This window comes from Eschrichtius robustus, chromosome 10 (genome assembly GCF_028021215.1).
Source record: "Eschrichtius robustus isolate mEscRob2 chromosome 10, mEscRob2.pri, whole genome shotgun sequence".
NCBI lineage: Eukaryota > Metazoa > Chordata > Mammalia > Artiodactyla > Eschrichtiidae > Eschrichtius > Eschrichtius robustus.
Window position 1 is genome coordinate 34,733,214 of NC_090833.1, and position 447,622 is coordinate 35,180,835.

At 47.2% G+C, this 447,622-nt stretch overlaps 3 protein-coding genes and 2 long non-coding RNA genes across 8 annotated transcripts; 2 read left to right on the forward strand and 3 right to left on the reverse strand.

Annotated features, from left to right (window-relative positions):
* Positions 1-8,621: 8,621 nt before the first annotated feature.
* On the reverse strand, positions 8,622-13,285 carry ALDH1B1 (aldehyde dehydrogenase 1 family member B1). The gene is made up of 2 exons (XM_068552156.1): positions 13,220-13,285; positions 8,622-11,168 (listed from the first exon to the last, which is right to left on the reverse strand). The coding sequence occupies exon 2, from the start codon at positions 11,156-11,158 to the stop codon at positions 10,088-10,090; it is 1,071 nt and encodes a 356-aa protein (XP_068408257.1). The 5' UTR covers positions 11,159-11,168; positions 13,220-13,285; the 3' UTR covers positions 8,622-10,087.
* A 152,950-nt stretch (positions 13,286-166,235) lies between these two features.
* On the reverse strand, positions 166,236-271,060 carry LOC137770209 (uncharacterized). The gene is made up of 5 exons (XR_011075137.1): positions 270,414-271,060; positions 269,752-269,854; positions 268,316-268,420; positions 211,291-211,418; positions 166,236-166,477 (listed from the first exon to the last, which is right to left on the reverse strand). It is a non-coding gene; the product is annotated as an uncharacterized lncRNA (long non-coding RNA).
* Positions 271,061-272,602: 1,542 nt separating this feature from the next.
* LOC137770240 (uncharacterized) lies at positions 272,603-279,164 on the reverse strand. Of its 2 annotated transcripts, none has more exons than XR_011075156.1 (3): positions 278,302-279,164; positions 275,111-275,272; positions 272,603-272,817 (listed from the first exon to the last, which is right to left on the reverse strand). It is a non-coding gene; the product is annotated as an uncharacterized lncRNA (long non-coding RNA). The 2 variants fall into 2 exon arrangements; XR_011075157.1 differs by having other exon boundaries at positions 278,232-279,164.
* Positions 279,165-279,450: 286 nt separating this feature from the next.
* Positions 279,451-413,131, forward strand: SHB (SH2 domain containing adaptor protein B). Of its 2 annotated transcripts, none has more exons than XM_068553721.1 (6): positions 279,451-280,661; positions 327,616-327,736; positions 365,485-365,700; positions 383,166-383,337; positions 389,433-389,552; positions 412,279-413,131. In XM_068553721.1, the coding sequence occupies exons 1-6, from the start codon at positions 279,951-279,953 to the stop codon at positions 412,460-412,462; spliced, it is 1,524 nt and encodes a 507-aa protein (XP_068409822.1). In that variant the 5' UTR covers positions 279,451-279,950; the 3' UTR covers positions 412,463-413,131. The 2 variants fall into 2 exon arrangements, with proteins under 2 accessions (XP_068409822.1, XP_068409823.1); XM_068553722.1 differs by lacking the exon at positions 412,279-413,131 and adding an exon at positions 391,207-395,978 and having other exon boundaries at positions 279,860-280,661.
* A 14,228-nt stretch (positions 413,132-427,359) lies between these two features.
* On the forward strand, positions 427,360-441,327 carry SLC25A51 (solute carrier family 25 member 51). Of its 2 annotated transcripts, none has more exons than XM_068554047.1 (2): positions 427,360-427,482; positions 436,914-441,327. In XM_068554047.1, the coding sequence occupies exon 2, from the start codon at positions 436,954-436,956 to the stop codon at positions 437,842-437,844; it is 891 nt and encodes a 296-aa protein (XP_068410148.1). In that variant the 5' UTR covers positions 427,360-427,482; positions 436,914-436,953; the 3' UTR covers positions 437,845-441,327. The 2 variants fall into 2 exon arrangements, with proteins under 2 accessions (XP_068410148.1, XP_068410147.1); XM_068554046.1 differs by lacking the exon at positions 427,360-427,482 and adding an exon at positions 427,523-427,634.
* The last annotated feature ends 6,295 nt before the right edge of the window (positions 441,328-447,622 follow it).

The window sequence follows — 447,622 nt, forward strand, 5'->3', positions numbered from 1 at the left end:
AAAAGAATATTTAATATCTAGCCTAAAAAAATAGACCCCCTAGGTGACTAAAATTTTTTAAAATCAGAATTGGGATCTCACATGTGGATAGTTGTCAAATTTCAAGAAACACTGTTCTGTCTGTGGTCACTTCCCATCTCTGGGACGGCAGGCAGGATGAGCATTAATGTCCCTCCCCCTTTACAGATGAAGAAAACCAGGCTCCGAGAGTAAAGCGCATGCCTGAGGCCTGAAAGCCTCTGAGAAGGACTGGAGCTGAGGGCGCCCGGTCCTCTTTGGCACCCTTTCCACTCCATGGTGCTGCTTCTCAGAACAATCTCGTAACTATAGAAAGGAAGATGCTGCCAGTTCCACAGGTTTCAGGGATTCTCCTTAAGGTCCATCTCAACTTTTAAAGCAACATTCTCAAGCCACTCACACTGGGCATTGCATTTTGGAGTCCTTTCTGGAATTGCATTTTCTGCATTTAAGCCTGGCTGTTCCACATCTGAAATGCTGAGGTGGCATCACCCTGACGAACATAGCAGGAGGGTGGCCCAGGAATCCAGAAACATGAGGTCCATTTGGGAATTCACCCCTATCTTTCTGGGTGACCCTGAGCAAGTCCCCTTCACTTTCTGGACCTCGATTCCTCATTTGAATAAGAAGGGAATGAAACTAGATGGGTGGTTTTCAAACTTTAAAACATTGGAACCCCTTCTTCGAATAAAGTCAAAATTGAAGTTGATCAAAAGAGAAGCTGTCCTTGTCTGTTGGAGGTTGGGCCTTCCAGGGGATCTGCTCACGTCCCCTCCCTCCCTACTCGGCTCCCTCAAACCCCACAGCAGCGATTTCCGTATCTAAGTCTGCAGTTAATTCCTCTGTGATTTGAGTGGTTGGGAGATGGCTTGGGAAGAGACTTAGTGAAACCGTGTCAGAGGAATAGGGAACTGTAGAGAAGGTAGTAGAACAACATCATGCATCTGCTAATAAGCACATTCAGCAAAATCAGTTGAATCACCTCAAATTTGCCCAGTCAAAATTGGAGAGCTGGATGTGGACCCAAAGAGCAGGGTAGATGGAGCCCCGGGGTGACAGGGCTGAGCATCAAGGCTGCAGGAGGCTGGGTGTAGCATCATAATGATGTACAAAAAATAATAATAATGTTACGCCGTCTGAAGTTTTCACCAAAACCAAAAAGGTAGGTTAGCATGATTGTTCCAACCTAATGACTTTTCAACTGTGAGAGCCCCAAGACCTCTCAGAGGCTAAGCGAATGTATGCTGTGGCTTTTATCATTTGGAAACATGATGCCCTCAGAGCCTGTGTTTTCTACCCTATTTTCATAGATGTGATGATGTCACAGGACCCCTGCACTCTGAAAATAAATGTTTTTAGGGACAGTCTTTGTGGTCTCTGTCCTTGGAACGCTGCTGTAGGTGGGTCCAGGTCCCACTGATACTTCTCTGTCATCCCTTATGCATCTTGCCCTTTTTCTGCTTGCCCACATCAGCTACTGTCATCCGAATCGTCCTTACCTCTCACACCTGAGCTGTGGTTACAGTCGTACCTGGTCACCTTGCTTGCAATTTTTAACCAGCCCTAACTAATCATCTACTGCCATCCTGATCCTTCTAACTCCCTCTGAACTGGTGTCTCCCACTGTATAAGCATTCTACTATTTAATTCATTCACTTAGATCTGCCCTCTGTTACCCCACATGCACACGGAACAGCATTCTCCAGAGGCGAGAGGGTGCAGACACTGGCAATATGAAGGTGTGTGGGACCTGGGCCCTGCACTCAGGTGAGACTTGAGTGGGGATGAGTGGGACAAGGTTGCCATCCTGCCACACACCACAAGGTGTCTGCTTTGTGATCAGAGTAGGGGGAGATCAAGGAAGACTTCCTGGAAGAGGAGAGCCATCTGAGCTGGGGATTGAAGTGATGTGGGAGATTCCAGGCTAGGGAAGTAGCATGTAAAAGGAGCAGGGGTGGAGAAGTGCAGTGTAGTTTGTGCATGGGGAGTAGTGACCAGTTGTGGTTGAGAGCTCTAGTGGCAGGTAGCAGGGTAGTTTTTGGCCACACCCCTAACTGCCATCAGAAGAGGTTGGACTTGATGCTATAAGAGGTGGGCCTGAATCTCAGTCTTCTGTTGTCAACTAGGTTATAACTAGGCTTGAGGAAGATAATCCAAAAGCTAGTGTTCAATCCTAAAGGTATCCACTTTCCACCTTAAACAAGAAAGGGTAGTTTTTAGTCAAAATGGATTTTTTCTTCAAGTTTTAGGGTGAAATTAAGCCCATATCTTTAAAAAACATTGCCCTCCCCTCTCCCCCAGAGATGGATGATGCAGGAAAAATTAATAAGAGCGAGCAAACCAGTTGACAATGAACAGTCTCCTATAATAAATTTCCTCATCCCCAGCCTTCGCAAGAGCCTCTTGAACATTAAATCACAGAATGATTATTATGTGATATTTTAATTAATTAAGGGAAACTAAAGTGCCCTGGTGTCTGCAGCTGAATAATGAATTCAGAGCGTGGGGAGCCCATCATCCAGGGCAGAAGTGGATACACTTGCCCACGCTCAGCTCAAGCCGACACCTCTCTCCTGGAGCGTGAACTTTTTCACAGTCATGACTGCCTCTGAGTTCAGCATTAACTGCACCTGTGTCTCCTTTCACTATGGCTGTCTCTTTGTTATCCTAAATCTCCCCCATGATATTAGGGAGTGGTTGGATGTCAGGGGAAGAGTAAAAATCATTAATGCTAGGGGATGGGGGGCAGGGAGCAGAAGCTTTTCTCATCTTCATTGGTAAATCCACCCACCACACACATCTACAGAGCACCTACTGGGCGCCAGGCACTGCTCGGTGCTGAGGGATCTACTGTTGCTCACAGCCCCCACAGTAGCAGCCCTGGTGCAGAGAGCTGGACCTGTCTCTGCTACTGAAGGTGCTGCAGTCATCCCTGGGGTAGAGTGGGCATTAGATTTGGAGTTGAAAGACCCGGAACCAAGGTCAAACCCTGCCATGGTCTGTGGGTCTGGGGCACTTGCCTCTACTCTGGGAGCCTTCATTTCCTCATCAGTCCAGGGAGGTCAGCATCACTGCCCTGTCCTGCTGCCCTGAGGATCCCATGCATGAATGGACATGCACCGTCCACTCTCTAGGGGATACTGAGGGCTGTGAGCTGAGTGGCAAGGACACAGGAAGTCAGATCAGACATGCTGGGGGTCTGCGGGAAACACAGCCTAGTGGGACAGAAAATCGGACCCGAGAGCTGCCACAAGGCAAGACTAAAGGAAGGGTGGGTGCTATGAGCTCAAAGGGGCCAGAGATGACTTGATTGAGATGGTCAGAGAAAGCATCCTGGAGGAGGCAGTTCCCCAACAAGGCTCCAAGACAATGGGCTGAATTTGGACAGGAAAGAAGGAAGGAGAAAGAAACAGCATGCGTAAGGCTGGAAGGTAGGAGTGAACAGCCCACAAGAGGATTAAGCTTTAAAAGCATCTTTGTAAGACACACTCTAACCATTGTGCACAACTGCAAAGAGGTGCTTGTGTGTGACAGAGCGAGCTGTCCTCCGAAACTTTAGGACAACATGGAAGTGTCCCCATAACTATGTTTCCCACTTCCCTCTGCACCTCAGTTGGGTCAGATGGTTTTTGCCAACGGCTGGGCATGGAAGCAGTGCATTCCACGCCAATGCCAGGGCCTTAAGAAGTAGCTGTGCCTTTTCTGTACTTTCTTCCCCATCTAACATGGGACATGAGGTCTCTAAGGCCCCATGCAGCAGGTTTTCACCTGGGCCTGTGGACTCATAGGAATTCTATAGATGGCTTCATGGGGTCTATGAGCCCCTTGAAAGTGTGCCATATTTTGTGTGGATGTGCATGTGTGTATTTATTTCTGGTGAAAAAAATTAGCTTTCACTAGCGTCTCAAAGGAATATATAACATAAAAATGGTCAAGAAGTACTGTAGACAGTAGAGCCACAAGATGGAAGGAACCTGTGTTTCTGAATCTCCACATGGAGGACAAGTGCTGATTAACCACACCTGCATTAGATTATTATCTAATAAGCAAGAAATAAAGCACTGTTGTGTTGAACCCTGAAAACTTGGGGGTTTATTTGTTGTGGCAGCTAATGTTACCCTGATACATGTGGGAAGAGCATTTGGTTGGGAGCAAGAGACCTGTAATCCAGGCCACGCTCTGACCCCACTGAGTTCCTTGGCCTTGGACGGTCACTCGGTCCACTCTAGTTAAGTGAATGGGGAGGCTAGGGGCTCTCAAAGGCCCTCACAGTGTGCCTTCCTGCTTTCCTTCCAAGGTCTTCCAATTCTAGGATTAATGTACAGATCACTGGGGCTTGGGGGGATTAAGTGGTGCTCTCAACACACAGCAGTCTGGCTTCTGCCCCCACCCATTCACACAACCTGCCCTTACCAAGGTCTCCAGGGACCCCCATGGCTTCAGCCTCCTCTTACTTGATCTCTTGGAAACACTTGATTCCACCCATGGCTCCCTCCCGTTCCCGCCTTCCTTGGCTTCTTGACTCCCTTCTCCCAGGTCTTCCTCCTGCTCCTCCTGCTTTTCCTTAGTGCCTTTCACAGAATTCTCATCCTCCACCCACCCCTTGATGTCAGCATCATCAAGATCAAGCTATCCTCGCCCTCCCTGCAATCTGTTGTCAATACAGCAGACCCAGTGATCCTTTTAAAACATGTCAGATCACATTACAGCTCTGTTCCCCTTCTGGTTCCTTCATCGTTCAGAGTAAAGGCCCCAGTCGGCACAGTGACCTTCAAAGCTCTCACCATCTGCCCCTCCCCCAGCCCTGCCTTTTCTCTGTCCTTGTCTCTCCCCACTGCTTGCTCCATCCAGCTCTCTGGCCTCCTTGTGCTCCCTGGACACCTCAGGTGTGCTTCAGCCTCCAGACCTTTGCACCTGCCATTTCCACACCTCTTTCAGTCCTTTGTCATCTCTTCAGTGAGACCTTTGTTAAGTGATGGACCTCTTCAGATGGTCTATCACTTATTGAAGATAACAATTCCTACCCCACCCCACCCATACTCCCTATTCCCCTTCCCAGCAGGACCTTTCTCCCTAATAACCTTAACCATCTGGCAGACTAAATATTTCATTTATTTTGCTTACAGTCAGCCTCCCCCTGATGGGGAGGATGTGCAGGACTTTAGTTCCCTGCTGTATCGTCAGCACCAACAATACTTCCCAGCACATAGCCAGCACTCAATAAAGTGTGCTGAATAAACAAACAAATAAATAAATAAACTCACTACCTTGTCCCCAAACCTGCTCCTCCAGCTAGGCTCCCTTTCCCAGTGGGGGCACCACCACCCACTTTGTTATCCCAGCAAGGAATTCAGGGTCACCCTAACTTTCACTCTCCTCTTGCAAGCAGTCTGGGACCACACCCCAAAGCCCATCTCTTGGCTCCCAGGATCTCCCACCCATCCTCACACCTGGTTCAGGTCAGCATCCCTGGCATAGGTAGCAGTGTCCCGAGTGGGCTCCCACTCCAAGCTGACCCCTCAACCTATCCTGCACATTGAAGCAGAGCCAGCTTTAGGAACCAAAATATGACCCCATCACTTTCCTTTGAAACCCTCGTGGTTGGACAACATGCGGCCTTCCTCACAGGGGTAAAGGCCCTTCCCCATCCAGTCCCTGCCTCCTCCCAGGTCTCTCCCTTCCTCACACCATTCCTTGCACCCTCTGTGCTTTCTCACAGACTCCATGCCCTTTCCTCTCCCAGGAATACCCTTCCTGCATCCCTGTGCCAGATTACCTCCTTTTCATGTTGCAGAATCCCATGCTCCTGCCATTGGGCCTTTCCCTTGGGCTGAGCTGGGTGCAGAAGACAGAGTCAGAACACCTGAATTTGAGTCCTGGCTCCACTTACTAGCTGAACATGGCTGGGCTTCCATGTTTATTTATCAAGCATGAAAATAATAAGTGCCTTGAGGGTAATCAGAAGCATTAAATGATATAACAAACATTATTGTAGGTGCCTTACAAACATTGTGGGTGCTTAACACTATTTCTTTCTGTGAGCTTACAGTCTCTGTACTTCTACTTATCACAGCACTTTTCACCTTGGTCTGTAATTATCCCCCTGCCAGACCATGAGCCCCTGCAGGACAGGGACGGCCTCATTCAATTCTGTTTCCCTACAACTTGCCTAGAGCCAGTACCTTAGCCTTCAAATTAATTAACAAAGTGGCCACCAGAGGCCAGCCTCACACCCAGAATACAGCCAACCCAAACAAGTTCTTAAGTGGCCTGGCATCTGGGTGATCGAGCAGCAGCCTGATGGCTCCAGCAAAGAGGTTGGGTGTTTGGGATTCTTTGGCATTGCTGTGGGCTCTCCAGGCTTTGGGGTTTGATTATATGTGCTCTTAGTTTGCCTCCCCTGTCTCCTGGACCCAATTCCAAAGTGTGTGTTGCTCAGAAGGGGGGTCCCCCATACCAATAAGCAATTCTCAGATTCAAGCAGGTAGTAGAATTCAACTCAATTCTGACACTATCTACCCAGAGATAGTGTCAAATCCCATTTAGGAGTCAGTCCTACTAGACTGTCTCCCCCCGCACCCCCAGGTTGTTACCTGTGCTTCTGACTGACAAGGCCCAAAAGTCACTTCATTAACATAAAAAACACCTTTATCACTCTCATCACTTCGGAAATTCCAAGGGTTTTAGGAGCTGTGCCAGAAATGCACGAAGACCGAATATATATACGTCTCATTATAAATCACAGTATCACACCTTCCTCCTGGCCCATAGTGTAGGCACATGGGAAAATTACTCCAAATGAGCTGCATACAAAACCTCTCAGCTTCTCTTTCCTCCTCTGAAAAAAAGGGTAACCCCACTGCCTACTTCATAGGATTATTGTGAGACTTCAAAGGCATGTAAGGCATAGAGACTGACAAACTAAGTGCTTGGTGTAAGTTTGTCGAATGGGTGGATGCCCCGGAATTGCAACATCTAGGACCAAGTGAAGTCATGCAGGCAGTGTCCACACTCAGTAATGATGCCCGGGTTCAGCCTCCCTGCTCACACTTCCCCGCATTCAGAGCAATGGTGATAAGAACAGAGGGATTTTGGGGGCTGAGCTGATTGGGAATCTGACCCATTTGACTCCTCAGTCTCAGAATTTTAGGGACTGAAATGAGGGACTTAGAAGATTATCCTTTTCCAGTCCCACCCCATACTGGGACACCCTCTACAAAACTCCTCTTTGGTTTAGAAAAAAATTTTTTTAATTTACTTATTTTTTACTTATTTACTTTTGGCTGCGTTGGGTCTTGGTTGCTGTGCGCGGGCTTTCTCTAGTTGTGGCGAGCGGGGGCTACTCTTCGTTGCGGTGCACAGGCTTCTCGTTGCGGTGCGCATGCTTCTCATTGCGGTGGCTTCTCTTGTTGCAGAGCGTGGGCTCTAGGCACACGGGCTTCAGTAGTTGTGGCATGCAGGCTCAGTAGTTGCGGCTCATGGGCTCTAGAGCGCAGGCTCAGTAGTTGTGGCACACGGGCTTTGTTGCTCCGCGGCATGTGGGATCTTCCCGGACCAGGGCTTGAACCCGTGTCCCCTGCATTGGCAGGCGGATTCTTAACCACTGCGCCACCAGGGAAGTCCAGTTTAGAAGTATTGAGAAGCAAATGAGGAATGAATTTGTCAAAATATTGAGATGTTGCATGTTAATCATTAGAGGCCCCACTGACCCATCGACCCACTCACTCATTTCCCTCCTTCACGAGAAACTTTCACCATGGTGGGAAGTGCCAATAGCCTCCAAGAAAAATAGGTAAAATATGCACTTTGGGGGGCAGTCAGGGTCATCCCAGCCTTAGACAAACGGTGTAGAAAGGAGATCCTAGGAAGGAGAGATGAAGGGACCAAACAGACCCTGAATCCTCAGGAAGCAGTTTCAGGCCAACTCCAAGGTAAGATACTGAACAAAATCGTTTCAATGCCTAGGTGAGATAATGGGGTGTTAAAGAGATGACGGGGTGGGGGGGTGCATTCACAAGGCTGAGTGGACCTAAAAGTATGGTGAGTCATGAGCAGCATGGTCTACAAAGATGGAAGACAAGGAGAGAGAGGATCAGCATTCTGTTTCTGAATCGTGCTCTGGCTGACTTGGTTTCACTCCCATCAGCTGGGGAATGGAGCTGTGAGACTAACAACAAACAAACTGAACACTCAGGTTTGAAATTCCCCAAACCCTAGCATGTCAGGATGGCCCTGATGCTGAGCTTGGCTTGAGGGCTGGTGTGTATCGGTGAGGGCTGGTGTGTATCGGTGAGGGCTGGAGGGACAATACCAGCGGAAGCCTTGAAATGAGAGCTGAAATAAACTGGCTCTAGGCAGGACCCAGCCCTTTTCTCTGTGGGTCTTAAAGTTGCACTTTGTCACTCAGGTGAGAGAAAACAAAATCAAAACTAGAAATATTATGGAGGAGACTTTTGACTATCGGGGTCCCTTCCATCCCCAAGACTTTGTAAAATGTTCAGCAGCAAAAGAATATTGATACAAAATTGATTTGCAAACAGAATATGTGAGTTTATTTTAATTTTTAACTGAAATTAATTCACATATCATAAAATTCACCCTTTTAAAGTATGTAATTCAGTGCGTTTTGGTATATTCACAAAGTTGTGCAACCATCAACACTAATTCCAGAACATTTCAAAACCTCCCCAAAAGAAATCCTATAGCCATTAGCAGCTATTCCCCATTCCCTCCTCCCCCAGCCCCTGGCAACCACTAATATACTTTCTGTCTCTATGGACTTGCTTACTCTGGATATTTCATATAAATGGAATCATACAATATGTGGCCTTGTACGTCTGGTTTCTTTCACTTAGCATAATGGTTTCAAGGTTCACCTACATTGTAGCATGTGTCAGTACTTCTTTCCTTTTTAAGGCTGAACATTATAAGAAATATTCTATAGAAACATTTTGTTTATCCACTCATTAGTTGATGGACATTAGGGCTGTTTGAGCTTATTTTAAGTGAATGGTTATATAAATGCATTTTCTGTCTACCTCTTCCCTCAAATTAAGGACAATCAGTAGCAAAATGAAGCAATGCAAGCAAGCAAACCAGCCAGCAACTGGTACTTAGAAAAAGAAAAGCAGCCTTGATTTTTAGGGTACGTCACTGAAGAATGGGGCCAAGATTATGGGGTCTAGCTTAAAACTCCTAATGCCTTCCAATCCCATGTCTGAGATGAGTCTACCCACTAAGACGTCAGTTAATCCACCGGGAAGTCCTTGGATCAGTAAGAAGAACTGAGAGCCATGGTCTGGATCAGTGTTTCTTAATCTGTCGTTCAGAGACTCCTAAGGTTTCATGGAAGTAACACAGGGCCACCAAGGGGGCTGGAGTGCAGGTGGACAGGGCTCTGAGCCCGGCCCCCATCCCTGCTTTAACTAAGGCAGCTCTCATTTTAATTGCTTTATTTGTTGAGGTTCCCTCTAAGTGTTCATCTGGAACAAATAAAGGGGATCCATGGCTAAAAACCTGTTTGGCAACCACTGGCAGGTGGTGGTGGCATCCTTGGACTAGAGTTGGTGCTCCCTGGCAGCTGTTCTTACGAGTTCTTCTGAGGAACCTTGATGGTGACTGTCTTCACCTCTGTGTAGGCGTTAAGCCCATCCTCCCCGAGCTCCCTCCCATTGCCAGATTCCTTAAAGCCTCCGAATGGCGTGTGGCAGGTGACAATGTTGTAGGTGTTCACCCACACCGTCCCAGCTTGGAGTGCCTGTGTGAAGTACATGGCTTTGTCCAGGTCCTGGGTGAACACAGCAGCAGCCAAGCCATATCTGGTGTTGTTGGCCCTCTCCATCACCTCCTCCGTCTTCCTGAACTTGAACAGAGGCTGCACAGGCCCGAAGATCTCCTCCTTGGCAATCCTCATGTCATCCTGCACACCACCAAAGACCGTGGGCTTGATGAAGAAGCCTCGCTCTCCAAAACGCTCCCCACCGCAGAGAAGTTTTGCCCCCTCCTTCTGGCCAAGCTGGATGTAGCCCAGGATTCGTTCAAACTGTTCCTTGTCCACCTGGGGCCCCTGCTAGGTGTCCAGCTCAAAGGGGTTCCCAACTTTCCTCTGCTTAGCTTTTTCCACAGTTCTCTCGAGAAACTCATCATAGATGGATTCTTCAACGAAGGTCCGGGAACCGGCACAGCAGCACTGACCCATGTTGAAGAACAGGGCTTCATGGCACTGCTCCACGGCGTGGTCCAAGTCGGCATCGGCCAACACAATGCTCGGGCTCTTCCCACCCAGCTCCAGGGTGACTCTCTTGAGGTTGGAATCACCGGCCGCCTTCTGGATCAGGTGGCCCACCTCGGTGGAGCCAGTGAAGGCAACTTTGTCAATATCCATGTGATGGGCAATGGCCGCTCCTGCTGTTGGGCCATAGCCTGTGATGATGTTTACCACCCCAGGGGGAAATCCCGCCTCTTTGACGAGGGAGGCCAAGTACAGGGCAGAAAGGGGGGTCTGCTCTGCCACCTTCATGACCACAGTGTTGCCCGTGGCAAGTGCCGGGGCCAGCTTCCAGCCCTGCATGACCAAGGGGAAGTTCCACGGGATTATCTGGCCACAGACGCCAACAGGCTCATGCCGGGTGAAGCAGAAATGCTCGCCATCCATGGGGATGGTCTTGCCATGCCACTTGTCAGCCCAGCCAGCAAAGTACCGGTATACCTTGATGACCTCATCCAGGTCCAAGACATAAGACTCCTGGAAAGGCTTCCCATTGTCCAGGGTCTCCAGTGAGGCCAAGTAGACACGATCCCGCTCCACTAGGTCAGCCAGGCGGTTCAGCAGCCGGCCCCGCCCTGAGGCATCCATCCGGCGCCATGGAGACCCCAGGTGGAAGGCCTCCCGGGCTGCTTTCACCGCCCGATCCACGTCAGCCCGGTCCCCTTCAGCCACGTGGCCGATGACCTCCCCCGTGGCAGGGTTGACTGTCGGGAAGGTCTTCTTGCTGACCGCGTCTTGCCACTCATTGTTGATGAACAGCTGGTTGTAGCGGATGTCTGGGTTCAGGATGGGGCTGGGGAGGGCTGCTGCTGAGGAGTACGGGGCGGCCAGACGGTGCAGGCAAAAGAGCCGGGGCACCAGGAAGCGCAGCATGCTGAGTACTCTGGAGAGGGACAGGAGCCAGGGTGAACACGGAGAGGGAAGCAGCGGTCCCCCAAAGGCCCATCAGCTCAGACGTTCCAAGATTCTAGCACAAAGGGGTGTCACCTCTGAAAACATGGATCATAAGGGCTACAGAAGCCCTGAAGAACTCTCTGGTTCAATTCGTCATGTCCGATCTAGCCTCTTGCTTACTCCTTCACCTCTTCTGGGTCTTCGCTCAAATGTCACCTTCTTAGTAAGGCCTTCCCTGACCACCCTTTATAAAACTGCAACTTTCCTCAGCCCCAGGGCTCTCTCTCCCCCATACTGTGCTCTATTTTCCCCCATCTGACATACCAAATAGTATATGTACATGCTTATATGTTTATTGTCTGCCTCTCCCCAACAAAATGGGCTCCATGAAAGCAGGGACTTTTTTTCCTGTTTCATTCATTGCTATGTGCCTGATACCTAGAATTACGCTGCCTACAGAGTAGCTGCTCAGTGGGTAGTTATTAAATGACAGACAGAGGAAACATCAAAATATCCACAAAGGCTGTTTACTAAGGCTGTTTAACGGATCTACGGGTAGAGTAAAAACCCAAGGGACTCAGAACCAGAGTTGTTGAATGCTGAATGGGGTCGTGCGTATGAAAAGCCTGGCACACCCACCCGGGTCATCGGAGCTGGTGGCACCCTCAGAAACCAGCCCAGCCCAGCCCAGTCCCCCGGGGACCGGCTTCAGCTTTCCCAGGAGTGCAGTGAGTCCAGCAGCTGGAAAGAAGGCTCTGTTTACTCTTGCCTACAACTCTGAAAACAGTGTAGACTTTATTAAAAAAAACTATAACATTTAAACAGTCTATAAAATTTGTTCAGTGAAATTTAAATGGTATATAAATTTCCTAGATTCATTAAAGCAGTTACTCTCCAGCTAGGACATCAATCCCTCCACCTCTGCTGTCTCTCTTGAGCCTTACCCCACCAGCCCCCAAGAGGAATTGCACCTGCCCTACCCCCAGCACACACACCCTCTGACACTGGGGAGGGAGAGGAGCAGAGAACTCATCCAGGAAGACAAGACCCCAGCCAGGTCGCTGGCCCCACGCAAATCAGTGCTGCCCAGGAAGCCATCCCTTGGAAGAAGCTGAGCCAGCAGAACTGTCAGGGGTGCACACAGGTCCACTCTGCTCAGGACCCTGCCCCATGCTGGGACAGAAGCAGCCTTGGGTCCAACAGGCCTGGGTCTGACGAAGGAGGAGTCCCAAGGGAGGTCAGGATAAGGGGGATGGGGGGTCACTAATCCATGGGGTGGTGGTGCAAGGGCTCTACAGGCAGGAGGGGTGGTCACAGACCAAGGCTGGCAAGCCTGCTTTCATGCCCAGCCAAGGCTGTTTCTACTCTAGGGGCCTACGTGGGGTGTGCACTGGGCCTCCACCTGCATATGGGAAGAGGACTGCTCAAAGCACACCATGCTTTGCAGTTTGCAGGCCACCTTCTCAGTAGTTAACTGACCGAGGCTTCCAGCAGCCCTGATGACCCTCATTGTGGAAGAAAGCTGGGGATCAGAGAGGTTCTGGGACTCATTGAGGACACACAGCAATTAAGAATAGGAGCCTCAGGCTGGATTCCCACAGCCCTAGGTTTGTGTTTCTTCCGTACTACGGACAATTTCTTACAGTTCCCACTATTAGCGCCCAATGTGCCAAGGACCGGACCTTCTGGGTCATCGAGGACAGGGTGGCTCCCACCTCATCCTTTCTGCGGGGAGGCAGTGCGTGTCCTGGCCTCTCGGCTACAGTCAGGGGCCCAGTAGGCCCTCTGGGCGGGAGCGATGAGGCCGAGCTAACCGGGAAGGTTTCGAGGGTGTGAGTCCACGGGGCGATAAGGCGCCACCCCGGGACCCGGGTGCTGGAAGGAGGGGTGGGAAGCGTGAAGAGGTTCCTACAGTGCACGCCACCGGGGCAGAAAGGCCGGTCCCCACGTGGGGAAGCCGAGACCCAGAGAGGAAGCCTCCACTGCAGGGAGGGGAGCTGCGGCCTGCCCGGGGGGCCGAGGGGGAAGGGCGCCAGTTACCTGCAGCAGGCTGGCGCTCGCGCTCCGGTGCAGGTTCGGATTCTCGCAGGTCTAGCCTGACCTCTGGCTGGGTGCTCGCCGCAGGCCCCGCCTCCGCGCAGTGGCGGGGCTCAGCCACCAATGAGGCTCCGCCTGCGCCTGGGGCGCCGCTGACCTCCCGCCCCGCTGCTAAGGCAGCTCCTCCCTCCGGGCGCAGGCGTGTTGGGGCTGCTGGGACTGGGGTGATGGGACTGGGGACTGGGGACTGGGGACGGGGGGCGGGGGGCGGGGAACGCCACACCTTTCCCACGTCCCAGCGCCCCCTACCCCGGGGGGTATCCCGCAACACGCCAGCGCTCTCCTCTTGCATCGCCGCTCGGAGCTGGAGTCCTAAGGCCCTCGTTGGGAGCAGAAACAAAGACGACGAATGGGCAGGAGTTCTCAGGTCACACAGCAATCGGAGACTGGACCCCAATTGTATTTTTCCTTTCTCTCTCGCACACGATGCGCCTTGTTAGGTTACCATCCTTTGAACCTCTCCTTAACCCCTTCTGGGTCTCCCCTCTCTCTCAGTTTTTTCCTTGTTTCACTAATTTGACTGTCTTCCACTCTCTCTGCTCTTTTTCCCAGTTGATTTTATATTTGTGTTTTTAAAAGCTGCATTTTTTTAAAAAGGACATAAAGAGTATATGTGCAATGTAGAAAGCTTGGAAAACACAGAAAAGGATACAAGAAGAAAATATATTACTTTCAATCCTTTCACCCCAAAGTTGCCATTCATCTTGCTGGTATTTTTTCCTCTGCATTTTTCAAAAATTCTTTTAATAAAAATGAAATCATATGGTGACCTCTATTTTGCTACCTTTTTTTTTTTTAGACAGCAATTTATTATGAACCTTTTCTCATGTCACTAATTAATTAAAAGACAACATCATCCTCTCCGGGGTGGTGTAGAATTCCATGGTAGGGTGGATTGTTGATGGACATTTAGATTGTCTCCATCTTGTTGCTGCCATAAAGGAAGCTAAATCCAGAACCTGCATCTCTCAGTCACTTCACTTACACTGCACCCTCCTTCTGGTTGGAGACATTGGGAAGCTACAAGCTGTTTCCCAGCCTTGTTTGCAGCTAGAGTTCCGGATGTGAACTCAGTGGTGCCGATTAGCAGTACCCCTGTCACATGTGGAAGGTGGAGGGTATTGTCCTGCCCCCTTGGGTCATCACTAGCATGATGGCAGAAACATGAGGATTTTCTGCATCCTTCTCCAGCTTCCTGGGTGTGGGGTGGCCACTGCGACTGCAGCTCCTTGACTCCAGCTACCTGTTCCCTTGCTCTTTGAATCATGGCTGCAGGGGTGTGTCTTGAGCTAAATAGCTCCAGAGGTGGCCCCAGATAGTAACAGCACTGGTGGGCCACATCCATCTCATTCTGGGCATCAGTCCTGAAGGTCGAGTCCTCCCTGATTCTCCCTCCCTCTGGCCCTTCCAGCAATTCTGTCGGCACCCAATGTCTGTATTAACTCTCTACCTCTCCACATATTTAGAGTACTCACATTTTCCTGTTTGAACCTGACTAATTCACATGATTCTTTCCTTAAGCTACATCTCTATGCAAGCTTTTGTTACCATGTCATCCTTAGGATGTTCACAGTCCTTGAGGCAAAATTTAGTTCTTCACTAAAAGCACTACATCTTGTGTCTTGCCACATCTATGTTCATGTTTTCCCAGCAACCATGTGGCCCCTTGCAAAACCCCTTCTGCCTCCCACACAGCACATGGCCAGCCTAGCACCCCTTGGGCACTTGGCATGGCACTCCTTGGTAGATTAACTTAAGGCTTATTTGGTCAACTATTAACAGGCCTCATCGATAGAGGCAGTAAGTCTATGACAAAGCAAGTATCAGTCAGTCTTCATATGGTCAGACCACTTGGAAAGCTGTGGCAGGTGTGAGAGGCCAGCAGCAAACAAGAAGTGACCCCTTGGGAGAGGCTGTGTCCTGTGAGGAGCAGCTGAAGGAACTGGGAGTATCCACCCCTCAGAGCTCAAGGGACAGGATTTCACCCTCCAAATCTCCAAAGGGCAAAAACAGACGTAGTCTGTGGGGTCCTAGAAGACAGAGCCAGACCCATGAGGGGAAGTTAACAGGGTCAGAGGAAGAACTTCATGACAAAGCAGAGCTGGCTAAGGATGGGTGGGAGGGGCTGCCTTGAAAGGCAGTGAGCCCCCCATCACTGGAGGAGTACAAGAAAGGATATAAAACCACTTGGCAAAATCCTATAGAGGAGAATACCAGATAAGGACTGAACTAGACCAGTGGTTCCCAAATGTAGCTGTGCATCAGAATTGCCTGGGGAGCATTAAAAAAACAACAACAACAACAACAAACTTTATAATCTCCCTGGGCTTACCTTCAGAGATTCTAAATTATTAGATGTTGGTGTGATCCAAGAATTTTTTAAGTTCCCCATACGCTTCTGATGCACGACTATATTTGGGAAGCAGCAGCCTAAGTGGTCTTTGGGATTCTATGACTCCATCATGGGTGGTTTTCAGAAAGGGACTTATCAAGTGAATGCTTTGTCTGTATCTAGAGTCCATCCAGAAGGCCCACCCTTGACACTTCATAAGCTGTGGCTGGCACCAGAAAGTAGTCCTGTTGCAAGGCATTTGTAAAAGCATCCAAAAATTTAAAAAATTAAAACCTTCCACAGTGCTTGACATTTATGGTTTAGAGAGACGGATGAATGTGCAATGGCTCAGGGTAAAATGCACAGATTATTTCTGCAGGAGGAATGTTTTAGATTCAGCTTTTTAATTGGCAAAAAAACGATCCAGGCCTCTAGAATGCAAGTTGGGCCTGGAGCCACTGTGAGTGTTTGGACTGAAAGGACTGAAGGGGAATGGTGAGATAACACAAGCCATAGTCAGGTCATTGTCAGCAAAGAATGTCACCCAGGGATGTGTTTACACTGGCCTGGTGGGGGAAGAGAAGCTATATCTATCTTTCAGGGTTTTGAAGCCTTGGATGTCTAGGAAGCTGCTGGAGAAGACTCCAGGCTCTGAGATAATGAATGGATCAGACAGATTCCAAACAAAAAGACACGCCAGCTGCCCTGGGCATTGATTCTACAATGAACATAGCAGGTGCCTCCATTCTCTGCATTTGAACAGAAGATGGAAGACGGGGTCAAGACACCAAGGGAGGTGCAGGAAATGGAAGTTTAAAAATAAAGATGCATGCAAAAGCAAACCAAAATATACCTCCCCCCCTCTTTTTCTCCTACGTGGACCTCTACACTCTGCTAAATTTACAGTCTGTGAACATGAACTAAGTCTGAATGTTGTCAAACCAAAGCAGCCCTGAGTCTTTACCACAAACTGTTTCCCTCCCACCTGCCTGGCTTCCTTGTTCGTTCCCTCCCTCTGCACCTCAGTTCATGGTTGAGAAAACTGAAATCCAGAAAGGGAGAGGGATTTGCCCAATGTCACAAAGGAGAATGAGTGTCTGAGTTCTGACTAGAATCGAGACTCTCACGCAAACACACAAATAACACTGGGATGGAAGCAGACGTTGTGGCAGCACATGGGCATCTGCAGTTAAGGATCCTGAAGTAGGGAGATGATCCTGGATTATATGGGTGGGTCCAATGTAATCACAAGGGTCCTCATCAAAGGGAGACGGGAAGGTCAACATCAGAGAAGATATGATGATGGAAGCAGAGGTTGGAGTGATGCAGCCACAAGCCAAAGAATGCAAGTGGCTGGGAAAGGCAAGGGAACAATTCTCCCCTAGTGTCTCCAGAAGGAACATGGGTCTGCCAACACCTTAATTTTGCCCAGTGACACTCATTTCAGACTTCCGAGCCCCCAGAACTGCAAGATAAAGTTTGTGTTGTTTTAAGCCACTAAATTTGTGATAATTTGTTACAGCTAACAAATGGAAACTAATACATTGATTCACTCAATCTATAGGCCTTACAGGCATTTGGGATTATGGCCTCTGGCCTAGCTGGAGCAGGCCAGGTGGTCGACAGTATTCTGTTGTGTAGACACTCCATAATTACGGTGGACATCATTTCTTTTGTCTGCCCAACATTCCTTTCTTCTAAAAACAGCACCCCCTTCTCCTGCCTTCACCCCAATCATATTTTTGAGTCAGAACTACCCATCATAGCATTCTACATATTTGGGAGACCTTGTTAAACCTTGTTAACTATAAATGCCTTCTGTTCTGCGTGTCTAAGTTGCCCAGTGATGCCAATGCTGCTAGTGCCAAGCCCACGCTCTGAGTAGCAAGGGTAGAGGATGAGATCTGAAAGACAAGTAGGGCCCAACTGAATGAAGAGGCAGGTTAAATTGCAGGTAATAGGGACAGGCGTGTGCCCAGGCCTGGAGGTGGGAGGGGTCAAGATGCATTCAAAGAACTGGGAAAAGACAAGTGGGCAGAAGTGGGAAGCGCAAAGGGGTGAATGGTTCTGGAAGAGGCTGGAGGCGTGGGCCATGCAGAATTTTGGAGGCCCAGTTAAGAACTCTGACCCCTGGCCCAGGCACACATGGTCCCACCTGGAGGCAGCAGAGAGACTGACCCAAACAAAATGAATGCACTAAACTGCCATATAGGGCTTCCCTGGTGGTGCAGTGGTTAAGAATCTGCCTGCAAGTGCAGGGGACACGGGTTCAAGCCCTGGTCTGGGAAGATCCCACATGCTGCGGAGCAACTTAGCCCATGCCCCACAACTACTGAGCCTGCGCTCTAGAGCCCGTGCTCTGCAACAAGAGAAGCCACCGCAATGAGAAGCCCACGCACCACAACGAAGAGTAGCCCCTGCACACCGCAACTAAAGAAAGCCTGTGTGCAGCAACGAAGACCCAACGCAGCCAAAAAATAAATAAATAAAATAAACAAATTTATAAAAATAAAATAAAAATAAACTGCCATATACCTCTAATAGAGATTAGCACCCAGCTCTGTGGAAGCACAAAGAGAGAGTCCAGGTTTCCTCCTCCTGGGACTTCTTGGGAGAAGATGACCTTTCAGCTGAGCCACGTATCAGAATCAGTTCAGACACATATGATTAAACAGAGGTTCTCAGATTTCAAAGCCGTGTGTTAGCATCACCTGGAAAGCTTTTTAAAACACTGATGCCTGAGAAACACTCCAGACCAACTGAATTGGAATCCCCTCAGTGTTGTACTGCGTTGTCTGGTTTTTATTGTTGTTTCATTTTGTTTTGTTTTGAAGTTCCTCTGTTGATTCTAATATGTAGCTACACTTGTGAACTACTGACATAAGAGGAAACCCAAAATAAAGTGGCTTAAAGAAAAGGGAAGTGTATCTTTCCCTCACTTGAAAGAAGTCCAGAGATAGACTGTCTAGGGCAGGGTGGGAGCCCTGCTGTCTTCTTTCCACAGCAGAGGATCCTATTAGACTTTTGAGGAAGAAGGAGGTCAGTTAACACGATCCCGATCCCGTTTGCAATTTGAAAAGATCATACTGGTTGGAGCACGTATTTCCTCTAGTTTCCTGGGGAAAAGTTATGTTACCAAGTTATATGACCAAGAACAGCAGGCGTTGATAATTATTAAGCTGGCTACTGATGGGCACAGAGGATTCATTATACTCTCTCTTTCTCTCTCTCTATTTTTGTGTATATTTAAACTTGTTCATAATAAAAGTTTTAAAAAAATAAGAAAAAATTATGTTACCACATCAATAGGATGTATCTTCCTGGTTCAAAGACTCTGTATAATGGATCTGTCCCTTCATGACCCTCATGAATGGTCCCAAGGAGTCCATGTCTTTCTAAATCCACAGTTAATTATTGGACAGCAATCACAGAATGGGCAAGGGTTGTGCAAAGGGCATGAGGGTTGGAGTGAGAGCCTGGCTCCTGGTCCCTTCACCAGCCTCTCCCTGTGACCTTGGGCAACTTCCTCTCTCTTGGCCTTGGTCTTCTCCACTATAAAAGGAGGGGATATGAGATGAACAAAAGGGCCATTAGGTGATCAGGGCCCCCGAAAGTTCTAGTAAAGCTGCTAAATAATGTTCATTGTTAGCAGAGTCCTTGGACCACAAACTTGGGACTCCAAATGCATGTTCCTTATGAAACCCATTCAACTGACTTTCCCTTCCTGTTATCTTTGCTGGTTCTGGGCCATAATGAGGCAACGGTTGAAGTGCAAAGAGTTGGCAGGGGCCAAGTGTATCTTCACACACTTGCTGATTGAGTGATCCTGAAATGCTGCCCCACCATTAATGACACATAGTGCAGATCTGCCAACGAATGCACCAGGGTGTCTTGGATCCAGCAGTACCCAGCTCCTAGGTGACCAGAGTAGGGCAGCAGGGATGAGCAGCTGCTCATGATGCCCTTGACTTTCACCTCTGTCTCGAGTCAGTTCTCTCGGCTTCAAAGACTATTTCCTTAGCACAGCCCTCACGAGGCCCAGCAGTTTCCACATTGGCAAGCATCTGCCACCCGTTATCCCTCCCTCACTCAGCTCCTGTTACTGACAACCCTGTCACCGAGGCCCTGGCAGTGCAGAGATGAACCAGACACCATCCCCATCCTCAGGCCACTCATAGACTGGGGAGGCAGACAGACACAGAAACTGGTGTGCGTCTCTCACGTGGTGGAGCAAAGAGAAACAAGAAACGGAGCAAAACAAAGCCTGGGAAGGTCTAGGGAGGATTCCTGGAGGAGGTGATACTTGGGCTGAATCTTGAAATCTGAAAAGGGCCAGGGGAGAGATGGCATTTCTGGAAGACAGAGTTGCATGTGCTAAAGGCCAGAGGTGAGTGGTGGCTTGGTGTCGGGGAGCTGTGAATAGCTCCTGCTGGCTGGTGCCTGTGGTATGATGTGCAGGGTGGGGAGCAGTGAGAGAGCCAAGGCTGGAGGGGTTAGAGGGGACAAATCACGAAGGGCCTTAAATGTCATGCTAAGGAGTTTCAATGTTATCCTGAGGAGGCACAGAAGGACTTTAAGGCAGGAGGGTGCCTTGGTTAGAGAGAACCTTCTAATTTCATCAGATCCCATGGCAGTGAGTGAGGATTAGGTTTAGCTCTGAGTGACAGAAACTCTAATAACAGTGGCAAAATGGGAGTTGACTTCTCTAAATAAGTAAAATAAGCCCAGAGGTAAGTAGTCTAGGAAGGTGATAAATGATCCTCAAGGATATTTGCCCCTTCCAATTCATCATTTGGTCAATCTTAGCAGTAAGCATTGTCTTCATCATTCAAAATGGCAGCTATCACATCCAGATTTCAGGCAGCAGGATGGAGGGAGGGACGAAGACAAAAAGGCAAAGAATGCACGCCAGCTGCTTAAAGGAAGGGCCCCCAAAGCTGCCCCCAAACACTTATACTTTCATCCCACTGGCGAGAACTTAGTCACATGGTACAACTAGCTGCAAAGGAGGCTGGGAAAGTAGTTTTTATTTTGGGTGGTCATTTTGAGGGCTTCCATTTCTGTGACTGTGGAAAGACAAGACATGGGATAACTAGGAGTCTACAGACCCTTCTGCTGTGAAGACAAGTGTTATCAATTTCATTGACAGCTAAGGACACTGAGGCTGAGAGGAGAAAATGATTCACTAGTAAGTAGTACATCTGGAATTGCAAAGTTTGACTTTGAATGCCACTCTCTTAAGCACCCCGCAAGCTACTGGAGGTGACTGACCCAGGTTGAGTCTCTCCTCTCCAAATCTGATTCTAAATATCCTGCCATGTATCTGCCTCAGTGTGTCATCCAGGAGGAGCAGCCCCTACCAGAGAGGATTCCCATGACAGCTAATCCTGCCCCTGGCCTTATAGAATCAGGGACAGATCAGGGAACAAGGGGGCTGTTAGAGCTTCAACCTCACCACTGTACAGATGGGGAGACTGAGGCCCAGAGAGGCAAAAGGGCTTCTCCAGGTCCTTCAGGGAATCCATGGGGAGGAGGGGGTTGGACTAGCAACCGTAATAAGAACCCACAGGTGCCACAGTCTTATTTATTGTTCACCTGGTGTCAGGTGTGGTATTTAAACAACCTTTTCAGACAGGCTGATTAAGGCATTAGTTGCAGGTTGGTGAAACTGCCTCAGGGTTGGAATAAGGAAGGTGTTTCCCATTGTACATCTGTTCATATGGATTATGTATGGATCATGGAATATTCCTTCCCCAGAACAGAGTGATGTGTCTGCACAATGAGGACAATGGAACCACAGAGGAGAGAGGACATGAGATGGAGTGGGCAGAGCCCCAGGCTGAGGGGGGGCAGAGGCCTGCCTCACTATGTGCCCTCTGGGCCTAACTGTCCACACAGTGAGGGGAAATTTTATACAAAAGGCCAATGTCAAGCCAGGTAAAGAGGAGTAGCTTGCTAGACCCCCCACCCCCTGGTGACCCTTGAGGCAGCTCCAGGGGTCTCTGTAGCTCCGTGGTCCTTCGCAGCTGTGCCCCTGGGTGGAGGGGTCTGGGAATATTCATGAGGAAGGGGCAGTGTAAAGTGACTCAGGGGCAGGAACCAGGGAGTGTGGCCTCTACCTGGTCTGGTGAGAGTCCTCCATGGGGTTGGAGGACAGCTGGCCTGCTCTGTCCTCTCAAGGCCAACTTTTTGGACCAGATGACCTGCCAGAAAGGAGGGTTGGTGGACAGATCAGGGGTCCCTGGCTGGGAGGTGGCTTCATTCCCAGCTGCACTCAGGTTCTTCCACAAGCTGGGCCCCACTCTGGGATGTAAAGAGTGGGAGAGGCTCCTCGGAGAGACAATATCAAGACTGGGAAGTGCTTGAGTCCGTGGAGGGGCCCAGGCATGCTATTCAAAACATTAACTAACAGAACGTCCAGCACTGACAATGTACGTGAGCCTGGCTGTAATTCTTCTATGGCCAGTCCTTGGGTCCCCCTCACTCGGCCAGGCATTATTCCTCTAGATACTGAATTATGGGGAAGTTTGGGGGAGGCGGGGTCCCAGGGCAGGGGCTGGGAGGTCAGAGTGGAGGTGGGCTCTTGGGGGCTTAGACATCGGCTGCTTACAAACTAGTAGGTGATCATTTTATATTAAAGTACCCATACGGCAGTACTAGTGCTTTTCAGCTGAAAATGAGTCCTGGCTTGTCATTTAGGACTTGAGCCAAAGGGGTTCATCACTGTGATAGGATGACTGTGAATTCATAGTATGGTCACCCTGATTATATGGGACAGGAGACTGGATCCCAGGGAGGGACAGGGACTTACCCCGAGCCAGGCAAGGAGACCCCAGCAGGCCAGGGCGGGGTAGAGTAGCACCAAGAGGCAGCCTCCATATCCGGAAGCCACTACATCTGTGGCCTTGGAGCTGCAATTAACTGCATGCTGGGGACAGATCAGTGCCTTTAATAGGCATGTTTATTTAACAGGCTTCCTGACTTGTAACACCCAGAGGGGAAAAAAGGATAATTCAATCTTGTTTTCAAGCAAAAACAAAACAAAGAGGAGGGGTAACTAGGGGGCAGAACAATCTTCCAGCTGGAATCTCAGGTTGCCTTCCACCTCAGCCCATCTCAGACCTCAAGCGGGGACAAAGGAACGGCTATACTGGGGCAGGTGGTTCATTCACCAAGCAACGTTTGCAAACCTGTTTAATCATTATCTCTTTATAATCACCATCATCGGTTCTCTGCTTCCCAGAGCCTCGGGTGTGGCAGAGAGTGCCTCACCCCACCCCTAACGTATAGGCTTCAGGCCCCACAAAACCTGGGTCTGCCCTTGCTTGTTCCCTGATTCCTGCTCCCAGAGCTTGCAGCCCCTGGGTTCCATTCCCAAAGCTCTCTCCAGTTAGGAAACTGTTTCTCCCTCTGCCTGAAGAGCTCTGAGGAGCACAGAAGAGGAAAAGCAATTATTTTTGAAAACTCGAAGCCACCCCTTCGAGGCAACCCTTGAGTCCATTGTAAATCAAGCTCTTGGTCTTAAAACCTGAAGGATTTTTAAAAAATTCTGGTCTGCTTGCCAGACAGGTCCTTTCCGTCCAGAATATTTATAAATGGGTCATTTCTTGCAACCTTAAGGCAATGCCGGGAGCGAGACACTCACCTAGGTGACACTGCCCTGTGCTTTGAGTGTGGCACTGGATTCCCACAAAGCCAGAGAGACCTCTGATTAGACCGTGTCTGTGTCTCCCTGGAGTTTGAAATGCCTGGTTTAAGTGTACCTGAAAATGTCACCATGTTAGTGATCTACTGAGCCTTTCTATTTATCCTGAAAATTTTGAAAAGGGATAGAGTAGGGGACACTGAAAGATGATGATGATGAAAGATGATGATGATGAAAGATGATCCACCTGTCTAGATTGAAGTATAATAATAATTAATATATACTGAGGGCTTACTATGTGCTGAACACTTAACATGGATTACCTCATTTCGGGCTCCTCACACCCATGTGATATGTACCTAACTATGATTTCTATCTTGGAGGAGGAACAGATTTAGAGAGGAGTTGCTCAGTCTGGCTGCATGTTATAATCACCAGGGGGCTTATAGAAACACTGATGCCGGGACTTCCCTGGTGGTCCAGTGGTTAGGATTCTGTGCTTTCACTGCCGAGGGCATGGGTTCAATCTTTGGTCGGGGAACTAAGATCTCACAAGCTGTGTGGCACGGCCAAAAACAATCCATTAAAAGCAAAACAAAACACTGATGCCCAAGCCTCACCCCAGACTACCTAATCAGAGTCTCTAAGGATAGGGACTGGCCACGGGTATGGTTTGAAATGCTCAGGTGATTCTAATGTGTAGTCAGAGTCAGAAGAAAAGATCGGGTTGCATAATTTGCTCAAGGTCACCCAGCTAATGAGTGGTGGATTCTAACCCAGGATGTCCAACTCACCCAACCTCACTTGAACATTCCGGAAATCAGTGTCAGTCATTGCTCTCTCAGAGGAAGTTCCTTCTCCCCTTAACAACAAAGGCATATGTGAGCCTGAAACCTCCAGCACTTACAGCTCTGGAACCAGAGGTGATATTTATTTCCTCCTCTAAACATTCCTGGTTGTACCAAATGGATATGACACTGTGTATTGGTTTGCTATTGCTGCTGTAACAAATTACCACAAATTTGTGGTTTGAAACAATGCACATTTACTCTCTTATGATTCTGGAAGTCAGAAGTCTGAAATCAGTTTCATTGACGAAAATCAAGGTGTCAAAAAAAAAAGAAAAAGAAAATCAAGGTGTCATGGCCGTACTCCTTCCTGAGCACAGGGGAGGCTCTAAGAGAGAATCCATTTCCTTGCCTTTTTCAGTTTCTAGAATGACTTTTCTTGCATTCCTTGGCTCATGGCCCCTTCCTCCATCTTCAAAGTCAGCAGCATATTATCTGCTTCTCTTTTGTAAGGATACTTGTGATTGATTGCATTTAGGGCCTACCTGGATAATGCAAGATAATCTCCTTATTTTAAGATCTTTAACTTAATCACATCTACAAAGTCCCTTTTCCCATCTAAAATAATACAGATTCCAGGGATTAGGACCTGAATCTGTTTGGGCTCATCCTCTGACACGCCCACTTGAAATCCTGGGGGTGGGGGCTGATCTGGTAGTCTGTGTCTTCCACAAACACCCAAGCACCCCCGGGGAGTCTCGTGAGTACCCTAACCCCTGCTCCAGGCCCACTCTCCTCTGCTGTTGAAGGGGTGTCTCACTCTGCTCGGGCTGCCATAACAAAATACCACAAACTGAATGGCTAAATTAACAGAAATTTATTTTCTCACGTTTCTGGGGGCTAGAGGCCAAGAGTTAGTTTCTGGTGAGAACACTCTTCCTGGCTTCTAGACAGCCACTTCCTGGCTGTGTCTCACATGGCGGGCAGAGAAAGAAAGCTCTCTTCTTATAAGTATACTAATCCTATTGGATCAGGGTCCCACCCATATGATCTTATTTAACCTTAATTACCTCCTTATAGGCCCTATCTCCAAATACAGTCTTACTGGGAGTTAGGGCTTCAATATATGCATTTTAGGTGGACACAATTCAGTCCATAGCAAGGACTGCAGGACACAACTACTAAGGTTTAGAGGACCGAGCTGCTAATCTCCAGGGAGCTCTCCTTCTAAACCGAGCTGGGCTTTGGGGAGATGAGAATGATTTAACTTCTAATGTGTTTTTTTTTTTTCTGATTATAGAAACAATTCATGTTCATTGTAAAAAAAAATGGATTGAACTGAAAATATTGGAGTGAAAAGGATAAAAATCATCCAGTGATTAACCACTATTCCCATTTTTGGATGTTTCTATCCAGTTTTGTTTTCTATGAATATATATGAGATCCCATGGTTTGGAATATTTTTCACATGAAAGGCACGGTGGTGAAGTGTATTCGAAAGAACATTGACCTTGAAGCCTGAAGACCTGGGGTCCCAGTCTCATTTCCCCACTTCATTTTTTTGTGTCCCTAAAATTTTAAAATGTACTTTTTCTGAGCCTCAGTTTTCTTGTCTGTAAGTTAGAAATAACTATACTCATTCTGCAGGGCCATTGTAAGGACTAAGAGAACCACGACTGTGGAGTGTGACCAGCACACCAGAGGGCACAACCCAGTCCAGCATTCTGTTGGTCAGTGATCCATTTGAGCAGCAGAGGAGAGAGGAGGGAACAGCCCAAGGACCAGTGGGACCAAAGGCCTGGAGGTGGGAAGAGCATGGAGGGGAGGGAGGGTTTGGGAACAGGTGGCTCAGAGTGAGTGAGGGAGCATGAAGCCTGGGTAAGTAAGCTTGCGATGGAATCTGCCCTCTATTCCTATGCCCGCTCATCTCCCATCCAACCTGTGCCCCCAGATCCACTGCCCCTTGCCCAGTGCACTTGGCCTCCCTCCTGGCACTCTCTGCCTTGGAGAGAGGCACAAACTGCCCTGGATTCACCTTTGTGTCATTCCTCTTCTCTTCACCAAAGTTTACCTCTCCTTTGTCCCTTTCCCATTTCCCTCTGCTCTCTGCCTGGGTCAGGCTGGATGAAAACAACCCCAGTGACCAGTTAGGGTTTGGAGTGGTCAGAGAGCTGTATCTGCTAAGGCGTTCTCACCATGTGTCCTTGGACTTTTCTTCTCCTCTCTGGGCATCTGCTGTTCACCTGCAAAGCCCGGGGGCTAGACTAGACCAGCGGTTCCCAGTTAAAGGCTTTTCAGGGTTAAAAAATTCCAGAGGACAGTATTGCTTGGAAATACGTCCTCTCAGGTGAGTACTTAATAAACTCCGCTTGAGAGGTAGACACAATAGATCCCAGCAAAGAGCCCAAGGGAATGTGTAATGACAGGGGCCTCTGGGGACAAAAAGGCTGAGGACTTCTGGCTGGGAAATCTCCCAAGTCTCATCCAGGTGTCACAGTCTGAGACTCTCAGATTTCAGGTCAGCTTGAGAAAGAACTTTCCAACCAGAACTGCCCCATAATGAAAAGCACTGCCTTGATAGGGAACGAGTTCCCTGTCATCAGGGTGTGCAAACAGAGGCCAGACATTGGCAGGGGTATTGCAGAGCAAGGGCTGCAAACTGAAATGCATCCAGGGGCCAGGCAAATGACCTGCCAAGAGTGAAGTAGGTTTGTATATTAAACATGTAGAGGGCCAAACAAGAATCATCTCTCCCACTTTTTTTCTGAGATCATGTGGCCCTCTTAGCCTGCTGGCATGCTTGCTTTCCTTCCTTCTCTCTTTCTTTCTTTCCATCTTTCCTTCTGTCTTTCTTTCTGTTCTATTTTTGGTAGATGCAAATACTTCTCTAAGAAAAATAATGCTGCAACTGGGTTGATATACAGTAACTAGTCCTGTGTCTCAGGACAGGGAACAAAGCGGTGAGGACTGTGGTCAGCAGACGTCCCACACACTCTCACTGGGACAGCCAGGCTGGGTCACAAGCCAGAGTGGTCAGAGTTTCCTACTTTCCAAAGAAGCAGAAAACTTGGGTAGTTATAAACAACCTCCCTCCCTTTTTTTTTTTTTTTTTTTAAGCTGTACTGCTTTAAAAAAAAAAAAAAACAACCCAACTTTTTATTGACAGATAATGCACAAACAGAAAAGTGGATACATACATCACAAGTGTACAGCTTGAGGAATTTTCACAAAATGAATGTACCTGTGAGAGCAGCATCAACATCAAGAAACAAAATATTATGAATGCCCAGAAACCCTCACCCCAGCCAGTGCCCCTTTCAGCGACCCTCCCTAAAGGTAACCACTGTCCTGACTTCGGACACCATAAACGAGTTTATCCTGTTTTTAAACTTTACAAAAATGGAACTCTATTAATGGGAATCATAGGACATTGCATCTAGGGTTTGTCCCTCAGCATCATGAGAGATTCAGTCATGTAGCTGTTATTTCATCCTCACTGCTGTATAGTATTCCTTTGTGTGAATATACCACAATTTATTCATTCACTCTACTCTTGATGGGCTTTTGGGTTGTTTCCAATTTGGGTCAATTACATATTGTGCTACTTTGAACAGCGTGTGTCTTTTGGTGCCCAGATGCAACTGGAAGAGGGACTGCTGGGCCTCTGGACATGCATGCATGCGGGTACTCAGCTTTTAGCAGATAAATGTCAAACAGCTTTCCAAAGAGGTTGTTCTCATTTACACCCCAGTAGCTGTGGATGAGAGTTCCAGTTGCCCCACATCTCCCTGTTTTAAAATATTAACTACAGGGGCTTCCCTGGTAGCGCAGTGGTTAAGAATCCGCCTGCCAATGCAGGGCACACAGGTTCGAGCCCTGGTCTGGGAAGATCCCACATGCCACGGAGCAACTAAGTCCGTGTGCCACAACTACTGAGCTCACGCTTTAGAGCTGGCGAGCCACAGCTACTGAGCCCACGTGCCACAACTACTGAAGCCTGCACGCCTAGAGCCCGTGCTCTACAACAAGAGAAGCCACCACGATGAGAAGCCTGCACACCTCAACCAAGAGTAGCCCCCGCTCACCACAACTAGAGAAAGCCTGCGTGCAGCAACGAAGACCCAACACAGCCAAAATAAATTAATAAAATAAAATAAATAAATTTTAAAAATAATAATAATAAAATAAAATAAAATTTTAACTACAAATTTTTAACATCCTTTGCAAGCCAAACAAAATACGGATTTGACTGGTGACCACCTGTTTTTAACCTCTCTGGTGGAGAGAATTCAAGTGACAGAGCAGCTGAGGGTTAGACTGGAGGATTTCCTACATCTCTTTTGCTGGGGAGCCCAGGACTGGCTCCAACAAAATGGCTCAAATCTCTCTAAATTCTCTGCTCCCACTCAATACCCACCCTCTAAAGTTTGTGAAACAGGCCTCACCTCCCATTTCCCTCCCCAGATCACCATGAGGACATACTGATAACCACCTGCAGATCACACAGTGACGAGACAGAGGGCTGTAAATATACAATAATCATGGGATAGATCAGCATTACACCCAAGGCCATGACTCCTTACATCAGCCTTTGCCCTAACACAAATCCTCTGCCATCCAAGAGTTCAGTCCAGGGCTCCTTTCTGTGCCCATGAGGCCCCTCAGACTCTCCAAGGAGCGCCCTCTGCCCATGGCCACAGACTTGGCTCTGGCCCGATTCCCCCACTGCCTTCAGTCTTCACCGGCTCCTCTCCTTGCAGCTGCCTTGATGAGTCAGACATTCCCCCACCTCCTCCCAGCTTCCTGGTCCTTTGCTTTCTCCTCAAATCTGTCACAGACTTGCAAGCCTGTCTGGAGCCCACCATGCTCACCATCTGCCTCACCACTCCTGCTGCTCTAAGGTTCTCCAGGATGACTGAAATTAGAGAGACCTGACTGACTGAATCCTGACCCTGCTTCTCACTAGATGAATAACCTTAGGCACGTCACTTTACCTCTCTGTGCCCCGATTTCCGCATCTGTGCAAAGGGAATATCAATAATACTTATCACCTAAGATAGGCATAAAGAATAAATGAAATAAAGCACTTGGAGACTGTTAACCTCAATGCCAGATGGGAGATTTAAGGCCCAGAGAGGTGAAGGCACGACTCTATGGTCACACAGCATGTCTGTGGAAGAGGTGGGAACTGAATCTAGGTTTCCTGGGTTCCAGACCTGGCCTCCGTGCACTGCCTGGGAGGGGTTTCTGCTGGGTTGTGCAGACCAGTGAGAGATTTCAAGTCAGGCGCTAGGAGGAACCAGAGTGAGGAGCAAGTAAGAGGTCCATTTCTAGTCCTAACAAAAGGTAGTTGTTCTCTTTTTAATGAAAGCCAATCATATACTAGGTGTACTACATGCTTTATAGTCATGAACTCTTCCCTCAAAAGGAAGCAATCATTTTACAGAAGAGGACACTGAGGCTCAGAGACATCCACAAGCCTTGTTCAGTGGTGGAGCAGGAGCTGGAACCCAGGTAGAGAATACAGACTTTCTAAGATACTAGCCTGTTGCCAGCTATGGGGTTAGATTGCTTGCATCTTTTTTTTTTTTAAGTAATTAATTAATTTTATCTTTGGCTGCATTGGGTCTTCGATGCTGCGCGGGGGCTTTCTCTAGTTGTGGCGAGCGGGGGCTACTCTTCATTGCGGTGCGCAGGCTTCTCATTGCGGTGGCTTCTCTTGTTGCAGAACACGGTCTCTAGGTGCGCGGGCTTCAGTAGTTGTGGCACGCGGGCTCTGTAGTTGTGGCTCACGAGCTCTACAGCGCAGGTTCAGTAGTTGTGGCGCACGGGCTTAGGTGCTCCATGGCATGTGGGATCTTCCCAGACCAGGGCTCGAACCCATGTCCCCTGCATTGGCAGGAGGATTCTTAACCACTGTGCCACCAGGGAAGTTCCTGCTTGCATCTTTTTAAACTAGGGTCTTCAGATAAGTGTGCAGGGGGCAGGGGGGCTGGGCCTCCTTTACTGGGACAGGCAATTGTATCCCAGGAGATATGACCCATTTCAGGAAGACCCTTTCTCTGAAAATCTCTGTCTTTCCTTCCACACCTCTACCCCACCACCTTCACCTTTGCTTTTCCTTCACCTTCACCAGGGGACTTTGGTGGGAAGAGCTCACTCTGGTGTTGGGAATCTCCTTTTCTATTCCTGAACTGGGGCCTCGTTCTGCCTGCTTTCCTAACCCAGCTTCTGGGCATTTCTCTTCTTTGCCCTTGACCTCAGTTTCCCAATTTGCCCACTGACTACAGTGAAGGCTGTTAAAGTGACCCTGACTCTCTTTTCTTAACAACATTTCCACCTGCTCCATGCAAGGGAGACTCAGCTGGGGGTCAGGGTCAAAAGGAAAGCAAATGAACACAACATTGTAAATCAACTATACTTCAATAAAATAAATTTAAAAAAAAAAGGAAAGCAAATGGATTGCAGTAATTCACACCAGGGAGTGAATGGCTGGTAGCTCCATAACTACACCCCTGTTCCCCATTACTTATATTAGCCTTAAGAGCAAAAACAAAATAAATAAACAAAGGAGTGAATCATTCTGGTGGCGGTTCATGTGGACTGAAGAGAAAAGGGAAATACTCTGGCAATGAGGAAGACATGAGAGTTTGGGACCAGAAACCTCTTCTCCACAGCCTGGGGCAAGACTTCAGTTTCTGGGATCAGACAGAGCTGAGGTCCAATCAGCCCTGCCACCAATGGGGCTGTGTGGCCTTGGCAAGTTAGTAACCTCTCTGAGCCTCCTTTTCCACATCTGTAAAAGGTGGTCACAGCCCCTGCCTCTGACTTGTAATGAGCTGTGAGCAACCAGTCCAGGTGGCGCACCCAGCTCCTAGCAGAGCTCCCAGCGGGTGCCCAGGTGTGAGGTCTCCTTCCTTCTTTCCTTCTTTCCACTGCTGAATGTAGACCTCCTCCCCCCTCTACCCCCAGGATCTGGGTGTGTTGGCTGGGAGGGGGGTGGACGAGGAAAGGAAAACCAGGTCTGCCCTGGCCGTCCAGGATGGGAAGATGGTGGGGGACCTCCCTCGAAGAAGCCCCTAGCCCTACATTTCCTGACTGGGTGCAGATTTTGGAAGCTGAGGGTTGGCTGTGGGACAGGCCTGGCTGCGGGCTCTGAGGTGCCAGGCAGGGTGGAGGGGGAAGCAGCTTGCCTCCAGGAAAGTTGGCTCAGCCCACTGCTTTGTTTAGCTTCAAACATTCAACTTCTTGCTTTTATTTGAAAACCTGCATCGGATGTGATGGCCTGGCAGCTGGTGAGAAATGGAAGCTGCATCTGGGCCACTAGAAGACTTGGCTGCTGTGTGTGTGTGACAGCCCAGTCCTCTCTGTGCCTGGGACCTCATTCATTCATTCATTCATCCACTCACTCATTCATTCACCCATCAAACATCTACTAGGTGCTTACTCTCTGTGCTAAATGCTGACATCCAGCTGGTGAGAAAGACCAACATGGCCCCTGCCCTCAGAGTATAGGTTTTTATAGGGGAAGGTCCCTTAGTAGGTCTTTAGTCAAACCACTGGTGTAAAGGTTGAGGTTGCTAAGTGTTCTCAAGAGCTGGAATATGCTACCATCAAAGTGGGTGATGGGCCTTAACCAGGTGGAAGGGGCTGGTGAATTTAAATGTTTCTGCTAATCCACTCATCCAACAATTATTTACATCTACTCTGTGCCCAGCATGTACTAAGCCCTCAGTGGAACTGTCACCCTGCCTGCCAGGGGGTCCTTGAGGGCTGTGTGGAAGTATGATTATTTTTCTCTGGACCTTCCATGCTAGACCCAGGCTTGATTGTACAATAGGGACACAGATACTGAGACTGGAATGGGAAGCCATGCAGAAAAGCAGAGAACCCTTCCTGTCTGAATAGGAATTTGGGGAAGGAGGGTCCCAGATTATGGCTAGCATTACTGTAAACACTGGGCAAGTGAGAGACTCAAGTTCCAGTGCTGGTTCTGCTACTCAAGGGTTGTGTGACTTCAGGCAAGCCCTCTCCCTCTCTGGTCTTCAGTTTCCCCTACTGTATACGAGAGGGGTTGAAGCAGCTCAACTCTATGGTCCAAGCCACAGAGCCCAAGACAACATCTAGGACAGAGCAGGGGGGCCTGGGAACAACTATGTCGTTTGTCCTAGGGGGCCAGGTGCAGCCAGCATTGGAAATATGAACAGGGCTTATGACAAACAACACTAATTAGTGCCACTAACACTCTCATCTTACCTCTTCATAATCAGGGTTATTTTGTAATTTGAGTAACACAGCATCACATGTTTATAGTAATTCTCAGATCGTTGGGTCTCCACTTAATTATAATATGGTGATAGGTTCTGGGACACATGAGATAGAATTCTAGATCCTATCTTTGCTTCCAAAGAATAAAGCATGGAAAGGAAAAAAATAGTAACTTTCCAGAAGAGACACCTAGCAAACACTACCTCAACCAAGTAACAAGGAGAACCTCACCAGTGTTGTCGAGTGTCACCTGGAATGATGTGATGAGAAAGGCACTTCACATCTGTGCTGTTCTTTCCATAAACCTACAATCCCAGTCTAAGCATGAGAAAAACATGAGATAAGCCAGACTGGGGGACATTCCAAAGGATACCCAGCCAGGACTCTTGAGATTTTCAGGATCATGAAAAACAAGGAAAGACTGAGAAACTGTCATAGACCAGAGGAGACCATGAGGAGACACAATAACTCACTGCAACATGGTGTCTGGCATTCGATCATGGAGCAGAAAGAGGACATTAATGGAAAACTGATGAAATCCAAATAAAGTCTGGCATTTACTTAATAGTCATGTACCAATGTCAAATTTCTTTGTTTTGACACATGTACCATGATAATGTAAGGCGCTAACTACAGGGAGAACTCTCTCCTATCTACACAACTTTGAATCTAAGTTTATTCCAAAATAAAAAGTTTATTTTAAAAAAGTAAACAGAAACATTTTAGGACTAAAATAAAAGCATTTGGCAAAAAAGGAGGGAAGGATCACTAATAGATAAGGAAGGATACCTTCCTTCTTAGAAAATGCCATAGAATAATTTGCTTTATCCTAGTTGATGGGGTTAAGAATTTTGATAGTTACAAAATTCTTAAGGAAAAATTTTGAAACTAAACCAAGCTACGAGGATTTATATAATGTGCTGCTATATAATCTCATGCTTTGGCTCTGTGCTAATATAGAGGGCTGCACAAGGTGTAGTAAAAGCACAAGAAGAACCATTAACTGTGGAAGGGTTGCAGAAGGCTTCCTAGAGTAAGGGGCATTTTCAATAGGATCTTGAAGGATGTATAGGAGTTATCAAGCTCATGAGAAAGATTAAGGCTAGGAATCTCTAGAATTATATTTAATAAATATTCATTACCCACTAAGTGCTAGGCTCTGAGGATATAGCTGTAAATAAAACCAATAAACGTTCTCTGTCCTCATGACGTTTGGTTTCCTGTTACTTTCCACAATATATATAATTACACAGTTGTAGTTATGGAGTGTATGTGTATTCCACAAATAGCAACTACTGGGCCTGCCCTGGCACCCACTCTGACTTCTAAGGAATATCATTCCACATTAAGCCTGTTGCCCAAGCCACCACGCTTTTACCAGGCTGGTTTTCTGGAAAAGCAACCTGTGCAGTTGCACAGGGCATTTGTTTTATGTTCTGCTGCCATTGTCTTGAAATGCTTAATACATTTACCTTTGAACTTGTGTTTTGTAAATGAAGTCTAATGAGACAATGGAGCATGCATGTGAGAGGGGAGACATGCCTGGTGGCAGGGCATGTGTGCGTGGGCTCAGCCCCATGGGGAGAGGGCAGTGTGCAGACCAAGCAGCTGGCCTGGCCACTTGGTGTGCACACACACTATACCTGGGGCAGTGTGGAGTAATGTAGGACCCAAGGAGGCAGGCAGGGCTGGACCTAAGCCCAGATTGGTGGCCGTGATGGTGACAGCAGCAACAGAAGTAGCAGCCCTGGCGGCAGCCAAGGCCCCAGGAGAGAGGGGCCTTCACATCTCAGGTGCTGGTCCTTTACTCCATTTATTGAGGGGCTACTATGTGTCAGGTCCTGTGTTTGATAGGAACTCTAGTTATGCCCCACTAGAGGTGGGAGGAAATGTGATTTTTTATCCCATTAAAAAATGTTATATAGCAAATTTGGAGGAAATAGAAAAGAAGAAGAAAAGGACCCCATAGACTCAAAACCTTAACAAATAATTATTAACATTTTGGTGTTTTTCTTTCTAGACTTTGCTATGCATATTTTTACATGGTTTAAATGACATATATTCTATCAAGTGAATATACTCTATTAACTTTGACATTTATGTGGTTTCCAATTTTTTGATAAGACTTTGCTCTACATCTTTGTGCATAATTGTACTTTTTAATACACTGACTCGTTTCAAAAAAGCATGAAGTTTTTCATGAATTTCCGATTATTTCCTAACCCAGAATTTCTGTTCTTTGTTTGCTATGGTCTCCTTAAGTAACTCATTCACTCCTATGTTTGGTTATTTCAATACTTTCTCCTCAGCTTTACAATAATAAATTTAATAACTCAGATGAAATGGACAAATTCCTTGGAAGACACAAACTACCAAAGCTTCACTCAGGAAGAGACAGATAACAGGAACAGCCCTGTTTCATAATTGAAAACCTTCCAACAAAGGAAACTCCAGACTCAGATGGCTTCACTGGTGAATTCTAATACCAAGTTATTTAAGGAACAAATAATACCAATTCTACACAAACTCTTACAGAAAGTAGAAGAGGAGGAAACACTTCCCAATCATTTTATAAGGCCAGCACTTCCCCGATACCAAAAGCAAAGACATTCTGAAAAAAGAGAAACCTATAGTCCAATATTCTTCATGAATATAAATACAAACAGCTTCAGTAAAATATTATCAAAGCAAATCCAGCAGAACCTACAAAGGATAATTCATAATCGCCACATTGGGAAATAACCTAAATGTCTTTCAACTGGTCAAAGGATAAACAAACTGGTTCATTCTTACAATAGAATACTGCTCAGTAATTAAAAGGAATAAACTACTGATACATATAATGTGGATAAATCTCAGATGCACTATGGCTAGTGAAAGAAGAAATACTCAAAGGCTACATACTGTATGATTCTATTTATATGATATTCTGGAAAAGACAAACTTATGGGAACGGAAAACAGATCACTGACTGTCAGGGTGGGGAGGAAAGATGACTACAGAAGCACAGCACAGGGGAATTTTGGGGGGTGATAGAATAGTTCTGTGTCTTGACTGTGGCATTGGTTACATGACTGTGGGCATTTTTGTTGAAACAAGCATACATTTTACAACATGTGAATAAGACCCCAATAAAAAACAGAATTAAAAGGTCATCTATGTTTCCACTTATGACATTCTGGAAAGGGCAAAAACTGAAGGGACATAAAAATAGGTCAGTGGTTGGAAGGGCTGGGATGGAATGAGGGGTTTGACTATAACGAGGCATGAGGTAAATTTTGGGCAGGTCACAGAAATATGCTATTTCTGGATTGTGGTGGTGGTTATAAAACGCTATATGTTTGTCAAAATTCATAGAACTGTACACCAAAAACAGGTAAATTTTACTGTATGTAAATTATACCTTAATACACCTGTCTTTTTAAAAGTTTTTTAAAAATCTTATTTATTTTATTATTTATTTGGTTGTACCAGTTCTTAGTTGTGGCTTGCAGATTCCTTAGTTGCAGCTCACTGGTTCCTTAGTTGCAGCCAGCAAGCTCCTTAGTTGCGGCTCGTGTGTTCCTTAGTTGTGGCATGCAAACTCTTAGTTGCGGCATGCTTGTGGGATCTAGTTCCCTGACCAGGGATCGAACCCGGGCTCCCTGCACTGGGAGCTTGGAGCCAACCACTGAGCCACCAGGGAAGTCCCTACACCTGTCTTTTAAACAATCTTTATGCCCTGGATCACCCATGACTGCTTGGTACCGTAGTCCCTAAAAGGACAGATCTTTACATTTCTCTTAAGGCATTGATTGATGTCAAATGCTCTGCCTCTGGGTTTCAGTTTTCTCTTCTATAAAATGGAAGTTTGACCCTTGTGATGTCTTTTAATGGTGAGGAACATGGTTTTGAAGCTGAAAAATTCTGTTTTCAAAATCTGTCCCCATGCCTTCCAGCTGTGTGACTTTGGGCCAATTATTTAGCCTTGCTAGGTCTCAGTTATACTATAACAACAGTGTTTACCTCATAGACATGTTGAAAGGATCCAGTGAGATGGTCCATAAAGAGTTCAGTGCAATGTCAGACACAGGGTGAACATTCCACAAATGAACCTAGGTGCTCAAGTCTGTCTGTCCTGACCTACACAGAACTGTATGGGGGGATGAGGGACTCTGGAATGGGTATCTGCAGTAGGCTGAGCAATAGGTCCTCCAAAGATGTCCACATCCTGATATCCAGAACCTGATAATGTTATCCCATGTAGTAAGAGACTTTGGAGATGTGATTAAGGATCTCGAGATGGGAAGTCTCCTGGATTATCCAGGTGGGCCCAATGTAATCACAAGGGTCAAGGAAAGAGGGAGGCAGGAGAGTCAGAGTAAGAGACAGAGATGTGACAACAGAAGCAGATGTCAGAATGATGCAGGGCCATGAGCCAAGGATTGCAGGCAGCCTCCAGAAGCTGAAAAAGGAAAGGAAACAGATTCTCCCCTAGAGCCCCCAGAAGGAACGTAGTCCTGCCCATCTGTTTTAGTCTTCTGACCTCCAGAACTCTAAAATAATACATTTGGGTTGTTTTAAGCCACTAAGTTTGTAGTAATTTGTTAACAGCAGCAAGAGGAAACTCATACAACATCTCAGGTGAAGGGATCCTATTTCCTGGGACATGGAACCTGGTACATTGGTACATGAAGGGCGTGGAGCTGAACGTGTTCTTATAATTGGGCCTGGCTGGGACAATGGAGAAGGCAGGGCCCCAGCTAGTGTGGAAGCTCTGAGTAAGGCTCCTCTGCACCCTGATCTGATGGCATGCAGGTTCCCTTCCTCCTGGCCCACTGACCCACTAAGTGGAAGCTCAGTGATCTAGCCTCCATACCTGAGGATGAGTCCTTTCATCACACACTACGAAGCAGCTGCCAGTGGGCTGGACCTGCAGGGAGTTCCCTGTTAAGTGGAAGCCTTACCCTCCCCTGCCTCTCAAGGACCATCCTGGAAACTTTGCCCTGTATGTAGCCATGGACTAGTGTAGAACGAGAGGTGATTCAGATCCTTCTTTTTTGTGGTGGTTTGGGGGGATGCTTTCTTTTGATGTCCACTAGAGGGTACTGTGTGCATGTATACAGGAGGCTCTGAACACTAATCTGGGCATCCCCTCCTGCAAACACTCGAGTAGTGAAACATGGACAAAGACATCCCCACACAAGTGCCTACAATCAGACACATGGGCACACAAACCCACAAATCATCACACACACAACACCCACTCACACACCTGGATAGATGTGTATATACATACAAAGCAGCACATGTACATGAAAACATCTACTCATGAATATAGTCACATGGCCGTAAGACACACAGAGACACACAATGCACATATTCACATACATTCAGATCCACACAGATTCATCTATACAGACAGACACACACACACACACACCACCACCAGCAACAACAAAAACCTAGACATACACATGGCTAATTACACATTGGCAGACAAATACAGTCATGTGTATAGTGTCATAAATACACATTCAGACACACAGACATAAGCATGGAAAAACAGACATGCATACATGTCTAAATACCAACAAGTGTGCACATACATGCACACCTACCCTGGGCCTTTGTTATCTTACTTTTGTGGAAAACGAAGTCCCTTGAGGGATGATGATTAACACTGTGGTGTTTTCTAAGGAAAACAATGAAAATGTCAACTTTGTACTCCCGCTGGACCTGTTTTATTCGTTAAATGTTAATGAAAGGCAGTTCACTGAGTTTTTAAAGACAGAAATAGCCACCCTGCTCTGACAAAGCAGAAAACCCAAGTCACAATTTTGCAAACAATTTATTAACATATGGAGTTCTCTCAGACACCCTAACACAGAAACTGGTTTTTAAAAATACTGAAGAAACTTCAATAGAAAAATCAATATAAGCCATAATATTGTGTAAAGATAAACAATAAGTCCAAACAAGTCCTTTCATCTCAGAAAGGATGATAAAGAAGCATGGAGCCTTTGCAAATGATTATCAGATGGCCAGGCCTGGAAATTTGCCTTCCATGAGACAAAGGCATTAAAATAAAGGAAAAGATAAAAGATGGAGAAAGGGAAAAGGGCCTGTGAAAATAGCTGATTCGATAACAGCATTGTATAGCCGAGAAGAGGTAGCTGTCAGAAATGCACTGCGCTCTGCCAGCCAAGCCCTGGCATGAAACAGGTGAGTGTTCCCCGGGCAACAGGCAGAGGATCAAGTGGGGGTGTGAGTGGCACGGACACACACTGTCCATTGCTGTGTTTTCTCCATAGGAGTCCTGTAGGCAGGAAGGCGAGGCTTGGCTTCTGGGTCAGAACATCCAGGTCTAAGTCCCACCTCTGCCATCTTCCTGGCGTGTAGTACTGGCAGGTCCTTGTCTTTCCCTGGGCCTTGGTCTCCCCAGGTGAACAATGAGGAAGTTGCCTTTTCTGATCTCTAAAGTTCCTTCTTTCTCTGATACCTTATCATTACAAACACCCGACAGCATCTTTCTGAGACCCCCTTGCATCTCATGGCCAGATATCATTGAAAGTAGCTCTATTTGTGCACTTAACAAAGTGCCCGTTCCAGCCCATCAGCTCGATCCCAGGGAACAATAGCTCAGGAATAGATAAAAGGCATTCATCAGGCAGCCAGGCTCAATTATCATGTCACACTGAATGAATGTATTTTAAAATCTTTTCTGACAAGAAAATGTTCCAAGTAGGTACCTTCAAATTAGCTGGAAAATCCAGAGAATTCGTTATTAGGCTTTCTTTGAAGAATCTTTATTCCCCCCTACTGTTCCAGAGGAATTCCTTGGATATTATTAATTCCTTCTAAGAGTCTGATCTTGTGCCCCCCGCTGGGACGGAAACACTTTATCTGTCTGCCTGACTCCTGGGAGCCACTGCAGAGATGATACACACCACGGCCCTGACAGGGGATCACCTGTCCATTAATTTCCAATGTCAGGTGGGCTCCCGTGGAAATTCAGTTCAATTAAATTCAATTCTGCCCACATTTACTGAGCATCTTTTCTGTGTCTGAGAGCCCTGGGATAAGAGCTGAGTCTACCCAGCACTTACTGTTGGAGGGACACTCCGCTAATGGGGACATGCTTATAACAGATCAGTGTCAGCAGCAGGGAGGTCATGTAGCCCAGTGAGACTACCTTTTGAAGCTTGATTTGGCCACTGGCTGTGTGACCTTAGGCAGGTGACTTCCCCTCTCTGAGCCTTGTTTTCCTTACCTCTAAAATGGGGGAAATGACATCTAACTCCTGAGGCTGTGGTTAGGAGGGTCAGTTTCATGGGACACAGACTGTCCCTCCGTCTGACCCACCTGTGGTCAAGGCCTGGCATTCCAACGTTACCTCTGCCTCCCGAGGCTGAAGGGTCATTTTTGACCTCTTCTCCACTCACAACAACAGTCCTTCTGCTGCTTTATTCTCAGCTCCATGTTGCAGATGGCTCCACCTGGCTATGGTCTGGAAGGAGAGATTTCTCTAGCCTGATTGCATCAAATGCACAGATACCTGGAACTTGTGGCTCTGATGCCGAGATTTGGAAAAGCAACAGCAAGCATTTGGGGGAGAGGAGACTGATTCAGGGAGTTAGTTTCCAAATGAATATAGAACAATCTGCTTCGGCTTCTTCATATTGTGTGCTTGTGCAGGAGCAGATTGCTCACTGGGGGAGAGCTCTCATTGACCCACAGAATTTCAGGGCTAAAGGGGGACTTGGAGGGCACCTTGTTCTTATTTTACAAGTAAGGAAACTGAGAGGAAGAGACTTGTCCCTGGCCTCTGTCCCTCCTTGTATCTCACTCGGTCACAGATCACCACGCAGAGGACTGGGAATGGGTCCCTCTGTCCAGCTTCTCTTCCCTGATACTACAGCCCTGGCCCTGGACCCACCGACTCTGCCCCGCCGGGAGCCTGCAGACCCTCCCTGTTCTTCGTCATGGGGCGTCCAAGGCTCCTGTGTGCAGTCAGTCCTGGCTCCACCAGCCCTCTGCACCTCCAGGTCTCGGGAAGAGTTCAGCTGGCATCTCTTCAGTGGGATTACTCCTGGCTACTCTGAGTGAGACTTTGTGTGATGAGACCTCTCGTTGCTTGAAGGCTGTTTAGGTGGTATCTTTGGTCCCGGGGATAGAACTCAGATGCCACTGGGTGCCTGGGATCTTCTGCTGGGTTTACTTCACTTCACAGTCTACAAAGCACTTCCACCTCCACACATGGGTGGGTTCATCCATCCCATTTTATATATAGGGAAACTAAGGCTCTGAGAGTACAAGTATCATGACCTAGTGACTGAACCAGAGACTTACAATTTGAGTCAAAGTAAGCCTTCCATGGGACGAAGGAGCGTTGTGTCAACAATAGAGAGTTTGTTTGTACTTACTTTTGCAGTCACCCTCGTCATGGGGTTGATTCAGCTGTTGTTCCCTGGGAAAAGCAAAGCACCTACCCGCATTCTCACTAGTCCCTTAACTGATAGTGTGTTGCCTGATACTGTTCTCAAATAGCTCCTTGTGCATTTTACTCTGACCAGGGGAGTGTGCAGAGGAAGAATTCAGAACATTCTGCCTCTGGGGCTGCCTCAACACCCAGGGAAGTGGAGCATGCTCAAAGAGGAGGCCAGTCTTCCAGGCCAGGAGGAGGAGGGGTCTTAATGGACAGGAGCAAAGGCCTGGGGAAGGGGTGTGCCCGCCAGACGGGACAGACAGCAAGGGTACAGGCCCGCAGGAAAGAAGGCACATGTTTGGGAATAAGAACTTTGATCCGGGTTCAGCATGGGATACGGGCGTGTTTGAGGAGGAGAGAAGAGCTGTAGTAAAGGCCTTGACTATGAAGATAAGGAGCTCTGTACGACCTAGGAGATGGGAAACAGCAGGATGAAGAAATGTTCTGAGCGCTATGTGAGCTGAGTGTTGGATGGAAAAGGGTAGAGATGAGATGAAGTCCATCAATCAAACAACCGCTCAGTGGGAAGCAAGTCTAGACCTGGTCCCGGGCCAGGGTCTGCCAGCTCCCACCAAGACCGGAGACCAGAAGGAAGAAACCGGCACCCGCGGCTCTAAGCCAGGCTCTGGCTGCTGCCTCTGGATGCCTCCACCTCAGACTGTGTCTTTTGAGGCAACACCTTCATGAGGCAGCCTCAGAGGCCCTTAGCTGCCTCTCTTGTAAACACAGATGTTTTACTCTCTTGTCAAAGGAACTCTCCTACAGGTTGCCTTGGGGAAAACAGAAATTTCAACCCCTTCAGCCTCCTGAAAAAATGCCACTTTGAGGTCTCTGGCTCGAATGCACATTTGTGCAAATCTGTCCTCTGAAAGCAGAGAAGAGCCTCCACCTGCTCTAGGCCTCCGCTCCTTCCTGTGGTAAAGGCAGGAGCTGGCTAAGAAAGCCTCCTACTTATATGTTTACCTGTCTAGCTCCCCACTAGACTGAAGCCACATCTCACAGATGTGGGAATGCCTGGTTTCTGCCACAGCATAGGTCTCAAGAAATGTTTGTGGAATGAATGAACGAATGAGCAGATAACTAGGATTTCAAAGCAATCTGTGAAACACAACTTGAAGGTGTGCAGCACCCCTTGCACCAGACCAGGGTTTAAGGCTCTTCTCTTTGCCACCGGATTCAGGGTCAGACATAGATTTCCCATTAGTCACCTCAGACCAGGGGACAGAAAGGGCTGGGAGTCATTCCCAGAAGACACACATTTCTCAAGGACAATTGGGTCACTCAATTCACATGACAGCTGTTGTCTGGTTAAATGCCCACTTCCCATCACATTCTAAATAATGATCTAGAAGATCCTGTCCCTGGAACCCAACGATGAATGACTGCCAAGGTCAAAGGGTAACTTCAACTTGGCCTCTTTATGGCTGCCTCGGAAAGGCAGCTGGGATGTGGGCATTGAGCTGGATGGACTGGGGTCTCTCTAGCCCTGCTACTCAGTAGCTCTGTGATACCAGAATGTTCCTTGGCCCCTCCAGCTTCCTCTTTGGTAAGACAGGAGAAATAATACCTGGGATCTTGGAAACAAACTGTTGGGCCAGACTGCACGATGTGCTCAGGGGAGTTGGTTCCTACCCTTGGGTTCCAGTTCTGCCTCCAGGCTCTGAGCCATCTCTCTCAGCCTCTGCTCCTCACCTGTACAACAGGCATAATAATAGCCACTCATGGAGTTGGCTGGGGTCAGGGTTAAACGAGATAATTTACATGACAAGGCTGGTAAACTGAGAAGTGTTGTGGGAAGCTAGGATTCTATTTTTAAGAACTCTTCAAACTAGACGACTACATATTCTGTGAAATGTGAAGTGTGCTGGCCTAGATATTGTGGTTTGAGCCCAGCCCTGTGAGTGAGGTAGCTTTCTCCTAGCAGGTCAATGGCTGGGGTGCAGTAGGACGTGTGATTGTAGTGGGAGTTGGGGTGGTGATGATTAGGGGTGTGGTGAGAGGAGCTAATGCTAGAACAATAATGAAAGGAGATGAATGATTTTAGGCTTTATCCAGTAGGCAATATGGAGCGTGGAAGGTCTTAAAGCAGAATCAGAATGGTAAATTAGAAAGAACATTCTGGTAGCCTGTGTGGAGGACGGCCTGGGGAGGGTGAGGTTGGAGCAGGGAACTGATGCACAGTTGTCCTGAGACCCATGTGAGGGATGGCAAGGCTGGAACAAGGTTGGTGCGACTCCAAGGTCTAGGTCCATGGCCACAGCACTTTGGTGCCTCACTTAATTAATTGAAAATATGACGAGAGACCTTTTGCTAAGAGCGAGGCTGAAGATAACAGCATTAACCTTTTGTAGGAGGGGTTAAATGTCACAAGCAGGAGGGGAGAATTGGTTGAACATATAGCCTCAACCACAGCCTCCCAAATGGCCCATTTTAGCTTGGTAACGATTTCTTTGAAGTCATTAAACAGGCAAAAAAAAAAAAAAAAAAGGTCCTATGAACAGATTTGTACTTTGCTATACTTGTTTGAGCAGATGTTTCTATCTAGGCCTTTAGAGGCCACTACTTTCCATTTCAGAGGGACAACAATCTAGGTAGTGGGAGTGGTACTTTCCCCCATGAAAATCCTGCAGACCCTTTGCATCTGACAGAGTCTCTCCGCAGGGTGGTTCGAGTGAGGGAACAACACGATGATGCCCATAAAGGCCAAGACTGACCCAGCCTCGCTTCTGTCAGTGTATTCACTCTGGTGACCTCAGCCCTGGTGCTGTGATGACTGCAGTCACAATATCTGCTGTAATGTGTTTTGGTCTCATTAACACGGACTGGATTAAGCAGCCGCATGGGCTTTTCAATTAGGAGGAGAAGTTTCTGACAGTGTTTACAAAGGGATTAGATCCCTGCTTAGCACGTGATGGGCCTCACCTCTCCTCCCTTCCTTCCTTCTCCTTTCCCCCTTTCCCCTTCCTCCCTCCCTCCCTCACTTCTTCCCTCCTTTTCTCCCTTGCTCTCTCCCTCATTCCTTCCCTCCCTCCTCCTCCTACTTTCTCTCCCTCTTTCCTTCCCTGTGTTCCGTGAACAAATGAGTTTACCCTGCTTCCGTCTGGGGGATATCTGGCCAGATGTGCTGTTATGAGTAGGCAGGAGATTAGCATCATTTAACCATCTAAATGGGTGACGTCTCATCCAGCTGCCTACCTGCACTTGACTCTGCCCCAGCTTTTGCTTGCGTACCTCCAGCCCCTGGGAGCTCACTACCTCAGGACCCAGCCCACATCACCATGAGAAGGCTCTGACTACAAGAAGATTCTTCCTGGAGCTGAGCTGCCAGCAGCCCCCAGAAGGAGTTTCCCCTCACACCCCAGGTTAGCTTTTCAGGGCTGTCAAAGCCCGTCTACTGCTGCTGCAGCTACTCTGAGACGACCTTTTGTGGCCTAGAGACAGAACTCTCACGCTGAAGGTAGTCTCCCTTTGTGCCGTCTCCCCACTTCTCTCAAGGGGGCTTCTCCTTTCCGTAACAGCCGTCCTCCCCTCACATGGGCACATGTGCTTATAGTTTCAATCATGCTGCTAATAGCCTTTGTTCTCTGTTTTTAAATTTAAAATATACCATAAACATGATTCCGCATTGTATGCCCACTCTTCAAAACATTCCCCTTTTAAGCATGTCAGAGTATTTCATGTGGAAGCATCGTGGCTCGATTCACCATCTACCATGAATGCATGCACACCCTGCTTTTCCACATTTTTCCACAGCATCTTTGTTTACTCAGCTTTTTACTTCTGTTGGATTATTTCCTCGGGAGAAACATACATTAGCGAGGCCCCCGGATCATTCGTCCTGTTGTGACTTTTGGTACACACAGTTAGGTCACCTAGTAAAGCATCCATGCCCGTGGAGATTGCCACCCCAAGAGCTGGGTGTTCCACCCTCACTAGCAACTTCACCTGGATCAGGTTCCTCTTTTGAATAATTTTCCTGTTTTATGGGAATAAAGCCATCTTGAGGCTGTTTCAACTTGATGTCTTTCACTATCTTTTAAAGAAGAAAAGAAAAAGAAGGAGTCTACATTGTTCCTTGGGTTGGATTGCTATTTGCCTTTCTCTGGTGGGAACAGTCTATCTGTACCCTCTGCTCATTTACATCATTGGGGTATTGATGTTTTCCCTACAAATTCCAATGAGCTCTTACGTTGTACAGATATTGAACCCTCAGTCTGTCCTCAGTCAGACCTTTTCCCACAGCACTTTTCATGTTTATTTTAATCATCTTGTTCTTGTTGTTTTCTGCCTGGGGGAACTCACTACTGGGGACCAGGGGACAGACATCCCTGGGCACTGACTGCTCAACCCACCCCCCCCACAACTGGCAACTTTGAGAACCGAAACAATGATATTAATAAAAGCGCTGTACTAGGTGCTCTGACTATATCTTTGCTCCTGAAAGCAGCCTGGGCAGACATCGTGCCTATTTTACAGATGAGGAAACTGAGGCTCGGAGAGGTAAAGTGGCTCATTCCAGTCCACACAACATGCATGCTGGAGGTAGCAAAGGTAAACATTGTCTCCAGATCTGCTTGACCTTTTGCACAATACCAGCAGCCTGCAGAGAAGTAAGAAAACATCTGCTGCCAACATCTCCAGGTTTGCGACTTCAAACTCCCCTGGTAGGAGAGAAAATTACCATATTTGGGGGCAATTTACATCAAATTACCATGCACCAGCCAACAGCTGCCGCCTGGAGCGGGAGGCTGGCTGCACGGAGATGATCACATTTGTACACACGATAATGAAAACCCACGCTCAGGCCTCCACATTCTCCCATAAATATGGTCATTATGATCTTGTTGGCATTGCTTGTTGAATTCCATCTTGCAAATTGTTTCCTGGTTGCCTGGGGGAGCTGACTTGGACTCTTCTCATTCTCCTTTTCTCTAAGATGTGACAGTGCTTCGGCTCGCCCACTCCTCAGACTGTCCTCTGCCTCGAGACTAAGGATTCTCAGGATGGTTTCTCCTCAATCTTACGCACATTTGTCAAGTGCCTGCGGTGTGATGGTGTGGGGAGCTGACAGGGCTCCTGGGCGAGGCCCTCTCCTTCACTGTGCAGACAGACAAATTCTGCCCAGAGGGTAAGAAACAGGAATTAAAGCCCAAGATACAAAAAGGACCAAGGAGGGGTGACACATGCACCTCTCCACGGCACCTGGGTGGGGACAAGCAGGCTGTGGGGCTCAGAGTCCTGACACACTCCATTTTTAGTAGTTAGGGCTTCCTGATTGTAAATAAGAGAAATCCTCTTCGGCTAGCTGGAGGTTAGGGGATGGGGAGGGAGGGGATTTTGTACCAAGACAGAAGGAATATTATGAAATCCAAGGGCTAGGTCAGGCCACACCCCAGAGGGATTAGAAACAGGAGGTAGAAAGCTAAGCAGAACCCAGGGTGCCCTCTCCTCCAGCTCTGGTCTGCTTCTCTCTGCAGAGGCTCTGATCATCTCTGCCTGCGAATGTGCATCCCCTGCTCCTCCCTCTGTGTGGTGGAACACGACACCCAAAGCACATGTTTATGCGTTATTAGTCCAGCCTTCCAAAGGGTAACTCTCTGGTGTCCCAATTCTAAATTGTCCCAAAGAACTGAGAAGTGGCTCTAATTGGGTCAAGTGCCCACTCCTGGCCCAATCACCTGTAGCCTAGAGGGAAAGCTCACCTCACAACACATGGCTGCTAAGAGCCCACCCTGTGGGTGGGACTGACGTTTCCAGGGAAGAGGCACTCGGAAGATAACCAAATTGGGTTCTGCCAAACTTCTGTCTAGCACTTTTTTATTAATTGAAATTTTTATTGAAATAATTGTAGATTCACATGCAATTGTGAAAAATAATGCAGAGAGAGCTCTTGTGCACTTTGCCCAGTATGCCAAACTACAGTATATTATCACGTCCAGGATACTGGCATTGGTACAACCTACCGATCTTATTCAGACTTCACTAGTTTTTACTTGTACTCAGTGGTGTTTCCTTGAGTGTCAAGTTCTATACAATTTTGTCCCCTGTGTACGTCTGTGTATCCAACACCACAGGATCCCTGGGTTGCCCTTTGTGGTAGGCTAAAGAATGCCACCACCCCTCTCCCTGAAGGTAGCCACAGTCTAATCCCTGGAACCTGTGAATGTTATCTTATATGGTAAAAGGGACTTTGCAGATATGATTAAGGATTTTGAGATGGGGGAGATTATCCTGGATTATCCAGGTGGGCCCTTAATGTGATCACAAGAGTTCTTGTAAGGGAGAGGCAAGAAGGTCAACGTAAGAAGAAGAAAATGATGGATATGAGAGGTTGATGTGATGCAAGGAAGGGGTCATGCATCAAAGCATTGCAGCAAAGCCTCCTGAAGCTTTAAAAAAGGCAAGGAAACGGATTGTCCCATAGAGACTCCAGTAGGAATACAGCCCTGTCAACATCTTGACTTTAGCCTAGTGACGCTGATTTTGGACTTCTGGTTTCCAGAACTGTGAGTGAATAAATTTGTGTTGTTTGAAGCCACTAAATTAGGTAATTTATTACAGCAGTCATAGGAAATGAATACACGCGTTTATAACTACACCCACCTCTGTTCCAGCATCTACCCCCCCTCCTCCAGCAGTAACCAAAAATGTGTCCTCCATTTCTAAAATTTTGTCATTTCAAAAATGTCACATAAATGGAATCATACAGTATGCAACCTTTTGGAATTGGTTCCCCCACCATCACTCTTCCACTCAGCATAATTCCTTGGAGATGCATCCAAGTTGTTGCATATATCGATAAAAAAAAGTCCATTCCCTTTTATTACTGAGTAGTATTCCATGGTATGGATTTAAGTGTAGCACTTTTTAGTGCCTGTATATTTTATCTTTTTTTTTTTTTTTGGCAGTTGATCTTTTATTCCAAATCAGTTCACCTTCATTAAGAGCTTACAAAGGGTCAGATATATGCATTATCTCATTTAATCTCCATTCTACAAGGAGGTAACTGTACGTGCAATTTTAATGTCTGTTCCATAAATTAACACTTGCACATTAATAATTGAACTGTTAAAAGATTACTTTATGTGCTCCTAGAAACCATTCTCCTATAGAATAGTAACAGTATAGAGGTTGGTTGATACAGAAGAATCACTCTACATAATACATGAAGGGCAGATGGACAATCTCTTATCTTTTATCTTTATTATAAGGTTTAATTAGGAATATTTTGACAATAGTCTCTTGGGGCAGGATGCAGGAAGGAAACGTAAAGATCATTTCATTCTCCCTATCATTTCATTCTGGTGTTATCAGACACCAGAGTCCCCTCTGGAGCCTGCCTGCCAAGTGCCCACCAGCCTCCACTTGCATACCTTCTTTGACCAGCTGCTTGCTACCTCCTGAGGTAGCCTATTGAATAGTGGTACAGCTCTACTGGAAGTTCTGGTCTTGAGCTCAGTGAGATGCCTCTCTGGCTTTAATGTTCTAGGAAGGGGATGGTGTCAGACGCAGAGAACTCCCCAGAATGGGAGCATGTACAGCTGGAAAGGACCTGAGAGGGAGTCATCTGGGCACTAACCTGGGCCCCATTAGCATGTCCTGGACATCTCCCTGTCCCATGCCAGCTCTTCTTCCCCAGGAGCCTTATCCCTCGTGGCCCACAGACAGTCCTCTACTGGGAATCCCCTGCTCCATGAACCCCTCCTCCTCCTCATCTGGCTCCATCCTCCCCTGTCTTCTTCCATGGCTCCATGGCATCATCCTGCCTTCCTCCCAAGCCAATCCAGAGGGACAGTGGCTGTTAGGTTAAGAGGAGGGCCCCTCTAGTAGGCATAATAATAACAATAGCTTACAATAGATTTTAGGTCATACCATGTTCTGTGCTGCCACCCTGAGTGAATGATGCCATTTAATCATCTCACAACCTCTGTGCTATTATCCCATTTCATAGATGAGGAAACTGAGGTCCCAGGTCACACAGCTTGAAAGTGACAGAGCTGTCACTGAACTCCGGTTGTCTGGAGGGAAGGATCACTTCAGAATTTGTGGACTGAGTAGATGGTGGGACCACTCCCTGAGATGGGGAACTCAGGAGGAAGAGCAGGTGTGATGGGGAAGACATGTTGTTTGGGACTGTTGAGTTTGAGGTGCCTGAGGGAGGGCCAAGAAGGGCCTCCGGAGCTCGGGAGAGAGGATTAGGTTGGAGATGCAGGCTTGGGAGCTGGTGGTGTCCTCACGGCTGTGGAAGCCGAGGGGTGGCTGGGCTTGCCCAGGAAGAGCAGGAGGAGGGCAGAAGAGAGGGGTGGATAGAGAAGGAAGGATTGCTTGGAAAGGTGGGTTTCACAAGGAAAGACCTGTGGAGTGGACACCACGGGGCTGTGACACTGAGTAAGGACAGGGCACTCCTGATGATATGTGGCAGTCCTGTGTGCCTGGTCAGCACCGCGGCACCTGTGAGGCAGGTACTGTTCCCTCCATTTTAGGTGAGGACTCTGAGGCTCCGAGTGGTGCAGGGATCGGCCCAGGGCACCTGGGGATAAGGGGCGGAGATGAGATGGAAACCTGGGCTGTCCCTCCGGCTGTGTGGATTGTGTGATAAACTTTACTTCAGAGTCAGGGCGGATGAGTATGAAACAAAATGGATTGGCTGGATTGGCTCAGACAAGCGGGTGGGCTGCGGTGCCCAGGAAGAGGAGGGTGTGGGCTTTGAACCCTGACCCACAGCATCCTTGGTGAGGACACCCCTAGGAAAGGGGGGGCGGGCAGGGTGAGGGGAGGAGGGGAGCCTGATGTGGGGTGGGCGTGGGCTGTTTGAAGAGAAGGAGCCAGCCCAGAGGGAGAGGCTGGAGACTCAGGGCAGACAGACAGAATAGCTTGAAGGAGAAGGAATCAGACCCTAAGCAACGGAAGGGACCCATGCCCAGCTATGCCCTTTCACAAAAAGGCTCCTTCCAGACTCTTCCCCTTTCTCAGTTCTCCCCTTGAAGGAGGGGGGCTGGCCCCGCCCCCTCTCTGAGCCATGCCTTACCCCTACCGCCTAGCCCAGTGAGGAGCACAGTGGGGATTCTGAACAAAGACATCAGGGAACTAGAACAAGAGCGGATCACAACCAGCCCCTGTGGCTGCCAAGCCCCCCTCCCCCATCCGCACACCCCTGCGCTCCCGCAAACACTCCTTGGCTCAGGCCCAGCACTGGGCCTTCTGGTGAGAACCCCTCCCGTGGAGCGCAGCCTTCTGGGCCACTTTCTTCTCCCGGACTGAGCTATCAGGAGCCTCCAAGAGATTTCAAGGCAGCTCCCCTCCCCCAAGGGAAGTCTTTGTCTTTGTCTCCACGCAGGAGGCAGCAGCAGGGGGCGGGGTTTGGAAGAGAGGGAGCTGAGGTTAGTCTTTGCCCCCTGGGAGCTCGCAATTGGGGGTGAAAGATGGCAAGAAAAGAATGCCTTTTACACCCTTAATGCGAAACCTTTGGGACCTCATGGGGCTGAGAGTTCACTGCCTTCTGGAAGGTAGTCACAGAAGGCTTCAAGGAGGAGGCAGCCTTTGTGCTGTCCTGGAAGGATGGTAGGGCTACCCTGGGCAGAGATGAGGAGGAAGTAGAGATGGGAAGCACCAGGAGCACTGGGCAACGGGGAGTGGTCCAGTCTGCGGGGCCTTGGAGAGTGTGGGTAGAGATGATGGGGAGATGGGAGATGAGGCCAGAGAAGCCCCAGGGCAGCCAGACTGCGGAGCGCTTGATTGCTGGCAGCGTGAGTGCTGTTCCCAGGCAGTGGGGAGCCATGGAGTTTTTGAGCAAGTGAGGGACTTGATACAAATGTTGGCTCTGGCCACTTGAGTGGAGGATAAATGCGTAGGGTGAGGTGGAGGCAGGGAGAGCAATGGGGGGGTGGTGGGGAGGGGATCCTTGGTGGCCTGGACGGGGCAGTGGCAGTTGGGGTGGAGAAAAGGGTGCACACGGGAAGAGCGCTTTCAATAGAAGGTAGAACTTATGGAACACGGGACTGATTGGAGAATGGAGAAAAGTCAAGGAAGAAGCAGCAGTCAGGGGTGACTCCTGGGCGACCCAAGCGGCCCTTGGCCGGGCAACCAAGTCAGAGAGAAAGCAGGAGAGGGTTGGGTGGCATCTTCTGAGCACAACTGTCTATGTCCCTCTGGATATCTGTGACCCCACATGTGCCTGGGAAGGTGGTTTTGCTCTGGGCAAAGAAGATTTTGCCGTCAGCTGTTCCCACCCATAGTCTCCCAAACGTGTGTGGGAGGCAGAGAATAGGTGCTTGGAGCATGTGGTATGTGGCAGGGTCGGGGTGCTGCAACCAGCAGGCCTGACACAGGAGAGTACCCCAGGGAAGAGAGAAGGAGCAGGGTGGGCAGTCACTGACCACACATGGAATGGGTAAAGGGAGAGCACTATTTGCTCAAAGATAATTTCTTTTTTTTAACCTGAAGTGTAGTTGACTTACAATATTATATTAGTTTCAGGTGTACAACATAGTGACTCTTTTTAGAGATTACACAGCATACAACATTATTATAAAATACTGACTATATTCCCTGTGCTGTACATTACATCTCTGTGACCTGTTTATTTTATAACTGATAGTTTGTACTTCTTAATCCCCTTCACCTATCTTGCCCTTCCCCCTGCTCCCTCCGGTAACCACTAGTTTTTTCTCTGTAGCTGTGAGTCTGTTTCTCTTTTGTTATATTTGTTTGTTTGTTTTGTTTTTTGGATTCCACATATAACTGAAAACATACAGTATTTGTCTTTCTCTGTCTGACTTATTTCACTTAGCATAATACCCTCCAGGTCTATCCATGTTGTTGCAAATGGCAAGATTTCATTCTTTTTTATGACTGAGTAATATTCCATTGTGTATATATACCACATCATCTTTACCCTTTCCTCTGTCAATGGGCACCTACCTATGTTGCTTCCATATCTTGGCAATTGTAAATAATGCTGCAGTGAACATTGGGGTACATGTATCTTTTTGAATTAGTGTTTTCTGACCTTGACTTTTCCCATTATTCCAACATTGACCGATCACCTCCCGTGAGCCAGGTAGTGGTAGAACCATGGCGGGTTCCGACCCAGCCCCTACCCTTAAGGAAGTCTCAGTCTAATGTGGGGAGGGTGGCATGGACATAACAGACTCCAATATTAAGGCTCACAGTGCTCAGTGCCTTGAGACAGGGACAGGTCAGGGAAGGAGTCTTAAAGGAGGTTTCACCTCCAGGACTTGGAGATAAGGATAATCGCAGGAGAGGAAACAGCCTGAGCAAAGGCATGGAGACAGGAGCCTGGAGCCTATTCACGTAGACTGGAGCCCAGAAGGATTTGAGAAGGGAGACAGGACAGGGGAGGACAGCAGAAGCGGTTCTGGAAAGGCAGGCTGAGGCAGATGCAGGTGACCTGGGTTCTGGCTGTGGGTGGGAGGCTGCAGCACGGGCAGTAAGAAGGGACAGTGGGGGTAGGCAGAAGGGAAGGATGGATGATGGAAGAGTTTCATAAAGGGGGAGGCTGTGATGGTTGCTGAGCCTGAAAGGTCACTGGGCCCTGGCCACCCGCCTCTCCAGGACCTCTCAGTTTACATTATTGTCTGGGTCCTGACTCCTTTATATTACATTTCTGGATCACCCACTCATAAATCCTCATCCTGCCCGGGGCCAGGAGCCCTTGAACAGAGAGCGGCTTTGATTTAAAGACAGGAATGGCAGTAAAGGGGGAGCAAAACTATCTGGAGAAGAGCACAGGCTTCCCTGGGGGCGACAATGTAATTAAAATGGGGCCGGCTCTCTTCCTGGGATGGAGACGTCTGGCCCAGGCTCTGCATGGCCCTAAGAGCCTCCCAAGAGCACTGACGAAGGAAGATTGCCACCTGCCACCGTGCCAGCACATCTCCATGTCCAGGAAGAAGGGCCAGACCCAGAGCTGCACACCCCGGGCTCCAGCCCAGCCCCCTGCTGGGATAAGCAGACTTCTAAGACAGCCTCCAATAATCCCACCTGCTAATAATCATGCCCTTGTGTAATTCCCTCCCCTGGGGTAGGAGTCTGGAGTGGAAGTTGTGACTTGTTTCTGATGGATAGAATGCAGCAAACGTGTGGGATGTCACTTCCATGATTAGGTTACAAGATCATGACCTCCTTGCTTGCAGACTCTATCACCTTCTTGGCTTGTACACTTTGATAAAATGAGCTACCATACTGGAAAGGCCCCCCCAACAAGGAACTGAGGGTGGTATTTGGTCCACAGCCAGCAAGGAAGTTAGACCCTCAGTCCAACAACACACAAAGAATTAAATCCTGCCAACAATCACGTGAATGAGATTGGAAGCAGATTCTTGTCAAGTTGAGCCTTCAGATGAGACCACAGACCCTGGGCTGATGCTTTGATTACAGCCTCATGGGACACCATGAAGCAGAAGATTTAGCTAAGTCATGCCTGGATCCCTGACCACACAAACTGTGAGATAATAAATGGGTACTGTTTTAAGCTGCCAAGTTTGGGGGTTACTTGTTACACACCTGGCAATAGATAAATCATACACCCTCTGATTTAAGCCAGTTGATTCCTTACTCTAAGTCTCAGTGTCCCCATCTGAATAAATGGGCTGATGATACACAGCCCAAGGGGTTACTGCAAAGATCAGAGACAGTGCCAGATGCGAAAGAGCTCCATAGACTATAAAATGCTATATACATGGACTGCATTTTTGTGAATATGGCTACCTCAGTGAGAAGTTAGGCAGAACTTGGTTCTCATTTTAGCTTCTTAAGTCAAAGGCCAGGTGACCTTGTATAAATCAGTTAAGCTCTCTGTCCTTAGTTTCCTCATCTGTAAATGTGCTTGTTGGGAGGAATAGAGGAAAATTCAGATAAAGCACCCAGCCTGTGCCTAGCATGTAGTAGGCACTCAAAAAAAAAAAAAAAATGTGACCTTCTGATTCATGTTATTATTATCATCATCGTGACTCTGAATGAGATGACTAGGATGGGCACTGTGAACCCTGGCTCAGCCATCTTCAGAGAGGCCAGCACCTGTCATCCCCAAGAGCTCTGGACAACCAGCCTGATCTCATCTGTAGGCCAAATGGGTCTCTCTGGGGGAACCAAGGGTAGAGGGCAGAGTGATCTTGCCCTGAGATTCACCCTCAGCAAGGGCTTATTAAAGCTGCATTATTAAGGATACAGTTGGCAGAGAAGTATCTGAGATGCAGGATGCAGAAGTGGACCCTGGGCCCATGGCCCACTCTGCAGTGGACTGGCCCCTGTTTAGCCTGGGTGTCTGAAGCCAATCCCAGAGTAACCTGAGGAAACCCTTGAAGTCCTTGATGGGAAAGTCAGGCCTTCCTAGCAGGGATCATGAAGGTGCAGAACAGATTCTGGCAGCATGTATCCTGTCCAGAGGATGCAGAGTGCTAATGGCAGATAAAGGAGACGAGAGAGTCAGAAAGGGCATCCTGGGGACAATGTGCAACTTGGTTAGCCATCACCTTTTCTCATCTCTATTGGGTGTTAGATTCTGACTGGGTGGCCTCTGGCCTTCTCATGGCTTGCAGGTGAGGGGCATTCTACACCCTCCTGGGCCAGAGTCAGCTGGGTGGAGCAGAGTCATTGGCCCAGAGAGAAACAGTGACTTATTTGCTCAGCTGGTGGAGGAGTAGGGAGCAGGAAGGGGTCAGCCTGACCTCAAAGACCATGAAAAAAAATCAGTCTGTAGAAGCTGAGATTCTAAGGCTGGACTCATTCCTTTTCCTTGAAAAGAGAGGATAAAATTGAAAAGTTTAGCACATTTTAATCCTAAAGATTTTGGTCCAAAGAATGACCTTCTTGCAGTGACAGAGCCTGAGTGTACTCTGTCCTGCACATGGCAGAGATAATGACATAGATGCTATGAAGTAAAAGAGTTAGGTTCTGGGAGAGAGAGACAAGGATGTGGGAGACCTAATTGGGAGAGGCGAGAGGTATCAGAGAAGGCTTCTCTGAAAAGGGCTGAGATCTAAAGGATGAGTAGGAATCAGCCAGGGGAAAGGTAGAAAAAGAGAGTCACAGGAAGAGGGAATAGCTTGTGCAAAGGCCCTGGGATAGGAAGGCACATGGTGTATTCAGGTGATGGAAAGGAGGCGAGTCTTCTTGGAGTTCAGTGAACATGGGGATAGTATATTGAGGCCAGAGTGTGCAGGACTCTTGGAAGCCTTGATAAGAAGTTTGGATTTTATTCTAAGTGACCCAATTCTCATTATAAACAGGCCAGGCCTCTGGGTGTGTGGGAGGTAGGGAGTGGTAGTAGGGGTTTGGTTGGAGATGGTGCCACGTCCTGAGATTAGACAAGCAGTGGGTATGGGTGGTGGATGAGAGATTAATAAGATGTGGGAAATTCTGGGCAAGTTTAAATGCCTATGACCAGGGCAGCCTCAGTTTCCCTGGGCACCTTGGTGCTAGGGAGCTTGCTCCAGGTTTTAAAGGACTAGACTGTAAGAAAAGACATGGGCACAAATAAAGATAACAAAATCGAAGTGGTTCAGCCGTCCATGAACTTTCCAAGGTCCTACAGAACTGTATCCCTGGACAGGGTGCTGAAGCTCTGGCACATCTGGTCCAAGTCTGAGTCACCTACTCTGCCAAGTAACCCATTGATGGGTTCTGTGGGCAGGGATCTTCTCTTTGTCCCTGCAATAGGCAAAATAATGCCCCCAAAGATGTCTATGCCCTAATCTCTGGAGCCTGTGACTATGTTATATTACATGACAAAGGGGAATGAAGGTTGCAGATGGAATTAAGGTTGAAAATCAGCTGACCTTAAAAGAGGGAGGGACAGTATCCTGGATTCTGGGTGGGTCCAATGTAATCACAAGGGTCCTTAAGAGTGGAAGGGGGAGACAGAAGAGGACGTCAGAGAGATGCAACCTGAGAAGGACTTGACCAGCCTTCTTTGCTGGTGCTGAAGATGGAGGAAGGGGCCACAAGCCAAGGAATACAAGTGGCCTCTAGAAGGTAGAAAAAAGCAAGAAACAGATTCTCCCCTAGAGCCTCCAAAAAGGAGCACAGCGCTGCCAACACCCGGACTTTAGCCCAGGGAGACTTGAGTTAGACTTCCATCCTAAAGAACTGTAAGATAATCATACATTTGTATTATCTGAGCCACTAAGTGTGTGGTAATTTGTTATAGCAGCAACAAGAAACTAATACAGCCCTTTTTCTCCCCAAAGGCAACCCTGAGGCATGTGGGCACCACCTCTGTGTGGATGGGCAGCTTGTCCTCAAGTAAATAAAGTCACCTTCCATAAACTGGAGTATAGCCGAAAGAGCACTGGACCTGGACTCTGGGAACCTGGGCTCAGTCACTGTGGCTTTGCCAACTAGGCATCCCTTCCCTTCTCCGGCCTCAGTCTGGAATGGGGCTGATACCCACCCCCTTTTGTCACCTTGCAGAGGGACAGCACTCTGCGAACTGTAAGGTGGGACACATATGTGAAGGATGTTCATTATGGTGCAGGGATGAGTGGCAAGGAGAGGGAGGTCATAGTCCTAGAAGACCAGACATTTAAATGAGGAGAGAAAAGACACAGGCACAAGCAAAGATAACAAAGTAGAAATGCCACAGGGACATGTGACTGGAAGGCACCAAAGCCAAGACTGGAGGCCAGACAGCCCTGAGTGTGTTCAGGGAACTGCAAGTTAACTGGCTGGGCCCAAGCTTGGAGCCTCACAGTGGAGGGATGGACACGAAGCTGGGGATGCAGGCTGGAGCCTGGCCTTGCAGGGCCTGGAATGCATGCCAGGCAGAGCAGCCCAGACTTTATTCTGAAGACAGACCCTGGGGAGCCCTGCTGGGGACTGAGTAACTTGGAAGGCCACAGAGGGGCTGGGGCACAGGATCACCTAGGAGACTGATACAAGGATCTCAGCGTTGGACACAGGGGGTGGAGGGGACCCTCAGATGTGTGTGGATGCCCCATTTGCTCTTCCTCACTCACAACTCTGCCTTCATCAGCTGGGAGACCTTGACAAATCACCCTCTAAAATCTCAGTCTTCCCTCCTATAAAATGGGGCTGATAATGCTAACCCTCTTACAGTGTTGTGAGGCTCACAGAAGAAAACACACGTAAAAAACTTGATATGGACTCTAAACGCTACCCATCTGCCAGGCTCCCTTCTCACCATCCAGTGACGTCCACCCCACTCAAGGGGACATTCTGCAGCCCTTCTCCCCCGCCGCTCCCCAGCCCCACCTCCACCACCACCGGCAAAAGCAGCTTTTCTTTTCTGTTGTCTGCTTATCTGTGCAGAGCATCCCCACCTTCTTCAAAAGACGTGTTTGGAAACAAGAAATTGCTAGAGAGATGATTCAGTCTTTGGCCTCAGATTGCGTCTGGACATAAGCAGGCCCATCTGCAGAGACTGCACTGCCAAATTCTGTCACTCTTGCTCCATATGGTCTGTGCTCCCCCCGTCTTCCCTCCTAGAAGCTGCAGTCTGTGCCCGTCTCTCACTCCACTTTGGTTGCTACATAGAAAATTCAGTGAGGGGTATCTTGCTTCCAGTGGGTGGGGCATCTCTGCTCCTCTCCTGCCTTGGCTGGGACTGCTACCGGGCCAGAAACCCAGGGTGGAGTGGGTGGTGGGCTGCTTTGGGCCCTCTCACTTCTTGTCCACGTAGAGCCACAGTGTGGAGTCCTGTTGTTGAGAGGGCTGGAGAGTCTGTCAGCTCCCACTTTGGCGGCAGAGATCTCTCCTGCAGGAAAGTAACTTCCTGAAATGCTAGCTCAGTTGTTCACCAATCCAATCCCTTTGTCCTAAAGCAGAATGATGTTGGATGGTCTCTTTTGACCACATCCTTGTCCACAGGCTGATTGACCTGCCATTGGAAGACCCTAATTCACATCAAGCTGTGTGACCTTAGGTCATCGATTAACCTCTCTGAGTCCCCCCCTTTCCTCATTTGTGGCCTGTGAGTAGCGATTCCTTCCCTGGTCACACCATAGGTTGGATGTCGGGGTCTAATAAGATAATGATTGTGGGGCTTCCCTGGTGGTGCAGTGGTTGAGAATCTGCCTGCCAATGCAGGGGACACGGGTTCGAGCCCTGGTCTGGGAAGATCTCACATGCCGCGGAGCAACTAGGCCCGTGAGCCACAATTACTGAGCCTGCGCATCTGGAGCCTGTGCTCCACAACAAGAGAGGCCGCGACAGTGAGAGGCGTGCGCACCGCGATGAAGAGTGGCCCCCACTTGCCGCAACTAGAGAAAGCCCTCGCACAGAAACGAAGACCCAACACAGCCATAAATAAATAAATAAATTTATAAAAAAAAAAGGTAATGATTGTGAGAGCTTTGTAAACAGTGGAGTAGCAGATCTCAAAGTGTGGTCCCTGGGCCATCAGCCACAGCATCACCTGGGAACTTGTTAGGAATGCAAATTCTCTGCCCTGTGGACGACCCACTAACCCAGAAGCAAAGTGGGCCTTCATAAGCTCTCCCAGTGACAAGCTTGAGGATCACCACTGTGGGAAGACAAGCACATGGACAAGGCTGTCCCCACCACATCATCAGTTTGGCTCAGGGAGTTGCCTTAAGTGTATGAGGGCCTGTGCCGCGTAGAGCTCTATAGCTATTTCATTGTAAAGGTCTAAAGTTAAAGATCTGCATGATTTCTCACCCAGGAAAATCCATTTCAAAATAAATTCATGATGTCCATGGTCAGATTGAAAAAGCAACTTCCCAGGGAGATTTAAGCCGAGATGGCAAACTCAAAGCTTTCAGGAGCTAAGAAGGTGATGAGAATGTGGGAAGAGGCCAGGGTGAGATAGGAAGAGGTAGAACCTGGCTGTGCTGCAGGGTTCAGACCTTACCTAAAGGCATTAAAAAAAAAATAAGCCCCTGTGCTGGCCAAACAAAACACATATATTAGACAGATCTGGTTCAAGGCCTGCCAGTTTGTAATTGGTATAAATGTTGAGGAAAATAAAAGATTTGGTCTTAACCAAGCTATGCATTGGTCATAGCATTAATTGCCCTGGAGAAGAGTTTGGCACACAGTTATAATTCCCAGATTCACCTGGTTTCATTAATTCACTCATTTATTCATTCTGCAAACACTCTTTTCTAGGTCATGTGCTAGATTTTGTGGACCCAAAACTGGATCAGAGATTATCTCTATTCTTCAGGGGGCTGGACACGTCTGTGTCCAGGGTTGTGAATGGCTGCATGGCATCATCTTCCAACATTCCACGGAGTGCTTCTCAATGAGATAACCAGCCTTCCGTGAGAAAGGTGGTCCAAGGTTAGTTAAGCAAGGAATGCACCTACTTAAAGTTAAATGTATTACTTCACTGCAGGACCTCTCAAAGCCTTTACTATGCAAATGTGCATTGCACATTAAATGACTTTCAAATGCCTGGGCCTGTCTGGGGTTCCTGAGGGTCTGGATGTCCTACCCTGTATTAGGGGCTGATGAGTGAGCAGATGTGGGACTTCCCCCGGAGGTGTGCCTGGGTTAGGGCCCCTCCTGCACTTAGGCCTCATGGCGGCCTCCTGATGAGGGGTGGGCTGAGGAGATACCCACTCCTCTTAGGGTTCTGCAGTGGAGTGCTGAGGGGACAGTACTCCAGGAGTAGACTTCAATTTCTGTGGCAGCAGGAGAGCCTTGAAGACTGGGGGTCCAGGTCCCATTTGAATTTGAGGAATATGACTCTGCTATGCTGGAGAGGAGAGACTCACACCAGAGAACTCAGTGTCCTTGCACCTAGAATGCTGAAACCTACTCCCATGTGGTTTTGCTTTTTATGACCAAGAAAAGGGGAGAAAGCAATTCCATATATACAAACAGGGCTTGATCTCCCTCTTACAGCATAAGCGGCTGCCCTGCTGACGATTATGAGGAAGCTTCTGACAGAACCTACAGTTACATTAACTGCTGCTTTCCAACCAAGGCTGGCTGTGACTTCTATGAATAAAATTGAGAGGTTCAGAACAGATCTGAAAACCAATCTCCCCCTCTCTCTTCTCAACCCTCCCCACTCATTGTCTGTGGCATTCTCTCTCTCTCTCTCTCCCCCTCTCCCTCCCTCCCTCCTTCTACAATATATGAAGTCACTCCAGTTTGGGACTGGATATCTCTTTGTTCTGGAAATCCCAACAACAAAGGGAGAATGAATTGCACCTGGTCCAGGATAATCTTTCACAGATTTAGGCTGGAAGCACATTCATGGAAAAACATAAAAGAAAACAAAATAAAACCAAGCTCCCCTGAAAACATATTTCATGGAGATAATCTCCAAGAATCAACTTCTCAAACCAATCAAAATTTATTCTAAAATTGACTTCAAAGTGTCCACTGTGACTCCCTTCACATTCAGTTTCAGGTATAGAAGTCTTGTTCCCAAAGTGGAAAAGGTTTGAAAATCCTACTTTAAGTCAGGTCCTATTTAAGAAAGACTTGGGAGTAGGAAAGCTCACTTTGGAAGAATAAGAAAAAGCTGGAAGCAAGGAAGGGGGGAGATATTTATTTTTATTTTATTTTTGGCTGCGTTGAGTCTTTGTTGCTGCACATGGGCTTTCTCTAGTTGTGGGGAGCAGGCGTTACTCTTTGTTGCGGTGCACGGGCTTCTCATTGCTGTGGCTCCTCTTGTTGCAGAGCACGGGCTCTAGGCGGGCTTCAGTAGTTGTGGTGCATGGGCTCAGTAGTTGTGGCTCGTGGGCTCTAGAGCGCAGGCTCAGTAGTTGTGGCGCGCGGGCTTAGTTGCTCCACGGCATGTGGGAACTTCTCAGACCATGGATCGAGCCCATGTCCCCCGTATCGGCAGGCGGATTCTTAACCACTGTTCCACCAGGGAAGTCCCAGGGGGGAGATATTTAAATACATAAATAAATATATACTTTGTGTGTGTGTGTGTGTGTGTGTGTGTGTGTATACATATATATATCACCTAGAGTGTGCTCAGTACTCCGCTGGGCATTTCCAGGTGGTTCTCTCACTCATTGTATCTTCCCAGTGACCCACGTTCTCTGTGCTCCAGGGAGTCTAAGGGACGTTCCCAAGGCCACATGGGCAATAAAGGGCAGCTCATGGAGTTCAAATCTGTTAATTTAAAGGTCATTCTATTCTGTGTCTGGGATGGACCTCAAAAGAACTGGATATTTGGTGGGGGTGGCAGGAGAGAGAGGTTTCAATTTGAAGGAACAGCAGGAGGTGCCTGCTGCTGCCTGTCTTTGTGACAGAAGGGAGGGGGATTCTCCCCACAGATTGGTCTGGGGATTTCTTTCCCTCACTTTGTCCTCAGTCCCTCTCCTTGGCAGCCTCTGGTCTGTCAGTTTGTAGGGGATATGTCAGCCAGCAATCCAGAGTTGTGCTCCCAGACCAGGGAAAACAGAACTGGAAACTTCCTCCCAAACAGTCTGCAGGACAGGTAGCCCAGCCTTCAGCAAACCCGTGGGGATCTGCTTGTGCAGATCTCTCATAAGCTTGCTTGGTCGCATGATTCAAGAGCAGGGCTCACATTTCTCAGACAGTTGGAGGAGGTTATACTCCACAGGAGGCTCTGGCTTCAACCTGGCGAAGACTACAGAGGGCTTCCCTTCCCAGCTTACGGGGGGACATCTCTTGCTTTAATTCTCATCCTGTCTCTGGTCTGTGTGTTGAAGGCAGGTTTGCACCTGCAGAGACTCCAACAAACAGCCTTTCTCTTCTCTGGAGTTTAAATGATTGCTGATCTCACCAAAACCAGACTCAGAGCTGTCTGCAAACTTCGCATGAAAGAGACAGAGGAAAATGGACATTGGAACATTGGGTCTAGAACAATAGAAGTCACAGTCCCACTATGGCCACAGCTATGACATCATGATCCAGGTACAACCAGCACAGGTCCTCATGGCTGGTGGGTGACTATATGTATAAACCCAAGTGATGCTGCTAAAACACCTGTTCACCCAAGCAGTTTCCAAGGTCACGGCCACTACTTTTGCTATTACTTATCTAATCAAACATTTCTCAAAGCTTCTTTCCCCATGGGGTATTAGTAGGTGTTATGTGGGGGAAAAGGAGGTTTCTGTGATAAAATAAGGTTGGGGAAGAGCTGAATTAAAGAAAATTAATGGGGTTTCTTTAACTGAAGAACTTTTCAGAGCCTTTACCATGCTAATATGCTTTGTGAATCTCTGAGAAGGAGTAGTTGGTAGCATTCCCCAGACTTAATGACCATGGATCCACTTTCCTCCAAGCACCTCAGGGGATGAGTGTTTCATGGAGCACACTGTTGGAAAGGTGGTTTTCATGGCACACTCTGCTTACTTTTGTAAACGTTGGCATTAACCAAAGCATGCAAAAGGAGGACATCACAGACTGAGACTAAAGGGAGCATGAAGGGTGGAGAACCCCAGGCTGCTGAAAGGTTCCTAAAGTCCAAGGCAGGAAGGGAGATACTGGGCTACTCTGACAGCTATTGTTTTGTTTCCTGGGATGTTTTTTCCCCAGCCCCTTCTTCTGTCAATTGATGTTCTCCCCTCAACCTGAGTTGCATTTAGGATTAGATTTAGCTGAAATAACCAAGACTCCACAATAGTAGCTTAAACAAGATAGAAGTATATTTTTTTCTCACACATAAAAATGAAAAGAGGAGGCAGTTCAAAGCTGGCAGGACAGAGACATGGTATCAGGGACCCAGGCTCTTTCTATCTTGTTCCTCTGCCATACGTAGCTTCCATGCCCAAAGCCACTTCACAGTGTAAGATGGCTGCTGGAGCTCTAGCCATTGCATCCACATTCCAAACTACAGAAAGGAGAAAAGAGCAGCCTCTTCCTTTTAAGTTTTCCAGAAATACCTCAGAATACTTCTGCTTACCTCTCATTGATCAGAACTTGGACACATGGCCATGCCTAATTTCAAGGGAGGCTGGGGAATGTATTAACTGATGAGAAATATGCCCAGCTCAAAAATGGAAGTTCCAGCAAGAAGAGGAGAATGGATATTAGGAGAATGTGCTCTGTTGCACATTAAGTATTACTTCCATGGCTAAGAAATCTGGTAAATCTGAGTTTAGCCCTCTTAATTTGAAGCTAGAGGGGAAGATTTTTTCCTATGGTTACTGAGCTGATGGGAATCTGAAGGTTTGAAGACCTGGTCCCCAGTACATGGAGAAAGCATGTGCAGACAGAGAGGACAAAGCCAATAAGCAGAGGATCACGAAGGTGAGACAGTGGAGAGAAGACTGAAAGAGGTGTCAATTGATGGGTGGATCCCCGTTTCCAGCCATCCCTACAGCCAGCCTCACCCCTGCCTCTCCTAGTAACATGATCCAATAAACCCCCCTTTTGACTTAAAGTATTTCAACTTGGGTATCCATCACTTGCCGCAAAAGAGTGCTGGCTACTAAAGTTATCATCTCCCATTTCAGAGAGCAGGGACCATGCGCATCACTCTTTAGGCAAAGGTAGTTATTTTCCGGGAACTAAATCACAGGACTTTATTACTTGATTTCCTATTGAAAGACATCAAGTAACATAATTAAACTCTTGCATGTCTGTGCAGCTCTTTACAGTTTACAAAATTCTTTTAAATCCATTAGATCATCTGAGTCTCACAGGTTCTCAGAGATGTCAGTTTTATTATCTCCATTCTAAAGATGAGGACACTGAGACTGCATGAGATTATCTGGTTCATTTACACGATTGGTCAACAGTGGTACCACTAGCTATTCAAGCAGCACTCATGTGTAAGCTCTGTAAAGATGGAGACAGCATAACTCTGCCATAGCTTGGAGGGGAACACATTTTGTAGGGTGGATGAGCTAAGAAAACCTGGCCCACATACTTAATACAGGGGCAGACCTCAGAGTGGAGGACTAGAGCATGGGCCTGACCATTGGACTGTCTCAGATACCCGTGGCCTGCATCAAGTCTCAGGCAGGTACAGTTTTGCAATTGATTCATGACTCATGCCTGGAAGTCTTTGCAACAAGGTTCTCTGACAAGGGCTTGTAGTCCAGGCCTTCCATGCAGTTGGTTAAAGGGACAGCTCTTGTTGCCAGCACTGGTCTGAGAATTATGTCTCTGGATTTATGAGAATTTCAGAGGTCAGTTTACATTCTCATCCAGAGAGAAGGCAAATTGCCTTCAGTGGGGGTGCCTGTGTCCTTCACAAAAACATTTAGATCATTGAGGAACTTGCGGTTCTGCCTCATGTAGCATGAAAGAGACACCTTGGGTTGAGCAAAGGCGTAAAGCAAGAGTTACTAACTTGATCAGGGTTACCAGTTGCAAGCAAAATAAACTGAGTCTTTAGCAAACATTTTAAAAAAGAATCTATTGGAAGGATATTGGAAGGTTTATAAAATCAATGGGAAGCTGGAGGATCAGGCTTGGAAAATGGGCAGGAATCATATTTCAGTCTAGTCAGGAATGACTGTCCCACCAATGGACACTGCTTCCACAAACCAGTTCTAAATTGCTTCATTTTTACATCGCCCACTTTTACAAATCAGATCCCCAGGTGGGGTCCTTACTTAGCCAAGTGCCCTGCGGGCAGGAAGCCAGGGAGCTCCGTTCCCTTCACCTCTGCAGAGGAGGGGCATACTGGGCACCTCCCCAAACAGTGGTCTACTCTGCCTACTGATTGCTGCTTCCTTAATTAAAAAAGCCATCCAGGTGGCTCCTGTGGGATACTGCTTTTAAGATCTGAAGAGAGAAAATAAAGGGACAGAAACTGACATGTTTCCAGTTTTGCCCTAGCCTCCCAGCTCTTCAGAGCCAAACTCAGTGGGTTTACCAGCGTCACAAGGCCACTGTGGCTATCCTCCTGCCTGCCCTGCTGTCATACTGAGTTCTAAGGCATATGGATGTCTCTGTCCTGCTCATGGCCTTCACATGGAGAACAAACACCTCATCATGGTACTCAAGACCTTTGTGACTCGACTACAGACCATCTTTCCCCATCATCCCCCACCTCCACTTCCATGATCTGCTCTCCCACCACTGAATTGTTTACAATCTTCAAACACACTCTCTCAAACATTGGTTCTAGTCTCCCCTCTTCCTCTTGCATCTGGGGAACCCCTGTACTATCCCCTCCACGAGTCTTATGGTCTTTGATTCACTTCTTCGTGGGCTGGAATACTTACTGAGGTCAGCAGGATAATCCCCCTACCTCCCAAAAGATGTCCACATTCTAATCCCCAGAATTTGGAAATATGTTACCTTATTTGGCAAAAAGGACTTTGCAGAGGTGATTAACGTCAGGTCATTAACATAGGAAGTATATCCTGGATAATCCAGGTTCAATGTAAGCACAGAAATCTTTAGAAGCAGAGAACCTACTGGCTGTGATCAGAGACAGACGTAACTACAGAAGCAGGTCAGAGAGAGGGCAGCATGAGAAGGACCTGACCCACTGCTTTTGGCTTTGAATATGGAAGAAACCATGAGCCAAGAAATCCAGGTGGCCACTAGAAGCTGGAAAAGGCAAGGAAAAGGATTCTCCCCTAGAGCCTCCAGATGGAACCTAGTGCTGCTGACACCTTAATTTTTGCCAGTGAGACCCATGTAGGAGTTCTGACATCTATAGCTGTAAGATAATACATTTCTGTTGTCTTAAACTATGCAATTTGTGGTGATTTGTTACAGCTGTAATAGAAAACTAATACTCTTACTCAAGTAATTTTTTTAGGAAGGGTATGAAGTGTTACTTTGCATATCTGAGAATGTCTGTCTATTGCCATGGCTCATAAACAACAATTCAGCTGAGTTTAAAACTATTGGGTCATACACAAAGCAATCTACAGATTTAATGTAATCACTATTAAAATGCCATGACATTTTTTTCTCAGAACTAGAACAAATAATCCTAAAATTTATATGAAACTACAAAAGACCCCAAATTGCCAAAGCAATCTTGAGAAAAAATGAACAAAGCTGGAGGTATAACCCTCCCAGATTTCAGACTATACTACAAAGCTACAGTAATCTCAACAGTATGGTACTGGCACAAAAACAGACACATAGATCAATGGAACAGAATAGAGAGCCCAAAAATAAACTCACACACCTATGGTCAATTAATCTATGACAATAGAGGCAAAAATATACAATGGAGAAAAGACAGTCTTTTCAATAAGTGGTGCTGGGAAAACTGGACAGCTACATGTAAAAAAACAATGAGCTAGAACATTCCCTCACACCATATACAAAAAAAAACCCTCAAAAATGGTTTAAAGACCTAAATGTAAGACCTGAAACCATAAAACTCCTAGAAAAGAACATAGGCAGAACACTCTTTGACATAAATTGTAGCAATATTTTTTTGGACCTGTCTCCTAAGACAAAAGAAATAAAAGCAAAAATAAGCAAATGATGACTAATTAAACTTAAAAGCTTTTGCATAGAAAAGGAAACCATCAACAAAATGAAAAGACAACCTATGGAATGGGAGAAAATATTTGCAAATAATGTGATCGACAAGGGGTTAATATCCAAGATATGTAAACAGCTCATACAACTCAACATCAAAAAAACAATGTGATTAAAAAGAAAAATGGTCAGAAGACCTGAATAGACATTTTTCCAAAGATGACATACAGATGGCTAACAGGCGCATGAAAAGATGCTCAACATCACTAATTATTAGAGAAATGCAAATTGAAACAATAATGAGATATTACCTCATACCTGTCAGAATGGCTATCATCAAAAAGTCTACAAATAATAAATGTTGGCGAGGATGTGGAGAAAAGGGAACCATAGTATACTGTTGGTGGGAATGTAAGTTGGTGCAGCCACTATGGAAAACATTATGGAAGTTCCTCAAAAAACTAAAAACAGAACTACCATATGACCCAGAAATTCCACTCCTGGGTATATATCTAGAAAAAATGAAGACACTAATTCAAAAATATACCTGCATCCCAATGTTCATAGCAGCACTATTTACAATAGCCAAGACATGAAAGCAACCCAAGCACCCATCAACTGATGAATGGATAAAGAAAATGTGGTATATATAATGGAATATCACTCAGCCACAAAAAGAATGAAATTCTGCTTTGCAGCAATGTGGATGGACCTAGAGAATATTAAGCTTAGTGAAATAAATCAGACAGAGAAAGACAAATATTGTATGATATTACTTATATATGGACTCTAAAAAATAATACAAATGAATGTATATGCAAAACAGAAATAGTCTCACAGATATAGAAAACAAACTTGTGGTTTTCAAAGGGGAGATGGAAGGTGGGAGGGACAAATTAGGGGTATGGGATTAACAGGTACAAACTACTATGTATAAAATAGATAAGCAACAAGAATATATATTGTATAGTCGAGGGAATTATAGCCATTTTCTTGCAATAACTTATAATGGAGTATAATCTGCAAAAATACTGACATTATGCTGTACACTTAAAACTAATATAATACTGTAAATCAACTATACTTCAATTAAAAACAACTATTGGGCCATATTTTAAACTAAAAATATGCATGTGCTATCTCATTGTTGTGCAGAAAAGAGTTAATGGAGCAGACCTGAGACTGTTATCCTTTGAAGGTCCTGCTGGCAAGGTTGACCCTTGGCTGGTGTCTGGGAACTTGGATTTGGGAAGGGTTCCCATAGTTTCCAGAACTCATAAGGGTGAATCATCGTGTCTAAATTGTACAGACAACGTGGTTTATGCTGCATAACTGCTTTCCTTCTAGGAGTCTGGAATCTTGGTACGTAGTAGGCAGAGGGTGCCTAGGGGACCAGCCCCCGATAAAACTATCAGGCACTGAGTGTCTAGTGAGCTTCCATGGTAGATGGCATGTCACACGTGTTGTCAGAATTCATTGCTGGGGAAGAAATGTGTCCTGTGTGACTCCACTGGGAGAGGATCCTGAAAGTGTGCTCCTGGTTTCCCTGGTCTTCATTCCATGCATTTTTTTTCCCTTTGTTGATTTGCTTTGTCTCTTTTCTCTGTAATGAATCACAGCCATGACTATAACTAAATGCTGAGTCCTGTGGTCCTCCTAGTGCATCAAACCCAGCAGAGTGTTGGGATTCCCAGCACAATTGCCTAGTAGCATTTAGTGTTTCAGAGGAGAAATTTGATGCCTATAACTCCATCTGCCACCTTATAGATATCCTTTTTTTATTTTTCTGTTTGGATATTTATAAAATTTTTTCCTTATTTAAAAAAAAACACCAAAGTAGGTCTAGGTGTGCATCTCCTTTCATTGCTTTTCTCTGATGGCCAATGAACCTTTTTATCAAAAGATGCAATTCTTTAGCTCAGGGAGGTTTTCATCTAGTGCAGTAGGTATCGCTGTCAAAATTAAACTACTTTTTTCTCTCTAATCTAAGAGAGAAATGCCATGAAGTCACCTTTGTCACCCTCAGAAAGTTGACTTCTCTCTAAGGCAGGGAATTCCTTTGTGCAAAAGTCCCCCTCCTACCACCACTGAGACCATTATATGTATCACACAGGTGGATGGGCACCAGGCCTTTGTGTCTGAAGGCAGGAAGGTCATCAGGATTTGAGCCCCTCCTGATCTGGGTCGCAGCCCCCCGTTGTTGGTGCAAATGAACGTGGAAAGTGGAGAGGCATGCATGGCCTGCGTCGTGCAGTAGCCAGAACGGAGGACTCAGCCCATTCACATCTCAGGGTACTCACCAAGGCAGCTGATTCCCATTTATCATAGGTCAACCCACTGCCCTCAGTGCTGTGTAGTCACTGTATGGGTTAGAGACAGGACCGGTTTTATACTCCAAAGATGATGCTTGATAATACCCTCTGGCTACTGTATGAATCACAGGTGAGTCAGGTGTCCCCTGTGTTTCTGAGATGACCCACTAAAGCCAAGCCACCAAGTCAGTGCTACCCTCACCCCACTGGCCACAGCCAGGGATGCCTCATAATAACATCTCTGGGCATTATGTGAATTAGGGACCAGAAGTGAGCTCTTCATTCTGGTGATGCACTGGTGAATGCTAGAGAAGCTTCAGTTGGGGGAAAAGAGGACTCTGGACACTCTTATGATTCTTTCTTTTTATTTTTTTAAATTTGAAGTATAGTTGATGTATATTATATTAGTTTCAGGCATACAACATAGTGATTCAATATTTTTATAGATTGTACGCCATTTAAAGTTATCATGATAATTTTCTTAATTCTTCTTCTTCTGTTTCCATTGCATCACAGACCACCCCCAAGACTCAGTGGCTTAAAGCACTCATGATTTATTATTGCTTACAATTCTGTGGATTAGCAATCCGAAGGATTCTTCTGCTGCTCTTTTCATCTCTAAACCTATGTATCTCTTCAAAAATGTTTTTAATCACTTGTTTGTGTGGCTGTAATCATCTGACAGCTCAGGTGAGGCTGGAGGGTCCAAGATGAACTCACTCACGTGCTTGGCAGTTGGTGCTGGTTGTCTTCCACGTGGTCTCTCATCCTTCCATAGGCTTCAGTGGACTGAGTTTCTTTACTACATGATGGTCTTGGGAGTTAAAGTGGAAGCTACAAGGCTTGGGCTCAGAAGTCACAGAATGCACTTCTGCTGCATTCACTTGGCCAAAGCAAATCGCAAGGCCAGCCTGGATTCAACGGGTGGGGAAATAGACTCCATCTTTTGATAGGAGGAATGTCAAGGTCGCATTGCAGAGGGGTATGGACACAGGGAGGCAAAACTCATTGGGGACCATTTTTAATAATCTATCATGCTCTCCTTTGAGAATTTCTATGATCTATAGAAGTACAATAGACCCTAGGTCTTTCTTCCACAATTCTCATCTTTTTACTATGCTTTACTCTGTCTTTATTTGCTTTCTCTGGGTTCTCGGAGAATGTACCAAGCACATATTATTTTTATATATATATATTGCTCATTTGATTTTCTACAGTGTCCAATCTGACTTTCATGGAATCTGTAACATTTTAATTTAGCAATTATGCTTTCCATTTGAAAACAAGTTTGTATTATTTCAGACCAATCCTTTTCATAAGTGCAATGTCTTCCTGAATGGAACTGAAAATGCAAATTAGATTTTTATCTAAGTTTCCTTCTATTTCTTGCAGTAAGTCTAATCTGAGGGAGCTATTTTCTCTTAATTCGTCAGATATAGTCTCTTTCTTTTGAACTATTGAACCTCTTTTTATATCTGATGAGTTTTCTCTATTTGCTCATCCTAACAGATGGGGAAGCTAAGTTTTGTTCAGAATCGGGAGCTGAGTTGAGTTTGATCAGAGATTGTGTGAATATTTGGTTAAATCTTTCAGTTCCAGATGAATTAGAAAGGAAAAAGATTAGATTTGCTGTGTTTTTACCTTTCCAGGATATAATTTCCATGGGATTTGAGAGAAACAGTCAAAAGGAGCCCCATGGCAACACATTTTTTCTGATTTGCTGTGGCAGCCTGAAGCAAATACACAACAATTTGCACAACAGCCCTCATGAGAGGCTATTTACCAGGGTGCACCCACCTTGCTTGTTGGGCCAGCTGTAGGCTGAGAGCATGCCATGGACCACGATCCAAAGTCCTGGCCCCTCCAGAAGTACTAGTGGGACTGAGATATCAACTCCTCTCCTTCCCTTTTCTCTTCTTGGGAAGTTATCACACTAACTTTGAGGGGGCCAGTGAAACACTCACAGGGCCCTTACTCCTCAGATGCGATTTGGGGTTTCACACATGATTTCCACTCCAGTTAGCCTTGCCTTGCTGTACTTTATTTCACGTAAATGTCTCAAATGTCTGGCAAGTGCCAGCCTTTGTTGGTATTCATCCCTCATACAGGTTGTTCTCTATTTTGTATTCCTTTGGTCAATTTAATGGGAATTTGGAGGATGGGGATGGGGAGGTTCAACCATGGGCTCAGGTTGAACTCTATTGTTCCACTAGGAGACAGGAAATAACAGTTTGATCCCAGATGTGGTAGAAAGTTAGAGCTATATCTTCCCACTTCCCACCCAGTAGGCTTAGGACACAGAGGGTCAAACCCTTGATGAAAAGTGGACATGAAGGGACTTCCTTGGTAGTCCAGTGGTTAAGAGTCCGCCTTCCAATGCAGGGGACACGGGTTCGATCCCTGGTCGGGGAACTAAGATCCCACATGCCACCGGGCAACTAAGCCTGCATGCCACAACTAGAGAGCCCGTGTGCCACAGCTACAGAGCCCACGCGTTCTGTAGCCCACGTGCCACAACTACTAAGCCCGCATGCTCTGGAGCCCGCGCACCAAAACTAGAGAGAAGCCCGTGCACCACAACGAAAGATCCTGAGTGCCACAACCAAGACCCGATGCAGCAAAATAATTAATTAATTAACTAATTAATTAATTTTTAAAAAGTGGACAAGAAAAAATTCACTCACTCTTTGTCTTGGTCTGTGTCTTTAATTCCCACAGACGAGGCCTGCAGATGAGCTTATAGTGCAAATTACCAAAAAAAAAAAAAAAAAAAGATTAAAAATCCTCAGTAAGTGAGAGTCAGGCAAGACAACAAAAAGTAAGAAGTAGATCAGCAAGTACTTAAGACAGTTGAAAATCTGACAGCTAATATAAAATAATATTTTATAATAATAAAAAAACATTTTTAATGGATACTGAAGACAAGGAAAACAAGGCAATATTGTCAAGGCATATTTTTAAAAGAATCAAATGGAACTTTTAGACATGAAAATATAATTGTTGAAAATAAAAACTCAGTGAATGGACTATTAGACACAACTGAAGAGAACTTGTGAAATGGAAGGTAAGTTTGAGGCACAGAATGCAATACTGTGCATTAAAGAGACTGAAAATGTGAAATAGAAATTGAGAAGATAGAATGAGTAGTTCATTCTATGAAGGATAGAATGAGCAGCTCCAACATACATTTATAGGTACTTCATGAGGTTAGAAATGAGAGGAAGTGGAGAGGCTCTATTAGGATGGCTGAGAATATTTGATGAAATCTCAAAATAATCGCTGAGAATATTCCAGAATTGATGAAAACAAGAATTTTCAGATTCAATAAGTGCCACAAGTATCAAACAAGATTTTTTTAAAATCCTAAATATATCAGAGTGAAACTACAGAAGACCAAAGACAAAGAGAAGATCTTTATAGCAAACAGATAGACTGATTAGAAATGACAGAGGACAACAGACTTCTCAACAGTAATAACAAAATCCATAAGACAGTGGAAAATAACTATCACCCTAGAATTCTATAACTCACTCCTCCACTCAAAAGAAAGTTAAACTACAATTATTAAGCTTTAAGAAAGGTTAAAATAAATAATGATTTTTAGATAAATACTGAGACAGTTTACCACCAATAGATCCTTTCTGAAAGAATTATGCAAGGATATACTTTAGGAAAAAGAAATTCAGATTCAGAAAGGAGGAATAGAATGTAAGAATCTATGTGGAAGAAAGAGATAGTGAACATTTGGTTAAATCTAAATAATTAACAGTATTTTAATGTATAAAATACTAATAATAATCTGGAAAATACAAAAATAAGGTGTGACTAAAATACTGAACAATAATAAGACAGGAGGGGTATGATGAAATCCAAGTTATGCTAAGGGCCTCATATTGTCTGGGAAGAAGGAATAGGTAGTGATTAACTTGATACTATCCAATATGCATATTAAAAAATCAAGGGTAGCCAATAAAAGTAGAAACAGTATGTATCATTTCTTAATGAGTGGAAGGGAAATCATGTAATAAAAGATGATTCAATCACACTGATAGAAGGCAAAAAAAAAAAAAAGCATGGTAAATATAAAGCTTTAAATAAGATGGTAGAAATAAATCTAGGGACTTCCCTGGTGGCACAGTGGTTAAGAATCCGCCTGCCAATGCAGGAGACACCGGTTCGATCCCTGGTCCAGGAAGATCCCACCTGCCGTGGAGCAACTAAGCCTGTGCGCCACAACTACTGAGCCTGCGCTCCAGAGCCCGCGAGCCACAACTACTGAGTCCATGCGCAGCAACTACTGAAGCCCACGTGCCTACAGCCCATGCTCCTCAACAAGAGAAGCCATCGCAGTGAGAAGCCCGCGCACCGCAACGAAGAGTAGCCCCCACTCTCCGTAACTAGAGAAAAGCCTGCTCACAGCAACGAAGACCCAACACAGCCAATAATAAATTTTAAAAATTAAAATAAAGAAATAAACCTAAGAAAATTGATAGTAACAACATATATAAGTGGACTAAAGTCTTTGATGAAAGAATAGAAATTCTCAGATTGAAACTCTTGTAAAAAGCCCTAGGCATGAAACTAACACAACATTATAAATCAACTATCCTTCAATTTAAAAAAAGCCCTGTGCATATTCTAGGTTGACCAAGAGAAAGGTGATATAGATATTTGGACAAAATAGACAGTGCCAAAAGTACTATTAGGGATAAAGATGGTCATTACATAATGATAAAAGGAACAATTGATAAGAAATATATAAAGTCTCAAATTATATAAAAACCCTAAGGCAGGGACAAGTTTGGTGAGTTGAAGGGACAGAAAGATAGCCAGTGTGGCTCTACCCTGCCCCATCCAGAGGCATCTCCCCCTCTCACTCTATAACCTCTGTCAATGTCATCTATCCACTGTCTTGACCTCTGTAATCACCTACAAGCAAGGACTTCCAAGAGCTCTTCCCCAGACTCCAGACTGTCTGCTGACCATTTCCATCAGGGTCCCAGGAACCTCCCACCCCACATGCCCAAAGCCATACTCCTCATCCACTCCTTTTCCACAAATATTCTCTTCTTGTGTCCCCATCCCTGTGAGCCTGTCATAATCAACCCATCACCCAAGCTAGAAAACCATGAGTCTTCAAGTGGACCATAGTCCAATGTCCACAGGTCCTAATGTTGTTTGGGAAGAAGCTTGGAGGACAAGAATAATCAAGAGGAGTTAGAACATATTCTTTTACATTTTTGTTATTTTTCTAATTATAAGTAATCCAAACAAAAAGAAGTACATACATTAAATCTTAAAAGGCATTCAAGGGGCTTCCCTGGTGGTGCAGTGGTTGAGAATCTGCCTGCCAATGCAGGGGACAAGGGTTCAAGCCCTGGTTTGGGAAGATCCCACATGCCGCGGAGCAACTAGGCCCGTGAGCCACAATTACTGAGCCTGCGCGTCTGGAGCCTGTGCTCTGCAACAGGAGAGGCCGCGATAGTGAGAAGCCCACGCACCGCGATAAAGAGTGGTCCCCGCTTGCCGCAACTAGAGAAAGCCCTCGCACAGAAACAAAGACCCAACACAACCAAAAATAAATAAATAAATAAAATTAAATATTCACCTACAATTAAAAAAAAAAAAAAAAAAGGCATTCAAGATCCCAGTTCCTCAAGATAATTACTATAATAGTATACGTCCTTTCAGACCTTTTAAATGTATGTAATATGTAGGTATATATATATATTTATGTTTTAGATTTTTATACAATTGTGAATATATTATATATGCTGTCCAGTTTCTTGCTTTCTTCACTCAATTTATATTGTGTCTTTTCCTATGAATTCTTTTTTTAACATGTGCATAGTATTACATTTTATGACTATACCTTAATTCATTTAACAAGTCTCCGGATGGACATATAAGATGTTTGAAATTTCACAGTTGTACAAGCAGCTGCAGTGAACAACTTTGGATGTGTATCTCTGTGCATTTGAGTGAGGAAATCTGCAGAATAAATTTTTAGAAGTGGAATGTCTGGGTCAATAGATATTCACATTTTAATCTTTGATGGATTCTGCCAAATTGATTTTAAAATACTCTCTCAATTTACCCCCTTCCCAAATGGGTATGTCTTTTTCTACCACTTTGCTAGCACTAAGCATGATCAATTTTTTTTAAGTGTTTTGTCAACCTGATAGGTAAGAAAATATTTTTGTTGTTTTAATCTGTATTTCTTTGTTTGTATATCTTTGAGCACTGTGTTACTCTATTTCTCTTTAAGTGAATTTCTAGTCCAAGTCTTCCTTCACATTTACTATTGGGTTGTTTTTCTTTTTTTATCGGGTTGTGAAAAGTTCTTTATACATTAACACTATTAACCTTTAGTATATAATAAGTGTTGAAGATGTTTTTACTTGATTTGTCATTTGTACTTTAGTTTTATTTACGATGTCATTTGCCTTACAGAAATTTAAAATATTTATGTAGTTATGTCATTTGCCTTACAGAGTTAACTGTCATGATTTCTGGCCTTATTTTCATTTTACTACCTTGTTTTTAATGATCTGTTAATGATTTTACTCTCTAGTTAATCATAAGCTCCTTGAGGGCAGTGGCTACCTCTTATTCATATCTGTAGATCCCTCCTCCAGAAATCACTCACCCCCAGCCTTTACTGTGATGAGTACTCAGTAAATAAACACATTTGTAAATGTTATTGAATTGACAGAGTTCAGTGTGCTATAAAATAAGCAAGCATAGAAAATTTAATTCTAAGACTGAGGTTGAGGGAAAAACTCCAAGGCAAGCTAGCCTCCAAACCAAAATACATGGTGAGTTAGAAAGTGTATTTCAATCAATATGTGGAATAAGATCAGGGTTAAATTAAGCTGGTAATAGAAAATTATTAAAAGGATCACAATAAATATGTTCTGTATTTGTTTCATTTTAAAAGCTGGTTTTGTCACTGAGTTATCTGCTCTCAGAATCAGAGTTTAATATGAAAGAGTCATAATTTAATATAAAAATAGTCAGTTTAATATAAAACGTCAGAATTTAATATAAAAATTTAAAAATGGGGAGTTCAGATGATAATCTGGACCCTGTGTAAACCACGTGCCTGATGAACCACTTTACCCGTGTTAACTACCTGGTGTACAGTAACCTCAGGACGCATGGGGAAGAGAGCAAAAGGCAGAATCTTAAGTACAGGAACCACGCACCTGAAGCTGTAAGATGCTATAGTTGTTTACATTCTTAATGCTGTTTCATCAAAACTTGGGAAAGCCGTGTGACTTTGGGGAAATCCCTTGCCCTTGGTTTGGCTATTTTAAAAATAAAGGAGTCACTGGGTGTTCTTGGCAGCTCCTTCCGAAACGGAGGTCCTGGGAGTCAATCAGTGTCTTTCTAGAAAATGGTTTCCAGGGCCCTGCCTCCCTGGGATTCCCTTGCGATTCAATGATTCAATTGGAGGTGTGAAGGCAAACCCATCACAGCTGTTACCAGCTGTTCTGTGCGGCTTCTCTGGGAGCCCCCAAGAGTGTCAACACTGATGTCTGTATGAGTTAAATTAAATTCCAGGGGCTGGTGTGAAGCTGGAACGGGCCTTGATGTTTTTATCTGTCTGCTGCTGTGTTCCTTCGGGGCCTATGGCTTCAACTGAGAAAACCTGAGGGAAGGGAATGGAGTGGAAGGGGCAGTCTTCTCTCTGTAATTTACTTATGGTTCATAATCATTTTATTATATAAATGATACCCTGGTCACTTCCTAAAAAGACTCAAGATGATTCATGAATTCACTGGAATAATAGGTAGAGTCTGTGCGGGTTCTGTGCCAGACCCAACACTGGGGGCTGGAGGAGATGGAAACAGATGAAAAAAACTAATACTGTCTCTTCCACAGCATCATAGAGGCACTGGATGTATAAGGGCTATGAGGACACAGAGGAAGAGTAAGCAATTTTGATAGTCCAGAGGTGAGCATGGGGGAAGGAGAGAGAAGAAAGGGAAACAATTTCCTGAGGACCTTCTAGGAGGCACTATGTCATAATGATTAAGAGCCTGTGCTTTTGAGACAGATAAGACTGGGTTCAACCTCTCTAAACCTCAGTTTCCTTATCTGGAAAATGGAATAATAGAACTTCCTTTATTGGGTTGTTCCGGAGAATAAATGAAAAATGCATTTAAAGCAACTGGCATAATGTCCAGCACACAGCAAGCATGGAATACATGGTCACTGTTCTTATTATTCTGTGATCAGTCACTAAGATGGGCTTTATCATCAAAGATTACACTGTGCTCATTTTACAGATAAAGCAAAAGCTCAGAGAGCTATATAGTTTTACCAAGGCCACATAGCTTGGAAGGGACAGAAGCAAAATTCTAACTAAATTCAAAGCCCATTTTCTTTCCACTGCTGCGATGCCTCTGAAGGAAGTTTTCCCAGAAGAACTGATGTTTGAGTTGAGTGTTAAAAATTGAAAGGAAGTTCCTTTGCGGAGTTTAGGGAGAAGGAGGAAATGCCAGGCAAAGGGAACAGCATATGCTAAAGCACAGAGGCAACGATGGAATGAGCTGTCAGGAGTTGGCACCGGGGGAGAAGCTTGTGATGCTCTGGGTTTCTGAAGTTTCCTCCAGTAGAGGAGGATGTGGTGAAGGCCCTGAAGGTACCAGATGGAACTCTCAGTGATTCTGTCTTGTTCTCTGTCTTCTCTGAAGTTGAAACCTCACAGCAAATAGGAATCAGAACCACCCCTGTTCCATCTTCTAGGGACATGGTCTGATGGCCCTTGTGAGTCCCTTGTTCCCGTTTGACAATACTATGGTTAATGCTGGAGCCTCTCTACATCCTTTCTCCACTGTACCCTACTCCCAGACCCAAGAGATATTTGTGTGTTAGAGGGTATTTGATTTTTAAATCAACAAAAGGGAGAATCAAGATAGGGAAGAAAATCTCTCACACCCTGATCCCAAACCACTCACCAGGACTTGCTTTATGAGCTTCAGATTAGGTAAGATCTGGGTAGGACTAGATTCTAGTTTGGGAGGAGTTCCCTGTCTGGTCAGGGAGACAGACAGTCAAACTCAACATCACTGACAAGCTGACCATAAAGTGGGTCAGGGTTTGGGTCCGTGGTAATCCCAAGGGATGGCCTAGAGAGAAGTGCTTTAGCCCCCTCATAATCTCTACTAGCCCCTTCCCATTCTTTAATGGACTTTCAGTTTTTGTAAATTGTGTTCAAGTATTTTTTGTTAGGTAAAATCATCTGTGATGGCCAGAATTCTAAAACGACCCTCAATGATCCTCAGCCTTGTATAATCCCCTCCTCTTTGAGTGTGAGTGGAATCTGTAAATAAGATATCACCCTTGCAACTATGTTTTGTTATATGGCAAAAGAGAGATTATTCTGGGTGGTCTTGCCTTCATCAGGAGACCCCTTTAAAAGCAGAGCATTTTTTTTCCGGGTGGTCACAGAGGAAAAAAACAATGAGACATGCTACTGCTGGCCTGGAAGAAGGCAAACTGCTATGCTGTGATCTCCCAATGGAGAGAAGTGATCTCCAGCTGCTGACAGCGGCCCCCAGATGACAGCCAGAGAGAAACAGGAGTCTCAGTCTTACAACCTCAGAGAGTCGAATTTGGCCAAAAACCTGAATGTGCTCAGAAGTGGATTCTTCCCCCAGAGGCTCCAGAAAGGAACGCAGCCTGGCTGACACTTGGATTCCAGCAGACCCTGAGCAGAGAATCCAGCCACGCTGTGCTGGTACCTCTGACCTACAGAACTGTGAGCCCATAAATGTGTGCTACATTAAGCTGATAAATTTGTGGCGATTTGTTATGCAGCAATAGAAAACCAATACAATGATTCTCATACAGATATAAAAACAACATGAGTCAAATACTTTAACTCATAATTAATGAGGGACTCCATAAGATGTTACAGCATATTCAAAGGAGGATTCACAGAACTGTGCATGTAGGCAATCAGGAATGCTGAAATAGATACAAAAGTAGTCATTACCCATAGAGCAATCATCACTGCAATGCCAGTGGACAAAATTCACTTGCATCTCTATGGATGGGAATCATGTGTTACTATCAGTTTTCTATAGTTTATAAAGTTGTAAGATAGCTCAAAAACAATGAAAGAGCAGACAGCCTGAAAGAAAGAGTATCTAGAAGTTACTAGAAGGACATCCAGTCTTTACTGCCCAGTTTAAAACACTTTCCCAGTTTTTCCTTGTAAGTGGTATGGAAATGCAGCTTCAAAATAGGTCACCACTGCCACACCCTTCCCTCCCCACCACTAAATCCTGTCACAGAGATGGCAGAGTGGTCACTAGCTAGGATTCAGTGAGGCCAAGGGTGGAGGGGCTCAGCCCAGCCTTGACTGTTTATAAGTCCTTTCATGTCTGTTACCTGGCTTGTGATTCTATCTTCTCACAAGACTCCTATGGGTAAGGTGGAACAGGTAACAGTTACCCCATCATGTTGCTAAGGAAACTGAGGCCCAGAGAGGATGGGGAACATGCCCAGGGTCACTCAGGGAGCCAGTGACAGGTGTGAGGTTGGATCCCTCCCTTATTCTGGGCTTGTCTCCTCCACCCCCACCCCCTTATCCTCAGGTGGGTGAACTTTCTGTCTCTCGTCCCCTGCCCTCGTTTGTGTTGGGCCAGCCTCCCCTCCACACTGCAGGGCCTGCACTTGACCTGGAGGTTGGCTATGGCCCCAGAGGCCCCATGTCCAGTCTGCAGAGGCAGTCCCAGGCCTCTGTGGAGACTGCCTGACCCAGCACCGCACTCCCAAGCGCACTCCTGCCTAGGTTCCCTGATTTAGCTCCAGCAGCCTGACAGCCCCCAGAACAGCGCCAGCCCTGCTGTGCCACGGCCCCCCTGCTCTGCTCCCAGGCTGCCCACCCCGGTTACCGCCTCTGTTGGTTTCTCATTGGCACGTGTGGGAGGCCAGGCACACCAGTCTGCCAGAACCTCTTCCCAAACCCTCCTCCTAACCGGTGCCAGGCGCCCGTGTGGGTCAAACCACTGATGCCAGGTCGGGCAGCTGGCTGGCAAACTGGCCACCTGCTCGGCCTACAGAGCGTAAAGTTTTTGTTTTGCTTTGCCTTTTTTTTAATATAAATTGGATTTTTCTTTCTTTTTTTCTTTTTTCTGGTGATACTACTCTAATTTCTCTTTTTGATCTTCAGCTTTGTATTTTTTTTTTTAACATCCTTATTGGAGTATAATTGCTTTACAATGCTGTGTCAGTTTCTGCATCATAACAATTGCTTTGCCTTTTGAATCCCGTTGCTGAGAAATTCTGGAGAGAGGCTAGCCCAGCCTGCGCTGTTAGACGCAGTCACTGAAGCCCAGAGAGGAGTCAGGCTCTGTGAGGGCTGTGCTCATTGGCTGGGAGCATGGGGGTTGGCACTGGATCTGCCAGGTCCGGTGAGGGTTTAGTACTGACTCGCCCTAACGGTCTGCTCTTTGGGGGCCCCTGTGGGTGCGGATCACAGGGGAGTGAGGTGCAGGTTGATCAGTACTTTGGGATTTGCTAAAGAGGCAGAACGGCTGGTGAGTCCAAGTTCTGGAACTGACTATCAGCTCAGCTGTGTGACATCAGTGTCTCGGTACCCTCATCCCCTTCCCTGTCCCCGCGCCTCATGCTCCAGTCCCGGGAAGGAGCCACATGCCAGACATACGACGATGTTCTTCAACAACACTGAGTCTTCCCTTGTGTTCCTGCTGCCTGAGCTACCCTTTCCGACTCCTGCTTGTTTCAAGATTCAGGCCAAGCTCCATGTGGCTCTTGGTGCCCTTCTTCCCTGCTTCACTCCTGCTCCTTGACAGTGGAATTCACCTGCCTGTGCACTCCCTCACCCTCACCCTCACCCTCTTTACAGCACCTGGGATACCTGCTGCCTCCCATTATTCACCTGTCCATGTACCCTTTAAGCTTGTGAGCCTCCCAGAGGTGGTGGCTGAACCTTATTCACCTCCACACCTGCACACCTGTACAAGGTCGGGCGCAGTCAGTGTTCGTGAAATGTTTGCTGAATATGGGCTATGCTCAGAAAACAAAAAGGGACAAATATTTTCAGTGATATCTATTATACTAAGGTACTTAGTATACTAAGTATACTAAGTAATACTATACTATACTGATATCTATTATACTAAGGTACTTAGTATACTAAGTATACTAAGTAATACTATACTTATTTATTTATTTATTTATTTTTGTCTGCTCCACACGGCATGCAGGATCTTCTTCGACCAGGGATTGACCCTGTGCCCCCTGCAGAGGAAGCGTGGAGTCCTAACCACTGGACCGCCAGGGAATTCCTCTCCTAAGGCTTTAGAAAGCATCAAATGTATGTAATTATGGAGAACCATGTGGAAATAATACTATTAAACTTAGAAATTAAACTTGGTTAAAAATATCACAATATAGAAATGATCTGAAAAGCTATTAATGAGTTACTGATCTTAACAAAATGAAACCTCATTTTAAATATTTTAAAATACATTCTACTTATTGAAATTGTAATAACTTCTTTAAAGGTCCAGATGTCTTGGGCAATTCTTGAGCATGAATATTCTTGAAATGTGTTAAACAATTTTTTTCTCAGAGAGAAAGAAAGAAAGAAGGAAAGAGAAAAAAGGAAGGATGGAAGGAGGGGAGGAAGGAAGGAAGAGAAGAAGGGGAAGGGAAGGAAGGAACAGGTTGTCAGAAACAGCCCTTCAATGGGTCATCATACTCAGTATACCATTAGGGCAAACGATATCATCTCTCTGGGTCTTAGCTCCTCCATCAAAAGCTAGAACTGGGCTTCCCTGGTGGCGCAGTGGTTGAGAATCCGCCTGCCAATGCAGGGGACACGGGTTCGAGCCCAGGTCTGAGAAGATCCCACATGCCGCAGAGCAGCTAGGCCCATGAGCCACGACTACTGAGCCTGCGCGTCTGGAGCCTGTGCTCCGCGACAACAGCGGCCGCGACAGTGAGAGGCCCGCGCACCGCGATGAAGAGTGGCCCCCACTCGCCGCAACTGGAGAAAGCCCTCGCACAGAAACGAAGACCCAACACAGCCAAAAATAAATGAATAAATTAATTAATTTTAAAAAATGCTAGAACTAGTTGTTATAGAGAGAGAAGTGCTGGGTGTTGGCAGAGGGTCATTGTATTATTTTTCAATTTCCCTGGGCCCAGCAATGGAGAGAAGCTTTCTCTTTTAAGGAGGACCACAAATTTATTAGCAATGAGAGAAATCTAGGACAAGGAGCATGTCCTAGGGGGCTTTTGATACGAGGTTGGTCTAAAGTCAGGAAGCCTTTGGGTCCTGACATTTAAAACCAAGGCTCTTCCTTCCCTGAGCTTCAGTTTCCAAAATGAAGGAATTGGACCCATGAGTCTAAACTCACTTCCCACTTCCACAATCTGTGGACCCACCTCTGGCACGCTGATGGTGAAAAAACAAAAGATCATGTCAGGGCCAGAGAAAGTTTCAGGGCCCAGGCTTTACAGGACACATATCCCCATTTCTCACAGCTCCCCTAAAGCTGCAGAGCCAGATAGTTCAGCCAGCTGCTGGGACCTCTGATTATCCTCTCCACATTTTGGATCCTTTTTGTTCTTTTGTGCCTGGAAATCATTCAGCTCATCTTTGACCTCTTGGCATTTCCTCATATGTCAAAACAGCTGTTGGAAAGTGAAGTGGTTGGATCTAAGCAGCTGGGGAAGAGTTGTTTGTTTTAATGCTGGAGACTCAAGAAATGCACATGCTCCTTTTGTGGGTTATATTAAAGCATATCTGCAGGTCTTTTTTATCATTCTAATTACAAAATAGCTTAGCAGTGTCTCTGAAGCAAAGGATGGGAATGATAGCCAGAAGTCCTGAATTCATGCTGTAGCACAGCTGGAAAAGGACAGGATGCTTCTGCATGAGCACGTGAATGTTCACATTGATGGCTGAGGAGCCAGGATTTATGGACCAGAGCCTTGGGAATGGTAGTGGGTGCCACCCCCTCTCACTGCATCGACAACCCCAGGCTAGGTCACATCCCTCAGGCTTTTCACATGGGCTTCTGCTCAACTACACTTGCCCTGTCCTGTGGGTTAGGTTTTTGTGAGATGGTTTAGACCAAGCATGTTAAGTGGGACCATGACAAATGGAGGGACAGTGAAGTGCAGGCCACACTAAGAGGAGCTCTCACAAGACTAGCATTTCGGTCAGCTTGGTAGGTAAGTATAAGCAGGACTCCTGAGGACTCTGGTGGGTTTTCTCTTTATTAGTGCCCAGGAGGCGAGGGGACCAGATACCTCAGAGTCTGGTGTTTGAGATCTGAAACCTCTCGGGTGGCAGAGGGGAAACTGAGGCACGAGCAGCTACTTGCCTCCGGTCCCACAGCAAGTGGGAGGGAAGGCGAGGGTGGCAGCCTGGGGTCTGGCCTGGCCTGCTCCTCTCCCTGTCCCACCGTGCAGCCTCCTGGGGCTCCCTCTTCAAGCCTCCAGCAGACCAGGGCTGGCAGGAGCGCAGAGCTCATGAAGCAGGGGGAGTGTGCTGTTATCCACAGAGGCCTAGAATTGTGGCCCTTCAGGAGGAGCTAAATGACATGGAAATTCCTTGGGCCAAGAAACAGACCAAGCAGACACTTCTCTGTGGGTGGGTGGGGATGTCACATGTCTTGGATCAAAGGCACATCTCATGTGATCTCTGTAGGCCACTGTTTGGCAAACCGTGCAGGGCCAGGCAGAGGAGCGAGCTCTGGCCTGGGAGGTGGGGGACCTGGCTGCCTGGTGTGGGTCTCTCTCTGCCTCAGCCTCTGCCCATTCAATATGACTACTTACTCTATGCCGAGGGCTTTCACACATTTTGTCTCATTATATCCCAGTGTCGTGTGCTCCAGGCTCCATCGCCAGCCCTCCTGTGGGCCCAGGGTGTGGACACGCACAATGGAATGCTCCTTAAAGGCCCTCTCATCATAGTCACAAGCCGCCCTGCCAGCGAGGAGCTGGCTACCTACTTTGAGATCAGGCAACTGAGGCCCAGAGAGCGTAACCACACGTATTCCAAGTGTAGCCAGAATCTGAACCCAGGTCTGTCTGACTCTTGATGTGTGCCCTTTAACCCCAGCACTCTGCCTCTCAAGGAGAAAGCACCAGAAGGCCAGACCTCTTCTTACTGTCCACTCTGTCTCTGAGAGTACTCAACAACATCTGTGGCTCTTATGATCAGAGGCTGAGAGGGTCAGACACCAGATCGGAGCTGTCCCTGAGGAGCCCAAGACTGGTGGGGCATGGGCAGTAGGGAGAGGATGCCCAGAGAAACCCCTCAGGGTGCCAGGGGCAGAAGCAGGGCTCTTCTTCCTCTCAGGCTGCCCGTATTGAGGGTGTTGAGTAAGGTACAGCAGGAGTGGGTGAGGTGAGATTGCCCTGCGCATATCCACCAACAGTGTTAGTGAGTCAACCCAATTGTAAGTCAATGTGCTGCCATGGTAGCTGCTAAGACTAGAATGCCAAGCTGCAAGAAGGAATAGAGTGAGCGCAAGACTCTGGGCATCCAGAGAAGTGGACAGAGGATCCCTCGGCCCAGCTCCCCCCAGGGCTCCACCCTCTGATGGAACTCATCCTCAGCCCCATGTGGGACCTCTCCTGGAGCCATATCCCACAGACAACATGGCTGCTCCCTCACTCCCACCAGAGGTGGCCAGCTGCCCAGATCCCAGCCCAGCACCACAAAGGAGGAAGAAACTTCGGCAAACAGGAACTAGAGGGGAGCTGCCAGGGGGCAGTCCTGAGGGGGGTTGAGCAGAGGCTCCTGGCCGGGCTGCCCAGAATGGGGGCTGCTGTATCCCCCAGAAAGGCTCAGCCCGCTCATAGGAGCTGGGGACTCTCACACAATGTTGATGGGAAGAGGAAGACAGGGGGGTGTTAGAACCAGAACCAGCCGTGGGAACCCAGGTGGCCACGTGGAGGGGGCTTCAGGTGGGTATGATTCCTCATCTTGAAGTTGATCTCTGACATCCAAGGTTCTGGAGCCTGGAGATCAACAAGGTCCCAGGTAAGGTTCTTCTGAAAAGCCCCAGGGTCCTGGTGGGTGCCTGACCACACTGTCTATTCTGTGGCAGGAGTTGGGGTGGTGGCGGCACAAAGGAGAGGTGTGACTCATCAGGAACCCACAGGTTGGTGCAGCAGATCATAGAAACCCCACATGACCAGGACTTGTGCCTCTGGACATGGTGAGACATGGTGGGGATGCTTTCAGCCAAGGAAGGGCCGTGCCCAAGCTGCGTGAGAGTGTTACTAAGTGTCTTCCTAAGTAGCTTCTGCTTGTTCAGGGGACTTGTTACTAAGCTTTCCACTTGTGACAGGTAAAGCCAAGGGCATAATTTGGAATGAAAAATTTGAGACTAAGGGAAAAAATTTCTCCACATAAGAAAGCAGTGGGAATTTCCAATGTACTGAGAGTGTGGAGAGGAGGGAAGGACTCAGGATGGAGATGTGCATCTCATCGACAAGGCAATGGATAGATGCAAAGGAGAGAGATGGCTGGAAAGGGCCTCCCTGTGGCAGGAATGATCAATGAACTTGAGCACCAGTAACGTCTGGCAGGCAATTTTAAGTTGTTTCTTGTTCTATGATGTCTCCTCAGCTTTTGTGCTAGTGGTGCTTTGGGGAATGAGCAAGATGGGGTACTGGGGACTGGAGTTGTCCAAAGAGTGAGATGGAGACATGGTGTGATGGTTAACTTTATGTCAACTTGGGTGAGCCACAGTAATTAGATCAAACACGTTGCTGTGTAGGTACTATTTAGAGGAGGTTAACATTTAAATCAATAGACTTTGATTGAAGGAGATTATCCTCCATGGTATGGGTGGGCCTCATCTAATCAGCTGAAGACTTTAAGAAAAAGATGCACCTCCCCCGAGAGGAGAGGGGATTCTGCCAGCAGACCACCTCCTGATTTAAACTAGAATTCATCTCTGGATCTTCAGCCTGCCGGCCTACCTTTGCAGATTGTGGACTTGCTAGCACGCACAATTGTGTGAGCCAATTCCTTAAGATAAACCTCTCTCTCTCTACAAGCCCCCTACCCCCTGGCCATCACCACGCGTATATGTACACATCCTACTGGTTCTGTTTCTCCAGAGAACCCTAACTAATATATATAGTTAAGAGATAACCAGAGGGGGCCAAGTGGAAGGTATTATGGAAGTTTGAAACCAGAGGTGGCAGGCAAAGGCAAGGATATGTAAATCCCCCACCCCACATACAAAAATCTTGAGAAATATTCGGCAGGAGACCGAATTTCTTATCAAAGGCAGGCTAGAGGTGCGTGAAGCACATTCAGCAAGGGGAACACAAACCACTCTAGGCACCCTAGGCGGGAAGGGATTGGATCAGAGCAGGGAGACCTTACGCAGTCACTGGGAGGGTTATAGTAGTGGGCTCCAGGCCGGCCTCCAGGAAGAATCGTCAGGATGACACAGACCTGATCCCCGGGGTTACTACAGCCTCGGAGACACCACCTGGCTCTGCTTAAATAGAAAAGTCAAGGTGCCACTGCTGCCACCACCGCCGTGGAAGGCCCTGTGTACCAAAGAACTGGAGAACAGACAGGGTGCGCAGCTGCAGGGAGACCGTGGGTTTCCCTGACCTCACTGCCACTGGCCGGAGGAGCAGCAAGCAGGGGCAGGGAAATGGGCTTCCTCGCTCTGACTTCCAAAACTCACACCGGTGCACCTAATGGATGGCACCTACTTCACATCCACAACTCTCACCACAAGAGGGTCTGGGGGAATGTGGTCTTAAGGTGTCCAGACCCTCCAACCAGAAGGACTGGGTGGAAGTTGAGCGAGCCACCCGGTGGGACTCTCCAGGGCACTGTTCTGGGGATGTGGAGGCTCTGGGAGTGCACACACAGGGAAGTGAGGCCCACACAGACAGTGCTATCCAAGAGCACGTGGAAATTCAAGACAGGGTGAATAAGCCGGGACCCAGCCACGCCTGCCTTCCTAGGTGCAGGGCACGACGGAGCACAACTGCTTGGAGCGAGAAAACATGTGGAAGACGGAGAGCCATAGAGGGAGACGGGGAGTTTCACTCGAAATGCAGTTGAGATCATATCTTGGCTTTGTTCCCCACGAATGCACAGTTATTTGTATTTCAGCATAACATACTAGCTCCCAGGACCTGGTTAACAAAGGCAGCGAGATGCATTTCCCCCAGAGGCCAGCCAGATGGAAAGCCCAACGGAATCTCACTTTGGAGTGTTCTGTGTTATCTGACTCATTTGCAAAAGAAATGAGCTTTATGGGATGTTCAAATGTTCCCAGAAAAACCAGTTGCCCCCAAGTGAGAATAAAGTTATAATCTCTCCTTCACCTTGTGTGCTGATGTACACAGGCTGTTAGAATCAAAATATGTCTCCTCCTCGGGCTCTGTAGGGTCTGGGTGGGAGGCGGAATCAAAATAAAAACACCTCGGATCAAGAAATGATGGACTTGTTTCTCCCCCACTTTGACAGTGGAATCAGAACGGCTGTATGGCTGGTCCAATGAATTACACCCTCATTTGTCATTAGGATAATGCAAAAGAGTTGACTAGATATGCTGGGTCATACAGCCTCTAAAGCTCTGTGGTGTCTGGGGATGAGCTCAGATAGATTTGGAATCAAATCTCAGCCTTGCTAATTTCCAGGTGTCTGACCCTAGAGAAGTAGCTACTGCCCTCTGAACCTCAGTTTCCTTTCCTGTAAAATAAGCATTGAAATGTTGATGTCACAGTGTGGTTCTGAGGGTGTTAAGGGGATTCAGAAACCACAAAGGGCTGCACATGCGTTAAGATCCCTCCCTCTACACACCTAGTGAACCTATCGCCCAACCCACCTTGCCTTCCCTGAATACAAGGAGTAACGTCCCTCTTCGTGCTTTTGCTTGTGCTGTGCCCTCTGCTCAGAATGCCTTCTCCTGCCTATCCTTGCCAACATCCACTCTTACCCTTTTTTGGAGGTGGAAACAGAGTAGACATTGCCCATTACTGATTAGGGAGGTGGAAAATGGTGTGGAGGCTTGGTTCTGTTCACTTCTCAGTAGCCCAGTATCTCAGGGCACCCGGAAGATTAGAGCTGAAAAAGCCTCAAGGATCATCCAGTCCAACTTCTCACAGATGACACAGCAAGATGGAGGCCCTGAGAGGCCAAGGTATATACCCCACCTGTGCAGGGTGGGTAAAGGAGGCCTGTGGTACCCAGGCCACTTGGCAGTGCCTGCATTGGCAAAGTTCCTGGGCCTCTTCTGTTTCCTCATCATATTAGTCAGGGTTCTCCAAGAAGCAGAACCAATAGGATGGATATTACGGAGACTAGACAAGCCCCAGATCTGCAGAGCCGATGTCCCAGTTTGAATCCCAAGGCCAGCACACTGCTATAGAGCCAGTTCGAAGGCCCTCTGGCACAAGTCTCTCTTACTCAGGGGAGGGTCAGCCTTTTTATCATTCAGGCCTTCAACTGAATGGATGAGGTCCACCATGTTAGAAAGGGCAACTTGCTTGATTCAGTCTAGTGATTCATATGTTAACCTCATCGAAACACACCCTCTCAGAAACACCCAGAATAATGTTTGACCAAATGTCTGGTCACTCCATGGCCCAGTCAAGTTGACGTACAAAATTAACCATCATACTCAGGAAAGTTGAAAATCTTCCACGAGTTAAGCCAGCAGGGTGTGTCTATGAGATGGGATATTTAAAACACTAAGTAATTTGGAAAGGGGTGGTTTGGACTTCTTAAAAATTTAAATATTTCTATGTAAGAATTCTGGTTAAAAATGGCACTTGGGTGGTACTCCCCCTCCCTACCCCACCCCTATATTGTCACTAATACAATGATGAAAACAGAGCATTCCTCACAATACCAGGTATGACGAAGGTGCACAGAAAACTTACTTCCCAAATCTGAGAGAACACTCAACTAATGATAAGACATGTAAAGCAGATGGAGAAAACCTTCTCAGGCTCATCTCAGGAAATGCAGAATTGCTTAAAATAGACAGGAAGCCCCTTCAAACCTCCTCTACCATCTAACCCTTGAAAAACCTACAGTCACACAAGTACAGTGAGGGCTGCTTTTTGGGGTGGCCACAACTTCAGTGCCCACCCAACAAACACCATCTTCCTGCTTAATTTGTGCCCAGAATCTCAAAGAAAACAGCCTTGTAAATCTCAGGGGAGATTAAAGCAACAATGAGATACCATTCACACTCACCAGATTAGGGGGAAAAACCTGACAATATCAAGTATTGGGAGGGTATGACCTCATCAATAACCTTCACACCTCAAATGCTAGTGGTATATTCTCTGTCATCTTCCACGACTTATCAAAAGTACTTGACACGAGGGGAGGGATAGATTAGGAGTTTGGGAGTGACATGTACACAGTGCTATATTTAAAATAGATAACCAAAAAGGACCTACTGTATAGCACAGGGAACTCTGTCAATATTCTGTAATAACCTAAATAGGAAAAGAATTTTAAAAAGAATAGATAATGTGTACATGTGCAACTGAATCACTTTGCTGTACACCTAAAACTAACACAACATTGTAAATCAACTATACTCCAATATAAAGTAAAAATTGAAAAAAAAAAAGAAAAAAACAAAGACTACAAGGGTCAGGGCAAAAGAACTCAGGAAGCCAACTTGAAGAGGCTTCTACTAGCCAAAGATGGGACAACTTGAATATCAAAAAAATGACCATCACGGATTGGTAAACTTATTGGCAAACTTATGGTTACCAAAGCGGAAGGTGGAGGGGAGGGGTAAATTAGGAGTTTGGGATTGACATATACACACTCCTATATATAAAACAGATAACCAACAAGGACCTACTGCATAGCACAGGGAACTCTACTCAATATTCTATAATAACCTACATGGGAAAAGAATCTGAAAAAGAATGGTTATATGTATATGTATACGTGAATCACTTTGCTGTACACCTGAATCTAACACAACATTGTAAATCAACTATACTCCAATTTAAAAAAAACAAAAACAAAACCAAAAAACTTGACACAGTTGACTGGTCCCTTTTCTTGGAAAGACTCTTCATCTGGCTTCCTGGAAACCACACTCTCCAGGTGTCCCCCTGCTGGATACTGCCTCTTAGTCTTCTTTTCTGGTTCCTCTTCTTCCCCCATTTGTTACCACTGATGTGCCCCAGGGCCCGGTCCTTGGACATTTTCTCTTCACTATCCACACTGAGATGATCTTCCCGGTCTCACAGATTCAATAGCATCTAGTTGCTAACAATTCCCAAATTTAAATCCACACCCAAAGTTTCTCCCAAACCCCAGGCTTGGATTTCCAACAGCCAACTCAACATCTCCACTTGGATATCTAAGAGTTGTCTCAAATGTCTAATGTCCAATACTGATGTCCCAGTCATCCCCCAAAGTGTGCTACACACAGCCCTCCCTCTCTCAGTAAATGGCAACTCTATCTTCCAGTGACTCAGGCCAGAGACCTTGGACTCAACCCGGACTCCTCATAGCAAATCCTGTTGGCTCTCCTTTCCACATGGATCCCAGATCTAATTTCTTCTCATCACCTTCATTACTACCACCCTAGTCCAAGCTACCATCTTTTCTTGCTTAGAACATCGCCACAGCCTATGATCTAGTCTCCCTCCTTCTACCCTAGTCTTCCTACAGCCTGTTATCCACAGACACCCAATGATCCTCTTAAAGCATAAATCAGATCATGGTACTTTTTTGCTCAAAACCATCCATGCTTGTCATTTCACTCAAAGTAAAAGTCAAGGTCTTTATAATCACTTTTGAGGTCACTGCAACTGGCTCTGTTACCTCTTTAATTATACCTCTACTTCGCCCCCTCACTCCACTCCAACACAGATGTTACTGCTCTACTGTGAACCCTCCAGGCACTCTCATCTCAGGACCTTTACCCCTGCAGGGCCCCAGATCTCCACATGGCACACTCCCTCACTTCCTTCAAGTCTTTGCTCAACATCCCCATCTCAGTGGGGCCCTGACCACCGGACCTCAGCTCCCCACTTTCCTTACTCTGCCTTATTTCTCTTTACAGCATTTCTCACTTTCAACTGTACCATGTAATTTATTTATTTATCAGGTTTATTGTCTGTCTCCCCCCACTGACATTGTCAGGAAGGATTGCAATCATCATTCGAAAGCTGACAAGGAAAAGCAAGACCAAGCAGCAGCCAGGAATTCAGCCACATACCAGCCTGGGTGAGGCCCCATGGTCACCACGATTGAACCCCAGATGTGCTATTTGTGCCGTTGGCTGCTGCTGCTGGCCCCGCTGGCCCTGAAAACTCAGTGTTGCCTCCATTCATGTCCCGAAGTGGACTTTCAAGGCTCCTACTTCTTTACCACAACAGACCCTGTCCAACGCAGCTAAACAACTTGGCTGAACAGAGCGAGGCCGGGAAAGCAGATGTTAGGCACACTCAATGCCAAACATAGAAAGGGGATTCAGACACTGAGCAACCAAAGAAAAATGTCTACCACACTGGGGTATATTAGGCCATGAAGAAAGCCTCCAAATTTCTGGAAAGTTGGAATTGTACGGGCTGTCTTCTCTTATCATAATCTAATAAACCATAGCTGTTTGGTTGAACAGGCCAAATTCAATAATATACAAGTAGAAAAGAAGTTTATTTTTTCTCCCTGCTGTCTTTTCAGATTGGTTCTATGTTGATTACTTCTTCTCCAAACCTTGGATGAAATCTCAGGACGTGTGTCCCACATTTCCAGTCAACCTTGGATAAAACAAACAAACCAAAAAACCTCCATCTTTAGTCACAAAAATTGCCCTTTTTCAGTAATTAAAATGTGCCCCTTTTTTTCAGTTAAAGCTTCTCCCCTCCCTTGCTCAGTCGGAGCTGGGAAGCCTGTAGGGGTGGCATGGGTGCCTCTGTCACACTTCCCCTCCTTACTCTGCTCCCCCCAGCTTCCTGGCCTGCGGCTCCTGACCCCGCAGGTGAGGCCCAGAGGCAGCAGGTGTCAGGGGAGATGGCACAGCCTGATGTGGCTGCTGTTGTGTGGGTCAGTGTTGGTGTTCTCTGGGCCTGGTGGCACTTGTTGGGTTTCACAGAGATCTCCCCAGCTGGGACCCTGCCATTACAATCTCCAGGACAGGATAAAGCCTGTCTCTGGCTGGTAGCTTACATCTCCAACTGACTTCAACCCTGAGCCCTGGGCTATCCAGTGGTCCATTTCCCCCACGTTATCTTTGTTGGGTCTGTCGACCCTCCAAGGGGACTTCTGGGGCAAAGTCCCTATTAAGATGGCCCCAGGTCAAGTCTCCCCCTTGTAACCCACAGCAGGTCCATGAGAAAACATGTGCATCTTTGCCCCTTTCTGTTGGCAGAAATGAACTCGTTCTCTGTGCAGTCCTTTTTCTTTCGGCTCCTTCAGGTGGGCAGCCTCCGTCTCAGGGCTTTGCATCTTCCAGGAGTCAGTCATTCCCAGTCCACTGCCCCAGGCTCTAGGGGACATATATGGAGATGATGGGAACTATTCCTAGGCTCCCCCAGGGGAGGATAGGGTAAATACTTCCAAGAACTTTCTCAGAGAAATGTCACACTCAACCCTTTTATATAGTTGAGGTGGATGTTGGGCTAAGGTGGCCAAACTTGGTTTCCAGATGCTTCCTGTGCAAGAGCTGTAGAGACGGTCCGGCTTCTCACTTCAGCATGTGGGGCTTTTATTCCCAGGCTTTTAGGCTTCAGCCAAACTGAGAGGGAGCCCCTATTACAAAGGATTTATTTTAGCAATAAATAGGAAATAATATGGAAATGAAAACATATTCCATACAAGGAAATAAGAAAAATGAAAATATTACCTATTAAAGCTTAGAGTCGATGTTGTCCTCAGAGAAAATTTCAGAGTACATTTTTTAAAGAAACAATAAAAATTAGTCACCTAAGTATTTAACTCAAGAAGTTAGAAAAAACAACAACAACAAAATAAAAAGAAAAACCTAATAGACTGATTAATAAAACCAAGAATAGTTTCTTCAAAAAGTCCAATAAATTATACATACTGCAGGAAAAAGTAATAAAGATAAAAAGGGGGAAACAGAAAATACAGCATCACAACATGAGAGGGGTGACAAAACTAAAGATACTGGTGAGATTTTATAGTTAGAAGAGGATGCTATGTATTCAATATATCTCTATGCTAGATGTCTCTAAAACTTGGGGAAATTGATAATCTTGTGAGAAAATATAAACTGGCAAAATTAACTAAAGAAAGAAAATGAGGAACTATGGGAGAAGACAACACAATTATTGAAGAACCATTACCAAATAAGGCCAAGAGCTCACACTGTTTTATGAGCAAATTTCTCTAAACCTTCAAGAAACAAATAATTCCCATGCTATTTAAACAGTTCCAGACCAAAGAAAAATATGGAAATCTTCCCAGCTCCTTCTATAAACCCAGCATATCACTGATTCCCAGCTCAACAGAAATGTCACAACAGAGCATGCTTGCCTATAGATTTTTTTAAATCCTAAATAAAGCAATAGCAAATAAAACATAGAAGTATATTAAAATGATAATACGCCAAGCTGAAGAAGGTTTATTTCAAAAAGGCAAGAATGGTTTGATATAAATCTGTTGATATAATCCATTACATTAATAGGTCAAATGAGAAATACAACATGATTATCTTGAAAATGCAACAAAACAACATAATTCAAACTCTATTCCAAATTTTAAATACTCGTAGTAAATTTGTAATAGAAAGATATTTCCTTAACTGAAATGAATATCTATCTCCCACCTAGAGCCAACATCACACCCGAAGTGAAATGCCCCATTGTGGGCAAGAACAAGACGTGAATGCCTGCGATTACCACCCTCATTTAACAGAGGACAGCTGATTGATTCTTAAACAAAGAGTATGAATAGCACAAAGAAGGAATCAAAGATGTTATTTGCAGATGATATAATTTTCTAGCTTGAAAATCCAAAGGCATCAACTAAAAACCTATGCTAGAATGAATGAGAGTATTCAGGAAAGTGGTCAGTCACCCCCCGCAAAAAAAAAAAAAAAAGTCATTCTCAATACACTAGCAATAAACAAGGGAGAAAATCCAAAGGATAAAAAGAGCCCATTCACAATAGTAGCAAAAATATGAATGACCCAGAAATTATTATAACAAGAAATGTACAGGATTTATATAACAAAAGACGTAATGCTTTACTGAGAGATATAAAGACAACCTGAATAAATGAAAAGATATATCTTCAGCCCTTGTCTATTGCCACACAGGCTGAACACTTCATGACTCTAATGTAATGGAGCCCCCTGGAATTGTGCAATGTGATGGTCTTGGACATATCGTATTCCTGGGTAGAAAGATTTAGTAATATGAAGGTACCCATTTTCCCCAAATTTGTAAATTTAATAAAATACCAGTTGAAATCTAGCAGAATATTTGAGAACTTGGCAAAATGATTTTGAAGTTCACAAATGTGCAAGGATAGCCAAGAGCATTTTGAAAATAAATAGTAAATGAGGAGACTAATATTACCAGGTATGAAAACTTATTATAAAGTTTCAATAAAGAAAACATGAAGATACTTGTAAAAAAAAATTTGGTACATACAGCTCAATGGAACAGAGTAGAGTCCATATATAGATACAAATTTATATGCAAACTTAGTATATGATAAAGGTAACTTTTTAAACATGTATGTTGGGACTTGGGGGAAATGGATTACATTATAAGTGGTGTCAGGACTATTAGCTAACCATTTCGGAAAAAAAACACCTTTTTTTTTAATAGCATAGACCAAAAAAAATTCATTTGTAGACAAGGTCTAAATGGAAAACATGAAGCGACAAGAAAATATGGGTGGATATTTGTATTTTCCTGGGGTAGTTTAGGACTTTCATTTAAGACAATATCTTTATTATTTTAGGGATGAACAAACCATCATTCTTGCTGCATGTTAAGAAAAAACATACAAAACTCCTAAATATTCCTAATTTATAATTATTCATACAAGTGGAGCAAAAGTCCCATTGAAGCTCTCAAGAGCAGGTTATAAACAGAAATATAGCTTTGTTTTAGAGGGTCATATAGAACTTTTAAAAAATTTGCTTCATTGAAGAATAATTTGCATATAATAAAATTTAGCAATTTTACTTGTACAATGAGTTTTTTTAACTTTAAAAAATTTATACAATTTTTAAAGGTTACTTTCCATTTACACTTATTAGCAAATATTAGCTATATTCCCTGTGTTGTACAATATATGCTTGAGCCTAGTACCTCCCACTTTCCCACCTCTATACTGCCCCTCCCCCTCTCCACTGATAATCACGAGTTTGTTCTCTATATCTGTGTGTCTGCTTCTTTTTTTGTTATACTCACTAGTTTGTTGTATTTCTTAGATTCCACGTATAAGTGATATCATACAGTATTTGTCTTTCTCTGACTTATTTCACTTAGCATAATTCCCTCCAGGTCCATCCATGTACAATGAGTTTTTAATTGAAATTTTATTGACATAATTATAGATTCATGTGTAATTGTAAGAAATACTACAGCAAGATCCCATGTAGCCTCTCCCCAGTTTCCTCCAATGGTAACATTTTGTAGTACTACAGTTAATATCATAAGTCATATTGACAATGGTAACATCCATGGTTCTTATACAGATTTCCCCCATTTTACTTGTACTCATTTGTATATGTGTTCTTAGTTCTATACAATATTATCCCACGTGTAGATTGGTGTATCCACCACCACAGTCAAGACACTGAGCAGTTCCATCACCACAAAGATCCTTCAAGTTGCCTTTTTATAACTATACCTATCTTCCCCCACCCCACGCACACACAATATAATAAGTTTTGGCAAACATATTCAGTCATGTAATCATCTCCACAATCATCTCCACAATTATGATAGAAAACATTTCCATCATCCCCAAAAGTTCTCTCATGTCTCTTTGCAGTCAGTTCCCTCCCCTCATTCCTCACCCTAGGCAACCACTGATCTGCTTTCTATTACCGTAGTTTTACCTTTTCTAGAATATCATATAAATGTAATCAGCATCATGTTTTTGAAATTTATCCGTGTTATTGCAGGTAACAGTAGTTAATTCCTTTTATTGCCGAGTATTATATTCCATTCCAATGAATAGATATATCACATTATGCTTATCACTTCATCAGTCTACAGACAATTGGGTTGTTTCCAGTTCTTTATTATGAACAAAACTATGAATATTCAAGTCTTCATGTGAGTATGTTTTCATTTCTCTTGGGTAGATGCTTAAGAGTGTGACTGCTGGATCATATGGTAAGCATATGTTTCATTTTGGATAGTTTCTAAACCTATAGCTTCAAATTCACTGATTCACTGACTTCTTCAAAGTCTAACCTGGTATTAATGACATCCTGTGTATTTTCATTTTAGATATTATATTTCTCATTTCTAGAACTTCTATTTGGATCTAAAACTTTAAAAACTTCCATTTCTCTCCTCATCTTGGTCACTTTTCCCCTTTCTCAAAAATATGGATCATAATAGCTATCTTAATGTTCTTTGCTAAATCCACCATCTCTATTATTTCTTGGTTTGTTTATAATGATTAGTGTTCTATCTGATTATAGACCATATTTTCCTGCTTCTTGCCTGCCTGGAAATTTTTTATTGGATGCTGGACGTTGTCAATTTTACACTGTTGATTGCTGGCTTTTGTTGTATTCCTTTAAACACCACTGGATTTTGCTCTGGAGCCCAAATCAGTTGGATCTTTTCAAGGCTTCCAGCACAGCCTTTAGTCTAGGGTTAATTTGGCCTCACTATTAAGGTAATACCCTTCTGAGGACCCTACTTAATGCCTTGTGTATAAGAAGGTCTTTCCACTCTGGTTGGCGGGAACATAAAGAATTCCTAGCCCCGCATGAGCTCCAGGAACTATTCTGCCTACTCCTTGTCTGGAAACAGACATCTTTGCTTAGGACTTTAAAGCATAACATTAAAAGCAGAAATTGTAAAGGAAAAGAGTGATAGATTTGACAACAGAAAAATTTAAAGCCTCTCTCTTTGTTTTTCTCTTAAATTCACTTCAATTCAGCTGCTGTTTCTCATTGATTTGCATGCCATTTGGTAGAGGGTGAACATCAGCGGGCCCTGGGTCTGGAGCCAGCTCTGCCTATCACTGTGCAACCAGAGGGGAAATTCTCCTCTCTGGGCCTCGGTCTTCTGATCTGGAATAGAGGGGGCTCGATAAAGTGTTCCCTGAGGCACTTTCAGCCCTAACACCCTACGCCCTGGCCCGGTAGTACCAGTTTCTTGGTCATCTCTTTGCCACTGTGATAACGGATTCTCGGGATCCCACATCCACCTCAAAGCAGCTTTCTTATTCCTATTTCCCTTTTTAAATATAATTTAGTTTTTATTTGATTTATGGACTCAGTCCCAGTCACTGAACTTCATTTGGCTTGGACGGCTTATTGATTTTCAATAACAGTGGAGCAGAAAAATAAAGAGATGACAGCAGCACTTGGCTGCAGACCCAGGGTCTGCTGAGAGAGGCAGGAATTAATCATCTCTGGTGTGATCACTCAGGCTGTCCCTGGCAGGACAGTGACCCAGGGAGCTCGGCCAGCCTGGGACAGCCCAACAAACCACAAAAGGATTGTCTGCCTCTGATAACATGAGCTCACCAGACTGCCCTGCCTGGGTTCTCATTCCAGAATCACCTGATGTAAGTCAGTTACCCATCCAGCTTCCTCACCTGTAAAGAGGGGGCTTTGACAGAGTTCCCAAGGCTAGCTAGAGGGAGACTGCACAATTTGGATCAACAGGGAGGATGTGATCATGTATAAAGGTGCCAACATTAAGTAAGTGAATGCAAAGATAGATGATAAAAGGTGAAGAGGATGCAGATGTGCTGACTACGCAGGTTGATTTCAGTGTGGCTTCTCTTGGCTGCCTGCAGCAGCCAAAAACAGCAAGGCTGATCTATTTTTACTTCCCTGAAGAAATGCATCAAGCTTTCTTTTGCCTCTGGACATTTGCATATGCTGTTCTCTGCACAATGTTCCAGCTTTCTCTTTGCCTGGCCAATTCCTGCTTCTCCTTCAGGGCTCAGCTTAGTTGCTGCCTTCTCTGGGAAGCCTTTCTTGATTCCCCCCACCCCACCCTTGGTTAGATGCCTCCACCCCATGCTCCCCCAGATTTCTGTGCTAACCCTGGAAGGATATTCATCACACTGTATTATGAAAATTACATCAAGAATGTAATAGTTCTTCGTTACAGCAATAACTGTGGTCTATTTTCTTAACTGTATCTCCTACTTAACTCCCAGCTCTGAGGGCAGGGACTGTGCCTGCTTTGTTCATCCAGCATCCTGGTATATAAGAGATAATAAATATTTGCTGAATGAATGAAAGATAGCTGAAAAGAATGATTTTCAAAGTTACTCAGTGATGCAAAGAATATTTATTGACAATCAATTACATACTAACTTTGTGGGTAGGTGGTGAAGTCCATTAATCGCTTTATTTAATCCTCTCTACACCCTTTAATTGCATGTGTAGAAAAACACTCAGAGAGGTGAGGCGACTAGCCCAAGGTCACACAGCCAGGATCTGACCAGGAATCTGGGTCTCCTAATTCCTAACTCCAGTTCTGCCCCTTTCTCACTAGGGGAACTCAACTGGTCCCTTCTCCTCCAAGGACTCCATAGTTTTCTCCTCTGTATGCTGAGTGGGTTGAACCAGACCAGTGGTTCTTAATCTTTGAGAATTGATGAAAGCTATGAACTGTAACCCCGGGGAAATGCACATATGCACTGAAAAATTACACACAATTTCATGGGTTCATAGACCCCCATAAAACCTAGCCACAGCCCAGAGCTCACCAATCATGGAGGCCTTGCCAGCTCTCATAGTCCCTGCACGATCTATGATTCACCCACTGACATCGGTTTTAGGAAGTGGCAAAATTTTTCCATTCATTTTTCAATGTCTCAACATTACCTCTCTTCCCCAGCCTGGCTGTCAGTAGTTCCTCCCTGCCGTGAGACCCCATTAGCCCCCAAACCCCAGGGCCTGCCAGACTGCGGCTGTCACACTGAGTCCTGCTCCTGATTTATTCTCCATGGTGTCTCTCTGGATGAGAAGTTGTGCATAACAGCAGGACTCAGCCCCTGGTAGAAGAAATGGCCAAGTTCAATCATTAACAAATAAAACCACTACCGTTTAGTAATTCCCATGGTTCATGAAAAATGTGATTTCCTTGCTGCATCAAATGTGGAGGGCAGGAGATGTAAAGACAGTCCCACTTTGGTCTATGGAAGAAACCGTAACAATATAAATCAGCGAGATAGATAACCTTCTCCTCTATTCATTATCTGGGCAGGCCACAGCTAATGTGTTTGTTTTTTTAAATCCTCTGTTATCAGCCACTTTCCCCCTCAAGGATGGCTGCACTTGTCTGAAATCCACCAGGAACATTGCAGCAAAGAAATAAAACTTTCAGTTTTTGAAGATAACACAATTCTCTAGGATCTTAAATGCCAGGCCAAGAATTTTACATTACAGGCCAGTGAGTCTTACCTAGGGGCATCCAGAATGGGGCAGACCCCTGGTGAAGGTGCTGGTGAAGGTAATTTGACCAGAGGATCATGTTAGAAAGATCATTCTGACTGTGGATGAGGATCCATCAGAAGGACAGAGAGAAATGAGGGTGCAGGTTAGGGGTTGTGGGGAGAAGCCTGATTAAGTCAGGGGAGAGGTCTGGGGAGAGGTCTCCTCTTGTTCCTTATTGTTCCCACAATGGGAATGGCAGCATGCCAACTAAAACTATACACAGATAGGACACTCTGCCACCTTACATACCCTGGAGCATTCAAGGAGATGTAAGGGGAAGCTGCTGGTGGACTTTCTTGGAAGCCCCTTTGCCATTCTCCATGTCTTCTTTCTTCCTGTGTAGAATGCACTTGGGATGGCTGGCGCTATAGCTGTCTTCATGCAACCATAAGGAAAAGGTCAAGAGAACCACAAAAACCTCAATTCTGAAATGCTTGAATTGCTGAGTCAATGCCAAACACTGCCTGTTTCTGGACTCATTTTTTGAGAAAAATCCCTGTGGGGCATCAAATGGAGAAGTTACGTAGACAGGCGGATGGATAAGTCTGGAGCTCTGGAGATTCATGGGCACATACGTGGGGGTGATGGAAGCTGTGGGGTTGGGTGCGATGACTCAGGGTGTAGACAGATGATAGATAGAGAGTTAGATAAATAGATAGATAGATAGGCAGACAAGAAGATGGTCCTGGAGAACACCAACCTTCAAGGAACAGGCTGGGAGATAGGTAACTGCAGATGCAGAGAGGGAACTGCCAGAGAGGGGACACCTGGAAATTGTGGGATTCTGGGGACCAAGGGAGGACAGGGACTCAGGAAGTGGTCAATAGTACACATGACAGAGGGCCAGAGGCCAACACCAGAGAAGAAGACTTGGTGGTGATCCTGATGAGAGCTGAAGAGACAGCACTGATGAACCCCTCCTGAAACATCAATGTCAGTCTGCCAGAGGACTCCACTGTGCCCCCAGAACCCCCCTGTAGGACTGTGGCCATCTCATAGCCTTGTAGCTCCTAGGAATCTACATAGAGAAGAAGACAATGGAAAGCGAACACTTCCTTACCTGACACCTTGACCAGGAGCTATTTTGGACATGACTACTGCACACATGCTTTCTCCCTGTTCCCAGCCTATATTCAGATGTGCATGTTGATCTTGTTGGATTTGATTCTTTGCTCAAAGGGAACACGGCTGGGTGTTCAACAGTCGCTCTGCCTCATGCTCTGTGGGCCTCAGGCAACTCTCTTGACAAGCTGAAGGTAAAGCAGAGGCTAGAGCCCAGGCCTCCTGATTCCAAATCCATGAGGCCTCAAAACCCATGCATGAAACCTTTCCTAGGTCTGGCTTTTAACAAACGTGTTGGAGGTTGGCATACTGCCGATGTTCTGTTGGCTCGGGCTGGGTACCAGGTTATTTTTTGCAAATTGGGTACTCTATCATGTAGAAAAACACTCTTTTTAGGGAGTAAAACATCTGGAGTTACACAGCATGAAAAAAGACTAAAGGTTACACACTCAACACACAGCTCTCAGGTTTTAATGATGCTCAAAGACTCAGAATGTTCAGCAAATCTGTTTCTTGTTGCTCTTTCAATGTTTCCCCTGGGGAGCCACCACTTATTTTTTTCTGTCTTGTTTAACCCAGTAGGATTCCTAGGGAAGGATGTATCTCCAAGAGCTTGAACAAACTCCCCAGGAAAGCCCCCAGATCTCACAGATTCTAAGTCACAAAAATATACTTCTAAAAATAGAGTTTGCCTGGCAAGAACACAGGTCTTGGCCCACTCAACCCAGCCCCACAGTCAGCCTTTGTCTTGATATCAGGCCTGAAGATCACTGGAAAGAGCAGCCCATATTGAAGAGTGTTTGGGGACTTCTGCTTAAGGGCATAACAGCAGTCAGGAAGTCCAGCGATGAGTAGAAGGCTGGACACAGAACAGGGACCTGATAAAGGGGGAGCTTTACAAGGCTCTGAAAGCTTGGGCAGAGTTTGCCCAGAGATTTACAAAGTGCCAGTCTTGGAGTCAGAAACCCAAACTCCAGTTCCAATTCACTACTGATTGTCTGGATGCCCTTAGCGAGCCTCTTTCCCTCTTTGGGATTCAGTTTTCACATCTACAGAATAAGAATGGTAAATTCCAAAGCCCTACGTGCTTCCAGAGATGCTGTTGAAAGCTGTATAGATAAGAGAAAGAACCGATCCTCTGGTGAGGGGACTCTGGCTAAACACGTCCAGACAGCCTGAGGGGCTCTGTGGGCAGCTACAGAAGGCTCTTCTGAGCAGAAGCACGTGATTTCCTCTGGAAAGGACTCTTTTTATTGAGGCCGCTCCATTTAAACGCGTGCTCATGAAGACTGTGGTGGGTTACTTCTCAGCGCCTGGGGGTAAACTGGGAACCAGCCGTCCCTCATCTCATCACCACAGGACTGAGCCTCAAAAACCCAAGTGTGGAAGAGAGATACCTGACTTTCTTTGGCTGCAGGGACTACAATTGATGGCCTGTGTTTGATGTGATTAAATATGGCAAAAAGAGAAAAGAGATGTGGTGGGGGGTTTGTGTCCAGAATTACAGAAATTGGCCTCATCTTCAGTCATCCAGTCAAGTCATCTCTCGTGCTTCTACGTGCAAGGGACAAACAAGTCTGCAAGGGACAAACAAGTCTTTTGTGTTAAGAAAACAGCTTGTCTCTTGAGAACTTCTGAACCTTGTGAGTGTGTGTACCTGTGTGTGTGCATGAGTATGCATCTCTGGGGTGTGCATTACAGGTATATGTGTATGCTATATGGGTGTGTATGTGTATGCATGTGCATTTATGTGTATGTGTATTTGTGTGTCCATGCATGTGTGTGCACTTGCATGTTTGTGTGTGTGCATGCATGTGTGTGTATATGTGTATATATATTCACCCTGTCTCACGAGGAAGGAGGTTTACTCAATTGCATCAGGGCCAGGGGATGATTTAATAAGCCCTGGATCTTCTTGTCCTATGTACATGGAAATGGCAAAGCCTTACCAAACCCGAAAGACTGATTAGTTCATTTTCAGGTTTTGCCGTGAATTGGTAGTTCCTGGAATGGCTAATGGCTCAGAGAGGCAGCATTTGCATCCAGCAATGTCAGAGTGGCTTTGGGAGTAGTGGCTAGGGGGTGATTTAGGATAGCTATTTGGAAACATCTACCATTTTCCAATAATGCTTGAGAAATTGCCTTTCCTGAGAAATTTCAGGAGGGCCCTGGAACAGTGATGGAGGAGGCCGGGGAAAATGCAGATTCCTCCTGTCTGAGCAGCATGGCTGCTGGCATCCAGAAAACCCAGTATTCCAAATACCTTCAGGCAGGTCAGCTGCATCGATTGTGCTGTTGCCCACCCCGATCTGTGCACGTGCTCATCTCCCTGCACCTCCCCCAGGTCACCCCCCTACATCTATCTGATGAAATTAGTACTTGAAATACAATAAAGTGATTAGTTCACTTGACTGTGACAAACATATTTAATCTTGACCAATCGATAGTGTCAGAAAACCAGCACCATTAGTTAAATTATCCCCTGGACTCAGAGAAGCAAACAGCCTAATTGAAGAAGGCAAACTCCCAAGGCCTCCTCTCAGCCCAGGCACTTCCCACCTTGTGGGTTTGGAGGGCTCTGATTTGAACGTAAGCCGTAACCTGCTTTCTCTCCAGCCACCACTGCCTGCGTGTCAGTTTCCCCATCCATCAGTATACTGCAGAGAAGAAGAGGGGAGACTCTGGAACTAGACTCAGTTTAAATCAGCACCACCAACCAGTTGATCATGGGCGAGTAAACTAACTTCTCTGTGCCTCCATTTCTTCATCTGTAAAATGGGGGTATCAGTACTAGTATCTGGGTCCTCAGGAGGGGTGGGTGAAAGAGGCATGGGCTGGATTCTCCTCCTGGCCCTATAGGACCACAATTTGACCGCTTCAGCTCCTTCCCTCTCTGAGCCTCAGTCACCCCATCTATAAATGAGGAGGTGAGATGAGTCGATTGTAGAGGCTCCTATAGCCCTGATGTTCCATGAGCCTCAGAGCCTAACAACCTTGTTGATGTACATGAGAGTTACTAGAAGTGAGCCCAGGCCAGGAAGGCTAAGTGATCTCATAGCCCAGGGGAGGATGTCTTTGAGGCAACGTAACTAATCTTCGTGGACATGGCAGGGTGGGGAATAGGGAACCATGCTTTCTGGGTATGAAAGGAAATCAATTCCATTTCATTTCAGCCCAAGTACTCTCAAACACCTGATAACCACAGTGGGTCTGCTGGTACCAGGGGAAGGAAGTGTCTCACTCACTCACTCACTCATTCATTCATCCCATGTTTGCTAAGCATCATCGCTGTGGCAGACCTTGTACTGGGAGTTAGAGACACAGGGAAGGACCAGCCTCATCCTTTGTCCTTTGTCCTTTGTATCCAGGGACTCACAGACACATGAACAATCACCTCTAGTACAATGCTGTATTAGTTTCCAATGGCTGCTGTCACAAATCACTACAAACTTAGTGACTGAAAGCAATACGAATACATTATCTTATAGTTCTAGAGGTCAGAAACCCAATATGGGTCTCAATGGACTAAAATCAAAATATTAGGGGGACTGTGGTCCTTTCTGAAGGCTGTAGGGGAGAATTCAATTATTTGCCTTTCCTAGCTTCTAGAGGCTGTCTGCATTCCTTGGCCATGGCCCCACATCACTTGACCTCTGCATCCATTGTCACATTCCTTTTCTGTCTTTCACACTTCTGCCTCCTTCTTAAAAAAACTATGAGCAGGGCTTCCCTGGTGGCGCAGTGGTTAAGAATCCACCTGCCAATGCAGGGGACACAGGTTCGAGCCCTGGTCCAGGAAGATCCCACATGCCGCGGAGCAAGTAAGCCCATGCTCCACAACTACTCAGCCTCTGCTCTAGAGCCCGCGAGTCACAACTACGGAAGCCCACACACCTAGAGCCCATGCTCCACAACAAGAGAAGCCACTGCAGTGAGAAGCCTGCACACTGCAACAAAGAGTAGCCCCCGCTCGCCGCAACTAGAGAAAGCCTGCGTGCAGCAACAAAGACCCAATGCAGCCAAAAATAAAATAAATAATTTTTTTTTAAAAAGCCCTTAAAATAATAAAAAAAAAACTATGAGTAATTGGACCCAGCTGGATAATCCAGGATATTCCTCCCACCTCAATAGCCTTAACTAAATCACATCTGCAAAGTCCCTTTTGCCATGTAAGGTAATATATGCACAAATTTCAGGGCTTGGGACCTGGACATCTTGTGGCAAGCACGGATGGGGGGGGTCATTATTCTACCCAATACAGACCTAAAAGTGTCAAGGCTGGAATAAAAAGAAGACTAGGAGTCACAGCCAAGACTAAGTTTTCCCAGGAAGACTTAAGGGTTCCATTAGAAGCGGTTCTTCGGAACACTCGTACACTGTTGGTGGGAATACAAATTAGTGCAGCCACTATGAAAAACAGTATGAAATTTCCTTTAAAGACTAAAAATAGAACTACCATATAATCCAGCAATTCCACTCCTGGGTATATATCCAGAAAAAAAAGAAAACTCTAATTTGAAAAGATACATGCACCCCAATGTTCATAGCAGCACTATTTACAGTAGCTAAGAAAGACATGGAAACAACCCAAGTACCCATCAACAGACGATTGGCTAAAAAAGATGTGGTATCAAAAATCAACTCAGGGACTTCCATGGTGGCGCAGTGGTTGAGAATCTACCTGCCAATACAGGGAACACAGGTTCGAGCCCTGGTCTGGGAAGATCCCACATGCTGCGGAGCAACTGGGCCCGTGAGCCACAATTACTGAGCCTGCACATCTGGAGCCTGTGCTCTGCAACAAGAGGCCGCGATAGTGAGAGGCCCGCGCACCGCGATGAAGAGTGGCCCTCGCTTGCCGCAACTGGAGAAAGCCCTCGCACAGAAACGAAGACCCAACACAGCCATAAATAAATAAATAAATAAATAAAAACTAAACCAAAAAAAAACTTAACTAGCAACTTTCACGTTGTGCATTTAAAAAAAAAAAAATCAACTCAAAATTGATTAAAGACCTAAATGTAAGGGCAGAAACTATAAAACTCTTAGAGGAAAACATAGGCAGAACACTCTATGACATAAATCACAGCAAGATCCTATTTGACCCACCTCCTAGAGAAATGGAAATAAAAACAAAAATAAACAAATGGGACCTAATGAAACTTAAAAGCTTTTGCACAGCAAAGGAAACCATAAACAAGACGAAAAGACAGCCCTCAGAATGGGAGAAAATATTTGCAAATGAAGCAGCTGACAAAGGATTAATCTCCAAAATTTACAAGCAGCTCATGCAGCTCAATATCAAAAAACAAACAACCCAATCCAAAAATGGGCAGAAGACATAAATAGACATTTCTCCAAAGAAGATATACAGATTGCCAACAAACACATGAAAGGATGCTCAACATCACTAATCATTAGAGAAATGTAAATCAAAACTACAATGAGGTGTCACCTCATACCGGTCAGAATGGCCATCATCAAAAAATCTACAAACAGTAAATGCTGGAGAGGGTGTGGAGAAAAGGGAACCCTCTGGCACTGTTGGTGAGAATGTAAATTGATACAGCCACTATGGAGAACAGTATGGAGGTTCCTTAAAAAACTAAAAATAGAACTACCATACGACCCAGCAATCCCACTTCTGGGCACATACCCTGAGAAAACCATAATTCAAAAAGAGTCATGTACCACAATGTTCATTGCAGCTCTATTTACAATAGCCAGGACATGGAAGCAACGTAAGTGTCTGTCGACAGATGAATGGATAAAGAAAATGTGGCACATATATACAATGGAATATTACTCAGCCATAAAAAGAAACGAAATTGAGTTATCTGTAGTGAGGTGGATGGACCTAGAGTCTGTCATGCAGAATGAAGTAAGTCAGAAAGAGAAAAACAAATACCGTATGCTAACACATATATATGGAATCTAAAAAAAAAAAAAAAATTGGTTCCGAAGAACCTAGAGGCAGGACAGGAATAAAGACGCAGACGCAGAGAATGAACTTGAGGACACGGGGAGGGGGAGGGGGAAGGTTAAGCTGAGACGAAGTGAGAGAGTGGCATGGACATATATACACTACCAAATGTAAAATAGATAGCTAGTGGGAAGCAGCCGCAGAGCACAGAGAGATCAGCTCGGTGCTCTGTGACCACCTAGAGGTGTGGGATAGGGAGGGTGGGAGGGAGATGCAAGAGGGAGGAGATATGGGGATATATGTATATGTATAGCTGATTCACTTCGTTATACAGCAGAAACTAACACACCACTGTAAAGCAATTATACTCCAATAAAGATGTTAATAAATAAATAAATAAATAAACAAACCAAAAAAAACCATAATATTAAAAATGATGGAAAAAAAAAGATGTGGTATATCTACAACGGACTATTACTCAGCCATAAAAAAGAATGAATATGTATACAATGGATAACTAATAAGAACCTGCTGTATAAAAAAATAAATAAAATAAAATTCTAAAATTCAAAAAAAAAAAAAAAGAATGAAATATTGTCATTTGTAGCAACATGGATGGACCTAGAGAATATTATGCTTAGTGAAATAAGTGAAACAGAGAAAGACAAATACTGTATGATATCACTTATACATGGAATTTAAAGAATAATACAAATAGGGCTTCCCTGGTGGCGCAGTGGTTGAGAATCTGCCTGTTAATGCAGGGGACACGGGTTCGAGCCCTGGTCTGGGAAGATCCCACATGCCGCGGAGCAACTAGGCCCGTGAGCCACAACTACTGAGCCTGTGCATCTGGAGCCTGTGCTCCGCAACAAGAGAGGCCGTGATAGTGAGAGGCCCACGCACCGCGATGAAGAGTGGCCCCCGCTTGCCGCAACTAGAGAAAGCCCTCGCACAGAAATGAAGACCCAACACAGCCAAAAATTAATTAATTAATTAATTAATTTAAAAAAAAAGAATAATACAAATAAATGTATATACAAAACAGAAACAGACTCAACATACATAGAAAACAAACTTATGGGGAGAGAGAGGAGAGGAGGGACAAATCAGGAGCATGGGATTAAAAGATACAAACTACCGTACAAAAAACAGATAAGTAACAAGGATTTACTGTATAGCATTGGGAATTACACACAATACCTTGTGTATAAGAATAACGTGTAATAACCTATAATGGATTATAATCCGCAAAAAAAAAAACAAACCCAAACTGAATCACTATGCTGTACACCTGAAACTTACACAATGTTGTAAATCAACTATACTTCAATTTAAAAAAAAAAGAAGAAGAAGAAGGCGTGGCCCTCGAAGCATGAGTAGGATTTGGACTTCTGGAGCAAGGCGAAGAATATTCCAGGTAATAAGAACAATAGCAGCAAAGGCCTGGAGGTGGGAGATGGTGTAGTGTGTCTGGAGAACACTGTGTTTGGAAATAATTGGCTGAGACAGGAGAGAGCCAGAGGCTGGAATAAGAAAGGCCTCATATGCCATGCTTCGGTGACACAAAACCACAGAAGGTTTTAGACCCGGGAGCAGACAGATCAGACTTGAAGTTCATAAAGATTATTCTGGCTACAAGGTAGGTGACCAAGAGGAGGGGGTAAACCGAGGTCAGAGACATGAGCAAGAAAGCTGCTATGGAGATCCTGATGAGATGAGCAGGCCTGAATACAGTATTGGCAGGGACAGGGCTGATTGGGTAGAGGACGTGAAGGAGAGGAGAAGTTTTAGACGACTCCTAGGACTCCGGCTTGGGTGACTGGGTGGAGGGCAGAGCCGGTGCCCCTAACTAAGAGAGGTGTCTTATCTCTAAGTCCTTTCTTCAGGGTGGCCACGGTCTGGGTCTGAGAGTCACCTGAGCTAGATCCCTCCCTCCAAATGGTTCCATTCAACAAGAAACAGGACACCAGAGTGCTTGAGCCACAAGCTTTGGGCTCTGGCAGCTCTGGTTTCTAAATCCCTGCTCTGCTCTCACAGCCCTGGTCTCTAAGTCCCAGCTCTGCCTCTCACCAGCTAGCGAGCTCAGCAGGTTCTTAGGACTGGCCATGAACCTAAACTAACCCTCTTTGCAGTAACATAAGGAAGTGCTAACACTTTGCCCTTTGCATCCTCCAGGCCTCTCCTGGACATCCCATAGCTCTAAAACTCCCTTCTTAATAGGGACCTACCTAGGGGAGGGGAAAGAGCAATTAACACCTTTCTATTCCCTCCGGACTGACCCTGTCCCCTGCCAACTACTGCATCAGGACCCACCTGCTCTTGAAGGGGGTGACCAATTATCAGGAATAAGTGTGAAATCGAGTCTGCTGCCCGGATACTCATTACCTGCCTCTTCATCAGCCTGCAGGGGAGGGGGGCCCAGTCTCTGCTTCCGCCCAGCGGGGGAGGATCAAAAAAAGATGATGGATTTTCTGAGTGTTCACCCAGCCTTGGGAAGGAAAGGGGCTCCCTCTGCATTGTCACTGGAATTAGGCAGAGGCTTGTGATTTTATTTTTTTTAATTATATATGCATGTTTCTGGCAGATAATACATTTAGATATTTGTATATCTGTATTTCCTCTAACTGTATTTTCCCTCCCGGTTCCAAAAAGGAACTAGCCTTTGCTCTTCCTTGACTCTGGAGGAGCTGCTGGCAGGCATCAGTTCTTTCTTGGCCTTTGCTTTCCAAAAACCTGAGCTGCTTGAGGGGTTCCTGAAAGGGAAGAAAGGAGAGAGGAGCTGGCCTTTGAGAAGGAAGATTCCCCAGAAGGCCAGTGAGAAGCCAGGGTCAGACCCAGTTCCCTGCAGTGCCAGGGGAGCTGACAGGCTTCGGAGAGGAATGGCTGAGTACCACCAAAAAGGCTGGAACTGTGCCTCATCAGCGTCCAGGCTCAGTGGCCACAGGCATCTGGCAGTGAACATAAGTGGGCCAGGAGGCTCACAGACTGGGCTAAGAGCTGTTCTCTCCTTCTTGAAGACATAGCTGTGCCAGACAGTGTTCTAGATACTAGGCACAGAGCAGTGAAGAGGATAGAAACATTCTCTGCTCTTACAGTGTTTCATTTTTCAAAGATAAATATATAATTTAGTAAGAGCTAGTAATAAGTGCTACCAGCAATAACAAAACAAAAACCACAAAACCAAACAGGGTGAGGGCACAGACAGTGATGGTGGATGTCAAGATAGGTTTCTCAGAAGAGAGCAGGTTTGTGCTGACATCTAATGGAAAGAGGAAGTGAATCAGTTAAATTGTAGGGGAGAAAGCATTCCAGAAAGAGGGGACAGTAAGTGCAAAGGCCCTGGGGTAGGAGTGCTAGCATGTTCTAGGAACATTGAGATGGTTAGGTGGCTAAGGAGGAGTGACAAGGGTGAGTTTGGTAGGAGATGAGGTTGGACTGGGGGAGATAGAAGTGTCCTCCCTTCCAGGCCAGACAAATCTGCATTTATAACCCAAGGCCTGTCACTTTCCATTTATAAGCTTGAATTTCCTCACCCTCAGCATGAGGCCAGTGACACCTTCCCTGGTGTGGATGATGTCCTGCACTTGACGGTGGCTACTGTAATTACCATGTGGTTATTATTGTTTAATCTAGGTGCTTCTCCTCACCATGCTCCCATTGCTACACCACGAGAATTGGATGCTGTTGCTGCAGCGACTTTGGGCCTGTGAGCAGGGCACCAGTGGGGTGGAGGGTTGAGGCTCTTTACCGGTAATTACTGCTCCCGGGAAGCCCTCTTGGCTCTGCTCCACACCCAGCATGGCGAGGACGACAGCCACTTGTCAGAAGCCTCCCAGAGAGACCACCTGGAAATGAGAGCAGCCCTGACGGGGAGCTGTGCTGAAGGGGGAAGGGCACGTGGGCCCCTTTGTCATTAGGCAGCCAGAGCTGGAGGGATCGCTGTGGTTTAAATTAAGGATTTAATGAGATGAGGCCAAATTAGATGCAATTAAAAAGACACTTTAGAGCTGGCAGACGACCAAGAGAGGCAGTAATGACTTTCCTAGAAGGGAATCCCACAGGCTGGGGGTTGGGGGAGACCAAGAGGGCTTGGTTTTCTACTCCTGGAAACATCTGGGGTCGGGTGATGGGAGGATAAAATAGAATCAATCATTGGTAATGCCGGTGCCCAGCAAGGGCTGGATGACCCTCAGATGTCCACCCACGGGATCCCTGAGACACTGCCTAGACTTACAGTTTCCAAACTGGAATTCTGGGAGCCCAGTAGGATCCCAAGAAGACCGATAGTAACTTCCCCAAGCATTGTCTAAATATATATTTTTAATTATTTTAAATCTTGAAGCAAAAATGCTGTGTAGGCATCCAAAGTTTAGCCCACAAAGGCTGCCAACATGCTGCACAGTGCGATTCCCTGTGGACCTCGGGATAAAGATTCTGCAGCCTGGGCCTCCCTGTGGATTCTGAGGATAAGCTCCATTGCTTGGAAAGGCTGCTCGCCTGCCTCACCTGCACTGCCCCCCCACCCCCCCCGACCCCCGGTAATTCGGGCCTGGATATGAGCTCTCAACTCCTGTGAGCCCACTCCTAGGTGACTCAGGTGAAGCACTCAATTAAATACCAGCTCAGTTAGTGGCCTACACCTGACACCACAGAAGGGTTTGGTGCTAACTGGGGAATGGGTAAAAGTGCCAGAAGTCTTGATACTATCGTATGGGGAAAACACTTTTAGTGCTCAGAGTAAGTTTGGGCACTTCTTGTCTGACTTCCATTAACTCCAGTGGGCTCAGTTTGGCAATGTAGGGTCCCACGGTTACTCTGATTACAATTCTAGATAACGTGTTTAGCATAAAGTTGCATCCTGAAGTTTGGACTTCACATGCAAAACAAAGTAAATATGACTGTTCAGAAAGTTTGAGTGAAGAGCTGTCAGAGACGGGCACTGAGGCATGAGATTTTCTTAAATGACAACATTGAACATCCTTCAAGCTACATTTGAAAAGTATTTTTCTGCCAAACAATGAATATTTAAACTAAGAAACCTACTCATCATCTCCCTCCAAATGTAATACAGCTTAAGGAATGAGAGTTGTGCTTAGGTATTATTAATAATTCAATCCTGAAACAAAATAATTGCCTATTAATCCTCTTGAAGTTCCTGGACCAGTTTAATTGCAGAATGTTTTGAGAATGGAAAGTAAAGTATTTTGAAAATCTGTTAGCATTTGCAACTGTTTTTCCGGCTGGATCAGGATTTTAATAATACAATGAAACCAAATCTAAATACTGAAATAAATTGGCTATTGATGCTGATACCAAGTTGCAACTATTATTTATAATGCCCAACTTCAAATTGTTTAAGTTACTGAAATAGCTTCATTATTCTCATTGGTTGATTTTATAATAAGTAGTGCTTGTACATTTGAACTTAAACATACATTTATAATAGTCACTCCTGTCAGCTTTATGTAATGGACTTCCACCGACAAATGTGTTTGAATATTAGTGCTGCAACGGTAGGAAACCACTGACCTAGTCCAAGCCCGCCATGATACAATTGGGAAACACAATCCAGAGAGGTTCAGAGGCTTGTTCATTCAGGACCAGAGTCAGCAGTGGCTGGCTTAGAAGCAGGATCCCCTGACCTCCAGCTGTAAAGAGGCCATTAGGACTCTGCCCCAGCTCTGTCTCTTGCCTCCGCCTGGTCCAGACCTCCTCCCTCTCCCATCCTTCCCTCTCCACGCAATGCTAAGCTGTGATTAAGTCCCTCCTTCCAAACCCCGGGGGGTAGATCAGAACAGTGGGTTCAACCTCTTCTCCCTGGAGCCACTGTGTCATGTGGGGGAACCTGGTGGCCCACTGTGGGGATAAGGGGAGACTGAGCAAGCAGAGCACCAGCACCCAGCCCCACCTCAAACAAAGATGGTGAGTACAGAGCACAGAGGGCTCTGGGTTCAAAGCCTACCTACCCCCTCTTACCAGACCAAAACTAGGTATGGCAAATACTGCCTGCCAAGGAGGGATGCTGTGAGAATTTAGGGAATCAATCTATGTAAGGCACATAGAAAGTAGTAGATAAATCTTAGCCTTTATTATTCATTTTATAAGGAGAGATTGATGTAAGATGTCCTTTTTTCAGAAGGATTTGGCTGCTAAGGAATGCAGGGCAAAAAACTGGCTTAGAACATATAAATTTAAAAGGTCTGACCCTGGCATTTGAGGTCTTCAGCCTTTTCCACCCCTCTTCATATGGCCCACGTGCCAGCCACAGTGGTCTTCTCACTGCCCCCAAAGTGCCCTACCTGCTCTGGCCTCCATGCATTTGTGCATGCCGTTCCCTATATCTGAAGACTCCTACTCACCTCTCATGGCCTACTCCTTATGTCACCTCTTCCCAGTGTCCATCCATTATCCCTCATAGCAGAGCCTCCAGAATTTCTATAGGAGAGTTCCAGGGCAGCACTGTATTTGGTGGGTGGGGTGGAGGGGGGACTAGGAGATTTGTCTAAAAGCTCTGCACAACTTTTTCACTGTCTATACTTAGATTGTGTGTTTATTTGGGTTGGCTTTGTGGGGCTGATGGAGATCATGGGGAGCTGAAGCATCTCCTCACCCCGTTAGAATGAAGTTCTGCTTCTCCTGGGTGCTCTCAGCACAGGGCTTGTCCTCATCTTGTGATGGAGCTGGCATTTGGGCTCCACATGTTCCTATTTGTGTTCCTTCCCTGCCCTCTGCCCTCTACTTCGGGCTCTGCTCCTGCCAGCCACAAGGCATGACTAGCTCATAAGTCCCCTGAGAACATCCACCAGCACCCAGAACACTGGAGCTCATGCACTCCAACTCCCCTGGCTCATTTCACAGGTGAAATAACTGAGGCCAATAAAGGATAAGGGCTTTGCCTGGACCATATATTAGGTGCTCAAAAACACCTTACATTTGGAGCAAGGCAGAGGCGTGTGCTGTGGGACCAGAAGTCAATAACAGTTGGACCAATAAATCAAGCAGTAGATGGTGAAATAAAACAAACTCCAGAATTCACTGAACTAATCAATAACACCCGATTGCCTGTTACAACCTGCAAATACCAAATACTGATTGCCAAACCCTCAAGCCAATAGACAATTCTCACCTCATGCAGTGGTTTTCAAACTCTACCAAGCATCAGAATCACCTGGAGGGCTTGTGTAAACTCAGATATCTGGGCTCCACTCCAGAATATCTGATCCAGTAGGTCTGAGGAGGGGCCTGAGAATTTTCATTTATAATAAGTCCCAGGTGATGATGATACTGCTGGACTGGGGGGTCACCCTCTGAGAACCACTGATCTAATGTTTTATCTCCGCCACCCTAAAGCCTACTGGGTGGCCCAGGTGGACCTCAGGATGTCATTTGGAAACCAGAGTGTGATGGTCCCCTCAACCTCACATTGCCATCACCGATAGTCCCCACTTAAAACAGGTCAGGCCAGCCCTCCTTTCACCCCAGATCCCAGCCCTGACTGCATTATATTGAAATGGACCACTTACGGTCTGTCTCCCTCTTGGTCAAGGAGTCCCTCCCAGGTAGGGATCCTGCCTTGTTCCTCTTGGGATTCCCAGGGCCTGAGACCCAGGACTCATTGAGCATTTGTTGACTGAGATTTGAGGCTCGTTGAGGAGCAGGAATGTGCCCAAGCTCACACAGGTGAGAACACCTGACCCCGCCTCTGAGTCCAAGCTCCAGGTGCCCCCAGGTCTGGTCCACTCTGTTATTTCTTCCTTTTTAGAAACACTGAGAAGAGGCTTCTTAGCCAAGCAGCTTCTATCTAGGCCTCTTCCAGATGCCTGTCTGCCTCTGCCTTTCACTGTTCTCAGTTAGAATGGTCAAAGTTCTCTCTTAAGGGTGACCACCCAGCCTCCCTATAGCCTCTGCTCTTCAGGGAGCACAGCCAAATTTCCCTCTGCAAACTTATCCTTCCCTCCTGGGTTCTCTCTCTCCACCATTCTGGACCAAAGTTCTCTTCCATTTTACAGCCTGGACCGAATGTCATCTCCCCCTCCCCCAGGCCATCTGAAGCAGAACCAGTCCCTCCCTTTTCTGGGCACTTTCAGCCCTTTGCCCATAATGTTCTGTTTCTGGGTCTTTCTCCCCAAGGTACTCGGTGCAGCCAAGAACGTGTTCTGATTCATACCCTTCCCCAGCCCCCTCCACGAAGCCTAATGTGAGTGAATGCTGTTGCATCGATGATCCTCATCCTAAGGATGAGGGTTGCTATGGAGCTACCCTTCAGCCTCCTAACCTGCCCTTTGCCACCATTCATCAGCTTGTCCTATCCTCTTAGCCACTGGCTCCAAAGTCAGATTCACACCCCGCAGTAATCACCACGCCGCCCCCGCCAGGGGAGAGTTGGGAGGCAGTGAAGTTGTGGAAGCAGCACCTTCCTGGTCTGAAACAGGGCAGGCAGGGCCAGGGAAAAGGGCACAAACCCGGCAGGTCCCTCCATGCTGGGCTCCACTGTTGTCCCTACCACCTATGACACTAAGCCACTAAAAACTCTGGGTCAGAAAAAATTTTTAAGTGAAGTATTTTGGTTATCTATTGTAAAATAACCCAAAATGTATTAGCATAAAAAACATTTCTCATGACTCTGTGGTTTGGCTGAGCCCAGCTGGGTAGTTCTTCTACCACCCATAGCATCAGCTGAGGTCACCCACTGGGCTGCGCTCATCTGATGGCTAGGTGGAGCTGCAAATTCCAGGAAGACTCACTCAGGTGTCTGGTACTTTGGTGGTCCTCTGGGTGATCTCTCTAAGGTGTAGCTTGGGCTTCCTCACTGCATGGTGGTATCAAGGTAACTGGACTTCTTACGTGGCAACTGCATTCCAAGAGGGAGAGAGTGGAAGCTTCTGGTCCTCTTAAGGCCTGGGTTCAGAAGTCTCAACACATCACTTTTACCATATTCATTTTGTGAAAGTAAATCACAAGGACCTGTCCAGAATCAAGGGGAAGGGAAACAGGCTACTTCCCAGTGGTTGGAGTGGCATACACATACAGGGAGGGAAGAGATCGATGACAGCCTTCTTTGGAGACAATCAGCTTCACTAGGGAAACTGTTAGAGGTCTTCTTTCAGTCCAGAAAGTCCCCAGGAATATGTGTGCACATTCAGCTATGGAAACTTCCAAACTATATAACCCTATAGGTCTGGGTGGTCCATTCCTTGAGAGGCGTTGAAGGCCAGCTACAACAACAATTTGAGTGCAGAATGAAACAGCCCTAGCCTGGGAGGTAGGCAGTCTGGGTCCTTCCGCAGCCTTGCCCCCCATTTGATGTGAGAAACTGAGCAAGACCCTGTCCCACTCTGAGCCACCCAAATCAGATCCACCTCTGCCCATGGGTCATTTATCTATAACCGTCCATCAGAGCTGAGGTCCTTTTGTCTTTTGCTATTTTCTAGGCTCCTTAAGAAGGACAAGGGCCTCTCCTCTTCTCTAGTTTTAACAACTTGATAACAGCCCCTTGCCCCCGTATTTATAACCAGAAACCCTGGTATTGATGAATTTAGCTCAGTGCTGGACTGTTTCAAAAAGGAGGCTCTTCAGCATCACAGCTCAAATACAGAACAGAGCACTGGAACTGAATGCCAGAGGTGTCCCCAAAGTGTTCTTGGTTCAAGCCCCAGTTATACGGATTGGTATACTGAGGCAGCCTGGTGTAATGTGAGAAGGGCAGGGATATAAAGAATTAATTTAGGGACTTCCCTGGTGGTGCAGTGGTTAAGAATCCGCCTGCCAATGCAGCGTACACGGGTTCGATTCCTGGTCCAGAAAGATCCCACATGCCGCGGAGCAACTAAGCCCGTGCGCCACAACTACTAAGCCTGAGCCCTAGAGCCCGCGAGCCACAACCACTGAAGCCCACGTGCCTAGAGCCCGTGCTCCGCAACAAGAGAAGCCACCACAATGAGAAGCCCACACACCACAACGAAGAGTAGCCCCCGCTCACCGCAACTAGAGAAAGCCCGTGCGCAGCAACAAAGACCCAATGCGGCCATAAATAAATAAATAATAAAGAATTTATTTAGCCAAACTGCCTTTCTCTGTTGGGAGCCCCCGCCAGTCTTCCCCCAAGTCCCACTTGCTAGACTCAGGACTAGTTGAGAGGTCTCTAGGTGCTCAGGAATTCCAACCCCCTGTGAGTGCCCAGAGCCTTCTCATTCAGCAGCAGGGACAAACCTGGGGAGAAACTTGGAAGCAGGAAGCCTCCAAGAGTGGAGGCTATAGGACCTAGCACTTGTCTGTGGGGACACTGGACAGGCAGGAGGAGGCCCCGCACCTGCATATGCCACCCTTCCCAGTCTCTGGTCCCCATCATCACTGTTTAGCTACTATGATAACAGATATTTGGAATGTCCCATCAGACTTCAGTTAATAAGAGTCTCTGATCAATTCACTCTTCTCTGCTGCTCAAACATAATCTATACTCTCCAGCTTCTTGGCCTTGACTCATGCAGTTCCCTCTGCCAGGAATGCCATCATCCCATCTGACCACCCCTTATTGTTCATCCTACCAGTCCCAGCTCAAGTGCTCCCTCCTCCAGGAAGCCCTATACCCTCCTCTGCACGTTGGCAGAGACTTCTCCTTTCTTTAAGCCTTCACTGCCCTTGGCCTTCACCTCCCAAGGCTCTGGACACTTTCTGTCTTAGTTCTAACCGGATTGCTGTAGAGAAGCCACTCAGCAGTGGGGACACCCCCTGACCTGGGGGTCAGTGAACTGGATTCTAACTCAGGCTCAGCCTCTGCCTCCCTTGAGACCTTGGCAAAGTGCCTTCACTCTGGCCTCAGTCTCTTCATCTCCACGATGAGGAGTTGGGCTTTGTCTCTAAGGTAATTTCCATAGCTTCCTTTGTTTGCTACACCCCACAGTAACTGAATCCCTTCCCCACAGCAGGCCCTGTCCTGGGTATTGGGGATGTAGAAGGAGTCCCTGAGACAAGGATTCATGTACAAGTGATTTATTAAGAAGGTGCTCTAAGGAAAACCAGTAAGGAAGTGGGAAGCAGGAGAAGGAAGGAAGGAAACTGGGAAGGGAGTGATTTCTAGCCAAGTCTCACAGAGGGTAGCTTCGGCCTGATTCCCCAGGGTGCTCTGGAGTATAAGCCACGTCTCAGGGTTGTCCTGTCCCGAGACCAGGGAGCTCGGCTCCACACTCCCACCCCTGCAAGTCATTAGCTAAGGAGAAGCTTAATTCCCAGGCACTTCAATCTGTCTGCCATTGTTGGAAGTTTCCAGTAGCCTGGGGCAGGCTGCTGAAGGCGTGTCAGTCACAGGTGTGGGCCACTGAAAGCAGAACACAGGAGGCAGGGGAGGAGAGGAGCACAGAACCGGCAAAAAGCCTCTGGGGAGCATTGGGTGGAGCCCCTCCACCATCCACCTCACTGTTAGCACCATCCCTATATTCAAGGAGCTCACGGAGGCGGGGTGGGGGAGGAGGGAATGTATTTGCCAAAAGGGAAACTCATATTCACAGGTGATCTGGGGTAATTAATTGTCTCCACTTTTCTGAAGATCACCTGCAAAATGAGGAGTTATAAACTAGGAACTGAAGCACGCACAGGAGGGAGGCATGGAGCTTGCATTATCAAGCCTGATTTGCATCTCCCACTCCCCACCCCCAAATCGGGCTGCTGTCTGCCTTTTGCCAGCAGGATGGTTAAGACAACTCAGGAATCACAGGGCACTGGCTCCCCACAGACTAATTGCAAGCCCAGGATATCAAAAGGACTGATTTCCCTAGGGACACAGACATGTTTTCATAATTCTGACAGTCTCCTTTCATCCTACGTCTCTAACAGAGCCGGGACATTAATCAAGTCTTTTCCTCTGCAAACCCACGTTCCCACCTTTGGTTTGGGGGCAGAGGGGCTGGGGGTGGGGGAAGAACAGGGGCTATGGTCCTGAGAGGTCTATCTCTAGGTGACATAATTGCGAATCTGTGAACAGGGACTCTGTATTCCCAGAGGATCTGGGCACCCAATCCTAATACTTGTGAAAAGCTTGAAGACTATCAGAGCTGAGGGGCCTTTAGTCCCCAAGTCATAGCTTCCAAACTGTGCTCCTCCAAGCCCAACTTTTCAAGAAGGGACCACCAAGGTCCTCAGGGGAGAAGGGGTAAGCAACTCTGTCCAGTGTCCAGAGCATGGCCTTCCACATAGAGGCCACCTGAAGAGGCTTCTGCAACTGAAAAAGAGTCCCAGACGCACTGACCTGGTGAAGCCATTCCTGTTAGGCTGCAGAGCCAGGTGGGACATGGAGACTGGAGGGCAGAGGAGGGCCCAGCAAATTGATGTGTAGCCTGGCCTAGACCAGAGCTCCTGGCTCCTGATTTAACTTCCTCTCCTTTACTATCCTCCCCCTCTGCCCTCCTCCCCCAAATCTGAAATTCAAAGCATTAGGCCTGAAAGGGACCTAGAGGTGATGCAGTGCAAACCTCCTCCTGCCATCACATGCCTGGGCGCACTCGGTCCCCCTGCTTTACCTTGGACCCACCCAGCCGTGGCCAGCTCATGGCCTCTCCTCTCGCCGAAGTCCCTCCAGACTTTGTACAACTCTCTTACAAAAGTCTTCCTCCTATTGTTCCCCAAACTGTCTGCCACTAAACTTTCTCACTCTGCCTCTGGGGACTCACAGAGCACAGCTATTCCAGAGCCCCTCTTCTGGAACAGAGCCCTTTAGACGGCAGCAATAGTAATGACAACCATCATAGCACCTTACTCCTGAGAAAAGATTTCTGTTAGTCCTTCCCATTCAACTGCCACCTTATGGACCCTTACTAACAGCCCAAATTCTTCACTGCAGCACTATTCACATAGTATTTGTACCTTCCTTTTGCCTCTTGTTCCTCATGAGAACACTGTCCAATATGCACAGTAAGGATCCTATCAGTCCATTTAACAGCAGCGGCCAACAGAAGGGCTGGGATTTCCTTAAGATCCCATAGCGCAGCTGGACCCCAGAGTTTTCCATTTTCCTTAGAAGAACACTTGGGTCCTGGGTCTCTGAGGCTGTGGGACCCTCATTTTCTCATTTAGCAGGCATCCCTGTTGCTTCCCTCAGGTCCCATCCAACCCTGCAGGCACCCTAATTGGGGTGACATTGAAATGTGTGTCTGACTCCTGTGGCTGTGATATTTAAATCGTCTGAGCCCCACACGGGAGGGTGGGGAGGTGGCTGCACAGCTCTGGGTACTTGGAATCCCGAGTCTGTGAATATCTATTCGCCCCCTCCTTAGTCTGGCTGCCTACAGTCATGTGGGCCCCAGTGGTTAAATTCCACGTGCAGAGCTGGGGCTCTGATGTCTGACCTTCAAAGATAGGGCAGCTCTGGCCGGCGGGAGGCAGCTGGGAGCCACTTACTCATAATACCAGCTGACTCATCTTTTCATCCTCTCAGCCAACTGGTGGGTGAATTAATTAAGTGATGCAGCCAGAATAAGCAGCTATAGGCTTCACTCTGCCGGCCTTAGCATCCTCCTGTTTTGAACTCCTATAGATGGATGAAGAGGGTGAGGAGCACTGGTTTGGAACTCAGGTGAACTGGGTTTGACTCCCGGTTTAGCTACAGCAGCTTGATTGTGTTGCTTTGGACAAGTCCCTTCTCTGACCCAGACCTCAGTTTGCTGGTCTTTACAATGAAGGGATTGGACGCAAGGAGTGTAAGGAGGCACTTTTCAGGATGTTACTCTTTATAGCCTCATGCATGAATGAGCTGGACAAATGGAAAGGACAGACACAGAGATTATAAGCTGATGGCCTGAGAGTTGCATCTGTTTCATGAATGTGTTTTATTTAACAAATATACTGCTGTATGGGGATATATTTTTATTTTGAATGTATTTCAATGGGAAGTACATGTTTCTGTTTGGCCCAGTCCCTATCACTCCCTGTTTTCCTACACCTGGTCCTTTTGGGGATCAGTCTGGCCTCTGCAGACATTTGAGTTTGCGACCCCTGTGCCAGTCGAATCATTTTCTGTGGACAAGATAATAAGAGTGAAGACAATAACAGCCACATTTGTTTTATGCTTCTAGTTTAACCAAACCATTTTCCATCCATTGAAGTGTTTGGCTTGGTGCTAGAGTCTCTACGCAATTTCACAAAGTCTAAATTTCCTTATTTTTCCATCCACAGAAAATTGTGGTGAGGATCGGCTTGGTCATGTACAGTAGAGATTAAATTTATTATTCTAAAATCTGCTTGCCAGAATCATTGCATTTCAGAGATGAAAGCTAAATTCACCTTAGTGGATGATTGCTTTGTCTGGGAAAACACGTTATTGGACCTTTGTTATCTAAAGACAAGGCCCAGGACTTGGTTTTGGAAAGTGGGGGATGGTGGTGGAGGTTGTGACGGATGAATGGAAACAAAACCCTAATACATAATACACATAATACAGTAAAATTAGGTCATACTTGGGTAGAGAGTTTATGAAGTTAACTGATTCCAAATTTTTTAAGATCTCAAAAGATTTGGGGGGACCTTAAGACATGGGAAAGAAGACACAAGAAAAGGCTTTTGTCCCCAAGCAGGGTAAACCTGAGACACAATAAGTTAGTGACTCTCCAAAAAGTTACAGCTTCTTTGATGGTAATACTAATTTCTAAAAATTAACAATGTGAAATTGACAAATGTTAACACACTAGAAACAAGAGTCACCAAATTACAGCCCCAGGGTCAAATCCAGCCCACTGCTTATTTCTGTTCTGCCTGCGAGCCAAATATGGTTTTTATATTTTTAAATAGTTGGAAAAATCAAGAGTATTTTATGACATGTGAAAATGATATAAAATTCAAATTTCAGTGTCTGTAAATAAGGTTTGTTGGTTTGTTGGCCACTCATTTGTTTATGTATTGCCTGCATCTGCTGTGCAATACAGTGACAGAGATGCGTACTTGCCACAGGCTATGTGTGGTGCTCCCCAATTTACAGTCACCTGAGTAAATGGGCATAGAGCCCTTGAAGGAGGAGTCATCACTGTGTAAACTCACTGTGGTGTTTGGGGATCATTCCTCCTAAGGGCTAGCCTCCCTGTCAGAAAGGAAAAATAGGAAAAGGATAGGGAATTCAATTAGTATTGAACAAAGTGATTCACTGGATGAAATTAGATGCAACATGGTTGGCAGGGTGGGGTGGGGTGATGGTCACAGACTCAAATCAGATAAATAATTTAGGTAATGGTGTAACTTGCACCTAGGGGGCCTGGGTTATGAATCCAGCTCCATTTGAACAATACAGACTCGGAATCCCCTGATGTCACATGAAAAAGTACCTGAGAGGTATCACCCAGGATGATTATGGTTCTAAGTCTCCTGTGCCAGCCACACCTCTGAGCAACCAGCAGAGATTGTCCTCTGAGATTATAACTAGAGCATGGCTATGAATGAATGACCAGGAACCTCAGCTCACTTGAAATGAGAGTGGTATTCCTGGAGTGGTGACCTCAATTCTCTTGAGATGAGAAAGCTGTTCCCCTAGTGAAAAGGGGTCTTAAAAAAAAAAAAAAAAAAAAAGTAAAGGGGTCTTTTTTTAACCCCTGGAAGGTATAAATTGAATACAAAAATAACAAAGTCAACAAAACCCATAATATTAATACATTTGTGTTAAGTTTAGGAATGGCCTGTACATACTTGGTATTTGCAGGGTTTGTGATAAGAGAATTTGGCATATCTGAGATTTCATTGTAAATATGTAATTGAGCAATTGATTTTAGACATGATTTTAAATTAAAGGTTGTAAGAGAATTTGATTAGTTTTGTAAACAGTACTGGGATGTTTATGAGACCTTAAGAATCACCATATTTAGGACTTTGATCTATTAAATTTACAAGAGTAGTTTAAGTGCTTGGAAAGGTTTTCTTGTTAGGTCAGGCATGAGAAGCTCTCCGGATGAAAACAGGATGCATCAAATTTATAAATGCACTTCAAAATGCTTATAGTAACCTAATGAAATAAATTGTAAATGAGACCTTTTAAGGGAATTTGGATTTACGATTAGGATAGTAAAATTTGAATTTAAACTTAAAGACTCAGCGAAAAATGGTTTTTTTAATTTGTTACTTTTTTCTGCATCCAAAAAAAATTATCCTCAGTCGTGAAGAACTCCCTCTGACACTCATTAAGTCTAAAAAGGAATCATAATTGTTCTCCAATCCAAACATTGGTTCTGGAAGCTGAACAGCAATACCATGCACCCAGGTCAGGTGTCCAGGTGAGGGTCCTGGGGGCACGTTGCCCACCACTTTTCACCTCTCTACATCTAAACAGCTCCCTGTTACTTACGCCTCCTTCACGTCATGAGACCTGCCCTCCTGCCTCCCCCTGCCCCTCGGGCTAGGCCCCCTCTCACCCAGGTTACTCATCCATCTCATGGGGGTCTCCCTGCCTCTGGTCTTCTCTCCTCTCCTCTTTCTTTTCTTCCTTCATGACAATCGCAAAGACACTAAGAGGAGAGAGAAGCCCTTGCCTGCCTGGCTCTGGCTGCCTTTGTACATCTGCTGCTCCCCTAGTAGCCCCAGAAGTCTGTGGAGAGGCAGTCTCTGAGTGCCTTACCCCTGGGTAGCAGATGGTCCTTCCAGATCAGAGTTGCAGCTTCCTGCCTAGAACAGCAGTATCATCTCCACGAGCCCAGTTATGGAGACTTACTGTTGGTGGTCACTGGCCAGGGCGTGCGTACAGCCTCCTCTCTCTGCCCATCTGTTTCTCCTGCTGCACCTCTGATTTGGTTTGGAGGCCCTGCCGAGGTTGAGGGTGACAGCAGCCACCTTCTCCCAACCTTCCCCCTGTTGATCACTTTCCTCCAAGGATCCTGTCACCCAACCTAACTCTGAACTGTTAGATGGCAGAACCCTATCTCTGCCATTTCTGTCACCTTCAAGGCCAAGAAAGCAAGGAAAGGACTCTACCTTTTGTAGTAAAAGCATGGGAGCAAGAGCCCAGGTTCAGCTCCACTATGGGCTTCCTGTGTGAGCTGGAGTAAATTATCACCCTCTCTGGGCCTGGTTTCCCCTCGCCCCTTATAAAGTGTTGGAGATCCTTTCACCCAGCAAAGCTACTTCTAGGTAGCTTTGTGCACAGAGACACAATTAAGGATGGCAGTCTTGCTAGCAACAGTGAACAATGTCAGTCTAAGTATCAACGAACAGAAGAATCTGTGAATAAATTACTGTACATATATAGATCGTGTCAGTCAGGGTCCAGTCAAGAAATAAAATTTGCACCAGTTATTTTCCCCTATGACATTCTGTTATGAAAAATTTCAAATACACAGGAAAATTGAAAAAACTGTAAAGTGAATACCCATTTACCCACACTTGGCCTTACTTGCTTTATCATATATCTATCCATCTTATTTTTTGGATGCATTTCAAAATAAGGTGCAGACAGCATTATGCTTTACCCAGAAACACTTCAACATGTATATCATTAACTAGAGTTCCATATTTGTTTACAGTTCTTTTTTTTAGGTAAATTTTCATATAATCAAACATAAATTTTAAGTCTACTATTTAATGGGCTTTGTCAAATTCATCCACCTGTATAATCTAAAAACCACCATCAAAATATAGAACATTCCTTTCATACCAGTAACTTCCCTCATTACCTTTCCCTGCCTCTACTTCCACCTGCTAACACTGTTCTGAATTTTTCCCACCAGAACTTAGTTTAGTCTGTTCTAGAACATCATCTAAATTGAATCATACTGTGGAAGGCCTCTTTCAGTCAGTCCAGTGTTTTTAAGATCTACCCAAGTTATCACATATATCAGTAGTTTGTTTCTTCTTTTTGCTGAGTCATATTCTTTTATATGGATATACCACCATTTGCTTGTCCATCCTCCTGTTGATGGACATTTGGGATGTTTCCAGTTTTTATCCATTTGTGAATAAAGCTGCTATGAATTATTTTTAAACAATTCTTTTTGAGATCTTATGTTTTTGTTTGTCTTAGGTAAATCCCTAAGACTGGATTTGCTGGTCCATAGAGTAGGTAATTGTTTAGATTTCTAAGAAAGACCCAGTGCTGCCCACACCCAGACCCTACCAGGACCTGGTCCATGTCCCCTCCCATCCTCTGCCCCAGTGAGATGCCAGCCTGCAAGTGCCATCACTCTCCCTTCAGGATGAATTCTCTCTCAGGGCCCTCCTCCCCATTCAGTCTTGTCGTCTGGCCTTGGTCAGGGCCTCTCCAGGCCACCAGGCATGCTTTGGTAACTGCAACAGTCATGGGGAAGGGCTGGGAGTCTCCATTGCTTTCGTTCTAGGAGGCCCTGCTTCCTTGTAAATGGTCCTCTCTCTCCCCCAGGAACCTCCAGGCTCCCCACACCAATTGATGGGATAGAAACCAGGCAATAACACTAGCTTCTAAGCCGATTCCAGACCCTGAGTGAGTCTAAATGTTCCATGAGTAGATCTGACTGCCCATGGCCCCCAGTCTGCGTTCTTCTCTTGCCCATTCAGAGTGGCTGGGGCAGGAGTTTTGAGGCAGGGGCAGAGAGCTGGACTCTTTGGGGCCTGGTCCAAGGCTGCAGGCCCAGATCCAAGCCCCTGGCCTGTCCAGGCTTAACACCTCCCATCCCCCCATGATGTTTGCAAGGGGCCACCAAGGGGTCACCAGTGCTCTCAGCCTTCTTATAGCACAGAGGTTAAGAGTGCAGACACTGAACACAGATGCCTGGGTTCCAGCCCTGACTCTGTCCTTCTCTAGGCATTTCTTATTGCTTCTATGATGAGGAAATTTCAAATATATTGTAAAATAGAGAAGAGCCTCTGCTGGCTCTGGCCACTTCCATGCATCTGCTGGACTCCTTCTCCCCTAGATAACCTGAGCTTCATGCCCCAGGTGAGATACTTACCTCTGAGCCTCAGGTCCCTCGTCTGTAAAGAGTCACACAAATGGCAGGTGGTGGTGCTGTTCCTGCTGACCAATGAGCTTGGGCAAGCCAGGTGAGCCCAGGTAAATGGAAACCCCTCCCACTACCTAGCACAGCCCCCTCAACCTTGAATTCACTCCCCATTCTCAGCCATCACCCACGTAATCCTCACCATGGCCTTGGGAGAGAGGATGGCTTCACAGGAATTACCAGCCCCCTTTACAGAGGTGGAAATTGAGGCCAAAAGCAGGAAATCAGCCTGTCACATCCCCAGGTGGGGAGCCTGGGTTTCTGACTTGTTCTTGTCTAGCTGTTTAACATATTAATTCATGGTGAAGTCTCACCTATGGAGCAGGAGGTGTAGAGCCCTGTGGCTAAAAGCCCAGGTTCAAGACCCAGATCGCCTAGGTTCTGATGCTGACTCTGCACCTAATAGGGCAAGATATCTAACCTCTTTGTGCCTTTGTTTCTTCATATTTAAGTGAGTATTCTGAGAGGACCTATATTGTTAATAATATGGTATTATTATTATAATGCACTGTGAGAACGAAATGTGTGAACACAGGTAAAACAAGATACCTGGAGCATAACAGATGTTCCATAAACATTAGCTATCGTGATGAGGTCTCCCTCATAGTCTAGGGGGTAGAGCCCTTGTCCCTGTGTCCAATTCCTCTCTGTAACCCCCATCTCCTGGCCCTTCACAGTGGATCCAAGGCTGCAAAGTGCTCAGGAACCTCTGCTGAATGAGTGAATGCATTTAGGTCATGGGAAGCCTTGTCTTCCATGGACACAGGACTTGAGAGAAGGTGAGTCTGTGACACACTGGAGCTACCTCTGCCTGCAGCCAAATGCATGTGCACTGCTCAAACCCCTTCCTGCTTGCCCTGACCCCTGGCAGGCTGAGATGTAGCCGGGCCTCTGTGGAGCTGAGTTTTCCCACAGCTCACGGTGCCTCTCCTTCTGCCAGCCCCGAACTCCCTCTCTTTGTTAAGACTCTGTTTCTGAAGTCAACTCTTCTCAGCCAGGACTCTCTTCAGCTAATGATGTCCATGGAGAGAGCAGAGGCTGCAATACACAGCCTTGCCCCAGGGGTCAGCCCCAGGGAGAGCAGTTTCCCAGGGGCACTGTGGCCCTGGAGTGGAGCGAAGTTGACAAGCACAACCGCAGTCCTGAGAGTCAGGGCTGGAGGAGTCTTGGCCGATGTCTCTGCCAAGCTATCTCCTCCCTGTCTGGGAGAGGGCAGAGCCAGGCCTGGAATCTAGGGCTGCTGACCACCCCATGACCACTGCCCCGCAGCCACACACTGGGTCTCACACTTGAACAGGCAACAGAATCACCTGGAAGCCTCGTTCAGTCAACTGACGGCCCCACCCGTCAGTCGGATTCAGTAGGTCTGGAGTGAGGCCTGAGAGTTTGTATTTTAACAAGTTTCCAGATGATGCTGTTGCTGCTAGTTGGGGACCACACTTTGAAACTGTTGCTTTAGGAAACTGCCTTCTGCCTAGGAATCGGGGACGAAGCCCAAGAATACGGTGCTGAAGAGGCAGGGATAACGACTGCCACCTGGAAGGAAGGAAGAAGGACCCAGCTGAAAAGACTCGAAGGTTCAACGATGTGCCGGACTCAGGAGGAAGGCAGGGGTGGGGGAGACAGTCCAGACTAGAGTGAGGCAACGTGCCTAGGCAGCGAAACTTAAGGAGACGCCCCTCTCAGGCTCTTGCAAGTGCAGGGTGGGCACCTGCAGGAACCAGAGAGGAGTGTCTCTTTAAATGTGCCCTAGGGCTTCCCTGGTGGCGCAGTGGTTGAGAATCTGCCTGCTAATGCAGGGGACACGGGTTCGAGCCCTGGTCTGGGAAGATCCCACATGCCGCGGAGCAACTAGGCCTGTGAGCCACAGCTACTGAGCCTGCGCGTCTGGAGCCTGTGCTCCGCAACAAGAGAGGCCGCGATAGTGAGAGGCCCGCACACCGCGATGAAGAGTGGCCCCCGCTTGCCGCAACTGGAGAAAACCCTCGCACAGAAACGAAGACCCAACACAGCCAACAATAAAATAATGAATAAAATAAATTAATTAAATGTGCCCTAGCGCCTGGCTTGCTTCCCCCAGTCCCCAGCTCTGCCTCTGGGGGCCTGACAATACCCACCGCACCCCAAGTCTGGTAGGTCAGCAGAGCAGCTAGTGTTTTCACAAGCAGTCACCTTCTGTGGGGCTCAGTGTCCGTGGGAAATTCCTCTTGGTTTGAAGGATGGCATTTAAAATCCTAGGCCAGGAAGGAGCGGCGTATATGCGTGAGTGTGTGTGTGTTTCTGTGTGTGTGTGTGTGTGTGTGTGCCTATGTACGTCTGAAAGAGAGACAAAACCAGGAAAGGTGTCAGACAAAGGGTTCTGCAGGGACATACAGCACTGTGTGAACTTCTTGCTAATTAAAGTGTGCCTCTGGGACCAGCAGCATCAGCATCACCTGGAGATGATGATTAAAAATTTCTGACGCCCAGGCGACTTCTCTGGTGGTGCACTGGTTAAGAATCCGCCTGCCAATGCAGGGAACACGGGTTCAAGCCCTGGTCCAGCAAGATCCCATATGCTGCGGAGCAACTAAGCCCAGGCGCCACAACTACTGAAGCCCGTGCGCCTAGAGCCCATACTCCGCAACAAGAGAAGCCACCACAATGAGAAGCCTGCGCACTGCAACGAAGAGTAGCCCCCGCTCACCACAACTAGAGAATGCCCACGCGCTGCAACAAAGGCCCAACACAGCCAAAATAAATAAATAAATTAATGAATTAATTAATTTAATTAAATATTAAAAAAAAATTCTGAAGCCCAAAGTTTCTCAACATCACTAATTATTAGAGAAATGCAAATCAAAACGTCAATGAAGTACCACCTCACCCTGGTCAGAATGGCCATCATTAAAAGTCTATAAATAACAAATGCTGGAGAGGGTGTGGAGAAAAGGGAACCCTCCTACACTGTTGGTGGGAATGTAAGTTGGCAGCCACTATGCAGAACAGTATGGAGGTTCCTCAAAAAACTAAAAATAGAGTTGCCATATGATCCAGCAATCCCACTCCTGGGCATATATCCAGACAAAACTATAATTCAAAAAGATACATGCACCCCTATGTTCATAGCAGCTCTATTCCCAATAGCCAAGACATGGAAACAACCTAAATGTCCATCGACAGATGAATGGATAAAGGAGATGTGGTACGTATACACAATAGAATACTACTCAGCCATAAAAAATGAAATAATGCCATTTGCAGCAACATGGATGGACTTAGAGATTACCATACTAAGTGAAGTAAGTCAGAAAGAGAAAGACAAATACCATATGATATCACTTATATGTGGAATGTAAAATATGACACAAATGAACCTATTTATGAAACAGAAACAGACTCACAGACATGGAGAAGAGACTTGTGGTTGCCAAGGGGGAGGGGGGGTTGGAGACGGATGGATTGGGAGTTTGGGGTTAGCAGATGCAAACTATTATATAGAGAATGGATAAACAACAAGGTCCTACTGTATAGCACAGGGAACTATATGCAATATCTTGTGATAAACCATAATGAAAAAGAACATGAAAAAAAGAATATATATATATGTATAAATGAATCACTTTGCTGTACAGCAGAAATTAACACAACATTGTAAATCAACTAAAAAAAAATTCTGAAGCCGAGGTTGTACTCTAGAGTCTGCATTTTAACAAGATCTCCAAGTGACATAGGCACAGGGACACTGCGATCACCTGGAGAGTTTTTTTGTTTTGCTTTGTTTTTAATACCGATGTCTGCATCCCACCCCCAGAGACGCTGATAGAATTCTCCTGGATTGGATACAAAATTAATGCACAGAAATCTCTTGCATTCCTATACACTAACAACAAAAGATCAGAAAGAGAAATTAAGGAAACAATCCCATTCACCATTGCAACAAAAAGAATAAAATACCTAGGAACAAACCTACCTTAGGAGGTAAAAGACCTGTACCTAGAAAACTATAAGACACTGATGAAAGAAATCAAAGATGACACAAACAGATGGAGAGATATACCATGTTCTTGGATTGGAAGAATCAATATTGTGAAAATGACTATACTACCCAAAGCAATCTACAAATTCAATGCAATCCCTATCAAACTACCAATGGCATTTTTTACAGAACTAGAACAAAAAAATCTTAAAATGTGTATGGAGACACAAAAGACCCCAAATAGCCAAAGCAATCTTGAGAGAAAAAAACGGAGGTGGAGGAATCAGACTCCCTGACTTCAGACTATACTACAAAGCTACAGTAATCAAGACAATATGGTACTGGCACAAAGACAGAAATATAGATCAATGGAACAGTAGAGAAAGCCCAGAGATAAACCCACACACCTATGGTCAACTAATCTATGACAAAGGAGGCAAGGATATACAATGGAGAAAAGACAGTCTCTTCAATAAGTGGTGCTGGGAAAACTGGATAGCTACATGCAAAAGAATAAAATTAGAACACTCCTTAACACCATATACAAAAATAAACTCAAAATGGATTAGAGACCTAAATGTAAGACTGGACACTACAAAACTCTTAGAGGAAAACATAGGAAGAACACTCTTTGACATAAATCACAGCAAGATCTTTTTTGATCCGCCTCCTAGAGTAATGGAAATAAAAACAAAAATAAATAAAAGGTACCTAATGAAACTTAAAAGCTTTTGCAAAGCAAAGGAAACTACAAACAAGATGAAAAGACAACCCTCAGAATGGGAGAAAATACTTGCAAATGACTTAACGGACAAAGGACTAATCTCCAAAATATATAAACAGCTCATGCAGCTCAATATTCAAAAAACAAACAACCCAATCCAAAAATGGGCAGAAGACCTAAATAGACATTTCTCCAAAGAAGACATACAGATGGCCAAGAAGCACATGAAAAGCTGCTCAACATCACTAATTATTAGAGAAATGCAAATCAAAACTACAATGAGGTATCACCTCACACTGGTTAGAATGGGCATCATCAGAAAATCTACAAACAACAAATGCTGGAGAGGGTGTGGAGAAAAGGGAACCCTCTTGCACTGTTGGTGGGAATGTAAATTGATACAGCTACTATGGAGAACAGTATGGAGGTTCCTTAAAAAACTGAAAATAGAATTACCATATGATCCAGCAATCCCACTACTGGGCATTTACCCAGAGAAAACCATAATTCAAAAAGACACATGCACCCCAATGTTCACTGCAGCACTATTTACAATAGCCAGGTCATGGAAGCAACCTAAATGCCCATCGACAGACAAATGGATAAAGAAGTTGTGGTACATATAAACAATGGAATATTACTCAGCCATAAAAAGAAATAAAACTGGGTCATTTGTAGAGACGTGGATGGACCTAGAGACTGTCATACAGAGTGAAGTAAGTCAGAAAGAGAAAAACAAATACCATATATTAACGTATATATGTGGAATCTAGGAAAATGGTACAGATTAACTGGTTTGCAAGGCAGAAATAGAGACACAGATGGAGAGAACCAACATATGGACACCAAGCGGGGAAAGCCGGGTTGGGAGGGCAGGTGGTGGGATGAACTGGGAGATTGGGATTGACCTATATACACTAATATATATATAAATAGATAACTAATAAGAACCTGCTGTATAAAAAAAAAAAATAGGGGCTTCCCTGGTGGAGCAGGCGTTAAGAATCTGCCTGCCAATGCAGGGTGCATGGGTTCGAGCCCTGGTCCGGGAAGATCCCACATGCTGCAGAGCAACTAAGCCGGTGCACCACAACTACTGAGCCCGTGCTCTAGAGCCCGTGAGCCACAACTACTGAGCCCGTGCACCACAACTACTGAAGCCTGTGCGCCTAGAGCCCGTGCTCTGCAACAAGAGAAGCCACCACAATGAGCAGCCTGTGCACCGCAACAAAGAGTAGCGCCCACTCGCCGCAACCAGAGAAAAGCCCACGTTCAGCAAAGAAGACCCAACACAGTCAAAAATAAAATTTAAAAATTTATTAAAAAATAAATAAAATTAAATTAAAAAAAACAAAAACAAATTATGTGACTGTAAGGAGGTTGAAAATATTGCCCTCATCCCCACATTGAGCAGTCTTTATCATGAGAAATCATCAAAGGTGGTAAAAGTAATCTTAGAAATAAAAAATAAAAAGAATCCTCCTGGATTCTGCATGGACACTGGGTTTTTAAAACCTACCTACATGGCTCTAATGGGCTGCAAATCCCAGGACCATTAGTGTAGACAGCTTCAGAGGTCTTCAGAATCAGTGTTGGAGACAACATGACACAGTAGAACTCACATGGCATTTTAGAATCTAGGCCACGATTTCTAATCCTGACTCTGCCACTAACGAGCTATGTGGCCCTGGTTCACCTTCTCTCTCAATTTCCTCAAAGTAAAATGGGAATATTAACAACTCCTCAAGACCAAAATATTTGTGATTATTAGAGTTCTAAGAGGTCTTAGTTAACATTTAGGTCACATATTCTCCATTTTACCCTTGAGAAAGCTTAAGACCTTTCTAGGCCTTGGTTTCTCCACTTATAAAATTGGAGATTGGACCACTAAGGGCCCTTCTCCAATGCGCTGCTCCTGTTCCTGCCTTGTACACTGATTCTCCGTTCAGTGCTTCCACGTCTCTACCCAGGCATGGCTCAGGGTTGTACTTCCTCTCTGCAGCCCCAACTCCCATCTCCTTTAGGTTTCAGGTCAGAGTTTACTTCCTACAAGGAGCCTTCCCTGACCACCCCCTCCCCAGCCCAGGTGAGGGGCGCTATGGTCACCTGAACTTCCCTGCCCCCTCCTGTCCTTTATCACGGGACATTATAATTGTCTAAATTCTTGTCTGATGCCCAACCATGTTGTGATAGACCTGCAGGCACTCTCCTCTCCATCTCTATCTCGGATCCCCAGTAGGTGTTCACCAAATATGTGCCTGAAAGTTGAACAAGGGACAGTGGGAGGTTGTGATCAACTGACTTCACAACTAACTCTTGCTCCAAACTTGTGGCCTTTACCAATTTGATTCAACTCAATGTCTAAAAGGTAACTGAAGCACGAGGAAGGCTTCCTGACATTAACCTCAATTATCTGTTGGAGGAACACAGTTTTCTGGATGGCTAAAGATCAACTGAGTTACAAGCCCGGCTGAATCTTGACCACAGCCTTTCACAGGCACACCACAGCTTACAAAGCACTCTTGCACCTGCTGTCTCCTCACCGGGAGGATGGCAGGGCAGGAATTATGGCCATAACACTGGAATATGAACTGCTTGAGATCAGGCATATTGTCTGTTTTGTTTACTGAGGTTTCCTCCACACATGGTAGGTGCTCAATAAATGTTTGTACAATGAAGGAATCTCTTATCTGATAAAGGAAAGGGAGACTCAGGAGGGCTGGGTGGTTCACCCAAGTTCACAAAGCTGGAGCTTCAGAACTGAGGGGTCCCGACCTCCTGCGCAAGGCCTCTTTCCACTACCCTGGGTATGCACTGCCTAACCTGGTACAGAATTTATACTCCAAAATGTGCCAACTTTGTATGCCCCTCTGCTCATACTTACCACATCTTTTCAAGGGCTTGGGTGATGGGACCTAACATCCATGTCTTGCACAAGCCTTAGGAGCATGTTTCCCACAGCCCAGCATCTTCTCTGCCATTGGCCTCTGTGGGTTGGCCAATCTACAGGCCTGACCTAGTGTGCCCAGTGACAGTTCACTTTCCTCTATCTCTAGACAGAGTCCTAACTGCCCATCCCACTGCAGGCACCAAGCAAAACGGCCTCCCTCCCCATTCCACTCCAGCCCTCACCTCAGCATCCGACAGGGATACTGAAGGCTCAAAGAGAAGAGCAAGGAGAGTCTAAACCAGGCATTTCATGTCTGCTTCTAAGTTGGGCAGGACAGATGGTGGCTGCAACATGGCAATGGCTGGAGCAGCTCAGTCAGGGTGAGAACCATGCCCCTATTATCCTCCAGCAGCAAATGAAACCACAACACCTGCACAGAGAAGACAACAACAGCTTCTGACTTCATTTTATAGTTTCTTTTAATACTTGCTGTAACAGGACAGTTAACAGCCCATAAATAGAGAAGGATTTGGATTTTAGTCTTAGCTCCACCACTGCCTTTCCATGTGACTTTGAGTAAGTCAGTCCATACCATCCAGAACATTCAGGAAGAGTTGCCTTAAAGGAATGGAAATGCACAACAGCAGTAATTTATCATTCATTAGTACTTCGTGGTTTCCGTAGCACTTTCACACACATCATTTCATTTAGTCATCAGAGCTGGTCTGTGTGCCCAATTTACAGATGAACAAGTAGACAGATGGGTTAAGGACTTGTCTTTGGTCAACCACACAGGCATTATGAGGCAGGTCAGGGATTCGAATCCATGTTTTTTAACTGAACCCCTCATTTTTCTCTCTTCATTTCCAGTCAATTGACTTCAACAAGCATTTTTCTGATCACATAGTGCACACAAGTCCCAATGAACAAGCCAACAAATGAAGACGCCATGGTCTCTGCCCTCTAGAAGCCCAGAGTCCAGTGGCAGAGTCAGACACATACTTCACAAACAACCCTATGGGGAAGAAGAGGCAGGTGGCCCTGTCAGAGCGGGATGGATAAAGGCTTCAGAAGTGGTGGCATTTAACTCACCCAGGAAGGATGAGTAGGGGCTTAGCAGGAAAGAGAGAGGGTGGAGGAGGAAGAGACATGTAACACCAAACGCCCAGACTGTGCAGAGGGTCCCAAATGTCCAGACAAAGATGCAAAGAAGACTTTCCTGAGGCTGAGTATAGAGTCCAGGTCGGCAGACTAAAGAGTTCCAGTTTTTTTCTACATGTGGCTGACGAATTTCGAAAGACTTTAAACACTGTCAACCAGCTCAGATTTACTTTAAAAACTGATTTTAAAAATCATTTTCTTACACTACCATGTGTAAAATAGATAGCTAGTAGAAACCTGCTGTGTAGCACAGGGAGCTCAGCTTGGTGCTCTGTGAAGACCTAGATGGGTGGGATGAGGGGGAGGAAGGTCCAAGAGGGAAGGGATATATGTATACACATAGCTGATTCACTTCTCTGTACAGCAGAAACTAACACAACATTGTAAAGCAATTATACTCCAATAAAAAAAATTTTTTAATCATTTTCTTGCTATAAATATTCCTTGTGAAAAATGGAGACAAGCAAAGAAAAGTCACATTTAATCACATTTCCTAGAGATAACCAATATTTCCTAAGAATATATATACATTTTTCCAAAATGTCATTGTACAGTTAATATTCCTTTTTACCTTTTTTCTGCTTATTATTTTGTGAACAGCTTCCATGTTATTCAATATTCTTCCATTCTTCTTAAACCGTGGTTCTGACTTCTGGAGGTGTCACAAACCCCCCAGAAGATCTGACGGAAGCACAGAAAACACACATTCCCCAAATACACACTAGTTGTGTCACCAGGCAAAAATGCAGGCCCAGGGTTGCCAGTTCTTTGAGTGTTTCCAAAGAGCTGGAAATCCATTTCTCATATGAAATCTTCTGGTTTTTAAAGGTTGGTCACTAACTCGAAATATTAAAAATAAAAACAAAACAAAAACACTGCGGGGGCCACACAAACTCATCAGAGGCCTCAATCTGTTCTAGGGCAGCCAGTTTATAACCTCTGGGCAAGGCCAACGTCGCAGGTGTTTAGGGCTTACGGTCAGACCGAATCACGTTTCCAACCTCGTCTCCCACAACGTGCCTTCTTACACAGCCAGACCCCATTCTTCAACTCCCACCTCCACATCTCTGCTCCTGCAGCTTCCATACCTGAAGCTGGACCAAGCCCCACCCCTGCCCCCTGCATCGTCCAAATCCCACCTGAGTCTGCAGGGTTTTACGGGTCTGTACCTTGGATACCTGCCATGCTCTCTCTGTTCCTAGCTATCTGTGGCCCATCTCCCGTCGCCTGCTGCACTGGGAACTCCTGGGGACAGCACTCTTTGATTCATTTCTGTGCCTTCCAATGCAGGGTCCCCAAAGAGCCAGTCCAGAGCTAGTGCTCAGGAAACAATAGCACGGCTGACAGACCCAGCAGCATTCACCCAATGCAAGTGAATTCCTCACTTGGAACAGAAGGATGGATAATTACAGCCTGGCTTTAGCAATCTGCTATGCATTCACCCTTCAGGGTGTGTGAATTGCTATGAAATTCTTATCAAGAGGAAAGCAGAAAGTGACTCTTAAAGGGAGAGTTAAAGGAAGGGAGAGAAAGGAAGAAAAGCCTTTGTAAGCTCTCCAGCTGTGCCTATGTTGACCTTTGAGCCACGGAGAAAAGGAGACAGAACAAGGCTGGTGCCGTCAGGAGGTGTAGGTGGGACCCCAGCCCTGCCCTGATATGACTTTGGGCAGGTGCCTTCCCCTCTCTGAACAGTAAGGGACAGAACCAGATCATCACCTAGGGTCTTTCCTTTCTAAGATAATAAGATACTGTGTGGCAGTCAAGGGGATTTACAGTGTCCCTGGCTAACATGATCTGGGGGCCACAGGGACTGATTTCTGCCAGTCTCTCTCTCTCTCTCTCTCTCTCTCTCTGGGGACTCCATCAGGGAAAGGGCAAAGCCAGGAGCTACCACCTGAAGCCCATTAGCCCACCTGCCCCTGCTTCCCCTGGAGGTGATGACTTGGTGAGGGCCTGCAGACCCCCAAATGCTTCTGGGCCAGTGGAGATCTGGCCACTGGGCAGACCCTGAGACAACTACTCCTGGGGCAGCAAAAAGCAGGGCTGAGATAGTTAGTACCTGCAGGACATTGAACAGGCCACTAAAACCCTTTGGGTCTCAGTATGTTCATCAGCAAGATGTGAATGATAAATGCAATTGGGTAGTTGAGATTATGACACTTAAAAATCCAGCACAGAGTTTGGCACATGGCAGGTGGCCAATAAATGTTAGGTTTCTGTCTAATGAGCCTCAATTTGATATGAACAGGTCAGCCTTTCAACAGAGCCCAGTCAGTTCTGAAGACTCCAGGAACCTGGTTTTATCTTCAGCAGAAGGACCCCAGCCCCACACTGATAACAGCCTCAGGGAAAATCATCTCAGCAAGACAGGTAGGTATAAGATGGTGAGTGCAGGAAGGAGAATTTAAGGAAATTTGGATCAGGTGATGGAGGGCCTGAAATCCCTCACTGAAGGCCCAAGATTTTGAGTCCCAGTGGGTTCTGGCCCAGGGGCTCTCTCAATTGTCTGGAACCACCCCTGAGAAGGCAAGACCTGGTTTCCAGGGGTCAAGGACCAGTGGATAGAGCCCCAGATTCTAAGCAGGGTCCAGCTGGCACTTCCTGATGGCAAGGACTGGTGGCCCCATGAGAAGGGGCACTGGGCAGAGTGGAGCTACAAATGGAGAAACTGCAGGCCACAGCCAGGAGGATAGCATTCAGAGGCAGGGCCAGAATCCAAGTTTCCTGAGCCCTTCTTGGGCCTCCCAGGAGAGGAAACCAGGAGGCAAGATGGGGTAACAGCTTTGGGCACATAGACCCAAGAGCTGAGAAAGAAGAAACTATCACAAACATCACCCCCACCAGGCATGCTGCTCACCTGTGCCAGGTGTTGCCCCCTCTCCAAACAAGCCCTCAGTTTAGCATCACTGGCTTCAATCTTAAAAATTAATTACTGGCTTCCCTGGTGGTGCAGTGGTTGAGAATCCGCCTGCCAATACAGGGGACACAGGTTCGAGCCCTGGTCTGGGAAGATCCCACATGCCGCGGAGCAAGTGGGCCCGTGAGCCACAACTACTGAGCCTGCGCGTCTGGAGCCTATGCTCCGCTACAAGAGAGGCCGCGATAGTGAGAGGCCCGCGCACAGCAATGAAGAGTGGCCCCCCACTTGCCGCAACTAGAGAAAGCCCTCGCACAGAAACGAAGACCCAACACAGCCAAAAATAAATAAATTAATTAATTAAAATTTTTTTTAAAAAGTTTAAAAACAAATTACTAAATTCCTGCCTACTTTTTTAAAAATCTGAGTTTATATGTTTATATGTTCAACATGCTTGCTTCCTCTCAGCCCCTTCCTTCTCATTCTCCCATTGCACTGCTTGCTCTGCAGCTGTACCCTCAGATCCTAACATAGTACCTGGGACACAGTAAAGTCTCAACACATGTTAATAGATAAACAGCTTCCTTCATTTATGAGCATGTTCCCTGGCCAGGCCCTGTGCCAGCTTCTGGGGGAGCAGAGATGCATCTGGCTGGCTCCTTTACCCTGGATCACCACCTCTATGGCCTAGCTCTCGGCCTCCATGCCTGGCTCCCTTGACTGGGGATCCTGGAGAGCAGACCGCCTACACTACTTAGCTCCACTCCCCATGGCCCAGGATCCACCTCAGAACAGGGGCTCAGAAACCATGGAATTAGGTAAGCAGAGAAGCAGATGTTTTGACTCTGATGAAAAGTCAAAAGCAGAGTGGCCAATAAGCTAGAGCTGCTACCATCTCTTGCTGTCTGTCTCCACCTCTCTGTCTCTCCCCCTCTGGATCTGTCCTCCCTTCTGGGTCCTTCCCCACTTTCCTTCCTCCTCCCTCTCCCCTAATGTCTGCCTCTGGTTCATAAACCTGCTCACATTTTTTTTCATGGGTTAGCTTAGAAATAAAGATTAGCTCTCATTTACCCAACGTACAGCCAGGATGACTGGTGGCAATAATCAGCATAAAATACAATTGACAAAGGCTAAAGCTCCACATGGTGGAAATTTCATTGACTAAAAATTGACCAAAGCACCAAATCATCTTGATGTTGATTTGCTAAATATGACCCAAGAAACTTGGGCTTGGTCAAAATAGTGGTCAAGAAAAGAAAAGCTACAGTGGCAGATGCTATCATGAGTCAATTTTAAGAAAAGAGAAAGAAAACTGATTGATAAACCAAGTCTTCATGGTGAAACAATGGCCTTGACTGAAATAATTTCAATAAGATTTGAGAAAAGATAAACTAAATTAAAGAGGAAAATGGACCAAAGAAGTCCATTAACTTTAAGGTGCTGGCTTTGAAAAATAACTTTTCCATAATATTAATTAGTGTTGATATAATTCTTATTAAAATACTAGTAACAGCACAGTCAAATGCCCAGACGGGGGGTGCAGTTAAGGGAGACATGGATGAGTGGGCTTGGTTAACCTGCGTGCTGTCTCTTACTGCTCACTCTGCATCCCCCACTGCCTGTGACGAGCTGGCCCAGTTCCTCCTGATTTGTAATCATCACTGTCTTGCCAGTGGTTTTTGTACTTCCAAAGCAGTTAAGTTTTTACACTAATCGCTGCCTCCTTAATCAATTAATGAGACTTATAAGGTCATTTATCATTGGTAATTGCAACTGGAATCACCAGAGCACTACACTGGCCCACAGATGCTAAGGAATTGCATCCTACATTGATAATTGTACCCTGGCTTTAATGAGATTCTTATTAACATATACATTATTAATTAGACCATTAATGCAGATGTCATTTTGAGTCACACCAGGATTCCCAATGGCTCACATGGTTATTAAGCCTTGCTAACTTGCACAAGGAATTAATACTATATTAAAGGTTCTCTCCACCGTGTATACTAAATTAAACGCTTACTTTTGACATCTCACCCGCCGAATCCACTCATACTTGTTAAAGAGAGGAATAAGAGGGAAGCATTTTCATGCTAAGACTTGAGAGCTTCCTATTTTGCAAGTACCTTTGGTGTCTGGAAGTAGATAGAGAAGGAAAGGCTGAGAGAGTGGGAGGGGAGAGAAATCCCCTCCCTCTCCACCCCCACTCCTTGGGAGAAACCTACTGGTATTTAATTAGCAAGGTTTCCTAAGGTGTCTAAAATAGAATGTTTAAAATTTTTTCTTATTATAAAGTATCATTTATTCATTGTAAATAATTTAGGAAATACACAGAGTAAAAAGGAGAAAATTTTCATCACCCAGTCTCTCAGCACCCGGTAATTACCACTGTGAAACATCTCATGTGCTATTTTAGCATATTTTCTTTATGCTTAAATAGACACAGTTTCACACAAATAGAATACTCTATATATTGTTTTATAACCTGCCTTTTTTAACTTAATATTTCATGAACACTTTTCTATATCATTAAATGTTCTAGAGCATCATGAATTGTCATGTTATACAATCTCCTTCATTTTGTGGGATGGTCAGCTTGATAGGTCAACTTGGTTAGGCTATGGTTCCCAGTTATTCAGTCGCACACTAATTTAGGTATTGCCATGACGGTATTTTGTAGCTGTGATTAAAGTCCCTAATTAGTTAACTGTAAGGGAGATTATCCTAGCTAATGTGGGAGGGCCTGAGTCAGCCAGCTGCAAACCTGAAGAGCACAACTGAGGCTTCACTGAGGAAGAAACTGTGCCTGTGGACTGCAGCTTCAGCTTGTGCCCTTCCTGGTGGGCTGCCCTACAGACTCACCTAACCAGAGCCCCCAGTTATGTAAGCCAACAAATCTTTGAATACATATATCTCCTACTGGCTCTGTTTCTCTGGTTGAAACCTGACCGACACAGGCTGTGTAGATTTTATTATATAACTATATTATAATTCAGTTAACCAATCCCCCATTGTTGGATATTGTGCTGGATTATCTTGCTGTCAACTTGGCACCATCACTCCTTTTACAGGCTGGAGCTTCACTTCCCAGTATGCTGTTTCCTGAATGTTCCAGGATGGAGCTTGCCAATGAGAGCAACCTGTACAAAATTTGGAAGTGAGATGCCAACAGGAAGCCGTTGTTATTGGGAAGCCATGGAAGTCAGACATGACTGCAGAGTCACCAGGCATGGCAGTTTCAACAGACACAGTGGATTTGCAGACCTCCCGGTGAGCTCTCATCCCACAGACCAACTTTGGGGGCCAGATGCATGCAGCTTCTCAGGTTTTCCCACCCGTGCTACCTGTACCACCTTTGCCACCTGTAATTCAGGTGGAAGTGGTTAGCAACTGCTTCTCAAACCCTTCAACTTTCCCCTTCTAGAACCTCACTCCGATGGTTACTCTCAGATCTGCATAAGCCCTACCTCCTATGTTAAACCCCTTATTCTTATAATACTTGTAATGGCTCTGTTTTCCTGACTGAAATCACTAGTGGTTCAAGAAACAGAGCCTTAAGGATGAGAGTGTGAAATTCTCTCACTAATATTAGAATTAACGACACCATTATTACATCATGGTAATCCACGGCATAAAGTGACAAAACTTTGCTTAAATTATTACCTATCAGAAGCCAGGTATCTGTGGAAAGAAAGTCAAGTGACCAACTAGCTCTGCAATAGAACTTTTATAGTGGAAGTAAAGATTATAAGGACTGTGGGTTTAGTTGGCTATTTCTAATTGTGCTGAAGAATTTAAAAAAGAAAGTGATGAGTTCAGGCTTTAAGTTCCCAACTCAAGGTCTGAGTAAGAAAACATAAAGCTTTGGTGACTGCTCTGAAATAATCCTTGGGTTTAAGTTCCCAGAATTTGCTGATCTGACCGTGTTTTCCATCACTCTGAAACAGCAGGTCTGATAGGCACCAGCTGGGTGACGAGATGTTGCAGTCTAGGGTAATGGGGCATGTGCTCTTACTCAGTAACCTATGTATGATACTGTGTCTCCCACAGCCAGGATTCAGAGGTCCGAGGATCAATAAGGGGAAATATAAGTGGCTCACATCACTACTACCCTTAACGATACACCAGCAACATTTTTGCTTCTATCCCCATGACTTTGGCTCTTTGGCATAGAAGTCTTGGTTCCCAGAGGAAGACTACTTCCTTCAAGGGAGGCAACAACGGTCCATTCTGTATTACTGGAATGATTAGACCTGATTACCAAGGGGAAATTAAGTTGCTACTTCACAATGGGGCCTGCTATAGATTAAATGTTTGTGTCCCCCCAAAATTCGTATGTTGAAATTCATCACCCAAAGTGCTGGTATCCGGAGGTGGGACCTTTGGAAGGTAATTAGGTCATGAGGGTGAAGCCCTCATGAATGGAATTAGTGCTCTTATAAAAGAGACCTCAAAGAGCTCCCTGGACCCTTCCACCATGTGAGGTTACAATGAAAAGACAGCCATTAATGAGGAAGCAAGTCCTTACCAGACACTGAATCTGCTGACACCATGATCTTTGACTTCCCAGCCTCCAGAACTGTGAGAAATAATGTTTTTTGCTTATATACAACAGTCTTGGTTATTTGTTATAGTAGCCCAAACAGACTAAGACAGGGATAAAGAGAAGTCTTGCTGGGACCCAGGAAATTTTCTGGATGTTTTCTAATACTCTCATGTTCTGTGGTAAAAGTGCATGGAAAACATCAGCATAGTCTAATGACATAGACTCCTCAGGAATGAAGGTTTGAGTTATTCCACCAGACAAGGAACCATAACTAGTCAAAATGCTTGCTAAGAGCAAAAAAGATTAAGGAATGGGTAGTAAAAGAAAGAAGTCAAATTCCAGCTACAACCACATGACCAGTTGCCAAAATGGGAACTACTTGCTTTCTTGTTTTCTTGCTTTGATATGGGTATATTTATATCTGTTAACCACTTCTTTTTCTGTTTTCCCCTCACCCATTCTCTTCTAGCTAATATGAAGTGCATTAATAGTGTTTAATCCCGTATCTCCATATTAAGTTACAGGGTATAAAAGGGGGGAGGATGATCCAGCTAGATGAGTAAACATCATCCAGAGATGGATAAAGTTTCCTATGAGACTTTGTGTTTCCTCTTTTGGCGGAAGGAGGGGCCAGTGAGCTTGTCTTCAGCTGTACCGAGGAGAGATGAATCGTTTCAGGTGGAGTGTGCTGTCGTTACTGTTTTTATTCAGAAGTCAGTCTTAGTGAAAGCAATGTGTGTGGATGCCAAGTTGACAGTGGGCTCTTCTGGATCTTCTAGCAACCACTGCTCCTGTTATCAGACTGGAAACTACATTTGCCAGAATCTCCTTTCCTGTAGGGTTTGTAGGATTAAAGTTTGTCAAAGAGAGGAACTCTTGGAAGGCAGAAGTGAAGCAGAAGCCATTTTTCTCAGGATATCACAGCAGCAGCCATGGTCGCAGTCAGACGTGGCAGCTTCTCGGAGGGCTCCATGAGCTCTCACGTCATGGCCCCCCCTTACGTGGACACATGCTGGGCTCCTCAGGCCTTCTCCCCATCCCCCCAACACACCTTTCCCACCCGCCTGCCATTCCTTCAGTATAAACTGGTTAGTACTAAATCTCCTGACTCCCCTTCCAGATCTTCACTGCCCAGCTCCAACATCCAGAAACTGGGCATCCTCAGACACTGGCCTGGCCACATCATCTTGCAGGCCCCTGAGTTATGATTTTCACTAAATCCTTTGACTGGGGAAATAGTATACCATCTGGTTTGTTTGTTTGTTTGTTTTTTAAAGAAAAGTGTAGAAAATGGGAGCTTATGGAAAGAAGTATTGGAGAGAAATAATTAGCTGTGCAAATGGATCCTTCACCCTCTAAAGCAGTGATTTTCAAATGGGGGCTATCTTGCCCCCCAGGGACATTTGGCAATGTCTGGAGACATTTTTGGTTGTCACACGGGGTGGAGGGGCAAGCACGTTGCTCCTGGCATCTAGTGGGTAGAGGCCAGGAATGCCACTAAACTTCCTGCAATGCACAGGACAGACCTCCCCCCGCTGCCCCAGCAAAGAATTTCTGGCCCCGAACATCAATCATCCCTCCGTTGAGAAGCCCTGCTCTGGTACATGCTTTGGTTTTAGTCTCAACCCTGCAATTCCAAGTGTTCTCTAGTAGGAACACCTTCAAGGAGGTCCAGGAGGGAGAGAAGCAATTTCAATATTCCAAAAGCTAAGCATACAGGCTCCCCTGATTTAAAGGGGTTCCCTTATTATTGTAAGGACCTTTAAAATGGCGAATTCTCCTAGTTGAAGTTTCAAAATCATTCAATTACAAAAAGTCAGTTTGGCTACAATTTTCCAAACCTCACCCACTGGTGAAGCAGTGTCCCTCCCTGCTCTGCTAGGACACACAGCACTGTTGCTCGGAGGCCTCACTGCTAGTCCACATGGCACCTTGATGCAAATCAGAACAAGCCACCCATCTTCCAAGTACAGTTTTAAATAGGTACGCTATTTACTTCTTAAAAATAATAATTATAAAAGTCATTTTTTTGTAAAATAAACAAATCAACTGCAGAATATAAAAGAATACTTGGAATTCATTGAGCTGTACACTTAAAGATTTGTGTACCATGTGTTCATTAAACCAAAATTAAATGCTCTAAGTAAAATAGAAAATTTGAGCTTTTATTCACAATAATTAGAGCTAGACTGAAATTATTTGTTCTTCAGTATTACACATTGTATCAGATACCTCTCATGCCCCACCTCACATCCTCTCAGTCACTTTTTTACTCCAGCTGTTTTTGAGGCAACCAGCTGTGTGTAAGTGTCACCTGAGAGCACGTCACCTCAGCTACCTGCCTATCTCCTGTTTTCTGCTCTGGGACTTTTCTGATGTGGTCACAGAGGACATTCTGACAAATGTGCAAACTTTGAAGTACAAGAGGGTTAACTCCTCAGAGAGCAACAACCCTTGACCAATGGGGGATGGACACCAGTAGAGAAATGCTCCCTTCTTCTGCCCAATGGGGTGCATTCCTCATGGCTCCTCAGGGTCCCAGCCAGATGGAGCCCAGGTGCTCACAGCAGATGCCAGCTACATAACAGGGAGCTTCCTTCCTGTTTCACTTTTCCCAGTTCCCTGGCGCCAGTTTCCCTAAATGAACCACCTTCACGTCTCAGTCTCTGCCTTTTAGGGGAACCTAGGCTAAGACATGCATCTCACTTTCATGGAAACAAAATGTTTATGATTATTTTAATGCTTACTTCCCCCCATATCTTGTTTTCTCTAGAAATGGTCACTAGATTTGACCCACTATAAATCCTGAGTAATTTAAAATCCATATTTATTTGACCAATTGGTTTCTATACGGTCAAACTGGGGCAAGCCCCCATCTCCCTTTTCTTTTTTTTTTTTAAAGATTTTTTTGATGTGGACCATTTTTAAAGTCTTTATTGAATTTGCTACACTATTGCTTCTGTTTTATGTCTTGGTATTTTGGCCCTGCCCTGATCCTACCTAGTGACATCCTCCCCAGTGGGGACCTCTCTTCCCCAAATCTCCAGAGCACTGTTTACAAGTCATTTGGGCCTGACTCCTGACCAGAATGTGAACTCTCCAAGACAAGGAATAGATCTGCTCCATCTTGGCTTTCTGGGAGTCAAGCCCAACCCACAGTGAGCTTGGGAAAATGGGATGAATTGTAAAAGGCCTAGGATCCAGGAAGCTCTCTGAGGACAGTGGCATTTCTTGGTAGTGGCACTGGCTGCTGTATAACTTAGTAGCGTTGGGATGATGATGGGCTGATTCTCCGAGGACTCTTCATGGGCAGAGAGGGCCCCCACCTGGGAGCAGGGAGACAGGTACTATGAGGAATAACCTTCCTGAATAAGTCTTCCCTCCAGTTGGGCTCTCCTGTGGACACTGGGGCCTTTGCTAACTGCTTCAGCAATTTAGCACTTACTGAGTACCTACTGTGTACTAGGCCCTCAGATAAACCAGACTCTGGTCCAAGGAATACACAACCTGATGAGGAAGACACTTGTGAGTCAGTGATGACAGCACAGTGTGTCTCTGTTATGTGTTTATGAGATGGAAGGGTTAGATCTGATGCAGGCACAAATCAGGCAGCACCTGGAGGAAGTGATATCGAAGCTAAAATGAAGGCTGAGGAGGAATTTCTCAGGGGAGAAAGTCTAGGGGTGGAATTCCAGCGGGGAGGGAACAGCATGTACAAAGACATAGAGGTGTGAAATGGTCTAGCCTTTCTGGGGAACAGTCTAGCCTTTCTGGGGTCATTTGGTATGACTGGGCATTCAGATCTGAGTAGAGAAATACCCCTTAGAGACTCGTACAAGCCAGATCGTGATGCCTGAGAGATTAGACTTTATCCTGAAAGCAATAGGGATCCTCTGAAAGAATGTAGGCAAGCAGAGTGACACGGCCAGGTTGGAGTTTTAGGAAGGTCATCCTGGTGTGATCCACATGCCCTGAAGGCTAAGTCAAGCAACATGACTCTGAAGGTTCATAAAATGCAAATAAAGGGCACATGGGTCACCTGGGGATCTTGTTAAAACACAGCTTCTGATTCAGTAGGTTTAGGGTGGGGCCTGCTATTCTGCATTTCCCAGAAAGCTCCCAGGTGATGCTGATACTCCTGGTCCATGGGCCACACTTTGAGTAACAAGGGAATGAAACCTATTTGCTGGCCCAGTCATTAATGAATGCTGTGAATTTATAGACCACCTTCTGTATTCTCAGGTTTTCTCTTGCACAGGGTTGAAACCACTTTCATTGGGCCCTTCCTGTCTCACCCCTCCTCCACATACACAGAGGAATCAGGAGGTGCCTATGTCCTTAAGTGGAAGCAAGGAGTCATTGGTAGATGGACACTGGGTCACAAGGTCGTTTGTCTCAGGCTAATATACAGGCAGCTCCTAGTCCTGCATTAAAGAACACATAAGCATTAAAAGAACACATTCATCACAGGATATGTCCATCCCACACTTCTGGAGTGCTGTGCTCAGCTCCGGGAGGGGGACAATGGAGAACCATAATGCATGAGGGGTGAGAGGACAGGATGGGAAGAGGACCCAGTGTTGAGGGATTTGGGACACTTAACCTGGAGAAGACAGGCTCAATGGGACATGGTCACTTCCAAGTCTCTGAGGGGCTGTCACAGAACAAAGGGAACAGACATGATCTGGGGTACTTAGGAGCTAAGCTAAGACAAATCAATGGATTTGAACCCCAGCAGGAGAGCTCTTCCTTCACTGTAGAAAAACTAATTCCAATAGTCAGAGCTACCCAAATAAGAGATGAGCTACCTTGGATAGTAGTCAGCTCCTCGTTATTGGGGATGTGCAGGACTGTTTTAAATAGTAGAAGATTGAATGGGATGATCCCTGACTCCTGAGATTCTCTCATCTGCTCATCCAGCTCAAGATACCCTATTTACTGCAGTGAGCCCCAAAACCCTGTTGCTGTCCCCAGTGGGACTCCAGAGCCAACCTAGTTATTTAATCCTTTGTGCAAATAATCAAATACTAATCATATTTTCACACTGACCATTCATATCCTACCTCCTTTTCCTGGCTGTACCATGCTTCAGAGAATTCCCCAACACTAGGCTGGAGATCAGGAACCCTGTGTTGGGCCTCTCTCACCACTTTGCTCTGTGACCCTGGGAATGCTGTCTCCTCTCTCTGGACTTCAGTCCTGACATGGTTAACTAAACATCACACCCTGACCCACTGCCAAATATGACAAGTGGAAGTCCACTCAGGATGAAGACTGTCTCAGGTTCACTGATGAGCCCCAGGACCTAAAATATAGTAGGTGTTCAATAAATAGTGGATGAACTGCATTGTGCTTAGTACAGTGACTGGGTCTGTTGAACTGAGGTGAGTTGAGTTGAACTGAATTCACAAATGTTTTTGGCCCAAAGCAGCTGAATGTTGGTGCTACATTAAATTTATAAACCATTTGGTCCCAGCCTCTCACCATTCACCCTTCCTTCCCTATGACACCCCCATCTTCTGTTGACAGACAAAGGGGCTGAGGAGGCCTGGTGTCTTTTATCACAGAAAACAATGTCTCTGAACCATCTCACCTGTGCTGAAAGTTTTAACTTTTTGCTTTCAAACCAGACCTCTCTCCTAAGCTCCAGACCTGTTTGGCCTCTGCCCACCAATATTCCTATGATGATTCCACATGCACCACAAAATCAACATGTCCTGCGTCCCCCAAATCTGTCCCTCTACTGAGTTCCCAATTCATCCCCCAGTCCCTTACTTAGGAAACCTGGGGTCATTCTGGACTTTCCTGACTTTTTCAAAAATTGGGCTGATTCCTGAGGGTGGAAAGTAAAGTAATGAATGATTCCTGAGTCTACTATTTTTACGTCAGTGATAAACTCAATTTTGCAAGCTTAGAATAATAATTTGAAAAAGACGCAGTGCAGAATTGATCTGAAAGTGTACCTTTCAGCAAAGTACACAAATATTTGCTGAAATAGCCAGATTATAAATTCCATACTCATCACAGTTTTCTTCCAGAAGCTTCATCCCCTCCCCACCAGGTTGGTCTTGCTGACAGCCAACCTGGATCATGCTTTCCTGCCTAGGAGGGGTTGGATCTACTTCAAGGGCCTCAGAGGGGCTATTGAGCACCTGATGGTCAGGAGACCTGGCTTCTTCTTTCCCCACCTGTAGTGGGGTCAGGGAGTTGGATTAGAGCATCAGAATGCAGATGTCCAGGCCTCACTGGTTCAGTAAGTTGGACACTAGAACATGTATCTTCAACAGGCTTCTCAAGTGATCCTGATACAGTTGGTTTGCCAGCACCACTTTGAAAATTACCTGACTAGAACATCTTAAGAGGTCCTCTGGGACTGATACCTATGAAGCTATGACAGATGCCCCCTTCTGTCCATGCCCAGAATGGGAGCTGGCTCTTATGTGTGACCGGAACCACTACAAACCACATTTATGTTATACCCCAACATGCCTACCACCTGAGAATGGGGCCAGCCATGCTCAGAATCAGAATAAGGAATGAATCAGCAGTCTGGATGGTAATTTATAAGGGCACTAAAATATTCCTGGAAATATAACTGCATTTATTTCCCAGAATGCTCCTTAAGATAGAACCATGCATGCCTGGAAAGTATCCCCTGACAGACAACCTGCTTGGTCTGGGATAAGATGATGACCTGCCTTCTCAGGAGAGTGATGTAAGTGTCAGGGATCCTATTAGCAAGCAAAAGAAACAGATTCTAGCTGATAATAAGCAGAAAGTAAATGTAGTGAAAGCATAATGAACAACTCACAGTGTGGTTGGGACAGATGCAGAGTCGGGATTAGAAAATGGGCAGAGGCCAGGACCACAGCCAAAATTCCACTACAGAGCCAGGATATCAAGGACACTACTACTGGCCCCAAGTCCTGCTAGCCACAGCTCACTGGGCACTGGATGTCACCACCCACCCCACTGCCGCTATGGCCCCTGGAGGCTGGGTGCTGCTGCTGCACCAGGGTAGAGCCTCCACTGTCTCTTTGTGTCACTGGAGCAGGTGGGTCTGAGTGCCCCTGGCCTACTACAAGGCAGGCCTGGGAAGTGAGCGTCCAGCTTTTCTGCTTCTATAGTGAGTCAGGCCCAAACATAGGCAGGATGTTCAGAAGCCAGGACACTTCCTAACATTTGGTGTCCACTCCAAAAAGACTTGGCTACCTGCAGGGTTCTAGTCTTACAGAATAGAAGAGTCACATTTGGGGCCAGAATTAAATATCTCAGGACAGTAGAAAGAGGATTCATGATGCCATTAACTGTCCCCTCTTTCTAAATGCCAAGGCTTTCATTCTGAAGCTGAGTTAAACTATCTGCCTGCCCAGCACACTTTCATGACTCAGAACCTGACCACTCCCCAATTATGACTTCTGTTGGGTCAGGTCAGGAAGGACTTAGACCTTGATGTGCAGGGAGGTCTAAGCTTACGTCCTTGGAATGAGCCATGGAGGCCTCTCTCTAATTGTGGGAACCTGGAGTGAGAAGAGTGTGGCCTGCATTCTGGGCTCTGGAAATTGCGGTGGTGTGCTCTGTGAGATTAGGAAAGCTATGTAGCTGAGAGCACAAGGAGGACACAATGACAAATCGCTTTTATTTTTGCCGCATATCTGCCTACACCGTGAAGGTCCTCTGGGGCTGGGATGACACAGTTGTGTGGCCCTACACCTTCCCCCTCCCTGTTGGCTCCCAATTGTCCACAACCCATCATTTCGCAGGCAAATTACTGAGACCCAGAGAGAGTGATAGATGGCACCTCATTTGGCAAAAACCAGAGATTGCAGGAACCCAGGTAGGAGCAGGCTGCATCCCTTTCCAAGATGTGGGTTGGGACCAGCTTGGATTTGAAAGGGCCAGAATCAGTCAGCTTTTGCCAACAGCCCTGAAATGTCAATAACACACAACAAACATTTATTTCTGGCTCACATCCGTATCTACTGTGGGTCAGCTCTAGCTCTTTTCCACTCCATCTTCATTTCAAGACCCAGACTAGATGAGAACAACTTATTCTGGTCCTGTGGAAGAAGGGAAAGAGCAGTAACAGAAATATCTGACAGCTCTGAAAGCTGCTACTCAGAACTAGCATATGGCACTTCCCTTTACTTTCAGTGGCCAAAGTAAGTCACGTGGCCAAATCGGATGTCAGTGAGGTGGGGCAATTATGATCTCACAAGGAGGGCAGAAAACAAGGGAAACAGTAACACAACCTGCCACAGAGCCATCCCATCAGAAGCCACAACAGTGGCACCTAAGCCAGGTCTCCTGCTCCTCTGACCTACATGTCCTCCAGGTTTGTCCCATTTCTCTTGTTTCTTCTAAATTTTCCATAGGGTTTGGTCCCACCGTCCTAGTCCCATTTTAGAGACGTGGAGACTGAGGACCACAGAGGAGCCCCGGGTCACCAACTCCTCCCTAATGCCCTTCCCTAGCCAAGGGGCTCCCCGTCTACCCCATCCTCTTCCTTGCCTACCCCGAGTCACCAGAAATACTTGCTCTCTATGGAGCACCAACACACACCTGCTATCAATCCATATGATCCTCACTTAGTCTCCCGAGCACTCTGTGAGGTCAGTCATTTATAAGGCAGAGCTGGAATGGGAGCTGCCTCTCCAAGCCCCCAGTCCTGAGCAGCAAACCAGACTGGACCCCAGTTTTGCCCAACTCTGAAGCTGGTGTCCTGCCACTGCCCTTCATGCTGGCCTCAGTACCTTCCTCCTCAGCCCCAGCCCACATTCATTGCCACCTGTGGTGTCATCCCGGGTCAGGATGTCACAGCCATGGAGCTGTTCCCTCCTCGCCAGCCGGAACTAATCTTTAATTCAGACCCACAAAGCTGGCCCTTCAGTTCCCATTGCCAGGCACAGAAATGAGGATAAATGTGGCTGTCAGCGGCTTCCTACCTCTTTGTTTTTTTTAATTTACTTAGAGTTGGGCAGCAGAGATGGCAGGAGAGGAAGCAGATGGCTCAGTGTGACAGATGGGATCCTATCCAGTGACACAAGGACAAGGTGAGAGAAAGTGTGATCAAGAGAAAACGCAGGCTCTGCGTGAGAGCGGGTGTGCACGGGCCCCTGTGCCAGGATGTCTGTGTTCCGGCCAGCTCGCCAGGCTCAGGGCACTGGGCTGGGGCTCCAGTTTGCCCAGCCCCACACCGTCACCTGACAGTGAGGAGAGTGAGGCAGACAGGGTCACCCAGTCACGCGCTCGAAGGACACCTGACTCCACGCAGTCCCAGCTACACTGTGGTATGTGTGATGGGCGATGCCTGTGGACTGGCTCCCAGGGCTGTCCCACCCTTGCCACCCCTTACCATACGTTTTTACAGAAGTCTACCTTCAGCCCTGCCTTGCCTATGCTAACGATTCTCCAGGCGGGCTTTCAGAGGAGTGTTTCATGCCTAGAACATCCCAACGTCTCCAGCGCTAGGGCTCCAATCCAGGACTGGGAGCTTGGAAAGGGCAGCTCCCCTTCCACCTCTGGAAAGACCCCCTGAGAAAGCGTGCAGGTGGAAGAAAAAGATGATAGGGGGTCTTACCGGCGGCAGAGCTTTCAGATCTCGCAGTGCCCTGCCCTGGTTATGTCATGGATGGGTAATAGTCCTGTGTACATGGGCACTGTTCAAAGGGGAGAGGAGCATAAGATGAAAGACCCTTCTGTTCTCCTGGGTACACTCAAGAGATTCGGGCAGGACAGGTGGCCTGCAGCAGAACTGGGGAGCAGGGGAACCAGATTGCAGAGCTCAGCACAACAGTGAGAATTTGGAGCTCCCAGGACAATCAGGAGGAAGGGGAAAGGAAAGGAGATGGACTGGGGAGAGGAAGGCCAGAGCCTGCATTGGCAAAGTGCAAGCTTTTTTCTCTTTTGGGGAAGTCTGGTTTTGCAAAAATTGTGGAAAGGGCTGAATATCTCATTAACAGTATAGGAAAGAAACAACATGGGAGAGATAAAAGGATGATCCAGAAATGGGACTAACTCAGAGCCAAAGGTGACCATGGGAAACGAATTCCCTTCAGAATTTAGAGAAATCTTGGGGAGCATTGGATCCTCCTCAGAACTGGGGGTTGGAGGTTTGAGTCGATATTAACGTAAAAGGCTGCGTTTGGGACAGTATTATGAAGGTCATTTTGTAGGAGAGATAGAAAGGTGGAAATGGGGAAATTGCTTTCTCCAGGAGCACTGTACTCGAGTGGGGAGGACCTGAGGATGAGCACATGTGGATCACAGGACCAGCCTATATCCCAGCCCTTCCCATCTATACCACATGCAATCCTCGCGGTCACCTTGGAGCATGGAGGCTATTATCACTCTTTTACATACGAGGAAAGGGACTCAGCAATGAAGTGATTTGCCCATGGCCACCCAGTGTGTAAGAAGAGGATCCAGGATTCAATCTCAGGTCTATCCAATCCTAAAAGTCAGCTATTTCTTCTCCTGGAAACCAGGTTCCACTTGGACATGATAAGCTTGAAGGTAGGACGAGGCCTTTCTCCTCACTGACCATGTGGTTTTCCTCACCTCCCCCACGTGAGCCACGTGATATACTTGTCATTTCTAGGGACCCCCAAGGCTGGGCCCTGGGGGGTGAAACACAGAGGCACTGCACACTTGGACCAGCAGACAAGACCTTAAGCCACCAGGCCCTAGAGGTGTGAGCATTTCCTATCCAGATGTGCCCAGCCTCCCTGTGATGAAGAAGCCCAGCAGGAGGGCCATCCTCACATGCTGAGATGAGGGAGAAGGCAGGGGACAGGGATTCTCTCAAACCATGTAGGTTCCTGGAGGATAAAGACTTCTGTATCTATTTACTGAGAATGCTAAAGCCAAGCTCTGCAATCAAACCAGAGGAGTCCAGAGGTGAACAAGGCAGGAACCCCTATCTCCAGCCTGAAATCTCCTCTCAGTCAGGATCTTGGCAAGAAATATAAATCCATTCACTGAAGAGACTTTGGCAAAGGGACCATGTGCAGGGATGTGAGCAGGATGGTGAAGCACCCAGAGACTTGTCACAAAGGGAGTCATTCCACACCGAGGCCTGGAGGGGCAGAGGGAAGAAATGGTGTTCTCAGAGTCTCATGAGAGCTGAAGCCACAGAGGAGCAGCCGCCTGCTCACGGCAGTCATGGAGGGACTCAGACCCTGCCACAGACATGATGCCAGAGCAGGACGGGAGTGGGCAAGAAATACCTGACCTCTCCTGTCTTCCACTCTCCCATTTCCTGTGCTGCCTCCCTAGACTGAACCTAACCAGATGCCTGAGGGCAAAGGAGATGGTGCATTCCGTGGGGGTCAGAGAAAGTCAGAGACTGGAATGGAAGGGAATTGCAATGGAGAAGAACCATCAGACTTCTCCCACAAACCCCTCCTGATCAGGGCTTGACAAACCCACTGTTATTTATCGGTTAGAGGTTGAAATGAGAATCCTATAGTCAGGGACAGGCAGATTTTCTTCACTGCCTCACACTTCTAGGAAGTTGTTGATTCTCATGTTGACCCGGAGCCCCTTGGGCCCTCTTGTCTCAGACAAATGTGAAGATCACGTTTCAGGTTGGAGATCACGTTCTCCATCCCCTCCAGCTCAGCGAGCTCCTCCTGGGTAGCACCAGAGAATCTGCCCTGACACTAGACACTCCCTTCATAAGTGTTCCTGAGGACTCAAAAGACAGTCAGCATAAAGAGCCGTCTTCATGGATTCTCACTGCACTGAAAATTACACAAGTCTCCAATTAAACACAGAACTTTTCCCTTCCCACTGAGTTTTCTCCTCTCCCCTTATTCCTGCTCTAATCTGGGACTGGCCACTAGAATTCAAAATCATTCCTGGTGAGAAAAACTAACTTGGAAGCTCTAAGTCACTGGAAGAGGTACAGGTGATCCTTGAAGCGATGCTCCCAATGACTTTGAGAGAAGAGGAATGCACGTGAACCAAAGACCTGTCTGTCACCCTCCATAAGATAATGCTGCAAAGATTTGTTGGATTTCAATAGGTTGGCAAAACCACATTGTTATTAGCCAGAGCCTGTCTGTACTCAGCATGGATTCAGCAAACCCAATATTACTGCAATTTTGATATCCTACGATTTACACGTTTCATTCTCCTGGTCAATAATTTCCCAACACACTTGCTCACCTCCAAATCCCCCAAATTCTTTACATCCTTCAAGGCCTGTCTCAAGAGGCATCACCATCAATCATTCATTTATTCAACAAATATTTTCGAAACCTGCTTTGTGCTGAGCACATTTATGGAGCTGCAGCAGTAATCAAGACAGACTTGACCCCCGTCCTTGAGTGTGTTTTCTTCATCATGCAGTCTCTTCCATCTTTGCTCTCTCCCTGAGCACCAGCTCTGATGATCATATCACATTTGACCTTCAACGATGATCTCCCCAGTCTTGTGTCTAGTCCTTCCCTCCAGAACAGGAGCTCCTGAAAAACTAAGACTACACCTTCCTCTGTATTAACCAGTGCAACACCAAACATACGTGAGACTGGAATCCAACCACGATCTTTCAAGCAGCTGAGGCCAATCTCTTAACCTTGGTCTCTTCATCTATATAATGGGAGACATTATCTCAGGGTTTCCTGAGTTGAATTTTCTGAGTTGATGAATGTCAAAGCACTTTGCACACTGTTAACCTCCCAGCACAGTAGCCCAACCACCCAAAACAGTTAATCTAAAAGGAATTCTGTCCGGCTCTTCCGCAGATCAGCGGTTGCAGTGTGCTCCAGGGTGAAGCTCAGCCATCAGAGAGACAAAGCAAGCACTGACGAATCTGCCACCCCACCCCCTCTCCCTGCAGTTAAAAGGCGGGTCAATTACCATCGGCTCATTTGTAATCATTACAGTTATCTAGAGTTTTCTCTGCTGATTGCTTGGGTTACGAAGCCCCTAATCAGTGGAAGGGGTGTGGGGTCTTGAGAGTGCCTTTTGTCTGCAAGCCCCATCCAGTCTTGCCTGGAAGCTGTGGGGAAAGGATGTCAGGAGTCCGTCTGTCCTTGGTATCGTATCCACAGGCTTTGTGGAGCCTCGGAGGCTTTTCCGGGCTGACCTCTGATGGAGGAGCTGGGGAGGTAATCCCATTCCGGAAAGGGATCCCTGGAAATTTTCATTACTATTAATGCATACCGTCCATATTTCACCGTCACCAAGGCAGGTTTTCTCACTCTTTTGACAGGAAAACAGACAGGTGGAGTCGTTTTGATTTGGACTGCCTAGTTTCTTCCCCAGGGAAGCTGCTTCCTCTAGCTTGCATGATAATTGAATTTCACGGATGGAATCTTCCACATACTTCTCAATTAGGCATGTGTACAGGCAGTGAGATTTTTCAGGTGTTAATCTATGATTGTCACCCCCTTTATTTTAACCTTTAAATTAATTTTCTTAATTTCTGCCAGCTCTAAATCCAGCTTTGCTAAATAGCATTATTCTGACTTAAATGGTCTAACCTGTTTGTCATAAACTGGGTAGAGCTGAAAATCATGTATGCGGCAGACTTCCTCATTAATCACAGCTGACAAGAAGTCAGAAATGAAGAAACAAAATTGTCTCTGAAGGCAAAGTGGGGAAGGATTGGGAAAAGCAGCCAACTTGGTGTGATGGCCGAGTTGGGAGGGCAGGGGAACAGTGAGTCCCAGCTCCAATTGGGTGACCTTGGTTAAGTCCTTGTCTTCTTGGGGCTTCACTTTCTACCCTGAAAAAAAATGCAGGCAGGGGTGGGGATAGGGGGTTCAGATCAGCTGAGTCCTCTGGGACCTTTTCAGCTGTAACATTCTCTGAGCCTACACATGGCTTCTCAGGGAAATGCCACCAAAGTGACATCTCAGTATTTAAGTGCACAGCTGTTGTTGAGAATACCAAGAGGACCTACATTCTCAATACTTCACCATAGCATTCTCCAAAACGAGGAAGGCAAGATGATTTTAGGTAGTAAAGGGACACAGACTTCAGTACCCTGGGAGTGCTGAGTCCCTGTGGAGTCTCCATCCCCCTGAGCAGATCTGTCTGGCACAGTGCATCGTAAATGCCTCCCTGATGCCGGTGCTCCTCCCAGGTTATCAGAGAAGGAGCATTCTCAGACTCAAATCCTTTGTCAGGCAGCAGATCCAGTTAGAATCCAACACTTGAGGACTTCCCTGGTGGTCCAGTGGTAAAGAATCTGCCTTCCAATGCAGGGGACGGGGGTTCGATCCCTGGATGGGGAACTAAGATTCCCACATGCCACGGGACAACTAAGCCCATACGCCACAGCTACTGAGCTTGCACACCTCAACTAGAGAGCCTGCGTGCCGCAAACTACTGAGCCCACGTGCCCTGGAAGCCGCATGCCACAACTAGACAGAAGCCCGAGTGCCCCAACGAAGAGCCTACGTGCTGCAACAAAAAGATCCCCCATGCCTCAATGAAGATCCCATGTGCCTGCAACTAAGACCTGACGCAACCAAAATAAATAAATATTTAGGAGAAAAAAAGAATCCAACACTTGTTTGGTGGTGGTGAGAGAGGTTCCTTTGTTTTTCTCCATGTAGGGTAGAGATTGTTTCCTTTTAAGACATATTTACTAAGGAGCTGATTTTGAAGAATATTAAGTTAATGCAGAAGCTGTGTGGCTTGGGAAAAATTAAAAGTAGCATGTGAATGTCTGCTTTTGCAGTCTCTGGAAAAGTATTTAGAGTCTCAGTAGAGAGCCAGGCACTATTCAGGCACTGGGAAGACAGGTGAGTAACACCTTTAGGTCCTTACCCTCCCTCCCAACCCCGCACTGCCATATCCTGAGTGTGCAGGCCATGCTCCCGTCCCTTGCAGAGGCCTCCATCCAGGCACTGATTCCAGAAACCAGCATCCTCATAGCCCTTGGATCCCCGTGCTGTCACCACTCTGCCCAGTTGGGTGACCAACCACCCTGAGGGAGTTTCTGGAACATGGGACTTTCAGTTTTAAAACCAGGACAGTCCCAGGCAAACAGAGACAAGCTGACCCTCTTACCAGTGATCCAGCCCAATCCTAAAGCAATGCTACCCTCCACCTTCTCCGTCCTCCGCCTTAGTGGCTGCAGCTGCAAGTGAATCAGTCTCCCTTCCCCCGCTCCCCACAGACTGGCAGCCTTCCAAATTCTGGTCTCTGCTTAGCACTGCCTGTCAGTCTTTTGTAACCCTCCCCCACACCCTCAAGAGCTATTTCACACCTCTCCAGCCCTCCCCAACACCCTCCATACACCACCCATCTGCCGCTGCACAGCTGAGTTTGCTCCACGGAGAACGGAGGAGAGGGCAGCAAGCTCTGACGACCACTTCTCACCTCCCACTGTACATGCACGCAGTACCCACCCCGCCCACTGCTCTGTCCGTCTGTCCTCCTTGCTCTCTCCTGTACCTGCAGTCACTCGCATCCTACTGGAAGCTTCTCTTCAATTTAATAACACTTGGTCTCTCAGAACCCTTTCACACCCTCCCCACTGAACCACCACTCCCTCTTCTCCTCACATTCCCATCCAAACAGCTCTAAGGAGTTGCCTCCACTTCCCTTTCTCACCCTTTCAGGTCACTCATTCCTCCGTCCCTGCACTTGGGCTTCTGCCTCCTCTAAATTAGCTCTCTCCACATCTCTGATGCCCTGCTAATTGCCAATTCCAGTGCCTTTTTTTGAGTGTTTTACAGATATCAACTCATTTGACCAAAACTATGTATGTGTTGTTAAAGTAAAATAAAATGATATGTCAACCTAGTAAGATAACTTATCTTTTACTCCCATTTTACAGCTGAAGAAACTGGAACAGAGCGGTTAAATAACTTGTCCATGGTCACACAGCTACATGTGATAGAGCAGATGGTTCAGAAGTCTGTGCCCCTCACACTCTCCTCTGGTACCTCTCCGCTGCCTTCACCTCTGCAGTCCATTCCCTTCCTCCTAATCTTTGTCCCCAGCACCTGAGATAGGGTCTGACACGAGAGGGTGCTCAAAAAATGCTTGTGGTCTGAACTAACTGAATGTCTGTGACACACTCAGGGAAGTCACCATCCAGGGGAGGAAGATCAAACAGCAGCCACCAGTGTGTTGAATGGTACACATCACATGGTCCGAGGGCTCTGACAACAGTGACAAGAAAAAACAGTAACAGCCACAATGACAGTGCCCACCATTTCTTGAATTCTAATATACACCAAGAGGTATACTAAATAGTTTTTCTGTTAGCTCATTGAGTACAAAACAATTCTCCAAGGTAAGTATTATTTTTAAGCTCATTTTACAGATTAAGAAAAGGAAGTTCAGAGAGGTCCCCAGGAAAAAAGCATATGTGAGGGAGCCTCAGACAGAGAGTGGGTGGCTAGGAAGGCTTCCCAGGGGAGGTGCCTCCTGAGTAGGGTTTTGAAGCACGAGCAGGAATTAGTCAACTGAAGAAGAGCACAAGGGTATTCCAAGTAGGGAACAGTGTCTGCAATGGCTCAAGGTCATAAGAGCATGTACCCATCAGGGAACCTCAGACAGCTGGCCTGGCTGGAGGTCAGAGAATGAGATGGGGAGTAGGAGAGGTGAGGCTTTCAAGGGAAGTAGGAAGAGGAGGAGGGGAGCCTCGCAGGCCACAGGAAGGAATTTCAACATGATGGGGCCTCAGCTCTCAAACTGGGGTATGCATCAGAATTGCAAAACTGCGACCCTAGGCCTCTTCCCCACATAATCAGTAGACCTAGGACAGGGCTCAGGAATTTTGTGTGTGTGTGTGTATCTTACTAAGGCTCAAATGTACTTAAACAGCTTTATTACATATAACTAACATACAATAAACTGGACATATTTAAAGTATAAATTTGATATAGTTTAAGATACACACACACACACGCAGCACACACAGACGTGAAACCACCACAATCAGGAGAGTGAGCATATTCATCATTCCCAAAGGTTTCCTCATAATCTTCAAAATCCCTTCCTCCCAACCCCATCCTCACTGATCTGCTATCTCTCATTATAGATTAGTTTGCATTTTCTAGAATTTTATAAATGAGATATAATATATAGACCCTTTTGTCTGGCTTCTTTCGCTCAGCATTATTATTTTAAAATTCATTTTGAGACAGGCACATGTTGTTTGTAGAAATAATTCATTCCTTTTTATTGCAGAATAGTGCTCCATTGTGTGGAGGTGCCATATTTTGTTTACCCATTTACTTGTTGATGCATAAATAATACTGCTGTGAACAGTTGTGTAGAAGTCTTTGAATGGGCATAAGCTTTCATTTGTCTTGGGTAAATACCTAGGAGAAGGATGGCTGGATCATATGGTAGCTTTTTAAGAAATGCCAAATTATTTTCCAAAATAGTAGTAACATTTTATATTCAAACCAGCGGGTATTACATTCAATACCAATGAGTGGTATCTCATTGTGGTTTTTAATTTGCATTTCCTTGATAATTACTAATGATGAGCATCTTTATGTTCTTATTTGCCATCCCTGAATCTTCTTTGATGAAGCATCTGTTCAACTCTCTTGTCCATTTTTAAACTGGATTCCTTATTTTCATATTATTGAGTTTTGAGAGTTCATTCTATATTCTGGATATAGGTCCTTTTTCAGATATATGAATTGCAAATATGTTTTTCCAGTCTGTTGCTTACATTTTAATCTCATAACAATATCTTTTGAAGAGAAGTTTTTAACTTGATCAAGTCCAGTTTATCAAATTTGCTTCTGTGGATTGTGCTTTTGGTGACATATTTAAGAAATTTTTGCCTAATCCAAGGTTATGAAGATTTTGTCTTATGCCTCCATGTAAAAAAAAGAATTACAGTTTTAGGTTTTACATTTAGGTCTATGATCCACTGAATTAATTTTTGTATATAGTATAAGATATAAATCCATATTTTTGGTTTTGGGGCCTTTTTTTTTTTAAATTTGGATATCTAGTTGTTCTAGCCTTTGCTAAAAAGTGTCCTTTTCTCCACAGCATTTCCTTTGCACCTTTGTCAAAAATCAGTTGTCACTATACTTGTGGTTATATTTCTGGTCACTTTATTCAGACTCCTTATTCTCTTTATTCTGTCTCATTTATCTATTTGCTTTTATGCCAATATCATGATTTTTATTACTATATGTTTATAAGTCTTGCATTCAGCTAGCGTGAGCCTTCCAGTTTTGTCCTTCTTTTTCAAAAAATATTTTAGCTATTATGGACTCTGTGTATGAATATTAGAATCAACATATGAATTTCTGCCAAAAAGCCCTGTTAGGAATTTGATTGACATTGTGCTGCATTTATAGATCACAATTTGGGGAGAACTGACATCTGAACAATATTGATTCTTCCAACTTCTTTTTTTTAGGTTTTCTTTAATTTCTCTCAGCAATATTTTATAGTTTCAGGGTACAGTTCTTTTATAACTTTCCTCAGATTTATCCCTAAGTATTTTATATCTTTTGATACTACTGATAAGTGGTAAGTTTTAAAATTTCTATTTCCAATTGTTTGTTGCTAGTGTGTAGAATACATTGAAATTTTGTAAATTGATCTAGTATCCTGCAGCTTTGCAAAACTTATTACTACTAGTAGCTTTTTGTAGATTCCAGTAGACTTCCTACATAGATGATTATGTTGTGTGTGAACAAAGACAGTTTTACATTACCAATCTGAATGTCTCATTTCTTTTCCTTGCCTGATTGCACTGGCTAAGACCTCCAGTACAATGTTTAATAGAAGTGGCAAGAAAGGATAGCCCTGTCTCATTCCTGATCTTAGTGGAAAGGTATTCAGTCTTTAATGATTAAGTATGATGTTAGCTATTGAGATTTTATAGATGTCCTTAATCATGGTGAGCAAGTCCTTTTCATCACTAGTTTGCTGATGGTTTTTATCAGGAATGGATGTTGGATTTTGTCAAATGCATTTTCTGTATTTATGAGATCATGATTTTTTTTTTCTTTTTTAGTCTGTTAATATCGTGAATCACATTGATTGATTTTTTAATGTTAAACCAACCTTGCATTTCTGGGGAAAACCCTGCTTGGTCCTGACACAAATATCCTTTTAGTCTATTGTTTGATTCAATTTGTGTTCGTAAGGGATTATTAGACTATAGTTCTCTTTTTTTATAATGCCCTTGTCTGCTTTTGGTATCAGGGTGAAGCTGGCCTCATAGAACGAATTGGGAAATATTTCCTCCCCCTTTCCCCCACTCCTTTAAACTTTTTGAAAGAATTTGTGTTAAATTGGTATTATGTCTTTCTTCAATGTTTTGTGGAATTTATCAGCGTGAGAAAGTTTTTATAACCTGTAAATTCAATTTCTTTTATAGATAAAGAGTTTTTTCAGGTTAACTATTTCTCCTTGAGTAAGCTTTGGTAATTTGTGTCCTACAGGGAATTTGTCCAGTTCATCTGAGTAGTCGGATGTATTGGTATAAAGTTGTTCGTAATGTTCCCTTATTATCTGGAGAATCTACAGTGATACCACTACTATTCCTGATGTTAGAAATATGTATCTTTGCTCTATTTTCCCTGGTCAGTCTAACTAGAGGTTTATCACTCTTACTGATCTTCCCAAAGAACAAGCTTTTGTTTTCATTGATTCTTTCTACTGTTTTTCTATATTGTTTCATTTATTTTCACTTTGATCTTTATTATTCCTTTCTTCAGTTGTTTTGGGTTTCATTTGCTCTCCTCTTTCTATCCTTAAGGTGGGAATCAAGGTCAATGATTTCAAACTTTTCTTTTTCTAATATAGCCATTTAGTGCTAGAAATCTCCCCATAAGTGCTGCGTTAGCAACATTCCACAAATTTTGGTATTGTATTTTTATTTCATTCTGTTCTAAATATCTTCTAATTTCAGTTTTCATTTTTTCTTTGATCCATGGGTTACTTAGGAGTTAAGTGTGTTACTTAGTTCCCAAACATTTGAGATCTTTCTGTTATTGATTTATAATTTAATTCTAGTGTGACTTGAGAAAATAATTTATATGAAGTGATTTGTTTTAAATTTGTTGAGACTTGTCCTGAATAGACTCTATCTCAGTAAATGTGCCATATGCTCTTGGTAAGAATGTAAATTTTGCTGTTGTTAGGAGTATTCACTAAATGTCATTTGGGTTAAGTTACTTAATAGTGTTGTTCAAGTTGTCTATATTCTCACTGATTTTCTGTCTACTCATTCTATCAATTTTTGGTTATTTAAATCCCCAACAACTGTTGACTTTTCTATTTCTCCTTTCAGTTGTATTAGTTTTGCTTTATGAATTTTCAAGCTTTATGATTAGGCACATAACATTTAGGATTATGTTATGTTGATCGACTCCCTCTTGTAATCATAAAATGACCTTCTCTATCTCTGGTAATATTTTTTGCTCTGAAATATACTTCGATATTAATATAGCCTCTCCAGCTTTCTTTTGACTAGTGTTAGCATAGTATTTTTCCCATCAATCCATTTTTAACCTATTTGTGTATTTATAGTTAAAATGTTTTTCTTACAGGCAACATTTGTGCTATTGTTGTTATGCATTTTACATTTACATATATTATAAATCCCACGTTACATTGCAGTTATTTTAATATTAACAGTAAAATATCATTAAGAGAATTTTAAATAATACAAATATATTGCATATACTTACCATATAGTTACCATTTTGAATGCTTTCATTACTTTCTGTGAATTCAAAATTCCATCTGGTGTCATTTTCCTTCTGTCTAATCAACTTCTTTTAGCATTTCTTTTAGTGTGGGTGAGCTAATGCCTCAGCTTTTATATGTCTGAAAAAGTCTTTATTTTGCCATTGGTTTTAAATGATATTTTTGCTGAATATAAAATTCTAGGTTGAAAGGCTCTTTTTTTAATCATACAGTATGTCAAAGGTGTTGCTTATACTGTTTCTGATAAGAAATCTCCTATAGTCCTCATCTTTTTTCCTCTGTACATGTCTTTTTTTCTCTTGTTGTTTTTTAAATTTTCTCTTTATCAATGCTTTTGAGCAATTATATCATGATATGCTTTGATATCATTTTCTTCATGTTTCTTGTTCTTGGAGCTCACTGAGCTTCTTAATCTGTACCTTTATATTCATCACTGTTTGTAGTCTGAGAACATACTCTGTAAGTCTTTGATTTTTTTAAATTTATCAATGCTTGTTTTATTTTCTGGCCCAGTATATGGTCTATCCTGATGAATGTTCCATGGGCACTTGAAAAAAATAAGTATTCTACAATTGTTGGATGTCAAAGTGCTTCGTAATGTTGTTGACATCTTTCATATCTTCACTATTGTTGTTCTAATAATTCTATCAATTACCAGGAGAGTAAAAACTATGGTTGTAGTTTTATATTTTTCGCCATCAATTTTTGCTTTGTGTATTCTGATACTCTGTTTCTGCACATATTCAAAATTATAATTGTTTTGTCTTCCTGAGGAACTGACCCACTTTTCATTATAAAGTTTACTTCTTTATCTCTGATAATACCTCTTGCCTTGATGTTTATATTATCTGAAATTAATACAGCTACTCCAGCTTTCTTATAATTAGTGCTTTTGCATAGTACATCTCTTTCCATCCTTTTACTTTCAACCTTTCTTTCACTTGTAGACAGCAGTGTCCACAGAAAGCTGACACCTGTAAACAGCAGTTAACTAGCTCTTGTTCTTTTAACCAGTCTGAAAACGTGTGCCTTTAATTGAAATATTTAGTTCTACATGTAATATTATTTTTGATATGGCTGCCTTTAGGATAGCCACTTTATTATTTGCTTTATATTTGTCCTGTTTTCTTTTTCTCTGTTTCTCCTTTTGTGTTCTTTGGAGTTAATCAAAATATTTTTAGTATTCCATTTTAATTACTCTATTGAACTTTTTTCTCTTTCCAACATCTTATTATGAAAAATGTCAAACATACCAAAAAGTTGAAAAAGTTTTTCAGTGAACACCTATGTGCCTACCATCAACAGTTTCTCTTCCTATAGAAAAGAATAGAAAAGACCTCATTTGGTCAACCCACCTTCCATATTGGATGCCTTATCTCTTGATTTAAATAGGGTAGAGGTAAACACATTGAAAGGGTTGCATTAATAGAAATGTAATTCTCAGAATTTGGGAAGTGAGGGTCCCATCTTTACATATATCAAGTCTTTACTCTGAGAGGGAGCAGGACAATCTGGACTGTGTCCAGAGTGGATAACCACGACAAGGCAGTGACTGGATGCTGGGTCATTTTGAGGAAGGAACTGGCTGTGGAAGAACAGAGGGAGTTAAGGAGAGACATTTATAGGTCATAGCCTTTCAGCCTTGGGGAGGAGGGGGAAGCTGTCTTTGGGAGAGTCCATGATTCAGGACTAGATAGATGGATGCTCCAGGAAAATAGATGTAGCTCAGTAAAAGGAACAACTAACAGGAAAAGGTGTCAAAGATGGGCAAGACTATCAAAAGATAGTGAACTCCCCGTCACTTGAGGTATGCAAGCACTCACTCATTCAACAATATTTATTGAGCCTTTATATGGCAAGCACTGGGCTATGCACTGTGGATCAAGTGATAAATAAAACAGACAGGCATCTTGTCTTCATGAGGTGGTAAATATTAAACGATCCCACAAATCTATAAGTATCAATAGTGATTCATGCAGGACATGTGCTCTGGCAAAAACTGGAGAACAGGATTAAATGTTTTCTAACTCTGAGACTAAACAGCATTTAAACAGGAAGCCCTACATAAGTGATGGCTTCTATTCTTACGTTATTATTAACATAATTATTATTGTTTGTTCTAGTGTTCATTCATTTCACATTTCCTGAGCACCCACTATGGGCTGTGCAAGGAGGCAGAGCTGCATGAGATGGGTCTTTGTCCTTCAAGTGGAAGGGTCGCTCTGTTACAGACCATCCAATACAAGGGGAAGTGCTGTGGTTAGAAACCAGGATCCCAGGGAGGCACTGGCTACCCAGGAAGCAGTTGAGTGTAAGTGGGGGGAGTCCTGGGGTGGGGGGAGTCCTGGAGTGGGGGGAGCGGGGCGGGGGGAGCTTCCTGGAGTAAGTGGGAGTGAGTTGCATCTTGAAGGACAAGGAGAAAACTGCTGTGTGTTGGTTCCCCTCATTCCCCGAGGGGTCCCCTCCTCTCTCTAACCCCCCTCCTCCTCTCCCAGCCTCATCCCCCTACCCACTTGGCAGTGGAGGGTTTCCGCTCAGCTGGGCCCCTCAGCCAATTAACACTCTTTGCCTCTGAAAAGCTCAAATCAGCTTCTCAAAGGTGTTAGAGATCAGAGCAATTAAGGTCTCTTTCTAATGCAAATCTAAACCCAAAATTGAATGTTTGTCTCCTTGGAAAATTAGGCTCCCAAGTTCTATGAGGAGATAGTGAAATTCAGCAAGGGGAGGTGTTAGCTTCAAGAACTAGAAGCCAATTTGTTGGGATGCTCTCCAGAAATATTTGATTCAATCAAATAAAAATTTACTCCACATGGCAGTGGAAGTGATTTCTTTAAACATGAATCAGATCCTCTCTCCCCTGGTCTCTGATGCACTTGCATTAACATCCAAAGCCCTCACCACAGTCTCAAGGCCCCACATAATCTGACCCTTGCCTCCCCCATAACTTCATCTCAGGCTCCTTTATAAAGTGCTTGTCACACTTAGTAATTATTTTATTTACTGGTTGGCCTCCCTCACATCATTAAGTAAATACATCCCCGTTACTGCTCACCCTGGAGCACAATATATAAAGTTATCCAAGTGAAAAACAGCACAATTGCAAATCAGAGTTTGCGATTTGGAATGTGCCCTAGAGCCATTCGGAATAGGGCTCAGATTCAAAATGACCTTGTTTTCCCCTCAACACCATCCCTGGCTGTTGTAGTAGCATCAGCCGTCGCTGACCTCTAGCTGTATCTAAGAGCTCATTTTTCTGGAGAACAACTAAATGCTCTCTCTTTGAGATGCCCCTCGGCGTCCCAAGCACTCTTCACAAATGGCTCATTTTTAAGTTGGACACTACTCACAGATAACCTCCAAATGCAAGAAAATTCCTCTCGCCATGGGAACAGACAGAAATGGCGTTTTATTTAACTAAGTTGTTTACTCTTCTTTTTCCTGTCTCCCAGTTGGAATGCATGGAGGGCGGGAACCTGTGTCTATCTTGGTCACCACCTATCAGCAGCACCCAGAACAGTGCCTGGTACTTGATGGATATTCCAGAAATATAAATATTTTGAATGGATTTTCTGAAACTTCCTGTGTATAGGCTCAGTGCCAACACAATGGGCACAGAGGTGGGCAAACCCAGATTCAGCCTTGGAGGAGCTCATAGCTCAGTGGGGGGACCCACAGGACCAAGGATTCATTTGTTCATTAAGCACTTGAGCGCCCCCTACAGGGGAGTCAGAACCTCGGTGCAAAGAGACACAACATAGGCAAATTCCAGCATGTGAGTTTGGGGGGGAAAAAGGAAGCAAGAAATAACCATCTTCCCATTGTGGGCAATTCCCCCAGCTAGGAGGGATCCTAACACCTCCTTTAGCCATCAAACAGACACTGCTTTAGGCACTGAGATACACTGATGAATTAAGGCTGCCCTCATCCTCAAGTGAATCAGTCTAATAGATGGCAATGTCACATGGTAACAATAGAAATATTTATGAGTCCAAACCTCTCGCAGAAGTGAAGGTGATTTACCACAGAGGAGAGTACAGTGAGATCTGTTAGAAAAGACAATTCCTGAGCTGGGTTTTTTCAGCTGAATAGGAGTTTTCCTGGCAGACAAAGGAGAGGAGAATGGCATTCCAGGGAGAGGGCAAACCAGGTGCAAAGGCATAGAAATGTAAACCAACATGATGAATTTGAAGAACTGCAAGCCATTTGGGGGTCATTGCTAAAGTATAAAGTAAAAAGGGAGATCTGGAGGCAGGAGAAGTAGCTGGGCCCAGATGTTGCAAGGTTTCACCTGGACTTTATGTTACAAGGGACCAGTGTTGGGGTTTAATCACAAGAATGATAAATTGGCTTTTGCCACATAATAAACCACCCCAAATCGCAGTGGCTTAAAACAACAGTGTTCATGACTTACCCATCTGGGGTCAGCTGGGGGCTGGCTGGTCCTGGCTGGGCTTTGATGAACTGGTTCGGTTCTTCATGAGTCTCTTGTCTTCCTCCTGGGGCCATCAGGCCTGCGTTGATATGTCTTTCTCATAGCAATGGCAGAGGCATAAAAGTGCAAAAGGAGACATGCAAGGCATCTTGAGGCCTGGGCTCAGCACTGGCACATTATCACTTCCACCTCATTCTGTTGACCAAAGGACACCATGTGGCCTAGTCTGGATTCAAAGGCATGCACCTGCAAAGTCATATGAGGAAGGGCATGAGCATAGGAAGCATTAAGGTATGGGGTCTGTCAATGCACTCTAGCACAAGCTATGCGATCAGATCTCTGCATTAGGTCTCATGCCCGAGATGCGGAGGGTGGATTAGAAGGGATAAGGCAGTTTCAGAGATTCAGGCCTGAGCTAAATGAATGCCCCAGGATCCCCCGATTCGCTCTTTCCTCTATTCCAGGTACGGGGATTTAGCCAGATCAGGCAAAGGGGAGGCTTATCTTTAGTCTTTTGTTTGATTCTAAGAACTCAGCCTGAGCACTTTGGTGCTTGCAGCAGTAAATAAGGAGTCTTTGAAATAAGCAGATAAAGGCTAATATTCAATAAACTAGTAAACAAGGGTTTTCTGTAACTCTCTTGGAAAAGACATCTCTGAGACAAAAACAGAGCTGAGCTGCAATATTGGATAAGGCCCACTGATCACAAGAAAACCTAACATAGGTAATTGACTATTGGCAAATGCAACAGAACCAAATAAAGCAAGTAATTAACAATTACTGTGCTTGGACGTAATGGAACTACAAATCCAGGCTGCCTATGTGTTTGTCCCAGGCATTGATAAGAACAAAGTGGGTGAGTAACCCAGGTGTGAAATTCATTTTATTAGGCTAGATCTAAAAATAGGCTTGAATCAGACAGTGGAAAAGAACAGAATTCATCACCACTTGCTCACGGGGGCACATGGGGATAAACTCAAGCTCTGGTTTTTGTTTAAAAAGAGGGAATTATGGTAGATTGTTTGCAAAAGTGACCCCCATTATTTCCCTTCCTGTATCTATGCTGCTTCGTGGATGTGACTTTGTAACTCTTCCCATCAGGACATGGAGTCTGTTTCCCCACCCCATGAGACTGTCTAGTTTTGACCAATAGACTGTGGCAGAGGTGACATTGTGCTAATTCCAAGCCTTAGCCTCAAGACACCTTGCACCCTGCCACTCGCTCTCTTGGGATTTTTGTCCCTGCCATGTGAACAAGTCCAGGAGAGGCTGCTAGAGACGAGTTAATGTCAACTCAGTTGTCCCAGCAGAGGCCCCCAACCATGTGAAGAGCTCGGCCAAAATCAGCAAAGCCAGCCACAGCTGACCACAGAAGCAGGAGGAATGCCAGCTGAGTCCAGAAAACCTGCTGGCTGAGCCCAACCTAAACGGCCAACCTACAGAATCTTGAGGTTAATAAATGGTTGTTATTTTAAGCCACTACATTTTTTTTAACATCTTTATTGGAGTGTAATTGCTTTACAATGGTGTGTTAGTTTCTGCTTTATAATAAGCCACTAAATTTTAAAGTGATTTGTTACACAGTAACAGATAACAGATACAGGAATATTCTGCATCAAAACAGCTAGAAATAAGCTGGTACTTCAGTAAAAACACGATAATCACCGCTACAAATAACTGGGCACCTATTGTCTACTGGGAACTTTGTGCATCTGAAACTTTGCTGGGTACTTTACATATTCCATGCAGGGTTACATCAACGAAACTCTGCAAGGCAGAGTTATTTTCATCATTTTGCAAGTGGGGCAGATGAGGAAACGGAGGCTGGGAAGACAGTTTATGCAACTTGCCCAAAGTCACACAGCTATTGTTTTCTCAACCTGAGGCAAGTGGGGCTTCTCAGAGGCTAAGAGAGGCCTGGGCCACTTCCAATTTTTGAGGTGCTTTGTATACTAGTAAATGAAGATATGAAGAAACAATTACACGAATGGTGACATATTTTAAATCTTTACATTTATTAAGTGATCACTTTTAATATCAAAGAAAAAAGCAATGCACTATAATTGCTAATCACAAGATAATCATGCATTTATTTTAAAAGCATATTAATTTATAGTAAACCGCAAGTGGTATGATTTGGTAATGAGACGCAAACGTTACTTTGTTGGCTGAGCATTTTCTGCTTTTATCAGGTCAGGGTACCTCTGTGATGGGACCTATAACTCATGTAACCTCCCTTGGAAATAACATCAAAAGATGAAATATGAGGCCTTTCAGTGAGGTCAAGCCCAGCCACAGGGCACACCCTGCCATCCCCCAGCCCAACCCAGCCCTCAGGAGAGGCCTGTGCATGGCCAAAGGAGTCCATTCTACACCCTCAAACAGCCCTTGGCTGAGGGATGAGCTTCCAGGGAGGGCTCGTACAGAAACTGAATTTCCTGCTCTCATCAGAGAATTAAGTCATCTTTATTTTCTATCACAAAATGACTGCATTCTAAGATGCTTCACTCCATTATGTCCAGGCTTACCCAGAACCAAGCAAAGTAGGGATTTACCAAGAAGCCAGACAACATTGCCAGTCTAAACACAGAGAAGGGAATGGGGATGCAGGACTCTACATGGTCCAGAGGGTTGAGAAGTCATCTTAGAGATAACTTTGAGGCTGGATCTTGAAGCATGAATAGGAGTCTGCTGGGTGGAGGAGAGCATGCCACGTGGCTGGAACAGTGCTGGAAAAGGTGTGGGATTAAGAAAAGACGTGTACGCGTAGGAATGGTGCAGATGCCAGCGTAACTAGAGCCCAGGGTGGGTGGGGGGAGGGTGGAGGCAGTTGAGGCCAGAGAGGATATTGGGGAAAAATAGTGGAGGGTATTTTACCCAAGAAGGCAGCCAAGTCTCAAGCCCTTGCGGGTATGGCCTCTTGCTGCCAAGGAGGAATCTCAGTCTTAGAACGCAGCTGTGCACCCAGAATAAATCCCTACAGACCTGACTCCATCTGCTCTTTGCAGTAGCCCATCCACTGTCCTCCTTCCCAAAGACTTCAACCATCCCCCCTCTGCAGGTGGCGCTCCTGCAAACTGCTGCAAGCCGAGTGTTCCCTGGAATCTAAACCCTGCATTTCTCCACTAATCTGCATAATATACAAACCAAGTCTGAGGTCTTTCACACAGACGATTCTATTTAGAACAAAAAATGTAACCAAGTTTTGAAGCAGCAGCCTCATAGTTTTTTCATAATTTTACAGACTTAAGAGTAGAGAAGGGTTAGATTTCCCTGGTGGCGCACTGGTTAAGAATCCACCTGCCAATGCAGGGGACACGGGTTCAAGCCCTGGTCCTGGAAGATCCCACATGCTGCAGAGCAACTAAGCCCGTGTGTCACAACTACTGAGCCTGCGCTCTAGAGCCCGCGAACCACAACTACTGAGCCCGCAAGCCACAACTGCTGAAGCCTGCACGCCTAGAGCCCGTACTCCGCAACAAGAGAAGCCACCACAGTGAGAAGCCCACGCACTGCAACAACGAGTAGCCCCCACTCGCCGCAACTGGAGAAAGCCCACGTGCAGCAAGGAAGACCCAACGCAGCCAAAAATAAATAAATAAATAAATTTATTAAAAAAAAAGAGTAGAGAAGGGCCAAGAAGGTTGGCTTAAAGGTAGAGGAATGACGGAAGTGACCTAGCAGCATTAAGTCTTGGCATCTGGAGCCATCAGGGCCCTCTGGGATCACCTAGTCCAGGGATGGAAAATATATGACACATGGGCCAACCTCCTGCCATCTGGTGTCCAGGGCAGACATTGCTAATCTATTACCATACACTCTTTGGCTGAGCCCAGAAACAACTGAATCCTCCTGTACACAGCACTGTGGGCAGCCTCTACCCATCAGTCAGAGTCAGCCATAAATGAAAACCAGCTGGTCATTCCTGATGGTTTCCATTACTCCCAGTTCACAGAGGAGAAAATAGAGGCACAAGGAGGGTAAGGGACTTGTCCAAGGTGGGCTTTCCTGTCCCTTCAGGCAGAGCTTTCCCCTACACCACATGGCCTCCCTATTTCCATATGGTTGTAGAGGACAAACACTTCCATGCCTCAACTGTAATTCAGGGAATGACTCTAGCACATGGGATGGAGTTTTAAAAGCAACGTCATTTTTCTTTTGCTTCCAGTTCACGTTGTTATTTGGTCATGCTTTAAAATGTAGATTTGTATTATCATAATAAAAGGACATATAAACAGTTAGTAGATTCTGCCCACACACTTAATAAAACCCTAAGGAATTCATTCATTCACCTATGGGCCAGGCAAGGTGCTGGGCATTGAGTTTATGAGAACACAAAGGACATCCCAGGTGCCCAGGGAGCTAAAATGCTCAAATCTGACATTCTGCTTAGCTTGGGGGAATGTGCTCAGTTCAACTACCCCATCCTAGCGCTGAAGGGACCCAGAGATTCCACACATGCCACCCCTCACCCTGTGCAGTCCTCCCTAGAGCCCTTTAACAGGCCCTTGTCCATACACCTCCAATGATGGGGAGACCACTACCTCCCAAGGCTGCCAATTGGACCTTCAGATGGTTCAGCCTGCTACAAATTCTTCCTTTTGCTAAAAGAAAATGAGCCTCCCCATGTCCTCCACGTATTGGTCCTGCCTTTGTCCCACGGGGCACTAACTTTCTGGGGACCTAAGAGAGAACTTTGAGGGGGAGGGTTGTCCAGTGAAATAGAGACAAGAAAAGGGGAGAGGAAAGGCATTAAAACCATCCTTTACAGTGTGGCAAGACCATTTCATATCCTTGCTCATAATTCTTACTCATATCAGTAGAATATCATCGTGCCCATTCTGCCCCAGTATATGCTGAGATCCTTATAAACCCAGCTCCTCCAGAAGGCCCAAAATGCATTTGCTATGGGATCCTGTGCAAGAGAGCTGGTTGCTATGGTAGCAATTGAATGTAAATTTCCCAGAACCCCCAAGTAAACTATTAATCAGAAAGATGAAGAAAGGGCCAAGGGGGTAAATAAGTCAGTTAAGAAATCGGCTCCTACCGGGAAGGACAGGGAGCAGGGCCACCCCAACCTGCTGAGGCAATAACTCATCCCTCCCTTTGATCCTTTAAATGCAGAAGGAGGGGCGGCTGGAGCCCAAGGGGATGCTATCTCACTCCCTTCTCCAACTGTTTTGTCTGTTATTCTTTTGGAGTCAGAGAGGCTTGATGGTGGAAGCTGTACCTGGCATCCCATCAGTGGAGAGTAAGAACAAGGCCCCCTGCTAGCAGGAATATCAAAGGTAAAGATGTTTGACCCTGAAATAAATGTTCTGGCCAGCTTGAAAGAAGCATTCTGCTGAAGTGTGGTGATGATAGTGGGATTAGGTTCAGCACTGGTGGATAATAGAAGGATTAGAGTGATGGAGCACAAATTTTATCTAGAAGTTTGTGGGATTTGTTTGTTGGTTTTTTTCCCCAGGACTTTATCTTGCTTTCTTTAATGTTTATATTTGGTTCTTAATAAGGATTATTATGGGAAGGCTTACTAAGCGTCCTTGAAGTAAAGTAGACCCACCTAGAACCTGGTGGGTCCCACCACACAGCCCCCTTGGGTGGGTGGGAGTGCTCTAATTAAAACGCTCCTGGGAGGAAAGGAACAAAGGGTACTATCCTGGTGTACACAGAAGCCTGCAAAGGGAACATCCATGTGACCAAGAAGGGATCTCAGACCTCAGGACAGGGAGAGGGACATTCAAGGTAAGCATGGTGGGCTCCACTGTGACTGTGGCCCCTGCTGACCAGACCCAGTGGTGGTCCCACCCCAGGCTTATGTAGGCAGGGCTATGGCAAGGGGGGAAGAGTGCACTGGAGAGGACCAGCCCTGGCTCCAGAGCAAACTCACCCTGGGATCTTGGGCAAAGCCTTTCCCTTGTCTGGGCCTCAGTTTCCCAAACTGTACAAGCATGGGCCTGGGGTGACTGAGGTCAAAGTCACCATGTAGCTGGCAGTAATGGGCCTTGATGCAAAGTCTAACACGGGACCCTCTCCCCCTACCTTTTGTTTCTCCTTCAAGGGGAAAAAGGGGTTTAATCAAGAGTGTCATCCTTGGGTAAGAAGTGGGGGCAAGGGAGGGGGGAATCCCACCTCAAAAGCCACCCTGGGGGAGATCTTACCAGAGACTAGAGAGGGATGCCTCCAGGACTCCAACAGAGGGGCCCTCGAAGGCTTCTTTGGTGCTCTCCGGCTCTGAAATTTAAGTCTCTTAATTGAGAAAAGAGGAAGGGGAGGTGATAGAGGACAGAAGGGGCTTTCTACCCTGTAGGCCAAGGTTGAATTAAAGTCACAAAGAGAAAATCCAAGGGCACCCTGCCTCTCTCCCCCACAAAGCAAGTCTTCACCCCAGAAAAAGCACTTGGCTATGCAAGCCACTTTGCCTGCTGCCTCCTGCAAGCCTCCTCAGAGAACTGTTTTAAGCTCATCAAAGTGAGGAGGCCTTGAAGGGAGCACTGAGGCCCAGAGAGGGGAATGATGGACCCACAGCCTCACAGTGAGGAGGTGGGAGAGGCGGGACTCGCACCCAGGTCTCCCACCCCAGACCTATGCAGTTTCCACTGCCAAATATCCTTACACTGTCCTCCCTGGGCTCTTGCTATAATTCATGTACATTGTACAGTGAAAATGGCAGGGAGAGATCTTGCCGGGATTGGTAATTTTTCACCATGGGAGGCACTGAGGCTTCCCTATTCCCTGGAGGAGGGAAATGAAGGGTTGATTAAGTACTCGAAACATCCCTGCCTGTGGACCATTTAATAAGTGCCTCGTCCATCTCTCAGGCATTAGAACAGACATTTGGTCTGCTAATCCAATTTGGCCAGCCTCTCCAAGGCTGCTATCGCTGGCTGCTGGGCGCCATTTTGTTTGACGTGTTAGGAATCAATGCAAGCTCCCTGTAATTGCTCTCACTACTGCTTGATTAATTACAAATGAGACCTCTCCCCTTGCATTAATGTTCCACTAGAGACAGAGCAACCTGCAATGGTCCAAGAAGCTTTGAGGATCTGCTGATGACCCAGCAATTCCCCTGATTCTCTCAGCATATTTCCTGGATGTGAATAAATCATCAGAAAGTAGGTGTGGGGTCTGCAAATCTTCACACCCTAAACTGTGATTTACGCTATGCTGTCCACTTGGGTAAGTGTCACCAGACTCCTCACCTACATGATTTGGTCCCAAGTCATCCTCTCCCAAACCCCTCCTCAGGAGACCACAGGTGTCCCTGTGACCAATTCAGTATCCTTTCTATGGAGGTGAGGCTAGTCATGTCACACCAGAGGCCTCTTTGGCACCCTAATACAAGGATAGTTGGGCTTTGTCGATGACCTCCCAGACACTCCTTTCCGAGCACCTCTCGCTAGCCTCCCCTTCAGTGCAGACTGAAGGACAGTCTTGTCCTCTCTCCTCTCGTGTTCTCATTCCCGCCTTTGACCATCTGTCTGCTGATGCTTCCAAGTCTCTCTCCAGCCAGGCTTCTCTGGAACTCTCCACCTGGGTGCTCCCTGCTCCAGGCATCTCAGCCTCAACATCTCCCACCTTTGTGAGAGCACCTTGGTCATGGCAGCTTAAAGACTCAGGACATGTCTTTTCTCACTCACACTCTGCCTCCATCCAACTGATCACCAAGCCCAGGCAGACATCTACCTGATATCCCCAGAGTTCACTTCTACTCCCAGTTCCCACTGTTACTGCTTCAATTCCTGTCAAAACCTGGTCTCCACACTGCTGGTATCCCCCTCTCCAACTTACTCTCCATGCTTCCATCCAAAACTCCTCCAAAAATGCTGCCTTCACCTTGTAGTTTCCCTGCTCATAATCCTCAAGGGCTCCCTGTCACCAGACTCCTCACCTACATGATTTGGTCCCACAGTAAGAATAATCCAGCATAAAGTTCATCTTGTCCTACAAACGCCTCATACTTCCCTACCTCCACATCTTTGCTTACATAGTTCTATCTTCTTCAATCTCAACCAATTGAACTCCTACTCATCTGTCAAAGCCCAGCTCCAATGCCCCTTCCTCTAAGAAACCTTTTAACTACCCCCACCTTAAGAGTCAACTTATAGACAGCCATAGACAGATATGTACCCAATCCATTGTTAGAACAATTATAAAGTCACACAGGCCCACCCTTGACGACTTAAGAACCCAGGACAAGTAAAAGAGGGAGTCTTGCAGCCCACAGCACCTGCTCCCCTCTTTCCACCCTCCTGCCTGACTTCATCCTGCGCTGTAAGGATCTTGTGCACATGTAAGGTTCTTGTTCAAGCCCTCACGCCCAAGATCCACTCCACACCCCCATAACCCCTTTCTTACTCCCACAGTCATCCTTTGACCATCCCTTGGGGCTACGGGTGCAACAGCCTTGCAGAAGAGACAAGTACAAGTCCTGGATGCAGGCTTGGTCCCTTTGGGCAGGAAATCCCAGGATGGAGAGTGCTGGAGTGAGGTCCAGAAAGGGCCTGGGCTCTGGGTGGTCCTCATTACCTGTGGGGAGGACCAAGGGAGGAGGGCAGAGCTATAGCCTCTGCAGTAGAGCTTCTCACACTTGTGTGCACATGGATCAGGAGACCCTGCATTTATAACAAACTCCCAGGGGATGCAGATGCTGCTGGCCACAGACCACACTGAGAGTAGCAAGGGACTGGAGCACCAGGCCCAGGTCCAAGGGTGGACGGATGCTAGATTAGCTGTATGCTGACTTCTTTGCCACTTGATGAGGAAAAAACACTAGAAGGTGTGGTTCTCCAGAATGAGGGAAAGAGCTCAGGAAAAATAGGTTCCCATGAGGACAACTCTTTCTCACCTCCATAGCTCCCGGGTCCTCCCTGCAGACCATGGAGACAATGACCAGGCAGGTTGGTAGATTTGGGCCTCCTGACTTTAAGTCCAGGCCCTTTGTCTACCTGGTGCTGTGAGGAGTCCACCAGACCCTGGGAGCGGTAGTAGAAGGAAATCAGGTCATTTCCTGTGTACATATGCCTGCCCATGAAAACAAACCTCACCATCAAAACTGCAGAACTAGAATGATCCCAGGTGGCATCTCGGGGACTTAAAGGTAGGGAGACACTGCGCTCCCCCCAGAGGTCTTCCCTTCCCCTGCTCTCTCTCATGCTCTAATTTCACACCCTGGCTAATTACTCCACTCTCTTCTCCCCTCAGCAATATTGCTACCACCACCATTGGGTCCCTTCCAGCTCTTTGGCCCCCAGGCAATAGGATGTGGCATGAAGGCTGGGAAGCAGAGTCAAGGAGTAGGGAAGGGCAGTACCTCTCTCCTTTTGGTTGTTTCTGGAGTCTTAATAAACCACTTGAGCATATATATATATATATATATATATATATATATAATATATTTACTCAATATATATATATTGTCTTACCTGGAGTCACTGAGCATCAGGACTGAAAGTGCTCTTGTACAATTCTCTCACTTTAAAAATGGGGAAACTGAGACCCAGAGAGGGGTGGTGACTTGCCTGAAGTCCTACAAGTTAGGATGGAGCCTTAGCTAAGACACAGGTCTCCCCACTCCCAGTGCAGCTCTGCCCACTGCCCCACACTGCCTCTTTGCTAAACCCACCCCTCATCCACATTGAGCATATAAGCGACCTCCCTCAGTTAACATCTGAATGAGTTTCAGTAAGCCATTTCACCTATCTGAGCCTCAGTTTCCTTACTGCTCAGAGGAGAGGAGCAAGTCCCACCCCGGAGTTGTGGGGAGAATTGGGGGAGCCAGCACAGGGCCTGGAAGCGTGAAGCAATACAATTAAGTAAAGAAAACAGTCCCTTTATTAGTTCCCTTTGGCTGCTGTGACAAATTACCACAAACTGAGTGGCTTAAAACAACACAAATTTCTTGCAGTTTTTGAGGTCAGAAGTCTAAAATGGGTCTCACATGACTAAAATCAAGGTGTCGGCAGGGCTGCATTCCGTTCTAGAGGCTCTAGGTGAGAATCTGTTTTCTGGCCTTTTTAGCTTCTAGAGGCCACTCACGTTCCTTGGCTCATGATCCCCTTCCTTCAAAGCCAATGATGGCTGGTTGGGTCTTTCTCATACACCATTACTCCTGCACACCTCTCCTGCTTCCCTCTTTCACTTAGAAGGACTCTTGTGATTACTCTGGGCCCACCTGGATGTCCAGGATGCTCTCTCCATCTCAAGGTCAGCAGATTAGCATCTTTAATTCCATCTGCAACCTTAATTCTCCTTTGCCATGTAATATAGCATATTCACAGGTTCTGGGATCAGGATGTGGGAGGCCATTATTCTGCCTATCACGGTCCTAAACCATCTGGGAAGTTGGAGAACCTAAGGAAAACCAGGTTTGAAGAAAAATACACATGCAAAAACATTTTGGCATGTAATCTCAGGGGGTTCACGGGCACCCAAGCATGGACTCTAGTATGAACTCTTGGACTAAAAGGATGATATGGGTCCCCCACCCTTTATGACAATTGTCATAAGTATTTTAGAGTTCACCCACATGCACATGTGCATACTCACATACTCGTGCACACACATATACTCATGCACACATGTGTGCACATGCATACATGTGCCTATACCTGCACACATGCCCTGTGTGCACACACGCATACTTATACTGATACACACACGTACATAGACATATACATACCACGCAGTTTTCCTACAGAAATTGGAAGACCTTCATTTGCTTCTCTGCATGAGATGCAGCCAGGAAGGCACAGGAAAAGTCTGCCCCTGCTTTACTTCTCCAACCAGCTCATTTCACCTCCACCCCCGCCCCTTGGGGTCTGTGGCCATTCTGTGCTTGTCACTGACGTTCATCAGTGACCCTTGGCAGGTCTCCCCTGGTGGAGAGTGCGGACCAGCTGCTGGCTGGCACAAGCCCTGTGGCTTATTCTTCTGCAGGGTGTTCAGCTTGCAAAGCTGCTTCCCTGAGGCTTCAGCTTGAGTTATTGCTCTGTACATTTATTTTTTTGAGTGGCAACACTTTAGGAGCCCCAGCTCTTACACCTGTGCATTCAGAGCCAAAGATGAAATTGATAGAGACTACTCACAAGGAAGACAAGAGGGTCTGATTGCACCCAGGCACCCATATGTCCATGTACACTCACTCTCGGACATGCCCATTAACACAGGTTTATACACACTTACACACACACACACACACACACACAAATCTATTTCTGACAGGGCTGCCTATCAAGACACCCAGGAAATCCACCCCCACCCCCCGAATACATGTACATCTCGAGGATGGCAGGTCCCCCAAAAGAGGAAGTCACAAGGGAAAGAGTGGCCTGGCCCCTTCCTCAGCAGGCAAATACACATAGCTGTCCCCAGCCAACCTCCCACACAAGCCTACTCTCTCAGCCCCACAGTTGCAGGCTCCTTTGAGCTCCACTTCTTCTGCCAGAGTTCCCACCTCATCCTAAATCCCAGCCTCCAGCTTCAGCTGTCAGTCACCATTTACTTTGCTTGAGTTCTACTGCTCGACATGGTAGCAGATGCTCCAAGTCTCAAGGGTAAAGGGGAGCAGGGTGAGATCACTGTGATCTAGCCTCAGGTGAAATATCTAAAGTTTGGCATACTTTTGAGCCCACAAAAAATGATTCTTGTTGGCATATCTCCAGTAACTAATTATGTAAAAAGATATCTCTTTCCTTCCCAGACTTGAGTCATGCTCCCAAAAATCTCGTTGTCTTTATTACATTAGCTTTGAAAGGGGCAGGGTCCCAGAGGGGAGGAGAACTAACTGAGGCCCCCAGCTGGAGCTGGATCCCTGTGGTTGGTCTGGGTGAGGCCCTCACCTTCCCAGAGAGACACAACTCGCTGATCTACAGGAATGCAGCAAACCCTTCTGGCAGCTCTTCAGAGGACAATAGTCCATAACCAGGTGGTGATAAGGTCCTTCCACACCTGGATGAAGGGGGAGCTGGGAGGCAGGTGGCACCTGGCCCCTGCACTGCTCATGCTGGTTAGCTCTGTGACAACCACTGGGTCCACAGACAATGGCATGTTCCTGGAGGCACGGCTTAGGGGGAGCACTGAGTAGCCACCTGGGGTTTCCCACTCTCAGCTTCTCTGTCCAGAGCATTTCAGCCCTGGCTGGGAGTGACATAGAGATGGAGGCTCTTGGCTCAAGGTGGAGGAACTGCAGAGAAGACCTGTATATGGGGGCAGGGAAAAGATGCTGGATTAGAAGGTCAAGGCCAGAGAGAAAGAGTGGAGAGGAGAGGGCAGTGTGGCAGAGACTGCTCATAGCCAATGTCATAGTTAATTCCCCTTCTTCCTGGTTTTCTTGTTGACAGTGTGCCGGGGCTCCACGGCAGCCATCAGTGGCCACAGCATATAGTCATGGCCAATGAGATGTAAGCAGAAGTCATTTGGGCGGGTTTCTGAGAAAGCATTTTTAGTACTCAGTCTGTCCTCAGACCCCACTCTGGGTCCCATGATTTAGTGGGCCTTGTATATCATGCGGGCACACACACACACACACACACACAAGCACACCCATTTCTTAATGAACACAAAGATGGTCTCCATCATTTGGGATCACGTGCTTAACACTGACACAAGCAATCCATGCCCTAAACATCTATTCTTATTACAAGCACCATTCAGGCCCCAGGGAAATACACTTCCACATCCCTTGCCCTGTTTCCTTGAAACAATACTGAGTCTGGAAATTCTGTGTCTGTGCCTGATGACAGTGGAGATGAATGCTGCTTCTGAAATCAGGAAGGACTGAATAGCAGAAGAGCTTAGGTAATGGGAAAAATTGTTAATTCCTTCCCAGCACATAGCATGAATGTTATGTTCTTACAGACCAAAGTATCATTTCCCTCTTGTGCCAAGCATCTATTTTCTTGCTCCTTCCCAGTTCCAATCCCCTTCTGGAGGTACTCACTATTAGCAGGGTGTTCACAGCAGTTGTACATGGCAGCTGAAGAACATGTTGCCATACTTAACAATTCATATTACTCTCAAATTTGTATACTTGTAGGTCTAGACAGAATGTACACAAAGCATGATATGAGGCATTTACCTTGGCAATCACGTGGATGTTGAATGACAGAATGCCAAGTTTTATTTCTATAGAAATGTTTACTATGATTTGTTTAACTAAATTTTAAAAATAAAATAAATTTATTTAAATATTTCAATACATGAATTATAATTTATATTTTAACTTTTAATTGTTAAATAATTATGACTTCTGTAGAAAAAATAACTTCTCTAGAATATGTATATGAAAAATGATTTTAATTCTTTGGTGTTTATGTTTACTTATTTTGTTTTGTTGTTGTTGTTGTTTTGAGCCATGCTGCACGGCTTGCAGGATCTTATTTCCCACACCAAGGAACAAACCCAGGCCCTCGGCAGTAAAAGCGCAGAGTCCTAACCATGGACTGCCAGGGAATTCCCTACATTCACTTATTTTTAACTAATGCTTTTTGATAAAAATATATTCAACTTCTGTATACTTTCATTACACTTACATTTTATGTTTTTATCCTTTAGATCAGGGGTTGGCAAACTTTTTCTTAAAGGGTCAGAAATTTCAAGCTTATTAGGCTATACAATCTCTGTCACAACTATTCACCTCTGACACTAATGTGATAACAGCCGTGGACAATATGTAAAAAAATGAGCCTGGCTAAGTGCCAGTAAAACTTTATTTACAAAAACAGGCAACAGACCAGCAGGTCATAGTTTGCCAACCTCTGCTTTAGATCATTACTGCCAACAGAATACAAATCTGTGAAAATCTTGATGATTACATAATTATTGAATTTTGCTGAGATAAAAGCAAAAATATAAAATTTATAGAATAACTATATAATAACTTATAAATTATGTATACTTTGATTTTATTATTCATTCAGACTTTGCAAGCTCATCAACAGAATACCCAGATATATTCAGTCATAATTAAATTCAATTGTCTTTGGTACTTTGTTGATCTTCAGTCATATAAAAATTATAGCCTGACATATATTCTAGATTTTGTCATTTTGAAGGTATTTTTGTCAAAGCAATAAGACAAAGATATGTTATTTAACAGTCTTCTCACTTGAATTAACAACTTTTAAATTGATAAACCTACGGTATCTGGGTCTCCCTTCACACTCTTGTCCTGGTCCCTGCAAATATCTGGAGTAGCCTAAGCCCTTTAGGAGGGGACAGGCTTGGCTGGCTTTCCCTTTCACCATTTTGACCTTCCTGCTTTCCTGGAACACAGACATGATGGTTGGAGTTTGGCTACTATATTGCCACCATGAGGAAGCAGCCAAGTGACTGGCAGAAACTTAGGCCTGACAGCACTAAACCTAATTTAGAAACCACCCACCCCCAGACCCTTACCATGTGAAGAAAATGAATCACTATGTTGTTAGGTCACTGTTACTTGGGTTTTCTGTTACAAGCAGCCAAACACAATTTCCTAGACATAAATTCCAACTGGGAGGTGGCTCTCCCTCCACAGTTCTTCTGATGCATCTATCACAGCTCCCATCACAGGCTGGTATGCATCACAGTACATTCATTCATTCATTCATTCAATAAATATTCACAAGGGCTTATTCTGTGCCATGGCCCAGAGTAGTTCTGGGGCTACCGTGAGGAACTGGACAGAAATATGGGGAGAGATCTTCGTAAGGAGCTCACAGCCTGATGATGGAGACAAGCATGGAAACAATTACAATGGATCCTTGATTTACTATGGTGTTAGTTAAGAAATAGGTAAGAAACCATAAGTCTGGGCTGGTATGGCAGCTCTGGCTGTGAAGCTGTCAGGGGCCCAGGCCTCCTCTCTCTTGTTGCTCTGTCATCCTGGGGTTTCCTCATTCACCTGGTCCAAAATGACTCACCCATGTGTCCATATTCCAGCCAGCTAGAAAGGGCAGAGGAGAACATGCCTCTTCCCTTTAAGGGCACAACCTCCAAGTTTCACACATCACTTACATCCATTGGGCAGAACTTTATTACACAGCTTTATTAACTTTATTAACTAGCTGCAGGGAAGTCTGGGAAATGTAGTCTTTTTTCTGGGCAGCCATGTGCTCAGCAAAAAACTCACCTATCTATTCTATACAAGAAAGGAAACCAGCCATTACTGCCACACTTTCCAAAACACTTCTGAACCACCAAAATAATGAACTCAGATATATAGGCTCATGATTTCTAGAATCACATTCCCACAAGACACTGGTATTTACTGTTCTCACTTGCCCCATATGACCACTACTAGTTAACTGCCTTTTGAAGATTTCATTAAAGTTTTGTTTATCTCCACTTACTACATACATGTGCACATATACCCATACAACAAACAAAAAATAAACCAAAGTTTTTATCACTTAAGTAGAGTCATGCCCTAAGTGATGAACTGAGAACACCAAAACTTCAGAGAATTGGATGCCAGGCAGTCAGCTAGGTTCACTCACTAGCTCAGTATCTTGGTTCAGCACATTGGCCTCACAACCCAGGATTCCAATCCACGGCTTTTAGGGTCTTCAGAAAAAGCCAAAACTATGTGTGTTATGTCTGTGAATCCTTTGACCTGAGGTGAGGGTTGATGGGCATATAAGTGAAGCAGTCCATTTTAATGTTGCTATTCTCATTCCAAGGGCATTTCAATGTGGTACTTTTACAAGGTCATTTTGAGCTGTATCAAAACATAAAAGCTGTTTGTTTTCTGTGTAAACCCACCTTTAATCCCACCCTATTTCTCAGCCTCAATCTACTTCTTGTTCTACTCCCTCCTCACTCATTGTCATTCAACCACAAAATTTATGACCACAGCAAATGGCCCATGATAAATGGGCCTTAGTAAAATATCTGTAAATCCACCATTCTGCTCCCATGGGAGATTTAATAAAAATGAACTCAGATAAAAATACTCATTAAAAATTGAAACAGAGACTGAGAGACAGTGCTTAATTTATAATTAATACATGAGAAAATTACAGTCTCTTTCTCAAGGGTATTTGAAAATATTTTACTGTCATAATTTTTTACCAGCATCAAAATTGTTCTATCAATTCTCCTATTTTAATAATGCCTGTTATGGGGTTTTCCTTTATACATAGAGATAGTATCCTAGGTCTTTTTTGGGTTGGTCCCAGCACTGGCAAATTTCCAGATGGCTTCGACTGGATTGACATTTTTCGTCATTACCTTTCATTTTCCTTTTATGACCTGACCTAACATTAGTAGAAATAATGAGGTTTAGTGGGGTTTATTTTTGACAACTTTGGTAGCTTTAAACAAGTGTCTTCGACCCAATTTTTAAATGGCTGCATATTTTGAGGGGTATTATCTACTAAAGCATCAGATGGAACCTCTGGGTCATTAGTTGCCAAAAACAGATTCATTTGAGATACAAAGGAAAAATTCAAACCACTTCTATTTGTTTCTTTTTTTTAATAAATTTTTTTTTTTTTTTGCTGCATTGGGTCTTTGTTGCCGCACGCAGGCTTTCTCCAGTTGCGGCAAGCAAGAGCTGCTCTTCATTGCAGTGCACGGGCTTCTCATTGCGCTGGCATCTCTTGTTGCGGAGCATGGGCTCTAGGCGCACAGGCTTCAGTAGTTGTGGCACGTGGGCTCAGTAGTTGTGGCTCCCGGGCTCTAGAGCACAGGCTCAGTAGTTGTGGCGCACAGGCTTAGTTGCTCTGCAGCATATGGGATCTTCCCGGAACAGGGCTCGAACCCATGTCTCCTGCATTGGCAGGCGGATTCTTAACCACTGCACCACCAGGTAAGTCCCGTTTGGTTCTTTTAACTCTTTCTAAGTTAATGTCTTTTACAGTTTTGGGGGGCAGTAAATGGAAAATATTTTTAGTTCTCAAGAAGAGCGAATGGGTGGCATCTAGTGTGTCCTGCTCCTAAATCATTACCACACATACTCAATTTCCTCATCTGTGAAAGGGAATAATAGTGGTACCTAATTCACAGTGTTTGAGGATTAAATTAAGATATGGAAAGTGCTTAGCATGGCGCCTGGCACATAATAAATGCTCACTGGATGATACCTATTGTTCTATTGTTATTCTATTTTCCTTTTAATTTTTGAATTTTATTTATTTTTTTATACAGCAGGTTCTTATTAGTCATCAATTTTCTACACATCAGTGTATAGATGTCAATCCCAATCGCCCAATTCATCACACCACCATCCCCACCCCCCCGCGGCATTCCCCCCTTGGTGTCCCTAAGTTTGTTCTCTACATCTGTGTCTCAACTTTTGCCTTACAAACCGGTTCATCTGTACCATTTTTCTAGGTTCCACATACATGCATTAATATACGACATTTGTTTTTCTCTTTCAGACTTACTTCACTCTGTATGACAGTCTCTAGATCCATCCACGTCTCAACAAAGGACCCAATTTCGTTCCTTTTTACGGCTGAGTAATATTCCATTGTATATATGTACCACAACTTCTTTATCCATTCGTCTGTCGATGGGCATTTAGGTTGCTTCCATGTCCTGGCTATTGTAAACAGTGCTGCAATGAACATTGGGGTGCATGTGTCTTTTTGAATTATGGTTTTCTCTGGGTATATGCCCAGTAGTGGGATTGCTGGGTCATAGGGTAATTCTATTTTTATTTTTTTAAGGAACCTCCATATTGTTCTCCATAGTGGCTGTATCAATTTACATTCCCACCAACAGTGCAAGAGGGTTCCCTTTTCTCCACACCCTCTCTAGCATTTGTTGTTTGTAGATTTTCTGATGATGCCCATTCTAACTGGTGTGAGGTGATAGCTCATTGTAGTTTTGATTTGCATTTCTCTAATAATTAGTGATGTTGAGCAGCTTTTCATGTGCTTCTTGGCCATCTGTATGTCTTCTTTGGAGAAATGTCTATTTAGGTCTTCTGCCCATTTTTGGATTGGCTTGTTTGTTTCTTTAATATTGAGCTGCATGAGCTATTTATATATTTTGGAGATTAAACCTTTGTCCGTTGATTCATTTGCAAATATATTCTCCCATTCCGAGGGTTGTCTTTTCGTCTTGTTTATGGTTTCCTTTGCTGTGCAAAAGCTTTTACGTTTCATTAAGTCCCATTTGTTTATTTTTGTTTTTATTTCCATTACTCTAGGAGGTGGATCAAAAAAGATTTTGCTGTGATTTATGTCAAACAGTGTTCTTCCTATGTTTTCCTCTAAGAGTTTTATAGTGTCTGGTCTTACCTTTAGGTCTCGAATCCATTTTGAGTTTATTTTTGTGTATGGTGTTAGGGAGTATTCTAATTTCATTCTTTTACATGTAGCTGTCCAGTTTTCCCAGCACCACTTATTGAAGAGACTGTCTTTTCTCCATTGTATATCCTTGCCTCCTTTGTCATAGATTAGTTGACCATAGGTGCGTGGGTTTATCTCTGGGCTCTGTATCTTGTTCCACTGACCGATGTTTCTGTTTTTCTGCCAGTACCATATTGTCTTGACTACCATATTGTCTTGTAGCTTTGTAGTATAGTCTGAAGTCAGGGAGTCTGATTCCTCCAGCTCCATTTTTTTCCCTCAAGACTGCTTTGGCTATTCAGGGTCTTTTGTGTCTCCATACAAATTTTAAGAGTTTTTGTTCTAGTTCTGTAAAAAATGCCATTGGTAATTTGATAGGGATTGCATTGAATCTGTAGATTGCTTTGGGTAGTATAGTCATTTTCACAATAATGATTCTTCCAATCCAAGAACATGGTATATCTCTCCATCTGTTGGTATCATCTTTAATTTCTTTCATCAGTGTCTTATAGTTTTCTGCATACAGGTCTTTTGTCTCCCTAGGTAGGTTTATTCCTAGGTATTTTATTCTTTTTATTGCAGTGGTAAATGGTAGTGTTTCCTTAATTTCTCTTTCAGATTTTTCATCATTAGTGTATAGGAATGCAAGAGATTTCTGTGCATTAATTTTGTATCCTGCAACTTTACCAAATTCATTGATTAGCTCTAGTAGTTATCTGGTGGCAGTTTTAGGATTCTCTATGTATAGTATCATGTCATCTGCAAACAGTTACAGTTTTACTTCTGCTTTTCCAATTTGTATTCCTTTTATTTCTTTTTCTTCTCTGATTGCCATGGCTAAGACTTTGAAAACTATGTTGAATAATAGTGGTGAGACTGGACAGCCTTGTCTTATTCCTGATCTTACAGGAAATGCTTTCAGTTTTTCACCATTGAGAATGATGTTTGCTGTGGGTTTGTCATATATGGCCTTTATTATGTTGAGGTAGGTTCCCTCTTGGAGAGTTTTTATCAGAAATGGGTGTTGAATTTTGTCAAAAGCTTTTTTTCTGCATCTATTGAGATGATCATATGGTTTTTCTTCTTCAATTTTTTAATATGATGTATCACAATGATTGATTTGCGTATATTGAAGAATCCTTGCATCCCTGGGATAAATCCCACTTGATCATGGTATATGATCCTTTTAATGTGTTGTTGGATTCTGTTTGCTAGTATGTTGTTGAGGATTTTTGCATCTATATTCATCAGTGATATTGGTCTGTAATTTTCTTTTTTTGTAGTATCTTTGTCTGGTTTTGGTATCAGGGTGATGGTGGCCTCATTGAATGAGTTTGGGAGTGCTCCTTCCTCTGTAATTTTTTGGAAGAGTTTGAGAAGGATGGGTGTTAGCTCTTCTCTAAATGTTTGATAGAATTCACCTGTGAAGCCATCTGGTCCTGGACTTTTCTTCGTTGGAAGATTTTTAATCACAGTTTCAATTTCATTACTTGTGATTGGTCTGTTCATATTTTCTATTTCTTCCTGGTTCAGTCTTGGAAGGTTATACCTTTCTAAGAATTTGTCCATTTCTTCCAGGTTGTCCATTTTACTGGCATAGAGTTGCTTGTAGTAGTCTCTTAGGATGCTTTGTATTTCTGCGGTGTCTTTTGTAACTTCTCCTTTTTCTTTCTAATTTTATTGATTTGAGTCCTCTCCCTCATTTTCTTGATGAGTCTGGCTAATGGTTTATCAATTTTGTTTATCTTCTCAAAGAACCAGCTTTTAGTTTTATTGATCTTTGCTTCTATTTCATTTATTTCTGCTCTGATCCTTATGATTTCTTTCCTTCTGCTAACTTTGGGTTTTGTTTGTTCTTCTTTCTCTAGCTCCTTTAGGTGTAAGGTTAGATTGTTTATTTGAGATTTTTCTTGTTTCTTGAGGTAGGCTTGCATAGCTATAAAATTCCCTCTTAGAACTGCTTTTGCTGCATCCCATAGGTTTTGGATGGTCATGTTTTCATTGTCATTTGTCTCTAGGTATTTTTTGATTTCCTCTTTGATTTCTTCAGTGATCCCTTGGTTATTTAGTAACGTATTGTTTAGCCTCCATGTGTTTATGTTTTTTACGTTTTTTCCCTGTAACTGACTTCTAATCTCATAGCGTTGTGGTCAGAAAAGATGCTTGATATGATTTCAATTTTCTTAAATTTACTGAGGCTTGATTTGTGACCCAAGATGTGATCTATCCTGGAGAGTGTTCCGTGCACACTTGAGGAGAAAGTGTAATCTGCTGTTTTTGGATGGAATGTCCTATAAATATCAATTAAATCTATCTGGTCTATTGTGTCATTTAAAGCTTCTGTTTTCTTATTTATTTTCATTTTAGATGATCCGTCCATTGGTGTAAGTGAGCTGTTAAAGTCCCCCACTATTATTGTGTTACTGTCGATTTCCTCTTTTATAGCTGTTAGCAGTTGCCTTATGTATTGAGGTGCTCCTATGTTGTGTGCATATATATTTATAATTGTTATATCTTCTTCTTGGATTGATCCCTTGATCATTATGTAGTGTCCTTCCTTGTCTCTTGTAACATTCTTTATTTTAAAGTCTATTTTATCAGATATGAGTATTGCTACTCCAGCTTTCTTTTGATTTCCATTTGCATGGAATATCTTTTTCCATCCCCTCACTTTCAGTCTGTGTGTGTCCCTAGGTCTGAAGTGGGTCTCTTGTAGACAGCATATATATGGGTCTTGTTTTTGTATCCATTCAGCAAGCCTGTGTCTTTTGGTTGGAGCATTTAATCCATTCACATTTAAGGTAATTATTGATATGTATGTTCCTATGACCATTTTCTTAATTGTTTTGGGTTTGTTTTTGTAGGTCCTTTTCTTCTCTTGTGTTTCCCACTTAGAGAAGTTCCTTTAGCATTTGTTGTAGAGCTGGTTTGGTGGTGCTGAATTCTCTTAGCTTTTGCTTGTCTGTAAAGCTTTTGATTTCTCCATCGAATATGAATGAGATCCTTTCCAGGTAGAGTAATCTTGGTTGTAGGTTCTTCCCTTTCATCACTTTAAGTATATCATTCCACTCCCTTCTGGCTTGTAGAGTTTCTGCTGAGAAATCAGCTGTTAACATTATGGGAGTTCCCTTGTATGTTATTAGTCGTTTTTCCCTTGCTGCTTTCAATAATTGTTCTTTGTCTTTAATTTTTGCCAATTTGATTACTATGTGTCTCGGCGTGTTTCTCCTTGGGTTTATCCTGTGTGGGACTCGCTGCGCTTCCTGCACTTGGGTGGCTATTTCCTTTCCCATGTTAGGGAAGTTTTCGACTATAATCTCTTCAAATATTTTCTCGGGTCCTTTCTCTCTCTCTTCTCCTTCTGGGACCCCTATAATGCGAATGTTGTTGCATTTAATGTTGTCCCAGAGGTCTCTTAGGCTGTCTTCATTTCTTTTCATTCTTTTTTCTTAATTCTGTTCCGCAGCAGTGAATTGCACCATTTTGTCTTCCAGGTCACTTATCCGTTCTTCTGCCTCAGTTATTCTGCTACTGATTCCTTCTAGTGTAGTTTTCATCTCAGTTATTGTATTGTTCATCTCTGTTTGTTTGTTCTTTAATTCTTCTAGGTCTTTGTTAAACATTTCTTGCATCTTCTCTATCTTTGCCTCCATTCTTTTCCGAGGTCCTGGATCATCTTCACTATCATTATTCTGAATTCTTTTTCTGGAAGGTTGCCTATCTCCACTTCATTTAGTTGTTTTTCTGGTGTTTTATCTTGTTCCTTCATCTGGTACATAGCCCTCTGCCTTTTCATCTTGTCTTTCTGTGAATGTGGTTTTTGTTCCACAGGCTGCAGGACTGTAGTTCTTCTTGCTTCTGCTGTCTGCCTTCTGGTGGATGAGGCTATCTAAGAGGCTTGTGTAAGTTTCCTGATAGGAGGGACTGGTGGTGGGTAGAGCTGACTGCTGCTCTGATGGGCAGAGCTCAGTAGAACTTTAATCCACTTGACTGCTGATGGGTGGGGCTGGGTTCCCTCCCTGTTGGTTGTTTGGCCTGAGGCAACCCAACACTGGAGCCTACCTTGGCTCTTTGGTGGGGCTAATGACAGACTCTGGGAGGGCTCCCCTTGGGTCACTGCTCCTTCCCCTGGGTCCCGATGCGCACACTACTTTGTGTGTGCCCTCCAGGAGTGGAGTCTCTGTTTCCCCCAGTCCTGTCAAAGTCCTGCAATCAAATGTCACTAGGCTTCAAAGTCTGATTCTCTAGGAATTCCTCCTCCTGTTGCCGGACCCCCAGGTTCGGAAGCCTGATGTGGGGCTCAGAACCTTCACTCCAGTGGGTGGACTTCTGTGGTGTAATTGTTCTCCAGTGTGTGAGTCACCCACCCAGCAGTTACGGGATTTGATTTTACTGGGATTGCGCCCCTCCTACGTCTCATTGTGGCTTCTCCTTTGTCTTTGGATGTGAGGTATCTTTTTTGGTGAGTTCCAGTGTCTTCCTGTCGATGATTGTCCAGCAGCTAGTTGTGATTCTGGTGTTCTCACAAGAGAGAGTGAGAGCACGTCCTTCTACTCCGCCATCTTGGTTCCTCCGCCTCTATTGTTATTCTTTAGGGCAAAGTTAAATCATAAATGTTTTACTCCCTCAAAAAGGCACCTGTGAATATTGGCATAGTCTCATACCATGTCCCCACCAGTTACCAAGGGGAAAATGGTGCCTTCACAATGGAGTAAGGTGGGAGACAACGATATAACCAGGTGATTAAAGTTAAATCAGCAGTGGTGCAATGACTGACATCGCATTCCCCCGACACAGTGCACTGAAAGAGACCAGTGCAGTTTTTATGTGATTCCTGCCAAGAAAGCATGGCCTGAGTCTGGACATGAGAAAACATTGGATGGACCCAGGCCGAGGAACCTGATCCAGAATGAGAGGCCTGTACCATTTAAAACCGTCAGGGTGTACATGAGTAGGAAAGACTGGGGGATGGCTCCAGATTGAAGGAGACCAAAGAGACATGATTACTAAGTGCAACATGTTAGCCTGGGTTGGTCCTGGACCAGAGAGGGAACAGAGACTCTGCGGGACAGTTGACAACGAGAGTTCTCTGTACAACTGGTTCTGCAAATTTCCACTAAATTTGAAATTATTTCAAAATGAATTATTATTATTATATATTTCTTCATGCCTTGACGAGGCAATGGGTTCCAAACTGGAAACACAATTGTTCCATTTTAGCTGAAACTATACACCTGCCGCAAGGGAGTGGTCACCAGCCTGAATGTACCTTTTGGTGACTCCAGGTAACATGAGATCATCAGGCAAATAGCAAACTATGAGTCAGAGCACTTCCACTTCTGCTCATGAAGGATTAACAGCTACAGAAATTGCCATCCTAGCCTAAACAACTGAAAACCAAACAAAATGAGTAAAATGTCTTATACACATATTGGACCCAGGATACAGGACTGAGGAAAAACCACAGGTGAGGCTCTACAGCTGTCCCAGCTGACTGCCTGGAGGGAGTTTCCAGGCCACAGCACAGGGAGGGGGACCCAAACCAAGACCAGCAAACCTGCTGAGTTGGGGAACAGATCAGAGTTCAAGGAGGCAGAGGCAGCTAGAATCGGCAGTATAGAATGCCGAAGATGGCAGAGATGCTCCGTGGGAGCTCCGGAGACCCACAGCAGACACGACTAGAAAGCAGATCAGTGGTTGCCCATGACTGAGGGTGTGCAAAGGGAACTGGCTGTAAAGAAACGCCAGGAAACTTTTCGGGGTGACAGAAATTTTTATACCTTGATTGTGGTGGTGGTGGTTACACAACTGAAAACACTTGTCAAAACCCATTGAATTGTACACTTAAAGTTGGTGATATTGTATGTAAAATATATCACAATAGAACTGTCGATAAATCAAGCAGCAAAATCACTTGTGGCCTTGAGGTGTCTAGAAGCCATGTCCGTGTTGGCCCTGATAATCTCTGGCCTCACCTTCACTGGACTACATTTTTTTGCTGTTTCAGTGTTCAGCAATTCCCCTTTCCTGATCTTGGAAGCACCTTAAAAAGCTCCATTGAGAACTATAGATGGAGCCTGAAGAGTTTCTCAAATGCAATTCTTGTCACCTTAAACTTTGGGACTCTCTTCCACATTCAAAAAATCGTCCACCCGTGGCTGAAGTTCCTCTGCTGCCATAGAATGATGCAAGGTGGCTTTTTAGTCACATGAAACACCCTGTCACCATCCCAAAATCAAATGGCTTCTTTGAGGTTAAGTCTATCAAAGCAGCAAACAGACATTACCTTTGTCCTATTGGCTTCTGTTTGGCACCGGTACAAGAGGAATAAAAATGCCTTGTGAACAGGTTCCTGAACTACTGCCAAAAGTTTTCTTTTGACCTGTTGCTGTGATAAATTGCACCAATGCACTTCCTCATCTGAGTCATCTTTACATTCTTGAAATAAAACTGACTTGACTATAAGGTATTATTCTTCTAACATATCACTGGATTGATCACTATTTCATTTGGGATTTCGGCCTCTATGTTCTTAAATGTGTAACCAGTGTATCAAACAGTTTGAAGTCAGCAGGGCATAAACATAAAATGGTTTTATTTCTTTGTCCATTCGCTTACCTTCAAACAAGTTCTGTCAAATCTCTCCTTCCTGCCCCACACTGGCATTTGAACAGATCACATGGCTTTCTGGTCACTTTTAGTTTTTAAAAAATCCAGGCCAACCTATTACAGGTTTAAAACTTCTGTTACAGTGTAGGCAGCCTCACGTCCAAGTCTAAGCCTGTCAAGAATGTTTCCTTATCTAAGGCTGCTGAGAAAAGTTCAGGGCTCAGAACCCCGCAGAAGAGCTTCAGAAGTGTGCAGGCACCTACAAATACTATTTGATCCTCTTCATCGCCAGTGTGAGTTATAAGCAGGCTGAGGACATTCGGAACACCTGGAAATAGCAGATGTCCTTTGGCAAGATCAAAGTGGTGACCACGGTGGCCTTGGGCAGAAGCCTATCTGTAAAGTACAAAGACAATCCCCACCAGGCTGGCAAGGAGTTTCTGGGAGAAGTTACGGGTCTCTGATCCACCAACCACCTAAGGAGGAAGCGAATGACATGCCCTGAAATTAGCCACGTTCACCATGAGCCTGGATGTGGGGGTCTCTGGAGATACTCCCCTACTCCATGGATCCACACTTGGCCTGCTCACTACCCTCAAGAGGAATGTGGAAGAAATGAAGTGCTGATGCAGGTTACAACATGGACAATCCTTGGAAACCTAATACTAAGTGAAAGAAACCAGTCACAAAAGACTACATACTATATGATTCCACTCATCTGAAATTCCAAACTAGGGAAATCTATAACAACAGAGTAGATTAGCGGTTTCTTAGGGTTGGGGGCTGGGGGTTGGGGAGATAGAGGGATGATAGCTGAAGGGTACAGGGTTTCTTTATTTTGAGATGATGAAAATGTTCTAATATTGACTATGGTGATGGTTACACGTATCTGTGAATTTACTAAAAACCACTGAATGATACACACTTTTAACAGGTGAATTGTATGGGAGGCGAATTATCTTTCAAAAAAGTTATTGAGAAAGAGAGAGAGAGACTCTCCCAGCTACAGCGTACAGGAAAAGCAATTTGTTAAGGCACAATAGGTCCCTGTCTATAGGTGTGAGATGTCTGAATTCATAGTGGCCATCTGATCCACGCAGCGGTGCAGCTGGGAAGGTTCGAATCAATGATGATGAGGCATGAAGCACGTCCAAGTCCTCAGAAGTATGGGAGGAAGGGGATCATGACTACTGGGGTACTCAGGCCTAAGAGCATCCCCTGCCCCCCAGGTCATGGGGCTCTTCTTCCTGCCCTCCCCTCCCTGGGAATCACTTACTCGATGCTGGTCTGGGGACAAGGAAGGGAAACAGAGAAGGACTATTTCTATGAAAAACAGTAATTTTTGTCTGCAGATAACTCCCTGTGGTAGCAAAAGGGTCATTTCTTAGAAAAGAACTCTGAAGTCATGCTTTCTTCTGGATTTCCAATATCAGAGCTTCTTCCCAGCCCTGGTTGTGCTGTAGGTGCCCGTGCACTAGCAGCTTCCCTGCACTGGGAGTGAGCAGCAGAAACTTCAGAGCTAGGATGTCTCTCCTTTCTTTGCCTCTGGTTGGAATGAAGACTTGCTGAGGGACATGAGCTCCCTGGTGATCCTAACCCTTGCCCCATTCCCCACTCCCACTGGGAAGAGGCCTGGGTCCTGCTGTGCCTTAGCCCTATGAATGTCAACTAGAAGAGAAAAGAGTTCAGCAAGGATAAGGCCCCTGATGGAGCTTAGGGGGTGTAGGATAGGTGAGTGATGTTTTCAGTAGCCAACAGTGATCTAAGAGGTTTTAGTCTTCTCCTTGGGGGTGACTCAAATGAAGGGTTTTGCCAAAATTGTTCCATTCACAGAGTAGAGAGGGGTTGAGAAAAAAGCTCCTTTGGTGCACGTCCCCCCTTTTCTATCACATTCAACAAAGGGAGAGCCATTGTGGACCCCGCTGTTGAGAGGCCAGGCTAATTCCCTAATTCCAATGAAGGAGGCTGGAAGCAGCAATACCCCAATAGCAATGAGCACACCTAGTGCCCAGATCTTGACTTCTAAATACCAGTATACACTGAAAGGAACAAGGACTCCTTGGAGAAATGGCTGACTCCAGGGTTTAGAAAGGGAAAGTACAAATGAACCTGGAACATCTTGTCTTGCTAGAAAGTAAGGAAGTACTCAAAGGACGATGGAGGCACAGGAACCAGCTTAAAGGCACTACCAAACACCAAATCTACTGGCCAACCTCTAATCTACCTTCTGTCTCTATGAATTTGCTTATTCTAGGTACCACGTGTAAATGGAATCATACAGTATTTGTTCTTCTATGTCTGGCTTCTTTCAATTAGCATAATGTATTCAAGCTTCATCCATGTTGTAGCATGTATCAGAACTTCATTCCTTTTTAGGGAGGAATAATATTCCTTTGTATCTACATGCCACGTTTTGTTTATTCATTCATCTGTTGATGGACACTTGGGTTGTTCCCACCTTTTGACTATTGTGAAAAATGCAGCTATGAACATTGGTATACCAGTATCCATTTGAGTTCATGCTTTCAACTCTTTAGGTACAAACCTAGAGTGGAATTGCTGAATCCCATTTGCTTTTTAATTCCTGCTTCACTAAGTTCCTCTTATAGATAGCATATAGTCTAAGAATTTTTGTCTTAAAGAAATGCAACCCATTTACATTAATTGTTGTAACATATATTTAGTATTATATCTATCACCTGAAGATAATTAAAAGCTTTTTTTCTGATAAGAACTTTTAAGATCTACTCTCCTTGTCAAAAGGCACAATCTTCCAGTTATAAAATAAATAAGTCATAGGATGTAATGTACAGCATGGTGACTATAGTTAATAATATTGGATTGCATGTTTGAAAGTTACTAAGAGAGTCATCTTGAAAGACCTAAAGATTATTTTAATGCTTGCTCTTTCTAGTGTTTGCTGTTTGGTGTGGGACCATGTATTCTTTGGTTTTTATCTGAGAGAGAGAGAGAGAAAGAGTATACACACATACGTATTACATTATATCTCATGTATTATACATTATAGTGTATCTTATATTGTGTATATGTATATATGAGATACATATTCTGTCTATAATTCAACAGATAGTTTTAATTTTTTTAGAAGTATTCTTTAATCCACATTTTTTTCTAAATATCAGGCAAGAGTAAATCAGTACTTCCTGAGTCCTCTTGCCTCTTTTTGAGAATATTTTTAACTTTCATTATTTTGTACCACTGTTACAACTTCTTATATTTTTCTCTGTTTAACAGGCACTTGCTCCCTGTCCTCTTGCACCAGGGCTTCCCCAATTTCAGTTCTTAAATTTGCTTCATCTCTTGACAATATTTAATGCTCTTTCAAGTTCCTTATTCGAAAGGGTACAAGGTGGTATGTCCTTTAAACTCTTGCATACTTGAGAGTATGAAAACTTTAAACTCTTGCATATTTGAGCGTATCTTTCTTGAGACTTCAAATATTAAATGTACTTGGGTGGGGCATCAAATAATTGGATTGCAATTTTTTTCTTTATTCTTCTGAAAACTGAGGGCAGCAAGAGTCTGAAGCCAGTTTGATTTCTCTTCCTTTGTAGGTTCCTCTTTATTCTGCGCATATACTCGTAGGATTTTTAAGATCCTACTACTTAAACATTTTTGTGAGGTGTCTAGATATAGTTCCATCTTCAGCGATGTTTGTGTGGCACACGTTGATCTCTTCCGAGCTGCACACTCAGGATTCGTGTGGTGTTCTCTTGTCTATTGCAGCGGTCCCCAACCTTTTTGGCACCAGGGACCGGTTTCGGGGAAAAGAAGTTTTCCATGGACGGGGGTTGGGGGGGATGGTTCAGGCTTCGTGGAAAAGAAGTTTTCCATGGACGGGGGTTGGGGGGGGATGGTTCAGGCGGTAACGCGAGCAATGGGGAGCAGGAGACAAGCTTCAATTGCTCACCTCCGCTCACCTCCTGCTGTGCGGCCAGTTCCTAACAGGTCTCAGACCGGTACTGGTCCGCGGCCCAGGGGTTGGGGAGCCCTGGTTTATTGGATGATTGCTTCTCTCCAATCTCACCCGCAGAAGCATGGAGTGTCTGCTTGGCACTGCTTTAGTCTCTGGTCTCCATACCTATCTTGCCATTTTAATTTCTTTGTCTTTTCCCCTGCATTTTTGATGAGAGTTTTCAACCTTGACCTCTACAGCACTGATTTAATATTTCACAGCACCAATTCTGTTCTTTAATCTCACCAAGGGATTAGTGGGGAGTTTTAATTCTGTGATTACATTTTTAGTTTCTATCACAGTGTTTCCTTTTCTCATTAATTCTTTTTTCATTTAACTTTTTAAAAAATCTCATTCTGTGGCTTGTCTGTCCCTCTATTCCTATGGCTTTCTGCCTTTATTTCATAGGGGCCATATCTTTTGACATATGCAACAGAATGTTGAATAGGTTTTTCCTTATTGATCCAGAGTTGTTGTTAAGACCCAAAATGAGGATAAGGAGCTGGGTGCTCAAGTTCAGGGGATGCAGCCCATGTAGACCCCATGACTTGATCCTGTGCATTCGTCTTGATGGGGGCTACAGGGCATTCATGGGGCTCCTGAACAGACAGCCAGGGCTGCATTTCTTTTTTTTTTTTTTAATAAATTTATTTATTTTTGGCTGTGTTGGGTCTTTGTTGCTGTGCGCAGGCTTTCTCTAGTTGTGGCAAGCGGGGGCTACTCTTCGTTGTGGTGCGCAGGTTTCTCATTGTCTTGGCTTCTCTTGTTGCAGAGCACGGGCTCTAGGCGCGCAGGCTTCAGTAGTTGCGGGTTCAGTAGTTGCAGCGCATGGACTCTAGGGTGTGCAGGCTCAGCAGTTGTGGCTAGCGGGCTCTAGAGCACAGGCTCAGTAGTTGTGGCGCACGGGCTTAGTTGCTCCGCGGCATGTGGGATCTTCCCCGGCCAGGGCTCGAACCCGTTTCCCCTGCATTGGCAGGCAGATTCCTAACCACTGCACCACCAGGGAAGCCCCAGGCCTGCATTTCTGAGAATGCTCCCACAGAGGGATGACAAAGACCCTCCTGCCAGCTTCCCTCCTTCCCGTGAAGCTGGCAAAGCAGACCTTCCAGAGCCCAGGAGGCTTCTTTTACAGGAAAAAGCTCTAGGGCTTCACCTAGTCAACATCAACCCTGGAGGGAAACTCAGCGGTTTCCCCAGCTTCAAACTCCTTCAGTTTTCTCCCCAGCACTTCCTCCTTGCCTCAGCCTGGGAACAAAGACATTTGAACAAATCCACAGGAGCATGCTAATTAGCAAACAACTCAGGCTCTCACTGCCCTGAGGGGGGTCATAGGCCTATTGGGCACTGCTTGGGCCCAACACCTTGGCAATAGCACCCGAGCCTATATTTTAATGTATTCAAATATGTCCCCTCAAGGAGTTTGCAGGCCCTCAGGGATACAGGGAGTCTGAGCTGAAACAATTTCTCCTAATTGCTGAAGCAGACACCCAAATAGAATTCTGTATATGAGGCTCCCATATGGAAATGGGCTCACTCTGGCTACAGGGTCGGCAAAGACCCCATGTAAATCAGGGTCTGCCAAAGTGGGTTTCTCACAGCACTATTTCCACGGAATGTCAATAGGTATTTTTGAAAATAGGGTTCCAGTGAAAATAAATTTGAGATATGCATAGTAAACAAAGGGTCAGTTTCCTTTCTGCAGGACTTCTTGGCATCTTGCATACTAATGGCCTATTACAGTATTCAGTCAGTCATTCTGCATACACTGAGTGTCTACTGTGCGCCAAGCATTATGGAAACAAACGAGATTCCACATGGTCCATGCTTGCAAGCAGCTCACAGCCGAGCATTCCAACAGCTTTAGTACTCAAATCCTGGTCTGGGCCAGTAGCAGCAACACCAACTGAAAACTTGTTAGAAATGCAGATTCTCCAGCCCCACCTCCAGACCTACTGAATCAGAATCTGCATTTTAACAAGTTCCCCAGGTGATTCATGTACATTAAAGTATGAGAAGCCTGGACTAACACATTGCTAGGGGAGAAAAATAAGGTAAGGAAAAGGGTTACTCTGGGAATCTGAAGACCTTTTGCTGTGGAGCCCAAGTAAAACAGTAAGTAGCAGAGTTGGGGAGTGACTCATTGCCTCACTCCAGCATGGACACAGAGAGGCTCTGGTCAGGAGGACTGAGAAGAACACAGTTCCATTTTGGCATCAGTATTTGTTGAGGTAAAGTTCAGCTTTGAGGAAAAGAAAAACCCTAAAAATAGCGTCTTAAACAACATAAAAGTTTATTCTTCTCTAACTTTTGAGAAGTCCAGCAATAAGAAATACTGAGCTGGTATGGCATACCACAGGATCAAGAACCCATGTTCCGGGCTTCCCTGGTGGCGCAGTGGTTAAGAATCCGCCTGTCAATGCAGGGGACACAGGTTAGAGCCCTGGTCCAGGAAGATCCCACATATCGCGGAGCAACTAAGCCCATGTGCCACAACTACTGAGCCTGTGCTCTAGAGCCCGCGAGCCACAACTACTGAGCCCACGTGCTGCAACTACTGAAGGCCGCGCACCTAGAGCCGGACTCCGCAACAAGAGAAGCCACCGCAGTGAGAAGCCTGCACACTGCAATGAAGAGTAGCCCCCACTCCCCGCAACCAGAGAAAGCCACGCACAGCAACAAAGAACCAAAGCAGCCAGAAGTGAAAGAAAGAAAGAAAGAAAAGAAAGAAAGAAAGAAGGAAGGAAGGAAGGAAGGAAGGAAGGAAGGAAGGAAGGAAGGAAGGAAGGAAAGAAAGAAAGAAAGAAAGAAAGAAAGAAAGAAAGAAAGAAAGAAAGAAAGAAAGAAAGAAAGAAAGAAAGAAAGAAAGAAAGAAAGAACCCATGTTCCTTCTATCTTGCTACTCTACCTTGCATTCCCAAAGTTGACTCATGGTTCTATGTGACTGCCGGACCTCCATCCATTACAGCTGCATTCCAGCAAGCAAGAAGTAATAAAGAAGGACATCTCTTCCTACTTTTAAAGATACTTCCTTAAGGTTTATATACCATCTCTATTTATATCCCATTGTGTGAACACATGTGGGACATGCTCAGGGAACAACCTGGAGAGAATTTAAGAGGTGGTTGAAGAACTAGCAGAATTTAAGTTATTATTGTTAATGTAACTTTCTTTGCACCCACAGTGAGTTAGGACCAGGGAATTGAGGAGACTCTGTTTCCATAGGTTCATTCTCCAGAGAGAATGAGACAGTTGGACACAGTTCTCCAACTCTGGTGCTTTGGGAGTTGAATAGGGTCATCTACTCAATGGTTTCCACATAATGATAATAACATTAAGTTCATGGGGAGAATGTGCTGAATTAAAATTTTTTATTTGATACATTTTTCTTAAAACTAGTGCTTGGAACTACTTGTCTACTTTTGAGCAAAGATTTTTTTTAACAAAAATTAGTGAACAAATGACAAATGGAGAAATGAATATTAATGGGAAACAGAATAAAACTGCAAGTTCAACAACTTTTCCATGAGCGTATGGTTTTTACTACATTTGGCACACATAGAACAGAGCCCTGTTTCCTACAGGTAAACTGTTTCTGGTTCTCTTTTGCACGATGAACTTAAATGTGTTGAGATTTCCCAGGGAACTACAAAGTGTACAGCGATGTACAGACACTCCATCCTTGAATGGAGGTGAGGTCCACTGCTCTAGGCCAAGGCCAAGGCAGGCCCTGAAACCTGAGAGGCTGAATCGAAGGACCCCACCGTCCTCTGTGGCCCAAACCAGAAACCTGGGAGCATGTCAGAGTTGCCCTCACCCTCACCCACACACCCCAGCACTCACAAGTCCTGCTCAGGCACCCCAAATTCCTCCCTCTGCTCCTCCTGCACACTGAGAGACAGGAGAGCTTACGGCAAAGGGTCTGGGCTATGGAGCTCAACTGCCTGGTGCAAATCTTGGCTTGATTTAGTAGCTCTGTGGCCAAGGGCAAGTCTCCTAACTGCTCTGGGCCTCAGTTTTCACATCAGTGAAGTGGGAATAATAATAGCACTTAGCACTGAGGGCTATGGAGGGTAAAGGAGTCCATGGACCTGAAGCAACTGAAATGATGCCTGGCTCACAGGAGCCATGTGAGCATCAGCAATTCTCACTATCACTATGGCCACTACCTTAAACGAGGCCTCACAGAGGCCAGTAACCATCTCCTCAAGGCCAAGGTCAAAACCACTAAACAGCAAGGGCCCAAAGCCCTGAACCCTTCACTAACTCATTCAGAAAACTCCAGGGGCTTCTTGTGAACCACAGAATTAAGTAGAAACTTTTAATCATCCCATTCAATGCCCTTTATGATATGGAGCTCGATAGATATCTAAGGAGGGAAGAAGAGAATAGAACAAAAAAATGCAGGAAAGGAAGAAAACGATGAACTAGAGAATTCCATCATCAGCTCTGCTTATTGGCTACTATCCTAAATAAGTAGTCAAGTTGGCAAACACATGTTGACATGTGTTTGTTCCACATCAATCGTTAGATTAAGTTGGTCATCTCAGGAGAATCTATTCCCTGTGCATTTCAAAACCTAGACTGTAAATGGGTTAATGTCAAAAGTGACTTATCACTCTGAGATAGGCAAGTCTGTACCAGCTTGAAGCTTACTCCTTGAAGCTGTGTGTGTGTGTGTGTGTGTGTGTGTGTGTGTGGTGTGTGTATATGTGCGTGCATGAAGGTATGTGAAAATAAACAAAGAAACACCAGGTCCTGGTGTGCTTGCAACAGAGTCAAGCTAAACGAAAGGCTTTGTCCTCAATACACACATACATACTCATGTTCACATTCATTCATTCATGCACACACGTTCTCACACACATGAAGTAGCCTATGTCCACACACAGGGCCAAAGTCACAGGCACAAAAGCTCACTTACCCACACATACATATGCACATGCACTCACATGCACCTCCAGGCCTGAGCAGGGGCCACCTCCTGGATCCCACATCTGTCCCCCTCTCCTGACAGTGATGGTGCCATGTCAGTAGCACTCGGAGGTCGATTTCCAGGTATAGTAGTGCCACATGTTTCTATCCTGGCCAGTATGTGGCTATCTCCAGATCTTTCCATCCAGATTCCTGGAATTATGCTGAGCCTTCCCTCCCACCTGTGGCAACCCATTCCCAGAACAGCCTCAGGACAAATGAATCACCACAGTGTTTGTCATCTTGCCACTGGGTAGCTTCCATCTCTACCTTACCTCACAGGATGTGAGTTGCAGGACCTCCTTTTTTAGTTGAAAGGTGTCTTAGAGATCATCCCTTCTGACCTCAATGTGTAGAAGGGAGACTGAGGCTCAGAAAGGGATAGGATTTGCCCAAGGTCACCCAGCAAGTCAAAGGCAGAGCTGAACTTGAACCCTAACTCTAGGGCCAGGGCTCCTTCTACCTCATGGCCCCCAAAAGAAGCCCCTCTCTTCTACTGGAGTCCTGATCCTACTAGTGGGCCTTCCTGGAAAAGTTAGGGGGGAAGAGCACAAGATAACAGCTACGAGTGGCCAAGAGTGCCCAGTGACACGCTGACCACAGTCAGGAGGGGCCAGGGGTGCTGCTGTCCAGCCTGTGAGATGCCTCCACACACTGCCCTCATTTCCCCATGCAGGCCCCTCAAATGACTTACTATTCCTAGGTCCCTGGAGCTCAGGGTGATGGAGCCAGGGGAGGCAGTGGGCAGAGAGGCAGGCAGGGAGGTGGCCAGAGCTCCAGCACCTCCTTTTTCTAGAAAATAAAATATAACTCAGTCATTCCATAAATCATCTTTTTTGCTCCCCATGCCTGCTCTGCCCCCACCAGGTCCACCCATTCTCCCTGCCTGGTGTCCAGATCCATGACAAACACAGGGGTACCAAGAGGAATCAGAGCTGGGGCTACCACCTCCCCCCAAAACCCACCACTGCAACCCAGCGTGGGAGGAGCAGAAAGAGCTCGGTGGAGGGGTGCTTTCCGGAGAAGGGGATACCCCAGCAAGGCTGGCAGGGGTTAGCCCCGTGGAGGGGTGGGGGGGAGGGGCATTCCAGGAAGAGGGCAGGCAGGTACAAAGGCCAGGAGGGGAGAGCACTCTGACGGATCATTTAGCATGAGTGGGGCAGAAATGCAAGGAGGAGAGGAGTCAGAAGAAAAACACACAGACACCATGGAGGCAGGAGGAGGGCAGTGCTGCGGGAGGGTAGCCTGGGTCCCAGGCACACTCTGGTGGTTCTCAGAGCTGAACCTGATCCGAAGTCAGCCTCATCACAAGCCTGCCAGAAACAGTGTACTAAAGAAGAACAAGGTCAGTCCTCCCCTACTACCAAAGGGGAAACTGAGGCCCAGAGAGCGGTAGACACTTGCCTGAGGTCACATTGCTGGCAGAAGCAGTGTGAACAACAGAACCTCAGCCCCTAACTAATGATCTGATTATCAGGTCAAATCATTCCTCGCTGCTTGCAAGTTCTGCCCATCCCAAGCTGGGGTATCAAGACGATCCTAGTGAGAGTGATAAGAGCACAAGGTTGTGGATGGTGGTAGCTGTTCCTTACAGGAAACAGCCCACTGAGAGCAGAGATGGGAGCCCCAGAGAGACCCGTGGCTAAGCAGGTGTTGGTTCCCATGAGGCCGGATGTTCCAGGCAGTACACAGCTTGAAAGTCCAGCTCTGAGGCTGGGTGAGGCCCTGAGCCTGCGGAAGGCTCTGGAGACAGAGGAAGCATCTTCATGTCCTGTCTGTTGCTGTGTATACTTGGTCAGGAGAGTTATCTCAGGAGAGAAGAAGCAATTATCTTTAGGATAGTCTGTCCTATACATTATTCAGTTGAAAAAAGAATGTCACCTTTGCTGTAAAAATCGATTGTAATAAGGGAAATACTTCTACACTCAACAAAATTCTCAGCCTCAGGATACACAAGCATCAATTAATAATGCCGTCATTCCATCTTTTGTCACCCCCCCCCCAACCCCAATTCAACAGGAGGACACAGGGTCAAAGAATCCCATTGTGGGAGGGACAGGAAATACCCGCTGTGCTCTGCTAACAGACCACTCCCTAACTTCCTGAGGCAGCACCGGCCGTGGCACAAAAGTAGGGAATGGAGCAGGTTATCCCAGAAGACAGGCAGAGGGGACCTGCCAAAGTCCCAGCAAAATCCCTTAGCTGTCCAGCTTAGCACAGGCAACAGCAAAGGGACCCAACACATAGCTCTGCCATCTGTAAAATAATGAGGGAGTTGGCTCTTCCAGCTATTATGTTCTGTGATTCTGGAGTCTAGACCCGGTTGGCAAACTATAGCCTGCAGACCAAATCAAGCCCATAACTGTTTCTGCATGGCCTGCGAGCTAGGAATTGTTTTTACATTTTTAAAGGGCTGTAAAAAAAAGAAAGCAAATTACAAGGAAGGCTATGTGACAGATACTGTATATGGCCTGAAAGACCTTAAATAAACTATCTAGCCCTTTACAGAAAGTTTGCTGATTTCTGCTTTAGATTATGTTGGATCTGTGCTCCTTCCCCATTAGAGTTCATAGAACTCTCTGGAACTCTGTGGGATAAGTAGGATTTCTCACAGCTGTGCAATCCATGTTTAATTCTCTCTCCTCCACTGTCCTGTGGCTCCAAGGCACTCCTAGACCCTAGCATGTAGCAGATCTTTAGTCTGAATGAATGAAGTCTATGCTTCTTGCATCCCTGTAGCCTATATGCACACTACTCAGGCTGAAAAATTACTCCTGCATAATGGAGACTGTAACCATAGGCTTATTTTATCCAATTAACCACCACTGAGGGCTTTACAAGTATTCCATGCTAGGCTGGTGCTCAGGGCTGGCTCTGTCCACCAGGAGCTCACAGTCCAATAAGAAAAATCAGACAAGTAATGATAATACAAGCTAGACCATGCAGAAAGGTAGAGAAAGTGAAACGCACACACAGAAGAAGGAAGCAATTAAATCTGAGCAGAATTAACATGCCACTAGATAAATGGGCAAAACCAGGAAAAGACAATTCGCAAAAGGGAATATACTCTAATATAACAAATATATGAGAAAATCTTCAGCCTCACCAGTAGCCAGAAAAATGCTAATAAAAATTACAGAGATATATTTTTATGATTATTAAAATAGTAAAAAAATCTATTTCAAGTCATAATGCCCAGTGTTCTCAATGGTACAATGAAAAGGCTCTCTCACACAATGGGAGTGAATTGAATAACTCTTTGAAATCAATTTGGTAATAATATCATATATAAAAATTACGAACTTTGTGATCCAGTCATCCCACATCTAAGAATTGGACAAGAAAATAATTCAAAGTAAGGAAAAGTTTATATGCTAATACATGCAATGACTACTGTAGCAGTTATTTGGAGGCAATATAAAATCTCACCATGGGATTCTCTTCCCAGGATCCCTTTTCTACACCAGCTACAGGGTTATTCAAGGATGACCCACATTAGTAGAATGTGACCCTGCCCCTAACTACACAAAAGGAGTCTGCTCCTGAGAAAGAGGGACCAGTCTCTGAGGGGTGACTGAATTATCACATGTAAAGCTTGCGCATGGTGTGTGGGTGTTCTCTGCCACGTGAACAGGAAAATCAGAGGAAGAAGATCAGGTGGGAAAGAAGGAAGGAATGAAGTTGACACAGACACAGGATAATACCTCATGGCATTTGCATCCTTGTTCTGGGGGTCCCCAAGGCCCAGCCAGAAGCCTACCCCTGGCTTCTGTGAGATGCCCCAGTATCATCTGCATAAAGATTCCCTTTCTGTTGAAGCTTATTTAGGTTGAGTTTCTGTCACTTAGAACCAAAAGATTAGTAACACACAATGGAACAATGCACAACCATTAAAAACTGTGATGAAGACTATGGAAGCAAATGGGAGAAAAGCCTTTTGACCTAATAAGGATAAAAAAGAAATCAGCTACAACATTACAAGCATGCTACACATTCAAAGCATGTGGACAGGACTTCCCTGGTGGCACAGTGGTTAAGAATCTGCCTGCCAGTGCAGGGGACAGGGGTTCGATTCCTGGTCTGGGAAGATCCCACATGCCGCGGAGCAACTGAGCCCATGCGCCACAATTACTGAGCCTGCGCTCTAGAGCCTGTGAGCCACAACTACTGAGCCCATGTGCCACAACTACTAAAGCCTGAGCACCTAGAGCCCGTGCTTCACAACAAGAGAAGCCACCACAATGAGAAGCCCATGCACCGCAACAAAGAGTAGGCCTTGCTCGCCGCAACTAGAGAAAGCCCGTGGCAGCAACGAAGACCCAACGCAGCCAAAAATGAATGAATAAATAAATAAATAAATTTATTTATTAAAAAAAAAAAACACGTGGACAGAAAAACTAGAAAGGAATACATAAAATGATAAAAGTTGTGCCAGCAGTGGGATATTAAGTGATTATTTTCTCTCTTCCCACACTGCTGCATTGCTTTCTTAAAGTTAAGAAAAAATTCTGAGGAGATGAGTCATAAACCAAAACACCTGTGATACTGAGTGAAATAATGCCTGTTGCCCAGACAGACGGCAGATACAGGGTCATGGAACCCAACGGAAGGATATTTTTATTACCTCCACTGGAAAGATCAGAGAAAAAGCCATGAAGGACACAACATTTGAAATGGGCTTTCAGCAATGAGAACAAGGAGCAAGGTATCCAGACAAAGAGGGAATTGAAATGGAGAGAAAGAGAAACAAAAGCTTGGAGGTGGAAGGGCACCATGTTTGGGGAAAGATGAGCCATTCCCTAAAAGCAGAAGGACAGAGTGAAGATCAGTAGGAAATCAGGTTACACTGCAGAGGTTTTAAAGTAGCCACCTTCGGGCCACATTGGCCTAGTTGTTTTTTATTCAGTCAACATAGTGATCACATCTTTCTAAATTAGTTGCTATGCCTTTCACCTCTAACCCTACTCCTAAATTCTGCATTGTGATGCCAGACCTGGGACTCTGTTGTTGTTGGGTTTGACCAGTTGGCGCCTTCTTAGCCTCTGCCAATAGGGGGCACTAGAGGGAGACCACAAGGTAAAGGAGAGGGGGAAACACACACTGCAGGTGGGAGCATTTGTTGATTTGGCTTTAACTTATGGGGTTGACTGTTCACATACTATATGATCCAGCAGTCCCACTCCAAGATATGTCTTTGAGAAACTCTTCCATACGCACTGGGAGACATGTCCAAGAATGGTCATGGCAGCATTATTCATCAGAGCAAAATACTAGAAGCAAACCGAATGTCCAGCAGCAAAAGAATAGATCAATAATATGTGGCATTCCACACAATGGAATATTATACAGTGGGGAAGATGAATTAACTATAGCTACATGCATCAACACAGATGGATTTTAGAAAAAAACACTGAGTTTAAAAAAGAATTCACAGAAGATAATATAGATTATAATACTACTTGAAGTTCAAATGCTGGCAAAAGTAAATAACGTATGGCTTTGGGATCTATACATGTGTGCTAGAACTATTACAAAATACGAAGGAAATGACAAACAATGAAATCTGGGTCGTGGTCACCCCTGGGGGAAGCAAGGAGATAAGATAGGGAAGATGCACCCAGACACATGCAAGAATGCCAGGAAAATTCTAGTTCCAAAGGTGGGTGGTGGGTCACAGGTGCTAATTTTACCATTATGCTTTTCCATGAGTAAATACATCACAAATATCTGTGTGTGTATAGACATATATGCATATACATACAATTACATAATAAACATCTTGAAAAATTCAATCACAAACTAGTTTGTGACCAACAAATAGTATCCATAGGTGGTCTCTGTGGGCTCTGCCCCCTGCTGAGGGCCAGGAGTGGATGGAAGATGGTGGGCTGGACCCTGGCCAGCACCACGTCCAGGCATCCCACCTGTCTGCTGCATCCACAGGCATGGCCACTCCTGAGGGGAGCAGGGAAAGCCCTGGCCTGGAAGTCTGCGCCCCTGGGTTTCCAGCTCTGCCTCTAATTACTGGGTGACTTTGGTCTGGCCCCCCCGCCCAGCCTCAGTTTCCCCATTTGTTCAATGGGTGGTCAGAGCAGGTGCTTGCTCAGAGCCTTTGTTCTTAGTGTTATTGACTGACCTGGTTCCTTTATGGCAAGATCTGCTGGGAACTTGATGGTCCTGCCATAATGACCTGGGGGACTTTGAGCAAGTTACTTGACTTCTCTCTGCTTAGTTTCCTCAAGTGTTAAATGAGGATGGAACTAGTAGTATCTGTCTCATAGGGTTTTTGTGAGGACTGAAGGAAATGAAACTTGTAAAGTATCTAGCACATAATCTAGAAAGAGGGAGTCCCTAATAGATGACAGCCATGGTGAGGAAGACCAAGCAGCCAGGTAACCACACCATGCCTTAGAGGGTGTCCTGCCACATTGCCACACTCCAGGAAGTGACACCCGGCCAGGCTATTTCCAGCTTTAGCTTTAGCCATAGCTGAAACTGATCACATCACTCTTGCCTTCTCTTTATTACCTCCTCAGCCTGGCATCCAATCCCCTCCAAAGCCAAACCCCAACCTCCTGCCCTGACTTCTCCCTCATGTCACCCTATAATGTGGCTCATTCTTTGGATGCTCCCTCTGGCTCCTGCACCACTCCCATCCCCTATCTGGGACATCATTTTCCCAACCCTGTCTCTCCTGGGCCAAAATTCTCTTCCATTGAGGTTCAGTAGGAATGGGCCCTCCTCCAGGGAGCCTTCTCTGATTTCGGCAGCTAGGGATATAACCATGCCCTTGCCCCACACCCTCGACCCCTCACACCCGCCCCAGCTTTTTGTCCCTGTCTCAGGACTACAAGCTCTGCACCCCAGCATCGCAGCTGTTTGTGTCTGCCCCAGCTGACAGAGAGGCCCTGGAGAGCATGGCTGCATCTGACAGTGTCTGATTGTAGTCTGCTACACCGGCGTGGATTATGGCTTCACTTCAAAAGGAGGGTGCTAGTCCTATTCACGTCCCTTGTGGATAAGAGGCCTGAGGTTTGCTCCATGGCTCACAGGGCACAGGGACTATTTCATGCTTTCTATAATAAAGCCCATTTGCCCACACATGTCCATGGTCGACAAGAAGTCCCTCCACCTCCCTTGGATGGTACAAGAAGCCCCCAGGTTTACACAGTCCAGGTCTTGGGGCCGCTGCTCCTCATGGTCACAGCTGCTTACGTTCTTGCTCAGACCTGTAGGGCCATCCAAAATCAGGTCACTCTGCTGGTCGTTCTACTCCCTTCTGCCCCAAGAAATGCTATCAGGGTTGGGAGACAGTCTCTGCTGAGGCTCCTGGGGTTCCTGGGCTCCCATGCAGTCACCCCCACCCCAGGCCACTCCCCCAGGAGCCACACTGTGGTGAGGTTCAGGCCTCCCCATGCACTTAGGAACCCACCACCCCCCAGGGTAGAGAATGGGGAGGGAAAACAGGTAGGCAGTGTATCCTAGGGTTGCGCACTCTTTTTTCCAACCCCCAGAGCACAAAGCCTCACACCCTCTCCCCAGACGCCCTGGGGTCACCATCCCCATTCAAGGAGAGCCTCAGTTAACCTCCACGAGGCCAATTCTCTACTCTGGCCAGAGGACACAAGAAAACCTGCTTCCCTCCCCCAATGAATGGTTAAACAAAAGGCCCAGACCTTTGGAAAAACAGACAGGTTCCTCCCTGGGTAGAGATATCAGGGCTATGGTAAAGCCTGGGGAGAAAACGCTTTTGTTCCTTCTGCAAAGCCTACAGTAGTCAACAAAACAAGACACCAATTAATTTCTCAGTAATTCTGTCTGTTGCATAGCCAGTGTTAGCCAAAATCCAATCTAGCCTACTTTGAAAGAATAATTCTAATCTGCCCCAACCCATAAAATACAAGCTAAAAGGAGAGAAAGCTGCACACAGCAGGTAAGTAGTGATCTTCAGAGTGGCAGGAAAAAGACTGTCTCCTCTGTGAGAGAGTTGCTGAAATGCATCCTGGTTCTCTCTGAGCTCTGTGGTTGGCTGAGGAATGAGCCCAGAGATAACCAAGCCCTCATCTTGGAACCTGGGAATGTCACCGGATATGGCAAAGGGGCTTCACAGATATGATTACGTTACGGGTGTTGAGTTGGGGAGATTATCCTGGATTATCTAGGTGGGCCCTAAATGTGATCACAAGGAAGCTTATGAGAGGGAAGCAGAGGGAGATTTACACAGACCAGGAAAATGCAATGTGACCTCGGAGGGAGAGTTTGGAGTGATGCAGCCACAAGCTAAGAAACGCCCACAGCCACTAGAAGCTGGAAGAGGCAAGGAAATGGAGCATCCCCTGGAGCATCCTGAGGGAATGGGAGTTAGCCTGATAAGATTCAATTTGGACTTCTGACCTCTAGAACTCTAAGAGTATAAATTTCTGTTTCTTAAGCTACTAAGTTTGAGGTAATTTGTTAGAGCAGCCACAGGAAACTAAGACAAGCCCTGACTGCCAGAAACCTGACCTCAGTGACAGCAACTTTCTTAGCCTTGGAGGCCTGGATAATTAGTTTCCCCTGACTTATCTATAGGGGATAAAGAATGTGCATCTAGGAAGAAGAAGGGAAGTGAAACTGAATAGGTAAACTGAGGCCAGATCATGAAAGACCTTAAATGACAAGCTAAAGACTATGGTCCTTACCGTGAAGATTCTGGGAAGCCATAGGTTTGCAACAGGGAAATGATATGAATAGATTTTTAAAAAATACACCTCAGTTCAGTAGAGAAGGAAATGAGAAGCACAAAACCATATGCTAGGATACAGGAAAGAGGTGGCTGCAATAACACAGGGAAGAGATGAGGATGAATGGAGCCTGAAAGAGAGGTCAGGTGGAGGAATGCCCACAAAGGCCTTAAATCTGGCAGAGAAAATGAAGAGAAGGTATGCAGGGCAGCAGGTAATTTCCAAAAAGGACAATGCAGGTTCCGTCTTATTTAGATGACATATACAGGAAAAGGAAGCCATTTGATCACACCTTTCTAGATATGTTTTTAAATGGCAAAAGCCAACCAAAATAATTCACTTTAAAAGAGAAACTCTTTTAAATTCCAAGAAGACCAGCGCAATTCTGACTGATCCAACGATCAGGGAAAGCCAGCTTGCACACTCACTTTTGACCCAAATTTTGAAGAGCATCCAGCTGCATTTCACATGGGCCTCGTGTGATCAACCCAAGCATGCAGATGTGGGGCTTTTACAAGGGAAATGACTGGGGAAAGAGGAAGATCCTTCAGGCTGGGATGCAGGAGCTCATGGGTTCAGTCCTGGCTTTGCCACTGGCTGTGTGGCCTCAGGCAAGTCCTTGCCCCTCTCTGGGCCTGTCTCCCCCTAGATCAGCAGTGTTAAAACTGGGTGGCAGAGCTCTCGAATTCTGAAGAGGCACCCAGCGGCCATACAGTCCTGGGAACTGTAGAGAGAGGGTAGGAGTCCCTCTCATGCCCTGAGGAGGGCTGGCCATATGTTGTCTTCCTTTGGCTGACATTTATTGACTACTCACTATTTGCCAAGCACTGTTCTAAGGCCCTACTTATAGTACGTGTTTGGCAGATGAGGAAACTGAGGCACAGAGAGATAAAATGGCTCGTTCAAGGCTGCAGAGCTGAGAGAGGACAGACCTGGGATATGAACACACATAGTCTGGCTCCAGGGCCTGTGGTTTTAGAGGCTTGTTTCATGTGCCAGGTTATGTGCTCTCCCTCCTCTGTGCTCACAGAGCTCCAGGTTGTCCTTCATCTCACCCCTCTAGCACGCTGTCCACTTAGCCCTTCCCGGCCACACTGGGAGCACTTTGAGGATCAGGACTGAGTCAGGTTTATCTCTCTCCCTCCACAGCACAGCCTGGCCATGGGCTTGGCTCTTGCTGACTGTTACTGAGGGGCTATCGAATGAAGCTTTGAATGGAGTCAGAGGGAGCCCAGCAATGAAGTGGGTTCTCTGCCCACTCACTGGGCACTCCCTCTGTACCAAACCCCTGTACTGGTGCTGTGGACGAAGAGAGGAATCCAACAGGCCCCTGACCTCCGGAAGACCAGCCTGGCCAAGTAGACAGATCTGGAAGCTGATAACAAAACCCTGTATGCTACTGTCTAGTGTCACCCAGACAAACCCCACTGTACTGGGGAAATAATAACGGGATCATACGAAATCTGCCTGTGCCCCTGACAGCCACCACACCCAGCCCCAGACTTGGAGCCTGGCTGGCCATGGGGGCGGGCAGGCAGAGGGCGACACCGGCAGGCCAGCCCCCCTCCCTCTGCCACAGAGGGCCCTTCCTTCCATCATTCAGCCAGACACGATCAAGCAGTGCCGGGGCTGGCCCTGGAGGGCACAGACAAGATGGATCAGACACATTTCCTGCCCTTGGGGATGCCCCAGGCCAGTGGGCATGGTAAGCTGCAGACACATAACCGCCCCACTAACACACAAGACTCAGACACTGGCAAAGCACCTCCAGATGCCAGGTTGGGGAAACAGATTCATGGATCACAACTGCTAAACACACATTTAACCAAACTTTGATTTTACAGGTACAGAAATTGTGTGCCAAAGTAGGGAGGGGGCTTGCCCACAGTCACACAGAGACCAGTGGCAGAACCAGGACAGGAACCCAAGCATTCTCTCCCTCTTCACACCCCACTCCTTTCCCCAGTTTGGAAGGTAGAAATCTTCCCCCAATCTCAGCAACTGCTCTCCCAGCAGTCGCTGAGATTTGGGGAGCAACAGACAAAAGAACTCCATGCTCCCATTCCTGACACCCACCCCCCAGGCCCACATGGACAGCAGCCACAGCCCTGGTGCAGCCGCTGCTCTCACACCCATCCTAGGCCAGGGCCTGCCTGGGGACCTGGCCCCTGACCTTCACATCTGCTCCCAGAGCCCCAGGACCTTGTCACCTGCTGAGGCACTTCTGTCCAGGGTGGAAATCTTCAGGAAGGGGAGGAGGAGGAGGTGGGAGCTCCCACTTGCTGAGCACCTACTAGGGGCTGGGATAGTGCTAAGACCTCCCCACATGTTGTCTCCATTCATCCTCACGACTCTCGTCTAGGTGGGTAGGATGACCCCGTCTTTCAGATAAGGAGACTCAGGTTCAAAGAGGGGCTGCCGGGGTCACCGCTGGCCAGTCACCAAACTCTGCAAGCAAGAAGGGGACTCGGCATCACCCTAAAGACCTGCGGGACTCACCGTCCATTTGTGAACACCATTTCCTGTAGCTTTGTTCCCTCAGTCACGGCTGGGCTTCCTTCTACAAGTGCAGGACTCCAGGTTCACAAAGCATGCTCTCATCAGGCGTCTCTCTGAGCCCCAAAGTCCTGTGAAGGAAGAGTGGGGAAGTCAGCCTCCCGTTTCACAGATGAGGAAGCTGGGGCCCAAGAGCCAATAGGTGGTCAAGCTGACCCAGGTCTCCCTGGCCAGAGTTCTCTGAGAACCCTAGACCCAAAGTTAGTTTTTGCCAGGAATTATTTTGGGGTTCATTGTGATCCTGGGTTGAGATGGCAAGAAAGGAGAAAGCTGCTTATAGCTTTTCACGAAGGAGGAGAGGTAGTACGGGCATGAAGCAGGGTTCAGGGTGGGTCAAGGATTCCAGACAGAGACACATGGTCTGGGTCCCTCAGCCCTGACTCACACTATTGGTTGGACCCAGTCGTTCAGGACCATGGGTGTCCCCAGATGGAGTCAGCATCGTCACCTAAACAGGCCTCATTCTCAGGCCCCATTCTCAACCCCCTTTGTAGTACAAGTAGATGCTATAATGGGTTGCAGAGGGCTGAGCACAAGCCGATACTGGGAGAGTCTTGCCAGTATGCTGAGGCAACAAAAGGGGCTCCCAGAGGCAGTGTGTGTGGTTGGCAGGAGCATGGGCTCTGGAAGCAGATGGAATGTAACGTCAGGTAAGGGGCTTAGCACCCAAGAACCTCAGTTTCCTCATCTGTAAGATGGGGATGATAGGTACCACCTCCAAAAGGCTGTGAGGACTGATGAGTTAATGCATGTAAAGCACTGAGCATGGTGCCTGGTGAGCAGGGAGAACTCAGGGGACAAGAGCTGCTGGGAGTAGTAACAGCAGCATGAGTGGTATCAACAGTGGTGTCCCGGAATGGATAAAGGCCACAGGTTTTAGACTGGGTCTGCAGGGCCTTGGGGCTCTGAGGAGCTACCCCAGAGCTCAGGGGCCACTAGACATGGTGGAATCAGGAAAGGCTAGAAGGGAGCAGAGCCTGGGGCAATTCAACTAATGCAGAGGCTACCTTATCAAGTATGTAAATAATGAATATCATAAAAAGTAGGTGCTTGATGGTGGCAATCTTAGTATAGTACAGTTAACAGTGCCTCATGGCACCCTGCCTTTCCCCCCATGCAATGCAAGGGGTCTAGGGATGTAGGGAAGTGCCAAATGTTTTTGCTCATTCCCTGTTCCCAGTACCTAGCACAGAGCCAGCCACCTACTAGGTCCTCAATAATTTTTGTTGGATGAAAGAACAATCAGGTATGGCTCTGACTCCAGTCAAAGGAGAGCCTTTTTTTTTTTTTTTGGCCGCACTGCACTGCATGCGGGATCTTAGTACACCGACGAGGGATCGAACCCGTGCCCCCTGCAGTGGAAGCGCGGAGTCTTAACTACTGGACCGCCAGGGAAGTCCGAGCTTCTCTTTTCTGTTTTACATAACAGGCTTCAATGTAGATATTCCTTTGAACGAAAAAGGGTTTTTAAAAAAATAAAATTGAAACCCAATGACGTAGTTCATGCTCCTCCTTTTACAGAAAGTCGGAAGGACTTGCCCAAAGGCACACAGCTCAGCAGCTCGGTCAGTGAGTTCCCACAGACTTAGGCTTTCTCCTCCACCCTGCTAGGTCATCTTCCAGGATGCTGAAGCTGTGGGCCCAAGAGCGGGACTGGGCTGGGCACTGCTGGAGATGAAGCCTCTGGGTGCCTGGTGCCAGAAGTGCAGGGAGGGTGAGGATTCTCCAATCGCTCCCATCACTGGAAATGGACCTTGAGTGCAGTCAAAGATGGCGTCCAAGATTTATGCACCAGGACGTTTATCATCATGTTATTTATAATATCGAAAAATTGGAAACAACCTAGAAACAGTTTAATAAATTATGCCACAACCTTTCAGTGGAATATAATGCAGCTACCTAAATTCATCTCTTTGGAGACTGTTAAATGCTAAGTTAGAATCAAGGCAAGATTCAAACCTCTTAAGGCTGACACCAATTTTTAAAAATACATATATACCAAAAAAAAAAAAAGGCTGTTGGAAATATATCCTAATGTTAAGAATGGTTATTTCTGGAGAGGTTGGATGGGGGTGGTTAATAAAGGGGGTGGTGATTATTTTTTCTCCTACATATTTTTCTGTATTTTCCAAATTTTCTACAATAAGCTTTAGAATCAGAAAGGGAAAAAAAATTAAGATTCCCTGACCAGGGCCAGGTCCCCCTAAGAGGGTCAAGTCTCACTCATCCTTTGATCCAGTGAATATTCACTCAACATCTTGTTTCAGGCCCTTGTGTCTCCAGACATTGGAAATGTCTCAGCTTAAAGGCATACAAATGCCATTTTTAATCAATTTCATGAGTCAGTCACCGTATATTAATAGGCTGTCTCTTAATTGCTCAACCAACAATTAGAGATTCTGAAAACGTTGTAGTACGTATTTTGCATTTAGGAAAGCAATTTAAATGTTCAAGCTTTAAAGCTCCAAAAGATAGTATTTGTGCCTTTTGCACACTGTAGACTGCTCTTTGTCTTCTAAGAAGGAAGCATGCCAACTCTCTCCCCTGCATAGACTGAAGGTTCTTTTTTCTTCCACCTGATCTTATCACGGGTGCTAAAAGTCCCTGGTGTACTGTGTGATTTTGAACCAGTCCCTTGACCTCTCTGGACTTTAGCGTCCCCTTCTGTAAGGGCTTTTCCAGCAGGAGATTCTTAGCTTCTCTCAGTTTCTTTGGCGGTAGGCAGCTTCCAGTGTCAAAATTAAGAGCTTCAGCCTCCAGACCCCTTGACTGTATCCTTACAAGATACCCCTCAAATTCTGGGCTGTTGATGTCCACATCCAGACTTCCAGGCATTTCAGAGAAGAAGTGGCATCCTTCAGGGGTGATGCTGAGATAAAATCAGCATCCTAAATGGGCAAATCATTCTGATCTAAATCTTTGTGGGCTCCCAGTGCCTCATTAAACAACCAAGGCCCCCAGGCTCTGAATCACAGCTCCTCTTCCCTTGCAGCCCTTCAGGAGGACTTCTGATTATCCCATAAATTACATGGTGTCAGAGGGTATCTGCAGGCTCTTCATCTTGCAATCCAGCCACCAACGTTTTTATGGGATATGGATCCTGCCAGGCTCCTACTCTCCTCCATCCCCATGGTTACCAGGGAGGGCCTAGCAGAACATCTTTCTTGGACATTCACTGGCTCACTCTCCACTGATGTCTCTCCCCTCCCAGGAATGCATTAAATCCTCCGGAATGGAGAGTTCTTTCTACCAGAAGCCTTTGTTCTCAGCTCTCCTGCCAAAATGAAGTCTAGGTGGCCTGTGGATCCTGCTGCCTCAGTGAAACTGACTGACTTTCCAGACACTCTTACCCCTCTTGGGAGCTCAAAGGGGCTTTGCCAGTGGTCAGACCCCAAACAGTAGCCATAGTGACCAGCCAGCCAAGCACCATAATGACGGAGCCATAAAAACATCAGGTCAGGGAAGTTGTAAAAACATCAAATGTAAAGAAGGTCAACATCCTCTCAAGCTCACACCCTAGGCTCAAAACCTCTGTCTCTCAGCTCCAAGGGGCTTGCCTTTGATTCCCGTGCCTGGAATGCCTCCATCTCACCCCTCTGGCCACTTAGGTCCATCGCCCACCATGTTAACTTGGGTTTTCCCAGATGTTGCACATCAGGAAGCACCTGCTGGAGGCAGGGAAGGGAAGGCAGCCAATAAGGGGGCGTGGTCCAGCCTCAACCCACTGGGGAGCCCTGGGGGTCAGAGTTCTCCATCCCCCTCAGTCATTGGTTGGAGGCTGCTGGGGAAGACACTTAGTTCTCTGGCACTTCTGACCTGCCATGGGCTCTGGCCAGCAGGATAAGCCCCTGGGAAAAGAGATGCAGATGCTAACACTGGAAATCAGGTGTTCATCACAATGGGAAGGGCAAAGGGATCATCTGCTACAGCTTCTTAAGACACTTGGCAAGCAGCTTATCTCCCCTGGGAAGCTGTTCTGGCTACCACGTCCTGTGCCGAGTTAGGCCAGCTTGATCCCCTTTCGTAACCTTGCCTCCATTCAAGGGAAGAGGGAATGTGTGGACACTGGGCCCCAGGGAAGAAAGTGAGTGCCCTAACAGCCAGTGGCTATGAGGATAGGACCCACCTGCTAATATCACCAGGTTTGATGGTCCCTCTCCAACCTGATGCCCCTCCATTCCCAAGGTGATACATTTGTTCTCTCAAGAAAATTTGGGGAACCCAGATGCTTGATGATACATCTCTAGTGGCTGCCTTCCCTTCCCTGCCTTCCTTTCTCAGTCTCCTACTACTTGCACTCAGGTCTACCTCTGGGGAACCCAAACAAAGGTAGCAGGCAATGGGCAAAAATGGTCAGAGAGGTGAGATGGGGGCACCTTTTGGAGAAGTCTGTATAACAAGACTGAATAATATAAAAATGTCAGTCCTTCACAAATTAAATTCTCTGCTTAATACAATTCAATCAAAACCACAGTGGAACAACATTTAGAACTTAGTTTTTAAAAGGAATTTTAAGTTAGTGTATCAGTTTCCTGTTGCTGCTATAACAAATTGCCAAAAACTTAGCAGCTTAAAATAACACAGATTTACTCTCCTACAGTTCTGGAGGGTCAGAAGTCTGAGGTGAAGCTTAAGGAGCTAAAATCAAGATGTTGGCAGGGCTTGTTCCTTCCAAAGGCTCCAGAAGATAATCTGTTCCTTGTCTTTTCCAGCTTCTAGAGGCTGCCTACATTTCTTGGCTTGTGGCCCCATCATCTTCTCTCTCTGCTACTCCTGCCTCCCTCTTATAAGAAGCATTGTGATTACATTGGGCCAATTTGGATAATCCAAGACACTCTTCTCATACCAAGATCCTTAAATTAATCACATCTGCAAAATCCCCTTTGCCATGTAAGGTAACATTCACAGGTTCCAAGGATTAGGACACAGACATCTTTGGGAGGCCATTATTCAGCCTACTACAGTTAGATTAGACAAATAAATGAATTGGAATTGTTAAGAAACTTTTGATGAAATAAAGGGAAATGAAAGTAAACTTGCTTACTTGATAAATAAACTCTAATAGTTAAAAGTATACTATGTGTAGAAAAATCAGCAGTAACACAGTAGCATAGAAATAGATCCAAGTATATGTTAAAGACTGGTTTAAGATAAATGTGGTAAATCAAATAAGTGGGGAAAGAAAGGAGTGATTATTCAATATATAGTTCAGTTGGTTAATTATATGAGGACAAATAGTTTCCTTACAACTTAAAACAAAAAAAATTATAGGTAGATTAAGGAGTTTAATGTTTAGGAGTTTAATCAGTAAAGTAGTAGAAGGAAATATAAGTAAAAAGTTCAGAGACGAAGAACACTGAGCTCAGCATGTTGTCTATGCTGACCATGAATTTTTATTCTGACTCACAAATTCCTTCCCCCCTCTCTCATCTTTGTAGCCACCACCATGACCTAGAGTCCTAGCCTTTCAGTTCTCAGTCTACACTACCCCAGGTCTTTTCAAACATGGCCTCTCCCACGTTCTCACGCAAGAGATTGACTTGACTGATAATCTGGTATCAGTCAATAACGTCCCAGAAGGTCACAGAGCCGGAGGAAATAAGGTTTCCCTGATATGTATAAGAATGTGCTACCCATCAAATGAGCAGAGAAGAGGGACAGGCAGTTCAGAGAGATGAAATTCAGTTAATTAACAAACATATGTAAAAATTCAACTTCATGGGTAATAAAAAAATCCAAATGAAATTAAGGCCCTATTTTTATCTATAAAATTAGCAAAAATTAATTTTTATTAACAAACCCAAGCTGATAAAGAGTATAATGAAATTGAGGGTACTATGTATTGTACTGTCCCTTGAGAAAGCAATTTGACAATACGTATTGGGGCATAAAAATGTCCACGCTATTGACCCAGCAATTCATCTTTTGAAATGGTACACTAAAGAAAAAAGTCTAAAAGAGAAGAGAAAAAAGCTTTATGTACAAAGATGTTCACAGTCATTTGGAAACAACATAAATAACCCACAAGAATACAGCTGAATAAATTAGGACACATACATAAAATGAAATATTCTGTAGGCCTTAAAGGAGTGTGACTCATTAAAATGGAAAAGCAATTCACTGAAAAATGATCAGCCACCCTGGTGATTAAATAAATGCAATTAAAGCAATAGAGATATCCCATTTTTCACTTTTCAGACTAGTAAAGATTAAAAATTTTGTTAATGTCCTCTTGGGAAAATGGGAGCATGCTCATTTACTGTTCAGGGAGTGTAAATATTGTGTGTGTGGGGGGGGGGTAAACTATCCAAGCATACAGAAAAATATGGACAGGAATATAATAAACACCTGCATATCTCTAACTCAAATTTTGAAATGTTATCATCTATAGCACTTCTCCGGAGAGCAATCTGCCATTATCTATCACTCTTTTAAAAGTATATACTCTTATATACTCCACTAATTCCATTTAATAATATATATTCTCTTTGAATGTATATATTGTTATATACTCCAATAATTCAATTACTAGGAATTTACTGTACAAAAATAGTTCTTTCTGCACACAAAGATACCTGTAGTAAAATGCACACTGAAGTATTATTTCTAATGGCAATAGATTGGAGACAACAGTAAGTTCATGCAGTGGAGAACTGGTTGAACAGACCCTGCTCCAGTCCACAACAGAACACCATCCTGCTTTTGGAACAGAATAAGTGATCTCAATACATGCTAATAAGGAAGTATCTCTAAGATACATCATTGAGTGAAAAAAGCAAGGTGCAGAACAGAATGCACTCTAGGATCTCACTTGTCTATTTTAAAATATATGTATATATACACTTACATATGCATGAAAAGTTTTTGGAAGAATTCCCAAGAAAACTTTTAAAAACATTTATACCTTGAGGAAGGCAGCCTGGGGGAAACGGAAAAGACCGATATTTTATATGTTTATTCCTTTCTGAATTATTTGCATTCTGTTTTATCATATACAAATGTTATTTTTGTAATTAAAAAACTAATTTTAAAAGATAAGTATAAATACTGTAAGGCAAATGGGAAATGCATATGCTGTAATATTAAGTCACCAAAACAATAAAAAACAAGGTGGATTGTGCACTCTGCATGTAGCATGGCTGTGTGCAGGGGGTCTTTCAGAGACAAAGGTAATCCTGCTGCCTCTGTCCTTCATTCCAGCCCTGCCCATGTGCTCCAGCATTTCCTCCCTGTTCCCAAACTTCAACCTCTCCCTTAAGCACTAACACATGATCAAGTGTCTCCTCATTAAGACAAAAACAAAAACAAAAACTCACTGACCTCTCTGGTTCCCTCACTCTCTTGTTCCTTTCATAGCCCCTCCAAGGTGGCTTCCATCCCACCCCTCCCTGGCTTTTTCCAAGCTCATCAGTGGCTTAATTGCTAAGTCACGGACACCTTTCCACTGCTGATTCACTGGAGCTATCTGCAGTGAATCACATCATCATTTCCTCCTTGAAATGTCTCCTCCTGGGCCTTGGGTTGACCTAGACCCTTCCTGCCTGTCATGGCTCCTGGAAGACCCTTAATGGCCACTCTTCTACCTGTACTCTTGCCCTGAACTTGGGCAGGTTGAGCGTTGAGTCTTAGTCCTCTCCTCTCGTCTCTCTATAGCCTCATCCACTCGTCTAGCTTCAGAATCACCACCTGTGCAGTGAAGCCGCCCAGACATAGCCCGTGGATGCTGCTGTGTTCATTGGCCCACATGCATACCCAGCAACAATACCCCACTTCTACTCTGGAGAATTCCTCTCTCCCTATTCCACATGGTCATAGTGGAACTGCCAATCATAATGGCAGCCCTCCCTTTACCCCAGTGCTGGGTACCCTTATCCAGTCCTGGCCAATCAAAGTTCTCCCAGGACTTTGCTGCTGGCAGAAATTAGCCTCTTTCCACTGAAGATACTAAGCCTATGTGATAGAGAGAGGCTACATGAAGAATGAAGCCAAGCAGAGACCACAGCAGAACTGAGATGTGAACAGACAGACAAAGCTCCAACAACATCACTGAACCCCTAGATGCAGCCACATCTAACAGGATCATCATCCTTTGGACTTACACGAGCCAAAAAATTGCTTTTGGCTTCACATAGTTAAAGTTGGGATTATGTCTCTCACAACTAGAAAAACCCTGGCTAATATACTCCCAAATCTACACCCGAAACTTCAAATTCATAAACACAACAGTCTTCTGGAAATCTCCACTTGGGAGCCACCGTGCACCTCAGGCCAGAACTAAACATGTCTTCCCCTCCCCCAGCAGACCTGCTCCTCCATCTGTGTCTCTTTTCTCAGCCTCTCCAGCCGCTAGACACCCAGGCAAAAACTGAGCCAACAGGAAGCTTAAAATGACAGCTCTTTCTACTCTGTTTGAGATTTTCCAATTCAATTGTTAAAGCATCAAATATTCAGTTGTACAAGCTCCAGGAAACTAGGTTAAAATGGTATCCTTAGAAAGATTGAGGATCACCTGAACAGGAGCTGTGCATTGATGCCTCAAGCAACCGCTTTCCAAAAGGTTAGACTTGCTCCCACTTCACTGGCCCAGAAATCATTGCTAATTAAGTCCACACATATTGGATTTCACTTTTCTCAAACCTAATACTTTTAGCTAATGGCAGTCTCAACACTGCCATTAGAAGTGACTTGCTAATCACTGCACACCTCCCCCCCCATCACTCCACTCTTCAAGAATATTCTGTGCATCTCCGTCAACAAAATGCTCCAGCCATCCGAGATCCATGCCATTCCCTGGACATAATGCACAGGTTCCTGCTCCTAGGGCTGCTCTGACTCTTGTCCCTCGTCCTTCTATTTCCACCTCTTCTCCGCTTCCATTCTCCCAAGGTGTGGCTCAAACTCTGTCTCATCCAGGATGTCTTTGGTGACTCCTGAATGCCCAATTAGGAAAAAATGTCCTCTTATTCCAAAACCCAAAGTACTCGTTTGTATCTCTGATGCCTCTGAGAACATACTGCCTTTGGCCTGTGTGTTTGCACAGCTCTTCTCTCCAGGGAGGTTGCCAGGTCTACTTGAAGCCTCGCCTGAGGCTGGATGGACATCTTCCTCCTCCAGCTCCCACCGCAACGGGGAACGTCTCCTCACACTGCCTATCACAGTGACTGTCACTGCCTCTTCCCAAATCTGGCTCTCCTCTTGGAGTGCAGGGCCAGGCAGGCTCATCTCTGTCTTCATGACAAGACCAGATGGAAGAAGGACCCCTGATGCCTTTGCCTGATGCCCTCTAATACTATCTCCCTAACCGGATGCCCAGGTGCCTATGGGAGCTTGAATCAATTGAACTCGACCCGAAAGGAGCAGTTGCTGCTTTATCTAGGGCAAGAGAGGCGAGAGGACACAGTGGGACTCCTCTGAGGGCACCAGCAATCAAGGCTAAATGCATGGGCCTGGTCACCCCTTCAACTGCTGACAGCCCCTGCCCTGGGATCCTGATGGCAGGCTTGCACAAGCACATCACACTGAAAGCTGCCAAGCCTTCTCCCTTAGAAACACTTCAGGAGCTTGAAGAAAAATCAGGGAAGACGAGGAGGAGCAGTCTGAGAAGAGGAGAAAAATCAAAAGAGCCAGGTGTCGAGGAACCAAGGAAAGAGTTTCAAGAAAAAGAGAGTGATCTGCAGGGCCAAATCCTGCATCCGGGGAGAGGTCTGGAGAAGGAGCCTGAAGGCACTGGCTTCCCTGACCTAAAGGAAGGGCAATTTGGCTGGCAGTGATGGGGAGGGCGGGATAAGTGCGGAGCAGCTAGACTCCTTCAGACCTGCTCCCATAACTACTAGGAGGAGAAACTCTCTAATGTCACTTCCTTCCACCTGCAAAGTCCTCTCTACCTTCACTGCCCAGCTTGATATCACCTCTCCACTAAGCTGTCCCCCGGATGTCCCCAGATGGGAGGGATTGCCCTGTCCTCTGAGCCTAATGGTTTGACTCTTGCCAAAACGCATTCATCCTGCTGCACATCACAGTTATGTGTGGTCTGTCCTGCCCTCTAAGCTATGAGAGCAAGACGGATGGCAAGTGGGGAGGAGGAAGGGCAGCAACTCCTGTAGACCCACTGTGTGCCAAGTCCAGGTCCAGGATGCTCTCTCCGCCTCTGATCCGAAAGATCCCGAGGACAGAGAAGCCTGAATGAACACACCCCAGGCTTTGAGGGTGAGGTTCAAAGCAGCCATCAGAGGCAAGATATTTCTTTTCCTTTTAAAAATGTATGCAAAAAAAAAAAATGTATGCACAAAACCACAATGAGGTACTACCTCACACCCATTAGGATGGCTACTATGAAAAAGAAAACAGAAAATAGTGAGTGTTGACTGGGATGTGGAGAAACTGGGACCTTATGCACAGTGATGGGAATGTAAAATGGTACAGCTGGTGTGAAAAGCAGTATGGCAGTTCCTCAAAAAATTAAATATAGAACTACTATATGATCCAGCAATTCCACTTTTGGGTATATACCCAAAAGAATTGAAAGTAGGGTCTCAAATATTTGCATACCCATGTTCATAGCAGCATATTCACAAAAGCCAAAAGGTAGAAGCAACCCAAGTATTCCACAGATGGATGAATGGATAAGCAAAATGTGGTATATACATACAATGGGGTGTTATTCAGCCTTAAAAGGAAGGAAATCCTGTCACTGCTATAACATGGAGGAAACTTGAGGACATTATGCTAAGTGAAATAAGCCATTCACAAAAAGGAAAATACTGTATGATTCCACTTATATGGAGTACCTAGAATAGTCAGACTCATAGAGGCAGCAAGTAGAATGGTGGCTGCCAGGAACTGGGGGGGAGGGGAGGATGAGAAGTTATTGTTTAGTGGGTACAGAGTTTCAGTTTTGCAAGATGAAATGAGTTCCGGAGATTGGTTGCACAACATTGTGAGTATACTTAACACTATTGAACTGTACACCTAAATATGGTTAAGGTGGTCAATTTTATGTTAAAAATTTTTACCAAAAATTTTTTAAACTGTGTAAAACGTGCATTCTATTCCATAATATATCCATCTGATTTTAATATAAAAATGATGCATGATTCTTCTCTTCCAAAATCTTTGATAACAATTGATGCTCCAGGAAGATGCTCTCTGTTTATCCTGACCCAGGAGGGAACCCAAAGACCAGAATCTCTATGAGGGGAGGCCATGTGTCTGACCCTTCCCTGTCCTCTTCGTCTCCAGGGCCTCAGGTGCTCTCCTGTCACCAGCCAAGCTGCCAAGAGCCTCCTCCTCACCACAGTGGCTGGCCAAAACTTCGGATTACTCCAGGCCCTAAAGGACAGAACCTAACTGCCTACCTCAACTAGCTAATGGCAGAGCCAAGGCCAGGGAAGGAAAGCTAAGTGGATGTTAGAATTTGACCAAAAGCAGCTTCTTCGGTTGATGAATTAAGTTTCACAAAGCAATCCCTTTTTTCTTTCCTTAGAGTAGTGATGTCTCTCTCCTGGCTCCCACATGGAGAAACAGCCATACGGAACAAAGGAGCTCAATTATGCTAATATAGCTTTTCCATAATTGTGCATGGAGTGCTGAGGCCACCCTAGGATAAGCCCGTGGCTAAAACTCACCCCCTCTTCCGACTTCTATCTTAGCCCTTTCTTTCCACACACCACTGAAAGGGAGTTCCTAAAACAGGCCACTCAGCAACCCTATGCCAGACAAACCGCTAAACCACATAGGACAGAGTCACACAAGTCTGACCCCGTCACTTTCCTGTCCTCCGTGGCCCCCGATTGCCTTCAGGTCAAATCTGAAACCCCGTAGCCTCATTCATAAGCCTCATCTCCTGCTACCTGCCCCATACACTGGAGGTTCCCGGTTCCCACGAGCTTTTACACATTCTGCTCTCTCTCACTGATTCTAAAACTGCTCTCATCCCAGAGCACCACCTCTGTCTCTCTTTTAGCCCTGGGGCACTTCCTGCCTTGTGCTTTGTTCCCAGGTTCAACTGTGATGGCCCTAAATCTGAGGCTGCTCACAGCTCAGCCCCAACAGGGCGTGGCATGTAGGAGATATCAACAAGCACTCTAAAGAAATCAACCAGCATAGGCTCCTGGAAGAAGGATCCCTTAGCTCACTGTGGTTTCTGTTCTCTGGAGACAGACCCCAACACCCTATGGTTCAGGCCGTGGGTGGACATCTCACCCAACCCCAGGATGGTTTAAGTCCTTCTGGGGATGTCCCCAACTGGACCTGAGGAAAGAGGAGCCATCTGTCCCTTGTGGCAAAGCTCTGAGCCGTGGGATACTGGAGAATGGTCAGCGTTGTGTCCCCTAACATGCAAAAAGCTGTTAAAGAACGGGGCTGACACACAGATAAGCGAGCTGAAAGATGGGAGGAGGGACTTGGCTGCCTCCTCGAATTCTTGTGTCCCTGGAGTCAACCTGGATATGATTTGTTGATGTGAGAAAGGCCTTTCCATGATTTAGTGGCATAGGAAAGCCCAGTATCTTCCCAATAACCTCCTCTCCCCTTTGTCCTACACGTATGTGAGTTGGGTTTCTGTGATAACCAAAAGCATCCTGACTGAGTGAACAAAGTGCATTCTGAGTTTTGCCTCTATCCTAAGGAATCCTGTAGTCAAGCTTGGAAGACTCCCTGCAGGAAGAGGCCCCATTAAACCCCCTCATCTGCCTGGGGCAACAAGAAGCCTCAACCATGCCTCTGCTCCTTATTCACCTGCTTTAATCTCCCTCCACCTTCCCTTCTAGAGAATTCTATAAAATCCCAAAGGACCTATCCTAACAGGGGGCTGCCTGTCTATCCGTCTTGGTTCCAGAAGCACAAGCCCAAAGGAGTTACTCACTATTACTCACTCCTCCCCTGCCCAGACTTTGTCCTGAGACCCCACACAGATAGCCTGGCCAGCAGAGGAGCAACTGGGAGGGAGGCCTGGGGTGGCTTCCACTGCTGGGCTTGGGTAAGGGGCATGGGAATGGGGAAGGGTTTGTCTCAAATGATACACTGTACAAGCCAAGAGCTATTCAAAAGTCAGTTTGAAGATCCCATCTCAGTGCTGCCTCTCCAGCCCCTCATCCTTAATGAGATGAGACAAGATGAGATGAGATAAGATAATCGGCAAGAGACAGGCTGAAGCACTGGAAAACCCCTGGCTGGTTCAGAAGCCTCAGGCTCTAGTCCCAGCTCTGCCCTGACTGGCCATGTGGCCAAGGACAGCCCCTTCCACACTCTGGGCCTCTTTCTCCAGCTGTGAAATGAGGGAGCTGAAAGATTTCGAAGGGCCCTTCTAACTCTGATGTTGGTGGATTCCCCTGTTGCATGGAAAGGGAGAGGTAACAGGGAATTCCCAGGCTGGGAAGAGAGAATACAGCACAGACATCAGGGGTGCGGAGCCATATATATGGCAGGCTGGGAACCCAGTCCCAGGCACAGCCTGAGACCAATGCTTGCCACCCTACCCAAGCCCCTCACTCCAGACAGCAGGGTGACATGGGGGCCCCATACCAGAGATAAGGCCCTCGCGAACAAGTTCTCAGCTCTAGCCCCAGAATGGAAGTCTCTGCAGCCTAAAAAGGCATCTCTCTGCATCCTACTATGTCTCCTATTCCACTTCATCTTGGCCCTTTTGATGGCAGTAAAAAGGGCAAGGAGGACCAGGGGACAAGTCGGAAAAAAGGTACCTTTGAGGGAGGCTTCAGGAGTGGGGGACGGGGGACGAGTCCCTGGCTAGGAGACAGGAGCCCCTGGTTCACGGCCCAACTCTGCCACTGTCTGCTGTAAGCCCCCAAGCAGTCCCTTCCCCTCTCCAGGCCCAGGTTTCTGCACAATGAGGGGTGAGAACATTTGACTGCTGAGGACCCTCCATATCTGACATTCTGTCTTTCTGGGAGGGGCTACTCCAATAACGATTCCAGGTCTCATTCTCCCAGGGAGGTGCAGCTTGATAACCTCATAACCTCATTTACCAGGGCATTTGATGACCATTGAGAAGGAGAGAGAGAAATAGTCCTTTTCACTCAATTTACAATCTTCAGTCATCCATGGGCAGCCAAGGTACCTTATAGATGAGACCTGTGCCACCTCCCCATGCCAACCCTGCCACCATTCCCAACCTCAGGAGACAGGCCATATCTTTTATGTGGCTCAGAAAAGTGGGGTGAGAAGGATTTGGGCAGAAACAACCACCTGCCTGCCCCAGGGAAGGTGTAGCCCAGCAGAGCAGGCACCTGTGCTGTGGAAAGACCCCAGGATCTAAGAGTCAGCTGTGTGGTCTCAAGTTGGCCGAGAGACAGAGGAATGCACAAGATCACAAGATCAGGAAAGGGGAGGCATAAGGAAGGGGAGTTGTGGTCTCCTGACTTCTCTGCACCCAGAGCATCGGAGCTTCCTGGTGGACTCCATTTAGCTCCCTGAGTAAACACTCCCACATTTAAACATAGGCCCAGGGCAGCCCAAATATGGAAAAAATGATTTGTGAATTGTATCAACCGCACCTTCACTCTATGTGAATAGATGAAGAGTTGGTTCTACCCCCGCTAGACCTTGTCCTGTAAGATCTGGGCCCTGTCCTGGGACCTTGCTGATGTTCAATCACTGAGACTGTAGGACTGTTTTTACTGCAGGTCACTTACCCTGACTCATATATTATCCAAAGTAAGTAACTAGATTCATCTTTCCTTAACTGCACGGTGCCTGAGGTTCTCCTTGGTATTTTAAGGATCCCCAGGAAGCACTCCCATTTCTCTGGGGAGTCCTCTGTCCATTCTAGCTCTCCATGTCTGCACCCAGATCAATCCCCCCTCATTCCCAGCATTTCATCACCAGCCTCCAGGCCTGGCCCTCTGCCCACAGCCCTTAACCCCACCCCCACCCCAGAACCATCAACCACTAGAGCCACATAAGTTCACTGAAGGTCTGAGGGTCACAGCAGGGAATTACTTTACAGAATAAGAAAACCATTTAAAATTAAACATGAGGCATCACTCTTGCTAAAGCTTGTCAGCCAAACATACCATGGGGAGTCCCTTATTGCTTCAGCTTCTGGTAAGACTCCAGCCTCCTTATGCTTACTTATTCATTCAACAATACTGACTGTGCACCTTCCATGCTCTGGGCACCCCTCCTAAGTGCTGGGGACATGCAGAAAACAGCACAAAGTTCCCACTATTTTGACGCTTACTTTCTAGTAGGGACAGAAGACAAAAGCAAACAAGCATATGACGTCAAAGTTAAGAAAAATTATTCAAAATATGAAAATAACACCCTTTCAGCTACAGCATTGTCTAACAAGCTGTCTAACTGTCATCAGGGGACTTCCCTGGTGACGTAATGGTTAAGAATCCGCCTGCCAATGCAGGGGACATGGGTTCAATCCCTGGTCCAGGAAGATCCCACACGCCACGGAGCAATTAAGCCCATGCGCCTCAACGACTGAGCCTGCGCTCTAGAGCCCACAAGCCACAACTACTGAAGCCCGAGCGCTGCAAGTACTGAGCCCGCGTGCTGCAACTACTGAAGCCCGTGCGCCTAGAGCCCATGCTCCACAGCAAGAGAAGCCACCGCAATGAGAAGACTGCGCACTGCTACGAAGAGTAGCCCCTGGTCGCCTCAACTAGAGAAAGCCAGCGTGCAGCAACGAAGACCTTTATAAATTTATTTTATAAATAAATTTATAAAAAATAAATAAATAAATGTCATCAGACATCCCAGGGCTATGCTGTCCAATAGGGTAGCCAGTAAAATTTATGGTGGCCATTTAAATTTAAATTTTAACTTATTAACTTTGTATTAGTTGATGAAATATATTTAATATAATAAATATATATTTACATGTAATTTCTATTTATATCATATTAAACTATTTATATCACACTATATTTATATCACATTGTTATATATATTGGTATACACATAAACATAAAGTATATTTAATGTAGCAATTAAATTTATTGAGATTTCATTTAATTTAAATAATTAAATATTAAAATTCTGTTTCTCAGTCACACCAACCACATTTCAAGAGCTGACTAGCCCCATGTAGCTAGGGGCTATCATATTGGATGGCATAGACATATTGAATAGAACATTTCCTTCATTATAGAAAGTCCTTTTGGACAGCACTGCTCTAGGAGAGCAACTTTTGTTTGACTTACTATTTGCTATTGATTAGGACCCAGACTCCAAGAAGTAAAATGCTAACTTAAAGAAGACTGATGAGCGGCAAATGATTTTTGTCCAGCAGAGATGCAAATGATTTCTGTCTGGAGGAAAGGGCAACCCCAAAGGTTACGGTTTTGTTGTGCTATAGGACATTAACCAGCTTAGTATCTAACTTTGCAATCTTATTCCAGTGCTCTTTTTCTATTGATTATATACATCAGCTTCTCATACTTCCTTTGAACCAGCTTTGTCATCCTGCTGATTCCCTCACTATGAGTTAAATAAATCACTGGCACATCCCACTGGATGCTTGTGAGAGGGTCATGTTTTTGACTCTTTGGAAATTATACTTCGACATCAGGTAATGATGGGGGCTTGAGGGAAATTTAAGCAGAGTGAGGAGTTAGAGAGCGACAGAATGCAATTTTAGCTAGGCAGGTCAGGGGGGGCCTTTCTGAGCAGGTGACATTGGAGCAAAGACTGAATGAAATGGAGGAGCAGGCTGTTTGGATATCTAGGGGTGCATGGTCCAGCATGGGGGGGACACAGATGCAAAGGCAGGTGCTGAAGCTGTCTTGTGCTTGGTGTCTGAGGGGAGCTGGGAAGCTGGTGTGGGTTGAGCTATGTGATCCTGATGGGCGGAAGAGCTATGGGAGAGGCAGGGGCCTGATTTTATAGGGCCTTGAGTCCAAGGTAAGGACTCTGGAATGCATTTTACAGATGGCTGATTATTTTAAGGTAGAAGCATAACTCCCTTTCATATTCCAGGGGTAGTGTTGAAAAGCATCCTTTGTGATCTATCCTGCTGAGGCTCTCCTGGGCAGGGGTGGTGGGAGGGAATGGGACACCCTTCACCACGTGCTGAGTCCCATTCATGTAGAAGCACTGTGGGTGGGCACCTAGAGGTGCAGAAGGCCCAACCTAGGAGAAACCTCCCCTGACACCCCCAGCCCCACCCACCCCCTGTGTCTCACCTAAAGGTTCTTAAAAGAGCTTCTCTAAAGGAGCAATTATCTCTGGAAGAAGACTCTGGCAGACCTTCCAGAAGGTTCCAAAGTAGCCAGCTTTCAAACGAGAGGTTTTTGTCTCATTCCAGATAGGTGAAGCTGGGTTTTCACCAGACATGGTAGCAGGTCTGGGGCTTCAGAGAGCGGATGAGGTTGCTAGTACGAGTCCAAGGATTTGGGATGATAAAATGAAGATAGGAAGGGCTAAAAGACTGGGTGAAATGGGGGAGGGTACAAAAAGCACCTAGAAGTGTCTCTAAGGTAGAAGAGCAAGGGCAGAGGGAAGCTGTAGCCAGGGAGTGAGATGTGACAGCTGAGATTTCAGGGATGGGGAAGGCCCTGGTGGATGTGGGTCCTGGCACAATGGTGCCTGCATCAAATCCCAGCTCTGCTACTTAGAACCTGCAAGACCTTGGGCAAATCATGTACCCTCTCTACGATGCACTTTCCTCGTGTGTAAAATGGTAGGATAATAGTATTCCCTTGGAAGAGTTCATTGTTGGAGCACCAAATGAGATAACATGTGGAGGCCTTAAAACAGTGCCTGGCATGGGGCAAGTGCACCATAAATACTAACTGCTGCTATTGTTATAAAGGGCTATCCTGAGACTGCAGGGCTGAAGCTGAGTGTGAGTCCAGGGGACACTGAGGTCACTTAGGATGGCGGTGGGGCTTAGGTAGAGAGGAAGTGTGTGTTGAATTGAATGCTGCCGTTGGTGTGTTGAGGCGAGGGCTGTCAGAATGATGACCTGGCTGCCCGGGCATCCTCCAGGGACATCTTCCAGGCTCCAACTCCTGCTCCCCTCCCCCCAGAGGAGCCCAGGGTAAACCCCAAGCCACTCAGAAGCCCTCAGTGCCTCCCAGCATTATAAGTCCTGGGAGCTTTACATGCATCATCACATTCCATTCTCTTACAGCCCTGAAAGACAAGTATGACCATCCCCATCTCACACTTCAATCCATGGTTAGGGGTGAGTTGATCAAGGGCTAAGCTAGGCAGGAACTTCTTCCTTTGCTTCAACCAGAGCAACTCCTTTCTGTTGGTGTCCATGTTGGATTTTCACTGAAGACATTGCTTGACAAAAGAATGCCACAGCTTAAAAAATAACAAGGATGGAAGGACTGAAAAGACCTGGACTTGATCACCTTTAAAAGGCTCTTAAAATTCGGATACTTTTTTGCTCTCAAACTGAACTGAAAACTTCCAAGTAACCCTTAGTATCAGTAGGACCCAAAGAGGTCTTTTCCCGCAAGGTCACTGCTAAGCATGCTCCTTTAGCATCACACAGATCCACAAATAAACAGAAATGTCAGGGATTCTGGGAGGCTCTGCTCATGGGCAGAGAAGGAGAAGGGGTGGTGCCAAAGGGAGCAGAGAAAAGGAGTATTATCTTGTTCCTTTCCAGATCTCCCTTGCTCATTGAGATTCGGCAGCAGCCTGCTTCGATACACTTCGATACGTTCCCCGAGAGTGACACACAGAATGCAATGATCCGAGAAGCTTATCTGCTCACCCAGGCGGGTCACAGGACAAAGGGCACGCAAAGGGAGAGCCCATTCTGCTCCACCCCACCCCACCCTACCCCTGTCCAATTCTGTCAGCAGTATGTCCACTTTCATTGCCCCATGTGTCACTTCTCTTCCCCGAGGGAGGGCAGGACCCTTGCCCATGGTGATGGACATGGCTGCTCTGGAACAATCCCTACCCCTTAGACACTTTCATTCCATCACTCATACTGCTTCCTCCATCTGGGAGGGAATGTCCTTCTGAGTCGGGAACCTCTCAACCTCCATCTCTGAGTGTAAAAATGACCTCTCTCAGGACTTCCCTGCTGGTCCAGTGATAAAGAATCTGCCTTCCAATGCAGGGGACGCAGGTTCGATCCCTGGTCGGGGAACTAAGATCCCACATGCCATGGGGCAACTAAGCCTGCGTGCCACAACTACTGAGCCTGCACACCTCAACTACAGAGCCCACGTGCTCTGGAGACCGTGCACCACAGCTAGAGAGAAGCCCTCATGCTGCAACGAAAGATCCCGTATGCCGCAAGGAAGATCCCACGTGCCGCAACTAAGACCCGCCGCAACCAAGAATAAAACTAATTAATTTAAAAATAAAATGACCTCTCTCCCCCATCTTTATGTCTAGGAAGTGAGATTTTGGTTAATTTTAAAATTTTCTTATTTGTACTTTTCTATACTTCTTGGTTCTGTTGAATTAGCAGGTATTACAAATATAAAAGCAATAAAACTATTATTTTTATGTAGATTTCTTCTTTGTTTATGGCTATTTACCATTCAGGGTCCAGGAAGAACTTCCTGAGCCCTAGCCAGCAAAAACTTCTATCTCTACCAAAACCCCAAAACTCTTCATTTCCCTCTCCCACATCCCTGAGCATTGTATGTCTGCAGTTAAGGTGTTATGGCCAGGTCATACCTCCTTCCCAACCAGACTGCAAGTACACTGAGGACCAAACTGGGTGATCCTGTCTCCACTGCCCAACTGGCCACCTCCAATATCTCCACCATTTACCACCACCATTTCCCTTTTCCACAACACCACACTATCACACCCACCACCCACTAACATCATCACTGTCACCTCTACCCCCATCCCTACAACCACTATCACCCATCACCATCACTACACTCACCATCACTGACACCACAACCAACAGCAACCACGAGAGTTACCACCACCATCATCATTACCATCACCACCATCACCATCACCACCACTCCCACCATCACCACCATCACCACCACTCCCACCATCACCACCACCAGCACTCTCACCATCACCACTATCACCACCACCACCACCACCATAACCCCTATGACAGGCAGAAAAATTACTTTCCAAAGATGTCCACAACCTAATCCCTGGGACCTGTAAATATATTACCTTACATAGCAAAAGGACTCTGTAGATGTGATTAAGGATAAGAACCTTGAAATGGGGCAATTATCCTGGGTTATCTGGGTGGGTCCAATCTAACCACATGAGTCCATAAAAACAGAGAATCTTTCCTGGCTGTGATTAGAGAGATTTACAATGAGAGGAGGGTCAGAGAGATGTGACATTGCTGGCCTTGAAGATGGAAGTAGGGGCCCATGAGCCAAGGAATGTGAATGTTCTCTAAGAGCTAGAAGAGGCCAGGAAATAGATTTTCCCTTAGAGCCTCCAGAGTGGAACTCAGACGGCTGATACCTTAATATTAGCCTAGTGAGCCCTGCATTGAACTTCTGACCTACAGAACTATACGGTAATAAATCTGTGTTGGTTTAAGCCACTAAATTTGTGGTACCTTTTGTGACAGCAATAGAAAATACAACCTCCATCAACAATACTGCCACAGTCACAACCACTCACCCACCATCACTACCCCCCAAAACACTACCCAATTACCATCATTAAAAACACCATCACAAGCACCATCTCCAAAACCACCACCACCATGAACAACAACAAATCACTGTTACCATTACCCCTATTAAAAATACCTTTACCCTAAAACAACACCTGTCACTACTATCCCCACCCCCACCACCACCATAAATGACACTCCCCACCACCACAACCCACATCAGCACCACCACTTTTACCCCATCAACAACACTACAGTCACCACTGCCCATCGATACACTCCCCCAAAAAAACACCCATCTCCCACCACTACCCATCGTTACCAATACCAACAACCTATCACCACCACCCACTACCACCACAATATCAGCACCACCACAATCACCAACACTCAACAATACCACCCACCAATTAAAGCACCTGCTACCACTACCATCACCACCACCAATGCCACCCACTTCCACAACCATCACCACTCCTGAGAATGTGCATCATGAATGACTGGTCGGTTGTTGGTTACATGAGTGAATGAGTACGTATATGAATGAATAAGTAAAGGAATGAAGAAAAAGCCCCAGAATGCCTATGAAAGTCAGCTCCATCATTTGGTGATTTGTGGTGCGTAATGTAAATAGATTTGCACGTCAGAGCTTCATCTTTTTAACATCCCTTTCATCTTCCCAGCTACCCCATCTGCTGCCTTCTTCAGCCACTGTCTAGCACTCCCCAAAGCCTGAAGCAACCTCCTCCAAGACAGTGCTTGAGATCAGTGTGTCCAGATAGATGGCTGGCAAGGCTTTGAGACAGAGGAGCTGAAAGTCTGAGTTCTTGGTGAATGAAAAGTAAGTGTGCATCCAGTTGCCTCTCAGCTCCTGGAGCAATGATGTGGGGCTATCCAACGAGCTCTGAATAAAAACCTAATTTAAAGTGTGGAGCAGGAAGGGAGAAGCAGTGCCACTCAACCCAAATTCTGGGGATGTTTCTGGTGCCTTGGCTATTCTCACTGCCTATGAGACCCCAGTCTTGTCCTCCCAACTTCCCTCCCTGCCACTCAGCATATAGCCTAACACCCTGGGACATGGCTGGGAACCAACAGATCTAAGTCCTAGCTTCTAGCTCCTGCCCTGACAATGGTTTTCTGGGTCTCTGTCTCCCATCTGAGCAATGAGTAATTTAGGAAAGATGTGTCTTGTGCTCCTCCAGTTCTGATGGTCTGTAACTTAACATTTCTACCACGAAGATTTTTTTGTTGGAGGCATCAACATAGGAAGTCAGTCTCCTTGGACGTATAATCCCTCTCTGTTCACATCCTTGATGGCAGACACAATTCCAGAGTAATGACTGAGCATCCAAGAAGAGCTGGAACCTTTATCTTTATATCCAATGGCTCAGTCATGAATTTTAAGCCAGAAGGCCTCAAGGGTCAGCTGATCCAAAGCCTGAGTTGAAAACCTTCTCAAGACGCCCAGCCAGGCAGTGCCATACCCCAAACCAGGGCCAGAGTTCCTGACATCCCTGCTCTGCTGAGCTCTTTCTGCAGCCCCAGGAAACCTGCAAGAAGCTACTGGATAAACCCCAATACTTTTCTTGAAGTCTCACCTCATACCCACATAGCTGCTGCAGCCCACACACCACCTGAAGAGCTGAAGTCCCAGCCCCCAGTAAAGAAATCTTAGGACTTCTGAGGCCACATCATCCTATGAGCCTTAGAGAACCCAAAGGAACAACAGCTGTACTCACCTTTGAAGCACTTCCCAGGGCTGGGTAGAGAAAGGAGATAGGAAGAAGAGAGGGAGGGATCGGTAAGTATAGCCTTCCTCCCTCTCCGCTTCCTGTCTCTTTCTGACTCTCTTTTGGTCTCTTTGTCTGTCTGTTGGTCTTTGATCATTTTTCATCTCTATCTCTTTCTGTCTCTTCTTCTCTTTCTTTGTCTATATTTCATTCTCTCTGTGTTTCTGTCTGCCTGTTCTCTCATCTCTTCCCTCCCCCTTCTCTCTCTCTCTCTTTCTCTCTCTCTCTGTCTCTCCTACTCATCCATCAGTGGTTCTGCTCTTAGAATTTAAAAGATTGGTGCCAATTTCAAGGTCTTATTATATTAATCCAGCTCTAGGAAAATCCTTGTTCGTGAAATAAGACATCCAGGAGTTACAACGATTCTTACAAAACTCCATGGCCTGGTGGAGAGGGAGGAGCTCAGGCCTAGGAGTGAGAGCCCTGGGTTTCTTTCTCAGCCCTGCTCCAACCTGCTGGGTGACCTTGAGAAGCCTTCTTGGGGCTTCAGCTTCTGTATCTATTTGGACACACTGATCTCAAACACTAGCTTCAGCTCTGACAACCTAGTATTTGGAAGGATCCAGATGTTCAGATTCCCCAGCTCAGCCAGTGTAAATCCTAACTGTGGGCCTCATCAACCACTTGCTTTTGTGCACACTGGCAGGGAATTCCACCAGAGTTCCCCATGCCAGTAGGTGTCTCTATGCTCAGTGATGAGGATCGTGCACTAATCCTTGCTTCTTTATGTTCCTCCGTTTAAATGTGGATGAACATGAGTTGGGTTTGGCAGCAGATAAACCAAGCCACCCTTTGGGAAGATCTATCTATGATAGGTGGATTGGAGGGGGCCTCTCAAGTAGCCTGGTTGGGGAGTGAGTCTAAAGGCAGAAAACCAGAGAGTAGTTATTCCCTTTTTCAACAGATGTTTACTGAGCACCACCTATGTGCCAAGCACCTGACCAAATCAGACACTGCCTTTGCCTTTGTTATAATACGAAGAAGAAAGAAAGTGATTCTTCTCTGCTGAATGAGTTAACATTCTGTGGGAATCCAGAAGCAACAGTGTTTTCCTTTGAATGAAGAAATCAAGAAATGCTTCACAAGAAAGTGATAGCTGATCTGAGCCCTAGTGGGTAAGTAGGATTTCAATGGACAGAGAAGTGTGGGGGAAAGGTGTAGTCCAGGCAGAGAGAACAGAGAGCAAAAGAATAGAGGGACCATTCCTTCAGAAACAACTGAGTAGAGAAACTGAGTTGAGATCAGACTGTAGAGGGGTGTGGGAACCTACAAAAGGAGGCTAAGGAAATAAACTTTATCCTGGGGATATGGGGAGCCACTGAAGGTTTTTCAGCAGGGTAGTGACAAGCTCCAATTTATGCTTTAGAAAGGTCTCACTGGCCATCAATGTGGCAGCTGGATGGAATAGGAGAGACAGAATGCAGAGACTCTCTGGAAAGACCAAGAGAACGGAGAAGTAGAAGCTGTGCCAACAATCAGAATAAATTTGTACATCAGCATACATACCCTAGGCTACAGGGTAGGGGAAGAAGCCAAGTGGAGTGAGTCAGGGACAGGAAATGAGGTCTGAGTAAGACTTGGCAAAAGATAATTCACCTTAGAAGACAAGTCTGCCAAAGTAGGGAGAGAGGGAAGGAAGAAAATCACAGAAGCCCCACGAATGAGCCCTGTATTTGAAAGAAATCACATGTGATAAATCAGCATACATCAGAGCTGGTAGGAGCATTCAGAACAGTTCAATTCTGCATCCTCACTGCATGGATGCGGAAACCAAGATCCAAAGAACATGAAGGACTTGCCTGGGTTCTCTAGCAAACCCATGGTAGAGCCTTGTCTAGAATCAAGAACTCCTGCCTCCAAATCCCACAGTTTACCCCCTCCCATATTTTGTCTGGCTAGTGTGTGGCTCCATCTTGCCAGGAAAAAAAGGACAACAGCCACAGGGACCACAGGAAGGTGCCTGGAATCCTAGCTCCTGTGAGGCAGACAGAAAGCTGTGGTATCAGGGGGTGTCACTCCACTCAGAGTTCAGTGAGGGCAGAGCTAGGGCAGAGTCAGTGAAGTTAGAAAGAAAAGATGGGGAGAGGGATATTTTGAAAGAAAAGTTAGCAGGCTTAAGTGAATGATGCTCCAAGAAGAAAGAAAACAAGAACCCAGGCATCCAAAAGCTCTGGTGATGTTGGATCCATATGGGATGTCATCATCATTAGGGAAAAAGACCAGGTTAGAGGTGACCCCCAAAGTGAGGAGACTGGGGTGCTGGAGAGGGTAGAAGACAGAAGGGCTTGTTTGGAGTGAAATTATGAGCTTGGTTGGGATAGGCTGAGTTCTAAGTGATGGTAGAACCCCAATGCTAACTTTTTGAGCACTTACTCTATCATGGGCACGTGATAGAGTTTTCAGCCTCACAAAACTCCTTGAGATAGCACAATTATTACCCTTATTGGATAGATGAGAAACTGAGGAATGGAGCTGTAAATAAATTTGTCCAAGGTTCCCAGCTTGTAAATGTCCAAGCCAGATATCAAACCCAGGTCTGGCTAACTCCAAAGCCTGCTCTTGTTATTACTGTACTCCAGTTCCATCACCAAGGAGCTACAGAGAGGAGAGAGTTGAAGAAATAAGAATAGATAAACTTGGAAGTAGAGAGGAGAGAGAGAAAAGTGAGAGTATGGCAAACCCCAAGCAAGACAATGAGCCCAGTAAGGAGTCAGAGAGGAGCATAAAGAGGTAGAGGGAGAATAAATAGAGTCTTTGTCACAGAAGCCAAAGTTGGGGGAAGTTTCAAGCCAAATGTCAAGACAATTCTTGAAGTTAGTCCAAAGTGTCTTGTGTGAAAATGTGCTGATCACAGTGAACACAAAAGAACCTTGGGTAACAAGAAATCCCAGTGTTTGCAGGTGCCCAGGTTGCCTAGAAGACTCAGAAGGGAAAGTCAGAGTGCAGATGAGAGCTCTAGTTGGGGCAGGGCTAAAACAATCAGATCTGTGAAGGCATATCAGGAAACATGCCCTGACACACTCCAGGGAATAGCAAAAACAAACTCTGGGGATGGGGAGAAAATCTGAGTTCCAGAGTTGCCTTTTGTATTATTAGATATGTTCAGTGTTCAATAGCAACAAAAAAATATAAGACATGCAAAGAAAAAGAATGTGTCATACATGGGAAGAAAAAGCAATCAATAGAAACTGTACCTGAGGAAATCCAGATATTTTAAATTAGCTCTTTTAATTATGTTCAAAGAACTCAAAGAAACCATGTCTAAAGAACTAAAGAGGGACTTCCCTGGTGGCGCAGTGGTTAAGAATCCGCCTGCCAATGCAGGGGACACAGGTTCAATCCCTGGTCTGGGAAGATCCCACATGCTGCGGAGCAACTAAGCCCATGTGCCATACTACTGAGCCCAAGCTCTAGAGCCCGTGAGCCACAACTACTGAGTCCGTGTGCCACAACTACTGAAGCCCACATGCCTGGAGCCCATGCTCCACAACAAGAGAAGCCACTGCAATGAGAAGCCCGCGTACCACAATGAAGAGTAGCCCCCGCTCGTCACAACTAGAGAAAGCTGCAAGCAGCAACAAAGACCCAACGCAGCCAGAAAGAAAAAAAAAAGAACTAAAGAAAAGTATGAGAATAATGTCTCAGCAAATAGAGAATAACAATAAAGAGGTAAAAATTATAAAGACAAACCAAATAGAAATTCTGAGGTTGAAAAGTACTATAACCAAAGTGAAAAATTCACTACAGAAGCTCAGTAGCAGAATTGAGCAGGCAGAAGTATGAATCAGCAAACTTGCAGTTAGGTCAATTGAGATTATCCAATTGAGGAAGAGAAATTTGCAAAGAGTGAATTAAAATAAACAGACCCTCAGAGACCCATGGGACACTACAAGCATTCCAGTATTCACATACTGGAAGTCCCAAAAGGAGAGAAGAAAGAAAAGGCAGAAAGAACATTTGAAGAAACAGAATCAAGAACTTCCCAAATTTGATGAAAAACATGGATCTACCCATCCAAAAACCTCAACAAATTTGAAATACAATAAACACAAAGAGATCCAGACATAAATACATCATAACCAAAATATCAGAAGCCAAAGAATAATGGGGAATCTTAAAAGCAGCAAGAGAGAAGCAACTCATGTACAAATGAGCCCCAATGAGGTTAATAGCTAATTTTTCATAAGAAGCCATGGACATCAATAGCCAGTGGGATGACATAGCCAAAGTGCTGAAAGAAAAAAACTGTCAATGAAGACTTCTATATCCAGACAAAAACATTATAAGAAAAAAAAAAAACAAACACCTAGAGACCAATATCTCTTATGAATACAGACGCAAAAATCCTCAACAAAATACTAGCAAACTGAATCAGGCAAAATATAAAAAGGTATTATACACAAGGACCAAATGGGACTTTTTTCCCAGGAATGCAGGGTTGGTTCAATATATGAAAATCAACCAATGAGATATACCATCCTAATAGAATAAAGGGGTAATAATCATCTCAATAGACACAGAGAAAGCATCTGACAGACTCCAACATCCTTTCATGAAAAAAGCACTCAAGAAACTAGGAATAGAAGAGAACTTCCTTAACCTATGAAAACTCCACAGTTAACCTTACACTTAATGGTGAAAATCTTCATGGTGAAACCATGAAAGCTTTCTCCCAAGATCAGGATCTTCTCTTACTACTTCACAGCATTGTACTGGAGTTTTTAGCCAGGGCAATTAGGCAAGAAAAAGAAATAAAAGACATCCAGATTAGAAAGAAAGAAGTAAAACTAGCTCTATTTGCAGATGGCATAATCTTGTATACAGAAAATCTTATGGAATACATACACACACACACACACACACACACACACACACAATTAGACTATTCAGCAAGGTTGCAGGATACAAGATCAATATACAAAATACAGTAGTATTTCTGTATACTAGCAATGAAGAATCCAAAAATGAAATTAAGAAAACAATTCCATGTGCAGTAGCATCAAAAGAATAAACCATTTAGTAATAAATTTAAGAAAAGAAGTATAAGACTCATATACTGAAATTCCAAAACATCATTGAAAGAAATTAAGAAGAACTAAAAAAATACAAAGACATCTCAGGTTCATGAACTTAATATTGTTAAGATGAAAATACTTCTCAAACTGATCTACTTATTCAACTCAATCCCTATCAAAATCTCAGCTAGGGAGCTTCCCTGGTGGCGCAGTGGTTAAGAATCCTCCTTCCAATGCAGGGGACATGGGTTCGATCCCTGGTCCGGAAAGATCCCACATGCTGCGAAGCAACTAAGCCTGTGCGCCACAGATACTGAGCCTGCGCTCTAAAGCCCGCGAGCCACAACTACTGAAGCCCACGGGCCTAGAGCCTGTGCTCCGCAACGAGAAGCCACGGCAGTGAGAAGCCCGCACACCGGAACAAAGAGCAGCCCCCGCTCAACGCAACTAGAGAAAGCCTGTGCACAGCAACAAAGACCCAACACAGCCAAAAAATAAATAAATAAAATAAATAAATTTATTTTAAAAAATCTCAGCTGGGTTGTTTGTTTGTTTATTTTTAAGAGACTGACAATCTAATCCTAAAATTCATAGGGAAATGTAAGAGATCCAGAAAATGCAAAACAATCTTGAAAAATAAGAAAAATGTTGGAGGGCTTACACTTCCTGATTTTAAAACTTACTACAAAGCTACAGTAATCAAGACTATTTGGATCTGGTGTAAGGACAGACTTATAGATCAATGGAATAGAACTGAGAGTCCAGAAATAAACCCATATATCCATAAGCAATTGATTTTCCCCAAGACAGTTCAATGGGGAAAAAATAGTTTTTTCAACAAATGGTCCTGGAACAAGTAGATATCCATATGTAAAAGAATGAAGTTGGATCCCTCTCTCATATCACATACAAAAATTAACTCAAAATGGGCTAAGCACCTAAATGTAAAGGCTAAAACTATAAAACAATTACAGGAAAACATGGGTGTAAATCTTCATGACCTTGTATTAGATAATGATTTCTTAGAATGACACCTAAAGCACAAGCAACAAAAGAAAAATAATAAATTGAACTTCATCAAACTTAAAAATGTTTGCTCTTCAAAGGGCACTATCAAGAAACTAAAGAGATAAGCCACAGAATGGGAAAAAATATTTGCAAATCTGAAAAAATATTTGCAAACCCTTATATCTGATAAGGGTCTAGTATCCCAAATATTTAAAGAACTTTTAAAACTCAGCAATAAAAAGACAAATATCCCCCCAAAAAAGTGGACAAAGGACTTGAAGAAATAAACTTTTCTCTAAAGAAGATATATAAATTGCCAATAAACACATGAACATTATTAGTCATTAGGGAAATGCAAATCAAAACCACAGCGAGGGCTTCCCTGGTGGCACAGTGGTTAAGAATCCGCCTGCCAACGCAGGGGACACGGGTTCGATCCCTGGCCCAGGAAGATCCCACATGCCGCGGAGCAACTAAGCCCGTGCACCACAACTACTGAGCCTGCGCACCTAGAGCCCACGCTCTGCAACAAGAGAAGCCACGACAATGAGAAGTCCACGCACTGCCACGAAGAGTAGCCCCCACTCGCCACAACTAGAGAAAGCCCGCGCACAGCAACGAAGACCCAACACAGCCAAAAATAAAAACAGATAAATAAATTTATAAAAAAAAAAAAAACCCGCAGCGAAATACTACTTCATACCCACTAGGATGGTCATAATAGAAAAGACAGACAATAACAAGTGTTGTCGAGGATGTGGAGAAATCGGAATGCTTATGCATTGCTAGTGGGAATATAAAAGGGTACAGCTGCTTTGGAAAATAGTTAGGCAGTTCCTTAAAACGTTTTGCAGAGAATTACCATATGTCCCATATAGTGCACTCCTAGATATACGACCAAGAGAAGTGAAAACATATGTTCAGATAAAAACTTTTACATGAATGTTCACAGTAATATTATTCATAATAGCCAAAAAGTAGAAACAACCCAAATGTCCATCAACTGATGAATGGATAAACAAAATATGGTATATCCATACAACGCGATATTATTCAGCCATAAAAAGGACTGAATTACTGACACATGCTACAATACAACGAAACTTGAACTCATAATGCTAAGTGAAAGAAGCTAGACACCAAATGCACCACATTATATGATGCCATTTGGACATGAAAATGTCCAAAATAGGCAAATCCATAGAGACAGAAAGACTAGTGGTTGCCGGGGCTAAAGGGAGAGATGAATGGAGAGTGACTGCCTAATGGGTACATCATTTTTTGGGGGGTGATGAAAATGTTCTAGAATTAGATAATGCTGATAATTGTACAATCTGTGATCATACTAAAAACCACTGAATTATACACTTTAAAAGGGTGAATGTTATGGTATATAAATTATATCTCAATGAGAAACAGCAGGTAAAATTTTCCAAAGCAAATATTGAGTGGTTGCTTAATCCCTGAGAACATCAAGAACTCATTTAAATTATCGAGAAAAAAACAGATTTTATTCAACTGTTAAATTCTTTTGAATTTATTACCCTGAAGGCTAGCTTATGTTGCATTTTGTACTACCTTCTGACAAAGTGGTATATTAATTACAGCTGGATTTATAGAGAAATGTCTGCAAGGTTGTTATCTGAAATGTCAACAGTGGTTGCCTCTGGGAGATGGTATCTTGTGTAGTTTTAAATTTATTCTAATGCTTTTATGTATCACCTACAGTTTCTATATGCATATATATCAACTTTATAATCACTAAAATCCATAAAGCTCTTTTTTTTGGCAAAAGAAAAAACACTGGCTATTTTGAGAAAATGCTGATAGATAATTTAAAAACTTCTTTCTACTCACATGAAACCCATAGCATTTTGCTAGTTGCTCCCAAGGGGGGAAAAATGCCCAATTAGCCGAGTGATCACAATTCAAGAATTATTTTTTGGATAATGAAAAAGGCCTTGTGCTAAGCCGTGCTGTGTGAGAGAGAAGGACATTTAGGGCATGGTTTCTGCATTCAAGAGTCTTTTGATGTAGTAAAGGACCTCAGATATGTAAATAAATAACTGAAAGAAGGCAGAACAGAAGTCTAGCACAGAGGCGCCTGAGACCCTGCAGAATCCCTGAGGAAGCTGTGATTCACCACCACGGGATTCAAAAAGACTGGACAGCTTTAGAGTCTGGTCTTGAAGGCGAGCTGGATTTCACTTGGAAGGGAGTGGGGAGCCAAGGCCAAGGGTGAGGCATTTCTGAGCCCTGCCCACCTTTCCTGCCCCCCACCACACCTCCCCTTCGAGGCCCTGGCCTTCCTGAACCACTTATACTTCTGGGCACTGGCTGCCGTTTCAGGCCTTCATGCTGTTGTTCACCTGGAATGCCCTTCCCTCCCTCATCACCTCACTCCCTCCTGTTATTCTATAAGACTCAGGTTCCTGTCACTCTTCCAAAAGAATTCTCCTTGACTGAAACAGGTTGAGTTCAAGGCCTCCCGCCTGTGCTCTGACAGCATTCTGTGTCTGTCTCTATTGCTGCACTCTGCACCCTGCATTGTAATGATCTGTTGAGTATTTGTTTCCTCCACCAGATTGTGAGCTCAGGTGAAGGAGGGGCTGGGAACCTCGCACAGAGCACAGAGCACTAGTGCTCGTTACTTAATGAAACACACACTGTAGCTAGTCCGGGAAGTAGGGATGGCAGCCACACAGTTCTGTGTGCCCAGCACACTCTTCTACTCCCTTCTTCTAGGAGCCCACCCTGCCCTCCTGGCCACAGAGTTGGGCCAGCAATGCTGGCTGGGCCAGTTATCACTCCCCATGCCCCAGATAGTGAGATTGGTTCAGGGATGCAGGAGGCTCAACCAGGCAACTCAGAGTCCCTCCCCCAGGGCAGCTGGGAAGAGGTACACTTTCCCCATTGAGGAGTTCTGCCTTATTGCTTGCCAGGTAGACAGAGAGAATGACACACAAGACAAGCACAAATGAGAGGAAAGCAGAAATGGTGTGATGGTAGTTACTGACAGTCTTGGAGACCCTGGTTCCAGTCCTTGAGAGTCCCAGAGCTGGGCTCATTATCTTTCAATAAATACCTTCGTGGGTATAAGCTAGTCAGGCTGGGTTTCTGTCACTTACAAGAATATCAGTAAGACAGTAAGACATACAGCTGGAAAGATCAGTGAAGGCCAGATTGGGGAGGATTTCTAAATGCCACATAAGGGGTGTTGGAGTTTATATTATAGGTGCAGTAATGGGTAATGGGTAGTCAGAGCCTCAGGAGATGACACCAGCAACATGCAAGTTTTGAATTAGAGGGAGAGGGGAGATCGAAGGCCAGTTGGAAACGCAAAATAAAACCACCCCCATATATCAGAGAGGTCAAGGAGAAAGAAGGTTGAAGAAAACACTGATTTTGTTATGTAGGAAAGAGCAACAAGGCTTGTGATAAATGGAGAAGTAAAGGAGAAAGGTGGACATGTTGAATAAATTGTCATTTCTAAAACACTGCAAACAGCCCCATGTGCAAACATTAGTCACTAATACAAATGTCTCAGGGGTTTTATAAACAAGCAAGCCATTGTCAAGACTTAACATTTGGCAGATGATACATCCATCATGTGTAAATACTTCACATAGCATCGATTACCCTGATCAATTTTAGGCATCTATCATTTTCCAGGCCTGCAACCCAGCACAGGGAAATTACAAAGAAATAGAATGTTCTGATCATTCTACAGCTATGGATGGCTCATAGGAAAACAGTGAATAAATCCATGGCAAAACTCAGGTGGCTTCTGTAGCATAAAGAAAAAAATTGCTATTTTGTTTTTCCATAGAATTCTTTCTTAACCCAGATCAAGAAACCATCATTTTCAAAATTCACTTCAAAAACCATCCTCATCTTGGGAGGAAGAAAGATCAATAATGATATCCAAGAAATATGGACAAGAAATGCTTAAAACTAGGAGCCACAGTCATCGGACCTGATACAGCAGCATGACATCTGCTTAAAGGAAGAGAAAGTAGGACTGGAAAGGTGGAAGGCGGTAGGGAGGTTTTATTGTGTAGGCAAAGGGGAGTTGTAAGAGGTTTTTTAAGCAGGAAAAAGACATGGTCAAAACGGTTCAGAAAGAGCCTTTTCTAGGCAGGCATGGAAGGCAATAAGATCTCTGCAAGTGGGGAGAAAATCAGCAGACTCAGGAATGTCAGTCAAGACAGATGATGGGGGTTGGAATGGGATGTGAGTGAGGAGCCATTAAGACAGAGGTGGTAGCTGAGGCCCTGCAATGAGCAGGAGAGAGTGACAGACATGCTAAGGAGAAAGAAAGCAGCTGATGCTCATTGAGCCCTTACTGGGTACCAGCGCTACCTTGGGCACTTCCTACATACTATCTCATTTAGTTCCTCAAAACAATCCTGCAGGGTAGCCGTTATTATTTCCAAATTTACATATGACAGAAAGGAGGCTCAGAGAGGTTGAACAGCTTGCCTGAGACCACAAAGATCTTTTGGATACAAAAGCCTGTGTCTTTTTCAATATGAGACACTACCTCCTGGTGTACATTATTTATCCCTCTCAACTTCATCAGGTAGGAGCTGAAGCTAAGATTTAAAACTTGAGTGACGCTTCCAGCCAGTGAGTGCCCAATTCAGGATGGGAGCCCAAGTTCGACCTGCTCCTGTTTCCCCCTCACCTCCAATTCAGCTGACCTGTTTAATGAGCCTTTGTTCTGCCACACTGTGTAGCTCCCTTGTGTTCATTGTTAAACCAGAAGGTCTTATTGGGTTTGTTTTAAAGGGGACCCTAAGAAGGGCCTGGGGGAGGATGTGGGATGGGGATGGCTCTTCCTCCCACCAGGAAGAGCCTCAGCACCTTTGAAAATAATTCCCCCAAAGTCTCCTAAAACCCTAGGTCTCTATCCAGCAACCCTGGCCTGCTGAGGTAATTTCCAAAGCCCCAGCCTTGAAGGCTCACAAATCCTCTGTTCATGTTCACATATAAATTGCATTAGAGGAGAGGAGAACTATGCGCCTGGTGGTGTGATCTCCGAAGAAGAGAAGGTGCTGGAGTTCAAGTGCACACACATGAGCACACTTGGCGTCTGGCCCATCTCTAGCAGAGCCCGGAGGGAAGGCTGGGCCTCTCCAGCCCTCTCCAGGCTAAGATGAAAGGAACCCATTTCCCTCTTAAGAGCATCCTAGTTGTGAGGGAGAGGATCTCCCGCACTAGCAGGCTCACGCACACACACTCCAGGTCATAGTCACTAGAATTGACAACGTTCTCTCGAGAGGCTTGGCCCAGAGGGTCTAATGGAATATACGGGGCAAACAACTTTTCCTGCAGACATACCAAAGACTCCGGATTTTTTCCTTCAGCACTTCTATCTAGTAGTTTATCAGAATTCCCATGAACAAAATATTTTTCAATCTGTTCACATTTACCTTAAACCCCTGATCTGTTTTAGGTTTTGTGCTGGGTTCTAAGGACCCAGAGGTGAATTGGAAATGGCCCCTGATCTCAAGTTCTCAGTCCAGGGGGGAAAGCAGACAGTGAATGGGGTCAAGGACTTAAAAGGGCTCTTGGCAGGTTTGGATGCAAACAGACCTGGGTTCACATCTCAGTCTTCATGCTTGCTAGTTGTGTGGCCTTAGGCGAGTCATTTGAATAAATGAGCCTCGTTTCTTCAACTGGAAGTTAAAATCTACCCAGCAGAGTTGGTATATGGAAAAGAGAGAGAGGACTGGTATAGTATCCAGGACAGAAAAGATGTGCCATATATGCTATTGATTATTAAGAGAAGAGAGTAAATATTTTCAGTTGAAGAATTAGTGAAGGTTTCCTGGAGGAGGTAATATCTACATAAGACCCTAAAATATGGATAGATTTTGACACATAAAAAGCCAGGAAACATGGTTGTGAGGTATTAAAGGGAAGGATACATAGGTGGCGTGCAGGGGCTTTTTAGGGCAGTGAAATCCTTCTGTATGATACAGTAATAGTGGATACATGTCATCATGCATTTGTCAAAATGTACAACGCAAAGAGTGAACCCTAATGTAAACTATGGACTTAATAATAATGTATCAACATTGGTTCATCAGTTGTAGGAAACATATTACATTAACACAAGATGTAAATAATAGGGGAAACTGGAGGGGGTGCTGTGTGTGGCAACTCTGGACTTTCTGATCACTTTTTCTGTAAACCTCAAAAACAAACAAACAAACAACAACAAAAAAAAACAAGCCAGGAAAGAGAACTTTAGACAAAAAGACCAGCATAAACAAAGCTCGGGTGGCTGTGACATGTGGCTGGAGCATGAAGCACCTGAGAGAACAGTGAGCTCAGAGAGGTGGGTTGAATATCATGTTATGGTGTTTATGTTTTATCCTGAGAGTATGGAGAGATGGCAAATATTTCAAACAAGGTGCTAAAATGATCAGTCTGCATTTAAGGACGATCAGTTAAGACTGCTGCTGAACAGACATGAATCTGTAACAAAGGCCAAGACAAGAAACAATGAAAATCTGAGTTAAGACAACAGCAGTGGGATGGAGAAAGGGGGCCAGATGCAAGACATATCCTGAGGTTGTCTTGGTCAGGACCTGGTGATTGATTAATTGATTGACATGAGTGGGAGAAGGGGAGGAGTCTAGTAGAATGCCTGGTTTCTGGTTTATACTAGATGGGGTGGGCAGGGCCATCCCTTCAGAGACCTGGAATGTAGGACGGCTAGATCCGAAGACATGATGACCTGGCCAGCTTCAACACGTTTTTAAGATAACATTATTTCAGATGTTGTACAAAACACATTAGAATTTTCCTGATCTGGCCCCTTGCGGCTGTCTGGGGGATCATTACCTATAGACATGGGCCCATGCTTGCCTGTATGGACACTCAGCCTGTTATAGAGGTCTTTCCAATGCTGAGCTGAAGGCTACCTCCCTGCAGCTCCCCCCCACTGGGCCCAACTCATCCCTCAGGGGCCTCACAGACAGGCTTTCTCTGCCCCAGGACAGCCCATTCGAGATTTGTAGTCAATGTCCCTTGAATCTGTCCTTCTTCAGCTAGAGAGCACCTAATCCTTCACTTGTTCTAACACAATACAGTTTCCAGGCTGCCCTCCCCACCCCAGACATACTCCAGGACACAAAACCCCAGGAATGTCTGGTGCAGCCCAGAGTGTGTAGAAATTTAACATCCTTCCTTCTAGACATTATTTCATTAGAGCATCCTGAGAGCCTCTTGGCCCTTGCGGGTGGCCCCTCATACTTCCCACTCATCTCCATCAATTCCATCACCTGAGCCCTTCTCTCTTACCTCTGTTGAGCCAGAATTCTGCAATTGGATTTTTAGCTCCAAGAGTAAGACTTGATATTGATCCTGGATAAACTCCACCCTGCTATGGGGCCATCTACAAGACAAACCAGTTGGAAACTGGAACACAAAGAGCTCCAGCCAAGCCTTTTGGAGGACTTAGAAGCAGGTGAGGGGCAGCTGAGATGGTCCTGGCCCTGCTCTGGCCTCAGCTCCTCCATCTTCCACATGGGCATGAATAATCTGCTTTCCTGACAACCAGGAGAAGTGATCATACCCAGGTGATCATACCCCACCCCCAGGAGCAACAGACTCTGAGAGGTCAACTTATACATCTTTCTGCTGCCGGACAACACCCCCAATCTATCTGAACAGGAAATTCTATAGAAGTTCTGATGTGCAAAAGTGTCCCCATGTGCAAGCAAGTGTCCCTATAACTTGGCAACACACGGCTTTCCCAGGGTGGAGCACCCTGGTGGCTTCTGGGGACCGCTGATCATGATAAATCATAAAGCTGGGAATTCGAAGCTTGGAAGACGGTCCCACAGCCAGTCAGGGACACAAGCCAGCCTCCTCCTACCAGCCAAGGGCGCTCATTCCCCATCCCAGCAGCTTGCACTGTGGGAACCCAGCCATCTCTCCAAGAAACACAATCGTGCTGTTCCCAGCCCTGAAGCCCTATCCAGAGCTGATTAAAGGTCTAACTTGCTTAGTTGCCTCCTTATTTCATTCAATATTTGGCCCATTGGAAAAAATAAAATTAAAAAACAGAGGCAGGTGATGTTGCTGACCACAGCAATGATCTAGAAGACAAACCTAAGGGTCACTTACCTTTGAAATTCAATTCATTTTGATTCATCAAATACTAATATAGGGTTTAAAATGAAGTGATCCAGAGTTACATTGGCAAAATGGCAGGGTAAGGATTTCCAAAAATCCTCTCTGTACGAGCAATGAAAACACTGGCAAAAGTTGTCAGAATCAACTTTTTCTGAACTCTGGAAATTAACCAAAGGCTTGCAGCAATCCAGGGAACATTTACTCAAGAAACCATATGTTCACTCAAAGACTTGTACATGAATGCTCATAGCAGCATTCTTCATAATTGCCCAAGTGTGGAAACGACCCAAATGTCCATCCAGTGAGGAAAGGAGAAATGTGGTATATCCACACACGGCAATATTATTTGGCCATAAAAAGTAATGAAGTACTGATACAAGCTACAAAATGGATGAACCTGAAAACATGGTAAGTGGAAGAAGCCAATCAGAAAGGCCACATAGTGTATCATTCTATTTCTATGAAATATTCAGATAGGTAAATTCATAGGGACAAAAAGTAGGTTAGTGGTTGCTAAGGGCTGACAGGAGTGGGAAATGGGGAGTCATGTGAATGGATATGGGGCTTCTTTTTAGGGTGAAGAAAATATGCTGGAAATAGACAATGGGGATGGCTGCACAACCTCATGATATAATAAAAACGACCGACTTGTATACTTTTAGAGGGTGAATTTTTATGGTATATCAATTATATCTTAATTTTTTTTAAATACCCAGTAAACTAAAAATACAAACAACAAAACCCAAAAAGCAACAATAGCAAAAAAAACATAAATTATCTCTGGTAAAGCCAGAGATATTTTTATTTAACATAAAAATAGAATTTGGATAATAAAATAAAGTCTGACCTTTTCTTTTTTTCCTCTGTGCTTAGTCTAGCTTGACTTGCTCAGAGGGGCCGCTGGCAAAGGCCTCGTGCCCCGCACTTCAGACCACAGCTCCTACTGTGGAAGGCTGTGCCGCCGACACCTCAGCTCCGGGCCGTGGGCGGAAGCTGCGCTCCACACTCAACTCAAGATGGCGGGGCGGGCTTCCCTGGTGGCAGTGGTTGAGAATCTGCCTGCCAATGCAGGGGACACGGGTTCGGGCCCTGGTCTGGGAGGATCCCGTGGGCCGCAATTGCTGGGCCTGCGCGTCTGGAGCCTGTGCTCCGCAGCGGGAGAGGCCGCGGTGGTGGGAGGCCCGCGCGCCGCGATGAGGGGTGGTCCCCGCTTGCCGCAGCTGGGGGGAGCCCTCGCCCAGAAGCGAAGACTCAACACAGTCAAAAATAAATAAATAAAAGAACGTGAATTTCTTAAAAAAAAAAAAAAAAAAAGATGGCGGGGCTTCAGTAGTTAAGAATGGCGCACTAGTTAAGAATCCGCCTGCCAATGCAGGGGACATGGGTTCGAGCCCTGGTCTGGCAATATCCCACATGCCGCGGAGCAACTCAGCCCGGGTGCCAGAACTACTGAGCCTGCGCTCTAGAGCCCACGAGCCGCAACTACTGAAGCCCTCACACGGGGAGCCTGTGCTCCACAAGAGAAGCCTGCGCACCTCAATGAAGAGTAGCCTCCGCTCTCTGCAACTAGAGAAAGCCCGCGGGCAGCAACGAAGACCCAACACATCCAAAAATAAAATTTAAATTTAAAAAAGATGGCGGCGGTGGCGGCGGCGGGTCGTGTGCAGAGACACTGCGCCCGGGCACTACAGAAGCACAGCTGCTCTCGCCCCGCGAGAACTCCTCTGACTGACTGACGCGACCCGGATAAAACCCCCCAGATGGCCTGTCGGAGAAGCGTGTACTTCAGAGCGCAGGCTCGCACCTCTCCATTGTTTGATCAAAGAATAAAACTTTGTGGGCTTCCCTGATGACGCAGTGGTTAAGAATCCGCCCGCCAGTGCTAGGGAACACCGGTTCGAGCCCTGGTCCTGGAACATCCCACATGCCGCGGAGCAACTAAGCCCGTGCACCACAGCTACTGAGCCTGCACTCTAGAGCCCGCGAGCCACAACTACTGAAGCCCACGCGCCTAGAGCCCGTGCTCTGCAACAAGAGAAGCCACCGCAACTAAAGACTAAAGAAAGCCCACGCACAGCAACGAGGACCCAACGCAGCCAAAAATTAATTAATTAATTTATTTATTTAAAAAAAAAACTTTTCTTCTGAACTGAACATTGTCTCTTTCTATTGGCTCGAATGACACTAGGCAGGAGGACCCTTGCTGGGGCCCAACTGGAAAGTGGCAGCAACAAAACTGCATCTGTTCTGCTATTTAAAACTCTTCAATAGTTCCCAATTGCTCTTAGATTGAATCAGACTCTGCATGGCCCCCCCTCCCCCTGCAGCCCACACCAGTCTCCCTGCCCTGCATGGAAGCCACAGCGGCCCCTGTTGTGTCCCAGGACTCATGCACTCTGCCTGGAGCACCCTTCCCTTCAGGGCTGCTCACTCTCAATCACTGGGTCTCAGCTCACAGTCCCCTCCTCTGTTCATCCACTCCACAGCACTCGACTCAATCCATACCCACCACGTATGATTTGCTTCCTCGTTTGTTATCTAGTGCCCACCCTAGAAATGAACTCCATGAGGGCAGGGACTTGGCCTGCTTTGTTCACCGTAGCACACGGTGGTCACTCACTGCATGCTTTTTATAATGGATTAGTGATGTCCTCTCAAAGCTTGTTGTCATTTGGAATTAAACACTTTTTTTTTCTTCTATTCCTTGCAATATGTCTCTTTCCAAGAAAGACATTTAGTCTAATTGGTCCCCTGATCAGGATCTTTTTGAATCACATGAAAGACGCATGACGATGGTAGGGGTTGGGGTCATGACACTTGTCTAATAAGGGGATATTCCACTCTGTATTGGAATGTCTCAGGCCAAGATGAACTAACTGCTGTCCTATTGGCCATGTTAGCAGCTTGAGGGGCGCCAGGAGGCACTGCTGCAAAGAGCTCTCACTTTCCTGGCAGAATGACTTATTTTCCCTGTTTGTGGACACACTGAAGTGAGCCGGCCTGGTGCCCTTCCCGCATTGTGTGACTGCCGCGTTAAGGTGCCATGCTGAAAGGAAGGGCTCCTCTTGGCCGTTGATCGGGAGATCCTGCCAGACCGTCTCCAGCTTTTTTCTTAGCTAGTATCAGCCCCTTCCTCACCTCAGACTTCCACGAAATTTCTCACGCAGATGTCTCTGTTTCTCAGGCATGGAGAAGATACCCACTTAGATGCTTTTCATACTGTTTTCATGAATACCAACAGTACTTCCTTCTGTACACATCCCTGTGCATAGGATTTTGCATTCTTATCTGTTTATTTCCTCAGATACATTCTTAACACTAAAATTACTGAGTTCAAGAGTATTCATACTTTACAATTTGATTACCAAGTTGCTCTCCATAAGGGTTGAACCAATTTATGCTCCTCCAGGAGTATATAAATTCCTGTTTTTGAAGGCATTTCCCAAGAATTTTTAACTCCCAAATCCCACCTGACCATATTTTACTTTTCACGGAGGTTGAAAGTAGACTCCCTGTCTCACTGGAGAAATTTGGTGGAGGGGGGAATCTGTCCTGTAGGGGAGCAGCATGGACGAAGCGGAGAAGGGTTGCTGCCTCCCGGGTACATCCTGGGGCAGTGTCTCTGGCGGTCGCCCGCCCTCTGGGTGAAAGTATCCTGATTTCAGGGGCCCCAGACAGCAGAGGAGGAGTTACAATGAAGCAGCCTTTGTAGGATTCTCTGAAACATTCCAGACACTTCCAAAGAGCTGCTTGGAGAAGAGCCCTGCCAGGACTTTCCTCAAACTGTTCTTTCTGTGTCTTTCCCCACCTCCCCAGGCCACCCCCGCTTCTGCTGGCTAAGGTCAGGCTCATCTTAAGCAACAAGAGAGCACTGCTCCCCTCCCCCCCCCATCAAAATGAGGATTTAAATCAGAAAATACTGTTGGCAAGTGTGCAGTGAGATCGGAGAGCGCCTGTGTTACTGGTGGGAGTGTGATGGTCCATAGCAATCCAAAGCCAGAGCAATGTTCACACCCTTTTTCTCCAGGAATTCTATTCCTCAGGATCTGCCTAAGGGAATAACCAGGTGCTGTCACAGGTTTCACATACCAGGATGCTCACTCAAGCATTATTCATAGTAGCAACAAATTTGGAAACTACCAAAATATCCTATGATAGTGAAGTGGTTACACAAATCCAAAGACTCAAATACTGAACAGCCATTCCATATCATGTTTTTGAAGAATATTTAATGACATGGGAAAAGACAACACATGAAGTGAAAAAAAGAGACTGCTGTCAAATTATATCTACACGACGATTTCAACGTTGTTAAACGTAGGTAAGAAGCCTTGACGGTTACTCACTAAAATGTTTATGGTGGTTTCTCCGGATTAAGCGTGGTTATAATTATTTTTCACTCATTTTTGCATTTCCCAAATTTTCTTTAAGGAGCCTATATTATTTTAAAATTTGAACAAAAATATTAAAAATAATGTCCTATCATTTTCCAAGGCTCAGCTGAAATTATACTTTTTCCTGGAAACCCTCCCAATGGGTGTGACAAGCGTTTCAAAGATGTGGCCATTAACGTGACAAGTTTCTGTACCTGTCAGCTCTGGTCGTTGAACCTTAGCCCTTGCACCTCTTTTGTGGCACTCATCTTGGTCTCTCTTGCTTTACAGTTATTTAATAAAGTGCGCACCTGCTGCCCTCTCCCCAGCCTGTCCTCCGGATGGCAACCCGAGGGGCAGGGACAAAGTCTTTGTTTTTGTCCTGTTTTTCTAGGGCAGAGGACAGTGAATGTTTATTGAATTTGTTGACTGTGATCAGTCAGATTGTCCAGAGAACAAGAAATTCTAATTGTATTCCAAAAACCTAGATCAGTGGAGCTCATATTCAAGATTGGATCAAGACCTCTGCTTCTGACCATGGCCTGTAAGAAAGGGCTTGGCCAGCCGCTGGGCAACCACGCAAGCAACGGTCCGCCCCATGCTCACAACTCCTTGGTCGAACTTGCTGTCTCCCTCCATCTCTGGCCATGCCATGCTCCTTTCAACCTAAGGGCCTTCACACTTATTCCCTTGGCATGTTCCCTTTGTCCCCAGAAAGCCGGCCATCTTCTTGTTATCTGTCAAGTTCAACTCCACAATAGGCTGGTATGGTCCTCCCAATAGTCATGTCCCTTCTTATCCTTTCCCACAGTTTTCATTCTATATTTGTGTGAACATTTGCTTTATGCTTGTCTCTCCTGCTTCACCAGAATCCCCAGAAAGCCAGGTCTGTCTTGATTATTACAGCTGGTCCCAGCCTCTGGCACAGAGCTTGGCACAATCAGGGGCTGAATGAACGAAAGGAGACAGATGACATGGAAAGGACCTGGCAATTAGTAGGCATATTTTTCCACTTCCCTCCATCCCCAGATCCCAGAGTTAATCCAACTCTCTGCATTCAAGCTGATGATGTGGCATCAGAGTTTTAGAGCCAGCCAAGGCACAGAGAGGTGAAGAGTCTCGTGGGGCACACAGCTTGTTTACAGTAGGGTGGGGTCCAGAGCCCAAGCTCCCAACTCCTGGCACAATACTCCAAAGAGCTAGCACGTGGGGTTGGAAGCAACCCGAGGACAGGCTCTGTTTTCCCACTTCCCAAGTCCCTTCCAGGGAATGAGTCCTGATATGGTAGATAAGAGTGAATAAAGTCTTTCATGCCGTTATTTATCAACAGGGCAGGGAACCTGGAGCTTTGGGCTGTTTGGATCTAGGTCAGTGCAACAACAGTAATCCCTTGCATCTTTACACTGCATTGTCATTTGTAAAGCACTGTTGTTCTCTTGTTTTAGCTTCACAGAAATCCTGTGAGGATGGGCAAGCAGCTGATTAACCCATATAACACATGAGAAACAAGAAGCCCAGAGAGGCATGTCAGTTTGCCCAAGGCCACACCACTGGTTAGTGGAAGAGCCAAGCCTGGAAGCCAGGCCTCCTGATAACTAGTCCAGAGCTCTTTCAGTATTTCCAGCATCTAGCCATGACACTCAAACATTTGCTTCTTTATTTTTATTTTTATTTATTTATTTGTTTGTTTATTTTTGACTGTGTTGGGTCTTTGCTGCTGCGCACGGGCTTCCTCTAGTTGCGGTGAGCAGGGGCTACTCTTTGTTGCAGTGCGCGGGCTTCTCATTACGGTGGCTTCTCTTGTGGAGCACGGGCTCTAGGCACACGGGCTTCAGTAGTTGCAGCACACAGGCTCAGTAATTGTGGCACACAGGCCCTAGGGTGCTCGGGCTTCAGTATTTGTGTCTCGTGGGCTCTAGAGCGCAGGCTCAGTAGTTGTGGCTCACGGGCTTAGCTGTTCCGCAGCATGTGGGATCCTCCTGCACCAGGGATCGAACCCATGTCCCCTGCACTGGCAGCTGGATTCTTAACCATTGTGCCACCAGGGAAGTCCCAAGTCTTTGTTTCTTATAGTACTTTTTAGTCAATAACATCTCAGTATTCTTGGCCATTTGAAAATAGCTCAGGGAGGAGCTGGTGGTGTGATGGGTGTGGCCCCCCATGACTCTGGCTGTCTCCGGGCCCTGGTTTCCATCACCCCCATCATGTGGTCTGGACCTTATGGCTTAAAGTTCCTTTCTTGGCCCCTCTGCTCCGATCCTGACTCTAAGAACAAGACAGATCCTGTACTCTTCCTCCAGGCCCAGCCCCTGCAAAGCAGGCAGGACAGGCATGGGGAGTGTTTGTGATGGAATCAGAACCAGGGATTATGTGTACCAGAGAGGAAAGTGCAAGCACTTTCCAGTTGACAAGAATTTGGGCTGTGAAACAAACAGAGAGAGAAGAGAAAGGATGGGGGTCAGGAGCAGAATTCAGAACTCTTAAGAATCTGTCATAGAGATCTTAAGAACAAAGAATCATAGGGACTTCCCTGGCGGTCCAGTGGTTACAACTCCATGCTTCCACTGCAGGGGGCTCAGGTTCAATCCCTGGTCAGGGAACCAAGATCCCTGCATGCTGCGCAGCCAAAAAAAAAAAAAGAACAAAGAATGATATATTGGGAAAAGCCCAGCTTGGATGTTAAGTTCTGACTTCCAGTTAGATTTCATGCTATAACCTTAGATAGGTCACTAATACATCTCTGGACTTTCATTTTCTCATTTGTAATATTGCATGGGAGGGGAGGGGTTAAGATGTCAAGCTTCCAGTCTTCCCAATTTGTTCTGGCTGACCCCCAAACTGTTGCTGTGACGGTTCCCAGGAATACCTTACATGAAGGATCACTTAGTAAAATATCCAAAGAAAGCAAGTCCTCATTATCTGGGACACCTTAGAACAGTGCTTTAAGAACATAGGCTCAGAAGCCAGACTCCTTGAGTTCAAATCCAAGTTTGCCACTTATGAACTGTGTGACCTTGGATAAGTTACTAAATCCCTCTGTGTTTCAGTTTCCTCCTTTGTAAAACAAGAATAATATGTATACCATTGCATAGGGTTGTTGCGTGGATCAAAGGAGTTAATGCAAGTAAAGCACTTAAAATAGGGCCTGAGATATGGTAAACATTCATTAAGCGTGACTCTTATCATTACCTAGCAAAATCTGATACTCTCCATTCCACTTAAATGAAATTTACTGATAACTGATGCTTTCCCTTGGCCCAAATGTTAAAAACTATAATTACTTTGGATATAAATTAAGAACTACAATCATTTTGAATGTAAACCTTTCTAAAGCACACTGTAAAATGTCTTGCTTTCTTAAACAGGATCTATTAATTATAGTTCACCTCCTTTCCTGATTCAGGCTGAACAAGAATGGGAGATCACTGTAGACTAGATCATTTCTAAAAACCTTCCTAGTCTAAATTCTAAGATCTCACAGGTAGAACAGGTAATGTAAGCCCACCTCCATCCTGGGGTGGCTTGTGACATGCCCCTGTCACGGCCGAGTCCCCGGGGGTGGATGGGTCCCCGAGAGCCCAGTGCCCATGCCATCCCTTCCACCTTCTGTGCTGTCTGACTCTCTAGGGTCTTCTTGGGCCGAGCATCAGGGTCGACAGCAAAGTTATGCTCCCAGGCTCCTGTGCTCTCCCAATATGTTGAAACTCAAGCCGTCTGGCAAGAAATTTGGCTCCAGTGGTGCCAAGGATGGCAGTCTGCCCACTGCCCCACTGTGTGCCAGGGTTGGCCTGCAGGCTGGAGCTTGCTTCCCTTCTACCCATGGCTTGCGTCAGACCAGGCAGGGACCATGGGCTACCTGGCTTCCCACGTGGCCCAGGAGAAGGTTTCTGGCAAGCCCACACCAGCACTCAGGACGCCCCTCTCAGCCCCTTTGAGGAGAGGTCCTCGGAGCTGAACGGGAGCCAGTGATGGTGTGGTTCCTTGTCACTGGCAGAAAACCTCTTATCCCGAACTGGAGAGCCTCTGATTTTTTCCCCAAATGGGAGAACCTCTGCCTCTTGCAACCTCACCTGAGGCAAGGTTAGACGTGAACTCCTGAAACTTGATGAAGGAAATCTCTCTAATGGTCCACAGAAAATGGAGGGAATGTCTCTGCTTAAGCTTTAGGGTCAGACAGATAAGCCTCCAAATGTGTAGTCAAGTTACCTAACCTCTCTTGCAAGACTGGTGTTTTTGGGTTTTTTGTTTTAGCTCTCAGAATGGTGTCTGGTATATAGCTTAATAAATATTAGTTGACTCTTCCCCTTCCTGGAGGCTTCCTCATCATATGCCCAACACACACAAACACACACACACACCACACGCACGTACACACACATGCCTTTCCCAACGAGGGCCTGGAAGCCTGGATTAAAGAGGAATTAGAAAGAAGATAAGGGACCAGTCCACTCCTCACCATTGCCTCCCTTCCAAGCATGACTCTTTCCCTCCTCCACCATACTGCCAAGACGACCCCAAAGCCCACTCCCTCCTCCACCCCAGATAACAGCAATTATACCGAACAGTTCTTGAGTACTTCCTCTGTGCCAGGTGCTAAACACCTCTCATGCATCATTCCACCAGCCTAGGAGCCAGGTCAGCCATCCTCAGGGGTCCCAGCCAGGCTGGGCTATAAAGACAAAAACTTCTGGGTCTCCTGCAGTCCCAAAGTCCAATTCCTTTAGACAATACCAGCCCAGAAGATCGCCAAGCATCATTTTCTGATGTCAAACATTCCTGAGAAAGTGCCTTACCTTCCATGCTCTCCCATGCTCCACCTTTTTTTAATCTTCAGATTATCATTTAGATTTTTTCCTGAACTGATATAGCAGTGTTCTTTTTAAAAAAATGGTTTTTTACATGACAATTTACCAAAGTCTTCTTTTGTTGCCTTTTTACTGGTTGATCAACTTTGCTTTTCAGATGAGTTTTACTGATTTTGACAAATTGGAACTACAAGAATAGCTTTCTTGTCCTTTCATAAATATAGAGACCCTCAACTCTGAAACTTGAAAGGGAAAGAAATTATCCATTTAAATAGACCAGTTGTTTTGCCCATCATCTCCCTTTCCCCTTCCTTTCTCTCTCTCTATACATATTAACATAATTTCATAAGACGTCTCCAAGCAGCATTTCCACTGTAATTAATTGCCTTTCACTCAAAGTGACACATTTAAGAAGTGAAATAGCACAAAGAAAGATATATTTAAGAAATTGAGAGCTCAGTTAACTTTGTTACTGATTGCTGTGAAAATGAGATGCTCTTCCCTAGGAAAAGAGGGACTCTCAAGGATTAAAGAAGTTTGCCTCATTTAGGGAAAAAAACTACAAGAAACAGAGTGAAATATTATCAGGGTTGCCTCTGCATGATGGAGTGATGGATAAATACTTCCTTGCTTCTAAAGTTTTTCTGAGCTTTCTCATTTTGAAAAACTAAGCATGACTTGTTTTTATAATAAAAATAAAGGAAAAAACACACTCAGGGTGATGACGGCTGTGATGAAGGTACTTATCTAACGAGTCATTTCCCATCTCTCACTTCCTGTCTTTTCCTGGGGGAAACACCAGGGCAGAGGAGGGAGGAGGCTATGTCATCAAGAAAGACTTGTCCCCAGTGGGCAGACGGAAATTCAGAGGTTGCACAACTTGCCCAGAGCCACAAAATCTTTGGCAAAATTAGAATACACTCTGCCTGTTGGTTATCAGGTTGTCTGCCCAGAGCTCAGTGCTATGCTTTCCCCATTGCTCAATGCCAATGAATAATTAAAGGTATCCTAAGCCATTCCAGAAACACAGCCTCCTAATGAAGACTAGGTTCCAGACAACCTCATACACATTAGGATGGCTACTATCAAAAAACAAAAAAAAAAAAACAGAAAATAACAAGTGTTGACGAAGATGTGGAGAAACTGGAGCCCTTGTGCACTATTGCTGGGACTGTAAAATGGTGCAACAGCTATGGAAAACAGGATAGAGGTTCCTCAAAAAATTTAGAAATAGAACTACGTTATGATCCAGCAATCTGAATTCTGGATATATATCCAAAAGAATTGAAAGCAGGGACTTGAAAAAGTATTTGTATACCCATTATTCATTATTATTCACGAAAGCCAAGATATGGAAGCAACTTAAATGCCTATCAACAGATAAATGGATAAACAAAATGTGGCTTATATATACGGTGGGATATTCTTCAGCCTTAAAAGAGAAGGAAATTCTGGGGCTCCCCTGGTGGCGCAGTGGTTGAGAATCTGCCTGCCAATGCAGGGCACACGGGTTCGAGCCCTGGTCTGGGAAGGTCCCACATGCCGCGGAGCAACTGGGCCCGTGAGCCACAACTACTGAGCCTGCGCGTCTGGAGCCTGTGCTCCGCAACAAGAGAGGCCGCGACGGTGAGAGGCCCGCGCACCGCGATGAAGAGTGGCCCCCCGCTCACCGCAACTAGAGAAAGCCCTCGCACAGAAACGAAGACCCAACACAGCCAAAAATAAATAAATACTGTTTAAAAAAAAAAAAGGAAATTCTGACACATGCTACAACATGGATGAACCTTGAGGACATTCTACTAAGTGAAATAAGCCAGTCACAAAAAGACAAATACCGCATGATTCTGCTTATAAGAGGTATCTAGAGAAGTAAAATTTATAGACATAGAAATAGAATGGTAGTTACCAGGGGCTGGGGGGAGAGGAGGAAAGGGAGTTGTTTAACGGGTATAGAGTTTCAGTTTTACAAGATGAAAAAGTTCTGAAGATTTGTTTCATAACGATGTGAATATATTTAACACTACTGAACTGTACACTTAAAAATGGTTAAGATGGTAAGATGTGTTTTTACCACAATTAAAAACAAAAAGCCTAGATTGAAGGCGCGAGCAGGTTACTATCTACTGTTTCCATAGACTTGAGGAGGAAGGGTTATTACATTACTATAATAGCCTTGGTAGTGCTCTCATTGGATCACATTGGTTCCTTTGTGTAACATACATGCACACCCATGGCAAGAGCCAGGAATAGGTGCACCAGACACGGAGGGACTGGAGCCCAAGAATAAAGAGGGCCCTGGCACCAAGCTTGTTGGCTCCCAGCTGAAAGCCCCTGAGTGGGGGTGGGAAGGAGACAGGATTGGCCTCAGAGCTTCACTGGTCTGAGCCTCTTAAGAGAGGAGAGGGTAGCTTCTGCTCTGGGAAGGAGAGGGCTGTGCGGCTGGAAGAAAGTAACGGTCAGGCCCCTGCAGAGACGTGAAAGGTTTGGGACATGAGAATTACTTTCCAAAGTAGAAATCAGAAGAAATCAGCCCCTTCCACAGCTGAGCTGCCTTTTGTGTGCAAGTCACTGATTCCCTGAGGTTTGTTCACAGCTTCGTGATATCTCCCTGACTCCTCCAGCCTCTGCTCTCCATCACCTACCTTGACCCCCACCTCTTGTGTCTTCCTGAGTTTAATACCTGTTTCCTGCCTTTGTTCATGCACTCCTTCATTTGCTCTTCCACTCATTCTTCTGTGCAGCCAATCATTCAATATATCACAGAGGTTAAGAGGACAGACTCTGGAGCCATACTGCCTGGGTTCAAATCCCAGCTTTGGCCTTTTCTAGCTGTGTGACCATGAGCAAGTTACTTAGCTTCTCTGTGCCTCCACTTCTCCATCTCTAAAATGAAAATAAAAATAGTGCCTACCTCAGAGTACTATTCAAAGACTAAAGGACTCACCTCCATGTAAAGTGCTGAGACCCATGCCTGGCACAAAAGTATGTTAGGAACTCAAAGTATGCACTCAAAGTATGTTAGGTATGATCATTCATTCATCAAACATTCATAGTACCTACCACATATCAGGGACAGGCAAAACAATACTGGGGCCATGAGAAAAAGAATCTAGTTAAAGTGCCCCTGAGTTGTTCCCAGTCTAGTGGAGGAAAAAGCTTTATAAGCAACTAGATATAAACCAAAATAAAGTGCTATTAGGGGGTGGGATAGGGAAGGTGGGAGGGAGACGCAAGAGGGAGGGAATATGGGGATATATGTATACATATAGCTGATTCACTTTGTTATACAGCAGAAACTAACACAACATTGTAAAGCAATTATACGCCAATAAAGATGTTAAAAAACAAACAAAAACAAACAAACAAACAAAAAATGCTATGGGGCAAGAGGACAGAGAGAAAGGAGAAGCTGATTTAGGGGAGACGTCCTCACAGAAGTCAGGCATTTGTGCTGGACATTGTAATGACAGTATAAGATTCAAGAAGCTGAGACTGGAGACAGCCTCTTCCAGGTGGAGCTTGAACCTAGAAATATGTAAGTACTCGGGAAATGAAAAGAAGTGCTGTGTCCCTGGGGTCGGGTTGCCAGAGAAAATACAAGACTCTCAGTTAAATTTGAATTTCAGATAAATATATAAATTTTTAGTACAAGGATGTCTCAAATATACTAAAAAATTATCTGTTAACTGAAATTCAAATATAACTGGGTGCCCTATATTATTTTTGCTGAATCTGGCATCCCTACCCTGGGGAGAAAATGAGCCCTTTTGAAGCCTGTGCCCTGGGCCTGAGCTGTGTCCCCACCTCACCCATGTGTGGTTTGCCACCTTCCTGAGTCATTTGGCATTGTTGACTCCAGGCTCCAGAGGGACCCTGATGAACTGTCGGTGAATCATTCGGTGCCACTTTGTTATTAACAATCACGCTCCCCATGTCCAAGACAGAGATGATGGAAAAATCCCACATTTGTTCATTTTGTTGAAGGTCACTGGGTCTGCCGTTTTTATGTTAGCTTCTTTATTTTTCTGAGATGACATCTCTTTTTTTTTCCTTTGAGATTCATTAGCACTATGATGGAAAAGAATTCATTCCCTTCTTTGTTGTTAGACAGAGAAAGAGAGAGAGGAAAATTTAAAAAATACCAGCATAATGGAGTATCTGAAAACTGTAGCCTTGGCTGGGAAATGCACTGAGGAGACCGAGGTCTCCATGGTGGGCCCAGAGTGTTACAGGCTGGTGGCATTTTGTGCCAACTCTTTGGGAGCCTCTCTCTGTAGCTTCCACCCACGCTGGGTCTTTAAAGCTTCAGGTGAGCAGCAGTGAGTGAAGAGGACCGCCACCTGCAGAAGAGGAACCTGGCCATCCGCAACCAGGTCAGAGGCTGGGGAAATAAAAGGCGGTCCTCAGGACCCTCCCCTCCCTCATCCATAAAACATACCTCTCGGAGTCATTTCACGCCCCAGCATCTGCCCACCGTTCCAGAAAGGTACACCTATTCATCTCTCTCAAAAATGTTTATGGAGAAAAATTATCAGCAAGAGAAAACAAATTCTCTGGCAAGATATTGCCCTTTGTGAGATAACTATTGCTGTGGAAACGTTGACAATGGGGATGGTGTCTGGCTTGAATGTGGTACGCCTGGGAGGACTGGGAGGTGCCCCTCTACAAAAATTCCCCAAGCAGGGAGATTCTGCCGCCTAGGAGCCTGTCTATCTGGCTTGGCTGAAAGATGTGGTTACAATGAAATTTCTGAGACTAAAGGGAAGTGGGAGGAGGTGTCCTTTTCTTCTCCAGGCACTCAAAGCTTGCTCAGGCTCCTAGGCCAGAAGACACAACACAAAATGTAATCACTGAGATGAAAGGGAAGAACCTACAACCAAGATTACTCTACCCGGAAAGGATCTCATTCAGATTCGATGGAGAAATCAAAAGCTTTACAGACAAGCAAAAGCTAAGAGAATTCAGCACCACCAAACCAACTCTACAACAAATGCTAAAGGAACTTCTCTAAGTGGGAAACATAAGAGAAGAAAATGACCTACAAAAACAAACCCAAAACAATTAAGAAAATGGTCATAGGAACATACATAACGATAATTACCTTAAACGTGAATGGATTAAATGCTCCAACAAAAAGACACAGGGTCACTGAATGGATACAAAAACAAGACCCATATATATGTTGTCTACAAGAGACCCACTTCAGACGTAGGGACACATACAGACTGTAAGTGAGGGGATGGAAAAAGATATTCCATGCAAATGGAAATCAAAAGAAAGCTGGAGTAGCAATACTTATATCAGACAATATAGACTTTAAAATAAAGAATGTTACAAGAGACAAGGAAGGACACTACATAATGATCAAGGGATCAATCCAAGAAGAAGATATAACAATTATAAATATATATGCACCCAACATAGGAGCACCTCAATACATAAGGCAACTGCTAACAGATATAAAAGAGGAAATGGACAGTAACACAATAATAGTGGGGGACTTTAACACCACACTTACACCAATGGACAGATCATCCAGACAGAAAATTAATAAATGACACAATGGGCCAGATAGATTTAATTGATATTTATAGGACATTCCATCCCAAAACAGCAGATTACACTTTCTTCTCAAGTGCACACGGAACATTCTCCAGGATAGATCACAACTTGGGTCACAAATCAAGCCTCGGTAAATTTAAGAAAATTGAAATCATATCAAGCATCTTTTCCAACCACAATTCTATGAGATTAGAAATCAATTACAGGGGGAAAAAAAACCGTAAAAAACACAAACATATGGAGGCTAAACAATGTTACTAAACAACCAAGAGATCACTGAGGAACTCAAAGAGGAAAACAAAAAATACCTAGAGACAAGTTACAATGAAAGCATGACGATCCAAAACCTATGGGATGCAACAAAAACAGTTCTAAGAGGGAAGTTTATAGCAATACAATCCTACCTCAAGAAACAAGAAAAATCTCAAACAATCTAAACTTACACCTAAAAGAACTAGAGAAAGAAGAACAAACAAAACCCAAAGATAGTAGAAGGAAAGAAATCATAAAGATCAGAACAGAAATAAATGAAACAGAAACAAAGAAAACAATAGCAAAGATCAATAAAACTAAAACCTGGTTCTTTGAGAAGATAAACAAAATTGATAAACCTTTAGCCAGACTCATCAAGAAAAAGAGGGAGAAGACTCAAATCAATAAAATTAGAAATGAAAAAGGAGAAGTTACAATGGACACCACAGAAATACAAAGCATCATAAGAGACTACTACAAGCAACTCTATGGCAATAAAATGGACAACCTGGAAGAAATGGACAAATTCTTAAAAAGGTATAACCTTCCAAGACTGAACCAGCAAGAAATAGAAAATATGAACAGACCAATCACAAGTAATGAAATTGAAATTGTGATTAAAAATCTTCCAACAAAGAAAAGTCCAGGACCAGATGGCTTCACAGGTAAATTCTATCAAACATTTAGAGAAGAGCTAACACCCATCCTTCTCAAACTCTTCCAAAAAATTGCAGAGGAAGGAACACTCCCAAACTCATTCTACAAGGCCACCATCACCCTGATACCAAAACCAGAGATACTACAAAAAAAGAAAATTACAGACCAACATCACTGATGAATATAGATGCAAAAATCCTCAACAAAATACTAGCAAACAGAATCCAACAACACATTAAAAGGATCATATACCATGAGCAAGTGGGATTTATCCCAGGGATGCAAGGATTCTTCAATATACGCAAATCAGTCAGTGTGATACACCATATTAACAAACTGAAGAATAAAAACCATATGATCATCTCAATAGATGTAGAAAACGCTTTTGACAAAATTCAACACCCATTTATGATAAAAACTCTCCAGAAAGTGGGCATAGAGGGAACCTACCTCAACATAATAAAGGCCATATATGACAAACCCACAGCAAACATCATTCTCAATGGTGAAAAACTGAAAGCACTTCCTTTAACATCAGGAACAAGACAAGGATGTCCACTCTCAACACTCTTATTCAACATAGTTTTGAAAGTCTTAGCAATGGCAATCAGAGAAGAAAAAGAAATAAAAGGAATACAAATTGGAAAAGAAGAAGTAAAACTGTCACTGTTTGCAGATGAAATGATACGGCAAGGATATACAATGGAGAAAAGACAGTCTCTTCAATAAGTGGTGCTGGGAAAACTGGACAGCTACATGTAAAAGAATGAAATTAGAACACTCCCTAACACCATACACAAAAATAAACTCAAAATGGATTAAAGACCTAAATGTAAGACCACACACACTCTAAAACTCTTAGAGGAACATAGGAAAAACACTCTTTGACATAAACCACAGCAACATCTTTTATGATCCACCTCCTAGAGTAATGGAAATAAAAACAAAAATAAACAAATGGGCCCTAATGAAACTTAAAAGCTTTTGCACAGCAAAGAAAACTACAAACACGATGAAAAGACAACCCTCAGAATGGGAGAAAATATTTGCAAACAAATCAATGGACATAGGATTAATCTCCAAAGTATATAAACAGCTCATGCAGCTCAATATTAAAAAACAAACAACTCAATCCAAAAATGGGCAGAAGACCTAAATAGACATCTCTCCAAAGAAGACATACAGATGGCCAAGAAGCACATGAAAAGCTGCTCAACATCACTAATTATTAGAGAAATGCAAATCAAAACTACAATGAGGTATCACCTCACACCAGTTAGAATGGGCATCATCAGAAAATCTGCAAACAACAAATGCTGGAGAGGGTGTGGAGAAAAGGGAACCCTCTTGCACTGTTGGTGGGAATGTAAATTGATACAGCCACTATGGAGAACAGTATGGACGTTCCTTAAAAAACTAAAAATAGAATTACCTTATGACCCAGCAATCCCACTACTGGGCATATACCCAGAGAAAACCATAATTCAAAAAGACACATGCACCCCAATGTTCATTGCAGCTCTATTTACAATAGCCAGGACATGGAAGCAAACTAAATGCCCATCGACAGACGAATGGATAAAGAAGTTGTGGTACATATATACAATGGAATATTACTCAGGCATAAAAAGGAACGAAATTGGGTCATTTGTAGGGACTTGGATGGATCTAGAGACTGTCATACAGAGTGAAGTAAGTCAGAAAGAGAAAAACAAATATCGTATATTAATGCATATATGGGGAACCTAGAAAAATGGTACAGATGAACCGGTTTGCAGGGCAGAAATAGAGACACAGATGTAGAGAACAAACGTATGGACACCAGGGGGGAAAGAGGCGGCGGGGGGGATGAATTGGGAGACTGGGATTGACATATATACACTAATATGTATAAAATAGATAACTAACAAGAACCTGCTGTATAAAAAATAAATAAATAAAATAAAATTCAAAAATTCAAAAAAATGTAATCACTGAAAGAAGCGACCCCCGGCCCCAACTCTGTCTCAGCTGCTTCAGGCAAGAGGGTTTTAGTCATCAGGTGCCATAGACACAGGACTGAGGACATACAAGTTTTTTAAGACCCTAGAAAAATCCTTGCACACCACAAACGTTCTCATTGACTCCAATTTACAAAATGAAAATTCCAAAATTGAAATTTAACTAAATGTCCATGAAATACAGTATTATGTCAACTCTCTAAATTGTTCAATTTGTTATCCATAAAAATGTTATATTTGAAAACGTTGAGTGGATTCTTTCACTTCAAGTTTTCCCTAACTCTGCATGATGATTTCTGAGAAATCATATCACTAAAAATTAAATTGGCAAAATAATCTTGAAAACTAAATTATTGAAAATGCCCTCAAGACTATTTTAAAGCAAAATAATTGTATTTGTAGTGGAATATGGGGGCATTTTGATGTGTGCTATGACATGCGGTGGTGCATGTAAAAGTTAGACTGCTTGGCTCCCACAAAGGTAATTGAACAGCCTTGGTCCCCTGGGACCGGGCCCAACGAAAGGTTTAAAGAGAACATGTGGACACAGACAGGGTAATGAAGGTTTTTGTAGCCAACTGAACTGCTTTGTTCTTATAAACCCAGAGGCCATCTAAGCTGGAAGGATCCCCGGCCATCATGGAGTCCAGTGCAAAGACAGGGCCAGTCTCTGAGTCTCTAGACACCAATGTTCTTTGTATAGGATGAGACACCTGAGGCTCAGAGAGGGGCAGATCATCCCATAGGTCACAGAGCCAAAGCATTCATCAGGAGCCATAGACACAGGGCTGAGGACCTATAGGCTTAGAGATGGGACTCCAGGACTCCTCCCTCCTAGACTTTGCCTTGGCCACGATACCATGCCTGGACTTCCTTCTTCCTTCACCAAAACACTGAGGCAGCCCCCTCGTCCTTAGCAGAATGTCTAGATATCTTTAAAGATCACTGATTGCTTTGATTTTGTAGGGTCCAGCTCATACTCTTAGATGCCTGTTGATGTCTGCCATCCACTTGTTCATCCTATGGCTTTCCCAACTTTAGTCTAGGTTGGGATAAGGCCCACCTTATCCTGTGCAAAACACTTAGACCAAGATCTCCTTTCCAGCAGGGCTCAGCTAGCTGACCAGCTGGCAGATCCAAGTGCCATACCTACAGTTTGAGAACTGGACTGTGCCCTCTGCCGCCCCCTTGTGGCCACTAGGAGAGGTGCGCTGCTTGGGACCCACCCACGTGTGCCAAGCCCTTTTGAGCGAGCTTGATTACTCTTTCTGGAAAGGCTTCTTTATTCCTGGATGGCTGGCACCTGGACAGCATTCATCTCCTCCACGCCTACTCTTCCAGTTTATTGCCCATGGCAACTTCAGCATCCTCACTGAGCAATCAGTCCATCAACTCCCTGGTATTAATTGAGCACAGGTCAATGGTGATAAACCTGGGGATGGGGGATTGCAGAGGGGATGTAAGATGTAGTCCATGACCTTGAGGCATTCAGAGTCAATAAGAAGAGTCAAAACACACAAAAAGATTTTAATAATTTGATGTTTGACTGTTCTGTGCCAAGAACTTTAAGAATTAAGAAATGAGGTGAAATAGTTGAGGAGGCCCTGGAAGGAGCAGATTTGAACTGGTGTTTGGAAGAAAGGAAGTATTTCAGAAACAAAAGTGTAAAGGAAAAATACTCCTGGGAGTTCCCCGGTGGCCTAGTGGTTAGGATTCTGGGCTTTCACTGCCGTGGCCTGGGTTCAATCCCTGGTTGGGGAACTGAGATCCTGCAAGCTGCGTGGTGTGGCCAAAACAAATAAAATAAAATAAAATAAAGGAAAATACTCCTACGTATCTCCTTTAATCTCATTCTACCACCACACTACTTCTGGCACCAGATATGTGAGTTTTCCAAACATCAAGCAATTCTGTGACACCAACTGGGTATCCAACAATTTAACTCAACTCTGACACTATCTACCAGGAGATAGCATCAGATCCCATAGATTAAGGGCTTAGTTCCACAGACCGTATCCCCCCCACCACCACCTTCAGATGGCCAATTGCAAGTCCAGTTACCTGTGCTTCTGACAGACCAGTTATAACTTGGAGATTCCCACTACCCCCTCCTCAGGTTTGATTAATTTGCTAGAACAGAACTCAGGAATTACTAGATTACTGGTTATTACAAAAGGATATAACTCAGGAACAGCCAGATGGAAGAGACACAGGGCAAGGTATGTGGGAAGGGGCACAGAGAGCTTCCATGCATTCTCCAGGGCACCACTCTTTCCAAATGTGTTCACCAACCGAGAAACTCTCCACACTCTACTCTTGAGTTTTTAAGGAGGTTTCATTACATAGGCACGACTGATTAAAAATTAGCCATTGACAATTAATTCAACCTCCAGCCCCTCTCCCCTTCCTGGAAGGGGGTTTGAAAGTTTCAACACTCTAATCACTGGTTGTTAGTCCCCCAGCATCCAGCCCCCAGCCCAGGAGCTTTCCCAAAGTCACCTCATTAACATAAACTCAGGTGTGGTTGAAAGGGGCTTGTTCAGAATAACAAAAGACACCCATTTCACATTTGTGCTCTTAACACTTAAGAAATTCCAAGGGTTTTAGGAGCTCTGTGGAAGGAACGGGATGAAGACCAAATATATATCTCTTATTATAAATCGAAACATCATAAGAAGGAAAAGAAGAAGAGTATTCTGGAAGGAAGTAACAGCCATGAGAAGTAACAACTAAGAAAAACATTATGGCTAAAATAATATTTCCAAGATAAAAGATAAAATGGAGATGAACTCTCTTCTTATTACCTTCTCCTCTGGGTGCTCCTACCACTTTCTTCACTTTGTTCTTCTTCTTTGCACAGCACACATTGCCCTTGGACACTAATGTCCTCCCTGCTATTCATTAGGACCCTGTTGGTTGCAAGTAACAGCAAATTAAATTAGCTTAGGCAAAAAAGAAATTTATGAATTGAAATAATTGAGAAGGACATGGACAGCAGTGGCAAAGGGTATGACCAAACCCAGGGTTGACACAATGTCACAGTGTCATCAGCTTTCCTGAGTGTTCTCTCTCATGCTCTCTCTCCCTCCCTCCCACACCCCATCTCCACCTCCATCTCTCTCTTCCCCTCCCTCCTCCTCTCCCTCTCCATCTCCACCTATGTTTTTCACTCTGTTCTCACTCTTTGAGAGCCTCATTCTCTCCTACCACAGCTGGGCTTCCTCCAAAAGTCAGGGAGGATAGCCTCCAAGGTAACCAGTACAACCAGTACTTCTAGTTGTGACCCCAGAAGTCTTCCCCACTAGTTCCATCAGAAGACTCCCCAGGAAAGACTTCTACTGGCCCAGTAAATGATAGAGGCAATGACCCTTCTATGTTCTTCCCTTTATCAAGGGGCTAGAAGTCTGGGAAGTGCATGTTCCAGAATCCCTGCCTTCAGAGACAGCAGTTCTTCAAGGAGAAGCACTTGCCAAGATGTGCAAGGCAGGATAAGGCAGAAGCCAGGTTTTCGCTCCTCTGGCACTGTCAAACTTTAGGCTTAGGCAGACATGACATTTTGCAGTGGTCTCTAAGTATTTTCCTGAAAAATCTCGTGCCTCAGAATGGGAGGCAGCTATGATCAAGGCCTGCACTCATTCCCCCAAGCTATGCTGCTTTTCTTCCAAAACTGGTCCTTATAACAGTACAAAGGGCCAACCTTGACCCTCACCTGGCAAGAGGCAGTGGAGGACAATCAAAAGGGCAAAGCCTTTGTCCCTCTGACACAAAGCCCTAAGAAGACTACAATCATGAGGAAGCAATGTGACAAATCCAAACTGAGGGATATTCTGCAAAACAACTGGCCTGGTCTCTTGAAACATGTCAGTGTCATAAAAGACAAAAAATAAAGACTGGAATGCCAAGCTCTAGATGAGAAGAGACTAAAGAAATGTGACAGCTAAATACAATGAATGATCCTGAATTGGATGCTGAATCAAAAAAAAAAAAATGTTATAAAGGACATTTTATAAACAATTGGTAAAGTAAACCAAATATCAAATAGTAATGTATTAATGTTAAACTTCCCAAGTGTGATAATTTTACTGTGGCTTTGTGGAAGAATGCCACTGTTCTCTGGAGATGAGCTGAAATATTTAGGAGTAAATCAAGCGCTTTCAAGTCATTCTCAAAAGAATTAGCAAAATTGATAGATAGATAGATAGATGGATGGATATAGACACAATTAAAAAGTGTTGCTCACCATCTGGTTCTCCAAGAATGAAGTCTCTAGCCACTGCAGTCGCTGACCTTTAACACACCCTGAAAGGAGTTCAGGACGGAGATCAGGAACAAGGCACTTTGATCTGGAAAACCCGGCAGAACAGGCCTTCAGATAGATATTTTCAGGAGGAAATTTTATGAACCCAATTTCTTGCATCTTCTCATACCTAGAAAAGCACTAAAATCATGAATGGAGACATCTGCTCCCTGTGACCAGCAGCAACCTTCTGCAGAGATGTGTGCTTGATTGCATGTACCCCCTTCACCAAAATCATATATACACTGACCTGCCCCCCCCCCCACCCCACCTCTTTGGAGCAGTTTCTCAGAGCTATCTGAGAGGCTGTCTCCCAGGCTATAGTCCTCAGTAAGTCCCCAAATGAAACTGAACTCACAGCTCTCATGTTGTGCAGTTTTGTTTTGTTTCTTTCAGTCGACAATAGGTAGAGTGCAGATGTGGCAAAACGTTAACAATTAAAGGGTCTGTGGGGTTGGTTGTACTATTCTTGCAATTTTTCTGTAGTTTGAAATCTTTCACAATAAAAAGTTTAAAAATTTTTTAAATGCATCCATCCTGACTCCAAAACAAACAAACAAACAAAAAAACCAAGGAAAGAAAGGAGGCCTTTAAATCGAACATACCTGAGTCCAGCTCTTATTAGCTGTGTGACCTCTGAGCCCTCACGTCCTCAGCTGGAAGATGGGTGTTAGTGCCCACCATATGCGCTTCTGTGGGACGACGAAGCCTGGAGCACAGTGGCCAGCATAGCGTCCTCTTGTATTCTGTGTCCACATTTGTTCTCCTCCCTTCCTCCCGCCTAATCCCCACTTCTCAGAATCCGTTACACGGGCCTCTGAGGGAGATTTGCTCAGGATAAATAAGAAGAACCATATGTCCCTTAGAATGCACAGGTGAGGAGACATGATGCCCTGCAGGGACACACTGCCTGAGAGGCAGGCTGGCCGACCCTCTGAACGTTGGGTCTTGGGAACAAAAGTAAGAAATGCCTCCACCCATGATTTCTTGGTTCACACCGTGGATCAGAGCTCAGAGACTAGCCAGAGCTTCTCAAAGTGGGATAGTTGGCTCGTCTGAGCAGAATCAGCTGTGGTTCATGTAAAAATGCAGATTCCTGAGCCCCACTAGGCTCTGAGTCGGCTTCTCTGCAGTGTTGGCAGTGTACATTCTAATGCTGTTTTCTGAGGTGATTCTGGGGCACACTCAGAGTTTAAGCACCCTTGACCCACACCGTGGCCAGGGTGAACGTGCTACTTTATAGCAAAATTGGTCCATTGGAGAAGTGGATTCCTGTGGTTAGAGCCTAATAATAACATTAAAAGGTTATACCCACCACAAAAATGTCCACAAATGGGGACAAACGGAAATACGAATCGAGTTGTAAATAAAGATAAAAGCAGGAGACTTAGGAAAGCAATGTTTCTCTCTGGGCTTTGCCAGCTCCAGACTCAAAGTATATGAATGAAATGCTGCCCCAGTATTGGGGGTGAGGGGACCCCCCAAATCCATCACTGTCTGCACCTTGGGACTACAGCGATCAGAGCGAGCTCGAGGCCCAGGCAGAAGGAACCCCTCCACTCAACATGACTCTGGGAAGCCACAAAAGCCAGCAGTTCCCTCCTCTGGACATGTGCAATAAACGGTGATTCTACAGCATCTTGCAAACCCCAAGGGCTCCAGAAATTCCAGTGACTGAGAGGCTCACTTAGATTCTGCCCTGGATCTGATGGGACCTCTCCCACTGGCCTTACGGGACTCTGTCTGGGGATGGTCACTCTGTGGGCTGCCACCTGGGTGACAGAAGCTGACGGGGATCACCTGGTTTTCCCTGGGGCCAGGTGAGGGCTTGTTAGTGGACATTTGGTTTGGAAGGTGCTGGGCTCCTCTCTCTTCCAGCCAGATCAGATCATTTGGCCGGGAGAGCTCCCCTCTGATCCTGAGAATCTTCTATTCCAAACCAGCTCTGGGCAGGCATTTACCCACATGGTCAGAGTTATTTTGGGAGATTCGACATCCTGCACTCAGCCCCAGGGAGGGAAAGAGACAATTGGGCAGTCTCCAGCCCCACTCCATCCCCAAACTGAGACAGATGACAGACTGCCCTTTGCAACTTTAACTCTTTCCTGGCTCTGGCTAAGAACAATGCACCCCCTCAGGTAAGGCTCAGATGGCAGCATGGTAACCACTGTCATTCAAGAAAAAAATAAAACGTAGCAGTAGAAAATTATGCATGGAAAATGGCTTTTAAAAATTGTCTTTAAGAAAAATAAATACCGTATGCTAACACATATATATGGAATCTTTAAGAAAAAAAAACAAAACACGTTCTGAAGAACCTAGGGGCAGGACAGCAATAAAGACGCAGACATAGAGAATGGACTTGAGGACACAGGGAGGGGGAAGGGTAAGCTGGGACAGAAGTGAGACAGTGGCATGGACATATATACACTACCAAATGTAAAATAGAAAGCAAGTGGGAAGCAGCCACATAGCACAGGGAGATCAGCTTGGTGCTTTGTGACCACCTAGAGGGGTGGGATAGGGAGGGTGGGAGGGAGACGCAAGAGGGAAGAGATATGAGGATATACGTATATGTCTAGCTGATTCACTTGGTTATAAAGCAGAAACTAACACACCATTGTAAAGCAATTATACTCCAATAAAGATGTTACAAAAAATTAAAAAATAAAAATAAAAATTGTCTTTAGATATTACAACGAAAATGAGAGGATGGAAATTGCATCAGAAGAACATCTGTGTGTGTGTGGTTTAACAATGAAGAAATAAATCACTTTCCCAACTGTAGGGCTTAAAGTAATATTGTACCTTTTAGGAACTCCGAAGTTTATTTTGGAGATGAGAATCAGATTAAAGGCCTCAGATTTATAGTTTTACACACTAGCACACAAAGTCGTTCGCATTAGAACCCAGGTAAGTGTAATCTTGGAGGTTGCGATGTTTGCTGCCTTTATGCCTTCTTTTTCAATTGTTCCCTAGGGGAGCTGCGCTTTGTACAGGAGACGAGCTCTGTGGAAAGAAGGGAGAAAGGCAGGCAGCAGGGAGCAGAGTCTGCGATGATTCTACGAGGGTGACAAGTGCCCTTTTGCATGTGGAATGTCTGTGGTTCCTCACTGGTGTGGTTTATTAAGGCCTGAGGTGATAACTCATATTTAAGAACCCTGCTTTGTTGGATCCCTATGGGATTCAGTTTCACACACAGTCACTCAGGGCCTAGCGTTTGGCAGGTGCTGAGGGAATCCTGGGGGTGGACAGCAATGAATCATGCACAGCCCCAACGACTTGCCCTCCAGAAGTCTCTCAAGGACAGGAGAGTCACACATCCTGGGCACCTGGCATCCCCCAAAACAAATCAACCTGGAACTGTGAGACCCCCATAGACAAAAACCTGACGGTGCCAGTGGGCTTGTATTTGTCTTCCGAGGCTGCAGAAAAACGCTGCTCTGTTTTTGATCATCACAAAACAAGCACAGCCTTCCTTCTCCACCTCCACTGGTTGGCCTCAGCTCTGGCCTGCCCTGGTCCTGGCTCCTCGCAGAAGCAGTGCCTGACTCGGCCTAACCAGCCCTGGAGATATCTTTATTTCTCACTGCTCCTCCCCACCCCATCCCCACCTCATCTCCTTGGGACCTGGGCTGACCTCCTGCCCCCCCTGACCCTGTCTGGTTCCTTTCTGTCACACTTTCTGCTTCCTCCTTGCTCATGGGCTCCAAGCCCCTTCCGCTGTGCCTTCAGGCTGCCTGACCCAGAATTTTATGCCCTCAGACTCCTCTGGCCTACTTCTGGCTTTTCCTGGCCTAACCTATCATGCTGCCAGGTGACGACAGTAGCCTTCAAGACTGCCATCAGACCAAAGTTTGAGACTCAAAAAGTCACTGCATTTGGTGGGTTGCAAACCCCATAATTTAGACTGCAATTGCTAGAGGACAGGCAGTTTGACCATTAAGATGCATCACTGCAAATCAACCAGTTCGCTTTTCTAGCACCCACTTGCTGATCAGGTGCCCTACTGGCATCAAAGGAACTTTTAAACTGGCTCTAAAACTTCAGATACAGCAGAGTCCCTGGAGGGCTTTCTGGGCCACAACACCCAGTTTCTGATTCTGAAGGTCTGCAAGTCGGAATTTATATTTCTAATGGGTTCTCAGGTGAAGCTGATGCTCTGGTCCTGGGGCCTCACTTTAAGAACCCTTGCTCTAGTCCAGTGGTTTCCAAACTTGGCTGCACATTGGACTCATCTGGGGAGAAAAAAAATATATAGACTAATTCCTGAATCCACCCTCAGAATTCTGATTTAATTGGTCTGGAATACAGACTGGTCACTAGATGTTGTATAAGCTCTGTAGGTGATTCTAAATTTTCAGCTGGAGTTGAGAGGTCTGCTCTCATACATTTCATCAGCAGAGGCTGGGCTAGGGGTGGGGAGCCCCCTTTATCTCCCATGAGGACACTTGCCTGAGATCACCAGATAAAATATAGGACACCCAGTTAAATTTGAATTCTAAATAAACAACAAATAATATTTTACTATAAGTATACCCCAAATATTGCATGGATGTCCATTTTTGTTATTGTTATTTTGTTTCATTTTTTCTAAATCTGGCAACCCTGCCCTTAGACACTCCATGACATGGAATGAGAAACAATGATCTGCCAGCTCCCATTTTATAAATAGTAACATCGAGGCCGTAGAGGTCATGTAGGAAGTCAGAAGAGAGCCAGGATAAGAACTCAGCAGTCTTGACCTCCATCCAAAACTCTTTTCCTTCCATCACACTTAACTGTGCTAAAGACACTTGTATCCTCTTGTTAGGGGGTTATTGTCAGTCTCCTAGAGGTGACTTCAAAGGGGTCAGTCTGATTTATGTCCTCTCTGCTGCTGTCCCAGTCCTCACCTCCACCCTCCCTTTCTACTGCTGCAGGTACCATAGAGGCTGTCCTGGGGTATGGCCATTCTCGGGGCCATATAATTAATGGCCACCTCGAGGAGGAAGTGGGCTGGAAGTGGTCCCGGCCACATACAGCTGTGAGGGAGAGCCCATAATTGGGTAACACAAGGACAAGTGGGATTTGGCACAGGCAAATGACAGGCAAAGCATGTTGGGAGAGGCCCACTTAATTCACAGAGACACTTGGAATTAGTTGCAAATTCTCTGGGAAGAAATCAAGGCAGCAGCATAAACAGCTCAATTAAATTGTTGGCTCAACATTCAGTGCGCAGTAATGGTCAAAACACAGTCTTTAATCTAGATATAGAGGATTATCTTTTGACCAGCAATGAGATTCCTAAGATTAGTTGTACCTGAGGTGGAGGGAACAACAGAGCTGGCTCAGCGACACCGCGGACAGGCTTGCGTGTCAGCACGACTGGGACTTGTGTGGAAAGGGCTACCTGGACCCCGCAACCTTCCTGGAGCCCCCTCCGGATGCTGGGAAGACAGGGATGAATCTCGTTCTGCTTCCTCTGCGGAAGAGACACAGTCTGGGAACAGATCCCCTGAACACATCTGCTTTAAAAATGCGGCAAGTCTGACATGCTCCCACATCCAGACCAAAGCTAAAGCCACTAGCACCATGTCCGAGGCAGAGAGATGGCAAGCTTTAGCCCTCTGCTATTCTACCCTCCATGATCAGCCACTCACGTTCACTCATTCATTTCACAGATATTGATCCCATGCCTGCTAGGTGTCAGGCCCTGTTCTTGACACAGAAGATATGCAGTGAACAAAGAGTAAAGATCCCTACCCCATCGTGGGGCAAGACAAAGAATAAACAAGAACAATAAGTAAAATATGCTGTGTGTGAACTGGGAATGAGTGATAACTCAGAAAAATAAAGCAGAGATGAGGATAGGAAGTGTTGAGTGTGGAGGACAATTCTAGATATGGTGCCCAGGAGAGGCTTCACTGAGCACGTGCCATTTAAAAAAAGACCAGAAGGGAGTGAATGGTGACAGCAGTGGGGAAGCATTCCAGGCAGAGGAGATGTAGTGCAAAGGCCCAAGGTGAGAGGATTCAAGGAACAGCAAAGAGGCTGCCTGGCTGGAGTGGGAATTTAAGGGGACTAGGTCATGTGAGGCCTTATGGGCCACTGTAACTATTTTTGGCATCTATTAGGGACATGGGGATTTTTTTCTTTTTTCTTTTTTGGCTGCAAGCATGCCATGTGGGAACTCCCCGACCAGGGATCGAACCTGTGCCCCCTGCAGTGGAAGCACGGAGTCTTAACCACTGGACCGCCAGGAAAGTCCCGGGACATGGGGATTTAATGGGGGATTTAATCAGATTCATTTTTAATAGGATCACTGGTTGCTGCGTTGAGAAAGAAACCAGGAAATGGGTAGGATACACCTGCAATGATACAGTCAAGGGATGAAGGAGTTGGACCGGGGTAGGAGCAGTGGAGGTGGTGAGACATGGTAGGATTCTGCATATTCTTTGCTGATGGGTTGGATGGAGCAGGAATAAAAAAGGTGTCAAGGATGACTGAGGGTTTTGCTTCAGGTCTTCACTGAGGATTAATGACTCTCAAATCCATGCTTCCAGCCCAGACTCCCAGGCTGGTACATAGCAAGGGACTGACATTAACATTTGACAGACTGAACTGAAAAAGTTCTGTTTGATGAATCTGTTGGGATGGTGGCACCATTTTTCTAGGCCTCCACCAATGGCAGAGCCTACCTCCAGATATTGGGAGTGCAGAGAAAAGAGCTGCCATGTCCCCACCTTGGTCTAAAATGAGAAGTTGAGACAGGGCAGAAACAGGAACAGGACCACACCCAACCCTTCCAATAAGAAAACTGGGGACAAGAAGGGGGGATATAAAAGTAAAAAATGCCAAGAATGATGGCCATAGAATTGGGTTTGTGATGTCAAAGAGACTGGATGCCAATCCCAGCCATGTCTCTTGACTCAACCTCTTCCCTTCACTGGTCCGTCTTCTCTCTGAAATGGGGTGGTTGGCTTTCTGAAGAGTCTGTCCAGCTCTAACCACCTATAGTGTTCTGATCCTTTTCTTACAAGTCCCTGTCTCCTCTAACCATTTGACACACTGCTTCTCCAACATCGTCTTTCGGGAACGTTTCTGTTTCCTTTCAGACTGATTATTTCTGACTCTGAGTCTTGTAAGATGTCACTATTAGTTCCCAAAGGAAAACACCCATGTGTTTTTTTGCCTGCTTGAAATAAATACTATCTTAGGTCAGTTACCCATCTGTAAATTGGGAATAACACGAGATTGTAGGGATGCTGAGGAGGGTTAATTATATACAGAACATGTAGGGGTTGAGCAGATACACAAGTGCTCTGGAAGTTTTTGGCATAATACTATAGCATTACAATAATTTTGGCTTGCAAATTATATCCCAGCAGAGGCATCACATGGAAAAGTGGGTCTGACCCCATGGCCTGCTGAAAGTGAAATGGGAAAAATAAGTTGTGAAATATAACTTCTCTTCCTAAACCTTTGGAAAAGGCAGAGATCACTCTTCCATGTGCAACCCACGCGCAGGGAACAAGTTTCCAGATCCTGGAGAAGACTTTCTTGCCCAGGGTGTCCTGGCCTGTTGCCAGGATCTGGCCATTCCTCCTTCCTGAACCTAGAAGCAGAGATGGGAAGGAAGGGAGCAGAAGGGGATTTGTGGTTGGTTGAAAGGAGGGGCTCGCAAGGAGAACGTCCTTGCCTTTCAGGTTTTCTTTTTGAGCCTCTCTTACTTGTGGGATAATTAAGTGTTTATACAGTAGAGGAATGATTTAAAGAGTAATCTGAGATAGTTAAGTCTAGGGACACCCAAAATAAACATCTTAGCTCAGGTCAACTTCTGGGTCCTCTCACCATCCCCCAGACACCCCACAAACACACACCCCCCCACATCATAGACTTCCTGTGAAATTCTAAAAAAGTAGATCTCAGGCAATGAAGGGGCTGTGTAGTTGTTGATGATGTCTGTGACTATGGCATCATATAGTGGGTTTGTAAAATTTAACTGGCTCATAGAGGATGACAGTCCTGTCTGACCAGAGGGGAAGAGCAAATAGCTTGATCCTGAAGGGACAGTTTGCAGTCAATTCCACTGCTTCACTGTTTGTGGCTGAGTGGACAGAGCACAGGATTCAGAGTAAGACCCAAGTTGGAGTCCTGGTTCTGCCACTTCCCCACGGTGGCCTCAGGCAGGGGAAGAGGCCCTCCCTGCCCAAGAGCCTCAGACTGCGAGTCTGACCTCCACCTCCAGTTCTGGCCAAAAGAGTCACTGGCCTTGCTCCCTGCCCTAACAGGCCCCACTTTTCCTACGGGATACAGGAAAAAATAGATTCCCCCAAAGCCCATCTATAATATACAGGTTGCCAGTGGAGGTAATTAATGATTTGGACTATCATCCTAATAAGTTAGCATACTTAGAGAATTTCTCAGGTGTCAATTCATACCTTAGGGTATGTCATATTCTGGAGCTTGATCAGCCTAATTCAAAGGAGCACCGGCTCTACTGGCAGTTACCTCATTTCTAGGCAGCTCCTCTTCCTCGGCAGAGCATATGCGGCCTCCCAGGAAAAGCTTTACCGAGCAGGCTGTGCTCCTCACTCGGCCTCAGTTTCAGCATTTTAATAATCAGAGGACGACCTTAAATTGCAAAGTAGAGACTAGTAGAAATGACACAATTTCGGCGCTACCAGACCGGGAACTGGCATCCAGGCCCACCTGGGTGACCTTCCTCTGAGCCTCAGTTTCTCCGTCTGTAAAATGAGGGCCCTGGATTAAATGGAGCCTTGCCAGCTCCTACAATCTTAGGCTTTAAACGTTCCCACAGCTCGCTCTGCCAGGTTGGCCGTGAACAGGGTTAAAGCCACGACTTCCTCAGAGGTGAAAAGGTAAGCAAACATTCCGACCTCCCCTTAGCTTGGCTCTCCAACTGGTGGGGGGCCGGACCCCTGCCGCCTATCCTGGCCGCATCCGTCATCTGGATTGCTAAAACGCTCATTTGCATAAGGATTCCTCCGAAGGTCTGGCACAGTGGGCTGAACCGGAGTCTTCGTCCCTTTAAGTAGGGAATAGACACCCTGTCCCTAAGGGGTCTCGGCACCGTAATTCCTCCAAGCGGGTCACGCCGTAAAGTAGAAAAGCCCCGTGTCCCCAACAGTGGGGATCCCTGGGTAGCACAGCGCGCGGGTCCCGGGGAAGGGTTTGGCCTCTGCGCGCTGCAGGCTTAGGCTGGCAACCTCTCGTCCTAGGAGGCGGCGGACTGCGAGCGAGGCGGGGCCGGTTGCGCCGCGGGACCCCGACGCCCTCAGGCGAGACCCAGGGCCTGGCGCCGAGGCGGCCACAGGAGGTGGCGCGTGCTGAAGAGAGGAGCTGCTTCTGCCCAGGACCCGGGCGCAAGAGGGGCGGAGCCAGGGCCGAGGTCTGGGAGCAGGACTTGTGGGGGTGGGCGGGGCGGGGTCTGCGGGGGCGGGCTGGGGGCGGGGCGCGCGCTGGCCCGGGGAGGGCGGGGCTGCGGCGCGGGGCGGGCTCTGGCGGCCCGAGTGTCACACACGCGGCGGTTCGGGAGGCGGCGACAGCGGCAGCAGCAGGCGCCGCCGGGACGGGCACGGGCGCGCGGGCTCGGGCGGGCACCGGCTGCCTCCTCCCTCCCTCGTCGCTTGCTCGCTAGCTCTCCGGCCCGCTTGCTAGCCGGCCGGGTGCCGAGCTCGCTACAGCGTTCTCGGGAAGGAAGAAGTGGGGGGCCGAGGACGCCGACAAGTTCCAGCAGTACCAGGGATCCGGGCCAAGGCGGTGGCTGCGGTTCCGACGGGGCAGGAGCGCGCTCCGTGGCGGAGCGCACGGCCAGAGCGTCCGAGGAGCGGGGCGCCCGGGCCTTTAGTTATCTGTGGGGCCGCGGCCGGATCCCATGAGACGCGCCCGCGAAGGGCACAAGATCCGAAGCCCGGGAGGCGCGCGGAGGAGGCGGAGGGCGGTGCTGCAGCGGCCGGAGCCCGGGAGCGGCCGGCAGGAGGCGGCGGAGAGAACTTGAACTTGGCGTCGGGAGCGGGCGCCCCGGACGCCCCTCGCCGGGGCCGGGGCGCCGAGGGACCTGGGCGGCAGCACTGCCCCCCGAATGGCCGCGGCGGCGGACCCGGCTCCCGCGCCGCGGCCCTAGGCGGCCTCTCGCCATGGCCAAGTGGCTGAACAAGTACTTCAGCTTGGGCAACAGCAAGACCAAGAGCCCCCCGCAGCCGCCGCGGCCCGACTACCGCGAGCAGCGGCGCCGGGGCGAGCGGCCCTCGCAGCACCCCCAGGCCGTGCCGCAGGCCCCCTCGGCCACCTCGGCGTCCTGCGGTACGGCCGCCGCCTCCTGCTTCTCGGCCTCGTCGGGATCGCTGCCCGACGACAGCGGCAGCACTAGCGACCTCATCCGCGCCTACCGCGCACAGAAGGAGCGCGACTTTGAGGACCCTTACAACGGGCCCGGCTCGTCTCTGCGCAAACTGCGCGCCATGTGCCGCCTGGACTACTGCGGCGGCGGGGAGCCAGGCGGGGGCCAGCGTGCCTTCTCGGCCTCGTCCGCGTCGGGCGCCGCGGGCTGCTGCTGTGCTTCCTCCGGCGTGGGCGCTGCCGCGTCCTCGTCCTCGTCCTCGGGCTCTCCGCACCTCTACCGCAGCAGCAGCGAGCGGCGGCCCGCCACGCCAGCCGAGGTGCGCTACATCTCCCCCAAGCACCGCCTCATTAAGGTGGAGAGTGCCGGGGGCGGTGCCGCAGAACACCCGGGGGGCTCCTGCTCAGGCGGCCGCACCTGGAGCCCGACGGCCTGCGGAAGCAAGAAACTGCTCAACAAGTGTGGCGCCTCGGCCGCGGAAGAGAGCGGTGCCGGCAAAAAGGACAAGGTAAGGCGCCCCTCGGCCTCACCCGAGGTTCCAGAGCCACTGTGCGCACGGGTAAACTGAGGCACCGCTCTACTTTCGAGTTCCTACATCCACTCGGGCTAGGACCTTGGGGTCAGGCCTCTCAACGGTGCTTCCCAGTTCTGCCTCTGCACGCGCTTTGCCGCCGATCGGCGGCCTCCTGACACAGTCTCTTTCACTGTTGCTGCCAAAACGTCCTCTCTCTGAGCCCACAGCCAGGTGCCCGTTTCGGAAGTAGCCTGACGAGAGCGCCCCGCCCAGCCTTGCCCAAGAAAGAGACACCCAACTAGCCCTTCAGCCCCCCGAGAAGGAAAGTCAGAGAGGCAGAGCTGTCACGGACTTAAAAGCGTGTTTACTCTTGTCTACCTCCTCTTCCTCCTGCCCCTGATTCTATACATGGGAAACTGAGGTCCAGAGCTGGGAAGGGACTCGCCGGATATTACCCATTTCCGATGGCAGATTCAGACCGGCTGTCTTTAAATGGATATATGTAAATCACTCTAAACGCCCTGCCCTGACCCACCCCCCGCGCCAGGTTTCGAAATGGGGCGGCCTTTTGTACTGGAGCTGCACCGGGAACCCCCAAGCGTGCTCTTCCAGTTGCAGTGAGCTGGCCTACAAGAGCGCTCCACTTAGACCTGTCAGTTCCTCCAGCCGCGCATGGGAGGGGTCCGCCTACCCAGCCAGCTGGAAGGAGACCCACCCCTCCAAACCTCACCTTCCTTCCTGACCTTACCCCCACCCCATACAGCCCCAGGGATGAGGCGGACGATTTTGTGCAACCCCCCTCCCTAACAAATCAGACCATCTTGATCCCCCACCTTTGAAGCAGGTTAGTTAATTCCAGCCAGATGGGGCCCTCTCCTCCCCCTTCACACTCCTGTGACACCCTCCTTTCCCCCATGAAATAATACTTGTTCTGTCTACTTCTGGTGGAAGGCAGTGTTTTGATTACATCTGAGGCCCAGTGCCTTGCAATGGCTATCAGGCCGCTGTCCCTCTTGTTCTCCTCTGGCCCCCTACCTTCTCCCAAAGGTAAACTTTTGCCCAGGTGTGGGCTGGGGGAGACTGGTGGAGTCTGAGTTTCTTTTAGGACTGGATGTCCAGACAGGAGGGAGACAGGCTCCTACCTGCCAGCTGGTGCTTGGAAAGGGATCTTTTTTGTTTTCCAGGCAGGAGGAGTAAGGGGATGCCCCTCCTGATTTTTTTCTGCCTGACTTCCTCTCCCCAAGGTCCTAGGTCCCCCGAGTACCCCCTCCTCCCCCCTCTGGGTCTGCTGAAGGCATCGTGGGCAGTCGGTGGATTCCACCTCCCTCTGGGCCAGTTTTGGGGACATATCTTGGAAGCATGGACTCTGGGCTTCCTAAGCACCCAGGATGCCATACCTAAATGACGAAGAGCTGGAAGCCAGGTGGCCACCCAGGTGCTGCCTTGGGGACAGAGGAGGTTTCTCCGAGAGCCCCCAGGATTATGGGTTTGTGGTTGATCTATGAGGGAAACATCAGAGAGGCTCCCTGCTGCCTTATGTGTGGCCCAGGATTGGCTAGGTGCTGGCCTGGGAGATCCTGAAGTCCCTGGGGATGGAAGGACGGCCCAGCCTAGCTCTCCAGAGAGATTGTGCCTTCCCCCGTTACTCCATGACCACCTCCCAGGTGGGCAAATCTCCTTTCTCTACCACTGCTTGTCGTTCTGCTTGCTCACTAAAGTCTTCCTTTATGGTTTTCAAAACTTTAGTAAATGTTTTTTCTAATTACAATTAAGACTGTTTCAAATACTGAGGAATAATAAGTTTTATAGCTGGAGTGTCAAGTGTGTTGAAGACTTGGCTTGTTTGTATTTCTTACAGGTCTTCTCTGTGCTCTCCCTTGCTGGGTACTAGAGCAGGGTCTAGTGAATACTGTGGCCTAGGCCGCAGTGTGCATGATAAGTGCCGTGATGGGACGTGGTCAGGGAGGACCATTATTATGGTTGGCTGCAGAAGAGAGCCTGGTGCTGTAGGGGACTGCAGGTAAAGGCCCTGTGGCTGGAATTCAGAGGTTAGAGTTGGGCAGGACCCCAGAGGGACAGGAGGGCCCGGGTCAGGGAGGACCTTGAAAGCTAAGCACAGTGAGGGCCAGTGAGGGGGTTAGGCTGCTAAATGATGTGAGCAAATGTGGTTTTTAAAAAGATCTCTCTGGGGACTTCTCTGATGGCGCAGTGGTTAAGAATCTGCCTGCCAATGCAGGGGACATGGGTTTGAACCCTGGTCCAGGAAGATTTCCCCATGCTGCGGAGCAACTGAGCCCGTGAGCCACAACTACTGAACCTGTGCTCTAGAGCCCGTGAGCCACAACTACTGAGCCCACGTGCTGCAACTACTGAAGCCCGCGTGCCTAGAGCCTGTGCTCTAATCACTGCAACTAGAGAAAACCTGTGTGCAGCAACGAAGACCCAACGCAGTCAAAAAAAAAAAAAAAAGATCTCTCTGGGCTGCATTTTCACATACTAGGTTGTGATCCTTGGAGTTGGAGGGATTGTGGCTACCAGATTCCTTCTAACGAGTAGGAGGGGAAGGAGCCCGGAAGGGTCATAGTATGCAGTGGTTCTCAAACCAGCACCCGGAGGACTGGTTAAAACACAGATTGTGAGACCCATCGCCTGAAGTGCCTGAGTCACCACACCTGGTGTGGGCCTGAGAATGTGCATTTCTAACAAATTCTCAGGTGATCTTTTGCTGCTGATCCTGGGACCACACTTAGAGAACACGAATGCAACAGTGGCTTCTTAACCCTCCCTCTGGGTCTTCTGGTCAGAGCTGCTTTGGGATGCAGACTCTGGATGCCCTCATCTCTGCCCTCTGTGTGGGGCTGCCTCCTAATCCGGGGCTAACACCCACCCCCCATTCCTGGCTAGGCAGACAGGAGGCAGCCTGGTTTTCACATTATTTCCAGCCAGATAGCTTTTGGAAGGTCAGGCATACTGCAGATCCAGCCCTGAACACCCCAGAGCCCACCTTCTGCCCCTCACCCGCAGATCCAGGAAAACCTACTCCTAGCCCACTTAATCTCAGACCCAGCTTCCTTTTTTCTGTTGTTAGGAGTTAGGAAAAGAACCCCTAGGACTGTTGAATGCCCCCTGCGTGCCAGGCCCTGTGTTTTTAACATCGGCCTGTGTTGAGAGTTGCTATGGCTTGGGAGTAGGAGCTATTGGTCCACAGATACTCCTTTCAGGGCCTCCATTGCCACCTCCCAACCAGCTTTATCTTTGGGGGGCCCTTCTCCTGCTTCCCTTAGTTACCTGTGCTTCCTTCTGACACATACTTGGGCATCTTTCTATTCTCCCAGGTAAGTCCGGGGGCACACACACACCTGGTCACGTATGCCCCACTCAGCCAGCCTCCAGTTTGGGGTATTTTCCCTTTTAGAATTATGTGTAACAGACTGTGTTTTCAGTTTAACCAGCTTTTCCCTGCACTTATTTTTGTGCTCAGAGATCTCTCGGTACAAGGGCGAGCTAGGAGGAAGGGAATAAAGGCTGCAAAAGACTTGGCAGTAATCTTTGGCCTAAGCCTCCGGAGGACATCTACACACATTGTCTTTTCATCATTTGTTTCCCAGTGTTTTTGTCTTGGGGAATTTAGTGAGGTCTTCACCTAGGAGGCAGCTTTGAGCTGGATCTAGAGACGGAAGTGGAATTTCAGCGCAGGGAGAAGGCTGACTGCAGCCTGCGGGAGCACTTAGGTGCCTGTGCTGTGAGTGTACATGCATACGTGTGTCCATATATGTATGTGTGTGGGCGTATGTGTGTGCAAATATATGTATGAAACCTTAATGTGGAGAGTGTTCTTAGAAACCGGAGCTTTCTTGCAGTGGGCCTCACTTGGGGAATGAGAGGTGACAATGTGAGATACGTGGGGGCCTGAGTTTAGACCCCACAGGGGGATCCTTGAAGACTGTTGAGTCAGGAAAAGGATAGACTCAGAGCCATGGTTGAGGAGCATCCCAGGTTACAAACAGCTGCCACAGTCTGGGGGAAATGGGTTTGGAGTTAGGAGGCAATTACAATACAGTCCGAGTGAGACACAGTGAGGGCCTGAACTCCTGGGAAGAGAAAAACGAAACTTTAGTAGGTGGAAATATTATTCCTTCAGGTTGTCTTTATAAAAAAAATAATGATGACAAAGAGGCCAGTAACTTGGTAGGTCTCCTTTTGTGCAGCCAAACAGGGCTCATCCAGTTATGTTTTCTGCTGAAGTCTTGTTTCTTTTATCATAATTAAGTAAATGTTTCCACTGCAACTGAGAAAGTCAAGATGCACCATGACATCAGTTCCCCAAGTTTTAAATACATGCTGATGTGTACCAACAATTTATATTTTGTCAGCATCCACAGAGTTGAGTTAAATAACATGTTTCCTAAGGAATAAATAATATCATGTTCAACTTTTTTTTTTTTTTTAAACACTCAGCAAACAGTTTCTGAGCAGCGTGCTAAGCAGGGGGGAATTCAGAGAGAATAAGTGGTGGCCAGCTTTCCAAGAGGGAAGCTTTTCAGTTTGTAGTTGAACACGAGCTTTTCAAGATCTAGTCTGGGAGACAGAGATGGGTAATGAGGCAGTGTTGCAACATGTGGCGTGCCAGAAAAGAAGGGTGTGCACAGGGCTGGGAGGGCCTCAACTCTGTGAATTCAAGGAGGGCTTTCAGGGGGTGGCAGCATTTGAGCTTCTCCATGCAGAAGCTTGTGCCAAGAGAATGGTTGGAGGCTCTGAAGGGTGGGTGTGGCAGGAGGTTGCAGACGGAGGTTGGAGCCACAACAGGAAGAGAGTGTCTCACGTGTCTTTGTGGGGAGTTGTGACTCGTCTTTCAGTCCTTTTCACTTCAAATCATTGATGTATAGCTTGATTGAAGCCAGGGTCAAGCATGAGCTGTCAGTCATTTCTATTTGGTTAACAGCCACATTCTCCAGTTCTGAGAAAGTAATTGATTGGAAAGGTAAGAGCCAAGCTTGGTAGCTGTGGTTTGGCTTGGAACACTTTCTCCTTTGAAGTCCTGTCCCTTGAAAGTAGTGTGAGAAAAACGCTGCATATCAAATCCAGTTTTTCCCATTGATTCCCCAGAAGAGAAATATGTTCTCCAGGCTTCAGGCTAACCACTTAATTGGTCATTGAATCCTCACAATCACCCGAGAAGGGGTTTAGGTACTGTATCAGTTAGCTATTGCTGCATAACAAATCACCCCAAACTCTGGTTTTAAACCAGAGGTTAGCAAAGTTTCTTAAAGAGCCAGTTAGTAAATAATTTTAGCTTGCAGGCCAGACAGCCCCCATCACAACTATTCTGCCATTGTAGCTTGAAAGCAGACATACACAATATATAAATTAAAAGGGTATAGCTGTATCCAGTCTTTATTTACAAAAACGGGCAGCTGGCCTGTGGTCTGTAGTTTCCAACCCCTGCTTTAAATGATAAGCCTTTATTATTGACCATGAACTCACACGTCAGCTGAGTAGTTTTTCTGGCCTCAGCTGGGCTCACTCAGGCATCGAAGGTCAGTGTGGAGTGTGTGTGCTGCCCTGCCAGTCCTAGCCGGGCTCTCTTACATGTATGGGGATGCCTGGTTTAGGATGGCCTTGGCTATATCAAGTAAGCTCTGTTCCATGTGGTCTCTCATCTTCCAGCGAGTTAGCCTTGTTCATATGATGGTATCAGGGTTCCAAGAAATTACAGAAGCCCATACAGTTTCTTGAGGTTAGAAACTGGCCTACTGTCCCTACTGTCCCTTCTGCTGCATTCTGTTGACCAAAGCAAGTCATAAGGCCAGCCGGGATTCAGGGAGAGAGGAGGAGCTGCGAAGTCCCATGGCAGAGGACAGGGATACAGGTGGGCCATTAATTGGGGCCTTTAGTGCTATTGCTCTACCATGGATAGTATTGCCCCCATTTTACAGATAAAGAAACTGAGGCTTAGAGGTAATAACTTGCCTAATGTCACGCAGCTACCAAATGATGGGGCCCGGTTTATACCTGTTCAATCTGAATTCAAAGCCTGTATGCTTTTTATCAATTTGTTCCTCTCCTTTCAATGATTTAGATGGAGATAGCAAGACTCTGATTTTTTATTTATTTATTTTTTTGGCTGCGTTGGGTCTTCATTGCTGCACACTGGCTTTCTCTATTTGCAGCGAGCAGGGGCTACTCTTCGTTGCGGTGCGCGGGCTTCTCATTTTGGTGGCTTCTCTTGTTGCGGAGCATGGGCTTTAGGCATGCGGGCTTCAGTAGTTGCAGCATGCAGGCCCTAGAGCGCACGGGCTTCAGTAGTTTTGGTATGTGGGCTCAGTAGTTGTGGCCCGTGGGCTCTAGAGCGCAGGATCAGTAGTTGTGGTGCACGATCTTAGTTGCTCTGCGGCATGTGGGATCTTCCCAGACCAGGGATCAAACCCGTGTCCCCTGAATTGGCAGGTGGATTCTCAACCACTACATCACCAGGGAAGTCCCAAGACTCTGATATTTACTGAAATGTGTGTTGTATGTCTCCTGCTCCCCTTCACTTAATGCTCCTCTTCTTGCACCCCCTCCCCCATCCCTTTCAGTCTGGGCTTTGATGGTCCCCAAAGGCGCCCCAGAGCTGGCGTTTCTCTCTCCCTCCCTCATCTCCCTCTGAGTTCCATAAATGAGATGTTAATGCAGCACTTGAGTTATTTCATAGAGAAATTCTGCACACAGAGTTGCCACTTCCCAAGGGACAGCTGCACAAGATCACAAGATGTGTGTCTTGTAACTTACGTCTTCTCATTCAAGGACTGGCGAGGCTGTGTGTGCTCTTTTAAGAAAAAAAAAAAACTGGTATCTTGGCCCTTGTCAACAAGGAACCTAAGTTTCCTTGAAGGAGATCAGATGACCATCTTCTAATCTGACAACCTCAGAACATGACTGATTTCCCCAGACTGAACCCCCAAGACTTGACCTTGTCCTCTCCCCCAAAGCATTTCTGACCCATAAAATAGATGTTAAAAGGCAAATCTGAAACAGGTGTGTTTTCCTCTGGCCATTTAAGCAAAGCTGAACCTGCCTGTGGTCGAGTGCTTCCTTGGGCAGTTTCACTTGGAGCTGACTTTCTCATCTTGTGCTGAGAGAGCCAAGTGGTAGTGGCCTGTGGCGAAGGGGTAGCTCAGGCTGGGCCCTAGAAAATAAATTGGGATTTGTGGCTTTGAAGCAGAGAGCTGGGTTGCTGGCTGGCTGATGGCAGCACCTCCGTCGGCTTTCTGAGGGGGGCTGTTCCTGCAGGATGGAGACAGGCTGCTGGTGGTGTCTGCCACACTGACTTGTAACTGGTTTGGCTTGTGTTGACTGAGAAATTGCCATATGCAGGCCACTGTCAGAAGCTGTGTGGATACAGGGGTGAACCAGGGGTTGGGTAGTGCCTGCCTGTAAGGAGCTTATTTTCTGGTGAGGACACAGGAACCAAGGTTAGAACACAGCTCTGTATGGCAGAATTTATCTATAAACAAAGTGGTGTGTGTGAGCTGAGAGCCATCCTGGCACAGAAGCTGTTCTGGGCAGAGCCTTGATTCCGTGGACCTAAAGGAGAAGCAGGGTCAGGAGGAGGTTCATTTCAACTGGGGGAAGCAGGGAAGTCTTCTTGGAGGAGGAGGCATTTGAGTCAAGAAAGAGTAGTCACTCGAATTTAAGGAGCTTTCCACAATAGCAGTATTAGCCAGTACTTCCATTGCATATACTCTAAGCCAGACATTGTTCTTTGTGCTCTACATGCGCTAACTCTTACTGCTCACCAGAGTCCCTTGAGGTGGATGCTACTATCATTCCCATTTTACATATAAGAGCATGAGGCAGAGAGGTTAAGTAACTTGTCTAGGGTCACCCTGCCAGTAAGTGGCAGAGATGAGATTTGAAGCTGGATTTAGGGTCTTTGTTTTGAACCACTGTGACATATCACCTCAGGCTGCACAGTCTCATGCCTGAATTTTCTCTGCCTTATTTGTGGCTAGATTTAAACTCTTACAAAAATCCTGTCTGTTAGCATTGTAGGACCTACCCAAATTCCTACATTTGGGTGAGTATTCCACAGCTTAAAAGACACTTTCACACCCATAATTAATTTGATTCTAAGAGTCACTCTGTGAGGAAGGTGCTGTAACGCCCATTTTACAGATGGAAAAACTGAGGGTCTAGGGAGGCATGGAGCACGCCCTGCCTCCCAGCAGGTACTGGCCGAGCCAGTGGCCAGGCTGTTGACCTTGTGTTCTGAGCCCAGTGCCCTTTGTGCCGGGGTGGTGTGGAGGTGGTTTGGCCAAAGCTCCAGTCTGCAGGAAGGGTGACAGCCTGATTGATTTCCGGTTCTTTCCGTGTTTTGATTCTGAAACGAGTTACTGAGATCATTAAGGAGCATCGACAGAGGACCTTGCTTCCACAATGGTATTTTCCTTCTCTTCCTGTTTGGTATTTTCCAGTAATATTTCTATTAATGTTTCACTTTCGGAGGCACTGGCTTCCTGAGAGTTTGCACTTTCTCAGTTGATGAGCCAGGAAGAACTGAATTTTCCTCTAAATCATTCAGTTCCTTTCCATCTTCTCCAAGGGGAGCTCTTTCTGGATTTCCCATTATGCTGTAGAGGAAGGATCTTGGAGGTGGGTCCAAGGGATGGAGAGAGAATTAGTCAGGGCCCTGGGGAATGACTCAGGCCCCGAGTTTTCCAAGCAGGACTTAAGAGTTATGGTCAGAAAGGGGCTTCCCAAGGCCGGGGAGGGGAGAAATGACTTGATAGGTGGGTGGGCTGGGGCGAGGGTACCGCTGGTCCACTGTTGGGCCTTCACTTACAGGCTGGACCCCGAGTCCTCAGCTGGGCCATGAGAGCCCATACCAAGTCCTTTCTCCTCATTCATTCATTAAACAGACATTGTTGAGAATGGGCTACATGCTGGGTATTGTTCTATTTAGATGCTGGGGATACAGCCGTGGACAAAACATAAAAATTCATGCTACCCTGAGTTTGCCCTCTCATGAGAGGATTCAAGCAAATAAAGTATGTCGGGTAGAGTGTAGAGAAAAGTAAAGCTGGGGTGGGCCTGAGTTTGGGGTGGGGTGCTGTTTCAGATGGGTGCTCAGAGGGCTTTGCTGAAGGGTGTGATGGTGTGATTCACACGGCTCTCGGAGAGAAGTGCATTCCAGGCAGAGAGAACAGTCAGGGCAAAAGTCCAAGGCAGGAGCACGCCTGGCTGCTTCAGGGAGATTGGCATGACTGAGTGGAGCAGGTGGAGAGGAAGTGGGGAGACGAGTTCTGAGAGGTGGGACAGGGAGGCTGAGTGTTTCGGGCCTCTCTCGCTTTATCTCTGGGTGAGATGGGAAGTCAGTGGAGGTTCTGAGCAGAGGAATGACGTCATCTGGCTTTTGGGTTTTGAAAGGATCACTCTGGCTGCCTACTGGAGAATAGACTGGAGGGGACCAGCCAGGAGGCCAGCTGGGAGGACACCTTCAGCCATGGGAACTGGGGTGCTAGCGGTGGGTGATGAGAGGAGACCAGATTCAGGACATGTCCTGAAGGTAGAGCTGCAGGATTTCCTGACAGATGAAGTGTGAGATGTGAGGGGTGAGGAGAGTCACAGATGACTCCAGGTCTTAGCTTGAGCAGCCGGGAGGGTGGATTGTCATTAGCTGAGATGGGAGGACCCTGGAAGTGCAGTCACAGTCCAGCCAGTGGAGTTGAGCCAGCAACTGAGTCCTGGGACTAAGAGCCAAACACGCTCTGAGAACCCAGAGGAGGCATGGGTGGCCTCTGTCTGGGGCTGGGGGAAACCACCAGGAAGAGGAAGTCCTCTGGGAGGTGAGTCCAGAGGAAGGTGCACATGGGGCATCCCAGACAGAAGGGGTCCTGTCGACAGTGACTGAGATTGGAAGGGGACCCCTGCTGGGCGCAAGCAGGTGTGGCCAGAGCCTGGGGATTGACTGGTGTAACTGCACGTGATAGAGGAAAGAGGCAGGGAGTTGGATGTGAAGGGCCACCTGCCACTGGTCGAAAATTGCCCCAGTTCTCCAAATTGGGAGGCCACCTGCTGTGTTGTGTGCCTCAGCTGGGCACCAGAGCAGGGTGAAGAGGAGGCTGGAACCTGCCTGTTTTGCTAAGCAGAGCATTTCATTACGGAGCACTTGTGATTGTTGCAAATGTTCTTTCTCACCTGGGGCTCACCAGTAGGTGGGCTACGAGGAGGAGGCAAACAGAAGGAGGAAGAAAGGAACTTTCCTGGTTTCTACAGGCCACAGCTAAACTCTAAAAATGAAAATGACCAGAAAGTTCTTCACAGTGAAGCTTCACTGTTTTGTGGGGCGTGCACTCCCAGAAAGCCAGACAGCCTCGTAATCCTCCCGGTGCATTCCAAAGCCGTGCATGTGATTTGGGGCCTGCGTGGCATTCGCGGAATGACGCAGCCCCTACCTGCTCTCCCGTGTGGGGCAGATGCGAGTTGGCCGTGCTCTAAGGCTGTTCCTCAGAACAGCAAGCTTGGATTTTTTGATATAGTTCAACGTTTATCTCTGTGTTAACTTTTTTCTTCCCCCTTCAACAAAACTAAGACAGGTTTGGTATAGAAAATGCTGATTAGCAAAACTAAAATAGAAACCAACTTTAACTCTATGATTCAGAGAAACAGCTGTTAACATTTCACTGTTTTTCCATCTAGCCTTTTTTTCAGTGCATATATATGTGTGTGTGTGTGTCTGTGTGTATATATATATATATATATTTCCCGTCACAAAAATTAATATTGTGTGTATCTATTTGTGTTCTTTTTGATTAAAGACATGGAAAGATGTCTACATTGTCTTAAACATTCAACAACAGTAATTTAATGTCTGTATAGTATTCGATTTGCTTATTTAGGCTCTCCCTAGTTTTCACTAATTTAACATTGCTATAATGAACATCTTTGTAACTTAATTCTTTGCATAAATAAGTCTGTGATTACTTCTCTGGGATTGATTCCCAGAGGAGAATTGGTGGGTAGGATGATAAAAATTTTGATACATTCTTTCAAATACTAGAAAGACCTTACAAGTTTTCTCCTGCTTTAGTCTAATGCAATTTAGTTTAATTTGCAGTTTCTTAGGTTATTAGTACATATGTTTGTTGACTGCTTGTGTCTCTTTTCCAAAATTGTGTACTTCTGTCCATCCTTTCTGCCATAGGGTTTATCTTTTTATTGATTCGTAAGAGCTCTTTGTGGATTAAGGATGGCAGCCCCTCGCCTGCCATTTGGGTTGCAGGGTATTTATTTTTACAAGTTTGTAATTTGCCTTTCGGCTCTGTATCTGGTGATTGCTTTTGTTGTTCACACTGAATGGTTTTCTGTTGCTGAATCAGTCGATGTTTCTCATGATTTTTGAGTGTGCTGCTTAGAAAAGTTTTCTGTACTCCAATGTATTTTCTTCTAATACTTTGATGGTTTCTTTCTTTCTTTCTTTCTTTGGCTGCGTCAGGTCTTAGTTGTGGCACATGGGATTGTTCGTTGCAGCATGCAGGCTTTTTTGTTGCACTGCGTGGGTTTCTCTAGTTGCAGCATGTGGGCTTAGTTGCCCTGTGTCCTGTGGGATCTTAGTTTCCCGACCAGGGATCGAACCCACGTCCCCTGCATTGGAAGGCAGATTCTTAACCACTGAATCACCAGGGAAGTCCCTCTTTCCTTTTTAACGTTGACATTTTAATCTGGAGTTTAATTTCAGGGTATGAGGTAGGGTTTTAATTTTATTTTTCCGAATGACCAGTCTGTGTCTGGACATCCTCCCCTCCTTGCTTGCTCTGTGAGCTGTCTGTATTTCTTCAGGTGCCTCTTTAGACTTCAATATTTTGACTCCATCTTGCCCTGACTGCGTTAAGTTCTCATCAGCTATTATGATAATGATGATTTCACCTTGTCTTTATAAAATGACACCTTCCGTCTGCAGATACCCATGCACTTATTATACATTCAACTCCTGACACCTGAGGGAAGTAACTGGGTATTAGCACTTCATCTTTGGATGCCATACCTGACGCGGTGGGTGGGATGAGGCCAGGAAAGCTTCGCCTCACCTCTACTGGAGTCAGCTTCCCCCTCCAGGACCAGGGGGCCGGCTGTCTAGGTATATTCAGTGCAACCACTTAATGTTCGCCCTGCCTATGTAGCCTTATCTGGGTGGGTCCATTTCAGCTTTCGCACAGTGACTTTTGTGGAGAAAGGGGTGCAGCATTCAGTCATCCATGCAGCAAACATTTTTTAGATACCCACCATGTTCTAGCACTGGGCTGAATCGTGCAGACCATCAGCAATGAGTAAGCCCCGGCACTCTAACTCAGAGCCCAGGAGGGGATATTGGGAAGGCCCAGGAATATCTCTACTGCAAGGCAGAAAGTGTTCAGTGCCAGGATACAGAGGCAGGTAATGACTCTGAGTAACAAGAAGCATTGGAACCTGAGGTGGGCACGGGCAACACTGTAGTAGACCATGGGTAGCAGAGCTCAGACTGGAAGGATGGAGAGGACTTGAAGGTGTGGTATGTGGGGACTATATTATTTTGGTCATTTAAATTTTTTTCGCACCCACCAAAGTCCAGTGCAAGTGACATGAATTCACAGAGTTCTTCCCCCCACCCGCCGACCTTTTCTGTCCCCTCAACCCAGGTGTCCTATGTCTCCAATTAGTGAGAGACCCTTTCCGAGGCTCTGTTGCATGTTCTTCTTTTTCTGGCTCAGGCCAGTGTCGGGATAATCCATCCTGCAGTGTCTGCTGTGGGGTTTGTGACATTAATGAATTGGTGTTGATGGAACAGATTAAATCCAGGAGTGTTCACAGTGAATAAATCAAGGAAAAAAAGATGCAGAATTTTCTGCATGAACACGGATGAACATTTTTATGTTTCTAAGAGGCTGAGGGTGTCTGCCTAATTCACTATGCTGTGTGTCACACCATGTCAGTGAACCCTACCTAGACCAGCCATGGCAGCACAGATCACCAGGAGAGCATTTTTCAAAATTTTTGTTTGCCTGGGCTCCACCTCACACTAATTACACCATGGTTTCTGGGGATAGAGCCTGAGTATCAGTACTTTTGGAAGGTCCCCATATGATTCTGATATGCAGCCAATGCTGAAAGTTGCTGTCCTGGAACTTAGTTTGGGGTTCCAGGGGAGCCTAGGGATCATCCAGTCCAACCCTCCTGCATCTGTGCCTGAAAACTTCCAGTGATGGGGGGATTTGTCACATGACCACACACTCCTTTGCACAGCTGAGCTTTCAAGTTTTTTCTGCTGTTCCCTCCAACTTAGTACAGGTTTGTTGAGTACCTGGTGTTTATGGGAGCTCTGCTGGCTGACCTCTTTCTCTCTGTGGATTCTGTTATTGTTTTAGTTGGACTCTGAGGTCAAGCAGAACCAGTCTAACCTTACTTCTTCCACATGACGACCCTCAGATGTGTGATCGTATCTTCAAAGGCAGAGGGAAGCTGCAGGCTGTAACATTTCCCCACAGAGCCAGATTCCCAGCCAGGACACCAACTGCTAAGGGCAAGTACCCTTCAGCATCACAAGCGTGGAGGGCATTGGTGGACCCCCAGTCCAGGAGCTTCCTGGGCAGGAAGTGGCAGGCTGGAGCGGGTTCTGCGTTGGGGGGCTGAGGTTGACACTGAGGAGTTAATCCTTCTGAAGCATGACCAGATGGGGAGCAGAGCATCGTTGGATTCGATTCCCAGGTGGATTTTGGGGGTCTCAGGGCAAAGAGAGCAGGAGAGCAGCAGTCAGGAGTAGATTCCGGGGGAGCGGGTGGGATCTTGCCATCAGGACCTCAGCGCTGAGCAGGTAACAAGCAGAGCAGAAGCTGCCCGGCTGAGAGCGGTGTGGTGTCAGGAGCCAGGTATTCTCGGGCCAGGTGTTTGCCCTTTGTGGGGGTAGCCGGTGACACTACACAGCACAGGTGCCCAGAGCTGTTGATCCAAACACGGCAGGACCCTAGGGGTGTCCACTGTGGTGATGTGAAATGAGCACTGGTTTTGGGGTCAGAAGTCTGGGCTCAAATCCTGGACCTGGTGCTCAGAAGCTTAGTAATTTGGGATTAGCTTCTCCGGGCCTGGAATGCCCATCTGTCCTAACATGGGCGTAGTAATAATAGAGGGTGTTTCCTGACCCCTCACTCTGTGCCTCGTGCCTGTGGGACACTTTCTGTGTGTGATCCTCACGGCCAGTCTTTGAGGTGGTTCTGTTAGAATCCCCTTTTTACAGATGATGAAACATTCTGGAGATGAGGTTCAGGGGCAGTATCTAGGGTCTTTGTGAGGATTTAATAAAATTATTTGTTTAAATGGCTAAGCACAATGCGTGGCATGTAGGAAGAGCTTTATGAATTCTTTTGGGCACAGTCTGTCCTGGGCTTCAACCCAGCCTCGAACTCTGGGCTTCTTATAGCCACAGTCAAGCCAGTGGGACTTCCCTTTCTGACCAGGTGAGGTTGTCCTCAAAAAGTATCCCTGTCCTTATCTTGACAGTCAGTTTGTGGTTGACCTATGATTCTCTGCAGTGGGAGAATAGAAGTAAAAACTCTACCTGGATCACCACTCTGTTCTGAGTGCTTTATGAATATTAACTCACTGAACCTCATGACACCCTAGGATGTAAGTTCTATTGAGTCCCATTTTACAGATGGAGAAACTAGGGCAAACAGATGTGCGGGTTTTTTTTTTTTTAAGTACTTTGTCAATAGGTGACACAGCTAGTAATGAGCAGAGCTGCAGGTGGGGGTGTGAAGCCCAGGAAGTTAGTTTGGCTTCTGTCTGCCCTTAACCTCTATGCTACACAGCTACAGGGAACAGTGACAGAGGTCAGTTCTGTATCATCTGGTTGTTCCAAAACCATGAGGCCAGAGCCATTTAAAAACCATAGCTCTCTGCTGTTGATAAAGCATCTGTTTTGGGCCAGGCACTCTCCATATGTCTTCTCAGGATAATGCTGCCAAAGTAGCATCAGGAAGGCTTCATGGAGGAGGTGGCATGGGAGCTGGGCCTTCATGGATACAGAGGATTTGGATATTTAGAGATTTGTGAATGTTAGGAGGACATCCTGGGAGGGGCGTTGAGAGTGGTCCGAAGTGACTGAAGGAGAGGCTGTGAGAAGACAAAAGAGAAAATATACAAGAGTGAGAGATAAGGCCAGGTGACAGAAGGCCCGAGGAACAGGCCACAGAGTTTGGTCTGTCCTCTGGTAATGAAAGGTGATGGAGCACAGGCGTGACAGGGTCAGGTCTGGGCTTTAGGAAAAACCTATCTGTCTCCATCTTAAGAGGATGGGTTAGAGAGGGTTGGGGGAGGGAGGCCTAAGCTGAGCCTGGGGGTGGGGAGCCCCATTAGGAGGACACCAAATGCTTTAGGCAAAGGCAGCAAGGGCTTGACCCCAGTCTGCATTCTTTATTTATTTATTTTAAAAAATATTTATTTATTACTGAACAGCTAGCTCCTCTATGAGGGAAGTTGTGTGGGGTGAAGGAGGTAGGAGAGCATGCACTGTTTGTTCTGGGGGGCCGCAGAGCTAGTCACCTGACCTTGAGACTGAGGTTCAGCTCTCCCGTCTGTTGACAGCACCTCGGGGAGTTGGAGGCAGCCCAGGACGTCCGGGCAAACGATAGCAGGTCGAAGGAGCCACAGTACAGCTGCTGCTGGAGGCTTCAGAAGAAGGGAATGTAAAAGGGAGAAGGGAGTGCTGGGGTTCTGGCTGCCACTAGGATGCTGACCTTCAGAGGACATCCTCCACAGGAGGAGCTCTGAGAAGCAGTAAGTGCTCAGGAGGCTTTGGGTCCCCAGGGGGGAAGAAACATTAGCCTTGATGAAGATGTTTGCTGGGCTCAGTTGAAGGGTCCCCTGAGGATCCCTGGGCAGTTCCTCTCATTCATGGCTGAATCAGAGGCCCCTCTGGCCAGCAGAGCACGCTTCCCAATTCCTGAAGAGATGCTTTGTAAATAAAGATCTAGGAATAATGTGCCATCAGGCCAGCTCAGGGGGCTCTTGCCACATGCTTGGGGCACACGCTTGGGGAATTCAGCTGTCATTCAGCTCCTCCTTACTGGGCTTCTGCAAGGCCTGGGATCCATCTGAAGGCCATCTGTGGCGTGACTGTGAAGTGACAAGATGGTGGGAATCGGTGTCATCACTTCCGAGTCACCCACAGGACAGCTGAGAACCTTGTCAAGGCCTGGATCACACACGCAGGCCTTGGGCCTGATGTTGTCAAAGTGCAGACGCCCAAACCAGGCGTGCATCTGGGGCCTTGCCTTCCTTCTCTTGTCCTGCCCCACCCTGATTTTTGTGTGCACCCTTGATTCTGGTTCTTTATCACCCGCAGACTAGGGCAGAAGTGGGCCTGGTTTTGAAAAAGCTGAGGAACTTTTCTCCGTCCAGGCAAACCCTTTGTGTTGAGGAGTCCTTAAACTTATTAGACATGAAGCCTCCAGAGGAAGCAGAAATTGCTTCTGACGGCTCACAGAGATCCCTGAATGAGGAGTTTGGAAGTAAGAAATCAGTGGATGAGGGTGAGGGCACATTTTTTGGGGGGGGGGCACTATTTAATTCCTCTCCTAAATTAGAATGCCTTTCTTTATACCTGTCAGATCCTTTGGGGAATGGTTATTCCAGAAAATTTCATAACTTCTTTGCTTTTGATGGTTACTTCTGGTTTTACCTATTTCTCTACAACCCAGCAAGTACTTTGGAACATTGGATTCCTTCAGGTTCAGAGGCTATAGTTCTGTCTGTGCTCAAATATTTCTTACTCTGCAAGTAAATTTCAGTTGTACACCTTCATTCAGTCAGAGGGTCATTTTAACTGGGACATTGCTGATGGGTGGGAAGGAGACTTTAAATTTATAAAGGGTACTGAAACAAAACAAGAAGTTCATGCCGTCTTGTGTTCCCCAGACTTTTCTTTAAAAAATTCGGAAAGGGAAATCAGGGCTTCCCTTGTAGGAAGAAGGAAGGCTTCCTTAGAAGATCTGGATTTTTGAATTTCAAAGGCTTGTTTGAATGTGAAATCGAAGGTCATCCTGTATTCACAGTCTAAAAATCAGGAAGAAGTGAGTTAGATTGTCATTATTAAGTTTATCCCTGCAGCCACTAGGGGCATGACATTTTCTATTCCTTAGTTCTTTAGTGGTAAAAGAGAATCTTACCCATTGCTGAATAAAAGACCACTTGAGCCCTGTTGCTGAAGAACTGTGGCATGTTTCCCTGCATTGGTCTGTGGTTGGATGGTCAAGACTGACAAACATTGACAGGTGGACCCAGAATCACAGGATGTGTCTCAGGGATTTGTAGCAAGCTGTGTGTGTTTTAGATCATCATGCACTCGATTTTAAAACACTCCGGAATGCCCTCTCCGATGCTGGCCTAGGGACCTGAGAGCAGCAGTGTGGAGCAGTGAGAGAGCACTGACCGTTCAGGCTTAGTCTGGGTTCAAGTTGAGGGTCTGTGACCTTGGGTAAGTCACTTGACCTCCCTGAGCCTATTTTCCCATCTTTAAATGAGGGTGTTTATCACTATCATGAGGTCAGCCAATAAGGCCACTGTAAAAGGACCTTATAAATCAAGGTTGCCTTAAAAATGTTGTAGACTTGGTTCCAGGTCAGAAAGAGTAACGGGAAACTGAGGGAACAACACAGAGAAGCTGAAAAGTTGCTACTCTCTGGCCCAGTGGTTCCCCTGTTAGGAGTTTATCCTAAGGAGAGAGTGAAGAGAGTCACAATGATTTAGCTACCAGTATCCTACAGCATTTGGAAAAACAAAAAAAAAAGGAAATTACCTAAATATCCAACTGTGGGAAATGGCACATGCATATGGTGGAAAGGAATGCGGCCACCCAAAGTTGGGTTGAGTAACTCAACTGCAGAAGAGTCAAGAGGGGAAAGGCTCACCACAGAAGACTGTAAAAGTAGGGTATAAGAAACCGAATAGTTGTAGTCTCCCCCTACCCCATTCCCACCTACACGGGTAGAAAAAAGGCCAGAAGTAAATAGACCCAAATGTGGATAGTGGTTGTCACTGCAAGGTTGGATATTTTTCAGTTTTTAAAAGCAAACACTATTTAATCACAAAGGTACATTTTTTCCAAGTAAATTAACGACATGGCAAAGGCAAGGGGAATGGGAAGGTGAGCCAGTGCAGGCTCTCTGCCTCCCAGCCAGGCTCTGCCCAGCCTTGTGAATGAGCAGTTGAACTTCAAAGCCAGGGCAGAGAGAGCTTCTCATTGTGTTGGAATGTGGGCGATGAGGCTCACAGGAAGTGATGACAAGCCCTTTGTTATATAAGCTCACCAGGCTGGCTCGGCGGTGCCAGCGCTGGCCCTTGGTGCCCGATCAGGACATCATCTGTCTGTGTCTGTGGTCACAGCCCTCTTATCGGAACTGCGCAGCCAGGCACCGGAAGATACAATGCACACCCTCTCTTCCTTTACTCCCACTGGCACATTGGGCTATTGCATGCAAGGAGAAAGGCCAGCGTGAAGGAACTTACTGGCATTATTTACGACCAGGGAAGGTGTGGGGATTTTCCCTTGACCCTTCAGAAGACATCTATCCTGGCTGCCTCCAAAAGCCAGGGCTACCTGCCTTCATTTACTTCTGTTTCTCGGTTCCTATTGGTCTGTGCTGTGTTTACAGCCGTGGTCCTGCTGAAGGAGTTAGTCCCGGAAAGAGGGGACGATTCCCTCGGGCTGGGAACGTGGCTGCTCCAAAAGCAGATTGCAATTTCCCTCTCTGTTAACTTCCCTACAGCAGGCAGGCCGAACCGGGCCATGCACAGGACAGGTGCCCACAGAAGCCATGCAGTCTTGGAGTTTCCTGTATGGAAGGGTGTGTCTGTGCAAGCGCTGTGGCTAAAGATAGTGGAATGTTGAACCCATTGCACTTGCCCTCGCACCAGCGATTCTGAGCTACTTTATATTGAGAACCTATTGTATGCTGTACTCTGCTGGGTGCTTTAGGTACAACACTAAACTGTAATCCTCCCAGGAACTCTGCAAGGAGGTTATTGTCCATTTTTTGTATAAGAAAACAGACTCAGGGCAGGGGACATGGCCAAGGCCTGTCAAATTTCCGTGTTTTTATTGACATTCCTGTCTTACTGGATACCAGGGACTCAGCGTGTACTCATTTTTTATTTACACTCGCAGCTCCTGGCTCAGAACTTGGAACACTCTAACCACTCTGGATGAATTGAACCTTGAGACTCCATGCTGGGTGGCTTTGGACAAGTCCCTTCTCCTCCGTGGGCCACAGTGCCTCCATTTGTAATGGCCAGGTGTTCTTCTCTGTCAGCAGGCCCCGTCTTTTCCAAACACTTCCCAGGACAGCCATCCCCAGACCACAGATTCCTGTGGAATGCAGTTGGTCCTATAAGAGGTCTTTTACTGTCAGGCTGAGGCCCGAACATCAGATGACTGTTGTCCCCAATTAACGAGAAACAAGAAATAAAGTTGCGCAGCTTTATAATGAAACCACATTTCTCACTGCCATTTCAGTTCACCCAGTGTTTAAGGCACACGTTCTGCCCTTGGCAGGCTCATGTGTTTCATTCCTTGGCCTGATCGCCCACCTTTCACCTGAATTGGTTTGAAAAGCCTTGGGTAGTTTCCAGAAATTAAATCCACTCTAGAGGACGGAAGATTTACCACCCCAAGATGTTTAAAGAAGTGTGTGGCCTCCTCTGGGGGCCCTACTCAGAGAGGAGCGCAGAGGGGCTTTGGGAACAAGGTTGTTCCTCCCAGGGGGGCCCCTTGTTCTTGTTTGCATGTGTCAGTTCCCACGCCTCAGCAAACTTTCCGTAAAGGGCCAGGTGGTAAGTATTTTCAGCTTTGGGGACAACATGCAGCCCCTCAATTCTTCCCTTGTTGTTAGAAAGTGGCCATAGACAATATGTAAATAAGTGGGTGTGGCTGTGTTCCAATAAAACTTTATTTACAAAAATAAAACTTTGCAGACGTCTAGTCTAAAATGTTAGGCACATCTCTTCATAATCACAGCCCATGTTGACTTGTTCCCTCTGTGTTTTGTACATACTTGTTTTGACCTCCTGATTGTATGGAAGCTCCCCCCACCCCCACCCCAGCTCCCACCCCTCCCCACACCCGTGGGTTTTTTGCAAGCTGTCTCTGATCTAGACATGCTATAAGAGCTTTCATCAATAGTCAGTTGCACAGAAGTAGCCCACATTCTCATGTCAAAAAGTATGTCTTTTAAAAATGCACCATTTTTTCCTACAACTGTGTTGTCCTGTGTAGGATCTCTTGTTGTACAGTCTGGCTCATTATAAAGATGTAGGAAGTTGATATATTATCAAATTGCTTACTGTTACAGATTTTTAAAATGCTGTCAAAAGAAAAGCCCCATCCCTGATGTCCCATAGTGCTTGAGTCTTGACTCTTCTGGCTGGTCCTTCATCTTCTGTCTTTCAAAAGTGACTCCAGTCATGTCATTACTTAAACACTCTCCATAGCTTCTATCATGTCTAGACTCATAGTGTGACATCAAAGCTGACCCTTACCTCTGTGAAAGGCTCCCTCTTGCTCCATGATTCCCGGCCAGCCGGTTGGAAATTGCTTGCCTTCTGCCAGGATTTTACCTCCATGCCTTTGTATCTTTACCTGTAATGTATCTTTATGCTCCTCATCCTTCCCAGTGGGAGCACCTCTCACAGGGCCGGACCTGGAGTGGGCCCAGGAATGCTTGTCAAATGAGTGGCCTCAGTGAGATTGATTGAGGGCCCAATGTGCTCTGAAACTTCTGGAGTCCCCAAACCTCCAGTGACTCCAGCACAAGGAAACACCCAAACCCCAGTGCCCCCCAGGGCAGCCAGCACACTCTAAATCATGGCACCTAGTGGGCCTCCAACAGGCAGAGTGGCTTTTGTGCCCACCTTTGTGATGTGGTAGTGAGACTTACAGGAGGGTAGGGAGGTGGGCATCTGTGAAGGGCAGCTTCCCCTCCACAGGGGCAGGTGGGAGTGATGATAATAACAGTTACCAAGCCCTGAGCACCTGCTGTATGCAGAGCTCTAAGCCAGGGACCTGTATGTGATCTGCACAGGCTTCAGGGCGGTGGCACTTAGGGAGCCTTCAGCTCCTTCAGCATCGTGCCCAGCACCTAGGAGGTGCTCAAAAAATATGTTTTGAATGAATAAATGAATTAGGCTAGAAGGAGGTTTTTCTGGAAAGATTTGTTGTGGCCAGATGGAAGGGCCACAAATGCCTTACTAAGAAGTTAATTGAACCTTTGCTCTTTAGGCAGTGGGGACTCAAGGACAGGTTTGTGCAGGGAGGGGCATCTGTGCAACATGTGTCACGCTTACCCCATTATTTGCCCTTTCCGGTGTGGTTGAGATGCCAGATAATGAGGTGTTGGCCTGCACAAAGCACTTCCTTGTGCCGGAGAGAGGCAGGGCTGGCCTTGAAGCCAGTTGGCCACCGGCCTCCTCCCTGTAATTCATGTGCAGCGGCAGGTGGGAGTGAGCTGCCAGACAGAGCCAGGGCTTGCCTGCCTCTCCAGGTCGCCGCCTCGGCTTGCTGGCTTCAGCACAGGGGCCGTGGCCCTGACGCGAGGCCTGCCCCTCTGAGCTTTCCCTGCTGCTAGCATGTTCTGGGAGGATTAAAGGTAGCTGGCCGGCTCTTCCCAGGACTTGCTGACTCAGTTGATGGTTCCTATGGCAGGGGAGGGGGGAGTACCATTGCCTCTTGATTTCTCTCCCCATGTCAACCCCACCACTCCAGCTCTGCATTCCCAGGCTGGGTCACCTTGGGCTTCTCCCATCTAAAGGCAGCTGGTCCCACAGCTAAGTGCTTTTGCCCCCTTGTCCCCCAGAGACCACTTTTCCAGGGAAGATGCAACTCATTGTTTTTAGGTTGGGAAATGCACAGTCAGTCCCTGGAATCTAAGTATGTGGAACCGTTACTTTGTTCATAGGGGGCTGTTTTAGCGGTTCAGGTCCCTACAAGTGTACTGGGTAAGCCCCCTGGTGTGGGCACGGTGAAGAATGCAGAACAGGGCATTGTGGAATAGGTGGAGACAAGCTGGGGGGCAGGGCAGCAGGCACAAGGCGTTCCACCACACAGCAAAACGATCAGGGTCGCAGGGGCATCTGATTGATTGATTGTGGGCAGGTTCCTTGGAGGACATTTCAGTCTGGCCCCGAAAAGTGGCTGTGGGAAGAATGAGAAGTACTCTAGGCAGAGGGCACAGCTCGGCCAAAATCGTGGAAGTCAGCAAGTACGGCTGGGGTCTGGTGGGAAAGTCATGGGGCCGGAGCAGGCGGGGCTGTGGGTGACCTGGCAGATGGAGGCCTTCGAGTGGCTCTGAGGGCCTGGCTAGAGAGATAGCCATGCGGTTCTGTAATGTAGTAATGGGTCTGAGGGGCCCCTGGCTGGGCCTCTGTCACCCAGGGACCCATTGAAAACCCAGGGCCTGGCCCATGGTGAGAGTTAAGAGGAATTTGACATCTAGGCTGGGCTGGGTTGTTCCAGGAAAGCCCATGCTTGGCCAGGCTGGAAATGAGCCCCTGCTATTCTGGCTGTGACATCTGCTTCCTTGGGCCGGCCTTGGAAGAGCCTGTCACAGTGACTTCTGAGGGAAGCCAGCAGATGGGCAAGATGGAAATGCCCCTCCTGTGGAGCAGGGGAGCACTGACCCTCACACGGGCACTTAGTTTGCCCTGGGCCCTCACATTGGTATTGTCTCAGCTGCCACAGGGGGCAGAGAGAGCGGGGATTTCCAGTTCCCGTTTTAGGGATGGGGAAGTGAATTGCATGAAGTCCCCACAAAGTCAGGGAGCCCCCGAGCAGGGCTGGGCCTCCCCACTCCCAGCCCAGTGTATTAGTCACCACACAGCACAGTCCTCAGTAATTAAAGGGCATGGGCACAGTTAGGAGGTGAAGTTTGCAGTTAAATGACAGCTGAAGATGATGGGTGATTTCTGGCTTCACTAATATATGTTAAGCTCCTACTGTGTGCCAGGTGCTGTGCTAAGCTCTTCTTGGCTTCATTCTTGTGACAACCCTTGTCAGTAGGTACTTTTCTTATCCCCAGTGAGTGGAGACTGAGGCACAGGAGTTTGAGTAACTTATGTAACAACCCAGCACAGGACAGACGTGGCATTTGAGCCCAGGCGGTCCCACCCCAGGGTCTGCTCTAACCCAACGCCCTGGGGCCTCTGTGAGGCCAGACGTGGGCACGATCCCCTCATCGGCCTCGGCAGACTCCTAGCATGCTTTATAATTAGAACAGACTGCAGCTCCTGCTAATGACTTCCTCATGAGATGCATACTCAGAAGCTCGAGAGAATATTGAAGAACAAGAAAGGAAATAGGTAGAGAATGAGGTTGTTTCCACTAAGGCCCAAAGCACTATTTATAAAAAGTACGTGTGCAAGCCAACTTCGACTGGCTATGTTTTGGCAGTCGGCTGACTCCTGCCATAACTCTGTCTCCTCTGCTGTCCTTGATGCATTCGGTACTGGCCCCATCTACCACCCCGTTATGGAGGACAGCTGACATCTTGTCCCTCCAGTAAGAGCACAACTCTGATCTGGTCACTTGGCTTCTCAGAACCTCCAGTGGCTTCCCATTGCCTTTTGGAATAATGTGGAGTTGCTTTAACCTGGCATTCAAGGTCTCCTACAAGGTGGTCCCCATCTCCTTTTCCTGATATGCCAGAGAACATCCTTCCCTAAACTCACTGAATTTTTACCCCTCTGCACTTTGCCCATGGCCATTTCCTGAGGCTGGCGTGTCCATCTTCCCTCCCACCACTCCATCCTGTCTGGCAAATGCAGGTTCAGCTCAGATCTTGCCTCTTGACAGAACGCTGATACAGCCTCTCTATTCTGCCCCCCCACCTGTGGGTCATGCTTCTGCGCCTTGCTTGTGATGATCTGACCCGCCTCACAGGTAGTTTTGCGGTGCTGTGACTGTGCCCCTCCCCTGCACAGAGCTCCTTGCTGGGTGATGGATTCACCTGTATGTGTGCATGGTGATGGGAAAGACAGCTCAAACAGAGCCTTTTGGGGCAAAGGTAAAAGGAAGGATCCTGATTAGTGAAAAGGGCTTTCTGGGTATCAGGCATGAAGCGCTTATTTCCGATTGTGTAGAAAACAAAGGACCTGGTGGTGACTGTACTTAGACCCTTCGTCCCTGGCTGGAAGAAACTGAGCTGTGACTTTTTAGTGTGGAGAAGAGAGGATCTGAGTGAGGATAAACGTCCTAAGCTCTCATCTCTTCCAGTGCCTGCAAGTGCCGGGTCCTCTAGAAGTTAACTTCCCTCTAAACACCTGTGGGGCAGGTATCTTCTAAATCAACCCTGTTACCTTTCCCTGGGACAGCTGCATTTCTCTCCCACCCCTGCACACTCCATCACCCCTCCTCCATGTAAACACGTTCTCTGTTTACAGTAAAGCCCCAAAACAGAGCCCTCAGTCCACCCCCAAACTCCATTTCTATGTGTCTTTGTTACACACCCATACAACCCCTTCAGCATTGTAGCCTGGTCACTTTACTCTCCCTTCCCTCACTTGCACACCCCCCTCCAGATGCCTTACTGCTGATCCGCCCGACTCGCGTGTAGTCACTCCCGCCTGAGCCCACGGGAGATGCCCCACCTTCTCCAGGAGGTCACCCGACCCGCACCAGCACTGCCTGCCTGCCCGCTCTCTCTCGTGACGTGACCGTATCTCATCTCCTTTAGCAGAGTGGCCAGAGCCTGTGGGTGGTCCCCTCTCTGCATCCCCCCTTCCCCTCCACCTCCACTGCGTAGGTGCTAATGCATGTCTGAGGGGGCCACCCTTCTTTAGCCCGGCTTCAGTGAAAACAGCCTTGCCAACCATTGTGTGTCTTCACACGTGGTCTCATTCCCACGTGAGACAGCACTCAGGTCACCTTGGTCTCTGTTTTCCCCGAAGGGTGGCTGGGCCTCCCCCAGGGTCAGACACATTGCCAGCCAGTGGCCCAGGTGAGACCACAACCCTTCCTGGCTCTCTCTGCCTCTCTGAACCTGGAAGTTTAGCCACTGTTTGCATTTCTCTGAGGGACCTGAGCCTCCGGGGAGAGGACTGTGGAGGCAGTTTGCAAATTTCTGAGGACAGATAATAAGTCTTGTCCTCTGAGAACAATCACTCTGCAAGGCTTAGGCCGCTGTCCACACTCCCGTCTGTGGTGCAGCTTTAGAACGCGGCCTCAGAATCCGAATGAGCCATTCTGGCTCAAAATATGACTGTGGCCCAGGGATTTGTGGAGAGCAGGGCAAGGCTGCCAGATCCTCTGTCAAGAACCGCCTAGTGGAATTCCTCCTTCTCTCCCTTCTCCCTTCAGTCCTGAGCTACCCTGGAGAGGGCTTAGCCTTTGGGAACTAAGTTGCTGGGCATGGCCCCCGCCAGGGTGGGTGGTCGATGGCGGGCCCTGGGCCAGGGGTGTCTTGGACTTGAGAGGTGCCTGAGCTTCCCTGAGGTGTTTCTTACATCAGAGCTGTTTCCGGACAACTGCGAGTTGTGCGGTCAAGTTAAAGAGGTTGTTCAGAAAACCAGACTGACACCTACAGGAAATAGCATTACAAGGGGACCTTGTGGCTTTGTGACCGCTGCTCTGTAGATGGGGGAGGGGCAGGGGGTTGTAAAATCCGAGGATTTGAGCCAAGAATCATGGAATCCATTCATCCACACGCCCCTTGGCCACAAAAATAGGATGGAGTCCTTGGCCCTGGGGCCATGACCCCCTTTCTTTGGATCTTGAAGCCTTGATATCTGCAGTAGCACAAACAGGCTGATGACAGAGTAATTCCAGAACCGTAATAAAGTCTTGCACTTGGTTTTCTCTTGGGCTTATTTAAAGTGCACCTTTTTTTTTTTTTTCTGTAAAAAGGCCCAGTTTGTCAGTTTTCTTATTTAGATGCAATGACAAATCAGAAAAACGTTTTGAAATTTTTTAAGACCCCCATTGCCTGGTTGGGAACTATAGTGGATGTCTAAAGGCCTGACAGCAGCATCTGACAGAGCACTTTATCTTAAGAAAGCTTTTCATCATTCTAACAACAAATTATCCACATTTTTCAAGAGAAGAAAACCGACTATGGCGAACCCTTTCCTGCGCAGTATTGTCCAGGATTGTCATGCCCTCCTGCCAGCCCGGCCTGCCTGATAAGCTTCAGGAATTCAGAAACATGTTCTTCGCGGCTGACAGTCTGTCTCAGAAACTTCCATCCCCTCACTTCCTCCAGCCCTTGTCCAGCCTGCTCCCAGTGCCTGTCTTTGTTCTCTCTTGGTCAGACACTCCCTTCCTGGGGCTTCATCTGCCTTTTCCCCCTCTTCTTGTCACCTTCCATTCACCACCGCTTTGGTGGGTGGTCCCTGCCCACTGCCACTCTGGTACACTCAGCTTCTCCTAGACCCCAGGCAGACCTGCTGTTTTCCTTTGCTGTGTGACCTTGGGCAAGTTTCTTAATCTCTCTGAGCCAGTTTCCCCCCTTGTAAAATTCATTTTTTTACTTCCTGAGCACCTTATTATGTGCCCGCCCCTGCCTTAGACACAGATACCAGAAAGATGAGTAGGCATAGACCCTGCCCTAGAACCCCAGTTTAAGAGGTCTTAATAATCATGACAGGATGACTTCACGGGTGTTTGGGAAGAGCAAGTGACATTCTGCCATGGAAGGGTTTATAAACTGTAAAGTACAGTGCACATGGAAAGAGTATTGGTTACTGGGGCTCCTGGGTCCGTCGCTTTTACAATAGAACAAGGCCACTCTTGAGTCTGGAGGTCCCTTCAAGCCTGGTGCCTGTGCACCCACCCTGTTCTGTGGCATCCAAGCCCTAGTGTGCATGGAATGCATGGGGCTGGGCACACATATAAGGGGGGTGCAGGAGTGGAGAGGGCGGGACCTGGATGGCCAAATCCAGAATGTAAAGTAAGGGAGCCGGGAAGTTCTGGGAGCCATTTGTAGTTCTCTAAATGTGGTTTGACCTGATTTTTAAAAACTCTTATACAACTCATCAGGAGTTAGTGAAACTGCCTTTAGTCAGTGAGAAGAGAGCCAGATTTTTTTTAAAATCTTGCTAGAATGTCACAGGATGTGAAATATCACTTCTTAGCCCTCACAGCTATTTGTGAGCCTGGGTCTATCCCCCTGACTGGCCTGGGAACTCCTGTAGGACTGCAGTAGTATCTCGCTCTGCTCGTGTCCCAGAGCCCAGCATGAGACCTGCCCCAGAGTCAGCCCAGGGAAGCTGAGCGGAGGTGCAGACAGAACTATGGGGCTCAGAGGAGAGAGCTCACTTCTAGCTGGGGTGGGGGGGGTCACAGAGGAAGGTACATGCAGGCTGAACCATGATGATGATAATACAGTGGAGCCCCTACTGCTGCCAGGCACAGAGGTGGGCTCTGTTATTATCCTTACTTTACAGATGAAGAAACTGAGGCTCAGAGAGGTTGAGCAAGCTTCCCAAAGTGACACAGCCAGGATTTGAACTCAGCTCTAACTCCAGAGCTCATGTTCTCAAGCACTGTGCCTTGCAGCCTAGGCAGAATTTGAACGTGCAGTTACCAGAAAAGGGAGCATCCTTGGAGGGCAGAGTGTGGACAGAGAGCCATGGCAGGGGAAGCTGGGGGCTGGTGACTCCTGCGGTTGAGTGTTGGGTGGGGGGACAGTGAGGGGCTGACGTTGGAAACAAGCAGACAGCCCTCTCCACCACGCAGGTGGGAACAGGAAGTTCCTGAGTGACATGGGGTCTCCTAGCAGGCATTCCTTCACGCAGGCTGGCAGACAAGAGCCCTGTGAGCTGGCTCTTTCTCCAGTTCTGCAGGCCCTCAGCACCTTGTGTGAGCCCATTCTTATGTGTCGTAGAAGCTGGCAGGGACCCTTCTCCACGAAAAGAGAGGGCGCTCTGAGGGGTGGTATGTGGAATTGGTTTGCCCCAGCCCCCCGTGTGTGACCCCCACACCAGCCCCTTACTCTCTCTGGGTCTGTTTCATCACCTCTGCAGGGAAGAGTTGCCTTAGTAGAGTCACTTTCAAGTTCTTTGAGCATAACATTAAGAGCCAAAATCTGGGACAGAGCAGCTGAGTTTGAATCGTGACTCTGACTCACTGCCTTGGTGACCTTGGGCACATTACCCAGCCACCTGGTGCCTCAGTTTTTTCATCTGCAGAATGGGGACAACATAAGAATCTACTCCATAGGAGTTGTTGGGAGCATCAAAAGAACTGCACGTAGCCCCTGGTCACTGGTCTCAGTATTTAATGTATTATGATCGTGCTTGTCCCATCCTTGCTCTCTCCAGCCCCTGACTGACCCTGTGACTCAGTGGAAGGGGAGGGTCTGGGGCTCAGAGGCTCTCTGGTCACCCGCAGAGCTCCTGCAAGGCCAGGGATGCCTCGGTTTGCCCCATCTGCTGAGCGCGTTTGCACTGTAGAAGTTGAGATCATTGCTGCCAGTGGCCGCCCAACCTCAGCCAAGCTCTTGCAACATTCCCCAGGGTTCTTGGGGTTCCTTGTGCCTCAGTCCTGCGTGGGCAGAGCTCCAGGCAGGTGGCATATTTTGGCAGGTCCTCAGTGGTGTCACTGGTAAAGAGTTTCCTGTGACTGTGCGAGTTAGGACTGTAAAAATACAGTTTTTACAGTCCCCTTTTGTTCTTCCCAGGTGCTAATAAACTGTTTAAAATTTGGTTAAAATGCTGCTTCTCAAAAAAAAAAAGAAAAATGGAGTTGTTTTGGGAATTCTGTTCCCCTCTTTACTTTCAGGTCATTGAGGTTGGTCTGGGGAGAGGGCCTGGTCCCATGCATGAGAGTGTGTTGGGTGAATGTGTTTGGTATTTATCTCTGCAGGGTCCTATCTTCCTGGAACAGCGGGGCATGAGCTAAAAAGCACCTGCATCCCAGGCTCTGGGATGGGAGCATGAGCCCATCCATGTCTGCTATGGTGTAAGGGAAAGCTCGTGGGCTGGAATTCCTTGCCTCTTGACTCACTGTATGACCTTGAGCGAGTCACTTCCCCTGGGCTGGGTTTGTGACATCCTGTGGATTATTGTGAGATAATAGTGGGATTACATGTGCCTCTCTTCTGCTAGAGATCAGTGATTCTCAGTCTTGACTGCATGGTACCATCACCTGGGGGAGCTTTTAGAAAACGCTGATCCCAGGCCCCACCTTAGACCATTTAAATGTTATTTAAATTTAAACGTTATTTGTGGGCCTGAGCTTAGGCATTGGTGCTTTGTGAAAACGCCCCAGGGGTTCTAATGTACAGTCTTTTGCGAACCAAAGGACTAGCCCAGAGGTGGGCACACTGCCGTCCTTGGGCGAAATCCAGCTGCTGCCTTTTCTTTTTAAATAAAGTTTTATTGGCACACAGCCATGCACATTCATTTAGTGGAAGTGAGAGAAGAGGGTGTACTTTTATAAGGTTGGACCAACGCCTGCCTCCCTTACCCTCAGTCCCATGCTTTGGGATACCATAAAAATCCCAGGAGGAGCATAGAGATTCCAGTGGCAGAGTATCTTAGTCTAGGTCCTTCTGCTGGCTCAACCAGGTTCTGCCTGGAGATCCCTGTGACAGGGAGTTCACTGCCTCCTAAAATAATCCTGTTCTATTTTGAACAGCTGTGTCTGATCAAACAGTCTTCCTAAAATTGAGTTGAAATCCTTTCCATAACCTCCACCAACTGATCCTCATTCTGTCCTCTCTGACCCCACAGAACACCTCTGCATCCGGTTCCAGGGATTAACTGCCCGTCCTGCACTGTGCACACATGCCCCTGAATCTTATCTAGAACATACACACTTCTTGGTCTCTTTAATTATACTCATGAGACTTGAAGTTCAGGCTCTTTATCATCCTGGTGGCAGCTCTTAATTAAAGTGCAGGGCCCAGAGCTGGACATGATTCTCCAGTGACGCTAGGATTTGTGCAGATTGGAGGGAGACAGTCCCTCCCTGGTGGTGGAAGTCATAAGGTCACACCACTATCAATGCAGCCAGTGGGCAGGTTGGCTTTTGAGAAGCTGCTAGACCACGTGAGCACAGCATCACTTTAGTAAAGGTCTCAGGCACCTGAGACCCCTGGGTTATTGCATATCTATGGCAAGTTATGGCATTATTTCTCCTTCCTGCCCACAGTTGGTCTTGTGGAGTGTCAGTGGGCTTCCCAAAGGGCTCTGTCCCTTCCTGGCTTGCCCCGGGGGTGAGAGGCACTCACCCAGCCGCCTCACCTGGCAGATGGGAAGTGTGGTCCTGAGAGAGCTGGCCTTGGGTTTATGACATCGCTGGGCCAGGAACGAGGTTAATATTTTTAATGACAAAGGGTGAGCCCCATTATTACCCCAGCTCATTAATCAATGGCAGAACCCGTTTTACCTGTTAGGTGCCCTGGTGTGGGGAGTTCATGAATGGGAATCCAATTTTCTCTTTAAAACCCAAGCCACCTCTCCCCTTCTTAAATCCGGGAAGCAGTTCTGGGGAGGGTGTCGATATTTTACAGCAAATTTTTTCTTGGGTGGAAAAGGCTGTGGGAAGCCTTTGAGGGCCCCCCCTGCCTTACTCACCAAGCAGACTCACCTGGCCAGGGGTGCAGGGAAAGTGGCAGCAGCTGTACAGTCCGCCCAAGCCAGTCCCTAAGCCCACGACGCTGGGCCACAACAGCTTCAGTTAGGGGGCCCAGAATGGATGGGGAGCTCCGGGCCATCTGTTTAAACCTGTTGCCCACAGATTGGAGGATGGGCATGACAGAATTGTGGGGAGAGGGGAAGTGTGGCTGGATCACTCAGGTGGACCAAGTCGGAGCCCTTTCCAATTGGCTGGTCAGCTGGGGCGATGGTTTAAATGTCCCCAGGGAGTACATTCTTCTGGGGTCTGTGGCCCCCTCCCCAGTTAGGTGGCCCCGTCACCTGTGTTATCCCCATCTAAGAAATGGGCATGATGGAGCACCCATAAAGACGAAAAGGTGCTCCCTTTTATCTTAGGAGAACACTGCTTTGAGTTATTCCTGGAAACCCCCTCCCCCGTCCAGGCACCATCATCACCACCTCTGGGCTGTGAGGGCCTGTAGGGATTTCAAGCTGGCCACCCTGACCCCGGGGCCACCTCCTCTACGAGGGAACATCTTCATTTCCTCCAGTCCTCATTGCATATGTGGATACTTGTTTTTTTCCAACCTGCTTGGCTTACCCTAACAAGGTGAAAAATGAACCAGTTCTACCACAAAATCCCCTCCCACTTTACAATGAGAAAAATGAGACTTACTTTACAGTCAACTTTGAGAATAACAGTAACTTACTGCAGGTTGGGCACTGTCCAAGTATTAACTCTGGTTAATGAAGCAGCGGGCCAGGATTCAGGTTCACCTTCTGGCTCTCATTCCCCTCCTGTGCTGAGTGATGCTTCTGTGTGCAGAGGTTTGGGAATGTGGGGAGGGGGCCCCAGGGTCTCTCCACTGCCTCATGGCTGCTGTGAACACCTTCAGAACAACGCTGGTGCTCATTCCCTCTAAGGTAAGGATGTGCCTGCGCTACTTCTGGAGGCATGTTGGGGGGAGTAGGAGGAGGTGGGCTCCTGGGCAGAAAGCAGAAGGCAGTAGGGGATGGAGGGAGGTAATTGCTGGAAGCCGAGCACACAGCATGGCAGCTGCAGGCGGAAGCGGCCGCTTCCCCAGGTGTGGCCCTGGCAGGTTGCAGGTGTTTTTCAGTCACAGGGCAGCCGAGGAAGAGGAAGGGAGACTTCCAGCACCCAGCTGACTGAAGGAGTGTCAGGGGTGGCCTTTGCCCGGGTTGGCACATCTGAGCCAAATTGGCAGAGCTTCTTCCTTCTTCCTTTCAAACCTCCCTTCAGAGATTTCCTCCTGCTGTCAGGAAGGAATCCAGGATTTTAGAAACTCATGCAGCAGGCCGTGGGGTGGCACAGAAGAGCCAAAGGTTGGGAGGGAGTCCGGCCAGAGTTGAAACCTGCACTACCTTGTGTGCTCTGAGGCCTTGGGGAAACTACGGAACCTCTTGGGCTTCGATTTTCTCATCTGAAAACAATGTAAATTAGAGGATGAAATAAGACAGTGTTAAAATCGCAGTCTTGCCTGACACGTAGTAGGCGTTCCCTCCATCGTCAGCATCACCTCTGAGCCTCTTGCCACTTCTAATCCTCTAGCACGCTTAGGCTCTGGGAGGGTCTGGTTTAAGGTTCTCAGGTCCTGGCCCCAGAGGACCCTAGTCTCCAGGCGTTAGTCCCTGGGAGTCAAGCTGGGCCTCACTTCCTGGCAGAGAAGTGTGTGAAAAGAGGAAGCTGATGATGGGTTTGGGATGTCTCCTGATGGTGTGTTGTCAGCGAGGGGCCAGGCCTCCACGACTGCTTGATTAACACAGCAGCAGTGGATCAAAGTTTGCTCTTTTGAAATTAATAAGTCTGGGACTCGTTCAAGATACCTTTGCCTCCCTTTAAGGACAGAACACTTCCGGTGGCAGGTGATTTATGACCTTGTTTGGAAGGAGATTTTACAACGTGCTCCAATAATTAGGGCCACTTCATGCTTGATTCATGAGGCTACTGTCAAGCGCTGTGCTGGCATTTCATGGAGACCAGTCCTCGGTGGTCTAGAATGTGCTCTTGGAGTGAGTGGCAGGAGAAGCCAGTCTCCTTAAGTAGTGGGTGTACACCGGACCATTGAAACCCAAAGGGGGGCTTGATTTTTAAAATAATGTTGGAAGGACTGAAATGCCCGTGTGGTCCAGTGCTTCCCCCAAAAGCATAGTGATCTCCAGTGGAATTAGAAAAATGAAAACTTGGGGAGTTTTTTTATGACACTAAATTCATTCACTTTAAAGGACTTCGCTTTATTCTCAATTTCCTTTTAACTGTTTGTGGTTATTGTTCTTTCCTTTAGAAAATGTCGGTGAGGACACATGGTAGTTAGGTTTCTTGTAGTGTTCCTGTGTCTTTTCCCCTCCTCTTTTTTGTAAGTACAGTTGTCCCTGAAATCCAGAATTCTGGCCCTGAATGGGACCCACTTTACTCTTCCCATTTTACAGGTGGGGAAACTGAGGTCCTGACAGGGAGTGTGACTTAGCTAATGGTGCCCAGCTGGAGAGAGGAAGGGATTAGAGTTTGGGCCTCAAGCTCCTCATGGAAACTTCTGGATGTGGAGGACCATCAGGATCAGCTACAAAATGTGTGGGGCCCACCTAGTGCAAAATAAGAATTCACAGGCCCCTTGTTCAAAAATTACTACTAATTTCAAGGTGGTGACAACAGAGCATTAAGCCAAGTTCAGAGCCCTGTGTGACTTCACAGGCCACATGCCCATGAAGCTGGGCACCATAAATGTCACACTCCTGAAGTGCTGGCATTTAAAAATACGAACCGGGCTTCCCTGGTGGCGCAGCGGTGAGAATCTGCCTGCCAATGCAGGGCACACGGGTTCGAGCCCTGGTCTGGGAAGATCCCACATGCCGCAGAGCGACTAGGCCCGTGAGCCACAATTACTGAGCCTGTGCGCCTGGAGCCTGTGCTCCGCAACAAGAGAGGCCGCGATAGTGAGAGGCCCGCGCACCGCGATGAAGAGTGGCCCCCACTTGCCGCAACTAGAGAAAGCCCTCGCACAGAAACGAAGACCCAACACAGCCATAAATAAATAAATAAATAAAAATTAAAAAAAAAAAAATACGAACCTATAGTACTTAGCTCAAGAAATGAAATGCACTGGACTATGCCTTTGAAACTCCCTGAAATCCCCACTTAGAGCATTTCCTCTGTTCTCCACAGCCCTTTGTGAGGAAGCCTGAGGTTAGAGAAAGAAGCCAGTGGGAGGAATTATAGAGATGAGGCCCCTTCTAAACCTGGAAGAGGGAGGCAGGACAGGTGGTGGTTATCAGGGCTTTTTCTGCCATCTCACCTGCTAGTGTTTGCTCTGGTGGCGCCATATCTCCAGGGAGGGGTGTTGTGCATCACTGAGGACCAGTGGGTCTGGGGTCACCTGTCACAGGAGCCTGGGCCAGGCAGATAACTGAGTTGCTGCAAAAGGCCAAGGTTCACGGCCATGGCTGTCGGTCAGTGCCCTGGCTGGACTTTGCTCATTGGATTTTTTTGGTTTAGGGCAGACCACAGCCCTTCTCTCTTTGCCTATTGGCTGTGGTAGAGGGCATACATCTGACCTTACAGCATATTTGGAAAAAACAAATCAAGGTCCGTGGCCTCCCGGAGCATGTGTGCCTTTGTGGACATGCATGTACCTGCATGTCTAGGTGCAGGTGCATGTGCTAGGCGAGTATGTATATATTTACTTATTTGATTTACTAAGCACTTAAATGATGCCTACTTTGTGCTATGTGCACAATTCTAAGCGTTTGACAAATATTTAAGACACTTAATTCTTAACAGCAAACTAGTAAGCTACATCTTAGTATTATTCCCAATTCTTAACAGCAAACTACTAAGCTACGTCTTAGTATTATTCCCACTTTATAAATAAGGATACTCAGGATGGAGAGTAAGTCATGTGGCTTGCCTAAGGTCATGCAGCCCATTGGTGGCCCAGCCAGGAAGTGTGCAGGTGGCTTCAGTGAAAATGTGCCCTGAGCATGAGGGGCCCCTTATTGGCGTGGAGCAGGCTTCCCCCTGGAGAGAAATGGCCCAACAGACCCTCCATTGATTCATTAGCTCATTGACTCATCCAGCATTTACTTGGACCCCTTTATGCCAGGCTGGGAATGGGCGTGGGGGTGTGGATGGGCAGAGCCAATCGGACCACCCTGTGTTGAAAGCTTCGGGCACTGTGGCATCACCCTGGGGTTCTCAGGGCAAAAGCTGCAAGTCTGAAATCACTCACATGTTTACAAATCTGGCACCTCTGGGTAGGACGTCCAGGAGCAGAGGGGGTGTGGAAAATGTGTCCATGAGCCTGGAAAGCTCAGTGGGCCTGAGTCCACCAGTGCACCCCCCAGGCTCTGGAGGGCTTGACCAGAGAGGAGCCTTGCGGAGCGGCGGGTGATGAGAGGGAGGGAGCGAGTGTGCACACCCACGTTGCCTTGCTTTACTGAATTTCCTTCCTAGGCCTTTTTCTATGCACTTAAATGTACTTCCTTCTCTCTCTCTCTCTCTTTTTTTTTTGGTGTTATATTTTAGAAAAATTGAATCCTCCTATTAGTTCTGTTTTGAAACCGGCTTTTTTGTCAATTGCTGAAGTGCCAAGAATAAGGTTTTTTTTAATCAATAAAGATTCTGTAACCTCTTTTGCTGGCTAAATAGGGGATATCTTCAGGCAGCTCACCCCATCCTGGAACGGGTCAGAATCCCGGCTGCTGGGTCAGAATTTTCTCCCTTCTGCACTTTTGGCTGTGGCCTGAGCCATACGTGTCTGCACAAAGGAGAGTCGTTTTTAGACTATATCAGGAAAGGTGTCACTATAGGCCGGTGGCTTCTCTGACTGTGGAGTCAGGAGCCAGCATGGGCTGCCAGCATCCTCGGCTGCAGGGTGGGTGATGTGTGGGTACCACAGTGCTCTGGTGCTCCATTAGCCAGTCACGGGGGGCTGCAGCCCATCCGCACGCAGGGTCACCATGGTGAGGGTCTGTGCCCCTCAAGGCCTTCCCAGGTGCTCACATGCTGCACCAGCTCACCCGCCGGACAGGAGCTTGGGCTCTCCCTGAAGCTGCGAGGCAACATTGCAGGCCTCTGTAGGGACTAGTGGCCCATCAGGGTCCCCATTTGGTTTTGTCCAGGTGCTTGTTCAGGGAGCTGCCCACTTGTTCTCTGGAACAGTGGCCTCAGCCCAGGAGAAAATGGCCCAGGGCTTCGTGTGGGGACGCTGCCTGCACTAGGGAGGGTGGCTTCCGGGGACGACCTGATTCCATGATTCTGTACAGTCCCCACTGCCTTTGCAAAGCTATTATCTGCTCAAAACGCTGGGAGGGAGATGGAACAGGGAGATCCTTCTTCCCTTGGCGCAGATGAGGAAACTGAAACTCAGAGGAGAGCAGCAACGTGGGCAGGCTAGGGGCCAAGTAGGACAGGAGCCTGGGGCGATCTGATTGGCCCTCCTATTGCTTCAGCTGGAGTAAACTCACCGGGTGTGAGGTTCTTCCCAGACCCAGGCAGCGATGCTGTCAGCATCCACCAAGTCCTTCCTGATCACCAGTCCAGCCTTCTCCAGCTGCCTTGTACCTACATCTATCCCCAGGCTTCGTGCAGGTTCTGGGATGGGGCACCCAGCCTTCCCACACTTGTGAGGCAGCCCAGAAGCCGGGGCCCAAGAGCAGCCTCCAGTAGTCACTCCTGGGAGTTGGTATCTGGCTCCGCTGCCCCCTCGCCCTTGGTAAAATGATTCTGAGCAGTGGGTTGTGTGGACAGTTTCCCAGAGTTTCCCTTTTCAGTGGAGTTTTGGTTTGTCCACCTTGGTAGCTGGCTTGATTACCCAGCCAGCTTTCCTGCTACCTTCCCCTCCCTGGCCCATTTCCCCATCCCTTGTGTCAGCTCCCAAATAAACCACTTGCACCTGAATCCCGGCTTCAGGGTCTGCCTCTGGGGGAACCCAGACTAAGGTACCTGGCCTGTGGCATCTCAGAGGTGGGAACAGCATCCTTTTCAGGTTCTCCGGTGCCCTCGCCCATGCCAACAGCATGTTATCCCTTGGTCCATTGACTCAGTCTCCTCCTACATGTGGAGGAAGCTGTTTTCTCAGTGAAGGTGGGAGAGCTCAGGCTCAGAGAAGAGAAGAGATGTGCCCAGAGCTCCACACGTGGTGAGAAGCCAGGACTCACTGAAGCTCGGGTCCTTGAATCCAGTGTTGCCCTGTACGTCCCTGCCCACCCCTACTCCCGCCCAGCACACCTTGTGGGGGCCCTGCTGTGCCCAGAGGCTGGCTGCCACATGGAAGGAACCTGCTCCAGAGCCTGCCTCCCAGCAAAGAGCTTGTCACCTGGCACATCATGAGCACGGGTAACTATGATTGAACAAGCCACTGACGCCGTTACAGACGGGTGTGACATTGTAAAGCTCTGTCCCCGGTAACTTTCCCATACATTAGGAGGGTGCCAAGGACATATAAGAAAAAGTGCTTTGGGGTTCAGGGACAGCTTCTTAGCCTAGAGGACTGCACGTGAGAAAGTGTTAATTGAGGCTTGGTTGCTGGAGGGTTCGAGAACATGGCATTATTTTCAAAAGTGAATCACCATTTATTGAGCACCCACTATTAAGCTGAATATAATTGGAAACCCTCAGATACTATTGGTGGCGGTAATTATGGCCGATGCTGCGTGTCCTCCATAAAAAGGCAGTGGCTCTGTGGGAGGGCAGCTGTTTAGTGCTGCTTGCACTAAACACTTAAAGACACTCTGGCCTGGCCTGCCTTGAGGCTCTCATGTTGGAAGTGTGCATGAATCATCCTAATGGGCCTCATCCGGAGACAATGACCCTTCACTTAGTCTGGGTCCTGCACCACTGTTGCTGGTTATTGAAATGCCCTGTGCCAGCCTGAGCCCCGTCTCCCCTTAATCCTGGCTCTGAGCACGGAACACAGGCTGGTGGGAGACGCCGCCTTGCTCGGCCGCTCCTGCTCTCTCCCGGCCCTGTGTGGAGCACGGAGGCCTGGTTTTCAGAGGTGCCATAACCCTCAGGAGAGGCCTTGGCGTCTGGGCTCTGCATTTTGCTTTACATACTTTTCCTGTGAGTCCACGGGAGAAGTTGTTCTTATTGGACAGAGCCTCCTGTTACTGTGAGAAAGCCCCACGGGCATTCCCGATCCTTTCTTGGGAAGGGAACAGTGGATGGGACAGAAAAATGACTCAAATTCAGCCATCTAAAACCCACTTTGGAAGCAGGCAGGCTATAAATATGTATGTAGGTCACCAAATGACTTAGATTTTCATGCGGCTGGGATTTGGTGGGAGTCCGGTTTTGTCACCCTGCTAATGAGCATTCTGTTACTGGACATCCGGGTGACCTCTGCAAGACCCTTCCCCTCCCCAGGCCTCAGTTTCCTTCTCAGTTAGAGGAGGGAATCCATCAGGCTGGATGATGGGTTGAGATGATGCTGATCGGAACTGACATTTCTTGGGGCTTGCCGTGTGCCAGGCCTGTTCTAAGTACATCACTCAGGTTGGCTTATTTAATCCTCACTCCGCTGTCATTTTATAGGCAAGGAGGTTGAGGCACCAGAGGTAACTGACTTTCAGAGCCATTCCATTTCCCTGCTCCTGATGATACAGCCTCCTACCGAGTGCCCTGCCAGGGGAAGAAGAAAATCCTGATCTCACCCTTCCTGTCCCGGGTCTGGTCTGAGAGCACTTTCTAGGCAGTGGCCCCAAACCTCAGGAGGAGCACCTGTCCCCCTTTGAGCAGGAAGCTTGGAAGAAAGGACTGTCTGGGAAGGTGGGTGCAGGTTGATGGGGTTTGCAGGAGGGCTGGGCAGTGCTGAGCCAGAGCTCAGGGGAGGAAGAGGGGAGGCCCAGTGGGTGACCCCAGGTGGACTGAGCCTGGCCTGGGGCTGCCTCCCACAGGGAGCTGTCTGCGGAGATGGGTGGAGGTCCTTGCAAGAGGAGCTAGGGTGTTTTTTCTCGGGGGGTAATTGTGGTGGATATGCCCTGAAATTTTTAAGAAAGACTTTAAGAGAGAAATTAGATAGCCATCCAGGTATTGCAGAAACCATGTGGACCTGAGAGTGAGGAAACATTTGGTCACCTGTTTCTGGCATTGACCTTCACTCCCCCCTCCCCAAGACCTCATGCTCCCCAGTAGAGTCATGCTTTTCAGGCTGTGGAGGGTGGAGCATATTGGGGTTCCTTTGCACAAATTACACACATAAAAGTTTGAAACCCACTGGACTAGACCGTCTCCCAGGGCCCTTTTAGCTCTTGACCTCACATGTAGTGACTCTGCAGACCCCAGGTGTTTCTATCCTCAGGAGGGATGCACTGAATTCTCTTTCCATAGGTCCTGGCTGCAAGCAATTAAGAAATTCTAGGATAGAGCTATTTCTGAGTTCAAAAAAGAACCTCCCACTGCTTGAGAGCTGCTGAGAAGCCAGTCCTACCGCATAACAGCAAGGTTCTGGGGTAAACAGAGGGCCAGGCTGGGCTCCGCTCCCACAGCCTCCCACCCGTGACCCGCAGCCTTCTCCACGGGGTGAAACTGAGGGAGGGTGGGGTGTGCGCGTGAGGGGGGGGGGCCGAGAGAGCAGGGCCCGAAAGGCGCTGACGGAGGCTGTAATTTGGAATGCATTTTTCTTGACAAGTTGGAGCCTGCAGGTGTCTAGGCAGGCAGCTGTGGCCTTGGGAGGGGCAGGACTGGAAAGACCAGTGGAGACTACCACCTCCTGACACGTGGGCCAGCTAACTGGCTGGTCTGTAAAGAAGCATTTACCCTAAAGTACCCAGGGTCTGCACAAAGAAACAGATGGCGGCTGCTTGAATAGTGACGACTGTCCCAAATGACTGAAGCATGAAGTTGTGAGCTCCTGCCCCCGGAGCCTTGTGGGCAGAGCACTTGACCTCCATGCGTGAAAGTGGGGCCTAGAACTTTGAGGTGACTCTGCATGGCTGAGTCAGACCTTCAAGGAGAGAAAGGGAACCGGTCCTAGGTCGGTGTGGAAAAGCATCCTCCCCACCATCTGATTTCCAGGAGTTTCGGCTGAATGCAGGAAGGTAGCTAATTAATCTTCCCCAAATTAATTTTCTTACTATGTTGGAAATGATTTATTGCTGTGCCTGTAAGGAGAGTTAGTCTATGATGGTCAAAGCCAGGGACAGGGAGAGGGAAGCAGGGACTGCTTGCTTGTATCTCTGCATGGGGCGGGGTGTCCCCATAGCCCTGCGTGTGTCACAGCCCGGTTCTGTGGACCCCTCCGAGCCCTGGACGCAGGCGTAGACCGGGAGCACACTGCTGGCTCGGCACGTGGAGGGTGGCCCTGAGGTTCTCTACCTCTTAGCCAGGTGCCCCGACTAGGTGCATCTTACCCAAAGCATAAAAGGGGAAAAGAGGATCATTCACAAACATTTTTCTTTTTGTGGTTGAGAAATGTGACAGCTGTTGTCATGCCTAATTGCAGCCAATTTTCTCTGTGTAATCACTGGGGCCTCAGCTGGGGTTTCTTCCCAGCTGAGAAGAAACCCCAGCTTGTTTTGTCTTCCCGACTAGATTTTCAGCTTCTCGTGGGCAGAGACCCCAGCTTGATCATGGGCTCCCAGAAGGTGCCACCGTAGCCTATTCTTTATAAACTACTGTCACGTCCCCAAATCATGTCATTATTTGCTTTTCACAACATTCATGTGAAGTTGAGAAAGCAGACAATTTTTGCCCCGTTTCACAGATGAATTGCTGAAGTTAAAAAAGATAAAGCAGGTTGCTCAGAGTTACCCAGTGAGGGTGTAGTAGAGCCAGCTTGGGTCCAGAACTCTCTGTCTCGGCTGTTTCTGCTTGGCTTGTCCTTTCTGTGGTGCCACCCGCCTTTCTGTGTTTTTGTACAGCCCCAGGCAACTGCTGCAGCCCAGCTGCGGCTGGTCAGCCTTGGGTCTTTGGAAATGCCACCCGCCTCGGTCACAGCGGAGTTTCTGCAAACAGCCACCCACCAAGGCGTTCCTTGAAGGCTGTGTTCTGCTGTGGGGCAGCCGAAGCTGCGCTAAGGAACAGAGCACAGACAGGTGGTATCCAGTTGCCTCACCTCGACCCAAAGCAGACGCCCACCTTAGAGCCTCTGCTTGGACACCCAAATGGCTGGCGCTCCAGTGCCCAGGCAGTGTGTCCTTTCATTAGCTGTTAGATGTCCTTCCTGACTCACTGAGTTTGCTTCTGTATAGTTCTCAGTCTATACAGAACATCTGTCCACTGCCTCTTCTCCAGGCAGTCCCCGGTCGTTGGAAGCTCTCTTCAGACCCCCAGATCCCTGTTTTGTTAATGCCATCTCTTGGTCGGCATGGCAACAGAGCCTCCATCTTGGGGACATCAGGCCTGCCAGGGCCTGTGTCACAGTGGGTCCCAAAGGAAGACCAGGACTCCAGCCTGCCGGTCCCCTGATGGGGGCAGAAGCATGGAGCCATCTGGCTGCTGCTGCCATCTCATGTCCTGCACGCTGTTTGCTCACCTTCCAGGAGCCCTCCTGACTCCCAGAGTTGGGGAGAGGGCCGGGTTGCCCCTGTTCCAGAGGGCTGTGTGGCTCCTGGGTTTCAAGCTGGCAAGCCAACACACAGCGCCCCAGGCTGTCCTCTCATGGTGCTCCCCTCCCCACGCACAGTCAAACGGCAGGCCAGTCACACACCAGCCTGGATTTTCAGCCAGGTGTGTTGAGTTATGATAGGGTCAGCACCTATCACCTCCCTAAGACAGAGAGAGCACGTCTCCTCTTAACTGTTCTCTAAAGTGGCTCGAATGCAAGGGGGCTCGGTCATTTAATCTGGGGCTCCTGACCTTTCTGAGATATGCCCAACACTTTGCAGGCTTATATAAACATGATGGAGGGAGCAACAACTTCGTCAGTTATCAGATTCCCAAAGAGATCCATGACCCCCAAACCGTTAAGAAAGCTAACGCATAGTCTTAACGGTGAATTGATGAGGAAATGGTCCAACTGGGACCATGTAGAACATTCCCAGGTTTGTTCACATGCAGTTTGCTTTGGAGTAAAGCAGGAAGAAGTCATGGGCTCGGAAAGGACCCAGGACCTCATGGGGTGCCGCCCCCTCACTTTCCAGGGAGAGGAGAGCAGCACAGGGTGGGGGAGACTTGTCTTGCCTCACCCCTCAAGTGGCTGAGCTGGGGCAGCCCAATGCTGCCAGTTCCCACAGACAGCAGAGCATAGGTGCCTGTATGGCTTGGAGGAGGTGCCTGTGGGGCCGTGGGGACAGTGCAGGCCACCCACTCCTGGAAGGTGGCGGCTACTCCGTCTCCTGTCCCTTTTTTTTTTTTAGCAGGTTTGAGTGATTTTTATCAGGGATACCGGTACATTTCAGCAGTGGCTTCTCTCCGCGGTCCCAGCAGCCTTCCCTGGAGCCAGGTAATCTTCCTGGAGAGTTTGCTGCGAGCCAGCTAGTCTTGTTCTGAAAGAGTCTGTGCTTCCAAAGAGAGAGGCTTGCACATCCTCATGGCCAAGACAAGCTTTGGCCCGGGCTCGCCTCCTGGGCAGGTCAGGGTCTTGCCTCCCACACTGCTCAAGCGTGTTGCTCAATCCGAGCCAGCCCTCAGGATTGCACAGAGGATGCCATTACCCCTGCGTCTCAGATTCTGGAGATGGACCAAGGCATGCTGGATCGTCTCTTACTCCAGTTGACCCCCAGGGAAGAAAGCAAGAGAGAGCTGCATTTAACACTGACTTCTTGCTTCACTTTAATGAACAAGGCTGAGAAATATCTGGGAAAAGTGGAACTCCAGAGTAGTATCAGGAGGCTTAGCTTTAGATTGGTGGGCGAGGGGGCTGGCTCTAACTTAGCCTTTCCCAAACTTTAATCATAAGAATCACCTGGGTTGCTGATTAAATATACAAGTTATTAGGGCTAGGAATCTGTTTTTTTAACAAGTGTTCCAGGCCATTCCTATCTTCAGGCAAATTTGAGAAGCAGTTTATCTACTGTACCGAAAATAACCTGTGAAGAGGAGTGCTTTGGAAAAGTTTAGTTTTGCTTATAGTATGTTAATAAGTTTTTCTTGTTTGAAAAATGTGTTAACATTACATACAAGTCTCCTTTTATTTTCCTTTCATCACCCAACTACCAGGCCCTCCCTCCTCCCAGAGGTGTCAGTTTGAAGTGTCTGTCTCCCCAGACGTTTTCGTTAAATTAAATAGAGATACAGGTTTTTGTTTAATTTTCATAAATAGGTATCATCTTTTTTTGGGGGGGGGTGGTGCCATGCCGCTCGGCTTGTGGGGTCTTAGTTCCTTGACCAGGGGTTGAACCCAGGCCCCCAGCAGTGAAAGCACTGAGTTCTAACCACTGGACGGCCAGGGGATTCCCAATCATCTTGTATTTACCATTCTACAGCCTGCTTTTTTCCACTCAAAGCTATGTCTTGGAGCACTGTGTATAGAGCTATAGAGCGACTGCTTTCTTTTTTTTAACCTGCTACATAATATCCCACAGTGTGAAACTGGCACGGTTTATTTAGCAATCCCCCTGTTGATGGGCATAGCAGGTGCTTGCAGTTTCTCCTTATTACTTGCTCCAGTGAGCATCCTTGCCCATGTCTCCTTGTGCACATTTGGGAATAAATACTGAAATGTGAAATTGTTGGGTTAATCCATGTGCATTTTTGGATTTTAATGGATGCTGCCCGAAGTTATCCTTCACAGTGACTCTACCAATTTACCTTTCCACCCAGAGCCTATGGAGAGGAACCAGTTCTCAACGCAGGTGCCACTGTCTCACTAAAGCATATGGGCATGTGGCCAAGTGGAGACACCCACTTTCCACTTCCCTTTGGGGATAAATTGGAAGACTACCTCCTATCATGAAACTAAATCCCCAAGAAAAAACACCCAGGCCTCAGACTGCTGGAAGGGAGGGACCAGTTCCACCCAGCAGTGTATGCAAAGCAGAAAGGAGGCTTGTGGAGCTCCAGTCTGCAGCCAGCTCCCAGAGCCTTGTCAGAGAGGCGTTGGGTGTGCTGGAATTCTAGAATCCTCTGGACTGCAGTGGGCCAGGTACAAAAATGGGAGGTTGGAACAGGTCTCTCGAGGACACACCCCCAGCTCCCAGTTTCACTGCTTTATGAGCCTATAAAAGTCCTTCAGGGGCACTGGCTAACCTGGGGTCTCCAATTTTGTTTGACAGCAAGAAAAGGCCTGCCTGGGGTTTAGCCGTAACCCTGCTTCTTTTTGCAGAGATGGGCCAGTATGCCTATCCCAGGAGGCCAAGAAAGCAAAAGAAGGTGTGTTGTGTGAGTTAGGTAGCCACACTCTGACGGCCCATCTTTCTGCTGCTCTGCTCCATGGTGGAATGGTGGGACCAGTGGCCTGGGTTCCCCTCTCAGCTCTGCGCCTGCCCTGTGTAAGGCAAGCAAGCCATCTGAAGGGTTCAGTGCCATGTTGGGTCTTTGCCAATCCAAGATCAAAATCAAGGAAGGCTTCTCACGTGCCCAAGTGGCCTGACTTGTGGAGGAGTCCCGGCTGGCTCCCTTTTGCTTGAATTGTTTAATTAGATTTAAGAGACTTGTCCGCTAACTGGGGCATTTTAAAGCAAAGCAAAAGCAACCCCCCCCCCTCCCAGGAATCCAAGCCCGCTCCTGGGCAAACTCGCTTCCTTTCTTTTAACTCAGAAAATCAACAGCCTTCACTCAAGCCCCCTGCCTGGCCATCCTGACTTACAGTGTCCCTGGGTCACACTACCCAGTGCTTGCACCTGAGGCCTGTGGCACGTCGCACGGCACTCTGGTTAAACTCCCCACTCAACTCTCCTAACACCTGGTTAAATTTTTACTCCAAAAACCGGGACGTGATTTTGTGAAAGGTCAGACAGCTCAGTGAGTGTTTGCTGAGTTTCACGTTGCTCAAACCTCAAATTCCCTCCCCTCTACCAACCTCACTTTGAAGTTTGAAAGGAAATTGATTAAATATACATTTTAGGAACCTTCCGATTTGCTTCTTAAACTAACAGAATTCTAAACTTTTTTTTTTTAAACGGAAGGATTTTCAACTGTCAGCAGGTATAACTGGAACCATATGTCAGCGGAGACCAAGAGCTTTTCCTGGTTTTAGGATTTGTAAATTCTTATTGAAACGGAAGTAAGCAGGGCAGGCAGCCGGAGGGCCCCCGTGACAGCCCACGCTCAGATCTCATTTTAATTAGAAAATACAGATAGCGCCTGCTGAACCGAAGGCCTCCTAGAGCTCCCATCCCAGGGTGAACAAAGATTTAGTTTACATCCTGCTAGCCTCTGTGTTTGCAAATCATAGAGCACTTCCGGGAGGAGCTGGAATGTTGATTTCTAGATTACGGAGAGACCGAAGCCCAGCACCCTCCCCAGCTAATCCCCTCAAGTGATTTTGATTTCTTGGGGAAATATTTGCTCCCTTCTTCATTGCAGAATAGACGGAGGGTGTTCATACTGAAAAGAGACAGTAAGGAAGGCCGGGATGAGAGAAATGAGATTAGATGTCATCTACAGCAGGTTCATCATTTTCTCCTTTGGACTTCAGGCCCCTTGAACTCTGAGACCCAAAACCCTACATGCACCAGATTGGCATCTGAGCTGTTCTGTATGACAGTGGTTCACTTGTCTAATTTTCTCCCTAATGTGTTCTGCAAGTGGTAGAGTAGAAACGTCCTATGAAAGACATGGCGGGCCCTAGCGCTCCCTCTCCCCCATCTCTCCCTGCCTGGTGTCATTTGAGCTCAGTGAGTCTCCAGAAAGCCCACGATTACAGTGTCAGCATCTGGAAGCTCCCCTGCTGGCACTGGAGCCTGACCCATGGCCACAGTGGAGCGGTGGCAGCGGGGCTGCACATGCTCAGACTGCGGGCGCTCCAGCCTTGGGTCTTCCACCGATAAGCCTGCTCTTGTTAGGGGAGCAGCGACTGCTATGTGCTATGCCTCCCGTTGGCCCTCCCGGCCACACGCCAGTGACAGGGCTTCGGGCATCACATTCCTGGCAGCTGGAGGTCACTCGCTCATGCTGCCAGGGTTGCTGCCACAAGCTGCCATTACCCGGCAGACAAAGGGGGATTTTCCCTTCCCCTGGGTTTACAGGCTGCTCAAATGCTTTACATTCCAGGAGCTGGGAGAGAGTGTAGGCTCCTGTGGTTTCTAATTAAACCCACAATTTAAATAACAATTCATGAAACCCCAAGGGTTGAGAGAAAAGCTAACCTACCCCCTCCCGAGAGAGGCAGCTGGGTGGCCCTAGCTGGGAGGCTGAGGACTTGCCCTTTGCCAGATGTGTGACCAAAGGGGCAGAAGTCACAGTGAGTTTGTGGTGCAGCAAGGGTGCATTGAAAGGGAACGGGTTTGGCTGGTTCCTGTCCTTTCCCCTCTGGTGAGGGTGCCCCTCCTGAAGGTTAGGTAGTCAGAAATGGGAGGAAAAGTTGCTGTGTTTACTCTTAGCCTCCAAATGAGAATTTTTACCCTTCTCCAGGGAAAATGTGGAACTTTGAAGTGTTCAAAACTCAGATTCTCACACTCTCAGGGGACTCCCCTGCTGTCCCCACTGCCTAGCCCCAGGTGACTGCTCTGTTTGTTGTGGAACTTTGCTGTTTTCAGGAATACAGACAAGTGAGGAGTCCAGGAAGGGCTCTGCGAGGCAGAGGGTCCAGCCAAGGTGCCCGCTCTGGACCTCAGTTTCCCCATCTGTTATGGAAGGGTCCTCTGATGTGTTGCTTCCAAGTCCCTTGCTGGCCTTGGCAGTCTATCCATTCATCCCTGAGCTGCTTTGGTGTTTTCACTGGGCCTGTCTGGGGCCTCAGTCATCTTTGCAGAGCGTTGATCTCACCAAATTGTTGCCTGGTTACCCAAGGGATGGTTGTGTTCCAGATTTTGGGGAAAATGGAACGCTGGACATAATTATCTCTAAGCAAGCTCTTCTATGCCTCAGCCAGCACCAGGAGCATGTCAGCATTTCTAGGCTCTCTGCGAGCTCATTTCCAACTTTCCTCCATTTCCATTCCATTAAATCGAGCAAGTCACATTCCCCAAAGACACCTTCCAAGTTCTTGCCTCTGTGCTTCTGTCCCGAGATGCCCTTCTGTTCTCACTTCACTGTGCCCGGAGCAGCCACCCTACATATGCAGGCTCAGGCCCCTCCCTTACGACGGAGAACTGCAGCGTGGGTCCCTCGTCACCCCTGCAAGAATCAGAGTTCCCTGAGGGTGGGCACCAGCTCAGATTCCTGCCTCTACCTCCTACTCCTTGCTCATCTGGCACAGGCTCAGCTTATATTTGTTGGAGCAAAGCCTGGCTGTGAACAGAAGTGAAGTAGACAGCCACAGGTGGACTCACACGCTTGCCATCTTCCCCGCAGGTGACCATCGCTGATGACTACTCGGATCCCTTTGATGCCCAGAATGATCTCAAAAGCAAAGCGGGAAAGGGGGAGAGTGCTGGCTACATGGAGCCCTACGAGGCGCAGAGGATCATGACAGGTAAGCAGAGCCCTTGGCACAGAGACTTGCAACTCAGCAGGGAGGCAGACGGGCCCTGTGGTCACCCGCCAGCCTCTGGAGGTGAAGGTGTGTACTTTCAAGGTGGTGGTTGGGGGGCAGTGCCGTGTTGAATCTTTACCACAGTTTATCTGTTCGTGTTTCACTGACCTCAGGAAGAAAATGGCAGGGCACAGTGACAGTCCAGATACCAGGGTACCAAGTACAGTTAACCAAGATAGGGACTAAGAAGTAAATGGGGAGGAGGGAGGGAAAGTTCTCTTAGAAATTTTGGATTAAAGAAAGATAACGGCACTTGAGATGGAAGACTTAGCTTGGAACTTCCTAGCAGCCAGGGCAATAAAAGAAACAGGCTGGGTCACCTTGCTTTTATTACCTAGTAGAAGGGGGCAGACTAGATCATTAGGGACAGAATTATCCCTGGCCCCATACAAGAAAATCTTTGTTTTAGGGCTGGAAGCAGCTTAAAGAGCCATGGTCTACGTGGCAGGTTTACAGGAAACATAGAAACTTTCCTCCTTTGGCTGTTTTCCTATTGGCCCTTGATGATAAAACCTGTCAGAGCAATGGTGTAGGGCCCAGGAGAATGTGGCCAGGTATGTGGTATCCTGGGGGTCTCTTTTTGCCAGGATAATACTTGGAGCATCTTTAAAGAATGAGCAGTTATCAGATATCAGCCATCTCAACAGACCCCAGGCATGGGCGAATGGTAGGGAGATCACGGGCAGAGGAGAAACCCCCCATGAACATCCTCCTGGCTCAGGAGGATGGTCCAGGCACAGAAGAGCAGCTGCGTGGGTTGGCCCCCTCTGACCCTGCACAGGACAGTGATATGAGCAGAGACACCACGTGCTGCAGAGCGCGGGCAGGTAGCCCCCTCCGAATTTTGAGGCCTAGTGAATTGGTGCCCTGTGTGTCTCGGGATTTGGGATTCAGGTGCCTCCTTCTGTGACTCTTTTATTGTTTATTTGTGTTCATGTCTTTGAGCGCTTTCTCTTGATTCCTTCTGAATTAGAAAGAAGAAGGGAGGGACTTGCCTGGCGGTCCAGTGGTTAAGACTCTGTGCTTCCACTGCAGGGGACATGGGTTCGATCCCCGGTCGGGGAACTAAGATCCAGCATGTGGGGCGGCCAAAAAATAAAATAAAAATAAAATAAAATATTAAAAAAAAAGAAGAAGAAGGAGGAGGAGGAAGGGAAGAAGCAGTTACTGAGCACTTAGCACATTCTGGGCCCGTGTTGAACGTTAGCTCTCGGGCTGCGGAGACCCTGTAGTATAATTGCTGAAGAATCTGGGTGTGAGTCCAGGCCCTGCTTCCAGGACTCTGCCTCATGCTCTTCCTGCTCATGGAAAGCAATTCTCTGGCTACCAGTGTGGCCTCCAGAACACCTGGCCACTTTGTGAAGGGCTGAGGCAGGAAGCAGCTGACCAGAGGGACTTCGGCCAGCCTGCTGGAGGGCCACCTCTTGTGGCCATTCCCATCTTTCTAGTCTCTCCTGGCAAAGCGGCAAAACTCAGGAAAGCAGGTCTGCTGGTAGAGTCTTCACCTCAGGCCTGTAGGGACACCCACTCCCGCCATCACGCCCCATCACCTCCACCCACGTGCCAGCACCCCCATCAGGCTCAGAGAAGCAGCCCCGAGCCCAGCTCAGCCCTCAGGACCAGTGGTGGCAGCCATGGCCTTGCGCCTCCCTGTAGCTTCCACTAGTCTTGCACTCAGCGGGCCTTGGCCTGGGTTAAAGGAGTGGTGGGTCCAGGAGTAACTTTGGGACACTGGCACATTCAGACGTCAGGGCAGCAAAGGATCTTTGAGGTCATCCAAACCCAACAGCCTTATTTTACAGATCGGGAAACTGAGGCTAGGAGGGAGAGGGACTTGCCCGAGGACACATAGTAAGTTGGAGGCGGACTGGCCAGCATGGCCTGTGCTCAGCAGGGCAGGCTTTGGGGTTGAGTGCTGAAGGAGGTGTAATGTTGAGTTTGATGCCCAGGTATCCGGGCATGAGGAAATGGCAGGAGCTGTTGAGGCTGGAAGCCTCTGCCAGGTCCCAGGCTCCATACTGGGCCCCTTGACATACACACTCATTAAGCCTCACTGTGTCCCTGCAAAGGAGGTGTTGTCTCATTTCACAGGTGAGGGAGACTGAGGACAAGTCACTTCCCTGGGGTCACACCAGCAGAAGGGAGAGGCCCAGACCTGCATCTTTGGAACATGGGGGCAGGGGGCTGAAGGGGATGGGTGGGAACATCTGCTGGGAGCCCAGACTTTGGGGAGGGTCCGCCACTGCTCAGCGTCTTTGGAATGGAGCTGGGCCCCTCCTGGGTGCTGCCATGGACCCCAGCAGTAAGGAGCTGATTAACTGGGTGCAATTCTCCTGTGAGACTTTGACTTTTTAATGAGGCACACCCACGGGGGCCAGGTCCAAGGCAGGGCAGTGTGAGTTTACTGGAAATCTGTTAGGATCTCAGGCATTCTCTCTCCAAAGAAGCATCCTTCTCTTTTCTGCTCTGTGCTTTTTTCCTACCTTGGAGATTATGCGCAAATTTACCCGTATTTTTGTTTTTAAGGAAATACGTGATTAAACAGGACGTTTTCTGGGTGTAATGACCTTGCAGCAGCTCTCTTTGACTTGGAATTCTTTGTGTGTAACATCACCATCACCGCAGTGACTGATGGCAGGGATGGGGGCTGGGTTAGCCAGCACCATATAAATGTTCCAGGAAGTAGCTCACTGAGCTGCCACGAAGCTCCCAGGGGAGGGGGAGGTGACAGAGGTTGGTGCTGGGGACGGCAGTGGAGCAGGGGGTGTGGCACAGAACAAGTTATATTCAGCCTTTTAGGGAGACCTTTTTTTTTGATGCTGTAACATTTATGTGTATGAGTACACGTAGCTTCTAGTAACGAGGCAGGCATCTTTGATACGTAAGACTAATGCTGCCAGGGGAATTCCAGTGGTTAGGACTCCATGCTCTCACTGCCGAAGGCCAGGTTCAATCCCTGGTTGGGGAACTAAGATCCCACAAGCCTGGTGGCCAAAAAAACAAAAAACAAAAAACAAAGAAAAAGAATAATGCTGCTGGGAAGAGCATGGCTTCTCTGCCTGAGATGGCATGCATCTCTGTACTGGTTTGAAAGGAGACCACACTGGAGTCAAGCAGATCTGGGATGGCCACTTGTCGACTAAGTGACCCCTGGGCCTCAGTTTCCCCCTGAGAAGCAGTAGCCTTGGAGTGGGCAGTCAATAGTACTTCTAGCTGCTTTTGGCTGTGAACTGGCTGTTTGACCCTGCGCAGCACATTCTGTGCCTGTTTTTCCCTGTTTAAGGAATGATGGGTCAATAATAACAGCAACAGCAGTGGAGGCCGCTGCTAAGTTCTCTCATACTTGTTTACAGCACTTGGTGTGAATTCTCATTGGATCTTCAGCGTCACTCTTTGAAGTGTAGGTGCCCATTTTACCAATAAACTGAGGCACAGAGAGACTAAGTAACTAGTCCAAGGCAACACAGCCGGGTAGTCAGTTGGGGGGCTGTCTGCCAAGGCCCTGTTTAACTGCTACACAGGACTTCTCTCCAGGGCCCGTCCAGCCCTGGTGCACTCCCTGGAGCTTGATCTTCAGACTCCCCAGCATGGCCAACGTGGCCTGTGATTAAGTGGTAAGGTTTTGTCCTCTGTTTCCTTGTCACCATGCAGCAGGTGGTGGGGAGCTTGTGGGAGGTGTGATTTTGTGAACAGAGAGCTCGGCCCAGCCCATTGGCTGTAGCTAGGATGGAGGGCATGGAAAAGCATGCCTGTTTTTCTAGGGGCTCCTCTTACCGCCTTCTCTCTGTCTGCCTTAACTTACCCTCTCCCACAGACTCCCCTTTGTGTCAACCACAGGAATTAGGTTCTGGCTCCAAAAGGGAGGCTCAGCTCTCCATGGAACCTCAGAACCCATGTATGCCTGGGCCTCATTTTCTGGCCCCATCACCTCTCACCTCAGCAGCAGCTCTGGAGATATTTCCTTAACACCCTAGGGCTCTATGGGACCCAGTTGGAAAGCTAGTGACCCAGTCCAAGCTTTCCTTTTTATAGGTAGGAAAACTGAGACTCAAAAAAGTCATGATCCTTTTGAGATTTTTTTTTTTTTAACACACTGATTAAATGTGAAGCTGTCTTGTGAGACAGTGAGTTGCCCATCCCTAGAGGCAACCAAGCAGAGGCAAGACAACCAGCACTGGGAGATGATATGAAGGTTGTTAAGTCTCAGATGTGTGTTTGGTTCAAGCTACCCCTGAGGTCTGTGTCAATCCTGAGCTCCGAGATGTCATGATTCACTGTGTCCTCCCCCATCATTAGACACCCAGGACCAGCCCCACGAAGGGAGCACCTGAGACCAACCATGAATAGGAGAGGATCTGGTTAGGGCTGGCAGCTTCCTTTCTCAGTGCCAGCCTGACTCATGCCAACTGTGCAGTCCTGGTTCCGCTTTTCGTCTTTCTTGGCCCATCTCTTGAGGTCAGATTCTGGTTTTGGCCTTTTCCATGTGTGAATTGAAGAGGAAGGATCACACCACTTATTGGTTTCCTTTCTGCTCCCTTGTCTATGTATTTGGTGTCCCCAGGCCAAACCTCCCATTGAGCCGACAGGTAGGCCACCTCTCTCCAAATCCCTGCTTAGCAGCCCATTCTTTCCTTTTTCCCTGAGACTTGATCCTGGGGCTTGAGGGCCCCTGATGCACAGAGACCTGCTGATGTGGTGGGAAGGGTGCTGGGGTCTTTTTTTTTTTTTTTGGCTGCGCCACACGGCGTATAGGATCTCAGTTCCCCGACCAGGGATCAAACCTGTACCCCCTGCATTGGAAGCTCGGAGTCTTAACCACTGGACTGCCAGAGAAGTCCAGGGTGCTGGGCTCTGAGTCAGGCTGACTTGGGTGACTGTGTGTGTCAGGATGCTTAGCTTGTTGGGGGCTGCTTTGTAAAATAGGGCACACAACACTGATGTGAGTCTTGGGTGGAGGAACAAACTTTGTACATGTGCTTGAGATTATTGATACTGGGGGGCAGAGGGCCTGTTTGGTCCTTCACGTGGTTATCTGTGCTGTTGAACTCTCTGGCCAGTCCCTGTAGGGGCCCCTGCCCACTTGGAGGTGGGTGGTAGAACACCGGGGCAGGTGGTCCCCAGCCCCTCTGCAGTACCCTTGGTACCCTGGAGCCCTTGCTAAGCCCTGCTATGTTGGAATCTGGACCGTGTAACCTGGGCAAATAGCGCCCCTGCCTTTAGCAATAATATCCATGAAGCAGGGAGACAGGCGTGGACCTGGGTGGCTGGTTGGTGCACAGAGGTGAGCAGGTGAATCTCCAGGAGTTCAGAGGAGAGACCACAGCTTCTAGTTTGGGCCATCCAAGTGGGGTGGGAGGTGGGAGTGGTGGGGATGAGAGCTGGACCTGGCAACCAGGAAGAAGGAAGAGCTTGAGCAAAGGCATAGAGATGTGGGAATTCTCTGCTGGAGAGGAGTGGCAGGAGGTGAGGCTTTTGATAGGATCCTGATAGGAAAAGCACATGGGGCAAGAGCTTGTAAAGTCGGATTGTATCATGAGACCCTAGTTAGCCTAAAGGTGCAGAATATTTCTCACCTGGGATCCTTCTTCCCCAGGCCTTCAGCCCCAGGAATTCTCAGAGGTACCCAAGGTGGTGGTGGTGACAAGGACGGTGGTAGTTTGTTTTTTCAGAGGGCTTTCCTCTCTGCCAGGCACTGCTCCAAACACTTTCCACGATTAGCTCGTTTAATCCTCCCAATGAGCCTGTGAGGTATAGGTACTACTATCATCCCCATTTTACAGATGAGAATACTGAGTCTCAGAAAGGTTAAGTAAGCAGTAAAACCAGGAAAAGCAGCGCCATCTGGAGCCCTTGCCTTCAGCTGAAGCACTCTCACATCCGTCCTGGACTCCCAGAGGGTCTGCAGAAATAACTGGGAATTTTACAGTTACTTAGGCCTCATTTTTAGGTGTGACTCTCACCCCCCCGCCCCCTCCCTGTCCTATATAAAATTGTTCAAAGTGTCATCTCACAGGATGAATCATATAAGTATTAATTGAAAGCATTTTCATATAATTTTTAATATGTAAGCAATTACGCATTAAAAAGTCCTTAGCATGTTTTTATTATTAAATCAACTTTATAGCACAATAAGAGGAAATTAAAAGAAAGCCATTTCACACACAGCCCCACTGCCCTGGCGTGGCCGTTTTCCTTGCTTAAGACTTGCCTTCTGCCCTTTTAAGCTCCATGTGCTTATAGGCACACTCCAGGTAAAGCCAGTCACCTATTTTTAAGGCGGGGGGGTGGGGTTGGGGGGTGGAGGCGTCCTTTTGTATCTTCTCTTCCTCTGGCATGGCCTATTCTAGTAGCAACATGCTTTCCTTCCAAGAGAATGGTGGTTGCGTACCACGTTCAAGTCTCTGTATTCCAGTGGTGGCCTGTTTCAGGAGGAAGGAGGCAGGAAATGTGGATTCTAGCCCTGGCTCTGCCCTGGTCTGCTGTGTGACCTGAGGCAGGTTGCTTCCCCTCTCTGGGCCTCAGTTCCCTCATCTGAAAAATCAGATTCTGCCTTCTTTCCTGGGCTCCATGAGGATCTTTATAAGCACTTAGGTTCCCCGCTTCTGTGGTCACATTGGGCTTCTCCAGCTGCCCTGGTCAGGACCGCACCTTCCCCCACCCCACCCACACTCACTTCCACTTGGCACCAGCCCAGGTCTTGCCAGGTTGTGAGGAAGAGCTGGCCCTGGCACCATCCCAGGAGCGTGCATGCTGCCCTCTGCTCTCAGGACAGACAGGGCTGGGAGCTGCAGGTCTGCACCCTCTGAACCGCCAGCGTCCAGAGGCCTTTCCTGGAGCTGCTATTCTTGAATCCCAGAATGAAAGCCCCAAAGACCCGCAAATGCTTCTCAGAGAAGGGGCCCTCTTGAGTCTTGACTGGCCATCAGAGAGGTCACCTCCAGCCACCCTACCTGAGATTTCTGCCTTCCTCGCATGTTCACTGTCATCTCTGCCCTCCTGGCTCAAGGCAGCATTGTTGTTGTTTTTTTTAATTGAAGTATAGTTGATTTATAATGTGTTAATTTCCGCTGTACAGTAAAGTGATTCAGTTGTACATATATATATACATTCTTTTTTAAATATTCTTTTCCATTATGATTTATCACAGGATATTAAATATAATTCCCTGCGCTATACAGTAGGACCTTGTTGTTTATCCATTCTATATATAATAGTTTGAGGCAGCACTGTTTTCCTGTCCTTTTGGTGGTGGGAAAGTAGAGGGCCCTTCTGTCTGGGCCCTGAGCCCAGGCCCTTCCAGCTCCACAGTGCCCGGGGACTCTACTCCCAGAATGTCCGTGCACTCGCCTCTCTTCCTCACCTGGCCTGCTCTGCTGCCCTGCTACCCGAACAGTCTCCACACCCTTCATTCCCCTCACCCTCTGCAGGCCCTGTGCTCCTCCCTGGCCTGCCTGCTCTCCAAGTCGCCTCAGACTTCAGCCTGTCCTGGGGGTAATAGCTCTCCGCCGGCGGGGGGATGTCAGGCTGGAGCTGTTCTTGAAGAGCAGTCTTTCTGTCTTGCATCCTCTTTCCACTTGAGGCCCAGAGAGGGGTACAAGCTGGCCAGAGTCACACAGCAGCAAGCCACAGAGCGGGTCCCCTGACTTCTAACACAGGGCTCCTGGTCTGGTTTTGAAATGTTTGGAAACCTGCCCTTGCCCACTCCTGCCTGACAGATAGAAGGCTCGGTCACGGACTGTGCATAGGTCCCTGGCTGGTCTATCATTTACCAGAATGACTTACCTACTGGACAGGAAGGAGATAATCAAGTGTAAATAGATTTTGTATTAGTCACCCAATGACTTTCCTGTTCTTGAGAAACAGCACAGCTCACACACACGCCCAGTGGTGCTTTACCTGCTGAGCTCCAGGCCCAGGGAGGCCCAGTGGGGAAGAGGAGCTGCAGAGGAAGACAGCAGGAAGCCCAGGTTCCCATGGTGACCAGTGAGCCCACACTGGCAGTTGATTCCTATTCTCTCACCCCACATGCCCCTTGCCCTTTTGACCCTTGACACTGAGCTTGTTCAGCTTTTCAGGAAAGTTGTGACAGGACTGGGACAGGCCACGGAAAGCTGACAGTCATTGACAGCATTCCTGCTGTGTGCCAGACCTCAGTCCCTGCCCTCCAGGTGCCCCCTGGCGCATAGGGAAGGTTGACAGGGACCCAGACAAACACCGATGTCTGTAGTAGAAAACAGCCCAAGCAGAGTGATACTAGAAAGAGAACAGAGGAAGAGGTGCTAGGGGTCCTGAAGACCAGTGTGGGCTGTGCAGAGAGGGGATATTGAGCAGAGCCACACTTGACGTCTTGACCCAAAGTTGCCTTCCCATCAAGGCCTTCCGTGGCCACTTAACTTACATTTCAACCCATCCCCAACACTTCCCACCCCCCTTCTCTGCTTGGTTTTGTTCCTTAACTCTGCTCACTATTTAGCATACTCTATATTTTACTCACACTTTATCTGTTTATAGTCTGTCTGCCACTAAGATGTGGGTTTCACAGGAGCAGAAATGTCTGCTTTGTTCCTGCTGTAGCCTCAGTAGCTAAAGTAGTATGTGGCACAAAGTAGGGGCTCAGTAAATAGTTGTTGAATGCATGAGGCTATTAATTAATTCCAGGGACCCAGGGCTGGTAGACAGATGTGCTGGGGCCCCCTCGGGAGCCCAGAGACATCCCATCCTCCTCTGAAAAATGCCAGATCTGGAAAGTCTGAGTTTAACCAGTTGCTAAATGGGTGGAAAGGTAGAGAAGGAGCTGGCTTGTTCTCTGGGTGGGAGTTGGGTGGAAGTCGGGCAGAAGACCCTTGGTGCCTTGCTCCGTCTTGGAGATCAGTTCTGTCTCCATGCTGGTGGGCTACCCTGAGGTCTCTGGTTGTGCCTCCTCTCTCTGTTCCCTCCCTGGGTGAGAGCTTGTTGAAGGAGAGGACTGGGTCTTACCCATCCTTATGTCTCCTCTGGGCCCAGTACATATTTACCAGTTGAATGAATGAGCCCAGGAATACAAGTCTATGTGGAGAATAAATGAACGAAAAGGAAGCAAACAGTAAACAACTACTTGCTATAAGCAACTTTTTCCATTTGCCAAGACACAGTTGTCTGAAGTCACAGGGCCTTAGTCAGGGAGCAAAGTGCGAAGCATGTGTTCATTGGATGGGTGTTTGCAAGAGTCCACTGTGTGTTGGCACCGTTCTGTGCTCTAGGGGTTGAGCAGTGAACAAAGCAGAGTCCCTGTTCTTGTGAAGCTTTCACCGTGGGTACAGGATCAAAGGGGAGTGTTACGTAACTGTGATTCCCGTAAACTCATTTCTGGGAACTCTGGTACTGAGAGGTCTGTATCCCAGACACTCTGCAGCCTCTGGTCACTTCAGCTCAAGGACTTTCTCAAAGTCAAGTGCAGATTGGAGGCTTGTCCCCAGAGCCCTGACCACCTTCAGGAGGTAGGATGGTCTCAGTGGTGTCTTCGGGGTTTGAGGGACACAGCTTTGGCCCAGTGGCTCCCTGCCATGTTCCTCTCTCTTCTTGGCCTCAGTGCAGGAGCACAGACTCTGGAGGTTGTCATGGATTTTCCCAGAGCAGCAAACACCATCCTGTGCGCTGGCACCAGCCTCACAGGGGTGAGGGTGCAGACCCCGGGAACGCAGCCCCTAACTCCTCTCTCTCTCCTGGCAGCTGTGAGAGAAATGGGCATCCTCCCAAAGGTAGAAATGAAGGAACGAGAATGCGAAATAGAGGAGCTCACCTCCCCATCCCTGCCTCTTGCCCTTTAGAATTCCAGAGAGACATTAAAAGATCTGAAGGCACAGAAACTGATGGAAATGCCTGTCCAAAAGCAGACTCAGGTCAATTGGCAGCAAAGTTTCTGGCATCCTCTGCCCACCCACCAGTGCGCCTCCTGTGTGGGCAGAGCGTGGAGGCTGCGGGGGACACCACCCATCCTGAGCAGGTTAGGAAGTTGTTTAGGATGTTGTGCCGCCTGGGTGCGTAGGATGGACTAGAGCAGAGAGAAGCAAGAGGCAGCGAGACTGGTTCTGTGGTTCTGTGGCTACGACAGTCATCCGGGCCAGGGGACTGAGGCCGGAGCCAGGGCCGTGGCTGAGGGGTGCTGCAGGTGGGAGCAGGTGGGTAGGGCGGAAGAGCTTGCCAGCCTTGGGGTACAGTTGGTGAGAGGGAGGGAGGAGCTGGGACCCTGGTGAGTGGGAGGATGACTGTCAGTTACCCGATGGGGACTGTCCTATCCAAGAAGGGGAGGAAGGTTCTTGTGGGGGGATTGAGTGGGTTCAGATGTGGCACCGTTGCATTCATGTGTTCAGAGGAGGGCCCCGGGGGAGAGGAGCTGGTTTGCAGGAGCTGCCCAAGCAGACCGCCCGCCATAGTTTCTGCCCCTCCAGAAGCCTGAAAAGGGAGATTTAGTGATTTGCCCCACACCCTATTATTTGACTAATTAATTAGTACCCCCCTCTAACTAGGACTCAGCTTGGCTTTCTGGAAGTTTGTAGCGATGACAAGAGGGCTGTATTTAAAGGGCCCTTTTGTAGTTTATGCCGGGAATCTCCCTAAGGCTCTGGGAGGAAGCGGTGTCATTATTTCCATTTTGCAGATGAGAAAGCTGAGTCATGGAGGCTAGCTGGAACCGTGCCGAATTCCAGGCCCCCTCTCCCTTCAGGGTCAGTGCCTGGCCGCGCGAGAGAAGGATGCTGAGTAACAGCGGGTTTGCATTTTTTTGATGCAGCCTTTCTGTCTAAGGGGTGACAGGTGCCTGAGGTCCAGTCCTCCTCCTCTTCCTCCTCCTGGGTAGTCCTGCCTTTCAACTCTTTCACCTGGCTTAGTCTGTGTGTTTTAATGTGGTACTCTGCCTCCTTTTTGGTCCTTTTCCAAAACTGGCAGTGTGAGCATCATAAATAAACAAAATGCCTTTTTTCTCTCCCTTCTAGAATGCAGGCTTCTAATTGTACCCGGCAACCAAAAAAGTGATGCAATGGAGACGGGGTCACCTTCTGGGGCCCGAGCCTTACTGTGGGTCCTCCCTGGTCTGGTTCCACAGTAGCTCTTTGTGCAATCTCACTGGTACAGCGCTTACCACATTGCTTTGTAATTTATCTGCTGGGTTGGGGGCCCCCTGGAGGACAGGGACCACAGGGCTTGGAACTCTTGCCCTCAGACTGTCGGCACCCGGTGCTTGAGATACTGGCCCAGAACTTTCCGGTAAAGAATGTCCCCAGGTCAGAATGTGCTGGTTTTGGTGGAGTGTTGTGAAATGATTGGTAAACTCTTCCCCCAAGATTAGGGCTTTCAGGTCTCGAGCTGGGTCACGAGTCCCCAGTCGGCTCACCCCTCCATCCTGGCCAGTGGGTCCCCCTGTCCCTCTCGCTGATCCTGGGCTCAGCTTACTGCCTGTGCCTCTGTAGGTTCACTCCCATCACCAGGCCTCAGGTCTCCATGCAGGCACTGGCATGTACACTCGTGTCCCTGAGCCCCAACCGCAGAGCGCTCCAGATTGGGCGTCCTTTCAAGTCTGCGCTGTCCCTGTCACCCTCCCTTGGCCCTTGGTGTCACCAGCTGCCCCTCCCCCCCACCAGCTGGGTGCCCAAGTGTTTGAGCCCTCGTCTCCCTCACATGACCAGCCTTCCTCATGCCTTTCCTCAGCACCAGCATCCCGCCTGCCGAAGCTGGGACACCTCTCGCCTGACCCAGCTGGTCTTCCCAGCCAGCAGGCCTGGCACAGTGCCAGGTGGGGGAGAGTGGGCTCCTGTCCATCTCTTCTTCCCTGGGTTCCAACTCGGTGCCTTCGCTCACACTCTTCCTTCCCTTCTAACCCCAGCTCAGCCTGCCAGCTCAGGGTCTCCTTCCCTCAAAGCCCTTCCATCCCCACCAACCAGCCTCTTTCGAAGTCAGAACTGACTGGTCAGCATCCAATCAGGAACCCTGCCCTGCAGAACTCCCTCCTCAGCCTCCCTAAGGCCCAGGGAGGCAGTACCTGGAGTTGTTTCCATTGTACATTGGTGAGGAAGCTGGAGCAACCGCCAGGGGCCATGAAGGGGATTTCTGGCATCCTGGGAACTGTGTTCCCAAGGCCAGGCAGGGGCAGGTCAGGTGGTCAGTGGGGTAGGGGAAGGACCCTGGGCTGAGGATGGTGGAGACAGGGACAGCAGCTGTAGGGTCAGACTGGATGGATCGATAGGGGCCAGCTCCCACCCTCCTCAGTGACAAAAAGCAGAAACCTGAAGGGGGGCGGGTGTCGCTCCAGCAGCAACTTCACAGCTCAGCAGAACTGCAAACAGCCAGTGGGCGACAGCGCCCCTCCTCCCACTCCACCCCCGCCTTCCTTGGCCTCTTCTAGGGCCTTATTCCCATTCGCTAGCTCAGAGCTGCTTCCTTGGAGTCTGCGCGGGAAAGAGTTAATGCTGGGCCCTGCTGCTCTTGGGGGAAAGGGAGTGGGATGGTTGGAGTATGGGGAGCGTGGTGCCAGAGCAGGTAAGATAGAGGAGGGGCAGCCCCGCCCTTCCAGGTGAAGCAGAGGAGGGGGCTTTGTCCAGCATCTGTTGAGCCCCAGCTGGGCTGGGCGTTTGGAGCACACCTGCGCCTGCCCCCTGGAAGGCCATTCCAGTGGGAGGTGGCACGTGCCGTGGAACTGCATCAGTGGATGAGGAGGTGTGGGCATAGAAGTGAGTACCTGGGGGCTGCAGGAGAGGGCACAGACTGGTCTGCTTGGCTTGGGGGGGGCGTGGGTTAGAACAGACCCCTCCACCTGGTGACTGGGCTGGGAAGGGTGGTGGGAGCAGAGGCAGCGAGGGGCGAGGCCCAGCCCCATGCGCCAAGGAGGCCTGGAAGGAGGAGCTGCAGACTGTCCCAACAGACCCCAAGGAGGTCCCAGTGTTTTGCTGAGGAGGCCTCAGAATTGTGAAAAGCACCCACCCAGGGCAGTCACCTAGGCTGTTGGCTCACCCACCTCTGCCCAGTCCTCCTCACCCCACCCCCAGCTCAGCCTAGGCTTTCATGCAAAGGAACCTTGTTGAATTGAGCCTCAGAGAAAATCAGGCAATGTTTGCATTATTTTCATAATTTACACCCAGAAATTAGGAGGTAGGGTTTGTTTGTTATTAATACACTCAGCCTGTTTGACCCCTAGACTTGAAACTAATTTTCATCTGGACCAAGATGTACTGTAAATCCCAAGGATCCCAGTGCTAATGAAAAGCTCCAGGTGGCCCTTTGGGCCCCCGCCCCATGCCCTGCCTCAGTCCTGAACATTCGCAGGCGAAGGGCGGAATCTCCTGGGCTGAGACCGAGGAATCGCCTTTGGTTTCATGGAACCCTCAGGCTTCACAGCTTGCCAGGGATTTGGTGCCCAGTCCTGGAGTCCGCAGGAAGTAGTGCTTCATCTGGAATCCGCCGTCGGTTTTTAGCTGCCTTTGACCTGAACTGTGTGTGGTGCTGTTTGAAAAACTTGAACTCGGGTGTTAAAACCTTTCCCCTCCCTGGAAATCATCCTTCATAGAGTGAGGATTTTAGAGCCGTGCTAGACTTGGGGACTATCTGGTCCTCCCTCGTTTTACAAGTGAAGAAACAGAAGGCCTTCGGGGTTGGGTAGGGCTGCCACTGAGTGGTGGAGAGGTGAGGTCCCAGTCCAGGGCTCCGTCCAGTCCCCACACTGTTGTTTGGTAAGTGATCCAAGGCCTTGTGAAGCCGGTGTCCCCTTGTTTCTGGGGAGTTCCTTACCGTAAATGACCCATCTTCCCTCCTTCATGCATCCCTCAGGCTTTACAGTGGCCGGCACCCATGGGAGGTGTCGCCTCTGTCCAGTCCTGGGGGAGAATGAAACTCCTCGACCCCCACCCCTGCCTTCCTCTGCTGGAGCCCCATCTAGGTCAGTCCTTCACTCTGCCTCTGGGGCTCCGTCTGCAGGCAGTGATGTCTCTTCCTTCTCTGGGACTCAAGAGTCTACAAGGAAAACATCTTTGTTTCAAGAAATCTGTGGGTCTATGGAATATTTCTAATTAATATTGTCAGATTAGTTGCCCTTTCTCTCATTTTCTTCCAGGATGGAGTGATTGTCATAAAAGTTTACATTAACTTTTCCTTTTACTGATTATAAAGTGCTTTTTTAGACATTATCTCATTTCATCTTCAGAATGACCCTGGAGGCAGCCCAGTTATTCTTGTTGTTGAGACAGAGAAACTGCAAACTAGGGAGTAGAGGCAGCCCGCACAGAGTCACCCAGCAGCAGGGCCGGCACGTGCGCTCAAGTCTCGGGTTGCCAGGTCCAGTGTTCACTTGCTGGATCACATCAGGCCCTGTCCCTGCCCCTTCCGTTCATTGACTGGAGCCTGTGCTCTGAGCTACATCCTACGGGACAGGTCATGGGAGTTAAAGACAGTCACAGCCACTTCTGCCCTTTAGAGCTCACCTCTTATCTACAGAGGCCTCAGCGGGGAAGTGCGGGTGAACTGCTGTGTGTGCACGTCAGCATTCAGACTCACGTCAGCATTCAGACTCGTTGACGGACGCTGGGGGAGAGAGCTCTGCGTGCCGGCGAGTGCGTGGCCTCCAGGGGAACCAACCTGGGTTCCCTCTGGAGCCAGCCGGCCCTCCTTCCCGCTCTCAGGTCAGGGGCTGCCTGTCAGCCCCGTGTCCCCTGGCCACACCTGGTCTCATCCTGCAGTGAGGCGGGACTGCAGAGGACCCAGCTCTCCTGGATGAGGCTTCCAGGTCAAACCGTCCAAAGGGCTGGGCCTACAGGAGCCACCCAAAGCTAAAGGACCGGGCTGCCCAGGGCCTCCCCATCCACAGAGAGCCCGTGTGTTTTCGCACACAGGGTGAGGGGAGGCACAGTCGTGTCTGGAAAAAGCCCTGGGTTTGACGCTAGACGCGGAGCTATAATTATCATCTTTAATTACACGACAGTGCCTCTGCCAGGGAGATGTGCTGGCCGATTATCTCCTCTCCTGACAAGGGTGGTTCCATCTCCCTTTATAAGTACTGACATAAACAGCACACGTGCACTTGAGATTTCAAAATTATGAAAGGCCCATTCAGAGTCGCCTACCAAGGACCCCTGACTTCTTTTCCCAGAGAAAGGGGCCAGCCAGGTGGAAGCCATACAAGTGCTTTCTTGCCGGCTGCTGAAAAAGAATGCCCGCTTACCTCTGCATTGCCTTGATCTTTAACACTAGAAGAAAAGAACACATCTTTTTCCCGATGCTTAAAAAAAGAAGAATAGTAGAAAACCACGTAACAATAGCCGTTGTGTTTGTGTTGATGTCCTGAACACATCCATGCTCCTCGATTCTCACACCACCGTGGGGAGCTAGACAGGGCACATGGTGTTATCCCCATTATGTAGCTGGGGAGATGAAGGCTCAGAGAGGTTAAGGCACTTTCCTGAAATTACACAAGAAACCAGGACTGGAGCCCAGTACCTGACCATAAGCCAGGCTTCCACACACACAGGGCAGTTTCTGTGGTTCATTTTGGGAGCTCCCTCAACCCCTGATGCTCTGGGGCGCTCGTGTTGCAGGTAAAGCCATTCTGGCCCAGGGTACCTTGCATATTATAGGGCTCTGATGAGGGCAGCCCCCAGAGACTTTGGAGGGCGAATCATGCTAGAGTCCCAGGTGGACAGATTAGCCCCGTGTTGCAGACGGAATCCTCCCTGGCCTCAGAGCAGGTCCACCAGGGCAGGAGCACGCAGTGCAAGAGACATGGAGGCTCCGTGGAACACCCGCCCAACTCTCTGCCCCTGGCCCTGAGAAGGGCCCTGCCCTTCTCCGGGCAGCCAAGAGGCCCCTCACCCCAGCCCGTCTGTAAAACATGAGGAATGTCAGTCCAGCACCCTGCCCACCACCCTGGGTCAGGGTGAGGGGCAAGCTGCCCTGAAGATGTGAGCTCAGGGCCTTCCAACGTCAGTTTGTGTCATAGTCACATGGGGAAGCGAGGGGAGGTGGGTGTGCCGTGTTGCAAACGCAGATTCCTAGGCCCCACGCCTTATAAGCTCTCACTGGGGCCCAGGAATCTGCATTTTAATAGCTGGCTCCATGACTCTGGGACAGATGGTCCCATGGTTTGAGAGGCCCTGCTTTAGCCAGGGGTCTCCTTCAATTCCTGGCACTCTGGTCTGTTCTGCCAGCAACATCGCACTCCCTGACTTCTTACCTCACTCTCTTTCTACCTCCACTGCAGGGGCGTGGACATCCATTCTGGTGTCTCCTTGACATCCCTCTCTGCAAATCCTGAGCACCGGGGGCTGCAGAGAGGAGCAGAAACCCCTGCTCTGGGAGTGGGCAGTGTCGGGGACCCAGGCTTGCAAGCTCATCTTTTTAGCTTCACAGCTGTGATCTTACAGTGAGAATCTTGTAAATCTTTGAGTGGCCAGATAGAACAAGGCCAGGGTGGAGGGTGTGTTATGGTTTGGGGGAGGAATCGTGAGCTGAAGGACTCTGGAGCTCATCCCAGCACCGCTGACTTCTGGTTTGAGTGTGGGCAAGGAGCTGCCCCTCGGGGCCTCATTTTGCCCGTCTCTAAAGTCAAAGCTTCGACCTGATCCTGAGGTGACTTAAGTGCTGATCTCCTCTGGTGGTGGCAGTAGCAGCAACAAGACACACTAGAAGCTCACAGATCCCACTGGGCCTACGGACATGATCCCCCCACACACACAGAAGCCCTCCCGGGCACTGCCTGCTGGGCTGCAGCCTTTGTTTGCTTGTCACCAGTCAGGATCAGACCTTCGCACGCCCTGTTTCACTCGGTGTCGGCAGCTTCCACTCAACACCCTGGAAACCTGTTTGGGAGCCGAAGCCACACTAGAGACCCTGGGGGATGTCTTTCCAGAGAAGCCTGCTTCCAAATGGAGAAAATTTCACCGTGCCCACTTAAAAAAAAATTTTTTTTTAATATATATTTTAAAGGGCTGTCATTTTGCATGTGCGTCATCCCAGTAAAGAGGAGCAGCATTTGAGCCCCTGGGTACCCTGTGTCCCTGCAGCACATGTCATTCCCCTCTGAAGAGGGGAGCTCTCAGAGAGGGGAGGGGAGGGAAGTGTCGAGGACCAAGTGAGGGGCCACGAGCCACCCTTCCCTCTCACCCCTCCCAGATCCCTCCTTCTTGCTGTCACCAGATGATTTCCCCAGACACGGCCTGACAGTGTTACTTCCCTGCCCATAGACCTTCACTGAGCCCCACAGACCCAGGTGCAGACTTTCCAGGCCTTCCTCAAGCCACGCCTCCCTCTGCACCCCACTCAGGGACCCCGGGCTCCAGGCAACACCTGCAACACCTCCCTGCTCTCCTGTGTCAGTTCTCACCATAACCTCCTTCTCCCAGAAGCCTTCCCCAAGCTCCTTGCTCCCACAGGACTCACATAATGCTTCTCATTCCTCTTTTCCTGTTCCTGCTTCTGAGTTCTGAGTGAGCCTCTCTCTCCTCCAGCAGCCTGGACAGGGCCTGAGTCATTCCCCAGAGTCTAGCATGGTGCCCGGCACTTGGGGAGAGCTTGTTGAAACGGGATGAAAACAGGCCTTTCCTCCACATGCGTCTGAGCCTTGCCTTTGAAGTTGGTTTAATGGCTGCAAACATAATAATCAGTTGGGATGTTGGATCTCCTGTTTGTCCCTGAAAAATGAGCACTCACACACGAATAATGATTTTGAGGCTGTCAGAGCATATGCTCTCCTGAATGTGAAAACAGGCGATGCAGAGACAGTTGGCCTCACCCTGGTGGGAGATGTCGCGGGTCTCTGGAGTGTCTGTGGTTCGGGGAAGTTTACAGTTTATGGAGCCGTTTGTGGTCGGGGAGTCCAGGCCGCGGGGTAACAGTCTGGTCTGACCCTGGCCCTAGTGATTCCCCCCTGCCAGTGAGCTGCCGGCTGCTGTGTCACTGGTGCCCTGGAATCGTATCTCTGAGATCTCAGAGCAACAGGAACAGGGAGGTAAGCGGGGTGTCACTTTACAAGGGAAAGAAGCTCTGCCCCAGCAAGATGCAGCAAGTGCCCGTCACACGGCTTGCCTGCCTCCCAGCTCTATCGGCTTTCTTATACTCCGTGGGTACCAGGAGCCAGGAGGAAACATGGCTCCTGTTGTCCCCACCCCCATTTCAGGGCCCTCTGTCCTTCAGTGGGGTCCTGCCTGACCTCAGGTCCCCACAGCCCTGTTGTCCATTCTTCCACTTGCCCTTGTCACACAGTGAGAAGCTCCTGTCCGCCCTAGACACCCTGACCATCAGCCTTGGGCCAGAGGAGCAGAGCCTCAGTGTCCCTCTCTCTTTCCTGTGTGGAGGGCACAGGACTCCAGGCAGGCATGGGCCGAGGGGTGGTGGGCCTTAGGGAGGTGAGAGGAGGGTGGGGGCAGGCTGGCAGGACTTTAGGAGCATTTTGTCCATTCACCGGTCATTTTGCAGCCCCATGCCATGACACTGACATAAGTGAGACCCTGGGAGGCAGCCATGGATCCAGGTGAGGCACCAAAGTGTCTTGGACTTCACTTTGTGGGGTGGCGGTCCACACCAAGATGGCACAATCACTTGGGTTCCAAGGGAAAAGGAGGCAGGAAAGGCTTCCCAAGAGCTGAAGCTTGACCCAAGTCTTGACAGACGAGCAAGCTGGGAGGAGAGGACCCACTAGTGGTTTCACGGGTGCTTAGCTGGGTCCTGAGGAAGCTCAGAAGTGGGTGCTGTGTTGGGGAGGGGGAGAGACGGCCAGTGCCATGCCCAGAGTGAAGAGAGCAGCCCCAAGTGGCCGGCGTGACTGCAGTTTCAAGGCTTGTGGAGGGCACGTGAGGAGATGTGCGACTGCGGGGTGTTTGATGGCCAGTTGACAGAGGGTTTTCCGAGCCCCTGGAAGGGTTGGGGCTTTACCCTAGGGACCGCTGGGAGCTAGTGAACTGTAACCCGCCCCTCACCTACTTCCCACCCATCAGCTTACCTTTCCCCTGAATCAAATCAAGCTCGCTGAGACCCCCCTGCTGGTACCAGGGGGGCACTGGGCCATTTGGGGTGCACAGATTGATCCCATTGAGCCTCTACTCTAAAACCGAGGTCGAGTTGGAAAATTAGTCTAGGATAAGAAGTTGGGGATCCAGAGTCAAGTGGAAGTTAAAGCCAGTACTGGAAAAAAATGTCTTGAGGCCTTGAGTGCTTAACTAACATATGAATAGGATAGATCATCAGTGCTAGAGTGGGCAGCAGAGGGGCAAAATGCCTCCCGAGGGCGGTCAGGGGTAGCACTTGAAGGAGGTGAGCTCTAAGCCTGGTCTGGAAGGGCTTGGGAAGCTGAAAGGAGAGGTCATTGCTGGTGGGGAGCGTGATGTGGGGAGCAGGCAGTGACCTTGGCCCAGGGCCTGGCACAGAGTGAACCTGCTGACTTTGTGATTCTGAATATATCCAGCATTCGGGGGACGGGGAGCCAGCCTGGAGTTGTAGAAATGAGCGTTTTAGACTCTCGCCTAAGTGTTAGTTGACCTACCAAATATTTTTAAAGAACTGCTGCACTATTTAAGTCCTTAAAGCAGGCTTCTGCCATCTGGGTACCTATGCATGTAATCGCAGCTCCTGCACACACCCAGGCCATGGGCTTGGGTTAGGAACCCTCCATCCAGGGTTGGCTAGGCTGCAAGGCTGTTCTTCTGACGTGCTGCTTCTCCCTCCTGAGCAGGCTTCCCTTGGGAGCCCCAGCTGAGCTCGAAGGCTGTCATGCAGGTGAGAACCTGGGGAGCTCTTCTGGGGCATGAGGACAGAGGTGGGCTTCAGATCCTCCTGAAAATTGAGACACACAATCAAGCCTGCGGACAGGTGGCCCATTCTGTGTCTGCTCCCACCTACAGACCATGGCTGGCTGCGGGTGCACAGAATGGCTGCAGTCACTCCAGCTCAGGGATTTTTCAAAACAGCCATTTCAGGTTGTCCACCACATAGAAAAATGTCCATAAAGCACCCCAGCACATCTCATTTTAAACAGCAGGAGCTTCCTGATGAACCCTGTAGGAGGAATTAGTTGCAAATTAAACCCCCAGGAAACAGAATGATTTGACCTATTGTATAGAATTGTTGGACGTGAGCCAATTGGATGTTGAAAGACATCTGCCTAAGATGATTTGGCTCTTAGAGTAATTGCTCTTGAGCCGTCCCTTCTGGCAAATGTGAGGGAGTGCAGTCAAGGGTCCTACAGCAGTGACCTTCTCTACAGAGCAGATGAGAAAATTTTGAGCACCCCTTTTCTCTCTGTTCCCCCTTCCCTGCCCCCTACAATGTCACTCCCACTATTAATGTCCTCAGCATCGTCAGTGAGGGAAGCAGGTCAGGAGGAGGGAGGCTTTCTCCGAGTGAGGATGAATGAGGTTTTCATGGAACTTGGGTGACAGAAGGCTCCTCAGCAGGACCCCTGAGGCCCTGTTCTCCCTCAGGCTTGGAACACACCGTGACCAGTGCCTGCGGGGGAGCATTTTTACAGACTGGCAACCAGTGGCCAGCGGCTGCTGAACGACACGGTGGTCAGCCCACTGAGTTGGCAGGAAGACTCAGAACAGCAGAGCCTTCTCGGAGTCAGTGGTGGGCGTACCAGGCCCAGAGGCCAACAGGTTTAAACACCAGAGGAGAGCTTGCCCTGAAGACAGGTTGAGAAATGCCTCCGGGGGACGGACGTCCCTGGCGAGGAATGGCCTCTTTGTCTCACCAGGATGGAGTGTGGAGCCCTGGCGGTCATTTGGCCAGTGGCCGGTGCCTCCTTCCAGGGAGACGTGAGTGAAATCTGAAGTGCGTGTGTGTCTGCGTGGCGGCAGCTGTAACGTGACAGCTGCCACCCCCCCACCCCCTGACTCCTTCCCCTCTCACTGCCCCCACCCCCGTTTCCAAGCCAGCAAGGAAGCTTGTCTGGCAGCTCCAACTCAGCTGTCATACCACATCAGTTTTTGTAGGTTCCCAGCTAGTGGAAAAGTGCCAAACGTGAGCAGATGATGTACTTAATGAAATGCTCAGGAAGAAAATTTTGGTTCCAGTTACTGGGGGCTTTCTATATAGCATAAAAGCACTCCTTTCCCCAGAGTGTTTCCAAATTGTTGGGTGGTAGGTACCATGCAAAAAAAATGTCATGTTTCTAAACCCTGGAATCAGATCATGTCTTTTCAGAACCTTGTCACACATTGTAGGGTTCTTCCTTTGGGGGATAAATATAGAAAATATTGATAGTGAGGTAGAAGTTGATTCTGTTTGTTCAGCATCAGTGAAAGACCTAGTACATGACTGAAATCACAAAAGAAAAATGAAATGGGACGTCTTCTCCTTGTGAACATAAACTGATGGAATGGAGAGTCATTTATACCAGATGTCAGCTAGAAATAAGGCTGTGTGTCTATCTGTGCACATGTATGTATATGCTGCTCTAATCTGTAACGTCTGCACAGGGTTTTATGGTTTACAAGGCTGTTTTTATATCCTTTGTCTGGTTTTATTTTATAACAGCCTCATGAAGTTGATATTAGTATTCTCCCCACTCCACAGCAGAGGATGCTGAGGCTCTACTGGGGCAAGTTGACCCCCAAAGGGTGTGAGCTGGTAAATGGCAGAGCCAGGTCTTGAACCTAAGACTAATGAGTCTGGTTCCAAAATGTGCACACCAGTCAGTCTATTAGAGCTGCCAACATGTTTGGTACCTGGGATTAAAGCACTACATTACTGGGGGAAGTGAGAGGCTAATCATTTGAATTATATTTGCACTTATTCCAAGACAGTCAAGGTTTGAAACATGCTGGAGTGCGGGGAGGGACAGAAGACAATACTGTTTTCACGCACAGCACTCTTCCCTTGTTACTTATTGGGTCAAGTGGCGTCATTTGGCCATTGAGGAGTTGGAGGCCCAGAGAGGTTGGAACACTCTCCAGGGCACCCAGCTTGGAAGTGGCTTGGATCTGAGAGTCAAATCCAGATCCCATGGACACTTTCTGTGCTACTGGGTTGCTACAACCATATATAAATGTAAAATGTGGAAAGGAAGGAACAGTATGAAAAGGGGTGATATAGTAAATAAATGAACAACTGAGATCAATGGTCAGCCTAACGTTTAGTCACTTCACAGACTTAGAAGCTGCAAGGAGCCCAGGGTCTGCTGCCTGTGAGCTCAGCCAGGCTCCTGACCCACAGCCCGAGCTCTGCCCATTGCCCGCGAGGTCTTGGCTTGTCTGAATTTTCTGCAGGTCTTTGAACCAACAGATAGGAATGCTCTTGAGTTGATCTCTGTCCTCTATTGCCAGCTTCATAGTTGGAAGAGAACTTTAAATTCCAGACTGCGGCAACCCCTCCCTACCAAGTGAGACTGCAGTCTCAGGCTCATTTCAGAAATTCCGTTATTTCTCAATGGTGAGTCCATGTTAGTCCTCCAGTTATTTTTAGGTGGGAACTTTATATTTTCTCTTTCATACCAGTTTGGCTTCCCTGCCTAGCAGGGGTTATATTTTCTGTCTAGCAATAATGTTGGAGCTGCCTTATTTTTAGCTTGGTTCATTTTTCTTCCTGTGATTTCTTTTTTCTTCGAATTTAATACACGCTCAAATAGGCTTTCTTTCCCTCCCTGCCCGCCCTCCCCCGCCCCAGTTCTCATTCACTGCCTCCTAAGACTTAATCCAAAGGCAAGTGCTAAGTCTCATTTTGTTCCAGGGAAGAGGAAGAGGCTTCAGCAGGCCTTGAGTATCTCTTGTCACATGGGCTGCTACCTGTCATTTTATTAAAGTCTCTTCACCGATCACTCACCCTGTGTGCCCCTGATAAGAAATGCTTTTGACCCCTGCACTCCACCCCCATCCCACCTCTGCAGAGAAAACCTACTGACCAGGGTAACGTGAGGGACTCTGAGGGGCTAGACTGCTAGAGGGCCTAGCGTGTGAGCATGTGACTGTGTATGTGTATGTACATGCATGTGTATGTTCATACACGTGTATGCGTGTATGTTTGTACATGCAAGCACACACACACATACTCTGGTGCTCCCCAGACCCTATTTCCATCTCTGGCACCCATAGCATTTGATTCTGGCTCATGGGCACCCCACAGATAACACTTGAAATAGGACCCACGGTTGATATATGTTGTCATCATTTAGTTCATTTATGCCACCCTGCATGTGGTGGCAAGGCAGCAGTGAGAATGCAGTCTAAAACTTGAGGAAACAGGCCCCCAGGGACCTGACTAGCCCAGCCCCCAGCACAGGATAGGTAAGGTGGGGCAGACCCGGAGCCCTGCTCACCCCTCGGCCTCCTCAGAAGCCTTCGATGGCTCCCTATTGCCTCTCCACTAGAGTGTGATCCTTTTAGCCTGGTGGTACTTAAGCAGATGACACACATAATCACGTAGCCCCAGAGAAGACTGTATTTTAGGCTGCGAGCTTCTCTAGGGCAAGGACCAGGCTTGACTGATCAGCATTTCCCCATAAACCAGCAACACGGGGGCTCAGTAGGGAAGAGCAAGTGAAAGAACGAACTAGTGAAGCAGGTTGCCACGTCCAGACCTCCTCCCTCACCCATTTGCCGTATGGGTTTCCAGGGTCAGGATCTCACTCCATTTCCCAAAGCACCTTTCTTGTGTTGGAGCCGGAATCCTGTGTCACTCCTATGGATAAGAACTTGTCAAGCTGCTTGTAATCCCTTCTGATGCCCTCGGCAAGGAGTCACCTTTCAGGAGGCAGCTCTTTTGCAACTGGGCCTGAAGGTCTAGATCTGCTTGCCTGAGCACCCACCCCCCCAAAAAGGGCAGCCTGTTTGCTATCACACGTCTCAAGTTGATTTTGGTTCATAGCTTGCTGATCAGTGTTGGTTGAAGGGAATTACCTTGAGGTGTCACTTAGAGGAAAGGATAACAAGCCCCTGGGAGGGTGGGGTCCTTTGCAGTGAAACCATGGGTCCCAAATGCTTTCAGGGATCAGGCCTGTCCTCGTAGCTGTGTTTTGGGAAAGCTTTAGTTGTTTGTGGTGCCGAGACTTGTAACTACAGTTCTTTAACGTGTCTCTAAGCATGGAGTGCCTCCACGGATGACCAGGGGCATGTTTGGGGACTGTGTTATAATTTAATATGTACATCTTAGAGTTAAAAACCAAAACATGGTCTCCTCCAAACTCTATTTCCTAAACTTCAAATGTGTAAACATGACATGAAACGGTAATTGTTTAAAAACAGTCACAAAAGCAGAAGCTGTTGATCGGAAGCCTGTTCCACAGGAATGTTAAGTAGAAGATGAGGGAATTCCACAGCCATGGTGCTTCCCGAAAGCAGCAGGGAGCAAGAAGGACAGTGTGCACGGGCTCTGACGAAGGCAGATGTGGCCAATCCCAGCTCTGCCCCATGACCTCACTTACCTACTCTTCCTGTTGCAGCCTCAGTTTCCCCATCTGTCCTGCAGTTAATATAAAGCTGTTGGCACCGTGCCTGGTTCAAAGTAGACCCTCAACAAGTGCTGTCACGAACAATCATAATAATAAAGAGGATAGTTTCATGTGCCACGTCTGCACGTGAAACTTCCTTTAAAAATACTTTTTTAATTATTCCATTAAAAAACCATGTGCTCTGGGTAAGAAAACATACAGGCATATAGGAAATTAAAAAATGAACTCTCTCTTCCAGAAACAAGAATCGTCATTAACAATTTGTTTTATATTCCTTTAGCCCTTTTGCCATTAGCTTACAAAAATACACATCTCTACATACTACCAGCATTTTTTTCCTACATAAATGCTATCCTACTAGACATCGTTCTGCATCACAGATCTTGTCCAAGGTCATTAGTCCTGTCAGTGGTTCTATAATGTGACTGTAACACAGTGTATTCAGTCATTCCCCTATTCATAGACTTTTAACTTGTTTCAAGTTTTTCGTTCTTACATTCTGCAGCAAACATCTGTGTATATTTATTTCTGCTTGTGGGTCTGGGTATTTCTGTAGAATTGATTTCCAGAAGTGGAACTTCAGGCCTTAGGGTATTTAATTTTTGTTAGATTCACCAATTTGATCCCTGAAAAGGCCATTTCCAGTTTATACTCCCTCCACCAGTCGGTGAGTTTGGCTCCCTTCCTAAGGTAGACAAATGTTTTAAAAATATTTTTTCCTGTGCTAAATTCTGAATTTGCAAAAGACTGCTTACGTTAGGACTCGCAGGGGATGTGTCAAGATGGATTGGACTTGAACTCGGCCCTCAGAAGCTGGAGTGGGGGTGGGAGGTGATTGTGTAGGTGGTTAGAACCGTGGTAGAGTCTCAGGGTCCCTGGGCTGAGGGACCCTCACCACTAACATTGAGGGCGTGCAGGGGTGGTAAGCACCATCCTAGTTTCTTGAAGGGAAGCATTAGTGACAGTGTCAGATTCATCTTTGAGCCACTGTACCACCTCTAACACACTGGGGGTTCGATACATGAGGTCCCAACCGAAACAGAAACTCGGACTTGGGGTTCTGGGGCTCCTAGAGAGTAGCTGGTTGGAAAAGGCCACCATTGGTGAGAAGGCCATCTCCACTCAGCATCTCATGGCGCCTCTGCTCTCATGTTCCAGGCATTGATGGCACCTTTCACACAGTATGGAGTCTCTTCAGGACACCTTTTTAGGGCCCCAAGAGGGGCTGTTCTTGTGTTTCCCAGCATAAGAACATGCATTATCCAGATGTTTCCTTCCAAAAATTCTTGAGATGGTCGTATGGATGGTGTAATCTGTGATAGCTGTTGACAGGAAAGAGCCGCTTGAAAGCAGTTCTGAACAGTGGTAGCTTTCGGGTTCCTAATTCTTGTGTATAGCACCTCACACACACCTTCCCTTTCCCCACCCTTCTTTCAGACAAAACAAAAACACTCCATTGGGTTTTTTGTGCTGCGACACCAAGAAATACAAGATGTAATAGTACAGTTGGAAAGACCGGTAGAGTAGGAATCGTGTGGATTTCTCACTCTGACTTTGGCAAGTCCCTTTGATTCTGGGTTTCCTGTTTGCCCTATTAAATGGGGTTGCTGGCTCTGACCATTACGATCTGTCTATAACCAGATGGTTATAAAAACCAAATCACACAGACTTTTTGTGGGCCAGAAAGTTCTATCTGGAATGAGGGAGTCTTGCTGTTGGTCTTTTTTGTTAAGTTTGGATTGGCTCTTGGCAGGTGATCACTCCTGGGCCAAGTAGGGATCCCCACTGAGACCCCCACTCTTGCAGTGGCTTTGCTACCATGAGGTCTCCTGAGGGTGGGATTGCAGGTTCCTCTAAGAGAGCTGAGGCTTGGCTGCATCCCTAGTTCTTCAGGGTCAGGAAAAGTGGCAGGTACCCCCTGCATTGTGATAAAAAGGTTTTCTTATAGACCTGGCTTTCTGTGTTGATACACAGTCTTTTCAGGAACTGTTTGAGAAGGGGAGCAGACAAGCAGCCCATCCTAAGACCATGCATGGTAAGCATGTGAGGAAGGATTCTTCATAGAAGCGTAAGTTAGGGTTCTCCAGAGAAACAGAACCAATAAGAGAGATTAATTATAAGAAACTGGCTCGTGTGATTATGGAGGCTGGCAAGTCCCAAGATGAGTCAGAAAGACCCAGTAGAGCCAATGGTGTAGTTCCAGTGCAAGTTTGAAGGCCTGAGAGCGAGGAGATCTGATGGTGTAATTCTAGTTCAAAAGCCAAGAGGCTCAAGACCCAGACAGAGCCAGTGTTTCAGTTTGACTCTGAAGGCAGAAAAAAAGTTGATGTCCCAGTACAAATGCTGTCAGGCAGGAAGAATTCTCTTTATTGGAGGAGGGTCAACCTTTTTGTTCTATTTGGGCCTTCAACTGATTGGACAAGACCCACCACTTTAGGGAGAGCAATCTGCTTTACTCAGTCTGTGGATTTAAATGTTAATCTCATTCAGAAACACCGTCACAGAAATATCCAGAATAATGTTTGACCAAGTATCTGGGCAACCCTGTGGCCCATTCAAGTTGACCCACAAAATTAATCACAGGCAGGAAAACACAACTTTGTGTTGGTATAGAGCTTCTCCTCGCAGAGGGTTCTCATTGCATATTGGGGTTGAATTTTGGAGGAGTTTGCTGGAAGGTGGTTAGGATGCCAAAGTCAGGGACCCTGCACACTGTAGGATGGGTGCTCTTGTGTATGTCCCCTCTTCCTTCGTGTGCTAGAGCTACAGCACTGGAACAAGAAGCCTGTGTGAACATCCACTCTTTGTAGAATCAGACTGAGGTCTCTGGAGCCAGAAAGGCCTCCAAGACCATCTGCTTCACCCCCTCCCGCCTCACCTGGAAGGAATCTTAGCCCCAGTGGATCAGGCAGCTGACCAGGGTCACACAGCCAGTGAGCGGAGGGCCAGGCTGGTCCCAGGCCAGCAGCCTCGTCATCACCATCCAGAAGGCTGAGGTTGTCTACAAGTCCTCAAGGAGATTAGTTCCTCTCTTGAAGCAGTTCCAAAGCAAGGAAGCCTGGGGCAGAGAGCTTGCCAGATCTCAGCAAGTCGCTTCCGGCCGGACAGCTGTGCTGGGCACGCGGCACAACGCCAGCAGCACCCCTCAGCATGAGGCAGTGACCCCGCGACCAGCCCCAGGGCTGCCACCTCCACCAGATGGGTACGGGTGGGGTTTGACCAGTTTGACTGCAAACCTGTCACATGGCAAGGGGGGCTGTTAGGTACAGATGGAGAGAAGGGTCATGCCTGGAAGGGGGCCCTGGCTCTGCCCTGGAAGGCTGGCACCCTGCACCCAATGCCAGTTTGTAATCACTTGCTTAGAGCCAGCCAGCCTGGGACCAGCAGCATGCATTGGCCACCCCTCTAAAGATCTAGAATGTGCTTAAATAACTCTTTGATGGGCAGCTCTCTTCCTCCTGATACCATCCTTTGCTTTCCTCCCAGACTGCCTAACGATTCCTATAGGTACCTATGTGTGGTCCTGATCAGATAAAGCCCAAGATGACCTGAGTTACCTTGACTAATGAGCAAACTGATGACCAGAGGGAGGAAGTAACCTGCCTGGCGTCACTCAGCACGGTGAAGCTAGGACCAAGTTAGCCGACCAAGTCGGTTCTTTCAGTGCTTGCATTTCCTGCTGACCTGAACATGTTCCTGTTACTTTGGATCTGGTGGAGCGGAAGGAGCACCAACTGGTGTTGGAAAGGCGTTATAGACAGCTGCATGTTTAAGAGCATGGGCTTCGGAGCCAGGCTGCCTCCATCCCTGGCTTGCTGTGTGACTGTCTTTAAAGTGGTGATGCCAGCAGCACCCCCTTATAGAGGTGTTGTGAGCATTAAGTGAGAACTTGGAGGCACTGCACTTGGCACAGACCTTGGTACACCGTAGGCACTCTCAGCACTCTTAAAGTGTATTATTGAGAGTTGAGTCTCCTAGACCTTGGCTGAACCACTCAGCCTATCTGAGCTGCAGGTTTCATACCAGGCAGGTGAGGAGGGGGCTTGGGTGTGGTCTTGGATCCTCCAAGGCTTGCTCTGGGAGGTTCCGTGAGAAAGGGCTGCTGATGCTGCTCAGTGAGGGGTGTAGCCGAGGTGGTCTGGCGAGAAAGCCTGTCCCCCGTGGCTTTATCACATTAGACTGCGGCCCAAGGCCTCTCTGGAAGCTGAGACCTCACCGTGCCCAGCAGACTGGAAGGTCGCACCAGAGGGGTGGCTAGCCCTCTCTGTAAGTACAGTCCGTCAATACTTGGAAGACACAAGGCTGGACCGTCTCTGGCTCTGTCTGCCGAGGCCCCTGGCAGTCCCCCTTGGGCCCCGGCCTCTGTCTGCAGCACGGGGGTCAGGGGACGCCTGCCCCTCTCGAGGTTGACCTGAGGGTACTGGTGCCACCCCGACTCTGCCTCGTATCCCAGTGGAAATGCTTTCTTTTCCACTTTTGTTCGCTGGAGTGTGTTTTTCTTTCTGGAACCCTGGGCATCCTCTCTCCACTATTTGAAAGGGTAGAGACCTAATTGTTTGGAGGGTCGGACCTTCAGGTCATCACAGTTGATCACCACGCCCTGGTGTTTCCTGCCAGCTTCTGTAAAAGCTTTTTTTCTGAAAGCGCAAACCTGATTGAGACTGCTGGCCCACATTTTCCAGTTTCCTACCCCTCCTCCTGGCATTCATGGCCCTCCATAGCCCAGCCCCAGTTTCCTTTTCTAGCCACTCCCCATCTCCTCTTCCTCAGTAGCCCCGGGCTTGGGACAACTCACAGTCTTTGGTTTTACCTCACAATCCTTCAAGCTTTCCTGTGTCCACGACTTGGCACGTGCTCATCCTGCCTCTGTTGCCCTTTATCCTGGGGCCCTGTCTTCACCCGTCTGAATCTTCCTTATTTCCTTGAGTGTATTCTACCCTGGGCCCCCCATTCATTGTCTGTGATGCCAGGCAGGTCCCTCGGCTTCTGTGGCCCTTGAGGGGCCTCTTTGCATTAGGACTTGAGATCCTCTGAAATGCCACCTTCTCCCTAAGGTTTTTCGAAATCCCTGGGACTGCCTTTGCTTTCTGCCTCTTCCAAGCTGCCACCGTCTGTACCACTTTAGAACTGGGTTGGTCCCAGCGGAGGCTCTGAGGCTGCCAGTCACCCTTGCCTGTCTGTGTCACGGGGACAAGGAATGACATGCAGCCAACACCCAGGACAGTGCCGGGCACAGGCAGGTGTTCAGTAACTCGTAACTGTTATTCACTCAGCACTTAGGGATTCTGGTGTCCCGATTCTCCTGCTAAACCACGGCTCCTTTGGGGGTGGGGGGAGTCTTGTCTCACACCACGTGAGTGCTCAGCATTGGCCTGTGGTCCACCTTAGCACCCAGTACGGGCTCAGTGATGTTTGAGAAAGAAAAGCAGGCAGGCTCCCCGATTGCCTGTGAATGTGGGTCTTCCGTTGACATGGAAGCAGAGAGCTGTCTCCTGAGAAAGTTGCTGCTCTAAATGGACGCTCGTTGATGCACTGCCTTGAGCCTGGGAGCAGCCGGGATCCTGGAGCGGCAACTTCGCCTCAGTGAGTCTCTGCAGGGGATGGTGACAGAACTCAGGCCTGCAGCCGCTCGGAGGCCTGTGCACGCGAAGGCAGTCACTGGAAGAGTGCAGAGTGATGGGCAGGGTGGAAGGGCCTGGCCATAATTGCAGGCAGCTCCCGAGAGCTCTGTGAAGAGGCCCATGTGGCCTTTTAAATCGTGAGCAAAGCACATTCGGTGTCATCAGGGGTGTGGGCTTGTCTCCCGCAGGGACCACAGAACAGGGCCCTCCAGGGGAGACCCCGTCCTGTACAGATGTCCAAGGGCAGGGATCAGACCGGGCTCCCTGACTCAGACCTGGGCCTTCCCCTCGCCCTTGGGCTGAGCGTATAAGAGCAAGCGGTGCAGGTTCCACCGGGCAGTGACAGGCCCGCACTGCTCCCGCCAACGTGACCATTGTTCTTGTTCCACACCCTTGCTCCACAGAGCTCACCCTCTTTTTCTGGGGTGTTTCTATGCACGCCTGGAAAAGAGATGGTAAGAGAACTCCAATTAGTCAGTCTCGTGGCTTCTAGACAGCTCCGGAAACCAGGCTAGATGGAGGAGGGGTGGGGCCTCTGCCTGTGTTGTGTTGGGTTTGTGTCCAGGCCCCGTCTCCAAGCTGCCCTACCCTTGCTGCCCGGCGGGGTCCGCCCCGAGGACCCCTGCTGCCCCATGCTGCCACCTCAGCCTCCGGGGGCCCCCTGAATTCAGGCATTCATTAGGAGGAGGGTCTTTCTCCAGCAGATGTTTTAACAGTTTAGATGAGGAGAGCGTCCCCTGCCTTCCCTTTGATGTGGTGCCCGGAACTTGGCTGGATTTCGGCTGTGTCTAATTAGGAACAGCTGCCCGCCCCTCCTGTGGAACTCCTCACTTGGGCTGTGGTGCGGGGTGTGTTTTTTAACACCTCAGGCCTGACTGAAGTAGATGCCCCTGCCTCCAGAAGATTACAAACAAGACAGTCTGATAAAAGAGACATGAGGAAGCATCTGGGAAAGGTAGGAAGAAGAGCCCTGGTCTAAGAGTTAGAGGACCTGGGGCCTCGTCCTTCCCCAGGCCTCAGTTTCCCCATCTGTAAAATGTAGTCATTAGACTCCTGGGCACTGAGCCCTCCCCCGTGTGTTTTGTGTTCCACACAAGAGTTGATCTGGAGCAAAGCTCCCATGTGGAGGCGAGAGATTGCTAAAGCAGCAGCTAGAATCAGAAGTTGTGGATCCGGAAATGGAAGGTTCATAGATGGGTGGTGAAACCCTGCCATTTCCAGCGCAGGGTTGCCTGTTAGAGTTCGTAAGCAGGCCTTCTGTGGCTCTGGGGGATGAAGGGTGATCTCAGAGGAGGAGGGGTCCTGGAATGGTATTCCAAGGATGCCCCAGTAGAGGTAACTGAAATAAAGTCAACATTCCCGGAGTGCCTTCTGTGCACCAGGCGCCGTTCTAAACGCTGAACGTGATCCTCATAACATCCCGGACACTGTTGTCCCCGCTCCAGAGATGAGGAAACTGGGGCAACTTGCTCTGGGTCCCCCACTGGGGCCAGGATTTGGGCCCCAGCAGTCTGGCAGGTTCAGTGTTTTCAGCCACCACACCGTGCTGTTGAACCTGTCGCTTTCCTGGACCCAGGGCTTTGCCTCCCAGGTGGCGGGTGCAGGGCAGCACCAGTCAGTGGTGCTGCATTGTCCTAATGGTGCAGCCCTAGCCCGTGGAGGCCTGAGGGCACAGCCAGGAAGGCCCAGCACTGGCTGAGTAGAGGTTTCTTGGGCTGACAGGGGATGGCAGGGCCTGGGACTGGAGTCCTCCTTGGCCACACATCTCTACTGAGCTCTGCCACCCTGTCATTTGGGATCTGGTGTGGATTCCCAAACAAACCAGCTGGGAAGATTAGAGGTGAGGGGCCTGCAGGCCAGCATCTCTCATTTCCAGCTAGGCTCCTGCATGTCTGTGCCAGCCTCACCCCGCCCAGCTCCACCCTGCCTGGGGCTTCTCCACCCGGCACCTCTCCTTAGACAGTCTTGGGGGTGCTGTCCTGTGGCATTCAAGGCTGTCCAGAACCACTTCCAGCTGCCTCGGCTTCCCCTCTCACTGGGCCCCCTGGACGGCCCGCCTTCCCCACATACACCTCGTGCTTCCAGCCCCTGTGCCTCTGCTTCGGTCCTTCCTTCATCAAACAGCCAATTTCCCTGCCACACCACCGTGCCATGCCCTCATGTCTAAATTCTTTAAGGCCCTCCCAGATTTCCCCCAACTGAGTTGTAGGGTCACATCTGCTCCCTGTTGAGGACCCTAAGCCTCCTCTGTCTGTGTTGGGGGCTCTGGCCCTCTTTCCCCGAGGGCTCCCTGAAGACCAGGACTGTGTCTGCTTCATCTCCGTCTGCTCTTGTGCTGGGCATTCAGTAGATGGCTAGCGGGGTGTGAGGACAGAGAAGGCTGGGTGCACCAGCAAGTACATTGATTTCCTCGGCCTGTTTCCCAGAGGTGAGGCCGAGCCCTGCCCTCCTTTCTCTGTTCCTGAAAGGAAGGTAAAGAGGTAAAGAAGAGGTTTTTTTTCTTCTAGTCTTTTTCATTAGATGTGTGTCCGCCTGCTTTCAGAATACTGACCTGAGGCTATGCATAATAAAAAGAAATGTATATAATGAGGCTGTTATAATAGATATCAAGATCCACATAGAAGGAAGGGCAAGTGAAAATGATTCTACCTATATCTCAGCTACCCTAGCTATTGAGGTTAAGCATCAAAATTAACCCTGAGCTTCCTGACAGCCAAAAGAAATAAACAAAACAAAAACACACAAACAAAAAACTGTGAGGGGGAGGCACGGAGTTGGTGAACACCAGAGCAAAGCGTAGCTTGTTGCCAATGGACTTGGGGAACTCGAAACACTTAGAGCCACTCAGGAGGCCCCTGGTTTGCACCAAGCTCTGTCCTGGGCCCCTCACTCAGATGATCCCCTCAGCTCTCCTTGCCTCTCAGGGCCACAGCCCTTGGTCAGCACACCAGCCTCACCCTCCTGGCTCTGTGCCCTTGGTGAATACGCCCAGGGCCCCTTCCAGTTCTAACATTCTCGGATTCTAAAACAAAGTGCTCTATTTTTTTTTTTCCCTCCATATATAGTTCTACTTGAAAACCTTTCTACTTCAGAAGTCGACAGAAATCCCTACCCTGTCAATTTAATGTTCCTGCTCCCTGCCTAAGAGGCATAAAATCACAGCCTGCCACCCAATATTAAAGGTCATTTTCCATGAATTTATAGATGGTGATGTCCAGATAACTTGTGACTTAAAACATACAGTTACCAGCTCCCCTATTAGGTCAGTCTCTGGACTGTCCCAGATAGGTTTGGGTAATAAGGAGGACGGGCCTGGTCATTAGGCAGGGGACAGTGATGTCTGGTGAGCTGGCCTGGCGCAACTGCCCTTGACTTCCTGGGGCTCTTGGCAAACATCTCCTGGGAGAGGAGATGTTCCCTTAAATGGGTGTTTTCTCAGGCAAAGGCAGCTGCTTCCGAAACACACAGCTCCTATAAGCCCAACTTAAAATCGTATTTACTTTCATGTGATCCTCTCTTAACTATATTTTTTCTTTACTAACATACTTATTCATTATTTAAAACAACTTTGAAAAATTATTATGCAATAATTCCTCCCTCTATACACAGTAGCTGTTTATCTTCCTGTATAAGGTTTTCTGTCCTTTATTCATGTGTATCTGTACTTACAACATTGCTGTCATCAGAGTTTAGATATTATGGGCAAAGTGTGTGATGACGGTGTTCAGCAATTCCTAAGCAAGGAATAGAATTCCTCTGGGGCATCGTTCACATTGCCCAGGACTTGTTTAGAAAGCCCACATTATACGGTTTGCTCAACACATAAACAGTCTTGTATTTCACTTTTTAACTTAGCATAATTTCATGCACGCTATTCCATGTAGCTACATAATCTTCAGATTTATCATTTTAATGGCTGTTTAATATTCCATCCAGTTAGCATGCCGTAATTTACTTAACTGCTCCCTATTGTTGAGGCCTTAATGAAAATTTGAATTCACCATGTAGTAGGAGGGAAGCTTGTTTTAATGATTACCATCATAACATCCCCTGCCCTAACTGCATGCCATTACTAACCCAGCTTTGGTAAGGTGCAGATGCTTTTGGAACAATAAATCCTGTCTGAGAGGTGTATGCCCAAGTCCCTCTGATTTAGTAGCTAATCTGTTCCCTGCACATGTTTTCCTTTTAAGCTAGTGTTTATGTAGAATATCCATCTCTTCTGAATATTGTGTAATACTGGACTATATGCATTTTTCATATTGTTCCAGGTACCTTATCACTGAAATCAGGGACTTTCATATATTGGAATTTGGGGGTAAAGAGGGGTTTCTGGCTGTCAGTTGTCATTCATTTATCCCACCCACATTTATGGAATATCTGTTTGCAGCTGGGCTCTGTGAGAGAGAGAGAGAGAGAGAAAGCAAGGATGTTCATGATTATTGGGGGCCCACAGAAGTGCATCCATAAGTTGCTTTGTGGCCCAGGATTAAATGATGATTTGCATGCAAAATGCTTTGTAAACTGTAGAGTACATGTCAGTGGTTGCTGGTCCTGCTTGTGAAAGAGGATGAAGTGGAAGGTGGTTTTCCTATGCCAGTGCCTGTCAGCTGCATTCCCAATGTCCCCATCCCTTGGAATTCTCCAAAGACAGGAAGCTAGACTGCACTTCTTAGAACCAGGGGCGGCAGTGATGCGGATGATGATGACCCCACAAAGAAAGCACTTTGGTAGATTTCGTAATTTACAGAGTTGTTTCCAGTACTTTACAGTTGGTCTTTGCCTTAAAATGACCAAGTCCTGCCTTTTATAGCTCTTCTCTTCTCCTCTTACTCCCCCACAAAAAGGAAAGCGTCATCCTCAAAACTAATAAATCATTCCAGTTTACTCATGGGACCCAATAAAGCCGTGTTTTGCCAAAGTAAGGGACATCTTCTCAGAGGAGACATGATTTCAGGCAGCCTGAGAACCACATAGTGAGGTTTTTCCCTTTTTTTTTTTTTTTATTTTTTTTTTTTTAATGATATTCTTGTCTGCTTACATTCTTTTTATGTATGTATGTATGTATGTATGTATGTATGTATGTATGTATGTATGGCTGTGTTGGGTCTTCGTTTCTGTGCGAGGGCCTTCTCTAGTTGTGGCAAGCGGGGGCCACTCTTCATCGCGGTGCGTGGGCCTCTCACTATCGCCGCCTCTCGTTGCCGCGCACAGGCTCCAGATGCGCAGGCTCAGTAGTTGTGGCTCAAGGGCCGAGTTGCTCCGCGGCATGTGGGATCTTCCCAGACCAGGGCTCGAACCCGCGTCCTCTGCATTGGCAGGCAGATTCTCAACCACTGCGCCACCAGGGAAGCCCGGTTTTTCCCTTTTCATTTACTTTCTTTCTAAAAAGAGAAGGTTGTTCTTATTTGCCAAAGAGAGTATCTTGGTTTGCTGCTTAGACCTCCCGCCTGCCCCCACCAGCTCTCCAGTACTTGCCGTCTTCCTTTTCAGCAGAGAGAAAGTGAGCCTTGGGCTTGCCTCCCGGCAGTAGTACCCACCTAGTTGGTTTTGTTCTTGTGCATTCTTTTTATGTTTATCATCTGTTTTTGGTAAGGATAATGGCTTATGGGATGGTGATTAAAAGTTTCCTTTTTAAGTGAATTTATTTACTCTGAAACATGAGGCTACATCAATAACAATGGTAAATAATAAGCCAGGAGGTACTTGAAAACAGCAAAATCATGAAGTCAGTATGTAACTCAGTGAAGTTTGGGAGATACTACCACAGCGCTATTTAATGTCAACACTAAAGGTCACTACCCAGCATTAATTAGTTTCTGTTGTATCAGGGCCTGTGCGCAGAGGTGGATTTTTGTCGACCCTATGAGCTGGCCTTGTATCATGAAGCCCAGTCTAAAAGAATGCTCTTTCTCAGAAAGGCTGACGTCATTCATGTGTTTTGTCAACTGCTCTTCAAGGCACATGACTCCTGTGCGTTTCTACTATATCTTTATGGCACTGGAACTCCGATTTGGAGACTGCCTCGAGATTCCACTTAAATAGCTCACTCTCACCACCCTCAGTGCTTTTTTATCAAGCCCCACCGCCCCTCTCCCACCTCCTTGGACCTGGTGCTCCAGCAAAAGTAGACAGTGAATAGACACACAGTGGAATATTATTCAGCCTTAAAAAGAAATGAACTTCTGACACACGCTATAACATGGAAGAACCTTAAAAACATTATGCTAAGTGAAATAAGACTGTCACAGAAGGCCAAATACCATATGATTCCACTTATATGAGGTACCTAGGTAGTCAAATTCATAGAGACAGAAAGTGGAAGGGTGGTTGCCAGGGGCTGGGGGAGGGGAAATGGGGAGTTAGTGGGGGACAGTTTCAGTTTAGGATGAAGATAAAGTTCGTGAGATGGATGGTGGTGATGGTTGCACAACAGTGTGCATATACTTAATGCCACTGACTTGTGCACTTAAATACGGTATAATGGCAAATGTTATATACATATTACAAATAAAACAAGAAAGTGGGCAGTGAGCACATTCTCTCCAGCTGCACTGCCTTGGCTTGCCCTGGTCCTACCACAGGGAATCCTGTCCCTCTCCTGTTTCTACTTGTCAGAACTGTCAGTTCAGATGTCATCTCTCCTCCTGCCTCATCCCTCCCAGGCCCTGCAGGAGCCCCTTTGCTGCAGAGTATTGGTGATTTAGGTGCCCATTGTATCTCTTCTGGAAACAGTGGGCTTGCCGAGAGCAGCCTCAACAGCGAACCCCCTCCTTTCCCCCGGTCCTCACGTGGGCCCTGCACACAGTGGGTGTTTATGATCAAAGCAAGAAAAGTGCCCCTGTGTGAGGAGGAAGCACCTGATCGTAGCATCCTGGAATCCATCATTCAGCCACTGCTGGCCTCTCAGGAATAAGCAGCAGCTGAAAGGAACATGCCCTGTCTGGGGCCTCATCTAGATGGGCGGTCACCCCTCAGCCCACACTGGAGCCAGGCCTTGGCATCCTCTCCAGAAGATTAAGAGCTTTCCTTCCTTATTCAGAAGTGAAACTGGACATCTGCTCTCAAGTTTCTTGGCTGTATTCAGTGTGTTAGAAGATAGGCAGGCCCTGGGGGAGGTAGAAATGCAGGAAAAGGGTCACTCCTGGGGCTTTGTAGGGGAAAAATCAGTGACCCTGTGTCCCCTGGGGGTGGTTCTTGGCTTCTTAGGTCTTTAAAATGAATATGTGAGCTGGGTGGAAACTTGAGGGTCGTTTGGCCCAATCTTCTCGTTTTATAGCTAGGGATTGACAAGTCCAGAGACCAGGGAGTTGCCCTAGTGGGAAGACCACCCCCGCCTCTGTAAGCGACGGGGCTGAGAGCTCTGCCTGTCCCGGGCTGGTGTCAGAACACGCCTGGAACATCACGCTCACTTCTGGGCCGTGCCCTTGAAGACTGCAGGCGGTGGCAGGGAGGCTTCTCGTTCTGTTTGGTCCAGAGCCTGAGATCTCTGTGAGGAAGCCTTGAGCCGTGAGAGCAGAGACCCCACCCTCGAGGGGTGGGGCAGAAGTTAAATGCAGCCTCCACCTCCCTGGCTGGCAGCTCTGAATTCCTTTGGTGTCACCTGGTGGGTCCCAGGTGAGGAAGCACGTGCTGTGCATGCTTTACATCTCTGCTTCCTTCCTTTTTGACTGCAGAATTTCAGAGACAGGAAAGCGTCCGGTCCCAGCACAAAAGCATCCAATTATACGATACCCCTTACGAACCCGAGGGCCCAAGCATGGACTCGGACTCAGAGAGCACGGTCAGCCCCCGACTGCGGGAGAGCAAGCTGCCCCAGGATGACGACAGGCCCGCCGATGAGTACGACCAGCCATGGGAGTGGAACCGGGTCACCATCCCAGCTCTGGCAGGTAAGGAGCCACAGTGGCCCTGCTCAGAGGCGGCCACTGACCCGCATGGCACTCACCTTTGTAAAGGGAGTAAGTGCACGGGTCCCTGCCTGCTCAGGTAAACCACAGGGTTTCTAGTACAGCTGGGCCCTTCAAGGAGGAGGAGGGTCCTGGAGGAAGTCCCTTAGGCCAGGCCTAGGGGAACTCCTGGGTCTGGCCTCCAGGGTCTCCGTTCCAGTCCCTCCCCCCATCCCCAGAGACAGCCCAGATGATCTCATTGTCTGACTCTGTCTTGGTCCTGTTGGTAGTGCTCTAGTTCACTGAAGCCAAGATTTCAGATTTCAGAAGGAAATCTTAGAAGCTAGAAGAAAATCAATCTGCAGAGTGGCTCCTATTGGGCCTTGTGGAGCCCAGTGGCTCCATCCTGTCATACAGCTGCTACAGGCCTGCATGCATCCAGGGCTGCTGCGTTTCCTGTCCCAGCTTCAGCACGAGCCCATCCACAGAGCACAGGCCGTGGCCACATCCTGATCTCAGGAGCTGACCCCACCCCTGTCCTAGAGCCCCTTGAATGACTCAGGTGCCCCTCCTCTCCCACAGCCGTCTGGAAAGCAGTCTGCCACATGTGTCACCTGTCCTAAGCTATGTACACACCCTTTGATCCTAACCCCAGTCCTTAGGATCCAGGCTGAGGTTATGATCTAAAGCACAGAAAAGGCATGGTGATCATGAGAGATGGAGAATGACCTGAATGTCCAGCAATGGGGGTCGGTTAAATGGAATATTGTGCAGCCACTACAAAGTGATGTTGACACAAAGTTTATAACAACCTAGAGAAATGCTTATGTTTAATGTTAAGAGGGGAAAAGTCAGGTGCAAAAACATTTTTATGCTTCTAAGAGTTTAGGCATATAAACAAAGAGACATCGAGTGACTAATTTAATTCTTACCACATTGAAGGTCAGAAAGGGAGAGTTTTTATTTAAGATTCATTTTGCCTTGAATCTCCCATTTTCATGCACAACTAGACCCTTCCTCCCTTCCTAGCCCCCCAAAGTGAGGCCTCTGCCCTCCACTCATCTTGATTCCCTTGCTCGAAGTTCTGACTGTTCTAGCACAGACTGCTCACGGTTCCCTGGATGTGGCACACTGTGCAATCCCATGCCTTCTGTCTAAGTGCCCTTCCCTGCTGTGTCCTGTCTGGAAAAGTCCTGTGCCTCCTTCGCCATCCCTGTGAGCCCTCCTGGTATGCAGCCACATGTCCCACGGGCTTCCTTGCTGCCTCTCTGAGCCTGTTGAGCTTCCTGCACATGACTCTGGTGGGGCACTTCCCTCACCATATAGACTCAATGCTGTAGGTGCTGGGCCCGCCTGCCAGGCTGTGAGCGCCAGCCAAGAGCCAGAGCTGAGAGTAGTCATGTGGCTGAGGTCCTTGGTCACCTCAGGTCTCTCCTGTGCATTTCACAGCCTCCTCTGCCCTCGGCACAAGGGAAACCAAGGCCTGTCCCCTGGCATGGCTGACAAGGCTGTGCTCCTCCTGGGTGTGGGAGGAACTAGAACGGAGCCGATGATGTCCCAGAGGTGGCTCTTCACAAACACCAGTTTGATTAAAGGGCCAAAGGGCTCATGTGACAACTGTCCTAGACACCAAGGGCCCATGGCAAGAGATGACATTCCAGGCGGTGTGGCATCTCACCCTCTCCTGGACTGACCACCTTGCAGGTCATGTCACCTTAGATGCTCTAGTCTAGTCTGGTGCTTTGCTGCTCAAAATGTGGTCCCTGGACCAGCAGCATCACATCACCTGGAAACTGGTGAGAAATGCAAGGTCTCAGGCCCCACCCCAGACCTGCAGAGTCTATCTGTTTTAAAAGACCCCCAGGTGATTCGCTGGCATGTTAAAGTGAAAAGCCCTTACCCTACAGGACATCATCTCTTCAGAAGCCTCTCAGGCCAGAACTTGCCCACTTCTGCCCAGAGCTGGTTTTAAAACTACTATACATTTATTTTTTCACAAAGGATCACAAGGTCTTAGATAGAACTGTCTCCAGATAAGTTTCTGAGCCACAGGTATCCACTGTGGACTTGGTTATATGTTGCTGAGTTGCTATCACAAGTGTCATTATAGGTCAACTTCTTAGGCTGCTGATAGAAAGTAGACTCAGACTCATGTCCCCACCTGTGTCTCATCAAGTCACTTACCTCATCAATTGTGTGTCTTGCTCTGGGGTGGATACCAATTGTGCTTTTCCCCAAGAAGCTTTTGGCTCGGTTCTGATTTCTGGGGCATAGAAGGAAGCTGTTTCACTTGGGCTGGAGGGATTCTGTGAGCACCAGCCTTTATTCTTGACCAGATCCCTCCCCACATCTGTGGACAGAGCCTGTCAGGTGCAGCATTGCAGCCAAGGAGCACCCTTCTGTCTCCTAGCCCCAAAGTGCAGGTGGAATGAGGTGGATGGACCACCTCTCAGGTAATAAGGACGAGTTGAAACAGCTTGATGAGGTTGCTAAAGTGCTGCCGTGGTCCCATCTGTAAACCCGGAAGGATGGCTGCTCAGAAACAAAGGATAATGTTCCCACCTGAATCAGTAGTGTGTGTGGCACGTGCTTTAGCACATCATTGGTGGTGTCAGGGAGCAAGGCAGTGCTGGGCTGGGCCTCGTCCTCCTTATCACAATACCTGTTTGAAGTGCCCCACACAGTTTCTCTGGGCCCTCGGGAGCTCTGTGATGGGCCCCAAGAGGCTGGGGTGCAGGATCTGTAGCCGGGGTAGAATCCACTGGGCAATATCGTTAGCATCTCTTTCCATCCCTTGTTTTTTGTTTGTTTGTTTTTTTTGCCGCACCTCGCAGCATGCGGGATCTTAGTTCCCCAACCATGGATCGAACGCGTGCCCTCTGCAGTGGAAGTGCAAAGTCTTAACCACTGGACTACCAGGGAAGTCCCTGCATCCCTTGTATTCTGATTCTGCCTGTTTAGCTTGCATGAGAGAACCTGGTCAGTGTTTTCAGATTTCCAAAGGTGTGTGGTGTGGGGACCCCCAAAGGGCAGAGGTAGGCCCGCCAAGAAGGAGTCATAGGGATGTACGGTCACAGGGAGTGGTAAGAATTTCAGGTACACCTGAAAGTGTATAATGAGCTTCCTCTCACCGATATTTGCCAGCGGAAGCTTGAATGAGGCAGGATTGGTGTTGGGAGGGCTTTGCCCTGCAGTGGGAGGTTGGCCTGCAGCCCTCTCCAGGGCTGCTTCCAAGCTTCATTCCTTCAGGATCCCAGCATGCTGGTCAAAGGCCGGGAGAAGGGAAGACCTCTGAACTATCTCTGTGATTCAGTCTACGAAGCAAAAGTGCTTTCCGCCTTTCAAAGTGCTGTCCTGCACTGCATTCGTGAAACGAGGCTGTTTTCAAAGGGATGCTTTGGCATTCTCCGCAGAAGTAGGCCTTCTCAGCCAGTGCAGCCTTTCAGGAAGGCTTGATTATCCCTTCCCGGTTGTCACGAAAACAGCTCTTGCAGGGTGTGAGGTGGTCCTAGCTTCTTGGGAATGATAGTCTTCCCTTTTCTCAGAATTCTGTGGCCAGGTGAATGAGAGACACCACAAGCTCCCCAGGAGCCCTGGGCTTCCCTTGCCTGCCCTCCCTCCAGGAAGCTGGTGGTGGCCTCAGCCAGAACCCCTGCCCGCACCCATCCAACACCGGAGTCCCAAGCCACACACATGGCCTGAGTTGATCCCAGCCCCAGGACAGATGCCCAGTCAGTTTTACCACCAGCTGCAGCGAACAGAGCGGTGCGGTGGCTTGCATCAGGCTGACAGCCCCCTTGCCACCCAGCAGAAACACCTGCCTTCAGAGCTGGCTGGACGCAGTTCTCCACCCGCTCAGTTCTCCAGGGGGTGAGTTCTCCACTCACCGCCCCTGGAGTCTTTACAGCCGGCAGGCCCAGCCCCCCCGTTGCAGCTCCCTGCCCAGCGTGGGGCAGGAGAAGCAGCCTGGGTGATTCCACGCTGTCTTGGGGGTGGCGCAGCTTGTCTGACCAGCCCCTGGGCTTTGTGGCACGAATTGTGGGATGGACAAAGGAAGCCTGCCCAGGAGGTGGCCACACAGTCAGGGGGCCGAGGAGCTGGGTGGATAACCTGGCAAAGCAGACATGGATTTGGAGTCTTCAGATCTGAGGGGCCATTGGAAGGACAGGGACTGAACCTGTCCCGGGGCCTCTATTCCCTCACCTGGGAAATGTGTCCACTGCAGAGGGCCCTGGTGGGGCTTAAAGGGCACTGCGTTGGGGAAGTGCTGGTATTTACAGAACACTTGTGCGTGCATTATCTCATTAATCCTCACAACCACCCCCTGGGACCTTAGTTTCCTCCTTTTACAGATAAGGAAACCGAGGTCCAAAGAGAAGAAATGATTGCCCAGGAGCCTATAGCTAGTCAGCTGCAGAGCCGGGATTTGAACCTAGGAAGTCCCACTCCAGAGCCCAAGCCCTTACCCTGTCAATGTCTGGGCTCTCTGACACCATCCAAGATGCTGCATATAATGTGGCTGGAGCCCTCGTCCTCCCAGAGTCCACAGGAAATGTCACATGCCTTTCATCGCCCTTGCACCAATTTCTCCCTGCGTCTGCAGCTGGTAGGATACGTGCCTAGAGCATATGTTCCCACTTGGAACAGTTCCAGCTGAGGATTCTGTGGGAGCCCAAGTTCTGGAGGTTCATGCCTGCATGGGGTGACCAGAGCCATCCCACGGGTTGGTCCTCTTTGCCATCCCTCAGCACAGGAAGGGGTCCCCACACCATGGCATCCCACTGCCCCTTGTCCAGCTAGGGAAACTGAGGCCCAGGGAAGGGACGGGAACTGCTGGAGACCTCATAGCAGTCATGCCATACACGGAGGATGCATCAACGTTTCCTTTTAATTCAGTGGGTCAAGTTAAAAACTACGTCCTTAATGATTTGCAGTTACTTCTGTGAAGCGAGTGATCAGAGTGCCTGCTCAGGGTGCCAGGTGGCAGGAGAAACAAAAGTCATTTCATTTTCGATTCATCGTCTGGAGATTTGTCTACCTCGAAGCTACTTTTCAGGCAATGTCCTGGGTTCAGCCAGCGACAGGCCTGCCTCCCAGCGAAAAATAGAAGACAGACATGTGACTCAATGCTGAACATATTTATTTTGGGTACTTGTCTGGCTTCCGCACTAGCTCCTTGGCCAGTTTCTCTGCCCTGGAAAGCTCAACACAGTGTCTTGGTGTCGGGAGCCATTGGAACAGTAGCAGGAGTCAGACAATCCCAAGTTCACATGCCAGCTCCACCACTCACCAGCTGTGGGACCTCGGGCTGTTCAGTCTCCTGAGCTTTAGTTTTCCCATCTGTAAAACGGGGATAGTGACAATCCTTATCACACTGGATCTCTGTGTTGATCAAGGGAAAAAATTGGATGAAAAGACTTCGTACCCTCTAAAGGGTCACACATGAGAGAATGGTTGTTGGCGCTCAGGGAAGGCTTGCTGTATTAAATCAAACTTAATTTTATATATTAAAACAATACTGCATAAAGAGGTACTTAGGGGGCACAGAGGGCCCATTTATGAAGTTCATTCCCAGTTATTCCTGGCAGCGAGAGGCATGGATAGTGTGGAAAGCAACACTTCTGTAGGAAATACTCCATCTCGATTCCAGCAATAGTTCTCACTATGAACCACCCGGTTCTTCCATCCTTTATTCAGTCCCTCCCGAGGATTGGGCCACTGGTCCCCAGGTGTGAGAGGGTCTCTACTGCCTTTCTCCCCCACAGCCCTCCCTCCCCATTCTGGCTGTGACGTGTTTGTTGATTGGTTGGTTTGCCCAGAGCGTGCAGCAGAATCACCTGGAAGAAGTATCAAACATTACAGGGTCCCACCGCTAGAGTTCCTGATTCAGTAGGTTCCAGGGATGAGGCGTGAGAATTTGCATTTCCAACAAGGTCCCAAGTGTTGCTGATGCTGCTGATCTGGGGACCCCACTTTGAGAACCTAAAGTATACTCAGTACATACTATGTTTTAGGTGCTGGGGTCAGGGAGGAGTTAGGGAGGGGGTGTCACAGCTCTGCTCGGGTGGTGTCCGTGCCACCTCCTCCAGGAAGCCTCCCCTGACGTGACCAGTCCCTTCCCCACCCTCATCCCAGGTTGGGCTGGGTCCCCTCTGTGCTCCTACCACATCCCGTATGGATGTGCATTGGTTTATTCTGAAACCGCCAGATACATACTTGTTACTGTCAGCATGGGGGGTGCTAATGCTGTGTTGGTCACCCCTTAGGCAGGCACCCTCTTGAGTTTTGACATTTTCCCAGCTCATCAAGTGAGGCTCAAAGGGCAGAGAAAGGGGAAAGTAAGGTCTCAGGTATGTCTGTTTCCTAAACAACTGTGAGTCATCTCTGAGCCAGTTCAGTTGGCTAATTTAAAATAATCCTATGAAGGTAAGGGGATGATGGAGGAGGGGCAGGCAATTAACAGCTAGTGAGCACCAGTTAGGAGGCTGGCACGGGTTAACCCTATGAAGTTCTGCAAGGTGGGTGTGGTTTCATTGTCATCACACAGATGACACTACTCAGGCTCAGAGAGGGTGAGCAGCTTGCCCACAGTCACACAGCTAATGAACTCAGCTCAGGCTCTCTCTCCACTGCTGTGCTGACATCGAGAGTGCGTAAAGGGCAGGTCTGAACATTCCCTTTAGCTGTGCTGGGGCGAGGTGGCTTGGGCTGTTCTGGAGGCAGAAGCAGTTGCGCCCACTTCGTGCTGAGCTTGTGACTTGTCACTGTCACCGTGAAACGCAAATGCTCTGAAGGTGGTAGTGCTGACACTGAGTCCATCAGACCCTGCTCCAGGCTCACTGTTCCCACCAAGCCCATGACTCATCCTTGTGTACTCAGAATAAACAGGCTCGGACTCTGCAGAAGTTTCCACGGGGAATCTTAGACCTGCCACCATCACCTGGCACACCCAGCACATGCCACCTTCTCCTTACCATTGGCCCCACTGGGGCTCCTGCAGTGCTTCCTGCCCCCTGCTCAGGTTCCCAGAATGCCTTGGGCCTGGGAGGAAATTAACAATTGTGTTTGTACTCGGAGCTTTTTGCTATGTAATGAGTAACAGTTGTAATTAATGTTTAACACGTGTGAACAGCAGGTCTGCAGAGAGAAGGGGGCTTTAAACAGAGAACTGGGATCACTCGCTTCCTTTGGCTGAGGGACAGGTTTTTCCAGTTGTTTTTTCTGTTTGACATATGAATGAATTCATTTAGTAACCTAGAAAAAAAAAAAGAAAAAGAAAAACACTGGTGTTTCATAGCTTTGGTTTGCCTGCTAATTATATTGATAGGAATGTTTTTTCTTCAAGTGCGTTTGTCTCCTGTGTGGAAGAAACCCAAAGGTTTAGTAGAATATCTTTGCTCTTCTGCTTGGCAGGTCAGAGATCTTTGTGTGGATAGAGATTTTTAAGCTCTGTGAGGTCAGAGACTCTGCCGGCCTTGTTCACACCTGGGTCCCCACGTAGATCAGTGCCTGGCACATAACGAACACACAGATATTTGTTAAATTACTGAATAAATCAGGTCTCAGGAAAGCCAACCCCAAGTTCTCTTCAGGACACAGAATACATAGGTATCATGCAGCCTGCTCACACAGAGATGATACGTTTTCACATCATTCTTTTGTGCTGTATACCTGTCTTCTCTCCAGATGAGGGTGAGGAACCTGCATGAAGAGGGCTGTTGTCTGCTGTGGTTGCAGCCCCTGGTCTGAACTCAAGGCCGAGAGTGTGTCCCTGGGTGTTTGAGGATTGGCCCGTGCGTCCGGATGCCCTGTTGTGAGTGAGGAGACTGGTGTGCCAGTAGGTGGCAAGCAACCCCTTGAGAGCCATGCACCTGCTTGTCCCCTCCTGTCATTCCTCCCTTCCCCCACCACCATCTGTGGAGGGGCAGCAGCAGAAACATATAAGCAGCTAGGCTGGGGCTTTGGGACTCCTGGAAGGGGAGACTTATTTCCACAAATGCCCAACCTGCTCCCTGCAGGTCCTCTGAGGCTTGTGGATGGGGGAAGTCCCTTTCCCAGGCCCTAGGATGGATTCTAAGTGTCTGTGGGTGTCTGCAGGTTAAAGTGTCAGGAGACACACTACATCAGACCTGAGGGGGCATTCTCCATCTGACACTGAGCCCAGCTCAGAACTAGGAGAGCTGGAGGGTCTGGATTTAAAGCCCTGTGCTGCACCTTGCTAGCAGGATGACCTGGGGCAAATTGCCTGTTTCCTCATCTATAAAACCAGGTGGTAATTGGTGCCAGGAGTCAGGGGCACAGTCAGTGCTCAGTGGAGGCTGGCTTTTGGTATCATTATCGTTACTATTGTTGTTTTTGAGAACCTGTTGCACTGTAGACAGGATTTGTGCTGAACTTGTTAGAGGCCCCTGGGATTCAGAAGACGTGGGTTCAAGTCCAAGTTCAAATCTAGCTGTTGACATGGGGCAAGTCAGTCCCTTTTGCAGCTCTTGTTCCTCATTTATAAAATGAGTTATGATGGTGGAGGTGGCTTGCTTCAGCAGCTGTAAAGTCCTCTGCGTTTGGGTCATTTCATCATTTTCATCAGGATTTGTCCCTACTCTTCCTGCAGCCAAGCAGCAGCCCTTGGGGCAGGGTCTTTGCACCAGGCAGCGGTGTCCATGCTTCCTTTTTGGGGTGCAGAATAGGAGGACGAAGGCATGCCCCCTCATGCCAGGCCCTCCTTCCCCAGTCCAGGCTTGGGTGTACATGCATGGACAGCATTCCTGGAAACCAGATGGGATTCCTGGAGCCCAAGCGGGCTTCCCCATGCCCTGCTTCTCGGGGAGTCACCACTGCCCCCTCTCATAATGAGAACCTCTGTTCTCAGGCACTGCACACGAGACGTGGCAGCTTGGTGCCCTGGGGCCTGCGTGTGTCTGCAAGGAGGACACAGAGGCCTGTCATAGGTGATCCTGGAAAAGCAAACCAAAACATTTGCTAGGCTGCCCATCGCCTTACAACCTACCTAGAGGCACAGCCTTCACTAACCGGGCAGAGGGGAGAGTGAGGGCTGCTCTTGAACTGCAGGGGAGAAGGGGGCTTCACCTCTCTGGGCCTTAGTTTCTCCAGCTGTAAAATGGGAACTCTAATACTTGTCTTACTATGAGGAGCAGGCGAGATGAGGCAGAACATATGTTTAGAAAGTTGAAGCAACAGAGGACCGTTGTCATAGAAACAGAGTTTTAGTCAAGTGCAAGTGTTTGCGCATCGTCGTGAAAGCTTGTGGTATTTCCATAGACTCTGGGTCATGGGGGCCCCCCACCTTCCCAAACCAATGCGCAGTCTCCCTCCTTGCCCCCTCTTGGGGGCTCATGACTGCCCGGGCTGCAGCCCCCTCCGTGCCTCTGCACCCCTGCCCTCCCCACTCCCCACCTGTCCCCCCACTACAAACCCACCCGGCCCTCAGCGGTGTGGAGGAATCAGTGCCCAGGACTGTGTGGAAAGGATGCCTTGGGCACCTTCATTCTGTTCTCTGTGCCCTTGTGTTTTCAGAGTCATAGGACATCCATGAACAAACACCAGGCCTGGAACACTGTGCAGGCCCCTCCTGTCAGCCCCGTATTCACTCCCACCTCATCCACACGGGGCCTAAAGAAGCCTCTTTAGCACCTGAGAGCTCCGTGCACAGGGTTTTGTTTTCAGTTCTCTAATCCTTGTTGCCTTATGCTTAAAGGACTCTGTCCTGTACTAGAGAACTGGGAGGGCCGGAGACTCAAGGCCAGCCAGAAAGAAGCAGCCACTGAACCTGGAGCACATCGCAGGCCTCACCTGGGACCCAAGACCCTGGGCCCCCTTTGCTCCCTTCCGGTTCCCTGTGAATGATCCCTGTCCTTAGGGGCCACCATCCACACTCGTGGTCCGCCCAGAGGGCTGGGGGATGTTTGGCAGACTGTCGACTCTTCTCTCTCTGCCCGTCCCCAGAGAGGGGCACTTCTAGAGGCTTTCCAGGGTTTCCAGGAGGCTGCCCAGTGTTTCCATCCCAAAGCAGAGGGACAGGGACTGGGGTCCGGGGCTCGCTGCCTGGTGTGACAGCCTGCTTCTATCTGCTGCAGCAGGCTATTCGCCCGCACCAGGCCCTGTTCATAAAAATGTAGGTGAAGGGACTTCCCTGGTGGCGCAGTGGTTGAGAGTCCGTCTGCTAATGCAGGGATACACGGGTTCGAGCCCTGGTTCGGGAAGATCCCACATGCCCACCACAAGTACTGAGCCTGCACTCTAGATAGAGCCCGTGAGCTACAACTACTCAGCCTGCGTGCTGCAACTACTGAAGCCGGAGTGCCTGGAGCCCGTGCTACGCAACAAGAGGAAACACCGCAATAAGAAGTCTGCACACCGCCAAGAAGAGTAGGCCCCGCACGCAGCAACAAAGACCCAGTGCAGCCAAAAATAAATAAACTGCACTTACCAAAATTGAAAAAATAAATAATTTTTAAAAAAATGTAGGTGAAGTTGCACCAGCCTCCTTGGTTCGTTGTGAGGGTCAGAAGAGAATGTCACGTCGGGTCCTCACGTATGCTTGCCCATGCACAGGAAGCACTCAGTAAAGGTCAAGCCATTTTTCAAAACTATTTTAAAATAATAGTTTAAAAAAATGGGTGGGGAGTCCAGCTCTTAAGTTTCCTTTTTTTTTTATTTTTTTTATTTTTTAAAATTTATTTATTTATTTATTTTTGGCTGTGTTGGGTCTTCGTTTCTGTGCAAGGGCTTTCTCTAGTTGTGGCAAGCGGGGGCCACTCTTCATCGCGGTGCGCGGGCCTCTCTTGTTGCGGAGCACAGGCTCCAGATGTGCAGGCTCAGTAATCGTGGCTCACGGGCCCAGTTGCTCCGTGGTATGGGGGATCTTCCCAGACCAGGGCTCGAACCCTTGTCCCCTGCATTGGCAGGCAGATTCTCAACCACTGCGCCACCAGGGAAGCCCTTAAGTTTCCTTTCTTGATTGATGAATGAGGATTTTTGGTCCTGCTGACCATAAATCTGGATGCAGATTCATTCACTCAACAGATTCTAAGCATCTACTATATATCAGGCACTGTTCTAGGCATTGGGAATTCGTCTTTGAAAAAAACAGAATATGTCCTGTCCTCTTGGAGCTTCCAACTTAGGAATTCCAGCACAGGTTGGAGAAGAAGATGGTTTCTGATACAAGGTACTTTATCTTCTTGAGTACATGAAAAGGAGCTGCTCTGAGCATGGATGTGACCATGGGGAGAAGGGACCACCATGTACAGGGGGCCTGCCTGGACTTTGGTACATCATCTGTTACTAACCACCTCCACAATCCTTTATGGTATAGGTATTGTCAGCCCTGTTTTACAGAAGAGGCAGCTAAGGCTCAGAGAGGTTTAGAGTCTTGCCCAAAGTCACACAATAGTGGCAGAGGCAAGGTTCAAACCCAGATCTTCCTAACTCCAGAGTCCACGTCCTTTCCATGATGCTGAGCCGCCACAGTTCCTCTGTTCTCTGGCCTTGTTGCAGCCCATGGGCTGTGTGTCAGGCATGGGGAAGTTCAGAAGAGGCTGAGGCACGAGGCCCCATCTCCATCCGGTTCTGAGAAGACACCTACATAACGCACTGTAATACAGACTGGTGCGGGGTCAGACAGCGGCACAGACAGGGGAGGCGGGGTTCAGAAGAGGAGAAAGAATTCTACCTGGGGGGGGGTGTCTAGGACAAAACTTGCCCCCAGGAGGTAACATTAAAGCTGAACTGAAGAATGGCTAGGACTTTTGCACACAGAAATAGTGAAGAAAGGGATTCTATCGGACAGGCACAGCATAGCAAAGTCCTAGAGGCAGGAAAGCAGATGATGGATTTGGGACCAGCCATTCTTTGTGACTGGAGCCTGGGGGGGGGGGTGTGGAACCTAGAGGGGTTTTTTTAGGGGAAGATGCATCCAGAAGGTCAGGTTGTCACCAAGTCACAGAGGACCTCAAGCACCAGAGTGAGTTCTCCGTCCCAGGGAAGTAGGAGCCAGCAAGAGTTTCTGAGCCCAGAGACCTGTGCTTTAGAGGCCCTTTGGCATTTTGGAACCTGATCTCTCTGGCCAGCCCTGAATGATAAACAGGAAGGAGCTGGATCCTGAAGGAACACATTTACTTCATCTAAGCAAACGTTCACTAAACACCATCTCTATGCCCAGCACTACAGTCAGTTTAGGGACAGACAAGAGATTGGAGAGGAAAAAGAGGCCTAAAATAAATCCCAGGCGCTGCTCCTGCAGAACACCCGGGCTGACTGGGGAAGAGTGGCTGGGAGCCCACTGAGCTACAAGAGAAGGGCCAAGTGCCGTGAGCCGCCCAGGAGGAAGGTAGTTCTCAGCAGGTGGGATCAGGGGAGGCTTTGTGGAAGGGGGACTTTTGTGCCAGACCTTCGAAGCTTCTAGACTTCATACAGGTGGTGGTCATTTCAAAGACTAAATGAGTGAGGCACAGCTCCTGCCCAGCCAGCCCTGCTCCTTAGCTCTGAGACCCTGGAGGAGTTCTTCCTCCCCTCCTCCGGGCCCCCACTCCCTTGCCCACAGGGTGGCAGGGTTGTCGTGAGGGTTAGAGCTCGCGTGGGCGCCTGGAAATGCCGTCTTCTGTCATTGACAATGACCCAACTTCAAGGCTGATTGGTATAAAATCTATAATACATGTAGGAAGGGGACCACCAGCAGCAGAGGCTAATCTGCAAGGAGGAAGGGCCTCCCGGAAGATCTGAGCTGGGTCTTAAAGAATGAGATGTGTCATTAGACCAGAGCTTTTGGAAGGACATTTGGGACATCACGAAGGACCACCTCACCCGCCTGGGAGACAGGCTGCTAGAGCTGTCAACCGGGCCACTTCTCCCACTGCCACCAGGATACTGGTCCCCATCATCACACCAAAGGCAAAAGGGCTCCAGAGGCCTGTCCCTGCCCGTCTGAGTCTCCCCTCCCTCCCTCAGAACTCTGACTTCTGTTTGTAATTGCCTATAGGTGGAATTAATTAGATACTGTCATTCTAACAACTCACAGGGGTGGCATATTTTTTCTCTAAATGCAGATATTCTTTTGAGGGCTGTGTCTTCCTTTATCTTTTGCAGAAAATCGCTAAATTAAAAGAGTTGTCTTTTTAAATTGCAGATTAAAGAGAAGCTTAATTAGAAGGAATGAAAGCAGTTGTGTTTGGAGCTTTTGTTCTCAACTTTTTTTTTTCTTGTGCTGCTGAATCACTTGGAGTTTGTGTATTTTTATTTTAGGTGGAATGATTTGCCTAATTAAGCCTGTCATTCATCACCACCTGTTCCCTCTAAAATGTATGGCTATATTATTAAGCTTGCAAGCGAATGTATGAATTAATTCAGTGGGGATTTACAGTGTTGACTGGGACATTATTAGGTTTTATCCAATTTATCTGGTATGAAAACCGATATTTTTCCCCAGTACAGTGAAACAGCAGCTCATTAAGTTTCTTCATTCAGTCATTCTTTGAACACCTGTTATGTTGTGGGCATGCTCTAGGCATGGGGGGTAGGGGCAAATATGGTGTAGCCCCTGCCCTTGAGGGGCTCATGAGGAGCCAAACAAGGAAACTGGCAATTAGGGTACCATAGGCTGAGATCAAGGGGAGTCTGGGAAGGAGGTGAGGCCAGGGAAGGCTTCCTGGAAGAGGTGACCCCTGAAGAGCAAGTGGAGTCAGTCAGGTGGGCAGTGGGGAAGGGAGGGTGTCCTGGTAATACAGGCAGAGAGCACGGCCTGGAAAGGGACCTGGTGAGATCTGAGACGAGACAGGTTGCCAGGTTGTTGGTCGTGAGAGCTTGGGTTCCTTCCATGATCGGTGTTCCATGCTCCATGCCTCTCTTTTCACCTTCTGTGCCAGGAGGTGTGTCGTGGGATTGTATACTGGGAGAGAGCCCCCAATTCTGATTTTAGCCGGTGGAACACCCAGGTTGTCAGAGGTGAAAGTGCCTTACAATTCATCTGGTTTCTCCCTCTCCTCCGCCTGTGGCAAAACTAAGCCTAGAACCTCATCTCCCACCTAGCCCCTTCCCCGACCCCCACTCCTCTGCCCACTCCGGCACTGTTCACCCCCAGGGGCCAGAGGCCTGAACTGCCTCCTCTCCATTCCCGACACCAGAAAGTTAGCAGAGGGGAGGCTTCGTGGGAAAGTACACACTGGCCCTGTGCTCCCTGCCCCCATCCCCTGCTGTGCCCCGATCTCCGTCTCAGTGTGGCATCACACAGGGGTCTTCCCTGACTCGCCCCACACGTAATCAAGTCCTGTTGGAGTCGCCTCCCGCATCCCTCTCATCACTGAGGGATTCAGGCTTCCCTAACTGGTCTCTCTGCCTCCAGGGTTGCCCCCAAACCCACCCTCCATCAGCAGTCAGAGACGTCTCTAAAGCCCAATATGAAGAATGGCATTCCTTCATTCAACCCATCGTAGGATCAAGTCTCAGCTCTTTAGAAGGGTGACCAGGCCCTCACCTGTCTACCCGATCCCAGTGCTCACCGCTGCCCAAGGTCACCCATCCAGGACTCTGCAAGTTAGGGGGCTCAGGTCAGAACCTGCTTCACCTCTTCCTCCCGCCCCCTCCCAGAACATATACCCCATTTGACTGGTTGCCATGAGAGCTGGTGTGGTTCAGTGGGAGCCCTGGTGGGGGAGCTGGGCTCCTGGGAAGCCAGGGAAGGGCCCGTGGTGACATGTGTGCCAGGGCCCCAGCTCTGAGCTTCAGCCCCTATCACCACTGTGAAAGCCCAGCTCATCAGCCAAATGGAAGAGCCCTTTCTGACACACAACCCCAGGACGTATTCCCTACAAGGGCCTTGAGGTCATTGCCATCTTGCTGTCTGTCCCTGTGGTTGGACACAGAACAGACCCGTAGCTGGAGAGGAGGGCAGGAGCCCCCAGCCAGTCCTCGCTCTGCCCCTACTCCACACTGCCTGTCCTGGCGTCACAGGCTGTGGGTGTCTGGAGGTTGGAGCTTGGCCTCCATCCTGCTTTCTCACGGAGCTTAGAGTTTTCTGTGAGTCTTCTTCACCTGGGCGAAGCCAGCCCCATCCTCCAGGCCAAAAGCCTGTAAGTGACCTTGATCTTCTGTCTCACTGTCACTCCAGTCTGAAGACACAGACCAGTCCTGTGCCTCTGCCGGAATCTGGTTTCTCACGGTCACTTCCACCCACCTCTCCCATGCCAGCCCATCCTGCAGGAGCTTCTTCACTGCTCGGCCTTGCTCCCCTTCCATCTTGCTCTCTTTTTAATTCACGATTTTTTTTTTTAAGTAGGTTCACAGCAAAATTGAGACGAAAGTACGGAGAGTTCCCATATACCCGCGTCCTCCATCCCTTGTCAGTCCAGCAGTCCTGTTAAAAAGTGCCAGGTCAAAAGCCTTCCCCGCTGTCAGAACATCAGAATGGCTCTTCATTTCTCTCAGGATAAAACCGAAGTTCTTCCCAAGGCCTCCAAAGCCCCACCACCTGGCCCTGCTCCCTCCCACTCCCCTCAGCCTCAAACCCCGCCCCCCCAATCCCTCCAGTTGCCCTGGGCTGTGTTGTTTCTCTGTCACCCTTGGCCTGTTCCTAAATTCAAGGCCCTTGAATTTGCTCTTCCTTCTCCCTGGAATGTCCTTCCCCCAGATGTCCATGTGGGTCGGCCCTCCTTTCCTCCAGTCATTTATTCAGATGCCATCCTTCAAGAGGCCTGCCCTGTCCTGCTTTTGTTTTCTCCAGAGCACTTAGCACCAGCTGGTGTGCTGTGGATCTGACTCATTTCACTTGTCGTCTATCTCTCCTCACTTGGACCCTGAGCTCCAGAGACAGGGATTTCTGTTTTGCTCACTGCTGTTTCCCCAGGCCTGAACTGTGCCTGGCACATGTGAATGAGAGTCTAGGGTGGACAGCCTGCTGGACCCCACTGCAATCATGAGAGTGATCACATACACATGGGTCCCACCTGTTGAGGGCCTTCCATTGGCAGGAACCTCCTCGCCCCTTCCCTCTGTTTTCTGTAGTGATTAACAGAGAAGAGTGTCTTGGAGGGATGGAGATGCTTCGCAGTCCTGATGGATGATCTTGCTCCGTGCCTGAGACACACAGCAGGTTCATACATAGTCCTCCGCCCCCGTGGACAGCACATCACCGCTGTCAGGGCAGGGGTTTCCCAGCACCTTCTGTGAATGTGAGGTTGATTGCCGTGCGGCTGGAGTTGGAGGACAGCTGGCCACGTCCACGCTTGCTGGTTGGGGGGAGATTTTATACCATTGTGTGTCCATGGGCCTGCACCTTGATGTGGCCTTGGGAACATCGTTCCGCAGGCCCTGGCCCAGCTTGCTAAGCGCACTGTGTATGCTGGGCCCATAGGATGTAGTCCCTCATGTGATCTCCACAGCAGCCTGGTAAGGTAGGGCATGGGGCCTCAGAGAGTTGAGCAGCTTAGCCAAGGCACACAGCCGGTCACTGGCCAGCTTAGGAGGGGGGGACTCAAGTCAGTTTGGAAGCTTCTGTGAAGTGCTTAGTACTGTGTCCACATTGAGCAGACATGATAATAAAAATAATAAAATAAATCATAATAAAAGAAAATATTTATAATAGCGTTGACTGAGCACAGACTGCACGCCAGGCGCTCTGCTAAGATGGCTGTACATCACCTGGCAGAATCCTCACAACAATCCCATGAGGTGGGTACGGTCGTTATCCCTACTTTTCCGATGAGGAAATTGAAGCCCAGAGAGATAACTTGCAAGGTGGACTAGCCAGTCTCCAGGAACACGTCTGGCAACTCCGGTTTTAGCTCAGTCTTTTCTGCTTTTTGTGGGGTGTCTCCAGGGTCCTGCCCTCAAGAGGCATCCTCCCCAGCCCGTGGAGTGAACAACACTCCCACAGGTCCAGGGCGGGAGGAAGGCACACTGGAGGACCCATTCCGCTGTGCCGGGCACTGCTCCAGCCTCCCCTGGGTGCTGGGTCCAGGACAAGGAGCAGACTTGGGTGATGCAACGTGACCCTCGATTAGAACTCTCTAGGGTTGTCCTAGGAGAAAGGGGGCAGATGTGGCCCGTGCCACCCCAGGTGGGATGGGAGAATGGGAGGAGGAGAGGAGCCACTTTGAGACAGGTTTTTGGCAGAAAATGAGGAGGAACTGTCTAGGGGACTGTGCCCCCTCCGGGAGTGCCGTGTCCCCTTTGATGGAGGTTGCAGGAGGGTTCCTTTGGGGATAAGGCTGAGCTCAGTGGCCTCTGGGGATTCAACCAGCCTCTCGAATGCACCATCTGTTTTTGATGGCACATGCTTGTCCCGTTTTAGGAAGCCCACGTCTTTTGAGCCATGTTTGTTCGTTGCCTGGAACTCTTCTGCCTGCAAGTTGTAAAGCCCCAGCGAAAACCATCAACCGTGACCCCACTATGTGCCACTCCTTGAGCTGAGCTCTGGGTAACCAGGTAACCGTGCTCTTTCTCTCTCTCCCCCACAGCCCAGTTTAACGGCAGTGAGAAACGGCAGTCATCCCCCTCGCCTTCCCGGGACCGGCGGCGCCAGCTTCGAGCTCCCGGAGGGGGCTTCAAGCCCATCAAACATGGGAGCCCTGAGTTCTGTGGGATTCTGGGAGAGAGAGTGGATCCTGCTGTCCCACTGGAGAAGCAAATGTAAGTTCTTAGGGAGCAAAGCCCAGTCTCAGCCGCCAGTTCATGGAGTCACTGTGGAGGCTCATAGAAGGTCAAGGCCACTGTCAAGTCTGTCCGATTGGGATTAGAGTGCGTGTCTCCTGATTTCTGGCCCTGTACTTCCTCTCTCCACACTGTATCACCTGCCTTCCTTTGGTTGGCTAGTAGGAAGTTCTGTGAAATCGTCCACATGGTGCACCCCTCACTCTTATATGCTCCTTTCTAATTTCATCATCCAGCAAATGAGTTTTTGAAAAGCTGAATGTATACTAAATCTTGCTGCCTAATTGTATATTAGATTTATTTTTGTAGCTGTAGTGATGGTTTTGCCCCACATCTGCTTGATATTAATTGGGCAAGACCTGGACACTCTTGATTTGGGTTTTCCCCAGAGATTTCCCAGCTTTAATCGGCATCCAAGTCCCATCCCTGCTGCCCCTTTCCCTCCCTGCTTCTCCCCAACACTGCTGGTCAGTGTTTACTGCCCCTCCCCTTGACCGTGATGATCATCTCCCTTCTCTGCTGGGGTGTCAGGTCCCTGCTCTGCTCTGAAACTTTCAGTGGCTCCCCATCACCGCCAGGATAAAGTCCCATATGCCATCTGCCACTCACTCTGTGAGTTGCCCCCGGACTGCTCTTTCAGTTTCTCATCATTCCACATACCTACCCTAGAGTGAGCTTCTCCAGGAACTTAATAAAACACGTCCTGGATCCTGTGCTGGCACCATCAGGTGTATCATCCTCTTAACAAGCGAATGTGGGATAAATGGGGTTATCATCTTATTGCAAAATGAGAAAATCGGGGCTCTAAGAGATGTGGAGCCTTGGCTAGGATCTCATGGCTCAGAGTGCAGAGGTAGGATTCGAACTCCATGACTCAACCCTACACTCTCCCCTCACTTTCCTCTCATATACACTTCTCCCTCACCCTTAGCACATGGCTGGCACAGAATAGGCACTCAGTAAGGCCAAGAGATTAGCTGAACCAAGCCGGTTCCTTACGAGACTTTATTGTGTGTGTTATGTACTATGTTAGTCTCCGCCCAGGGGATTCTGGTCTCACCCGGCCGGCAGTGCATCCCTCACAGGAAATGCTCCCTTGCTGAGCAGGATGCAGAGTTTTCCGAATGATGTCATGTGCTCCTGTGCCCCTTTTTAAGCGTGTGCTGCAGGCTCCTTTGTGACAGCCCTGCGCCTGCTATACCAAGCACATTGGAGGTGGGGTGCGCTCCCAGCGGGTGTTGTGTTAATCACTTCTCACAGCCACACAGATTGGGTGGCAGGTTTTGCTTATTTCTGATTAAACTGTGAGCTTTTTAATCAACAAACAAAATATGATCCAGAGATCCCTGGGAGTTGGGAGCTATTCAGCATGCATCCTGACCCAGGTCTGCCTGGGTCAGTCTCAGCAGCCAGTTCATGGAGTCACTGTTGAGGCTCATAGAAGGTCAAGGCCACTGTCAAGTCTGTCCAATTGGGATTAGAGTGCGCATCTCCTGATTCCTGGCCCTGTGCTTCCTCTCTCCACACTGTATCACTGCCTGGGGTCAGCGGCCCAGCCTACCCTCTTCCCACCCCCAGATGGAACTTCATGGGCCCCTTGAGGGCAGTTCTGCCTTTCCTTTCCCGTTCCCACCCAACAAGGCCCTCGGCCAAGTCCAGAGTCATGACTGGCTTTTCCCATCCCCCCTCATCTCATCTCTCTGGGATTATTCTGGCCTGGTGGAGACCCTGCCTCATTACCCGAGAGATGGGCTTAAATAACATCCCACTTCCAGCGGAGCCTGAGGACCCAGGTTCACTGTATCCCCCACCTGGACTGGTGTTGCCTCAGAGATTAGGGGGCCCCTTCAAGCCCCGACTTCTCTCCACCCTAGCACAGAGGAGAGGGAACATGGGGACACTGAGCGGTGTGCCCCAGTCTTAGAGGGTTATTGAGGGTGGACAGTCACACATCTGCCCGGGTACCGCTACCACTTGCTTGCTCTCCTGGGACGGTGGAAAGGCTACTCAGGTACTCAGGGCAACTGCTCCCAGCCTTCTTTAGGCAGCCCACCGCCCCCTCCGTCCTGCGTCATTATTATCATCAGCATATAAACATGTGCCAGTCATGAACTTCTTAAAGCAAATAAAGAAGTAATCCTGACTGGACATCCCCCTCTGGCTCTAGCCCCTGTTGGGAACATAAGCTCCATGAGGGCAGGAACTTGCCTAGGTCACCACTGCTCAGTGCCTAGAACAGTGCCTGGCACATAGTAGGTGCTCAGTAAATAGCTAGCTGTCCACTCAATGGACAAAGTCCCCAAAGAGGGACTTTGGGAACTTTTCCCCACGTTTGTCAGCACATCCTCTCTCCCTTCCATCACCTGCCACTCTCTCACCCACCACAATCTGCTTCCCTTTTCTGCCCGGGTCACCAGGTGACCTCCTCTGACCTCTGTGGCAGCCAGCACAGTAGACAGCTCCCTCCTTCGGAGACAGTCTCTGCTCCTGGTTTTGGTCCTGCCTCCCCCGCAGGATCCTTGCCTCAACCTGACCTGAAGGTTAGACTGTCTGAGGCTCAGTTTCCAGCTACATGCTCTCCCTGGGTAGTCTCAGGATGCTGGTGGTGATTCACCAGTGCACTTCCCCAGCCCACACCTCTCCCAGAACTCCCAACTCCTACGTCCAGCTGCCTTCGTGGAATCTTCACTTGGCTGACGAATGGGCATCTTGAATTTAACACGTTCAAAACTGGACTCCTGATCTTCTCCTGGACACCCTCTCCTCCCCAACTTCCCCACCTCCACAAACGGCATCACATCTACCTAGTTGCCCAAGCCACAACCCTGGAGTCATCTTGATTCCTTTGTTTGCATTATACCAGCATCTAGTACATTACTAAGTTCTGCCAATTTTCCATCCAGAACACAGCCCGAATCCATCCATCTTCTTATCTCAGGTCCTCCCATCTGGACCACTGCAGAAGCCTCCTCTCTTGTCGCCTGCTTCATTTCCCCTCTGGCCGCTCTTCAGGGAAGCCTGGCTTACCTTTTGTAAGATCATCCAGAGCAAGTATCTCTTAAGCATCTCTGTTTAAAACTCTCATTGCCCTCCCTATGCTTAGAATAAAATCAGACTTCTTCCCTTGGCCCACAAGGCCTCAGGGAACTGGACCCTGCCTTCCTCTCCATCCTCATCCTGTACCACTCACCACACTCACAGTGCTGGACCATTCTTGCTGCCTTTCTGCTCTGTGAACACCCCAAGCTCATTCCTACTTCTGGACCTTTGCATTTGCTGGTTCCTCTGCAGAGAACGTGTTTTCTTTGGCTCTTTACATGATCGACTCATTCTCACAGTGCAGATTCTCAGGTCAAATGCCATCTCCTTGGGGTCCTCCCCTGTCCATTCATTCCATAGTAGGCACCTCCCCTGCCCCAGTCACTGCCTTCTCACAAACGCAGTATTCCTACATAGCACTTGTCACTATCTGACATTGTTTCCTGAATCTATTTGTTGATTCTCCATCTCCCTGCATTAGTCCTGTGAGATTAAGGGTGTAGTAAGTGGTGAGAAAATATTGGATGAGCTCATGGATATTGGTTGGACTGGATGGCTATGGTTGAGTCTTCTTAATCCCTATGGTTCCGGCCTGAGTGGCCAGCTCTGCAAAGTCCAGCACATCCCCAAGATGGCCTGCTGCCTGGAATCTCTTTTCAGTCCAGACAAAGCCTCCTCGGGCGCAGGGGTTGGTCCCCAGCCGTGCCCCCCAACCCCAAGGACCACCCAGGCCCATCCTGTCTCCTGGTGGCCATCCTCCTGCTGACAGTCTGGCCAGTGGCTGCCCTCTCCCCATCCTCCAGTCTAGTGTCCTTTGCCCCATCTCTCCCAAACTCCTGGTTCTCCTTTGATCCTCGACCCTGAGTCCCCTGCCTTTCTCTCCGTGTGGAGTGACTGGAGCAGCGGGGGAAGGAACCAGCAGCTTATCCTGTTTACTCACCAGGGATTACCCTTAATGAGGATCCAGAGACCCCGGAGGCCTGTCTGCCACCACCTCCCTTAGTGCCACTTGTCCTGTGTTCAGGGGGCGGATGCGGACAGCACTTCCCTGGAGACCACATCTAGGCCTTCCCTGAGGCTCTGCTTCAAATAGCTGAAACTTGTTTTCCGAATAAAACAACGTTTTGTCAGCTCACTGGGGCTGTGTTACACAGGTGAAATTTCCCAGGAAAGCAACCATGGCAAAACTGTTAGCTCTTATTTCTAAAGTTAGCTCCATCCTTGTCTAACCTCTTCTCTCAAACACAGTCATGTATCCTTTCTTAAGCATATCCTGAGCCTTCACATCTCTGGGAGTGTGAGCGGTCACCTCCTGGGCGAACAGTGACTCGGTCACATGCTCATTGGATGGGGATACTCACATCATACTCACTCTCCAGTCCTTGCTTTCCTAGAGCTGGTTGGGGTTTTTTTAGGTTATAATTATGTCGTCCCCACTGCTGCTAACTGTTCAGAACACTGCCTTATAAATGGCAGGAAGTGCAGAGAAAGGCAGTGCGACACTTTTCTCCAAGCAGAATGTCTGTACCAGAACTCTCACGGGTACTGTTCACAGGGCACTCCTGGGCAGGTCCAGGAGGCAGCCTCCCCCATACACCTGGGAGCTTAAAATGCAGTCTGCGTGGCGAGCAGCAGCCTGAAATAATGATAGTTGGGGAAGTGACCCTTAGCCGTCAACAAGTTCAGTCTCTTTCAGCTGATGCTCATAGCTGCCATTTGTGGAAACTCACCCCATTGCAGGCTGTGCACCAGCCCTTCAATGCATCATCCCATTTAATCCTCACAACCCCAAAACAAGGGTGGAGTGATCCTAACTTGATAGGGAACCGAGGTGTACCCCAGGTTCAGCCACTTGCCCCAGACTGCCCGGCTGGCCAGTGGCAGAGCTGCATCTGTGACTCAGCGGCCAAAGTGTGATCCATCCTTGACCATCCAGCACCTCTGGTTCTCCTCCTGACCCCATCTCTGGCCACCTTCCCACTGACCCAGCCCCTCAGAGACTGTAACGTAAACAGAGGCCCGTTCTGAGTACACCCACTGACCGGCATCTTAGGATCCTCACTCTGCCACTGAAATTTTACCTTCAGCTTTTTCAGTCTTGAAAATCAACGTTCCCCTTTTGTTCTGCAGTCAAGCATCTGCCACTGCACCCCTCCCTTCTGATTCTGCCACTCACCACATGCTGTCCGGAAGCAGTGACACTGGGATTTCCACGTGCCCAGTCGATGCCAGATGCACTTGGCAGGAGCACTGGTGTGACCCCCCCCCACCCCAACTGCCTGCTCTCCTGAGTGATGAGCACCGCCCACTAGTCCCACAGATGTCACAGAGCCAGCACGTGTCCTTCCTGTCAGCGCCCTCTGACGGCTTCTGTGTCACTCAGATGGAGAAAGCCAGAGTTCCTGCATTGCCTTGCGCGCAAGGCCCCCGACCCAGCCCTGCCACGTGGCCTCTTCGGCCTCAGCACCCACCCCACCGCCTTGCCTCACTCCAGCCACGCTGGCCTCCTTGCTGTTTCCAAAACATGCCAGGCACTCCTGCCTTTGCTGCCCTTCCTTCTGCCATATACGCTCTTCTCCAGCTGCTGTCCTTCGTGGCTTCCTCCCTCACCTCCTTCAGGTTCACGCTGAAATGTCACTCTCTGCAGAAGGCTTCCCTGGCAGCTGCTTAAAATAGCAGTCCCTCCCGCCAGCTCCAAGCCAGGCGACCCTGCTTCGTTTCCTCCATAGCCTCCACACTAGACCGTAAGCTTCATGGCGAGGAGATCGCAGGTCTGCTCACTGTTCTCTCCCCAGGACCTGCATGCGGCAGGCATTCAGTCAATGTCTAGTGAATGACTGAACACACGGATACACACATGTGCACAGGCATACGCACACACACAAACGCACGTGCACTGCCTCGTGACAAGGAGGCCCGGGATGCCGACAGCTGCCCTCAGAGAGGCTGAGCCTCCTCGGGGAGGAGCGGATTTCAGGGTGTCAGCTGTGGGGGGTCTGTCTCTGCTGGGTTCTGACCCCGTCTCTTCTCCGCAGATGGTATCATGGAGCCATCAGCAGAGGAGATGCGGAGAACCTGCTGCGACTCTGCAAGGAGTGTAGCTACCTTGTCCGGAACAGCCAGACCAGCAGGCATGACTACTCCCTCTCCCTGAAGTGAGTACACCTTGGCCACTTCCTGGGCCCTTGGCAGCCTCCAGCGATGCGCAGCCTGGCCCCAGTGTCTGGGGCAGGAAGACCCGCCAGTGTCCCCCAAGGAAACTTGCCAGCATGAGTTATTTCAAGCCTCGCTTTTCCAATTGATCTTATTCTCCTGGGATACAGAGGAGTTTTTATGTGCTCTGTTTCTGCCCCCCACAAAGAGGGGGGGCATTCTCCTAGAATTTATATTAAATATCCAAGAATAGCTTTCACATCTACGGTGAGCCAGGGACTATAGAAGCACTTAGCATGCCTCATCCCTCTCTCAAACCTCACACAGCACTTTGATGAGAAACATCTTGTCCCCATTTTGCAGATGAGGAAACTAAGGCTGAGAGAGGGGCCATGGCTGGCCCAAGGGGCAGGGCCAGTACTCAAGGCCGGGTGTTTGACTCCCCACTGTTCCTGCTGCCGCCGTGAGAACCACCCTTTCCTTATGTTCTAGGTTGCTGTTTTGGAAAGTTTCACTTTTAGGTGTCGCACAAAGGTTGTGAGGAACACTGGGAAGAGCCAGGAAGAATCTTGCTGGCGTTATCACCTGTCAGGTCTTTCTGGATACGAGGCCATTGCTTTCAGGATAGGTGGCCCTGCCATAAGAAAGGGTTTTTTGATTGAGGGCTTCATCATTCAGTGCTGTTACTGGATGGAATCCAACGGATTGTCTGAAACCCATTTTACAGACAGGAAAACTGAGGCCTGGAGAGAGGAGGGATTTAAAGAATTAGTGACAGAACTGGGGTATAAACCCAGGCCCTTCAGCCAGCACAGACCACCAGGAGTGGTGCAGCCCTCTGCCTGCTTCCTTTCTGCTCTGCTCGCCATTGTTCAAGGCCATGTGATGGAGAGAGGGCCTGCTGGGATGCAGCTGTCAGGAGAGCCCTGTGCAGGCCGGGTTGTGTAGTCAGTAGGGTCAGTGCAGCCAAGGAGAGAGAGATTGGCCTGTGTCCTCTGCTCAGGACTGATCCTACCTGAGAGGGACAGTGATAAACTGCAGAGCAGAGCCTGGGCAGGAAGCAGAGGCATTGGAAGTCCGCCTGGAGAAGGGAGGGTGTGTGGAGACGTGGGGGAACCACAGATCTCTCAAGGACATCAGGGCAGAAGTGGTAGATGGGAGAGTTATGGGCAGGCAGATTCTAGGTCAGTGAGAGGCACAGTTCTCTAACAGAGCCAATCAGGAATCAGAGCGATCCAAAGCTGCCTCAAGAAGTAGCAAGCATCTCATCACTGGGGGTGTGCAACCAGGAGCTGGACAACCGCCTTGCCAGGGAGGATGTGGAGGGGATTTCTAAGCAGCTTGGAGGGCACTCAGGACAAACGGCACGTGCATGCTTCATCATCCACCATCAGGCCTGACAGCTTAAAGAATCAGGCCAGTTATTGCAGCCCAGGAAAATTCAATACACTAAACCCTGGCTGGGCTGGAGGCGGCCAAAGCCAGAGGGCCACGGTGGGGAACAGGTGCATACCGCTGGCTGTGCTGCCCAGGGCCAGGGGGTCTTCAGCTCCCCACTGCTCCATGCAGCCCCCTCCCTCCCTTACTGTTCGAGGTAACCTAGCAACCCAGGTGCCCATGAATGATGCTTACATATCTTCACCTTCCCACCTCAAGGTGAATTGTGCCTTTCTGGACTGCAAGAAGTAAAAGAAGCAGGTGACATCAGAGATGGGACTCCTGTGTCACCACCCTTCCCTGCTGACCCAGACAGCCTGCCCACGCCCTGGGCTTCCTCACTCTCATCACGCTGGCAATCTCTGAGTTCCTCAGTGGATCTCATTCTTCCTGGAATCCTGTTGTCTGGGACCAGGCCAGAGGCGTCTTCCCAAGAGGGCTGATTGAATGCACGGAGAAAAGGGTGGGGCTCCCCATGCCAGGCCCAGTCATTCACCATGAGGGCCAGGGCCCCATCGCGCTTCTGTTTATTCACTGGGCGCGTGCTGGGCCCCTGCACTGGGCAGGCCTGGCTGGACACTGGGGCCCCTGGTGACCCCACCACAGCCCTGCCTGCAAGGAAGAAACAGCCTCCCAAGTTCCCGGGATGTGTCGGGGCTGAGGCGCCAGCATGGGAGCACACAAGGATTCTCGAGCCAGTGGCAGGAGTACTCATGCCAGCAGTGCCTGCGTGGTCCATTCCTCAGTGCCCTGAGCCCATGCCCTCCGTTAGACAAACAGGCCCAAATGCCAGCTCACAGATGGGTCTTCAGAAGAGTGTTTCTGTCAAAGTCCTAAGAGCATAATTCCCTTTTCGTTCCTGGTTTGCTCCCTTCCCTAGACTGTAGGACCACTCTTGGGATGGAGAGCGCCTTGATTCTCTTCTGCTCTGTAACAGGCTTATAGTCCAGGGGCCGGGCTTCCCCACTCGCTGGCCTTGTGGCCTTGGCAGCCACATCACCCTTCTGAGCCTGTGTCCTCATCTGTGCGTGAGAGGTGACGCTGCTCTCCTTACATAGATACTTTTCAGTGTCTCTGGCTCTCGGGAGTTCCCCTGCCCGTGGGCTCAGCCACCCATTGTCCTTGGAGTGCTGTGGCCAGATCCCCTGCACCTCCCAGGCAAGGGGAGGAGGTGGAGGAGACTGAGGGCGCAACCCAGGGGCCTGCGCTGGGATCCCAGATCAGAGCACTCTGCCATCAGGCCCAGGTTTGTCTTCCTGGACCCGTCCTGTCAGTTCTCATTATCAGGAAGTGCAATTTGGATGACTGATCTCTGCCCATGGGTGCTGGAGGTGGAGGGTTTAGTTTTGCGTGCTTGTCAGGAGCCATTAGCTCCCAGACGCCAGAGGGGTGGTCTTACCTGGTCAGCTTTCTCTTGAAGAAGGCCAGAAGTGGGGAGGAGGGCTAGGCCATCCGTGGCTGGCCAGGGCAGCCCGCTAAGCGGAGGTGGGCTTGTTTTCCAGAGCAGCCTCAGTTCCCAGTGACCAGTCAGGCTGCCGGCCAGGGAGTGACACCTGGCATTCATCACCTCAACCACAAATGGAACTGCCCTGGTACTGAATGTCGCAGCTGCTTGGGGCAAGTGCCAGCTTTGCCAGCCACCATGGAGGTCCAGGGACTCTCACATCCCGAAGCCTGCCTGGTGGGGGTAGGGTGGGGAGTGGCATTATCAGGAGTGAGGTGCAAATTTACATTGGAATTCCAGCTATGTTATCATGTGAGCCTTGGGTCATGCTATGAGCGTATTCTAGGGTGGAGGAAAGTGTTTGGGGGAGTCTGGCCCCAGAGTACAGGGCCCTCCACCCCTCCCATCCTTCCCTCGGCAGATATTTATCAGAGCCCTCGGTACCAGGCACTAGGCTGGGCAGCAGAGGGAGCAGAGGTGAGGACAGCCCAGCCCAGGCTGCAGAGCTCCCAGTCTGGGCCTTGTTGCTTGCAGGTCTGCACAGAGGCCCTTGGGGGCCGGAGCTGGTGCTGGAGTGAGAGGGTCTGGAGAAGGTGCTGCGCAGAGGTACACTTGAGCCTTAAAGAAAGGGTAGGCGTTCCCCAGGCAGGGACAGTTGGTGGGCATCTCAGGTGGAGGGGACAGGCCAGGCAAAGCCCTGGAGATGCAGAAGAGCCTGGGCAGGACTCGTGCCCTGCAGAGGAGCTGAGACTCAGTTCTTAGTGACGGGGCCACTGAAGTGCCCACTCTCAGGCACCCGCCTGTATGCTTAAACCCCACTTCCACCCTGCAAGTCCACAGCGCTTCACGATTTAGAAAGCCTGCGCATTCGCCTCGGGACAGCCCCACGGGGTGGCCAGGGCAGAGATCACCATCCTCGTTCTCACCTTAGGGTAGAGGAAGCTGACCGACCAGCCGAGACTGGAGTGGAGGCAGAGGACTCCCACCCAGCCCAGTGTCTCCCCACCCCCTCCCAAGCACTCCTTACACCGGCCAGAAGGTCATCGGTGTCGAACCTGAAGCGACCGTAGAGGCCTGCCTGGTCCAGTCCCTTTGCTTCATGGCTGGGGAGACTGAGACCCAGAGGGGATTTGTGACTGACCAGCTCCCCAGCTGGCAGTTGACCACACTGACAAGAGAGATGGCGACTGCTTCCCACTGTGGGGACCAGACAGATCCCTGGACCAGCCTAAGCTGCCACCCACCTGCCCCTTCACCAAAAACCCCCTGCACCCGTGGCAATCCAAGACGGCGCCTGCCTTCCTCACCTCCTCGCATCCAAGTCCCCTCCATGGCAGACGCCCCCACCCGTGAAGCAGTCTTGCAGAGGTCCTGCCTCATGGCTTTTGAACACTGCCCTCATCCCCTCCTTCTGCAGAACTCTCCCTCTTCCCCACTCCAGCCTGACCTGACAGGGCGTCAGACCCTTGGCGCCCTCTCAGCCATCAGCACACACGTTGGCCCCAGCACCAACCAGTGACCCCTGCTACACTCACTCTAGCCTCGGGGAAGCGAAAGGTTGAGCTTTTAGAAGTTGGCAAGAAAACATCACCCTCTAACACAGTTTACTGTTTGGAAAGGCAAACAGTGGGGGAAAGGGATGAAAAATCTCATTAAAATTGTTCTTTAGGCACTTTGGACTATGAATGACTCTTTGCAAGTTCTAGTTTCATGAGTTTTTGCAAAGGAATCTGGACAAGATGCGGGAAACAGGACTCCAAAGACCAGAGGGTTTGCCGCTGAGGGCCAGGGAGGCAGGGAGAACGCCAGGGCCTCCTCGTACACCGGGCAGGCTCTGCCTGCTCTGGGTGCCCCCCCGGGATGGAGGCAGACAGAGTGGCCCTCCTGAGGCCTCAGCAGGGATGCCCCTGCTCCTTTGACAAGGGCCCAGCCCTGTTCTCTTTAAGCATTGAGAGCCCCAACTCCAGTGGGGGACATGGCCCCAGGGAGCCCTCACAAAGGGGCCTTCAGCTTTCAAATCCCCAAAGGCAAACTGCACAGCATCCTTGCAAATGCGTAGCCCAGATTCTGACCTCAGGAGACATTTCTGGGGTCTGACCTTTTTCCATCAGGGTACCACTCAGCCCTGATCACTCAGGAGCTTTCCTCAGCCCATAAACTCTGCCCCTTCAGTGTCTTGTTATTTAGTGGGCTCCAGTCTCCAGGAATTCATAGCCCAAGCGGGGAAGAAGTGGTATTTACACGGGTAGCTCAGATACTCATAGAACGTGTTTAAGGTTCCCCAAGGCAGAAAGTGCTCAGGGCTGTGAAAGAGGGAAGGAACCAGAAGAGGGGGTATTTGAAGGCTGGGCAGATCTTAGACCTGTGGACAGGGTAGAGAGGGCAGCCAGGCAGAGGGAATGGCACAGAGGCAGGAAGTACAGAGCTTGTGTAAGAACAACAGATAACATTGATGGGAGCCAAGGAGAGGGGTGGCCCTAGTCATCAGGCTGAGGAACTGGGGACTCTAACCTGTAGGGCAGGGAGCGTTCCTGAAGGTTTTGAGCAGCGTCGCAGTCATGTCCCCAGAGCTGTATTCTAGAACCATTCATGAACCAGGGTGTCAAATGGAACAATACTCTGCCTCCGTCTCCCCGACATGTCCACAGACATGCCGCCCGAGCTAGCACAGTCCAAGAGGTGGGCAGCACGTGGGCACGCGTCCCAAGGGGAGATCCAGGGCAGCCCTTTTAAAGATGTAGAGGGAAAAGCATGGGCTCTGCAGCCAGAGATACCTGGGTTCGAATCCTAGCTCCATCTCTTACCTGCTATGTGGTTCTCGGCCAATGACTTTACCTCCCTGATCATCACCTAGAAAGCCATGTAGGCTACTCTCATGAAGTTGTTGTAATAATTAACGCAGCTCAGCAGGTATATGCCAGTCTCCGCTCCTCCTAGCTTTCCCGGAGCCTTTAGAAATTGCCGTGGAGGCAGCAAGGTGGACAGGACTGCACCAGGTCAAGCGCCCTCGGGGTGCGTCTGGGCTATATCTGCTTCTGGATGACACGGGCGAGTGTCTTCCCCCATTCCATAGAAAGAGGGTCTGGCATTTGATTCGTAAATTTGCTTCCAGGTCCAAGACTCTACGGTCAGGACAAGGTGTCTTTCTGCTCAGTCCTAAGGATGGTGGGAAGGCCCCACCTCCTTCTCCAGGTGGGAAGGAGGGGGCGGGACAAGAAAATGCCTCCTGCTCTGATTGCTAAACGAGGCCCGTCAGGTTCCTGCTTGGAGCTGGGGGTTTGTGCTGACTGCTGGGCAGCCAGTCTTCACCCAACAGATGCTTCCTGGGAGGGTGGTGAGTGTAGCGGGGCCAGAGGAGCTGATGGGCTGCGTTCCAGGGGCGCTGGGGGCACATTTCTGTTAGAGTTGTTTTTCTTTCTTCTCTCCCCTCGTTGATTTATATAGTAGAGGAGAGAGTTTTCAAACAGTAGGCATGTCTGGGTCTAGGCAGGCGGGCCAGTGATTAATCTTAGTTTGTTGCTGCTGACAGCCAGGAGCAAGAAATAATAAAGGTTTGTGGGGCGGGGAGGGGCGGGGGATGAGGAAAGGCTGCTCGCCCTTCGATCATCGGCAGGGAGCACGGACTTCATTTCCCTCTGCCGTCTGAGCACCCCTTGTCGGGTCGACATCTGAGGCTCCAGCCTCTTAGCTCCATGGGGGCTGCTCCCATGGCCAAGCCCCCAGACCACAGTAGAGCCTCCCCGGCCAGTGTTGGGTTCCCTGCCCAGCATGACCTCCTGCTGCAGGATGTAGGACTCCATCACCACCACTTGCTCTCCTCCCCAGCCTGCCCCTGAGGGCAAAGCTTCAAGAAAGGCAGGTGTGTGCCGCCCGGGGCACTGCCCAGCTCTGCTGACCAGGGCCCTGGGTTCCTGGCTGTCTACTCCTGTGACTCTGCACCTCTCTGAGCTGCCAGGTGGGTGTGAGGGCTGGAGGAGGGGGAGTACAGAAGAAAGAGAGGTGGGGGTCAGGCAGACCGGCACAGGGGTAGCTGACTGACTCCAGGCAGACAGTGATGGCAGGAAGGGGTGGAGTGAGGAGGGGTTTTGACGTGGGCCTTGGGAAGTGAGGAGGGTTGAGGCAGTTGGGGATGGGCAGGGTAAGGAGCTGCCCCTTCTGAGGAAACAGCAGCCCAGGAGGAGAGAAGCTGCCTACTTTCCAATCCACAGTTTTCAATATATCCCATCACTAACTCCTCCCCATCTCCCCAGGATAGAGGCAGCTCTGTGCAGCAGAAGACATGGGCTCTGGATCAGTCTGGATTGGGCTCTTGAACCTCAGCTCTACCACTTACTAGCAGGATGGTCTTGGACAAAGGGACTTAACATCTCTGAGCCTCAATTTCCTCATCTATAAAATGGGTTTTACATCTCTGAGCCTCAATTTCCTCATCTATAAAATGGGTTTTACAGAGGTATTCCTGAAGAGATGATATACGTGAAGTGGTTGCCATGTGCCTAGCAGGCATTAAGTGAGTGGTAGCCCACTGTCTTTGTTACAGACTTTGGAGAGCCATGGGTTATTGAGGAAAGAGCTTGGTGTGGTCCAGAGCCTTGAGAATTGTCTGGATCTGTCCATGCCCGCATCTACTCCCCTTTATGGTGGTGTGGGATTTTAGAATTTATGCAGGCTGCAACTTGAGAAAATCCTGCATTGTTATGACTGAGACTCAAATCACAGGGCTAGAGTCAAATCCAGGCTGCCCTTGTTCTGGCTGTGTGACCTTGGGTAAGTCACTTAACCTCTCTGATCTCCCAGTTCTTGATCAGTACCTGAAGATGATGACCACTTCAACAGGCATTCCTTTCTGTCCCCCTCACTGTCCTGCTGACCCTCTATCTCTCCCTCCACATCTTCAGACATTATGAGTCGATTACAAGAACCAGAACCTGGTCCAGGACAGTAGCTCTCATACATTAAGTACACTTGAGCAGAAATCTTGGGATTTAGGGAACAGAAAGAGACCTTTTACATCACCTGGCCCAATGCCCTGTACAGGTGGAGAAACTGAGACCAGAGAGAGGAAGAAGCTTGTTTGCCTCCCGGCTTCCCATCCAGGCCCTGTTTTCTGGCAGCATTTGCATCGGCCTGAGACAAAGGGCAGGCAGGGGAGAGGGGCCGTCTGCGTCTTTGCTCTCACTACACAGAGGATTTCACATCCTTTCAGGACTGATGGAGGGAAAATGAACTTTCTGCTCAATTAGTGTGCAACGCGTTTTCTTCTTCTAAAAGGTTTAAAGGAAATGGTGCAATTAGGAGCTCTTCAAACGCCCCGTGCAGGAGACTAAATGAAAACAGTGAACTTCAGAGATAGAGGTTTTCAGAAACCCCGTCTGACCGTGGAGGTGTCTGGAAGGCAGATGGGGGTGAAGGGCTGGCTGCTGAGGAGGCTGCAGCAGTTCATCGAAGGACTAGGGCAGTGGGAGTAGAACAGAGGCCGTGTCCTGGTAGAATTGAAGAGGGTGAGAAAGAGCGAGAAGTCAGGGGCCTCATCCAGATTTCTGAACAGCCGGGTGAGTGGTGGCACCACCAGCTGCAACATGGACCTGGAATGGTTTTGAAAAACCCAGGAAACTCGTCCTAACTCAGCTGCCCAAAACCAGAGGCAAGGGGTGCCCGCACTCACACTGCCAACCCATTGTCCAGAGCACCCACCAGCCTGGCAGTGCCCAGCATGCCTGCTGATGGGCTAGGTTTTCCCTTCCTGACTTGCTGCATCTCCCCTTCCAGCCAAACACACGGCATTGCCCTTTGCTCCCCTGAGAGCTCCCTGGTCCCCTCCAGAGTCAGAGCCACCCTGATTACATTTCCAGCTGGTTTTTAATTATCTCATATCAGCTCCCATAAATCTCCCCGTAAGGCTTGCCTGCCATGGGAGGCGTTCCAACTGTTGCCAGGAAGCCTCTCGTGCCCTGGGACAGCTTCCCTTCTGAGGCACTGGGTGGTCTCTTCAAATGAGAAAAATATTTCTTTCCAATCACATTTCTAACATCTTGGTAATAGGACTTATTTAATAATATTTTTGTAAAAGCCATCTGGGAATGGCTTGACTGGGAGGGCATGTGGGGTGCTGCAAGGACAGGCCATAGTGACAGATACAGACCTTGTATCTGCCATCAGCAGATACAGCAACATGGAGAAAGATGCAGTCAGGGACCAGAGGACCAGGGCCTGAATCCCACTGCTTCCACCAGCCATGAGGGTCACCCAGCGAGTTATTTCATGTCTCTGAGCCTCAGCCCTGAGGCTCAGGGACACAGCGGAAGGGAAAGCTCTTAGTAAACCCTGAGTGTCTGTATGAATGCAGGTGGTGTTATTTACAGAGCCTTGTGCTTTCCCCGGGGGAGTACTGGGGGGGTCTTACTTTGCTAACAGCTAGGTAAATAACTCAAAGGGCCCCGGGAGGAAATGCGATCAGCCCCCACCTAGAGGCATTTGGCGGGGCTTGAAGCAACCAGCTTCATTCAGTAAAATCCCAAGGTTTCCTGTTCCCCATACCTTCAGGCCCTTGTAGCCAGAAGGGTCTTGAATCATCCAGGTCAAGACCCTGGCTTTCGGATGAGAGAAACAGGCACAGGAAGGGAAAAGGACCTTCCCAAGGTCCCGCAGCGAGTTGCTGGCGGAGCCCAGATGTCTCGACTCCCATCCCAGGTTTATTACCCTTCTGAGCCCATAACACTATATTTTCTTTCCCATTTTCTCCATAAACGTTCGTGGTATTTGCGGCAGATTTATAAAATCGGATGTCAGATTTTATAGCTCTCGTCTTTGCTCCCACAGTTCAAATGCTAAAGCTATAAAAATGATGTTTTGCTGTGTATGAGTGTGGGTGTGTCACACTCACACGTGCACACACTTCCATTTTGTGCCTCGAACCTGCCCTTTTCTGAACGAAATTGGGTCATTTGTAGAGACGTGGATGGATCTAGAGACTGTCATACAGAGTGAAGTAAGTCAGAAAGAGAAAAACAAATATCGTATATTAATGCATATATGTGGAACCTAGAAAAATGGTACAGATGAACCGGTTTGCAGGGCAGAAATAGAGACACAGATGTAGAGAACAAACGTATGGACACCAAGGGGGGAAAGTGGCGGGGGGGGCGGTGGTGGTAGGATGAATTGGGAGATTGGGATTGACATATATACACTGATATGTATAAAATAGATAACTAATAAGAACCCGCTGTATAAAAAAATAAATAAAATAAAATTCAAAAAAAACCCTGCCCTTTTCCGGGCAGCCCTCCCCCAGTGAGCAGCCGCCATCCTCCTTCCAGCTGAGGGTGCTTTCTGCCACTTTTAATACCTTTTTTTTTTTAAGGATTGCTTCACCTAGGGGGAATATCAGAAACAATTGGTTTTGGCAAAGCTGGCTTATTAGAAATGCTTTAATTAGAACTTTTTTTTTTTTTTTCTATTTTCCTTTTGAAAATCCACACGCTGCTCACGGCCCTGGGCGGCTTGAGGACCAGCTTGTCACATTCTCAGCACAGACTTTCAGGGCAGGGGCAACAGTTCAGCAGTGTAGGTGTCACTGCTGCGTTCCTACCAGGCACCAGGCCTTTGACTAGATGGGGAGACAGAGGCACATCAGACTCTAAGCTTGTAGTCTAGGCACGGGGACAAGAATAGGTGACTGCTGTGATGGAGGGAGGTGTAGCAGAGAATAAGTAAGGGAGGAAGAAAGTGAGTCTGACTGGGGGCATCTCAGAAGGCTTCCTGGAGGAAGTGGCATGTGGGCAGGGCCTAGGACGATAATAATGTATTGGGAAGTAACAGAAAGGTAGAAGGATGATTAGGTTTGGTATTAGAGGAGAGGTCTCTGCAGTGTCCCCTCTCCCTGTGGTGCTAACTCCCTGTGGTGCCAACTTTTCAATTGTCCCCTCCACATAAGCCCGCCATGGCCCAGGTGACTAATAATATTGTGGACAGAGATGTGCCTTGTAAACTCTGAAGTCCTAGTCAGCTCTCTCTCTGTCTCCCCACAGCTTCTGCATCTCTGGTCCTTTATCTTTTCCACAATTCCTTCCCACCCCCCAACTTGCCAAAGAGTAGCCACGTGCCCCTCATTTCCACCTGACACTAAAGGTGTGTACTCCACCCTCGCTGAACACAGCCTCCCAGGGAAAAACGCGTTTACACGGTGCCGGGCAGGCGCTTTGCAGTCCCTGGGACCTGGTGTTAGAAATTGAAGAGGCTTCTGCAGCGTATCCTCTGAGGCAGGTAGAATTGTGCCAATAACAATGATTAAAAACTTGGGGCACTATATGAGTTCTGACACAAGTAATGACGAAACCACTGCGGCGGCAAATGCATGAGGTGGTGTGTGCTGGACACACCCACCTTTCAGATTCACAGTCTCCAAATGGGAGCATAATCCCGTTTTGAGTTCAGATTTTCAGGCTAGAAAAATACTTTTTCCTGTCCTCAATTGTTCCAGTCTTACCCCCTAAAAATCTTCTGTGATGAAACGAGGGTTGACTGTTTTACTTTTGTGAAAGTTGTGCTTTTAAAAAGCAATCAGTTCCAATAGTAAGTAACTTTTGGGAACTCAATTACTTGCAGCCATGCCGAAAAAAAACTGTAATTAATGTGGTCAAACCCTAGCCAAATAATAAAATGAAAGCTTTGTTGTGTATCAAGGCAGAAATCAATTTCATTAGGGAGCAAAGAGCCGGAGATTTAATTTTGAGAAAACTCTCCACCCCGTGGACAGAGGTTGTCAAGAAGCTGCCAGAATGAATGCCCAACATGAGAGGATTCGCCCTCCAGAGCCCAGATTACTAAGGGCTGGCAGTGACCTTTCAGAATTACATTTGCAGACCTTCCAAGTGTGGCCACAGCCAGTGGAGCTTTTGCTTCTTAATGTTCTTGGACTGGTGCCCCCTTTGGTTTGGTCAAGAGGTGCATGTTGTCTGTACCCACTGACGCTCGCATGCCAATGAGATCCTGTCCCTTGGGATGGGGAGGAGGAGGAAGACAGAGGTGGACTCTGGAGGTCAGAAGACACCAGAAAGGAGTTCAGGGAAGGCTCAGGGTGTCCACATGGTGATGGAGTCGTGTCCAGACAGCAGGGCTAATGGCCAAGTGGGACATACCCACTGGGGACACTGTCCAGTTGCAGGCCAGCATGTGTATGAGAGATTATGAGCAACAGGGGGCACCAGGATGAGAGAGGACAGCTGGAGAGGAGCAGCCTCAGGTCTGTGCCTGCTTCTGTATTCCGCTCTCCAGGGGGCCTTCCCAGGGCAGGCAGAGCAGCTGTGGCCTGCTGGAATGTGCTAAGTCACATTTCAGCTCAGAATGTAGAAGGACTTTCTCATGGTCAGAGCCATCAAAGGTTGGAAAAGGTTGTACCTGTAAGGAGTAAGCTCCCCAACACTGGGGGTAAGCCACAAAAGCTGAACATGAGATGTGAATGTGGACTTTGCATCATCAGATAGAATTAGAATGGTGGTTTTCAAACTTGAATGTGCATCGGAATCTCTTGAAGAGCATATTAAAAGCTGATTCAGGTTCCAGAGAGGCCCAGGGAGTCACAAGCTTAGCAAATCCCCAGGGACTTTGATGTAGGCATTCTGGGGCACATTTGAAGAAACTCTATATTTGAGAAACCTGCACTCCTCTTCCAACCCTGAAACTCTGGGATGTCTGTGATGAAGGTCAGTCCTTTTGTTTAATATCTGAATAGTCATTCCTTCTTCATTGCGTGGTGTAAGCATCTCCTACGTGCTAAGTTTCAAAGGTTTAGCAGTTTGTGGGACCTCGGTGGTCACCTAGTTCTCTCCCTTTGTTGTACAGATGGGGAAACTGAGGCCCAAGAAGACAGGAGCCAGGGCTGGGACCAGGTCCCTGACATTCAGTTCAGAGCTCTTTTCACTTGCTTTCAGTGACTTTAAGGAATATCATAAAGTCCTCCCCATTTCACAGATGAAGAAACTGAAGCCCAGAGCCCCAAGGACTGTTGGGAGGTTTTCCACTGAAAACCACCATCACCATCATTCACATGATGTGCAAAAGGCTCTTGGCCAGGGTGTCTGGGTGGCTTAGAGTCAACTGTGTGCCTTTGAAATTCCAGGGAGGAAGAACGGACCCTCAGGTTAGAGGCAGGACCACTGAGCAGGTAGGTCTTTTTTAGCTTTCAGTTTTTAAAGGCCCTCCTGGATTTTTCCTTCTTTACTTGTTTGAGTAAAACTGTGAGTTGGATCAGGTGCTTTGTGGGCGAGTCCCCTTCTTTGCCGTGCTAATGAATCAGTTGGTCAGTTAGCAAGGGACGCCCCAGCCAGGAAAGGAGCTGGGTCTGCAGGATAGTGAGGGTAAGCACTGTGCTTTAAGGACAAGGATGAGAACTGGGGTGTGGGGGGATTGCTGCCTTCTTCCCCCTCCCTGCACGCCCACCTCCACCTTCCACCTTGTCACAGGCATCGCTTCCTACTCTGAGCATACAGAGGCTATGGGTAGTGCCCAAGAATCCCCTACAGCTAATGGCATGGGGGCGGGGTAGGGGGGAAGGGGCACATTCTGGATTCACTGGAGAATGGGAGCAAACCTCCACCCCTTTCTGGGCCTTAATGCCATCTGTAAAATAAGAGCAGGGAAACACATGGTCTCAAACGCCTCTGCTTGGTGTCTTGTCTCTCTCAGAAATGTTGAATACAGAGCAATACACACAATACTGCCATAGACCAGTATTTTTTAAGCAGAGAAGCCTCTTTCCTCATCATTCCCATTCTGTTTTCATGTGGACCCTGCTGTGTAACAATGTGCTTTTGAGAGTGTTGTGAAATACCACTCCATGTTTGGGAAAGTTGATCTCAGGGTCGTAAACACCATGCCCATAGTCACCCAGTGACAGAGCTAGGGCCAGAACCCAGGCCTCCCAACCCAGCCAGGCAGGCTGCCCAGCTGGAGGATGTGGTCCTGCTGCCAACGTGGCCATGAATGGCAGACCAGGCAGACAGGGAGACACGCTCAGTGCTCAGCCTGGGCAGCACGGAGCCAGCAAGGCAAACCAGATGGGCAGCAACTTCTACTCAGGCTCCTGCAGTGCAGGTGGGAACAAAGCCATGTCAGAACCCCTAGCCTTAGCACCTGCCAAACTTGCTCATGCACCATCCAGCTCGGACCTCAAGATGGTTCTTACGGGTGGGCAGTGAAAACTCCATCCCACAGATGAGGAAACTGAGGCTTGGAGAGAGGCACAGCTCAGAGTGGCAGAAGGGGACTCAGACCCAGGTCTGGGTCCCCCTGGGTCTGCAGGCAGTGGTCCCTTTGCCCTCGTCTTGCCTTCCTCATCCCGGAGTGCTCCCCTCATCTCACTCTCCAGCCTCACCTGGCTCAACCCCAGGTTTCCAGCTCCCCTTTTGCCTATAAAAGCCCCTGTGCCCCTCAAAGTCCTCTCCATGGCAGCTGGTGCTTACCCTTATGGCTGCCTTTGCCCAGTCCCTGTTCTGGACCTTCCTTCAGGTACCATGTGTTCCCCCTGCACCTGCTGGTTGGTGGTGAAGTGGGAGTTGGCCCTTGGAAACAGCCTGGAGCCCTTTGCAGCCCTTTGGCAAATTCTGTGTTGTGTCTTAAGCCCTTTAATAAGGAGCTGGATGACTAACCTTTATCAGGTGTTCATGCTTCCTTCACACAGGCATTATCACTTCTCCCTCACAACTACTGAGGGTGGACTCTTTGTTACTCCCATTTCACAGAGGAAGGATTTGAGGCATGGGTGACTAGTGAGTTGCCACTGTTGAAATTTGGGGCTGGATTATTCTATGTTGTGGGGTTGTCCTATGCAGCATCCCTGACCTCCACCTGTAGATGCCAGCAGCTCCCCTGTCTCCAGACATTGTCAAATTCCTCCAGGAGGGAGGTAAACTCGCCCCAGTTGAGAACCAGTGCTCCAAGAAGAGTATGGGTGGAGAGAGGCTTGTCCTAGTAGAAGGAAACCCCCCTCTACCCCACCCCAGGCCTGAATGCGTTCTGTCCATCCCGTTGGCACAGATGTTAAGAAGCCTTGCTTTTGCCACTGTGCTGTCCTCAAGCCCGGGGATTCCCTGTACCTGCATGAGGATAACCATCCTGCCCTGCCTTAGTCCTCCTGGCCGAGGCTGGCACACCCTCCACACCACTGTGATATCTCTCATTAGCCTGAAAACTTCAGCACTGGAGGAACCCCCTCTACCTTTTCCAGACGGGGATGCTGAGGCCCAGGGAGAGGGGACCTGCCCAGCCAATGACGTCAGTGGGATCAGAGTTTGAACCCAGGCATCTGACTTCAGTTCAGCCACCACCATCAACCCCACATGCTTCAAACACAAAAGGGTCTTTGTGTTCCTGGAAGAGTCCTCTTTCCCCTTCCTAAAGCTCTGAAACATTTCATGTCACCCCTCCCCCTGCCTCCACCTCACCTCTCCCCTTGCAGTTTTCATGTGCACTTGCTGGAGCCTGAGGACTGATAGGAACACCGACCAGAGAGACTGCAAAAGTCATCCAGCCTGCCCCCATGCATCATTACCCTCCCACTTACACACCCCCAGTGATGGGAGGCTCACTCCCTCAGCTGTCAGTCTAGATCATTAAAATTCTCCTGCCTGACACTTTGTTAGTCTACTCCTGAGAAAATTGCCCCAGATCAGTTCATTTTGACCTATGCTGCTTTGCGTGGCACAAAACAAGCCTTATGCCTCTCCATGTTTGCCGCGAGATGCATCTGCCGGCTCTCCTTCTGCCTGGAGATGGCTTTTCATCGTGATTTACTGAAGTCCCTCTCCCTGATCCGCCAACTTAGAGCTTCAGAAATGCCCGGGCTTCCTGGGGAGGCTTATCACTGCCAATGCGCTTATTGAAAGTCTAATTATTTGGTTGTAAATCAAGTTGTTTCGCTCAGCGGTGTTAACATTTAGATGTTTGTTCCCCATAACTTGGCGCATGTGTCTTTGGCTTGTCCCCCTGAAGGCTATTTCGGAAGGCAGTGGGTGGCATGTGACCTCATAAGCCCCTTCCCCCAGCTTCCTCAACCCCTAGAACATCTCAGCTGGAAAGGGCCTCCGTGCCCCTCACCCCATGCATTGCACAGTTGGAGAACCCCGACACACAACTAGAAGGACTCACGTCCTGGTCCCCTGGCTCAGAAAGCCCTGGTGTCCTCTCGCTGTGACTCAGGCAGGTTGCTTCTCCCTCTGGCCCTTGGTGTTCTCGGGTGTGCAGTGGGTGTCTTGCAGATAATGCCAGCCCTCCTAGCTTCTTTGTGAAGCCACAGGTTGGTCCAGTCACAGACCAGCGGCAGCGGTGGCAATCACATTGTACATGTTTGTTCTGCCAGGCTCCCAGACCCTGTGCTGGTAGTTCACAGCATGTGCAGATGCCAGCCTGACATCCTCAGGAGATGTCAACCAGGTGCCTTTCCCCTGAAGGCCCCTATCACTTGAGATCTGGGTATGTTTTTCCCACAGCAGGCAGGGCTCTCCTCAGAACATGCTTCTCTGCAGGCACTCATGAGTGTTTCTGGAGTGGCTTGTTCCACAGATGTGATGAGGAGTTTCTCTGTAGACACTTACCCAGCAAAATATCCCATCTCCCAGGAGGTCAAAGAGCAGACGTCCTGAATCAGAGCCATCTGCTTGCAGAGGCAGCGTTGCTGAGCAGGGGGCGGGGTTATGGCAGGAAGTACCTGTTTTGTAGGCCCCTAGGTGGCCATGGAGGCAGGAGGTATCTTGCCATGGTCACCCTCCAGGCTGGCTCCCTTGGGATGCTCCCTCACCCAAGGTCACAGCAGATCAGCATTAGAGCTGGGCCTAGAACGCACCTATGCCCAGTTAATTCGATACAAACGTCCATGTCCATCTCCACCCCGACTTGGGTGCGCACTTGTGGGGTCAGAAGGACCTGATGGGCTGGTCTCATGCCCTCTCCACGCTGATCACAAGACCTGTGCTCTGAGGGCTCTGAGGGTGAATGCTGGTAGCTGTTGTCATGCTCATGGAGAGCAGGTGACACCTCCCTCCCCTGAGAATCATCCTGCAACCAATTGTTGAAGGCATTCAGATGCCCAATTTCATCCTTCCTCTCCTCTTAACCGATCTGGCCTCAGGAATCTTTGCACAATGTAAGATTCAACATTTTAATTAAAATAACCCACAAGAAGAGGAAGAGATGCAGCCACTTTGAGATCTGCTGGGCCCCAGAGCTGGGAGGGCCTGGGCCCTCAGGAAGACGTGGTTTCAGGAGGGAATTTGCATCACATTCAGTTTTGTTTATCTAGGCCTGGGCAGGGGCACTGGCTGGCTCTGTCCCTGGGAATGATTTCTTGCAGAATCCCAAGGAAAGAAAAAGGTTTGACCCATTCTTCTCTGTGGCTTGTGGCTTCCCTCAAGTGAGACTTCTCTTTCCAATTTGAGAGGCAGGTGCCTTTGTACCCCCTGCAGAGGTGACCCTCTAGGTTCTCCCCATGGCTCTGCCCCTCACTAAGCTGGCTCCTCCTGGGACCAATGCTGACCAGGCAAAGCAGCCACCGTGTCTGGCCTTGAAAGAGGCAGCTTCTACCCTGGCTGGACCGCACTCGGGGACCTGGCGGAGTCGCCACCAGCCTGCCCTCTGGAGCTTACAGTCCAGAGAGGAGGATGCACGGGGCCTCATTTCCTGGCTCAAGATAGACGCTCACTAGATAGCTGCTGGGTGGATGGATGGACAGCTGAACGGCGTGCTCGGCTGTGTGCCAGGCATGTGCTGAGGGCCCAAAGGGGAATAAGGCTTGACCTGCTGAGAAACGTCCCAGTGAACAGAGTTCCTGACCTCAGGAGCTCACAGAGCTGCAGGGACCTGGACACCTGGATCCGTCTGGCTGGGTGGCTGAGCGGGGGAAGATGAGGCTGCAGTGGTGGTGTCAGGGCCCTGAATGCGTACCACAGGTTTCAAAGTCAGACAGACACAGTGAAATCCTGGTCCCACGGTGTCCCACGGGACAAGGCACACAACCTCCTTCAGTCTCAGTTTCCCCATCTGTAAACAACGGTAGTCACACCAAGCAACTTATCAACCTTGCCGTGGGCTTAAATGAGGTAACATGTAGCAGTGGCTCAGCTCAGTGCCTGGTGCACAGTGGGGTTCGAGCATTCATTCTGCAGTGGCAGTGGGGAGCCCTGGATGGTTTTGAGCTGAGGTACAACGTTCTGGGGCATCTCAGTGAAGAGAGCAGCTCCCCAACCACCTTTCAATAGAGGTAAACCAGAGATCACCTCTGTGTGTGGTTTCCTGTAACCAGGGCCTACATGCTAGTCCCAAAGGGCAATTTCCTTGCCTTCTCCTGCATAAATATTATATGCAAGTATTTTTAAGTCACTTCATCATGAAAGGAAGCGATTTAACATAACTATTACCCAAGATTCTTCATGAAATATGCATCAAGCAATTAGGTCTAAAAGCAAGAGGTGAGGCCTCGCACCCTGTTCGGGCCAGCAGCTGCAGGCTGAGTGATGTTTTATTAAAGCCCATGATTATGAGACAAGGTGGGGTCTGTTATTAGGCCCAGCGCGCCAGGCACGTTTGATAATCCTGGTGATGAGGAGGTGTTTTTGTGATGATAATGAGCCATTTGAACGCCCTGACAGCCACAGCATCCCCAGCCTCTACCAGCCTTACAAGACTCATTAGTCAGGTCACCCACTGGAGACACCCCTAATTGTGACTTAACTCTCGCATGATGTCCTATCAAAGGAGATGGGGCTGACACAGGAGCTTGGCAGGCGGCGGCCTGTCTGAGCTCCCCGGGGACCCATGCCTTCTCAGAAGCGACGATGGGAGGTGGCCTGGGACCCGGCCCACCTGGCCCTGGACGCGTGGGCCCCAGGTTCTTGCCATAACCTCAGCCTACCTTGCTGTGTGCCTTGAGCCAGAGTGCTGCTCTCTCTGACCTGTTTCCTCCAGGGTACCCCAAGAGGGTGAAACGAGATGGTCCCCAGGTTGCTGCTTGCTCCAAAAGCAGCGTCCAGAGCACCGCAGCATCCCTGGGCATGCTGGTTATCTGATGCACCCTCTCTTCTCCCTGGAAAATTTAATCTTTTCTCTTCTTGTGCTGGATGTCGTCTTCTAAGTAGAGTTGGGAGTCTTTAAAGCCATCCCTGGCAGCTGTTTTTAAATCTTCAACTGTTGTTAGGCGGCACGTCACTCGTGGGGACCTTGTGACCGATCAGGATATATCACTGCAGCACACCCCGTAGGTATGTGCTGACAAGGCTCTGCCTGACCTTTGCATAAGTCTGGGTTTGACAGATTATCTCAGAAAGAAAGCCTCCTTACCTCGCAGGGCCCACCAACTCTGTGTGATCGTCCCTCCATGGCTGGGGGCTCCGCCAGTCAGGACACACTGTCCCCGATCCCCGGGATGGCCTTTCACTGCCAGCCCCTATGCTGCTCTGACCCGTCATTAGCCCTGCAGGGTGGGTGTGGTGGGGACTGAGGCTCAGAGTCAAGGAGTCACTTGCTCAGGCTCTGATGCCTCTCGCCCACCACGCACCCGGCCTCACGTGGAGTGTTGGGGGCTAAGTAGGGCTCTCTCCTGGAGCTGGACAGCGCTGAGGTCAGGAGCGTGGGCTCTGGGAAAGGCCCACCAGGGAAGGAAGCAGCATGGCCACTGCTGATTGCTGTGTGACCCCGGGTCAACCACCTCCCATCTGAGTCTCAGTGCTTAGCACATGGCCTGGCTCACAGGAAGTGCCCAGGACACATCAGCCTGAGGGCCATCCGGGCCAGTACCCTGTGACAGCGGCACTGGAGGCCGTGGGCAGCAGTGGAGGGGTGTGGGGCATGAGGCTGCCTAGACCCCTTCCTGCAGGAAGCCCTCACCGCATGGGCAGCAGATTATGCTCATACACATGGAATCCAGGACCTTAGGCCCAGAAGCACCCTCAGAGGCTATCCAGTTAGTCTCCCCATGGATCCAGTGGGGGCAGGGAATGAGCCCAGTACGGCCCAAGGAGAGCCTCAGGTCCAGAGGACCAGAGGCTGCAGTGCGTGAGCCCAGGGGGAAGGGCCGTTCCTGCCGGGGCTGCAGGGTGAGGGCCAGCTCTCCCTCTGCTGGGAATGGTCAGGCCCTGGACTCAGGGGTCACGGGCCTGAGTTCTCTGCCTTGGGCTCCGAACTTTGTAACTGCCTGCCCCCTCAGTACAGCCCAGCTCAGGGTTATAAACTAGTGTGTACTGAAATACGAGCGTCAGAAGAACAAACAGTAGGCCTGGAGAGTCAGAAGGGACTGCGGGAAGGTACCAGCGGCTGCCTGGGTCCGTTGAGGTGGAGGCATTAGTGTGAAGTTTCTAATATCTGGTGACCTCGCAAGCCCTCGGCCTGGGAACAGAGGAGCTTCAGCTTCTGTCTCTGGCTCTGTCCTCTGTTACCACCATCCCTGCCCACTTCCCTCGCTGAATATTTTAAGAACAACGGGTGTGAAAATATCCCATTAACCCGTATGAGTTATTTTCTTTAACCTCCTTAGAAATTAAATCAGCTACCCCTGCAACTTTGTACCTGCGGTGCCATCAGAGCTTTGGCGTTCAGACCAGCTCACAACTGGTTGCTGTGATCTAACACATCCTGCGCTTTGCAGCCCCAGCTGTAGACTGTGGTACATAAAGCCCAAAATATCACCCCACACAGAGGGCATGACATGTCCAAGGCCACACACACCCGCCCATGTCACTCACCTGCAGCTCCAGCTCTGCTCTCTCCCATACACACCCCTTCTCCAGGCAAAGCTGAGCACGTGGTCTTCAAGAGTGCAAAGCTTTTTAACTGTCCCCGGTTTTTTTAGCCACACAATTTCAGCCCTGCATTCAAGCAATTACAGTCCTTTCCAGGCCAGCACAGATTTGCCATCTCTCCATGGATGTGGGTAGCAGATAGCGGAGTCTTCACACAGAGGGAGTTGCACGTTTTTTCACTTAAGGCGCGCACCAGTTCCTTTCTAACGGCTTAAGCAAGTGTGCCTCCTGCTTCTCAGATGTGACAAGGCAATTCTCCGATGAAATGACCCTACACTGAGGAGCAGAACTTGCCACAGGCTCTGTAATTAGAACATTGTCAGCCTTAAAAAATCTTGATTTAAATTTCAGTTCTTTACAGGAATTATTCTCTCTTGAAACATAATTGCTCTCCGAACGATTTCCTTTAAGCTAAGGGTGACATCTCTAAATACGTTATTATGAGCAGATGTATTGCTCAGTGCCTGCACTTCATTAAACATTTGCTCTGCCCATTTGAAAATGGTCCTGGAGTCCAAATTGACGCATTAATAGAGCAGGCGCCGTTAAGCGTGGGGAGCCCGGTCCTGGATGGAAGAAATGTGGGAACAGCTGAAGCAAGAAGAATCAAAGCTCAGAAGGGCTACAAACTGCAAACCTGTGTCCACACGGAGGTCTCGGCCTTGCCTGTGGTGGGCCTGGTCTCCTAGGAGCCGGGCCTCTAGGGCTGCTCACAAGTTATCAGTGCCCAAGGACGGGCTCTGGAGAAGGCTCAGGAGGTCAGATCCCCATCTGTTTCACTAAGTGACACACCCTCAGTAAATTTGGACTGTGCTTTGGAAACCAAGCATCCACAAGTGTGGTAGCTAAATCTTGGAGCTGAGTGAGCAGGGAAAGGGCAGCCTGAGCACAGGCAGGTTGACGGAGGGGTTAGTGACCCCATGTGGCCAGAGTCCTGGGTGGGAGGCGAGAGAGGTCTGCTAGGGCCAGGTGGAAACAACACCCCACCCAGCATGCTGGTGCAGCTGGCAAGCTGCGAGGGTCACGGACATAGGGCTCTGCTCTGATCTCCGAGGAACCCATCCACTACCCATTTCAGCAGATGCCGAGCATGGTGGGCACAGAGCCTGCGCAGTGCTCTGGAGCTCTCAGGGGAATTGAGAAGATGGATAAGTAATCACAGTTCAGCAAGGCAAGTGCTGATGGAGGCGTTATATCCTCTGTGCAGCTGGAAGAAGGAAGGAGCTCTGCCAGTGGGAACCTGGAAGACTTCCTGGCAGAGACAACACTCAGCCTGGGCCTTGGAGAAGGAGGCAGGCAGGGTTTACTGAGCAGAGAGAGGAAGCACAGACAGGAGAGTGCCGGCTTTGGGGCAAAGCCGGGGAGCACACATTCTCCCCAGATTCTATTGGCTTAAACTAGTCACGTGACTACAGTGGCTACAAGGGAGGCTGGGAAATGTAGTCCCTGGCTGGGCAGTTCCATACTACTGAAGAGAGAGCATCAGTTTTTGGAAAACAGCTCGCCTGTCATCCTGCCACACTCTGTTTCCTAATCTTTAAACTGGGGGTGATGACCCCTGTCCTGCCTACTTGTCAGGGCACTGGGGACTTAAACATTGTGCCTGCTAGGCAAGGCTTAAATTCTCATCTGCATCAGTAATAGGAAGAGGGGCCAAGTTTGGCGGTTTCTTTGTTTTCCTGAGGAAGTCCCTCAAAGCTCCCGAGGTCGAAAGACTCTGCTGCAGCCGTGTTTGCCGCTGATTCCCTGTCTGCTGCTGGGATTGAGGGGGCTCTTAGGTGCAGCTGCATTTCAGCTGATCCTGGACTCTGTTCCTGGCTGGGAGAGGTGCAGCTCAAGGCTGCTTCTTGGCTGGGATCTCTTCTGTCCCTGGCAGAAAGACATCTTCACACCTTAGCAGGAATATGGCCAGAGGGAGAGTTCTCTCGGATAATGAGTGTGAATTCATGACACACCTCGGTTCAGAGCAAAAGTGAGTAGCTCTCTGGGAATTGCTTTCCTGATTGATCTTGGGCCTTCGTCATTCTGCACATCCTAATAATCTCTGCGCTTTGTTCACAGGAGCAACCAGGGCTTCATGCACATGAAACTGGCCAAAACCAAAGAGAAATACGTCCTGGGTCAGAACAGCCCCCCGTTCGACAGTGTCCCAGAAGTCATCCACTACTACACCACCAGAAAGCTGCCCATCAAAGGGGCCGAGCACTTGTCCCTCCTCTACCCCGTGGCTGTGCGGACCCTGTGAGCCCCTCCCTGCCCTGTGACGGGGCCCAGACGTGGAGGAGCCGGTGGCCCCCGCCGACCCGCCCGGCCGCTGTTGCCAGCCGTGTCCAGTTTGTGTCGTGTGTATGGTACTAGCACACCACTGCATGTCTCTAGAATGCTGTTGCCACTCACGGGGGCTGGAGAAGGCCTGGATAAAGACTGAGGGACGGCCAGCCCGCCACCGCAGCCCCCACCCCCAACCCCTCTTCGAGTTTCTGTGAATTAAAATATTTGCAAATCCAAAGAGATGCCTTCCAGGATGAACAAAGGAGAGCAGCTCCGAGGGGCGGGGCGGGAGCTCCCGGGGTTGCGGCTCTTTGTTCTCCAGCTGTCAGGAATTCACACCTGTGTACGGGGTGCAGTTTTCCCACCGGGGCCCCACTGGTGCTGGGAGCCAAATGCTGGTGCTTTGAGAGCCCTGAAGGCCCCGGGAATCCCGCCTCCCCTCTGGTGTGTGTGTGTCAGCGTGTGTGTGCGAGTGTGAGCACATACGTGGGAGAACATGGCCACACACAGATGTAAGCCCACTAATCCACTTTTAGTCATTCAGTGTAATCATTAAGAGATCTCCAAGGAATCATTGTGCAGTCAAAAAAAGGATTCAATTATTTATGAATAGGGTGTGTAAATAAAATAGTCATTTAATATATATTCTTATCCCTTTTTTTAATATACTGCAGTGGGTCTCTGGGGTGGGGGCAGTGCTTACCTGTGGGTTTCGTCCCCAGAGCAAGGTGTGTCCCCTCTGGGCACGCGGGAAGGAGGCAGACCCCCCAGCTCAGGGCTGGGGCAGAGGGGTTTGCTTTGCCCCCTGAGAGTCAAGCTGCAGGAAGGGGCATTCAGGCTCCAGCAATGGTAGCCTCACATGTTGACTCAGCGCCCATGCTCCCCCTTCTGCCTACAGCAGTGCAGTGATGGCAGGTCCGTGTTAACCCCTCAGGTGCACAGCACCCAGCGGTGCATAAAGGGCTCTCCCCATTAACTGGGGTCACTGCTACCCTGTGAGGCATTTAACATGTGGGGAAAAGGAGGCTCAGAGAGGGAAAGTAGCTTGTCCAAGTTAACACAGCCCATAAGCAGAGGACACTCTAGAGCCAGTGCTTTGGCTCTACATGGCCTTGCTCTCACCCTGCTCCTGGGAGAAGGCAAATCCTGACCTCTCAGGGGACATGGAGCCGGAACTCCTGGTCATCCGCACTGCCTCCACACAGATAAGAACACCTGCACACACACTCCCACACTCCACCCCTATCTAGCCCCTGCCCTTGACAGGAGCGGGGGTCTTGCTCACATAGAGCAGACCCTCAGTGAGATTGCTGTTACTCAGTTCCCCTTCCTTTCCCTCCCACCCGCCTACCACCGCACCATGCATGTTAAATGCAATGGAAGAAATAGAAGAATCCCACCCAGCAGCATGAAAGGCATGGCTTCCATCCACTGAAGGAGGTGCAAGGGATCCAGAGAGAGCACAAGTGTCAGCGCCTTCGCCAAGCACACCTCAGTCTGCCTGCCAGTGGTCTGAGCACAATGGAAGTTTGGAGACCATCGTCCCCAGCAGGAGGGGGCTGAACCGAGTTTGAACATCACCAGCACTGCCAGGCCTTCCACAATGCTTCCGACTCACCGTTCACATTAGAGACAGAGGCCCAGCGAGGAGAGAGGACTTGCCCCAGCCACCTGTCAAGCCAGGGCAGGGCAGGACTAGAATCCGTGCCCCTTTAGGTGGCTGCTGTGGATTTTAGTGGGTTGTGGCCAAAGCTGTTTCCTTGGTATCTGCTTCCTGCCCAGTCCAACTCTTGGGTCAGCCTCCCGAGTCCTTGTCTCAGTCCGGGCAGCCCGAGACCCTCCCACCCATGGATCCCACAGGCCCGTCCACCTCATGGTTGCCTCGTTGCCTATGGCCTGGGTCTAGTCTCCAAAGCCTCAATCCTAACCTTTTACCTGCTTTGCGTTTTCCAAAACATCCTTTAAGGCAGGAGTACCTGGAATGATTCACGCTTTCCTCTTTATTTATTTATTTTTCTGGTGAGTGAGACGATGAGTGAGGAGTTGGCACTTATCCAAACAGAGGTGCCGAAGGAGACTGGATCCCAAGGATCCAGTTAGAGGTTGGGGACGAGGAAGGCAGCCCATGGAGCCGGGGGTGGGGTGGATTTTGCATTAGTGCCTCGTCCTCCAGCAAGTGCAGATTCCCACAGGGCCCTTCCTGAGGCCGCAGGTGGGGCAGTGCAGGAGCCCACGACCCTTCTCAGTGGACAGTCTTCAGAGCAGACCTCTCCTCAGAAGAGGCTCTGCCTGTGGTCTGAGGAAAAGCGAGGCTGCTTCACCCTCTGGTCTTGCCTTTGCTCTTTTAAGGGATTCCTTGGCCCTCCCTCCTTCCCCTGCCTTCGTCTTCCTGAAGTTTCCCCGGGAGGCCCAACCGCCAGCTCCCCCTTGGGACTGAGGCCAGCAGAGGAGCCAGCTTACAGGATGGGAGCTGCTAAAAGGAATTTTTTTCCTTAATTTTATGAACCTCTCCCTCTTCTTCCTCTAATTGTGACCGTTTCCTCTGTCGGCGTGTATTCATGTTTTCTTGGACATCTAACAATTGAAACAGCTTTTCCCTTTCAGAAACACTCACATTCAGGTTACTGGCGTTGGTTTGGGTTTTGTTTTGGCTTTTTTTTTTTTTCATCTGCTGCCAATTAATGGGGGAAAAAATGAGCTGGATTTCTTTGAGGGAAAAAAAAAATAACTCCCTGCCACACAATATCTCGCCTCAGCATTTTGTCTCAGAACACAACCTCTAGCCCCTAACAGGCTGCGTTGCTCAGAGCCACAGGACTGTTGGGTTTTTTCCCCTTTCTTTCCCTCCATCGCTGGCTTCATTATTGACCATAATGCCCCAACCACTTTAGCAGTAATGTCCTTGCGCACTGAGGAGTCAAGGCCCTTTGGGCAGTGCCCCGCCCGCCCCAGAACAAGATGACAGCCCAGAAAGAAAGGAGGCTTTGTGGGGAGAGATGGCCCACCTGCCTGTCAGGAGAGAGGCTCACAGAGCACCTCTTCTAAAGAAAATGGTGAAAAGGCTCCTCTTCAGGAAGCTCAGCCAATCCCAGCTGAGCTGTGCCTCCCCTCCCAGGGCAGCTCCAGGCTGGTGCCCCTCAGTGGCCAGTGGGTGAGCAGAGGGGAATCATGATGTAACTTCCAGCAAGGGCCTGGCCTCAACAGGTGGAGCCCTTGGCAGACGCTCTGCTTCTCCTACAGTCACAGGACCTGGAGATTGCCTTTTTAAGATTTGGAACACCGAGCTCTGGCCGGCTTCAGGGAAGTGCTTGCTGTCACTTGACCAAGGGCCCAGCAGGGACAGACAGCCAGGCTTACCATGTGCTCTCACAGACCCCAGGGACAGTGCGTGCAGAAATGGGCAGACAGGGCAGGCTGGCATTTGGAGTTGGCCCATCGATGCTCATGAAGGGTCCTGGCTGGATCAGATGGTCATCCAGCAAACTGCCATGTCTGTCTCTACCTTCCAGAATCGGTTACCAGCAAAGACAAATGGGGCAAGTTGTCCGGTGGAGCCAGCACAGCCCAGGGCTGTAGATGCAGGAGCACCTTCCAGAACCCCCCAGAGACCCACTCAGGTACCCTCTAGGCACTGACAACCCCCAGCCCCTCCCCTCTCCTCAGGGCTGTTGTGTCACTGCCAGGAGCCTTGGGACTGCCACCTACTGCGAAAAAGTGTCCTGTAAAGATCTACTGATAACAATAATTCTGTGCGATAAGCTGTATAATGTATATTTAATGTGAAGCTTTTAATATACAAGTGTCTTGTTTAAATGTACCTCACTGAGCACGCATGTTTTATTTCCTTAAAATGCAAACGTGTGCCCCAGGATCTAGTTTGACTGCCGCCTACTCGCAGAAGCTGAAGTTCTGCCATCATCCCCCAAAGGTGGATCTTGCAAGAAGAAGGAACCTTCCTGCTTCCTAATTAAGAGGAAGCTAGAGCCCTAATGAGCTTGTTAAATGGAAACAAATTAATTTGTTCAGCAAACATTTGTTGAGTGTCTACCAGTCCTTGGGCCTGGTGGATACAGAGGAGAATAGGACCCAACCCCTACCCTCAGGAAGTTTCCAGTGTGGCGGAAAAACAAACAGGCAACTACACGTGATGTAATAGAGGGGGGCCGTGGGTGCCCAGATGAGGGGGAGTTGAATCTGCTTGCAGCGGGTCAGGAACAGTTGGGCCTTGGCGGATGAGTAGGGAGCCTGGAAGCCTGGTGTTCCCGGCAGAGGTAACAGGTGGGGGGATGGTCGGGGGAGTCAGATAGGCCTGGTGTGGCACAGCCTGCACGGTAGGAGATGGCAAGGTCTCTGGGCCTCCGAGGGCTTCATCCGGTGGAGGTAGAAGAACAGAGCAGGGCAAGGAGAGGGGCGTTCATCCCCTTGCGGCAGGAAGCCATTTTTGGTCTCCCTGAAGACTTGGAGATGCTGGCCTGTTTTCTGGAAAGCGGCAGGCAGGGCGTGACTGGCACACTGTTTCCCATTGTGTGCCCTCATGCCATCATCATGATGATGTCCTTATGCAGCCTGAGCAGGAGGGTCTGCAGCCCAAGCCCCTTCCTCACACACAGGTCAGCACCTGAGGAGGCATAGGGACTCCCGGCTCGCCTGGAAGCCTGCTCTGGAGTGGAGGCCGACCCCCACCTGGCCCTGGAGGAACTCACTGCCTCTCCCTCTCTCCCAAGGTTGTGGCCCGCTGTGCCCCAGTGGGCCTCTTCCTCCCCCACTACCCCCAAGTCTCAGGCTTCGATTCCATATTCCAATGACCCAGAATCCACACCTCCAACTCCTAAGCCCCTCAGAGCACGCCCCCCACCGCGGCACACACACACACACACACACACACACACGGCTCCCTGTTCAAGGGATGGCAAAGCCCTGGCATGTTCCTGGGCCCACCAGGCCAATGCCAGTGCTCTGTGACCAGGAATATTTCCTGAAGAGAGAAGAGAAAAATGTCTCTTGTGGTCACTTTTATGTTTGGGGGAGTTTTTTATTTCCATTTTGGTTCAATTTAACAAACATTGAGCATGAAACAGGGCCTGGAACGAGCTGGTGACCTGGAGCAGGAAGCTGAGCACAGGAAACATCTTCCTCAACTAGTCGACAGGAAGTGGTGGACGACCTGCCCTCCCTCATCTATGCACAGAGACCAAGCGGCGTGGGCCAGAAACTGAGGTTCAGAGAGGGATAGGAGGTTGCTCAAAGACACACAGCAAGTCCATCTCCACATACCACAGGTGCTTGAGGGTGGCCAGCTCAGAGGTTTACCCTGGCCAGTGCAGCAGCTCTGGGAAGACTGGGGTAGGGGTGGGGATTCTTCTAGGACAGAGTTTATGAGCCAGTTCCTTCTCTCTTGCTCCCTCCTGAGTGGGAGCGTCCCAGCCTCCAGTGACTAGTATCATCTCTGGCTTTGGGGGACAGTTTTGAAGGGGCCATGATCTGACTGGGTGGCAGGATGTCACCAGTGTGGTTCTGGCGCCCTCATGTGGTTCTCTTCAGCATTGCAGCCAGTCTCAGGGGGAGGGAAAGGCAGCTGTTAAGTCACTTGGCCTGTTACAGAGACAGAAACTGAAGCCCAGGCTCATATCCTAACTCCATCCTTTCCAGCTGTGTGACGTGGGCAATGCGCAAAAAGCTTCCATTTCCTCTACTGTAAAATGGCACGAGAAGTGACCTCACGGGTTATTGCAAAGATTACACGCAGCGTTGGATGAACGCCCTTCGCATGCCTGAGCTTTCATCAAACTTCAGACGTCAGCCAGGATGAGAACAAGGTGAGCTTTCATAGGAAAGGCAGGGGTCATTACAGCCACAGGATTTCAAAGGAAAGAGGGTCTGGGGTTCCAGGAAGGCTGGGGCATTTTAGGAGGTGAAAGAGGAGTCCACTTTACAAATTAAAAATGCCCCAGCTCTATTGAACATCATGAAGGATCAGCGCTCAAGATCCGTTTCCTCTCCAGACTGAAGTCCAGAGTGGCTCTCTCCATTCCCCCCTACCGCGGCATCTTCTGCTGCCCCATCTTTATTTATTTAAATTAATGCTAACATACTATATTATTTAAATAATAAGCAGCTGTTGTGTTTACTATTTAAATAATTGTCACATCTGTTTATTTCAATATTGAACCTATTTATTGTCTTTATTGTTTAAGCATCAAATCCATGCAGTGTCTTTACTGTTTAAATATTAAACACATATCATGTTCATTATTTGTCTGTCTCCACCCACTAGAATGTAGACTCCACATAAGCAGGGGTCTAGGAGAGCTCCTGGAACATAGCGGGTGCTCAATAAGTATTTGTTAAATGATTTAACAATGGTAAAAGTTCCCATTTACAGCGGGCTTACTGTGTGTGCCCTACACATTGTGCACACACCGGTCCCCCACCATGAGAGCAGGTGAGAAACTGAGGCTTAGAAGGTGAAGTGGCTGCTGGGAAAAGCATTAGTTCAGTTTAGTGGTGGGGGCCCTGCGTTCCTGCTCTGTACCTCACACCCCAGAGGACAGTCACAGCCCGAAGGTTAGCAGGATCGAGAGGGAACTACAGAGTCCCTTCTTCCCAGAACAAAAGAGAAGGGTGACATTTAGAGCTTCGGGTGACATATTCCCTGAGCCTCCATTGCCCCCTCCATGCCCACCATGTGAAGGAGAATGAGCCTCCGTCGTGCTGGGTCTGCCATCGGGGAAGCCTCCCTCAGGGAGGCAGAAGGTGGGCTCAGGAAGGATCCTCATGCTGAAGTGGGGATATTGAGGCTCTGAGAGGGGGAGAGCTTTGCCCCAGGTACAAAACCAGGAAGTGGTGGTTCTAGGATTCAAACCCAGGTCTGCTGACCTTGCAACATGCCACGTCTAGTTCAGTGCATCCCACCTTTGCCTCATCATATAGTTCACGTGGGCCTCTTGTAAATTACAAATTCCTAAGCCCTTCTGGGAGATTTTGAGTCAGTAGGTCTTGGGTGGACACCAGGAACCTGTGCTGGTAACAAGCTCCTCAGGTGCCTTATGATTAGAGAGTCCTGTGTAAAGGGCCAGTCTCCCCGCTGCCTGCAGCTCACCATCCACAGATCCTTCCCCAAGTGCCAGGCACCAGTTCTCAACAGTGCTTCTGTTCTCAAAAATGGTGGAGGCGGTGCAGTCCCAGCCTCACCTCTCGATACATACTGAGCTCAAGCAGGTCACAGGACTTCCCTGAGCACACAAATGATGTGTAAACCAGAGGGAATGACTATCAAGTAACTGCTTGGACGACCCAAAGACTATTGTGCAAATGTTTGATGTTGTTTTATTGACTCAGCCCTTGCTAGATAAAAATGTGTTTGTATTTCACAAGTATGTCACTTAGATACCAAGTAAAGTGTCCTAGGATCCCACCCAGAGGTTGGCAATTGTTCTGAGCCCTGAGAGCTACCAGGGGGCATAGGCTCTGCCCGTAGGTGTGCCTGGGACAAAGGCAAAGTTGGGGAACAGGAATGAGGTCAGGGAGAATGAGAAACCTGGTGTCTCCTTCCTTACACACTTCTTCCCATCCCATGCTTCTTCTGGAGCCCACCTTGTTTTAAGTCCTATTCATGCTTTATGGGTCACCTCTTCCAGGTAGCCTTCCCTGATTGCAGCTAGTGCATTTTCGCTCTTCTCTGCGCACTCACAGCACTTGGTATCCGTCTGTTTCAAGCCCTGATCATTTCTCCTTAGGACTAGACCCCAGTTTCCTCTCTGGGCTGCAGGCTTATTCACGCACACATTCCTGAGCCCTGCAGGTCCCTGGGTTTCAAACTTTAGGTTACTATTATGGGTCAGGGTATCAGTTTAGAACTGTTGCTTCCCAAAGAGTTTGAGAAGAACTGCCTGAGGCTTGTGTTGGAGCTAGAGAGGCCAACTGGCCTCTCCCCCGGAAATTCTGACTTCATAGTAGGTCTGCTAGAATCTAGCTTTTCAATCTGTAAAGTGCATACGAGTCATAAAGGATAGCACTGTGGGGCAGCTCTGTGTCAGGTAGTTAGGTCGGGAAAAGCAGCAAGAAACCTCTGTGTAAGCTGAGCAATGAAGGGTGAACAGGACTTTGCCATGAAGCAGGCAGAGCCTTTGAGGCACAGAGGACATTGTAAAAGAACGCAGGGACGTGAACCAGCAGTGGCTGGCCTGTGGCTGGAGCCTGGGGGTGTGAAGGGGAGTGGCTGAAAAGGGAAAAGAAGGTCACTGACCCCTTGCTAGGGAAACACTGCTGGTGACCTTATCTGGGCAGAGCCACTCACGGTAGCCAAGGCTCCGATGACAGCTTGCGTAAAGCTGTTTTTGTGGACATAAGGGCCCATAGAGCCTGAGTGCACTAGACAAGTTTCTAGAAAGCATTTTGGTGGGAGGGGGAGGGGGAGTAGAGGGTGCTTAAGCAAAGATCCAACAGCAACATTCCCATGGCCCTGTTCCTAGGAACCCAGACCCTCTCCACCAGCATTTTATTTGGGCAAACACCCTTTTTGCCAAGCACTGAGCTGGAGGGTCAGAACCAACTCAGACAGCTCTGCCCTAGTAGGAAAGGGAGACAGACACCTTCACAAATGATTATAACATAAGCAGATATTAGGGTGCCCCAAACTTTGTGCTATGGGAAGGCAAAGGCAAGAGCAACCAAGTTTGCCCAGGTTAATCAGAGAATGCTTTTCAGGGGAGAAGGCAAAGGGCCTTGAAGGGTTAACATGTTTGATTGCTGAGAGTCAGTGGTGAAAGGGGGGGAAAAGGTCTAAGAAACAAGGATTTGCAAAACATTGAGAGACTACGCATGGCTGAAGCACAGAATGTAGCTGGAGACGAGGTGAACAGATTAGGTAGAGGGGCCAGGACATCGAGAGCCCCTGAGCCAAGTTAAGGAGTTTGGATTTGTTGAGGAGGCAAGAGGGAACCCTTGGAAGTTTTTAAGCTGAGGACTGAGATGATCAAAACTGAGTTAGAGGATGTTATCCGACAGCTGATATGGAGGCTGGAGGTATGGAAAACAGTTTAATAAGAGACTGAAGAATGAATAAAACAATGAGTGGATGAGGACAGAAAAATGAAAGGATAACTTTATGATGAATCCTGAATCAGAAAATAGAGGTTTTTTATCTCCAACATTCATATGCCCAAGAAGAGCCAATTAAGGACCTGGGAGGTTTCTGACGAGGAACTAAGAGCTGGAGGAGCAGAGGCCAGCGCTGTGGCCTGCAGCATAAAAGAAACAGACTGGCTCAGCTCCAGACACGCGTGTGCCTGTCAACCTGGATTCCCCTACTCTTTCAAGTCTGTTGTCCCCCAATTGTGTGTTTAATTTCAATCTTTGCCTCCTCTTCGGGTTTTACCACAGGAGAATAACCTCTCTATTCTAATCTGAAATGAATTATTTATGCTTATGAACATGCTGGACGCCTGCCTGATTTATTTATTTTTCGAATAATACATCTGAATAGGAGTTCACACAAGACAGGGCAAACATAATTCTGACATAAATGCCTTTCCCCAACTGTTGCCCGATTTTAAACACTCCAAGCTACTGCGTGGCCTTGTCATTATCCTGTGGAGCCCCAAATCTCTCTCTGCACACTAATTAGATGCCAGGTGCCTGCATCTGACAGTCAATATTTGCACTATCAGACCCCACCACCTGACTTTTACAATCTTATCTCCTGCTGCTATGACTTTCTCTGCTAGTCCAAGTTCCACTCATTCATCTTCCAAGGCACAGTTCAAACACCTCCTCCCCTATGAAGCCATCCCTAGTTCTCTCTTAAGGGGAAAGGCCCCTCATGCATCTGAACTTCCAGAGTTTTTGTTTTTATATCCTTCATTGGACTCTAAGTTCCCCGAAGAGAACACAATGGCACACAGTAGGTACCTCAGCAGAACATTTGCTGAAATTAGGTAGCATGATCTCTCACATCCCAAGAAGCAGTTAATCAGGCCAGCTCAAGCAGATGAGACAAAATTTTGGAGTCAATATCTACAAAGTGCTCTCAGGGGAAGTGGGCCAGGAGAGCCACCCACCTATAGCCATACCGTATTTCACTCCAGTGGAGTTGCTTATTGGACTAATCCCAAGTGAAGAGCATACGCTTCACATATTGGATGAGCCTCCTGAGGAGCCTCGCTGTTGCTCTCCAGGCTGACCTTTCCGTTTCCTTCAACCCCTCACATCTGTGTGCCTTCCAGTTTATAAGTTAGAGTCAGATCATTATTCCCAGTGATTCTTACAAGGGCCAAAGGATGCATGCAAGGCCGGCGTTACTTTTCAGAGATCTGGGGCTCAGGGACCAGTGACTTGTCCGAGGTCACCCCCAGCAAGGGTCAGGGCTATGACTTGACCTAGGCCTCCTAACTCCGGGTGCAGTGAAGTCCAAGACGTGCAAGTTGTCTGAGACTGAAAAGAAACAGTGTTTTTTAATGATTTGTATATTCTAAAGTACACACAGGTGTTCTGTGAACTGCAGTTATCAGTAGCTGACACAAGGCCACTCCGAGGGTTTGATGAAATCTAACCTAGGATACAAAGGGAAGCGAGGCGGGGACTTTCAAGGCCTAGGCGCACGTGCGCTTGCCACCCACACTATCACTTCCCAGTGGTCCTCCCGCAGGCTGCGCACTAGAGAACGCGTTGGCTGTTTGTGGCACGGCAAGGCCACCGTACGGCAGCAAGGGTACGGTATTCCAGCAAGCGGAACCCGAAAGCCTGACAATAGGTGTGATGGGTGACCCTACACCTGCCCTGCCGCGCCGAACCGCTGCCAGGAGTTGGCCGGCGTCACTCGACCCTCCGAGGGTTTAGAGAGAGGCGGCGCCGCAGCGTCTCCCTCACGTGACCGGGCTCGGCGGAAAAGAGCGCGTCACGCTCCGCCCCGAGCTCGGGTCGGTCAAGGTCTGCGCCTGCGCCGGCTCGGTGGCTCGCGGGCTCGCGAGCTCGCCAGCCTGCAGGCGGGTCGCTACTGGGCGTGGAGCCGGGCGCCCGGGGCGATGGGTGAGTACAGGAAGCGGCCGAGAGGAAAGCACGGGGCTCCCCCGGCCTCCGCGTGGAGTGAGTGGAAGCACGAAAGAGGGTCTGAGGAGGCTGCCTGCACGGCCCTCTGGCGCGGCCGTTGAGGACTCACCCTCCCCACCCCGCCGCGCGCGCGCGCAGTGCGCCCCCCCCGGTGCGCCCCGCCGTTCCCTCGCGCGCCATCCCGGGTGGGACCTGCTGCCGCAGGGCCCAGCTCTTGCCTCCCAGCTCTGCCGCCCGCTGCCGGGCTTCGCTGGGCCGGGAGCGCCGTCCGACTGCCGGAACGAGCCTTTCCGGCGGAGGAGGCAGTGCGTTCATTTGGGCGCGCCCCAGGAAGGAAGGTGCCTCCCGGCGCGCATCGAGAGCGGGGCGGGGAGGGGCCGGGCTTTGCCTGCGGCCCGGGAGAGCGGCGTTGGGACCGCGGAAGGGAGCCTTCCCCCTCGGGGTCTGGGATTCCGGGACCCCTGGCTCCGTTGAATATCCGGGACGGAAGGGGCCTGGTCGACCCCGTCCGCCACCCTCCCCTCCCCCTTACCACAGACCGGGGAAATGGACGCCTGGAGAGCGGTAAGTTCAGCCACACAGCCAGACAATGGTTATTCTGCGACACCATGTTGCTTCGCGTTGTGGGAAACTCGGTGGTACAGTGCTTTTTTTGGAGATGTGGGGGGCATTGTTGTTAACTGAAAATCTGTGTACCAATTATTTAGTATTAAGCTTATCTAGGTGGAGCGTGTCGATGCCTCAGCTATATTTACCCTTTTTGTTTGTTTGTTTGTTTGCTCCTTAGAGCTGTACACGGCTGGTCTTAATCTCCACCTTCTGTTTCTCTACCTGCAAGCTGTGAAACAGAAAACCTTCAATAAGTGTGTAGTGCCCTTTCTAGTCTGAGCTTCCTCTGACCTTGTTTCGAAAGGATTCCATAAAATCAAAGGGTGCTAGGACCGGTCAGGTCCGCTAGTGGTTCCAGAGCACAGGTGGGGCGCTTTGGATCTGGAGTCACCTTGAGTGCATCTCGGGGAAAGATCACAAGTTGTTACTTTTAAGAGGAGTGGACTTGTCTGGTCTCTCCTTTGGTAGATTAAAGTAAGCCCAGAGAAATGGATTTTTAAATTGTAGACATTGCTTTGTATTTATAGTAACAAGATAGTGTCCTAACTAGGACTAGAACCCAGTTTAATCTTGTCCTTGAATGCTGACTCAGACCTGCTGACTTGTGGGAGTTAACATCCTTTGAGAATAACAATTGCTTTCTCCCCAGTTTTTGCACAGAGACCTTTGTGATGGAGCACATCTCGGTCTTATCCACGTGGGCTATAAATTACAGTGAGCATTTAGACTTTACACTGTTTTCTTATGCCACAGAAGTTTGACACTTGGAGTTGCTTGAAAGTCAGCTTAATTAACTTTGTTTCCTAATGTTGACATAGGTTGAGTGTTTTAGGTAGCAAACAAGTGTAAAGTTATGGTAGATAAATTTTGCAATAAATTGCAAAGACTTATTATACATGTTAAAGAATTTAAATCTAGAGAAGTTTAGCAAAGAAATTTAGTCATGTTCACAGAATAAACATGAAAAATTTTAAAGTCCATTGCTACAGAATACTGTGCACACTAGCCTTTCTTCTCTTGCCAAATTAAGAACCTATTCACACGATCCTGGTGTGTAGGACAAAATGAGGGGGAAAGCTTTAAATCTGTAAAGTCTGGAAAGGTTTCATTACATTCCTTTTTCCTATGTCCAGGCCTGTTTTTAAAAATCTGAGACCCTAAATGTACACTAATGTTCTTTAAATTTCTTAGAATAGTTCAGTACAGCGGTCAATAAATGACTGGCTAACTTCTGTTAGCCACAGTTTTCTATCTGTTTAATAACAGACCCGAAGAGTCATGACAAAACTAGTTGAAGTAACTTTAATTTGCAAAATTTTGGAAAGTAATGCAAGTGCCATTCCAGTAAAAATTAAAAGTGAACATGGACAAAATTTTGTTGTTCAAGTGTATAAGTAACTTGGTTTGTGTTATCAAGGAACATACATCGTTAAATAGCTGGTAGGTAGTGACTTTATAATTTAAAATATATTGTTATGTGTTCAGTATGTAAAAATGAAACTTTTTTACATTCATAAATTGTCACAACGTGTTATGGTATAATAACACATAAATCTGGATATTTCTGTTGATTTTAACATTTAGTCCTGAAACTGAAAAAGAGCAAAGCATTACATAAAGTATTTCTATGCTAAATTGTTTTTTAAATGTTGGTTAATCTTAGATTGGCAAGTATAGTACTGATAAGAGTTTAAACTCCTGTCTGGCAGCTGAAATGATAAGAAGTAAGGATGTAGAAGACTAATTGATTAATAATTATCAAACTTTGTACCCTGGCAAACTTCTCAAGCATTTATAGAACAATTTTTCTTAAAATGCCATTGATTCCTTTCACTGGTTAAGAGCACAAAATGTAACAGACAGAATGTCTGTTTTGAACAAATTAAAAAGCTGTGGGGGTTTTTTTGTTTGTTTGTTTTTTCAATTCTCCCTAAGTCAGATTTATGCATACTCACAAAAGCTGTGTGTGAAGGACAGCTATCATACATAAGGAGTTGTATCTGAATTAAGGGAAACAGGTGTCGAAAGGGGAGTTAGCACAATTAGTCAGCAACAGGTTAACAAGTTTAAAAATTGAGTCTTCAGATGCTCCTTGGCACAATGCTAATACTACATGAAGTAATTCAGGTGTCGAGGAAGTCTATACAGCTTTTAGGAAAAATGCTCTTCTAGAAAAGCACGTCAGAACAATGGGAGCAGCAGGTTAGGGAGTTCCCACCTAGATATCAGAGCTACAACTTCTCATATCTGTGCTGGAAAATCCTGTTTTTCCTGGATGGACTAAAAGTTCAGAACAAAACAGGGACATTTTTAACATTTCTTTCTTTCTTCATTTTAAGATCTCAGTTTCTTTCCCCCTCACCCTGTATTTCAGCATGATCCAGCAGAAAGATGGCTGCTTTTAGAAGTGGCTATTTTATTTTTCTTTCTGGGGTGAGACTGTTATGGAGCCTGGATACTTCAGGCTCGTATGCATCATGACCAGTGTCCTGCTGTGGTCAAAAAACTTAGCAATGGACTTGGTGAACTTGGCTGCCTGCTGCTGCTTTGTTCTGCCACTGATGAAGGTCAACCTCAAGGTGTACTTGTCATCAAACCTTTTAAGACTGGCGGCTAGTTGCCAGATATCAGGGTCCATCCCTGCAGGATCTTTCCTGTGGGCCACGAGAAAGATGCTCTTCTCCGGAGCATAAATTAAGGATATGCTGCGATGCACGAAGCCTAAACAGGCCTGGACTCTGGAAAGGGTGCATATCACCCCAGGTCAAAGCCACTGTGGTGAAGAAACACTAGATGGTACAGATGGTAAGGTGACTGCCAATTAGACCAAAACTCTCCATGGACTGTCTTAAAAAGTAATAGTGAAGGTTTTGCTTAAAGCAAAATACATAGCCTTAAACACTCAAATTATGAAACAAAGAATAAATAAAAATAAGAAATTTCCCTTCAGTAAATTAGAAGAACATAAACCCAGACAAAGCAGGAGAAATGAGATGATAAAGAGGAAAAACAAATTTAAAAACTGAAAAATAGTAAAATTGGTAAATTTAAGAACTGGTTCTTTGCTGGGATGAGAGGAATGTGAATTAGGTAAACTGACTACCCTGCTCAAGAAAAAAGGGAATATAGGCACACAAGATTAGAAGTGTTTTTTTAAAACAACAAGTGCTTTATAAGACTATATAAATAAACCAGACTTTTTTTTTTTTCTTAAAGGAAATCCAGTTATCAAAGTTGACTCCAGAAGAGAGAACCTAACAGACCTAACAATGGACGAAATTGAGAAAGTTATCAAAAAGCTACCATCCCCCAAAACACCAGTCCCAGATGGTGTTTCAGGTGAATTCTTTTAACTTTCAAGAAAAAGATAATTATAAGATTTAAATTGTTCACCAGCTTAAAGAAGGAAAAATGACAGATTTCTTTTACAAAGCCAGTGGGACATTGACACCTGAACTTGACATGAAGATAGTACTGAAATTGGAAACTTGGTATGTTATGAATAGTGATGTGAAATTTTAAAATTTTAAAATAAAATGTTAGCAAACTGTATTTAGTGATACATTAAAGGAATATTTCACTGTGGCCAAGTAGGATTCACCTCCATATTGCAAGGGCAAGAAATACACTAATGTATACACCAAATAAATACATCAGAAAAGAACAATAATAATAGTTTATCCTTGTTGAGCCACCTACTGTGCTGTAGACTACTTTCCTGGGTGCTTCACATGTATTAATTCAGTTAATTGGCTGGCCTATGAGGTAGGTAACATTCTTATTTTATAAATGAGGAAACTAAGCCACAGAGACATTGAGTAACTTGCTGAAGGTCACACAATAGATTTGTAGTGGAGCCAGAATTTGAACCCAGGCAATTAACTGTATCTGTTAAATATTACACTGGCTCTGTTTCCAGTATCCGTATGATCTTCTTAGTAGCTCCGTAAAAGCATCTGACCAAAGTTCAAGATAGATTCCTGACTTAGTGGCAGTGGAAAGGGGTGGAGGTGGTAGTAAAACAGGAATCAATGTATATCCCTCCCGTGTTTGGAAATTCTAGGAGACCCTTATTATCAGTTGACCATTAGTACTAGAAAAATGGAATCCATTTTTAATGGGAAACACAATTTCCTAGTAAGTAACAGGGGGCAGGGGCTTCAATTATAATTGCAGATATACTGATTCTTAGAATGAATGCAGAATGAAGTTTGGGGAGTTAATAGTGTAATTTGTCAGATGAAATTATATGATAGTACTGGGAAGACATGCTCCACTTCATGTTTGCAGAACAGTCCTAAAGATGGGCAGGGATAGATGGCAAACGGAATATTACTTGAGAGGGAACAAATTTTATATGGGCCAATTGATTAGTGAATATTTTTGTGTCATGATGACTTGTTTCCCTCTGTAAACTTGAAACTGCTAGGACTTGGATTGTGAACACTCAGATGACAAGAACTTCCTCCTCAAACCAAAAGCTGGTGTCATGCTTCACAGTTAATCCCTGTGGAGTTGTCACAGATGTCAAAGTATAAGGATGTTTACTATTACCATAATTTAATTTTGTTCAGGAGGTATATGCCAATCCAATAAGAAGAGAGGATGCATACTATAAAGGAGAAGGCAGAATTATTTGTGATATATAGTAGAAACAAGCAAATCCACCAAAAAACTGAGAAATAGAGGACTATTGGCTGCTTCTAACTTTAATACACAGGAATTGGTAGCTTTTTCATATGCAGACAAAAAGCAGTTAGAAAATTAATTGGAAGAAAAGAACCCTTTCATAATAGGGACTGAAAAGGTAAAATACCTTTGAAGGTCTATATGAAAAAATTTTAAATGCTAAGGTTTGTAAAAAGAAACAAGTAAACAGGAAGATGTCACATCCTTGTAAAGTAAGGTACAATTTTTTTTTTAAGGTTCAATTTTGAAAAAGTGACAGTACTTGAAATTTATATAGTCACTTCTGCTATAAAATACCAAGATTTTTGGGAGGAATATGACAAAAATACACTAAAATTTACCTGGAAGAGTGTGAGAGCCTGGAAAACTGATGATTCTGACAAGAGTAAAAGGGAAAGCCCTACTAGATGATGAAATCTATTCTGATGCTACAGTAGGTTAAAATCAGTTGGACCTAGAGCAGAAATACAAGGCTATTGTGGAACAGAGTGGAGTGCAGAAATAAATGCAGATGCTTGTGAGTATTTAGATGATGCTAACCAGTGAGGAAAAGAAGGCTCATCAGTCAGTTTCTAGGCAATCTCTTATCTTTGCTTCATTCCTTATACTGAAATTCCAGAGAAATTAAAATACAGATGGTAAATGAAACCATAGAAGTTGTAGAAGGAAGCATGGATTACTTGTTTATGATTTTAGAATAACGAAGGCCTTCTATGAAGGACACAAAACCTAGAAGCCAAGATCAGTAGATTTCATATCCATATTAGGAACTTCAGCATCACAAAAATGATACAAAGTAGGGAAAGTATATGCCACAACTTGATTAATATAACTAGGATTGATTTTCTTCATGCACAAAGAAATTTTCCAGATCAACAAGGAAAAAAACAAAGTGCCTACAGAAAAATGGATAATGTGAAATTTTACAGTACTAAAAGAAACTCAAATGGTGAATAAAAATGAAAAACGCTGAATTTTATTTATGTATGTATATATGTATGTATGTCTGTCTGTCTGCGTTGGGTCTTCATTGTTGTGCCTGGGCTTTCTACAGTTGTGGCGAGTGGGGGCCACTCTTTGCTGCGGTGCATGGGCTTCTCACTGCGGTGGCTTCTCTTGTTGCAGAGCGCAGGCTCAGTAGTTGTGGCGCACACGGCTTAGTTGCTCTGTGGCATGTGGGATCTTCCCAGACCAGGGCTCGAACCCATGTCCCCCGCATTTGCAGGCAGATTCTTAACAACTGTGCCACCAGGGAAGCCCCAGAAATTACTGTTTAATACCTGGTGCTGGAAATGGTAGGGCAACTGGGACTGGCATACACTTAATGGAAATATAAATCACAGTAAGTTTTCTGGGGGCAATTGGCCGTAGCTATCAAATTAAAATGTATTCCTGGGCTTCCCTGGTGGCACAGTGGTTAAGAATCCTCCTGCCAATGCAGGGGACATGGGTTCAAGCCCTGGTCCAGGAAGTTCCCACATGCCACGGAGCAACTAAGCCCATGAGCCACAACTACTGAGCCCGCGTGCCACAACTAGTGAAGCCTGCACGCCTAGAGCCCATGCTCCACAACAAGAGAAGCCACTGCAGTGAGAAGCCCGCACACCGCAACGAAGAGTAGCCCCCACTTGCCACAACTAGAGAAAGCCCGCATGCAGCAACGAAGACCCAACGCAGCCAAAAATAAAAAAATTAAATTAAAAAATAAATAAATAAAATGTATTACTGTTTGAGCCAGCAGTCCATTCTAAAGATTTACCCTACAGATAAACTTGTGAGAGTTCACCAGGTGTAGGTACAGAGTTGCCCGTTGCAGCATTGTTTAAAAGGAAAAAAGGAAAAAACAGTGACCATAAATAGGAGATAGAGTAAATTACATGTAATATATCCATTCAATAGAATACTACAAAACCATTCAAAGCATTGTGATATCTGCTGTTGTTAGCAGGTTTTTAAGCACATTGTTGTACACCTTTTTCACTTAGTGGTGTGTTCTTTTTGTGTATTTTTTAAATGATGTATAGGTTGGTGGGGATGGGATGGAGTGTGTGACTAGAGTCGGACTTACTAGGTAAGGAGCCTTTGGCAGTAGTCAGGCAGGAGATGAAGAGGACCTGGGTTGGGACCGTGAGCCTGGAGGAGAGGATGTATGTGTATTTAATTAATTTACAATTTTATTTTTCTCTTAAAAAAATATACATCTTTTTTAAATGTCTTTTTTTAGTTTATTTTATTGAAGCATGGTTGATTTACAGTGTTGTGTTAATTTCTGCTGTACAGCATAGTGATTCAGTTATACATATATGCATTCTTTTTCATATTCTTTTCCATTATGGTTTATCACAGGATATTGAATATAGTTCCCTGTGCCATAGAGTAGGACCTTGTTGTTTATCCATTCTCTATATAATAATTTGCATCTGCTAATCCTAAACACCCACTCCATCCCTTTCCCAACCCACTTCCCCTTGGCAACCATAAGTCTGTTCTCTATGTCTGTGAGTCTGTTTCTATTTGGAAGATAAGTTCAAGTTCATTTGTATCATATTTTAGATTCCACGTATAAGTGTTATCAAACGGTATTTGTCTTTCTCTTTCTGACTTGCTTCACTTAGTTTGATAATCTCTAGGGTCATCCATGTTGCTGCAAATAGCATTATTTCATTTTTTTTTTAAATGTATTTATTTTTGGCTACGTTGGGTCTTTGCTGCTGCGCACAGGCTTTTTCTAGTTGCAGCGAGCGGGGTCTACTCTTCATTGCGGTTCGTGGGCTTCTCATTGCGGTGGCTTCTCTTGGTGCAGAGCATGGGCTCTAGGTGAGCGGGCTTAGTTGCTCCGTGGCATGTGGGATCTTCCTGGAACGGCTCAAACCCGTGTCCCCTGCATTGGCAGGCGGATTCTTTTTTTTTTTTTAATATAAATTTATTTTATTTTATTTATTTTATTTTTGGCTGCGTTGGGTCTTCGTTGCTGTACGCGGGCTTTTCTCTTGTTGCTGCGAGTGGGGGCTACTCTTTGTTGTGGTGCACAGGCTTCTCATTGTGGCGTCTCTTGTTGGGAGCACGGGCTCTAGGCGTGTGGGCTTCAGTAGTTGAGGCACACGGGCTCAGTAGTTGTGGCTCGCGGGCTCAGTAGTTGTGGCGCACAGGCTTAGTTGCTCCGCGGCATGTGGAATCTTCCCGGACCAGGGCTCAAACCTGTGTCTCCTGCATTGGCAGGTGGATTCTTAACCACTGCGCCACCGGGGAATGGCAGGCAGATTCTTAACCACTATGCCACCAGGGAAGTCCTGCTCTATTAAATGTATTTTTAATGTGTAAATTTAATGTGTAACTTTTTCTAAAGTAATATACATTTCTTTTGTGAATTTTTGTTTAAATGATTCATTTGTTGTTTTATTGGATCTACGAGCAGCCCAGCTCCAAGGATTCTGGCCTCTTGGTGAAGCATATTGGTGACTTCATAATCTAACTGCTTTAATACCTGCCAAAGTTAGAAATAATTCCTCTCTCTGAGCCAGACCTTCCTTTGATGATTTAAATTGCAGTGGAACAAATTTTTAGAATGTCAGGGGACAGTTTTTTTATTGTCCCTTTATTCCCCATCATGATAGTGCTAAGCAGCATTTAGAGACAAGTCCCACTCCTCCAGCCTCTGCCAAAGGTGAGGTTTATTCAAATGAACACAGAGTTTTGGTGCCCAGGGATAGTGTGGCTGCCCTGGTGTTGGGGGTGGACAGTGAAAGGTTGGGGCTCTGGTGCTGTCTAGTTCTACAGGTGTGACCAGGTGATAGCGGGGAGAAGATTCCTGACCCCTTTTATTACCTTCCTTATGGCAGACTTCAGGCCTGCAGTGGTTTCCAGGCATAATTCTTCTCAACTGAGGGCATGTTTATCTTTTCTAATAGAAATGTGATAGCAAGCCAGCTCCAACTGCAAACAAAGAGGCATTGGGCTAGAGTGTACAGATGTTACATTTTCTTCTTAATGTAGTCTGTCTTCTAGGAAAAGGGCACACAGATCTAGGTGTAACATGCTTAGGAAAATAATGTTTCTATTAGCTTCACATGAGAAAGGAAAAAAATAGTACATAGTAGCATCAGAGGGTCTTGGGATCATCCTTAGGGTCTCTGGTAATGCAGGTCCTAGCCTGCTTTTCCATCATTGTCTGCCACCCATCCATCTCGCACCCACATTAAAGCTCCAGCCAGACACCCTTCTCAGGGATGTGATGCCGCTGCTCCTTTGACACGGGGCCTACACCTTAGCCTGTGCTGCCTTTGGCTAAAATGTGCCTCACCCTTAGGTGCATCCAGAGTCCTATTCACCTTTCAGAGCCCTCAGACCCCTCTGTCTTTCCCTCCAGACAGCTAATTAATGACCCCTTCCTCTGTGGGGCCTTTATACCTTCTATGTATTTCTGTGGTTGCATTTACCACACTGTGGTCCAATTGTTTGCATGTCGTATCTCCCGAGGCCAGCGTCCTTTTATCTCTAATCTCTGAACGTTAAGGAGTTGAATAAGTTGGTTGAATTAAAATCTCTTAGTATACTGAGGAGGCCAGTGTAAAAGCAGGCAAAGAAGAAGAAATTCCCAACAAAAGTAAATGAAAGTCTTCTTGATAATGTTATCCTGTAAGTCTGAATGAAGCAAATACAACAAACAGTACAGTGCCCACTGTGTCCCCAGAACAGCAGTGGGACCTGGTGCACTGTACTCTTCAGCTGACTTCTGCCCCAGTGTGCAGGGTGGGTGGCATTGGCCCGTTAAAACTGTGGAAACAGCCTCAGAGAGGTACAGCAATTTGCCTTTGTTCACTTGGGAACTTTGTCACATCCTTCTGTCACTGTTGGCCTTGTCCTGATTAGACCTTAGTTTTTTCAGTCTCCAACTTTTGAAAACAGAGTAAATTGAGACAAATTCAACTTGAAAAATATAGAAAAGGAAAATACAGCATTATTATGAAATTAGAAAATGTAAACTACTTATTTTGGCTTTTCTATATGTATATTGATAAAAACAGGATCGTGCCATGTCAGTGAAAATATTCTCCTTTATTTTTTCTTCTGTAACACTTTATTGATCAAAAAAAGGACTCACTGCTATCTGAAACTTCATTAATACTATTAAAAATTCAAAATTAATATACTGAACCTTAAATATAAATACTCCTTTATTTTTAGTACCTATATGACATCCCATCAGGTGGCTACATCTTAATTTATGCAGTGTGTCCCTTACTGTTGCGCATTTAATTTTTACTCCGTATTTCTGTTAAGAGCATTGTAATTGTCCTATAGTTGAGTCTTTGTCTACCTCTCTTGTTAATAATTATTTCCCTAGGCTATATTTCTAGAAGGAAAATTAGAGTCGTGTATGTGTGTTCCATATTTTATGTTACATGTCTGTGGCTCCTGCACATATAAGTTCCTCAAGAACTGATGCTTTCTGATTATATGCCTCACTCTGCTCTACCTTCACATGATGACATTTCTCTTTAACACCTTTTGTCCTGATGCTTAGCGGTTTACAGCAGCGTGTGTGTATGGGGAGGGGGAAGAAAAGGAACTTGTTTTTTGTTTGTTTTTGTCATAAGTCAAAGAGCTAGATGGTTTACCTGACTTATTTTGTTCTTATTTATTTATAATTGAAACTGTGGTTAAAAAAAAAAATCAGGGACTTTCCTGGTGGTGCAGTGGTTGGGAGTCTGCCTGCCAATGCAGGGGACACGAGTTCGAGCCCTGGGCTGGGAAGATCCCACATGCCGTGGAGCAACTAAGCCCATGCGCCACAACTACTGAGCCTGCGCCCTACAGCCCGCGAGGCACAACTACTGATCCCACGCACCACAACTACTGAAGCCCGTGTGCCCTAGAGCCCGTGCTCCACAACAAAAGAAACCACCACAATGAGAAGCCCGCGCACCACAATAAAGAGTAGCCCCCGCTCGCTGCAACTAGGAAAAGTCCACGCGCAGCAATGAAGACCCAACACAGCCAAAAAAAAATTAATAAATTTAAAAAAAAATTAAAAATAAAAAATCATAAGATTTACCATCTTAATCAATTTTAAGTGTAAGTTCAGTAACATTAAGTATATTTACATTGTTATAAAACAGATCTCCGGAAATTTTTCATCTTGCAGAACTGAAACTATACCCATTAAACAATAACTCTGTTCCCACCTCCCCCAACCCCTGATAACCACTATTCATCTCTATGAATTTGACTAGGTACCTCATATAAGTGGAATTACACTGTATTTGCCATTTTATGACTGGCTTATTTCACTTGTCCTCAAGGTTCATCCATGTTGTAGCATGTGACAGGATTTCCTTCCTTTTTAAGGCCACATAATATTCTGTTGTACGTACATACCATGTTTTGTTTATCCATTCGTTCATCAGTGGACACTTGGGGTGCTTTCACCTCTTGGCTATTTGTGAATAGTTCTGCTGTGAACTTGGATGTACAAATATCTCTTGGAGACCCTACAATAAATTCTTTTGGCTATATACCCAGAAGTGGGATTGGTGATGATATCATATGGTAGTTCTATTTTTAATTTTTTGAAGAACTGCCATACTGTTTTTCCATAGTGGTTGCACCATTTTACATCCCCACTAACACTTGTTATTTTCTTTTATTTTTTTTTAATAGTAGCTGTCCTAATGGGTATGAGGTTTTCATTTGCATTTCTCTGATAATAAGTGATGTTGAGCATCTTTTCATATGTCCGTTGGCCATTTGTACATCTTCTTTGGAAAGTGTCTGTTAAGTGCTTTTCTTGTTTTTAATCAGGTTATAGATGACTGGCAAGGAATGATCTTGCCATTTTAGAAAGCAGATGTATTCTAGGGGTAGGACCTTGCCTTCATTCCACTCAGTGGGCTAAGCCTGTGTATTTAGGCTTCAAATCTTTTTCAGCATGGTCTGGTACGGCCACTCTTTGTCCCAGGGCAGCCTCCCAAAGTCATTGCCATCTGTGGTATGACAGCAGGAACATGAACTCTGGAGGCAGACTTCATTTCAAGATGCCAGCTCCACCAGTTACTAACTGTACCTTGGATGAAGATGAGTATTGGTTTTTCCATTTGTAAAACTGGGAAAATAATGTTTACTTTATGGAGTTGTTTTGAGCATTAAATATGTGAAAATTGTGCTTAGTATATACCTGCAGGCCTTCCTTGACCCTGTTCTCCCAGCCTCCACCTCACAAAGTATATGCTCACTGTCCCTTACCTGTGTTCCCATAGTATATATTTATCATAGAAGGTATTACACTGTGGAGTGATTGTATACCTTGACAGAGCCTTCTGTTAGATTGCAAGTTCCTTGTCTTTGAATCTCTAGCACTTAGCAGAGGGCCTAGTTTACAGTAGATACTAAGTAAGTGTTAGTGAACAGAATGACTGAATGTATGTCTTGCTATTTTATTTCTCATGAGAGGACTTTGTTTCAGAAGGATAATAGCATGTACCATTATGTAGTGTAGGCATTACATATGAACTAGTCCAGTGGTTCTCAAATATTTTGGTCTCAGGACCGCTTTACACTTAAAAAATTTTTGTGGACCCCAAAGAGCCTTTATTTGTATGGATTAATATTCATGGTCTTAGAAATAAAAACAAAATTTTAAAATATTTATTAATTCACTTTAACAATGATAAACCCATTACATGTTAATATAATCAACACATTTTCATGAAAAATAATTATTTCCCCCCTAAAAAATTAATAAGTATGTTTTACAGTTTTGTAAGTCTGTTTAATGTCTGACTTAAAAGGTTGGTGGAGTCTCATATCTACCTCTGCATTTGTTCTGTTGTGATAAATTGTTTTAGTTGAAGTATATGCAGAAAATCCAGCCTCACATGGATATGTAGTTGGAAAGGGGAGGACCTCCTGGACTGCTGGAAGGGCCTCAGGGCCCTCCAAAAATACTTGAAGAAATACTGATCTAGTTTAAAAGGGAAAAATGTAATAGAGTCCAGAAATTGGAGGAAGGATTAGGGGAAATTTTCGTATGTTTATTAGCACTGTATATAAAGGTTTACCTATTATCATTTTATTATTTGTAGGTTAAAAAAATCCTTCCTGAAGAAGATCTTAAGCAACACGATGGATTCAGAAGCTCATGAGAAGAGGCCACCAATCCTAACATCTTCAAAGCAAGATATAGCACCTCATATTGCAAATGTTAGTGAAATGAGGCATTACTTGTGTGGCTGCTGTGCGGCTTTCAACAATATAGCCATCACATTTCCCATTCAGAAGGTCCTCTTTCGGCAACAGCTGTATGGAATCAAAACCCGGGATGCAGTACTTCAGTTGAGGAGGGATGGATTTCGAAACTTGTATCGCGGAATCCTTCCCCCTTTAATGCAGAAGACGACTACACTGGCACTTATGTTTGGTCTGTATGAGGATTTATCTTGCCTTCTCCGTAAGCATATCAGTACCCCAGAGTTTGCAACCCGTAGCCTGGCCGCAGTACTTGCAGGAACAACAGAAGCAATTTTCACTCCATTGGAAAGAGTTCAAACATTGCTTCAAGACCACAAGCATCATGACAAATTTACAAACACTTATCAGGCTTTCAAAGCATTGAAATGCCATGGAATTAGAGAGTATTATCGAGGCTTGGTGCCTGTTCTTTTCCGTAACGGATTCAGCAATGTCCTTTTTTTTGGCCTTCGAGGTCCCATCAAGGAGCACCTGCCCACGGCAACAACCCACAGTGCTCATTTGGTCAATGATTTTATCTGCGGGGGCCTGTTGGGTGCCATGTTGGGAATCTTGTTTTTTCCAGTTAATGTTGTAAAAACTCGCATGCAATCTCAGATTGGTGGGGAATTTCAGTCTTTCCCTAAGGTTTTCCAAAAAATCTGGCTAGAACGGGACAGGAAGCTGACAAATCTTTTCAGAGGTGCCCATCTGAATTACCATCGGTCCCTCATCTCTTGGGGCATAATTAATGCGACTTACGAGTTCTTGTTAAAGATAATATGAAAGAAATCAGTTAAGTGCCATTAATCAACTGAATAGACCTAAGAAGAATGCAGTTTGGCCTTGTTTCTAATTGGCCAAATACAAGTTGGTGTTATAAGTCCAGGGCACAATGAATTACGGGCAAAGCTGTTTTTCTTAAGCACCAACAAATGCAGAATAAAAGGTTTCAGTAGGAAAATTTAAGGTTTTTGGGAGTTTTTTTGGGGGAGGGTGGTCTGTTTGTATTTTTTAGTCATTATCTGAGAACTTTAGGCTAATTGCCTGGTTAATAGCTGTCTATCTGATGGCTTTTGACAAGGAAGCTACCAGCCAAGATACATGATTCTTTTTTCCAAAAGTCTTCTGTATTGAAGCATAAGTGGCCATGACCAGCCAGAGAAAAGGCTCTTAGGGTCCCATGATTTCTCAGGCTTACTTCTATTACTCCATTTCTTCTCTGCTTTTAGGAGGAGTTACAAAGGGTAGTTTTTGTTAACTTAAATATATACATGGTAGGACAAAGGAGCAGAAGAGAGAAGAAAAGCAGCTTATTATGTGTAGGATTTTCATGATAAATTGTATTCGTTTTGAAACTAAGCACCTGTTGGGATGGTCATTATCCAAATTAATTCTCTTTAGATGTGGTAGACTAAAGCAACTAATGACATCTCCCATTTTGCTTTCTAGGGTAGAAAGTTTTCTCTGTATTTCTCAATATGACCTTAAACCTTCCCAAAATATTCTTATATTAATTTCACTATTTCGTTGTCAAAAAATGTGGAGACTTAAATTTTGTTAAAGGTGTTTCATCCCATTAAGAAGGTTCATATTACAGGTATCCCCCGCTTCTCCAGAGTTTCCTTTACGCCACTTCGCTTTTACGAAAGACCTATATTAGTACGTGTTTTCACTAACCAAAAGAAATACGAAGATGATTTTTGCTTTTACAAGAAAAGGTGATTGCTTCCTCACTCTATGCCATTTCGGCTTACAAAAAGTTCCACAGGAATTCGGGGGAAACCTGTAATTGCATTACAGATCCAATTCTGTTTAGCTCAGCTTCTTTGAATTGTTCTTGCCAACTTAGTGAAGAGCTTTGGAGTTCTGGTATTTTTTCCTTTGAGTAGTAGTTTGTCATAGTCAAGTATCCTGTTCTCTTGAAACTCCCTTTAAAAAAAAAACATAATACTTCCATAAAATTTTATTTTGGAAGTCTATTAATAGGACCTTAGATTTTTTTTCTGGTTTCTAAGTGTTCTGGGGAAGGGGAAAAAAACTCAGGATAGCTTTCACCCCACAGTGTTAAGCTGTCTTTTTTATTTTACTCTTGGAAATAGAGACTTCTGTTATGATCTTTACGTTTTGGGAACCCAATTTTAACCATTTTATCATTTAAACAGTAAGACAGTTTGAGAGGATAAAACCTAACTAAAGATATTTGAAGGGTTAGTTTTAAATTCTAGAAGTTGGTGATTGGTGGATAGTATACTTATCCCTTACCTAACAGACAAAAACTTACTTGTCAAAGGAATCAGATTTTAAAATACTTTTTCCCAGATAAATAAGGCAAAGTGACTCATACACCAGTTGAATAACTAGCACAACATACGAGACATCCTAGAAAAGTGGTTTATCAATCTTTTAAAAATCCACATCTGTAAGTATGTAGTTAAGATTACCTTCCAGCATCTGACATGGAGCAGAGCACATGGGTTTTATTACCAGTCTTTCATCCTTCTGGGTAATTGCATGTGAATATGTGCACATGCTGACCAAAATAAAGTCAGGGTCTCAATGGTAGTTTACTCAGTTTCTGGACAGATAGTCCAAAAAAGATGTTTACCTCTCAGTGCAGGGTGGCTGGTCAAATGACAGGAACGTCCTCCTTCCAGCTGTGAAGGATTAGGAGGCGTTGTCGAGCATTTGCCAGGCAGTCATGAAGCTCACTAGCTTTACAAAGGCTCTGTTTGACAGCGTTGTGCTGGAAATGGCAGTTAATTCTAGAAACCAAGATGCAGATGTAAGGATTTGAGAAAACGAGAATTTAACACGAAATAAATGAGAGTAGCATCCTTTGGCCTATGGAACAGAGTCAGGATTTCAAGTGGGTTGAGTTTCAGGAATGAGTGGCAAAGGCACTGTGGTGCCTGACCCCCTCGCTCACGTGTGTGTCCAGCACTTCTGGGCATATCTGAGTGCTCAGCATGTGGCTGGTGAGTTAGCCTGGGGTCACACGCTGACCCTGGGAGTAGACTCCACTGACCTTCAGTTCCACGGGGCTTCCTTTTGCCTATACACTCCATGTAGGTGATAGACATCTAAATTCTAAAGCACTTTTGTGAAATACAAGTGAAGTGAGAATTTGAAGGAGGATGCTTCCTTTTCTGCTATCTCAAACGTGGCATTTACAAACAAATATTTTTTAATGGTTTTAACTCATTTTTTGATTTCTTTGTCACTTTTTACAGCTTTTGAAGACCAAACCGCAAATAACGTTACCAGGGTTGGTTTTATGTTGTCCTATATTTTCTTAAATTTGACAAAAAACTCAACAGAACTTGTGGTAGCCAACAGCTTTGTCTGAAATTTAAAAGAAGTCAAAATGTGTTATTAGTAAGGAAGAGATTCTGTTGTTTTTGCCTTCAGCGTGAACTAGTATGGTAATAATTTTGAAAAGGCAAACATGAGTGAATAACTTTTATCTGCAAAGCTTTAAAAGTGGCCTTTCTGTTACATACGTGGCACAGACAGCTCATGAGCACAGGGCACTTCTGGTCTTGCCTCCTATACTTCATTCTGATGCCACCAGAAATATGTTATGGATTCTATACTTAACACCCTTAGAGTGGTATGAGCCCTCAGGACTGTACTACAGAGTAAACACAACCTCTATATGGTGGCAAATGTATGTGTCTTTGTTTCATTTATGGTTGGAGACAAAGTTGATGCTTTTGTCTCAATAGTCAGTATTCATCTTACTTTATGGTTGGTTATATAATCACCTGCTATATATTACGAACTGTGCAATGAGACAGAATTGTGCATATATAATCATCTTTGGAGACCTGAAATTCCCTGGCTTGATTACAGTGGTGATACTCAGTTATAAGGCTGTACAAACCTTAATAAGAGGATAATGGGTGGTACTGGAGGGCTTCATGGTAAGCCAATCATGTTGACCAACACTGTTCAGTGTAGATGAAGTACTGTCATGTGAGGGGCATGCAGTCAAGATGGAAGCGAGGTGGGAGATCACATTTAAAGAAAGGGTAAGCACTCAGACTTGGTTTCTTTTAAAATAGTCTTTGTTTTCTCACGTGCTTATAAATGTGTATCAAAGACTTGAATAGGCATTCCCCTTAAATCTGAGGATTTTTAGTTTTTAATGCTGTCTTTTTGCCTAATAGTGAATATTTGCTTGCCTAAATGGCTCCCAAATTGTGGAGGAGTCTACATGTTTCCTTTTTTAAAGTTTCATTATTAAAAGTGGTTGTTTTTGTTTGATATTTTGAGTTTTGTGACTATATGAGTTTAAATGAAATCTGTTAAATGTTTCAGAGTTAACGTGTTTCTTTTGGTATTTCTGATTGGAATAAATTTTTTTTAAGTCCATTTTTCTGGTCTTCTCTTGTGGTTGGGTTAGGGTTAGTAGCACTTTCCTTTTTGTGGTAGATTAGTCTATTAGTCTTTTTGTTGGTAAAACATTCAGCACACTACTTTGACTATTAGTGACTTCACCTGATAACTTTGTAGGTAGAACAGTTCTTCATTTATCCATTTTGTTTGGTCAAGAGGAGTTCCAGATAAGTGAATTTTCTAGATAGGTTAACTACAAAGCATTTTGTTTTTTAAAGGTTGTTCTCAAATGAAATAAACTTTTCCCTACTGAGTATAAACTGTTTTGGTAAATTCAGTATATCAATACTTTCTGTTGTAATTATGTACCTTCAGGTCATGCTTACCCCCAAGCTAAATGATCTGGATGTTTGTGCATTTTGAGCTTTTTATATCTGCTTTTGATTTCATACTGCTTGTTTCTGTTAGGAGACTGAAATCATATTAGCTACACTGTTGGTTTACACATTAAATTCTCAGGTGCTTCCTGACTCTAGGGATAGTTGAGGTTGCCTGATGAGGACCACCAAGTAAGGGAGCAGTTGCCATATAATGCTTCTAAAACACTCCTGTTTTAGAAATTTTTTTAGAAATTCAGTATAAAAGTGAATATCCTGAACTCTAGAATTCATAAAAGGGGTTTGACACATCATCTGATGAAATGTCATTGTAACCCGTTGGCAGAGGGGAGTAGAGAGCATTTCTCATGGTGTGACGGGGGAGGGGCCGGAGGGAGGTCTGCTAGCTGCAGTGCCTCCCAGTCTCCAAAGTCTGGTCCCAGCTTAATCCCTTCAGCGTCTAGTTTCCAGTAGGGAACTTTTTCTCCAGATGAGTATATGTGATTTTGAAGTAGAAATTGAGGATAAAATAGGATTTATCAAAATTCTCATCTGCCTTCAATCCATTCTTCATATTCCTATCATTTCTCTAGATGAAACAATCCAGGCCCTGTCTCCCTTGTTGTCATCTCCAGCTAAAACTGCCCTGCCCAGCCACTGCCGTGGGGACCTCTGTACTCTCTAGCCTCCCAGCCTTACCCATGTGGAGTCCCGCTGCACTGAACCCTGCACTCTCCTCTGGTTCACACAGTAACTCTTACTGAGGCCTTCTGATCTCAGCTCAAATGTCACTTCCTCGGGGAAGCCAGCTCACACTTTAAGGACCAAGTCAGGTTCCCCTCTTACATATTCTTGTGCTGCCACATTCCTGTGCTGTTTTCATAGCACTTACCTGTTTTAATTATATTGTCATCATTTGATGCCTTTGGCCCTTTTGAATGTCAGCTCCATGAGGCAGGGACTCTGCTCTAGTTTCCACAGTTTCAAGTTACTGGCACAGTGCCTGACACCTTGTAGATGTCTGACAAATGTTTCTTTAAGAATCAAAAGAGTGAAGGGACGCGCGAGTATTTAGGATCACAGCATTCTGGAATATCCTGTCTGACTTTAGTTCCTTGATGGGTCATGGAAGTTGTTTCAGAAACAAGTTTTAACACTGCTTGGGCTGCCATAATGAAATACCATAGACTAAATATTTAGGCTTAAACAACAAGATATTTCTCAGTTCCAGACACTGGGAAGTCCAAGATCAAGGTGCTGGCAGATTTGGTTCCTGGTGAGAGACCTCTTCTTGGTGTACAGACTTCTGTGTCTTCACATGGCAGAGAGAGAACCTCTTGACCTCATCTAAACCTAATCACTTCCACAGGCTGCACTCCAGATACCATCACACTGCGGGTCAGGGCTGCAACCTGCAAGCTCGGGGTCGTGGGGGACACAAGCATTCAGCCCATAACATACATGAGCTAAATGATGAGGCTCTTCTTTGCTCTCCTCTTTCATGTGTAACACTTTGCTATCTTTTTTTTTTAATTTTTATTTTATATGGGAGTAGAGTTGATTTACAATGTTGTGTTAGTTTCAGGTGTACAGCAAAGTGATTCAGTTATACATTCACCTATCCTTTACTCAGAAATATCCAGCCAATCTGAGACAAGTCTCTGTACGAGTCAGGACTCCAATGTACAGGCTCCAATTTTCTTATTCTTGCACTGTTTGTGAATTGTGGATCTCAGGTGAGTGAAGCTGATCAAGAAGGACAAGAAGAAAGTATTCCTTAAAATAATTAGCGTGTCATTGCTGCTTTGTTACTGTAGAAGTGCCATGAAGGCAGTGGCTTGTTTTGTTTAGAGGAGACCACCTCAGTAGTTGCTTTACCTTTCACCATCATCATTCAGTTCAGGAACCAGTCATTAGTCAGCAGTGGCTTGCTCCTTACAGAGTACACCAAAAAGGGGGAATGCATTTAGTTACATTGAGATGCTATATACCTTTTTGTTTCAGATGATAACAGGGAAAAGAAACTAATTTCTTTCAAGGGTCATCATATCTATAGTAATAAGAGGCACCTGGTATATAGCTTTCTCCTTTCCTGTTGGTAAAAAGGAAGCCTCCAAACTTTCCTTACCCCTCTCATACTTTGCTGAAAAAGAGTGATTAAACAAATTTCGAGGTTTTCTTGGGCTCCCCACTTCTCACTCCCCACTGAAAAAGAGCCATAGAGTTTTCAAGACCGATAATAGGGAAAGGTGGTTTTGCAAGGGATCCAGGTACTTTTCATTTGTAATTTGTGTGTAAAATATGAAGGTAACGAGTGAAAAGGAGTTAGGAGGTGAGGGCCTAAACTTGGAGATACAATGGGTGTGATAAGCCTTGAGAAAGCTAAGGCAAAGTCCAAGAAGATTTAAAGCTTTGCTGTTGCTGTTTGGAGCCCTTCAAAAATTCTGCCACTTGTGGTCCAGGAACAGAAAAGCATGGTGTTTTTATGTTTGGAAGCAATGCTAAATACATTTGAATGTATATCAACTCGAACTAGAGAAGAAAACATCCCTAATTTCAATTTGTACCTTTTATAGTTTCTTTATTTTGTTTAGCAGATTTGCCTTACATCTGCTCAGTACTGTAAAGCTGCCCTTTTAAGGACAAATCATTTCGAGTTATAAGATTCTAGGCTTGTGGACTACACAGAGCATTGGCTGCCTGTGACAAGTTCCTAGGTAAAACCTTAAATTTCCCTTGATTCCCTACTGGCTCCCAGGCTGGATTAGGTCTCCTGTGGCACATGATGACTGTCTCAACCCCAGCTCTCTGGCCAAGATGTTTGTGCTGTATCCCTCAAGGCAGTGTGAATGCCTTGAGGGCAGGGGCTGTCTTTCTGATCTTTGTATCCACAGACTAGAGGTTCTCATAATACCTATTCAATGAATGAATCATACTCTGATCCCAGGTGTTACCTTTATCACTATTATTTTCCCTGTTTCAGAGACACTGAATTTTTTCGGAATTTGTCTTTTAAAAATCATCATGGAGAATACATAATGTCTGATTCCATTTATGTGAAGTTCTAGAAGAGGCAAATATGGTGGAAAAAAAAAACCCAGTGGTTAACTCTGGGAAGGGGCATGAAGGAACTTTCTGCCTCTGGGGTAACGGTAGTGATCTATATCTTGATAGGGGTTTGGGTTACACAAGTGTATACATTGGCCTAAGCTTATTTAGCAAACATACTGTTAATATTTGTGCGCTTCATTGTATGGAAATTTTACAACAGAAAAATATTGAACTTTAGTTAATGATATGTATTGCTGAGGAGTTTTAAAAGGATGGGTACAGATATCTGCAATTTATTCATCAAAATACATCAAAAATTAAGATGGATTGGTGGATGGATAGAATATTGGATAACTGATAAAACAAGCTTAGTAAAGTGTTGACAGTAGAATCTTGTAAAATTCTTTCATCTTTGCTGTATGTTTGAACATCTCATAATAAAATGTTAAGAAAAATCATTAGGGTGTTTATCACAATATTTGATGTCACAATATATTGAGAGACTCAGTTCAGTTCTTTTAGTATGCTAGTTATTCTAGACTGCCGTGAAGTCATAGGATACTACAGAAATACCTGCTAGAGGGGAATACAGACCTATGGCATATTACTAACTTATCCTTCCCACTAGTCCTAATGACGTGGTGGCCACCTCCTCTCTCTCAAGCCCAGAATACACACCAGATTGTGACAGGGCTGGTGAGTAACATGGTGGCTGATGAACTGATGTTTTTCTTAAGTCTGCCCCAAAAGTGAGTGGTCTCCTCACCCCTGAAGTGACCAGGGTAGGGATCATGATTTTCCCGCCAATACTCTGCAACTTTCAATAAAGGCCAGGAAGTCCTTCTTTTATACATGCATTTATTATGTACACACACAAACCTCTTCAGTAATAACTGCCTGAGAATAAATACAATGTATTCAGAACAGATCTGATACTTTGTATTTAACTTTTATAAAGTAATCCTTTTACAGTGAAATTTGGATCCTTCATTTTACCCAAAAACTAATCTTTTATAGTGATGGGCTTTTGCAAGTTAATGTAAGCACAGCAGCCTCATGTACCCAAAACTTAAATAGCTTTCAAAGGAGACAGCTGTTTCCCCCCAAAAAGGGTTTAAAAGCTGCTCTGAGTTGTCTGTGCTCTGCTTAGAGCTTCTGTTGTTCCTGTTTCAAATTTGTCCGCAGCAGTTGGAAGCTGTTTGGAGCTCACAGCGTGTTTCTGTAGCGGCTCCTCTCGTGGAGTTAGAAGATAAGGCACACAGCACCAGGTCTGTTCCTGAGAAGATAAGATGATCTTAGTGTAATTAACTGCTCAGTAACTTAAATACCATTTAAAAATAGGGAAGTCTTAGCTCTCGCTGAAGGAGGATGGTGTAGCTGATGGGATGCATGGTTGTCCATCTCTCAAGCTCCAAAGTTAATATGTTCTCCAAACAGGCTTTCTTTATCTTCACAGAGATCCATGGAACTGTCATCCATGAAAAATCTAAACCCTAACTGCATTTTCTAAATCCCTAGTTCTCAAACTGTGGTCCCCAGACCTACAGCATCAACTGGGAACTGGTTAGAAATGCAGAATGGGGCCTCCCACCCCAGACCTGTGAAATAAGCAGCTCTGGATGTCAACCTAGCAATCTGTTTTAACAAGCCCTCCTGGTGATGCTAATGCCTGCACCACTTTTCATGTTCTTTGCCAGAAGGGAAGGGCCTAGAAGGAAATCTCAGTGGACATGTATTTGTGTTGTTTTAACCATTAAGTTTGTGGTAATTTGTTACATCAGTAATAGGAAACTGATGTAAATATAAATCATTAAAATCACTTCCTTTTAAATAAAAAAATCTATTTTTAAATAGTCCAAAATATGTCAATCATATTTCAGGAATAACTGAAATAGTGATCATTAGTGCTATGGTTAGTTAAGTTAGCTAAAGGATGATTAATTTCTCAAAACAATCTGAATTGAAAGGGATTCACTCTATTTTTCTTTTCAGTGACTTCCCAAAAAAGGATCCCAAGTAGGATTGTCATTTTTCTAGTAAATTTAAAATAGTATGGCAAAATGAACCATCAATCACAGTTAAATAACACAAGAAAATGTCATTCTAGGGAACAGTGTGAAAAATAGCATGTTCTAAATTTATCTATATGAGAACCAATCACTGTATACAGCTTGACAAAAATTGATCAACTATGCTTCCTATTGGTATGAATAACTTTCACTGAATAATTTATAAAACTCTACACACGATTCATATCAAATAAACTTGTAAATGGCCAGAACATTAGTGAACAGATGTGAATGGTTCAGATCTTAGTAAGTGTGTTTTCAGTGCAAAATGCCATTTCTATGTTTTAGAACAGTAGGCTTCAAAAAATGAAGTGTGCATATGCCAGTGGAAGGACAAGGTGAACCCTGGAAGTGCAAGAGGTAATGTAGAACTTTGATTTTTTAAACATCTTATCCTTTTAAAATTTCCTTTTTCCCTATACATGTTTTATAATGTACATAATAGATCAGTATAACAATATGTAGATAATTTATAAATGATCAAAATTTGGAGTGTATTCTCTAATTTTTTCTGTTAAGAGTTACATGATCAAAAAAGTGTAGAATATCACTAACAAGAACCACCAAGCCACTGCCTCTGTCACAGCCTTATGCTTGATTCTGGTCTAAAAGTGAACAAAATGTAAACAAAAATTTTCAAACTAATGCTAAATGCAAGTTTTTTGTTGTTGTTGTTTTTTCCAGAGGTGGGGTCTCTGACAAGATTAGGGTGTGAACAGGACTTGC

Excerpts from the sequence above, each read along its gene's own strand:
- ALDH1B1 (XM_068552156.1), bottom strand. The coding sequence starts at position 11,158 with ATGCTGCGCTTCCTGGTGCCCCGGCTCTTTTGCCTGCACCGTCTGGCC.
- SHB (XM_068553721.1), top strand. The coding sequence starts at position 279,951 with ATGGCCAAGTGGCTGAACAAGTACTTCAGCTTGGGCAACAGCAAGACC. Across the intron at positions 365,701-383,165 it reads CACCATCCCAGCTCTGGCAG|CCCAGTTTAACGGCAGTGAG; the intron begins GTAAGGAGCCAC and ends TCTCCCCCACAG. Across the intron at positions 389,553-412,278 it reads GACTACTCCCTCTCCCTGAA|GAGCAACCAGGGCTTCATGC; the intron begins GTGAGTACACCT and ends CTTTGTTCACAG.
- SLC25A51 (XM_068554046.1), top strand. The coding sequence starts at position 427,555 with ATGACAGATTTCTTTTACAAAGCCAGTGGGACATTGACACCTGAACTT. Across the intron at positions 427,635-436,913 it reads GTACTGAAATTGGAAACTTG|GTTAAAAAAATCCTTCCTGA; the intron begins GTATGTTATGAA and ends TATTATTTGTAG.